Source organism: Hemitrygon akajei, chromosome 12 (assembly GCF_048418815.1).
Source record: "Hemitrygon akajei chromosome 12, sHemAka1.3, whole genome shotgun sequence".
In the NCBI taxonomy this organism is placed as follows: domain Eukaryota; kingdom Metazoa; phylum Chordata; class Chondrichthyes; order Myliobatiformes; family Dasyatidae; genus Hemitrygon; species Hemitrygon akajei.
In genome coordinates, this window is record NC_133135.1 from 36867007 (window position 1) to 37443722 (window position 576716).

At 40.6% G+C, this 576716-nt stretch overlaps 2 protein-coding genes and 1 long non-coding RNA gene across 7 annotated transcripts; 1 reads left to right on the plus strand and 2 right to left on the minus strand.

Moving 5' to 3' along the window:
- Positions 1–8494: 8494 nt before the first annotated feature.
- Positions 8495–265504, minus strand: slc6a9 (solute carrier family 6 member 9). Of its 5 annotated transcripts, XM_073062905.1 has the most exons (14): positions 264925–265504; positions 231731–231911; positions 70363–70519; positions 57417–57548; positions 47986–48247; positions 42360–42492; positions 39328–39462; positions 36601–36704; positions 32298–32535; positions 29071–29205; positions 26886–26985; positions 23470–23570; positions 21671–21841; positions 8495–16614 (listed from the first exon to the last, which is right to left on the minus strand). In XM_073062905.1, exons 2-14 carry the CDS (start codon positions 231758–231760, stop codon positions 16381–16383), a joined length of 1932 nt encoding a protein of 643 aa, XP_072919006.1. In that variant the 5' UTR covers positions 231761–231911; positions 264925–265504; the 3' UTR covers positions 8495–16380. The 5 variants fall into 5 exon arrangements, with proteins under 5 accessions (XP_072919006.1, XP_072919008.1, XP_072919009.1 ...); XM_073062907.1 differs by lacking the exons at positions 231731–231911; positions 264925–265504 and adding an exon at positions 145644–145721; XM_073062908.1 differs by lacking the exons at positions 231731–231911; positions 264925–265504 and adding an exon at positions 145648–145668.
- Positions 265505–329202: 63698 nt separating this feature from the next.
- LOC140736901 (uncharacterized) lies at positions 329203–335993 on the plus strand. The gene is made up of 3 exons (XR_012101022.1): positions 329203–329329; positions 331830–331910; positions 335407–335993. It is a non-coding gene; the product is annotated as an uncharacterized lncRNA (long non-coding RNA).
- Positions 335994–386958: 50965 nt separating this feature from the next.
- Positions 386959–390760, minus strand: klf17 (Kruppel like factor 17). The gene is made up of 3 exons (XM_073062915.1): positions 390513–390760; positions 388468–389515; positions 386959–388099 (listed from the first exon to the last, which is right to left on the minus strand). The coding sequence occupies exons 1-3, from the start codon at positions 390597–390599 to the stop codon at positions 387924–387926; spliced, it is 1311 nt and encodes a 436-aa protein (XP_072919016.1). The 5' UTR covers positions 390600–390760; the 3' UTR covers positions 386959–387923.
- Positions 390761–576716: the final 185956 nt, after the last annotated feature.

The following is a 576716-nucleotide window of genomic DNA, read 5'->3' on the forward strand; positions in this document are numbered from 1 at the left end:
GACATTGCCTATGTGGACTTTAGCAAGGTATTGAACAAGGTCCCGCATAAAAGGTTGATCAAGAAGGTTTGGTCGCTTAGCGTTCAAGATGAGATAGTAAATTGGATTGTAGTAGATGGTTGCCTCTCTGACTGGAGACCTGTGTCTAGTGAAGTGCTGCAGGATTTGGTGCTGGGTCCATTGTTGTTTGTCAAGAATATCAAAGATCTACTGAATTAACAAATTTGCAGATGACACCAACATTGGGGCTGTAATAGGCAGCGAGGAAGACTATCATGGCTCGCAGAAGGATCTGGATCAGCTGGAAAAATAGGCTGAGAAATGGCAAATGGAATTTAATGCAGACAAGTGTGAAGTACTGCACTTCGGTAGGATCAGCCATGGTAAGTCTTACACAGTGAACGGTAGAGCACTGAGGAGTGCAGTAGAACAAAGGGATCCCGGAATACAGGTCCATAATTTGTTGAAAGTGGTGTCACAGATAGATAGGGTCATAATGAAAGCTTTTGGCACATTGACCTTCATAAATCAATGTATTGAGTACAGGAGATAGGATGTTATGCTGAAGTTGTATAAGACTTTGGTGAGGCCTAATTTGGAGTATCGCGTGCAGTTTTAGTCACCTACCTACAGGAAAGATGTAAATAAGGTTGAAAGAGAACTGAGAAAATTTACAAGGATGTTGTTGTGCCTGCAGGATCTAAGTTACAAGGAAAGATTGACTAGGTTAGGACTTTATTCCTTAGAACATACGGGACTGCAAGAAGGTTTGATAGAGGTATACAAAATTATGAAGGATATAAATAAGCAAACGGGCATTTTCCACTGAGGTTGGGTGGGAATACAACCAGAGGTCATTGGTTAAGGGTGAATGTTGAAAAGTTTAAGGGGAACATGAGGGAAAACTTCTTCACTCAGAGGGTTGTGAGAGAGTGGAATGAGCTGCCAGCATAAATGGTGCATGCAAGCTCAATTTCAACGTTTAAGTGAAGTTTGGATAGATACATGGATGGTAGGGGTATGGAGAGCTATGGTTTGATGGGAGTAGGCAATTTAAATGGTTTTGGTGTGGACCAGATGAACCAAAGGGCCTGTTTCTGTGCAGTACTTTTCCACGACTCTGTGACTCTATGACTTTAAAAGTCTTCAAGAAAAACGTGAGAAATCCTAGCCCATCATAGAACGAAGTGAAGATGGAGCATTCAGCTGGGCATTCTCTTGTGCATGTGGAAGCCCAACGAGATGGCAGAGGGAATGTACCAACTTTCATATTGTTGAGCATGTCCTGCCCCACCTGCATCTCCCTCATTGGCTTCAGAATCCTCAGAACTGCAGTAGAGGTAAGTTATTCTGGATGTCAAGGAACTAGTTGAGAGTGAAATGAAATAGCAATGATAAAACGTGGATAATATTGTTAAAAGACTGTGCTTCCCCCTTTCTATCTTTGCTGCTGTCATGTATCACCTTTGAAGCTTCAATGCAGATGCTGGATAACCTAAATTAAACCGTGAGTATTGTGGAGAGAGGAAGAATTAATGTTTCAAGTTAACAAATCCTCATCAAAACTTGGAAAAATTCTAATGAAATATCATTCATCTATAAGGTTAACTCTGTTTCCGTCTCAGATGCAGAGGATTCTCAACACTTTGTTTGTTTTAAGGATTCCCCCAGCTGTGCTTGCTTTTCACAATGAAAAGCTTAAAAGAGTAGTAAAACATGGAGAGCACTAGGTGGCAGGCAAGTGCTATAAATCAGTTAAAGATAGCACGAGTTTTGATAGTGTTACTTGATGTTTGATGCTATCTCTTGATGTTAATTATAATTAAGTGAAATACATGGAATAAAATGACAGTGGATAGAAAATTAGCAAAGAACAATAAAAATGAATAATGGAAAGACCAGAGGGAAGAAAACAGTGCTATGAGCTACAGGTGGATATTACAATCATTTTTTGATGAATCTTATACATTAACTACTGCATCAAGTTAATTTCTCTGCTCTAAACTTTTCTAATCAAAATTCGCTTACTCTGACTTGACCAGCTGAGCATTTACAATTCTCTGGTGTAGAGAATGCCAAAGGTGTGAAACCATTCCTATCCTGAGTCTAGTTTGAGACGCTCCAGTCAAGGGAAACCATCTGTGAAAATCTTTCCTGATGATTATTTAATTTTTACCTGCTCTTCTTCTCATTCTCTAATTTCTAGCGAGTGCTATTCATAGACCATAAGACGTAGGAGCAGAATTAGGCCATTTGGCCCAGTGAGTCTGCACCACCGTTCAATCACGGCTGATTTATTTTTCCTCTCCACCTCATTCTCCTGTTTTCTCCTCATAACCTTTGATGCCCTTACTAATAAAGAACATATCAACCTCTGTAAATATACCCAGTGACTTGGTTTCCACATCTGTCTGCAGCAATGAATTCCACAGATTCACCATCTTCAGGCTAAATATATTCTTCCTCATCTCTGTTACAAAGGGGCATCCTTTTTTGAGGCTGTGCCCTCTGGTCCTAGATACACCCAATATTGAAACATCATTTCCATATACACTCTGTCTAGGCCTTACCATATTTGCTAGATTTCAATGAGATTCTCCCCCTCCTCCCTCCCCACCCCATTCTTCTAAACTCCAGGGAATATGGTCAAAGCTATCAAATTAACCCTTTTGTTCTTGGGATCATTCTCATAAACCTTCTCTGGACCCTCTGCAACAGCAGCTTAACCTTTCATAGATATGGACACCAAAACTGCTCGTGATACTCCATATCCTGTCTGACCAATGCCTTACAAAATCTCACCATTACATCCTTGCTTTTATATTCTTGCCCTCTCAAAATGAATGTTAACATTGCATTTGTCTTCAAAGGTAGTGAAGAAGGCATTCAGCACACTGGCCTTCTTAGTTAGAGCAATCTGGGAAATTATGTTGTAGATCTACAAGATGTTGGAAAGGCCACACTTGGAGTATTGTATTCAGTTTTGGTTATCCTGTAATAGGAAAGAGTGCAGAAAGGATTTATCAGAATGTTAAACAACACACGCAAAATGCTAGAGGAACTCAGCAGGTCAGGCAGCATCTAGATGCTAATTACATCTAGATTCTGTCTGACCTGCTGATTTCCTCTAACATATTATGTGTTGCTTTAGATATCCAGAATGTTACTTAGACTTTGCGGGTTTGGTTTACAAGGAGACTAGGGCTTTATTCACTAGAACATAAGAGATTGAGGAGTGACCCAATAGAGATGTATGAAATCATGAGAGGCATAGACATGGTGAAAGCTCATGGTCTTTTTTCCAGAGAGGAGATGCTAAACACAAGAAGGCTTAGATTTAAGGTCAGAGACAAGTTATTTAAAGGGGAAGTTGGGGTAGCTTCTTCATGCAAAGGGTGGTGTGTATTTGTGATTGAGTTGCTAGAAATAGTAGCTGAGACAGGTATGTTAGCACCATTTAAAAGACAGCAAGAGAAGGACATGGACAGAAGAGGTTTAGAGGACTGTGGGTCACTCATGGGCAATACGGGACTAGCTCACTGGCAAAGCTGTTGACATGGACAAGTCTGGCTGAAGGGTCTGATTCCTTTCTGTATGACTTTATAATTCTATGTAAAGATACATTGAATGAAAAATATATAAATCCTATGAGCTTGCATTACAGCCCCGCTCTGACATTTGGTTAAGGTTTGCCTGTTCTGTTCACTTACGTGTTACAGTGCGCAAATGTGACGAATTGAAAAGTCTGTGGTGGATAGTTGCAGTTATGATTAGCAATTGAAAAATATAATAATACATCTCATTGTCCATTCACGTATCATGTGCGTGAACATTTGACTTTACTTCACCATTGTTCATTTTTATTGATAAAATGGATAAGAGGCCAAGAATCCTTGTTTTTCCTTCTGGTATATGACCATTGCTGCTTGTTTTCTTTTGCTAATTTGATATTTAACATGAGTGAAGATCAGAATTGTGGAAAATAACAGCAACATTGTGTGAAGAGGGGAACTATCAGCACAGTCAAACTGACAGATGAGGAGGAGTGATTTAGGCCAGTGGAAGCACACCAATACTCAAGCAATGAGTAACTCCAGCTCTGTAATTTGTCCCCTTCGAGCTGAATGAGGAGAGGGGCTAATTCCAGTTCACCTATGTATGTAAGTCAGTATTCTCAGAAATCAAATCAAATATCTACTTTTTGTAGGTAGTGGGCAAAGCTAGTCTTGTGTTCAGATGTTTATCTGGATTTGTAAATGAGGCTGACAAGACTCCCAATTGAACATGATGAGGTGATGATGAGCTACCTCCTTGAACTCTTATGGTTCTTCTGGTGTAAGTATTTCCATAACTGTTGTGTATATCTAGGAATTAGACCAGCGATATTGGAGTAGAAAATAATGATAGTGTAAGACTTGGAGGGAGAATCCTATAAATTCTGTGGCTTCTATCAGTCTCCTGCTTTTGTCTCTATTAATAGTACAAGTGGGGTGCTTTAAAGGTGATGTCATTGTATTCCAGATGAATAACTGCAGTGCAAGTTTTGATGCCACACATTGTAGTTGCATGCATTACTAGGTTGCCAGTCTAGTTGATTGTTTTGTCCTAGATGGTATTGAGTCTAGTCGGAGTGGCACTTAGCCAGTCGAGAACGTATGGTGGCACTTGTGGGCTGATCCCAGCACATCCTTGGGTGAGTTGATTGTTAACACAAATGATGCATTTCAGTGTGTGTGTCAATGCACATGAGAAATAAATCTGAATCTGAAGCTCGCAATATTGAGCAGCTTGTCATATGAAGAGCGTTTGATGGCTCTGGGCCTATATTCACTGGAATTCAGAAGATTGAGGGGTGACCTCATTGAAACCTATCAAATGGTGAAAGGCCCCAATAGAGTGGATGTGGAGAGGTGGGAGAGTTTAATACCAGAGGACGCAGCCTCAGAATAGAGGGGCATCTATTTAGAATGCAGATGAGAAGAAATTTCTTTAGCCAGAGACTGGTGAATCTGTGGAATTCTTTGCCACAGGTAGTTGTGGAGGCCGTCTTTACATATATTTAAGGCAGAGGTTGATAGATTCTTGATCGGTCAGGGCATGAAGGGATGCGGAGTAAATGTAGGTGATTGGTGCTGAGACGAGAAATGGATCCGCCATGATGAAATGGCAGAGCAAACTCAAGGGCCAAATGGCTTGATTACATTCCTTTATCTTATGATCTTTTATTTAATCACGAGAAATTTCACTAATACTGGCAACCCGCAGTAACACACAAAAAATGCTGGAGGAACTCTGCTGAGCGGACAGCATCTATGGACAGGAATACAGACTTTTGCATTTCAGGTCAAAACCCTCCATCATGACAGAATGGTCTTGGCACAAAACATCGACTCTTTATTCCTTTCCATAGATGCTGCCTGACCTGCTGAATTCCTTGAGCATTTTGTACCTTGCAGAAGGTGGGGAAGCAATAAGTATCAGGATCTGAATGATTTACTGCAGAATATCCAGCCTTTGACCTGCTCTTGTATTCTTTTGCTGCTCTAGTTGAGTTTCTGGTCAATTTAGGAATACTAATGGTGAGGGACTTGGCAATTGTCATGCCATTGTAGTTCAAAGTTAAGTTCACAGATTCCCTCAATAAAGATGTTCATTTTTTCTGATGTGCAACGATTCTTGTCAAATCCTAAAGTCAGTGTACACACGAAGGGTATTTACTTGTTCTTTGAATAAGGCCGTTAACAATGCAAGGTAGAAGTAGATAGATAGATAGATAGATACTTTATTCATCCCCATGGGGAAATTCAACTTTTTTTCCAATGTCCCATACACTTGTTGTAGCAAAACTAATTATATACAATACTTAACTCAGTAAAAAAAAGTATGATATACATCTAAATCACTATCTCAAAAAGCATTAATAATAGCTTTTAAAAAGTTCTTAAGTCCTGGCGGTAGAATTGTAAAGCCTAATGGCATTGGGGAGTATTGACCTCTTCATCCTGTCTGAGGAGCATTGCATAAGTAGTGTCAATATGGCCAAATCCATGACTCTATAACCAACACTGAGGCTGCATTTTAATTTCTGTTGGTTAATAGTGATCTAAACATAGTACTTGTTGAAAGACAAGAGACTTGGAGAGAAAAATAAAGGCAGGAAGCAAAACAGAAGAATGATTTATGGGATTGAAAATTCAAAACCGAGTTTGGGTGTTTCCTTAAAAAAACACATTGTGATTATTTTGCCTGGCTTCTCAGAATTATCTGAGTTGTTAAAAAGGAGACAGGTACGTTTCTTCAGCTGTTCTCACCAGAGGATTAGCTAGTTAGAGTCCTGCTGTGTGAAACACCCACCCCAGAAAAATCTATCAAGAGCATGTTACAGGAATGGAAATTCACAAGAGGGATCAGTCATTTCCTAAAAAATGCTGAGAGATAAAATTTGCTCTGTTTCCAAGAAACAGCAGAGAAGTTAGTAAAGATAAGTTGCTTGACCTTCCTCTCAGAAGTGATAATCAGCAACATTCCTTCTGCAAGACGAAAGTTTCTGAAGTTCACAACGGAGCCTCTGACTAGATAAAATGCTATCTTGAAAAAAATACTCTCAGGCTATGGACTCTTCTGTAAAGAAATAACCAAAGGCATCCTTTCACCATCCTCCTGTCTACCTGAGTTTCTACAGCAAGCACTGTAAGTTTTCACCTATAGAAAAAAGTACTGCTGAAGGGTTTTGGCCCACAACGTCGACTGTATCAAAATCATTGACTAAGTTTGCTGTACATTACTGGGGAAATAAACAGTAAACCTGGTTGATGATCTCAATACAGTTGACGTTTGGGCCAAAACCCTTCGGCAGTACTTTTTTCCCTAGATGCTGCCTGGCATGCTGAGTTTCTCCAGCATTCTGTGTGTGTTGCTTGGATTTCCAGCATCTGCACATTTTCTCTTGTTCATGCAATGCTCAATAAATGTTTGCACCAGTATTCTTTAAAATTGTAAACAGATGAAAAGGTTGTTAGCCGGAATAACCCTGGGAGTGGTGGTGATGGAGCTAGGGTGGTTGTTGTTCGGAGGGCACTTTTAAACATCATCTCCCCCTCTCAAAGTCTTATAAGCAAACATACCCTTCTGCAAGGTGACCAGTTACGGTAATTTAGACCATCTTTTAAAGAGTGTTTAATGGGATTCAGAAAGGCTTAAAAGTAATTTTAAATGTTTTATGTTTTTAGAGTTGTTTGAATTTTGACCATAAATTATAGGAGCAGAACTAGGCCATTCAGCCCATCGAGTCTTCTCTGACATTCCAGCATGGCTGATTTATTCTCAGTCCCAACCCCATTCTCCTGCCTGCTCCCCGTGACCTTTGATGCCCTGATTAATCAAGAACCTATCAATCTCCACTTTAAATTTACTCCATGACCTGGCTGTGAAATTCCAGAGATTCACCACCCGACTTCTGTAGAAATTCTTCTTCATCTCAGTTCTAAATGGACGCCCCTCTATGGCTATGCTCTCTGGTCCTGTATTCACTAGAATTCAGAAGAATGAGGGGTGACCTCACTGAAATCTATTAAATGGTGAAAGGCCTTGATAAGAGTAGATGTGGAGAAGATGTTTCCTTTGATGGGAGAGTTTAAGACCAGAGTACACAGCGTCAGCATCGAGGGGTGTGTTTTAAAACTGAGATGAGGAAGAATATCTTTAGTCAGAGAGTGATGAAGCTTTGGAATTCTTTGCCACAGGCAGCTCTGGAGGCCATGTCTTTATGTATATTTAAGGCAGAGGTTGATAGATTCTTGATTGATCATGGCATGAAGGGATACGGGGAGAAGGTAGGAGACTGAGGCTGAGAGGAAAATTTGATCAGCCACGATGAAATGGCAGAACAGACTCGATGGGCCAAATGGGCTAATTCTGCTCCTATATCTTATGGTCTTATGATGCGATTACAGCTTGGGGTTCAGAGTTCTGGAGTTCAGAGTTCAATTCCAGCAGCACCTACATGGGCCACAAACCCAAAGAAATCTGCAAATACTGAAAATCCAAGGCAAGACACACAAAATGCTGAAGGAACTCAGCAGGTCAGGCAGCAACTATGGAAATAAATAAACAGTTGACGTTTCGGGCCAAGTCTTGATGAAGGGTCTTGGTCTGAAATGTTGACTTTTTATTCATTTCCATGGATGGTGCCCGACTTGCTGAGTTTCTCCAGCGTATTGTGTGTTTTGCCATCTATATGGAGTCTGTATGTCCTCCCCAGGGAATGCATGGCTTTTCCCCATGTGCTCTGGTTTCCTTCCACTGTCCAAAGATTTCCTGGGTAGGTTAATTTGATCATTGTAAATTGTCCTGCGGTTAGGTTAGGGTTGATCGGGTTTGTCGTGGGTTGCTGGAATGAGGTGGTTCGTAAGGCCGGAAGGACCTACTCCATGCTGTGTCACTAAATAAAATAAAATTAGCCCACAGTGTTAAAAAACACAAATTTCAAATTCCGCAGGTTAATTAATTTTTTAATTCACATTTCTGACCAATTCTAAAATAAACTTACTCTGGAATCTACAGGTTCCATTTTAAAGCTTTGCTGGGTTTCAGTTTGTAAATGAATAAAATTTACAGCAGTTTTGTCTGATGTAATGACAATTGTGCTAACATGCAGTTCTGCAATGAATCCTCCTACAGTTACACTATCCCTTCAGCACCAACATGGGGCCTGTTGCATAAAATCAGTCACGGAAAGCTGAATGAATTGGCACCTTAAAGCAGCTATTAGTGTGTGGAAAACAAAATTGAAAGGACAACTTTGACTTGGTCACTTTATATGCCAATTAAGGCCAATTATTAATTTGAAATGTGAATGCTAATATTCTGTAGGCACTGAAAACAATTACCAGTAAGTTTTGTGAACAAATCTGCTGTAATAATTGACTAGGCAGCAGCATCGCACAAGATCCTGAAAGAACTCAGATGGTTAGGTAGCATCTACAGAGGGAAATGTTTCAGGTTGAAACATTGATCTAGACTGATAACCATACAGTTCAGATTAATGGTCCAAATTTGAAACAGTGACTGCCTATTTTCTCCATAAATGCCCCCTGACCTGCTGTGTTCCTCCAGCATCTTGTTTCTTTAGAGCATCTTTAGTCTCTCCTGTCTCAGTATATTTCCACACACTATTTCAGCCAATAAGTGAATGAAATGTAATGCTACTCATCTCAATTGATGCCTTAAGAAGTGGGTTGAGCAGTTTTAACATATCTCACAGTCACCAGTAGATGGTGCTATTTCCAGCCAGGTCTGGAGTGGAAGAGAGGATATTTCAATCCATCATGTCACCAGGTTCACCAACCAGATGGAATCAATGGGGATTGGCTCTGTATTGGTTTCCACCATCCTCAACCAACTCTACTAAACCTGACTATAATTAGACAACTGTCTCACACTTTATAGGAAACAAATCTTTCAGCCTGTCGTACATTCTACGTATAATTTAAGTTTCTATCCACAATAAGCTGAAGCAAGTCTGATCATCATTTGGTTAAAGATTCATTCTGTTTGGGAATGTTAAATTGCGCTAATTGTAGCAATATTGCCTTTTACCCTACTTCTGATGTTCAGTTTCAGTGCAACTGATAAGAAAGAATTTCTGCACACGAATTTTGCTGTGGCAGTCAGCTGTAGCATGGACTAGGAGTGAATACACTATAAGTTTGCCACTTCAGGTCTTAATATCATGTGCACTCTGTCTACAATGGCTAGTGGAGTTGCCCCATGGACTCTAAGGCAGTCATTCATATTTTAAAATACAACGTAAATTTAGGAGACATCATAATGTGGGTAAAGTCTGGCACAGCCTGAGAGCTCTCAGGTTAGTTAACTGGTTGAATCTGTAATGAGGGGAATTAGTTATGTGAGTAAGCGAAAAAAGTGGATAATACAGACATTTTCATCTTTTCCAGGGAAAAATAACTGGATTTGGCTTATATCAGTTTGACTTGTTGAAAAGGGATTAAGAGAATTATTGTTCATCTTTAACTTTTGCCTTTAAAAAAAACTCTTGCACATTTTACATCAAGCAATTCACTTGCTGATCTAAATATACGGTGTTAGTGAGAAAATTCTACTTCTCATGAAATAGAAGGGGTGGTGGTGGTCTTGGATCGGAGAACTAAACTATATAGTTCGTAAAAGAGTTGTCAATTTCATTAAAACTCAGAAACCAAATCCAAGATGGAGGAGATATTTATTGCTGAATTACAGCAATAGGTTTTGTTGTAATGGTGTTTGACCTGCATAAATCACTTACTTAATGAAATATTCAGTTTGGTGACATCTTCCCTTTGATAAGTAGTTTTATTATTATAATTATAGTTTTATTAATTATATTAAATACAAGAACTACAAGTAATATAAACACAACTCGTCTCATTTGGAAAAGTGATTTACAGCTTTTGTTAATGACTGATATATGCAACTGACCCCAAACTCAAAGAGATTTATATAAGTAGCTTCTTATATACTGTTTGTTTCTGTCTTCTAAACACTAAAAAAAATGTCAGGTAAACTTCCATAAGTATAGGACTACAGATTACAGTCACTTGAAACAATATACACTATCAAGAGAAAACTGTGTACACAATTACATTTCTCATTTTGAGCTATTGGCACATTGGAAAGTAAACCCTTCCCTTATTTTTCAGCACACACAGCTAAAAGGAAATCCAAGGTGGTGCTCAATTTAAATTATACATTAAATAGAGTATGAGTATTTTATATTGATAAATGTCAAGAGGTAGGAAGGAAGCGTGGGTTACAAAGATTTCCCCAAAAACCTTTACTGAGTGAATACAAGAACTTGCCAGTCAGAAAAGGTGAACAAATTGGGCAATGGCAAATAGGATAGATTACAAATCTACATATTTACAGCTATAAATAGGCAAAAGGTTGAAAGGTTTGGCAATTGTGAAAATGAGATAGATCAAGTACATGGATAGAAAATAGATTAAAATAGAGAGTAAAGAGAGCACTAAAATGAACCAGAAACATGGCTCAATCCAGATCACTGTTTACACTATATAAAAGTTGTGTGCTTGAGAAACTTCACAAAATGTGAAGAATGAAATCTAACCCCTACCCCACCCCACAACCCCAAGCAGCTCCACCCCCACTCAATTTAAGCATTTCAGTGTAGTGTAAAATCCAGTCATGTTCAAGAGCAAAATCACCCCTAATCTACAATACTCTGTGCCACTAATGGGGTCATGTAATATTGATGCTTTCTACGTTTGTACAGTCCAAAGTCTACAACAGTGTAAACATCATCTAGAGAGAGAGTGTGAGTGTGTGTGTGTGTGTGTGTAAGAGAGAGAGAGAGACTGAATGCATGTGCATATTGTAGATATTACCAACATTATGTAATACTGGGAATTACAAGCTTAAATTGTGCAAACATTGTTATTTTGAAGTGAGCAACAAACCATTTAAATTATGTTTATTTTTAAATTAAATGATTTATTGCTGGCATTGAAGTAAACTGGACTGGAAAATGTAATAGTCTCTGAGATCTATGACTAGGGAAGCACTGGCACTGTGAAAGTTTTTATGCACTGTATTGGCTGGCAAATACCTATCCTAGAGTACAAGTGAGGCAGACTTTTAAATGACCTGTGTGTCAAATTTAATTGAGCCTGTTTAGTGACTACGTATGTCCTTGGTGAATCAAATTATTAGCAGTCAAGCTCCACTGAATTAACCTTAATCATTACAGACATTTTGCCACTGCTACCTGACAAATTGAGGAAAAGATTTCTTTAAGCTCAAATACAGTCTGCCACTGAATATTAATACCAATATATCAATGTTACAACAGCATCAAGCCAGGAAGCTGTAGAGATGTAGATGATCTGGGTCAGACTTCCTTAGACTGAAACATAACATTCATTTGACTAAACCATGTGAAAATATACTCTTTCCTATGTCCGCTAATAAAAGTCAACAAAGTGCAGCCTATTGCTTTATCAATATGAATTATGGGACATCATATAGCTCAGCATAATGAAATTTGTATTTACTGTATTTTTTGGTTGTAATTTGTAAACTATTTCCCATTATGTTAAGAAAGTAACTTGTGCAGTCTGAAGGGGTGAAGTATGTGTCATAAGGATGGGAAACTAATTATTCACTCTGTGCATCTAACAGAGGGCTTAAGTTGAAATGTTGGTTATTAAAGTGCTTAATAGCCATTGAAGTTGGAGGCAGCACCATTGTTCTTTGAAACAGCGCTATGGGATCTTCTACGTCACCAAGGAAGGGAAGACTGGTCCTTGTTTAACACCTCTTTTTAAAGATGGTACTCTCTCAATATTAAAGTAAGGTATTAATTTTTATTCTTGGTAAAGCAATTGGGTTTAAACCTCTAACCTTCTGGCTCTGAGGCTAGAGTTCTATACTATTTGCCTCAACCACAGTGCAGTAAAGATGGACATTCAATTACCCATCCAGAACTAAACCCCATAGAGATATGAATAAAGAAAATATTGAAATGATCAGAATGATATTAGCATAGAATGAGGCAGGGATAGGGTTAGTAAGAAGAACAAGGGAAGAAAGAGAGAATTTAATTTATAGCTTCTAATTGGCAATGTCTACTTTGTCATACTGCATTCATGGAATCAAGGTTTAACATTTTCAAGCAAATGCAATGGAATCTACATAAATTTGTTTTGCAGCCAGGCACAAAATCCCATCATGACCATTCCCATCATGCAAGTATTCTGATATAAACATAATTTTGTTTCAGAACTTGAACCTTAATGGAACATTTCATGTATTTCCATTAAATGGAAATTCCAATCTAATCAAAATTTGGATTTAAGCACAAAAACTTTTGGCGTAAACCCTTTCTGCATTTGTAAATTTAGGACTGGAATGTACACTGTACAATTCAAGTACTTTACAATAATTTGACACATGAATGTAACTGTACATGAATTTCAAAGACTGACCAATAAAGTGAGGTGACTGATTTCATTACAACTTTGTTTTGGCAGTGGTGAGAGTGGAGAAAACGGATTGGTTTTGATCTTTAAAAATAATCCAAAAGAACAAATATTTAAAGCATCTGTTTGTGCTGTTCTACCTCTTCTAACAAAGAGTCCTGCGTAAATGTGAACATCTTCCCAATTTTAGTTTTAGCTTTTGTGTACAGCTTCCGCCTTTAACCCAAGACCATCGTGGAGATGGCAATGAGTCCATGACATCTGTTGATTCATCTACGTTAGGTAGTAGGAACTATTTTCAACTATATAATTTGAGATGAACTATGATCAATGTAAGGCAAGTTTACATGGCAACTTGCTGGTTTAGTTAAACCATCATCTCCTGTATAGTACTAATTGGCAGGATGAACTGTTGCAATGTTTGGATGTCTGTATCATAAAAAATCTTTTGGCATGTTTTGAAAAGGCAGTCAGGAGTTCTTCTAAAGGTTAAACCATACAATTTTTGGTGAAACAAGGGCATACCGCATTTAATGTTAATTCATTCAGGAAAATGACAATTGGGTTATGTGAAAAATCCCCTCATATTTCTGGATAGGAATGGCTGATACCCATTTATAAATTGAGCTCAGTAAGTCTTGGCTATTCAAGGAATTGTATTGTGACTGCCTGATAAATAGGTGGCTGTAAAAATTCATGCCTGTTTTGTTGAAATGGCATATTTCTTCTTTTGCAGGGTGTGGGTAAAATAAAAGATTATGCAACCAAAAGTTCAAATTTTCCCAGCTTCCCCATCCTAGCGCTGCTAAAACCCAAACACAAGAGATCTTGAAAACTGCTAGTTGTCATCTGATGGTAATTGAGTTTAAAAACTGTAAAAGTGTCTATTTCAAAATCACACTCAACTACGTATTAGGCCTCTTGCGGTATTTCTTTGCACTATTACTTCTAACATCCTACTTTTTATTTTTACCAAACAGATTTTTAATCAAAGAAAACCTATTACTTAATTGATACTAGTGCCATTAAAACATCTCCAAAAGCTCTTCCAATGAAGTGTACTAAAGTGCTAACTGAATACATAAAATGGTATGTTCCGCAGATATAAACATCCTCATGATGCATTATCAGCTTCAGCTTCTTTGCTATACATTAGCAAATTGCTGCCTTTTAGATATACTGATAGCATTTTGTAATTTTTAACTTCCTCTGAAATAGTACAAGTTAGATGATCAGCAGGTTCAAACATGTTAATAGACTTGAAAAAATTAAGTACTAGTCATATGAGTAAAATAATCAAATATTCCTATGTATACTGGACATGCATATCTGATAATATGTCACTTACTCTATATTGCTGGTTTAGTTATAGTTAAAGGTTTACTGCTACAGATCTTCTTGTGAAGAGGTACTGGCATTAAAGAACACGATGGTGATGAAAGCATCATATTAGATGACAGAGACTTTTTAATCTGACAGTGAGGCCATGTTTTACAAACTGAAAATACAAGGAATTGGTGTCTCCAGTAGCTTTAGCAAAACTTATGCAAACACTGTAGAACTTTTGTATAAATGATTGAAATATGTGTGATATATCTTTTGTGTTCTGCATAAGTTTACCAGAAATATCTTAACAACTGGACAGCTTTGAATTTTGTAATATATTTAAAAAAATTGGTGTCACATTAAGAAAAAAGATGAACAAACCTAGTATATTAAGGAATCAAGAAATCTGTATCCCTTGCAACACACACAGTGCTGGAGGAACTTGGCAGGTCAGGCAGCATCTATGGAAATGAATAAACAGTTGATGTTTCGGGCCAAGACCCTTCTTCAGGACTGGAAAGAAAAGGGCGAGATGTCAAAATAAAAGAGGGGAGAGAGGGGAAGGAGAAAAGCTAAAAGGTGATAGGTGAAGCCAAGTGGATGGGAAAGGAAAAGGAGAGAAAGGAACCTGAGGAGACAAGAGTGGACCATGAGAGAAAGGGAAAGAGGAAAGGACACAAGGGAAGATTAAAGGCAGGTGAGGAGTGGTAAGAGGCTAGAGTGGGAAATAGAATGAAAGGGGAGGGGAAGAAAACGTTTTTTTTAACCAAAGGAGAAATCTATATTTGTGCCATCAGGTTGGAGGCTACCCAGACGGAATATATGGTGTTGCTCCTCCACCCTGAAGGTGGCCTCTTTGTGGTACGAGGAGGCCATGGATCGACATGTTGGAACGGGAATGAGAATTGGAATTAATATATTTGGCCAACAAGAAGTTCTGTTTTTGGTGGTTGGAGCAGAGGTGCTCAACAAAGTGATCCCATAATTTACAATGAATCTCACCAATGTAGAGAAGGCCGCATTGGGAGCACTGGACATAACAGACGACCCCAGCAGATTTGCAGGTGAAGTGTTGCCTCACCTGGAAGGACTGTATGGAGTCCTGAATGGAGGTGAGAGAGGAGGTGAACTTTAGCTGCTTGCAGGGTTAATAGCTGGGAGGGAGATTAATGAGGAAGGGCAAATGGACAAGGCCATCACAGAGTTGATGTTATCACAGATAACATTATCACAGATCCATGTTGAAAGCAGTGGGCAAGAGGGTAAAATATGTTTGGTGTTAGGATCCCTTTGGAGATGGCGGAAGTTGCGGAGAATGATGTGTTGGATGCGGAAGCTTATAAGGACAAAAGGAACACTATCACTGTTAAGGTAGCAGGAAGATGGATGAGTACAGATGTTCTGCAAACGGAGGAGATGCGGTTGAGAGCAGCGTCAATGGCGGAGGAAGGGAAACCCTGTTCTTTGAAGAAGGAGGACGTCCCTTAGTTTGGTGTGTGGTGAACGAGTGGTTACTTGGAAATTTGTGCTGTCACACACTTCATATTGAAGTGGCATTAACCAGTCCCTTCACAAAATCTCCTTCTAACTTTTCAGTATGCTACATGTGTAATATATTCATGCTGTTGAAAAGAAGCAGTGCTCTTGTGTGGAGTAGGCAGACACAAACAGATGCCTAACGAAAATCAGAATCGAATAAATCTTTGCAACTGGGAAGGTCACCCCTCAGTTGCATAAAAGTACAAGTAATTTCCACAAGAAGTATAGAATTCTACAAAATGACAACAAAAATAATTGATTTCTTGAAAAAAAGGTTAAATATTAAATTATGCAGCTATACTGATAATTTTTTAAATGAATGAAAAGAAAAAATGTCGATACCTGAAGGAAGAACAATCAATTAAATTGTGTTGACTACTTGTCAAAATCCATAGATCGTACAGGAAATTATAGGAGCAGATCCTTTCACTATAAGGTGAAGGCTTTTATTTCCTGACCCAACCGCCATCCCCCCTCCACCACAAATTAATTATCTTCTTTGATTTAAAAATGATTTTGACTACACGTTAAGGTTCTGTGTTCTGGCAGAACCATTGCTGCCCTGTAAGTTGAGGTTATGCTCTATATTTTCTGTTGGTAGCTGCTCCTTTTCTCGTTCCTTATCCGGATTCAACTGTTGAATTTCAAGGCTGAAATCGTAGGATGGGCTGCCCAGTGTGGAATATCGATCAGTACGGTGCTCCAGTAAAGCAGGTCCCCAGTCCTTGCTTGGTTTATTTGCATTTTTCAGGCGCTAAATAAACAAGAAAGAGACCTGTGAATTTGGACTTGGTAGCCAAGTTGTGACTAACCTTGGAATTTTGATCACTATATAATCAGCTTGCTAAATTGGCTTGCACACAGTTTCTAAGTAATCCTTAAATTACTTCTCAATGTCTAGATCCTGTGGTATTACAACTTTAGGTTCTCAGCTGTAACAAATAGTAATGTGTAAAAAAAATCCACTAAGGTAGCTTTGCTTTGTTCTTGTATCTTTTTGATTCATTACGCAGCTTTTCTTTCCTCTGTATGCCGTTTCTACTTTTCCTTCATGTACTGCAGTCAGCTTTGCTTGTTGAAAAGTAATGTAATTTTTCAAATAATGGAGATGACCTCAATCCTAATCTTCAAAATGGGAAACTGAGTTACTAGAAAAGATTATAAAAACTGATATGGTTTCATTTGGAAATGAAGCCACACTCATAGAATTATAAAAGATATTACAAAACTTCACTCTTGATCACTTGGCGATATTATTTCTTCAATGAAACTGAAAGCTGCAAGATTTCTCAGTCTAATGCATTCTATAACAATTCGTAAATTGGTCTATTTTTGTCACATGTACTGAGATACAATAGAAAAATTTGTCTTGCATACCATCAAACAAATCAATTCATTACAACAGTACACTGAAGTAGTAGGGTTGAGGTTAAAACAATAACAGTGCAGAATAAATTATCACAGTTACAGAGAAAGTGTAGTGTATGTAAATAGTAAGGAGAAACATTCAATAGTTTTATAACAACACTAAGCTTTACCTGGTGGGAGAGAGGAGAAGAGAGAATATCTGACGTGCTTGGGGTCTTTGATTACACTTGTTACTTGTGGAAAGAGTTCATGGAAAGGAGGCTGGTTTCACTGTTGTACTGTGTCTACAATTCTGCAGCTTCTTGCAGTCACAGGCAGAGCAGTTGCCATACCAAGCTGTAATGCATCCAGACAGTATGCTTTCTATAATGCCTTGACAAAATCGGTAAATGGTAAGGGTAATAGTATGCTTTCTATAGTGCCTTGATTATGCTTGTGGGCAGGTTTACTAGACCTACTGGGAGTGGTTTAAACTAATATGGCCGGGGTATAGGAACCAGTATGATAGAGATGAAGATGAGCCAGCAGGTTTACAAGCAGATGATGGGTCTAGCATGAATGTAAGGAAGGACAAGCTAACAAATACAGAGAAAAGAGATAAACTGTAGCACAGAGGGTGAAGAATGCAGGACTGAAGGTGCTGTATTTAAACGCACATAGTATTTGGAATAAGATGGACGAATTTGTGGTGCAATTAGAGATTGGTCGGTATGATGTTGTGGGCATCACTGAGTCATGGCTGAAAGAAGGCCATAGCTGTGAACCTAACATAAAAGGATATACTTTGTATCGAAAGGACAGGCAGGAAGGCATAGGCAGTGGTGTGTCTCTGTTGGTACGAGATGGAATTACACCTTCAGAAAGAGGTGACATAGGTCAGAGAATGTTGATCTCTGTGGGTGGAGTTAAGAAACTGCAAAGGTTTTAAAAAAGCATTATGGAAATCAAATATAGGCCTCCAAATAATAGTGAAGATGTGGGATTGAGATTGCAAAGGGAGCTGGAAAAGACATGTAATAAGGGGAATGGGAAAATTGTAATGGGGGACTTCAATACGCAAGGGGATTGGGAAAATCAATCTGGTGTTGGATTGCAAGAGAGGGAATTTGTTCAACATCTACAAGACGACTTTTTAGAGCAGCTTGTGCTTGAGCCTACTTGGGGAAAGGCCATCGTGGATTAGGTGTTGTGAAACAACCCAGATCTTATTAGGGAGCTTTTAATGTAAAGGAACCCTTAGGAGACAGTGATCACAATATGATTGAATTCATACTGCGATTTAAGAGGAAGATGCATATGTCACATGTATCAGTGTCACAATGGAACAAAGGGAGTTACAGAGGCTTGAGAGAGGAGCTTGCCCAGGTGGTTTGGAGGAGGATACTGGTGGGGATGCGGGCAGAGCAAAGATGGCTGAAGTTTCTGGGAATAGTTCACAAGGCGCAGGATAGATATATCCCACAGAAGAAGTTGTTCTCAAATGGCATGGGTAGGCAACCGTGGCTGACAAGGGAAACTAAAGACTGCATAAAAGTCAAGGAAAGAGCATGTAAGGTAGGAAAAGTGAACGGGAAGTTGGGTGGTTGAGAAGTTTTTAAAATCCAACAAAAGACAACTAAAAAAAAACTATAAGAAGGGAAAAGATAGAATATGAGGGCACGTACAATCAAGCTGGATGAACTCAGCAGGTTGGGCAGCATCCATTGAAATGAGCAGTCAACGTTTCGGGCCAAGACCCTTCGTCAGGAGGGCCCGAAACATTGACTGCTCATTTCAATGGATGCTGCCCAACCTGCTGAGTTCATCCAGCTTGTTTGTACTTGTTTATTTGACCACAGCATCTGCAGTGTACTTTGTGTTAAATATGACGGCACACTAGCCAATAATATAAATCAGGATACCAAAAGTTTTTTTCAGTTATATAAAGAGGAAAGAGAGATGAAAGTTAATATTGAACCACTGGAAAATGATGTTGGTGAGGTAGTAATGGGGGACAAAGAAATGACAGATAAACTTAATGGGTACTTTGCATCTGTCTTCACTGTGGAAGACACTAACAGTGTGCCAGAGGTCTGTGAGTGTCAGGGAGCAGGAGTGAGTGTCACTGCTATTACAAAGGAAAAAGTGGTAGGCTAACTCTAAGGTCTTAAGTTGGATAAATCACCTGGCCCAGATGGACTACATCCCAGAGTCCTGAGAAAGGTTACTGAAGAGATAACGGATGCATTGGTCATGATCTTTCAAAAATCACTTGAGTCTGACTTGGTCCTGGAGGACTGGAATACTGCAAATGTCACTCCACTCTTTAAGAAGGGACGAAAGCAAAAGAAAGGAAATTATAGGCCAGTTAGCCTACCCACAGTGGATGGGAAAGTGTTGGAGTCTATTATTAAGGATGAGGTTTCAGGGTATTTGGGGACTATTGATAAAATAAGTCAAGGTCAGTGTGGTTTCTGTGAAGAGAAATCTTGCCTGACAAATCTGTGAAGAGTTCTTCGAGGAATTAACAAGGGAGAGGCAGTGAATTGATGGCTTTGTGGCAAAGTTCATGGATGATACAAAATTAGGTGGAGGGGTAGGTAGTGCTGAGGAAGCAATGTGATTGCAACAGGACTTAGACAAATTGGAAGAATGGACAAGAAATGGAATTCAGTGTTGGGAAATGTATGATAATGCATTTTGGTAAAAGGAACAATAGCGTGGACTATTATCTAAATGGGGAGGAGGTTCGAACATCAGAGGTGCAGAGGGATTTAGGAGTCCTTGCGCAAGACTCCCAGTAGGTTAATTTACAGGTTGACTGTGTGGTAAAGAAGGCAAATGCAATGTTGGCATTTATTTCAAGGGGAGTAGAATATAAAAGCACAGCGATAATGCTGAGCCTTTATAAGACATTAGTTAGTATTGTCACTTGGAGTACTGTCAACAGTTTTGTGCCCCATATTTCAGAAAGGATGTGTTGTAATTGGAGAGAGTCCAGAGGAGGTTCACGAGGATGATTCTGGGAATGAAGGGGTTAACATATGAGGAGCGTTTAGCAGCTTTGGGCCTGTACTCATTGGAGTCTAGAAGAATGTGGGGGGAAACCTAAGTGAAACCTACCAAATGTTGAAAGGACTAGAAAGGGTGGAATTGGAGAAAATGTTTCCAATGGCGGGGGTATCCAGAACTAGAGAGCACAGCCTCAAAATTGAGCAGTCGCCTTTTAGGACAGAGGTACGGAGGAATTTTTTTTAGCCAGAGAATAGTTTATCTGTGGAATGTTCTGCCATTGACTGCAGTGGAGGCCAGGTCAGTGGATGGAAGTTGATCATTTATTGATTGGTCAGGGCATCTAAATATATGGTGGGAAGGTAGGTGTATGGGGTTGAATGGGTTCCGGGATCAGCCATGATGCAATGGTAGAGCAGACTCGATAGGTTGAATGGCCTAGTTCTGCTCCAGGTCTTATGGGTCAATGGCATCATGCCAAATTTCTTTAGACTCCTGAGGAAGTAGAGGTGCTAGTCAGGCATTTTTGGCTGTGGCACATACAGATTGGACCAGGACAGGGTAATAGTAATGTTTACTTCCAAGAACTTGAAGCTCTCAACCATCTTGACCTGGCAACCAATGATGTAAACAGGAGAATGTACCCCGACCCCCTTCTGAAGTCAGTGACCAAGCTCTTTCCCTTTGCTGACATCGAGGGAAATATTGTTGTCATGGCATCATGTGTACTGAGCTCTCTATCTCCCTCCTGTACCCCGATTCATTGTTACTTGAGATTTGGTGCACTACGTTGGTATCATCTGCAGATAAAGTTACAGCAGAATCTGGTCAAGGTGTCTTGAGCGTACAGGGAGTAGAGTATGGAGCTAAGGATGTAACCTTATGGAGTGTTGAAAATAATAATGCTGGAGGTATTGCTCCTACCCTTACAGACTTGTCTGCACTTATCTTTTGTTTCTCTGACAATCTGCCTGTCTTTTATAAGCCATGTCTGCTATCACTGAACCTTTATTCTAAGCTCTGTCCAAGAAAAGATTATCAGGTGGGCAGAGAAAAGATTAAAGATATACTCAAAAGTCTCTTTAAAGAAGTGCAGTACTTCCCACTGACTCCCAGGAACCTCAAGCTCATGACCACTCAAAGTACATAAAAAATATTGGCAGGACATTGAAGCCCTGTGTAAGCACACTTCCTTATAGACTACACACATCCTTGTTGGGACGTTACTACAGTTCCGACATTAACCCGAGAAGCCACCTAAGAAACTACAAAACCAGATTTGAAACAAGTCTTCGTTGATTCCTCGGCATTGTTGAAGAAGATTTCTTTTTATTTTCTTCTCCTAATCTTCTGACAGTTACAGTGCTGCTCACTGAGATTTCTCAATGTACAAAGAATGTTTCACACCAAGTTAACTACATTTAAACCAGTTTTCTACCTAATTCACTTACCTCCCAAAATGTGGAACCATCAGTATTGCAAATCTTCCAAAAGGCATAAATTGGAATACAGATTACTGAGGAGAGTGCCATCAGGAAACCAAGAGTGACAGCCCACGTTGGGTAGATGTAGTTATTGTAAGTGATGGGCTTATACTGGATCACAGTGAACACCAGTATGAACTAGAGGGAACAAATAAAAATATGATTGATTATAAAGCTAAATTTACATTACCAATCAATGGAATTTACAATAAAGCATAAATTCTCTCATGAATTTTTCTTATTTATTTAAGTCATTCCTCTCATTAACAATCTTTTGTCTTTAGTTTCTTATGTCAATCTGCTGATTGTTCTTAGAAGGTTATTGGAAAATCCTTTCTCATGTTCTCCACACAGAAGGATATGTTTAGAAACAATTCATCCCAAGGCCCAGGCCTGTACCAGTGGGTGCTGAAATAGGGAGAGTTCCTGTTTATTAACAAATATTTTTCTTGTGCAGACTATCTCTGTAGACTGGCTGCCATCAAAAACAAAAAAAAAATACAAAAACAACGAATATACTTTAGAAATAGTTTGTTTGCTGTAAAATGGGTTAGGACTTCCTACGTGGGATGAGAAAGGTGCCTTATAAATGCAAATCTTTTAAAAAGAATTCAGGCTTTTATTTGCACACTGAATTTACTTTTGGCATGAAGTGGCCAGTCCAAAGGTTAGAAACACCCTGGATATGGTAATGCAGCACACTATTATTCCTCTACTGTGGTGGGAATTAGCCTCCAAATGAAACTGTCTCCTCTGATGGATTCCTGGTGCTCACAGTGTTTGAAGGGAAGTGATCAACAAGAGTTTGCAGAAATAGAGAAAAGAAGGTGAGTCACCCTGGACCATTCCTGCTCCCTCGAAAAGGCCAGTTTAAAATGGCCCTGGCAGAGGCCTGGAAGCAGCGCAGCCACTCTCTTCCTGGCATGGGGAATGGTGCATGGTAATGCAACATGTAAACAGAGGAAGACAAAGAAATGTTAATATTTGGGTGAACAAAACTAGTATTATCCAATTACTCCCCTTTAATTAATATATAATTGGCCCTCAGCAAGCCAAATGAATAGTTACATAATTGAGAGAAGGTATAAATTGGGCTATAGATAGGTTCCAAGCCCCTCCCCCATTCATATTCCCACTCCACCTTTGTATCCTAATGATTTTGTTCCTGTTAAGGAATGTTTTCCATTCTTGTACCAATGACATGAACAAGCACTCATAAGCTCAGTGCTTATGCACGTGAGGTACAAAGTGGATGTTCCCAGTTCATGATGCTTCAACCATACGTCTCAACCATTAGCCACTTAAGATTAAAATCCTTCCCCTGTAGCATCACATTGACATGCAAAACTCATTAGGCAGCCATTCTTCTGTCCTCATAAAAAAAGTTGTAGATCCAAAGCTTTAACTCTTTTTCTCAGAGCGGATGTTCTCTAACCTGTTGAGAACCTCCAGCGTGGCCTAATTCCCTTATATCCTTCTGTGAAGTTATCTTTATGTTACGGTTAATACTCCAAATTTGTAATGTGAAGAGTCAAACACATTGGGTCCTCAGTTCAGCATGTGAATTTCATTTTTCCTACACTATCATAGCTTTCAAAGTAAAAAAGTAAATCTAACCCCCACGTCTTTGGAACTTGAATCCAGTTACTGGATATGAAATGATAGAGTTCTAACTCAATGTATTCAAGAGAATTGTAGTGAAATGCGACAACTGCTTCTTACTCGTTTTTAAAACAACTTTACTTATGCATCTAATGGGTACTTACAAAGATAATGCTGGGAGAAACAAAACGCCAGCAAATTTGGAAGAACTTTGGAGGTGGAAAACCAAGCATCATCTCAACATCCTTGAAGTAGTTATTATGTCCTGAAAAAGGCAAGAGAAAATAATGAGAGTGTATTGAAATCCAGAATTCACGCAACCTTTTCCACATTTTATTTGAGTTAGCAGTCAGTTAGCAGAAACACCTCTATTTACAGTGACATGACAGTACCAATTTTCTTTAAATAAAAATCACAAACTAAGTTTTAAATATTGTATATCCCAAAGGAAAGCATTTTAATTCATGCATCAATCAGCATAAACAGTGACGTAAATCTCTTTTGATCCAATTTCTGTTATTAAGCATGCAAAGTGAACTGCACACATTGTAAGCATCATCCAATTTGAAAAATACAATAGTGAAAGGACATTACTAATATCAAAAAGTTACAAAAAAATTAATGAACAACTTTTATTTTGGGTAGCAAATATTTCATTTGTTGAAAAATAGTAGGTAATCTTTGCTCTCAAAAAGCATTTTGAATGCTTCATTATTTAACGCAACAGAATTTTATGAATGATTCACTTAATACGTAGTATATAGTATTTTGGGTAATTAATAAATCACTATAAATGATTTAGTAAGTAAATCTAAGTATATAAATGATATGTTGTTCACTGTGGCACATCAGGTGGCATTTTTGTTGTTTCCATGAGATTTGACTGTTTTTTTACAAAGCTGAGTTGCTAGCTTGACACTCAACTCAGTACGTATGGAAAGCGTGCAAGGTGCCGGCTGGATTCAAACTCAGGACCACTCGCTCCATGTCCGGTGCTGATACTAGAACACTACCGTCTGATTTACGTCACATAAAATGTCTACATCCAGTGTGCAGTGCAGTATGGCCAAATTCTTTGGAACAGTTAACCGCTAACTTTATAAAATACAATGAAGTTAGATTTGTAGTTCCCTTTTATGTTAGCTGTGGACGAAAAGGAAATCTCATGTGTTTAGATTTAAAGTGCATTTCAATGAATCATTGAACAACAATGCGGTCTTGGGGTTCAGATAATACTCTGCTGGACAACTACACCAGAAAAGATTTTTGAAAACATTTAATAGTAGAAACCAAATCATACAAGCAAGATACCAGGAGACAAGGTGAGCTGGCTGTGGCCAATGGTTCTAAAGGGAAGTGTGAAGTGCAGCCGGTTATTTGATTTAATTTAGAGATACAGTGTGGAATAGCCTCCTCCAGCCCAACGAGCCACGTTGCACAGCAACCCACCTATTTAAGCCCAGCCTAATCAAAGGACAATTTACAATGGATTGTGGGAGGAGACTGGAGCACCCGGAGGATTTGGGTCTGCAGATTTGGATGTAGCCATTATTTTAAAATTATTTTTGCTTAGTTTAATGTCCTGATTATTTCAGAAGCTTTCATATGTTTATCATTTATTTGTTACACATTTAAAACATATATACTATTTGGATCTAATTGTTTTTAAGTTTACTGGAATGTCATGTACTTGAAATTCCTGACCGATTTACAAGTGAGCATGCTCTGCCCCAATACCGAAGACTGTCAGTCTTCATGATGAGTCTGAGCAGGGCCCCTGCACTGTGCCTCCCGCAGCATCATGTCAGATGTCAGCAGAGTGGCGCAATGGCATCTGCGCCGGACTCCGGAGCGAAGGTTCCCGAGTTCCGATCCAAGTCGGGCCGCCAACCCCCCCCCCCCCATCGAGTATGCTTGAGTGTCGAGCTAGCCACTCGGCCTTGTAAAAAAAAGGGTCGAGTCAGGAACGTTCATACCGTGACCCGGTTAATCTGAAAGGAGACCAATCCTGACACCACGCACCAGACAAGAATGGCTCACTGACTGGTGCGACACTCTAAAAAAAAGCAGTGTGTAGGACTCTGGTAACTGTGGTGACCGTGATTGCCAATTACAGCAACTGTTCTGTCGCTTAGCAGTGGTTGTTTATCGAACTAGAGGCCCAGTGGTGTTGCCCAGGGCTTGGAAATAGCCCACTGCTATTTTATCATCTATATCACCACTTTAGATGATAGTGTAACAAGACACTGTTGGTAGTTTGTAAATGACACTAAGACAGGAGGTGCTGCTTACAGCGAAGGTGGTCATTAGAATTTACAGAGAAACCTGATCAGCTGGGTAAATAGGCCAAGGAATAACAAGTGGAGATTAAGTCAGATAAATGTCAGCTGTTGCATTTTGGGAATGCAAAGGGGGGTAGGGCTTTAAAGATAAATGGTATGACCCTGGGTAGTGTCGAAGAACAGAGGGATCCTTGGAGATCAGGGACATGGTTCCCTGAAAGTGGTGTCACAGTTGCACAGGATACTGAAGAGAGCTTCTGACATGCAGTCCTTCAGCCAGGTCACTGAGTACTGAAGTTGAGATGTCATGTTGTAGTTGTTGTAAGGCCACATTTGTTCAGTTTCGGCCACCCTGTTATAGGAAGGACTCCATTATGAGGGAAAGGGTGCAGAGGAGGTTTATGAGGATGTTACCAGGCAGAGAGCCTGAGCAGAATGGAACATTTTTCACTGGTTTGCAGGAGAATGAGGGGTGATCTACAAGACGTACAAAATTATGAGGTGTGAAGACAGAGCGCACAGTCGTTTCCACAGGATTGGGGGATCAAAAACTAGATGGCATAGACTTAAGGTGAGAGGGGAAAATTACAATAGGAACCCGAGGGGCAACTTTTTCACCCAGAGAGTGGTCCACATGTGGGACGAGCTGCCAGAGGAAGTAATTGAGGTAGGTGCATTAACTACATTTAAAAGTTACTTGAAGAGGTACATAGAGCAGAAATGTTTAGAGCAGTGGTTCCAAACCTTTTTAATGCTATGGACCACTACCATTAACCAAGGGGTCTGTGGACCCCAGGTTGGGAACCCTGGTTCAGAGGGATATGGCCCAAATGCAAGTGAATGGTACTAGTTTTGATTGGAATCTTGGTTGACAGGGATTAATTGTGCCAAACAGCCTGCTTCCATGCTGTATGACTCTGAGTAAATGCAGGTCTAGTTCAGGCACATAGGCATACTTATCTACAGTATAAATGTCATAAAAATAGAACTGCAAATGTTCAAAATCAGAAATTTAAAAAATGAAAATTTGCTGGAAGGACACAGGTAGCATGTGTGGAAATAGATGTCAAAACTGCCAAGGCATGCAGACCTGTAGCATTAACTTTTTCTTTCTGCAAATGCTGAGCCCTTCCAGCATTTTCTGTTTTAATTCAGCTAATTTAGTCCATCAGAATGATACTTTGGCATATCAGGGACACTGGTCAATTGTCCAGGTGTAAGCACTGACAAATAGGTGTTTGACATGCTCAAATCATGCTTACATTAAATCAGCCTAACCTGCATTGCCATTTACTTACCATAAATATACATGATCGCAATACACATAATGCAGGAAATCACCACTAGTGAAAAGCTGGCTGCATAGTTATCCATGAGAAGGAGCCAGTAAATGCCAGCCTATGGTAGAAAGGCAAAAGAATACCAATTATTTGCTGACTGAACAAATCCATTTAAAGACATAGGGCTCAAAATTCTTCCACGCTCAACTAATTATGGAAAAGGGCATTGTGGAGGGGATGCTGCTTGTTTAGTATTTGGTCACACAGAGTCATGTCTTTCTTCTGCTCTCTCTGCCACAGTGGATACAGAGTGCAGATTATGTCCGTCTGGAGAACTGAGGAGAGGTAGATATTAATCTTCAGATCAAATCAGAGGGGACAAAATCAGGACCTTGGGACTCAGAAATAATCATCGTGAATCACTAATTTGAGGTAACTTGCTAGCTACTGGGAGGTGGGAACATGACTGGCCCAAGTGACTGGGGGCCTGAATATCAACTGTGGAATCATTGACATGAGGAGGTTGTGTAAGAGGGGTTTGGTGTGTATTTAAAGATGCCCCGTTCTCTCCAGTATTCATGCAATAATCTGATAAATGACTCCCCTTCTAACTTGTGCAAAAGCAAATTGTGTACATGCTGTGATAGCTGACTTCGGTTGCTGTAATGGTTCGATGAGATACTAGAAGTGGCATTAAACTGCCCATCATTTGACACTCAAAGTGGCTTCTGCCAAGAAACACAAATGTATCACTGTTTGTAAGAAGCTGCCTTACACATCTAGCACATTAAGTTACCGTAGATTTCGCACTACAGAGCGCACCTGATTAAAAGCCGCTGGCTCTAATTTTAGAAAGAAAATCAATTTTGTACTTGTACAAGCCGCACCGGATTTTAGGCCGCAGGTGTCCCACGTTGTAATATGAGATATTTACACAGAAAGATATTACACGTGAGGATTTTTTAACTTTTAATTAAATCCATATGGTAACATAAACAAATCCATATTGCAAATGCTTTTTTTCGAACCGTGCCTGTAACACGGCTACTTTTAAATATACATACGTATCGATAACACACAAATTACGTTGCGTATACATTCCAATATCTCCTAACGACTGGTAAAAAAATATATACTGCAGCCTACCAGGAAAAGTTATTGATCGCCTTTAACTTAAAAGCAGCGTTTTCGCTCGGGTCTAATGCCCCCACCTTCCCGTTTATTGCAAACCGGTATTTCCCACAAGACGCAGCGAAACTGGATGTGACGTCATAGTATCCCGGGATGTAGTACTTCTAACTTTAACTAGAAAATACTAACAAATGAATTACTAAGCGAAAATATTATAAACTAAATAACTGCCATAAAGGCAGCACAATGCTTTTCTTCGAGTGTTTTCCATGTTGATGAGGGTGAGTACAAATGACTGATTTACAATAATTTAATTGTGAAAGTGCGCTTGATTTATCGTACAATTTCATTGGACCTCTGTGAACTACTCATCAATTTTATTGGTCTACTGTTACGAGGCAAAATGTTTTTGGCGGCATGAAAAAAAATCATGCATTAGCCGCACCGTAGTAAAGGCCGCAGTGTTCAAAGCTGTTCAAAATGTGGGAAAAAAGTAGCGGCTTATAATCCGACATCTACGGTAAGTAAAATTGTGTAGGGGATTTTGTTGCTCAGAGCTGTTATATCTCTCTATAGTTATTCAAATTAACTAACAAAATTCTTCAAGTTGTGATTCAATGGATAAGTAATTTATTTTAAGCAATTTTTTGACACTTCTGACATTAGAAACCACAGATTCATGTAGCACCAAAACACCTTGAACCATTAACAGATCTATGTTCTCACATTATTTATTTTGTACATTTTAAATTTGATGCTCTTGTTATTTGTAGGGTGAAGAACATGTTTAAGATCGTAAGTCTTAAATAAAAATAAACTGGATTAATTATAATCTACTATTTTTGGAACTATACGCAAAATTATGTAAAACTACAGTATATCAGGAATAGTTCACTGTCACCTAAAGTCTACTTTAGAAACATGCATGGAATATGCTTGCCACAAATGAAATATTAACTTTGGTTTAACCAGGATCAAACTTATCTTTCAATACAAATGTTTGAACAAGATTTCCTCTACTTATATAAACAGAACTTTTATTTAAAAAAGTATGCATTATTTATTCTCTTACTTGTGTAGTTAGTGAGATTCCTAGAAGAAAGCCAATAACGGCAACTCCTAGGGTGACAAGGGACTTTCGTCTGCGAATCCAATCACTGCCAATTTCATCAACAACAGCAGTGACCAATGTTTCCAGCAGACAGAACTACGGAAGTAACAAGAAGTGTTAGTCTTTGATACACAATATTTACTATGCCAAACATCGGAAACTGACACTGTAGGGTGAACATTGTATTCTAATTGTAATATCCACATTTTACTATACATACAGCATATCCTGAAATAATGTGCATTCAACATCAGATACTGTGTGGTGTACTGGATAACTGAGGGAAACAACTCCCTTCAAAATGAATTTTTGGGACAAATCCCTCAAGTTTCTACAATTCCTACTTATAACGTGGTTTTTGGCCTAAGTATTGTTATTCTGAATAATAAGTCCTATCTCAAGAATTTGCTTGGTGTTGCTCCAGCACAGGCGCTCCATGGTTTGAAGTAATGATGATGAAGCAGGAGTTGCTCAGAGTACGACTGAGAGAGGCATAAATGGTGGTTTCCTATAATGATGGAATGATACCAAGTACCCATCCTACAAAAATATCACAAGGGTTAGTGTATTACATGATAACATTTGGGACAAATGACATAATTATGTTATATAATATTTTGTCATACATAATGCAAAATATAAAAATTAGCACAATGTAATATGTTATACAATATAATTGGACTGTATAGAATATCACATTACATTGTCTATTTTACATTTATGTAGAATATTATGACTTTGTAGTATAGAGTATTATACTATACTGCATAAGTTACAATTAATATCTAATATTCTAGCCTACACAATGATGCTAAATAAAATTTCCCAATCCTAAATTATTTTTTTCTTAGTACAGTATTCAAAGTATCTACATAGATTCATATACCACAGAATTACTCATTCCATTACACTTATACCAACTCTGTGCAAACCTTTCCCCATCATCTTGAAAAGTATTTCATCAATTCCCTTTTGAAATTTAGTATTGTTTCTGTTTTCACCACTCCTTCAGATGTTGCTTTCCAGATTACAGATTACAGCACAGAGGAGGCCCTCCCAGCCTTTCAAGCTGTGCTGCCCAGCAACCCCCGAATTAACCCTAGCCTAAAGATAGGACAATTTACAATGACCAATTAACCTACCAACTAGTAGGTCTTTGGTGTGTGGGAGGAACGAACAGCCTCCTTACAGGCAGTAACGGGAATTGAACCCGGGTCGCCTGTACTGCAAAGCAGTTGTACTAACCACCACGTTACAGTGCCACCCTTAGTATCTCCTCATGCCATCTCTGATTCCTTTTGCCAATTAACTTAGATCTTCACTATCCAACTACCATCCAATGTACCACTGGAAACAATTTCTTCCTATTTATTTATTAAAACCCTTCACCTCTATTAAATCTCCCATTAATCTTTGCTGATGTTAGTTGAGAAACCATGGCTTCAGTAGTCTCTCTGAGTTCCAGCAACATTTATCCCTTTCTAATCAATGTAAGGCACTTAGAAGTGGATGAAATACTCCAGCTGTTCCGCTAAATGGGAGGGAAAAAAGCTGTTAATACCTCAGTACTAGCTACAAGATGCCAACGTGTACCAAAGTGTACCTGTCAAATGATGGTTAGAAATGATTACTTAAAGATAATCTACATATTCCACAACAGATCCTGTTTAAGAGTGGGATTATGCATGGTGTCGATGAGATGTTAATGATGTTGATAGTGACTCAGCCCAGGCATCATGTTAATGGTACTGGAGTATAAGTTTTTTTCCTCCCTGGGATTTAGTTTTGGTATGCAATGAAAGTGACCTTGCTGACTGGGCTGACACCCTGTCCTGCACAGCCATGGAGAATCTTTCACAACAGCGCGGCTTGTTGTATGGGGTCGGGTACCACTCCATCTCCACGGAAGTAAAGTACCAGGCTAATGAAGAAAGAGAGAAATAAAAAAATTCTGTTTTTTAAAAAGCAAGGGATGTTCTTTTTCTCATCATCTTCACTGTATAAATACCAGCATAATGCAATATTTATACATTTCATGAATCCAATGGATATACAGTAACTTCCTTGCCATGTGTTACCTGTTTGGTTTGTAACTATATCGTGGCTAGCCATAGGTAAGATCTAGTTTAAAAAAAAGACAAAAATTGGGGTGAAATTTGCTGCCATTGCGCATTCTTGCATGAACTGTCAATGCTGGAGTATTCATGTCTGCTTCTTTATATTCAAGTGTTCCAGGTCTTCCTGTGTCACAGAGTCAAGTAATTGGCTAATAATGTTTTCTGTAATTTTGATTTATGATCATTATTTTCTTAATATTAAATGTTCATCTGGCATACAAAAACCATTCCAGGTTTGTTTATAAATCAACTGGATCTGTGCTTTACGGAAACCCATATGTAGTCTTCAGCACATATTCAACAAGGCAATTTTTGAAAAAAGAGACTAGGGGGCAATTTTAAGTCAAATCAGACCCTGAGGGTGCAAAAAGTGGCAACATCCTTCTCTGCCAATACTAGATGTCATCCTGATGTTCTAGAATGTCATTTCCATTTCCCACTTCAGACAACACTTCGGTCATTGATTAGCCAGCAGGTATTAGAAACATGTGTTACATTTGTTTGGTTTTGCTTCAATTTATAGGTCAAAAGTCAATGCTGAAACGATTATATCACTTAAATGTTTTGTTACTAAATGTTGTCCATACCTATAATATCCATTACGTTAATGCAGTACACATCAAGATTGCTAGGATCAGCTGCCTCTTGTTAAATGATGCAGAGTTGAGAAGCTCTAAAAATGTTTATACCAGACTCACTCTAAATTGGTCTTAACACATTTTAGTATGTTAATGTATGAGGTATGAAACATTATTTGAAAATGGCATGTTCTCTGACATCATTTACAACAGGATTAGATTCACATGTGGCATTAAGCGGGATCTGAAATTGGATCAGTGATTCCAGACGAAGCAGATGAGAAGTCATTGTTGTTATCTTGAAGATTTTTCAAATCAGTCTTGTTTCATACTCACGACAGAGCTTGAAACTTCCAGTAGTGAAAGCCAAAAAGAGAACTTTGAAACTTCTCCTCAGGATGTTTTACTAAGCATCTTTTTTGAGACATTTGCAGACTCATCATTCTAATTGAGGGTTGCTAATGAAAGAGGAGTAAAGAAAAGTATGTCTCACCTGCGTACCCAACCCCAGAAGAATCAACATGAAGAAAAACAGAAGTGACCAGAAGGGTGAGATCGGCAACAAGGTCAGAGCCTCTGGGTAGGCCACGAAGGCCAGTCCAGGACCGTGATCTGCTACATTTGACACATCAACTCCCAGGTGTTCAGCCATAAATCCAAGAATGGAGAAGATGACAAACCCAGCATAAACACTGGTTGCGCAGTTGGTAATACTTATAATGATGCTGTCTCTGTAACAGAGGGATGGATGTCAGTCACAGTAAGGATGAAATAACAAGTCATTTGCTAAAGAATTAAAGGACTAAAATTTATCCATTTTTAAACACTATTATTTTCTCTTCAGCTCTAATGCAACCCTCAGGAAAGTGGTATCATTTTTGAACATTTTGGTTGTTTCTTTAATGTCTATTAGAGACTGAATTTTTGCATTTCCATTACATGGCAAATTGTGATCAGAGGTCAGAGTCCAAAAGGGTTTTCTCTGAACCAAAGGTTCCCACTGCTGCTCATCAGTCAAGTTTAATTGTTGTTTAACCATATATGAATACTCGTGAGTACAGCCAAATGAGACAGCGTAACTATGGGGTCAAAGTGCAAAGACGTATTACCACCAGTCACACACTGTAAGCACACACAAGATCACAATCACATAATACGAGTCCCAAGCCCCCATCCCCCACTGATGCTGTGGCTTGATGCACAGAGATCCATAAAGACATGTGCCCGATTAGCAGAGTCCAAGCTAGCTTGAACTAGAACTCTTGTGTTTATTTCCTCTCTGTCCATGAAAGCCATTAATATACTGACTCAACAGAACTCTGGCTTTGTTGAAAAGGCCGGGGGCATCAGGATGATTCGGGTTGTTGGGAGTTTTCAATGTTCCCAATGTTCTCATTGCACCATGGTTGGAACCTGAAGAATCCTGACACTTAAAGGAGAGAGGCAGCCACATAATTCATTAAATACGACAGCGAGGTGAACCATCTAGATAATTCACTGTGGGTACTTTGGTTGTAATTTAATTAAACGCTCCCAAGCCAAATATGTATTTACAGAAATGGAAGGTATCCAAGTCACAAGCATTTGTGGGTAGTGTACCAAGTACATCTGCAGTAAATCAAATTTGACAATTATGATTGAGATTTGATACATAATCATAATATAGAAAAAAACCACCAAAACTTTGGCAATATTAGGCTCCGAAAATATCATATTATTGCCTTACTGTAAAAATCAATTTAGGCCAGAATTTCTGCAGAATTAGCTAATCATGAATTGTCAGATGTGGTCATCTGTGAGCTATGCTCATGGTGACACTATTCACTGAAGCAACCTAACACATGTTCCAAAATGTAAGAATAGCTCTCAACAAAGAGCAGAGCCAGGGCCTTACGAAAGAACCTTATTAAGTTTCTACAAACTAAAAGGATGGCAAATACTTTCCTTGCCTGCTCTCAAATGCACCATGTAAGCTTTCCCAAAAGATAACTGCATATGCGGTTGCAATTTAAACAAATAATATGTGAATGATGAAAATGCAATTAAAAAGCGAGGGAATGTGAATTGAATACATAAGTGGGTGCTTTTCCTGTTCAAAGATAAATGCATTTATATGGAAGTAACATTCCCGCACAGCACATGCCACAAATTCAAAGAAATAATAATGGACATAAAAGAAATGGCACATGATCTTAATAAGTACTTTGCATCAGTTTTCACTCTGAAAGATGCCAGTAATGTGCCAAATATTTGAGAGACAAGGGACAGCAGTGAATGTAGTCGCTATTTCCAAGGAGAAGGTGCTTGCAAAACTGAAAGATCTGTGTGTGGAAAGTTGCCTGGACTGGACACACTACACCCCAAGGTTCTGAAAAATGTAGCTTTAGAGATTGCGGAGGTATTGGAATTGATCTTTCAAGAATGGTTCCGAAGAACTGGAAAATAGAAAATATTACTCTACACCTTAAGAAGGGAAAGAGGCAAAAGACAGAAAAGTATAGGCCACTTAGTCTCACTTAAGTGCTTAGTAAGATTTTAGAGTGCATTATAAAGCACAATGTTTTGGGGTACTTGGAAATACATGACAAAATAGGCCAAAGCCAGCATAGTTTCTTTAAGGGGGGATCTTGCCTGACAAATACGTTTGAGTTCTTTGTGGAAGTAACAGACAGGATAAACAAAGGAGAGTCCACCAGAGGGTGGTGAGTGTGTAGAATTCATTGCCACAGATGGTTGAGGAGGATACAACATTATGTACTGTATATTTAAAGCGGAGGTTGATAGGTTCTTGATTAAAAATAGCATCAAAAGTTAAGGGGAGAAAGTGGGATAATGGGGTTGAAAGTAAATTAAATCATTCATGATCAAATGGTGGAGCAGACTCAATGGGCCAAATGGTCTAATTTGCAAAAGCATGCAAAAGTTTGGGAACCCCGGTCAAAATTTCTGTTACTGTGAATAGTTAAAGTGAGTAGAAGATGAACTGATCTCCAAAAGTCATAAAGTTAAAGATGAAACATTCTTTTCAACATTTTAAGCAAGATTGGTGTATTATTTTATTTTGTACAATTTTAGAGTGTAAATCAAAACCCCTGTTTGACTGCAAAAGACCTTCAGGAAGATTAAGCAGACATTTTAAAGTGGTGGTACACTGTTCTACTGTGCAGAGACACCTGCACAAATATGACCTTCATGGAAGAGTCATCAGAAGAAAACCTTTCCTGCATCCTCACCACAAAATTCAGCTTCAGAAGTTTGCAAAGGAACATCTAAACAAGCCTGATGCATTTTGGAAACAAGTCCTGTGGACTGATGAAATTAAAATAGAACTTTTTAGCCGCAATGAGCAAAGGTATGTTTGGAGAAAAAAGGGTGCAGAATTTCATGAAAAGAACACTCCTCCAATTGTTAAGCACGGGAGTGGATCGATTATGCTTTGGACTTGTGTCGCAGCCAGTGGCACGGGGAACATTTCACTGGTAGAGGGAAGAATGAATTCAATTAAATACCAGCAAATTCTGGAGCAAACATCATACCATCTGTAAAAAAGCTGAAGATGAAAAGAGGATGGCTTCTACAACAGGATAATGATCCTAAACACACATCAAAATCCACAATGGACTACCTCAAGAGGCACAAGCTGAAGGTTTTGCCATGGCCATCACAGTCCCCCGACCTAAACATCATCGAAAATCTGTGGATAGACCTCAAAAGAGCAGTGCATGCAAGATGGCCCAAGAATCTCACAGAACTAGAAGCCTTTTGCAAGGAAGAATGGGCAAAAATCCCCCAAACAAGAATTGAAAGACCCTTAGCTGGCTACAGAAAGCATTTACAAGCTGTGAAACTTGCTAAAGGGGGTGTTACTAAGTACTGACCATGCAGGGTGCCCAAACTCTTGCTTTGGGCCCTTTTCCTTTTTTGTTATTTTGAAACTGTAAAAGATGGAAATAAAAAAGTAATCTTGCTTAAAATATTAAAGAAATGTGTCACCTTTAACTTTATGCCTTTTACAGATCAGGTCATCTTTTACTTGCTTAGCTACTCACTGTAACAGAAATTTTGACCAGAGGCGCCCAAACTTTTGCATGCCATTGTATGCCTTATGGTCTTGTATCTTGGAGAAAGTCCAGAGGATTAGGAGACTTATCCTCAAAATGAAAGGGTTAACGTCTGAGGAGTGTTACATGATTTATTTAACAAGAGGGTGGTGAATCTGTGGAATTTATTGCCCCATATGAATATGGAGGCCAAGTCATTGGAAATATTTAAAGCAGAGGTTGATAGTTTCTTATGACAAACAAGAGAAAACCTGCAGATGCTGGAAATCTGATCAATACACACAAAATGCTGGAGGAACTGAGCAGGCCAGGTTTCGGCCCGAAACGTTGACTGTACTTTTTCCCATAGATGTTGCCTAGCCTGCTGAGTTCCTCCAGCATTTTGTGTGTGTTGATAGTTTCTTGTTTAGTGAGGGTGTCAAAGGCTACAGGGAGAAGCATTGCAAATGTGGATGAGAGGGAATAAACAATCATCCATGACTGAAAGGCAGAGCAAACTCGATAGGCTGAATGTCTTAAACCTGCTCCTATGTCTTACGGTGTTCTGATCTTATGACTCACAATTTACCACAGCCAAGGAATGGACAGTGCTTATCTATATAGTCCTTCATTATCCATTACTGAAAGTTTGCACTTGAGTTGGCACCAGTACTGCCAGAAATTTTAAACCCTTCAATGAAGAAATTTTAGAACATGATTCCAAAGAAGGAAGAAAATAAGAAAATGCTTGCAAACCTGAAGCAGTTATTGTGGAACTTGTTGTAAGAAGCCATGGTTATTAGGCCTCCCCAAGCACATCCCAGAGAGTAGAAAATTTGGGAAGCAGCATCACCCCATACCTGGAAATGAATACAAATGGAATGAATGTTAGCATTTTTCAATATTTGCAATGAAGGTAGTGATTAAATTTTAAGTTGGGATTGTGTTTGCCTGAGTTTCCCCACAACCTCTTCTGTGGGAATGGTAACGTACACTAGCAACATTACCTCGCAATCACAGTGCAACTTTTTAAATTTCCCATCATTTTTCTCTACTGGATTCATCAACAGGGTTAATGTGGCACACTTGTCCATGGTCACAGCAACAGGCTAGAACTTCATCAATTTAGTGGTGGTTTATAGATTAATGTTTTATGATTTTCAGAAGTGCCTGAAGCGGCTTATTTTAAAAAGTGGGCAAGAGGGGACATGTGTGGAAGAGATTGGTGGGCAACTGTACATCCAGTACGGCCTTGACAAGCAGATGACCCACTGTGCTCCACTGTAGCTGAATGCTTCACTCAGTATTTTGCCTGGTCTCGCTTTAAAATCAACCCTTATCCTAAGATGGCTTTAGAGTGTAAAAGCAGATCATATATCCAATCAAGTATTTACCAAATCAGCTACTTCTAACCCCCCACCCTTTCCCTGAGACCCTGTGAAATTTTCTTTTCAGAGACTCAACCAGATCCTAATTGAATCCTGCAATTAAATGTACCACCACAATTACTCTGTCAGTGCATTCTTGACCTTAATTATTTGCAGCAACTCTCAGCAGCACTTCCGGTCAAGATGCCGCCTACGTGCAACGCTTCTTCGGTTGACATCTTCTGGATGGATCAAGGAACCATACTTCTCACTTCTTCTTTTACATTTGTTTTTCATCCTGAATGTGATCCTGGAAGAGTTGGGAGTCTGTGATTTGCAGTTCGGAGATTGGTTGGGTGTTTCAACGCTCTGCAGTCTCTGAGAGGATTCCGGGAGGACATTGGAAAAAAGTTGGAATTTCCCCATGGGGATGAATAAAGTATCTATCTATCTATCTATCTATCTAAGCAGCGTGTGTGAACCTTGTGCGAAGAAGGCTGCGGGGTGTGAACCGATGTTCGACTCCATTTTGTCACTTAAAGCTTCCATTGTTCACCGATTAAAGCAACGAGGGAGAATGAAACATTGAGGTGTGTTACATGCTCACAGTTTGAACACGGGACAGTGGGATGATGTAATTGTCTCATGACCGTGGAGTGATAGCATGTTCCAAACCGTATTTAAATCAAGCCGCGGTTTGTGACTCAGTTCTCATTTATTATTTTTGTGCAAACGTTGTTGTTCCCGGTGGGAGGTGTGGAGGCTCCACCGTTTTTTTGTTTGTTGCATGTTTATTTTTCCCTTACAGTCCAGTATCGGAGAGTGAAGGCATTACCGAAGTTATCCGAGTTCAAAGGATTGGATAAAGTTAATGTTGTTCAGCATCTTGGGAATGATCGACCTTTTTTTTTGGAGTTTGCTCAGGAATTGTGGCATGCACATTTGAGTTGAACCCCTGAAAGGTCAGGAAGGTTTCTGCAGTGACCACCCTCCAGTCAAAAGGTCAGTTCCTTTTATTTCTTCGTGATTTCTGCAAACAAGGCATCTCCCAGTTGTGGGATCCGTAGATCGTTGTTACTTTGAAGGAATCGTTTGTTTCGGGGAAGTCTCTCCTTACTGTCTGTATAAATCACACGGACTTTTGAATTTATCACTTTAAGTCTGTGCTTGGATGAGAACTCGTTAAGAACAGTTTCTAAGTTTGACCGTTTGTTAGATATTGCCGCCTAACTGTTAACTTCCGGTTAAGTTAGTAGTTTGTTTACTTTTCTAAGTTTTGAGCAAAGGTTAATAAATCTCGGGATTTGTTCTAAACCCTGTCTCAGTTCCATATTCATTGCTGCTGCATTTGTAACAGGTGAATGTGGATGGTGAGTGCCGGCTGCCTGCGTTTCCATTGCTGGGATGTCGCTCCGCTACTGGAGAGGGGAGACTGCCTTCTGATCACTGGAGGATTCTCTGCTGCCACAGGGGGAAAGGCCTGGAGAACGTTACCCAGGTTTTCTGCGTTTTGGATATGGACTTTTTTTTCAGTTTTGTGTTTTTTTTATATTCTGTGTTTTTTGCCTGATCTTTCTCATTTTTTGTGTGCAAGGGAGGGAGATTTGGGGGTCAATGTGCCTGTTCCATCTTTGTTCATTTTTTTGTGTAATGAGGAGGGATTTGGGGGTTGCTGACGGTGCTGCTGATCTTTCTTTGTTTCATGTCTATCGGGAGAAAAAATAATTTCAGAGTTGTATTCTTTATAATAAATGAACCTTTGAAAACAGAGTCATTTACATCCCCTCTCAATCTCCTTTTATAAAAAAAAAAACTGAGATTGGAAGTTTTTAATTAGGGGAAATCAGGGCACAAATCCTACTCCAATCAACTGACTCAAGACCCAATAGAGTACAACACTTTTATTGTTTCTAACTATTGTTTGGTGGAAACTTGCAGATGTGAGGCTGGTTGCAATTGGCTCCCCACTTCTTCCTCTCAGTAAGGGAGCGCTGCTGCATGATTGCACAGAGAACACTGTGGGCTAAGTCCACAGAAAATAACTTAGTACAATATCACCACATACCCTGGGCAACACAATATTTTGTGACCAAGTCTTAAGCTATAACTGGCTCACCTTTGCATCCAAAATCTTGTCCCACTGAGGAGTGAGATAGTAAGTGATGCCATTTAAAGCTCCTTTCAGTGTTATCCCCCGGACAAACAGAATAGTCAGCACGACATATGGAAACGTTGCGGTAAAGTACACCACCTATAAGAGTAATGCACCCTGTCAGTTCCAGATGTGCAGACATCACTGATGGAAGTTCCCTGTCCAGCAGGTTTTTTTAATAGAATGTAGCAGCAATATTAAAACACAGAATCTGATCATTGGTCAAAGAGGGTTTTCCCAGTTATATACAGCTGAGAGGACCATTGTCCATTTGTGGAGACGTACAAAACTGGATACAAAAACCATTTAAGGTCAAGCTGTTTTGCAGAAACACCAGTTTTCCAAATTCGTTTAGAACAAGCATCACAGCATTTTTTTTCCTTTTTAAAGATTTCAGAGCACTGCTGGCATGTGTCGCAGAGTGACAGAACAAAACAGAGCTCTTGGAAAATCTTCCACAGCCAACTAGTGACTAGTCCCCTTTACATTCAGAGTACAGTGCAGTCTGCTTAAATAAATAACATGCTTTCCATTACAGTATTGATGTGGATTCACTGTTGGAGCGTCATGACATTAAGCACAATGGGTGAGCCCGTGCAATGAGAAACTGGGGGAGTCTACTCTCAGTACAGATTAACATGGTTTAGTATGCTCTGCAACAGCCACTCACTCACAGGGTAGAATGAGTCATTCATACTGCTGTGCAAAGCTTCTGAATTGAGAATTAATTCATTAAATCTACTACTAAAAGTGTTCACAATTTGCAAAACTGTCCAAATTGAGAAAAACTGGAGGGTACACAAGATATTGCCGATGCTAGAATCGGAATTGGAACAAAATGAAACCGCTGGAGCAAGTCAGCAGGTCAAGCAGCATCTACGTGGGGTGAGAACTGTTAATGTTTTGGATTGGGACCCTGTCTCAGGTGTTAATGCAGAGCCTCAGCCAACAGCTCCTCTCTCCCCCACTGTTACCGATCAGCCCTGTTGGCTTCCCCCAGCAGAACGCTAACTATTTAATCTTTTTGAATACCTTCACTATTCGGTCAGTTAATCGGGAAGAAAATTACCTCACAGAACACTGACAAAAATTTGCAAGGAAGTGGCTCTGCTTCGCTGTTAAGAAGACTTCACGACAATTTGTGCTCACCTCACAGTGCCCTTTGTTTCTCCTCAATCTCATGATGGTCAGGTTAACTTTAGATTGTGCGTCAGGATAAGATATTAATCTGACCTTCCCAATATACGGATTCTGATATCTGCTTAATGCTTAGTCTGTGTCTTTGCTGTTGTTTTGCTGCATGTGACACAATGTGACACATGCCAGCATGTGACGTGAAATTTGTTAATTTAGTAGCAGCAGTTCAATGCAATACATAATATAGAAGAAATAAGTAAATCTTATTCAGTATACTTAATACAGTATACGTATATTAAATAGATAAAAAATCATGCAAAAAACAGAAATACTATATCTTAATAACAGTGAGAAAAGGGCATGCCCTGAGTGCTGGAGGTCCTTAATAATGGACGCTGCCTTTCTGAGACACTGCTCCTTGAAGATGTCCTGGGTACTTTGTAAGGTAGTACCCAAGATGGAACTGACTAAATTTACTACCCTCTGCAGCTTCTTTCAGTCCTGTGCAGTAGTGCCTCCCCCCCACCCCCCCAAATACCAGACAGTGATGCAGCCTGTCAGAATGCTCTCCATGGTACATCTATATTGTCTACATTTCTCTGACATTAAATGTACCTTTGAATCTCTGTTTTTCACACCCAACATTGAAGGAACAGTTTGCATCTATTTGGAGCTTCAAATTATTCTAGTCCATTGTGAAGCAGATCAAATGAGGAATTATTGATGAGAATTGAGGCCTTAATACAACTGGCATTGATGTGACCACCTCGATGTGTCTGGATGAATAGGAGGACCCGAGGTTCCCCACACTGACACAATTTTGGACACATTGATTCAAATCAGATTTTTCACTGTATAAAGTATACTGAATAAGATTTACTTCCCAAGTATTTATTATTATTTTTATTTCTGGATGTGGTCATTTCTGGGAGGGCCAGCATTTAATGCCCATTAGTAGAAGATGTTGGTCAACCATATTCTTTAATTCCTGCCAATTATTCTGGTGCAGGTACACTTAATTGGAATCTCCAGGATTTAGAGTCAATAGCAATGAGGAAATGGTGAGATACTTCAAAACGAGAATGGTTGTGGTTTGGAGGAGAACCTACAGGTGGTGGAGCAGTGACTGTCCTAAAATAAATCACTGAATCTTTTTTCTTTGTACAATGCATTACTTTTAAGAAACTGGAAGTGCTCACAGTAGGTCCTGACCAAAAGTATGCTTGTCCCAGTTATATCCAAGGAATCCAATAACTGCAATTTACAATCTACCAGTACTTGTGCTCGGTATTTTAATTCCACCTTCACACAAAATGCTGGGGGAGCTCAGCAGGTCAGGCAGCACCTGTGGATGGAAATGGGCTGTTGGTGTTTTGGGTCAGGACCTTCCATCCTTCTGAGAATGGAGCATCTGTAGTCTTTCTTCTCTCTCTCTTTGTCTCCTTGTATAATTATTGATCTTACAGATTAAGGAAGAAAGCTTCAACGTACAAGACAAGGAAGCATTGGTTGGAAGCAGTGTTTTCAGGGTAGCTACAGATCTGCTATGTCGCTTTGTACCTGCTTCTGAATTACATTTTTGATTTGTACAGATTCAGAGACGAAGCTTTTACTTACAACTTCATTAACATAACAGAGAAGTACTGGGACTTGTGATGGGGAATGTTGTTATATTGTTCTCAGTGACTTGGGAAATCCGGAAAAGCTCATCTCTTAGCGTGGTTAATGTCTTTCCCTTTTGTAGGCACGCTTTCAAAACTTTTGCCCTTTGTCTAAAGTTCCTGCCCTTTTTGCCAACCACCCAAACTTCCCTTCATGGCATTCCATTATTAATATGTTGACAGTAGCACTGTACTTACCTTTCCTGAAGACTTGACCCCTTTAAAGAGGCACAGAAAGACTACAAACCAGGCCACAGCAAGGCATCCCAGCAAAGGAAGGCGGACCTCCCCAAAATTTCCAATGCCATCCGAGGTCTTCAGTACATAATAACTGTCAACAAATATGGTCATAGTCAGGACCAATAACAAGGTTAAGTACTTTATTCACCTGCATCAAATTGATGCTTGATCCATGCACAGCCTACCTTGATCTCAGCATCAAAAGGACAACTGGCATGTTTGAAAGAAAAACAAGTTAGGTCAAATATCCCAATAAGAAGCAAATACTTACAGCTTTATTACCTCTTAAAACAATTTCATAGCGAATTTTTTTTCTATTATATAATCAAATTCTCTTCTACAGTATTCTTAACTACTGTACCACGTGGAGTATTATGTTCAATTCCAGTCTCTCCATCGTAGGAAGGATGTAGAAACTTGAAGGAGGGTGCAGGATTTAGCAGGATGCTGCTTGGATTAGAGAGCACGTCTTATGAGGCTAGGTTAAGCAAGCTAGGGTTTCTCTCTTTGGAGGGAAGAAGGATGAAAGGTGACTGACAGGTGTGGATAAAATGGTAAGATGTAGATAGAGTGGAAAGCTAGTGTCTTTTAACCAGGGCAGAAATAGCTATTACAAGCAGGCATAATTTGAAGATGGCTGGAAGAAGTAGTTGTTTTATTTTTACACAGAGAATGTTAAGTATGTGGAATGCATTAGAGGGATGGTGGTAGTGTCAGATACTTCAGGATATTTAGGAGACTCTTAGATAGGCACTAAGTGGGTTGAATGGAGGATTAAGTGGGAGGGAAGGGTTGGATTGACCTTGGAATAGGTTAAAATTTCAGCACAACATTGTGGGCCGAAGGGCCTGTAATGTGCTGTACTGTCCCATATTCTATGTTCTTTAAAGTGAGGTTCTATCTCAACCACTTACAATCTGTCTGCTTAACTTATATTGATCTGCTGGGCTTGGGACAAGGATGTTTGCAGCTTGGGAAACTCCCTCCCACTGCCTGTACAACACTTGTCCCCAGGGAACAAACCAGTGACCTTGTTGCTCACTCTTTGAGGAGTTCAAATTGGATTTTACATAAATCAAGAGAGCACAGCACAGTATTTAGCTTTGAGCTCCTTAACAACCCTGTGAAAACTTGGAATTCATCCTTGAGCGTTAGCAATATATAAATGTGACAGTATCGGATGACAATTCCACTGGCCTCCTGCATTGACTCTAAAAGGCAGGAAGTCTAAAATAACTGACAGAAGATACCAAGATTTGGCACTCAAAGAAAGATTGTTCCCTTGTGTCTTCAAATTATGAACATTAATTTCCTAAGACCGTAAGACATAGGAGCATAATTAGGCCATTTGGCCCACTGAGCCTGCTCCACCATTCAATCATAGCTGATCAGTTTTATTTGCATTCCTCAGTCCCACTCCCCATAACCTTTGATGGTGTGGCCAATCAAAAACCTATCAACCTCCACCTTAAATACACCCAACGACCTGACCTCCACAGCTGCCTGTGGTAACAAATTCCAGAAATTCACAATCCTCTGGTTAAAGAAATTTCTTCGCATCTCTGTTTTAAATGGACGCCTCTCTATCCTGAGGCTATGGTCCTAGACAGGCCCCACCATGAGAAACATTTTTTCCACATCTACTCTGTCGAGGGCATTCAGCATTTGAAAGGTTTTAATGAGATTCCCCCTCATCCTTCTAAACTTCAGCCAGTATAGGCCCAGAGCCATCAAATATTCCTGATTTGATAACCTTTTCATTCTTGGAATCATCCTTGTGAACCACGCCTGAATTCTCTCCAATGCTAGCACATCTTTTCTTAGATAAGGAGACTAAAACTGTACACTATGCTCAAAGTGAGGCCTCACCAGTGCCTTATAAAGCCTCAGCATCACATATATCCCCGCTCTCATATTCTGGACCTCTTGAAATGAATGCTAACATTGCATTTGCCTTCCTCACCATCGACTTAACCTTTAGGGTGTTCTGCAGATGGACTCACAAGTCCTTTGCATCTCAGATCTTTGGATTTTCTCCTCATTTAGAAAATAGTCTGCACATTTACTTCTTCTATCAAAGTGCATGACCATGCATTTTCCAGCATTGTATTTAATTTGCTACTTTCTTGCCCATTCTCCTAATCTAAGTCCTTCTGTAGCCTGTTTCGCCAACACTACCTGCCCCTCCACCAATCTTCATATCATCTGCCAACTTAGCAACAATGCCATCTATTCTATCTTCTAAATGACTGATACACAGCACTAAAAGAAATGGTCACAACACTGATCCCTACGGAACACCATTAGTCACTGGCAGTCAACCAGAAAAGAATCCTTTTATTCCCACTCACTGCCTCCTACCAATCAGCCAATGCTCTAACCATGCTGGTATCTTTCCTGTAATACCATGGGCTCTTCACTTGGTAAGCAACCTCATGTGTGGCATCTTGTCAAAGACCTTCTGAAAGTCCAAATATACAACCTCCACTGCAACCCCTTTATCTATCCTACTTGTAATCTTCTCAAATAATTCCAACAGGTTCGTCAGACAAGATTTTCCCTTAAGGAAACCATGCTGACTTTGTCTTATCTTGTCTTGTCTCACCAAGTACTCCATAAACTCATTCTTTAGATTGCCACCGAAATCTTCCCAACCACTGAGGTCAGGCTAAATGATCTATAATTTCCTTTCTGCAGACTCCATACCGTCTTAGAGCAGAGTGCCACTTGCTATTTTCCTATCCTCCAGAACCATGCCAGAGTCCAAGGATTCTTGAAAGATCATTACAAATGCCTTCACAATCTTTACCACTCCCTCTTTCAGAAACAAAGGGTGCAGTTCATCTGGTCAGGGTGACTTATGTACCTTTAGGTCTTTCAGCTTTTTGAGCACCTTCTCCATTGTAATCGTAACTATACTCATTTCTCTTCCCTCACACCCTTCAACATCTGGCACAGTGCTAGTGTCTTCCACAGTGAAGACTGATGCAATGTACTCAATTAGTTCATTTGCCATCTCCTTGTCCCCCATTATTATTTCTCCACCCACATTTTCCTCTGGTCTATATCCACTCTCATTTCCCTTTTATTTTTTCTATACTTGAAAAAGCTTTTTCTACCTACCTTGGTATTATTTGCTAGCTTGCTTTCATATTTCATCTTTTACCTCCTGATGATTATTTTAGTTGCCTTCTGTAAGTTTTTAAAAGCTTCCCAGTTTTTTTCTTTGTTGTATGCCCTCTGTTTTGCTTTTACATTATAGCTTTGACTTCCCTTGTCAGCTACGGTTGTACGATTTTGCCATTTGAGCATTCCTTTGTTTTGAACTACATATATCCTGTACCTTCCTCATTTTTCCCAAGATAGCACAACATTGCTGCTCTGGTGTCATCCCATCCGGGATCTCCTTCCAATTTACTTTGGTCAACTCCTCTCTCATACCACCATCATTTCCTTTACTGCTATGTCAGACTTTACTTTCTCCCTATCAAATTTCAAGTTGAACGCATTCATATTGTGATCACTGCCTCCTAAGGGTTCCTTTACCTTAACCTCCCTAACTGCCTCCGGACTGATCTCATAATAAGCTGAATGAGAAACTGCTCTAAAAATCCATTTCATAGGCATTTAGCAAATTCACTCTCTTGAGATCCATTACCAACCTGATTTCCTCATTATACCTGCATGTTAAAATCTACCATGACTATCAAGATTGCTCTTTTGACACGGTTTTGGAGGCCTTTGTGTTACTGCCATCAGTTATACGCTTTCTTAACTCAGCACACAAGGATTCAACATCTTCTGATCCTATGTCACATCTTTCTAATGGTTTGATGCCATTCTTTACCAGCAGAGCCACCCCCCCCCCCCCACCTGCTTTCCTATCTCTCCCATACAATGTTTAACCTTGGACATTCAGCTCCACAATCATCCTTTAGCCACGATTCAGTGATGACCACAACATCATATCCAACAATCCTGAAAAGTGCAACAAGATCATCCACCTTATTTCTTATACTCCGTGCATTGAGATAAAACACTTTGAGTACTGTATTTGCTACCCTTTTTGATTCTGCAACCCTAAAGAACTGATACTCACCCTGCTGGCTGCAATTTTGTCCTATCATCCACCTGCCCTTCTTGACAGTCTGACTGCATACTATCTTTGCTTTTTTACCTTGTCCTTTCCTGAGTCCCTTCACTCCGGTTCCCACTCCCCTGCCAAGTTAGTTTAAATCTTCCCCAACAGCTCATTTCACAGTTATTGGTATGTTCTTTTAAAGACAAATAGTTTGATTATTCAATGTCTTTGGTCCATTAATTAATCATGATAAAGAAGACTCTAATTGTACCATTGCTGATTCTGTCACTGGTTTCAGAACGGAGATCAGTAAACAATCCAAACAGACTGTTTCTAAGACCAAACTGAGCTTAAGGAATCAACTGGAGGGAAATATTTCAGTGGGGCAATGGCCTCCTCCAGTCACGTGACACAAAACTCCTTAAAAATATCTTCTATTACTTTCAGCTTTTGACTATTTGTAGCAGCGATTCAACAGGAACATTTTACTTTCTTCACTCTCAATTAATATTGATGTTGAAACATTATCCTGTTTAACTAATCACCTACAGATCCCTTTCCAGTTGTTCTTTCAGGTTTGAAAGATTTCACTGTCATTATTCCTTGTCTCAATACTTTCCAGTCATTTTATGGCCACACAAGGGAGGCATTTTAATTTTAGTTATTACTTTTAGGATGAAAATATGCACGATTCTTTGTAACATATCACTGGGGAGGAAAGCCTGACTCATTTGCCTTTAATTAAGTCTTGCACTTAAAATATAGGCAGCTCGATGCGCAGTAGAACACAGGTTCATGATTACCTCAGTCATGATGTGCACTCAGTTTCATTCCAGTAATCAAACATAGTAAAAGCTTTGCGCATCGTAATGGAGGATGGAATAGTTATTCTAGACTTGCTGGCAAGTCATATCCTTATCACTGGTAATAAAGGTTCATAAGACACAAGAAAATAGGAGCAAGAATAGTGAACACAAGTGACCACAACATTCTCCTAGATCATCTTGAAAACTGGATTTTCCTCTTTGGTAGTGCTCTTAATTGGTTTTGCTCATATATCTTAGAGACAAATTTTTTTGTGTGTCTCAGAGGCCAATTTTTTAAAAAGGTACGATGTACCTTTTGGTTTTGCTCAGGGAAGCTGACATGGTCTCCTTATACATGGTCCCTTTAGGAGAAATCATTAGAGAGCATAAATTCTCTAGGTATAGCCCCAATTTGGCCCTGGAAATTACCAAAAAAAAGAAATCAGTGATAGAAAAAACTCTCCAGGACTCTGGGAAATCCACTAGCAGTTGCATTTATGCTCAAAATGTTTCCACTCTAAACTTCCTTATGGCTTTGTGTGAATTGATGTTTACGAAGGATTATGGGACTGTGCACAAACACTGCCAATGCATTCAACAGTAAACAGAAAATGAAGAGACAAACTTTAATAAAGCATGCTAATATACAGTAGTCCCATATTAATATATCGCTCTTAAAGGGGAAGGCTGTTCTTACTTCCAGAACTCTTCACTGGGACTGGTCCTCTTTGCAGTTTGGTTCAGCAATGTTGAGATGTTCTGTGACAGCTCAGTGAAGTTGGAAGTTCTGTTCGGATTCAGCATGCTGCTGCAGTCTTTCTTGTTCCAGATATTATTGCAGTATGTCCATGGAAGAACTGAAGTCATGGAGGAGAAGAAGTAGTAGAAGGCGATGCAAATGACCACATTGTAGTAGACTCCAATGTACGAGGATACAACCATCATCCCATACCCGACTCCTGTTCACATGAATAAGGACACAAGTCATATAATTCCACAGCATAGTCTTCCTTCATGTTTTATAACCATATAACAATCACAGCACGGAAACAGGCCATCTCGGCCCTCCTAGTCCGTGCCGAACTCTTAATCTCACCTAGTCCCACCTACCCGCACTCAGCCCATAACCCTCCACTCCTTTCCTGTCCATATACCTATCCAATTTTACCTTAAATGACACAACTGAACTGGCCTCTACTACTTCTACAGGAAGCTCATTCCACACAGCTATCACTCTCTGAGTAAAGAAATACCCCCTCGTGTTTCCCTTAAATTTTTGCCCCCTAACTCTCAAATCATGTCCTCTCGTTTGAATCTCCCCTACTCTCAATGGAAACAGCCTATTCACGTCAACTCTATCTATCCCTCTCAAAATTTTAAATACCTCGATCAAATCGCCCCTCAACCTTCTACGCTGCAATGAATAGAGACCTAACTTGTTCAACCTTTCTCTGTAACTTAAGTGCTGAAACCCAGGTAACATCCTAGTAAATCGTCTCTGCACTCTCTCTAATTTATTGATATCTTTCCTATAATTCGGTGACCAGAACTGTACACAATATTCCAAATTTGGCCTTACCAATGCCTTGTACAATTTTAACATTACATCCCAACTTCTGTACTCAATGCTCTGATTTATAAAGGCCAGCGTTCCAAAAGCCTTCTTCATCACCCTATCTACATGAGACTCCACCTTCAGGGAACTATGCACTGTTATTCCCAGATCTCTCTGTTCCACTGCATTCCTCAATGCCCTACCATTTACCCTGTATGTTCTATTTGGATTATTCCTGCCAAAATGTAGAACCTCACACTTCTCAGCATTAAACTCCATCTGCCAACATTCAGCCCATTCTTCTAACCAGCATAAATCTCCCTGCAAGCTTTGAAAACCCACCTCATTATCCACAACACCTCCTACCTTAGTATCATCGGCATACTTACTAATCCAATTTACCACCCCATCATCCAGATCATTTATGTATATTACAAACAACATTGGGCCCAAAACAGATCCCTGAGGCACCCCGCTAGTCACCGGCCTCCATCCCGATAAACAATTATCCACCACTACTCTCTGGCATCTCCCATCTAGCCACTGTTGAATCCATTTTATTACTCCAGCATTAATACCTAACGGCTGAACCTTCTTAACTAACCTTCCATGTGGAACTTTGTCAAAGGCCTTGCTGAAGTCCATATAGACTACATCCACTGCCTTACCCTCGTCAACATTCCTCGTAACTTCTTCAAAAAATTCAATAAGGTTTGTCAAACATGACCTTCCTCTTACAAATCCATGCTGGCTACTCCTAATCAGATCCTGTCTATCCAGATAATTATAAATACTATCTCTAAGAATACTTTCCATTAATTTACCCACCACTGATGTCAAACTGACAGGTCTATAATTGCTAGGCTTACTTCTAGAACCCTTTTTAAACAATGGAACCACATGAGCAATACGCCAATCCTCCGGCACAATCCCCGTTTCTAATGACATCCCCATTTCTAGTTAAGAAATGATAGGTTCAATGAGGCAAAGATTTCAATGCCTGGAAAATGTAAGAAAAATGAAAACATACAGTCTCCACCTTGGGTCAGATATATCTATTCATGATGGATTCCTTGGAGTATTATAATGAGAGATATAGAGATGGCAGATGAACAATGTGTATTTTGCATCAGTCTTCACAGTGGAAGACATACCGGACATACAAGTGTGTCAGGGAAGTAAAGTATGTGCAGTGAAAATTACGACTGAGAAGGTGCTCAGGAAGCTTAATGGTATGAGGGTGGATAAATCTCCTGGACCTGATGGAATGCACCCTCGGGTTCTGAAGGAAGTAGCTGGAGAGATTGCGAAGGCAGTAACAATGATCTTTCAAGAATCGATAGATTCTGGCATTGTACCGGATGACTGGAAAATTGCAAATGTTACTCCACTATTTAAGAAGGGTGGGAAGCAGCAGAAAGTATAGACCTGTTAGCCTGACATCAGTGGTTGGGAAGTTGTCCGAACTGATTGTTAGGGATGAGATTACAGAGTACCTGGAGGCATATGACAAGATAGGCCAAAGCCAGTGTGGTTTACTGAAAGGAAATTCCTGCCTGACTAACCTACTGCAATTTTTTGAGGAAATTACGAGCAGGGCTGCCATAGGAGATGCAGAAGATGTGGTTTACTTGGATTTTCAGAAGGCCTTTGACAAGGTGCCACACTAAGACCATAAGACAAAGGAGCAGAATTAGGCCATCTGGCCCATCGAGTCCCTTCCGCCATTCAATCATGGCTGATCCTTTTCTTCTATCACCTCCTCAACCCCAGTTCCCAGTCTTCCCCCTGTACACATTTGATGCCATGTCCAATCAAGAACCTTACAAACTCTGCCTTAAATACACCTAATGGCCTCACCCCCACAGTTGCATCAGGCAACAAATTCCACAAATTCACCACCCTTTGGCTAAAGAAGTTTCTCCGCATCTCTGTTTTGAAAGGGTGCTCCTCTATCCTGAGGCTGTGCCCTCTTGTCCTAGACTCTCCCACCATGGCAAACATCCTTTCCACATCTACTCTTTCTAGGCCTTTCAACATTCAAAAGTGTTCAATGAGATCCCCCCTCATCCTTCTGAATTCCAGTGAGTACAGACCCAGAGCCATCAAACGTTCCTCATACCCTTTCATTCCTGGAATCAACCTTGTGAACCTCCTCTGGACCCTCTCCAATGCTAGCACATCATTTCTAAGATGAGGGGCCCAAAACTGTGCACAGTACTCAAGGTGAGGCCTCACCAGTGCCTTATAAAGCCTCAGCATCACATCCTTGCTTTTGTATTCTAGTCCTCTTGAAATGAATGTTAACATGGTATTTGTCTTCCTCACAACCAACTCAACTTGCAAGTTAACCTTTAGAATGTTCTGCACAAGGACTCCCAAGTCCCACCTCATCTCGGATCTTGGATTTTCTCCCCGTTTAGATAATAGTCTGCACATTTATTTCTACTTCCAAAGTGCAAGACCATGCATTTTCCAACATTGTATTTCATTTGTCTCTTTCTTGCCCATTCTCCGAATCTGTCTAAGTCCCTCTGCATCCTACCTGTTTCCTCAACACTACCTCCCCCTCCACCAATCTTCTTATCATCTGCAAACCTGGCAACAAAGCCATTATTCCATCATCTAAATCATTTATATACAGCATAAAAAGAAGTGGTCCCAACACCAGCCCCTGCGGAACACCACTAGGCACTGGCAGCCAACTAGAAAAGGATCCTTTTATTCCCACTCACTGCCTCCTACCAATCAGCCAATGATGTTAGTAACTTTCCTGTGATACCATTGGCTCTTGGTAAGCAGCCTTGTGTGGCACCTTGTCAAAGGCCTTCTGAAAGTCCAAATACACAACATCCACTGCATCCCCTCTATCTGACTTACTTGTAATCTCCTCAAAGAATTCCAACAGGTTTGTCAGGCAGAATTTTCCCTAAAGGAAACCATGCTGACTTTGTACTATCTTGCCCTGTGTTACTAAGTACCCCATCACCTCATCCTTAAGAGTTGACTGTTACCATCTTCCCAACCACTGAGGTCAGGCTAACTGGTCTATAATTTCCTTTCTGCTCCCTTCCTTTTTTAAAGAATGGAGTAACATTTGCAATTTTCCAGTCATTTGACAACATGTCAGAATCCAATAATTTTTGAAAGATAATTTCTAATACCACCACAGTCTCTAATGCTACCTCTTTCAGAACCCTAGAGTGCAGCTTATCCGCTCCGGGTGACTTATGTACCTTTAGGTCTTTTAGCTTTTTAAGCACCTTCGCTCTTGTAACAGTAACTGCACCCACTTCTCTTCCTTCACACACTACAACATCAGGCATACTGCTAGTGTCTTCCACGGTGTAGGCTGATGCAAAATACTCATTTAGTTCAGCAGCCATCTCCTTGTCCCCCGTTATTATTTCTCCTGCCTCATTTTCTAGCAGTCCTATATCCACCGTCATTTCTGTTTTATTTTTAACATACTTGAAAAAACTTTTACTATCCACTTTGATATTATTTGCTAGCTTGCTTTCATATTTCATCTTTTCCCTTCTAGTTAGTTTTTAGTTGCTCTCTGTAGTTTTTTAAAACTTCCCAATCCTCTATCTTCCCACTAATTTTTGCTTTGTTGTATGCCCTTTCTTGGGTATTTCTTCATTTTTGGAATACACATATCCTGCACCTTCCACATTTTTCCCAGAAACACACACCACTGCTGCTCTACTGACATCCCTGCCAGTGGCTCCTTCCAATTTATTTTGGCCAATTCCTCAGTCATGCCACTGTAATTTCCCTTATTCCACTGAAATACTGTTACATCAGACTTTACTTCCTCCCTATTAAATTTCAAGTTGAACGCAATCATATTGTGATCACTGGTTCCTAAGGGTTCTTTTACCTTAAGCTCCCTAATCGCCTCCGACACAATCCAGTATAGTTAATTCCCCAGTAGGCTCAACGACCAACTGTTCTAAAAAGCTATCTCTTAAGCATTCAACAAACTTACTCTCTTGAGATCCATTACCTACCTGATTTTCCCAATTGACGTGCATGTTAAAATCTCCGAAGACTATAACTTTGCCCTTTTGACTCACCTTTTCTATTTCCTGCTGTAACTTGTGGTCCACCTCCCAGCCGCTGTTGGGAAGCCTTTATATAGCTACCATCAACATCCTTTTACACTTGCAGTTTCTTAACTCAACCGATCATCTGAACCTATGAGGCTGCTTAGCAAGGTAAGAGCCAATGGAATTACAGGGGAGTTACTGGCATGGGTGGAGTATTGGCTGATCGGCAGAAAACAGAGTGGGAATAAGGGGATCCTATTCTGGCTGGCTGCCAGTTACCAGTGGAGTTCCAAAGGGGCTGATGTTGTGACCACTGCTTTTTACAATGTACGTCAATGATTTGGGCTATGGGATTAATGGATTTGTGGCTAAATTTGCCGATGATACAAAGATAGGTGGAGGAGCAGGTGGTGTTGAGGAAACAGAGAGCCACCACAGAGACTTAGAAAGTTTAGGGGAATAGGCAAAGAAGTGGCAAATGAAATGCAATGTTGACAAGTGTATGGTCATGCATTTTGGTGGAAGAAATAAACGGGCAGACTATTATTTAGATGGAGAGAGAATTCAAAAATGCAGAGATGCAAAAGGACTTGAGAGTCCTTGTGCAGGATGCCCTAAAGGTTAACCTCCAGGTTGAGTCAGTGGTGAAGAAGGCAATTACAACGTTGGCATTCATTTCTAGAGGTATAGAATATAAGAGCAGGGATGTGATGTTGAGGCGCTATAAGGCACTCATGAGACCGCACTTGCCGGAGTATTGTGTGCAGTTTTGGGCTCCTTATTTTAGAAAGGATATACAGACATCGGTGAGGGTTCAGAGAAAACCCTCACAAGAATGATTCCAGGAATGAAAGGTTACTGTATGAGGAATGTCTGACAGCTCTTGGGCTGTATTCCCTGGAGTTCAGGAGAATGAAGGGGGATCTCATAGAAATATTATGAATGTTAAAGGCCTGAGCAGATTAGATATCACAAAGTTATTGCCCATGGTAGGGGAGTCTAGGACAAGAGGGCACAACTTCAGGATTGAAGGACATCCATTTAGAACAGAGATGCGGAGAATTTGCTTTAGTCAGAGGGTGGTAAATCTGTGGAATTTGTTCCCATGAACAGCTGTGGAGGCCAAGTCATTGGGTGTATTTAAGGCAGAGATAGATAGGTTCTTGATTAGCCAGGGCATCAAAGGGTATGGGGAGAGGCAGGGGAATGGGCATAACTGGAAGAATTGGAACAGCCTATGATCGAATGGTGGAGCAGACTCGATGGGCTGAATGGCCTACTTCTGCTCTTATGTCTTATGGTCCTATGGAGTAATAAAATTTAACAACTATGTGCAAGTCGTAATTTTGCCTCAAATGGCATGCAGAAAATCTCCACCATTGAGGTCCTTGGAATGAGAGTGCCAAGTCAGTGTCATTATTTTAAATTATGAAGACTCTGATCAGCAGGCTTCTAGGACAAACAGGAAGTGGCACTATTCCCACCACAACTTCATTGCAACGTCAACAGCAAAATTTAACAGAAGTCATATAATTAGTAAAGAGAAACTGAAAGCATAACAAGGCCTAAATAAATTAAGGAACTGTCAGAAAGATACTGAGTAAAAACATGATCAATCTGACTGTTGACCTCCTCTTTCCTGCCTGTTCTCCACAACTCAGGATTCGCCTTTAGTCCAAAAATATCTTGGCTTTGAATGTATAGTGACTTGATACACACAGCTCCCTGGGATGCAGAAAATGTGACTCCTTTATGGGAAATAATTTCTCCTCCATTAAGTATGTCCCATATTTCTAAATTACACTGATAGCATTTGGGGAAGAAGGACACTAAAGCAGAAATTGCCTTTTTCTCCCCTCGTAGTTAGATTGTTCTATATTTTGGACTCTGCAGGCCACTTTGATGCATGCCATTAGGTTTCCCTGCTCAAGTTGGCACCCTGAGGACCCATAACAGAATGGGTAGTCTCCAACCGTTAAAAGTTAAGACTTTCAATCTGCCTGTGTGGCAACCTCATCCAACTTCACAGGGCAGATAATGTAGTGCCAAGTGGGAAGGGCATTTATACCTGGTAGTCTAGGACCTCCCAGCAAATTTCTCATGGTGGGTGGACTTAACTTTCACAAAGCATTTGTTCATATGCTTTTCTCCACTCCACTTTCGACTTGATGTAACAAATAGTGGCAAATAGCCTTGTCCTGGAAAAATTATTTACATATGATTGTGACACATTCAGGGCTTTGCAGTCTGTCACCAGGAAAAGAGCACTCTACTTCAAGCCCTATCAGAGTAATGGATTTGCAGGAGGTCAGAGTAAGTGATCCAAGGATATTCTCAAAGCTGCCAGCAGCTGGGTAACACTGCCACTGGTAGGTATCACTGTTCCGTTACTTTCAAAATGAAGCTGGAACATCAGGATGGCATGAAGGACTTTCAATCTCTGTCTGAAACACATGGAAAACTGAGCTAAAGTGGCAGGAACTATTTCCCTCACATAATAGACCCTGTGCATCTTCAACTCTTGCCCCACCTGTGAGCAGAGTTCGTGGATCCCGTCAGCCTCCTCAGAACCTGAATATGGAGTGGAGGCATGTCATCCTCAATCTTAAGGGGTTTCCTAAGCAGGGGCTTGCAATTATCTACACTCAATGGCAACTTTATTAAGTCTTTCTGCACCTAATAAAGTGGCCACTGAGTGTACGTTCATGGTCTTCTGCTGCTGTAGCCCATCCACTTCAAGGTTCGAAATGTTGTACATTCAGAGATGCTCTTCTGCACACACCACGGTTGTAACATGTAGTTATTTGAGTTATTGTTGCCTTTCTGTCAGCTTGAAACAGTCCGGCCATTCTCATTAATAAAGGAGATTAGTGTGCAAACTTAAAGCACACGGTATTGGGGGTATCGTATTGATGTGGATAGAGAATTGGTTGGCAGACAGGAAGCAAAGAGTGGGAGTAAACGGGACCTTTTCAGAATGGCAGGCAGTGACTAGTGGGGTACCGCAAGGCTCAGTGCTGGGACCCCAGTTGTTCACAATATATATTAATGATTTAGACGAGGGAATTAAATGCAGCATCTCCAAGTTTGCGGATGACACGAAGCTGGGCGGCGGTGTTAGCTGTGAGGAGGATGCCAAGAGGATGCAGGGTGACTTGGATAGGTTAGGTGAGTGGGCAAATTCATGGCAGATGCAATTTAATGTGGATAAATGTGAGGTTATCCACTTTGGTTGCAAGAACAGGAAAACAGATTATTATCTGAATGGTGGCCGATTAGGAAAAGGAGAGGTGCAACAAGACCTGGGTGTCATTGTACACCAGTCATTGAAGGTGGGCATGCAGGTACAGCAGGCGATGAAAAAGGCAAATGGTATGTTGGCATTCATAACAAAAGGATTTGAGTACAGGAGCAAGGAGGTTCTACTGCAGTTGTACAAGGCCTTGGTGAGACCGCACCTAGAGTATTGTGTGCAGTTTTGGTCTCCTAATCTGAGGAAAGATATTCTTGCCATAGAGGGAGTACATAGAAGGTTCACCAGATTGATTCCTGGGATGGCAGGACTATGAAGAAAGACTGGATCGACTAGGCTTATACTCACTAGAATTTAGAAGATTGAGGGGGGGATCTTATTGAAACTATAAAATTCTAAAGGGATTGGACAGGCTAGCTGCAGGAAGATTGTTTCCGATGTTGGGCAAGTCCAGAACGAGGGGTCACAGTTTAAGGATAAAGGGGAAGCCTTTTAGGACTGAGATGAGGAAAAACTTCACAAAGAGAATGGTGAATCTGTGGAATTCTCTGCCACAGGAAACAATTGAGGCCAGTTCATTGGCTATATTTAAGAGGAAGTTAGATATGGCCCTTGTGGCTAAAGGGATCAGGGGGTATGGAGAGAAGCAGGTACTGGGTTCTGAGTTGGATGATCAGCCATGATCATACTGAATAGCCTACTCCTGCACCTATTTTCTATGTTTCTAAGTGTTTTCACCTACAGAACTGCTGCTCATCAAAGTTTTTTTTTTGTTTTTTGCCCCAGTTTCTGTAATCTCTAGAAATTGTTGTGTGTAAAAATCCCAGGAGATCAGCAGGTTCTGAGATACTCAAACCACCCCAACTGGCACCAACAATCATGCTACGGCCAAAGTCACTCAGATCACGTTTCTTCCCCATTCTGATGTTTGGTCTGACTTCTTGAATATTGAGTTTCTGCCACATGATTGGCTGATTAGATATATACATTAATAAGCAGGTGTACAGGTGTAATAATAATAATAATAATAATAATAATAATAAAGTAGCCACTGACTGTAAATCAAAATACTTCAGACATTGCTTCTTCTCACACAACAAAATAATTCCTCCCAGTGTTTAATTTTGCTTACTGATGCAGCAGTCACAGTTTTCTGGGAATATTGCTAATATCATCTCAATATACATTTTAATGACATCCCCACCTCTAGTTTTCTTGGGCTGCTTATCCACTCACCTGGCACAGTTGGTAATGAACTTTCTTACCTTTGAACATAGGGTTAACTCTCCACACACCAAGACATCCTTGACTGGTGAACTGTCCAAAGGAAAGCTCCAGAAAAAAAAGAGGAATACCACAGAAGACCAGCATGATGATATAGGGAAACATAAAAGCACCTTTAAAAAAGAAGATCCAGGATTACGGACAATACTGTCAAATTCTGAGAACAACTTGAAGGAAAGTTCCTTTAGCAACTATGCTTAAGCTTAACTATAAACTGAATACTGTTTACTCAGATTATATAACGGCAATGATAAATACATGATAGTTTGGGTTAGTTATGTTTCATTCTGCTAATAAAGCACACAGTTTTGTTGTTTATTGTTTCTGATGAGGAGTTGCACATTTAAAAAGTGTTAAATGGATGTGCAACTTAGAGAAGTCCCACATTACTATGCCTAATTTAATATGATCTCAGCATCTGCTGGACAGTTTTACCACTTTTTTTGTGGGTGGAAATGATAACACAGATATAAATGTTTTGCTGAGCTTTGAACCCATTCCTCCCATTGTGACACCAACTACTATTCCCAATGGCCCTGGGAATGAGTGGCCATAGCCTATTTACCATGTGTGCCCCATTAGGCATGCCCTGTATTGTCCAAGAGATCTGTGCAATATTCATCTTGTATTATTCAAACTGCCAATTATTGCATAAATTCTCTGATACTTCTGACTAGGATCAGGTAGCATAAGAGCTCCAGGCTCTGCTTAACTTTGTCTTCAATACCCTGTGCCAGATTTCCTCTGTAAACCATGTGTCCAGACACGGTAAGCGGTGTGAGTTGGAGGTGATTCTTACTATCAGTATAAGCCGAGATGATTAATGCTTTTACAATCTAAAATGTGAAGTGGCAAGTCCAGGAACATCCTTTGTCCCTGGCTACTGTGTTGGGTATGAACAAAACACCTTGGATGATGTTGTAGAATCAAATATTACAAATCCTTTTTGTTTCTAGATCCAAAATAAACTCTCATTCTCAATATTATACTGTTCTTAGATGGAAACTAGATGGAAATTGTTGTTGATTTCCTATTTAAAATCCTTCAAATAGACTTTGGGAGGAAAATTCCTCATAAGGTGTAAAAAGGAGACACTACACATTCATTATAAAATCAATTAATGTGTAAACAAGTTGCTGCTGTATGTAAATGCAACCATCTATTAATATTCAGCCAATATTTTTTCTTAAGAACTTTCATGAAAAGGTACAATTTTGTATAAATGTAGATGAAGGCTTGGCTGATATAAATGCAAACAAATGTGGTTGGCTAACCTGTTATTAAAGTTTATCTGCTTTCAAGCTTTACCTGCCCAACACTGTGTGGTACAGTGAATTGGTAATGCATGCTAAACTTTACAACAAATATTCACTATTGTTCTGCTATACTGGTAAATCCTTATAAGGTTCATCCAATTAATTATTGATTTTAAATCCAAGAACCACTGTATACAAGAAAACTAGACTGATACTAGATTTCCTAGTTAAAATCAAGATTTATTTCATTGCAACTAGCTGTTTTAGTTTCAACAGGTTTCTAATAAAAACTGCAAAATTGTTCAAAACAATACTGTTCTTCAGTAAGACTGACAAATTGTATATAGTTAATATGATCAACCATTCTAGTTAGCCCCAACCCCCTCTAATTATTACCACAGTCATTGCACTGCACCTTCAACACTTTAAACCTTGACAACAGACTCATCCAGTTCCCCTCCACCAATATCCTCCTCCATCAGGCAAAACTGGTCCTCACCTTCACAAATTTCTTCTTCAGCTCCTCACACTTTCTCCAAATTTAAGGGGTAGCCATGGTCACCTGCATAGACCCCTGCTACGCCTTCCTTTTTTGTTGGCTATGCGGAATAGTCTATGTTCCATGCTTTCCCGGGTAATGCACCCCAACTTGTTCTTTACCTCATTACCAACTGTATTGGTGCTGCTTCATGCACCTCTGCTGAGTTTGTCAATTTCACCAACATTGCATCCAATTTAAATTCTGCCCTTAAATTCACTTGGTCTACTAATGATGCCTCTCTCCCTTTTCTTAATCTCTCTGCCTCCATCTCTGGAGACAAACTGTCTACCGATAACTGTTATAAACCTACCGTTCCCTTCCCTATCTTGACTATACCTATTCCCTACTTGACTCCTGTGAAAATGATATTCCCTTTTCTCAGTTCCTTCATCTCCACCGCATCTGCTCCCAAGATGAGGTTTTCCTTTCCAGGATATCAGAGATGTCCTCCTCCTTCAAAGAACGGGATTTCCCTTCCTCCACCATTGACGCTGCCATTGCCTGCATATCCCGGCATCCAAGCTCATCCTATCTTCCCACTGCCTAACACTGATAACGTCCTTCTTGTCCTCACCTACCACCCCATGATGCCCTGTATCCAACACATTATTCTCAGCAACTTTTGCCATCCTCAATGGAATCCTGCCACCAAACACATCTTCATCTCCCCCTTCTGCTCCGCACCCCCAACTCCTCATCACTTTCCACAGGGATCGTTACCTCCATGATTCCCTTGTCCCTATGTCTCTCTGCATTGATCTCCCTCCTGGCATGCGTCCCTACAAGTGACAGAAATACGGCACCTGGCCACTCACCTCCTTTTCAAGACCCCAAACAGTCCTTCCAGGTGAGGCAACACTTCACCTGCAAATCTGTTGGAATTGTCTACTGTATCCAGTATTCCTGAAGAATCCTCCGCTACGTATGTGAGAACCCTTGTAAAGAGGGGGGACAGCATTGCCATGCACTTCCACTCTAACTGCAATAAGCAGAATTTCCTAGTGGCCAACCATTTTAATTCCTATCCACATCCCCATTCCAATGTATCAGTCCACAACCTCCTCTGCTGCACGATGAGGCCACCCTCAAGAGTGGCGAGGCAACATCTTGATCAGGAGTATTCTGGTGTTACGTGAATATAAAAAATATCAATTTAAACAAGAACCAGTCTGCAGTACTTATTGTAAATGTGCTGTAAATACGTTCAGGAAGCCTGCAATTAGTTTTCAGTTTTTATTGCAAATTAAAAGCAGCAAACTGAAATTAAAAGCCCCCATAGAAAAAGAGAAATGGTTTGTAAAAAGGTGACCAAGAGACATTTGCATATGCATGAGTCAAAAGTTAAGACAATGTGGTTGTGTTAATCAACCTGCAACAACTATGGGTTTAAGGAATTTGCATCTTTGCAAATTGAAATAGGCCCAGGGAAGTGTCCCAGCAAAGGTACTTGAATATTCAGAGTGTCTCCCTCTGCAGATATGCAATACAAAGGAAGTATGATCGACCTAAAGTACTGAGGTAAATGATGCCATCGTAATTTTAGTGAATCACCTGGAGACTGAGAATGTCTCCAGAATGATGCCTGCTTGTTGTGACAAATACTTCGATTATCACTTCCAGACTTCTATATCACTGGCTTCAGTGTCTCTCCAGTGACTTTGATCACAGTCAAAGACACCTCATTCCATTCAGGTAGCCTCCAACCTGATGGCATGAACATCGATTTCTCCTACTGGTAATCTTTTTTCCCTTCACCATTCTCTCTTCTTCTATACCCCACTCTGGCCTCTTACCTCTTCTTTTCACCTGCTTACACCTAACTCTGGTGCCCTCCTCCTTCCCTTTCTCCCATGGCCTACACCCCTCTCCTATCAGATTCCTTTTCCTCCAGCCCTCTGCCTTTTCCACCTATGCCTCCCAGCTTCTTACTTCATCCCCCCTTCCCCACCCACCTGGCTTTACCTATCACCTCTAGCTTGTCCTCCTTCCCCTCCTTTTTATTCTGGTATCTTCTCCGTTCTTTTCCAATCCTGATGAACGTTCTCAGCCTGAAACATTGATCATTTCCATAGATGCTGCCTTAGTGTTCGGATTGTGGTTAGGGTTGCTGAGTTCCTCCAGTGTTTTGTGTGTGTTGCTCTAGATTTTCAGCATCTGCGGAATCTCCTGCATTTATACTTTAAACCACTTTTTATAATGCTGTTTACATTGTAAATACATGCTGGTATTTATTTTTATCTATGTTTTATTCCATATCAGACCTTCTAGCTTTACTTTTGTATCGTTCTTTCTCATGTGTAACTTTTGAGTCTCGTTGTTTCATTTTGTTGTATGTTTCGCCAACATAACACAGTAAATTCCTAATACTTGTACAAACTTTGTAAATGCATATGGCGAATAAAGTTGTTCCTTGGTCCTTGGCATTCTATGCATTCTCCTATTTAGTTCTGACATAGATCACATAATTAATCACTTAATCAGTTCTGAACTGGACATTTATTAACATGAAATAGATTATATTTTGGTTAATCTCTACTCAGTTGTAAAAATGAAAAACAATGAATGAAGGCAACATGTTGTGACTGATCCATTTGCCTTCAGCTTCTTCACTAAATAGGTCGAATGCCTGCAAAAATATTTAAATGGTGGATGCTTCAGCATCAGGATTGTACTTCTTGACACATAAACTCTTTCAGAAGGCTACCCTGCAGCCTTCTGATGTTCTGATTTGATTTGAATAAAAACTGCAATGTTTTTAATGAATGATATTTTCAATTTTTTATACATATATTTCCAGTGTTTTTTTTAATGTATTTCAATGACCCAGAAGCAAGATCGTCACCTGAAAATGGCCTTGAGGTGATTGAGAGTGTAAATTAACAGTAATTTGCACTGTCAGCCGCTGCCTGAAAATCTCCGTCGATACCATCTGGTGAAGGTGAAGTTCATAGTGGGGATAGGTTTGCATGCAACATGTCACATGGAAGCAGCACATCGACGACTGCATTGCTGCTGCTTCCTGCACCCATGCTGAACTCGTTGACTTCATCCACTTTGCCTCCAACTTCCACCCTGCCCTCAAATTCCCCTGGTCCATTTCCAACACCTCCCTCCCTTTTCTCGATCTCTTTGTCTCTGGCTCCGGAGACAGCTTATCCATTGATGTCCATTACAAACCCACGGACTCACAAGGCTACTTAGACTATACCTCGTCCCACCCTGTTACTTGTAAAAACACCACTCCCTTCTCTCAATTCCTCAGTCTCCATGGCATCTGCTCTCAGGATGAGGCTTTTCATTCTAAAATAAAAGAGATGTCCTCCTTTTATTAAGAAAGGGGCTTCCTTTCCTTCACGATCAATGCTGCCCTTGAATACATCTCTTCAATTTCACGCACGTCTGCTCTTACCCCATCCCCCTGCCATCCTACCAGGTTCATCTTGTCCTCACCTACCACCCCACCAGTCTCTGCATCCAGCATATAATTCTCGGAAACTTCTGCCACCTCCAATGGGATCCCACCATCACGCACTTCTTCCCCCCCACCCCAGTTTTTGCTTTTAACAGGGATCGTTGCCTATGTGACTCCCTTATCCATTTGTCTCTCCCTATTGATTTCCCTCCTGGCGCTTATCCTTGCAAGCAGAACAAGTGCTACACCTGCCCCTACTTCTCCTCCTTCACTACCATTCAGGGCCCTAAACAGACCTCCCAGGTGAGGCAACACTTCCATCTGTGAATCTGTTGGGGTCTTTTACTTGGTCAGTGCTCCCAGTGTGACCTGCAGTATATGGAGACTGAGAGACTGTTTTACTGAGCACCTACCAGAATAAGTGGGATCTCCCAGTAGGCACCCATTTTAATACCACTTCCCATTCCTGTTCTGGTATGTCTATCCATGGCCTCCTCCACTGTTGTGATGAGGCCGCACTTTGGTTGGAGGAACAACACTTTATATTCCATTTGGGTAGCTTCCAACCTGATGGCATGAACATTGATTTCTCAAACTTTCGGCAAAGCCTCTCACCCCCCACCAAGTTCACCAATTCCCATCCCCTTTTCCCTCCCTCACTCACCTCCTTGCCCGCCCATCACCTCCCTTTGGTGCTCCTCCCCCTTTTTCTTTTTTCATGGCCTTTTGTCTTTTTCACCAATCAATATTCCATGTTTTTACTTCATCCTCCCCCTCCCCCTTCCAGGTTTCACCTATCGCTTGGTGTTTCTCTCTTCCCTCCCTCCACCTTTTAAGTCTACTCCTCAGCTTTAGTTTCTCCACTCCTGCCAAAACTGTTTCGGCCCGAAATGTCGACTGCACTTTTTGCCATACATGCCGCCTGGCCTGCTGAGTTCCTTCAGAATTTTGTGTGCGTCGCTTGGATTTCCAGCATCTGCAGATTTCCTCTTGTTCAAGGTTAAAGTCACATCAATGAGAGTGTCAGGAGTCAGGTCAACCCAAGAGGAAAAGCTTCTCCAATGATTAGATTTAAACATGTTTACATTTTCAGATTACATTAAGATTCAGTGACTGTCAGATGATTTGCAAGTGGCAGTGACTATCACTGCTACAAGTGACTATGTGCTTATATATAAGTGGATATGTGCACTCGTAAGAAAAATAGAGACAAGAGTAGAACTGAAGACATGAGAAAGAAATGAAATAGACGAAAGGGAGTAGAAGTCCACAGAGGCATACTTCAGGATGGATTGGTGTTAAATATATTTCAGATTAATTTTAAATTAATTATTTTCCACTAAAGGCCACAGTATTTTTTCATCTTCTTGAAGAATAAGTAAACTGCTTGCCCTTTATCTCTTTAGGTTTTTAAGTAATTTCCCATCCATAAAAAAGTTGTAGCCAATGGCAATTATTTTCATCAAACATAAATTTACTTGCAGAAATAATGGACTGACAATTGCAACTAATTGTGAACGTATTAGTATGGAGAAATAGTATGGCCTAATACCAGTATCAAACTCCTAAAATAAATTATCTTAAGAGCCAGCCATTCCATTACTTTGACAATATTAGTTATAAGGCTGAAAAACACCAAACATTTAAGAAACATGAAAATCTGCCTGAAAATGTTCAAATAGCCTATGCAACATTTTACAAAATATATTACACAAGGAAACAAATACCCGAGAATGTGTCACATTGAGAACAAGTGTTTCGGAAAGAGAATAAAATCCCTGGCCTATACAGATTACGTCTGTGTATTTTACAATATGTTAAGAAAGAGATAGAAGAGGTACTTTTACATAGAATTTGTTGGAAAAGGTAATGTGCCTGAGGCTGTTAGCAAGAGTAATATCAATGGTTAAGAAAGGAGGTTAGGGGAATGTATTCAGAGATTGAAAACGTCACAGGTTGGAAAACTAATGGGATCCCTAGTAAAGTTGAAATATAAAACCATCTAGCAATCAAAATTATAAATATAAATATGCAACACAGTTTCAAAAGGTTCATATCATGAATATATGTAATATATTTTCAAAAGGCCTTTGATCAGGTGTCGCACAAGAAACTTAATGAATGAGGTCACCTTATCTGGAGTAAGCATGGCTAAATAGTTGGCATCAATTTAGAAAGCAGAGGGTAAGGATAATGAGTTTTAACTTAGAGTGACAGAATGCAGAAAGTGGGCTTCCATAAAAGCCAATATTGGGACTACATTAGTTTAAAATTTTTATTTTTTAACTTATAGATTCAACATAATTTCTAAATTTGCAGACAGCTCCAAATCAGGGTAAAGGGATTGGTCAATGCTGAGTAGAACTGGAAAAATTATGGTCAGAAATTAATAAACACATGTAGAATAGAGATTTTTGCACAAGAGTGTCAATCATAAGGGTGATGCAGAATACTTAGGAAAGAAAACTAAAGAAAATAATCTTAATGGGATAGAAAAAATGAGATATCTCAGAAAATAACTACAAAAACACTAAAAGCATGCTGATAAAGCTATAAAACTGCAAGCCAATAATGACTCGCTATTTTGAGTGGAATATTTTGAATGTTATGCAAAATATGCATTAAATCTCATGTTAGACAAAACTATATTCTGTGTAATTTTGGTAATCATATTGTAAACATTAGAGGGAATACAAAGATAATTTATGAGGATTATGCTGGAAACACAGAGTCAGACTAGCTGACAAAGAAATGATCTCACTCTTCTCGGAAACAATGGCTAAAGATTACTTTATCAAGGTCTTGATAAAGTGGACACTTTCTCTGTGTAGGGGATGACAAAATCAGAATAGAATAGTCATCAATGACTCATACAGCACATTCAGAAAAAATTATTTACAGTCGGCCTTCACTAATCCGACTACCTGTAATCTGGTTCCTTCGATAATCCGGCACTGATTTCAAACTTTCCACGCAACTGTTCAAATTTCCTGGGCCACCGTACTAATCTGCTGCACATTGTTTTGGTTGTGCTAGATCTGTTCATGTGTTGGGGTGCTCTTGTAAGCACAGACAGGTGATTCCTGCTTGTTTTCCTGTATTTATTAATATCATCTGTGTGAGGCGTGGCCACCCAGCACCCGTCCGTCTCACCCGCCAGCGGCGGGGGAGTTTGTGCATGCTGGGTCAGTCCGCCTTCTTGCCCGCCTGCTGACAATCGCACACTGCCCTCCATTCTCTTCTGCCTATGACCTCAGATCAGACATGGCGACCCGCTGAATTTAAGCTTATTACTAAGCGGAGGAAAAGAAACTAACAGGGGATTCCCTCAGTAACTGCGAGTGAAGAGGGAAGAGCTCAGCGCTGAATCCCCGGCCGCCTGGTGGTCACGTGAAACGTGACATATAGAAGACCTCCTTTCTCCGACTTCTGCTTCTGCTCACCCAGATGTGCTGCCACAAACATCAACAGTTTTTAAAGAAACTGTTGTGCCAGTTTCAGCACCAGTTCCTGATGCTTCACTCATTTTTCAAGAAGAAGATGTTGATGATCCTGACAACCCCACACTTTCAAACATGCAACTTTGCCTGAAGGTATATTAAACATCTCACTTTAGAAGTAGAACTCAACTGTTCTGTATAAGTTAATTCCTGTACATTTATGTACAATACCCTTTATTTTATCTGTACCTGTACAGAATATTACTTTATTAAAATTTCAATTGCTACTCATTTATGAAACTCCTGTTTCATTATTATCTAACTTGTACTGATTTACATGATATTTTAAAGGTATGATGAGGCAGTTAGCTATTGCTTAATCTAATCCTTCTGTAATTCAGCATTTCCACTAATCCGGCACTCCGCAGGTCCCAAAGGTGCCGGATTAGTGAAGGTTGCCCTGTACCTAACATGTGGCAAGAATATGGAACCTGTTACCACAGGGAATGGTTTCATTTAAGAGGAGCAAACACCTACTAGAAATACAGTGTTAGCTATAGAGAGACTAGAATGATCTTAGATATTGATTACCATTTTATAATTATTAACAAAAGCTTTACGAGAACATGAGAACAGAGGGTTATGCTGTTGAGACTTTAAAAAGGAAAGACATGAAGTGGATCATGAGATTGGATCAAATGGCCGCTTTCTGCTTTATATAATATTATTTTAAATAAATCACAAAAAGGGAAGTTAGGCATGTTAGAGTTTACATTCCCTATGAACCTCCTCCCATCTATCTTCATCTGACAATATCAGCATAATCTTCCTTAACTTTCTCAGATGTGCTTAATCCACCCTTTTCTTCCAAAACCAGCTGTTACTTGTGCCAACTATTCTGCACGTTCTTAATATTCTTCAAGTAAAGAGATTTCTATTTCTACTCTCCATCTGGTGATTATTTTATATTCATGATCCCTAGATTGCACTTTCGTCCATTGAAATTATAAGATCCTCCTATCTACCTAATCAGCATGTCCATAACTTCACATACTTTTATCAAGTTACCCCTCTCTTTGTCTTTAAGAGAAAGGAATCTTAATCCCTTCAATCTAAATAAAGAGAATTTCAGACATGCAAGAATTAGGTAGACCTAGAATGATAGACACCTTAAAAATATTTTACTGTGAACTTTAGGTGCTTGATCATGTGACAAGTGAGAACACAGAGACTCAAGAATGAATCAGAATGAGAACAATAAACATCTGAGGATACATTTACTGAGAATAACAAACACAAAGTACACTGCAGATGCTGTGGTCAAATCAAGACATACAAAAAAGCTGGATGAACTCAGCAGGTCGGGCAGCATCTGTTGAAAGAAGCAGTCAACGTTTCGGGTCGAGACCCTTCGTCAGGACTAAAGAAGGAGGGGGCAGGGGCCCTATAAAGAAGGTGGGGGAGGGTGGAAAACCAATCAGAGGAAAGATCAAGGGGTGGGGAGGGGAGGCAAGGAGGGGATAGGCAGGGGAGGTGAAGAAGGAATCTAAGAGGAAAGCACTATGGGTAGCAGAAGAAGGCAGAGTCATGAGAGGTGATAGGCAGCTAGAAGAGGAAACAGAGTGAAGGTGGGATGGGGGAAGGGAGAGGGAGGGAATTACCAGAAGCTGGAGAATTTGATGTTCATACCAAGGGGCTGGAGACTACCCAGATGGTAGATGAGATGTTGTTCCTCCAACCGAAGTTTGGCCTCATCATGGCAGTACAGGAGGCCATGTATGGACATATCCAAATGAGAATGTGAAGGAGAGTTGAAGTGAGTGGCAACCAGGAGATCCTGTCTGTTGTGGCAGATGGAGCGTAGGTGCTCGACGAAGCGGTCCCCCAATCTGCGCCGGGTCTCGCCGATGTAGAGGAGGCCGCACCGGGAGCACCGGATGCAATAGACGACTCCAGCAGACTCACAAGTGTTGCCTCACCTGGAAGGACTGTTTGGGGCCCTGAATGGTAGTAAGAGATGAGGTGTAGGGACAGGTGTAGCATTTACGCTTGCAGGGATAAGTGCCAGGTGGGAGATCTGTGGGGAGGGACGTGTGGACCAGGCAGTCACGGAGGGAACTGAGAATAACAGCCACAGAATGAGAATATCAGGCACCTGAGAATTGCTAAATCAGTATCACACAATAAGGAAAGCAGACATTTCTAGGAAACATAAGAAATAGCTTTATTAAAAATGATTAGAAATAATACAACTGGTAGTGGGGTTAGTCAAAGTAACACAGCAGAAAATGTGAAACTAAGATTTAATTTAATGTGTATATGACTCACAGATAAAATGCCATGTTGATATTGTAAGAGAAATGGCCAGCAGAGAATTTAGCACAGACTTAGAGGAGCAGATACCTCAGAATGTATTCGATTGAGAAAAACAGATGTGAACACACTGAATTATCTGAAAACGTGACACAGAGAATTTAACATAACTGACATCTGAGAAAGTGATAAATTAAATGTGAAACATCTGAGAATTAGACACACCAAGAACAGCAGCAAATGACAACATACAAGGATGCAACACGGAGAATGTATCATTCCGACAAAAACACCTGTCAACATAGCGAACTGCAAATAGGACACAATGGGTAAAAACAGACAAGTGAGAGTGTTACACTTAGAATAACAAATAACTGGGAGTACCTTACAATGCAAATAACCTAAGAATATGACAATATTGAGACAATATAATATGAGCAAATTAATTTAACAGATTAAGAATAAAAAGACTGTAAGTCTGACATACTGAAAATACAGGAGGAAACTGTAACAAACTGATAATAACAAACTTTTGCGAATGTAAATGAGTTTTGCAGGCTGAGAATGCCCGAGCTGGAAAATAACAGACTAGGAGAATGGCGCACACAAAATGCTGTAAAAACTCTGCAGGTCATACATCATTTATGGAGAGGAAACAGAGCCAACATTTCTGGCTGAGACCCTTCATCAGAACTCCTTGATGAAGGGTCTCGGCCCAAACGTCGGCTCTTTATTCCTGTCCATAGATACTGCCTAGCCTATTGAGTTCTTCCAGTATTTTGTGTGTGCGTTACTCTGGATTTCCAGCATCTGCAGAATCTGTTGTGTCAAGGGGAGGGGCACCTTGACCAAGATAAAAAAAATGTGAATAAGGCATATTAATCCAGAATGAGGACATAGCTCATTGCAAATGTGACTCAGTGAGAATAAGAGACTGACAGGATGATATATTGAGAATAACAAACATTTACGAAAATGACAGACTGAAGAGTGCTGCGAATCTGGTGCACTGCAGATGACGTGAGTGTAGCACAAGGAGAATGACATGAGAATAACAACCATATGTCAACTTGGTGCACTAAGAATAACAGACTGGAAGTTTAAAACAGTGAGGATACCAAACAGCTGACAATCTGACTCAATGGAAACAACCCTGAGAATGTGGCACGTTGCGTTTAACAGACTAAGAATGTTGTACATGGAGAATGATGTACTGCAAATATGACACATAAAGATTAACAGACCAGCAAAATGAGTTGCTGTGAAAACAAACTTGAAGTGTGACAGACTGTGAATATTGTGCCTATATTGCTAAAATAAAACCCAGTACTTCTATTTGCCATTTGTACAAATAAGCCAGCCATTCTTGAAAGGAGACAAATTGTGGAGTTTTGCTGATGTGCAAGAACCTACATGCAAATATGTGGTATTAATCAGAGAAGGGATCTTTAGAGATTTAACATCTTGAATTCCAGGGCCTATTCGTAGTTCTGTACCATTGACATGTTATGCTATTGCCAAGTATCTTTCAGTCAGATCTGCAACTAAATTACTCGTGGAATTGCAGGGTAAATTTTGACTAGGAGTGAATTTTGATTGAATTCAAGCTGTTCTTAGGTTTTATTAACTTTCTTATTTGCTTCTCAGATTCTGGGCATGTCCATATCACACCAGATGCAAATACATTTGATGGGGAAGTGATGTAGTAGCTCATACTATACATATTGTACATTAGATAAATGCATAATCACACTTATAGATAGGAAGACAGACATAGCCACACATATATCAAAATGTGAACACACAAACAAGAATTCACAGTCAACTCAAACACACTCACATAGAGATTTAAACACTTAAACATTCACAAATTCATCCACAAATGCCCTAAGATGTTTTAACACAATTCACATACTCTTAAAAATGCACATGTGCTCACATGAAAATTACAGAAGTTCTACACACCTCCTCCATTTCTGTAGCACAGATATGGGAACCTCCAGACATTTCCAAGACCTACAGCATATCCAACACTAGTGAGGATAAACTCGATTTGATTGGACCAGTTCCCACGCTTCAAGTTTTCATCTTTCTTCACCATCTCACCTGGAATAGCACCATTCTGCGAAAAGTTCAAAGAAAACCCATCAGTGCCCTAGGATCCAAGCTCTATTACACTCTATAGCAGAGACACAGGAGAACACAGATGCTGGAATCAAGGGGAAAAGAACAAGCTGTTGAAGGAACTCAGTGGGCTGAGCAGCATCTTTGGGGAAAGTCAAATTCTCCGCTCTCCCACTCCACAGATGCTGCTCAATTCATTGATTTCCTATGGTAGTTTGTGTTTTAAACACTTTATAGCCCCATGCCAATGAAACATATAACATTGGACAAAAAAGATTTTGCTTCATAAATATTTTTGGATGTATTATATGGATATTGGGCTGCTGATCATGAAAATCACCATGAAATTTCCCTATCACACATTTTATTTTTTGAAACTGCCTGTATTTGTTATTTCAATTCACAATTCAGGTCAATTAAAATGTTGCCCACAATGTAAGCTGAAAAGTTTTCTATCTTGTCCAGGCATGCCTGGGCACGCTTAGGCAGGGCAGATGCTGCATGGCAGGACAGGTTTTAGAAAGACTATAAGAGCACCACGCACACATCGTGCAATGCATTGCGTTTACAAGTGTATTGGTTTGGGATCTGGCTGATGCACATGTTTCATGAGCATAGCATATTGTGTGTATTCATTTTCAGAGGTATTTGCGATAGCAAAATCTCTCACCAATGTTGCAACAGCTGTGATACTTATTAAATTTGTGGCGAGTACACACTTAAATCTCAAAGGAGGAGCATGACTCCTCTTATTAAGAATGCCTATGAGCTCTACCCTGGGTGTAACATTGGTGACGAAGACAATGTCTGGGCTCCTCACACTTGCTGTGCAACATGTGCTATCTATCTTAGAGCTTCGCTCAACGCTACTCAGAAGTCAATGTCGTTTGCTGTCTGGATGATATGGTGAGACCAGAAAGATCATGTGACAGACAGCTACTTCTGTCTTACCAGTGTGACTGGTTTCTCTGCTAAAAACAAGAAATCCATTGAATACCCCAGTCTCCTGTCAGCCATGAGACCTGTGTTGCATGACAATAGTTTTCCAGTACAAAGCTACCAGAGACATGGAGTCTAGAGGAGGCAAATGACGATGGTGCACGAGCCAGGAATGGAAAGTGACACTGATACTGATACAGATATTAATCCCTTTATGTCGAGTGAGCCTCAACTAATAACTCAATCTGAGTTAAACGACCTGGACAGAGATTTGGGTTTGTCAAAGGCAAAAACAGTATTACTGGGTTCAAGACTGCAAGGATGGAATCTGCTGTCACCAAATGCAAAAATTTCCATGAAGGATTTCAATATTTGAGACAGATGTTTCCCAGAATAACTGATCCCAAGATTAAGGAAGACACTTTTGCTGGCACAGAAATCAAACAGGCCATCAGTTACAGACAATTCGAAGAACTTCTAGTGGGACCGGAGAAAACTGCATTCAAGAATGTTGTTGAAAATGTTCTTGGCAACGACAGAGCACCAAACCACATGCAGCTGGCTGACAACATGCTTCAAGCATACAAAAACCACGAAGTACAATGTGTCACTAAAGATTCATTTTCTGCTTTCCCATTTCAACTTCTTCCCTGCAAATATTGGCACTGGCAGTGACAAGCATGGTGAAATGTTTCACCAGGACATTGCGGTCATGGAGAAACGGTATCAGGGCAACTGGAATCCACCAGTGCTGGCTGATAATTATCGGACACTTAAGCAAGAAGCTTTAGACACAGAGTACAAACAAAAATCATCAACAAAACATTTTGAGCTTAGTTGAACTATTGCAAAGCATCATCATCGTTATGCAATTAAACACATTATATTCAATAAAAGTTGATTCCTTGTTTCTCCAAATTCCGCCGTGATACATGTAGTCTGAAATTATATTTGTGTTCAGCTCCAAGCAGTCTATCATAAACAAAACAAAATTCTGAGGAAGCAACACCTTAAAATGCTATCCAGTCTAATTATTTTCAATGTTAACATCCTTACATTCTTCTTTCACATTGGCTTGTTATTACATATGAAAACTTCCCCAGAGAAAATGGGCAGCAGGCTATCAGTCCCAGCTCTCTGCCTTTACCAGACTGTAGCCATTAGATGGACAAAGTGTACAAATGGTCACTTGGCAATATATGGTATTAGCTGGAGTGAGAACTGGATGTGGTATTATAGATTGTCCACAATCTTTCCTCTCTAGTTCTCTTCTTTTCCTTCAGAACAAGTATCTGGGATCTTTAGAGGCTCAGCTCCCCCAAGAGTAGTTTTCCATGGCAAATTATTACATAGCAGCATAGTATAACCAAGAAGCATGTTTAGAAAAACAGTATTATTGAATTAACTGATAAGGTCTCCAGTGGTTCCGAAGAAACTCAATGTGCTATGCAGATCTAAAGATCCTTTCTGTTGATGTCTGTGTGTTAAGTGAATGGGCTAAATCCACATTCAGTGGAGTAAATGATGGATAGACAGAAAGAAAGAGGGAATGGGAGGGGGAGAGAATGGCATCCAACTGGATTCATTTGCCTGAAACATTAACTTGAGGTCAATCTTTCCACATAAGTTACTGAATATCCCCAGTTTTGTTTTAATTCCGTAACAGGCTTCTATATTTCCCAAGGTAAAATACTGAACTATTCTGTAATCCCTGATTGGTCTCCACTGTCTTTTGCTGCAGATGTGCCAGTTTGGACACTACTTTGCCCTACACAATCCAATTACCATGTCTGTCTAAGTTCATGCGTGCAGGTAATCTACTGACTGAGATGTTAAAACAGACATTGATAGGCTCTTGACTCACAAGGATGCCGAAGGTTACAGGGGAAAGGCAGGAGAACAGGGTTGAGAGGAATTAGCTATGATGGAATGGCAGAACAAGATTGATGGGCCGAATAGCCAATTTCTGCTCCTATGTCTTATGTTGGAGAGATGCTGGCATGTCCCATCCCATTTATCTTGCAAAGCCTTGGAGAAAACTATAACTATCTAATAAACTAAACCGATGACAGCCTGTGGAATGATAGCGTTTGTGTCACTCTAAATTCCGTGCAGTGGAACTGAAAAAAAAAATCTTTGTTATTCGATGTAAAACAATGTAGCCCCTTGTTGGAATATCAACATCAATGGTTCAGTGTTTTCATTTTGATTAGGGTGCACAGAACCTAATCTCTGCCAAAGGAGTGACACATCAGATCTTGGAGCTGAGATTCCAAATCAGCTTGTTACAAACAGTTCACAGAGCTACTGTTCACAGCCGCTTGCATTTCGATCACATGGAATCAGCCCATCACATCACTTGCTTGGTTTTCGTGGCTGAATTTCTTATTTTCAGAACATTCTGACCACAATCTACAAACGTTTGTAAGAATGTTATTGCACCATCATACATAATCCCATTGAATCAGTATTTGCTAAACTTCTTCAATCAAACAATCACCTCAGTAAGAAAGGTTAGAAAATAAACAGCCATGCCCAATGTTTTAGTTTGTTCCAGGTAACTAGTCAATAAACCATATTGCTGTGTAAAATATCAGCCTGTAACTGGTCAACCCTTGCATGCATGAACACGATTGAGCATTTCTGAAGTCGAAAGGTCTTCAGATCTTTTTCAAACAAAACCGAATGATCATCAACTCATGAAAGATGCACTTCTCTTTCCTTAAATCTTGTTAGTCTTCCAGTGTAAGGTGATATCCACACAGGAATGCTGCCATCTAACATATTCTAGGGTGCAGAAGTACATGCTGATGGATAGACTAAAGCTGGGTGCAGACACTGGAATGGCACTGTAGGGAAAGCTAGGGTCATGGCACTACTAGACACTGAGGGGAGAGACTAAGTAATACGATCGCAGGTGGCCCATGGATGTGTTGTTTGAGGAGTGGTGCTGATGCTTTGGAAGAGAATGTACTGAACTGAATCAATCTAGGGAAAGACATGTCCCAACTGTACTTACTGTAAACAGTAGTAATAATGTACCTTTTGAAATTAAGAAGTTCTTCATGGTCCAGCTAGAATGCATGAGAAACTGCCACCAGTTTGCCCATGGGTGACAAAGTAACAAGATCAGGAAGGATGTAGAGAGTTATCAATATGTGTCAGTGAGTTTTAAAGAGTTTGGGACCATAGGAAACTAATCTCCATTCAAACTTGGCATTCATTAAACAGATCACTGTCAATTTCTATGGTTTTATCCCAGTTAGTCAGAGGCTCCTGCAGGACAAGAATAGAAACATAGAAAACCTACAGCACAACATAGGCCCTTCGACCCACAAAGCTGTGTGGAACATGTCCTTACCTGAGAAATTACCTAGGGTTACCCATAGTCCTCTATTTTTTCTGAGCTCCATGTAACTGTCCAGGAGTCCCTTAAAAGACCCTATTGTATCCACCTCCACCACCATCTCCAGCAACCCATTCCACACACTCACCACTCTGCGTAAAAAACTTCCTCCTGATATCTCCTCTGTACCTAATGGACTAGCACCTTTCATGGAAACTGGCTTTGAGCTCATTTTGTCCACCCAATCTGCGATTCACTGAATGTGAAGCACTATAAATTGGATTTGCCTTTCAGTTAATCATTAGTAGCAGACAAAGGGGAATGCCGAAAGCAGTGCTTGTAATTTAGTGAGGAGCAAAGGCCTCCACACTAGAGATACTGAGCACCAAGCTGAAAGCTACAGTCTGGGAGTCTCCAGGGAAACACAACTGAAGCCTGCGCACTGGGAATTTTCAAACTGGTAGATGGAGCTGTTGCAGTTGATCAAAATTAGCTGCAATTCCCTCTGGTTCCCCTATGTGGTAGAAAGGCTCCACAAGTGAATGAAGGGCTGACGTTCAGTGGCAATTGACAGATAGGCCAGGGTGAGGGGTGTTTGTCAGGAACAGTTGGGTGCAGTTGGTAGTGACAGAGAAGCATTAAACACAATGGCTGCAGCACATAAATCAGATTCAAAGATAGCATTAACAATATTTGGTCAGAGTCAAGTCTTGAAATTCATCATCTATGGAAAAATTAAAATTATGTGTAGAAATCTGTGGTAAGCTATTTGTAACAATATAAAGTCAACAGAATACTGCACAGCAGACTAAAATGATTCTCCCTGCAAAAGAATGCTGGGTAGGTGCACAAATAACCAGCAGTTGCGCATGAACTAGACAGCACAGCATTGCATTTTTGTGCATTTCGTGATCCAAATTTCAATGCGAAGGCAACAGGAAAATCATTGACTAAACATAAATGACCTAAAGTTGAGAGCTGCACACTTACGCATTCTATCTTTGAAGTTTGTGTAAGGTAAAGATATAATCAGCATGACTGAAGAAGAGTCTTTCAAAACCTGATGTTTCCACCGAGATGCAACACTGAGCGTCATAGGAAGTCATTCCTGCCTGTGGCCATCAAACTTTACAACTTCTCCCTCGGAGTGTCAGACACCCTGAGCTGGTCCTGGACTTATTTCCACTTGGCATGATTAACTTATTATTTATGGTTTAATATTGCTATATTTCTACACTATTTTTGGTTGGTGCGGCTGTAATGAAACCCCACTTCCCTCGGGATCAATAAAGTATATCTGTCTGTATAGCACAAATAGTCACTTACTTCTGCCTGCACTCAATCAGATGAAACAAAAAGAACTAACTGATGAGGAACCACAAAGTGCAGCTGCGAGAAACAATTTCCATTTCAGAGCTAATCGGGAAATGATTGATAGAGATACATGATGCAACATGAAGGCAGAGATTAATTAACTCCAGACAGGAAAAACAGGTCAGCAGCAAAAATGGGAATGAACTAAATTGTAATAAACCAAGGATAGTCACATACAGTGGCATGCAAAAGTTTGGGCACCCCAGTCAAAATTTCTGTTACTGTGAATAGCTAAGTAAAAGATGACCTGATTTCCAAAAGGTATTAAGTTAAAGATGACACATTACTTTAATGTTTTAAGCAAGATTACTTTTTTATTTCCATCTTTTACAGTTTCAAAATGACAAAAAAGGAAAAGGGCCCAAAGCAAAAGTTTGGTCACCCTGCATGGTCAGTACTTAGTTGGCAAGTATCACAGCTTGTAAATGCTTTCTGTAGCCAGCTAAGAGTCTTCCAATTCTTGTTTGGGGGACTTGCAAAAGGCTTGTAGTTCTGTTGGATTCTTGGGCCGTCTTGCATGCACTGCTCTTTTGAGGTCTATCCACAGATTTTTGATGATGTATAGGTCGGGGGACTGTGAGGGCCATGGCAAAACCTTCAGGCTACGCCTCTTGAGGAAGTCCATTGTGGATTTTGAGGTGGGTTTAGGATCATTATCCTGTTGTAGAGCCCATCCTCTTTTCATCTTCAGCTTTTTTTTTTACAGACCGTGTGATGTTTGCTTCCAGAATTTGCTGGTATTTAATTGAATTCATTCTTCCCTCTAGCAGTGAAATATTCCCTGTGCCACTGGCTGCAATACAAGCCCAAAGCATGATCGATTCACCCCCATGCTTAACAGTTGGAGAGGTGTTCTTTTCATGAAATTCTGCACCCTTTTTTCTCCAAATATACCTTTGCTCATTGCAGCCAAAAAGTTCTATTTTAACTTCAACAGTCCACAGGACTTGTTTCCAAAATGCATCAGGCTTGCTTAGATGTTCCTCTGAACTTCTGATGCTGAATTTTGTGGTGAGGACGCAGGAAAGGTTTTTTTTTCTGATGACTCTTCCATGAAGGTCATTTGTGCAGGTGTCGCTGCATAGTAGAACAGTGCACCACCACTCCAGAGTCTGCTACATCTTCCTGAAGGTCTTTTGCAGTCAAATGGGTATTTTGATTAGCCTTTCTAGCAATCCTACGAGCAGTTCTCTCAGAAAGTTTTCTTGGTCTTCCAGGCCTCAACCTGACCTCCACCGTTCCTGTTAACTGTTAACTACATTACGAACTGAGGAAACTGCTACTTTAAAACACTTTGCTATCTTCTTATAGCCTTCTCCTGTTTTGTGGGCATCACATTTTAATTTTCAAAGTACTAGGCAGCTGCTTAGAGGAGCCCATGACTGCTGATTGTTTGAGGAGTCAGTGTATTTATAAAGCTTTGAAATTTGCATCACCTGGCCTTTCCTAATGATGACTGTGAAGCCACTGCCCTAACAAGCTAATTAAGGTCTGAGACCTTGGTAAAAGTTATCTGAGAGGTCAAATCTCTCGGGGTGCCCAAACTCTTGCATGGTGCTCCTTTCCTTTTTTTTCCACTCTAAAATTGTACAAAACAAAATAATACACGAATCTTGCTTAAGATGTTGAAAAGAATGTTTCATCCTTAACTTTATGACTTTTGGAGATCAGTTCATCTTCTACTCACTTTAACTATTCACAGTAACAGAAATTTTGACCAGGGGATACCCAAACTTTTGCATGCCACTGTAGCTGCTGACAAAGACAAGACTGTATTGCGCACGTCAGCAAATTATGCAATCTGACCTAGTTACAGCAGTTTAGCCAACATCTTGTCATTCTTCTCGCCTTGGCTGTAATCTTGTCATTTAACATATCTTCCAAACAGCCAGTAACTACTACTGCTTTGTGATGTGAAGTCGCATTTCCGAACTTTGCCCAAAGTTCTTTCAATTAAACTTTTATTTTATTGTTGTAAACGTCTGTGTCAATCAGCTCCAGCATCAAGCCCCCAACAGTGATATCACTCGACCTACATTGTACTCTGGGGGGGGGGAGGAAAACTGACAGCACGCCATGTGCTGGAAAAAATACAACATTCCAGAGACTTCTCCACAGTACTTAAACGCTTGGAATGCAGGAGGATTTTTTTTGTGAATTATCCATTGAAAATGTTCACTTTTTACATCAAAGTACAATTCTCCTTTACGACAACAAAAACACAGTTGTAGCACATGACTTCATTGAGGAAAAGCATCCTGTCAAAACAGCCTCTTTGCAAGTCTGACTCGCACTTGTTTGCATTCTGTCAACAATACATGCCAGCTGGAGATTTTAAATTTAAGATAGTGGAGATTTACAATTAAATTTATGTGACTGATGTAATCCTTGAAGATTATAGCAATTTATCCACTGCTCTTAGTTCTCATTGCAACAATGTTTAGGGAGAAGTTTCCAAAAAATCTCTTTCTTTGGAGTACTTGCCTGCCGGTGGCAGACACACAGTAGAAAAAAACATGTAAGCCCTTCTATCAATTGTTTTGTTTAATAAAGAACTTAGTTTAATTTCCTGGCTATGCTCCAGCATTTTAGAAAGCAATTCTGGTACAAAAGGGTGCTTTGTAATTAAAGCAAAGTTATTCTCAGCAATAAATTGAGACCCTCATTTTAAACTGTATATTAATAACCATGCCTGATATACCACTTCTCTTTTTTTTTGGTGTTTGAGAGGTATCACCACATTTATAATGCAAATTATCAATATATCATCTTGTAATTCCACCCTCTCCAATGGTGTCACCACAAATCTCACCACAAATGGCAGTAACAACAGTCCATTTATTTATTTATTGAGAGACAGCGTGGAACTGGCCCTTCGAGCCGCATTGTTCAGCAACCCCACCCCCACCCCGATTTAATCCGAGCCTAATCACAGGAGAGTTTACAACCTATCAACCAGTTTGTCTTTGGGCTGTGGAAAAAAACTGGACCACCTGGAGGAAAGTCCAAACTCCCAACAGGCTGCGGCAGGAATTGAACCCAGGTCACTGGAACTGTAAAGTGTTGAGCTAACCACTATGCTACCATGTCATCCCAAATTTTCTGCTGGAGGAACGTCACAAGTCAAGCAGCATGTTGGAAAAGAATTCATCAATGTGTTTCCTTTTGGAACCCTGCATCAGTGTCGAGGGGAGATGGCCAGTATAAAGAGGAGAGTGGAAGTGATGAGACAGGAGCCCCAGGTGGTTGGTGGACTGAGGACGGGTGACAAATGAGATAAAAGGGAGGCAGATTGAGCAAGACAGGGGCAGGGGAGAGTGAAAGTTGAAGATAGTTCCTGGAGAAAGATAATTAGGAACACAAAGGTCAGCCAGTGTTAGAATATGAGAAGTACAGGAGATGATAACGGGAACCATTAGCGGAGAGGCAGATGAAGCTGGAACCAGATGGGTGGCGGGCAGGTGGGAAGTCTAAAAGAGAACCTACAAAATGGGAGGACCAGAGGAGGATTGGAAAAGAGGGGGTACATGAGAGGGGAAAGCCCACCAAAGGGAGGGTTGTAGTAAAATAGGAAAACTCAGTATTCATGTAACTTGGATGCAGACTCCTCAGGCAGAATACAAGATGCTGTTCCTCTTCCTTGCATTGGCCCTCCATGGAGAAGGCTGAGAATTGACAGGTCAGTGTGGGAATGGGAAAGGCAATTAAAATGGCATGCAGTTGGGATCTTGGGATGGCCACTGGGGACAGAGCACAGGTCTCCTAGTCTGTGCTTGGTCTTACCGGTGTAGAGAAGGCTACCAATCCTCACCTGGAAGGGCTGTTTAAGTACTGGATGGTGGCAAGGGAAGTGTAAGAACAGATGTTACAGTTCCTGCGATTGTAAGGAAAAGCGGCAGGGGTCAGGGAGAGTTAGGTAGGAAAGGTTGAGTAGACTAGAGAGCTGTAAAGGAGTGGTCATTGCAAAAGACAGGAATATGACTGGTGGAACCTGCCCATCAACTTTCATCCCTCATCAATCACCTTGGATTACAGTTTTATCACTCCGTTTCTCTATATACATGGCACCTTTCCCAGTCCATTTTTAGTTCTGATACTGGTTTTCAACCTGAACATCAACAAATCATTTCCCCACAACGACACTCCTCAGCCTGCTGAGTGTCACTAGAAGATTGTCTGTTGTGCCATATTCCATAACCTGCAGTCTATTGCTACATCAATAGCAGGAAGTCTTAATTACATAATGACAAGTCCAGTCATGTATGTGGCAATTTACAATGGAATCACAGAATTGTTAAGCACAGAGCCCATGTGGCTACTGAGTTTGTACTGGCTCTGTGCAAGAGTAGTCCAGCTCATCCCATCTCCCAGTCTTTTCCTTTGGCCCTGATAGTCTTCCAGTTCTTTACAGAACACCACAAATGAATCCATCCCAGCAATTTATCACAGATATTAGTCTCTCACAGTGTAAACAAAGTTTTTCCTCATGAAACTTTTGTGAATCATCTTTGTTCTATGTCCTCGAATCCCTGGACCCGTCAGGCAATGGGAAGTTTCTCCCTAATTACTCTTGCAATTTATTTCCTAACCTCCACCCAGCTTCTGCTGTTTCAAGAACTATCACCAAGCCTTTTCATACTAGATTACTCTCAGCTGTGGCTGAAGCAATATTTTATTAAAGCTCTGTCATAAATTCTTTGCTCTTATTACTTTTTATCTCTACTTATAAAGTCCAGAATCCTGTTCAATTTTAACCTGCCTTGCCACTTTTAACAAATTATTTACCTGCACCACCAGATCGTTCTGTTGCTGGATGCCTTTTAGAATCATGTCTGCAATTTTGTTTCTCTGTATCTCATTCCTTGCTCTCCCTACTATTTATTTTCATCCAGATCTAATCACCCTGTCAAGAGCTGGACTTTATATCCTAGAAGCATATTGTTATGTTCCTCATAGTTTGGAAATTGTGCCCTGTATATGCACAAGCAAAACCACTGAGAAACTATTGTATACTTCCACCCCTTCCGAAACATATTTTTTCTCTGCTTGAAATGCAGATGTACATCAATGGAAACAAAACAGAAAATGCTGTGACTACCCAGCCGTGTCTGCACATGGAGAAATGGAGTTAATATTTCATACTAATTCTACTCAGCAGAGCTTGCTGGGGCGCAGATAAAAGCAGCTTTGCTCTAGAAGCCTGCTACTTATTTACAAAATAGCAGTGGAAGCAAAAGAGCTTTATGCAACCAGAAACATCTGCTTATTTATTCAATCAAAAATGGTCTCCAAAGACCTATTGCAACCTGATTAAAGTTCAGGGACATATGCTTCTGCTGAGCTAATGATTTTGAGTGGTGGATACCGTTTTTTGCCCATAGTCTCTCTAAGCTGGCTGCTACTACATTCCTTAGCAAAACTAACTTCTCATCCAAGAGACTAAGGGTACCCAAAGTCCTCTTTTCTAAATAATGCCAAATGTGGGTGCACTTGTTCTCTGGCTGATATCACAAGTGAGTCAGAATTTTTTTTTTCTTTGGTTTGTAGGATTAATCATAATGCTCTGTTAGGTTCTTTAGTTCTGTCATTCTAATTTCAGTGAACATGTCAGAACAGCATTTCTAACACATTCCGTAATTTTGAAGTTGACAATATAATTACATTGATGTTTGAGCAGCTGAATTTCAAATGCAATGTGGTTTGATGTTGTTTGGTTTGCAAAATCATAACATTTTACAGATATCCTGGTATACAGCTTGTCGCCAAAGCTGCTCTGGATTTATCCTCCTCCCCCAGATTCTCTGAAGCAGTGAAGGTCCACAGACCCCTTGGTTAATGGTAAGGGTCCTTGGCATAAAAAAAGGTTGGAAACGCAGGTCTAAAGCTTCAAACTGCTTATGTTTCCTTTCAAGTACTAATAAATGATATACCTGCAACATTAGTTCCGTTTCTCTTCCCACAGATGTGGTCTGTCTGACCTGCTGAACATTTTCTCCATCTGCATTATTTTTTTCCCCCACTTTTCACTTTAAAGTAAACTCCAAGTTTAAATAAGCTAAGTGGGAAGGAAGGACTGGATTGATCTTGGAGTAGGTTAACAGGTTGGCACAACGTGGTGGTCTGAAGGTCCTGTACTGTACTGTCCTGTTCTATATTCAATGTTCTTTTATCAAAACATGCTGTAATTTCCTTATTTATTCAGGGATTTTATTTGAGGAGTAGCTTGGAGGCTGTGTTTTTGATGCCAACGTTATCAGGGTATATGTGAGGTACCAGTTGCATAACACACCTCACATTTATGTGGCAAGCATACTGCTAGGAGAGACCGCTGAACTCTGTCACAGGTTTAACAGGGCTGCCAAGGGTCTGTGGAGGAATGGACAGAGCAATTATTAGGAAATCACTGACCCGTGGGTCAGATGTTCTGACCCTTTGTCCAACTAGTAAGCCTGCACTCAGAAGGAGACAAACATTGTGGAAATTATTCTTTGGTCGCTGAAGCCACATGGGTGCCACAGCACTGGCCAATGGTGAGACAAAAAAAAAGCAGTCCAAACACTTGCAGTGTCTAACACAAGAACCTGAACGTGAATTTCTCCTCATAATCTTACTGAGGGCAACTGCTTTGAGAAATGTGTTATAGTGATGTGGCAAATGGAGTGTTTGTTTGTGGTTATACATAATGAATACAGAGCGAATAGACTACAATTCTGTGTGTCTAATCACACCATAAATTGATCCAGCTATGTATAGTAACGATAGCAAGGACTCCTAACAGGAGCTGCCCTTCATCCTGCAAGGTTGGCAACCTTTATGTTGATCAGCATTAAACTGCACCAACTCTTCGTAAAAAGAGTCCTGATTGGAACAATCAAAAATACAAAAGCAATACTTAGTTGTTCTTTATGATATTCTAATCACTAATGATGCCTCTAAGCAGCAAAATTACAATTGGGTTCAGCGTTGAATTACTATAGAAACACTTACAGCACTTACAGAAAGATGCAGGTATAACCTGTGCAGCAAAAACATCAAGGTTAATCCAAAGACAAGCCATTCTCAAACTTTAATACACTCAGAACTTCTGTGCTTTCTATATTTTACCGTTACCATGAAATGTGCTGCAGGGTTAACAGATGTACTGCTGCCACTTGATCATACTCATGCTTGATTACTGTGAATGCACTGAGTGGAAGCTGGCATGCCAACACAGCACATGGTGCACCGAAGAACCAGGGATTAAACACAACTCACCGAACTCTGCAGATAAATACAGCACACATTTTAGGTGGGCAGAAATTTAAAGGGGAAGTCACCCCCTTTCCGGTGGTAATCCTATTTGACCGTGCTATATGCCCGTGAAAGGAGCTTTTGAACACCAAAGACAAATAATGTGGAATTATTCTGTGAAAGCTTAGTAAATTTGGGTGAAGTGCAGCATTCCGTTTTACGAGATGAGAACTTATTTAGTAACCAGTCTAACATATCCGGATGGCATAGTCATATAATTGTTATACCATATAGAAAGAGGCCCCTTGGTCCAGCTCATCCTTGCTGACCTTATATAAACTCTTAACTCGTCCCATTTGCCTGCATTTGGACATCTCTCTCCAGAATGCATCTATCAATTACTGGGCTAAATGCCTTTTAAATATGATAGTACACACTTCTACTACTTCCTCATTCCATATTATCACCACCATTTTTAAAAACTTGCCCCTCAAGTCCCCTTTAATTTTGTCTCCTCTCATCTTAAATGTATACCTTCTATATTTAGATTCCCTTACCCCGGGAAAAGGACTATGACTCTCTACCTTATCAATGTCCCCCAAGATTTTACAAACCTCTATAAGGTCACTTCTCATTTTCCTTTGTTCCAGAGAAAACAGTCACAGCCTATACAATCTGACATATAACTAAAGACCTCAAGTTCTGGCAATATCTTTGTGAATCTTTTCTGAGACTTCTCTAGCTTAATCACATCTTTCCTATAGCGTGGCGTCCAGAACAGCGCACAGTATCTCAGTGTGGTCCCATCCAATGTTTCACAGAATAATATCACAACGTCCGAACTCCTGCACATGTTGTCAAACTCTGTGAAGGCAAGCATTCCATATGCCTTCTTTGCTACCCTGTTGCCACATTCAGGCAACTATCTAAATGTTCTATGTTTCTCTAATCAACAATACATCCCCTGCCCAGCCATTTACGGTCTATATCCTGCCCTGATTTATCCAGGATCTTTGCATGCTTGTGTGAGTTAAGTTCTATCTGCCATTCCTCGGCCTGCTTTCCCACTTAATCAATAGCTTAGTATAACCTTAGAGAATCTTCTTCGCTGTCCACGATTAGTAAGTTTACTGGTGACACCAGTTTTAGTGTCATCTACAGATGTATTGATTTTGCCACCTATGTTCTCATCCAATCAACAGTGAATCAGTACTGATCCCTATGGCACACCATCGGTCATAGGTGTCTAATCTGAAAAGCAATACTCCACCACCACCCTCTGCCTCCTACCACCAACCCATTTTTGTACTCAGTTGAGTATCTAATACTAGATCTCATGTGTTCAAACCTACTAGACAAGACTACTGTAAGGAATCATTTCAAACACCTTGCTAAAATCCATGTAGACATCTTCCAACCTGGTCTCGACAATTCTTCTAGTCACTTCTTCAGAAAATTCAGTCAAATTCATGTGACAAATGTTTCCATGAACAAAGCAATGATGACCACACCTAACCTTTCCAAATACAAATAAAAGTATTTTTAAAAATACAAATATTGTTTTATAAAATCAAATTAATATCTCCATGTGAAACAGACATCTAGTGTTGCTAGGTGACCATAAATATTCTGTAGTTTATAAAAGGCACATAGTTAAATAAAAGTTATATTCAGTGTATTGTTGGTCATTTACATTCCTTTTTTCTTTCAATTTGAATTGCATTCTCTCCCAGAACCATAACTGTTTAGATTGAGTTCACAACCAATTCATTATTTATTTTCTTCCAAAGGTGTAGTCATTACGTTCGGAAAAAAATGCTAATTGTGCCAATATCTATAGAGCCAACCAGCTATACAGTAGAGACAGCTGAATGTTGAAAAATCAGAAATTAACAAAAATCAATCCAAGAGAGAATCGAGGGCTTTTTGAATGTAAGAGAACACAGAAAAAGGGGAAGTGAGAAAGAGCGGGAGAGAAACAGAGAGAGGTAGTTGAAATTTTGACCATGTCTTTTCTTCTTTAACACCTATGGTCACTCAGTGGACAGGTCAAACTGCATGATCAACACTCTTGTGTCACTTGAAGTACTCACATCGTTGCATCCTCTCTGAATTTGACAATCTAAGTTCATGCAATGAGGGTCTTCTTCAACATGGACAGGAGATGAAGTGATACCCCAAATTATGTCAATACTCGTCTTTCCATGTAAACACCTCAATTACAAGATCACAATCCTAGGGACATTACATGAAAGAGACATTTTGAAAAATATAAACTTATATTATGAGTTTCCTGAAGGCTTTGCAGCCAAGGTACCAGTTCATTTGCAAGTTGCTTAATCACTATTATCTGTCATAATATATTCAAAACAGAAACTGGTAGAAATATTTAGCTGGTCAGGAGCTATCTGTGAAGACAAAACAGGGTTAATATTTCAGATTGTTGACATTTCGTCAGAACTGGATTTTTCTTGAATAGAAATGGTAGTGAATTCAACAATTAATTAAATGGTGGGAAAACAGCACCATCTGAAATAAGAACACATACATATATATATATATATAACTCTCTGCTGTTCTTTTGCTGTTTGAGTCACTACCATTCATTTCCTAGGATGTACCCTCTGAACACTTGTCTGTTTTTATTTTAGATTTTCAGCATTTGCATTTTGTTGGAATCCAGTTTTAATGATATTTAAGGAATAAATAACAATTCTATTGTCTTGATTAATTTTATATAGTAGGATAACTTCAGTTCATCTGAAAGGATTGATGGGACTTAATTTAATGTTCCATCAAAAGGGAAGTATCTTTATGCTTTGTAACCACTATTTGCCATAGGTACAATGCATGATTATCCTAGAGCCATCACATTGTTATTAATAACATGAAAGCATCAAAGGGATTCAATGAAGAATTCCAAACATCATAACTAGTCCTTAGAATTCATAGGATATTTCCCGCCACTGTCTGCAAAGACGTTATACATTCTCCCCATGATCACATGGGTTTCCTCCAGGTGCTCTGGTTTCCTCCCAGATTCCAGAGACATATAATTTAATTAGAGTTAGCAAGTTGTGCGCATGCTATGTTGGCACCAGAAGCATGGGGGCACTTGCGGGCTGCTACAGACACATGTGCAGACTGTATTAGTCGGTGACATAAAGGACAAATTCCATTGTGTGTTTCAATTTACAGAGAGAAAAAATAAAGCCAATCTAATCTAATCGACATGGTTTTGAACCTTATTGCCTGCTTTCACTACACTTATTCTTTTCCTGTAACTCTTTATTCTGCATTCTGTTATTAATTTCTCCTTTACTATCTCAAGACATGATTGTAACAAAATGATCTGTATGGATGGCATACCAAGTTTTTCACTGTGCCTAGGGATACGTATCAACAATAAACCAATTTATTAAGTTTTGAAGTGGAAAGTTAGATAGCTGCATGAAAAACACAGTTGAGCTTCTGATTATACTTGTAATTTACTGTATATAATTATTGCTGAAGCTTGTCACAGACTCCAGCTGAATGGGTGTGAGCCGGACTCCTGGTGCTAACTATGTGAAGTTGGATATTTTCTGTTTGATTTTATGGGATTGTTCCTACATCCCAAAAATGTGCCAATTATTTGTTTAATTTGCTACATTGAATTGCATACAGTGTTGATTGATGGCAGGAGAATCAGGGCAGAAGATGATGGGCATGTTGGAGACCCTCCTTCTTTCCTTTCTCGTATTATCCACTCCTCCTCTTCTATCAGATTCCTTCCTCTCCAACCCTTTACCTTTCCTACCTACCTGGCTTCACCTATCATCTTCTAGCTATCCTCTTTCCCCTCCCCCACCTTTTTATTTTGGTGTCTTCTCCCTTTCCTTTCCAGCCCTGAAAAAGGGTCTCGGCCTGAAATGTCAACTGGTTATTCACTTCCATAGATGCTGCCTGACCTGTTGAGTTCCTCCAGCATTTTGTGTGTGTTGCAAATGATTGAGATTGATAGGATTGCTCTGAGAGCTGACATTGACTTGATGGGCTGAAAGGTCTCCTTCTATGCTGTAGGAAATCATACCCATGAGAAAATTGTACCTTTGAACCAGCACCTGCCTTTGCTTCCTTCACTGGGACAAATAATATTATTTGATTTTCAAGGGCTCATTTTATAAATCCAGTCCTGTATACTTCAACTTTGTTGTAGAGGAACTTCAATGTAGAAGCCAAACTGTAACAAGCCTACAATACATGAAACATTAAACCTTACTATGCCCTTATCATATTTTTACTATCATAATATTGTGTTTAAAATTTTTCTATATTCTCACACTTTCAAAACATAAACTCAGATTATCACTGTTTTTCACCTTTGAATTTCTGGAATACATTATTTCATGACAAGCATGGTTAGAGCTCAGATCTGAGATTTATCAGTTAATCTCAGTATCAAATGAATTTTCCTCACTTCAGAAAAGACTGGTGTGACTTTTTTCAAAAGCCTATTAAGTCACGTTGGATGGGTTTTCACTGCAGTAGTTTAAGTCATTTATTGTGGTTACTGTCATTCCTGTTGAAAACCATAAGTCATTAAGTGACAGAATCACTGTAAGGCAGCCAACACTTAAAGAACAAAGAGTATGACCTAAATGTGTAGCTCTACTTTGCTAGGCGTTTAGTTTTATTTCAGGTGTGAGAACTGGGAATTTCTGACTTGGCTATCGACTTATATTTTGTGTTCATTTCAGATCTACAAATTGGCATTGTGTACGTTTTAATGCTCAGCCTGGCAGCAACATGACTGAATTTGGCAATAGTAATAAGCACTCTCAGCAAAAAGCAAGAATCAAGATGGAATTAAAGCTGGAATTTTGTGTTTAAAAGAGTGCCAGAATTGTGACTTCCAATGAGCTGGTTCCAGCTACCAGCACAAAGATAGTCAAGTAGGCAGTAGGAAGAGCACACAGCTATTTTTTTTACACTGCAAGGCAATATTTGTTAATTTCTGAAACAAGGGCAATGAAATGTTTGACTTTCATCCTTTTAAATGAGTTACATGTATTGCTTTGCTTAACCGATTTGAAAAGTATTCACTTTAAGAATATCCATGTAAGCAAGAATTGCAGTTTATAAACCAGAGGACTTTCAGCTGTGCAGCCTTAAAATAATTCAAACCCCAGAGAAAATGCAGGTATGCAGGTGGTCCTAAAAGACTAGTGGGAATTTTAGGCTGTACATGTACAGGGGCAATAATACTTATTCAACTGTACACATCTCCTTTAAATTGCTACAGTTTAGCTCTTTATTAGTTCTGACCCCCATGGGTAAAAGTGAATTCTTGCTTGCTTTTTGATGACACTGAGACTGTGCTGTCTCCTTATTGCCTTACTTAGAAAAGATTTCCTATGAGAAACATTTTGTTTCTCATGTTCGGCTGCCTTCTGTTAGGTTTTTCCCCCACCTCTGGTAGACACAATCATAAAATAAAGAAAAACAATCAGTTTTTTCCTCTTGAGTGCTGTATGAGACTCCCATTTTGACGTGTTCACAGGCATCCCAACAAATATTAAAACAAATAGGCAGGTCCTAGTGTATTCCCACAGCCGAGCGGCAATCTCTTTCACTTGGCCAGTTCCACTTCCCCATCCACGTTGCCAGTATTATCTCAGCTGTAATCTGCAAAATCTTCTCTGGATCTCCTGGTGCTCATTATCTCTGTCATATCCACCACTACACCCACTGCCCGACAACCTTCATTTCTGTTCTGCCTCTCATATCCTACTTCATCAAAAACATTCAGGAAAAAATCTAGTGCTGTTAAGTAATAAGTTGCATAAAGTAGCTTAGAACATTAGAAGCCATAAAGAGCTTAGCTGTATAAAGCACAAAGAGATAAAATTTTAATTTTAATGGAATTTCCAGGGGAGGGAGAGAGATAAAGCTGTAAGGGAATCTCACTTTCAAATGATTATACACTTTGCAATAACCATATTTAAGGAGTTTCCTGTGGAGAAAACAATATTTTGTGAATTTCTATTAATTTATTGGAATGAAAACCTCAATCTGTATGTCCGACCAGTGTTTTGTTTCAGTTGCCAATGTTATGTTTCAACCAACTGAATCTTTTGTTTCAGTTGCCACGGATACTAATACTATTGTTTATGGGATAATCTGATGTGATGCTGCCAATTTGGTGTCACGCCCTTGAAATTCTGTCAAAATGATTAAAGACAATTAATAAATGCTGTAAAATCATAAGCAACAACATTTCCAAGCTCCAATGGATGGTAACTTTTCTTTACAAAGAGACTGGATGCTTTGCTTCCATACACTATATAAGGTCAATGGACATTCATCATCAATTGTGTCCAGTGCTCCTGATGCAGCCTCCTCTATGTTGGTGAGGCCCAACATAAATTGGGGGACTGCTTTGTTGAGCACCTCTGTTCCATCCGCCAAAAGGGGTATTTCCCAGTGGCCTTGCATTTTAATTCCTATCCCTATTCCCATTCCAACATGTCGGTCCACAGCCTCGTCTTTTGCAATGATGTGGCCACTCTCCGGGTGGAAAATCAACAACTTATATTCCATCTTGGCAGCCTTCAACTTGTTGATGTGAACATTGATTTTTCCTTTCAGTAATTTTTTTTTTCGATCCCCCTTCCCACTTCTTCTATTCGCTACTTTGGCCTCTTACCTCTTCTCCTCACCTGTCTGTCACCTCCTCCTGGTGCACTTCTTCTCTTTCTCCCATGGTCCACTCTACTCTCCTACCATATTTCTTTCTCTCCAGCCCTTTACCTTTTCCACCCACCTGGCTCCACCTATCACTTTTTAGCTAATCTTCCTTCATCTCCCTACCCCGTCATCTTTTAAACCTGGCATCTTCCTCCTTCCTTTCTGAAGAAGGGTCTTGACCCAAAACATCAACTGCTTATTCACTTCCATAAAAAGAAATCACAGTAATTTCTGAATTGCTGAGTTCCTCCAACATTTTGTGCATGGTGTTCATTTTTTTTATTTGTTGGCATAAATAGCAACCATTACCCATCCCTAACTACCTCCTGAGTTTAGAATAGAGTCTATATTAGATCTGGTTTCCCAACTGATGCCAAAGTAACTGGGTATCTATTGATATCTGTTACAGATTAAATAAGCAGTTGAGAATACACTCACAAGTTAATTATGGATCATAGTCATAAGTGGTGAATGAATTCCACAGATTCACCATCCTCTGACTCCTCATTTCTGTTCTAAAGAGACACTCTTTCATTGTGAGGCTGTGCCCTCTGCTCCTAGATTTGTCCACTACTGGAAACATCTACTCCATATCCACGTTGTTTAGGGCTTTCAATATTCAGTAGGCTTCAATGAGATCCTCCAAAACACCAGCGAGTGCAGGCCCAGAGACATACAGCAAACCCTTTCAAACCTGGGATCATTCTTGTAAACCTCCTCTGGACCCTCTCCAATGACAGCACATTCTTTGAGATATGGGACCCAAACTGTTCACAAGGTAACTAAATAGTGCAGTACTCTTTACAGATTTAAATGCTCAATCCATAGCTCAGCATGCCCTACAAAGCTACACATTGAACTCACTCGAAGGCTTTTTCACTGTCTTATTCAACTTATTATAATTTCTTTTTTCCTTTATTTAACACCACTATTTAATAAACCTCTCGATGACCTTAGTTATCTGCATTCAGGTGGATACGGAGAAGCTTCAGTTTTCCTTTGGAGTATTCAAGTGGGATTTAACAGAACTTTTAAAGGTTATGTAGTTTTACAGAACAAATGAAGAAAGGCTGTTCTGCTGTTTGAAAAGCCCATGATTATCTTATTGTTTCCAGTAGCAGCGTGAGAGAGAGGAAGCTAGAATACCTCCGTAGCTTTTCACTCAGCATCTATCACCATCCCAACCCAAGCATTTCCTTCCTCAATGCGCCTGTTCATAGTGAATAAAAACTGCCCATTCACCACCAAGTCCTTATCAATTCTACTCGCTATTTGTTCCCCAAAATATTTATATGCATCTCCCTGTGCCCAGATCTAAATTATTTACATCCAAATAATCAAAAACAAAAATGGACTGCATTCCTTGTAACACGAGTGAATCTGCAGATGCTGGAAATAAATAAAAACACAAAATGCTGGCAGAGCTCAGCAGGCCAGACAGCGTCTATGGGAGGAGGTAGTAACGACGTTTCGGGCCGAAACCCTTCATCAGAAGATGTCTGATGCCCATAGATGCTGTCTGGCCTGCTGAGTTCTGCCAGCATTTTGTGTTTTTATGCATTCCTTGTAACCCTTCTCCTTTATAGTAATGCTCATTTTATTTCCTGACAATCAGCCCCTATCTCGCGCCACCTTTTTGTGCGTTAGTCTGTACCTACAAACATCTGAAAAGGATTTTTTACACAGTAGCTTCTGAAAAACCATGCATATTTCAGCCATGTTCCTTTTATAAACACACACAGTTCCTTCTTTAAAAAAATGTAATTATACTTGTCAAGTAAGATTGCTCTTCCTGCAGCTATCTTGGCTGTTTTTTATTATCTTATCAATCTTTAAATACTCAATAATTCCACCACAAATAATGAATTCCAAGGTTGGAGCCACATTTGATGATGTCTATCTACACTGTAATTATCACTGTAATCTACACTGCTCTCTTATCAAGGACAGTAGCTATCGAACAAAACAGTTGCAGTTTGCTCCCTTATCACTGACACTACTAAGCTCCCACTCTCAGAGCTATTTTATTTATTTAGAGATACAGCATGGAATCGGGTTTTCCAGCCTTTTGAGCCACACTGCCCAGCAACCCTTGATTTAACCCTAACCTAATCACAGGACAATTTACAATGGCTAATTAACCTACTAACCAGAATGTCTTTGGACTGTTAGTGGAAACTGAAGAATCGGAGAAAACCCATGCACTCCGTGGGGTTGCTTACAGAGGACGCTGAGATTGAACTCCAAACTCCAATGACCCGAGCTCTATAGTGTCATGCCAACCACTATGCTACCATTGTGCCCATAAGAAATCACCAGTAGAAACTAACCAAGAGTTTAACTTTCTAGCAACTCGCTATTAATGCATGGAAAATAAAGCCCGAGTATATTTCCACAGGGAGAGAGGGAAATAAAAGACACAGCTGTCCTTCTAGTCCTCTTCATCTCAAAGCTGCTGGCTCCATATGGTACAGGGTCAGAGGGGGATAGAAGCTGGTCTGCTTGAGTAAATTTCCGTCTGTAGTCAATTCCTGGAATGAGGAGACTGAGGAGTAAAGCACAGCTTCAGCTCCCGGTAGAGGCAAAGAAAGCCAGCTCCATGAGCTCCAGACGGCCCCCATTCTGTGCTTCATTCAGGAATTACAATATAAAAACTCTCTCAAAAAACTGGGCACCATTAACCTTTGCTCTCCTTGCAATGTTCAAACTTGCCAAAGCAATTAAAGCTTAGTAAGTAAAGAAACTAAATTAGAAGGTGAATATTGCTTCATTGAAAGGCATTAGTTAAGAAGTTGCCAATCTGTTTTTGTGACATCCCATCTATTTATTGAATGGATAATAATTTAAAGACTACGGTCATGATTTGCCAATTAGATCACTGTTTGGTAAAATGATATTCCATTTCCAAAATTCAATTCTACTGAAAAAGGTGGAAGTGAATTCTGAGGCAGACTTCAAGTCAATTGTTACTTACTTCCTGCATTCACATAGTGCATTCATTGTTGGGACATGGAATGTAGGAAAGACAGCCAATCATTCAGCACTTAGAATCCATTTACTAATCAAAAAGGTCCTAACTGATAGAGTCATAGAGCAGGGACTCAGGCCTTTCCAACCTACTCATCCATGTCAACCATGTAAGCTGGTCCTACTTGCCTAAATTTGGCCCACATCCTTCTAAATCTTTCCTGTCCATGTACCTATCCAAGTGTCTTTCAAATGTTGATATTGCGCTTGCCTCCCAACCATGTTTTCCAGCAGCTCGTTCCATATATCTCCACTTTGTGTGTGGAGAAGTTGCCTCCTTAGGTCTCTTTTAAATCTTTCACTGCTCATCTTAAACCTATACTTCCTAGTTTTTTTTTAATTCCCCTTCCCTGGGAAGAAGGCTGTGTGCATCTACCCTACATCCTTTATGATCTTATATACTGCTATAAGGTCACCCCTCACTCTCCTGTGTTCCAATGAATAAAGTTCAACCTACCTAACCTCTCTCTATAGCTCAGGCCCCTGAGCCCTGGCAACATTCTCATTAATCTTGTTTGTGTTCCTTCCAGCATAATGACATCATTCCTATGATTGGGTACCAAACCTGTACACAATACCCCAGGTACAGTTTCACTAGCATCTTGCACAACTGTGACGTGATGTCCCAATTGCTCTACTCAGTGCCCTAACTAACGAAGCACAGTGTACCAAATGTCTTCTTAACCAGCCTATCATCCCGAGGTGCTTCTTTCAGGGAACTATGTAGTTCTAGAACAATCCCCAGGTCTCTACCATTCATTGTGTAAATCCTGCCCTGCTTTCACTTCCCAAAATGCAAATCTTCATACTTTCTCGGATAAGCCAATCAATAACCTATTTCAAGAACCTTGGCCCCATAACCCAGCTGAAGTATGTTGAGTTTTGGCTAAGGAAACCCTATAGATCTTACAGCTGACTTCACGTTAATTACTAGCACTCCAAATTTTTGTTATCATTTATGCATGGAAAAGTCTAATTAATGGCATTCTTGGATGACACACTTTAATTCTGAACTCCCCAATCACTGGAAATAGATCTTCTTTATATACAGTGTAAGGCTCTTTGAAATGTCTTGCAAACGTAGGCCAAATGCCCTCATCTTTTTCTCTATCAAGTAAATAAAAGACCAGTTTGTATAATCACTCCACATAGTATTTAAGCTTTGAAGCTGAGTATCATTCTGGTAAAGCTATGTCTTCCTCTTTCCCTATGGTGTAGTTCTAAGAGCTGCTCACAATAGATTCTGTGTGCTTCAACCAGCAATTGTTTGAAGTAGCAATCTAACAGGATGCTTTCCTAGGTCCTTGCTGCATATGCATGGCAGAGAGCAGGGCTCTTCCATCTGTGGAACCAAGGCTGACGCAGCTCTCCTCCACACCTATGCCTATGACTTCCCAATGTGAGCTGCCTACATATGGTATGGATTGACCACAACTAAGAACTTAGTCGCACAGCCTACATCCCGGTTCAAATTGGAACCTAGCCCGTGCCATATGCAGCCAGCAGATATGAGATGTAGAAGACAGGGAGGCAGCTGTTCCTTTTATTTTTAATTTACCCTATGGGAGATTTCCCAAGCCTCATTTCCCATGCAAAGGCTGCTGCATATGTGCACCTGGATCATCTGTTATTTTGTAAGCAAAGAGGATACCCCACTTGCACATAACAGTCTCGTAGACTGCAAAAAGCATGAATGATCAGACAATCTGTCTCATTCTCATAACTACTCTCCATTTTACTTAAATCAATTTATTCCTGAGTAGCCTGGCATTTAAAAACTTAACTTTTGCAATTTGAATCAGAACTGACTAATTCTAATGTACGATTACTAATTTGTAATATTGACAGCTTTTCTCTCTCCACCAACACTGCCTGATCTCCTGGGCATTTCCAGCCTTCTCCTTTCGATTTCAGGTCTCACTCATTTACAGCTCTGTTGTTATTTGTTACAATCATACATACTTGTATTGACTATACTGCAGTGTGGCCAGATTAGTATTCTAAGAGCACTGAAAAGAAAGTGTATGCACTCAGTGAGCACGTTATTAGGTACGTCTGTACATCTGTTTGTTAATGCAAATACCAAATTAGACAATCACATGGCAGCAACTCAGTACATAAAAGCATAGTCAAGAGGTTCAGTTCAATCATCAGAATGTGAGAAGTAATGTGCTAAGACCATAAGACATGGTCATTCAGACCATTGAATCTGCTCTGCCATTTCATCATAGCTGATCCCAGATCCCACTCAACCCAATACACCTGCCTTCTCACCATATACTTTGTTGCCCTAACCAGTCAGGAAACTAACAACTTCCGCTTTAAATATACCCACACACTTGGCCTCCACCGCAGTCCGCAGCAGAGCATTCCACAGATTCGCTGCTCTCTGGCTAAAAAAAAGATTCCTCCTTACCTCTGTTCTAAAAGGTCACCCCGCAATTTTGAGGCTGTGCCCTCCAGTTCTGGATACTCACACCACAGGAAATCCCTTCTCCACATCCACTCTATCCAGTCCTTTCAACATTCAGTAGGTTTCAATGAGATCACGCCAACTTTCTTCTAAATTTCAGTGAGTACAAGCACAAAGCTGCCAAAACGCTCCTTATATGTTAACCTCTTCATTCCTGAATCATCCTCATGAACCTCTTCTGGACTCTCCAATGACAATACATGCTTTGTGAGATATGGGGCCCAAAACTGTTGACAATACGCCAAGTGTAACCTGACTAGGGTCTTATAAAGGCTCAGCATTATCTCCTTGCTTTTATATTTCATCCCCCTTGAAATAAATGTCAACATTGCACTTGCCATCTTTACCACAAACTAAACTTGTAAATTAACCTTCTGGGAATCCCAGGTCTCTCTGCACCTCTGATGTCTGAATTTTCTCCCCATTTAGATAATAATCTGCACTATTGTTCCGTTTACCAAAATGCATTATCATACATTTCCCAACACTGTATTCCATCTGCCACTTTGTTGCCCATTCTTCCAATTTGTCTAAGTCCTGCTGCAATCACATTGTTTCCTTAGCACATGCTGCCACAAAGCCATCAATTCCATTATCCAAATCATTGACAAACCATGTGAAAAGTACGGGCCCAATACTGACCCCTGAGGAACACCACTAGTCAAAATGGCAGCCAACCAGAAAAGGCCCCCTTTTTTCCCCACTTGCTGCCTCCTGCCTGTCAGCCATTCCTTCAACCATGCCAGTATCTTTCCTGTAATGCCATAGGATTTTATCTTGTTAAGCAGCTTCATGAGTGGCAGCCTATCAAATGCCTTCTGAAAGTCCAAATAAATGACATCCACTGCCTCTCCTTTGTCCACTCTGCTTGTTACACACTCAAGTAACTCTTAACAAATTTGTCAGGCAAGATTTCACTTTACAGAAAGCACGCTGACTTCGACTTATTTTATCATTGGTCTCCAAGTATCCTCAAATCTCATCCTTAATAATAGATTCCAACACTTTCCCAATCACTGAAGTTAGACAACTGGCCTATATTTTTCTTTCTTTTGCCTTCCTCCCTTCTTAAAGAGTGGAGTAACATTTGCAATCTTCCACTCCTCCAGGACTATGCCAGGATCAAGTGATCCTTGAAAGATCATGATCAATGCATCTGTTATCTCTTCAGCAACCTCTCTCAGGACTCTGGGATGTAGTCCATCTAATCCAGGTGACTTATTCACCTTAAAACCTTAGAGTTTGCCTAGCACTTTTTCCTTTGTAATAGAAATGGCATTCACTCCTGCTCCCTCACCTCTTGGACTGCTAGTGTCTTCCACAGTGAAGACAGATGCAAAGTACCCATTAAGTTCATCTGCCACTTCTTTGTTCCCCATTACTACCTCACCAGCATCATCTTGCAGTGGTCCAATATCAACTCTCACCTCCCTTTTACTCTTTATGGAAGTGAAACAAACTTTTAGTATCCTGCTTTATATTATTAGCTAGCTTGCCCTCATAGTTAATCTTTTCTCTTCTTAAAGCTTTTTTAGTTGCCTTTTGTTGGATTTTAAAAGCCTTCCAACCATCCAACTTCCCACTCCCTTTTGCTACATCATATGCGCCTTCCTCGGCTTTTATGCAGTTATTAACTTCCCTTTTCATCCCTGGTTGCCTACCCCTGCCATTTGAGAACTTCTTCTGTGGGACTTAATCTATCCTGTACCTTGTGAACTATTCCCAAAAAACTTCTGCCATCTCTGCTCTGCTGTCATTCCCACCAGTATCCTCCTCCAGTCCACCTGGGCAAGCTCCTCTCTCATGCCTCTGTAACTTCCCTTTATTCCATTGAGACACTGATATATATGATGTATGCTTCTCTATCCCAAATTGCAGTATGAATTCAATCATATTCTGATCACTGCCTCCTAACGGTTCCTTTACATTAAGCATCCTAATAAGATCTGGGTTATCACACAATACCCAATCTAAGAATGCTTTTCCCCAAGTAGGCTCAAGCACAAGCTGCTCTAAAAAGCCATCTTGTAGGCATTCAACAAATTCCCTCTCTTGCAATCTGACATCAACTGGATTTTCTCAATTCCCTTGCATATTGAAGTCTCATTACAATGATGACATTACCTTATTAGATGCCTTTTCCAGCTCTCTTTGCAATCTCAACCCCACATCTTGGCTATTTGGAGGCCGATATATGATTCTAATAATGTTTTTTTTTTGCCTTTGCAGTTTCTTAATTCCACCTACAATGATTCAACATGTCACCTCTTTCTAAAGATGTAATTCCATCTCTTACCAACAGAGCCACACCACCGCCTATGCCTTCCTGCCTGTCCTTTCAATACAAAGTATATCCTCTAATGTTAAGCTCCCAACTATGGCCTTCTTTCAGCCATGACACAGTGATCTATGACTTTGACTATTGATTCCAGATTCCAGATGGGTAGTTTGAGTATTTCAGAAAATGCTCTCTCCTGAGGTTTTCATGCACAACACTTTCTAGAGTTTACAGAAAATAGTGCAATAAACAAAAAACAAACCCACGAAGTGGTATTTCTGTTGGGATCAACACCCTGTTAATGAGAGAGGTCAGAGGAGAATGGCCAGTCTGGGACAAGCTGACAGGAAGGTCACACTAACTCCCCTTGCCTTTATGAGAACTTCTAGCTTTTATTTAATAGTTTTTATTTAGCCAAGTTGGCCTTAGGCTATGTTTATTTGTTTTTACAAGAGAAGGCGGAGGGTGCATTCCACTAAGGTGTTTAAAAGATTAAAATTATAAAGTAATAACCCTAGGTACCTTAAACATAATAGCAAGGCAGAAAATGTCATTCATCCCCTCAGGGTTCCTCCATAATTCAACACCATCAAAACTGAACATCCAGTTCAATATCTTGTTCATTTCTTCTCCCTAAATCCTTTGTCCCTTTAACAATGAGAAATTTATCTAATACCTTCTTGAAAACATTTAATGAATTGGCCTTCACTGCCTTACACAGACACTTTCTCTACCCTAAACCCATCTTTTCAGCCTCCAGCGGACTGGTGGATTTGCAGATTTTGGACCTTTGACTTCTCCAACAGACTCACAGAGATCTGAAAACTTAGGCTCTGGCCATTTTTAAGAGGATAAAAAGCAGATAAACAGCATAAAAAGAAGCAGTCCCAACACCGACTCCTGCGGAACAGTACTAGTCACTGACAGCCAATCAGTAAAGGATCTTCTTATTTCCACTCGCAGCCTCCTACCAATCAGCTAAAGCTTTAACTATGTCAGTAACTTTCCTGTAATACCATGGGCTCTTAACTTGGTACGCAGCCTCATGTGTGACATCTTGTCAAAGACCTTCTGAAAGTCCAAATATACAACATCCACTGCAACCCGTTTTATCTACTTGTAATTTCCTCAAATAATTCCAACAGGTTCGTCAGGCAAGATTTTCCCTTAAGGAAACCATGCTGACTTTAACCTATCTTGTCTTGTCTCACCAATTACTGCATAAACTCATCCTTAACAACTGCCTGCAATATCTGCCCGACCACTGAGGTCAGGCCAACTGGTCTATAATTTCTTTTCAGCTGCCTTCCTCCTTTCTTACAGAATGGAGTTACACTTGCAATTTTCCTATTGCCTGGCACCACGCCAGAGTCCAGTGAATTTTTAAAAGTTTATTACTAATGCCTCCACAATCTCTACTGCTACCTCTTTCAGAACCCTAGGGTGCTGTTCATCTGGTCTGGGTGACTTATGTATCCTTAGGTCTTTTAGCTTTTTGAGCACCTTCTCCCTTATAACAGTAATTGCACTCACATCTCTTCCCTCACACCCTTCAACATCAAGCACACGGCCATTGTCTTCACAATGAAGACTGATGCGAAAAACTAATTTAGTTCATCTGCCTTCTCCTTGGCCCCTGATATTATTGCTCCAGGCTCATTTTCTAGTGGTCCTATACCATCATCTCTATATCATCGCTTTTTTTTAATATACTTGAAAAAGCTTTCACTATCCGCTTTGATAATGGTTGCTACCTTGCTTTCATATTTCATCTTTTCTCTCCTAGTGATCTTTTAGACAATTTCTGTAGGTTTTTAAAAGCCTCCCAATCTTCTATCTTCCTGCTAATTTTTGCTTTGTTGTATGCCCCTTCTTTTGCTTTGACATTAGCTTTGACCTCCCTTGCCAGCCACGGTTGTACTAGTTTGCCATTTGACTATTTCTTTCTTTTTGGAATAGATCTATCCTGCACCTTCCTCATTTTCCCCAGAAATTCACTCCATTGCTGCTCTGCTATAATCCCTGCCAGCATCTCTTTCCAATTTACTCTGGCCAACTCCTCTCTCATACCACTGTAATTTTCTTTACTTCACTAAATTACTGCTACGTAGACTTTACCTTCTCCCTATTAAATTTCAAGTTGAACTCAATGATATTGTGATCCCAGCCTCCTTATGCTCCCTAATCGCCTGCAGTTCATTACATAACACCCAATCCAGTATAGCTGATCACCTAGTAGGTTCAACAACAAACTGCTCTTAAAGGGATCTCCTAGGCATTCAACTAGTTCACTCTCTTGAGATCTATTATCAACCTGATTTTCCAATCGACCTGCATTTGAAATCTCCCATGATTTTCATAACATTGCCCTTTTGACATGCTTTTTCTACTTACTGTTGTAATCTGTGGTCCACATCCCATGTACCGTTGGGAGGCCTGTATATAGCTGCCATCAGGGTCCTTTTACCCTTGCAGTTTCTTAATTCAACCCACAAGGATTCAACATCTTCCAATCCTATGCCACATCTTTCCAGTGATTTGATGTTATTCTTTACCAACAGAGCCATGCCACCCCCTCTGCCTACTTTCCTCTCCCTCCGATACAAAAAGGGTAACCTTGAATATTCAGATTGCAACTACAACCATCCTTCAGCCACGATAAAAAAGATGGCCAAAACACCATACCCAACAATCTGTGATCGTGCCACAATATCATCCACCATATTCCTTATACTCCATGCGTCGAGTATTTACTACTCTTTTTGAGTCTGCATCCCTAATGCACTAATACTCACCCTTGTTCTATCATCTGCCTGTTCTTCCTGACAGTCTGACTGCATGCTATCTTTGTGCTTTTTTTTTACCTTATTGAACCATTTACATGTAGATGAGTGTAGGTTATTTTTCACCCAGATATGAAGAAGTTCTAGAGATCAAATCCAAGGATGTGCGTAAGTGTAGGCATACAGGAACACTGTTGCCCACTACTTCGTCAGGAATCATCAACAAATATGCATACGATTACCAATGTATTTCTATATGTTCACCCTATAATATACCCATGCTGGCAAACTTAAAGTCTTCATCATTCCCTTGATAATGGCTCTAAGTGTTGTGGAAACATGAACTTTCTGAGGCACTGCTCCCTGAAGGTGACCTGGATACTTTGTAGGCTAGTGCCTAAGATGGAGCTGACTAGATTTACAACCTTCTGCAGCTTCTTTCGGTCCTGCGCAGTAGCCCCTCCATACCAGACAGTGATGCAGCCTGTCAGAATGCTCTCCACAGTACATCCATAGAAGTTTTTGAGTCTATTTGTTGACATGCCAAATCTCTTCAAACTCCTAATACAGTATAGCCACTGTCTTGCCTTCTTTATGACTACATCGATATGTTTGGACCAGGTTAGATCCTCAGAGATCTTGACACCCAGGAACTTGAAGCTGCTCACTCTCTCCACCTCTGATCTGTCTATGAGGATTGGTTTGTGTTCCTTTGTCTTACCCTTCCTGAAGTCCACAATCAGCTCTATCGTCTTACTGAAGTTGAGTGCCAGGTAGTTGCTGCGGCACCACTCCACTAGTTGGTATATCTCGCTCCTGTACGCCCTCTCGTCAGCACCTGAGATTCTACCAACAATGGTTGTATCGTCAACAAATTTGTAGAAGGTATTTGAGCTCTGCCTAGCCACACAGTCACATGTATATAGAGAGTAGATCAGTGGGTTAAGCACACACCCCTGAGGTGCACCAGTGTTGATTGTCAGCGAGGAGGATATGTTATCTCTAATCTGCAATGACTGTGGTCTTCCGGTAGGAAGCTGAGGATCTAATTGCAGAGGTTGAATATAGGTTAATAACACACAGGTAACATTAAACTATTAGATGAATGGTATTGCAGAATAGATTTGTAAGAGCTGAAAAATAACCTTAATTGGAAAATATTAGAACATTCCGAAAAGGATAATGCAACTGCATTTTTTGGAATGAGATGAGAATGTTTGCAGCATTATGTTGTCCTGTGTTTAAGATCAGCTTCATTCACTACACCAATCTCTGTAACTACTCAGAAACAGTGTCTGTATTGCAGTGCTTTGTGAGGGAGTGAACAGCTGACACACAAGACCACATGTTCCTCAAAATACGAGGTTATTAATTCAAAGATTGAAAATGAGACACAACAATTACTGTTAAGGCAAGAAGTGATGCAAAACAGGCCATGCTTCAACATGGGGAAAATTGCAGTAAAATCTTTGATCGAACTGTTACTTGGAGCAATTGTCTCCCAGAGGGCAAAAGAACAAATTGCATGGACAACTAGTCTGTGCACACAAAAGCATCACATCACAAGGTCAGCTTCTCAAGTTTCACATAATTTCTGTTTTAAACCTCCAAACAGAACAAACTAGTGGCAAAAACAGCTTGATGATGAAATTTGTGGTGGCTGTACTCCCACTTTCTCTCTTTGGTTCTTCTGGTACATGGTTTTAACACTGCAATAATTATTTTGACACCTGCTTCATATGGAAGTTGTATGTCATGGGTCAGACTGCAATCTGTATCATGAAAGTATGGGAATGTACGACCGCTTCCTGCTAAAAATGAATGCTTGCCTCACATACACACTTTGTCATCTGAGACATAGTCTTAACCGGAATTCACACAGGAGAAATCAAAACATTTAATAAATGAAATATGCCTTGCTAAATTTTATGCTCATCCAGGTGTTACTCCATTTCTAAGTGTCAGCATAGTGCATCCCAGGTCGTGTGCAGTATGTTCCCATTTCCCATCATTCTTTTCAATTTTCCTTATTGTATTACAATGGCAGTGGCTTATATATTGATGACTACTTTTCAAGGTCAAAGTAAATTTATTATCAAAGTGTGTATATGTCACCATATACAAACCCCAGTTACATTTTCTTGTAGGCATATTCTGTAAATCCAAGAACTATAATAGAATCATAAAAAGAGTGCACCCAACAAGGTGGAGAAACGACCAATGTGCAAAGGACAACAAACTGTGCAAATACAAAAGAAAAAATAAGCAATAAATATCAAGAACGTGAGATGAAAAGTCCTTGGAGGTGAGTCCACAGGTTGTGGGAATACGTCAACGATGGGGTGAGTGAAGTTATTCTCACTGGCTAAAGAGCCTGATGATTAAGGTATAATAATGTAAACTTAAATTCACCGGACCAAATAACCACAGCCCAACAGATCATTACTTATCTTTTCACCAGTTTATTTCTTCGAGCTCAGCCGGCAAGGGAACTTGGTCCCAGCATCAGGGGGAGAAGCGTTCTCATCCCTCTGGCGGTTCAAACAAGTTCACTGCTCAACTTCCAGAATTGTTACAATTTATAAGGCCACCAATACAAAAGAACAATCACTTCGATAGACATGCCAGCTACTCAAATAGAGCAAAACTTAATAGCTTAGGTAAGAGACTCCACCAAATTTAAGATTTAATTTAAAAAGGAATGTCCTGTCTTACTTCCATCAGCAACTACCTTTTGTCGAAACCAAAAAGTGTGAAAAATCAGGGGACGTCTTCTGTGGATCTGTGTGGGCTTTAACCTTTATCTTGCTCCAAAGAAGCAGCTGTGAGACATCATCTTAAACATGCTGTAGCCATTCATAAACCAGAATACACAGACACAGTCGGTACTCAACATTAACCCATTATTTACAGGAATCTGAGAATCCCCCAATTCCCTTAAAATTGTATCAATAACTGTTCCTGAACATGATGGTGTGAGTCCTGAGACTCCTTCCTGATGGTAGTAGCAAGAAGAGTGTTGGGGATAGATGCTTCTCTCCTGTGACAGCGATCCACGTAGATGTGCTCATTTGGTGAGGAGGGCTTTACCTGTGAAGGACTGGGCCATATTCACTACTTTTTGTAGGATTTTTCTTTCAAGTTCAAAGTAAATTTATTATCAAAGTACGTATATGTCATGACGTACTACCCTGAGATGAACTTCCTTGGGAGGATTTTGGAGCCAAGTTATTGTGCGATATAGCTGTGCTAGATCAGCGTTGTAATAAACTGTCTCTGGAGATATACAGTATTTCACCGTTTTTATGCTGCAGCTTTTCCAAGTAGGATTGCATAAACATTTCCAATCCTATAAAATATTGATACATCTTCCTTGTCCAGCTGATATCTGGTTAACGCTGTCCTTGTAATGCGTAGGAAGCCGTGCACCCCACTGCTGCAGGGTCAGTGATAGGGTCTTCGTCTGGGACATCACTGTGGCTCCGCTGAGACTTTCACTGTTCCTTGCTGTTAACCTAGGGAGATTTTTGCAGTTGCCCTGATTTTGCTGTTTTCCATCCTATGATGGATGGGGGCAAAGGACTTGAAAGGGTGTGATCAGTGAAGCAGGTAACAGAAAGCCTGTACTCCAGTTACATTTTCTAAGGACACTGAAGTCAGATTGAAGATGTGAACAAATGCCATTGCCTGTCTATGGAACACAGAAAGACCCTTCTCAGGGTCATCAAAGCACCACAATGATTCCTGCTCATCAACAACTACAGCTGCAATAACACGGGTTCCCTTCACTAACAGATTTCCGAAAGTGGCACTGCTATTTCTCCTAAATTAAGAATACATGAGGATGTGGGATGAAACATATCTTGCTTCTAGGATCCTCATTCCCATTCATATCATAGAATTTTCTCCTATTTATTTAGTAGGATCAAATCTAGAAAGAAAAGTGTATCAAACTCTGCCCTACAAAGTCAGAAAATTATATTTTGATCTATGAATGAAGTGGATGGCATGGAGACAGATAGCCGTCAGTTTAACTGGACTGCAGCAGAGAATAGGTTTTGATATGCAAGCAACAAGCCTCTGCTGATCCTCACAAGCAAAAGAAATCTGCAGATGCTGGAAATCCGAGCAACACACACAAAATGCTGGAGTAATTCAGCAGGCCAGGCAGCATCTATGGTAAAGAGTATAGACCCTTCATCAGGAGTGTGTGTGTGTGTGTGTGTGTGTGTGTGTGTGTGTGTGTGTGTGTGTGTGTGTGTGTGTGTGTGTGTGTGTGTGTGTGTGTGTGTGTGTGTGTGTGTGTGTGTGTGTGTGTGTGTGTGTGTGTGTTGGGGTAGTTGGTAGGGGGTGAACTTCAATGCCCATTAACAAGAATGGCTTGTCACCACCAGTGACTGAGAAACCCAAGTCTTGGAAGATTTAACTACCAGAACACGCGCTTGGATTTCCAGCATCTGCAGATTTTCTTTTGCTTGTGATTGGACTACTACACTATAAAGTCTCTTCCAAGGATGTCTACCCTGTAGCTGTTAAAATCTTCCAGTCCAGATGAAGGGTCTCGGCCCAAAACTTCGATTATACTCTTTTCTATAGATGCTTCCTGGCCTGCTGAGTTCGTCTAGCATTTTTTGTGTCTGCTGATCCTCATTTGTGTGGTTGCTCTGTGCAACCAGCCTAGATGAAGCTGGTCACGGACTGGCTACATGCCTGCCTGTCTTATGTGGCTATAATCATTTAAAATCATTCATTTTACCTGATTATGATTCTTCTCAACACATTGAAGGTCTTCTTTGGTTCAAGTTTAAGAATAACGGTGGAGAGGTGTCAGCAACTGGCTTCGGGAAGAATGCAGAAACATCTGAAGACTGATGCCCTCTCATTTGAGGCTGATCATTTTTCATAGGATTTTGTGAGATGCAGTTTCTTAAAAATGCTGCTGTTTTCATATATTTTCTTCCTGGGAAATAGACACAGCTGAGTCCAGTTCTCAAGGATGCACACACTCTTAATGGTGCAATTTGTCTTTTCCCTCCTCCAGCTGCTATTTGATCTGTTATAAATCTTTTTAAGCAATGGACGACTTTCCTTTTTAATTTTACTTAGTCATAAATATCTTGATTTCCTTCTTTATTTTAAACTCCACTCATGATTTCCAGCAGAAATCGCTCTAGGATGGAGCTTCACAGCAAAGATTAACAGTTGTAGACTAGATAAAAGGGACAGAAACCTGACACATAGAGGAGGAAGTATTATGACTACAGTATAGTGCATATCAATATCCAGGAGAAAGGGCTTGTTTATCAAGAAGATAATTGCTTTCATAGAAATAGGTGTAGTAATGCGTGGAAGTGAGCAATGCCATGGGTTGTTTTCAGCAGAATGTTACATGGTAAGCTATTAGAGATGATTGATGTAATTGTGATGTGGATATATAGAAAAAAAATCAGCAAATACCTTCAGGAAGATTTAGATTAGATTAGATTAGATTCAACTTTATTGTCATTGTGCCAAGTACAGGTACAAAGCCAACGAAATGCAGTTAGCATCTAACCAGAAATGCAAAGAATAGTGTTATTTACAAAATAACTGCGAATAAAAAGTAAGTGCTACAGCACACAAATATAAAAGTACTGAGACAGTACAATATGGGTGCAATACTGCGTTGCGCTGTGATGTGAAGCTCAGCAGAGTCACAGCCTCAGGGAAGAAGTTTTCCTGTGCCTGCTGGTGCGGGAGCGGAGGCTCCTGTAGCGCCTACTGGATGGGAGGAGAGTAAAAAGTCCATGGTTAGGGTGAGATGCATCCTTGACAATGCTTTTCACCCTGCCCAGGCAGCGTTTATGGTAGATGTTCTCAATGGTGGGCAGTTGGGTGCCGATAATCCGCTGGGCAGTTTTCACCACACACTGGAGTGCTTTGCGGAGTAATTTGCAGAAGGTTCTTTTGTATATAATTGCCATGCAACTTTTAATTTCGTGCTCCAAAGAGTGCTTGCCAATATAATATGGCAGCTGGAGTGACAGGCTCAATTGTCTGTGTTTTTGGGGCTATCATCACATCTCCTTGAAATTAAAGTTCCTGCAGGGACACAGATGTACCTCCAAACCTCTCCTTTAAAAGCTGTGCTCTGTAAAATATGCATTTTAGATGCCAGATTCCTAGTGGTGGTGCTTCAATATTTGTTTTTTTTCTTCTGCTGACATTGACAAATTAGACTGCTCAAGAAGGAATGCTAACATTCTTTCAATCCAATCAGAGCCATTAATCTTTTAAGCCTATGTTGGTAATGCAACCACTGCTGAAAGCTTCTCAGAGTGGGAGAGCCATTTTGGCTTTACTCAGCAGTGCAACAGGGTCAAAGTATTGGTAGTCAGGCAGTTGGCCTGCAGTCCCGAAATTTGGAGCTCAAGCATATGGAGTTTATTTCAGAAGAATACCTTGCTGCTTCAGTATTCCAGAAATACAGGAAAATGAGTATTTTCCATTCTGTCCTAGAATGGCAATTCTGATCCTCAGTTCCTGGGGATGAAAAGGTTAATGCGTGAGGAGCATTTGACGGCTCTGAGCCTGTACTCTCTGGATTTTAAATGAATGAGAGGGGAATTTCATTGAAACCTGTCAAATACTGAAAGGCCTACAGTGGACATGGGAGAGAATGTTTCCTATATTGGGTGAGTGTCAGACCACAGGACACAGCCTTAGAATACAAGGACATCCCTTTAGAATGGAGGTGAGGAAGAATTTCTTTAGCCAGAGTGTGGTGAATCTGTGGAGTTCACTGCCACACGTCAAGTCATTGGGTATATTTAAAGCAGAGGTTGATAGGTTCTTGATTAGTAAGGGTGTCAAAGGCTGTGGGGAGAAGGCAGGAGAATGGGGTTGAGTGGGATAATAAGGCAGCCATATTGAATGGTAGAGCAGACCCGATGGATTAATTATTCTCCTGTGTCTTTGTCTGTTCTGAGAACCATTGAAAAATTCACAAGAGAGTCTACCAGTCTGAACTATCGCTAATCCTTCCCTAGGAGTTCAACATAATTTGGGTTGAAATCCCTATGTACACCTCACTCTTGCGCCAGCAGAAAAGACAGAAACCTATTTCATCACAGGCACTGTTAGCCTTGCTGTGAACTGGCCAACACTCAACTTATACTATTGACACAGCTGTATAGTTTGCACTGAACTCCTGGGAACAGATTAACAATTGAAGGCTGCCAGTTTCATGTGGTGCAAAAAAACAGCACAATCAACCTGGAACAATCATTCCAGCTCATAATGGCACAAAAACTAGCAGTCTGACTAGATTCTTCTTGTCAAAATCATAGTATCTCTATTATTTAGAAAACTCCAAGGTATTTATCTTAGTTTATATACAGATACATTATATAGCATCTTCATGGCAAACTATTTTTTTCCATTTCTTGACTGAGTGGCTGAGCAGTGAAGACAGTAACGTTTCTTGGCAGAGTAATAAATGTCTGTGCTTAAATAAGCAGCTCCCTGCAGGTGTCAATGCAGTCAATTTATCTGCGAGGCTGTTGGGGAGAAATTGTATGGAAATGGTCATTTTCTCAGAAAGAGAGCTGTAAAATTGGGACACAAATCATTCCAGCCAATCAAACCTTCCTTAAAATTTCTGGCATTATTTTGACAGTGACTTCAGGGAAGGGCCGGGGGCGGGGGGGAGAATGTGCAAGGATAGTTGTTGTATCCTCCCAAGGACAATGCAGAGGCAGACACTGAAAAATAAAAGTAATTCCAGAATACAAACATGCAAGAGAAGCTCCTGTTCTTATAGATTTGTCCACCAACTAACAACACAAATGAATTATTTTTCTGAGCATACACGAGGAAATCTGCAGATGCTGGAAATTCAAACAACACCCACAAAATGCTGGTGGAATGCAGCAGGCTAGGCAGCATCTATAGGGAGAAGCACTGTCGACTTTTCAGGCCGAGACCCTTCGTCAGGACTAACTGAAAGGAAAGATTCTAAGAGATTTGAAAGTAGGAGGGGGAGGGGGAAATGCAAAATGATAGGAGAAGACCGGAGGGGGTGGGATGAAGCTAAGAGCTGGAAAGGTGATTGGCAAAAGTGATACAGAGCTGGAAAAGGGAAAGGATCATGGGATGGTATTTCAACATGGGACTAGGCCTTTGAACATTCAAAATGGTTTCAATGAGATGCCCATTCATCCTTCTAAATTCTAGCACGTACAGACCCAGAGCCATTAAACATTCCTCTTACGATAACCCTTTCATTCCTGGAATCATCCTTGTGAACCTCCACTGAAGCCCTCTCCAATACCAGCATATCTTCTCCTAGATGAGGAGCCCGAAACTGTTCATGATACTCAAGGTGAGGCCTCACCAGTGCTTTATAAAACCTCAGCATCATATCCCTGCACCTGAATAATAGACCTCTTGAAATGAATGCTAACATTGAATTTGCCTTCCTCACCATCGACTCAACCCGCGAGTTAACCTTGAGCGTGTTCTGCACAAGGATTCCCAAGTCCCTTTGCATTTAAAATTTTTGGATTTTTTTCCCCATTTAGAAAACAGTCTGCACATTTATTTCTACTACCCAAGTGCATGACCATACATTTTCCAACATTGAATTTCATTTGTCACTTCCTTACCCATTCTTCTAATCTGTTTAAGTCCTTCTGCACCCTACCTGTTTCCTGAACACTACCTGCCCCTCCACCAATCTTCGTATCATCTGCAAACCTGGCAACAAAGCCATCTATTCCACCATCTAAATCATTGATATATACCATAAAAGGAAGTGGTCCAAACACTGACACTGTGAAACACCACTACTCAGTGGCAGCCAACAAGAAAAGGATCTTTTTATTCCCACTTGCTGCCTCCTACCAATCAGCCAATGCTCTAATCATGCCAGTAACTTTCCTGTAATACCATGGGTCCTTAACGTGGTAAGCAGCCTCATGTGTGGCATCTTGTCAAAGGCCTTCTGAAAGTCCAAATATACAACATCGACTGCATCCCCTTTATCTATCCTACTTGTAATCTCCTCAAAGTACTTCCCTCAAGGAAACCATGCAGACTTTGTCCAATCTTGTCCTGTCTCACCAAGTACTGCATAACCTCATCTTTAACAATTACCTCCAACATCTTCCCAACCATGGAGGTCAGGCTAACTGGTCTATAATTTCTTTTCTGCTGCCTTCCTCCTTTCTTAAAGAACAGAGCGGCACTTGCAATTTCCCTATTACCTGGTACCATGCCAGACTCCAATAATTTTTGAAATATCTTTGTTAATGCCTCCACAGTTTCTGCTGCTATGTCTTTCAGAACCTGAAAGTGCAGTTCATCTTGTTTGGGTGACTTGTGTAACCCGTAGGTCTTTCAGAGTTTTGAGCACCTTCTCCCTTATAATAGTAACTTTTCTTACTTCATTCGCTTCAATATCTGGCATACTGCTAGTATCTTCCACAGTGAAGACTGATGCAAAATACTCATTTAGTTCATCTGCCATTTCCTTGTTATTTCTATGGCCTCATTTTCTAGTAGTCCTATCTCTCATCTCTCTTTTATTTTTTCCATACTTGAAAATGCTTTTACTATCCACTTTGATATTGTTTACTAGCTTGCTTTCCTATTTCATTTTTCCCTCCTAATGAATTCTTTTAGTTGCTCTCTGTAGGTTTTTAAAAGCTTCCCAATCTTCTATCTTCCCACTAAGTTTTGCTTTGTTGTATGCCCTCTCATTTGCTTTTACATCAGCTTTGACTTCCCCTGATTGGTGAACTACATATACCTGTCTGGACATGGCCCCCCCCCCCCCCCCACTGACTGCTTCTGTGGCTCCTCCCACGGACCCCGGTATAAAGGTGATTGGAGGCACAGCCCCGGCCTCAGTCTCCAGGATGTTGTGCGGTGGTCACTTGCTGCTTGTTCTTTCTTCCAGCCAATAAAAGCCTATATCTCGCCTCACGTCTCCGAGAGTTATTGATGGTGCATCACCCTGTCAGCCTCAGATATATTATTTTGCTATTTGAGTATTTCTCCGTGTTTGGAGTGCATCTATCCAGCACTTTTCTCATTTATCTATCACCATTCTTGGTGGAGTGTTGCTGACCTATCACTCAAAAGAAACTTTCCTTTTAAATCTCCTTTAAAGTTCCCCCTCTTGCCTTAAACCTGTGTCTTCCAATGTTTGATCTTTTTGATCTTTCCACTCTGGGGAAAATGTCTACCCTCCCCCCCCCCCCCCCCCCCCCGTTAACGCCTTTCTTAATTTTATATACTTATCTTAGGATGTCTTCTCAGCTTCTAACACCTCAGAGTAAACAATCCATGCTTATTTAACCTCAAAGAGCCCACTGTTTATGGATCACAAGAGCAGGCATTACCCCAAATCTAAACAGTTCCCTGGATGGTTTAGATTTGTATGAAATGTGTATAATGGCCTCAGATGTCATGTTGTCTACAGTTTTCTAAGAATAATAGAGGTGAAATGAAAATGACTATGCTTAAAAGTTTAAACACAAGAGTTTCTACAGATACTGGAAATCCAGACAAAACACATAAAATGCTGAAGGAACTCAGTAGGTCAGGCCGAATGAGAAGTTTGGATCGGAACACGGACAGTATGGATATGGAGGGTTTTGCTCCTGATGCAGATCGATAGGAGTAGGCAGTTTAATCAGTTTCGGCATGGACTAGATGGGCCAAAGGGCTTGTTTCTGTGCTGTACTTCTCTGTGAATCTGTAACTCTTGTGCCTATGAAGGGGGAATAATCAGTTGATACTTCAGGCCAAGATCAGTCTTGATGAAGGGTCTTGGCCCGAAGAATAAATGTTTGTTTAGAGTTGTCAGATTTCAAGCAATTCCTGAAACTAAAGTGGCTTTGTGTAAAGTAATGATTTCGTGGCAACATGCAGAAGGCATTCTGGTCACATATCCACATATTTTAAGTCTCCCAACCAAAGGAGCTGGAAGTATGCCACCTTGTCTAGTAGAGGACCGTACCAGAGTGAGATCCTGCCATTGGCAGGCATGGCACAGGTTCCTTGCCTACTAACTCGTCGACAACAAAGGCGTCAAGGAAAAGGCAGAGAATGATAATGGCAAGAGAAAGAAAAACATTTGCTTAACTATCTCAAATCTTAAGTCCTATACTTCAAGAGGGCACTCACAGGGACTCTCTGTGCCATGAACGTTGTATTGCTTTGAAAGTCTTGCACCTGAGCAAAAACCAGCTTGTGATGTGCATCCCAAACACAGCTTCCCGATGAGCAATCCACAAATAGTAAACAAAGCTGTAACAAACTCATGTCACTGAAATTCAGCTATCAACAAGGAATACTAACTGCTTTAACAGGGATATTAAATGTTTGATGTTCAATCAATGTTAAAAGACATTTTGGTGTTACCTTAGTTGCTTAGAAGTATCTTGTAAGGCATATGGAACTGCAGGATCATCATCTATTGAGATGTTCCCACAACCAATGGATCTCAGTTTAATTCATCTTCATCTTGTTATTTTTGCTATTTATTTATGTTTGTATTTGCACAGTTTGTTGTCTTCAATGCTCCACTTGCTCTTTTATTGATCCTGTTTACAGTTACTATTCCATAGATAGGCTGAGTATACCCACAGAATGGATCTCAGGGTTGTATGTGGTGATATGTATGTACTCTGAAAATAAATTTTACTTCAAACTTACGGATGCAATAATTAAATTTTATAAGCATGCTTACAAATATACACTACTTCTGAAAAAAAATTCAGAAATCTACAGCACATTACAGGCCCTTCAGCCCACAATGTTGTGCTGACCATGTAACCTACTCTAGAAGCTACCTAGAATTTCCCTACCGCATAACCCTCTATTTTTCTAAGCTCCATGTACCTATCTAAGAGGCTCTTAAAAAAACCCTATTGCATCTGCTTCCACCACCACCACCGGCAGTGCATTCCATGCACCCACAACTTTCTAAGTAAAAAACGTACCCCTGACAGCTCTTTGGTACCTATTTCCAAGCACCTTAAAACTATGCCCCTCATGTTAGCCATTTCAGCCCCGGGAAAAAGCCTCTGGCTATCCACACGATCAATGCCTCTCATCATTTTACACACCTCTATCAGGTCACCTCTTATCCTCTGTCGCTCCACGGAGAAAAGGCCAAGTACACTCAACCTATTCTCATAAGGTACACCCTCCAATCCAGGCAAAGTCATTGTAAATCTCTGCACTCTCTCTATAGTATCCACATCCTTCCTGTAATGTGGTGACCAGGAATGAACACAGTACTCCAAATAGCTACAACATTACCTCACAGCTTTTGAACTCAATCCCATTGTTGATGAAGGCTAATGCATCATACGCCTTCGTAACAACACCGTCAAGCTGCGCAGAAGCTTTGAGTGTCCTATGGACATGGACTACAAGATCTTTTTGATCCTTCACACCACCAAGAGTCTTACCATTAATATTATATTCTGTCTCCAAATTTGACCTACCAAAATGAACCACTTCATAGCTGCCACTTCTCAGCCTAGAACTGCAACCTATCGATGTCCCACTATAACCTCTGAGATCCCTTGACTATCCACTACATCCCCAACGTTTGTATCATCAGCAAACCTACCAGCCCACCCTTCTACTTCTTCATCCAGGTCACTTACAAAAATCACAAATAGGAGGGGTCCCGGAACAGATCACTGCGGAACACCATTGGTCACCGACCTCCATGCAGAAAGCGAACCGTCTCCAACCACCCTTTGCCTTTTGTGGGCAAGCCAATTCTGGATCCAGAAAGCAAGGTCTCCTTGGATCCCATGCCTCTTCACTTTCTGAGCCATGCACGGGGAACCTTATCAATCCATACTCACTACATCCACTGCACTACCTTCATCAATGTGTCATGTTACATCTCATCACTGTGTTTTGTTGCAATGTGTTTCATAATAACAGGTTCTTCCCAAGAATTGTTGTTTTTGGCATGAGTCAGCTTCTTGATATACATCTGAGTTTGGAACTCAGTTACATGTCATGGCTTGCAAAGCCTCTCTACATACGGAATGTAGAAATGAGTCATGCATTGGGCTCACTCAGTGTGTTCTCCTTCATGTCCTTCTCACAATTCAGTTAACCCCTTTTAACATTAATATTTCTCCAACACAAAATTTTTGAATTTGACAATTATCCTTGGAATGAGATAGTTAACATATGAGGAGTATCTGAGCGCTCTGGACCTGTACTCGCTGGAGTTTAGAAGGACGAGAGGTGATTGCACTGAAACCTACCGAATACTGAAGGAGATGAATAGAGTAGACATGGAGAGGATGGTTCCGTTAATAGGAGAGCCTAAGAGCCTTGCATTTTCTACATAGCTTGACGATATAAAAATTGCAGTGAATAATTTCCATTATTTACATGTTAGTGATCACCCAAATACCATAAAAAATACTAACATTGACGTATCACCTGCTTTCTACACACAACCTCTACACCAAGTGACTTCATACTCTTGAGGATTTCACCTTGGAATTAACAAAGAAGTGTTAATTATTGCAGCAATTATTTAATTAATATAACTTTGGATACTATTGCCCCTGTAATCACGCACACATATTCTCTCTCACATGCCTATCCACTCCCTTTGATTATTATACTGTATATTTCTCTATGCCCGGGCAGTTAACGTACCAGTGCAAATTTGTGATGTTCGCAGAAACAGGAGCAGTTCAGAGTCAGAGGGAAAATATGCAGACCCCACATAGGTGGCATCTGAGCTGATGATACAACACTGAATCTAAGCCCCAAGTCCTAAATTCCCTCAGTGAACTCTTACCTCTCTTAAACGCATTTCTTAAAACAGAATTTCATCAAGTTTTTTTTGTCATCTGTCCTAGTGGCTCTGTCGTCCCTTGATATCATGATTTTTTTTAGATGTGTTCCTTACGTGCTCTGGGATATTTTCTATTTTATTAGCAATAAATAAATTCAAGTTACGATGGTGTTGACCTGAACAACTGTGACAAACACCCATTGTGTTTTTGTCAGTTGCTTGGTAAATTAGTCCCGCTTAGCGATACTGTGCTTTTTTTAAAGCTTGACATTACATTCAGCATTGATGGGAAAGCACATCACAAGAGCCAGTGTGCCAAGCCTTAATAACTTATGAATCAGTTTTGTAGCCTGTGGAGAAATGCACACACAAGACAACAAATAATTTTCTGTGTCTTTAATTCCTTTATCTGTTTAAGATGTTTGAATGCAGAATGAGGGTATCAAAATTAAAATGACAAAATTAATTAAAAAACACAGTTCCTGCTGTTATAATCTCAGCTTAATTTCCATCCACATGCATGTTACATACGCAGTATGAAAATAACTAAAGCAAAATATACAAAACCAATACTGTAGTGGCAATTCTACAAAACAATACAAACAACATTAGAATCCCACCAACCCTGTACCTTATACACAACATCAAAAATATGAATAAATACATCTCATCTTTACTAAGTGATTGGCACACACATGCTTGACTTCCAAACACATAGAGGTTAGACCCTGAAACGAGTCTCCTCACTCACGTTACTTAAACAGAGATTAACACATTCACATTACTCTGTTACATTCACATTTGCTCATGAAACAATCAAGAAAGACAAAAAATAAACTTTTACAAAAACTTTTAGAACATATTGCCTTGGAGTTTAAATTACTAGAAAGACTAACCTACCAGGCCGATAAGGAGCTTTGCACAACCACGCTACTAAGCACCGACACCTTACTCGCAGAAATCTACAGCATCCACATGTAAAACATGTCAAGTTACCGATATTCTAAACACAAACAAGTGTAACAGATATACATGGATATACTCAAATATTATTCACCTTTCCTCACCATACAACTAGCGTTTGACGTCATTTCTAGAACTTTGCAACTCTTCTTGTTACTCCACATGTGAACAATGACGATATCATTTTGCCTTAAAGGCACAGGCTATTATTTTAATGTTACCAGGGTGAATACATAAGTGCACTTTAACGATAAAAAATGATATTCAATGGTCACCTGGTTACATCAGCAAGAGTACATTGTAGGCTTAACTATATAGTGATATTTCAGTCACTGAGTCCCAGTTTCCCTCATCATATGGCTGTATGCATGGGTTTTGTTTTCAGGTTGGGTTTTTATTATTTCATAAAGACGAGAACATCCCTTTTATTTTGCTGACCCTCAGTATTTCATCAGAACGAACAGGAGCACCAAGTTAACACACCAAAAGAAGTGAAATCTAAATTGTTCGGCAAATGCAAATGCTACATGGGGCCTTGCTGAGGAGGCCACTGGAACAGGTCTGAGATCCGTCCACCCAGTTACCCAACAGGAAGACAGAATATATTCCAAATCATTGTGTCACAAAGAGTAAAAAAACGTGTTAAAGCAGCCACAAATAGAAATAGAGGGTCATTCCTCACCCTCCTTGGTCCATCTATATCCTACTGGACCCTTTCTCACCACTCCCCATCTCTTCTTTATGCTAGCTATCCATCTCCATCTCCTCTTGATACATGTGCTTGACTGAAAAAACTCTATTCCCTCCACAGATGCTGCTCAACCTGCTGAGTAATTTGCTTTAATCTCCAGTATCCGCAGAATTTTGTGTTTCTAACTAAATATATCTCTTTGTATATCTCTTTTATCCAAAATTTAGCAACTGCTTGTTTTCGCAGTTTAAGATTAAAGTGCTATCATCCATGGCATATTTCTTCACATATACTTTTGTTCAAAAGTGAGATACCGATTTTATTTTACCTAGACAAAATTACATTTATTTCCTCTTGGTTTAATACATACACTGTCAGTGTTCACAGTTGATTCTGATTTCACATCCAAAGCTACATACAGTGTATCCACTGCAATGCTCTACCTGTTAATTTAGCTCTTCATTCTCTTTTTCAATAGAATTTCTTTTGTTTCAGTGTCATTGCATCTATCTGGACCTTCAAGTAGATCGACCCTCTCCCATTCCAAGGACCAATTCAATCCCGAGAAAATCACCTTAACTCCAACAAAGGGCAGACAACAGAATCATTTTTGAGAGTTTCACTCACAGCATCGGAGATCTACAATGTCCAGCTTCCTGACTACAGTTATCTTGACAACTGGCTCATTTTATTTCTCTCCCTCTTGAATGTCTGCAGGGAACATTGGTCCAATCACCCACCCCAACTAATCTCTTTTCTGAAATCCAGAAAGGTACCTCTCTAACCTATTAGTGTACAAGGTCAAAGGCCAAGAGTTCTGAAACTACGTGGTGGAGGCCTCAAACCAGTCTTACTCACTGCCATTTCCTTCTAGCCCTTATTTGTGCCCAAACCAAGCCTTCTACCTACTTAAGGGGGTTTGACTGTCTTGCGAATCAATGTATCCAGCTGAATCTGCCCTGATATGTGGCATCAATACATTCTGCCACTCACACTACAGCCCAACAACTGAGTCGAAGTCTGTCAAAATGTGCACACTTCTTGATGGGTCGAGGTCATTGTTCACACTTGAACCAATTTTCTAATGAATGTACTCTGTTACTGTTGCACTCCATTAAGTACACCTTATTCAATGGTTCAATGGTTCCATTTAATATCAGAGAACATGTACAGTATACAGCATACTGAAATTCTTACTCTTCAGACATCCATGAAACAGAAGAAAAGCCACAAACATTTAATCCTTGATCAAATCTAATTATTTCTTTTACTTAGTGATCTCACTTTGAACATTTCCATTGGCCCAGCACCCTGTCTTTTTGGGAACGCAACATATTTCCATCTCCTTCATTGATGGGGAAAAAAACAAATGATCCGTTTTACTTATGAATGTTATGGTTTTGACTTTAAGCTCATGTGCCTTCCTTTTGAGTTTGGAATGATAGTGAGGGATATTTTCTGCTGAAAAGGTGGTAGTTCTATGCAGTTGTGTGGGATTTATTGCATTTAACTGGCTGGGAGATTGGATTCACTGAAGTATAGACTTCCACTCCAGTTAAGAGTCAATCCTTGGGAAACCTGCCCTGTGCCGGTAGATACACGGAATTCATACAGCAGCCTGGAGCTCCTAGCTCTTAGGCTTGGAAACCTGTCTCCGAGCCTGAGCAATGTTAGCTTGTACAAGTTCATCTGTGTTACTGAAGTGAAAGGGAAGTAGCAGCTACTGGAAAAACACCAGAAATTTTGCTTTAATTTGGTGCAGTAAATGTATTGAACTGTTTCCAATTGTGTGAGACGGAGTTATAATTATAATTATTATTTTCTGATGTTATTATGATTTTACAACACACTCCACCTGCTTTTGAAAGCTTGTGGATGTCAAAGTCTTCATAAACAACACTAGGTGCCAATGACCCTGGAGTCAGGGAATCGTAGGCTGTCAAAGCCCGTCTGGGAGTGCAGCCATCCACTTATGCATGCAGAGCTTTGCCAACTAGGACAGTGGGACTCCCAGTGGAAGACTGTCTCAGGACAATGCAGTGGTGCTTGAGAACAGGAGACAGATAAAATCAATGGCTCACCAATCAATGGGAGAGCTGACCTTTAATTTTCTCACTTTCATCTATCAACTTCCATTATCACTTTAAACAGTATATCACTTTAGCTTAGAAATTCATGGAAAAACAAGTTTCAATTTTTGTTAGAAATCTTTTGTGAAAAGCTAGATAAAATACCTTTCAGAAGTTCATATACCGTAGCCAGGGACATGGACATTGCCAAGCTAACACATCAGTGACCTCCTCGAGGAACATAGTGACTCGGGTCAAACAATGACCTATTTGAACAATGCATGCTTGTCCACTCTCTGCACAATGATGGATTCTAGGAACATTTCTGAAAATTATGTTAAACTGACAGGTCTAATATGAGCTGGATTCTCCTTTGCTCCTGTTTAAATAACGAAGTGGGTCATTCAGAGTTTAACTGCTGTTTGATTAAGGAACCGGGAATGAGCACCTTCAAGTTCCAACTGAGAAACACAGGAATTTGAGATTATTTTAGATTTACAACTATGAATGATGGAGTGTGCAGATATTCTGCTTTTAGTCTATTTTGAATAAATCAGAAAATGCAGCATTCTTTAAAACAGGACATGACATTGTAGATAATAGTCACTGTTTATTTCTTTTAAGCCCCAAAAGTTCTATTTGCTCAAATTAAATGAATAATAGGTTCACTTAGAAGCTGGCTTGCAGATAAAAGTTCCAGCTTAGTTTGACAGGTTCACTAAGCTTTTGGAAACACTGCATAGATGAAGAGGCTTAAAATCTCTGGCATTATTTGTCTGACAAAAATGCACAACCAGTTAAAAAGATAAATATGCAAATCAATGTTTTAAAAATGATACTATCCTATGCTTATATTTTTAAATGCTCTGTTCTAGCTTACTTATCTGCATTCTGTTACAATGCCAGAAAATATGAGAGCCAAAGACTATGAATAAAACTGAGCTAATCAAGTGCAATGAAGCATAGTGATCCATTATAATCAATTTGACACTTTTTATGAGCAAGAAACCTGGAAGTATGACAGAACTACATTAAGGTATTGCTATGAAGTATTTATTAAATTTAAGACTTTTCACCTTCACATCAATTTTGGAGTTATATCATGACAAGACTATCGCTGGTCACTGGCCACGCACTCTAAAATTACCAAGAAATTTTAAGATTTAAGAAGAATATTTAAAGTTGTGACTGAACAAACAAGGAGAAATTGTCTTCACCAAATCAACATTTGAATGGTAAACACCCTAATAATTGCATTAAGATGTCAGATTAATAACTTACACATGTCAGAAAACAATTGATATAAAATGATGGAAATATAAGTATATTATTTATCAAGTCTTCAAGATCAGGTATAAAAATGTATCACTAAAAGAATATGTAAAATATTTTCATTTTAGAAGTTCTGTTTTATCAGTAAGATCTAAAATCTATGCTACATTTCTGTAAGCCTACAAAGTTTCATTAAATTAGTGGCAACTACTAATCCAAGATAATAAGCCATAAGTTTATCAGTAAAAGTTAGGACTCATTACTATGAATGTCTTCCACTGACCTGTGATTCCCTACATATTGCTGGAAACTATGCTTTAAATTCAAGACCAATCCCTAATGACTACATCTGCAGGAAGTGCACCTAATTTCACCTCCTGACTGACAAGGTCAAGGTCCTCTGGAGCTGGATATACTCAGGATCAGCTGGGAAGATGAGAGCCTCATAGATGAGATGTTTACTGAGGTGGTCACACCCAAACTGCAGGCTTCAGATAGTATATGGGTGACCACCAGGAGAAGTAAGGGCAGTAGGCAGTTAGTGCAAGGTTCCACAGTGGCATTCCCCTCCGCAACATGTATACCCCTTTGGATATTGCTGGCGCAATGGGATGAGGGGGCAATGACCTACCAAGGCACAGCAGAAGTAGCCGTGTCAGTGGCACTGTGGACGGCTCTGAGGCTCAGCAGGGAAGGGTAAAGTCAGGTAGTACAGTAGCAATAGGAGACGCAATAGTTCGTGGGACGGCCAGCAGATTCTGTGGCCATGAAAGTAGTGCCATGATGGTGTGTTGCCTCCTGGGTGTATGGTCAAGGATGTTTCAGATGGGCTTTAGAAGATGCTCAAGAGGAAGGATGAGCAGCCAGAGGTCAGGCACTAATGACATAGGTAGAAAAGGGGAAGAGGTCCTGCACAGAGTATAGGGAGTTAGGAAAGAGGAAGAAGAGCAGGACCTCCAAGGTTGTAATCACTGGATTACTCCCGATCCCATGTGCTAGTCAGGGCACAAATAGGATGATGGTACGGATGAATGACTGGCTGAGGATCTGGTGCAGGGCGTAGGCTTTCAGGTGCTTGGATAATTGGAACCTTTCCTGGGGTAGTGGTGACCTGTACAAGAGTGACAGGTTGCATATAAACTGATATCCTGGCTGGAAAGTCTCCTAGTGCTACTTGGAAGGGTTTAAACTAGTTTGACAGGGGAAAAGGGAACCATAGCATCAGGTCAGAAAGTGGAGGGACGGAGAGGAAGGTGGACGCCAGGGTCCATAAAAACAGGGAGGAGCAAAGTAATAGATGTGATGTGATGGATAGTTTGAAGTGAGTGTATCTTAATGCTGGGAGAATTATTGGTAGAGATGATGAACTTAGAGCATGGATCAATACGTGGAACTATGATGATGTGGCCATTACCAAGACTTGATTAAGACAGGGATAGGAATGGGTGTTTAATGCCTCAGGGTTTCCATGTTTTTGAAAAGATAGAGGGAGGAGTAAAAGGGGGGGGAGGGGTTGTTGTACTACTAATCAGGGACAATATCACACCTGCACTCAGAGGACATCTAATGGAGGTCTCGCCCACAGTGTCTACATGGGCAGAACTTAAAAATAGGAAGGATGCAATCACATCGATGGGAATGTACTACTACAGACACTCCAAGAACCACCGGGACATTGAGGAACAGATATGCAGGCAGATCTTTGGCAGGAAAGAAGTAAAAACATTAGGGTTACTGTCATGGGAGACTTCAACTTCAAGGTTGCTTAATGTCACTTCCAGCACACAAGTTTACAGAAGAACTAAATCATTGTTACTCCGGCTCCAATACAGCACGAAAAAGCCCCACATAAGATAAAGACAAAATGGGATCTTCTGAGTGTGGGAGGTTTGATGGTGCAGAATTTGATAGGTACATCCAGGAGAGTTTCTTAAATCAATATGTAGATACTCCAACAGAGCAGGGACTGTACTGGACCAGGTGTTGGGCAATGAGTAAACTGACCTTTCAGTGGGTGAGCAGTTAGGGAACAACGACCACAACTCCCTTAAGTTTTAAAATTGCTATAGATAAGAGTAAGTATTGACCTTGCAGGAGAGTATGTAATTGGTGCAAGGCAAAATGCAAGAGCATTAGGCAGAAATTAGGCAGAGTTAGTTGGGAACAGCTGCTTTTGGGTAAGTACACATCTCTCATGTGGGGTGGGTGTTTAAGGACCAACTATACACACTGAGTACAGGACTATGTTCCAGTAAGAAGGAAGGGCAAAGACTGCAATGTAGGAGAACTTGGATGTTGAGAGAGCTGATGAATTTACTCAAGAAGAAAAAGGAATATTTGCTCAGATGCAGAGGATGTAATCAAGTTCCTTAATGAGTACTTTACATTAGTACTTACCAAGGAAAACGATGTGGAGAATAGAGGGATCAGTGCTGTGTATATTGATTTGCTGGGGCACTTCGAGGTAAAGAATGAGGTAGTATTGTGTTTCTTAAAGAGCATTAAGGTATACAAGTCCTCAGGGCCTTATGGGATACGCACCAGATTATTGAGAGAGGCAAATGAAGAGATTGCTGAGGCCTTGTCCTCTCCAGCCACATGGGACATCCTGGAGGACTAGTGAGTAGACAATGTTATTCCATTGTTCAAGAAGTAAACCAGGGATAATCCAGGAAACTATACACTGATGAGTCTCATGTCATCAGCTGGGAAATTACTGGAGAAAATTCTTAGGGATTGGATTTATGAGCACTTGAAAAGCCATGTCATAATTAGGGAAAGCCAACATGATTTTGTGCGGGGCAAGTTGTGTGTGTCTTAGTAACCTGACTGAGTTTTTCGATGAGGTGATGAGGGTGATTGATTAAGTTAGAGCTGTGGATGTTGTCTGCATGGATTTTAGTTATGCGTTTGACAAGGTGCCTTGTCAGAGGCCCATCCAGAAGATTAACATACATGGGTTCTGTGGTGAATTGGCTGTATGGATTCAGAACTGGCTTGCTCATGGAAGATACAGGATAGTGGTCAAAGGGACTTAATCTAGCTGGAAGTCTGTGATTAGTGGTGTTCTGCAAGGACCTGTGCTGAGAACTCTGCTGTTTGTGATGTAAATAAATGACCTGGATGAAAATGTAAATGGATGGGCTAGTAAGTCTGCAGATGATATGAAGATTGGTGCTGTCGTGAATAGCGTAAAAGACTGACAAAGGACACAATGGGATATAGATCAGTTGTAGATGTGGGCAGAGGAATGGCAAATGGAGTTTAACCTGGCCAAATATGAAATGTTGCACATTAATAGGTAAAGTACAAAGAAACAGTACACGGAAAAGGGCAAGACCCTTACATGTGGATAAGCAGAGGGATGTCGGGGTCCGTTCACAGCTCCCTGAAAGTAGCTGCATTGGTTGATAGTTGGTGAAGAAGGCACATGGCATGCTTGCCTTTATTAGTTGTGGCACTGAATTCAAAGGTTGCAGCTTTATAAACTTTTAGTTAGACTGCATCTGGAGTATTGCATATAGTTCTGGCCACCCTACTTTAGGAAGGATGTTGAGGCTTTGGAGAGAGTGGAGAAGAGGTATCCCAGAATGTTACCTGAATTAGAGGGCACATGCTATAATGACAATTTGGACAAACTTGGGTTGTTTTCTCTGGAGCAGTGGAGGCTGAGGCGAGATCTGATAGAGGTTTGTAAGAGGCATTGATAGAGTGGACAGACAATGTCTTTTTTCAAGGGACGAAGTGTCTAATACCATAGAGCATGTAGTTAAGATGAGAGGGAGTAATTTCAAAGATGTATGGCCAAGTTTTTAACACAGGAGATGGCGGTTGCCTGGGGTGCTGATAAAGGCAGAAATATAGAGAATTTTAAGATAAATTTAGATGGGCACATGAATGTGAGGAAAATGGAATAATGCAGGTCAAAGAGATTAGTTCAGTTAGCCGTTTGCTTACCAATTTAGTTAGTTTGAAACAACATTGTGTGGTGAAGGGCCTATTCCCGTGCTGTACTGTTCTATGTTCGCTGTAAAACTGGTACTCACCTTAAGAACAAAATGCCCATGAGACTTCTCTACAAATCACTTGGCCTGGGGACTTAAATTGAGATTTAGAAATGTATACATTCATATTTGTGAATATGGAGGTCTTGTGAAAGGTGATGTGATGAGCTGTGATATAAATGCAAGTCAAAGGAACATTCCTTTAGAAATTATGTGACTTTAGAAAGATTTCTATGCACAGCTGACCTTCAAATTATGATGGTTTGGGTAATGGAAATTCAGCTTTATAGAATTCACAGATCACTACCCAAAAAAATTGAGATACAAAACAAAATTCACTTTTGTGGAATATACGTGGAAACAGTAAATAAATAAACACAATTTTTTTTCAGTATCTGTTTCATAACCCATGACTTGACAATGCGGCCTTATAAGACAGAAAATCACTTACGGACCATTTTCTAGGCACAGCGCATGAACCCTGCAACATTTTCCAAATCCCACCCGCTCCCCATAAAGTCACCTGTACTTTCAATGGGATTAGACTGTTTGTGTATTAGATAGAAAAACTCTTAGTCCAGCAGATTTGGGACTTTGCTGGAGCTGAATTTAGGCTTTCCAGAATGTTGGATGCCACTTCTATTAATAGTCCAACATACATTTTAATCAACTTTTTCACTGTAGAATAATATATTTTCCATTGAACCCATTAAGTTTAAACAAGACTCTAGTAAGATTCAAGGGGCTGTAGGAAACGGAAACAGGTCAGTTTAAAGGAAGCACAGAATATGGAACCCTGGCCAGGTGATGGGAAGCATAGGAGTGGGATCCTGTTAAAGGAGCATCTGTAATTGAAAGTTAACAGTGTGGAAACCTGGGTCCCAGTCTGTTAAAGGGAATGGCTGAGCTGGGACATGATAATGCAGAGGCTGTTTTGAAGCAGTCAGAAAACAAATTATAACAGTTTTACTGTATTTATAATGACACAAAATTTGAATAGGGGATTAAAGTGCTCGAAAATCCATGTTCTTGTTATTAAATAGTTTTATTTGGTGCTACAAATCTTAGGGACTTGTGCAATGCATATATTGATATGCATTTGGTACTCTACTTACAATAGATTTCATGATGTATCAGACTTCTATGTTTTACTTCTTACTGATGTGCACTTATATTTAGGAGATAGCTGTTATTTAAACTTTCTAAAGATAGGTATCAAAATTCTAAGCTATTAAAAATTGATGATTTTTAGAAGATATGCTCTAAGTTAATTTCTATAAGGTGCTTCAAACTTATTTTTAAGTTTACTATAAATGAACACTCTTTGGTGATCATAAAGATTTAATCATCCGTCAATGCCCAAAACAGCTCCGTTCACCTCCTCTCCACTCGAAATAAAAATGAAATGTCATTTTGCATTTGTTCATGCTGTCGGAGGTTGGCATCAAGCATGTTGTGTGCTTAACCAGAACATTTAATTAGCGTATTGCTCTGCCGTGATCTGACAGCCGGTAATTTTTGTACATAACCAGGAGGCAATGTAATCTGCTTCCTGCACGTGGTTGTGATATTTTGGGCCAGTGAAGAAAGAAAGGAGACCAAACTGAGTTAATATCAGGAAAAGCTCAACTCAACTGGTTTCTTAGTTAGTAATGTTCACTTGAAGATTCTGCTGTTACTGTGCCATTCCTGGCAAACTGAAGCTATATAAGTGTAACATTCTTTCACCAGATCCAGAAATAAATCTAGTCCAAGCAAAGAAGCTTTTCTTCAGCAGTCATGATTACAATACAATTCCCAATCCCATCCAGTTTTAGGGAACAAATCTTCCTTTCTCACGGATGTGTTAGGTTTTTTACTTTGTAAATCTAGTTTCTAGTGGGCAAGCTTCCCAGCTGCAGAGCGGCCCATGAACTGGAAATAAGTCTCATTAGACTGGCAGGTTTATTCAGAAAGATCCTGAGTGCAGTGGTTTAGAGACAGAAATGTCACAATGGACAATGTGAAGTTATTGGCAATAATAAAACCACTTGGACACAGAATGATGAATACTGCTATGCATCTCCAAATAACTTGATTTGGGAGTGTTTGCTGCTTAAAAATAACCAAAAATATAGTGAAATGTTGCACAATTTGACAGTGCCCCTCTCCCCTCTGCTTGTTCAAAAGTAGAATATTTAAATCCTTCTATTTCCAAAGACTGGTCAACAGAGGTGCCCTTAAAATACAGAAATCTCAATGAATGTCTCAGGAGATTAAAAATCATGGAATTGTAATCCCAGAAATCCTTTTAGTTTGCAGATGATCTTGCTGGAATATTTCTGCTCATTTTGCTTCAAGTTGATGACTGCAAACATATCACACCTACACTAGCTTCTATTATGTACAACCTAGAAATATTTTGATCCCAGGTGATAAAATGCCTCAACAATGTTCTTATTTTTTCCACGTAATACTGGTGCTCTTGCACCTCTGTTATTTTGCAGTTACCTCTCACTTCGTGTTGCTTATTTATTTTCACAATTTAGTTTGCATGGTTTCGCTTCAACTAGTTTCCATCCCTTTCACCTTCATTCAGATTCTGTTTCCCATTTCATATTTTGTTGTTACTTTCCCAATTGATTCTCAGTACTTGATAAAGAAACAGTAATATTCAACAAATTTTCTCCATCATCCGTATTGACAATCAACACTGGTGCTCCACAGGGACGTGTGCTTAGCCCACTGCTCTACTCTTTCTACACCCATGACTGTGTGGCTAGGTATAGCTCAAATGCCATCTATAAATTTGCTGATGATACAAACGTTGTTGGTAGAATCTCAGATGGAGACGAGAGGGCGTACAGGAGTGAAATATACCAACTAGTGGAGTGGTGTTGCAGCAACAACCTGACACTCAAGAGCGGATTGTAGACTTCAGGAAAGATAAGATGTAGGAACAGATACTAATCCTCACAGAGGGATCAGAGGTGGAGAGAGTGAGCAGTTTCAAGTTCTTGGGTGTCAAGATTGATCTAACTTGGTCTCAACATATTAATGCAGCTATAAAGAAAGGCAAGACAGCAACTATACTTCATTAGGAGTTTGAAGACATTTGGTATGGCAACAAAAACACTCAAAAACTTCTATAGCTGTACCATGGACAGCATTCTGACAGGCTGCATCACTGTCTGGTATGGAGGGGCTACTGCACAGGACAAAAGAAGCCGCAGAGAGTCCTAAGGTTAGTCGGCTCTATCTTGGGTATTAGCCTACAAAATACCCAGGACATCTCCAAGGAGTGGCGTCTCAGAAAGGTAGTGTCCATTATTAAGGACGTCCAGCATGCAGGGCTTACCTTTTTCTCACTGTTGCAGAAGCCTGAAGGCACACACTCAGTGATTCAGGAACAGCTTCTTCCCCTCTGCCATCCGACCCGTGAACATTATCTCACTTTCTTAATATATATTATTTCTGTTTTTGCATGATTTTTAATCTATTCAATATACATATACTGTAATTGATTGATTGATTTTTTTCCCTTCTTCTTCTACATTATGTATTGCATTGAACTGCTGCTGCCAAGTTTACAAATTTCACGACACGTGCCAGTGATAATAAATCTGATTCTGCTTCTGATTTATCAGTCGCCTCTTCTAGCACCTGTTCTGGATCTCAGTGAAACATAGCAGTACATTTCCTACCTTATGAAGCACCAGCTGATCTGCTGCACCTCTGGGTATGTCTCGGAATCACTCTGTATCAACAAAGACAAGTTCTCCCAGATACAAACACAGTAGTCCAAAGCCTGAAATATTTCCCTCTTCATACAGTGGTTTTGTTCTTGCTCGTCATAATTTGGAAATTATCCTAGCTTTGAATTTTGTTCTTTTACTGGCTGCCCCCTCAAATAAAAACATCAGTTGTTTGCACGATGAAAGGAAAATAAGGCAATTTTCCTTGTTCAGGAAACTTGTTCCTTCTGCCTCAAAAGGATAGGACTCCTTGAAAAAATCTATTCATCTGGGAGCTTATAGGCATAAAGGTGACGGAATATTGGACTGGACTTTAAATTAGCATGTTTACCCCGTGCCCTTGAGCTTCTTTACCACTGTTATTGAATAAGGATACCACTTAAGCACTTTATAGCCTTGGATCAAAATATTTCTAGGTTGTACTTAATAGAAGCTGACATAGGTGGGATATGTTTGCAGTCATCAACTTGAAAGTACAGGCAATCTCCGTCAGTTTGCCCACGACTGGACAAGGATATTTTTAAACATTGGTTAAATCTCAATTATTTGCATTTTGGATTTGCCTGTGTTCTCCTTGTCAAAGTTTGCTGCTTCTTAGCTTGTTAAAACCTTATTCAATTCCAAATAATATAAAACATGTCTGGGAAACCTAAAAGATAATGGCTATCTCTGCAAGCTCCTATCCCCTTCACCATTCTACCTCTCTCACACTTGCGAGAATCTATAAAATTCACTTCACACTGATCAAGCATTTGATTGTCCTTTTCAGTGCTTCCATTTTTTTTTACGATGCTAGCTATTTTGATTTTTCTGGCTATATCCACAATGGAACACATTGGGATGTTTCTCTATGATAAAAACAACATACATGCAGGTGGTTGTTGAACAATATTTTAGAAAGAAGCTCAGCAAGTCTGTAATTTTCAGAAGAAACAACCTTCTGTCAACAAACATAATCCCCCCCCCCCCCCCCAATCCTCCATACTCAGTGGACCTCTGCTGGCGATCAATAATTATTGGTATTATAGAACCATGACTGTGGCACCAACTCCTCATAGTGAAGCTCCAAGCAGTTCTGGAGACATGCAGTGCATAGTCTTCAGAGTTTTGAAGTAAATGAAGAATGTAACACAGAATTCTAACTTCTACTGTAATTGAAATGAAATCTGTATGCTACGAAGGCTGTTACTTTGAAATTCAAAGCATTCTTTCTCCTCATATGTTGCAATCTATGTTAAGAATTTTGAAAGGCTCTCAGACTTTTCTCTGCTCCCTTCAGGTGCTTTTGGACAATTGTCCTTTTGATTCTTTCTGGGAAAATGGGGCTCATTAGAAAGGCTAATGTTTATCGCCCATCCCCAATTGCCTTTGATGGTGAATCACCATGTGAACTGAGTGGGCTGGTGGGTTGTTTTAAACGTAGGTTTATTGTGCTCAGAGTCTTGTCACATATTGACAATCCAAATGTGAATTGTGAATACAAAATGCTAATAAAGGTCTAAGATCATAATTTGATATGTTGCCAAATTCACTGAAATTAACGTATGCTGATGTCTACATTAAAGCATTATTGATTGTGCAGCCATGAAGAATATACATAAAGATGAATAAACAGCTAATTAAAGGTAAAGACTAAAGGTAAAAGACGGCATTATGTCAATATCAATATTTTAGCTTGTTCCCTTTCATTTGCATTATCCCATCAGCAGCTATTTAATTTTAATAGACCATATGGCTTATTCACAACCTATTTTTTTGGTAATAGCTCATTTGGTTTCAAAGAGAACCCATTCCAGGCACTTGAACACGACTGCATAGAGCAATACAGGTGGTGAACCTGCAATGGGATTTGCAACTTCTGCCATTAATGGAGACAAATATACCCTCATAATAATGTTAGAAATGATCAACTAAATATAGTGTACAATTTTTGTTGCTTTCTAGACGTTTCTTCAGAATGCCAAGTCTGACATTTCAGACGATCTAGTGTCATGGAAGATAGCTTGGGTTTGTAATACTGCCTTTGGCAAAAAAAAAACTAAGAGAGCTATATATCCATGAAGGATATAATTGTCAAAACAATGCAATACCAAAAATTAAATAACTATGAAGAAAATAGGCCATGCATGCTTTGCAGAGCCCTACAGTTATTAATCCATGTTTTAAAAACTCATTCTTTTAATAGGTTACAAACTGTGACTTGGATCTATTACATAAGAATCTATTTTATGCAAGTACGTTACTGCATGTCAGTCTTCATTGTCAGTCATGCACATAATACAAGAGTTATAATGGGTTCATGCCTTAGGCTTAGACTACACTGGGAACTTAACATTCTCAATCATGGCATTTACAAAAGAGAGTTGGAGGCAAAAGGGGAGTGAAGTGGAGTGTTAGCAAGTGATTCTGGCACTGCATGAGAGTTATGGATATTGTATGGAATTTTGTGAAGAGGGGAAAGAAATATGATTCCCAGTGTACATTAAGGCGATGAACAGATATCTACAGTCAAGGAAATGGCTTACAAAGGATAAACATTTTTGTGTCCTGATAGTGTGCACTCTGCAAACCAGGCAGTTAGGTGGTGGCAGAGGCTATAAATTTCCAATCCATCACTGAGCTGGCAAATTGAGTCATTTGACTTGAAAGTAATATATTTGTTTATGAGAGGGAGAATGATAAGCAAGTGAGAAGAGGGCTTTAGGTCAATTGATCTAACCATTTTGGACAGAATCTAAGAATACATTTTTGAGATAAAAGGAGTAGTGTTTAGAAATCGATTGTGTTCCTTGTGATAGCTTCTGAAGTTGAGGAAGATTGTGTACCAAATGCATTTTCATTTGATACCTTTGATTCTTCCAGACTGATGCTTTAGATTGTATGGAAGCACGAGGTTATTGATGAAGATAACCAAATACAAATCTGGTTTCAGTGATTCAAAATATAATTTCCTACCTTATTTTCTTTCATTGCATTTTCATTCAACTTGATAGATTGTTGTATAGTAGGCAAATATACAGAACATAGAACAGTACAGCAATGGATAGGCTATTTGTGTTAATCCAGATGTCAATTTATACCAAAAGTCATCCTCCTGAATATCAGGTGTATACCTCCATTTCACATATCTATCCAACTCAAACTCAAACTCCACTAAATGCTGTTTCCACTACAACCCCAGTTAACCTATGCCAGACACCTGCACTCTCAGCATTAAAAAAAATTGCCTCTCACATCGCCTTTAAACTTAAAAGCCTGTCGTCTAATAGTCGCCATTTCCAGCCTGGGGAAAAGATTCTAACTGTCTACCCCCTATATGCCTCTCTAAAATTTTGAATCTATTTGAAGGACTCATCTTAGCCTCCAACAGTTTAGGGAGAATAACTTAAGCTTGGTTAAACTTTTCTCATAGCTCATACTTTCTAATCCAGGCACCATCCTGATAAACCTTCTCTGCATCCTGTCCACAAACTCCACATCCTTCCTATAATGGGGTAGCCAGTACAACATGCAATACTCCAAGTACAGTCTGACTGAAGTTTTATATAGTTGCAGCATGACTTCTTACTCTGATACTCAACACCACTACTAATAAAGACAATCATGCCAGATGCCACCTTTACCACCTTATCTACTTGCATAGCCAATTTTAGGGAAATATTGACCTGGACTCCAAGATCCCTCTGTTCTTCAGTGCTACAATGGGTCTAACATCAACTGTATATTTTCTCCTCCCAGTTGACCTCTCAATGTGCAACACTTCTCACTTGCCCATATTAAACTGTATCTGCCAATATCTATAAATGATTTATACCCTACATGAGAAAGTCTGTAGATGCTGGAAATCCAAAGCAAGACACACAAAATGCTGGAGGAACATAGCAGCCTCTATGGAAAAGTAAACAGTTGATGTTTCGGGCTGAGACCCTTCTTCAGGACTGAGAAGGAAAGGGGAAAATGCCAGAATAAAAAAGGTGGGGTGGGGGGGAGGAGGGAAAAGAGGCCAGCTGGAAGGTGATAGGTGTGAAGAGTCAGAGGGCAGCTGAAGTCACAGAGGGGGAGAGGGAGAGAGGGTTTCAATGAACTCTTGTCGAAGGGAAGACTTAAACTTCTTCAGAGTAGGCATCCTGAGAAGTCTCTGTTGATGAGGCCTTCAGTGTGTCTCCCCCGACTACTGCAGTGATATACTACATTGTCATTAGTGCAGCCCCTCTACCTCTTTTAACCCTGGAATATTGAACTGCCAGCCCTGCCCCTCACAAAACGAGTTCTCTGTAATGGCAACAACATTGAAATTCCATGTATTGATCCAGGTTCTAAATTCATCCTTACTCATAGCATCCTGGTGTTGAAATAAGCACATTTCAGCCCATCAGTCCCACCATGTTTACCAGCCTGACCCTTGCTGTCCTTCTTTTCAATCTTACTTGTCATACTATCTAAATGTCATACCTCAACCCTACCACTGTCGCTATGCTGTGGTGGTTTCCATCTTACTGCCACTCTAGTTTAAAACTTCCTGAGTAGCAGTAGTAAACCTCTGAGAGGATATTGCTTCCCTTCCAGTTCAGATGTAAACCATCTTGCTTGTACAGGCCCTGGAAAAGAGCCCAATGATCCAATAAACCTGAAGCCCTCCCTCCTGTACCAGCTCCTTGGCCATTTATTGAATTGCCTTCTGTGTGTCTATCTCTCACCTCAGTAGCAATTGGCATGTGTAGCAATCCTGAGATTACAACACTTAATGTCCTGCTTTTTAAATGTTCTACCTCGCTTCCTGAAATCCCTTTGCAGGACCTCATCCCTGATCCTGCCCCTGCTATTGGTACCCATATGAACATTGATATATTAAGGAACAAAAGAAGGAAAGACCTGCATTTATATACCATCTTGCACAATATCAGGGCATTTCAAAAATACCTTAGGTACAGTAATGTACTTTTGAAGTACGGTGGTTGCTTTGCTATAGCATGAAAATGATAGATTTTTAACTGGAATAATTTTTTGGAAGCAAATCCAGAGTTGATAATATTTCTCTAGCTGTCAATTGGCAAGACAGATACATTTCACAATCTCACACTATATTTCTGTAAGGTTCAGAACTACTGGTTCATGCCTTGGAACACAGGTTTGAGTGAGGGATTCACAGCTAAATGAAATACTGCCCAAAACAAATATACACGTATTTTCAACGGATTTGTTTCAGTTGATACAAAGCAGATGCAGAGACTGTGAAACAGCTGAAATGGTGAAGTATCCAGGTAGCACTGACTCAAGATCTATATCAATAATTTTTTATATAAAAAGCTACAATTAAAATAATAAACAATTTAGAACCCTAAATTAATTGGCTTATTTTCCCTGTATTCACTGTAAAATGAGTCAGATGACTCCCAGCAATAGTATGCTTCAGAAAGCTGACAACCATGTTATCTCACACAGAAGGGTGAGAACTTGTTCCCAAACAATTTTCAGATTGCTGTATCACCCTGCTAACCTTCCATAATATGTTTTCACATTATTTTACTCAGGTGCCCTACACCAAAGTCATAGATTATTTGTGAAATGGTACAAGCATTTTTTTGATAAACTGGGGTATGTGCAATTGTGTTAAGTTAAGTTCTGCTTCTAATCAGATTCTGGTCTCAGAGACCTGGGTTCATTTTTTTTTCCACTGGCTGCAGCCATCTTGTTAACAGTAATTGCATCTCCAAAGAAAACAGTGTAGGCTTTGAAAAGGTTGGGAATGCGAATTAATCGTAAGATGGAACAGAAACACAGCCTGAAACTAAGATCTGGCATTCTGCAGTCCAGCATCTCCTATGGGATGGAATATTTTGAATCTGTAGCTCAAATCTAACCAATTAATAAATTCAAACTGCTATCTAGCAAAGAATAAAATTAACTAAGATCCTTATTAATCTGCAGCTAATTAACCTAGAATGGCAACTTTGTGATCTCATCTGACAGCAAATTTAGCCGCTAGCATTTCCGACTTACAGAAACATAGGGTTACAGATAGTTGGAACTCTTACATAACCCAGGAATGTCTACACTTCAAAAGAACATTTCTCCTGCTTGGAGGAGGATGATTGGGGGGCATTTTTCTGCGGTCCATCACCAGACAGCCACAAAGGAGTTTCAACCTGTCTAGAAAATAGGAACAGGAGGAGGCCCTTTGACCCTTTGGGTCAGTTCCACTATTCAACACAAACCATTTCCAAAGCACTTATGTTATCCTCTTCTTTGTTTGCCTTTTTCTTCTTTCCAGTTTGTGCATCTTGATCTTGGGAAGATGCATGCAGTTCACTGGAGTATTCTCTTACTAATCCTTCTATTGCTCCCTTGTGGCATCATTCAGTAACTTTCTTAATTCATTTTCAGTTCATTCTGTTGCAGGGGGTAAGGCGTGCAATTGCAGAATGGTTCTCCAATCAAGTTGTAGTTGCCACTACCACCCAAGGCCCCACAATGCTGGACCTCCTGTTTCCAGCATATACAAGCCCAATGTGGCTTGTTGATTGTTGTAGTTCACTGTTACAAATGTCATTCACGCAGGAGTGACCTCTCCCCCGTATAAGTTCTTACTTAGTTGGATATCTGCAGGCTTCTGTGAAATGCCACTCAAGCTCATTTTGTGGAACTGTTGAAACAGCTGAGCCAGTGTCCAATTCCATTTTAATTAACTTATCGTTTACTTCTGGTGTAAGCGATATTGCCTGTCTGTTGTTAGTTTTCACATTGCAAATCTCAAGGTTACCCAGTCCTTCATCACTCTCATCACAATCAGATTCTTTATCAACAGCATGCAAATTAGTACTTTTTGAAACTGCAACTTAAAGTAAACAACAGGTAGAACAATCACTTAAGGTAGCAAATTATATACTGTCAAATGTCAAATATCAAAGGTTATGCTTTTCTGGTTAGTGGGGTTCATGAATATGAAGAGAATGGAGAGATTTTGATGATACACAGGAACAGGACATTTAGAATAAATTGGCACCAAGATTGTCACACTGTACGCCTAATAGCATGTCTAGCGCTGCACTGTTCTGTTTTCTATGTTGGCTTTCATTGTAAGAGCTTTAGTAAAGGAGTACACATGTGGCATTAAATTATGCTTGGCCTTTGTGACACCATACCTGGAATATTGTATTTAGATTTGGTTTTCTTTACATAAGGAAAGATAAACATGCATGAGGGGTCATGCAAAAAAGGTTCCCAAGACTAATTCCTAGGATGGTTAGACTGCCATTGTGAATTGTGGGGCCAACCAGGCTTGTATTCACTGGAGTTTAGAAGAAAGAGAGGAGACCTCATTGAAACATACAAATTTCTCACAGGGCTTGATGGCAGGATGCAGGGAGGATGTTTCCCTTGCATCCAGCCCCTCACGATGCAGAGTAGAGGATTGACATGAGGAGGAATATTTTCTCTTAGAGGGTGGTAAACACATGGAGCTCTACCACAGAGGGCACAAAACTATTTAAAGAGATAGATTTTGAGATATAAAGGGCATCAAAAGATTGGGAATACTGTAGTAAAGTAAACTACCTTGACCATGATTGTACTTAATAGTGGAGCAAACTCAACAGGGCAAAACGGTCTACTCTTGCTCCTACTTTCTTTGTTTCCTGTGTCTATATTATGATCACCCACGAGTCTATCATGTCTCCATAATAAAATCTACTCAGATTTTCACAGAAATGACTAAAATCCTCGCAACAATCTGAGGTGCACATTATTACCAAATCCAAGTTTTTCTGACAATTAGTCAATGAAGATACAATACTTGCATAACACCAGATTGGCCTGATTAAGATTTGAATTAGGACATCATAATGTAAGGGAAAAGGAGATATTCTGACATATTTTGACAGTGTTTTCCATCTGCTGGATCTGCTTGCTATTAGTTTAAACCAGGTGCCAACTTAATTTACCCCATTCTGCACTCTCTAGCCCCAGGCAAAATTTTCATTTATTGTGAAATGAGGTGGTACTGAAATTCTGCATCTCTAAAGTCTGAAAAAAAGTAATTACACAAGCTTGTACCATCATCCAAACAACTTGACCTTCTGACATACAATTTAATCATGCAGTCAGACTGACAAAAGATTAATAATAAGTGACATTATTAAATTTGAAAGGCTTTTAGTTTGTAACATCCATAAATTGTTCACTAAGTGATTATGTCAGAGTTCTCAGTCTTGAATGTCAATGCTGTGGAGGATCCTGGTTACCATTTGCTACCATGACATCCAGCACAAATAACGACAATGGAATACATTTTTATAAAATCATACAGTAATATATTAACTGAAGATTAACAAACATGCTAGCTGGAACTTAGTGACTGTTAGCCTACTCTTTCATAATTATAATTACAGTAGTAAGCCCGAACTTCACCATGATTGATAGGCAACCAGATAACACAGGTGCCTGAATTTCCAGGTCTAAAAGGCCGCTACATTTAGGCAAAAAGAATTTCATCCCATTTTTAAGCAGACTTTGATTATCTGAACACTGGGGGCATCGGATTGTTTTATCATCAGTCTGACATCAGCACCGGCATATTAGAGGCCAACACTCCATCTTTTGCTCTAAATAGAGTTGCCTCTATTTCCTGAGGAGACTGAGGTCCTTTGTAATATGCAGGCTTCTCCTTCACATGCTCCACCAGTCTACTGTTGCCAGTACTATCTTCTATGTGGGGTGGTGTGCTGGGGCAACAAGCAGAACACCAGCAAGAACCCCCTATCATTGCTATTGAAAAGGACTGTTAACTACTTTTAGGTGAGTTGTTAGTTGATGTATGCTAGCTGTTGATGTGAATGTTTATTGGACTACCTGGAGTTCATTAAGGTTGTTAAAGTTTACAGTAAGTGGTGACAGACACTGAAGAATGTATTTATTACTAGCCTGATGAAACCCAATATTCCTAGACGTGGGTACTTGATTCAATTGTGTCTGGATATGGGTGCATTGATAGGGATTCCCTTTTGATGGGAGCAGAACTTTGAGAATAATCAGAGGCCATATTAGCAGTTCCAGTTAATAACAGGCAGAAGCAGGAGGATGGGTAATAGCTCTTAGCCTCGCCCTATCTGTGAGGTACTCAGTGATCAATTCCCCAATATGATCTTCAGTGAGGTCAAATAAATAAGGATGTCTGCTGTGACATCTGTCCATTGCCGCATGTCATGGTTTACCTCCCTTATGAGAGGTTTGGCTGGGCTGTAAGTAGAGCAAACTTCCAATGGTGCTTGGGACTCTTGGTTCTGACACACCTCGCCTTGACGAAGCATGCAGCAACAGTTAAGGTTAGTGCAGACCACATGCCGCAAATGCAATGGATGTTCACTTTCCAATGCCCAAGAGGATTACAACTAACCTCAGTTTTCTACTACAGCAGCATGACCTTTCCAAGGGGTCAGAGTTGTTTGTGACGAAGTTAAAATTCTAACAAATATTCCTTGCTACAATTTCCTGTTATAAACAAGAACCAGCCTTAAATTCTCAATGTAATTTGCAAGCAGTAATCTGTTTGAAATTAGAAGGACACTTGTGCTTGCTGCAAAGTGAAGTAAGTGGCCATGAAGCTTCTTGTTTGCATTAGCCAAACACAAGACTATGTTAATTGGCCTATATTAAACCAGGCAACTACAGCTAAGTTATTTGCACCATTGTCTTCAGAATCTTTTAGGCCATCGATGTAAATTACTTTGTCCCAGCAAGGGTATCTGGTAAACATCACAAGCAGATGTGGTATCTGGAAAGCATCACATGGGAGATTGGATTGTGCCCAATCAGTAACTAGGGACACGAGGAGAAGTGGCAACTTGACACAGGTCTGAAATTGAAGATTAAGAAAGCAGTGCTTGGCAGTAGCTTTTGGAGTTTAGACTGTGACCAATCAGTGGAAGGGATTCATTAGAAAGTGCAAATAAAAACAAGGAAGGGGCAAGAGGAGCAGCCATTGTAGGAGCGGCTATTGTTTGACTGGGCCAGTGTTAGAGCGGCTTTGGCGAGGCAAGTAGCTGGTAAGTTTCTTCTTCATTCTTTATTTCTCCTTTGTTAGGGCATGGTCAGTGCAGTGAGAATGGCTCCAGCAGCAGTATTGTGGGAACATGTGGGAACATTGTGGGAATTCTGGAAGACTTGTGGCCTCCTGGATAACCACATCTGCACCTAGCTGCAACTCCTCAGAGAATGCGTTAAGGAACTGGAGCTGCAGCTTATCGTCCTTTGGCTCATATGGGAAACTGAGGAAGTGATAGATTGGAGCTACAGGGAGGTAGTTACCCCTTGGTTGCAGGAGGCGGGTGACTGTCAGGAGAAAAAAGGGAACTGGGCAGCCAATATAGAGTACCCCTATGTAGATTCCCCTCAATAATAAGTATATTGTTCTGGATACTGTTGGTGGGGAGGGACCTACTGGGGGGAGCCACAGCATCTATGCTGTCTGGCCTGCTTGAGTTCCTCCAGCATTTTATGTGTGTTGCTTGGCTTTTTAGCATCTGCAGATCTTGTCTTGTTTATGATTGAATTCACTCCTCAATTTGAGAGGGAGAAGCTAAAGTCAGATGTATCAGTAGTACGATGGAGTAAAGGGTATTACAGAGGCATGAGAGAGAAGAAAGTTGATTGAAAGGGGACACTAGCGGGGATGACGGCATAGCAGCATTAGAAGGAGCGTCTGGGAGCAATTTGGAAGATGCAGGATAGTTACATTCCAAAGCGGTAGTAGTATTCTTAAGATAGGATGAAGCAATTGTGGCCGATAAGGGAAGTCAAATCCAACATAAAAGTTGTACGTCAATGATATGAATAACAGAACTGATGGCTTTATGGGCAAGTTTGTGGATGATACAATGATAGCTGGAAGGGCATATAGTGTTGAGGAAACAGGACTCAGATTAGGAAAATGGGTAACAAGTGGCAGATGGAATAGAGTGTTGGGATGTGTATGTTCATGCACTTTGGTAGAACAAATAAAAGCACAGACTATTTTCTAAATGGAGAGAAAATTCAAAAATCTGAGTTACAAAGGGTTTGGGGAGTCCTCGTGCAGGAGTCCCAAAAAGTTAATTTGCAGGTTGAGTCAGTGTTGAGGAAGACAGATACAATGTTAACATTCATTTCGAGATGACTAGAATATAAAAGTATGTAACGTTGAGGCTTTATAAGGCACCGGCAAGGGCTCACTTGGAGTATTGAGAGCAGTTTGGGGCCTCTTACCTGAGAAAGGAAGTGCTGACAATGGAGAGGGTTCAAAGGAGGTTCATGAGAATGATTCTGGGCCTGAAAGGCTTATCATAAGAGGAGCTTTTGATGGCTCTAAGCCTGTACTCACTGGAATTCAGATGAATGAGGGGGGAGTTTCACTGAAACCTATTGAATGTGGAAAGGCCTCAAAAGAGAAAATGTAGAGAGGATGTTTCCTCTGGTGGGGGAGTCTTAGGCCAGAGGGCACAGCCTCAGAATAGAGGAACATCCATTTAGAATCAAGATGAGGAGGAATTTCTTTTGCCAGAGGGGGTTGAATCTGTGGAATTCGTTGCCACAGGCCACTGGAGACCAGGTCATTTGGTATTTTTAAGGCAGAGGTTGATGCAGTCTTGATGAGTCAGGACATGAAAAGTGACAGGGAGAAGGCAGGATGTTGGGGCTGAAAGGAAAATGGATCAGCCATGATGAAAGTGTGGAGCAGACTCATCGGGCCAAATTGCCTAATTCTACTTGTATATGGTGTGGTCTTTTATCATCGGGTAGCAGGACAGTTTAAATATTTGGGGCTTGTTTGTCATGACAAACAGAATGACAGATACAGGGAGTGACAGAAAGAACTCACATTCATTCCTCAGCCTTCAGTTTCTGTAATGGATGACTCATTCATTTGCAATTCTTTGGCATGTTCTTTTAGTTCTTAAGGATTTTACCTGTGTTCGGAAATACTGTATAGTTTGTAAATCTTTTGTAATTCAAAAATATTTTATAAATCTGAAATCTTCTGAGTATCAAATAGATGTTAAGAACCATTTGTCTAAATATAGACATGTATCGTTTGAAATAAACCGTAAACTACTTTGTAAGCTGGAAGAACCTCCTCGGTTTGGAAGGTGGGGTGTTGGTAGCTAAACCTCGCTGTAGAGACTAGACCGGGAAGGAAGCTAGTCTTTGAAAAGTAGATATAGCCCTATACTGAGGGTACTGGTAGATATTTACATCGGCTAAGGTTTAAGATCTTTTACGTTTAGGGATTTGCTGACAGAGAACCCATTGCCATCACACAGTCACATTCAGTAGGGAGCAGTACAAAGCTAGCATGCTGTCTACATCAGTAGCTACAGTCGTGGGTCAGTCATGTATTGTGATTCCTACAGTTGTTTCCAAGGGCCATGTCATTTCATACACAATTTCTCTGCAGTCCTTAGTCAAGTTTTGGATATACACTTTTCTAACTCTGAATAGATAATTGAAGTGCATTAGCTGTTCACATTGCTCAGTTTCAAGCTTCAATATTAATTATCTCTACAGCATTTGTGTTCATGTATGAACATCAATAGGGTGGATGAAAGTAATTTTGCTGGAGACAAGCTCATTGCAAGAATTTACAAAATAGGGTTGACTAATCACGTACATAATATTTCTCTTAACATAACGCACAATGTTCAAAAAAACACTCATGCCTGTCCATTAAACAAGTAGACTTTTATTGTCCAAACAACTGAACAGCTTTCTAGGCTGCTCGTAGGAAGTTTTTAAGGCACAATTACAGTGGCACATAGCCGGAGTAACCGACCTTAGTGAAGTTGCTATATCATTCAACAATCTGCTAGCCTCAAGACTGAACTGGCATGTAAATACTGTAATATTACAAGTATACTCTTGGTCCAAACTGTACAAATATTGCACTCCCTCAATTTTAAAGTTGCTTTGTTCAGAAATCAGGACGTTCAGGCCACCCCTGGGTTCTGAATGAGTTTTGTTTTAGTGAGCACAACATGGTCTCTCTAATCATCTGTTGGTATTGATCTGCTGTTTAAATTCAGTCCTATTTGTAACTGTAGAGACACTGTAAACACAAAGGGAGCAAACAATTCCCCACCCATTTGCTGGTAATGAGAAAGTGTTTACTTGGTATTTTGCAACCCTAGCCAACAAAACACCTTTTCCTCTTTACCGAATTAATGCATAGACTTATAAAAAGTCAGATTATTTTAATACTTGAGTAAAGGCGATAAAATGCTGCTGACAAAAATCAATTAAAAAAAAATCAAAAGATACGTAAAATAAAGAAGGAGGAAGAATGGCCTCAGTAAAGAAGCAAAGGAGGGAAAGGATCTGAGCTCAGAAAAAGATCAAGAACTAAAGTCAATCAGAGCAGAGCTAACAAACAGCAGAGGCAAAAAACACATACACAACGCTGGAAGAACTCAGCAGGTCAGGCAGCATCCGTGAGAAAAGAGTAGCCAACGTTTCGGGCCGAGACCCTTCATCAGGAAAAATGATGCCAGTTATCTGTAGGTTTCCAAGCAGTAGTGCTGATGAAGGACATAGGTTAACTCCAATACTGGAAGTTTGAGAATAATATATAAGTTATAGGGCATGGTAACGCTTTCTTTGGTCTACTCATCCATGCTGACCAAAATGCCCATCTTGGCTAGTTGCCTGTGTTTGACCTATATCTCTCTAAATCAAGGGATCCCAACTTTTTTTTTAAATTACATGGACCCCCATCATTAACTGAGGACCCCGTGGACCCCAGGTCAGGAACCCTGCTCTAAACCTTTCCTACTCATGTAGCTGTCCAATTGTCTTTTAAAAGTTATAATTGCACCTGCCTCAAACACTTCCTCTGGTAGCTTATTCCAAAGTTGCCTCTCAGGTTTCTATTAAATCATTCCCTTCTCACCTTAAACCCGTCTCATCTATTTTTTCATACCCCAGCCCTGGAACTGTATTTACCCTATCTAAACCATTCATAACCTATACACATCTGTATGTTTAGTCTTCTGTGCTCCATGCAATGAAGTACTAATCTGATCAACCCCTCCCTATGACCCAGTCCTTCAAGTCTGGGCAATATCCTCGTAAATCTTTTCTGCACTTCTTCCAGCTAATAGCACCTTTCCTATAGCAGGGTAGTCAGCACTGAAGGCAACACTCCAAATGCAGCCTCACCAACCTCTTGTGTAACTAAAGCATAACTACCCTTCCTACCTGTGACACCACTTTCTGGTTTCATGCTTGGTACTGCAAGTAGGAATGAATGTCATTTTGGAATTGAGAGGATGTAATGAATGGGGTACCTCAGGAATAATGCTGGCGCCCCAGCTGTTCACGATATACATCAACAATATGGATTACAGATCAAAAACAACATATCCATCCGATTTGGTTATGAAACATTAGCTGCCAGTGGTGGGAGACTAAAAGGAGTTCATGCTCATCAGGGTGATTTTGGTGTTCTTGTACATGAATTACTTGAAGTTAACATGAACTACAGAAAGTTATTAAGAACTGTTTGTGGACTATCAATCAGTAGCACTCTTGTCTACTATAGTGAAGTGCTTCGAGAGGTTGGTCATGACTAAAATTAACTCCTAGACCTGGATCTGCTGCAGTTCACCTGCCAACACAACAGCAGACACAACCTCACTGGCTCTCCACTCTGTTTTGAGGCACCTAGATACCACCAAAACATACGTCGGCATTCAATACCATTATCCCCCTCAATTTTAATCATTAAACTTCTAAACCTGAGTCTCTGTATATCCAGCTGCTGATGGGATTCTCAACTTCTTCATTGGGAAGCCACAGTCAGTATGGACAGGTAGTAACATCTCCTTCTCACCAAAAAGCAACACAGGCGTATCACAAGGAAGAGTCCTTAGCCCACTGTACTACTCTCTCTGCACTCATAACTGTGTGGCTAAGCACAGGTCAAGTGTCATTTGTAATTCACAGATGACATCACTGTCAGTAAAATATCTGACATCAACAAGGAGGCTTCCAGGAATGAGACAGATTGGCTGATTAAACTGTACCGCAACAACAACCACATACTCATTGTCAGCAAGACCAAGAAATTGATTGTGACTGTCCAGGAGAGGAAGTGAGGAGAACAGGCGCCAGTCCTCAAGGGGTCAGTGGAAAGGGTGAGCTGCTTTAATTTCCTGGCTGTCAAAATCTTTGAGGGCTGTCCTGGACCCAACTCACTGATGCAACCACAAAGAAGGCATGCCAGCAGATCTACTTCATTAGGAATTTAAGGAGATTTGGTACGTCACCACCAAGATTCTTCCAAGTTTCTATACATGTATGACAGAGAGCATTTTGAGTACTTGCACCTCAGCCTGGAACGGAGTCTTCGATTCACAGGATCACAAGAGGCTATCAAGGGTCGTGAGCTCAGGCAACTCCATCATGGGCACAATCCTCCTCATCGTTATCAACTGGCAGTGGTTTACGAAGGCAGTGTCCACCATTCAGTATATGCCTTCGTCTCATTACAGCCAGTAGGGAGGGCATAGAGGAGTCTGAAGAACTACACTGAAAAATTCAGGAGCAACGTCTTCCCTTTAGTAATCAGATTTCTGAATGGTCCATGAACCCATGAATAGCACCTCATTGTTCCTTTTGCCTTTGTAATATTTATTTAGTTATTTATTTTAAATTTATAATAATTTTGTTTGTGCTGTACTTCTACCACAAAATAACAAAATTTCATTTCCTATAAGACAGTGATAAGAAACCGGAGTCTGAATTAAAAGATGATTTTGAGCACAGGAGCAAAGTCATCTTACTACAATAACACAGGGGCTTGGTTTTAAAAACACCTGTAATATGATTTATATTTCTGGTTTTCCTCTGAACATACAAATAAGTAGAACATTTAGGATCAGAGTAGGTCACTCAGCCTTCATGCCTGCTCCAGTATTTAATAAGATCACGGCTCTTGCGGTGAAATTCAACTTTGTAATTCCTGGCTATTCTGTATAATCTTCCACCCTATCCACCTTGTCGACTCACAATCTATCTAGCCTTGCTTTTGAGAAACAGAGCTCAAAGACTCACAATTTCCTATGAGAAAAGCATTCACCTCATTTCCCTCAAACAGATTACCTTTATGTTTCAGTAAAATTTCATGTTATAGATTCTCGCACAAGTAGAATTATCTTCTCTGCATTAAGACTCCTTAAGACCTTACATATTTTTAAAAAAAGTGACATTCACTTTACTGTCTCATTTTCTAAATTTAAGATACATTGAAGTAGTATTTTTGAGCTCATCTGTAAAACATTATGCATCATGTCAAATCAAATGAAAAATTCTAAAATCTGTCAAAAATTTAGTAAAAATTGTGAGGCTGACAAAGTATTCATCAACTTTGTAATTACTACACTAACTTTCCTTGGTTGGTAGGGTAATACACTGTACTACCTTACCAACTCACCTAATTTGTTGACATAGAAAACTGGAGGATTCCCTGTTTTCAATAATTTCATAAGAAGACTGTAAATACCCCTTCTCCCTGTAAGGTCCAGCAGTTTGGTAGATTTTCAACAGACCAAACCAAAATGAAGACAAAAGAGCATTCAAGGCAAGTCAGGGAAATGATAATAGAGAAGCACAAATCTGGGGATGGGTACAAGACCATCTCAAAGGCACTGAACCTAACTCAATGCATTCCATCATGAAAAAGTGGAAAAAAAATATGAAACCACAGCCACACTACCTGGGCCAGGCTGCACTTATAAACTTAGTTGCTGGAGAAGAATGGCAATTCTTCTGTGACGCCAACAGCCACTCTGAGTGAGCTGCATAAGTCAGTGGCTGCGACTGGAGATAAGTCCATGGCTCCACAATCTCTAAGGCCTTGCAGTAAAAGGGTATTTATGGAAGGGTGGCAAGAAAGAAACTCTGGCTAAAAAAGGGGAAGCTGTAAAGACTTGGTAAAGTGTCACTTAGAAGATACTGTAAAAATATATTCAAGATAAAGATAAATGGATACTTGGACATTAAGGGAATCAAAGTGACACCACGGGATATGAGCTGTGGTTTTACAGAATGGTGGAATGGGCACAAGACACTGAATGTCATACTTCTGTTTTTTAAACTTTTATGATTATCCTTACACATCTATATTCACGTAAAGACAAATGAATATTGAGTTGCCTTTGCAATGATAGTTCATTCAAGGCACAAACCTTTCTGAACAAGTGTACAGAATCTCCAAAGTTACTGACTGCCAATTTGGCCACCAATACATTGCTGGGTTCTCACTTACAGAAATTTGTCTCCCTTCCACAGTAGTTTCTCATCCAAAAATACAGGGAAGAAATTTTCTCCCCATGAGTGGCTGTTTTATTTCCATTTATCTCACACTAACGTTTTTACTGTCCCTCTTCAGGCTATATGTCTTTAACAGCTTATTTCTTCCAACCAATTTTTCATAAATACATCAAGCCAGACTTGGATTAGTGATAAAACAGAAAAAGATGGTGACTTCTCTGCTATATTCTCTCCCTTTTCACTTGTATTTGCTTAAATATACAAACTTTGGTCGCTTCTGAAGAAGAATCCTGAGACATACTTTGTCTTTTAAACAAACAAACTTGAGATCTGATGGAGCTTATTTCAGGCGCCTCATACTATCTTGCTCCATTTCCTTTGCTGTTATTATGTGAGACATGTTATCACTTACTGGCAATTAACTTCAAAATAAAATTGCCTCAACTAACTAAGAATCAGCAGAAGTAAGTAGATTATGGTTACAAATGCCACAGCTTAAATATTCTTAGACAGCTTTCTGATTTGAAAGTTAAAATGAAAACTTCTTACTTGATAAACTATCCCATCATATACCAATAATGCTAGCCATTAGGGGATTTGTTATCAAAAAATTTTCTTCTGGAAATCTTTCAAAAAAAAAACAATTTTAAATTTGAACAAACTAAATTTTATTACAAAGGCCTTTCGTCTGATTAAAAAAGGCGCACTTCTGTGCTTGAGAGCATAATAATAAAAGTTATGAATATTTTCACCTACCGGAAACAAACCCATTCCTAGCGAAGAATTTAGCGTACAGCCTTTACCTTTTTGACTCTTGGAGGGCAAGAAACTTGCTGGGGACAAAGGTTTTGGTTGTCTACCAAAAGAACACGCATCTGCCTCCGAAGGAAAAAAGCATGAAATCACTCAACACTTGATTCTTGATATAAATCCCAATCGGACAATATGCCATAATGATATTTTTTTTTGCTTTGCTCCTTCAAGTGTTGCTGAATCGTCCGCTTGTCATATTCACAAGAAAGTAACAGAATGCTATATGCTGGAAATATGGAGAAAGGCTCTCCCCAGTAACTGCACTTACTTACACACACTCCACCACCCAACAATGCTCTCTCTGCTTCTCTCTGACTGTCCCACTCTTCGCTTAATCTGGCTGAAGTGCTTTTCCTTAAAAAAAAAGTTTCTAAACTGCACGCTGACAGACTTTTAAGAAGGTTAGGGCCTTGTATCACATGGAGGAAACCACACAGAGTCGTCAGGGACTCCCTGAGTAATCACAAAAAAAGACGCAGGAGAGACAATGCACTTTCTTGATAAATGCCATTCCTAAGCACCTCTCACCATCACCCCTGGAGCCCTGAACAATGCTGCTTTGATGCTGACACAAACTTCCCCTTGGTCAGTGAAGGTTTTTCTCAGTACTGGGGTTAGCTTAATACAAGACAACTCTTACAAAAGGGCTTGCATTCACATTGATCCTACTGTACTCAAGTTCTCAACTCCTTTTCTCAGATGATTAGTTATAATTACGATTTTTAAAATAATAAATTATTTTAAATCAAGCCAGATCAACTGCAAATAAAATATTTCTATTTCTCCTTAGTGAAGTAATATTTGTCTTGCACCTTCTCTCTCTCAAAGGAGCCCTGATTAAAAGAAGGATCCAATGATCAAGGTTGATTAATGTGTGAATTAAGTCCACCTCATTTCATGCAATAGCTTTTTCAACCTCTCTGCCACTTCCGTGCAATTATTTGCCCTCCTGTCTGAAGCTCAGTGTAGGAAGCCTCCTCTACCCTAAAGTTGTACTAATTTTTTTGTTGCTCAGGATAGAGACTTGCCAGAAAAAGTATTCTTTGGAACATTTGTTTCATCTCTCTGCCTGAAAACAGAGCCTGTAACACTGCTACAGCAAGGGGGTCCTGCCAAGCTCACAAGAGGAAACTGGAAGCTCATACTAGTTCTAGGTTTACTGCTGTTCGGTGATGATGATAGGACGAACACAGAAAAAGCTTTCGAGATCATCCCCGCGAACAGAGAGCATTAACAGTGGGGCAAAAAAGCAAAATTCTGAGTGCGGTCAGCAGGTCAGGTAGCATCTGCGAGATGCAAAGGGTTAGTTGATATTTTGGGTCTTGAACGTCAGCTATCTCTCTGATTCCACAGATGTTGCTTAACCAGCTGAGTTTCCCCAACAGTCTGCTGCTTGCTCAAGATTATAGCATTTGCAGTCTCTTTTCCATGGCAGCAAGGAACTCCAGAGAGCTTTAGCCACAGCTCCGCACACTGCAGAAAGCATCCTCCCTGCCATTGACGCTATCTACACTTCTCACTGCCTTAGTAAAGCAGCCAGCACGAAGACCCCACCCACCCTGGACCTTCTCTTCACTCCCACCCCCAGCCATCAGGCAAAAAAGAACAGATTGAGGGCTCATATCATTAGGCTCAAGGACAGTTACTGACCAGCTGTTATCGGACTATTGAACTCTTCTCTACTATGATAAAACAGACTCTTGACCACCGACAATTTCATTAGGATCTTGCACCTTACTGGCTACATGCACTGCACTTAAACTGTAACACTTTATTCTGCACTCTGTCATGGTTTTATCGTGTTCCACTTCAATGCAGTTTAAAGATTTTATCTGTATGAACTGTATGTAAAACTGGTTCTTCACTGCACCTTGGTACATATGACAATAATATGTGAACTTACCAAGCTTACCAATTTACTCAATAATGAGGAAGTACGTTCAAAAGCAATGGCAAGCCTACTCTTTTGACATTTGTTTGAATTCAGGTCAGGACAGAACATTGCCAATTTGTCCCAACTTCACATTAAGAAAAGCAAATTAATCCTCTTATTTCATCTGGTGGAACAATAGTTCTTAAAATGAAAATGAGTTCTTGAACATCAATTTCTCTACCTTCTGGTAATCGCTGCTTTCTGTCCTTCCCCTTCCACTTTTCCCATCTCCCCCACCTTTTTCTCTCCTGATCCAGTTACCCTCCATCAACCTTTACCCTCTCCTCCACCCTCACCATCTGCCCACCACCCATAGACTCCTCCCACTGATTCCCTCCCTTTATACCGTAGTCTACATCCTCTCCTAACACATTCCATCTTCTTCAGCTTTTATCATTTCCACCCATCACCAGCAGCTTCTCACATCATTTCTGCTCTCCTCCGTCACTCGTGCCTAACACAACCGTTACCAGGATCTGCCTAATACTCTCTGCCTGCTCTTGCTCCACCCCTTCCCTCCGCCATTTTATACTGGCCATCTCCCCTCTTTCTTTCCAGTCCTGTTGAAAGGTCTTGACCTGACTAGTTGTTTGTTCACTTCCATCCATAGTTACTGCCTGACTCACTGAATTCCTCCCATTGCTTTGTTTAGTTCCTCCAGCGGTTTGTGTTTTGCTCCAGATCTTAGCATCTATAGTCTCTATCGTCCCCATATGTTTAGTTGTTGATTCTATTCAACGTCGAAATTAATAGGTTTTTGGAATACACGATGCAGGGAATGAGTCGGGGAGTGAAGGCAGAGTGAGATCAACCATAATCTGACTGAGTGGCAGACTGGCTTAATGACCTCTGCTGCTGCTCTGCCCCTCCTTCCTATATTTTTAAGGTACACACATTCTGGTGATTTCAATATTCATACTAATTTTTTCTCAAATGTGAACTCTATGGCAGCTGAATTTATGAACTTACTAGACAGCCTAGATCTTACTCAACATGTCAATGAAACCACCCATTGACGTGGAAATGCACTTGACTTAGTAATAACAAAAGAGTTAAATATTATTAATGTATCTCTGATACCATTATCTCTGATCATTTTTGTGTACTTTGTGATGCCCTCCAGCCTGTAAACAAAACCACACAAAAAAAATTACTGTCAGTAACCAGTATTTTGATGCGGAAACACAAGTTAAATTCTCTGAGCTGGTTAGTTTATCTGACCCATGTGACCTAAAACGCTCAGTAAATGAAATAGTTGATTCTTTCAGCAATAACTTGACAAATATTTTAAATATAGTGGCCCCACTTAGGGTTAAAAAGAAATCACTGAATAAATCGTCACCATGGTAAAACAATTCTGTTTGCAGGTCAACAGCTCATGCAGCTCTTGGGGGAAAATTGGGCTCGAAATACACCATAATATTTTCATGGAAAATCTAGTCTCTTTTAATACTGCTATACACTCTGCAAGAAGAGCCCATTTTTCCAAGATTATTATGGGGAACAGCAGTGATTCAAGAGCATTGTTCTCAACTATAAACCAACTGTTGAACTCTGCCCCAACCTATAACGTCCTCAGTCAGGCATCTGCCACAAACGCGGGGAATTTGCAAATTTTTTCTCAACAAAACTACTTCCAGGAAGAGTATAGCTACAGATACTCATAATCTCTATAGGAAAGCTCATAAAAAGATGGCAACCATGTCAAAACTTACAAGTATTTCTGATTCAGAACTCTAAGATTGTAACAAAGAGTAATTGTCTAGTTGCTGTCTCGACCCAGCCCCTACCACATTTTTAAAGGACTCTTTTAATAATGTCCTCAATTCTGTAAGGAAAATTACTAACACATCCATTGAAACTGTAGTTTTTCCAGATGCTTTCAAAATTCAGTTGTCAAACCCCTGTTTAAAAAGCCAAATCTAGATAGTGAGGTATAGTCAGCGTAAAATTCTTGAGAAAATCATTTTCAACCAACTTGACAATGTTCTGAATGAAAACAATATTCTAGAAAAGTTTCGGTCAGGTTTTAGAGCAAACCTCAGCACAGAGGTTACCAAATGTTACCACAGCTCTTACCAACATTGTCAGTGATCTTAGGCTCAAAATCATGCCAATAGGGTCTCAGTTCTAATTCTCAAAGACCTAAGTGCTGCCTTCAACACAACTGGCCTCAATGTTCTCCTTGATCACTTTGAGTACTGGGTTGTCCTCTCTGGTAGTGTCCTTAAATGGTTTCGCTCATATATCTTAGAGAAAAATTTTTGGCTGGCTTGGAGACCAGCTTTACTTCTGGTGTTGGTCTTGGTCCTCTACTCTTCTCCTTATTTATGTTTCCCTTAGGAGACATCATTAGAGAGCATAAACTTGATTTGATTTCCACGGATATGCAGATGACACACAATTGTATACCTCAATTGAGCCTGATGATGATAACCCCCCATCTTCTCTGACTACTGGTATGGCTGCAATAAACAAATGGATAAGCAATAATTCACTCAAACCAAATGAAGATAAAATTGAAACACTTGGTTCCAAAGCCAAAATAAATAAACTTCTTGATTAAGTTGGGAACTTGGCTCCCGTTGTAAAATCAGAAGTAACTAGCCTGAGTGTATCCTTGGTTTGGATTGAATATTAAACCCCACATAAAGCGACAGATCAGCATTTCTATGATTAAATAATATTGCAAAGGTACGCCGGTCATGTAATGCTGCTGAAAACCAAATCCACAGCTTTATGTCAAATAGACTAGATTACTGCAGAGCTCCTTTTACTGGCCTTCCAAAGTAATCTATTGACAAACCTAAACTCAATCAGAAACCTAAACTTTTAACCAAAATCAGGATGAGAGAGCATATCACTCCCATATTAGCTAATTTGCGCTGGCTTCCTGTATCTTTTGAAATTGATTTTAAAGTTCTATTGGCTATTTTTAAAAGCTCTCAATGGTCTGGGACTCGAGCACATCACAGAAACATTTTCAATTCATAATCCTGCTCGAGCTCTCAGTTCTTCTTCCACCAGTCTCTTAAATTTGAACCATCTCATTGGCAGATCAGCTTTCTTGAACAACACTCCTAAACTGTGGTATTCAATACTTAAAACTATAAAGGATGCAGACACAATTGACACTTTTAAAAGACAGCTCAAAACCTGTTTATTGCACTTCACTTTTAACTAATATCTTTTTTATCTTTTATTTTTATGATTTCATTTCATCCCATTGTTAAAGCACTTTGACCTTCACCATCTTCATGAAAAGTGGTCGATACTAAATTTTTATTATTATAATAATACCATAGATGCCCAAAGACGAACTTATAATATGTAAAATCCTCCAAGTAGCAGAGCAAACTGCAACTAACTGACTGCAACTGGAGAGGTTTGTGGAGAGATTTTGGGAATGTCAGTTTTACTGCCCCTTTTAGTCGTGCAATTGGATATAACCCTATGATAATTAGATCAAGACTCAAATTTATTTATAATGTGTATATCACAGCATACAGTGAAATGTGTCATGTGTGTTAAACAACACACCCAAGTGTAGGCTGGGGGCAGCCCGCAAGTGCTGCCATACATTCTGATGCTAACGTAGCATGCCTGCAATAAATTTGTATTCCACTATTTTATAGCTCTTTTTTTGAGTACTTTCCTTTGGGAAAGATTTGATTATAAAAGCATTAAAAATAACCCAAACATTAATGGGCTCCTATAATTAGTGTGATAAATAGGAATGTGATTAAAATGTGGAAGTGAAATCAACAGGATATTTTCATTTGTCTTCCATTTATTTGCATACACCACTCAATGTAAATTTTACCTTATCAATCACCCTACACCCAGCACCCAACATTAGGCACTATGCTGGCACAGACTGCACCTGTTCTTACCTCACTGCTGATCTCCAAATAGACTTTGTTTCCTGACTCTGGACGTGTACTCCAGTTACACATGTAGCCAGACCACTCTCTGCAGCTTGCAGTACATTAACAAAGCAAGAGTTTACTAGCAATATGTAATGGTGACCAAAATTAATTTACACCATAATCTTATTTCAGGGTTTAGATATCAATAATAGACTTTGCTCACACAATATGTGATTTAACATCCTTGCAGAGATGATTGCCTAGCAACCATTGCTAGGTCTCTAGTTCCTGGCTATTTATTTTGTTAAACCTTATTTACACTATAATTAGACAGTAATTAAAATCCAATTACCCAATCAGCAGAATTAGTATTGTGCAAATTCAGTACTGTTGCTAAAATTCAAGGCACGGAATGGCCACACCCATCACTGCCCCTAGTAACACAGAGCTCCAAAGCCCATTCATTCCCTATTCACACTGTTCATCCCTTCTTTCATACTATATCATTAAAAAATGGCAGCAAAAGTAACTGGGGTAAGTTGTGCTGACACAGAGCAATAGGTGAACATTGCAGTTTTAATGTATTTATAAATGAAGTGTGGATAAAACAAATAATGGCTATAGCAAGAGAAGTTAAAATCAGACTACATATAACTTAGAATAAATAACAATGAGGGATCAATTGCACTGCTGTGATACTGAAAGGACAGTGCACTAAGAATTGACCAAGAGGAAGTTAGAAAATGTTTAAGTAGTAGAGAAGTAGGTAGAATGTTTACTAAGTGAAAAATCTGGCTGGGATGCAAAGGAAGTAACAGAACATAGAAAACCTACAGCACAATACAGGCCCTCTGGCCCACAAAGCTGTGCCGGACATGTCCCTACCTTAGAAATTACCTAGGGTTACCCATAGCCCTCTATTTTTCTAAACTCCATGTAGCCATCCAGGAGTCTCTTAAAAGACCCTATCGTTTCCACCTCCACTACCGCCTTCAGCAGCCCGTTCCATGCACTCACCACTCTGCGTAAAAAACTTACCCCTGACATCCCCGTAGCCAAGTAATGTCGTAAATATCAAATTATTAGAAAAAATAGAAAGAAGGATTCTGTCATTAAGGAACCCCTCCACAAAGGGCATGCCCTCTATTCATTGTTACCATCAGGACCAGCTTCTTCCCCTGTGCCATTCGATTTCTGAATGGACATTGAAATCATGAACACTACCTCACTACACATTTTTTTCTGTACACACAATTACTGTAATTCATAGTTGAACCCTATATTGTCAGGTATTGCATTGTACTGCTGCTGCAAAGTTATCAAATTTCACAACATATGCTGGCGATATTAAACCTGGTTCTGATTAGGTAAGATAAGGAAGTACTTGATAGTTGCAGAATTGAAGAAACGATAGAAAGTAATATGTAAAAATTCAATGGAAAAAGGAACAGTGCGAAATGATTGGAGGAATCATGACAAGAAGTGCTCAGTCCAGTTACTTTTAAGAGGAACCACTAGGAAGTGGACATACATACTTCAAGAAAAATTCTAAACTCTTTTCATACATCATTCATAGATGGATACAAGTGCAAATGGATCCAATTTCTAGATATCAGAGTTGGAAAGGTACTAGAACCTTTACTAAAATTCACAAAATGTGCTATACATCGTATTTGTAGCTCCCATAAGAATATTAATTTATTCATCCAGATACAGAAAGCATAAACATCAATACTTTGAACAAGTAATGGAGAGGCCAAACAAGGCTAGCATGCTCTTGCATGGAGATAGGAAGGCCTTTGATTAGGTGTCTCAACTGATTCATGACAAAGATCAAAGACCATGTATCTAGAGATTCTGGCCCACTAGAGAAAATAGCAATTTGGCACCAATGGCCAATTGACCTTGGTTTCCTGCAGCAAATTTCAGTTGTCCATCATATACTTTTGGCATTGAAAATATGCCATCCAGTGCTCAATTTGGATTGCTGGTTTGGGATAGCTAATTGGACAGGTCTGAATGGATAATCATGGAATCAGGTTGGCAGATCAGAGCAGGGCAAAGAACTCATGGTGGGATTTCTATGACCAATGGGTCAATCCAGGAACTTAGGTCAACATGGAGTTGGGGAAGCAGGGTGTGGACTGGAGGTCAGAGTTTGGTGAGCAAGTCAGCGTAGTTCAAGAATGAAGGTAAATTATTAAATTATATTATAGCCATCTCATCCTGGGCATTCCCAATTACAGATTTTTCCAGAACAACCCATGGCAAGGTTGCTTTATAACTACTCTTTGCAGAAATTGCATCATGGAACAAGAATGACTTGCGTGTGCAGAGTAGGATTTCCAGTGAAAATGAAATGACCCAGTAATAGTGACTGGCACTGACTTTGTCGATCTTCCAATTACTATACGGTTTCTGCCAGGATCTCTGCTTTCATGCTCTAAAAATACGATTACATGCTAAAAGGTTGCAAATTATCCCTAATCAGCAAAGAAAACAAAAATGAGTCAACAAGTGTGTGAGAAAGATTCAGTTACAGGCCCATAGGGAAATATAAAAACAGAAAATGGGGCTAATGGAATTGCTGTATTGGGGTCAGCATGGACCCAAAGGGCTGAATGGTCTCTGTGTTATACTATACGTATAAATAAATCCTGTTCTACTCTTAAAATAGATCAATTTTTATTAGTACAAAGATAAAGAAGGGAGCCGTATGCAATTAAATTTCTAGACCACGTTATCGAGTGTCAGAACAAATTGAAAAGATGGCTACGAACCAGAAAATCGACTGCAAATGTTAAGTGAAGTTACTTGGACTGGAATGATGTTAGAAGTGATCTACTGGAATCTATACTGGGATCAAGGTTGTTCACCTTTTATGTAACTGGTTTGGACTCAAAAAAACAACAAGATATCATTGGACCTGAATAGACTTGTAAAGTGTATGTATATTGTAAATGAAATTCAATACAGCAAAGTGATGTGGTTACTTTTGGTGGGAGAAATATGGAGTTACTCAATCCCAGATAAATAAGAAACTGTGGACTTAGATTACTGACAACATATTTTAGAATCAAATTTGACTTTTCCTGGAATGAAATGTGATGAACAACATTCCAGGGTCCCTGTATATTTTCCTGCTGTATTTCTAATCCAAACCTGGAAAATTTTATTTGTAAAAAATAACAGTGAAATGAGCTGTTTAAAAACTAATTGCCAAAATAAAAGGGGCTCATGATAAACTTTAACAGAACAGCAAGGAGACCAGTGTGAGGGAAATGGGAATAAAATGAGTATTTCTTGATAAGAAATTTACTTCCTTGTATCTTTAGGCAACTGATCAGTTGACATTTTCTTCAATTAATCCTTTGATGTTCCTGAACCAATGGTTCTAAGCCCCGATCCCCTAGTACTCCTGAATCCCCAACACAATGATCCCTCAATATTTCTGAAACACAAAATTCCTTGCCTTCCAATTCCTCTATTGTTTCAGGGCCCAGGACTGCCCAAACCACAATGTTCCAATTTATTTAGTTCTCTAGCTCTGAGGTCCTGGAGCAGGATCCCAGGCCTTGATTCTCAGCCTGTTGTTGCTGGCTCTCTCACTGTTAAGTATTGCAGCTCCAGAAACTAATTGAAAGTAAAACACAGAAGCCAGGATATGCTTTGTCTGCTTAGTTTTTCTTTTCTCTTTTTATTTTAAAAGTGAGGCACTCACATATGACGTGGTGGCATAATGACGTATGCCATTCACCTACTTTTACATATAATCAATAACGAATTATAGAAACAAAGAATGCATAATCAAACAGTAAACAATATTACTCAAATATTAGTGAAATATTAAATACACTACACCCCTCCATGCTTAGCTATAAACTCCAACTCAATACTGAAGGCATCTCAACTCAAATGTGTAATGTATTGCTCTCTGGTCATCTTATATATGGTATACATATACAATACACTACTATATAGACAGCCATAGCATAGCAAGTTTTAAATTGTCCCATTCAAGCATAAAGATTTCATCTCTGTGGAGGATTTCTTACTTTTGTGAGGTAAATCTTTCATAACCGGCGTGGGAGGGGGGAGGGCAGGGGGTTTACGCCGCTTGGCAGGTGAGACTTGTGGCTGTGAAACAATCTCAGGTTGCGTAGCTGCCTCCGTGGTGCTTGTAGTATTTGACTCTGGCACTGCAAGAAGTGGTTCTGATAGCTCGGGACACCTTTCTTCTCTAACAATTCACTCTGCTCCTTTCCAACTGATCAATATGCCGTCTCTAGATGACATCAGACACCATCTCCACTGTGTAGGAAAGTGGTCCAGTTCTGTCCTTAATCTTTTCAAATACCCACTTTTGAGCATCTCTTTCATCCCTTGATTGGACTGCACATCCAGGAGTGAAACATCGAGCCTGCTTGTTTGAGGAGACCTCAGTTTGCCTCAGCTATTTGTCCTGCATACTCCTTCTGACACTGGATGTGATGATATCCCAGTGCAAGTGCAAGTGACGGCTCTGGAACAGCACAGCTGGTCAGCTGTTGGTTGTGGAGTGTGCCGCATTGTGATAGGCAAAGAGGAGATAGACGAGCTCCTGATTCAGTGTAGTGTGTTCTGCTGATAATTGTGTTCTTTAGACTCCAGGCAAAACTTTCCATCAAGCTGTCTGTAGCTGGGTGATACGGCGCAAATGTAATATGTCTTATTCCTTTCATTTTCAGGAGTGACTGAACCTTTTCCACAACAAACTGTACTCTGTTGTCATTGACCCCGTGTTCTGGAACACCAGTCCTTGCAAAGAAGCTTCTCAACACATCAACAGTGTGCGAGGCTGTTGTGGAGGTTATTGGGATCACTTTTGGCCACTTTGTAGCTGCATCTACTTACCAAGACATTTGTGTCCATGAATGATCTGGCAAAATCCACATGAATCCTGTGCCAGGGCAATGAAGGCCATTTCCAGGGATGGAGAGGCACTGCTCTTGGCATCTTCCGGACATGTTGCCATCCCAAACAGTGCATGGCAATACGCCCAATCTGCTGATCTATCCCAGGCCATTAGACAAAGCTTCATGCCAATGCTTTCATTTGATCACTCCTAGATGACCGGCTTGCATCTCTTCCAATACTTTAGCTCTCGGCTTGGATGGTACAAGAACTCTCAATCCCCACATAAGGCCAACCACCATCAAGGGCAAGTTCATCCCAGCACTGAAAAAAAAATAGGGGAACTGGAACTTCTGCCTCACATTCCAGCCATTTTGGGTTACATAGAAACATAGAAAACCTACAGCACAATACAGGCCCTTTGGCCCACAAAGCTGTGCGAACATGTCCTTACCTTAGAAATTACCTAGAGTTACCCATAGCCCTCGGTTTTTCTGAGCTCCATGTACCTGTTCAGGAGTCTCTTAAAAGACCCTATCATATCCACCTCCACCACCGTCACCGGCAGCCCATTCCATACATTCACCACCCACTGCGTAAAAAACTTACCCCTGACATCTCCTCTGCACCTACTTCCAAGCACCTTAAAACTGTGCCCTCTTGTGCTAGCCATTTCAGCCCTGGGAAAAAGCCTCTGACTATCCACATGATCAATGCCTCTCATCATCTTATACACCACCACCCCTGGCAGGGTGCTCAATGCACCCACCACTCCCTGTAAAAAAAAACTTACAAATACCTCTGACAACCCATCCCCCCAATAGGTTACACCTTAAAATTATGCCCCCTTGTATTAGCCATTTCGGCCCTGAGAAAAGTTTCTGGCCTCTTGATCTATGCCTCTCATCATCTTGTATATGATTTATTTTGACTTAATTTGTATTACCACGTGCAATTCTGGTTTCTGTGCTACAAGAAGTAATTTTACCTCCATATGGAATGCACAAAAGAGTTATGAAGATGCTAACAAAATTTGGAGAAGCAACAATTGGGAGATAGATTGAGCAGTCTGAGGAAATTAAAATGAGATCTGGTTGGAGAAGCAACAATTGGGAGATAGATTGAGCAGTCTGGGGAAATTAAAAGGAGATCTGGTTGGTCTTTAATTGTGATGGGTTTGATATGACAACACTATATCGCAGAATGCAGAGTCAACCTAAAGCAAGAGGACATGAAAATGAAATATGAGAAATTCTGCAAAGGCCGGATATCTTGAGTAACAAACACAAAATGTTGGAGTAACTCAGCAAATCAAGAGGGCAAGAAACAATCAACAGTTTGGGCCAAAACACTTTGGTCCGAAGTGTCAACTGTTTATTTCCCTCCATGGGTGCTGCCTGACTGGCTGAGCTCCTCCAGCATAAAAATCAGATGCCATTAGTCATGTGAACAAAATTATAAGAAATCTACTTGCACAAATAGTAGCAAAAAAGAGAAAGTCATTCAAGTTTGAAAATGAAAAACATGTCTGCATTTTAGGGGATTTTATGTCAAGAGAATAGGAAAATAAAAGAACAAGATAGTAAAGACCAAAAGCATTCTGATGACTGGGAACTTACAGCCCAAGGACAATAACTTTGGTGTGAAGCAAAATGGTATATCTCCAATTTACATATATACAGTATATATGTACAGTATATATTTTTCCATTTGGTGGACTGTATAATGATCCCATTGTGATGGTATTCAGTCCTAGGGGACTAGAGAGCTAGGAAAAAGTAGGGGTAGAAGCAATAAGTAACTGAATAAACAAATGAGAATGTGTATATGTGGCAAACAAAGAGGTTAGTGTTACCAAATAAGATGCACAGCAGGTTAGATAAAAACAGGAGCAGGAACTGACAAAACCAAAGAACAAGACATTTATAATACCACACTATATAACTGAAGATGAATCCTCAGAGAAAGCTACAAGCCACTGTAGCACGACTTCTGGTTTAATCACAATTTCACCAATGCAACCTTACAATGATGTACCACCAAGAACCACCATTATATCAAAATAATCTATGCAAAGCATGAATGGAACTTGTGTGTATTATGCAAAAAGACTGCAGGGACCATATAAACATCACGTAATATTCAATGTGATCTGAGTGCACTATCCCAAATAATCTGCATGTATGACAAATGCATGTTACATAATGTTACCAAATCCACAACACCTAACGCAGTAATAGATAGGCAGGATTTTACAAAGTACAAATATACAACCGAAAAAAATCCTGTTCAATTTTAAACACTGTGTGGCACTTGTTAATTTGGGTGTCATATTTTTATCTGCTTCACAAATTTATCTGCACTTTTATTTGAAATGTATTCTTAAAGTTCAGCAGAACAATTAAAGAATAAGACTGTTATTAAACACTCCCAAAGGATCGGAACCCGGTGCAGAGGAATGGCAGGACCTCCAGGAAAAGGCAAAGAGGGTAAAACGTCAGAATCAGCCTCAAGAGGAGTGACTAAGCAACACCACGAGGTAAATTCCATCTCCGACCGCAGTAAGAATGCCCTCAGAGCCCTGGATGCCACAAGAATTCATTCTCTTTAATATCATGACCAACCTCAGGCACTAACTGAGAGTCCTCTTTAAATAATCACAGAATCCTGGACATTGGTGGCAGACACAATTAAATTAGCAAACCCAAACTGAAAATGCAAGGATTTAACAACTAGAATCAAGACACTGATTAGCTAACACAGGTGTTCAAAGACCATTGAAGTAATACCTTGAGTAATATTTTGGGATATAAGAAAGTGTAAGATCTTGCGCCCCAAGTTCTGTCTCCCTAACAATCACCTCATGCCTCTACCATTACTTATCCCAACCTTCCACTTATCCCTCCCTACTTCTCTCACTTCATTTCATCCTCCCACCATCCTCTCCCCATGTTGGCAGCAGCTGCAACAATGGCAAAAACTGATGCAACAGTGTTCCTGAAATTATTTTGAATTGAATTCACTTTATTCCTTACATCCTTCATATACGTGAGGAGTAAAAATCAGGAGCTGTCCAAGAAATTAATTGATTTAATCTATATTGTTACTTAGTGAGGTTGTGGTATATTTAATTCCATTCTAAGCATTCCATAATTATATAACAATTTTAACTGAGCTAACGATGTATTCTAGTAGCTTAGTTGTTACGTGAGCTATTATTCTAGATACAGCAGGGCCACAGTATTCACAGAACTTGTTCTATAATTAGTTTCTGCCCAAGGTAACTTTCCACTGTTGAACGCAATAGCAGGCTCAGTATCATTTCCTCACTTTTCAAATCTCTGTTTCCAGCTATTGCTGATCTGGTGCGCAAGCAGATTTCACCCCACATTGGTCTGCATCCAGCCTCAGGTCCTTAACTAGAAAGTTTCTGTTCATTGTTACACAACTAATAATAATAAAAAATTATTCTCTAGAGCCATTGAATATAAAGCCAAGGTTCCCACCTGCTTCAAAAGGGCAACAATTATACCAGTATCTAAGAAGAGCAGGATGAGCTGCCCCAATGATTATCGCCCAGTTGCTCTCACAGCTACTGTGATGAAATACTTTGAGAGGTCGATCATGGCCAGAATTAACTCCTCCTACACAAGGACCTAGATTGCTGCAATGCATCACAATGTCTCTACAGCAGATGCAATCCCACTGGCCCTGCACTCAGAATTGGATCACCTGGGTAATAGCAATACCTACATTAGGCTGCTGTGTATTGATTACAGCTCAGCCTTCAGTGCCATTCTGCACTCAGTTCTAATCAACAAGCACCAAAACTGGGCTTCTGAACCTCGCTCTGCAATGGATCATCAGGAGACCACAGTCAGTGTGGATCAGAAATTATATCTCCTCCTTGCTGACAATCAACACCGGCACTCTTCAAGAATGTGTGATTAGTCCACTGCTCTACTCTCTCTATACCCATGACTGTGTGGCTAGGCACTTCTCAAACACCATCAATAAATTTGCAGAAGATACAACCGTTATTGACAGAATCTCAGCTGGTGACAAGGAGGCAAAGAGGAGTGAAATATGTAAGCTGGTAGAGTACTGTCGCAACAGTCAGTGTCAGTAAAACCAAGGAATTGCTGGTGGACTTCAGGAAGGGAAAGTCAAGGGAACACACTCCAGTCCTTATCAGGGGATCAGCAGTGGCGAAGGTGCACGGTTTCAGGTTCCTAGGTGTCAACATCTTTGAAGATCTATCCTGGGTCCAACATATAAATGCATTTACAAAGAAGGCATGTTAATGGCTATATTTCATTAGGAGTTTGAGGAGACTTGGCATGTCATCAAAGACTCTAAAAAAGTTTCTAATTTCTATAGACGTGGAGAGCATTCTAACTGGTTAGAATGAAAGCATTCTATGGAGAGGGACACAGTACAAGATTGAAAAAGCTGTAGAAGGTTTCAGTCTCAGCCAGCTCCATCATGGAGTTGACTGAGTTTGCCTCCCCAGCACAGATGACATCTTCAAAAGACAATGCCTCAAAAAAGTGGCATCCATCATTAAGTACTCCCATCACCCAGACATGCCCTCTTCTCATTGCTACCATCAGGGAGGAAGTACAGGGGTCTGAGGACACTCAATGTTATCAGAAAAGCTTCTTCCCCTCCACCATTAGATTTCTGAATGGACAAAGAATCAACGCATGAACAGTATCTCACTGTTATTGCTCTCTATTTACACTACTTACTTAACTTTTTTTCTGTATTTTTATTGCAATTTATAGTTTTTCATGTATTGCACTGTACTGCTGCAACAAAACAACAAATTTGATGATATATATTCATGATATTAAATCTGATTCTGATTCCCTATATTGTCAAAATCCCCAATGAGTTAAACTGATGCAATCTCTCAGTCTCCCTAGGCAAAATCTCACTCTTGGGATGACTTCAAGGTGTTCTGTGTAGTTGTTTTCCCATCCTCTTTCCAACAAGTGCAACATGTCACTTATTTTAAGAGGATCATGGTAGATTTAATTATTCATGAGTCACTATTAAGAGCTTTCTTATCAATAGACAATTCCCAGAAGGTGAAATAGGTTCTGTTTACAGCCAGGTGTTCCAATCAAACCATATTGTTTGGAGACTGAGTAATCTTTAATTTTATTTCAGACTGTTAACTGATCATTTTTGTTGTGATAAGGATTCATAATTCCTTCTTATTCATATCTCTTCAGCGATGTCCTCTGAGGATCACTTTCACCTGTATAACCTGAAGAAGCAGGGGTTGATATCTTATAGCTCTTTGTGCCCTATTGATAGTTCCTGTGTATCCTATGAAACTCCTACTCAATAATAATAATAATAATAATAATAATAATAAGGCTTGATGCTGACAAGGAAGCATTGAATACCTTGCTCAGATTTGGAGACCTATTCCCAGAAACATAGAAAATAGGTGTAGGAGTAGGGTTTCTTTGCAGCACAACAAGACCAGGTGGTTAACACAATAAATATATAATAAAAGACCAACAAATTCAAGTCAATACATGTAGAAAATGCCAAGAGAAACCAGAAACAATCCAGCACATTACTGCAGGGGTTCCCAACTTTTTTAATGACAATGGCCAATACTATTAAGCAAGGGATCCGTGTACCCCAGGTTGGGTACGCCTGCATTATAGGATCCTGCAGCAGTTTAACTCAATCTGATTACTTACACAGGCACAATCAAGTGGCAAGTATCATTCACCGGAATCAGACTTTTAAACACAAACTCATAAAAGATACCATACCTTGCTATAAATATAAGCCTGATCCAGTTTTTAGAGTCATGGTACTATAAATTATATAATGACTGATCCATTATTACAAATAGGACACGCCATAATAACCATCTAGATATAATATTACCGGATAAATAAGCAAGAACAATTTACTCAATAGATATAGCCATTCCAAACACATATAACATACAGAAATAAATAAGTGAAAAACAACAAAAATATGCCAAATTAAAAGAGGGAAATGGAAGTCATGGAACATGAACAGGTTATGCATTGTCCCAACCAGTGATACCTACAACTGGTATCTTCCCAAAGTCACTATAAAACAATTAGGCCCACACAGCAATATTTATGTAAATCTCCAGAAAGTTACAATACTGAACACTACTTGAATAGTCTGAAAGTTCTAGCAATTGGGAAATGAGTGTGCTTGGCAATGCCATACCTCAGGTTTTACCAGTTTGACCAGAGAAAAAATAAATAATAATAATAATAACTTATTCATAGAGCATTTTTCATACACTAAGCTCCTGGCTCAAAGTTCTTTACATAGATAAGTGACCTGGACCAGATGGACTACACATCAGAGTTCCGAAAGACGTAGCTGAAGTAATTGTGGAGACATTAGCAGTGAACTTTCAAGATTCACTAGATGCTGGATTTGTACAGAGGATTAGAAAACTGCAAATGTCTCTCCATGCTTTAAGAAGGGAGGGAGGCAAAAGAAAGGAAATTATAGGCCTTTGACAAGATGCAGCACATGAAGCTGCTAGAAAGATAAGAGCCCATGGTATTTCAAAAATACACAAGCTTTAGAAGATCAGCTGACTGGCAGGAGACAAAGAGCGAGAATAAAGGGGACTTTTTCTGGTAGGCTGCTGGTGACTAGTGGTGTCCCACAGGGTTCAGTGTTGGGTCTGCTTCTTTTCACGTTATATGTCAATGATTTGGAAGATGGAATTGATAGCTTTGTGGCCATGTTTGTGGATGATAATAAGACATATGGAGGGGCAGGTGGTGTTGAGGAAATAGGGAGTACGCAAAAGGACTTGGACAGGTTTGCAGAATGGGCAAAGAAATGGTACATATAGTGTAGGAAAGTATGGTTAAACACTTTGGAAGAAGGAATAAAGGCATAGACTATTTTCTAAATGGGGAAGAAAAATTCAGAAATCAGAGGTGCAAAGGGACTTAGGAGTCCTTGTGCAGGATTTCCTAAAGGTTAACTTGCAGGTTGAGTAGATGTAAGAAGGTAAACACAATGTTAGCATTTATTTTGAGAGGATTGGAATATTAAAGCAAGGATATGCTGCTGAGGCTTTATAAGGCATTGGTCAGACCGCACTTGGAGTATTGTGAGCAGTTCTAAGCTCCTTATCTAAGAAAGGATACGCTGGTATCGGAGAGGGTCCAGAAGAGGTTCATGAGATTGATCCCAGGAATGAAATGTTAAAGTGTGAAGAACCTTTGTTAATTCTGGGTGCGTACTCACTGGAGTTCAAAGGAATACAAACGTAGAGAACCTACAGCACAATACAGGCCCTTCGGCACACAAAGCTGTGCTAAACATGTCCTTACCTGAGAAATTACCTAGGGTCACCCATAGCCCTCATTTTTCTAAGCTCCATGTATCCATCCAGGAGTCTCTTAAAAGACCCTATGATATCCGCCTCCACCACCGTTGCCAGCAGCACATTCCACACACTCACCACCCTCTGCGTAAAAAACTTGCCCCTGATACCTCCTCTGTACCTTCTTCCAAGCACCTTAAAACTGTGCCCTCTCATGCTAGCCACTTCAGCCCTGGGAAAAAGCCTCTGACTCTCCACATGATCAATGCCTCTCATCATCTTATACACCTTTAACAGGTCACCTCTCATCCTCTGTTGCTCCAAGGAGAAAAGGACCAGTTCACTCAATCTATTCTCATGTTATGACCCCAGCCCCCTCCTTTGTGAGAATCGCAAGAGCCCTAGTGAAGGAGGGGTCAATGACCCAAGCGAGAGAGCGACGTGCTGAATTGGACTCAGGAGAGTGAGGGAGCGGCCTCAAGGTTTTGGAATGTGGTCTGGCCTCTCAGCTAGACAAAAGCCACGGAAATGGCCATTGTCTCTTGGAGACATCTTTGTGGAATGGGGACTGGGTTACGTGCAAACCCTCAGGGCAACGTGGGCTGGGAGATGAGGAGAGATTGCCTCACCCCACCCTGATTGACAGCTACAACCCTGCAAGTCCCGATAAAAGGTGGGCTGCCGAGGCGGCCCCTCAGACGCACCAAGGAGACACACTAAGAAGACACGATAGCGCTTCCCGTCAGAGCGGGAAGCCATTTTGAAGGAAGCCACGTGCGTTAGATTCCGGATCGGGAGTCTGTGGCTGAAACCAAAGGAAAAACCGTTTTTAACTAACAACAGGGATTTGCTTCGCAAAGACAACGGGCAAGTGTTCCTTTCTCTCACCAATCCCTCTCTCCAACACGTGAAATGCCAGCGGTTCCCAAACGGAAAAGCCTGCAGACTTCTGAGTGACTTTTATATTTCCATTGGACTCAGTATTATCCCCTAGACAACGATAGAGCTTATTTCTGATTGATTATTACTATACCTGTGCTTTAGATTGAGTATTGACGACGTATATGATCTGAATGTTTTGTATTAACCATACGTTTGTGCCCCTTTATAAATAAAAAACGTTTGAAAATAGTACCATCAGACTTCAGCGGACCTCTCTATCTTTGCTGGTAAGCCACCCAGTTACGGGGTACGTAACACTCATAAGACATGCTCCCCAATCCAGGCAACATCCTTGTAAATCTCCTCCGCACCCTTTCTATGGTTTCCACATCATTCCTATAGTGAGGTGACCAGAACTGAGCACAGTACTCCAAGTGGGGTCTGACCAGGGTCCTATATAACTGCAACATTACCTCTCAGTTCCTAAACTCAATTCCACGATTGATGAAGGCCAATGTACCGTATGCTTTCTTAACCACAGAGTCAACCTGCATAGGAGCTTTGAGTGTCCTAAGGACTCAGACCCCAAGATCCCTCCAATCCTCCACACTGCCAAGAGTCTTACCGTTAATACTATATTCTGTCATCATTTTTGACCTAGCAAAATGAACCACCTCATACTTATCTGGGTTGAACTCCATCTGCCACTTCTCAGCCCAGTCTTGCATCCTATCAATGTCCCACTGTAACCTCTGACAGCCCTCCACACTATCAACACCACCTCCAACCTTTATGTCATCAGTAAATTTACTAACCCATCCCTCCACTTTTTCATCGAGGACATATATAAAAATCACAAAGAGTAGGGGTCCCAGAACAGATCCCTGAGGCACACCACTGGTGACCGACCTCTATGCAGAATATGACCCGTCTACAACCACTCTTTGCCTTCTGTGGGCAAGCCAGTTCTGGATCCACAAAGCAAGGTCCCCTTGGAAACCCATGCCGCCCTACTTTCTCAATAAGCCTTGCATGGGGGTACTTCTGTCAAATGCCTTGCTGAAATAGTGGGGGGGGGGGGGGATCTCATCGAAAGCTATTGAATATTGAAAGGTCTAGAAAGATTCGACGTGGAGAGAATGTTCCCTGTAATGGCAGAATCTAGGACCAAAAGGACACAGTCTCAGAATAGAAGGGCGACCCTTTTAGAGCAAAGATGATGAGGAACTTTGTTGGCCAGAGGGTGGTGAATCTGTGGAATTTATTGCCATAGATGGCTGTGGGTGCCAAGTCATTGGGTATATTTAAAGCAGGGGTTGATAGGTTTTTGATTTTTAAGGACATCAGAAGTCACAGGGAGAGGGCAGGAGAATGGGGGTTGAGAGGAATAATAAATCAGCCATGATGGAATGGCAGAACAGACTCAATGGGCTAAATGGCCTATCTCTGCTTCCGTGACTTGTAGTGTTCTGGAATGCCCTAGTCGCAATTGAGTTGATGGAAAATAGACAAGTGTGTTCTGCATAAGCAGAATGCCAAGGAAAGAGCAATTGCAGCAAACAGCCATGCTCAGCGTTCCAAACTCCTCACTTCTATTGGTCTCAGCTGATAAGCTACAATAAATAATTCCCTGCAAAGAATAATTCTCTATTTCTCTTTGCTCAACGCTGCAGCATTTGTGCAAAAGCAGCAACTTCACACTCTAGCAATTCTGGACCACCGTGCCAGCGAGGCCATTTAAGATCTTGGCAGCTCGACTGCCGAATAAAAAAGGCCTAAATATTTAGGGAACTAGGAGTGTTTGATGCTAAAGTGGAAAGTTACTCACCACTCCTTCGTGATTCTCCTCCTCCCTGACATGATTATATTTTGATTTGATGTAGAAAGTTACAGTTTTGAGTCTTACCCTGCAACCAGTATACGGTATATATTTTGAATGACTGCGTTTTCACAGTGCTGAAGCATCTGGCCAAAAGAAACAGACTCAGTAGCCGTTTTATTAGGTACACTTGCACAAGTACTCGTTAGTTCAAATATATAATCCACCAATCATGTGGCAGCAACTTAATGCAAAAAAAGTATGCAGACATAATCTGGAGTTCAGTTGTAGTTCTGGCCAAAGCTCAAAATGGGGAAGAAATGTGATCTAAGGAACTTTGAATGTAGAATGACTTTTGGCGTCAGATAGGGTGGTTTGAATATCTCAGAAACTGCTGATCTCCTGGGATTTTCACACACAACAGTCACTAGGGTTTACAGGCAACAGTGGTTTACAAAGAAAAGGATCCAGTGAGCGGCAGCTCTATGGGCGAAAATGCCTTGTCAATGAGAGATGTCTGAGGAGAATGGCCAGACTGGTTCAAGTTGACAGGAAGGTGTCAGCAACTCAACTAACCACGAGTTACAACTGTGGTGAGCAGAAGAGCATCTCTGAAAGCACAACACGTTGAATCTTGAAGCGGATGCGCCACAGCATGCAGTAATACTCAGTGGCCACTTTATTAGGTATAAGAGAGTGCGTAGCTATGGCGGGTTACCCACCCGGCTGCACATTCGGACTTCTCCTTATAGCTTCCAGTACTAACAGGCTCATAATTTGCCAGGCAGACCTCTGCCAGGGTGACAGCTGGTAGGGATGTGGGAGGGGAGGGGAGTAGGGAAATCAGATCCTAGCCATTCATCCATCTCGTGCTGTAATGTATCTTGAGCATCTATTGACTAATTATATGATACAGACAGGGGTGGGGGGAGGGAAACATACAATATGGGTAATGAAAGTTTTTTTAATGTTCCAACAAAAATTAAATCATAATTTACAAAACAGCTTAAATTTTTACAAATAATATCACTATATATTAATGCTCTTCCTCTAATAGTGGCATGTATGACTGTGTCCCTTCTCTCATCTATCTCACTAGTCCTGTAAACTGTGCAACGCTACAGGGAATCTATGTTTATTTTGTATGCAAACATGTAAACATGTTGCAGCACACATAATTAGCTTCAGTTTAATTTAATGGATATGCTTAATTCCACTTCAGTGAACTTAATATCAAACGATTGAGAGTAGTGATTGCACATTAATTCTAAGCATGGATAAAGGCTAAGTTTACTTACCTCTCTTCATATAATCTGTTAGTGTCTGGAGACAACAAAATACCAGATATGGGTACATAAAATAATTTCATAAACAATCTTTATAATCTTATTTTGTTCTCAGTTTTTCTCCCTCTTGGCAGTGCTCCATTATTTATCTTCTATCCTTAAAATTGTGGGAAGCTTAGTGCTGGGTGGAAATTTCCAGTCTAATTTAAGTTCCGCTGAAATATAGCAAACAGCTAATATGAAAATGATACCACTGCCTTTCCTATTCTATCTTGAATATATTACTCCTTCAGTCTCTGCCTACTAACTTCATATTCCTGCTACTCTTCACCTGCAACTGAAGTCTGATGATTTATTCACTGAACACAAAATGGTTTAAAACAGGAAAAGGCTATTCAGCCTATTAAGTCTGTACTAATTCCATGTAAGTGTAACTCTGGCTAATCCCATTCCTCAACCCTCCCCCATAGGCCTATAAATCCTGTCCTTTTAACTGGTTCCTTTTAGAAAACTACAATTAAATATGACCCTACTACAACACTGGCAGGACATTCCAGAGCCTGACCACTTGCTGTGATAAAAGAAAATTCCTTCATGCCTTGGTTCTTGATCAGTTTGCCAGTTACCTTCATCTGTGTTCCCTAGTTCTCACTCTTCTGTCCATGGGAATAGTTTTTCTCTATCTACTTTGCGATGATCTAAATGTCTCTTTCATCCCTTTTCAATGTTTTTTGTTCCCACGAGAACAACCCGTATTCCCCAGTCTATCTACATAACCAAGTCTCTCATCTGTAGAATCACTTGAACGGTTCTCTTCTACAAGATTTAAAAGAGTTCGTGCCTTTCCTTGAACTGTACCTTGTACCTTGAACTGGCCAAAGGCAGTATTTAAAAAATTCGTATCTTCCTTACTCTTATCTCAATAAAGTCCAGCTTTCCCTGTGCTTATTTGCCACTTTCTCATTCTGCCTCTCTCACTGTTGGTGGAGACACATAAAACAGAGGTGTTCAAGAAGCACTTACAAAGGCACATGAATGTGCAGGAGGTGGAAAGATATGGACATTGTGCAAGCAGGAGGGGTAGTTTAGTTCTACTCTATGATCATGCACATGGGCTCCAACTCTTTGCTGTGGACATTTATATTTGTGCTCTCCTCTTATTCTTCTTACCAATATATAGCACTTTACACTCCGCCACTTTATTAGGTACCTCCTGTACATAGTCCTTTGCCGCTGTAATCCATCCATTTCAAGGTTCGACTTGCATTCAGAGATGTTGTTATGTACACCACTGCTGTAAATGTGTTTGTTATTTGAGTTAACGTTGCCTTCTTGTCAGCTTGAACCAGCCTGGCCATTCTCCTCTGACATCTCGAATTAACAAGGTGCTTTCCCCCACCAGTGCTGCCGCTCACTGGATGTTTTTTGTTTATTACACCATTCTCTGTAAACTCTAGAAACTGTCGGGCATGAAAATTCCAAGAGATCAGCAGTTTCTGAGATACTCAAACCACCCTGTCTGACACCAAGAATCATTCCATGGTCGAAGTCACATAGGTCACATTCATTCCCCATTCTGAGGTTTGGTTTGAACAACAACTGATACTCCTTGATCATGTTCGGATGCTTTCATGAACTGAGTTACTACCATATGATTGTCTGATTTGAAATTTACATTAACGAGCAGATGCACAGGTGTACCTAATAAAGTGGCCACTGAGTGTTTGTACCTTAGCATTAAATTTCATCCACCACAAAATGCTGGTATTTTACTTACAGGATCATGGAATGATTATAGCATGTAGGAGGCCTCTTGGCCCATTGAATCTGAACTAGTTTATTTTACGAACAATCTAACTGGTCACACTCCTTACAGTGCTGCAAATTCTTCTCTTTCAGATATAAACCAGTTCTCTGCTACATGCTGCAGTGCATTCCAGATCCAAGCCTGTCTTCATCTCCTTAAGGTTCATTGCTATCCTTCTAATGGGACACCATGCCTTCATTTTATGCCATCTGCAAAATTGCAATTTGCATGGCATCCAAATAATATTATACGTTAGGAGAAGCTGGGTCCACTGCAGTGTTCTGGGGAACTCCACCCTCCATTTCTCTCCAGTATTTCTGTTTTCTTCAGGTGAATACACTTGGGCAATTTAGTTCTTACTCTCTATGTGGAATTTGCAGGCCAGGCTGGATATATTGCCTTCTTCCTGATCAGTCCTTCACATTGGTTTGAAATTGAATGGCCTGTGAGTAATTTGAAACAGCAGCTGAGAGTGAGTAACTTTGAGCTGGTTCAGCAGGATAAGGTTATTCTAACATTTTAACCATTGCTGATTCTGGCTTTCCACTTTCAGGCTTCTTTTGACACACTGTTTGGAAGTCCCCCAGATTATTATTGTAAACTTCCTGATTGCTAGCCTAGGAACTGAACCACTCGCTCTGCTGGACAAGGAGGGGTATTTCCATGGGCTTTAAGCATTCATTTTTTTAAGGGCATCGATTTTGGCTTGGTACTGTAGCTCACCTGGTATCTAAAAACACAAAGATTTACTATCTAGGTAAGCTCAACTAATTCAGTCCAAGCCTGGAAATTCCTGATTGGTATGATTCACAAAGATTTAGTCATTCTGCTGTCAGGTCAATTCGTTTATTACTTCCTAAGCTAAAGAATCCATATTATTGTTAGCTAATTAATTGTTAAATCCTTCCTCCAGACTAATCTGCTAAGTGAGATCAGTCAGTGAGGGTTATAATTAGTGCCGTTAGTTCAGCAACAACAATTTTATCTATGTTCCCTAAAGAAAATATGTTTTGTCTTGCAGGAACTGGCCTGTGTCCTTTTGAAGTTAAGTGAGGCTGAGGGAATTCAAGAGACAGGTCACGCTGGGAACTGGGCCCACGACTTTCTAACTGGAACGCAGCCCTCAGTCACAAAACCATGAATATGTCAGAAGTATTATTTACTTTACTGCCAGTGAACTTTTCTGTTCTTTGAATATACTTTGTGCTGTGATTTATATGGTGATATTAAACCTAATTCCGATTCTGGTCAATGAACAGATAGCGAAAGTTCAGTCAAAGCTGCCACAGTTGTCATAAATTCTATTTACACAGGGTCGCTCAAATGGCCTTTTGATAATAATTTACCTCAGCACAGGGAGATGCGAATCTGAATTCCCAATATTTACATATATCTCAGTTCTCTGCAGAGAAAAATAAATGACAATAACGTATTAGCAAGGAAGTTGCAATCTAACATCTAACCATGGCAAAAGTGATTTTACAATTGGGACATAACCAGGCGCATAGCAGGGAACAGCCACAGTATGAACAGACGTCACCAACCAATAGTTTTTGACAGGCATCAAATGAAAAAGGTATATCAATTTCAAAAGCTTTCAGCTACTAAAACACACAAAGGGCAATTTAATTCTACTTTAGTGCAGGTACTGTAGCTTTTGTAAGCTCACATACAAGGAAAAAATTGTGGGAGCTACAACAGTCTAAAGCTTCCTACAGAAAGTATGCCTCCTGGATTGATCAACACTGGCTTCTCGCCAAGTAAAAGCAACAACAAAACAATTTGCCTGGAACTGCTGGCATCCTGCAAGGTAAGGAATGAGGATTATGTTGCAATTACTAATTTTATTTACACAAGTTGGTTAATGGTTTCTTTATTTCTTCCAATTTTGTCTCCCCAGATCTGATTTTTGATCCTGTGCAGCCAGTTAGAATACTCTCCACAGTATATCTGTAGAAATTTTCAGTGTTTTATGCGATATTCCAAATCTCCTGAAACTCCGAATGAAATATAGCTACTGTCATGGCTTCTTTGTAGCTACATCGATACGTTGGTTCTAGGTTAGATCCTCAGAGAGGCTGGCACCCAGGACTTGAAATTGCTCACTCTTTCCACTTCTGATCCCTCTATGAGAACTGGTGTGTTTTCCTTTGTCTTACTCCTTCTGAAGTCCACACTCAGTTCTTTAGCTTTATTGACGTTGAGTGCAAGGTTGCTGCAGCAACACCATCTTGCTTCTGTAAACCTTCTCCGCACCACCTAAAATCTGCCAACAATAGTTGTACCATCAGCAAATTTATAAATTTGAGCTGAGCCTAGCTGCACGGTAACAGGGGTAGGGAGAGTAAAGCAGTGGGCTAAGCACATATCCCTGAGGGGCGACACTATGGATTATCAGTGAGGTGGAGATGTTGTTTCCGATCCACACAGACTGTGGTCTTCCGGTTAGGAAGTCAAGGATCCAGTTGCAGACAAGAGGTACAGAGGTCCAAGTTCTGGAGCTTTTTGGTCAGAACTGTAGAAATGATGGTGCTAAGTGCAGAGCTGTAGTCAATAAACAGCTTCCTGACATAGTTATTTGTATTGTCCAGGTAGATAAGGATTGCAGCACAGTGTTACCCCCTCACAGCACCAGCAGAAGGGTTTGATTTTCACCTCTGGTACTGCCTGGCTGGAGACGACATATTCTCCTCAAGACTGTCGAACTTCTTCAGGTGCTCAGGCGTCCTCCTACGTAGAAACATAGAAACATAGAAAATAGGTGCAGGAGTAGGCCATTCGGCCCTTCGAGCCTGCACCGCCATTCAGTATGATCATGGCTGATCATCCAACTCAGAACCCTGTACCTGCTTTCTCTACAAGTCGCATTGACTTGGAGCTTGCTCGGTTAATTGGCAACTGTAAGTTACCCCTGGTGCGCTAGTGAGTGGCAGAACCCGACTGGAATGTGGGGAGAATAAAATTAGCTTAGTGTAAGATTAGTATTTAAAGAATTCTTGATGATGGTCATGGTGTTGGTGGGCCTAGGCACTTGCTTCTCTTCAGCATGAATCTAAATAGGACTAGACATTTTTGTATACCTACATGACAAATAAGCAGAAACAGAGAAATATGATTTATGTATGAACTACCCGTGCTCTACATACTATGAAATAGTACATGCTCTACCAGAAAACATCCAATTAACATAGAGAGCCAAACCAAACTCAAAGGCTTTATCACATCTGCCATATTGTGACATTTTATGTTGGTTCTTAAGTAAGAATACAATATGAGAAATAGAAACAGGAGAAGGCTTTTCAGCTTCTTTTGCCTGCTCTATCACTGAATAGGATCACAGCAGATCATTTACTCAGTACTACATTGCTATGCTCTTCGCAAGGAGCGGAGAGCTAAATGGAGAGCACAGTGGACAAAAGACAACAATTCCATGACGCCCTACACATGCAGGAATTGTGGCAGAGCCGACTGTTCCAGAATCGGCCTCAATAGCCACAGTTGACACTGCTCAACAAACCAGTGACTACCAGAGGCGCAGTACCCATGGTCGACCACAACCGATGGAAGACACACACACACACACACACACACACACACACACACACACACACACACACACACACACACACACACACACACACACACACACACACACACACACACACACACACACACACACACACACACACTCTTCATATCTCTCAACATCCAAAATCTACTGATCTCTGTTCTTATGATATTCAACAACTCTTGGGAAGAGAATTGCAAAGAGTATTGCCTGCTGGATGAAGAAATTTCATCTCATTTTAGTCCTGAATGGTCAGTCCATTATTTGGGGCACCACTGTTTGCTGGAGTTCAGAGTTCAATTCTGGCTGTCTATAAGGAGTTTGTACAATCTCCCTGAATGACCACATGGGTTTCCTCCAGGTGCTCCAGTTTCCACCCACAGTCTAAAGACATACTGGTTAATAGGTTATTTGTCCCGTGATTAGTCTAGGGTAAGAAGGTGAGCTGCTGGGTGATGTGGCTCATTGGGTCAGAGGGGCTACTCCATGCTGTCTCTCTAAATAAAATAAATAAGCACATAAATAGATAGAGAGATAGACAATTTCTTTCCTGTAACCCTGGGCTCCAGACGTCCGAGCCAGGAGAAGCATTAGCCTTGCTTTAACCCTGCAAGAATTTTGCAAGGTTCTGAGTCTGACTCTAATTAGCTAGTACAATCTAAGCAAGGTTTACAGTCTCTGTACTTCCATTGTTATTGCTGAGTGGAATCCCTGTATCCTAGTGTATTAGACAAGTTTGTGCCAGGATATGGGCACTCTGTCAGCTCCCTGCCAGTTTGTAAGCTCCTGGCATTGGTCAGCTCTGCCTTCAGACCCACAATGAAATGTGTTCTTCAGCTGAATGAAGGCTTTGATCGCCTTCTGCTGCGGGATTGATGTGGTGTTCATTTGACTTTTGTCAAAATTCAATCAGTCAAACCAAGCACATTTCCGAAACTAATCTCCAACAATGCCATTATTTTGAAGCGGCTCAGAATTCTGCTGCATGAGTACAAATACATTAGCCCAGCCTTTTTTCATTTCTGTAGTTTGTCTAATAAAGGGGTCACAAGGTTTTTTTTTGATATTAATGAAACAGGAGTGCACTAAACCACTGTCTTGTCTGGATGTTCCTCTGCCGTCCCTCGAAATTGCTGTGAAAATCAGAAAAGTGCACTGCCACCTTCCTAGTTAGTCTCCTCTCTCTCCCACCCCCAAGGAATTATGGCAGCTGTCGCTTCCTTGACACACAGATCCCAGTCAAACCCATATTTTACATCTGTTCCTCTTATCACATCATACACGATGGCTCTGGCTCAAGAGAGATGGGTAACAGGTGTAGCCTTACAATGACACCCATATCCTGTGCGTAAATTGGACAAGGAAGGGGCATCACATGGGGAGAAACTTGATGGACGGGGCTGTGCAGAAGGTAGACAAGGAGCTGTTTGAGTGGCACAGATAGGGTAAATAATGGGAAACTACTATTCATAACAGTGGTGTTATGGGATGAAGGTTTAGGCAAGGCCTGCTTCTGCATGGTACGACTCCATTACTCTGATGGTTTTGATTTTATGATCTTGCTGCACCTTTCCATACCTCAGCTGCAGTCCTATTGAGAGAAGAATCTCTTCTCCTGCACAGGCAGGGCCCTTCGTAGCAGCAAGAATACAACTGAGCAGATGCCTCCAGTGTTGATCCAGCAGAAATGGTTAACGATACGAGATGGGTTTCGGCAGACTTCGCTGTCATTACTTCATGATGTGGGGAGAGTCCCAAGCAGAATTGTGTTATAAAGGCAAGTGTCTACCAAGACTTCACATCATTGCCCTGCATTTGTCCTGTGTAGCCAGCTCCCAATCTCAGTCAGGTCAGCACGAGTGAAGGATAATAAGAAGGAATGAGGGGGAATTAATCCTCTCATCTCTTCCGGCTGCTGTTTCAGAAGTCTGGGGACAGATACTGGGTGATGAAAGCTTAAGGTAAAGGAATTTAAAAAAAGAAAATTTGTCACTATGTAGCAAGCAGAAATTAGGGAAGTGAAGTGGGGATATTCTCATACACTTGCAGTGGCCTAATGGAAAGATACCAGAAACATGTTGAATCAATGTGCACTTAGCTCTCAAATTTCATTCACTGAAACAAAAGAATCTCTTATTCTGCTGCAATTAGATGAAGATGAACAATCCTGCACCTGTTTCTTGGAATTGGTAATGATTATGCAATATTTTAAGTCACCCAGACTATTCAGCACTGTATTGGAAATTGTCCACCAGGAGATTAAGACAATTTTCTCCAGGCCTGGGACAAGCTAAGTATCCTGAGTTGGTGTTCCATCATACCCTGTCGATGGGGAATGATGTTTGACTTCATACTTTCCAGGCATGGATCAATTCTCAGGATAGCCTTATACTCAGGGGAGAGGGGTGGTCATCTCAATCCATGCTTCCTCACCGAGTGGCCACAGTAGTGATCGTGAGCTCCTGGATGTTTTAGCGCCTTGTCCTTGTTCAAATACCGCAAAAACGAATAGGCTCTTAGGCATGAAAGGGCATTTACCTCACGTCAGGCTTGCTGCCTGAACCTCAGTGACTCTTTGTGCTATTGTGCTTATGCAATAAACACTGCCTTGGCATGGCTTGAAATGAATAGCCGGGTGCTGCCTTGGAAACGCTGATACTAAGAAAACGATTAGCGTGGAGGAATGTTACTGCATTGCAGCTTAATATTTGAAATCAGCAAACAGGCATACAGTGGAGGGTCCCTGCCTGCTTCAACTCGTCTGCCACAGCATGAACTTCCACCATGCCGTTGCCTTTGTCGCAAAATGAGGCAATCTTATCCTCTGACACCAATGCTCATTGCTCTCTCAATTGCCAATTCCACTGAATTTGAGGTGTTATTTTAATTATCAACATCAGTCCTGCATAATCCCGGAGAAGGGACCATAAAGGGTCCAACTGACTAAAGCCAATGCTGAGTCTGCAACTGGAACTGGAGTTGCTTTATTCTTGTCACATGCACCAAGATACAGTGAAAATCCTTTGTTGCATCTGCTCACACAGATCTAATTATTACACAGCACACAGTGGTAGAACAAGATAAAACAATAACAACGCAGAACGAAGTGTAACAGCTACAAAGAAAGTGCAGCGCAGATAAACAATAAGGTTTAAACTCGTAGTGAGGTAGATTATGAGGTCAAGACTCATAACTAGGGAACCATTTAATAGCCTCATACCGCAGGACATTAAGTCTGATCCCTCATGTTTGTGTTGACTGAGTGCACTTACTACCCCCATTCCCCGTATCGTCATATTTATCTTGCTTGGGTCTGTAACGGCTCATCTCACTGGCCCAGATGATCTTGGCACTGAATACTGAGGTACTGACTGACATCTGGGCTTTTGAACAAGTCCCATCCATGAAGATGGAGAGAGTGAAATGTGTGCACATTGTCAGGTATGTTAAAGTATAGATATGAGGGAGACACTGACCAAGGGGATAAATTTATATTAATTAGTAGAAGGAGTAAAGGGGACATGAGGAAAATTTTTTCACCCAGAGACATGTAAAGGATCTTGAATTCATTGCTCAAAAGGATGGTAAAGGCAAAAACCTTCATCATATTTAAACAATACAAACAAACAAATAAAACAATTAAATTGGATCCGCCATGATGAAATGGCGGAGCAGACTTGATGGGCCAAATGGCCCAATTCTGCTCCTATATCTTATGGTCTTATATATCTATTTGAAGAGTATGACATGCCCAGTGTTGGAAGGTGGGATCAGGTTTGGTAGCTTTGTTTCAAGTGGCACAGACAAAATGGGCTGAATGGCCTCCTATGTAATGATCTTTCTGTGAATCTGTCTGGAAGCCTTTGGTAACCATCAAGGCTTCACCTCCAGGTTTCCCATCTATCGAACTGGTAAACGTTTTTAGTTTTTTCTGAATGCCTCTTATTTAAAAATGATAAAAGCAAAGTATTAGAAAAGCTAATCAAGCATCTTTTAAAATTATCAAATAGAAAAATAGACTATTAAGTAATATAAAATATTATACAAAATAAAACTACTTAGTAACAATGTAACAAATTGAATATATTCTTTCCTTTCCCACAGGCTCACTGTCCCTGTTCAGATTAAGTGCCTTGTAGATCCTGCTTCAGGTTAGACCTTTAACATAGTCTAAAAGCAGGATCCCCAGAGTAAGCACTAGGGAATTCAGCAAGGTCGTTACTCTGCTGCTGGACTCCATGGGAAATCCAGCAGTCAAGCACAGCTGTGAATCACTTGCTGGAGTTTAGCCAGTTCCTTTGGGACGGCAATGTCATCTTCAAAACTGCACAACATCTAATCAAGAATCGTCAACCTGAAATGTGAATTGTCTCTTTTTCCAGAATGTTGCTTGATTTGCTGAGTATGTCTGGCACAATTTTCCAGTAGATTTTTCCAGTCCCAATGCACGGTTTCAGTCTAAAATGGCAGCAATTCCTTTCCTTACACAGAAGCTGACTGGCCCACTGAGTTCCTCTGACAGACTGTTTGTTGTTGCAGGCTTCACAAACTTGTTATTCTAACAATGAGTTGCAGAATTTTCAGGAGCCCTACCAGATGGTCCATTCATTTACAGGTTTAGGGATAAATGATGTAAGACTTATCAATCTCCACTTTACAAATGTTAATTATTCACTCCAAACAAGGATATTGCAATGCATACACACACTTGGAGGATGTAATATTTAACCGTGCTGCCACTGATTCACAACAAAATCAGTTAACAAAAGACATCTAGTTTAGAATCCTCTTCCATTGTGTTTGGAACAATAGTTCAGCCCATTCTGATATGAAGATTTGAGTAGTTTCTGCAAGTAAGTCAATCTGATGGTATATCTAAGGTCTGACCTCTTTTCAAGTGCTGTATTGATGATTACTTAAAGAAGCAAAAAGGAACAAAGATTGCACTAAAAAGACAGAAAGAAAATATTCAAAACCTCCAGATAACGGGTTGTTAAGTTGTAGCTAACACACCACAGAAGTACCAGAGATTGATCACCTCCAACAAGAGACTCTAGCTCCTACCATTAACAATCAGTGGCTTTACATCACCAGGTCCTCAACATCAATATCCCAGAGTCATCAATGAGCAGAAGTTCAACTGGAGCAGCCACATAAACACCATGATTAGAAGAGCAGCTCAAAGGTGAGGTAGCCTCCAACAAGTGACTCTTCGCTTGACACTACTAAGACTTTCCACCATCCACTAGGCACAGGTCAGGTGTCTGCATCTGAGTTGCTCCACTACTGTCTTGTCAGATTTAACAGAAGGAGAAATTGGTAGGAGAGGAATAAATACAGAAGGCTGAACCCCGATTAACACAGCACCTAGCTCAGCTTCTCTCTGCTCTGCAGTATTTTGTGGGGAGCATCTTCACCAAATGAACTACAGTGATTCAAGATGAAAGCTCATCACCAACTTTTCAAAGATAGCTAGGAATGATGAGTCAGCAATGCTGAAGTCCTGAAAAATGAGTAAGTATAATAAATAAAGTTAGTAATACTAACTTTCAGGTAATGTCTGATTGAAGCAGCATACTCCTTTTAGGGTTATAGTTTATCTAATTAGCTCTTTTCCACCTCAGTCCACACATCCATCACATCATCTTTCTCCCTCTCTCTGTCCCACCTCTCTCTTGCTTAGCTCTCTCTACCCATCCATCTTGCCCTCTCTCCTTGCTCTCCCATCCTTCCTGTCTGCACCCTTCACTTCCAGACCTTCCAGTACTGCTGAAGAGTCTCAGTCCAAAACGTCGACTGTATTCTTTTCCATAGATGCTGCCTGGCCTGCTGAGTTCCTCCAGTATCTTGTATGTGTTGCTTGGATTTCCAGCATCTGCAGACTTTCTCTCGCCTGTAAATGTTGTTTTTATCTTCCTTTTTACTGTAGCTACATTTCTAAGAGGTGCAAAGCAAGGTTAACCTGGACACTTGAAGTGTTAAGTTAGAGAAGAGCATATAAATGCTGGAAAAAAACCTGCATCCAATTTTTTATTTACATTTTTATTCACAAGATATTTTAGATGACAATTCCAATCTTCGAACGTCAGATGTAAACTGAGTAAAAATGGATAAAGACATATCAAGAATGTGATGTGCAATATAATTGTCCTTGGACCTTGAAGGTTGTAAGCATTCAATTAATGAATGTAAAAAAGATTACAAGATCCGTGCTAGCGAATATCTGCTTTGTATTCCCTGATGTTCTATTACTGGATATTTTTTCTGTTATGCAGGCAAGATAACTGCTCAGAAAATGAATGATGGAGGATACAGTGAATGGTGTTCTTCAGACAAGTACATTTAACTTCAAGGGAACAGGGAAAAATAGCAATTTTTTCTGACGATTAAGTTGGGGGCAGAGTATGTTAAAAGTGAACATGGTTAGCTAAACAACTCTTATTTTGTAAAATGATAAAAAGTTTGCTTCTGGGCAATTTTGTCAAAGAAATCTGTACCCAAAGATCAAGATAACTGGTATTTCAGCATAATTCAAGGAGTTGTCCACAAATTCAGCCAGTATCTCTACCACTTTGGCTGACTGAACTTGGTACGACATGAGATCCACTTTAGTGTGGCTGTGAAGGGAAGGAAATTAAATAAAAGATGCAATATTAAGAAACAAAAAGCTCTGGTTAAATATTTATGTCAAAAACTGCCATACCTTTCACAAATATAGTTCCAATCTGAAAAGAAGAAAATAGAAAATATTCTTTACTGTGTATTTCTGTGAAGACATGACCTCCATAATGGGAAAAATAAAGAATTGATGTCCAACAGCACCATTGTGTGATGTTAGAAGCAGAATACACTGATGGATGAATGGAAATGTCCTTTTCACTTTTAGTCTTCAAATAACTATGGATTTTGGGGGCTTTATTCCAGACAGCAAAACTTAGCTAACTTAGCCCTTTTCTTTCCTTTCTTTATAAGTTCTCATAGTTTATGACTTGTGTGCCTTCAGCTAATCTGACACTAACCATGGAACATAGAGACAATGTTACTACAAATTGCATTAGTTAACATATCTTTCAGCACAGTGCGGAACCTTTGGCCCACAATGCTGGGCTGACCCTTTAACTTACTCTAACCCTTCCCTCCCACATAGCCCTCCATTTTTTTCATCTATGTGCCTATCTAAGATTTTCTTAAATGTCCCTTATATATCTGCCTCTACCACTGCACGACATCACATCCCTTGTGCTTGCCACTCTCTGACATCCGTCCCCATACATACCTCCACACACCTTAAAATTATGCGTACTCTTTCCCCTCCCTTCCCTATCACCCCACATTTTTTTTCTGGCTTCTTCCCCCTTCCTCTCCAGTACTAGCCATGCCCTCTTCTCATTGTTACCATCAGGAAGGAAGTACAGAAGCCTGAAGGCACACAGTCAGCGATTCAGGAACAGCTTCTTCCCTTCTGACATTCGATTCCTAATGGACATTGAACCCATGAACACTATCTCAGTGTTTTTATTATTTCTGTTTTTGCACTTATTTTTAATTTAACTACTCAAATCTACTACATTATATAGTTACTGTATTCATTTATTTATCTTTTTAAATATTTATTGCATATTGCATTGGGCTGCTGCCATTAAATTTTCACCACATATGCCAGTGATACCAAACCTGATTCTGATTCTGATGAAGGGTCTCGGCTCAAAACATTTACTGTTTATTCCCTTCCTGACTTGCTGAGTTCCTCCAACATTTTGTGTATGTGCCTCTATAAGCTCTCTCATGATTCTATTTTGCTAGCTAGGTCATATATGCAGATTGGAAATGACACACATGGCATCAGACATAGTCACAGTAATGGAACATTAGTGACCACGAACCATATGAAATGCACACCACTGATAATAGCACTCAGTGGACTTATACAGAGGTCAGTAAATATAACAGGAAATGGGCTATCAATCCATTTCAATACATATCTGTCAACATTCCTCACAACATCATTTACATTTCAAAATGAATTCATTGGCTGTGAAGTGCTTATATTAAGTCTATGAAAGTTATTAAATAAATGAAAACCTTTTTCTTTTTACGTTACTGAATATATAAGTATTATCATCGGAGAAGTTCAACTCAGATAAAATCCATCCCTATACTTCCAATTCCTGAATAAGACAGAAGAATATAATTTTAACTCAGCCACAGAAGTTATTTAAACCTTTCCCCTCCTCCCACCCCAGTGTTGCAATGTCCAGCATTGGACTGTATGTGTCAACAGACTTCTCAAAGTATGAATGCGTGAGGGAAGCAATCCATCTGGGTGTCAAATTATCCACTATGAATTCCATTCCATAATACGATTGCTTCTACTAAAAATAGTACTCCCTCCCTGATCATGCACATTTTTTGGAAAAGTACAGATAGGCCTCCATTTTCTGTCGTTTCTCCAACGCTCCGCCTGTGTACACAAGGAGAAGCTAACGTTGGGAAATATATGGAAACAAATTTGTCAAGGTATTTTGATTTATGATAAATGAAATCCCTCATCTTCAGGATACAGTAAAAGTTATTTAAATCATCTTGGAACTTGAACTTCTCAATTTTAAATTAGTTTCTCTTTTTGGTCCTTTACCACCTTATTTTTTTTCTGTGGGGCAGTTTATAGTCTTGCAGGCTAGCTGAATATGATTTTCATTTACTGCTGGTTTGTCCTCTTCGTACACTTTGTTGTTTCAACTGGGAACAGAACCCGGCTGTAGAACTCTTTGTGAACCAAACTTATTGATCATTTCGAAAAAGAACTCAAAATCATTGCAGCAAAGAAGCATAGCAGCTGGTCAGAGTTAGCAACTGACTCTTTTCTGGTCTGTTTTATGATCCCCTTTGAGTTTACGAGTTTTATTTTCTAAAAATATTAAAGTTACAAGAAGCTCTTGGTAAAAAAGGATACAAAAAATGCTTTTATTGCTGGGAGGTTGTAAAGACCTTGAGAACTTACAGTCGAGTACCAATGATTATATCAGGACATTAAAAACAAAGCAGGAGATGACTAACACACAAATACTGGAGGAACTGTGTTGCTCGGATTTCCAGCATCTGCAGATTTTATCCTGTTTGTGGCAGGAGTTGACTATGTGGCCCTCATAACTGCTCAAACATCGTATCATTTGATTCATGTCAATATTGATAAAGTGATCATTTTCTCTCTTGAAGATACTCACTGACTAAGCCTCCACTGCCCTCTTGGTTAGAGATTGCTAAAGGTTCACTATTCTCTGGCTGAACCTTTGTTTCAAAATGTGACTTTTGATTCTAGATAGCTCCACCACAGAAAATATAATTTTGGTCAATCACAGCTAGACATTTGTACATTTCAATAAAATTATTTCTTATTCGTCTAAACACCAGACTGTATAGGCATTGTTTACTTAATCTATTATTCTTAAAACAAGTATGTTATCCTAGGAATCACTCACTGCACTTTGCTTTGCAACTAGGAAGACTAAGCCTGTACATGGTATTCCAAATGCAGTCTCGCCAGAGTTCAAGTAATTGCAGTCTGTTGTACTCAAATCTTCTTGCAATTGCACGATGTACTTTCACATTAATGTACATAAAGATACCAGATTCCTCTTACCAACACTCTTAGGATACCAACAGGTCCTGTAAAATGGTCATTTCTGGATTACTTCCCGTATCGTATGCTGGTGAGTATATGAAGAGGAAGACTGCTCTGATGAATATATAGTTAAAGGGATAGATAAGAGTGCTTTAGCTTAATGGGTCATTTGGACTGTTTCTGGGAAAGGTGGCACTGGGTTAAGATGGATGGATTGCAACTGAACCAAAATCAATCCAACATTGTGGGATGGTTTGCTAGTGTTATATAACATAGAGAGCATTGAATACTGCAGCATAGTACAGGCCCTTCAACCCACAATGTTAGGCTGACCTTTAACATATTCGAAGATCAATCTGTCTCTTCCCTCCTACATAGCCCTCCATTTCTATTTATCCCTTGTGCCTGTCTATGAGTCTCTTAAATTCCTTAATGTATCTGCCTCTATCATCAGCTCCAGCAGTGCGTTCCATGCACTTAGCACTCTGTGTAAAACAAACCTACCTCCTGCATACCCTCCCTATACTTTACTCCAATCACCTTAAAAGTATACCCTCTCATATTAGCCAATATCCAACTGGAATAAGATGCTGACTGTCCACTCTATCTATGCCTCTCATGATCTTACACACCAATTTAAAGTCACTTCTCATCCTTCTTCACTCCAAAGTGAAAAGCCCTAGCTTGCTCAACCTTTGCTCTTAAAACACATATTCTAAACCAGACAGCATCTTGCTAAATCTCCTCTGCGCCCTGTATAAAGCTTCCAAATCCTTCCTATAATGAGCTGGGCAGAACTGGATGCAAAATTCCAAGTGTGGTCTGACTAGAGTTTTATAGAGCTGCCTTCTGGCTTTTGAACTCAATCCCTTCACTAAAGAACACCGTACACTTTCTTAACCACACCGTATGCTTTCTTAACCACCCTCGCAAGTTGCACAACAGTTGTCAGGGCTCTACAGATGTGGACTCCAGGATTGCTCCGTTCCTCCACACTGCTAAGGATCCTAAATCCCTCTGTTCCTCCACATTGCTAAGAATCTGTGGATCTCAGGAAAAGTTTAAACTAATTTAGCAGGGTAATGGGATGCAGATTAGATGTACATTTGAGGACGGGGGGAGGTGCAGTTAAATATATAAGGAAAGCTAAGACAACCAGTAGGCAGAGCACACATGAGTATAAGGTACATAGGAGGAATGCAAGGGTATATTGTATCTATTTTAATGCAGAGAGTCTAACCAGGCAGGCAGATGAACATAGAAAACTGATCAACATAAGGAATATGATACTATTGGTATCAGATGCATGGTTGAAAGAAGTGCAGAACTAGCATCTCAGCATTTAGGCTATAGAATATTTAGGCATGATGGAGGGGCGATGGGTAATATGAAAGGGAAGGTGGCATATAGGTATTAATTCACTATTGCAGTTTTGAGGGATAATGTCTGAGAAAGGCCTTTAAATTAGACCATTTGGTACAGGTTAGAAACAAAAGAGAGTAATCTCTTTGCTGAAGGTACATCGCAGCCTCCTGAAACTCATCAACAAAGCGAGGAGCAGATATGTAGATGTCGAAAGGGTAAATAACGTCTTTTTTCCCCAGAGGTGAAATGTCAAAAACAAGATGGCATAGCTTTAAGGTGAGGGGGGGGGGGAAGTTTAAAAGACCGTAAGATCATGAGATTTAGGAGAAGGATTAGGCCATTCAGCACAGATGTCTGCTCTGCCATTCCATCATGGCTGATTTATCATCACTCTCAACTCCATTCTCCCCATAACCTTTGGTCCCTGATTAATCAAGAACCTATCAACCTCTGGCCTGCATTGCTATCTGTGTCAATGAATTCTACAGATTTACCATCCTCTGGCTAAAGAAAATTTTCTTCACCTCTGTTCTAAATGGATATCCCTCAATTCTGAAGCAGTGCCTTCTGGTCCTAGGCTTCCCCTCTATAAGAAATATCCTCTTCACATCCACTTTATCCGGACCTTTCAATATTTGTAGGGTGCACTGAGATCCCCCTCATTCTTCTAAACTCCAGGAAGTACAGGCCAAGAGCAATCATATAGACTGTGTATGTTAACCCTTTAATTCCCAGGATCATTCTCGTGAACATACAAAATTTTGAAAGGGATAAATAAGATAGAAGTGGAAAAGTTGTTTCCATTGGTAGTTGAGACTAGAACTAGGGGACATTGCCTCAAGATTCAGGGGAGAAGGTTTAGGATGGAGATGAGGAGAAACTGTTTTTCCCAGAGAGTGGTGAATCTGTGGAATTCGCTGCCCAGGGAAGCAGTTGAGGCTTCTTCACTAAATATATTTAAGATACAGTTAGATAGATTTTTACATAGTAAGGGAATTAAGGGTTATGGGGAAAAGGCAGGTAGATGGAGCTGAGTTTACAGACAGATCAGCCATGATCTTATTGAATGGCAGGGTAGGCTCAATGGGCCGGATGTCCTACTCCTGCCCCTATTTCTTATGTTCTTATGTGAACCTACTCTGGACCCTCTCCAATGCCAGCACAACTTTTATTAGATAAGTAACCCAAAACTGCTCACAATACTCCAAGTAAAATCTGACTAATAATGCCTTTTAAAGCCTCAGCATTACATCCTTGATTTGTATTCCAATGTCTTCTTGAAGTGAATGCTAACATTGCATTTGCCTTTCTCACCATCGACTCAACCTGCAAGTTAACCTATAGGGAATCTGCATGAGTACTCCCAAGTCCCTCTGCACCTCTGATTTTAAAATTTCCTCCCCATTTAGAAAATAGTCCACATAGTTTTTTTCTTTCTGTCAAAATGTATGGCCATGCATTTCCCTACATTATGTTTCATCTGCCACTTATTTGATCATTTTCCCAATCTAAGTCCTTCTGCAGACATTCTGCTTCCTCAACACAACCTGTTCTTCCACCTACCTTTGTATAGTCTGCAAACTTGGCTACAAAGCCATCAATTACTTCATCTGAATCATTAACAAACAATGTGAAAAGGAACAGTCCCGATATCAACCCCTGCGGCACACCACTAGTCACCAGCAGCCAACCAGAAAAGGCCTCCTTTGTTCCCACTCTTTGTTTCCTGCCAGCCACCCAATATTCTATCCATGCTGGTAGCTTTCCTATAACATCAAGGGCTCTAGCTTGTGCTGCACCTTGTCAAAGGCCTTCTGAAAATCCAAATAAACAATAACCACTGAATCTCCCTTGTCTATCCTGCTTGTTATTTCCTCAAAGAACTCCACTGATTTGTCAGGCACGATTTCTCCTTTAGAACACCATGCTGACTTTGACCTGTATTATCATATACCTCAAAGTACCCCGAAACTTAATTAGTAGACTCCAACATCTTTCCAACCACTGAAGTCAGGCTAGCTGGCCTATAATTTCCTTTCTTCTTACTCCTTCCCTTTTTAAAGACTGAAATGACATTTATAATTTTACAATACTCTGGAACCATTCCAGAATCTAGTGATTCTTGAAAGATCAGTACAATCTCTTCAGCTGCATCTTAGAGAACCCTGGGATGTAGTCCATCTGGTCCAGGTGACTTATCTACCTTCAGGCTTGTCAGCTTCCCAGGCATCTTCTCCTTAGCATAGCAATGACACTCACTTCTGCCTCCTGACATTCCCTTATTTCTGACATTCTGTAAGTGCCTTCCACAGTGAAGACTGATGCAAGATACTTTGCATGCAAGTTCCTCTGCTGTTTCTTTGTTCCCCATTACTACCTCAACAATGTCATTTTCCAGCGTCTGATATGCATACACATCTCTCTATTACTCTTTATATATCTGAAAAAACTTATTGTATCTTCTTCTATATTATTGGCTAGATACCCACAACGTACCTGTCAATCTGTATGTTTGACGTATTTCCAAATTTAATAATATAATGGAGCTCATTTATATGAAATCCCTTTTTAGCAGGCATCTCTAGAAACACAGTTGGTTAGCCCCTTGCTAACAAGCCAATGGACTCAGTGGTGAGAAAACCACCTTCCTCAAACTCTGAATGCCTAGGGTTGACATGACGGAGCCGGGACCTTTCAGCACCCTGCACCCCAATCTGAGCGAATACTGTGTAAATCCTGCCCACTCGCAATTACCCAACGGCAGGAAATAACATATTGTACTCTGCATACAGGTATAAGAAATATATATTTATGAATGTCACTTAATGCAAGTTATTGAAGAAAGGGAAAAAAGGAAAAAAATAAAAAGGTCCATCATAATTAAAATAGTCAAAGGTGCATAAAGTTGGAGCTTAGATCTTCCAAAGCCTGGGTGCCAACTCCGATTCACCAATCACTGATAGAACTTTCCAGCTTGGACCCCATTGAATTGCGCATTCCAGTTGGATTGAATCCTACTGCCAACTCTCTTGACCTTCTTCTTTCTCCATCTCCCACCAAAAAGGGCCTCACAAAACCTCTCCGCCCAGATTTCTCTAGACCCTTCTCCCAATTCCGCCATCCTGATTGGCTGATCCGACATTCCAAAGCTGAACATCACAACTCCTTCTCTTTAACGGTAACCCAAACACTACCAGCAGAACACACTGCTTCTACAGAAAACTATTAAATGAAATATCCCACTGTTTTGCAGTAAACACGTAGCCAGGGCATTACATGTCCATAAGATGGGTGCTTCTAACATAAAGAAAGAGTTATGGGGGGATGACTCTGAGCAGCAGAGGATTTCAACTTCACTATTAATGTTCCCTTTCTATCAGAGCTTTTGGAAGTCAGAGTGTGAAAAAAATCTGGCAGATCAACAGGTTTTGTGGAATCCAATCGTAATTTTGGTCCTGAGAAACGTTGTCTCATTTTTACTATGTACTGTACCAGCAGTTATGGTCGAAATGACAATAAAAGTGACTTGACATGATAATGAGGGGAAATTTTAAAGTGCATTCAGGAAAGGAGCAGTACTGGACTTAATCTTGGGGGAAGTATCGTCACTGAAATGAAAGTGGAAGAACCTTTGTGGCAATTGTCACCATAGCTCTGTAAATCTGTGATGGAAAGGGATAAAGATTATCTGAAAGTTAAAGTCCTGAATTGGAGGATTTCAACATCATCAGACACGATCTGGACATAATAGAATGAGAATAGGACTGGGACAAAATAGAGTGAGAGTAGCTACTTGCAGGTAAGTCTCCACTGGATAAGTAAGATAATTTAAAGGTAAAATAATGAGAGTTCAGAGTCAATGAAAAAGACTAAGGTACCCTGACGGTCAAGGGATATTGAGGATAGAATGAAAAAAACGAGAACAAACAGAAATGAAAAAATGAGAAGCCCCTTCAAGAGCATAGAGAGTTTGTGGGTGGGGAGCTTAATAATAAATTCAAAAGGGAAAGAGGGGGAACAAAGTATCACAGGGAAGTGACATCAAGGAAACTCTCAAAGCAATTTATAAGTGTTTTAAGAGCAATGGGGTAATCGTGGAAAGAGGAGCCAGAGGGCATATATTATGTCTTATCTGAATACTTCTAATCTGTATTCACCAACAAGAAAACCACTATAACCACAAGTTTCAGGGGTGGTGTGTGGAACAGAGATAATCCTGCAATATGAAACTATTAAAAAGGTTCAACATGGATAAATAAACTTTCTACAGATAACAGACTGTCAGAGTGCTGTTGTCCGGATAAGATATTAAAGGCAAAGATTGATTTGCTTAAGGGTGGATGTAAAGGGTACCATGGTGTGAATCATATAAGAGTAGGTATTCTGCTCCAAGAATGGGGAAAAAGCAGCTTATTGGTCATTTATCTCTCAATGTAACTTGTAGAGCTCCGGTTTGTGCTGTACAGTATTCTCTATGTTATACATCTACTATATTTCAAGAACACTTCTATGGTTGTGAAGTACAGAGAATCACCTTTCTTCTTTCTTTTTTTCCTTCCTTCTCTTTTCTCCTTTTCCCCTTTCTTTCTCATTTTCCTTGCTTTGCTCAGAAAATTATTTCTCCAAAACTAACAATTGGCCGGGCTCTGCGTAGTAGAAACCCACTATGAATTAGGGCCATTTTTACTCTTCTGCCTGGGTAAGAAACTTGCAGAGATCCTTCATGACCTCCATTTTATTTTATTGACCGTCCAGGGAGGGAAGACGAAAATTACTTCTGCATTTTTTACTTTCATAGAATCGCATGAAAACACAGTTGCCCTTCCTGGCTGCAATTTTTCACAAAAGATGCTGTGTAATCCTGTTATATAAACAGACTCAAACGACTTTCATAAGGTCATGAGAAGGCTTGAATTATAAAAATGCTCAATCCTCACTGCTACTCAGAATAACAGATTTACATAAAGCATATGTAAGTATCAAATATTCAAGGTTTTGCAAGTGAATCAAAGCTACTCTTGCAACTAAAGTAGTGAAATAAAACGTGGGATTCAACAGGCAATTTCTGTGGGAGCATTTCCAGCAAAAATTGCGCCTCATTGAGCTGGATTAAGGAGCAGCAATTTATTTTGTTTTCAGTTTAATTGCATTTCCCCTTGCTGAGAACTGCCATTTCAGGTTTCCTTTTATAATTGGAATTAACAAGGTAAGGTAAATTAGGACTCTGCTCCAACATGCTATCTGCCATCTTGGATGGATCTGAACAATGTAAACCAAAAGAGCAATAGAGAACAAAGCCTATACTAAATGCTGCCATTTTAGATATAACCATATAACCATATAACAATTACAGCATGGAAACAGGCCATCTCGGCCCTTTTAGTCCGTGCCGAACGCTTACTCTCACCTAGTCCCACTGACCTGCACTCAGCCCATAACCCTCCATTCCTTTCCTGTCCATATACCTATCCAATTTTACTTTAAATGACAATACCGAACCTGCCTCTACCACTTCTACTGAAAGCTCGTTCCACATAGCTACCGCTCTCTGAGTAAAGAAATTCCCCCTCATGTTACCCTTAAACTTTTGCCCCCTAACTCTCAACTCGTGTCCTCTTGTTTGAATCTCCCCTACTCTCAATGGAAAAAGCCTATCCATGTCAACTCTAACCCCCTCATAATTTTAAATACTTCTATCAAGTCCCCCCTCAACCTTCTACGCTCCAAAGAATAAAGACCTAACTTGTTCAATCTTTCCCTGTAACTTAGGTGCTGAAAGCCAGGTAACATTCTAGTAAATCTTCTCTGTACTCTCTCTATTTTGTTGACATCATTTCTATAATTTGGTGACCAGAACTGTACACAATACTCCAAATTCGGCCTTACCAATGCCTTGTACAATTTTAACATTACATCCCAACTCCTATACTCAATGCTCTGATTTATAAAGGCCAACATACCAAAAGCTTTCTTCACCACCCTATCCACATGAGATTCCACTTTCAGGGATCTATGCACCATTATTCCTAGATCACTCTGTTCTACTGCATTCTTCAATGCCCTACCATTTACCATGTATGTCCTATTTGGATTATTCCTACCAAAATGTAGCACCTCACACTTATCAGCATTAAACTCCATCTGCCATCATTCAGCCCACTCTTCTAACTGGCCTAAATCTCTCTGCAAACTTTGAAAACCTACTTCATTATCCACAACAATTATATACTAATGATACCTTAGTATCATCTGCATACTGACTAATCCAATTTACCACCCCATCATCCAGATCATTAATGTATATGACAAACAACATTGGACCCAGTACAGATCCCTGAGGCACACCACTAGTCACCGGCCTCCAACCTGACAAATAGTTATCCACCACTACTCTCTGGCATCTCCCATCCAGCCACTGTTGAATCCATTTTACTACTTCAGTATTAATACCTAACGATTGAACCTTCCTAACTAACCTTCTGTGCGGAACCTTGTCAAAGGCCTTACTGAAGTCCATATAGACAACATCCACTGCTTTACCCTCGTCAACTTTCCTCGTAACCTCTTCAAAAAATTCAATAAGATTTGTCAAACATGACCTTCCACGCACAAATCTATGTTGACTGTTCCTAATCAGACCCTGTCTATCCAGATAATTATATATACCATCTATAAGAATACTTTCCATTAATTTACCCACCACTGACATCAAACTTACAGGCCGATAATTGCTAGGTTTACTCTTAGAACCCTTTCTAAACAATGGAACCTCATGAGCAATACGCCAATCCTCCAGCACTATCCTGTTTCTAATGACATTTGAAATATTTCTGTCAGAGCCCCTGCTATTTCTACACTAACTTCCCTTAAGGTCCTAGGGAATATCCTGTCAGGACCCGGAGATTTATCCACTTTTATATTCCTTAAAAACGCCAGTACTTCCTCCTCTTTAATTGTCATAGTTTCCATAACTTCCCTACTTGTTTCTCTTACCTTATACAATACAGTATCCTTCTTAGTGAATACTGAAGAAAAGAAATTGTTCAAAATCTCTCCCATCTCTTTCGGCTCCACACATAGCTGTCCACTCTGATTCTCTAAGGGACCAATTTTATCCCTCACTATTGCTATTAATATAACTGTAGAAACCCTACGGATTTACTTTCACCCTACTTGCCAAAGCAACCTTGTATCTTCTTTTAGCTTTTCTAATTTCTTTCTTAAGATCCTTCTTACATTCTTTATATTCCTCAAGCACCTCATTTACTCCATGCTGCCTATATTTATTGTAGATATCTTTCTTTTTCCTAACCAAGTTTCCAATATCCCTTGAAAACCATGACTCTCTCAAATTTTTAACCCTTCCTTTCAACCTAACAGGAACATAAAGATTCTGTACCCTCAAAATTTCACCTTTAAATGACCTCCATTTCTCTATTACATCCTTCCCATAAAACAAATTGTCCCAATCCACTCCTTCTAAATCCTTTCGCATCTCCTCAAAGTTAGCCTTTCTCCAATCAAAAATCTCAACCCTGGGTCCAGTCCTATCCTTCTCCATAATTATATTGAAACTAGTGGCATTGTGATCACTGGACCCGAAGTGCTCCCCAACATAGGTCACCTGACCTATCTCATTCCCTAACAGGAGATCCAGCACTGCCCCTTCTTTAGTTGGTACCTCTATGTATTGCTGCAAAAAACTATCCTGCACACATTTTACAAACTCCAAACCATCCAGAACCTTTTACAGTATGGGCTTCCCAGTCTATGTGTGGAAAATTAAAATCTCCCACAATCACAACCCCGTGCTTACTACAAATATCTGCTATCTCCTTGCAAATTTGCTCCTCCAATTCTCGCTCCCCATTAGTTGGTCTATAATACACCCCTATAAGTGTTACCACACCTTTCCCATTCCTCAATTCCACCCAAATAGCCTCCCTAGACGAGCCCTCTAATCTATCCTGCCAGAGCACCACTGTAATATTTTCTCGGACAAGCAACGCAACACCTCCCCCTCTTGTCCCTCCCATTCTATCACACCTGAAGCAACGAAATCCAGGAATATTTAGATGCCAATCACACCCCTCCTGCAACCATGTTTCACTAATAGCTACAACACCATATTTCCAGGTATCAATCCATGCTCTAAGCTCATCCACCTTTCTTACAATGCTCCTAACATTAAAATAAATGCATTTAAGAAATTCTCCACCTCTTCCTCTCTGTTTATCTCTAACAGTACAAAGAACTTTACTGTCTTCTTATTCTTCCTTCTCCTATACATCTGTTCCTACACTCTGGTTCCCCTCCCCCCCTCATATCTAGTTTAAATCCACTGGAGCCTCTCTAGCAAACCTACCTGCAAGAATATTTGTCCCCCTCCAGTTCAGATATAAACTGTCCCGCCGGAACAGGTCCCACCTTCCCTGGAAAACTGCCCAATTATCTATAAATCTGAAGCCCTCCGTCCTGCACCATGTCTTCAGCCACGTGTTGATCTGCACTATCTTATTATTTCTAAACCCGCCTGCATGTGGCACTGGTAGCAATCCTGAGATTGCTATCCTGGAGGTCCTGTCCTTTAACTTGGCACCTAGCTCCCTAAACCACCTTTCAGGACTTCCTCACTCTTCCTACCCACGTCATTGGTCCCTACATGGACCACGACATCCGGCTGCTCACCCTCCCTCTTGAGAATACTGAGAACTCGATCCGAGATATCGCGGACCCTGGCACCAGGGAGGCAACAGGCCATCCAGGATTCTCGATCTGTTCCACAGAACCTCCTATCTGTCCCCCTAACTATCGAATCCCCTATCACTACTGCTCTCCTCTTTTCCCTCCTTCCCTTCTGAGCTGAAGGTACAGTCTCGGTGCCAGAGACACAACCACTGCAACCTGGCCCTGGTAGGTCGTCCCCGCCAACAGTATCCAACACGGTATACTTATTGTTGATGGGAACGGCCACAGGTGTGCTCTGCTCTTCCTGTCTATTCCCCTTCCCTCTGCTGACAGTCACCCAACTACCTGTCTCCTGACTCCTAGGGGTGACTACCTCCCTGAAACTCCTGTCTATTTCTGCCTCTATTTCTCAGTTCCCTAACACGGTTTGTCAGGAGCTGCAGATGGATGCACCTTTTGCAGGTGTAGTCATCAGGAACAACAGTGCTCGCCCTGACTTCCCACATACTGCAAACGGAGCACTCGACTGCCCTAACTGCTGCCTCCATTACCTACTCCTAATCTAATTAGATTAATTAAAGGAGCTTACCTGGCCTTACCTCACCTGGAGTGAAGCTCGTACTCAGCCTCTGCTCGCTATTTAAATTATCCCGCTGCCTCATGGGCCTACTTTCACGCAATTGCGCAGTTGTGCCCCGTTCAAAACTCGCCTCTGCCTGTTCTCGCCGAAGCCTGATTGAGCCAAAGCTGACCCACTCTGCCTCAGTCCACTCCGACGATGGCTGCTGTATATGGCGGTCTTGCTTTTTAAACCTTTGGCGCGCTACGTCACACGCCTGCGCAGTCTAGCCTCTTTGCTGCGATCAGTTTAAAAAAACAGCTTCTTCCCGAGCTTCTTTTACCTCTTCCCTCTCCGCCTCTTGCCATGATTTAAATCAGATATCGAATTTAATATCAAATCAGACTCTAGGCCAGTTTCAAAATGCAAACTTTATATAAATGAATTGCATCATATAAAGATCACCTATAATCCAAATCACATAATAGAACAATTTAGGGTTGTGATATTTAAAAATATTCTTTTTGAAAAAAAGCATACTTTTGGTGATAAAATTGATTGATTTTTGAAACATCAGTGGCATTTCAGACAATGCAGTGTTATTTAGTTTTGATTTTGATACTTTGGTATAATTGGTTTTGTGTGGAAAGTCTTAGTGCTTTGATAACATTCCTGTAACTGTTTTTGTGCCAACAAGAAATTGACTGTAGCCTGCAATGTCTGATCTACAGGTGAACATTTGACATTTGACACTTGCAGTAAATGGTGAGTGAAACTAAGCTACTTCAGAATTGCAGGTCACAGTGACTTTTCTCCAGCAAAAATATTTAAAATAGAATACAAGAAATTCAATTTTCACCATGCTATGTAACATAGTTAAAGATTAGTCAATTTATGCTTAGGCAAAATATACATGGTGGTGGAATTATGACTAAAGTGAAAGTAGATAAAGTGAATTGGCAACATAAGATCATAGAAAAGTACAACATAGTACATTTCTGTTATTTTTCTTTGTCAAATCTCTAGCTCCTATTTTACTCTCCTGTGCCATCTTACAGTCAAAATCCTCCACACTGATATGTGCAGTAACCAGGAACTGAACAGCAGAATTTACATTTCCTCCAACCCACTTTTATAATCAAATCAGTTTTATTGAAATTAAACTGGGATTAAATGTAAAATGGTCACAAACATCCATTAAACATTGTACAGTCACAGCTACCTGCAAAACATATGCTGAACTAGGGCAACACACACAAAATGCTAGAGGAAGTCAGCAGGTCTGGCAGCATCTATGCAAAAACCATCGATGTTTTGGGCCAAGACCCTTCATCAGGACTGGAAAAGAAGGGGGAAGAAGCCAGATTAAGAAGATGGCAGGACGGGAAGAAGTACAAGCTGGCAGGTGATGGGTGAACCAAGTGAGAGTGAAAGTGAGGGTGAGGGAAGAGGGCCCTAATGACTATCGCCTGGTAGCACTCACATCTACAGTAATGAAATGCTTTGAGAGGTTGGTCGTGATTAGACTGAACTTCTGCCTCAGCAAGGACCTGGACACATTGCAATTTGCTTATCGTCACAGTAGGTCAACAGCAGCTGCAATCTCAATGGCTCTCCACATGGCTTTGGACCACCTGGACAACCTGCACCTATGTCAGGATGATGTTCACTGGCTATAGCTCAAGCATTTAACACCATCATTCCCACAACTCTGATTGAGAAGTTGCAGAACCTAGGCCTCCTTACCTCCCTCAGCAATTGGATCCTCGACTTCCTATCTGGAAGCCAACAATCTGTGCGGATTGGTGATAACATATCCTCCTCGCTGATGATCAACACTGGTGCACCTCAGGAGTGTGTGCTTAGCCCACTGCTCTACTCTCTATATACCCATGACTATGCAGCTAGCCATAACTCAAAAACCATCTATAAATTTGCTGATGGTACAACCATTGTTGGTAGAATCTCAGATGGTGACGAGAGGGCGTACAGGAGTGAGATATGCCAACTAGTGGAGTGGTGTCATAGCAACAACCTGGCACTCAATGTCAGAAAGAGCTGATAGTTGACTTCAGGAAGGGTAAGACGAAGGAACACATACCAATCCTCACAGAGGGATCAGAAGTGGAGAGCGTAAGCAGCTTCAAGTTCCTGGGTGTTAAGATCTCTGAGGATCTAACCTGGTCCCAATATATTGATGTAGTCACAAAAAAGGCAAGACAGCAGCTATACTTTATTAGGAGTTTGAAGAGATTTGGCATGTCAACAAATACACTCAAAAAGATGTACTGGAGAGAGCATTCTGACAGACTGCATCACTGTCTGGTATGGAGGGGCTACTGCACAGGACCGAAAGAAGCTGCAGTGGCTTATAAATTTCGTCAGCTCCATCTTGGGTACTAGCCTACAAAGAACCCAGGACATCTTCAAGAAGCGGTGTCTCAGAAAAACAGTGTCCATTATTAAGGACCTCCAGCACCCAGGGCATGCCCTTTTCTCACTGTTACCATCAAGTAGGGGGTACAGAAGCCTGAAGGCACACACTCAGTGATTCAGAAACAACTTCTTCCCCTCTGCCATCCGATCCCTAAATGGACATTCAGCCCTTGGACACTTACTCACTTTTTAAATATATATTATTTATGTTTTTGCATGATTTTTAATCTATTCCATATACGTATACTATAATTGATTTACTTATTTATTATTATTACTATTTTATTTTGGTTTTTTAAATATTATGTATTGCACTGTACTGCTGCTGCGAAGTTAGCAAATTTTACGACACATGCTGGTGATTCTGATTCTGAAGTGAGAAGCTGGGAGGTGACAGGTGAAAAGGGTAAAGGTCGAAGACGGAATCTGATAGAAGAGGAATGGACCATGGGAGAGGGGCACCAGAAGAAGGCGAGAGGCAGGTGAGGAGAAGTGAAGGGGTAAGAGAGGTACCAGAATGGGGAATGCGAAAAAGAGAGAAGGAGGAGGAGGAGAAATTACTGAAAGTTAAAGAAATTGATACTCATGCTGTCAGGTTGGAGACTACCCAGATGGAATATGAGATGTTGCTCCTCCAACCTGAATGGCCTCATTGTGGCAGTAGGGGAGGCTTGTGTTTATGCTGAAATAGGATTTCGACTGACTTCAAAGTCTGCAAAAGCCTGAAGGGGGCACCTAATGCTGTGTTCCAATAGTGTCTTATTACTCTGTTTACATGAAAAGATATTCAGTTCCATTAATTCCACTTGGAATAGTAACTTCTAACTTCTATAGCAATGGTACAGGAAAACCGTGTACAAGATCATGTGGCAATCTCCAAGGTGCCAGCCATATTTTAGTCAATATATTGACAAAGTAGGTGTAGTTGGAAAATCATCCTACGCAGTTTCCATAGCCACTGACAGAAACAATGCTGGGAACTCGAGGCACAGAGAAGGTGCTGATCGTCTGGAGTGAGCACATAGAGGGTGTCACAGGACATCATAAAAACAAGGCAGGAAAGAGGGACAGCAGAGATGTGAAAAGAGGCAGAAGCTAATAGAGAGATTGAAAGGAAGAACAGAAAGGCTATATTTCTATAAATGGCCCTGAATAAAATGATTAAATGAAACAACGTCAAGTAAGTTCATTTGTCTATCAAAGCTATCTGTCCTGATGGAGGGTCCCAACCTGAAACATTGACTATATATTCTTTTTCTATAGATTCCGCCCGGACTGCTTAGTTCTTCCAACATTCTGTGTGGGTTGCTATCCCACTTGTTAAGATTATTGCAGATTTTCTCCTGCTTCCTTAATTTAATTTTCCTGCTTCAATATTCCTGAACTGTCCTCCCAGGTGAGGTGACACTTCACCTGTGAGTCTGTTGGGGTCATATACTGTGCTCGGAGGTCCCGGTGTGACCTCCTGTATGTCGGTGTCCCCAAACGGCCCTTCCAGGTGAGGCCACACTCAGGTTGGAGGAATAACACCTTATATTCCGTCTGGGTGGCCTCCAACCTGATGGCATGAACATTGATTTCTCAAACTTCCGGTAATGGCCCCCTGACCCCCAGCCAACCTCCTTCACCATTCCCCATCCCCTTTTCTTTCTCTCATCTTATCTCTTTGCCTGCCCATCGGCTTCCTCTGGTGCTCCCCCCCCCCCCCATCCTTTTCTCCATGGCCTTCTATTCTCTCCTCAGATTCCCCCTTCTCCAGACCTGTATCTCTTTCACCAATCAACCTCCCAGCTCTTTACTTCATCCCTCCCACTCCCAGTTTCACCTTTCACCTTGAGTTTCTCTCCCCTCCCCCACCTTTTAAATCTACCCCTTAACTTTGTTTTCTCCAGTCCGGCCAAATGGACTCAGCCCAAAATGTCGACTGTACTTTTTTTCATCGATGCTGCCTGGCCTGCTGAGTTCCTCCAGCATTTTGTGGGTGTTGCTCGGATTTCCAGCATCTGCAGATTTTCTCTTGGTTGTGATGTAGAATATTTAACCTGCTCTCACATTGGCCAAGCTGAAGCCTTCGTGGTATTACTCACTTCTGTAGCACCCGTCCAAACAATGCAGGTATTTAGATGCAAACTGAGGAGATATTTCAGGAAAGGTTATGCAAAACAAAAGGTTGAAATAGATTGGCAGCATAGCTGGTAAAACAAAAATAGTTCCAGGAAGAAACTAGATATCAACATAATGCTGTGTATGTGTCAGATCAATCAATTGCATCTCTTGCCTAAGAATTTTATGTTTTTAAGACAGGTGACTTAACAAATCACCTTAAGAAATGTAGCTTTTGAAACGGAGACTTGAAGATAAAAAGGAATATTCTACATGTTTTAGCTCCTAAACTTGTATGACAATGAATAAACTCTTCTTGGGCTTCCAAATGGATACAGATATTGATTATGACTGATGTTTCAATGACAAACTCTGCCATCTTCTTCAGGGATGATGCCTCAGCATGTCTAGCCCGGTGGTATGTATACCCCCCCCCCCCATATTCTGTCCCTTCTGATTGGTTAGTCCTCATCCAATTGGGTTTCTGCTTTCCCACCTTGCTTACAACCGAATTGTAGTTCTTACTTAGAAAGAGACCTTTGTCTTTGTTAAAATTTGTGAAGTAAGGTCTGGAATTCGATTGTAAACAAGGTGGGAGAGCAGAAACCTGATAGGATGAGGGCTAACTAATCAGGAGGGATGGACTATGGGGATATAAATATCACTGGACTAGACTTACCCAGGCATTATCCCTGAAGAAAATGGCAGAGTTTGTCATCAAAGTGTCAGTTATAATCGATATCTGTACCTAGCTAGAAGCCTGAGAAGAGTTTACTCATCATATACGCCGGGAAAGCACTAGATCCTTTTTCTATGACTGAAGTTAAGACCATAAGACATAGGAGCAGAATTAGGCCATCTGGGCCATCGAGTCTGCTCCGCCATTCAATCATGGCTAGCTCACCTGGGTGAGAGTATCTGGTGCTGAAAGACCCAAATCACCTGATGACACCAGGTGACATCACTGATGATATGTCCCAGCGCACACTAGGATGTATATCAGCAGCAGATAATTCAGTCCCAAATGCACACAATATATCTTGAAGATTGAGCAGTAGTAGAAATCTCAAGTGATTATGCATTTATATGGACAGATTTAACCTGACTGCAAATAAGGCCTATAAAATAAGATATACATCTGACCTAGTAAATAAGATTACAGATTAAAATACAAGAAACAGGCCATCTTAAACCTTGTTAATGAATTGTTAATTAATATACCTTAGAAAAGCAAAACAACTTCAGATGCTGCAAATCTAAGATAAAATAGAATAGTTAGAAATCAAATAACACCTGTGGAAAGAGAAACAGATACAGTTTCATGCAAAGCTTTCACCAGAACATTTAGACAAATAAAAGAAATGGTTTATGAAAGATTGTGGCTCGGTATTCCAAGTACCCAAGAGTGACATCTGAGGTATATATTGCACAATTGATACGATGAAATTTTGTTTGGTTACTCCTGGAGACAGATTTTGAGTTTCCGAGGAAACAAAACTGGTGAGGATTGTTTTGGGGAAGGAATGGATGGAGAGAAAGCACATAATCATTTGCAAAATAGTGCATAAAAATCTATTTGGTTCCATTCTTTACACATACAAATGGAGTTCAGTTGACACAACTCAAAAATAATAACGCTGCATTTGTCAACAAATTTGAAAATTCAATCTTCATAGCATTAGGTTGTAAATTAGCCAAATGGAATTATGAGATGTCATTCCTATAATTTGTGTTTAATCTCTCCATAGCAATTAAATTCAGATAATCCACATCCCTGGTGTTCTTCTCCCATAAACACTTATCTATCTAGCAAGGTTGATTTCTCTTTATTCATCTTTCCCTTCTATTATCCCCTCCTTTTTCCAATTGGTTATTGTCATTCCCCTTCATTGGGTTCCACTTGCCACCTATCAGCCTTTGCTCTCGCCCCCACACACCACCCTCCCCAATCCATAAATTACCTTAATGCAGGGTTTCAACTTGAAATATACCTTTTGCCTCGATGGAATGCTACATGATCCACGGAGTTATTCTGTTTTTGTTCCTCATAAGAAGTAATGTCAAGGAGTCAGAACATTGGGCAGTGTAGCACTCCTTCAGTCTTGTGGTTGAGACAATTTTTTGTATAGGTAGCTAAGAGGAGGCTCTGGTTTGGTGCCCTATCTAAATGCAGTATTCCACATAGAATGAATTATGGGATAAAGTTGACACAAGTAACTTGAACCCACAGCTTGTTATCAGAGCTGAAAATACAGCTACAGATTCAGCTTGTTGAAAGTGTGGATGTACCAAAAGCCAGCATTAGCTAAGCAAAGCTAAGCTGCTTCCAATTCGTATACAGTGCTTTATGTTAGGCAACACACACAAAATGCAGCTAGTCAGGCAGCATCTACGGAGGCAATAAACAGTTGCTGTTTTGGGCCGAGGCGTTTCATCAGGACTGGAAAGGAAAGGGGCCGAAGTCGGTGTGTGTGACTGAATGGGTGGGTGGGAGGAAAGGGACTTGTGTTGCTGTTATTTTGTTTTGTTACTATTATTGTTTTGTTCTATTGAATATCGTGGGCATGCTACGTTGGCATCACAATGTGTGACGACACTTGTGAGCTTGTCCCAGCACATCCTTAGGTGGTGTCGCTTGTTCATGTAAGTGACGCATTTCACTGTATGTTTCTATGCTCGCAAGATAAATAAATGAGTCTGAATATTTCTCTCCTACACCCTTAACCCAAGAAAAGAGCAAAGCAGAGGCCGAATTGACGAACTGCTGGTCAAATCTATCCTCAGTTTATAGGTTACAAAGGAGAGTTCAGATGGAATGACTTCACCCCTGTTTGCACAAAGCATACACTGTAAACTAATTGATCTTGTCATGCACGGGAAATAATGCAGTACTTTTGCTGACTGAAAACAAAGTTTCCTTGTCCAGTTTTTAAAAAAATTAACAAGACCGTTTTACTGTGATTGTACAGTTCAATGAACAACAGACAAAGATGCAACTAAAAAGCATTGCCGACCCAAGGAACACAACACATTATCTTTGCAAGGATCCAGCCAGTCACTCAGAATCAGCTTCTCTTACAGAATAAGAACAGGTCTGACTCCACTTTGTCCAAGCACTGATTATCAGATTCAAGATTCATTTATTATTTTCAAAGAACATATAAATTACACAACCTTGAGATTTGCTTGCTCACAGGTAGCCACAAAGCAAGAAACCCAAAAAAAAATCTAATTAAAGGAAAAAGATAAAAGACACTCGATGCGCGAGAAAGAAAAAAATGAATAAAAATCATGCAAACAATTGAAGTGAATAACAACAGACTTAGTGGTAAATTTGCAGATTAAGAGAAACAATATATCAAAAAGGGCCAATTCTAACCTAAGGAACACACCTCACAGAATCTCCTCTCTCAGAAATGCAGTACAGTACTTCTATTACCACTCCCTTAGTGTACTAGTTTTAGAGTCAGTGAGTCGTAGAGCATGAAACCTTTTCCATGCTAACCAGAATGCCTATCTGAGCTCATTCCATTTTCCTGAATTTGGCCAATATCTCTCTATTCTTCTCCTATGTACGTACCAGTGCAAACATGTCTCAAAACACTGTGATTGTAACTACCACTTACTTTGATAGCTAGTTCCATTTACCTACCACCATTTATAAGAAAAACTTGCACTTAAGATCTTCTTTAAATGTCTCCCCTCTCACCTTAAACTGATGTCCTCTATTTTGAGATTATCCTACCCTTGAAAAAGGACTGTGATTATTACCTTATCTATAGCCTCCTGCCTGAGTGATAACAATCCTTATTGTAACTAAATCCCTCCAATCTAGGCAATTTCTCAATGAATCCCTTCTGTACTCTTTCTAGCACTACCATGTCCTGTCTATACCGTGGTGACCAGAACTGCACAGAATATTCCAAATCCATCCCAAACAATGTCTTATCCAGCTGCAACATGATATCAGAACCCTTATACACAATACCCTTGCCTGTAAGGTCAAGCAAGCTGAATGTTCTTTCATTATCCTATCCATCTGTGTCCAGGGAGCTATGAACATATTGTACAACCCAAGGTCCTTTTTACATCAACATTTTCAAGGTTCTTGCCATTTACTGTATATATTTGTTCAGTTTTGGACTGAATTAAATTCCCTATGCCACATTTACAATTGTTTTATATCATTTTGTACCCTTAGCCACACATCTTCCCAATCTAAAATTCCATCAAACTTTGTGTTTTCAGAAAACTTACTTATCAGACCACAGACGTTCTCGTCCAAGTCATTTACATTAATGACAAACCACAAAGGTGCCAGCATCGACCACTGATTACAGATGTCTGGTCACAAAAGCCATCTTCCACAACTGCACTGTGCCTTCTATCACCATGTAGATTTTGGATACAGTCAGCCAAAGCAGCTTGGACCAGGAGCCCAAACTTGCTGAACCAGCCTGTCATGTGGTGCCTTGCAGAAGTCCATATATACCAAGTCTTCCACTTTGCCTTCATCAATTTTCTCAGTAAACTCTTCAAGAAATTCAGTCAAATTTCCCACGTCCAAAACCAAGCCAACTCCCCTAACCAGACCCTGGTTTTTCAAGCATCTTATTCCTTAGAATAGTTTTCACCACTGGATTGTAGTTTCCTTGCTTATCCCCACCACCCTTCTTGAAGATGGGAACAAGTTTAGCTATTCTCTAGTCTTGACTAAAGATGATGCAAAAATCCCTGTTGGGGTCCAGCAATTTCCTGCCTTACTACCCAAGAAACCTAGAATTGATTTCATCAAGTCCTAAGAATTTCTTTGCATCAATCTCTCTAACATGGCCACTTTCCTGATACACACGTTTCAGACTGTCAGTGTACACCTCTGTTAACACTCCATCCTTCTCCCTGGTAAATACCATCATGAAATTATCACTCAAGACACTGCACACTGGTTCCACTCAAAGGCTTCCCTTTTGATCCTCTTGCTTCCAATAAATTTATAAAAGGTTCTGGAAATCTCTTTAATTCTGTTGCTACCTGTCAGCCAGCAATCAGGAAGCCACAGTTGGCAGCAGTCTCCCCCATTGAATGTCCGCATCTTCTACCAGCCACACTCTGGTCACTGCGGGGCAAGAGTTCATACTATTGCGGTACTAAGATAGGTGGAGGGGCAGTTAGTGTTGAGGAAGTAGACTGATTAGGGGAATGGGCAAAGAAGTGGCAGATGGAATATAGTGTAGGGAAGTGGTATGGTCATACACTTTGCTAGAAGGAATAAAGACATAGACGATTTTCTAACCACTGAGGAAATTCAAAAATCAAGAGGTGCAAAGGGACTTAAGAGTCCTCGTGCAGGATTCTCTAAAGTTTAACTTGCAGGCTGAGTTGGTGGTAAGGAAGGCATTAAAAGAAGGTAAGGAAGGTGTTAAAATTCATTTTGAGAGGACTAGAACATAAAAGCAGGAATGTAATGCTGAAACTTTATAAAGCTTTGGTCAGACCGCACTTGCAGTACAATGAGCAGTTTGGGGCTCCTGATCTAAACAAGGATGTACTGGCTTTGGAGGCGGTCCAGAGAGCCCTGAAGAAGATGGCACCAGCAAACAATACAAACAGACTGTTCACAAAACTACTTCTTTCACATCTTCTTTTTCTGTCTAATGTGGTTCTGCTACTGCTGGAGCCAGTGATCTAGATGCTGGTGGTGTGTTTTCGGGCTGATTGAGCGATCTGTTGCTTTGCTGTCTCCAAACGTGCTCGATGAGGCACTGCAGCCTTAAGGCCAAGAAGCCTGGAGACAGGGTGCGAGCCATTGATCAACTCCATTTCTCACTGATCTAGCATTTTGTAGTGCTGAAGATTGAAATCAACAAGTGCGGAAGGCGAGCAGGTGATCAGTGCTATCTGTCAGCATCTCACTCACTGCTGCCGGAGAAAGGACCCTGCATTTGAATGTTCTCCCAATGCTGTCAGAGAATGGTGCCAGAGTTCTGGGTCTTGTGCGAGGTTTAATCAATGTGGTTTGTGGATTGGGCTCTGTAGTTCATGCTAAGATGTGTTTCTGGTTTCTGGTCACTCCTTTTTTTTTGTTACTATTTTGGGCAGCTTTGAATCAGAATGACCTGCAGATAACATACACTGAACTGAACTGAATATATCTGGAGTCGTTTGATTTTGTGTTTTATATTCTGTGCTTTTTGCTCTTTTTTGCTGCTGTTTGCATGATATGTTTGATTTGGGGTTTTTTTTTGCTTGGGGGGAACGTGATGCTTTTCTTTGAACGGGTTCTCTTGAGGAGTTTCGTGGGAATGAAAGGGTTAATGTATGAGACCTATTTGACGGCTCCGTGACTATACTCGCTGGAATTTAGAATGAGGAGGGACTTTATTGAAACCTAATGAATACTGAAAGGCCTAGATAGAGTGGATGTGGAGAAAATGTTTCCTATACTGGGGGAATCTAGGAACAGAGTTCAGGAGGAATTTATTTAGTCAGAGGGTGGTGAATCTGTGGAATTCATCTCATAGATGGCTGTGAAGGCCAAGACATTGGGAATATTTAGAGTGAATGTAGGTATGTTCGCGATTACAAAGAGTGTCAAGTGTTATGATGAGAAAGCAGGAGAAAGGGGTTGCTAAGGGTAATGAATCCAACATGACTGAATGGTGGAGCAGCCTCAACAGGCTGAATAGTTTAATTATTCTTCTATGTCTTACGATTTTATACTCAGGTTTATTGAAGAAGTAATGGAATGTATTTTTGATTAGTTTATATTTAGTTCGATACACTTGATTTACAAATTTGGTCTGGAGTTGCTAAACAAGAGTCTGAAGGACAAGTAGAAAAAGGGAATTTAAGTCTATTAAGTTATCCTTAGACATCATGATTGTATCAGCTAATGGCAATGCTAAGCCCTTGGCCCATAACATACAACTTTGCAAAGGTGGCTTCCAGCAAATTGAGTAATTTTACTGGTTGTTTTATGCCTGCATCTGCTGTGCAATAAGCTTCTTTTTGCAGGAGGTAACACAAGAGCAGATAAAAATGAGAAGTTGGAACAGTTTTGCAGAGAGAAAGGACATTTTTTCTCCAAGAATCTAAGAGTAAATTAAACAAGTAACAAACATTAATTTATATCACTGACACCACTTGTAACCAAAGGTACTACAGAAAAGATCAAACATTTATCTTACAAGCTGTGGAAAATAAAAAGGTTGCCTTGATCTGAGTGAATGTTATTGAATAGAACCTTGTGCTCCTTTGAGGAATTGGTTATCTCCAAAACAGATTTTTAAAGGGTTTACATGGCTGCTTTCGGTTCCAAGGTGCAGGCTGGAACCATTTTATTTTTTATATTCTTGCTGTGCAGCAGACATTATTTTATTCCTGACTCGTGTAGAGGAATCTTATATTTCTGCATATGTGATATGTTATAGAAATTCAGGCTGATATCCTTATCTCTCAGTTGCAAAAATCCACAAGCTCATTCAAAGCAGGATTGCAATCTATTATTACTGAATAATTTATAATTTTCCAAGACCACAATTGGCTGAATGAAGCCAACTTTTCTTTGGAAATTGCACAAACACTGTAGTTCAGATGAAATGATTAGGTGGATCTAGGGCTAATAAAATATGCTCCAGGGACACACCTGATTTTGGCTTATTTTTCGGGGGTCAGAGAAGGGTTCTGGCCCGAAACGTCAACTGTACTTTTCTCCATTGATGCTGCCTAGCTTGCCGAGTTCCTCCAGCATTTTGTGTGTGTTGCTCGGATTTCCAGCAGCTGCAGATTTTCTCTTGTTTGAGATTAAATCTTTTTTACTGAACAGTTTATATAAAGTGTTGTGTATTTAATATTTAATTAATATTTGAGTAAACTTGCATATATATTGTTTGATTAAGCATTCTTGTTTGTTTAAATAATTCACTATGGGTTACATGTATAACTACATGAATTACATACACGCTATTACGTGATATTTGCACACCTCACTTAAAGTAAACCCAAAGCTAGACCCGTAATCCTGGACTCCCGCATCTTCCTCTGAATTACTTTAACGTTTTGAAGTTACAAAACACAACAACGATTTCATTATTTTGCTTTGATCTGATGAATGAAAAACACATTTTCAATAATTCTTACTAATAGCAGTGCATGTACTCTGATTCCAATAAACGAACAATTCTGGAAGTCTCAAACCCATTTTTCTTCATTTCCTAAGTAAAAGAATTTCAGTAAGATCATTCTCTGAAGAACATTTAGATTTGTGCTTCTTCAATTTCTCATGTTTTTTTTAAGTTCACGGTCAAACTCTGGAATAGTAACAATTTCCTCACATAGGTACACAATCATTCTGTGATACTCATTTCAGTTAATCTTTACTCATCACAAACAGCCAGGACAAAATCATTCCTTTATATTTTGATCAACAATGTTATCACTGCTTTATCCTGGTAGGTGTCAAATAATTTTTGCATAATTCTCTCTATGCATGTACAGCCTTCTCATTTATGGTTCAGCAAGAATAATTTTTCCCATATGTTCCAGCATAAGGAAATTTGATTGATTTTAAAAAGATCATAAATCCATAGACTTTGAATTTTACACAATAAAACTTAAGAGCCTTTCTCTTCATAAAACTGTGGTTAAGTATTACTCTCACACTGTTACAAATCTATTCCATTTATTCCTGTTCCAGATACATTTGATTATCTGGAGATAACCAAATTCAACACTGGCTTCCTAATCATCTCTTCAGTTGAATGCAACCTAACAGAGAATACTTGTAAACAGATAGCTCTATGTTGTAAACCTGCATATCACAAATCTTCTTAGTAAAATTTGAAAGCTATCGAAAGTAAATATTTTTCAAAAATCTCAAAGCATTTCTATTGTTATAGATAGCAGCGTTCGAAAATGACTCCATATAGCCCACCAAATTATTCATTAATAATTAGATTGTCACCTCATATATGTTAATATATTTTAATATTTATTTTCTGTGGAATAGTTCAAATCCCACCTAAATAAATGTCCCTCACCATGTCAGATATACAGCAACACATATGCTAGAGGAACACTATGGGTCAGACAGCATAGAGTATGTGGAGGGAAATGCAGAGGTGATTTTTCAAGTCATGACCTTTCATCCAGATGAAAAGATTGAGGGTGGAGGGAAGGGGTGGAGCAAGTGATTGGTGGATCCATATCAGGAGGGGTGACAGGCAGAAGGAGGAAGAGAGAATAGAAGTAGGTCTCCCGTTGGTAGCATAAAATGTTTTCCTTCAAATTCTTACGTTGACAGCAAAAGTTTCTTACAAATGCGGTGACTTTTAAGCACCCAGAAATAACCTTAGTCTGTTCTTCATCCAGAATTAGTCAATGAGACCTTGAATTTGATTTGTATTACTGTTTCCAGCAACAGTGATAACACCTTTGAGACCATTTCATAGTTCTAAAGTAATCTAGACATATTGAATATTATCAATAAGACAGCTTGTCTTCAGAGGGAATTTAAATTTTTAAAAAATGATTGCATGAGTTTTAACTTGAAGTCGATGGCCAAACATTTGGATTTTTTCATCTTCAAACTGCACACCTATTGTATGTTTTGATGGAAGTTCGCTTTATTTTGTGAAATCTAGCAAAATAAAATTATGCCCCTTTGAAATCCTGTGCAGGAATGAAGTGCAATGGGAACAAATGAAGGGCAAATCAAGCAGAAAACAAGAGGACATCCAGATTTCATGGAACATATGGGCACAAGCTGGGCCGCAGATGTTGCTGGAGGCAATGCATCTGATCACTGGCTCAGTCACCTCAAATAAACATGTAAATCTATCATTTGTTTAGAGACATAGCTCCAAGGATTTGCAGCATTTGTCATTTGTTACCTCCAGCACATTTTGTTTGCAAATTTTGAAAATGGCTAATATTCAGAAAGGGTGGAGATTAGAGTAATGGGGATCATACTCAAAATGCTGGAGGAACTCAGCAGGTCGGGAAGCAGCCATGGAAACGAAAAAAGCAGTTGACGTTTGGGCCGAGACCCTTCTTCAGGACTGGAAAGGAAGAATAAAAAGGTTGCAGAGTCGAATGAGGATAGCTAGAAGGTGATAAGCAAAACCTTTAGGTGATAGGTGGGAAAGGTAAAGGGCTGGAGATGAAGGAATCTCTCAGGAGAGGATCATAGGAGATAGGGCAGGTGGTGCGCTGGGGGAGGTGACAAGCAGATGAAAAGAGATAAGAGGCCAGAGTGGTGATAAAAAGAGGGAAGGAACTTTTTTTCCAAAAAACAGAAGGAGAAATTGACATTCATGTCATCAGGTTGGAGGCTACCCAGATGGAATATAAGGAGTTGCTTCCCCCCCCCCCCTTTTTCCTCTCTCTGCCCCTCTCACAATCACTCCTTGCCTGTTCTCCATCTCCCTCTGGTGCTCCCCTCCCCCTTTCTTTCTCCCTAGGCCTCCTGACCCATGATCCTTTCCCTACTCCAGCTGTGTATCCCTTTTGTCAATTACCTTTCCAGCTCTTAGCTTCACCTCACCCCCTCCTGTCTTCTCCTATCATTTCGGATTTCCCCCTCCTACTTTCAAATCTCTTATTTCAGTTAGTCCTGATGAATGGTCTCGGCCCAAAACGTCGACTGTACTTCTTCCTATAGATGCTGCCTGGCCTGCTGCGTTCCACCAGCATTTTGTGTATGTTGTTTGAATTTCCAGCATCTGCAGATTTCCTCATGTTTGCAAATTCACGTTGCTGATTGTCCAAAACCCTAATAACACAATACCCTAATCCCAGTGGGATTAGATTCCCTATCTGCAGATCTTTAAACTTAATCAGATTTAAGCCCTATCCAATGTAGGTATCTAAGGGTACCTCACTAAGAGCTTATACTGTATTACATACTTTTCAAGGACAATCTTATTGCACTGTCTCGTCTCTGCAGAGAGATCCACCCGCCAATACCCACTGCTTGAGCAGTTTGACCCCCACCCCATCAAGGAGGGGATACTTCCAGATAAGAAAAGTCATGTAAACATAATTATTTTTAATGATACTCATTTAAATTTAGACAAATATTTCTTAACACACATTTAATACTCAGAGGATTTCTGATTCATGAAAAATTTCCAAATAGCAAAAGATTTACAAACTACAAAAGATTTTCAAACACAGACAGAATTTTATCTAACTAGAACATAGTTGCAGACCAACAAGTCATCAGTACTGAATCTGAAGGATGAGGAATGAATTCTAGTTCTGTTTTTCTGTCACCCCATCTCTCTGTTTTTCTCCTTGTCATTTCTAGCAATCCCCAATGCTGATGATATTTATACAATCTTCTACTGGATGACATCATCTGCATATAATATTTTCTAGATAACTCTGCTGGGACAATGTAACTCACACAGATGGTCTTAAATGCTTCCAGTGACAGAGATCTCACACATTCACAACTAATGCTGTGAGGCCTTACCCGCTGAATACATAAACATCCCAACCTGTAATCGTGTTTTATATGCTAAGTGATATTGTCTTGAGTTTGGCTAATAAAGACGAAAAAAAATCACCTGGTAATCTCACTTTGTAAAGTACACCTCTTAGCAGCCTGTGCTTTTAACTTCGAGCTAATTGCTTCCTGCAATTTACATTAAGAACTAGAGACTGGTTCTTGTTTTCTATCACCCACGTGTCTATCTAAGAGTTGTTTAAAAGCCCCTCATGCAGCATTTCCCAATGAGGGGTCCACAGACCCCTCAGTTAATGGCCGGGGTCAACGGCATAAAAGGTGGAAACAACTAACTTAAACTAACTGCCATGTACTCCGTGTATACACTATGTAGAACAGAGTTAGATTGATCCTAGAGTAAGGGCAGGACAAAATAGTAGGCTGCAGGGCCTACACTGTGCTGAAATGATCTATGTTCTAAATTTAGTCCATGATATCATGCTGTCTACAAAACTAATTCAGACTAATCCAATGTTCCAGCTAAAGTCCATGGCCTTACAGTTCATGTCTACCAATTAGCTATTCAGATGCTTGTTAACATGTTGTGTGTTTCTGACTCCCCCATCTTTTGCAACCTGTACGAGCTTCTGACTTTTTAAACTCTTATTCCTTCTACTTATTACCTTAAATTAATGGCCTCTCCCATTAACTATTATAAAGGGAAATATGTCCTTCATATCAGAACCCCTCATAATTTTAGGCACCACAATAAAATTTTGGTTTATTTTCCAACATTTTTCATTTCTCATCACTTTCTCTCAGAAATCTTTTGTGTATTATCAAACATTATGCCATCCTTCTTACAATGTAGTAACCAGATTTGTGTGTCGTAACAGGCAACACAGTTCCAACATGCTCCAGTGCTTCACCTTCACTCTAGATGTCCAGACCCTCCACACGGACATCCCCTTTTACAAAAACTCTCATCTGCCTGACAGAATTCTGACTCTGAACAAATAAGGCACTTTTGATTTCTCTCATTTGCCACAAATCAAAGGTGTAGCCATGGACTCCAGCGATACCTTTCATTGGCTACGTGGAATAGACATTTTTCTAAACCTTATTTCATACCACTCCCTAAACACAGGAAATTCTGCAGATGCTCGAAATCCAGAGCAACACACACACACACACAAAATGCTGGAGGAGCTCGGCAGCTCAGGCAGCATCTATGGAAATGAATAAACAGTGATGTTTCAGGCCAAGACCCTTCATCAGGAGAGGAAAGGAAGTGGAAAGATGCCCAAACTCTTCACCTGTAATGTCACTAACCGCACTTGTGCTGTACTGTATATGGAATTTGTCAATGTTATCAACTTTGTTGTAAACTTCCACACCACCCTCAAATTCACCTGGATGATTTCTGACACTCTTTCCCCTGTCTTTATTGCCCTGTTGTTACCTCAAGGGGCAAACACTTTGCTGACATTTACTGTAATGCCTCTGACTCCCACAGCCACTCAGATTACACTTTTCCCACTCTCAGTCGAATAAGGACACCATTCATCTATCTCTCTTTACGATCACTGCCACACTTGTCAGGAAATGTAGCTTCCCCTTTATAAGGTTGGCAGAGCCCTTGCGTGCATCTCCTGCACTTCCCAAACTTCCGTTCTGACACTGCCTTGCCCTTGCCAGAGCATAGAGAACGTTCCTTTGTCCTTACCTTTCAACCTATCCACCTCTGTATCCAGTACAATGCTCTTCATGATTTCTGCCAATTGCCATGAAATCCCACCACATATCACCATCACTCCCCACTCTTTCCACAGAAATCACCATCTCCGTGACTCACTGGTTTGCTCACCTCCCTCCCCTCCTCTGGCACTTTCTTCTGCAAACAGAATGATGCAAGACACAGATTCATGTGTACCTACTATAACATTGTGCCCCACAAAGTGACCTACTCTGATCAGCAAGACCAAACGTACAGTAGAATGCTTTGCTGATTACCGACAAGTCTTGAGCTCCTGGTTGAATGCCATTTCAACTCTCCATCTTATGCTTCCACCAACTTGGCTGTCCTTGGCCACCTCTACTGTCAGAACAGGACCAAACAGAATCTAAAGAAACAGCATCTCACAGACCTCCAATCATAATACATAGGCAACTTCTTTCTATTCCAAGAGGAGATACAAAACAATAACATTTATTTGCATTAAAGTTGCATCGGAGCTGGGGTTCTTATGTTAAGTTAAATACAGAAAGTATGGCTCCTCGTGAAGATTCCAAAGCTAAGCAGCTAGAATAATAAAGGACAAATTATTTTAATTATGTACCAGCTCTTTTATAATTAAAACTATGTAGAGAATATCTTCCCAATCTAAGTCTGCAAATGGAATTTTCAAAGAAAATAATTATTTATTCCCAAATCATTATTGTTTTTTTCCTTCAATTTTGTATAACTATCAGTGGCTTAGAGCTTATTTATAGAATACTCGGTCCCAATTTTCAAAGAAGAAATTTTTAAAAAATTAATATAATACCTTGGGTGTTGGGAGCAGGTGGGTGGATAGTTGAATGAGCAGAAGCATATCACAAGTCGTGGTTATGCTACTGACGATGCCAGGTAGACAATCTCGGAGTAGCACTGATAGTGGCTGGGGTCACCCGTCTTGGAAAGACTCTGCCCAGAAGAAGGCAATGGCACACCACAAAGGTTTGCCAAAAACAATCATGGTCAAAGACCATGATTGCTTACGTGATACAACACAGCACATAACGATAAAGATAACAATATCCACCAAAGAGCAATTTATTTGAAGAAAATATATTGATGTGTGAAGAAGAGGACTAATCCACATTTTGGTGTCAGCCATAGAGGCCCAGCTTTTCTCTGTAACTCAGCTTTTACATTCAAGGAACATTCCGTTCCACTGTTAAATATTTCTTATATTGCAGTAAACTGTTGCAACTTTGTTGCATAACCAGGAACAAATTTATAGCCTTTTATATTATAGTTATGTACTGTGAGAAGTGTTTTCCTCCTGTTTGTCTGGAATTAATACATTTCAAAGTTGTAACGCATCTTCCAGGATGGGAAAGATAGAAATTATTTTTTGCTTATTTCATTCTACTTGCTGTCATCAAATATGAAAAATTGGACTTAATACATTTCATGCATGCATTGGTAATTATTGCAGTCAACATGTTCAAAGAAAATTTTCCTGTGCAGGTAGTAACCTGGCTTCAGACAATGGATGGTGAGCTAGCAATAGAAATACCAAACCTGTGTGTGTTATTATTTCAAGTTTCACTGCCAAGTAGTACTATGATTACAGAAGGGTTCCTTCAACTCTGGGATCTAGAAACAAACACTGAGACTGCTTTGAAATTCACAGGCATGTGCTTTATTCTTCTAGTAAAGATGATCTAAGCCACTTGCTGAAATGGTGAAATTTACCATGTCAAGTTAAGACCTCAAACAGACATTATCTTGGAGTTGGCAAAACAGGCAGGCCACAGACCATACATAAACTGTTGTTCAACTTTACATCTGACCTTTGCAAAATAGTACTTAATGAATCCACATATTTATTAATGATTTACTAATGTAAAGTGCATTGCACCAAAGAGTGAAGTAACAAAGATATAAGTAAATAGAATTGTCGAAGTAAATGTTCCAATAACATAAATGCATGTGATTTTACTTCTGTTTATACATTGCAATGTGGTAGAACTTTGAACACAGATTGCTTTAAAAAGCAGGAAACTATTTAACCTTCCTTCAAACTTGTTTTTTTATTCAAAATGATGAAGATATATATCCAGCATTATATGCCTTACAATTTATAGATTTTTACAAGAATCCATGATTCCTGGACAATACCAGACATAAACAATATCTAACAAAATTCTCTATATTTGTTTAAAGAATGTTGTTTTACAAGCACTAAGTACACATATTATGTATAAAGATAAGAACGTAATGTACATAAACAAACACTGCATTAGTGAGACCTTAAATCCTCTGGATGTTGCCGGCATTCAGAAACATTCAAAACTATTAAGAACCATTGACATTTTTAAAAAGTTAAAACTAAGAAAATTTAAAGCACATTCATATTTTAATAATATTTAAAACATAAATAAATTTAATCTTTTTTATTCCAAAATCTCTTTTTAAAACCCTTACCCCTCATTAACATGTTTCTCCATTCTTATTAATAGCCCGAGTATTGCCACACTGAGTCTAACCTGATGCAGATTCAGCAGGCAGATTCCCAAGCACAATTCTTAGGGAATATCAGCAGGTTCATAATCCACTGCAGGAGCACGATGTACCATTGGGCAATTGCCAGGAGTGCTATTGTTCACACAGGAATCCTGCATTGAAATCTCAGCGCTGGACTGCTGGCATTCCCCAGCAGCTTCTGGCCCAATCTTAAGAGCTGTGCACTTTGTTTCTTCAAAGGGTAATTCAATAAAAGATTCAATTAAAGTGATCTGGGAAGTCTAACTTGCACAGCTGTAAACTGAACTTTACCAGACACTGCTTCTCAAGGAAGATCTAAAACCAAGCGTATTTGTGCAAAATGTGGGGTGTTATTGGCTAGTGCAGCTTACCCAATCTCTGATGTCAAAGAGGTATTAAGAAGGTGCAGCCTTGTTGAGACCCCACAGCCTGTGTGCTGAAAATCTACCTCCATTATTATAGGTTAGTGAGCTCCAATGTTTTGGCCAGTGATGATTCAGGACCAATGATAATTTTATAAGATTGAATGTTGTACGATTTGGAGGGGAAATCTGCAGCTGATGGTGGCACTATGTGGGAAAATGCTGCCCTTGTCCCTTTAGGCATGGAGGTCATGGGCTTGAGATGTCCTGTCAAAGCAGGCTTACAGATGATATAGCTGAAGCCTCTGATGAGTAGGATAGTGATCAAGCAGGCAGTTTTGTACCAACTGGTGAGGATAGGAACAAAAGAACATAAGGAATAGGAGCACGAGTAGGCCATTTGGCCCATCCAGCCTGCTCCGCCATTCAATATAATCATGGGTGATCTGACCATGGACTCACCAAGTCTGGATCCAATTCATTTTGCTGCAGAGTAGACAATTGCACTCCTAACACAAATTGACAGTGGTAGGTTTTTTGAGGAGTTAGCCCATCATTGTCAGATTCTGATCTGCTCCTTAAGAGAGTGTTTTATGTGGTTGGTTCAGTTAATATTCTGATTCTCTCATGTTGGTGGTAATAATGTGACTGAATATTAAGGTTAAGTGGTACGCTTGTTATGTAAGATCATTATCTCTTACAAAATGTTAGCTGCTTTTATCTCTTGCCTGAACGTTATCTGAATCTTGTGTACAGTTATGGCAGCTTTATTTACTGAAGAGTTCCACATGGAATTGAATGTTTTACATTCAGTAATCAATACTTGTGCTTCTCAACTGTTGATGGAGGGTAGGGCAGTTTTCCCTGAATTCCCACTGACCTGAGTTTGACCTTATTGAAGCAATGCACACAACATGCTGGAGGAACTCAGCAGACCAGGCAGCATCTATGGAAAGAAGTAAACAGTCAACATCCTGTTGTAGCGTCTCGGCCCGAAACATTGACTGTTTACTCTTTTCCAAGACGCTGCCTGGCCTGTTGAGTTCCTACAGCAATTTGGGTATATTGCTTGAATTTCCAGCATCTGCAGATTTTCTCTAGTTTGTGATTTGACCCTAATGAAAAAGGGTGTCACTCTTACCTAACCTCAGGAATATAGCACTTCAGCCTCTATTTGGACCAAGAGTGCAATGAAACCAAGTGGTCCTGGTTGAATACCATCTGAGCATCAGTGAACAGATTATGGGTAAGCATTCTCATCAATACCTTCTGCCAAGATGCTTATAATTAAAACAACACACTCAAAATGCTGGTGGAACACAGCAGGTCAGGCAGCATCTATAAGGACAAGCACTGTCGACGTTTCAGGCCAAGACCCTTCGTCAGGACTAACTGAAGGGAAAGATACTAAGAGATTTGAAAGTACTGGGGGGAGGGGGAAATGCGAAATGATAGGAGAAGACCGGAGGGGGTGGGATGAAGCTAAGAGCTGGAAAGGTGATTGGCGAAAGTGATACAGAGCTGGAGAAGGGAAAGGATCATGGGACGGGAGGCCTCGGGAGAAAGAAAGGGGGAGGGGGGAGCACCAGAGGGAGATGGAGAACAGGCAGGGTGATGGGCAGAGCAAGAGAGAAAAAAAACAAACAACTAAATATGTCAGGGATGGGGTAAGAAGGGGAGGAGGGGCATTACGGAAGTTAGAGAAGTCAATGTTCATGCCATTAGGTTGGAGGGTACCCAGCCGGTATATAAGGTGTTGTTCCTCCAACCTGAGTGTGGCTTCATCTTGACAGTAGAGGAGGCCATGGATAGACATATCAGAATGGGAATGGGACGTGGAATTAAAATGTGTGGCCACTGGGAGATCTTGCTTTCTCTGGCGGACCGAACGTAGGTGTTCAGCGAAACGGTCTCCCAGTCTGCGTCGGGTCTCACCAATATATAAAAGTCCACACCGGGAGCACCAGACGCAGTATACCACACCAGTCGACTCACAGGTGAAGTGTCGCCTCACCTGGAAGGACTGTCTGGGGCCCTGAATGGTGGAGAGAGGAAGTGTAAGGGCAGGTGTAGCACTCGTTCCGCTTACAAGGATAAGCGCCAGAAGGGAGATCGGTGGGAAGGGATGGGGGAGGGAAACGAGTGGACGAGGGAGTCGCGTACGGAGCGATCCCTGCGGAAAGCAGAAAGAGTGGGGAGGGAAAGATGTGCTTGGTAGTGGAATCCCGTTGGAGGTGGCGGAAGTTACGGAGAATTATACGTTGGACCTGGAGGCTGGTGGGATGGTAGGTGAGGACAAGGGGAACCCTATCCCGAGTGGGATGGTGGGCGGATGGGGTGAGGGCAGATGTGCGGGAAATGGGAGAGATGCATTTGAGAGCAGAGTTGATGGTGGAAGAAGGGAAGCCCCTTTGTTTAAAAAAGGAAGACATCTCCTTCCAACAAATAATTCTCCATAACTTCCGCCACCTTCAACGGGATCCCACTACCAAGCACATCTTTCCCTCCCCCCCTTTTTCTGCTTTCCGCAGGGATCGCTCCCTACGCGACTCCCTCGTCCACTCGTCCCCCCCATCCCTTCCCACCAATGTCCCTCCTAGCACTTATCCTTGTAAGCGGAACAAGTGCTACACCTGCCCTTACACTTCCTCCCTCACCACCATTCAGGGCCCCAGACAGTCTTTCCAGGTGAGGTGACACTTCACCTGTGAGTCGACTGGTGTGGTATACTGCGTCTGGTGCTCCCGGTGTGGTCTTTTATACATTGGTGAGACCTGACGCAGACTGGGAGACCGTTTCGCTGAACACCTACGCTCGGTCCGCCAGAGAAAGCAGGATCTCCCAGTGGCCACACATTTTAATTCCACAGCCCATTCCCATTCTGATATGTCTATCCATGCCCTCCTCTACTATCAAGATGAAGCCACACTCAGGTTGGAGGAACAACACCTTATATACCAGCTGGGTAGCCTCCAACCTGATGGCATGAACATTGACTTCTCTAACCTCCGTTAATTCCCCTCCTCCCCTTCTTACCCCATCCCTGACATATTTAGTTGTTTGTTTTTTTCTCTCTCTCTGCCCATCACTCTGCCTGTTCTCCATCTCCCTCTGGTGCTCCCCCCTCCCCCTTTCTTTCTCCCGAGGCCTCCCATCCTATGATCCTTTCCCTTCTCCAGCTCTGTATCACTTTCACCAATCACCTTTCCAGCTCTTAGCTTCATCCCATCCCCTCCGGTCTTCTCCTATCATTTCAGATCTCCCCCTCCCCCCACTACTTTCAAATCTCTTAGTATCTTTCCCTTCAGTTAGTCCTGACGAAGGGTCTCAGCCCAAAACGTCGACAGTGCTTCTCCTTATAGATGCTGCCTGGCCTGCTGTGTTTCACTAGCATTTTGTGTGTGTTGTTTGAATTTCCAGCATCTGCAGATTTCCTCGTGTTTGGTTATAATTAAGCATGGTCTGACAGAATGAGATGTAGACACTTGTCTTACTTCTTAAGCAGAGTACTTACTGGAAAAGTTTACCGATAGTTGTACAGAAACCATTAGCAGGTACTCTGCTAGAATAGTCCATCCCAGATGTTGCCCGTTATGGAGCACAAGTTTCTATAGTCCAGATGTTGTTGGCACTCACTATGAATTCATTGCTCAGGGTCAATTCTTAATATCACATAGAACTAAAGCGAAGTGACTGAAACTGGAACCTCAGAAGGAAGTCATAGTGAAATATCTGATCAATGTTTCTGACTGGAAGTCAATTCAGGCACTCTCCCTGTGCCTTTTACATCTAACCTTCACTATTCAGTATGCAGGTCGTGTCAGACTGTAGCTTGAGCAGAAAGGCAGTTTATATCCACCGATGCCGGTAACTCTTGGCATGCTCCGGCAGAAACTATCTTTGAAATGTCAAATATAAAAGTTTCAAAATTCATTATGACAACACAAACAATTAGCATTTGAAACTGCTTCCACTCATGTTGAAATTAAACACATTCACAAGAGAAATGTTTGCTTTTTCAACTCAGCAGAGACCCACAGTAACAAGCAATCATCAGACCACGTGCGTGTGTGACCCTTTCATTTACTTCAAACCTTACTTAATTCAGTTAAGTTTTCTATATCACTGAATGATTAATAATGCTGACAACTATTCAGTGGTAATGGTTGTTACTAAGATGGTTAATAATTCCCAAAATATCTTAGATACCGCAGAAGTCAAGTGCTAAAGAAAATGGAAGCAGTAACGCCAACAGTACTGATGTGGTTATACATAGTGCAACTAACCTGACTTAGATTGTGTTGACATTTAACTAAGGATTGTCATTTTTAAATGAAGACAAAGAACAACATCCAGTTAGTTCGACTGAAGAATTAATCTTGACCTGCAAGTTGTAACTCAGTTACCATTTGGAGAGCTGTGATAAACAATGACAGCAACATCAAGCAACACTGAAGACAGGAAGGAGGGGAGAGAGTGAATTGCCACAGAGATGAAGCAAATTGCAGAGGTGCATTTATAGGACAGCCAGTGAGGGAATGGCTAGAGTTACATAATAAAAGTTGAGACAAGAAAAAATGAGAAATCAACTCAACTGCTTAAATGCTACAAGAAAGTTTGGATTAACTCATTGCTCTTGTTTTCTATTATCATTTCATCTAATGCCACTCAAAAGTACTGATGCAAAAATTCATTTCTTCTATATATATTTATCATTCACACTATAATTGCCAATTTAGTTTGCTTCATCTATATGTGGAATGAAGACCCCTCTAGTTATTATACCACCCTAGTCATGTGCACACTGACATCTTAATTTATACTCTGGCCTACTTTACTACAACCGTTTGGGGGGCAATTTGTGTTTTCAGCCCCTGGCCTTTTCTTGGCTTCAATCAAACTCTGGTTACTACTTGATTTTCACAGCTATGATATTTTTTTTTCTCTGTACTACCTTTATCCCTTTTTTTTTAAAAAATCAGGATTTTCCATCTCTTCTACAAGTTTGCTATCCTAGAAATCTGGACACTGTTAGGGCTGTGAGATTACTAATACAGATGATGATTAGCTCCCATCCTGGCAATATTTCTTGCTGCACTCACCACTCACCACTGCCTCCCAAACCCAAAATGACACGTATTCTGATCCTCATTTTCAATGTATGAACCACATCCATGCTGCCTAGTACCACTAACCCCTATGTGTTCTAATGTTGCTCAATAACCTTACTAATGGCTTCTTAGACTACAAGTACACTTGTGGTTTCCCCTTATCTATTATCTGTTAAATGCAACCTCAAAACCACAACAAAATGAAAAACAAGGGCATTATTAAAAAAGCTATCAAGCAATTATAAAGGGTCTACAAGTAAAATAAATAATTGTAAACAAGATTCTATTATTTATGCTGAGTCTTCTATATTAAGATCAAAAATATAAAATGAGGAAGTCTGCAGTTGTTGGAAATCCAGAGGAACACACACAAAATGCTGGAGGAACTCAGATCAGGCAGCTTCTATAAAAATGAATAACTAGTAGATGTTTTGGGCTGAGATCCTTCTTCAAGACTGGAAGTCGCCAGAATTTAAAAAAATCAACAGATCAGATATACAAGTTATTCAAAACATTGTCTCCACACCACCCTAACATTCATATTTGTACTTGCTTCCCTCTCCCTGCCCAGCATAGGCTTGATTAAATCACAAACAAGAAAAAATCTGCAGATGCTGGGAATGCAAGCAACACACTCACACACAAAGTACTGGAGGAACTCAGCAGGCCAGGCAGCATCCACGGGAAAAAATACAGTCGACGTTTCGGGCTGCTTTTCCACGGATGCTGTCTGGCCTGCTGAGTTCCTCAGCATATGCATGTGTTGATAGGCTTGATTGCCTCCTATAAAAACTTTTTTTTAAAGTATAGTCTGCCTTTCTCGTCCATGACCCTTTGACTCTCCATTCCATCTTTTGCTATCCACTTCATAGCCAATATTTTTGCAGTTGCCTCTTTCCATGATTGCATTTCTTCTGTTCACTGGCCCTCAGCCTACTTTTTCAATTGCAGACATCACATTCACCTGTATATGTATTTAGTGGGTTTTACACTGTGTATCAGCACATCATTGTGTCTTCACTTGACGCCATTCCAAGCACTTATAATCAGGACTGAACTCACTGAATTGAATTGACTTTATCACTTACATCCTTTATATACATGAGGAGTAAAAAGCTGTACATTACGACTCTAAATGTGCAATTTATAGTAATTTATAATAAATATTATGTACAACTGGGTAGTCAATATAACATAGAAATACAGTTGCATCAGCATGAATTAATCAGTCTGATGGCCTGGTGGAAGAAACTGTCCTGGAGCCTGTTGGTCCTGGCTTTATGCTGCAATACGATTTCCCCGATGGTAGCAGATGGAATAGTTTGTGGTTGAGGTGATCCTTCAGACCCTTTTTACAAAACTGTCTTTGTAAATATCCTGAATAGTGGGAAGTTCACACCACTCTCTGCAGAGACTTGTGATTGAGGGAAGTACAGTTCCCATACCAGGCAATGATGCAGCCAGTCAGGATGCTCGCAATTGTGCCCCTATAGAAAGTTCTTAGGATTTGGGGGCCCATACCAAACTTCTTCAACCGTCTGAGGTGAAAGAAGCGCTGTTGTGCCTTTTTCACCACACAGCCGGTATGTATAGACCACGTGAGAACCTCAGTGATGTGTATGCCGAGGTACTTAAAGCCGTTCACCCTCTCAACCCCAAATCCATTGATGTCAATAGAGGTAAGCCTGTCTCCATTCCTCCTGAGGTCCACAACCAGCTCCATTGTTTTTGCAACGTTGAGGGAGAGGTTGTTTTCCTGACACCACTGTGTCAGGGTGATGACTTCTTCTCTGTAGGCTGCCTCATTATTATTTGAGATTGGGCCAATGAGTGTAGTATCATCAGCACATTTAATTAGCAGATTGGAGCTGTGGGTGGCGACACAGTCATGGGTATAGAGATAGTAAAGGAGGGGGCTTAGTACACAGCCCTGAGGAGCACCTGTGTTGAGGGTCAGAGGTGAGGGAGCCCACTCTTACCACCTGCCAGCGATCTGACAGGAAGTCCAGGATCCAGCTACACAAGGCAGGGTGAAGGCTGAGGTCTCCGAGCTTCTTGTTGAACCTGGAGGGAATTATGGTGTTGAATGCTGAACTGTGGTCCAAGAACAGCATTCTCACATAAGCATCCCTCTTCTCCAGGTGTGTAAGGATGGTGTGTACAGCTGTGGCTATTGCGTCTTGAATCTGAATATGGAGTACTGTCAGTTCTGGCAGCAGCACAGAGAGAAGGTACTAACATATGTTGGTACATCACCAAACTCAAGAGAAAGGCCTCAGATTTTTTAATCAGCAAATGTAGACATCACAATTAGATTCTGATATATTCATAATATCAAATCTATCTTGTGCCTGGTACAGTGTTGCTATCTAAAGATTAACGAGGCAGTGACTCTCTCAAAAAATATTCCATTTAATATTTGGCCTGGTTCATTATGTACATCTCCTCTATTATTTATTGAACTTGTCTAATAACACTCAACTAAACAAATTACAATGGAACTTGAACTTCGCAATTATGACTGAAGGCCTTGTATTTTTATTAAAATGACACATTCATTTAAACTTTAAGGACCTTTTCTGCCAACAACACACTTTCAATATATAAAAACAACTAGGCTCTGAGAACTTTAGCTACCAATTTTTATGACTAATTGTCACAGAGACATACATACACTGTATGTAGTTGGGTGGACTTAAGGTTATAATATCTTGGGGTTTGTATATGATGGATAATTTTGCCAGAACATACAAGCTCCTGGGACTTGATAACCCAAGCCCTGCACCAACCTGTTCCAGTTCAAGCTCGTAAATCTCCAACCGTCCAAGCAGACATCCCTCTGGAGAAGACTGATTACTTTCCATATCTTGGCACCCTTCTTTCTTCAAGAACCAACACTGACCTTGAAATAAATCACAAAGTAGGCTGTGCGCGTGGAGCTTTTGCCAGGCTGAGAAAGAGGGTTTTTGAAGATCAGGAGATCAAGACCAACACTAAGCTTCTGGTCTATAAAGCTATAGTCCTCCCCTCCCCTTATATGGAATGGAGTCATGGACAACTTACAGCAGGCACATAAGATCTCAAGAATCTTACTATCAAAAATGCCTTTGAAAGATTCTGAGAGTCAGCTGGAGGAAAAGGCGTACTAACTCTAGTATCCTGGAGGAAGCTAGCATTAATTCCATAGCCACAATCGTGACTCTACACCAATTGTGATGGGTCACCCACATCATCCGTATGCCAGACTCCCGCCTCCCTAAACATCTCATGTTCAGCAACTCAAGGATGTAAAGCCCACTCCTGGGGGGCAGAAAACGTGGTTCAAGGACAATATCAAGACCCACCCTGAGGAAATGCCACATCAATCCGAATGGATGGAAGAAATTTTCCCAGGATAGGGAAAGCTGGAGAAGGACTGTCTATGAGGGGACTGCACGGCTCGAAGAATACCTCCGTCATGCCGCTGAGACTAAGCGGCTTCAACACAAGGAGAGACTGGGGAAGGCCCAACCAGCTACATCCACCACCACATCAACATCCTACACCTGCCAACACTACAGTAGGACTTGTGGATCATGGATCAGCCTCTTCAGTCATTTCAAGATCCGCAAGTCAGCAGATCAAGCACCAGGAGAAGAATCATACTATCGTGATCCTTGATGATGATGATATATCTAGGGATTGTATTGGATTTGAGCTCCCACTACCTAGTAAATGCCCTCAATGGTGCACGTCTCAGACAGCCTCTGACAACCAAACCCAACTCCTGGCCTCGATGTGTAGCTAAACCCAGTGCAGCTGTTTCTACAGACAGAAGGCGCAAAGGCAAGTTACTAGTTCCTTAAAACCATTCTCTTCGGGCAGATAGGGCTCATCAGCTCATCTAGGAAAAGGAAAACTCCAATCTCAAACCTCTGCTACCTTGTGGCTATAGCCACATGGGGAGGTTTCAGGAGTAAACTTAGAGGGAGAATGCGGAGCTGGAGTGCTTGAGGCAGTCCTATGTCCATGGTCAGCCCTGACCAACAGGGGGCCTCTGTTGAGTGGAGAGTGCTGGGACTTGGACTCACAGTGATGACACCTTTATCCAGGCAGAAGGTGAATGATGATGAGTAATCCAGCAATGGTAAACCAGATTAGAGACAAATAGAACTACCAAAAGCAGAACAAAACAGTTTTTGCCTCATTGCTGCTGTATCTTATCATTTTCTGAATTAGGGAAGGATTAGGTTAATTGTTGTCACAGGCATACATACACAAGGTATAAATGTCATGGAAGTTACCTTGATGTGGCAGCAGGACAGTACATTACAAGATGAAACTAACATAACAACCTGAAATTAAGTTATACTTAACAGAGATCAGGGAAAAAAACATCGTGAGTTTCAGATATTTAGGTTTTCAGACCTGGAGTCAAAGTACACCGAAACAGGCCTCCAGTTTATCTCGACCATGCCAAACTATTATTCTGCCTAGTTCCATCAGCCTGCTCCCAGACCCAAAGCCCTCTATTCCCCCTCCTGCCCTTATACCTATCCAAATTTCTTAAATGTTGAAATTGAACCCGCATTCGCCACTTTCGCTGGCAGCTCGTTCCACACACTCACCTTCCTCCAACATGAAGAGGTTCCCACTCATATTCGCCTTAAACACTTCACCTTTCACCCTTAACCCATGACCCCTAGTTCTCATCTCACCCAACCTCAATGCAAAAAGGATGCTTGCATTTACCTTATCTATACCAGTCATATTTTGTATACCTCTACCAAATCTCCCCTCGTTCTCCTATGCTCTAGGGAATAAAGAATTCCCTTCCCCTACAACTCAGGTTCTCAAGTCCTGGCAACTTCTTTGTAAATTTTTCTCTTTTCAATCTTATTGATATCTTTCTTGTAGATGTGACCAGAACTGCACACAATACTCAAAATTAGGCCTCACTAACATCTTATACAACATAACATTCCAACTCCTGTACTCATTACTTGATTTACGAAGACCATTGTGCCAAAAGCTGTCTTTGCAACCCTATCTACCTGTGACACCACTTTCAAGGAATTATGGATCGGTAGTCTCAGATCTTCCTTTTCTACCACATTCCACAGTGTCCTGCCACTCACTGTGCAAGTTCTACCTTGGTTTGTCCTCCCAAGTGCAGCACCCATTAAATTTCTGCAGGATGATATGCTAAAAGCGCTTATTCTGGCTTCTGTAAGTATTTTGTCCATTATTTTAGTTATGTTTCCAATCAATATTGACTCCATTCACCTCTGCTGGATGCTGATAATTCAGGACTTGATGTAATGCATTTGAATGGGAGAGAGGCAAATAAATTCTCTTATTGGAGATGATAACTGTATCAGTCCAAGAAGGTATTCTTGGATATAACAACCTCCTGAACAACCAGCAGAACTTCCAGTTGCTAGCTTTCCCCAAATGATACATCCAATGGGATCTGCCAAATGATTCTCTGAAGAACAGCAATGAAGGGTGTAGTATGTGTAACCATAATTAGATGTCCAGGGTCACTATCCATAACACCATGTATTACAGAATTAGAACTCGGTTGTTTTAAATATCAAACATTCATATTTCATGCAGACAGATGTCAATATCCCAACAAGCCAGGCCTGTTAGCAAGGATTTACAGCAATAACACACTGGAATAAAACTGTGCTTGCAATTCGAGATTTGGCTACATTCAATTTCATGCTAAATTGGCAAAAATTAACTAAAAGAATGCAAAGAAAAGGTCAGTGTCAAACAGGTTTCATTAAAATAAATTTGAAATTAATGAGATCAAAATTAACTCACTAAAGTTTATATTCTTGAAAATAGTTTCTTTTCAATATGAATTTCAATAAATAGACCATTAAAATGTCAAAGAGATTAATTGCTCTACCTTACACAGTTAGTTTGATCTTTAGTAGCTTTAAAAAACTTGCCAGTGGCTGATGAATGAGGTAGAAATCTTGCCAAATAAGGTCCATCTAGCCCAGTGATACTGTCTCTTCTCACAATAAGTCAGCCAAAAACACTGTAAAACTTTAATAAACATTTACCAATAAAATCCATTTCCTTTTTTTTTAAATGAAGCTCCAAACATAATTGAAAGAAGCCTAAATGTTCCTAGATGGGGAAAATATTCCTATTGCCCCATAAACTTCAAAGAAAGAAAACTATATTTTTTTCTGCCAAAAGTCTTATGGACACTTGATGACTGGCATGGGCATAGTGGGCCAATACTGTAGTCTGTTTCCATGCGCTCTGATTCCAAGCAACGATCTCCAGTAAGTGAGGGTTTACCTGCATCTGTCTTTGACAGCAAAATGCATTACATCATTAAATCCCTGTTTATCATCCAGGGGTTGGGGTCAGTATCGAGCAGAAAAGTAACCGAGAGCGCCAATAAATACTGTGGCTACAAAAGCAGCTGAGAGGTTGCAGAATTTACGGCAAGTGTCTCATTTCCTCTTTCCTCCCCAAAGACTTTCCACTATTTGGTTAAGTGAACATCCAACAATAATTGAGTGACCTAGTATAATCCCTGGGCAAAGCAGCTCACCCACATCCATACATGAAACTTTCATTCCCTGCACCACCAGGGCAATGATCAGATATAAAATGCACAGCAGAAACTAACCAAAACCTTTTCACGATCATCTTATTACTCATGCCTTTTGGCACCTAGAAGAATACAGCAATGGTAAAAGTGGGGGGAGCAATGAGTACTGATACAAGTACTCTTTGAAGTTATACAGCATCCTGACTAGATAATATATTGTATCCCCTTCAGTGATTAGATCTAAATCCAGGAACTCTTTACTCAATCATATAGTCAAGTCAAGTCAAATTTATTTATATAGCACATTTAAAAACAGCCCACATTGACCAAAATGCTGTACAGATCAGAGCAGAGCAAAAATCACAAATACAAGAAACACAAACATAACCAACAAGGTAAACAGCTTATAGGCACAAAAGAAACAACACAAGGGCCTAGGGACAAGCCAAAAAACAGCCACATCAGGAGGATCCAAACGCGAGTGAATAAAGGTAAGTTTTGAGCCTGGATTTCAAAGAGTCGATGGAGGGGGCAGATCTGATAGGGAGGGGAATGCTGTTCCACAGTCTAGGGGCTACAACAGCAAAGGCGCGGTCACCCCGAACTTAAGTTTAGATCGCGGGACAGCCAGGAGCCCCAAGTCAGCTGACCTGAGGGTCCTGGAAGTAGAATAAGGGGTTAGAAGGTCTGTGATATAGGGGGGGGGGGCAGCCCATTTAGGGCTTTATAAACAAACAGGAGAATCTTGAAATCAATTCTGAACCGTACTGACAGCCAGTGGGGGGAGGCGGGGATAGGAGTAATATGGTCCCTCTTCCGGGCCCCTGTCAGGAGCCTGGCTGCAGCATTCTGGACCAGTTGCAGGTGGGACAGGGATGACTGACTAGTGCCAGTATACAGGCAGTTGGAGTAGTCCAATTGGGAGCATATAAGGGCGTGGATGACTTTCTCGAGATTTTTTAAAAAGGGAAACTGCTTGATTTCGGCAACAGTACGAAGATGGAAAAAACTGGCTTTTACTACTGCATTAACTTGCTTGTCAAACTTAAAGGTGGAATCAAATATCGCACCAAGGTTTTTAATATGGGGTTTGACAAGGGTGGACAGGTTACCAAGATTGTTGGTAATCACTGTGATGGAGTCAGGGGGCCAAATAGGACAACTTCAGACTTGCCTTTATTCAGCTGTAAGAAGTTTTGTGCAGTCCAACACTTCATGTCCTCCCCAGATAGATTGCACAGTTCACAGTAGCTCACTGTCACCTTCCCAAAGGAAATTAGGGATGGACAATAATTGTGTTTGTTATATGTGTTAAATATTTGGTTGCTTACATACACTGCCAATAGCCATTCCAAGGCTGCAATACAGATGACTGCTTAATGATTACACTGGGAAATTCTAGCTTCAAGCTAACAACTCTGATCCAAGACACCATTTGTAAACAAATCTATCTTGTGCCTGCTACAGTGTTGCTACCTAAAGATTAACAAGGCAGTGAGTTTCACAGAAAATATTCCATTTAATATTTGGCCTTTGAATATCGCCTGTGTTATTCATTGAACTTGTCTAACAACACTCAACTAAACAAATTATGATGGAACTTGAAGGTTGCAGTTACGACCAAAAGCTTTGTACTTTTATTAAAATGACATATTCATTTAAAATGTAAGGACCTCCTCTGCCAATAATACAAGATATTTAGAACAGAATGCAAGAGTATTTCATTACACTGAGTTGTGAAGCTGTAGAATTCAATTCAAGGGCTTTGAGGCTGAGGCAAACATCATCTCACCATTTAAGTTTCGATAGATTATGTAAATGAAGGACAAGATAAGTGGTGACGGTGGATACAATTCTATATTCTTTCATGGAGATACATGCCACTGTAGCCAAGTTGGGTTAAAAAAAAAAGATAACACTGAGGGACTGTACATCATGTATCTAATTTTGAGGATTCTATGCATTTCTGGTAGCTCTATTACATGAAGGATGTGGAGGCCTTGGAGAGTGTATAGAAGAGCTTCACTAGGATGCAGCCAAATTAGAGAGTTTTAGGTATTAGGTATTGGACAAACTTGAATTGATTCCTCTGAGGCACTGGAGGCTGAGTGGAAACCTCAAAATTAAGAGAGGCATAGATAGAGCAGATAGTTGGAATATTTTCCTCAGAATAGAAATGTCAAGCACTAGAGGATGTTGCTTTAAAACGTGAGGGAGAAAGTTTAAAGGTGATGTGTGGCTAAGTGTTTTTACACAGAGACTGGTGGGTGCTGGGATGATGGTGGAAGCTGACACGACAGTGGCGTTTAAAAAGACACATGAGCGCGTAGGGAATGAAGGATATGGGTCATTTGTAGGCAGGTAGGTTTAATTTAGTTTGACATCATGATAGGGTGCCTATTCCTTGTCTATGTTTCCTGAGTCACATCTTGAGACCAGACTCCAAATCAGCAAAGATCAATCAAAGAGAAAAAAAAATCAATATAATCTTGGCATGAACACACTTAGTCCATCTGCTCTGCCACATCATTTTTTTTTAAAACAAAATTGCCAAATAAAAATAGGAGATGGAATTTAAACAAAACAAGTAAAAAATTGTGCATTTGGGAAGTCAGACTAGTGCAAGTCATAAAGTGATGGGCAAAGCCCTAGCAGTGTTGTTGAACTGAGTTCCTCAAAGGTGGCATATAGGTAGGTAGGATGGAGAAAATACAGGATATGGCATGTTCACCTTCAGAGGGAACTGAGTTCAAGGTTTGGGTCACATTACAGTAGTGTATAATGTGGTTAGGTCGCACATGGAGTATTACACTTTTTGCCACACGACAGGAAAAGGAAGAATTATACTAGAGAGAGTGCAGAAAAGATTCACAAGAATGATGCTGAGACTGGAGGGCTTGAGTTATAAGGATAGTCTGGGACTCTTCTCTCTGGAGCAAAGCAAGTTAAGAGACTGGGAGGGAATGACCCGAATCTTTGATTTTTATTTTGAATGGGCTCGCTGCCAAGGGACCTTCCCTACAAATGCACCAATTGGAAAAGGAGGAGTGTGCACAATTCCCAGTTTGTTGCTTTGAGGTATGGCACTTGACAAATGGAGTGGTCAATGAAAGCATGGTCATTAACCTCGATTGCTTTCATTTCATTTCCATTATTTCAGCCCTTCACTAACAATTTCTGCTACAGGGATGAAGGAGTTTCAAAACATAGAAGAGAATAAGTGCAGATCATGAGTGAAGAACCATTAGTAAAATTAGTAAACCAGATAAATAAAAGCCATGTTTATGGTGTATTCCAAAATACTGCATGATATAGCAAGGTGAATTTTTCCTTTGTTTGGGATGGTTACCCTGAGCCTGCTTTGGTTATGCTCCACTCTTCCTTGTTGGGCTTCAATTTTCTTGTAGGCCTCAGCTCAGCTAGAAGGTAATGGTCACCACTGCCAGTGATAGCTGCCACATTTGAAAGCCAAGATATCAAATTTTAGAAAGGTATAGCAATGGAGTCACTGTGACATACAGTACGCAAACAGGCCCTTTAACACAGTGACTGCTCAATGATAACCGTTAAACACCTATTTACACCAATCCTAAAGAAATCCCCTTTTCCATTCCCTCCGCAGATTCTACTAACCACCTCCACACCAGGAGCAATTTACAGTGACTAATTACTCAAACAATCCATGGGTGTTTGGGTGATCAGAGCGCTCAGAGGAAGTCCACATGGCCACAGGTAGAGCATGTAGACAAAGATCAGCCAAGGCCAGGACCGAACTCAGATCTCGGGTGCTGAGGCACAGGCTCTCCTGTGTCAATCTGCTCCATATCAGAACCTAACTGACATACAGTACCGCCAAGTTTTCTCTCAGACTTCAGACTCAGCTGTAAGCTTGCTCAGGTCCAGAGGAGACTGGGGAAAGCTGGTTGCTGGGCTGACTCACACCAAAAGGGGATTTCCTGACACTACCCCAGCGGCATTGCCAACCCTCTGATTACCATTTCTAAAGCTGAGGAATAAGGCTGAGGCTGCTGAGATTGTGGTTCCGACTTAGGCTACGTCCACACCAGACCGGATAATTTTGAAAACGCCAGTTTCGCTTAAAAACAATAGGCGTCCACACCAGGCGTTTTTAAAAATACATCTGTCCACATTAAAATGGATATTTCGGCGAATCTCCTCCTCCTGCGCATGTGCAGGACTCATCTACCGAAAACAAGCAACATGTTTGGTGTCGAATCTTGCTGTGAAAGACTTGGTGCGCGTTTGTTCAGTTACAGACTAGAAAAACTTAAATGACAGACAGCTGTTGGCTCTCGCGCAGGAGGACTTAAAAGTAAAAAAAAAACAAATACTGGAGCGTATGGAGGCAACCGACAGGGAGTTCACGGACAGATCGACCCGGCTGACGACGAACATTGAACATCTGACGAACTCTGTTGCATTAATAAAGCACCTTGTTAAATGTATAAAACATGTCTGCATCAGTGTTATCCTGTATTTCTATAAAATGTTACATTAGGCTGTTACACATCTATTGTAAGAGAAGTACTTGCATAAATAGGTAAACCACCTTCATACGAGCAAGGACAGAAAACAGGGCAAAATGAATATACTTATTTATGCAGTAAGTTATGGGTCAAAGTACTTGGTGAGTACATTTCTAACTCTTCTGGCTTCAGTCTCGTTGCCGTCTGTTCTGAAATTGTTAGGTTGCGTTCAAGAAAACAATGAAATGGCGCGCTGCCGTCACCATCTGTTCCGGCACGTCATGACAGTGTTTTTAGATTTCTCCGGTTACCCCGTCCACACTGCTCCGGCCAATCCAGTGTTTTCAAAATTACACACCCTGGAGAGCGTTTCTGAAAAGCTCCGTTTTTGGAGGAGGAAAACGTCATTTCAGTGTGGACGGAGGGTAAAAATGAAGAGAAAAAGCTTCGGTTACAGATTTATCCGGTGTATGTAGACATAGCCTTAGTTGCTCTTTTAAGTTTGTAGGGATGGTTTTGGAGACAGAAGAGGGAGTTAGAGGTCAGGTTAGGGTTTTGAGACAGGATTTTTTTCTCTTTAGTGACACAGCACGAAGCGGGCCCTATGAATCATGCTGCCCTGGCAACCCAGCAGAAACTCAATTAAACCTAGCCTAATCACGGGACACATTTTAATAACCAATTACACACCCGGTACGTCTTTGGAGTGAGAGAGGAAACTGGAGAACCTTGAAAAAGTCCATGCATTCCACGGGAAGGATGTACATAAACTCCTTACCGAATGGCACTGGAAATGAACGTTGAGCTCTGGAACATCCCAAGCTGTAATAGTGTGCGCTAACCAGTACACCGCTGTGGGGCATGTGGAGAAAGTCAGGCCTTGACCCTCCATTCAAAGTCCAATGACATGGATGGGTGATGAAAGATATCTGCAGTTCAGGCCTCTGCTTGACACCAAGGACATCAATATGGTCGGGTGACAAAGGACATTCATGCAGTCGGGCTGTCCCAGTCAGTGTGTCCCAGGATCGGATGTCCATGTGAACAGGGCGCACGAGGGTCGATCAATCGGCACACCAGTTAGAGCCTGACGTTGGGGGTCCTATCATTCACCATTCCAGGGTCAATACCAAAGATTGGAGCCCAACAGTCAATCAGAAATTTAGAAGGCCAAGCCAATGGTTGAAGCCTGGAGACTTGATGCCCAGATGCTCAAACTGGAGTTGGAGGACAGTCCACATGTGTGGAAGTGGGTGGGAGGGAGGAAAGAGACTTGTTTTGCTGTTGTTTCGTTGCTTGTTGTGTTCTGTGTTGCTCTGCTGAGAATTGTGGAGCATGCTATGTTGACACCGGAATGTGTGGTGACACTTGTGGGTTTCCCCCAGCACATCCCTATGTTATGTTGGTTGCTCATGTAAATGACGCATTTTACTATATGTTTCCATGTATGTGATAAGTAAATCTGAATCTAATTCAGCAGAGAAATCTCATACTTGGGAATATACTTGTGATATAGTTGCAATCTGGTTTACTCCTTCATCTATAGAAAATGCAGGTGGTGGGGGTTGGGAGGAAGAGGTGGAGGAAGATGCATGAGAAAAAAAGCAGGATGTGAGTACTGTTCCTTCATTGTAATGCAAATTCAACAGCTGAGAACTACCAATGTCCAAAAACAACTTTTTCTGGGCTATGAGGATTGTGGTGGAACATGCCAATGACTACACAAAAACTTAACTTTGTTGTAGTAATGCTCTCAAACACTCCTTACACTTTTCCCTCCATTACAAGATTAACTGAGACACAACCACAGCGGGCCCAAGCTGGAGAAAACACCAACATCCAGGCAAAATCTTGCAGAAAAGGGGATATCTGGGTTTATCAGGACATCTTCAGGGATTGATCATGTTTTTGTTATAATAACATGTTACTGATAACTTACCAGCATGGCTTCAGTACTTTTGTCAGGCATGGTCTGAATAAGTTGTTCAGAGTTTTCACTCTACACTCTTCAAGAACTTTTGCTCAGCTCAGTCACTGCTGCCCTCTGCCTCTTTCTTGCTGTGACTGTATCGAGCTTCCCTTTCACTCTGTTACATGCCCGTCCAGGAATCTTGAATACTCTGAAATGATATTTGACACAATCCAGATCATGACACTTGTATCAGATTCTAAATCAGATGATTTAATTGCAATAACGATCTGGTTAATACACACTTGATTAATTGCATTTTTATTTTGTACATTTATAATGAACTGAATTCCTCCAAAATTCATTATTTCACATTCAAAGCTTTTTTAAAATTATTTCCTTGTGAACAGTCAACAACCTGAAGTATAGTATATTTCAAATAAACTATATTCAGAGAGTCAAAGAGTACTAGAGCACAGAAACTGGCCACCTGTCTACACCATGTCAAACTGTTATTCTGCCTCGTCACACACATCTGGACCATAGGCCTCCATTCCCCTCCATCCATTTCCTTATCGAAACAAATCTTAGATGTTGAAATCTAGCTTGCGTCCATCACTTCTGCTGGCAGCTCGGTCCACTCTTGGACCACCCTCTAAGTGAAGATGTTTTCCCTCAGGCTCCTCTTAAATATTTCACCTTAACCTATGACCCCGAGTTCTAGTCTCACCCAACTTCAGCAGAAAAAGCTTGCTTGCATTTACCCTATTTTTGCCCCTTTTTATTTTGTATACCTCTTTCAAATCTCCCCTGATCCTTCTGTACTCCCGGGAATAAGGTCTTAACCTATTCCACCTTCCCTGTAATTCAGGTCCTCGAGTCCCAGCAAACTTGTAAATTTTCGCCTTCAATTTTATTAACATCTTTCTTGTACTTAGGTGAACTGCGCCATAGATGGCCGAGGGTTGGGCTTGGGGCAAGCAACCCTATCCCGTAAAAATCCAGCGCCATGGAAATGCCAACATAAATTTCAAAGACCTCATCCCAGGGAGAGGAAGGATACACCAAGAAGTTGGGCTGCACCTAGGGACTTGAAAGACTGGCCCAGGTCAGAAGACTCTTGCCAGTAGGGGTGATGGGGCTTAGGTATGTGAGGTAGGTGACCAAAATTGCACACATCATCCAAATTAGGCCTCACCAACATCTTATACAACTTCAACATTACATCTCAACTCCTGTACTCAATAATTTGATTTATGAAGGCCAGTGGCTGTAAGCTCTCCTTATGACCCTGTGATACCACTTTCAAGAAATTATTGATCTGTATTCCTAGATCCAACCGCCATTTTTCAGCCCATTTTTCCAACTGATCCAGAACCTACTGCAAGACTTGATAGCCTTCCTCACTGTCCACTTTGCACCTGTGGCTAAGAAAATTTTAAATACCTCTGGCAGGGCCCCTGTAATTTCTTCACTAGCCTCCCACAAGGTCCAGGGGCCAGCTTGTCAGGCTCTGGGGCCTACAGTCCATGGCTTTATTACAGTTTTACCTCAGTTCTGTAGATGGTTTCCCAAGTAAATACTGATGCACAAAATCTATTTAAGACCTCAATCTTTCTCAACTCTACGATTCTCTCTTCTGAGATACAAAACATTCTTGGACTAATGAAATCCCTTATGTTTTAATTGTGAAGGGCTCACACACCTGATTGTGTGAGCCCTTCACAAGAAAGCTAATGGCATGCTGGCCTTTATAACAAGAGGAATTGAGTATAGGAGTAAAGAGGTCCTTCTGCAGCTGTACAGGGCCCTGGTGAGACCCCACCTGGAGTATTGTGTGCAGTTTTGGTCTCCAAATTTGAGGAAGGACATTCTTGCTATTGAGGGAGTGCAGCGTAGGTTCACAAGGTTAATTCCCAGAATGGCAGGACTGTCATATGTTGATAGATTGGAGCAACTGGGCTTGTATACACTGGAATTTAGAAGGATGAGAGGGGATCTGATTGAAACATATAAGATTATTAAGAGATTGGACACGCTGGAGGCAGGAAGCATGTTCCCGCTGATGGGTGAGTCCAGAACTAGAGGCCACAGTTTAAGAATAAGGGGTAGGCCATTTAGAACTGAGATGCGGAAAAACTTTTTCACCCAGAGAGTGGTGGATATGTGGAATGCTCTGCCCCAGAAGGCAGTGGAGGCCAAGTCTCTGGATGCTTTCAAGAGAGAGTTAGATAGAGCTCGTATAGATAGTGGGATCAAGGGATATGGGGAGAGGGCAGGAACGGGGTACTGATTGTGTATGATCAGCCATGATCACAGTGAATGGCAGTGCTGGCTAGAAGGGCCGAATGGCCTACTCCTGCACCTACTGTCTATTGTGTACACAACCAACCCATGTCTGAACAGTTATTTTGTCTTTTTCCTCTATGGTGAAGCAGTGATTCCCTGTTTCTCCCTCTACAGTGGCTGTACAAGACAAAAACTAATTTCTGTACGAGGTTGAAGTTAATTGTTTTAACTGTGGGCTTGCATTTTATATAATTGAATGATGTATTTATTTCCTACCTGTGATGTACGTAAATGAATGTTTTGCATGATATGTGTGATGCATTCCTGTAGAATACAGTCAGAATATCAAACGCATCAACATTCCTTATAAATTGATCATGAGGACAAAACAATGCAAAACAAGCTGAAAAAGAAGTCTCAGAGTCTATTGATAACTACAAATCAACAGTGTCAGTGGCGTGAGTGGAAGATTCTCAGAAAAGACATCTGCAATGCAAGCTTTGTTGCATGTGAAATCCTTTCAGTTCTCATACTGATTGCATGGATTTTTAAAAAGTATACCAAATAAAAGATTGAAATTTGTAACAACGGGCCTAAACAAAAAATGCTGTAGAACAAGTAAGCCATTTAACAAACATGTTGCGAAACATACATTAGCAAATCTATTAAAGTAACTGAAGATGTTTTATTTAGCGAAGCAGCACAAAATAAAACAGGACCATTTCTAGATTGTGGAGTGGAACTAGGAATCAAAAATTAGTCAGGTTGTCACCAAGTATGTTGTCTCATTGAAGGACTTGTTTCAGCACGGCAACTTTATCACCTTAGAAGAATACTGCTTGACAATTTTGACCATGCTTTAAATCAATGAGGTAATTCAATTAAAGTTAATAAACACAAAAACTTATTGAATTATAGGATTCATAGTCAAAATTATGATAGTGTCGAAATTGTCCAAGAATTTTTTTCCAAGGGTAGGTTTTAGTTATTTATACTAATTGATTGACATTGATAGGCAAGCTTTGCCTCAAACAACTGAAACTAGCTTACAAAGGGGTCTTGAGTGTGAATGTTCCAAAACCATACCTAGGCATAATAAATAGGAAGGGATATCAGACTGTCCATGTACGCCTACACCAGTATTACGGATTACAAAGCTCATATTGCCCTTTAGCCAGATGCAAAACCACTCTACAGTAAGCTTTTACCTGTTCCAATGTATTTAAGATCTAGTGAAGGAAATGTTAGACAAATTGAAGCAAAATGAAGTTCTCATGAAGATAAGCTAGAGAGGCTTGCCAACTCTTTTCATAGTAAATCAGAAAACACTGTTCAACAACTTCGCAATCACAAGGTGACATTCAATCAAGCAGATGATGAACATACATTGAGATTTGTATGTGACACTTTCAATTATGGATTGAGGGTTATGTAACAGATAATAGTTTAAAAATTGATGAAAAGTGAAGAAAATCAGGTTCAATTTGAGAAGCAGGTATGTGTAATTGATTTTGGAAAGAAAAAAAGTTTCATTTCCCACTGAGTAGACTTTTTTATTGGTCACACATCATTAGCATTTAATCATAATCCTGTTGGCAGTACTACTATCAAGAATGCAAAACTGGAACACACTTGTACCTCAAAGTGATTCAATATAGGAGCTTGAAATGTTGCCAAATCTGAATTGATATGGAGGTACTCTGAAAATAGTAGTGTTTTTCCAGATATAGCAATGGAGATACCCAAGATATAAAAACAGCATTAGTCAAAAATGAATATATAAATAACATTTACAACTATAGACTGAATCAGGGAAATGACTGGATGAAGACATTTAACTGAAGAACAAGACTGTGTTAAATGGGGACACAAACCTCTCATACAAGCATGCTTCAGAAGACAAACTTCGGAAGAGATTCACACTGAACTTTGTCATATCATGAGAAAGAAGGAAATTGAGAAGTTTTGTTTGTTAATCAAGATTATTTTAAAGAGCTAATAAAATCTGCAGAACCAAGCTAATGTAAACACCGTCTGTTTTACTGATGTAGCGAGATGTATAGACAAAGTCATAGAAACATAGAAAACCTACAGCACAATACAAGCCCTTTGGCCCACAAAACTGTGCCAAACTTGTCCTTACCTTAGAAATTGCCTAGGGTTACCCATAGCCCTCTATTTTCCTAAGCTCCATGTACCTATCCAGAAGTCTTTTAAAAGACCCAATCGTTTCCGCCTCCACCACCATTGCCGGCAGCCCATTCCACACTCTCACCACTCTGTGTAAAAAAATGTACCCCTGACATCTCCTCTGTACCTATTCCCAAGCACCTTAAAACTGTGCCCTCTCGTGCTAGACATTTCAGCCCTGGGGAAAAGCCTCTGACCATCCACACGATCAATAAATCACATCATCTTATTTATCAGGTCACCTTTCATCCTCCATCACTGCAAGGAGAAAAGGATGAGTTCTCTCAACCTATTCTCATAAGGCATGGTCCCCAATCCAGGCAACATCCTTGTAAGTCTCCTCTGCACACTTTCTATGGTTTCCACATCCTTCCTGTAGTGAGGCGACCAGAACTGAGCACAGTCTGACCAGGGTCCTATATAGCTGCAAAATTACCTCTCGGCTCTTAAACTCAATCCCATGATTGATGAAGGCCAATGCACCATATGCTTTCTGAACCACAGAGTCAACCTGCATAGCAGCTTTGAGTGTCCTATGGACTCGGATCCCAAGATCCCTCTGATCCTTCACACTGCCAAGAGTCTTACCATTAATATTATATTCTGCCATCATATTTGACCTACCAAAATGAACCACCTCACACCTGTCTGGGTTGAACTCCATCTGCCACTTCTCAGCCCAGTTTTGCATCCTATCAATGTCCTGCTGTAACCTCTGACAGCCCTCCACACTATCCACAACACCTCCAACCTTTGAGTCATCAGCAAATGTACTAACCCATCCCTTCACTTCCTCATCCAGTTAATTTATAAAAATCACAAAAAGTAGTGAATACTGAAACAAAGTACTCATTATGTACCTTTGCTGTCTCCTCCAGTTCCGTACACACTTTTCCACTGTCACACTTGATTGGTCCTATTCTCTCACGTTTTATCCTCCTGCTCTTCACATACTTGTAGAATGCCTTGGGGTTTTCCTTAATCCTGTCCTCCAAGGCCTTCTCATGGCTCCTCTGTCTCTCCTAACTTCTTTCCTAAGCTCTTTCTTGCTAGCCTTATAATCTTCTAGATCTCTATCATTACCTACTTTTTTGAACCTTTCATAAGCTCTTCTTTTCTTCTTGACTAGATTTACAACAGCCCTTGTGCACCACGAATCTCGTATCGTACCATCCTTTCCATGTCTCATTGGAACATACCTACTCAGAACCCCACGCAAATATCCCCTGAACATTCACCACATTACTTCAGTACATTTCCCTAAGAACATTTGTTTCCAATTTATGCTTCCAAGTACCTGCCCGATAGCCTCATAGTTCCCCTTACTCTAATTAAACATTTCCCTAACTTGTCTGTTCCTATCCCTCTCCAATGCTATGATAAAGGAGATAGAAATGTGATCACTATCTCCAAAATGCACTCCTACTGAGAGATCTGTCACCTCACCAGGTTCATTTCCCAGTATCAGATCAAGTACAGTCTCGCCTCTTGTAGGCATATCTACATATTGCATCAAGAAACCTTCCTGAACACACCTAACAAACTCCATCCATCTAAACCCCTTGCTCCAGGGAGTTGCCAATCAATATTTGGGAGATTAAAATCTCCCACTACGACAACCCTGTTACTATTACACCTTTCCAGAATCCATCTCCCTATCTGCTTCTCAATGTCCCTGGTACTATTAGGTGGTCTATAAGAAACACCCAGTAGAGTTATTGACCCCTTCCTGTTCCTAACTTCCACCCACAGAGATTCCGTAAACAATCCTTCCGTGTCTTCCTCCTTTTCAGCAGCCGTGACACTATCTCTGATCAGCAGTGCCACACCCCCACCTCTTTTGCCTCCCTCCCTGTCCTTTCTGAAACATCTAAGGCTTGGTACTGAAATAAACCATTCCTGTCCCTGAGCCATGCAAGTGTCTGTAATGACCACAACATCATAGCTCCAAGTATTGATCCATGCTCTAAGCTCATCCGCTTTGTTTCATAATACTCCTTGCATTAAAATAGACACATCTCAAACCATCGGTCTGAGTGCATCCCTTCTCTATCACCTGCCTATCCTCCCTCTCGCACTATCTCCAAGCTTTCTCTATTTGTGAGCCAACTACCTCTTCCTCCGTCTCTTCAGTTCAGTTCCCACCCCCCGGCAATCCTCTCCCCAATAGCCTTAGCAAACCTCCCTACCAGGACAATGGTCCCCCTGGGTACAGCCAGTCCTTTTTGTACAGGTTACTCCTGTCCCAAAAGAGGTCCCAATGATCCAGAAACCTGAACCCCTGCCCCAAGTCCATGGAAGGGAGGCTGGTTTCCATGATGTACTGAGCTGTGTCCACAACTCTGCAATTTCTTGTAGTCTTGGTCAGAACAGTTGCAGTATCAAGCTATTATGCATGCAGATAGGATGCTTTCTGTAGTGTATTGATAAAAATGTATTATTGTTGACAACGTCATGCCAAATTTATTTAGCCTCCTGAGGAAGTAAAGCTTGTTGAGCTTTCATGGCCGTGGGATCTCTGTGGCTGTACCAGGACACACGATGTTCACCCCAGAAGCTGTCAACCTCAGCACCACTGTGTTTCCCAGGTGCATGTTATTCCTCTTCCTGAAGCTGATGGTCAGCCCTTCTGTTTGGCTGACATGAGAGAATGGGTGTTGTCACTACACCATGTTACTATGCTTTTCATTTCCTTCTTGTACGTTATCATCTGCAAATTTGCAGATGGAGTTAAAGCAGAGATTAGCTGTGCAATCATGAGTTGTATAGGAATTAGAGTAGGAGCCTGCAGATGCAACCTTACGGGGCACCAGTGTTGAGAATAATCATAATTGTAGTGTTGCTGTCTATCCTTACTGATTATGGTCTGTTGATTAGGAAGCCAAGATGAGTTCCATGATGAGTCATTGACTCCCAGGTCTTGGAGTTTGGTGATGAGTTTACTTGGAATTATGGTATTGAAGGAGGATCTCTTGTCAATAAACAATAGTTTATAGTTTTGTTCACTTCTACTGGAGTACTTAATAAATCAAAGAAAAGAACACAGACCTATTTCATCATTTTGTCCAGTATCAAGTGATGTGCTTGAGAAGAATCTGAGAATTGGCAAAGAAGCAAGGAAGAAATGTGTTACAAGATTCTCAGTTTAACAATGAGCTAAACTTTTAACACAATATTCCACCCTTTACATTCCTGTTGTTACTAATACTTGGATAAGTCAGAATATTTGGTTCAGTCAGGTCATGGAATGGTTACAGCATAGCAGGCCATTTGGCTCAGCACATCTGTGCAAGCTCTCAGAGTATCTATTACTTCATAGACTGCATTGCCTTCAAAATTTTCCTCCATCATTATTCTCCCTTGAAGCCTCAACGAAAGCTGCCTCCACAATCAGCCAGCTGTGCATTCCTGGTGCTGAACAAATTGCACCTCAAAAGCTTCTCTTTATAACCCTCTTAATTCTCTTCCCTTTTTTAAAAAAAACACGTGACCTCCAGTCCTCAACTCCTCCACTAAGGTGAATATCCTCACATATTCTGATCTGTGCAGGTTCCACAACATCTTATATGCAAAATCTCTCAGCCTCTCACTTCCAAAGGATCTGTCTGTGTTATATTATAGCAAGCTTTCACGCCAGGAACCACTCTTGTAATTTATTTCTGGACCCACTCTCAATCTTTCACACCCTTGTGATGATCAAAATTGCACATGGGCATTTGAGAGCCAATCAGTGTTCTATAAACCATCAGCTGAATTCCTTGCTTTGATACTTTATCTTGATAAACCTCAGAATTGCCTATGCCTTGTTTTCTCAACTTACCTTGCCACTTTCTACAACTTGTGTACCCATATCCCCAGGTCCCTTTCCTCCTGCATCCCTTTTAGAATGGCACCCTCCATTCCATTTTGTTCCCCTTTATTCTTTCTACTGAAAGCCTTCACTTCACATCTGACCTTGAGTGCACTCTGTGGGAAGTCTGTATATTGTCTCTGTGTTTCAGTTTCCTTCCACATCTCAAAGACACGAGAACTGTGAGAGACACGAGTGTTGTGAGATTAATTCATTAATTTATTGAGATACAGCACCGAATGTACCTTAAAAGCCCTGTTAGCCAAGCCGCACAGCAAATCCCCATTTAATCTGAGCCTAATCACAAGACAATTTACAATGACCTGTCAACTTACCAACTGGTATGTCTTTGGACTGTGGGGGGAAACCGGAGCACCTAGAGGAACCCCACATGGTTACACGGGAATGTATAAACTCCTTACAGGCAGTGATGGGAATTGAACACAGGTTGGCTGTACTGTAAAGCATTGTGCTAACCACTATGCTACCGTGTAGCCCCCAGTTATTCACTGTAAGTTGCTAATAATGTATAGGCGAGTGTATAATCTGGAGGAATTGATGAGAAAGCAGGGAAAATTAAACAAAGTATAAAGACGGGGGGCGGGGTGTTGTACTTGATGCACTGAAAAGCTGTTCCCATGCCACATTTGGTTGTTATTTGGCTCCTGTCAAAAGCATTCTCAAAGCCCATGTGCGTTACTGTTGCCAACTGCTACCTTAAATTGGTTAACACTTGTGCCCACTTGGGTTTGCCTCAATGCAATTACCTCCAGGTGTTTATTAATCTTATCCTTTATTGATGTTTCAAATTGCTTTCTCGCTACCAAGGTTTAAGCTGACCTGCCAATAGTTGCTGAACTTATCCCTATGGTTCTTTTTCGAAGAAAAAAATCACATTTGTTACTCTCCAGCCCTCAGATTCAATCCATTCACCAAGAATATTGGAAGATTTAAGGTCAATATTCCCATGGTTTCCCTCAGAATTCTAATATGTATCTCATAGATTTCTTTAAATTTAAACTAACTTTTCTATGCCTCCATGCTATCATATTTTAAACATGTCCAACATCTCAACCATCATCTCCTTCACTACTATTTCAAAAAAATCCTCCTTATGAAGACAGATGTAAAGTACTAATTAGGTACCTGAACAATGCCCTCAACACCTATGTTCAAGTGTTTATTTTTGTCCTCAGTGGGCCAAAATTCCACATGCCCCAACCTTTTTCTAGATTTATACCAAAAGAATTTTGATTCCATTTATTTTGGCAGCTACTATCTTTTCTTACACCATCTTTGACTCTTATTTTAAGAGGCGTACGGGAATGAACTAGATCATCTGACTGAGTGGTGTCACAACAACAACGCACTCAATTAACAGTAAGACCAAGGAATTGGTAGTGGACTTCAGAAAGGGGAAGTTGGGAGAAAATCAACCAGTCAGTTAAAAGGATAAGCAGTTTCCTTTCAGCGTCTCAGCAGATCTATCCTGGGACCAACATATTGATGTAATCTTGAAAAAGGCACATGAACAGCTACATTTCATTAGGAATTTGAGGAAATATGGCACACAAGTTTCTACAGTTATAGAGTGGAGAGCATTCTGGTTGGGCGCATCACCACCTGGTATGGAGGCTCCTATGCAGAAGATCAAATAAAAGCTGCAGAGAGTTGCAGGCTAAGCCAGGTCCATCACAGACACTCATCTCCCGACGACTGAGGCCATCTTCAATAGGCGGTGCCTCATGAAGGCAAAATCCATCTTGAGGTACCTTCACCATCCACAACATGCTCTCTTCTCATTACTACCATCAGGGAGGAGATAAGATGCCTGAAGATGCTCAAGCAATGTTTTTAGAATAGCTTCTTCCCCCACCCCTCCCACCAACAGATTTAGTAATGTTCCAGGAATACTACCTCACCCTGCAATCCAACATTTTTCCTATGCAGCCTTATTTTGTTTTCTTTTCCACTATATCTCTTTTCATCGACCAAGGAGTTGTGGATTTGTTTTTCTTCCTTTGCTTCTCAAGGGAATATGCTTAAACTCTACCTGAACCATTTTTTCCTGCAGGCCTGTCAACTTTGGTTTCCAATTTTCCTGAGCCAGTTCTAAGTTAATCTCACTGAAACTAGTCTCTCTCCAATTAAATCCTGAAGGAAGAGTGGGAAAGAGGCAGTTGAGTTAGAAGCAAAGTTATACTCAAGTGCTGGAAAGAAGCAATTGAGACGCAAACATTTGTGTGGAGACGCTAGAGACTGCAGTTGCTGTAATTTGGAGCTACAAACAACCTGCTGGAGGAACTCACCATGTTTAAGCAGCACCATTGGGAGGAAAGCGATCTATGTTCTGGGTCAAGGTACTGCATCAGGACCAAACATTAATATATGTGTTTTGACACCACCTGACAAATATGAAACTTGGAAATGTTTTGCAAGAGTATAAAGAGCCAAGATCAAATGTTTATGTAGTTCATATATAATGTATTTAATGTTTCAGTAATATTTGAGTAAATTGTAGATGTACTGTTTGATTAAGCAATCTTTGTTGTTTATATAATTCACTGTGGATAAGATGTCGAAGTATGTGAATAACATAAGCCATGCTACCATTTCATACATGCATACCTTGGTAGAAGTGAAAATGAATAGTACACATTTATTACCAGCTCTCTGGTAGTTTTCTTTTAATTAGTTTTTGAAATTTTGAAACATAACAGTGGTGATGAGTAAGTTTTAAAATGAACCCAAGATGATAACTTGCCCGTGGAAACATAGCGAGATATTAGAATTTTTTTTTAAAGTGCAGCACACTTTCTTCGCAAGAGGAGAGAAACGGTCAAGTAAAAAAAAGTCATTACAGGCAGAAAACAGATGAGTTCATGGGTTTATAAACAGTGAGTTCCAGCAGAAATGGCTGGGTACATCGACAAGATGAACGTTCAAATGAACAAAAGTTTAACTGGGTGATGTATACTGGGCGAATTGTACAGTATTTTGAAGCAAATGAAATACTCAATGCAAAGCACGTGCAGTTTTGCTGAGTGCAATATGTGGAAATGCATAGAGTTTACTTTGAAGTTTGACTGCTCCAACCAAACCAGCAGAAATGACCTTTGATGAAATCATGAAAGTAATGCAAGAGCAATTGGAACTGAAACCAGTGTTGATTACAGAACACTTTGAATAATATTGCAGATATAATGTTTGACCACAACACAGGCACCCCTCAGGGCTGTGTACTAAGCCCCCTCCTATACTCTCTGTACACCCATGACTGTGTCCTCACCCACAGCTCCAATCTGCTAATTAAATTTGCTGACGATACCGATTAGCCTAATTTCAAATAATAATGAGGCAGCCTACAGAGAAGAAGTCATCACCCTGACACAGTGGTGTCCAGAAAACAACCTCTCCCTCAATGTCACAAAAATAAATGAGCTGGTTGTGGACTACAGGAGGAATGGAGACAGGCTAACCCCTATTGACATCAATGGATCTGGGGCTCAGAGGGTGAACAGCTTTAAGTACCTCGGCATACACATCACCGAGGATCTCACATGGTCTGTACCTACTGGCTGGGTGGTGAAAACAGCACAACAGCACCTCTTTCACCTCAGATGGTTGAGTAAGTTTGGTATAGGCCCCTCAAATCCTAAGAACTTTCTACAGGGGCACAACTGAGAGCATCCTGACTGGCTGCATCACTGCCTGGTATGGGAACTGTACTTCCCTCAATTGCAGGACTCTGCAGGGAGTGGTGTGAACAGCCCAGTGCATCTGTAGATCTGAACTTCCCACTATTGAGGACATTTACAAAGACAGGTGTGTAAAAAGGGCCTGAAAGATCATTGTGGACTCGAGTCACCCCAACCACAAACTGTTCCAGCTGCTACCATCCAGGAAACTGTACTGCAACTCCAACAGGCTCCAGGACAGCTTCTTCCACCAGGCCCTAAGACTGATTAATTCATGCTGATACAATTGTATTTCTATGTTTTATTGAATGTCTTGTTGTGCATACTGTTTATTACAAATTACTATGAATTGCACATTGCACATTTAGACAGAGATGTAAAGATTTCTACTCCTCATGTATATGAAGGATGTAAGTAATAAAGTCAATTCAATTCATTGATTAAGCTTTGCTGTTTTCACAATTTATGATGGGTTCTATATAAAAGTATTTGAATGGCATTCATCATTATGCACTACATCATAAGTGTGCACTTCGCTAAAAGTAAAAACAAAGAGTACATGTTTATTCCTGGCTCTCCTGACTTTCCTTTCGATTAGTTTTTGGAGTTTCAAAACAACAATACAATTCCCGCAAGGGATAATCAAAAGTAAAATACTTGTGAATATTTGCATTCTAGATGTTGATACAGTCGAAATTTCAAAAGTGAAAACTGAGGTGGGAATGGATATACTGACAATTTCCTGAACTCCTTTGAGTCACTCCAGGAGATTAAAATAAAACTCTACAGCAAGGTTAAATGTGTAAATATTGTGAAAACATGAATGGGAAACTATTGTACTGTATGTGAATCAATGATATAATATATCAAATGTAAGTTTGCATGTATGGTGCCGTTATAGAGCTGAATTTACTCAGCTCTCGGTGCACTGCACATGAATTACTTTGTTGTCTGCTGCTGCGAGGTTGTAGCTCTATGTTTACTTGTTACTAAAATACATGCGCTGTGTCCACACGGATGAGCACAAATTATTCTAGCCCTGGGTATGAAGAGGGAACACAGAGAAAACAAAGACATGGAAGCAAATCAGAGTCCGCAGAAATTAATATTTCTTTTTTACGATTTTGGAATCCATCAACACGTTTACAAACGTATTCAATAACAGACTCACTCTTGATCCCACAATGCTTCATGCAATCAAAGTCAGAAGTACATTTACCTGCTACAAAATTTCAACATTTTTGTAGTACAACCAACAATAAAATCAAAAAGAGTTTATCCAGTTCTGAAGCTGAATCCTGTAACACTCAAAATTACATTTTAAACAATTTTCAAACAACTGGCATATCATTTTGTCATGGAGTTAGGTACAATTAGAGCATTTACTGGGAATTCAAAGGGAGGGTTCAGTATTGCTTTACTTTTACCAGTCTTAGAATATTGCTGTCTAAAGCCCATCTTCTGCTCCGTTAAAAGCTTCAAAGTGGTCAAATGTAAAAATCAGGGGCAACTTCAAATCCTCAGTCATTTTAATTATCAATATCCTACCAGAGTCACTACTTTTATTAATGACTTCCAAAAGTTCCTTAGTTCATTTATAGTTCAGCAAGTTCACTCATCACCGATAATAAAAATTCAATTATGCATAAAGCTCTGAATTCATTAACTTTGGACGTCCTCCTATTTATCCAATTCTTCACAATCTTCTTGTTAAACAGCCCCTTGGGATTCAGGATGATTTATTTTCATTGTGGCTTTGTGGTTTCTGTTGTAACAGATTGAGGCCAGTGTGGGAAATCGAGACACATCCACGGATGGAACAAGCGATATTGGATGAGGCAGGAAAGTCAGTAGCTTGTGAGGTGATGCATTCCTTCTGATACTTGTACACAATTCTTGTGCAGATGTTCCTGAAGTTCTGAATCCTGCCTGTTCCCACTGCATAGTGAGCGGTCATGAGCCAGAGACTCCTGGGTGTTGCACTTCCTCCAGGAAGCGTTGAGCACACCCTTAGATCTTACTTTTTTCTACCTGGCAGCCTCCTCTCATGACAGAGCTCAGAACAGAGTATGATTCAGGATGCAGACATGTGAAATATATGGCCTGCTTAACTGAGAAGTCGGACCTCAGTGTTTGGAGTGTGACTGGAAAGATGTCAATATTGCTTCCTTTATCCTTGCAGTGAATTTAGAGGATTTCCAGGAGATTGTATTGGTGTTATTTTTCCAGTGCATTGAAGGTTCCTGGTGTAGATATACTGTTCTAAAAGCAATGCAGGAATAGAGGAACCTAGTGCTATATGCAGACAAAGCTTTTAAAGTGGGGCAGATTGAGAGAGTAGCTATTAAGTAATACATAGTTCTGGGCTTTATCTATGGAGACACTGAGTATGTACATAATTATGCAGAACCTTTATTAAAAGCTTCAACTAAGGTGTTCAATTCTAGTTGCCCATTATGAAAAGGATACGTGGGTATGGGAGAAGGTTCAATAAAGAGTTATGAGAACGGTTCCTGAGATAAGGGACTGCGATGACGAGGGCAGATCGTCAGAGAGGCTAAGAGTGCTTTCATAGAGTCATCAATTTTGTGAGCACAGGAACAGGCCCTTTCCCCTCAACAGAACCATGCTGATCATTTTACTCAATCCTATTTCCCACCATCAAGTCTGTATCCTTCACCTTGCCCATCTAGGTAGCGTTTCAAGTTTCTCCTAAATGCAGTGATTGTTTCCAATTCCACTACCTCCTCTGGAAATGGGGTCCAGATACCAACTACTCTGCAAATAAAAGCTCTTTTCTTGTCAAATTCTCTTTAAAACTCATTTTAAACTTAGGCTCTTTTGCTTTAAACAACCCCAACTTGAAAAGAAAGCGGAGGGGAGATATGATAGTACTACATAAATTGCTGAGAGTATAAAGTAACGGGTAGCTGACTGCTTGGTAGAAAGGTCAAGGAAAAAAGGTCACTGCTATAAAGAAATAGAGAAGAGAATCAACAGTGAGATGAAGACAGACTTTGTCACAGCACGTGGTTGGAATTTGGAATGTGCATCCTGCTGATGTGGATTAAAGAGGGAATTGAATAATGACAAGGAAAAAATGCGGCTGGGGAAAGACGCCAAACTTGTGCTCTAGAAGAGAGATACTCTGGATGTGATGGGCTGAACGACCTTCTGTGCCATGGTTGTTGAGTGATTGAATGACCAGCTACACAAGTACTGTGGCTGCAAAGCATGTGATGAGTTCTTACTGTTTTTTATTGTTCCTGAGCTCCTCAGTTCCTAAGTTCTTACTGTAAAAACTATTTTTTTTTAATATATAAAATCAATCTCAAAGCTTATCAAGAGTGCAATGAAATACCGTCAACTTGCCCGGATGACTATTGGTGCAATAACATGTGAGAATCTTGTCACCAAACAAGTTGAGACAACCTGCTCAAGTTGTATTTGGTACCCAGCCCTGCATATTCGTCCTTCTCATCACCAGCACGCCCAAGCTTCCATATGTACCACCTGTAAAGTGGAACAACCTCCCAAGCTTCCTCAACATTTTTCAAACTCACAGCCTCTACCACACTGAAGAACAAATGCAGGAGGTGGTGAAAGTCAGCATGTGTAAATACAGTGTCACACACTCAACATTGGATGCAAATCCCTTATTAACACCTCCCTGGGAGCACCTTTGCCAAACACACTGCAGATGATTAAGGAAGTGTCCATCCCCACCTTTTCAATGGCTATTAGAAATGGACAATTCTTATAAATTCTGCTTTGTAAGTGAATTAAATAAAAATGTATCACTTTATTGCATGTTTCAGTGAATTATTTTTCTACTTTGTTCAAATAGTCTGATATTTCTGAACTATAAAGCTAAAAGGAATTGTGTGGCATCCATTAGTCTCGCGAGACCATGGATCTGTGCCCTCTCCAGGGCACAGGCCTGACAAGGTTGTATGGAAGACCGGCAGCTGCCCATGCAGCAAGTCTCCCCTCTCCACGCCACTGATGTTGTCCACAGCTCGGCACCAGTGTCGTCACAGGAGTTGCCAGAACGAGGCTGGAGGCAACGTTGGACTGCCTTAGGGACTCCAGCTCCGGATTTGTCCTTAGGGTTAACTTTAGTGGTGAACATATAGAAAAAATACATGTAATTTTTAGAAACAGTGATTTTAATGAAGCTGTGATTATATATGGCCATAACTACATTTATGAGAAGTAACACACACAAAATGCTGGAGGAACTCAGCAGCTCAGGCAGCATCGATGGAAAGGAATAAAGAGTTAACGTTTCAGGCTGCGATCTTTTATCAGTTCCTAAAAATTACTAGATGTTCCAACAGAGTATGAGGAAGCACAATTCATTTGACTAGAATTCTAAATTTAAGTGTAAATGTAGAACTCATTGCAACAGCATATATTTAAGGCTCTTTCAGTGACAAAGAAATATAAAGAAGAGTGAGACAGTCAAGAGACTGCAAGAGTGAGAACGATGGGGAGATAGATAAGGTAAAATTAGGAGTTATAGTTAATTGTAAAATTCATTGTGTGGGAGTAAGAGCTTCCAAGATGCCCTGTAAACAGATCAACAATTCCTTTACAAAGATGTATTTGTTTTCTTGCAAAAGCAATGAATTAATAAATGTCCTCCAGATTTAACACAGCCCAGCTGTAATGTTTACAGTTCTCTCACTGACTTGCTTTCATTGTTAGACGCACTTTATTCAACAATTCTCTTCACACATTTAAACATTAATTAAATTCTTCATCAGTTCTCAATCACAATATTTTCCATCACTGATGTAATATCTGTACCGGATGAAAAACAACCACCCACCCTAATTCCAGCTTCCAATGCTTGGTCTATAGTCCTGAAGGTTATAGCTCCTCAAGAACATATCCATATATCTTCTACCTCTTCCAGACTTCCATGCAGTGAATTTCAGAGGACTAGCATTATCTGGATTCAAACATTCTTCCTTGTTGCAAATATCTTAAGGCTATGGACCTGTTGTTTTTCCTCTCCACATACTATTGTTAGTAATAAAGTCAAACACATATTGTTCATCATGTCCATGTCAACTATCAAATTCACCAGCATTTGTTCCACAGCTTCCTATGCCTTATGAAGTTAAGATACTTCTTTATTATGAGAACCTCTGCCACCATGTCCTCAGACAATGCAAGCTAGATTTCAACAAATCACTGGGTGGAAAAAGTCTTCCTTGGATCTCCTCTAACCCTCTAATTTCTCACTTTAAAACTTTTGCTCTATGGTTTTGAATGTCTCTGTAAAGAAGAAAAAGTTTGCTTTGTGTCATTCCCCTATTCTAGTTAGGAGAATCACAAGTCTAAAACCCCCAGTTAAAACTCTTAATCAGTTTCCTTTTCGAAGAAAACCATCCCATGGCATCTAATCTTTATTTATAGTCAGACTTTCCCAGTCCTGGCAGCCTCTATACCCTTGTCAATGCAACGACATCATTCCTGTAATGTGATTGCCATAATTGTATATAATCATTAATCTGTGGACTACCAATTGTTGTATCCCTTTCTAGTATAGCACTCTGATCACACACTCTGTGCTTCATTTAATAAAGAAAGCATTCTATATGCCTTTGTAGCTATCATATCAATTTGTCTTGAGATATTTACGATCTTTGGACATTCCACAGTCTATTTGTTCCTGCATTATATTCCATATTCTCTTGTTTATTCTATATTCCCTTTTAAATTGTAGCACCTTCCCACTACATTACCTCATACTTACCTGACTCAAATCCCATTTACCTCTACTCTTCCTAAATGATTAAACCATTTACAGTCTGCTGTAATCCAGAGTTTTATTCCACTATGTCAACCACATCAATCATCTACAGACTTCTTTACTGTACTGCATTCATTAGGATGCTTTCATTTACTGATATGCTCTGCTCCTTATTTTCATTTTTCACTGATTAATTTCTTACATTTCATCCTTTTTATTTCACCTTTCTTCACAATTACCTATTCTAATTGCATCAGTTGTTCTATTTCAATCTTTATCTTCATGGTCAGATAATACGCTTTGCTGCTCTACAGCGGTTCATACTCAATGCTATTGCTCTCTCCATTATTTTACCAGTAATATTAATCCATATGAATTAATGGCTACAATAAAATGGCAGAAAGTGGACTGTCGCATTAACATACTAAGTTTTCACATATTAACTCTGGCAGTGATAGCATTTAGATCACATGTTATTTTTTCTTTCTGCTTCTATCTACACCAAAACCTGCCCTCTTGTTTTACTGGATTTTGATTTAGATTATTTTTCTATCCACACTCTTTAATGATATCCACAGTTGTTTCTCTGATTCTTTCCTTGTTTTCTCCTCCTGAAGATTTCATGTTGTAATTTACTGTTCTTTCTTCCTTGTTTCTGGTCCTTGGACTCTCAGTTTCCAGCTGACTGTGCTAAGGCACCAATTCTTCCTTTTGTTGTTAAGAATCATACTGAAGCCTCACTCTTTCTTTTATATACTGAACAACTTAGACAAAAATGCCACATTAAGAGAAAAAGAATGCCAACATACAAATAATGGGAAAATTCTGAATGTGTGATGAAAATAGAAAATGACTGATCCATATACTCATGAAGCTAGACTGGATGACCCTAAATAAAGTGTGTGCTGAGTTCATGATGCACCACAAGACATAAAAATCTTGTTTTTTTTTTAGTTCACTATCATGATTACAGCTCCAGCAATGACAATTCAACTGTTTATCACCTTGCATGCATCTACAAAGCTAAATTTCAATGCTGGCATATTACCAATAATTACTTGCTCCCTCGTCTCCAGTTAACCCTATCCTTAAGCCTTCCTCTGACAGATTGCTGACTGCTGAGAACCCAAGAATTGCATAAAACACAACATTAAATAATCTGGGTGTATGTTTAACCACCAGTTTAAATACTGGTACTGCAAATCTTGTAGGTTACCTTACTGCTGGGATCAACATGCAATATTAGGTATGAATAACCAGTGGGAAAGGACTGTACAGTTGCCAGCCAATTCATACAACACCTGTAAACTGAGGTTACCTCTAAATTTTACTCCAGTCTAATTGTAAAGACCTTAACGTGGCTCCCTATAGACAGGGGCTAATTCACACGATGCCTAAGGCACTAGCACATTTGGTGAAACCCTGCTAGAAATGACAAAATCTGCAGGAAATCCAATTTCATTTTTGTAAAAGATTTTGGTTGAAACAAAAGTGGAACTGCTCCTCTCTAGCATGGATACTGAGGATAGTTTCATCTCAGTATTGCTCCAAAAACTAATGCAGCAGCAAGCAGGGCCACAAACAACTGTAGCCTGTGGTGGAAGCTTAGGCTTCTCGTGATAACTACCAGGGCTTGAAAGGACTTTGCATCTTCAGATTATCAGGAATCAGGCTGAGTTTGCATGGATGCAGTGGCAGAGGCTCAATGAAGCTCAAATTGGCTGTCCCTCTTTTCCTCTATAAAGAAATATTCTCCTGCACCTCCTCAATGCAACAGAGAACATAGAACGGTATTGCACAGTACAGGCCCTTTAGCCCACAATCTTCTGTGACCTTCTCCAAGATCAATCTAACACTTCCTTCGCTCATAGCTCTCTATTTTTCCTTCAGTTTTGAGCCCATTGTTCAAGAAAAGATGTGCTGGCATTGGAGAAGGTCCAGAGGAGGTTCACAAGACTGATTCTGGGAAAGAAAAGGTTAACATATGAAGAGTGTTTGATTGGTCTGGGCCTGTACTTACTGGAATTTAGAATGGTGGGTGGGGGGAGGGCAGGAGGAATCTCATCGAAGCCTATCGAACATTGAAAGGCCGGGATAGAGTTGATGCGGAGAAGGTGTTTCCTATAGTGGAGGAGTCTAGGAACAGAAGGTACAGCCTCAGAATAGTGGAATCCATTTAGAACACAGATGAAGAGGAATTTCTTTAGGCAGTGAGTAGTGAATATGTAGAATTCATTGCCACAGATGGCTGTAGAGGCCATATCATTGGATATATCTAAAGCGGAGGCTGATAATTTCTTGATTAGTCAGGGTGTCAAAGTTCACGGGAAGAAAGCATGAGAATAGGGTTGAGAGGAATAATAAATCAGCCAGGATGGAATGGTGGAGCAAATTTGACAAGCTGAATGGCCTAATTCTACTCCTATGTCTTATGGTCTTATCTTGTACACCTCTATTAAGTCACCTATCATTGTCGTTTGCCCCAAAGGGAAAAGCCCTAACAAACTCAAGCTATCCTCACAAGACATGCCCTCTAGTTCAGACAGCATCCTGGTAAATCTCCTCTGCACCCTCTCTACAGCTTCAACGTCCTTCAGGGGATCATAACTGAATGCAATACTCCAAGTGGGTTTGAACCAAGGTTTTTACAGAGCTACACATTACCTCATAGCTGCTGAACTCAATCTCCTAAAGAGGGCCAACATACCATAGCCTTCTTAAGAACCCTATCAGCTTGTCAAGCAGCTTTGCAAAAGTTCAGTACAAATTCAGCCACTTTGCTAATGAACCTTTTGCACTATTTATTTTTATATCATTTATAGTAATTTTTTTTAAAAACCTTGCACTGTACTATTGCCATAAATAAATATTGCAGCTTATGTCAGTGATAATGTATCTAATTTTGATTCTGAATGTGGCTAGCTCCAGTCTAGAAAGATCCCAAGACAAGAAAACTCATGGTCACCGTCCAAAATAGCACTGCTACAGTTCTATGAGTAGAAAAGAGGTTGAAAATGAGTATTTCCTTTCTGGAGACAAATTCTCTGAAATATTACTCAAGGAAAACTACTGTCTACATACACTAAAGGGCCTCCAGCTAGTTGCTTTTATCCTTCTCTTTCTCTTCCGCCTATTCTGGCTAATCATCCTATTAAAATTGCTTTCCTCCTTTACATCCATCTGGTAAGAAAAGATTATTTAATCCTCGCCCATAATATTTCTAGAAGACTTTATAAGCTTTTAAACACATATTCCCAAATCACAACCTTGAACAATTAATTGTCTCCCTACCAATCAAGTCATTCAGAGTCTTAGAAAGAATGCCAGTTACCAGGAAACAAGGAGGTGGGGTTGAGTGTTGCAAACAAATGTGGCTGAGTGTTGCAATTTTGGTATGAATTTAGCAGCAGATCAAGAATTGCCCAGGACCTCCTCTTGTGCCATGATAAGGCCACCCTCAGGAAGGATGAGCAACACTTTAGATTTTGTCTGGGTAGCCTCCAACATGTCACGAATATTAATTTCTCCTTCCAGTTAAAAAAATTAACCCCCCCCCCCCCCCATTCCTTATTCTGGCCTCTTGTCATCTGTCTGTTATACCACCCTACACCTCCGCCTTCCCTTTCTCCAATGGTACACTCTCCTCCTTTATCAGATCCCTTCCACTCCAGCCCTTTACCTTTCCTACCCACCTGGCTTCACCTATCACTTTCTAGCTATCCTACTTCCCCTCCCCTCCCCTCACCTTTTTTTAAAAATGCTGGCATCTTCCCCTTTCCTTTCCAATCCTGAAGTGTCTCAGCCCAAAATGTTGACTGTGTACATTTCCATAGAAGCTGCCTGACCTGCTGAGTTGCTCCAGCATCTCGTGTGGATTGCTCTAATTGTCTGCCAACTAATCTCGAAATTCGACTCCCAGTAAAAATGCATATTTGAGATTCATCAAGGAATTGAAAATCAACACCCATGATGTTGAAATAACTGGTGATATGCCATGCAATTTCATTACCACCATTCCTTAAAAAGATAACTAAAATGGTAACAACCCTTGTAAATAGCTCTTGTAATAACTCCTTGTAAACAAAGGTAGGGAGTACAAGGAGAAAGATTTGATATTCCTTTTAAAAAGTGTGCAAGATAAAGGATAAACAATTTTCTTTGGGAATCAGTTAGATGTATAGCACTGGAATATTTCCATTGGAGCAGGGAAAGCTATGGCGAAGGATGAACATGAGGAAGAAAGACTTGATTGACATATTTGCATCACTAATTGGCTAATTTAATTGATACTGTGATGAAGAGATTAGAAAAAATATCTTTCAAATTGTGTGAACACAGCCTTTTATTAGAGAAATTAAGGCACACAATTATATCCTTTAAGACAGGGAATATGGATAAGTTTTAAAAGCAGGGCAACAAGTTTTTCTCTCCCAATTACACAAAATAGTAATACATGATGCAATCAAACACTTACTGCCGAAGCAAGGCAAAGCCCAAGCCATTTCTGAATGAATGCATACAGGAGTTTTGAACTTTTATTTTATTTAGGGATACAGCACTGTAACAGGCCCTTCCGGCTCAACATCTCATGCTGACCACTGACATCCATATGACCAATTAACCAAGTAACCTGAATGCCTTTGGGTTGTGGGAGGAAACTGGAGCATGTGCTGGAAACCTATGTGGTCACAGGGGAACGTACAAAACCCTTTCAGATAGTGATGCATTTGAAGCAGGGTCACTGGCGCTGTAAGAGTGTTATGCTAACCGCTACACTCCCATGCCAGTTCCTCACCACTTCCTCCATAACTATGACAACCATCATGGCTTCTTCTTGCAGTTACTCACATTTAAAAGATTCTATTAGTTGTACTTTCATATTTTCTTCTCCTCACTATCTTGTTTTCAAATTAAATTTATTATTGAAGTACATATGTAAATGTTGCTACATACTACCTTGAAATTCATTTTCTTGTAGGCTCTCACAGTAGAACGGACAAATACAATAGAAACAATGAAAAACTGCACACAAAGAAAGACTGACACAGCGAATGTGCAAAAGACCAAAACCTTCTAAAAAGTAAATAAATAATACTGAGTACATGAGTTGCCCTGTCTTTGAAAGGAAGTCTATAGGTTGTGAAATCACTTCAGATTTGGGGTGAGTGAAGTTATCCACACTGGGTCAGTAGCCATTTCTATAAAATGTTTCATGAACTATTTCTAAATTTTACCTCTTGATGAGAGACATTATACAGATACCACACATATATTATCAAGTGTTCTGGCAGTCACAGCCATCTTCTTTGCACAGTTTCTTGAAAATCTCATAGGGTTGGAATTTTTCCACCACAAAAAAAAGTAGACTGAGCTTTAGGGAATGAAGAGCCTCCTGTATGAATACCTGGACTTGAAATCCAACCAGAAGTACAGAATAATCTAAATCCATGGTCTTCTATTCTATTTAGCACCTGACACAAATTCAGGTGTGGGGCTATAACAGTACAAGTCTTCCTACTGTTAACTGCCATTGACAACCATAACCAATTTTGCAGGTCTGTCAGGAGATGTTCACAAGATGAAATACCATGGAAGTTTCAGAGTGGAAAATTTCTGACCATTTTGTTCAGCTTACTCTTAGCTGGCTGTTGCTCTCTGCCCTGACAATCACTCAAAGTAATGCTTTATGGCATAAAGATTAGAATAGCAATGGAAACCGAGGTGGACATCTCCAGGGCGAATATAGTCAACTGGAGAAGGTGCACTTTCAATGGGACGAATTTCTACTTAATCAGATAAACAAGAATCAAAGTTTAACAAGTATACAGTATAACTGAATAAATGAATATTGGGGAGGGTGCTGAAATAGAGTAAAAAGAATATGCAACAAATGAAAAAGCAGAACAACTGCAGATGCCAGAAGTCTGAAGCAAAAAGAGAAAATACTGGAGCATACCGGTGATACTCAGCAAATCAGTCTGTGAGTGTGGAGAAAGGATCAGAGTTAATGCCTCAGGTTGATCCGAACATATGACAAATACCAAGTTTTTGACACCTGTGAGAACCAATCCAATTGTAAGAATTTCAGAGGGAAATAAAGAGCGCTCAGGAAATAAAAACTGGAAGCAAACATAAAAGGAAATCCAAAAACACATGAAATCAGGAAAAGGGTTAAAAGTGTGCAGGGGCTGAGAAAAGACTTCAAAGGAAATTTATTCACAGAGAATGTTGGCACGATAGCAATATTATACAAGCGCTTAACACCAGTCCACAACTGTAAGATGCTGCTGATTTAGTCTGTTTCTCTCTCTACAGATGCTGTCTGAACTGTTCAATACATCCAGCATTTACTGTTTTTATTTCAGATTTCCAGTATCTCTTTTTTTGTAAATGATGTACTGGAAGAATTGATAAAAGGGAACTACAAGAATGGCTATTGGCAGTTAAAGTGGATAAATTATCTGGCCCAGTAATTTGGACATGTGCATAGACAAGCAAGGTTCCGTGGAATATGGGCCATATAGAGCTAGCTTAAATGAAATCTTGGTCAGTGAATTTAGTCAATTTGTAACATTCATAAGGCAGCAAGGCAAGTATCTGAAAGGAACAAATTTACTTGGCCTTGGGAGAGGCGAGTGTAACTAGCTGGATTTTTCTCACATACTGTAGTCTCAGCAAATTGAATAGCCTTTCATGTTGTAACCATTGTGTTTATGTGCAAAACCTTTGAATATATTGCAATTCAAACACAAAATCATTGCTTCTGTTGACATCAACTTTAATGCCATTTTGTTTTCCTCAATCTTAAAACCCACGACTAATAAAATCATCAGTGACATCCACTATGACTGCAGTTTCTAATCTATCAAGACTATACAATAGGTCCAATTATGACCTACAGACGGCTATTTTAAGAATGAAGAAACAATTGAAGGTAAAGACGGAATCAAATGCACGTCAGCTCTGCCAGGGTTTGCAGGCCATTACTTCTTACAAGGTGAAACCAAATATTATGAATAGTTGTGATGCTTCACTCCCAGATAACTTCAACACCTTCTATGCACACTTTGAAAGGGAGAATGAAACTACTCATACCAATGCCCAAGAACCTCAGGGTGAGCTGTCTCAACAACAATCTCCCAGTTGTTCTCACATCTGCTGTGATTAAGTACTTCGGGAGGTCTGTCACAGTCAGAATCCAGGGCAAGGAATTGCTGCAGTTGGCATATCGGCACAATGGATCTATGGTGGATGCAATCTCACTGGCTCTTCACTCAGCTTCGGATCACATGGACAATAGCAATACCTACATCAGACTGCTGTTTATTGATTACAGTCAACATTCAAAACAATAATACTCACAGTTCTCATCAACAAGCTTCAAAACTTGGGCTTCTGTGCCTCCCTCTGCAACTGGATCCTTGACTTCGTCATCAGGAGATCACAGTCGGTGCGAATTGGAAACATCCCCTCCTCGCTGAGGTTCAACAATGACACACCTGAAAAGTGCATGCTTAGCCGACCGTTTTAGCCACGACTGTGTGGCTAGGCACAGCTCAAACGCCATTTATAAATTTGTTGATTACACAACCATTGTTGGCAGAGTTTCAGATGGAGCGACGAGGAGGTATACAGGAGTGAGACAGATCAGAAGATCGAATGGTCCAATCTCAGGGTTGTATACGGTGACATTCATGTACGTTGATAATAAATTTACTTTGAACTTTTAGCGGTGTCACAACAATAACTTTGCACTCAACAGCAGTAAAACCAAGGAATTGATTGTGGACTTCAGGGAGGGGAAGTCGAGGGAACACACACCAGTCCTCAACAAGGGATCGGAAGTGGAAAAGATAAGCAGGTTCAAGTTCTGAGGCATCAACATCTCTGAAGATCTATCCTGGGCCCAACATATCGATGCAATTAAAAAGAAGGCCCAACAGTGTCTATATTTCATTAGGAGTGAGGAGACTTGGTATGTCACTGAAGACTCTAGCAAATATCCACAGTTGTACTGTGAAGAGCATTCCAACAGGTTACATCAGTGTCTGGTTTGGCTCAGAGGGGACACTGGAAAGATTTATAAAAAGCTGCTGAAAATTATAAAGTCAGCCAGCTCCATCATAGGCACTAGCATCAGCAGCATTGAAGACCCCTTCAAAAGGTGATGCCTCAAAAAGGTGGTATTCATCATTAAGGATCCCCATCACCCAGGTCATGCCCTCATCTCATTGCTGCCATCAAGAAGGTGATACAGTAGCCTGCAGACACATAGTCAATGTTTCAGGAACAGCTTCTCCCCCTCTGCCATCATATTCCTGAATGGATAACAAACCTGTTTTCTCTTTGCTGTATGAAATACTCACTTAAATATATCTTACTGTAATTTATATTTTTTAAATTAGGTTTTGCAATGTACTGCTGCAAAATAACAAAATTTCCTGACATATGCCAGTGATATTAAACCCGATTCTAAATCTGATTCCGACTTCTCACCAACATTCAATATTAGGAGAATGAAACAATCAATAAGGTACCTCCTAGACGGTGTACTTACACTACGATATCTCACTTTTCCGCTTCTGACTAATGGAAGAAAATACAACATCACAGCCAGTAATTTCTCCACCCATTACATCCTCCTGTAATCACCTCTCTGGCCAGTCGATGATTATCTTCTGAATGTATACATTAACAATGTTAAACCACATAAACAGAATTAACTTCCATGACCCAGTGGTCTGAGCAGAACATGTGAGAAAATTCATGTAATAAAAGCCTTCTTGTTTGATACAAGAATTTTTCTACTCCTTGTCTTGCTCTCTCCCTTCCTATTTCCAAAATCGTGGCCACAGATGTATCCTGGGCAATTGAGATTTCTCAGATACAGCCACTTTATGAAGATGTGGCTTTTCAGGGGTGTTGGGGCACAGCACAAAGGGGGTGATGTTCCATTGTGAAAAAGCTCTTGTAGTTGATGCGTGAAGGGAGACCTGTCAATTCAGGCTCAGCATTTAGCTGCTGAACTCCTCAGTCTTCTCTTTCCTCCTCGGCTGCAATATCAAAATGGTCTTCCATTCCACTAAAATAGCTCAGTACTTCCTGCGGTAATGTGGCTTCAGCATTTCACAATACCATTTGGATATTTCTGCTTACACTCAGAAATAAAGAGGCACAAGGAACTGGAACAAAATTAATCTTTTTCAGAACCTTAGCGTTAACTTATACCTTTTGCCTCCACAGATGCTGACCCACTGACGCAGCATCTGCAGCCCCTTTGTCCACAAGGAACTGAAGTCTGATTCATAAATGTCAACAGAGTGAATTTTGTAAGAAAGTACTTCCTTCATGCCTTAAAACAACTTGCCTATAAATAATATGCACAAGATTAAAGAGACAATTTAAGACTGGTTGTGATACTGAAATTGGACAAAATTTGCTGTGTAATTCCCACATTTGGTGTTGCAAAACAGAAAGGCTTCCTTTCAAAAACAGGTTTGGTAACATGCTGTTGCACCTTAGATCGCTGACATCTCCATTCATTCCCTTCCTGCCTCGATCTCAACAGCCGATGAAAAAGCTCAAACTTGACATAGATTTTGAACTTAAGCTGAGTAATCTTCCAGCCAAGTATTATAAAGGGTTAACTGTGTGTTGCGGAGTTTTAAGTATCAGGAACGTATTTCAGAAAATTGTGCAAACACAGTATCAAGAGAAAAACCTTAGAGTAAGCATGTTAGTTCCAGATTTCCAATCCCGTATTTGAAAAATATGGATCAGCAGCACCCAAGAGAATGTACCCTATGTTCCAATGTTGGGGGTGGCACAAATTATATATAGAATAAAGTTTTTATCACCCCTTCCCAGCTTTGTGATGTTGCTTTCTAAAAGGCATCAATTTCCTAAATTAGTATCATAACGTGCTCTTAGATATTCTTGTAGAACTATTATTTATCAGAAACACCTCGGAACTATTCATTTTTAAAGGTGCTAATTAAATAAAAGTTATTATCACTTTTGATATTAATATGTTCATAACCACAAGTGGTCAGAAGCCAAATTTACTTCAAATGCACAGTGGTCAAAAGACACATTTTGTCAGACTACCAATTATCTTAGTATATTTAATATGCTCAAAACCATTAAAATGCATTAAACTGCTACATTGATCTAATTCTTGTGATATTTCAATGTTCAACACACAAAATAAAACACATATGGGATGGTGGAGGGCTGTGGGAGGGCAAGTGCTGTTTAAGTCATAGACAGGGCAAGTACTTGTGCTCACTCTTCCACAAATTCAGTTCCTTGTGTTGTTGTTTACTGCATTATATCAAGACAGCCACCAGTCCTTCCATACATCTCCAAATTAAACAGACTGTTTGAAAACTTGTAGTTTTGAGTTGGTTGTTGAATTTTCAACATTAAACTGGACACAAGATCCCAAATATTCCTGAACACATTCTAGGAGCAGGGCTAGGACTGAGTTAAATCCGTCCTCCTGTAATCCCAGGATTTGATCATTTGAAAAATCTTGAAGGGCTGTCTAGATCATCTCCAGCACAATGAAGTCTCTCACCTGCTTTGTTATTCCTCCTGAAGATCATGAATTTTGTAGTGACCTTATAAATGGACTATGGGACTTCAGAGAGTTCCCAGAACAATCCCAAAAAGATTACTGAGGAAACATACTGATTGCAAAATTTCCCCGAAATAAATTATGGGACAACCCACAAAAGAGTTGTAGCAGGAGCGAAAAGGATAAGCCTGCTGAATTCCTTAGCCCATCTCAAAATCTAATTTTCCTCCACAATTTCAAACTGGCCTCCCAGTCCAAGATATTGCTTCATCTTATATTCTGTACTACAGGTCCCCTACCTTCTTATACCATAGGCCAGATGTCACTGATCCATGCCTGCTTATGTTACCTCATCATTTGTGCAGGGTAGTTTAAGGAAGCAGGCCTTTACTTATCAAAGGCTTCAGAAATAGTAAAAATCAGTTCAAGTTCAGGGTTACATTGTAAAAGAGAGTTAATAGAGTTCTTAAAAATTGTCTTGGAGTGTGACATTGTCATCTAACACTTGCTCTCCTGCTGCCTTGTCAAACAGCTCATAAAATCACATGAAGAATGGCTACTTGGATGAGATCATTTCAGGCACTCAGTAATTAGAAGAAAACTGCAGGTAAGAGAAACAAAGATCAGCTCAAAAAATACTCAACAGTCCGTCATAATCACTATGAGAATGACCCTGGGAAAGAATGGGTTAACTTCTGAGCAGTTTTTGATGGGCGTGTACTCGCTAGAGTTAGAAAATGTGGCGTGGAGGGGTGGGGGGGGGGGGGGGAGAAGAATCTCATTGAAATCTAGGGTGGATATGGAGAGGATGTTTCCAATAGTGTAAAGTTTACAATGAAAGGGCATAGCTTCAGAATAGAAGGATGTCCCTTTAGAAAAGAGACAAGGAGGAATTCCCTTAGCAGAGAGGGCTGAATTTGTGGAATTCATTGCTTCAGACAGCTGTGGAGGCCAAGTCATTGGGTATATTTAAGGCAGAGGTTGAAAGGTAGATGATTAGTAAGTGTGTGCAAGGCTATGGGAAGAAGGCAGGAGAATTGAATTGATAGGAAAAGTAAACCATCCATGATTGAATAGCATAGTCAAATGTCCTAATTCTACTCCCATGTCTTATGGTCTATTTATATACATTTAGTGTTAAGTCTGCAAGCAAAATCAGTATATAGACAGATTTTGTTTTCAAGTCTCAGCTTTTGCTCAGCAACAGGACTTTTTGCTTCTGAATCAGAATGTCATGTGTTCAAGGCCAATTCTAGAAAATAATATAAACAGAAAAGATTGAAAGTATTCAGCAGGTCAGACAGAATCTGTGAAGAGAGAAACATAGTTAAAATTTCAACTCAATGACCAGCTTTTCCAGTTAAAAGTCAATGAACTGAAACATCAAGATAACCCCTTCACCTCAGCAGTCGTGCCAAGTCACATATAGGCTTTGAAATTACCGGTAACTTTCCAAAACTCACAAATATGTTCCTTAAAATCTAGCTTATTGTCCCACATTGGCTCTAAAGTCTCAGGTATTAAAGGTGCACAAGTATTGGATATCTTACTGCTGATATCATCCCTCAAACTTAACCATCAAAAGAAACCAGATGTTCTGGTCTTTTGTTATTTCTTTTTGTAAGATTGGTTCTAGAATTTGCTTCCATCAATAACTACACTTCCAAGTGCTTCATTGCAAAATGCTTCAGGCCTACCTCATACTGGGAAAGATGCTCATCCATATTGAAAGATATTTTCTTAGAACAGTCATTAGTCAGAGAAGACAAGAGTTCTGGAATTCATGCAAGTTCTTACAGATACTGCTGTTGATCAAAGTGGCCTTTTAAACATGTCCAGGAACCTCTTTCACCCCAGTTGAATACTGGTTACTTCATAGTACAAAAGTGGCTCGGTTTTGAAATAAATCCCAATCTCAGAATGTGTTAAGTGTGGTGGCTGAATGTCATCTTAGTAATCGAGTTCCTAATTTCTGTATGTTCAGAAAGGCTGAGTGCATCTGATCATATGCAACAGAGAAGAAATGAGAAAGCCACACAGGCAATATTTGATCAATGCAGGAAAACAGAAAATGTGACATGAATCAATACCTTGAGAAAGAGAGATATGCAAAAATATTTATGCAAATAGACAAAGATGATGAAGTTAATTGTTAAATCAGGCAAAATGAACTTAAATTAACTAAAATTAAATGTTTTAGTTCAACATTGATTTCTCAAACATTCTGGTAATAATCCATCCCCTCCATCTTCACCATTCCCCATGCTCCTCTCTCAACCTATCTCCTAACCTGCTCATCACCTCCCTCTGGTGCTCCTCCCCCTTCCCTTTCTTCCACGGCCTTCTGTCCTCCCCTATCAGATTTCCACTTTTCTGTCCCTTTATCTCTTTCGCCAATCCACATCCCAGGTCTTTAATTCACCCCTCCAGCTTCCAGGTTTCACTTATCACTACTACCTCCCCTCCCTATCTTCTTCCTCTGACTTCTCATCTTTTTTTTCCTCCAGTTCTGATGAAGGGTCTCAGGCCGAAACGTCAACTGTTTACTCTTTTCCACAGATGCTGTCTGGCCTGCTGAGTTATTCCAACACTTTGTGTGCGTGTTGCTAAAACTAGATGTTGTGGCTTTTCACCCCAAAGTTATTAACATCATGTTCTACTTATTTTGTATCTGAAAGCTTTAAATTCATTGCTGCAATACATTTTCTGGAGTTGTCATCTTGTTGCAAAGGTAATCTCTCACATTACCCATATTCAGTCAGTTCCATTTCAGGTCTGCATACTTCAGTCCCAGAGATCCTGACCAAAATAAAACTCTGGGACATTTCTGCCATCTAGCTCCAATGAGCAGATGATTATTTCAAAACAGTTGGTTACTGGGAAAACTTATCAAGTGCTGCTGTCTGTCAACATAGAAATCCTCTGGGTGCAATTACCATCAGTGATTGGCCAAATCATCATTTAAAATTTGACTCCAGACATCAAAATATAAAATGATAATTGTACTGGTGAATAGAATAGGTGCTGGAATATTATGAAGATGTTAACCCAAGGATTTACAAGTCCGGTGTGGCAACTTGCAAAAAAAAAAAATTAATTTGTTTTCATGCAAGCTGCCAAGAAATCACTGAGGAAACTGCTGGATTGTGGAGATTTACAAAAGTTCTTCAAGGAGAAAATCTTCCCACTCCTTGCTTTTAGCTTCAGGTTTCTGCACCCTGAGTGACTGACTGCCAAATCCCTCAAGGCTTTCTGAGAATGTGCAAAAAAAACCCTCATGCTAGGGGTTGCTTGCATGACACAAGCATTGAGTCACAGAACCATTATAGCATGGAAGAAGGCCATTTGGCCCACTGTGCCTCCATTTCTCTCTCTATGCAGGAGTAATTCTGATATTCCCATTTCCTAGCCTTACAGCATTACAATATTTTTTTTCACTCACATTTCTAATCAGATCCTTTTTGAAAATGGCAATTGACTCCGTTTCAACTGACTGCATTCCAGACGGTGGTCACCAGCCTTGTGAAAATAAATTCCTCAGATCTTCCGGCACCATGTCCTTGATACTTACGAAAAATGGGTACTGTTGTCCTGTCTTTCATTCTGCCTTGATCCTTCTGGGATTTTGAAGAGCTCCCACAAATCCCTCACAAATATTAAAATCTACTGCGGATATTCCCCCAGACAGCTAAACATTCGTATAGCAGACACTGCCAGGATTCCAGTCTGGAAACGGAGGAAATGTTGAAAATGCACAACAGATTTGTTGACATCGCCCAAGAGAAATGACAAGGCTAAATGGACACAAGACAATTTCTTTTGAAGCACCTTTCATCTAAAATATTACCTTGCCCTTCCTATTTTCCTAACAGGTGAAGACACTTAACCTGCATTTCTTCCATTTCCATCCATTTCTGCATTCAGTTCCGAATTGCACAGTGAATTTTCCCCCTTCAACCGGTAGGAAACCTTTTTTTTTAATCCTCTAGGGAAATTTATCTTTTATCAGTACGCTTCATCTCGCAGTCTTTACAAAGAACCGCTATTGACAATTAATTATTAGAAACGAAAACAGCGAAGGAGAGAGATCGAAAGAAGGAAAACCAAGATTAGTTTGCATAAATGCGGCAATTATTTAAACGTGATCGGCTACTAAAAGGAAGGGGCCAATATTTTGTTATGCGGGACATGTACGAATTAAAGAAGATACATTCTGCATTGACAACACGCTATCTCGTACAGTGGCTGCGGGATTTGATGTTGCACTAATCAGCGGGAGCACGCCGCTGAAATATTACTTTTGCCCAGACTGCATTTACAGATTAATTGTGACTTTTTTTTTGGTTATTTAGCTCGTTATTGTGACGTTTCGGTCCTTTGACTGCAGGATCTGCCACGTGTTCGAGTCAATATCACTTTGCAATGATTCAGGCTCCTTCCCTGGAGAGCAAGTTTTATCAGTCAACAGACTGCACGGGAGCGCGCGTACACACACACACACACACACACACACACACACACACACACACACACACACACACACACACACACACACACACACACACACACACACACACACACACACACACACACACACACACACACACACACACACACACACACACACACCTCTGAAACTTCGACCCTCCGCGGCACCCACTGACCCCGTCCCACAGCAAACCTAGACTAGTTCGGTTTTGCCCAACACGTCGATCGCTGCAGTAAAAAAAAGCACAAAGAAACACAGAAGAAAAAAAAATCCATTAACCCACATACTGAAACATGCCAGCATGAGAGACTGACACTACACAATGAAGCTTCATAATCTGCGTGGAACCGCAGCTTGTCTCTTACCTTTCTCTATGCAAGCAGATCAGTAACCTTCTACAGATGTAACACATACAATAATTTGCTTTGTTTTACGGTGGTGATCTTCCGGACTGATTTGGTCCTGTTAGTTGCGTCAGCCTCCCTCTTATGAAATGACCCACTGAAATCCACTCGGCTCTCTCTCTGACTCCTCCTCCGTCCACAAAGCCTCACATTTTATTTGTGGTGGTGCCACCGACCTCCTTCTCCTCACCTCATTTGAGCATCACCCAGTTTCACGTAAATCTCACACTTTCACGTTTACGTGATGGACGAATCATCAGTGCACGGATCGCAAAGGGAAAACGAAAGAAGATCGCTGACATTTCTTGGAAATGAAATGCAGCCGTGTATCTTCTACCGCAGGCCGCCTCAGTATCAATCACATCGGACCCGTTATGAAGAGATATCAAACCATGTTTACTACAGCAAGGAATCGGAGGACCGATACAGCACACAAAGTGTACATTCGATCCATCTTGTTCGTACTGGCTCGATATGAGATCAATCTTAGTTCCGCCCTTTCTCCCCCACCTCTAGAAATGTGCTCGTTAACCAGCGGCCATCTAAACCCCACGGCGACGGAAGCTGAGGAGCGACCTGATACAAGTGTATAAAATTACGGGAGGCTAAGATAGGGGTATAAACGCTAGAGGACATAGCTTAAAGGTGAAAGGAGGGAAAGCTTAAAGGGGATTTGCTACGCAAGTTTATTTTTTACAGAGGGTGATAAATGCCTGGAGCACGTTGCTAGAGGAGATGCTAGAGACAGATGTGAGAGCAATATTTAAGAAGGCATTTAAACAGTCATATAAATAAGTAGGGAATTGACAATGTGCAAGTAGTTGGGATTAGTTAGAATGGCATCATGGTTTGCACAGTGGACCAAAGAGACTGTTCCAGCACTCTGCTGTTCTGTTCTATGTACCTCCACTGCTTCCCCAATAAATTACATAATGTATGAAGAAGTATTTCGTCCTGTGACTTTTAGTTTATTTGACAATATGAGCTCTTGCTGTTGATGCTCCGGCTAAAGGAAGCAGCTTGTCCTTGCCTATTTTGGGAATGTCTTTCATGATTTTAAATTCGGATGTCATGATGATGTAGTGGTTGGTGCTCTCTATGTGGAATTTGCATGTTCTCCCTGAGACAATATGATTTTTCAGCATGCGCTCCAATTGTACGGTGCCTCAGAGTGCGGGTAAGTGGCTAGGGAATCAAGACAGGAGCTGAAGGGTACGTGAGAGTGGAAATGGAATCGCTCTGCCTGTAGCCAATATGGACCTGCTCTGGTTTGTAGTTTGTCAAGAAACATCTCAAATCACGAGTGACTGCAGATGCTGAAGGACCTCAGCAAGTCAGATAGCGTCTGTGAAGGCAGAGGGATGGTTGACAGTCTCGATGCATGGTCTTCAGGCCAAGTGTTGACCATGCCTCAGCCTCCAAACATGCTGCTGATCCACTGAGTTTGTTTTGCTTTCTTTGGGGACTAGCTGTTGGAACCCTTTCACCAGTAACATCCCTTGTCTACATTTCCTACCTTGTGCATATATTTCCAAAAACTGGAAGGATGTTATCTTCAATGGTTCATCACCTTTAACTCAATACAATACATTTCTTTGTGTGGAACAGCTTAACAAATACAATAGAAAACAATTTGCCTAGTAAACTCGTAGGCCCTGCTTCTTTGGCTGCACACCAACTTTTAAGTTATCTAATGCACAGAGGAAAGAAACTGTGTAAGGGTTGAAGGGGGAAAGAAGGAGGTGTGCAAAAGGACCCAGCTGGACTAGCAGGAGACAGAGAGTATGGAGGTTATTTGAAATTGGACATCCAAAGTTCATGCTGTTTAGTTGAGTCTACCCAGACAGAATAATCCTTGACTGGCAAGGAAACTTAGATCACTAATCATATCATAACTTTCTGCAAGTCAAAAGAGCTACATTTTATTCTGAAATTGGCACAGAAGCCTTCTGGGGTAGCTTTTCTTGACTAAAGGATGGATTAGTTAGCGATGCACTGATCAGCTGGAATGAAAGTGTTGGTGTCATGGTAGTGTAGTGGTTAGCACAACACTATTACAGCTCGGGGCATTCCGGAGTTTGGAGTTTGTTTCCGGCACTGTCCCTCTTCCCCCTAGAAAGCATCGCTTTTCTCTGGCTTCAAGGAATTACTGAGTAAGCTAATTGGCCATTGTAAACTGTGCCATGATTAGGTTAGGGTTGATCAGGACTGTGGGATTGCTGGGGTAGCATAGCTTTGAAGGGCCAGAAGGGCCTATTCTGTGCTGTATCACTAAATATGTAAGTGTGGTACTACATAGAAACATAGAAAACCTACAGCACAATACAGGCCCTTTGGACCGCAAAGTTGTGCCGAACATGTCCCTACCTTAGAAATTACTCAGCTTACCTGTAGCCCTGTATTTTTCTAATCTTCATGGACCTATCCAAAAGTCTTAGAAGACCCTATCATATCCGCCTCCACCACCACTGCCGGCAGCCCATTCCACACACTCACCACTCTCTGCGTAAAAAACTTACCCCTGACATCTCCTCTGTACCTACTCCCCAGCACCTTAAACTTGTGTCCTCTTGTGGCAACCATTTCAGCCCTGGGATAAAGCCTCTGACTATCCACATGATCAATGCCTCTCATCATCTTATACACCTCTATCAGGTCACCTCTCATCCTCCTTTGCTCCAAGGAGAAAAGGCCGAGTTCACTCATCCTATTCTCGTAAGGCATGCTCCCCAATCCAGGCAACATCCTTATAAATCTCCTCTGCACCCTTTCTATGGTTTCCACATCCTTCCTGTAGTGAGGCAACCACAACTGAGCACAGTACTCCAAGTGGGATCTGACCAGGGTCCTATATAGCTGTAACATTACCTCTTGGCTCCTAAATTCAATTCCATGATTGACGAAGGCCAATACACCGTACGCCTTCTTAACCACAGAGTCAACCTGCGTAGCTGCTTTGAGCGTCCTATGGACTCGGACCCCAAGATCCCTGTGATCCTCCACACTGCCAAGAGTCTTACTATTAATACTCCATTCTGCTAAATACTGTGATTCTTTCCGTCAGCTCTTCTGAACAGAAGGGGAAGTCCCACCCACACTTACAAAATGCTGGAGAAACTCAGCAGTCATCAACTATGCAGTTGATGCTTTGGGCTGAGACCCTTCATCAGGACTGAAAAGGAAGGGCGAAGAAGCCAGGGTAAGGAGTGGGGAGGAGAAGGAGTAGAGGCTGGAAGGTGATAGGTGAAGCCAGGTGGTTGGGGAAGGGGGAATGAAGGAAGAAGCAGGGAGGTAACAGGTGAAATTGGTAAAGGGCTGGAGAAGAAGGAGCAGAGACGAGAGGAGAGTGGACATAGGAGAAAAGGAAGAAGGAGGGCCACCAGTGGGAGGTGATAGGCAGGTGAGTGTAGAGAAGTGGTAAGAGTGGAGCCAGAGAGGGGGGATGGAAGAAGAGGGAAGGGGGAGGAGGAAATACTATCAGAAGTTAGGGAAATCAATGTTCATGCCATCAGTTTGGAAGCAATCCAGATGGAATTTGAGGTGTTGCTCTACCAACCTCATCTTAGCAGTAGAGCAGGCCATGGACCAACATGTCAGAATAGGAAGTGAAATTAAAATAGTTGGCCACCAGCAACTCCTGCTTTTTTCAGATGGAGCAAAGGCCACTCTGTCCTACTGGACATCAATCTTCTTCTTTCCATTAAGAAAGAAATGAATTATCCATCCCTTAAGCATACAGTATCCGCAACAGTTCTGATACTTGGGTGTAAATATTTTCTAAGTTGCATATCAGGATTGTGGTTGCCCTTAAACTGAATAATTTTTTTGTATTCTATGAAATGGAGCTTACCCTTTCCTACATCCTCTTTCATCTTTGCAGTATCATGCTGGTCAGTCTCACTCCACTGATCTCCTTCCTGGCACATATTCTTGCAAGTGCTGCACCTGCCCCTATACCCCCTCCCTCCGGGCCTCAAACAGCCCTTTTAGGTGAGGCAACACTCTATCTGTAAACCTGTTGGGATTATCTGTTGTATACAGTGCTCCTGGCGCAGCTTTTTACTCTACAACAGTGAGAACCAAAACAGATTGAGGGATCGCTTTGTTGAACATCTCCACTCTAACTCTGCAAAAGACAAGATTTCCTGGTGGCTACTCATTTGAATACAGCTTATGGACATATCTGTCCATTGCCTCTACTACTGTTATGATGAGGCCCAACTTAGGCTAGAGGAGCAACACCTCATATTCCATCTGGTAGCCTCCATACTGATAGCATGAATGTCGACTTCTCTAACTTCACCCCTCTCCCTTTTTCATTCCCCATTTTAGTTTCCCTCTCCTTACCTGGTCATCGCCTCTGTCTAGTTCCCCTCCTCCTTCCCATTCTTCCATGGTTCACTGTCCTCTCCTATCAGAGTCCTTCTTCTTCAGCCTCTTCCACATATCCCCTCACAGCTTCTTACTTTATCACACCCGCTTCCCCACCCATCCACCTTCCCCCTCACTTGGTCTCACCTATCATCTGCCAGCTGGTATTCTTCCCCTTCTCTCACCTTCTCATTCTGGCTTCTGCCCATTTCCTTCACAGTCCTGATGAAGGTTCTCGGCTCAAAACACGGATTCCTTACTCCCCTCCATAGATGCTGCCTGACCTGCCGAGTTCCTTTTGTGTGTGTTGCTCAGTATATCTAATAGCTTGTTCAATTAAAAATCACTTTTAATGTAAGAAACATACGTTGTTAATGCATGAATGTCAGTAGCAGAGCCATCCCCTTCCACCAGGAGTGATTTCATTGGAAACAAAGGATTATGACTAAAAATTAGCCTGATAGCCCCAGGTGCACAAAACCCTGAGAAACATTGATGTCAGCTGGGAAATTTATGTAGTGCTTGGAATCAATAAAGCAGTTTTCTGAAATGACACCTGTAGCTCAGATGGCTGACCTTGAACTACATTTTTGAATTAGTTCATTGACATGAAAAACCCACAGTCATGGATGAGCTACCTTACAGCTGTACTGCACCTGAAAGAAAAAAATGGTTGGCCTGCAGCAGGATGATTTAGAACCGATTCCCAGGCTTCATTGAGGAGTAACAGTGAGAGAAATGGGAAAAATAGCAAGATTCACTTCTGTCAATTATATCAAGGAAGCCACACACACACAGCATCAGGTTAGCTTCACTTCATTTCACAACTCAGGATATTTGATGACTAATTAAAAAAAAAGCAATGAGGTGAAGACAAAGATTAATTTATACTACACCTGGAAATTTGTAAAAGGACTCTGAAGTTTATGTGCATAAATCTTTGGATGGAGTAGAACACAATGAAAGGTTTGTTGGCAAAGCATTTGGGATCTTGGAGTTCAGAAAATAAATAAGCTATTGTCAAAAGTGGTAGATTTATCCTGAACCATTGTAAGGCCAGGTTGAGTCATGGTATTTCCTCCAGTTCTGGTCACAACTTATTAGAAAGGAAGTGAAGGCCCTTGACAGATGCAAAACTTATTTCTGAGAATGATACCAGGAATGAGGGATTTTAGATATGTAGTTCAAACAAGAGATGACTCCTTCAAACAAAGGAGTTTGAGTAGGGATTTGACAGAAGTGTACAAGGATACATACAACAGTATAAGGTAGAGAAAGAAAAGCTGTTCATGTTAGAGTGTTGGTGTTCAAGTAGTAGAGTAGGCCTCCGTTAGTCTCGGTAGACCATGGATTTGCGCCTTGGAAAGTTTCCAGGCCGCAAGCCTGGGCAAGGTTTTTTTTAATGGTAGACCGGCAGTTGCCCAAGCTGCAAGGCTCCCCTCTCCACGCCACCGATGTTGTCCAACGGAAAGGCATTAGTGGTTCATGTAACTGCTATCAGAAGGACAACAGGGCACAGATTAAAGACTCTGGGAAAGACACATCAGGAAGATGAGAAGAATAACATTTTTAGGCAGCAAGCGGTAATAACCTGGACCATGGAATCAAATGATTTCAAATGAAAAGTACATAGGAATCTGAGGGGAATAACTTCACAGGGCTACAGCAACACAGTGATGTAATTGAATTGATTGGGCTACTGAACAGCGAGCTAGCCTGAACACAATAGACTATATAGTTTCCTTTGTGCTACTATGTCTATGACTCTATAAGATAAATTTTTAGTGTGTCTGGGGAGCTACATCAAACAAGGCACTTCAAATACTGCAAATCTGAAACATATTGCGAATTCTCAGCAGGTCAAGCAGCATCTGTGGAAGGGGAAAACAGATATAATAGTACCTTGCCAGATTTGGTAAAACCTGTCGGAGTTGTTGTAGAAGGTAAATGAGGTGTTACTACATCCATTGGGATGTATCTAGCAGTCGCAATCATAAGTGCCTGTCCATTTGCTGGAATACCTGGGTAGCACATGAGGAGACTCCATCTATTTTCTCCTTCTCTGCCTGTTTGCCTCTTTTCTTTGATACCTTCCATCTGTTGAAATGTATCTGTGGTCTTCTGAAGCACTGCTCACCTCACTGCCTTTGGTTCTAGGCTTCAGAGCTACAAAGCCTCGAGTCATTTCCTGGAGCCATCCTGCCAATACCTTCAGATCTGAAAGTTGTGAGCAGAGGTTCAGTCATATACAAAGCAGAAGAAGTCCCAGAAAACAATGAGCTGCATTTTTTTCTCCTCTAAAGACTTTTGATAATACCTAATCTGTGATCTGAAGAACACCAGAAGAAATCCAGAGTCAGTATTACCTTAACCAACAGGTGCATCATTCATGTAAGTACTGTCTTTTCAAGTGGAATTCCTCTTCTTTCTTTCTCACTCGTGTTTCATAGTACCTCTGATCTTTTTAACAACCAATTCACATCAGAATAATACTGTGCCTTGCATCCCAGAATCAGTTGCTGGAATCCTGTGCAAAAGGTTACACATGACATTATTAAGTTAAATTGTTCATCACTCCCATCCGAGCAGTTAAGACTTGTAACACTGTACTTAATAAAAGCAGACACAGAAATCTGATCTGCAATTCTCTTTTCCTAATAAAATTACTAAACTCGAATGGAATTTAAAGAAACAGCCAAATAATCAGAACCGGTCAGCTGGTTCTTTTTGTTATGTCATTATCATGACGAGAGAATATAAAAGACTCAGGGAAAAGGTCACATCAATTTCCTAACATGGATTTTCATCTCCATGTTAATAGCTTTTAGTCTCTCATACCTGTCACACTGGCAGACCGGGCAATACATGCTTTCAGTTGGATTCTTCTTCATCCTTGATGTGGAATACTGGATGTAACTTGGATTGTGTGGAGAGGAGTATTGTAGAAGGATTCCATAGGTAGCAAGCCAGTGGATGTGGCTTGGTGGTGCTAATAAGAGTTAATTTACACTGGATGTAAGTCACAATGCCATATCCTTCCTCTATTAATTTCCAGGGTTCTTTTGGTTAAAGTTAATTACATTTTGGGGGCAGCATGGTAGTATAATTGTTAGTTACAGCAACATTTCCTAGGTTCAGTTCTACTGCTGTCTGTAAGGAGTTTATTCAATCTCCCCGTGAACACGTGGATTTCCTCCAGGTGCTCCGGTTCCCTCCCACATCCCAAAGATGTACAGGTTAGTAGGTTAATTGGCCACATAGGTGTAAATTGGTGATGCTAGCATGCTGGGCCAGAGGATCCTGCTACTGTGCTGTTTCTCTAAATGAAACAAAAAGTTCCTTTAGCCAGCAACCCATGATTGACAGTCAGGGTTTCACAAAACCTACGGACATTGTGAAATAAACAATGAAATCAGCAAGTCAGCAACATGTCAAAGTTAATGCAAATCCGATATGCTTGAAAGAACAATGACCAATTATTTAGTAACTATTAAATGCAAGCAAGGAGGTTCTGCAATGCTGTATATGTGCCATGATGGCATTAGGCAGAAGGACCATGCTAATACTTACTTGAGACTTAATAATAATCAAGAGAAAGATCTCTGCACCTCCGATAGTCTGTTGCTACATTACACCATGATATTCTTAACAGTGTGAAAGTCATCAGTATATGTTAATTGCTCACCTGCTGGAAAAGGAACTGAAATTGTTTTATTATTTTCACATGTACCGAGAAACAATGAAAAGATTGTCTTGCAAACTGTCCATACAGATCAGATCATTACACAGTGCAGTGAGATCGTACAGGGTAATACAATATTAAGGCAGAATAAGGTCCAACAGCTACAGAGAAAGTGCTGTGCATGTAAAAAATAAGGTACAAGTTAATAATGAAGTAGTTTGTAAAGTTGAAGGTTCAACTGATCTTACTAGGGGACTATTTAATAGTCTTTTAACAGCAGGGTAAAAACTGCCTTTGAACTTGCTGGTGTGTGCATTTTTGTATCTTTCGTCCAATGAAAGAGGGCAGAAAAGAGAATATCCAGAGATGGTGGAGGCTTTGATTATGCTGACTGCTTTACTGGTGCAGAGGATAGAGACAGAGTCCAGAGTCCATAGAGAGGAGATTGGTTTCCATGATGTGCTGAGCTGAATCCACAATTCTCTGCTGTTTCTTTGGTTATGTGCAGAGCAGTTGCCATTCCAAGCCATTATGCATCCAGATAGGATGCTTTTTATGGTGCATTGATTAAAAATTGGTGAGCATTGACGGGGATTTGTCAATTTAAAAAAAAAACTTTCTGAAGAAGTAAAGGCATCTGTGAGCTTTCTCGACATCTACATGCTTGGACCAGGATAGACTACCGGTGAGGCTCAGTGCTGGGAACTTGAAGCTCACAACCCTCTCAGCTCTTTGTTTTGCTGACATAGAAGGAAATGTTGTTGTTATAGCAACATGTTACTAAGCTCTCTGTCTCCATCCTGTATTGCATCTCATCATTATTTGTGATATCTACTGTGGTGGTATCATTTTGAAACTTGTTGATACAGAAAGTTTACTTTCTATTTGATTTATTTTATGTTAGGTTATGAAGTTAGTTTCAATCTACAAAGACTTAATTTCCAGAAATATATAAGCTAGAACATTGTGTTATGATGAAGGGTCTTTGCCCGAAAATATTAACTGTGTTTCTCTTGTCACAGGTGCAAACTGATTGGCTGAGTATTTTCAGCATTTCCTGTTATTAAAATAGAACATTATTTAGATTTAATCTGTGGTTGAATAACAGGCTGATGAGTCTTAAGATCAATTGTAAACAAACTCTTGCAAGCTAGGTTTGTTTTGGCAAGTTATTAAGGGTTGTCTAGCTACTTGCACTCTTAAAGTAGAATAGATTTTTATTAATGTGGTCAAACAAAGTCTTGAGCAGATGAGTCATCTTTGCTACTGTAAGATTCCATGTCAAACTAACTGCCTAGTTTTAATAAAAATAAATAAATACTTCATTAGAGGAATAGTGATGTTCATGGGCTCATGGAACTTTCAGAAATCTGATGGCAGAGGGGAAGAAACTGTTCCCAAAATATTGAGTGTGGGCTCCAGTGCCACCTCACTGATGATAGTAATGAGAAGAGGGCGTGTCCCAGATGGTGAGGGGCCTCACTTTCTTGAGGCAGCACTTTTGGAAGCTGTCCATGACGGTGGGGAGGCTTGTACCCTTGATGGAGCTGGCCTCGTCTATAATTCCCTGAAGCCCTTTATGATCCTGTGTATTGGAGGCTCTGCAGTAGGCAACCAGTCAGAATGACCTCCATAGTATATTTGTAGAAATTAATAATAATAACTTTAAGCACAGTTTAAGAAACAGACCTGCCAATTATCTTTTGAGGGAGAGAGTTTAATTTTAAGAGACTGGCAGAAAAAGACCTGAAAGCTCGAGCTGGATTATGAAACAAACATGATTCCATGATGTATTCTTAGTCCCAAGCCATTAAAAACATTAAAAGCAAGTAAGAGAAATTTAAAATCAATTCTAAGATACACAGGAAACCAATAGCTAGGACGGGAATTATATCTTCCTTCATCCTGGTTTTGGTTAAAAGTCCAGCAGCGGCATTCTGAATGACTTGAAGTGTGTCAATAAACTGATTTGGAATGCCAGTAAAAAGTGCATTGCAGTCATCTAATCTATTTGATTTAAAGGTGTGGCTTAGCATTCAGCATCATTACATGACAATATTTCAGTTTTATCTTAATTTAGTTTTAGGAAATTATTGCTCATCCATTTGTTTATTGTAAGCATACTGCAAATCAGCGAAAATAAGTTGTTAACATCATCAGGCTCAACTCTGCATAACTGTGGAAGTCACTTTTATGCTCTCTAATGATGTTTCCTACGAGGAGCATCTGTTTAGTGACACACCAAACTTTATCAAACTCCTGATGAAGTAAATCTGCTGATGTATCTTGGCTGTGGATTAATATGATGGGCCCAGGATAGATCCTCTGAGAATATGACACTCAGGAACTTGAAGCTGCTCACCCTTTCCAACAATGACATTTTAATTAGGATTGGTGACATATCCTCTTTGCTTCCCCTGCCTGAAGTCTACAATCAATTCCTTAACCTTGCAGAGGTTGTGTGCAAGGCTTTTATTGCATTACCATAAGACCATAAGATATTGGTGCAAAATTAGGCCAATTGTCCCATTGAGTTTGCTCCGCCACTTCTGCATGACCAATCCATTTTTCCATTCAGCCCCAATCTCCTACCTTCCCCCCCACCCTCACCCCATATCCCTTCATGCCCTGACCAATCACGAATCTATCAACCTCTGCCTTAAATATACATAAAGATTTGGCCTCCACATCTGCCTGTGGCAATGAATTCCACAGATTCACCACTCTCTGGCTAAAGAAATTCCTCCTCAACTCCATTCTAAAAGGACTCCCCTCTATTCTGAGGCTGTGTCCTCTGGCCTTGATACTTCCAAGCATAGGAAGCATCCTCTCCACATCCACCCTATGAAGGCCTTTCGCCATTCAGTAGGTTTCAATGAGGTCACCCCTCACTCTTCTGAATTCCAGTGAGTACAGGGCCAGAACTATTAAAGGCTCTTCATAAGACAAGCCATTCAATCCTGGAATCATCTTCATGAACCTCCTTTGAACCCTCTTGAGTTTCAGCACATCCTTTCTTAGAAAAAGGGTTCAAAACTACTCACAATCCCCTAGTGAGGCCTCACCAATGCTTTATAAAGTCTTAACATTACATCCTTTCTTTTATATTATAATCCTCTTGAAATGAATGCTAACATTGCATTTGTCTTCCTTACCACAGACCTTTAGGGAAGTAACCTTTAGGGAATCCTACACAAGGACTCCCAATTCCCTTTGCACCTTGTTTTTTATATTTCCTCTCCTTTCAGAAAAAAGTGTTACCCGTTCAATTCTTCTACCAAAGTACATGACTGTGCACTTCCCAACACTGTATTCCAAATGCCATTTTGTTACCCATTCTCCTAATCTGTCTAAGTCCTTCTGTAGCATCTTTACTTCCTCAAAACTACGTGCACCCCCGCCTATCTTTATTTTGTCTGCAAACTTCACAACAAAGCCACCAATTCTATCATCCTATCTTCATTTTGTCTGCAAACTTCACAACAAAGCCATCAATTCCATCATCCAAATTTTGTCATATAATATAAAAAGAGTCAGTCGCAACACAGACCCCCGCCAATCAGCCACTGCTTTATCCATGCTAGAATCTTTCCTGTAATACCATGGTAATGTAACTTGTTAAGCAACCTCATTTGTGTGACCTTGTCAAAGGACTTCTGAAAGTCCGAGTAAACAACATTAACCAATTCTGCTTTGTCTGTCCTGTGTGTTATTTCTTCAAAGAATTCCAACAGATTTGTCAGGTAAGAATTTCCCTTGAGGAAACCATGCTGACTATGGCCTATTTTTTTGTGTGCCTCCAAGTGCCCTGAGACGTCATCATTAATAATTGAATCCAAAATCTTCCCGAGCACTGAGGTCAGGTTAACTGGCCTATAGTTCCCTTTCTTCTGCCTTTATTCCTTCTTGAAGAGTGGAGTGACATTTGCAGATTTCTATCTTTCTGAACCATTCCAAAATCTAGTGATTCTTAAAATATCAGTACTAATGCCTCCTCAGTCTCTTCAACCACCTCTTTCATAACTCTGGGGTGTACACAATCTGGTCCAGGTGATTTATCTACCTTCAAACCTTTCAAATTTCTAAGAACCTTCACTCTGCTAATGGTAACAACACACACTTCATGCCCCCTGACATTTTGAACTTCCACCATACTGCTAGTGTCTTCCACGGTGAGAACAGATGCAAGATAGTTATTCAGTTTGTCCACCATTTCCTTGTCCATTACTACCTCTCTAGCATCATTTTCCAGCAGTCTAATATCCACTCTTGCCTCTCTTTTACACTTTATGTACCTGAAAAAGATTTTGGTATCCTCTTTGATATTATTGGCTAGCTTACTTTTATATTTCATCTTTATCTTCTTAATGACTTTTTAGTTTCCTTCTAACAACACACACACAAAATGCTGGTGGAACACAGCAGGCCAGGCAGCATCTATAAGGAGAAGCACTGTCGACGTTTCGGGCCGAGACCCTTCGACAAGACCCGTTTCGGGTCTCGGTCCGAAACGTCGACAGTGCTTCTCCTTATAGATGCTGCCTGGCCTGCTGTGTTCCACCAGCATTTTGTGTGTGTTGTTTGAATTTCCTCGTATTTGCTCTTTAGTTGCCTTCTGTTGGTTTTCAAAAGCTTCCCATACTTCTAACTTCCTACCAATTTTTGCTCTATTATATGCCCTCTCTTTTGCTTTTATGTTGGTTTTGACTTCTCTTGTTAGCCATGGTTGTGTCATCTTGCCTTTAGCATACTTCTTCCTTGTTGGGATGTCTATATCCTGTGCCTTCTAAATTGCTTCCAGAAATTCCAGCCATTGCTGCTCTGCCACCATCCCTGCCAGTGCTCCTTTCCAATCAATTTTGGCCAACTCCTCTCTCATGTCTCGGTAATTCCGTTTCCTCCACTGAAATACTGTTACATCTGACTTTAGATTCTCTTTCATAAATTTCAGGGTGAATGTGAACATATTATGATCGCACGCCCCTAATGGTTCTTTTACCTTACGTTTTCTAATCAATTCTGGTTCATTGCACAACACGCAATCCAGAATTTCTGATCCCCAAGTTGGCTCAACCACGAGCTGCTCTAAAAAGCCATCTTGTAGGCATTCCAGAAATTCCTCTTCCTGGAATCCAGCACCAATCTGATTTTCCCAATCAGCATACATTCTGAAGTATTGAAATCCCCCATGATTTTTGTAACATTGCCTTTTTAGCATGCATTTTCTATCTCCTGTTGTAATTTGGAGACCACATCCTTACTCCAGTTTGGGGGTCTATATACAACTCCCATCTTGATCTTTTCACCCTTGCAGTTCCTTATCTCTATCGCCAATGATTCAACACCTTCTGACTGTATGTCACCTATTTCTAATAACTTGATTTCATTTTTTACCAAATGAGCAACACTGCCCCCCTCTGCTTTCCTGCCAGTCCTTTCAATACAATGTGTATCCTTGGACATCAAGCTCCCAACCATCTTCTTTCAGCCATGATTCAGTGATGCCTACAACATCATACATGCCAATCTGTAGTTGTGCTGCACGTTCATCTACCTTATTCTGTATACAGCAAACATTCAAATATAACACCATCAGACCTGTATTCAACCTTTTTGATTTTGTCCGCCCTTTATGTTGCAACTCACCCTGTAGACTGCAATTTTGCCCTCTTCTCACCTCTTCTCACTACACATTGCCTCTGTTTGTAAACCAGCTACCTGATCTTCAGCATTACCGCCTGCCTTTCCTACGATACTTGCATTAAAACATAAGCAGCTCAGGACAACAGTCGCACTATGCTTAACCTTTTGATTCCTAACTTTGTCCGAGGTCTTACCGACATCTGCCTCCACAACCTCTCCATGAATTGTTCTAGCACTCTGGTTCCCTTCCCCCTGCAACTCTAGTTTAAACCCCACCATGCAGCATTAACAACACTTCCTGCTAGGATATTAATCTCCCCCCAGCTGAGGTGCAAACTGGCCCATTTGTACAGATCCCACCTTTTCTGGAAGAGCCCAATGATCCAAAAATCTTATGCCCTCCCTCCTACACCAACTGTTAGCCACGTATTAAACTGTATAATCTTCCTGGTTCCGGCCTCACTGGCGTGTGGCATGGGGAGTGATCCGGAGATCACAGCCCAAGAGGTCCTGCCTTTAAATTAGCATTTAACTCCCTGAACTCCCAGAACCTGGTCACTCATCCTACTCATGTCATTAATACCTACATGGACCATGACCACTGGATGATCACCCTCCGATTTACGAATGCTGAGGAGTTGATTCAAGATGTCCTGGGTCCTGGCAACTAGGAGGTACCATACCATCCGGGAATCTCGTTCCCGTCCACAGAACCTCCTCTCCATTCCTTTAAATAATGAAGCCACTTTCACCACAACATGGCATTTCTCTCGCCTCTCCTTCCTATTTACAGAGCGGGACTCAGTGGCAGAGAACTGACCACTGTGACTTTCCTCTGTTAGGTCAACACCCTCAAACAGCATCCAAAGTGATTACCTGCTGTTGAAGCGGATGGCCACTGGGTCTTTAACTCCTTTTGCCTTCCTGATTGTCATCCAGTTTCCTGTGTCCTGCACCTTCAGAGTAACTACCTCGCTATATGTCATATCTATCACCCCTTCAGCCTCCTGATTGATCTGGATTTCATCCAGTTCCAGCTCCAACTCCTTAACATGGATTGTTAGAAACTGCAGCTCGATGTACTTCTCACAGTTGTAGTCATCAGGAATACTGGAAGTCTCCCTGCCTTTCCACATCCTGCCTGTTATCTCTACTGTCCCAGTTGAACAGATATAAAGAAGAGGAGATTTTATTTACCTAGAGCATTTGTTTTTCTTTTGCTTTCTCTGACTGAAGACTCAAAGAGCGGAAGTATCAAGATCACCACTCTGACTCTGTCCACTGCAACAATGGCTGCTGCACTTGCCCCTGCCTTCCTTCAGTTTGCTCTTGTTAATCAATCTCAAATTCAGATTGGTCGCCGGTCAAAGCTCTATTACACTGCCATGACCCACTGCTGCCTTCTTCACTCGGGCAGTGGACCTGAGTGAAATCCCCTCCTAACAAACTTCCAATGTTACCACTTGACCACCCAATCTATTTCACTCCTGTAGGCCTCCTTATCACCATCTGAGATTAATCATCAGATAAACACCTAATTCTTGCCTTAATGCACTATCAATTCAGGTATATTTCATTCACTCTTGGCTCCTCATGCGGCCTTGGATCAATTGGACAATACTAATACTTACGTCAGACTGCTGTTTATTGATTACAGCTCAGCGTTTAACACAGTCATCCCTACAGTTCTGATTAAAACGTTCCAAAGCCTGGGCCTCTGGACCCTCCTCTGCAACTGGATCCTCGACTTCCTCTCTGGAAGACTACAGTCTGTGTGGCATGGAAATACCATATCCACCTCGCTGATAATCAACACTGGCGCACATCAAGGACGTGCTCTCTCTGCACCCATGACTGTGTGGCTAGGTACAGCTCAAATATCATCTGTAAATTTACTGATGACACAACTATTGTTGGCAGAATTTCAGATGGTTACGAGAAGGTGTACAGGAGCAAGATAGATTGCCTAGTTGAGTCACTGCAACAACCTTGAACTCAACATCAATGAGACCAAAGAATTGATTGTGGACCTCAGAATGGGTTAGATGAGGGAACACACACCAGTCCTCATCGACGGATCACAATTGGGAAAGGTGAACAATTTGAAGTTCCTGGGTGTCAACATCTCTGAAGAACTACCCTGGGCCTGATATATTGATGCAGTTACAAAGAAGGCACAATAGTGTCTGTATTTCATTAGGACTTTTGGGGAGATTTGGTGTGTCACCAAAGATACTCACTAATTTCTACTGATGTACTGTGGAGAGCATTCTAACTGACTGTATCACCGGCTGGTATGGGGAGGGGGAGGGTGGCACTGCATAGGATCAGAGTAGGCCAAGCTGCAGAAAGTTGTCAACTCAGTCAGCTCCATCATGGGCACTAGCCTCCCCAGCATCCAAGATATCTTCAAGGGGCGATGTCTCAAAAAGGCTGCATCTGTTATTAAGGACCTCTATCACTCAGGACATGCCCTCATCTCATTGTTACCATCAGGGAGGAGGTACAGGGAGCCGGAAGGCACACACTCAACATTTCAGGAACAGCTCCTTCTCCTCTGATTTCTGAATGGACATTGAACCATTAACAACAGCTCACTACATTTTTGCTCCCTTTGCACTACTTATTTCATTAAAAATTTTAAGTACATATACACTTGTTACTGTAATTTACAGTTTTTGTATGTATTGCAATGTACTGCTGCCGCATAACAAATTTCACAACATATGCGTTGATATTCTACCTGATTCTGATTCAAAGTCTGATAGAATATGGCTGCTAGATGATACTAAAAGAGCATGGGCTAAGATCCTGATTCTGCCCGAGAGAAAGAAAAATTCTGGGTACACATTAACAATCTTCCTACAATTATGAAAGATACAGTATGTTCATTTACGAATTTAGCATGATAAAATCATTGATAACACTAAAGATCAAATCTGTGCCTTAACTGAACAAGTGAGAAAGCACAAGCAGAAGTGCGTGCGAGTCCGAGAGAACCTCGGAGTCAAATTGGGAAAGGGTGGTGAAGTAGAGCGATGTGCTCCGAGGGGTGCTCCTTGGATAACCCCCCCTTCATCGGACAATAATCCACAGCAGCGCCTCTATCTGCATTTAGAAGAACTGCAGAATGGATTTGACATGGATGCTACAGTGACCTCTAGTGATTCACGCGATGATGACAGCGATGAGAAAATAGGACTGTCAGCCTTCCCTGAATTAGCTCCTTTAAAGACCAAGCAAGTGAAGTTGGGCAGGCAGTAAGGTAGATCCTATAAAAAAAGACAAGTGTTTTCTCACAATACTGTTGAACCTGAGATTGGTCCGATTAAACCAGAGGTTCCTAAGCAGGGGTCCACAGACGCTTAAAAAAGGTTGGGAACCCCTGCTTTAAAAGTAGTTTCAATGACCTGGAATGAACTTCTGCTTGTTAATAATATATATGACCTGCACCCATATGATGGCATTCTTGTTTTGGCGACTGTGTTGTCTCCTCGTCAAGTAAAAGTGTTGATGCAAAAAGTTAATACTGATGTAGGAGAGGATAACAAAAATATTTAAGGTGGTTGAAATGCCATTGAGGTGTGGTTGCATGAACAAACCCCACACCAGCAGACTGAAAAAAGGCAGTCAGCTGCGTGAGAAGAACTCTAAGAATGTCCGTAAATATGAGGAATGCTTCTGAACAATGTGGTTGAACAGCTCAGGAATTCTAACAGTAAATGAAGGCAACATAGAATAATCTGACTAGAGTCCATTCACGTCAATCTTTATGGATGGCCTGAGGCCAGATGTTGCCAGAATGGTTAGTTTAACACAATCAGATTGGAATGAACCTGACAATTCATACAGTCAGTCAGTGGATGTTGCTAACCAAGTGGCATGAGACTTGGAAGTCTGAATAAGAACGTCACAGGCAGGACTGCCTGTTGACCAACGACAGAAGCAAAACCAAGTCCCTGAAGAAGCACGTCACTATTGTGGTAAAATGGGACATCGGGCTAGAGGTTGGAGGACCAGATAACAAGGTCGTCAATGGAAACAGGCTCAACCATCAGCTCCACCAATGTGAGTAGACCCTGACCCGACACCTGATCAACAAGTGCAGCGTTTGGATGGAGACTCAAGGTGAAAAAGAGAACTAGATCTTTCCATGCAGCCCTTGCTCATCCTGATAGAGCAAAAAAAAGGCAGTCTATATGTTAATGATTGTAAAAAAAAATGTGCTGAATTCTTATTAGATACCAGATGCAAAAATGCAAAGTCTAACTGAGCAATACTCACAAATGTGTATATGGTGCTGGAGGTCAGAGAGTAACTTCAGCCAAAACCAGACCAGTTGAGGTCCCCAGCTTGGTCTGCATCGACAAAAAAGATAGTTTTATATGGGAGACATCTTGCAACCTGTCCTTGGATTGGATGTATTGCTGATCCTAAACTTTAGGGTAAGGTTGTCTGGAACCTAATGCAGTTGGTCAAATATGAACTAAGAAACCACCCATAACGGTGGCCTGCCGGAAATGGACCCTTTCATGTTTACTGGTAAGGTACCCCTATGTACTAAGCAGTTTCCTCTCAACGAAGTATCTGTGGAAGGCATTTTACCCTTCGTTAATCAGCTGGTGGAACAGAGAATTTCTGTTGAAACTCACAGTCCATCAAATGGTCTGGTTTGGCCTTTTAAGAAAGTGAATAACAGCTTTGGTTTATATGTTAATAATCAAAGCACTGACAAATTAACTATTCAAGTGACCGAACCTTCAAACATTTTCAACGTACTGAAAATGTCACACAAATGCTTCACAGTCATTGACATTGCCAATTGGTTCTGGTCTGTATCTTGACACCTGATGTCAGCTGTGGTTTGCTTTCACAATCAATGGTCATTGCTACAGGGAACGAGGCTGATACAAGGCTTCTACATCTGCCCAATTGGTTACCACATGGTTTTAAAGCAATATCTGGCAGATTTACCATCACTCAATATCTGGATGGTGTCCTGATTGCATCTGACACTGCAGGCCATCATGAACATGATGTAATTTCCTTACTCAATTATCTGTCCTCCAAAGGCAACTTCGGACAAGGCATAATTGTAACAAAAATAAGTTGTTTACTTGGTACAAAGAATTTCTCAGGATAAGCAGGAAATCGCTGAGGATCATATGAAGGCTATCATTTCAGCAAAAGCCCCTGCAACATTCCAGTGATTCTGATCATTTCTGGGCTTGTGGAAATACAACAGAGCCTGGTTGATTAATGTACTGGAAATGCACAACTATTCAACAATTTGTTGAAGGGCCACAAGTACTTGACTGACCAGTGAGACTAGAGCTAGATGCCATAGGCTTTGGATGAAAGGTTTAGTATTTAAAGGGAATCTGAGGGAAAACATCTTCAGACAGTGGATGGTGTGAACGTGGAACAAGCTGCCAGTGGAAGAAGTACATATTAGTTCAACAGTACCATTTAGGAGAAGTTTGGATAGGTGCATGTATGAGAGTGGTTTGGAAGAATATGGTCCAAATAAAGGAGGCCTTTTCTGCTTGATTGCTGGGGACAAGTGATGTTCCATAGCATTCAGAGCTGAGTCCGCTACTGTTTAGGTTATATGTTCATGATCTGGTTGAAGGAATTGATGGTTTTGTGGCCAAGTTTGCAGATCATACACAGGTAGTGTTGAAGAAGCAGGGAGTATACAGAATGATCTCAGGAATGACAGGGTTAATGTATGAGGAATATTTGATGGCTCTGGACCTGCACGTACTGGAATTTGTGAGAATGAGGGAGGATCTAATTGAAACTGACCGAATATTAAAAGTTTTAGATAGAGTGGATGTGATGTTTCCAATAGTGGGAGAGTTTAGAGCCAGAGGCACAGCCTCAAAATAGAGGGACAACACTATAGAACAGAGATGAGAAGGAATTTCTGGCACCAGAGAGTGATGAATTTGTGGAATGCATTGTCTCAGATGGCTATGGAGGCTCAGTCATTCAGTATCTTTAAAGTGGAGGTTGATAGGTTCTTCATTTGTATGCCATTAAAGTTACAGGAGAATAGGATTGAGAGAGAAAATAATTTAGCCATGATGGAATGGCAGAGCAGACTCAAAAGGTTGAATGGCCTAATTCTACCCCTCGTTCTTCTGGTCTTATGCTCTTGTGGGCTGAAAGACCCTGTTTCTCTGCTCTAATGCTCTGTGACTCTCACTGACAAATAATTCAAGGAATTCCAAACTATAAAGGCAGCATTATGCATAGCACCCACATTAGGAATCCGTGACATGGGTGAAATGAGAAACCTGGTAGATGACAGCAGTCTTGTCTCAAGAACAAGCATCTCATTTTCTATTACAGCACCATAAGATGTAGAAGCAGAATCAGGCTATTTGGCCATCAGGTCTGCTCTGCCATTTCATCATAGCTGATCCATTTCCCTCCTAGTCTCAATCTCCTGTCTTTGCCCTGTGTCCCTTCATGCCCTGACTAATCAAGAATCTATTAACTCCTGCCTTATATATACCCAATGACTTGGCCCCCACAGTCACCTGTAGCAATAAATTCCACAGATTCACCACTCTCCGGCGAAAGAAATTCCTCCTCACCTCCATTCTATTCTGAGGCTCTGTCCTTTGGTCTTAGATTCTCCTACCATAGGAAACCACAACCACTCTATCAAGGCCTTTAAACATTTGATAGGTTTCAATGAGGTCATCCCTCATTTATCTGAATTTCAGTGAGTAGAGGCCCAGAGCCATCAAATGCTCCTCATATGACAGGCCTTTCAATCCTGGAAATATTTTTGTTACCCTCTCCAATGTCAGCACATCTTTCTTAGATAAGGGGTCCAAAACTGCTCACAGTACTCCAAGTGAGGCCTCACCAGTGTTTTATACAGCCTCAGCATTACATCCTTGTTTCTATATTCTAATCCTCTTGAAATGAATACTGACATTGCTTTCGCTTTCTTTAGCACCGATCCAACCTGCAAGTTAACATTTAGGGAATCCTGCAAGAGGATTCCTAGATCCCTTTGCACTCTGGCTTTTTATATTTTCTCTCCATTTAGAAAATAGTCTATGCTTTTATTTCTTCTAGCAAAGTGCATCACCATACACTTCCCAACAGTGTATTCCATCCGCCACCTCCTTGCCCATTCTCCTAATCTGAATCCTTCTGCAGCCTCTCTGCTTCCTCAACACTACCTGCCCCTCCACGTATCTTGGTGTCAACCACAAACCTGGCCACAAAGCCATCGATTTCGTCATCCAAATTGTTGATATACAATGTAAAAAGAAGTGATCCCAACACAGACCCCAATAGAACACCACTAGTCACCGGTAGCCAATCTGAAAAGGATCTCTTTATTTCTACTATTTGCCTCTTGTCAATCAGCCAGTACTCTATCCTTGCTAATATTTTTTTTTGTAATACCCTGGGCTCTTTTCTTGTTTAGCAGCCTCATGTGTGCCACCTTGTCAAAGGCCTTCTGAAAATCTATGTACACCATATCCACTGATTCTCCTTTGTCTATCCTACTTGTTAATTCTTCAAAGAATTCCAACAGATTTGTCAAATAAGATTTCCCTTAAGGAAATCACGCTGACTTTGGCTTATTTTGTCATGTTCCTCCAAGTATCCCAAAACCACATACTTAGCAATCAACTCCAATATCTTCCCAACCATTGAGGACAGGCTAACTGCCCTATTGTACAATGTCCTGTGTATGTTACTCAAAATGGCTTCTTTGGTTTGTTACGAGTAGGAATGCTTCTTTGTCTGATAAGTGTTTCTTTCGCCATTGTTTCGCTTTAGAATGGCTGATATGGTAATTGTATTCATTTGTTAATCAATGGGGAATGTTATTGTGTTTTGTGAGGCTGGGAACTTGGGGGAGGGGTTGTGCGGGCTTGTGGTGTGAAGGGAGTTGGGAGGAAGACGCCGAGGAAGGTGGACGTGTGCTCGGAAGACCACCGGGGAGTCCGAGGTGGAAGACGTGGAAGTCGGAGGCAAGTGACGAGGGGTCGAATGGTTCAAGGGTTGAGCTCCAACGAGTGCACTAAACTGACTGAACTTTGATAAGTTGGCGCCTTTTGTTTTTTTCCTTGTATATATATATTGTATTGCCTAATACTCTTTTCATTTGAGTAAACTCTTTAAAGTGTATTTCATAATGGTATTTGTTGTGGGTTTGATACTATTGGCGGGCGCGAGGCATAATCTCGATTCCCACAGCACCTGCGTGTACGGGAGGTGGGTTGGTGAGTGGCTGGATCTCCTTTTCCCCTAGACATATACCAGCCTTTTGGGTAAGTGTTACACTATAATTGCTTTTCTTCTGCCTCCCTTCCTTCTGGAAGAGTGGAGTGACATTTGCAACTTTCCAGTCCTCTGGAACCATGCCAGATCTATTGTTTCTTGAAAGATCATTTCTAATACACCCACAATCTCTTCAGCTACTTCTATTAGAATCCTGGTGTGTAGCCCATCTGCTCCAGCTGACTTATCTACCTTCAGACCTTTCAGTTTCCCAAGCACCATCTCCCCAGTAATAGCAACTGCATTTACTTCTGCCCCCGACACTCTTGAACTTCCGAGATACCTCAAATGTCTGCAAGATGCCCTCAATACCTCAAGTGAAGACTGTTGTAAAATACTAATTTAGTTCATCGGCCATTTCCTTGTTCCGCATTACTATCTCTCTAGCATCTTCTTCCAGTGGTCCAAAATCACCTCTCTATTACTCTATATATCTGAAGAAACTTCTGATGTAATTTTTGATATTATTGGCTAGCTTACCTTCATATCTCATCTTCCCCCCTTATTGTTTTTTTTAGTTGTCTTCTGTTAGTTTTTAAAATGTTCCCAATTCTCTAACATCCCACTAATTTTTGCTATATTATATGCCCTTTCTTTTGGTTTTATATTGGCTTTGCATTCCCTTGTCAACCATGGTTACATCATCCTGCCTTTAGAATACTTTTTCTTCTTTGGGATATATCTGTCCTGTGCCTTTTGAATTGCTCCCTGAAGCTCCAGCCATTGCTGCTCTTCTGTCATCCTTGCTAATGTCCACTTCCAATCAACTTTGGCCAAATCCTCTCTCATTTCTCTGTAATTCCCTTTACTCCACTGTAATACCAATACACCTGAGTTTAGCTTATCCCTCTCAAATTGCAGGGTGAATTCTATCATATTATGACCTCTGTTTCCTAAAGCTTCCCTTTCCGTAAGCTCCCTAAAAATATCCATTTCATTACACAACAACCAATCCAGAATTGCTGATCCCCTAGTGAGCTCAACCACATTCTACTCCAAAAAGCCATCTTGTAGCCATTCCACAAATTCTCTGGTCTTGGAATCCAGCATGAACTTGATTTTCCCAATTTAGCTGCATATTGAAATCCCTTATGACAAATGTAATATTGCCTTTTTGACATGGCTTTTTAATCCTCCTCTGTAATTTGAAGACCATATCCTGATACTGTAAGCAACTCCCATCTGGGTCTTCTTACCTTTGCAGTTTCTTAACTCTATCAACAAGGAATCTACATCTTCTGATCCTATGTCACCTTTTCCTAAAGATTGGATTTCCATTTTTTACCAGCAGAGCCACTCCTCCTCCTCTTCTACCTGCCTGTCCTTTCAGTAGATTGTGTATCCTTGAATATTCCATCTAAAATCATCTTTCAGCCATGACTCCATGAGATCCACAACGTCATACCTAGCAATCTCTAACTGCACTATAAGATCATCTAGCTTATTTTGTGTGCAACACACACAAAATGCTGGTGGAATGCAGCAGGCCAGGCAGCATCTATAGGAAGAAGTACAATTGACGTTTCGGGCCAGGACCCTTCGTCAGGACTAACTGAAAGAAAAGATAGTAAGAGATTTGAAAGGGGGAGGGGGAGGGGGAAAATCCAAAATGATAGGAGAAGACAGAAGGGGGAGGGATAAAGCTAAGAGCTGGAAAGCTGATTGACAAAAGGGATGCACAGCTGGAGAAGGGGGGGGGGATCATGGAACGGGAGGCCTAGGGAGAAAGAAAGGGGGAGGGGAGCACCAGGGGGAGATGGAGAACAGGCAAGGAGTGATTGTGAGAGGGGCAGAGAGAGAAAAAAATGGAGAGAAGAAATAAAAGGGGAGGGGGGAAATAAACAAACAAATAAATAAATAAGGGATTGGGTAAGAAGGGGAGGAGGGGCATTAACAGAAGTTAGAGAAATCAATGTTCATGCCAACAGGTTGGAGGCTACCCAGACGGAATATAAGGTGTTGTTCCTCCAACCTGAGTGTGGCTTCATCTTGACAGTAGAGGAGGCCATGGATTGACATATCAGAATGGGAATGGGACGTGGAATTAAAATGTGTGGCCACTGGGAGATCCTGCTTTCTCTTGCAGACAGAGCGTAGGTTGGCCCCAGACGGTCCTTCCAGGTGAGGCGACACTTCACCTGTGAGTCGGCTGGTGTGATATACTGCGTCTGGCCTCCTATATATTGGTGAGACCCGACGCAGACTGGGAGACCATTTTGCTGAAACACCTACACTCTAACTAGACTTTGGACAGCAAAAGTAAAATCCAGATTATGGGAAAATGGGGTCAGTTTTTAAGACTGGATGGTAAGGCAAGATCATTATGAAATATTCTGTATCACAAAGGTTACAGGAGGCTGGTCTTGATTTTATCATTGATAGAACGATTGCAGAAAATGTAAGGTGCGATAATGTAATAGATCATAATATCGTGCGTAACTGTGTTGCATATGTGTTTACAAGACAGACGTAGCCATTTTGATGATTATTTGTGTCTTATAACTTTTTATTACTGCATATTTTTAAGATATTGTTTTTATGTGTATTTTTGTGATGGAAACCAGATGTAAGATTAGTTGTAGGCTTTTACATCTCCCTCATCCATGATAGAGATGCTTCCTGGATAAAAGAATGGCGGTAGTGCGCTGATGAGGGACTAGTCCTCTCAACTTAGAGAGGTTATTCTTTATCAGACAATACACAGTGCATAATATGTATAAAATACTAGAGTCCAGTGATTTCATTCCCTGTGACAAAGGAGCTGCTGCTTTACAATTTCAGTGACTATCTTGAATGCTGACGTCTGGTGCTGTCAGTGTGTGCGATAGGCACACCTTCCCTACGATTAGATGGGTTTCCTCCGAGTGCTCTGGTTTCCTCCCACTTCGCAAGGACATGCAGGTTGACATTTTGATTGGCTGCTGTTAATTGACCACAGAGTAGGTGACTGGTAGAATTTGAGAATGGGAGGAAATCTTTGCCGCAAGGAAAATGCGTGTGGCAAATGGAATTGCTCTGTTGGTTGACATCAATTCAATAGTAGCCTCCTATGCCATAAAGAAATATGGATGCAAAGACCCACCAGTTTATAGCTCCCTCACCAACGACAATCATTCTAATTGACCTCAGGATGTGCCAATTTGCAGTGAATCAATTTTGTGGCTTTACAAAATTCTTTACAATTCGAGAATTAAGAACATATGGTATTGGGGATGGGGTTTAACATATTAGTATGGATAAAAGATGGACAGGAGGGGTTTGGGCCAAATATGGGCAATTGGGACTAGGTGCACGTACAGCATGGTTAGCAGGGATGAGTTGGGGCAAAGGACCTGTTTCTGTGCTGTATTGCTCTATGAATCCCCTGTCAGGGATGGGGCAGAGGCAGATACATTAGGAACATTTAAGAAACTCTTAGATAGGCACGTGAATGATGGAAAAATGGAGGGCCATGTAGGAGGGAAGGGTTAGATTGATCTTAGAGTAGGTTAAAAGACCAGCACATATTGTGCTGTAATGTTCTATGTTCTAATGTATAAATAATAGCAGGTCAACTGTCATCCTCTGAAATAATAAACCAACTGCCTTTGCAAGCAATCTGTGCACCATTTGACATAAATTACGTGGCCTACCAGCCTGAAAGATAGTCCTCAGAGACGGTTCTCTATGTGAAAGGAGTACTGTGAAAAACAGCTTCTTGTCCAATCTGGCTTCAAATGCAAACCCTGCAGTTTCTGCAAGAGGTGCAGTAGCTTCCTCCCACATGCGGTAATTCCAAGAAACGTGTGCTTTGACATGAATAATGCAGTAAAATGCGGAACCCTCAGGAGAATGGTCTTCAGCACGGACTGTAGCAGTCACTAAATGCAGAGAATACCATCTAGCATGCTGACACAGCAGCACAACAATTGCTAGTCACAGAATATTATCTATGTTTCTGCAGCTCCGGGCCACACAGAAATTTCAAGAAAAGCATTTTAGGGTTCAATATTTCAGTAATTTGAAGCCCCACTTTTTAATTCATTATTTACGTATATATTATATTTTAATAACTTTAGTTATTAACGTTTCACTCCTAACTGATTTTCTTTAAGCATTACTACAACAGGCCTTTTGAGGATTAGGTTTTCATATTAAACACAAAGTAATCCTTTTGATGTAAAACGGTGAATATTTGAGAGAATTACAGGCACTAATCCAATCTGAAGTTTAAATAATATGCAGCACATAAGCTGTCTCTTGCCATTTATCACTTCATTGGTTGCTTCCCTGTGATTTATTTCCACAGAATCAGAATTCTGTATACAAGTTGCCTGTACCTGTGTATTCCTATAGTCCAATTGGTATTGGTATTGACATCTGACAATTGGCATGAACATTCCCATATACAGCTCCTGTACTTAATAAAGTGGCCACTGAGTGTATTTTGTGGTGTTCTACTGCTGTTAAGGTTAAGCATGTTGTGCACTCAGAGATGCACACCTTCAGAGATGCTCTTCTGCACGCCACTGCTGTAACACGAGGTTATTTGAGTTACTGTCACCTTCCTGTCAGCTTGAACCAGTCTGACCATTCTCCTCTGATCTTTTCCATTAACCAAGTGTTTTCACCCACTCACTAGATTTTTTTTTTTTGCTTTTTGCTTCATTCTCCATAAACTCTAGAGACTATTCTGTGTGAAAATCCCAACTGGTCTGCAGTTTCTGACATACTCAAATCACCCCATCTGCCTTTTACAATCATTCCATGGTCAAAATCAGCTCCTTCCCCATTTTGATATTCGGTTTGAACAACAACTGAACCCCTTGATTGTGTCTGCATGCTTTATGCATTGAATCGCCGCACTTGATAGATATTTGTATTAAGAAGCAGGTGTAGAGGTGCATCCAATAAACTGGCCATTGAATGTATTACTTCAATGTATCACTGGCACTAGTTATCATCGGACAAAATGAATTTGTTCCTTTGTCTTCAGTGCTCCTATGTGTGATCATGTTAACTGTATCATGAACCAACAACATGGAGTCAATTCCACTTGATCCTATATTGTTTGTACATAATGCACAACAGCTAACCTGGGCGCAAGGCCGTAAGACCGTCTGTAGCTCCTAAACAGCTGCTGCACCACTAAAGAAATTGCTAATTTGACAGAAAGGGCCACTATCATATTTTAGGCTAACGAAGCATTCACAAGAGATTCAAAAAGGCAGGAGTCATACAGGAATCCTCTGAAGGAAGAACTAGGTGAATCAGTGGGAATCATGAGAAAGTCGCACACGTGTAGCAGGAAGGAAAGAGCTAGAGGGGCTGGTTGTTGCCATATTTAGTGATTTATGTGTTAATGGGGCAGTGGAGATTAATCAACTCAAATTCCTACCTCGTATATGGTGCATTTCAGGTTCCTCTGTAGGAAGTAGCAGAGAATTCACAGCAGTGCATCTACGGAGACATCAAAAGGGAGTTTAGAAAACTGCAGCTATCAAAAATCAATTGGTAAGGATAAATGTGTCAGTAATAGTTTATCCTTTGTCACCAACACTTTTGTGCAACGATTGAAACCTTGGACTTGGACTTAACAGAGGCCTGTCATTTCTGTTCTACAGCAACTAGGGTAGGGCTGGGGAATGTAATGTTGAAGGGTTTCAAGCCTCTTTGATATGTTTCATGTGGGACTTCGAACACAGAAATAGTGACACAGTCCAACAGATCTCTTTTGATAGTAATCCTTCCAATGAGCTCTAAACTCAGTGTCCATTTTATTAGGTATACCTGTACACCTGCTTGATAATGTAAATATCTAATCAGCCAAACATGTGGCAGAAACTCAATGCATTAAAGCATGCAGACATGGTCAAGAGATTCAGAAATTGTTCAGACAGACAACAAAATGGGGAAGAAATGAGATCAAAGTGACTTTGACTGTGGAATGATTGTTGGCGCCAGTGAAACTGTTGATCTGGTATTTTCATGCATAACACCATTGCTACTTCCAAGCTGCGTGGGTGTGCGGCCTTTCAGTACCTGAAATGTTCCTGCGCACATAGTCTTTGTTTCCGTGCAGCAGGAATTTACTTTCATATAATGTTAATATAATTATGAAATACCCTGTAATTGTGTTCATTAATAGAATCCATAAATTTTCTGAACAATAAATGTACCACTGCCTTTACTTTAAAATATTTTAGAGCTTCAATGTATTTTCATTGTCAGTTTTTCAAGTTACAACACTTTTACAAATTGTAACAATAAACACATCGGGTCGAAACATTTTACTTTTGTCATTGGCGCCTGTCAGTTGTTTTGACTGTCTGGCATCGTTTACTTGTGTTATGAGTTGTGGTCTGTGTTTGTTTGATGTGAAAAATTCTATATTCTGGCTTTCTTTTATCCCAAAGAAAAACATTTAAAATGCCACGTAGTTTTCAGGCCATGTAAAAATTTCCACCTCAGAGCAATGGTTGGTCTGCACAGCTGTAAAAAGAGTAGAGGGAACGTTACACACCAGTCTCTAGAGTTTACAGAGAATAGTGTGAAAAACATAAAACATCCAGTGAGCAGCAGTTCCGTTGGCTAAAATGTCTTGTTAATGAGAGAGGTCAGAGGAGAATGGCCAGACTAGTTCAAGCTGAGGCGAAGGCCACATTAACTCAAGTAATCATGCGTTACAACAGTGGTGTGCAGAAAAGCATTACCGAATGCAAACCTGTCAAACCTTGAACCAGCGGTAGATTACCATGAACACGCACTCAGTGTTTACTTTATTAAGTACAGGGTTTACCTACTAAAGTAGTCACTGTGTGAATTATTTTCCATCTAATCTAATTAATATGCACTGATATTCCTTTCTCCCCAATTTATTAATCATGCACTTCGTTAAATGCTACCTGTCTCAACTGCTCCTTGCTACAGTGTATTCCAATTCTCACTACTCTCCAGGAGAAGATATTTCTCCTGAATTCCCTGTAAGATTTATTAGTTATTATTTAAGTGTATGGCTGTTTAGTATTTCTTTGTAATAAGGATGTGGCCTACAAATTACAATGGGAGATAGAAAATGCATGCCAAAAGGACAATGTTACAATGGTCATGGGGAGTAGATTGGGAAAATCAGGTTGCTGCTGGATTACAGGAGGGGGAGTTTCTAGAGTGCCTATGAGATGGACTTTTAGAGCCGTTTGTGGTTGAGCTCACTAGAGGATCAGCTATTCTGTACTGCAGGGTTTCCCAATTAGTTTTCCACAAGGGCCAAATTATGTCAAGCGTGACAAGCCAAGGGCCAAAGGGCCAGGGCTTTTTTTCATTGTGCCAGAAAGTTGTTTCATGGGTAGATGTTGTCGCTGCTATTACCATTATTACTAGTATTGTTATTATTAGTAGTAGTAGTAGTAGTAGTAATAATAATTTAGGCCTGGGATTCTCAAAGCCTGTGTTGTGGGTCACACAAGAAAAAGAATGCACTCCTGAAACAAAATAAGTCCAAAAAAAAACACACACACACACACACACCAACACACTCTATCTCTCTCTCTCTCTCTCTCTCTCTCTCTCTCTTCACCACTTCTCTTCCGCACAAAGAGTTTTAGTAGTACTGCCTTTTCTACTGTTTCTGTTCCCTCATTTAATCTATTTGTTCTTTTTAATTAGGCTACGTAGCATTTGAAGTATAAAGTGTAGCTATAAATGAAATTACTAGTATTATTGTTGTTTTAATATTATAATACCAGAATAAGATTGACAAATGACAAAAATAAATTGATTCACTCACCACTCAGTGAGAGAAGTGACAGCGACGGGATGAGGCAATCCTTCTGATGTCGGGCCTGTATTCTGTTGTGGCAATCCTGAGGCACTGGCCAAGATGTGCATTGGGTAGTCTGTTTCTGTCCTGGTTCTTGACAGAGTTCATTGAAGAAAACAATGACTCACATATGTACGTGGAGGGGAACAGTGTGAGTAGGAGCATTGTAATAGCTCTTGTGTTTTTGAATTGAGCTTGCGGAACCACGTTGACCCAAAAGGCACTCACCCCAACGTCCTTTTGTTGTGCTTTGAGCAAATCAGATGTTCCCATTTCCAAGACCCCCATCTGAAGAGTTGCCTCATCTATGGAAGACACCAGCTGTTTGGCCTCTGCAGTCCACTGGCCGTCAGCCGAAACGGAGAATGGCTGTCTCAGGAAGAAGAGGATGTCACCTGAGAGTTTAGGGGAGCTTTCAAATCGTTCCCTGAATTTTTCTCCCAGGCTTGTCACAAAATCCTTCATCACTGGATACTCCCGCATTCCGTTCTTCTCACAATGCTCCCACAGAGGTGGAAAGTGCAACTTTCTCCCATGAATGTTGCATGCTGTACAGGGGCGTAGGTCAAGTGTACGGTGTGGGATGAGGTTAAAATAAATTAGAGCAGCGTGTGCTGTATTTAGATGTTATGACAGGTGCGTTCACGTAAGTGCCAATGGATTGGCGCGATCCAGACACTTGGTTCTCGCGGTCCGGACCTGGCCTGCGGTCCACCTATTGGGGTTGTCTGCTGTACTGGGTGTTGTGCAATGAACCAGAATTGATTAGAGATGTTAGGGTAAAAGAGCCCTTAGGGGCAAGTGATCATAACATGATTGAATTCACCCTGAAACTTGAGAAGGAGAAGCTAAAGTCGGATGTATCAGCATTACAGTGGAGTAAAGGCAATTACAGAGGCATGAGAGAGGAGTTGATCAGAATTGATTGGAAAAGAACACTGGCAGAGGTGATGGCAGAGCAGCAATGGCTGGAATTTGGTGATGATTTAGTGTGTCATTTTAAAGTGGGCGAATACCTAATCAATCAATTATCTTGAGTTTAATATTTGTAACTAATTGAGATCACTTTGTAGAGATCTGTTTTTATGTTGACATGAAAGAGTCTTTTTCTGTTGATCAGTGTCAAAAAATGCCAATGTTGATTCAATGTTGTAAAATAATAAAACTTGAAAACTTCCAAGAGGGACGCATACTTTTTATAGACACTGTAGATCACCAGATCATTGGCAGATTGACCACAGAGATGAGAGTAAAAATGTGGGTGTGGGTTGTCGAGGTTTATCTCATAAATTAGTGAAGGTATTGGAAGTTGTATTAGCTGCCGTCATGTTGTTTTTGCAATCTCTAAGCTCAGGTGGATGTTGATTGTTATAGAAAAAGCCAGGTTGGAAACTTGTGCATTATAGAGTGGTTGAATGGTGCCATTCAGCACAAAACAAACCCTTCAACCTATCATGTCCATGCAGCCTACATACCTTCTTAACCTTATTTGCTCACATTTTTTCTGCTTTACCCTGCTGCATCAGACCTCTCTTCACATTTTGCAGTCCACACCTGACACATCCTGAGGCCCTTTATGATTGCACATTCCTTGGTTAGGTACATCTTTACTCTGTCCATCACCATGGTTGGTTCACCCTACACAGTTTGCTCAGCTTTTACCCTTTCTTGCCATCTAAGAGTTACCTAAGATGAAAAAGTCTGATGGTAGATAAGTCACCTGGACCTGATGGCCTACATCCCAGGATTCTGAAAGAGGTAGCTGAAGAAATTGTGGAGGCACTAGTAATAATGTTCCAAAAGTCACTAGATTTCCAGAATTCTGGAAAATTGTAAATACCACTACTCTTTATGAAGGGAGGGAGGCTGAAGAAAGGAAATTATAAGCCAGTTACCCTGAATTCAGTGGTTGGGAAGATATTTGAGAACATTATTAAAGGTGAGCTTTCAGGGTATTTAGAAGCACATGATAAAATAGGCCAAAGCCAGCATGGTTTCCTTAAGGGGAAATCTTTTCCTGACAAATCTATTGGAATTCTTTGAGGAAATGACAGGCAGGATAGACAAAGGAGTCAGTAGATTTTGTCTAATTGGATTTTCAGAAGGCCTTTGATAAGGTGCCACACATGAGGCTGCCTTACAAGATAAGAGCTCATGGCATTGCAGGAAAGTTACTGGTATGGATAAAAGATTATTGACTCACAGGGGATAAAGAGTAGGAATAAAGTGTGCCTTTTCTCGTTGGCTGAAGGTAACTAGTGATGTTCCACAGGGGTTGAGACCGCTTCTTTTCATGTTATATGCTAATGATTTGGGTGAGGGAATTGATGACTTTGTGCCCAGGTTTGTGGACAACACCGAGATAGGTGGAGGGGCAGGTAGTGTTGAGGAAGCAGGGTGTCTGCAGAATGACTTAGATTAGCAAAGTGGGCAAAAAAGTGGCAGATGGAATATAGTGTAGGGAAGTTTATGGTCATGCACTTTGCTAGAAGGAAAAAAAGTGTAGACTTTTCTAAGCGGGAAGAAAGTCAGAGGTGCAAAGGTAAATGGATGTCCTTGTGCAGGATTCCCTAAAGGATCGCTTGCAAGTTGAGTCAGTGTAAGGAAGGCAAATGCAATGTTAGCATTCATTTTGAGAGTACTAGTATGTAAGAGCAAGGATGTGATGCCGAGGATTTATAAGACATTGGTCCGATGGCTCTTGGAGTATTGTGACCAATTTTGGGCCCCTTATCTAAGAAAAGATGTGCTGGCATTGGAGAGGGTCTGGGTAGGTTCATGGGAATGATTACATGAATGAAAGGGTTAATGTATAAAGAGTGTTTGATGGCTCTGAGTCTGTACTCACTGCAGCTTAGAAAAATGAGGGGGGAATGTCATTGAAACCATCGGATATTGAAAGGCCCAGATAGAGTGAATGTGGAGACGAGAGAGCACAGCCTCAGAATAGGGGGATGATTATTTAGAACAGAGATGAGGAAGAATTTCTTTAGCCAAAGGGTGGTGAATCTATGGATTTCATTGTCACAGATGGCTGTGGAGGCCAAGACATTGAATATATTTAAAGTAGAGGTTGATAATTCTTGATTAGTCATGGAGTTAAAGGTTATAGGGAGAAGTCATGAGAGTGGGGTGGAGAAAGATAATAAGTCAGCCATGATGGAATGGCGGAGCAGACTTAATGGGCCAAATGGTCTAATTCTGCTCTTATGTCTTATGGTCATATGGTCTTATGGACCACAACAGAATCTAAATCAACTGAGGACGTGAACGAAAGAATAACAGGTAGAATTTTCCTCGGACAAAGGTGAAGTGCTCCACTTTGTAATGTTAGACAAGGGCAGGACTTACACAGTAAACAGTAAGGCCCTGGAGAACAAAAAGGTCACAATGAAGGGTCTCGGCCCGAAACGTTGACTGTTTACTCTTTCCCATAGGTACTGAATGGCCCGCTGAGTTCCTTCAGCATTTTGTGTGTGTTGCTTTGGGTTTCCAGCATTTGCAGATTTTCTTGTATTTGTGAAGGCCCTGAAGAGTGTTGCAGAGTAGGGAGAACAGGGACATAGATATATAGCTCTCTGAAAGTGGAGATACAATTGGACAGGCTGATGAAGGAGGAGTTCGGCATGCCTGCGTTCAGGAATGAGTGGACTGAGTAAAGGAGTTGGGAAGTCATGTTACAACTGTACAAGCCCTTTGTGAGACCTCACTGCGGTAATATGTAGACCCAGTAATCAGAAGAAAGAGAGCCAGGAACAGAATTTATTTATTGTCACTTACATTAGTTGTGAAATTTGTTCAACTGTGGCAGCAGTACAGTGCAGGAGTAACAAATTACTATAAGCTACAATAAATAAACAAATGTACTAGCGAAATAACAAGGTAGTGTTCATGGGTTCATAGACCATTTAGAAATCTGATTGCAGAGGGGAAGAGCTGTTCATAAAGCATTGAATGTGAATCTTCAGCTCTTGTATCTCCTCTGATATAGTAATGCGAAGAGACCATGTGTTGGATAGTAATGATGGGTACCACCTCATTGAGGCATCGCCTTTTGAAGATGTCCTCAGTGGTGGGGATGTTTGTGACTGCGATGGAGTTGGCTGTGTCTGTAACCCTCTGAGCCTCTTACAATCCTATGCATTGGTGCCTCCGTTCCAGACAGTGATGCAACCAATCAGAATGCTCACCACTGTACATCCATAGAAATTCGCCCGTCTTTGATGGCATACCAAATCTCTTCAAACTCCAAATGGAGACTCGCTGCTGGTGTGACTTCTTTATGATTACCAGAACAAATCCTCTGAAATGTTGAAGCCCAGGATGTCATTAAGCAGAAAAGGATAGAGAAAAGATTGGGATTGGTGGGTTTCAGTCACAAGGAGGAACTGTCTGGGTTGGGATTTCTTCCTTCAGGAGGCTGAAAGATGAACTCATAGAAGAATATAAAATCATAAGGGGTATAGATAAGGTGAATGGTAATGGTTTTGTTATGCTGTTAGAGTGATTTTTGGTTTTAGGACAAATACATTTTAGCAATTGACTTTGGCTAGCAGTCTTCACATCTCAAAATGTATTGTGGATTTAATTTGGAGTGCAGCTCTGAACAATGGGCTCCAAAAATCCGTGAAACTCAGACAATGCTGATTAAAATTCATTTGGATGTCTGTGATGTGGATGCAATTCAGGAGGTGAGAAAGAAAGCATTGCCAATTCATTGTAAATATACAGTTGTCCTTTGATGTTTGGCACATAAAATATCGAGCCCCATTTTGGGCCAGCAGACCTTTCGACTGAAAGATTCTGACATGATGCCTGCTGTACCTTGTTTTGTCGAATAAGGAAGCTACTTTGTATCTGCCAGTACTTTTCTCCAGTGACTTCATTCATGCAACAATGCCAAGGTAGTGTGTCTAAAAATAAAGGGCATCGATTTAAAGTGAGAGAGGGAAGATGTAAAGGGGACGAGATGAGGCTTTTCACACAGAGGGTGATAGGTACAGAGCAACCCACCAGTTCAGTTAGACAACTTAGTTAGCATGGATAATCTCGCTGTCCTAGTGATAAAGTTGTGGTGGCAGGGTATTCATTAGTCTCACTGCCTGAGGGAAGAAGCTGTTACCCAGTCTGGCAGTGCTAGTCCTGATGCTTCTGTACCTCCTTCCTGATGGTAGTGAGTCAAAGAGATTATGGGATGGGTGGTAGGAATCCTCAGCAATTCTTTGGGCCCTTCACCTGCAATGCTCCCGGTAAATGTCAGAAATAGGGGTGAAGGAGACCACAATAACCCTCTCAGTGGATTTTAATGTCCTGTGTAAAGTCTTGCTGTCCCATGCCTTCCAGCTTCCATATTACACAATGATGCAGTCAGACAAGATACGCTTGACGGTGCTCCTGTAAAAAGTTGTCGGAATGGAGATGGGGAGCCTTGCATAACTCAGTCTCCTTAGAAGGTATCGGCACTGCTTTGACTTCTTGATGAGTGAGGAGGTCTTGTGGGTTCAGGTAACATCGCCTGTTATTTGCACACCAAGGGACTTAGTGCTCTTCATTCTCTCCACGGAACAGCCATTGATGTGCAATGAAGAGTGGTCAATCTGTACCTTCCTAAAGTCCACAATCATCTCTTTTGAATGTCCACGATCAGACCTGGGTTGTTGTACCATTTGACAAGCCGCTCCACCTCCTCTCTGTATGCTGATTCATCGTTGTTGCTGATGAGGCCAACCACTGTGGTATCATCAGCGAACTTGATGATGCAGTTTGAGCTGAATCTGACAGTGCAGGATGAATCAGCAGTGTGATAGAGAGGGGTGATGAGTCCCAACGAAGGCAGTTTACCCACCAGCCTCTGAGGGATGATCACGTTAAACACTGAGCTGAAGTCGATGAACAACATCCTGGTTTATGAGGCATCATTTTCTAGGTGCTAGGGTCCTCCTCACCTCAGCTGTGGCCAGACAGTGTGGCTGTCCCTCAGGAAGCGAGGGGGCTTTCCTTGATGTCACTTCATTCAATTGGCCAGTAGCACTTACATCCACAGTGATGAAGTGTTCGAGAGGTTGCTGATAAAATATATCAAGTCCTGCCTGAGAAGCAACTTAGACCCACTCCAGTTTATCTACTGGAGCAACAAGTCCACAGCAGAAGTCATCTCATTGGCTCTTCACTCAACCCTGGAATATCTGGTCAGCAAAGATGCATACATCAGGATGCTCTTTATTGACTACAGCTTAGCATTCAGTGCCCTCATCCTCTTAAATCTAATCAAGAATCTCCAAGATCTTGGCCTCAGTACCTCCTTGTGCAACTGAACCCTGGATTTTCTCACTTGTGGACCCTAGTCAGTTCAGATTGGCAACAAAGCGTCTCCTCCACGATCTCCATCAGTCCTCGTTTTAGATTTATGACTGTGACGCTAAGAACAGCTCCAAAGCCATATTCAAGTTTGCTGATGACTCAGTTTATAGGAGGGAAAATAAAATCTGGCTGAGTGGTGTCATATCGACAACCTTTTAGTAAATATCAGCAAGACCAAGAAGCTGATTTGGACTTCAGGAGAAGAGAACTAGAGGTCCATGAGCCAGTCCTCACCGGGAGATCAGAGGTAGAAAGCGTTATCAGTTTTAAAGCCATAGGTGTTAATATTTCAGAGGACCCATTCTGAGCCCAGCACAAAGTGCAATTACGAAGAAAGCATGGTAGTGCCTCCACTTCTTTAGGAGTTTGTGAAGACTTGCCATGACATCTAAAACTTTGACAAACTTCTATAAATGTGTAGTGGAGAGTATATTGATTGGCTACATGACAGCCTAGTATAGAAACACCAATGCCCTTGAATGAAAAATCCTACAAAAAGAAATGAATATGGCCCAGTCCGTCACAGTAGAACCCTCCCAACCATTAAGCACAATTGCATGAAACGCTGTCACAGGAAAGCAGCATCTGTCATCAGTGGGTCACCCACTACCTAGGTCATGCTCTCTTTTTGTTGCTGCCATCAGGAAGAAGATACAAGAGTCTCAGGACTCACACCACCAGGTTCAGGAACAGTTATTACCCATCAGCCATCAGGCTCTTGAACCAAAGGGAATAACTTCACTCAACTTCAGTTGCCCCATCTTTGAAATATTCCCACAACTAATGGACTCATTTTCAAGGACTTTTCATCTCATATTCTCCATTTTTATTGCTTATTTATTAATATTGTTGTTTCTTCTCTTTGTATTTGCACAGTTTGCTGCCTTTTGCGCTCTGGTTAAACACCTTAGTTGAGTGGTCTTTCATCGATTCTGTTATGGTTATTATTCTGTAGATTTATTGAGTATGTCCACACTAAAATGAATCTCAAGATTGTATATCATGACATATATGTACTTTTGTATTAAATTTAATTTGAACTTTGGTCAAATCATGCATAGTAAGCATTCAGCCTATAAAGAAGGGAGTGGAAGCGATGCAATCGTTGACGTGCAGGACTCGTAATTGGCTATGGTTTGTATACCTTGTCACATGTGCTGGGTGTCCCTGGTATTTATTTAGAGAGGACTGAGATACAAAATCAAAGACATGATGTTCAAGCATTATAAGGCATTGGTCAGGCCACACATGGAGTATAGTGAGAAATTTTAGGCCCCTTATCCAGAAAACGGATGCACTGACATTAGAGAGATTACAGAGGAGGTTCACAAGAATGATTCCAGGATGGAAATGGTTAATATATAAGCAGCATTTGATAATTCTGGGCCTATACTCTCTGGAGTTTAGAAGAATGAAAAGGGATCACATTGAATGAGATTGAATATTGAAAGGCCTAGGTTGGGTGCACATGGAGAGGATGTTTCCTATAGGGGTATATCTAGTAATAAAGGATATTGTCTCAGAATATGAGGACACCCCTTTTGAACAGAGATGAAGAGAAATCTTTTTAGCCAGAGGGTGGTGAATCTGTGGAACTCATTACCACAGATGGCTGTGTGGGTCAAGTCATTTGGTATATTTAAAGCAGACATTGGTAGATTCTTGATTAGTAAGGACATCAAAGGTTCTGGAGAGAAGGCAGGAGAATGGCATTAAGAGGGATAATAAATCAACCATTATGGAATGGCAGAGCAGATCTGATGGGCAGAATGGCCTAATTCTGGTCCTATGACTTATGGTCTAATGGTGTTATGGTAACTACATCCTTGTGTCTCAAAGGAAGAGACTGTAGAGATTCTGGAAAAGACCCAGTGGCTTGGAAAGTTGCAAATGTTATGCAACTATTCAAAAAAGGAAAGAGAAAGAAAGCAAAAAACAGTAGGCTAATTAATCTACCATCGGTTTTTGGGAAAATGCTTTAATTCCTAATAGATAACAATAATGGACAATTAGAAAATCAGAAGACAAATCGGGAAGAGTCTGCGTTGTTTTTGTGAAATAGGGACAGTTTTGCCAAAATACATTGAGGATGTGACAACTAGTGCTCAGTTAGTAAAAAGTGTGTTTCCCAAATGAGTTTCCCAAAAGCATTCATTAAGCTACTAGATAAAAGATTACTTTACAGACAAGGGTTGCAAGTATTAGCTAACTAATGCAAAACAGAAAGCTGAGATAAGTAGATTTTTCCATTGGTAATCAGTAACTAGTGTGCTGTCATAGGAATCAGTCCTTGGGCTTCGATTATTTACAATATATTGTGATGAATCAGATGAAGGGACAAGAAGGTATGATAACCAGATTTGCTGATGATATGAAGTTAGGTGGGTGAGCCCGTTGTGAGGAGGGCACAAAGTGCATTCTCGTTTAGGTAAGTTAAGGGTAGATAAAAGGTTGGCAGATAGAGTACAATATAGGAAAATGTGAGGTTATCCATTTTGATGCAAGAATGAAAAAAACAAATTATTATTTAGATGGAGCGAGATAACAAAATTCTGAAGTAATATGGCACGTAGGGGTCATAGTTCTTGAGAAGTGAACATGCACATAGGGACATGATAGGTTAGGTATTGGGGAACAGATCCAAAATGAAGGGAATCTTTGCTTCCTTAGTTAATTAATCCTTCGTAAAGTTTTTAAGTTGTATGCCAATGATTTAGACGATGGAATAGACGGCTTTGTTGCCAAGTTTGCAGATTGAAGATTGGTGGAGGGGCAGGTAGTGTTGAGAAAACAGGTAGGATGCAGAAGGACAAACAGATTAGCAGAATGGGCAAGAGACTGGCAAATCAAATACAATGTTGGAAAATGCATGGTCAGGCACTTTCGTCGTAGAAATAAATCTGCAGACTATTTTCTGAAAGGGGAGAAAACCCAAAAATCAGAGATGCAAAGGGACACGGGGTGTCCTTGTGCAGAACACCCTAAAGGTTTACTTGCAGGTAGAGTCGGTGGTGAGGATGGCAAATGCAATGTTAGCTTCCATTTCAAGAGGTTTAGAATACAAGAATAAGGATGTGATTTATAACGGCTTTATAAGGCACTGGTGAGGCCTCACCTTGAGTATTGTGAACAGCTTTGGGTTCCTCACCTCAGAAAAGATGTGCTGCCATTGGAGACAGTTCAGAGGAGGTTCACAAGGATGATTCCAGGAATGAAAAGGTTATCATATGAGGATCATTTGATAGCTCTGGGCCTGTTCTTGCTGGAATTAAAAAGATGAGGGGGGATCTCAAAAACATCTTTTGAATGTTGAAAGGCCTAGACAGAGTAGATGTGGAAAGGATGTTTCCCATGGTGGGAGAGTCTAGGATAAGAGAGCAGAGCCTCAGGATAGGGGCATCCATTTGAAACAGAGATGCAGAGAAATTTCTTTAGCCACAGGCAGCTGTGGAGACCAGATTGTTGGGTGTATTTAAGGCAGATCTTGATGGGTTTTTGATTGGACATGGCATCAAAGGTTACGGGGAGAAGGCTGGGGAGAGGGGCTGAGGAAGAGAAAAAAAGGATCGGCCTTAATTGAATGGCGGAACAGACTCGATGGGCCAAATGGCCTAAGTTTGCTCCTAGGTTTTATAATCTTGCTGAATTGGCTCCAGTAGTTTCTTCCTGTGCACTTTCAGTTTCTGTTGAATCATGCTTCTTTTCTCTTTTTGCCCCCTGGTCTGCACTCTCATTTTCCTTCTGCACCTTTCTCCCCCTTTTCTGGCAATCCATTGCTTTAACTGCTGCTACTTCTGCAGGCAGCTGTATTGCTTTCTGACTGTATTTGGGTCCTATCGTTGGGACCCCCTGACATGATTCACATAGATCGTCTTACCTCCTGTCCCTGCTCGGGGCTGCTGTCTCCCTGTGGGCCATGTGTTCTGCCCCTGTCTTGTCTATGTTATGTCTCCCTTTGCTGAGTCTATGATAGCACCTGCTTTACTCAGTGTCTATTCTAGGACAGCTCCCTCATTGCTTGCACACACCCAAAAATCCGCAGGGAGCTGTGCTCATTCTATCTCAGGTGCCTGTGACTTACTTCTCTCTACCCTCATTGTTTCAACCCATGTAATGTAATTCACCTCTCCAGTTGTGGGCAAGGGTATATCACTTAGCGATACTAATAACCCCGTGTCCACTAACACAAAACTTTGCCGCCTCCCCCTAATAAATCTCTTGTGTACTTCTGTGGGTGACCACTACCAGCAATAGAGCCTGCCACCAGCCATGTCTGCCTTGGATTGTGTCTTCACCAGCTCCATGGTCTGATCAGTAGTCAAATCGGATAGAGAGGGCACTGATGTGGTTTTTGTGTTGGTCTTGGTGAGTGCTCCTCGCAATTTCCTCCCATCTTAGTACACTGTCTCCAACGATGGTCTAGTAGGCCAAAGCTACAAGATATCATCTCCGGAATGCATACACACACCCGCTGGCATCCTGAACAGTTAAAATCATCAGTCACAAATGATGGCCCTGTCTCACCAAGTTACCCAAAACTGTTTGATAACTGGTCCCTTACACAAACACACATGCCTTTATATCTACCAACTTATTACTCTGCCATGTTCTTTGATACTTCGTGATCTCATTGAGCTGAGGTAAACCTGAGTGCTATTCCTAAAAATACTCACCCCCTTACACTGCTTAAGTCACTGGCCACACAGTGGGTCTTGAACGTATCTCTGACAAGCTCCAAATACTGTGACTGTGATGAAAGCCACTGAAGAGGCTTAAAAATGATGATAAAGAAGTCTTTATTCATCACAACAAACAGACATTCTTCTGGAGACACTCATGGTAGAGTCTCACAAACTCAAAAGTACATCACATTTTTAAACCCTTAATATCAATATGTGATTCAATACAGTTTCAATCGTTGCAATCACATTGCTTACTTCAGTACTTTGGGTTGACAAGGTTTTCTTTGAATTGCATATCTATAGTAGGAGACACCTCTGAATTTTCAAATACCTTGGCTAGAACAAACTAATTGACATGACAATATTAGTCTGGTCTCCAAGCTTCCTTTAACTCAAGTCACAATTGTGCAAATTACTTAAATCCATGTTGCCTGATTTGATGCAGGCCGATTAACACCACCTGATGCATATTTGGCTGATGCATATTCAATCTGTGGGCCAGCCTGTGCTTTTAACTTCAATTTGCCACTTACAAATACAATTAAGAACTGAAAACTGGTTCTTGCTTGAATTAATATCTGTTATATTCGCATAACTCCAGAATGCTCCCTAACAATCAATTCAACCTGCAGCAACCTAGTCATTCTCAAGGGGAGTCCTCTTGAGGAGATAGAAGCCTTCACCTACCTGCGTGGTGTCATTAACAGACAGGGCAACACTGATACAGATGTCAAGACAAGGATCATCCAGCTCAAGAATATCTGGTGCTCCAAGGCGATGACATAGTGCATTAAGGCCAGGCAGCTCAACTCCATGTGAAGTCAGTTCTTCTATACAAAGCAATTAAGCCAGTTAGTATAACCTCAGTGGTTGGGAAAGTATTGGAGTGTATTATTAAAGATGAGGTTTCAATGCACTTGGAGACTAATGATCAAATATGTCAAAGTCAGCATGGCTTCTGTAAAGGGAAATCTTGCCTGACAAATCTGTTGGAGTTCTTTGAGGAAATAACAAGCAGGGTGGACAAAGGAGAGGCAGTGGATGTCATCTACTTGGATTTTCATATGGCATTTGATAAGGTGCCACATGAGGTTGCTTAACAAGATAAAATCCTATGACGTTACAGGAAAGATACTGCCATGAATAAATGGTTGACAGGCAGAAGGCAACGAGTGGGAATAAAAGGGGCCTTTTCTGGTTGGCTGCTGGTATTCCTCCGGGGTCAGTATTGGGACTGCTGCTTTTCACATTGTTTGTCAGTGATTTAGATTATGGAATTGATGGCTTTGTGACAAAGCTTGTGGATGATACAATGATAGGTGGAGGGGTAGGTGGTGCTGAGGAAGCAATGCAATTGCAGCAGGACAGACAAATTGGAAGAATGGGCGAAAAAAAGTGGCAGATAGAATACGGAGTTGGGATATGTATGATAATACATTTTGGTAAAAGGAACAATAGTGCGGACTATTATCTAAATGGGGAAAAGATTCAAACATCAGAGGTGCAGAGGGACTTAGGAGTCTTCGTGCAAGACTCCCAGAAGGTTAATTTACAGGTTGAATCTGCAGTAAAGAAGGCAAATGCAATGTTGCCACTTATTTGAAGGGGAATAGGATATATAAGGAGATAATGCTCAGCCTTTTTAAGACACTAGTCAGGCTGCACGGAGTATTGTCAACAGTTTTGGGTCCCATATCTCTGAAAGAATGTGTTGTCATTGGAGAGAGTCCAGAGGAGGTTCACAAGGATGATTCCGGGAATGAAGGTGTTAACATATGATATGCGTATGGCAGCTTTGTGCCTGTACTCAATGAAATTTAGTAGAATGTGTGGGGATCTCATTGAAGCCTATTGAATGTTTAAAGGACTAGATAGGGTGGATGTGGAGAGGATATTTCCTATGGTGGGGGGATTCAGAAATAAAGGGCATAAATAAAGAAATAAAATCGAGGGGTGACCCTTTAAAACAGAGGTAAGGAGGAATTTGTTTTTTTAGCTAGAGAGTAGCAAATCTGCAAAATGCTCTTCCACAGACTGCGGTGGAGGCCAAGTCCGTGGGTATATTTAAGGTGGAAGTCAATTGTTTTCTGTTCAGTCAGGGCATCAAAGGATTTAGCAAGAAGGCAGGTATATGGGGTTGAGTGGGATCCAGGATCAGCCATGATGGAATGGTAGAGCAGACTTGATAGGCTGAGTGGCCTCATTTTGCACTTATGTATTACGGTCTTATGGTCTTTTGGTCCACAAAGATTATCATCAGGAAAGTGCAGACATTTATAAATACGTAGCTGAGAAAAAACCTCTGGATCCACTGGCCAGAAATTATCAGCAACACTAATCTATGGCACAGAACACACCATTTACCAGAGGAAGAAAAATCAAGGTCAAGAATGTAGAGATGCCAAGTACCAACATCACCAGGCAAGCGCTAATGTGGAATCCCCAGGGAAAGTGATGTGACCTTGAAGCTGATACCAAGAAAATGGGCTACACCTGGGGACAACTTGAAGACTAGCCCAGGACAGAGGATTCTGGTGAGCTGCCGTTGACAGCCGATGCCCCTGTAGGTGTTGGTCTTAACTAATTTAGATGATACGGAAAGCTGAGAACCTCATAGATCAGACTTTTTCCTGAGATGGTCACACCCGAAGTACAACCTTCAGATAGATGGGTGACCATCAGTAGGCAGTCATTGCAGGCATTCACCTCAGTGAGGCGTATACCCCTTTCAAAGCTGCTGGGGGTCAGTGGGGGGAAGTGACTGATCAGGGCACAGCAGCTGCAACCAAGTCAATGGCACACTGGCTGGCTCAGAGGCCATCAGAGAAGAGTCAAGTCAGGCAGAGCAATAATGGTAGGAGATTTAATAGTCAAGGGACAGGAGAGAGATTCTGTGGCCATGACAAAAAAACACCAGGATGGTGTGTTGTCTCCCGTTTGAGAGCGTCTCAGACGAAGCTGCAGAACATTATAAAGGCAGAGGATGTGGTGCACATTGGCACCAATGACATGAGTAGACAAGATGAAGAGGTCCTGCACAGTGAGTATAGGGAATCAGGAAAGAAGCTGGAGAGCAGGATCTTGAAAATAGTAATCTCTGGATTACTCCCAATGTCACATGCTTGTCCATGCAGGAATAGAGGTATAGAATAGATGAATGGGGTGGCTGAGAACTGGCGCAGGGGGAAGAGGTTTGGGTTTTTGAATCATTGGAACCTCTTCTAGGACAGAGCTGACCTCCACAAAAGGGACAAGTTACACCTTAACTAAAGCAGATCCAATATCCTTGCTAGGAATTTTGGTAATGCCACTCATGAAAGTTTAAATTAGTTTGGCAGGAGGCACAGTACTGCAGCTCTGGTTTAGAAAGTGGAGGAATTGAGAGGAATGTGGATGTCATAAGCAGTAAAAACAGGCAAGAGCAAGGTAATAAGCACAACGAGATTGTCAGGTTGAAGTGTGTAATTTAATGCTAGGAGTATTATGGATAAGGACGATGAACTTCGAATATGAATCAGTACATGGGACTATAAAATGGCTATATATGGCTATATATAAACTATATGGCTGTGGCCATAAAAGAGACTTGGTTGAGACAGGAATGTTCACTTAATGTTCCAGGGTTTCAATATTTTAGGAATGATAGAGAAGGAGGTAAAAAGAGCTGGGGAAAATGCACTATTATTCAGGGACAATATTACAGTTACACTCAGAGGGGACACAATAGAGGCTCATCCAGTCTGTATGGGTAGAACTCAAAAATAAGAAAGGTGTAATCACTGTGATGGGATTATACTACAGAATCCCCCCAATCCCCACCCCACACTTAACCACTGTGACATTGAACCAGAAGTAGAATCAGGTTTAATATCATTGGCATATGTCCTGAAATTTGTTGTTTTGCAGCAGCAGTTCATTGCAATACATAATAATAAAAAACTATAAATTACATTAAAATATACAGCACTGTTCAAAAGTCTGAGAGGTGTACTGCACATATAACTATGATGCCTAAGACTTTTCCACTGTACGGTAGTAATTTTTATATTGCACTGCTTCAAAAGAAAAACAAATTTCATGACATACATTACTGATGATAAACCAGATTCTGATATGGGTCTCTTTTGTGGACTTAGAGTGGGAAGGGGACAGGGAGAGGGGCATCATGGCTGGGAACATGGGAAAGCAGATGGGAGGGTGCTGGAAACACCAGAGAGACATTCTATAATGATCAGTAAACCAGTTGTTTGGAATTAAATGAGCTTGCCTGATCTGATTGCATCTACACCATCCACTAAGCCTGTGGCACTCTTTTTCTGTCACCTGTCCCACACCTCTCCTGTGGTGCTCCACCCTTGCTGTTCCCAACCTCCTTTGACAAATTCGCACTGCGCTCCATGTTGACAAATACAGTACCGTGCAAATGTCTTAGGCACACTAGCTAAGATTTTTGCACGGTACTGTACATAAAAAAATTAAATTAAATAAGTAAAGCAAAAGGATAACAAAAAACTGGTGAGGTAGTGTACATGGGTTCATTGCCCTTTCAGAGAGTTAATGGCAAGAAGAAGCTGTCCCTAAAACACTGAGTATGTGTCTTTCAGGCTCCTGCACCTCCTTCTTGATGGTAGCAATGAGAAGAGGGCATGTCCTGGTGGGCTGGGGCAGTGGCCCCTTCGTACCAGATGGTGATACACCATGGTACATCTGTAGAAACTTGTGAACAACAGACATGCAAGCAGATTAGGGAAAGGTGTGAAAACAGCAGCTTTATTGTCATGGGTGACTTCAACTTCCCTAATATAGACTGGAACCTCCTTATTTGAAGAGGTTTAGGTGGGGCAGAATTTGTTAAGTGCATCCAGGAAGGTTTCTTTAATCAATATATAGCTAGTCCAACAAGAGGAGGGGTCATACTGGAACTGCTGTTGGGTAATGAGCCTGGTCAGCCTGGTCAGTGGAAGACCAACACAGAACAGTGATCACAACTGCCTAAGTTTTAAGGTAGCTTTTTAAAACATAATTTATAAATCTGGATTTTACAGGAGTGTATTAAATTGGAGCAGGGTAAATTACGAGAGTATTAGGCAGGAACTGGGGAAAGTTAATTGGGAAAAGTTGTTTGACATGTGCAGGGTGTTTAAAGACTAAATGTACAGAGTACAGGATAGCTACAGTATGTTCCATTAAGAGGTAAGGACATGGATGGCAAGGTCAGGAAGCCATGGATGCTGAGAGAGCTGATGGATCAAGAAGGGAATTAGGAAATCCAGGATGTGCCATGAAAAGTCTTTTGCAAGTAGCATTAAAGAGAATCCCAAAGCGTTTTGTACATATATTAAGACTAAGAGGAGAATGCAGTGGGTAGGACCACTCAAGGATAAAGGAGGGAATCTGTGCTTGGAGACAGAGGATGTGTGCAAGGTCCCAAATGAGTACTTTAATCATTATATATATCTATATATGATGTTCAATCAACATCAGTATTTACTGAAAGGGATGAACCAGTCCAGTGAGACCTATCTACCACTATAACATCCTTCCACCTTTATGCCACCATTTGTTACTTCCATTTTCAGTTAACTATATAATCGTTTTCATTATATTTAGTTTTCAAAAATGATGGATTGCTTACACATTCTGAAGGTACAATTTTATTGTATCACTGATGAGTCACAGCAGTTTTCTTTGTCACAGCTATCTCATTTTCAGCTGTACATGTTTGATAGATTTATGAAGTGTTTCTCTAGTCGATTGAAGCTATTAACATCTACTTATAATTTGCTTTTGTGCAACATGCAAAAAAAGAGTTATTGAAAATGCTTGTCTTTGCTCAGTTAAACCTGGGTATTAATGGATGATTTGATTAGTGTGTGCAAATTCCCAATTGCTATGTTAAATCAGTTGTGGAAATTGTGACAAAGATTTGTGACAAAGATTATACTGAAGATAAGCCTACCAGGGAAGTAATCACTCTGGTAAAAAGCAAAAGAGGAAATAGGATTAACAGTCATAACAGAGGAATTCATCATACAGCTCTTCTTAAAGGTCCAGCTTTGCTTAGGATCTAGTTTCATAATCTCACTCTGGGTCCAAACAGGTAGAACATAGAACATAAAAGAGTGCAGCACCCAGGCAAGGCCTTCAGTCCACATTGCCGTGCCAAATCAATTCATTTAGTAATCAAATGACCAACTAAACCAATCCCCTCTGCCTCCACAATGTCCATTTCCTTCCATTTTCCTCACATTCATGTACTTATCTAAACTTCCCTTGAAAATCTTTAATGTATCTGACTTTACCACCACTCCAGGCAGCCCATTCCAGGCATCCACAACTCTCTGTGGAAAATACCTGCCCCTCACATCTCATTTGAAATTGCCCCCTCTCATCTTAAGTGCATGCCCCCTGTTTACACAGAGTTCACTCAAAATTTGCTCAGAATGTTATTAATTTAAACTCTTGATGTTAACTACAGACAGACTGATAGATGTACGTTATTGATCCCGAGGGAAATTGGGTTTCATTACAGTCGCACCAACCAAGAATAGTGTAGAAATACAGCAATATAAAACCATAAATAATTAAATAATAACAAGTAAATTATGCCAAGTGGAAATAAGTCCAGGACTAGCCTATTGGCTCAGGGTGTCTGACACTCCGAGGGAGGAGTTGTAAAGTTTGATGGCCACAGGCAGGAATGATTTCCTATGACGTTCAGTGTTGCATCTCAGTGGAATGAGTCTCTGGCTGAATGTACTCCTGTGCCTAACCAGTACATTATGGAGTGGATGGGAGACATTGTCCAAGATGACATGCAACTTGGACAGCATCCTCTTTTCAGACACCACCGTCAGAGAGTCCAGTTCCATCCCCATAACATCACTGGCCTTATGAATGAGTTTGTTGATTCTGTTGGTGTCTGCTACCCTCAGCCTGCTGCCCCAGCACACAACAGCAAACATGATAGCACTGGCCACCACAGACTCGTAGAACATCCTCAGCATCGTCCGGCAGATGTTAAAGGACCTCAGTCTCCTCAGGAAAGAGAGACGGCTCTGACCCTTCTTGTAGATAGCCTCAGTATTCTTTGACCAGTCCAGTTTATTGTCAATTCGTATCCCCAGGTATTTATAATCCTCCACCATGTCCACGCTGACTATGGGAAAGATTGAGTTTATTTTGAAAAAATGATGAAATTGCAAGCTTGTTGAGAAGCTAGATATCAATTTTAGGTAGTTAAATGTAACGTGATTCAAGATTCAAGATCGCTTATTGTTGTTTTTCAATACACAAGTGTAAAGGAGAATAAAATGATTGTTACTCTGGATCTCAGAGGATCTGTCCTGGGACCAGCATGTAAGTACCATTACATTGAAGGCATGGATACACCTCTACTTTCTTAGAAGTTTGTGCAAATTCGTCATGTCATCTAAAACTTTGTCAAACTTCTATAAATGCACAGTGGAGAATATCCTCGCAAACACGAGGAAATCTGCTGATGCTGGAAATTCAAGTAATACACACACAATGCTGGTGGGATGTAGCAGGCCAGGCAGCATCTATAGGAAGAAGAACAGTGGACATTTTGGGCCGAGACCCTTTGTCAGAATATCCTAACTGGTTGCATTACAGCCTGGCATGGAAACATCAATGCCCAGGAATGGAGAAGTCTTCAGAAAGTGGTGGATATGGCCCAGACCATCACGGGTAAAAGCCCTCCCCACCACTGAGCACATCTACAAGGAACTGCCACAAGAAAGCAGCATCCATCATCAAGGACCCCCATCATTCAGACCATGCTGTCTTCTCACTGAAGGAAGTACATGAGCCTTATTTCCTACACCTCCAGGTTCAGGAATGTTTATTATCCTTCAAGCATCAGGTTCCAGAACTAACGTGAATAACTTCACACACTTCAACATGAACTATTCCACAACCTATGGACTCACCTTCAAGGACTCTACAATTTATGTTCTCAATATTATTTATTACTTATTTAGTTATATTTCTTCTGCAATTGCACAGTGTGTCTTGTTGTGCACATTGGTTGTTTGTCCAGCTTTGTTTGTGTGTAGTTGTTCATTGATTTTCTTGTATTTCCTTGTACTCACTGTGAGTGCCTGCAAGAAATGAGACTCAGGGTAGTATATGTATTTTGATAGTAAATTTACTTTGAACTTTGAACCTGATACGGCATTAGAAGACACAATAAGCATAAAAAACTAAACAAAACACAATAAATATAAATATAAAGGCAATCCTATACAAGTAACTCACACAAAATGCTGGAGGGCTGAAATGTTGCATGTACTTTTTCTATAGACGCTGCCTGGCCTGCTGAGTTCCTCCAGCATTTTGTGTGTATTGCTCAGATTTCCGGCATCTGCAGATTTTGTCCTGTTTATGTACAAGTAACCGTTTGGGTGTCCCCATTAAGTATATACATAAGATTAGCTTAGACTGATTGCATGTACATAAAGTAACGCTAAGAGCAAGAGAACGACAGGAAATGAGAAAGTGACAAAATGGCTTGGCGAGAGGAACTCCTCTAGGTGGGTGCAGGGCTTATGAAAACACAATGGGTCAGTGACAGAGACAGTAGGATGTATGTGATGATATGATCTGTGAAACACCCTGGTTTCCTCCGCTGCGTAAGTCCAGGGAAGACAATCTCCAGCCCCACCAAATGTGTGAGATTGAGGCACTCTCACCCCAAATCCCTGTTTGTGTGGATGTTGTGTAATTCGCTACCCTGTTACAAATTAATGCCACAAAAGAAGACAGTACACTGCATACGATCAAAGGAATTATATTTATGAATCTTAACTCTTCTTTGTGGTGGTGTGTTGGGGAGGAAGCATTAAGAAGAGGGACGCCTCACGTCTTAATAAGCTGGTAAGGAAGGCGGGCTCTGTCGTGGGCAAAGTACTGGAGAGTTTAACATCGGTAGCTGAGCGAAGGGCGCTGAGTAGGCTACGGTCAATTATGGATAACTCTGAACATCCTCTACATAGCACCATCCAGAGACAGAGAAGCAGTTTCAGCGACAGGTTACTATCGATACAATGCTCCTCAGACAGGATGAAGAGGTCAATACTCCCCAATGCCATTAGGCTTTACAATTCTACCGCCAGGACTTAAGAACTTTTTAAAAGCTATTATTAATGCTTTTTGAGATAGTGATTTAGATGCATATCATATTTTTTACTGAGTTAAGTATTGTATGTAATTAGTTTTGCTACAACAAGTGTATGGGACATTGGAAAAAAAGTTGAATTTCCCCATGGGGATGAATAAAGTATCTATCTATCTATCTATCTATCTATCTATCTAAAGGGTTAGTAGAGAATAACAAAAAGAAAAGGGCCCATTCTAATTAAACAGTCAAATGTGCACAAGTTGGAGCTCATCTTGAACTTCCTTGTTACTCAGGCGCTGGGCCCTCGGTCAACGTGAAGGTACACACCGCCTTCTGAACGTCGCTCGCAAACCATTCTGAACAAATGGGTCTCCCACCAGGTTGAATGCCACGACCGGTTCTCCCCAGCATCTTCTCTCTTCATCTCCTCTTGACCAAGCCCAACCTTAGTTCCCCTCACCAGAGAAGCCTTGCCTTAATCCGACCATCCTAACTGGATGGCAGACAATTCTCCCATCTCTTATCTTCAACGGTATCCCAAACATAAGAGGAAAACAAGCAGCTCACACAGAGCGGCACAACATGAAATACAGAACAGCACAATAGTAAAACTACAAACCCGGGGCATTACATAGTTATAACATTCATTTTGCATTATGAGTCATGATATGACCTTATTTCTACCTGACACGCATCTTTGATGAGGCTACTGAGGTCAGACTAATTTAGGTGCACAAAGCTCTTGATGATCTCTGCACCACGAGGTATTCATTGTCAAGTAGGGGTCTTCATGAAACCATCCCTCACATATGCTAATAACTTCACTTACCTTGTTGTGGAGGTGATTGACACAGAAAACCCAAGAGGCATATCCAGACCTTTTCTTTTTTGAATGGATACATTGTATTATACCCCCCTCCCACTTGCCTTTCCTCAAGAAAACAACATGAAAATGGACACTGCTGAGTAATGTTGCAGGGTTTCCACGTCAATCACCTGAGTTAAAAGCATGTTAAAAAAGTTAAAAATAAATCAAAGCCAGCTCCTGCCATTATTGCTCTGTTGGTTGCTACTTTCAACAAACAATTACATGTGGAAGTCCATCAGAATAACTTCCCTTCCCTGCTACCAACCCGGTATTTCCAGACTGAGTCAGAAAGTTGTGGAAAGGCTGGTTTCTTACTCGATCAGAGGTCTCTCACCATTCAGCCATCCAATCAGGCTGCAAGAATTGGTGGAGCTGGATCATTTTCTGCTGGGGTAGATATACTCCGATATACTATACACATTGAGGGATTTCGCTCAATGGGCCACATGGACAAACGTAGCCCAAACAGTCCGTGATAACCATGGTGCCCACCTAGCTAGTCCCTACTTCCTGTGTTTGGCTCAAATCCTTCTCAGCCCTGTCCCTCCTTGTACCAGTCCAAGTTCTTCTGAAATGGTTCTGTTGTACTTGTTGCGGCCATTTATTTCGACAGCTCATTCCAAATATTCACTATGAAAAGTTGAAATCAGGTCCCTTCAAATCCCATCTCACCCTAAACCTATGCCACCTAGTTTTGGCTTCCACTGTCCTGGGGATAAGACTGTTGCCATTCATCTTATCTATGCCTCTCATAATTTTAAAAAGTTCTATGATGTCATCCCTCATTTTTTAAGTTTCATGGAATTAAAGACCTAACCTAGCCAACCTTTCCCTTTAACTCAAGCCCTCTCTTCCTGGCAACTTGCTTGTAAATCTTTTCTGCACTCTTTCCAGTGTATCTATATCTTCCTTATAATAGGATGACCAAATCTGCACACAGTACTGCAAAAGCAGTCTCATTAACAACTTATCCAACAGCAACATAATGTCCTATCTCTTATACTCAGTGGACTGACAGATGAAGGCCTTTTTCACCAACTTGTTTATCTGGTATAAAGCTCATTTTCAATGAACTACGTACCTTTATCCCTAGGTCCATCTATTCCATTACACTCCCTAGCGCCCTACAGTTCATACTAAAAGTCCTAAGCTGCCACGTGATTTCAAAATAGATCACATTATACTTATCTGTATTGTATTAGGCTCTATGAATATGACAGGACTTTATAGGCCATTGAGCCTGGCATTAATAGTGGCTAAGTTATTGGAAGGTATTTCAAGGGACAGGATATACCCGTATTTGAATAGACAAGGCCTACTGAGGGATAGTCAACATGGCTCTGTGCGTGGTAGGTTGTCTCTAGCCAATCTTATAGAGTTTTTTGAGGAGGTTACCAGGAATGTTAATGAAGGAAAGGCAGTGAATGTTCTCTACATGGACTTTAGCAAGGCCTTTGACAAAGTCCCGCATGGGAGGCTGGTCAAGAAGATTCAGTCACTTTCCCCAAGCTGTAAGGCTGATTAACATCTTCAACCACTGGCCCACCCCATCACCACTGCTTTATTATTTCCTGTCAGTTACTTTATGTACAGACAATTCTGTACCTGGCATCACTTTATGTACAGACAATTCTGTACCTGTCAGTTACTTTATGTACAGACAATTCTGTACCTGGCATCACTTTATGTACAGACAATTCTGTACCTGTCAGTTACTTTATGTACAGACAATTCTGTACCTGGCATCACTTTATGTACAGACAATTCTGTACCTGGCAGCATTTTATGTACAGACAATTCTGTACCTGGCATCACTTTATGTACAGACAATTCTGTACCTGTCAGTTACTTTATGTACAGACAATTCTGTACCTGGCAGCATTTTATGTACAGACAATTCTGTACCTGGCATCACTTTATGTACAGACAATTCTGTACCTGTCAGTTACTTTATGTACAGACAATTCTGTACCTGGCATCACTTTATGTACAGACAATTCTGTACCTGGCATCACTTTATGTATATACAATCAATTCACGTGCATAAGCTATTTAATGTACGTATTTGTATTTATTGTGTTTTAAAATTTTTTGTGCTGCATCAGATCTGGAGTAACAGTTATTTTCTTTTCCTTTATTCTGTGCAGTGGAAGTAACATTAAACAATCTTGAATCCTGGACTTTTCTTTCAAATTGAAACACTGAAAGAACTGTAGTTCTCACTTGGTTACATATCAATATTTTAATCTGTAGTTGAACACAGAGCGCTGCTTGTGCTATAGTCTCTGATGGTTCACAGATGTTTGATGTATAGTGTTTCATTGCATTAGTGCTATTTAATCAACTGAGTTTACTACTCCATCAGTCATTGAAATATTGCTTTAACATGATTCAGCTCATAAATAATACTCTTGAGAGATATTAGACTGGAAATGGGAATTAATTGGTCACAACAGTTTCTTCTCAGAATACTGTTTTTGTTCAATTACCTTTCCCAGGCTTATGACCTACCTAGCTGGAATTACAAAGTGCAAGAAATCCAATATATGTGGGATCTATAAACTTCTGGTAAACCATGTAATGATTTAACTTGACATTTAATCTGAAGAAGCCTCATCATCTGATATGATACTTCTAAATTAATATATCCAAAAGTATGTACAAAGCAATGCATGCAGTATTTAGTATGAGATCAGTCAGATATTCTAGGTTAGGTTTTATCTTTAAGGGGAGAGATCATCCAATATTTTCATATTTAGAAAAATTCTGTGAAGTTCATTTATTACAATTTAAACCATTTCGAAAAGTAAGCTCTGCCTCTCTACAAGCTCATCTTAAGGAACTTGCTGTAGCAACATTTCATCTCTTGGCTCCCTTTTCAAGGTCAGACATAACTTGACCTTTGGCTCTCTCACATTGAGGGAAAAGTCTGAATCAGACCTGATGTTTTGAGTAGCAAAAGGGATCACTGAAATTGCAGGTATCTTCTATTTAGAATTCTGTATATTAGTAGAGAGCAAACATAAAAGCATCATGATCTAATAATTGATTAAATGGCTCATCCATTAAAATGATAATAAATGCATCTTTATTTTTTTTATTCAGATCAAATATAACTTATATTCTGAAAGTACTGAAAGCAGAAGAGGACATCCAAATGATAAATAGTTAATGTCTAAAATATGTCTGAGAATATTACCAGCCTGAAACCAGGTATTATTTTGCAAACTAATTTTTATAATAATTTTTATAAACTGACATGATTTCTATTGGATCCTGTGATGTGTATATATCCTGGCACAAAGCTCATCGTCTGCTTCTCTCCAGTGATTACTGTCCTCATGGATGCTTCTGATCCATGGATTATGTATGCCAGGCAACTCAAAGCATAATCTTCTGAACAGTTGGGTGCCTCATTAAGAAATATAAATGGACCTGTGCTGTAATTAAAGCTTTATTGTGAACTTAAAGTTATAGATTGGAAACACCGGCTAGAGGAATATCCACTGAGGAAAATCTGGTAGGTTGGTTGTCAGCCTGGATATAATAATTCTTGTGTTTTTCTCCATAGATGTTCACAGACCAGAATTACGACCAGGACTAATGTTAGGGTTCTCTCTTTTAAAACATGGTCAACGTGGCAGCAAGCCACGGGTTCTTGGGATTTGAAGATTTTCATTGGATTTATTTAGCTAGAAATTAAATGAACAGAAGTTTACCTTCCAAAGACAAACGGATAGGCAAAAGAACCTGAATAAGGAACGTGACTTCATGAACATGACCACTTGATAAGGAACAAGCAAGTAAACCAGTTGCAAGAGGTGGATTGGCCATTTAAGTAATGCATTGAGAAATTCTTCATTCACTTTTAAATTTAATGTATGCCAAAATGTCTTCCATTTGTGCTGGGTTTTTCTGCAGTGAGGTCCTCTTCCTGGGTTATTACTCTTTGACATTTATGCCCATATGTCTCTTAGAGAGAGGGAAGTGAGCTGGAGGTCACATGCTAGTATATCTAGCCTCCCAGCTCACTATCTCCAGAGGTGGAACACAAATCTTCTGAGTTGACGGGTTGGTGCTCTTTCTATCTTAACTCTCAGCTTTGCAACAGTGATGATTAGCATTTTATAACAAGGACAATTCAACAAATAGGTTAGGCGACCTTGATTGCAGTGATAAACAGGGATTGTGTTTTATCTCCTGCCTTGATTTATATGCCCTTATATCCTCCTCTCTCATTCTGCATTCCTCTTTGCCATTAGTATATACCCAGCCTGCATGAAGCACTCATCTCCCTCTCACACAAAGCACATGTGGATGAGGTCTCTGCACATGCTGGGCATACACTACAGCTGCATTGGACTGATGTAGGCACTGGAGTCTTGTTTTTAGAACATCAATAATACTTCCCTTAAAGATTCTGATACTTGTCTGCCTCTTCTGGTAACGGGGCTCTGCAGCTTTGGTAAGTGTTCAAACTGCTGTGAGGAACCAATGAAAGAGAGGGTAGCCCTTGTTTGCCAAGATTCATACCTTCAGATATGCCAAAATATGGCCCAACTTACTGATGCAATGACAAAGAAGGCATGCCAGCAGCTATACTTCATATGGGATTTTAAAAGATTTAGCATGCTTTCAAATACTAGCAAATTTCTACAGATGTACAGCACGGAGCATTCTGTACAGAACATTGAAAGAGGCTGCAGTGGGTTGGACTCTGCCACCTTAATCGTGGACACAAGCCTCCCCACCATCAAGGGCACCTTCTAAAGGTGGTGCCACAAGACCCTCACCATCTGGGTCATGCCCTCTTCTCATTACCATCATCGGGGGGGGGGGGGAGATACAGGAGCCTGAAGACACTCACTCAGCATTTTAGGAATAGCTCCTTCCCCTCCACCAACGGTCCATGAACTCAAGAACTACCTCACTATACCTCTTGTATTTTAATTTTTTATTGTAACTTATAGTATTGATTTTATGCCTTGCACCATACTGCTGCCTCAAAACAACAATAATACACTTGATTCTGATTCTGACATAGTAACTTGGTCTCCTGAGGATGTGTACATCAGGAGAGCTAACTAGAAACATTGCCATGACTATCAGAAAAGCTTTTGAGTTCTCCTCCTTCCCTGAGCCCTAAAGGAGTGGAAAGCTCCACTATGATTGAAAAGGTTGAAACCCTCCAGAGAGAGCTAAGTGCATGACCATAAGATTATAAGACATAGGAGCAGAATTAGGCTATTCAGCCCATCGTCTGCTCTGCTGTTTGATCATGGCTGGTTTATTTTACTTTTCAACCTTATTCTCCTGCTTTCTCCCTGTAATCTTTGATAAAATAGGCACTTTGGCAGGGTTGTATGGGAGTCTGGCAGTTGCCCATGCTGCAAGTCTCCCCTCTCCACGCCACCAACATTGTCCAAAGGAAGGGCAAGGGCTGATACAGCTTGGCACCGGTGTTGTCGCAGAGCAATGTGTGGTTAAGTGCCTTGCTCAAGGACACACTGCCTTAGCTGAGGCTCAAACTAGCAACCTTCAGATCACTAGACCAACACTTTAACCACTTGGCCACTTTGATGCCCTTACTAATTAACCTATCAACTTCCATTTAAACATACCAAATGACATGGCCTCCGCAGACATCTGTGGCTATGAATTCCAGATTCATCGTCCTCTGGAGAATGAAATTCCTCCTCATCCCTATTCAGAGGCTGGGCCCTCTGGTTCTAGACCCCACCACTATTTGAAATAGCCTTTCAATGACTACTCTATCAAGTCATTTCAATATTTCAATATCAACAGCGCTTCTCCCTATAGATGCTGCCTGGCCTGCTGTGTTCCACCAGCATTTTGTGTGTGTTGTCATTTCAATATTTGGTAGGTTTCAATGAGATACCCCCCCTCCCAACATTCTCATCTTTTTAAACTCCAGAGAGCATAGGCTCAGAGTCATCAAATGCTCCTCCATTTATCATTCTTGAAAAGCTCTTCTGGGCCCTCTTCCAATCCCTTCTTAGATATGGGGTCTAAACTACTCACAATACTCCAGGTATGTTCTGACCAATGCCTTATGAAGTCTCAGAATTACATCCTTACTTTTACAGTATATTCTATTCCTCTCAAAATGAATGCTAACATTGCATTTGCCTTCCTTACTATTTACTCAACCTGCATGGAATGCTGGCCTGCATTTCTGGAAAGTTCTATTTCTTACTTCAGCTCACTCCTGTGGTTGTGGGTCACAGGAGTCAGCTGGATATAGAAAATCTTCAGTACAAGCACACTGGCGAGAGCCTGCTCAGTTACAGTAGTACTAATAATAAAGTGGCCGATTTTGTTACGTTTTGTAACTTCAATACATTAAACTAATTCAAATGAAGACACGCAAGTCTGAAATGCTGGTCTAACTTTAAGCTTACTTTCTGCAAGGTATGCATGAATAGCATGATGATGTATGCAATTAACGTGTTTTTACATATAACCCATAATTAATTATTTAAATGAACAAGAACACTTAATCAACAAATTCATATACAAGATTACTCAACTATTTTTTGAAGTATTAAATACAAAATGCTCCTCCCTGCTTAGCTATAAACTCCAACTCAGTAGAGAATGCATCTCAACTATATACACACTAGATTATTTCATACACCTATTGTATGTAGAGATCCACAGCACTGTAAATTTAATTTGTCCCATTTGGGCCTGAAGATTTAATCACTGTGGAGGATTTCCTACTCCTGTGGGATAACGTCTTTCCAGACAAAGGGGATCACTCTGCTTGCCAGGTGAGACTTGTGGCTGTGAAACAATCTCAGGTTCTGGGGCCTCCTCTGTGGTGGTTGTAGGTATTGACTCCGAGTCTGTAGGAAGTGGTTCTGACAGCTTGGACCCCGTTCTTCCTTTTTCTTCTTCTAATTCATGCATCTTGATCTTGGGAAGATGCATTTAGTTCACTGGAGTACTCGCTTCTTAATTCTTCTATTGCTACCTTTACAATCTGATCTCTCCTCTTGGTTTCCTCATCCACAACATCATCTGACAAATCCTCTGTTTTCATATCTCCATTGACTCTCCTTTTGGCCTTCCATTCATCCTGCTGGTCTTTGGACTTTGCATCTACTTTGTCAAGAAGCTTTTTGTCTCCCACTTGAAGTTCATGCAATAACCTTAATGCACGCGGAGTAGGTTCGGGATCTTCAATTTCACAAAAACCAAAACCTGGTAACTTTCTTGAAGCTCCTTGAATTTGCTTCCAGATTAAAACCAAGCCATAATTCACAAGTAACTGCCTAATTAAAGTATCAGAAGTTTTCTCAGATACTTTGCCTACAAAAGCTGTTGTATCTGGACCACTGCTTTTGTCACTTTCACAATTCCTCTGAGCAGCACCAATCCTTCTTTGGTCAATATGCTTTCCAACCAGAGGCACAAAGGTTGGTACCAATGCCAGTTTTCCCTCTGTTTAACAATGCTCCTGGTGTTCGGTATGGAAACGGCTGTGGCATCATACAGTATATTTCTTAATTTGCTTTCAGTTGGCTTCATCGCAGGGGATGCAAATGGTGAATGGATCTCCAATCAAGTTGTAGTTGTTTCAGCCAATCAACCTCCCACAATGCTAGTCCTCCTATTTTTACCACATACAAGCTCGATGTGCCTTGTTGGTTGTTGTACTTCACCGTGTCATTCGCACAGGAGTTATCTTTTCTCCAGAATAAGTTCGTAATTGGATAACTGCAGTCTTCAGTTTAGTATTTTTGAAATGCTGTTCAACCTCATTTTGTGAAAAGACTGACACAGCTGAATCAGTGCCCAACTCCACTTTAATTAATTTGCCGTTCACTTCTGACATTAGCCATATTGCTTGTTGATTGCTAATTTTTACACTATAAATCTCAAGGCTACATGGTCCTGTATTTCATCATGATCAGATTTTTCATCAACAGCGTGCAGATTAGTACTCTTTTTGAACCTGCAACTTGACTTTTTAGCTTTTTCTCTTCCCTACGCAGTCCATTTATTTTTGTCTGCCTGACACGCTCTTTGTATGTGTCCCAGTTTGTTGCATTTATTGCAAATTTCACCTTTAAACTTGCTTATGTTTGGTGTATGTGAGCCCCCACTACAATGATAACACAAATTGTTCACCCAGGCAGGTTTCTGTTTAGACAATGCAATTTTGTTCATGCTCACTTTCATTCCTGACTGCAACTCAGTTGTATTTCTGTCTGAGGTTTCCATTGATACAGGGATTTCCACTGCTCTTTTAAATGTAAGCTGTGCTTCAGTTAGGTGCTCTTTTTGAATGCTTTCTTGTAAGATTCCACAATCTAAACAACCTCTTAGTGTATCATTAAGACCATTACCAAACTCACAATGTTCAGACAATCTCTTCAATTCAGCCACGTACACTGAAATAGACTCCCCTTCCTTTTGATTCTGCTTATGAAACCGAAACCCTTCTGCAATCAACAATGGGTTTGATTCTAAGAGTTCCTGGATCAATTTTACAATATCAAAGCTCACTTCTGCGGGTTTGGTTGGACCAGTCAAACTTCAAAGCAAACTGTATGCCTTTAAACCCAATGCACTTTGCGAAGCTTCTCATTGGCTCATTCATTTGCTTCAAAATACTGCTCCAATAGTTCAGTATATACGAGCCAATTATTCGTTATGTAATCAAATTTGTCCATCTTTTCAATCTAGCCAGCCGTTTCTGATTTTTAAATTGATTATTACTACTCAGCAATCACTCTTTTTAAACAGTGAATTCTTCCATTTGCAGTCTCTTTTTTTTGTTATCTCAAAGTCTCTGCATGTGCTGGGTTGCATATTTTACACGCTGTGTTTTTTTTAGTACCAATGTCTCTCTCCGCTTGAATGTCTCGGGTTCGTTTTAAAAATACCTTGTCGCCGATGTTATGTTTTGTAATTTCAAAATATTAAACTAATTCAAATGAGGACAAGGGAGTCCAAAATGCCGGTTTAACTTAGAGTTTACTTTCAGTGAGGCACATACATATCATGTGGTAGAGTGGTGATGTATGCAGTTAACGTATTTATATATATAACCTGTAATTAAACGAACAAGAATACTTATACAAACAATTTATATACAAGATTCAAATATTATTGAAATATTAAATACACAACACAATTAACCCTTTATTTTCTGCATCACCAGTGCCCCTGTAAATCACAGTGCTTCTGACTACACTGAAATCAAAGCATATGAACTCTTCTTTGTACAATTCGATTGTTTGGCTGTACTTCTGCTGTCACTGTGAACAGCAGTTTGGGAGATACATCTCCCAGAGGTGCTGGCATAGTGATAAATTATCCAAAACTATATTTGTTATATCATTGTACCTGTAAAGATTTTGCATAACCACTCTAGCAAGAAATGTGGGTTATTTTACCATTTGGTTGAGATTACCCTGAGCATCATTGTCACTGTCACCTATGGTCCTCATTGGAAAAAAAACAGTTTATGTCCATTCTGTGAACTCTGGAAATTTATTCAAGCAGCCTATTGAAACGGTCCAGTCTGGTCTCCTTACGACAGCAGAGTGTCTCTCTAAGTAGACATATACAGCAGGCTAGAGCATTGCAATGCCAATTATACTGTGAATATTTAACAAAGGTTATAGGTTGTGCACAGAACTTCCAACTTACCCTCTGTTGCCACTTCATTTTGTATGTTCATGATCTTCTACTGCTGTGCTCTTTTGCACAGCACTGTTGTAACACATGATTATTTGAGTTATTGTCACCTTCCTGTGGGTTTGAACCATTCTGGCTATTCTCCTCTGACCTCTCTCATTAATGAGACCCACAGAAATGCCACTCACTGGATTTTTTTTTTTTGTTTTTTGCACCATTCTCTGAAAACTCTAGAGACTGTTGTGTGTGAAAATCCTAGGAGATCAGCAGTTCCTGAGATACCTAAACCTGGCACCAACAATCATTCTACGGTCAAAGTCACTTAGATCATATTTCTTCCCCATTCCAACTTTTTGCCTGAACATCAACTGAACCACTTGACCATGTCTGCTTTCTTTTGTGCATTGAATTGCTGCCACATAATTGGCTGATTAGACATTTGCATTGGTGAGTGGGTGTACCTAATAAAGTGGCCACTGGGTGTTTATGTGTGTTACACAACAAATAGCATGACTGCTACTAGAGAAACATCAGTATTGTGACCAGAATCACCTGGTCGAGTTTCCTCATGAACTTGATTTTGCCAGGAAAAGATCTCCATGCAACCTAACCTGGGGAAAAATATCACAGTACCCATCATACATAAATACCAGTCGGTAATGGGTCCAGTTTATAAGCAGTAGCACCTCAAACACCCTAAACATTTTTTGTGAAATAATTTCCTGTTTGATGATCTTCAGAAATCATTCACTCAAGGGGGGAGGGGTGTGGGGAATTGTTGTTTTAATAGTTTCGTTCACAAAACAACTAGAACACCAGCTAAAGAACAAAAAGTAACTTCAAGCAGAATAATAAATTAAGGATCAGACCACCAAAACATTACATCATCTGCTGTTAAAATGAAATACTCATGACTAGGTGCTCTTGCCTCTCTTCATATGCTGTTGAGGAACCAGGATCTATTGGACTATTTGGCTTAATAGGTTTTGAAAGAGCTTCTCTGTATTCTTCAGTTTTGGGTGGCACTCTTTAGCAACTACACGCCTACTTCCTTACCTCCGTCACATTAATATCAATGGATCAAGAGCTCACGCCAAACACAAATTCACACTATGGCAGCATGTTGGCATTCCGTCTGCACATTTCTCTGGTGCCCCTTCACTTCTCCCAGGCACCACTATTCTCAGTGCACTTCACCTAATAGCTGTTCCTTTTACAGGGTCAGAGCTGAACTTGTCCTTTGTAATTGCACAAGGGGAGGGGTAATCAGCATTCTCAGCTACTCTCTCTTCCTTTCCTTCATCCATTTAGGCAGCTGTCACAAGCTTTTACAGCTTTTTGTTGAATCTTTTTCACTCTTAGGCTCCAGCTGATTTCACAAGACTTCCTTCAGCCACTGCTGCTTCGTTCTATAACAGACCTCACTTCAGGAAAATAAAAAGCACCAACTCTTTGCTGTAACTCCTGATTAAACAATATTTGATTACTTAATCCCATTCCTAAAAACCCATTAACAAAATTCCCATTGATTGCTTCTGAGGACACATGTCTAATCAATGCAAATATAAACCAAACATGTTTTCATTGCCAGATATCTATTTTATTGGCCAGTTAGCTCCTGAACTTGCTTTATTTATCTGCCTGAACTAGTAACGTAATGCATGGTATTTTAATGCAATTTAGCATATTCTACTTTATGTCTTCTGAAATTTAGAATTTTGCCTCACCCACACTAATACATAAATTGAAAACAAAAAAGCATTATCCATTACTGTAACTCAAGGGACAGAAGAGAAGGCAGATGTTGGATCCATTAGCTCTATTTTTGTGCTTGTGAAGTTAAAAGAAAAATACAAAACTTCAGGTTAATTAATTAGAATTTACATTGTAAGATTGGAAGGGTAATTGCCTCCAACAGAGCAAACAGACAAATAGTGCCTACTAATCAAGTCATCAATTCTCACTCAGGCTGCAAACCATTCCGATTTTCTGGACAGTTAATTTTAGATCATGGCAGTAATATGTACTTTTAGAAAAATTGTTTTTTTTCACTTTTGCTTCCCTTTGTCTTATTAGAGTCATAGAGTCATATAGTATGGAAGCAGGCAGACCAGGATTCCCATCTGACTTAATCCCATTTGCTATTCTCTCTGAACCTTGTTCTACCTTTTGTTTATTATTTAATTAAAAAGAATATGTTTGGCAGTGAGGAAAAGCCCTTTCCTTTATGCTGTTTTCTCCTTCCATCCAATTATCTCATGGAAACATTATTTGTTCCTCTTGTTGTTTTTTCCCTATATACTTCTGACTCACAATGCCTTTAATTAGAATGTTTACATTCCCTCTCACTGAGACCCAAATGAAATAATTAAAAGCTTTTCCGCAGGTTCAAAATCAACTTGGATATTTTTTTTAAAATGTCAGTGTGAGGAAAGAAAAGACATTAGCTATGAATTCTTTTGGTATATCTAATAAATTTACCAAAAAATTGGTAAAGTTTGTTTCTGTTGACCTTGGAGGTTCCTAGTCAGGTTGTAAATCCATTCTATCTGTCAACCTCTCACAAATCCAATGTTGTCAAGGGTTAATAAAGTCTATTGCAAAGTATTCTCTGGGCTGCAAACATACATATCTCCTGCTAAAACAGGAAATATGTATTCCTGGAAGCCAGAACACAGAAAAAGTTAATAGCAAGTGGATTCCTTGAAGTCGTAAATGAAAAACCATTGGGCTTTCAAAGAAAAACAGGACTATTTTTAAATTTATAAATCTTTGTTTGGCCCTATTAAATAGGAATTATCCCCATATTGCCATTGATGGCTGCTGATCCCATGAAATAGAAATGCTCTTCTTTAAGCATGCATGGGTTTGTTGCTGGAATGATCAAAGGTCAGAATTCAGTTTCTGCTGGCTGTGAATTTTCATGGTCTTTGCCTCTCAAATTATCATGTCTGCTGGGGCTCACAGCACAAAATCAGAAAGTACAAGGAACTAGTGTATTGAACCATCATTTCACATGAGAGAGTGTGTGTGCATGTGTGTGCTTAGCAAAGAGGAAAAGATTATCCTCTTTGATAAATAAACACATACACACACACTCTTTCATTCAGAGGCGAACACATTTACTGCTTTCTGAAATAAACTAAAAATTTTGAATGCTATAAGATAATTTTTACTGGACTTAGTCTTTTGAGTTGATCTAGCTTTATTCAAGTTAAGAGTGAAATTACTCGATTCTTGCATTTCTGCTGACTGAATGGAATTAATATATCCACAGAAATTGAATTCTCTGAAATGAGTAGACTGCACAACATGCAGTCAGAACAACCCCACTTGAAATAAAAAATACTCTAGGTGAGTTCTATATTTTTATGCGACATGTTCAAAACTCAATAAAATTAGTGGTAAACTTGAATGATTTTCATGATCAAGGGTCATTAACATTTGTTGAGCTGCTAGATTAATCAAACAGTGCATGATCAGCTCTATGCCAATGGAAGCATGAATTCCCTTAGTCGAGTGCACTTAAAGTGGGGGGGGGGGATGCTGTTTTCTCATCAATTGCCTGATGACAAAGAAGGAGACACAAGAGATGAGCAACACACATAAAATGCTGGAGGAACAGCAGGTGAGTTGGCACTTATTTATGTTTCGGGCTGAGAAGGGTCTCAACCTGAAATGTTGACTGCTTATTTCCCTCCACAGATGCTGCCTGACCCATTGAGTTCCTCCGTCATTCTGCATGTGTTGACAAGGAAGAAGGCTTGGATTCACACTGATCAGTGAACGATGTCCTGTACAATGAGCCAGTGACAAAGAAAAGTGTAATGTATGGATCTATTTCTTTTAGAGCAATGACCCCCCCCCCCCACTTAGCACTATGTATTGATCTGTTGTTTGCTCGTATGCATTGTTCCCTCTCGCTCTCTCTGCAATGTGAATACACCAGTTAGAGCCATCTCCGTGTCTGTGCTTTTACTTAATATATATGTAGTTGTGCACAGACGCAACAAGAAGGTAGACCATATAATAATTCTCCAGCAGCATAGCTCTCAGGGCTTAGCAGGAGTGCACAGTAAAATTCAGAACCCAAAGATGCTATGGTATAACTCTGTCTAGTATCTTTTTTACACAGCCCTGAAAATCTTAACTTCTATCTCCCAAGTCCTTTATCCGATCCTGATGGTTCATTTCACTAAAAACCTAAAGCTTGATCTCATATGTTCAATAGTTGATCCTCTTTCTCAAAAGACTGTGCCTCTGCAGACCACAGATGATGACTCTTCCTCTCAGCATAAAACATGAAGTCATTTGAGGGACTGAGAGAAATGTAGATATCAGGCCAGTAAAACCGGGCAGGAGGAAAATAATAGGTATGATGGGACAGATAGTTTAAAATATATAGTATGTATTTTAATGCCAGAAGTATTATCAGTAAAGGTACTGATCAGTTCATGGAACTATAATGTTGTGGCCATTATGGTGACTTGATTGAGATAGGGACAGGAATGGGTGCTTAACATACCAGGATTTTGATGGTCAGGTTTCCTCCTCACTGACAATCAAGGATGCGTGCTTAGCTCATTGCTTCACTTTCTCTACACCTGAGGCACAGCACAAGCACCATCTAAAAATTTTCAGATGGCGATGAGAAGGCGCACAGGAGCAAGATGGATCAGCTGGTTGAGTGGTGCGGCAACAACAACATTGCACTCAATGTCAGCAAGACCAAGGAATTGATTGCTCATGGAACAGTCTTCATCAAAGAATCAGTGGTGGAAAGGGTGAATTTCAAGTTCCTGTGTGTCAAAACCTCTGAAGATCTATTCTGAGCTCAACATATTGATGCAATTACAAAGAAAGCACAGCAATGGCTCCAACATTTTCCCAACCACTGAGGTCAGACTAACTGGCCTATAGTTTCCTTTCTTCTGGCTTTCTACCTTCTTGAAGAGTGGAGTGACATTTGCGATTTTCCAGTCTTCTGAAACCATTCCAGAATCTGGTGATTTTTGAAAGATCATTATTAATGCCTCCACGATCTCTTCAGCCACCTCTTTGAGAACTCTGGGGTGTACACCATCTGGTCCAAGTGCTTTATCTACCTTCAGACCTTTCAGTTTCCCAAGAACTTTCAGTCTACTTATGGTAACTTCACACACTTCAAGCCCCCAACACCTGGAACTTCCACCATACTGCTAGTGTCTTCCATTCTGAAGACTGATGCAAAAGACTTATTCAGTTCATCGTCTATTTCGTTGTCCCCCATTTCTACCTCTCCAGCATCTTTTTCCAGTGGCCCAGTAGCCACTCTCTTTCACACTTTGTGTACCTGAAGAAACTTTTGGTATCCTCTTTAATATTATTGGCTAGCTTACTTTTGTATTCCATCTTTATCTTTTTATTGACTTTTTAGATGCCTTCTGTTGGTTTTTAAAAGTTTCTCAATCCTCTAAATTCCCACTAATCTTTGCTCTATTATATGCCCTCTCTTTGGCTTTTATGTTGTCTTTTACTTCTCTTGTTAACCATGGTCATGTCATCTTTTCATTAGATACTTCATCATCTTTAGGATGTATATATCCAGTGCCTTCCGAATTGCTTCTAGAAATTCCAGCCATTGAGCTCTGTTATCATCCTTGCCAGTGTTCTTTTCCAATCAATTCTGGTCAACTCCTCTCTCATCCCTCTGTAATTTCCTTTACTCCACTGTAGTATTGATATCTCTGACTTTAGATTCTCCTCCTCAAATTTCAGGGTGAATTCATCAAATTATGAACACTTACCCTTAAGGGTTCTTTTGCCTTAATCTCTCAACTGTGGTTCATTGCGCAACACCTACTCTAGAAAAGCTGAACCCCTAGTGGGCTCAACCACGAGCTGCTCTAAAAAGCCATCTTGCAGGTGTTCTAGAAATTATCTTTCCTGGAATCCAGCACCAATCTGATTTTTCCAATCTACCTGCATATTGAAATCCCCCATGGTTATTGTAACACTGCTCTATTGGCATGTACTTTCTATTTCCCACATGTGGGAAAAACTGAGTTTCAGGTTGCAGGGAAATAAAAGACAGGTGGGAAGGATGGACTTCCTTCTGCAATCCAGCTTAGACCAAACGAGTTGAATACTTAAGATTGAATGTATCTTAACCAACCTGATATCATATCATCCTAACATACTTTCAACATTTCTGAAGAATCTTGTCTTTGTATTGTTGAATAGATTTCTGAAAAATTATAAAGATATATTTAAAGAATTGTTCATGGAAATGTAAGGGCATCAAAAGTATGCATCCCTCTTGGAAGTTTTCATGTTTTGTTGTTTTACAGCATTGAATCAACATTGGCATTTTTTGACACTGATCAACAGAAAAAGACTTTCGTATCAACGTGAAAACAAATCTCTACAAGGTGATCACAATTAATTACAAATATTAAACACAAAATAATTGATTGCATATTTACCCCTTCAATATGACACGTCAAATCATCACCAAATTCCAGCCATTGCTGCTCTGCCATCATCCCTGCCAGTTTCCAATCAATTCTGGCCCACTCCTCTCACTTGCCTTTGTAATTCCCTTTACTCCACTGTAAAACTGATACAACTGACTCTAGCTTTTCTTTCTCAAGATTCAGGATCAATTTAATTATATTATGATCACTTGGCCCGAAGGGTTCTGTTACCTGAAGCTCTCTATTCACTTCTGGTTCATTGCAGAACAACTATTCCAGAATAGCTGATCTAGTGGTCTCAACCATGAGCTGCTCTGAAAATCCATCTCGTAGGCACTCTAGAAATTCCCTCTCCTGTAATCCAGTACCAACCCGATTTTCCCAATCTACCTGCATATTGAAGTCCCACATGACTATAGTAACATTGCCCTTTTGGCATGCATTTTCTATCTCCTGTTGTAATTTGTAGGCAACATCCTTAATATTGTTTGGAGGTCTGTATACAACTCCCATCAGGGTCTTTTTACCCTTGCAGTTCCTTAGCTCTATCCACAATTGTTCAACACCTTCCGACCCTGTGTCACCTCTTTCTAATCATTTCATGTTTTACTATCAGAGCAATGCCAGCCCCTCAGACTTCTTGCCCATCCTTTCAATACAATGTATATTCTTGGACATTAAGCTCCTAGAGTAACCTTTCAGCAATGATTCGGTGATGGCCATAACATCACACCTGCTGATGCAAGTTCATCTACAAAGTGTATTTTATTCCGTATACTGTGTGTGTTCAGATACAACACCTTCAGTCCTGTATTCACCCTTTATGATTTTGTCGCACCATGCCCAACCTTTTGATTCTTAACTTTGTCTGAGGTCTTTCCAACATCTATCTGCCTCTACAACCTCTCCACAAACTGTTCTGGCATCCCGATCCCATCCCCTTGCAACTCTAGTTTAAATGCCACTGTGCAGCTTTAACAAACTTTCCTACTAGGATTTTTTTTTTATATTAGTTTTTTTATACACTTTCTACATAGCTACAGATTAAAAAAAACCCAGATCAAAATGAAGAACATTGATACAGTGCAAAAATAAACATACAATAATAATATGATACAAAGAAAGATAATTGAGAAAGCACCTACTAGGATATTAGTCCAACTCCAGTTCAAACCATCTCTTTGTGCAGGTCCCACCTTCCCTGGAAGAGAGACCAATGATCCAAAAGTCTTACTCCCTCCTTCCGACAGCAACTTCTTCACCTCATATTAAACCATATAATCTTCCTAGTTCTGTCCTCACCAGCACATGGTGTGGGTAGCAATCCTGAGATCACAATCCTGGAGGTCCTGCCCTTTAACATAGCACCTAACTCCCTGAACATCCTATGCAGAACTTCGTCAGTTGTCCTACCCATGTCATTGGTACCTACATGGACCATGACCTCTGGCTGTTCACCCTCCCACTTGAGAATACTGAGGACTCGTTCTGAGATATCCCGGACCCTGGCTCCCGGGAGGCACAAAGCTATTTGGGAATCTCATTCTCACCCACAGAACCTCTTGTCCGTTCCCCTAACTGATGAATCCTCCATCACCTTCCCCCTTCCCATCTGTGCCACAGAGGCAGACTCAGTGCCAGAGGAGTTGTTGTACTGAAACCTCTGTTGGATAATGAGCCTGGCCAGGTGGCCAACCTTTCAGCGGGTGAGCAGTTAGTGAACTGTGACCACAATTCCTTATGTTATGAGATAGCTATAGATAAGGATAAATATGGACCTTGTTGGAAAGTATTAAACTGGAGTAGGACAAACTACAATAGCATTAGGTAGGAACTAGGGAGATTTAATTTGGAACTGCTGTTTTTGGACAAGTCCTCATCAGACATGTGAAGGGTGTTCAAAGACAATCTGCATAGAGTATAGGACAGGTACTTATGTTCTACTAAGAACAAAGGACAAGGAGGGCAAGGAAAGAAAACCTTGGATGTCAGGAAGAAAAAGGACAACAATGTAAAGCTTCAGAATCTAGAAGCAAACAAAGTCCTTGAGCATTATAAAGAAGCCAAAAAAGAACCCAAGAAGGGAATTAAGAAAGCCAGGAGGAGCTATGAAAAGTCCTTGGCAAGAAGGATTAAATTGAATCTTGAGGGTTTTTGTACATACATCAAGAGGAAGAGAATAATTAGGGAGAGGGTAGGGCCACTCAAGGATAAAGGAAGGGATATTTGCTTGGATGTGGAGGATGTGGGTGAGGTCCTCAATGAGCACCTTAGATCAGTATTCTCCAAGGAGAAGGACATGGAGGATAGGGAGATCAGTGCTGAGTGTATTGTATACTAGGTCACTTCAAGGTAAAGGAGATGATAGTGATGGGTCTCCTGAAAAGCATTAAAGTGGATTTGTCCCCAGGGCTTGATGGTATATACCCCAGGTTATTGAGAGAGGCAAAAGAAGAACTGCTGGGTCCTTGACCAATATCGTTGTGTCCTCACTAACCACAAGTGAGGTCCCGAAGGACTGGTGAGTAGCTGAAGCTGTTACATTATTCAAGAAGAGAACAAGGGATAATCCTGGAAGCTATACACTGGTGAGTATCATGTCAGTGGTAGAGAAGTTATTGAAGGGAATTCTTAGGGATATCATTTATGAGCAATTGGAAAACTGTGGCCAAATTACGGAGAGCCAGCATGGCTTTGTATGGGGCAAGTTGTGCCATACTAACTTGATTTAGTTTTTTAACAAGGTGACAACGGTGATTGATGAAAGTATAGCTGTGGATGTTGTCTATGTAGATTTTAGTGGTTTTGGAGAGGGTGCAAATGGTTGTTTTCTAGATTAGAGAGCACGTGCATAATGAGATGTTGGACATACTTGGGTTATTTTCTCTGGCGCGACAGAAGTTGAGAGAAGATCAGCTAGAGGTTTTTTACAATTAAGAAATGCATAGATAGACAGGCAGTATCTCTTAACAAGCTTTGAAATGACTAATGTCAAAGCATTTAACGTGAGAGGTGGTAATTTCAAAGCAGTTGTGAGGGGCAAATTTTTTTACACAGAAAGTGGTGGGTGCCTGGATGATGGTGGAAACATAAGCATTAGGACTTTGAAGAGACATTTAGATAGGCACATGAATATGAAGAAAATGGAAGGATATGAACATTGTGCATGCAGAAGAATTTGGTTTAGTTAGCCATTTGATCAATAATTTAATTTGTTCGGTACTACTTTGTGGGCCAAAAGGCCTGTTACTGTCCTGTACAGTTCAATGTTCTATTCATGTACATGGCAATTATAGCTTTAATTACAAGTTCATGCAATCAGCTTCTCATTGGGCTGTGCCAATTATGTGTGGAAGTTTGCTGAATCAATCTAATGAGGTTTTTATATTAAATAGTCATGTCTCGGCTGGAGCTGCTGAATTTGTGAATCCATTAATTTTCTTTCCTGCAGGAACATGGAAGCAGACACAATCAAAGGAAAATTGCAGTTGCTTTAAATATGAAATAAGTACTGATGTTGGAAATACTCAGCAAACGTGGTAGCATCTGTAAAGAGAAACACCACAATTGCAAGCTCCCCCTCTACATCACGCACTACATTGACATGGAATTATCTCAACAATCTGCTGGAGGAACTCAGCAGTATCTACGGAAGAAAGGAAATCATGGACATTTTGGTTGAACCTTGCATCCATTGTGATGCTCTAGATCAGAGGTGTCGAACTCAATTGCACATGGGGCCAAAACTCAAAGCACACTTTAGGTCGCGGGCCGAACAGGATAAACATTTATTGAACACACTAAAACTAAACATATTTTGAACATAAATATGAATAAAAACAGACAGGAATATTATTCCAGAAAAAATAAACTAAAACTTTAAATAACTTAAATATTTTGCTCTCCATAAAAATATCTCCTGTCAGTATTAAACAAGTTAGAAATATGAGCATGCTGCAAAAAAACCCTGAAAATATAAATAAAATTTGTGCTTTTCAGCAAAAGTTAAAACAACAACAAATCAAAACACTCAGTTTTCTTTGCTCTTATGCCGTTTTGTCAGAGCTGGATGCTTGGCATCTTTTCTTGGCAATAAGTTCGTTTAGATTTGGTGTAAGGTTCTGTGTTGTGGAGATTCTCAGGATGGACTGCAGGTGTTCATCAGTGAGACGACTCCTGTGTGATGTTTTGTTAATCTTCATCACTGAGAAAAGCTTCTCACACAGATATGTGCTACCAAACATACACAAGGTTCGAGCCGCATGTAGACGGAGCTGAGGCATTGACTCAGGAATGGAGCGAATAAACTGTACGGGCCCTGCAGTGTCGTACTTTGCCTTTAGTGTCCCATTACACTGCAGCTCTATCAGCTCCATCTGGATCTGTACAGGTGCAGTTTCCACGTCGACGGCAAATGGGTTGCGAAGCAGCTCGAAATTAATTTTTTGTGCTTCAAAGTCACCAAAGCGCCGTGCGAACTCAGTGTGAAGTGCGCTCAGTTTATCAGCAAAGTGCGCATTTGGGAACATCATTGCGCTGACCTGGTTCAACATTACTTGGCAACAGGGAAAATGAGGCAAGTTGCACTGGTGCATTTGTGTCTCCCATAAGAGCAGCTTCACTTTGTGATTTTGCTCTGATAAAAAACGTCTGCTGAGATGTCAGATTCTTCTTTAACTCTTCTATTTTCTGTAGCTTCTGCTCTGCATTCAGGTTTTTCAGCTTATCCTGATGTTTTGTCTCGTAGTGCCGTCTGAGATTAAATTCCTTAATTACAGCCACATTAGCTCCACAAATAAGACACACGGGTTTACCGGCAATGTCAGTAAACATATACTCAGCAACCCATCGGTTTTGAAAGACTCTTTTTTCAGAATCAACTTTTCTCTTCGCCATTGTTAGGGGTTAGCTTTGACTTCAGAATAGCGTTGTATACAGCAACAGACGCTTGACGCGGGAATGTTCCCGGGTAGCCTATCGGCAGCTGTTGCGCTGCATTGTGGGATCTGTAGTTTGTGTGTTATCAGCGCTTCATATCGCCGGGCCATTAATAATTAAAATAATAGATCTATCTAAAATGATCTCGCAGGCCGGATATAATTGTATGCCGGGCCGGATATGGCCCGCGGGCCTTGTGTTTGACACATATGCTCTAGATACAAGCACCTGCATGGTGTCTACCTGGAATCATGTTTCTTTCCTCCATTCTCAGATTAAAACCCTGGTACTCTCTACCTGGCAGCACCTTGGGAACACCCTTGTCAGATTGACTGCCACAATGTAGGAAGCAAATTCACCATCTTAAAGGTTGGGTAATAAATGTTGTTTGTGCCAGTGTGTCTTGTCTCATATGAACAATTAAAGAAATATTGAGACCAAGGTAGCATAGGCTGCAATGTTATATAATAGTGAGAATATGGTGTACATTCATGAAACATTTCCTGATTGTACTGATTCTTTTATACAGTGACTGATAGAAGAATTATCAAAAGAGGTAATTTGGCCCACTATCTTCATTTCAGAGAGAGAAAGAACTATTAGACTATCCCCACATCCCAACACTTAGTTGTTTGCTGTGTCAATTGTACCATTTCTAGTAGTTCTCCAGGTACTTTCAAAAAATGCTGTTTCAGGGAGTAAATTTCATTCCTTGGGTGAAAAAGATACGTGTATTTGCTTAGCTCGTCCTACTACCAATGATCTCAAACCTATGAGTATTGTTATTGAATTCTCTGCAAGAAAAAACAGATTCCTGCAGCTTAACTGGTCTAAGTACCTCATAGTCAAATCAAATCCAGTTGAGATTATTGTCGTATGCACAGGTGTGTTGACATAGAAGTCCAGCAGCATCACGGGTATGTAGGTACAAAAACAAAGACTATAAATTACATTTAAAGAAGCAGCGAAAGAATAAAAAGACTGCCAAAGAAAGACAGTGCAAAGCAAGAGACATGTCCGTGGTAGTACAAGATTGTGTTCCATCGCTGAGATTGAATTAGGGTTGTGCAGGTTGTTCACTAACATGAAGGTTGTAGGAAAGTTAATGTCCTTGAATCTGGTAGGGTGGGAGTTCAGGCTTCTGTGTCTTATGTCTGATGATAGCAGTGAGAAAAGGTCATGACCTGGATAGTGGGAATACTTAATGAATCTCACTTAAATCTTCTTTATTTTCCAAGAGGAACATCCCCAGTTTGGTCAATTACTGCTCAAAACTAAAACTCTGCTCTCAAAGAGGATTGAAAATTGTACTTGCAGCAGTTGAGTTGATCAGTGTCTGGCATGTTGCTTCACCTTTGGCTGAGAAAATTTCTTCAAATAAAGCATTGGTCATGGCATTACATGGCAGAACAGGTTTGAGAACACAGGCCCATTTCTGATCCTATTTACGAATCTATTTTACGCCCAGTCCCTCAACTAGAAAATGGTCAACATGTTTGCTTAGCTACATCTGCCCACCTTCAACCAATAATCTTACATACATTTATTCAGTAAAAAAAATGCTTCTGAGTATTAAAATTCTCTATTATTTTCATCTGAATAATACTTGAGTTCTGGATTTTTGTTACCTTTTACATGAAGAAATATTTACCGATACAAGAACTAGATGCACCTGCTCTAAATTTAAGGTTATGCATTTTATACATTGCCTGGAAGATTAAGCAGTTTATCCCTAACAACGCCAGAAATTACTTTAATCACTTTAAGCACCCCTTAATCTTCCATACCTAAGGGATTACAAAACTGGTCTATGCAAGTTGTCCTTATAATTTAAACCTTACTATATTTCTAATCTCTTAAATTAGAGATCTATTACAATTTCCTTGGGGGGGGGGGGGGGGTTCCAGCCACATTTTAGTTAAGAATTCAAAAACCTTGAATATAGACCCCTGCTATATCTGACTCCTATGTAAAAATTAAATGATTGGTTAAGTACTCCCTATTGAATAATTTAACTAGATTCAATGACAAGGTCAAAAACATGAAAAAGTTGTACTTAATGGCTACAATTTGCATTTGGAACTAAAGTCTTCCCACTCTTGATGGTGACCATAATAAAAATCAGATTTATATTTTTAACTAGTAGAGATATTACTCTAGAGTTCTGACTGCTGCTATGTTATATTGTATTATTTTTATTTCTTATCGGTGCATCATTCTTCTTCTTCCTTTGGGGAAGTGTGAGAGTCGGCTCACAAATATCATAGGAAATTCCAAGCAGTGAGGGAAGTAGACAGACATTTTAAATATTTGTACTACAATCATGTATAAGCAGGTGTTGAACAATTTGTTTCAACTTCTGCACTAAAACAGCAGACATAGATCTTATTTAAAGCTTTTGCAATAAAGTTTGTTGATCAAAATCTTAACCTAGATAAGCCCCTGAACTCATTCAACCAGCTTATCCATGAGCTGTGAAAATGGCTTGTAATTTTACGAAGTATTCCCTACATGCCAGTTATTAGGTTCAGTAACTGGTTTGTGCAATGTTGCAGTTAGGATAGCAGTGGAATCTGAGTGAAGCAGGGGTGAAACTCAAGCAAGGTTTCCCATTCTTCATACTGAATCTAGATTGATATTCACATGACCATGTTTACAACTGGATTATTGAACAAGGTTCACTGACTATGCTAACCAATGAAAAGGATGCAATTCTTCGAGGGTGGGAAATGCCTGGCTTGTAATACCTCAGTGCATATCACACAGCACCTTGGGTGTTTCCTCAATATTTCCAAGAAGAAAATCAGGTATGTATTTAAACTACAACTTGTTATTACCCATTCTGTGTTATCACAAAGGACCAGCTTCACCATAACCCAGTTCCAGGTTTCTTTTCCTCTCCAAAGTCTCCAAACTTTTTAATACCACTAAGTCAATCTTTATCTTACCCAGAATTCTGTATCTGAATTCCTTCAATCAGATTTTCAGTATTGCCATCCAACAAAACTATAACGAAGGGAATTTATCCTTCCTTGTTCTTCTTATCTGTTTGGATTGTTGACCACACCATTATTGTCTAATACTTCTCCTTTGTTATCTCTGTGAATGGGTGAGATTGCATTTGATCATGGCTTGGTTCTATTATTATACATTGAGCCATAGCTAGAGAATCCTCTACAATCGATTATTTTCTCCCTCCCAGATTTGCTTTCTTGATATCTTCAAGAGTCCATCGTTGGTCATATCTTATTTCTCTTAGAACCATGGAGCTATACAGCATGGGAACAGACACTTCAGCCCAAATCGTAAATGCCAACCAATGCCTACCTAAGCTGCTCCAATTTTCCTATTTGTCCTATATCCCTATAAGCATTTCATGAACCTGTCCAAATTTCTTTTACATGTTCTAATTTTAGCCTCCTCTTGTTGCAAAGAACAGGTGAACCCAAATGCAGGTCACTGGCACGGAGATTGAGTTGGGATGCAGACGAGGGTGTGAGCGTGGCTGGGGCTGAACGGCAAACAGGAGAATGAACGGAAAGGCAGGCGGCTGACAATCCTTTATCTTGACACGGAGCGTTGCTGGAGCTGAATGGCAAATGGATAGGCAGGTGGCAGGCAATACTTATCTTGACACGGAGAGACAAGAGTTACACAGGCAAACCTCGGTACTGAAGTTAAACTTAGAAAACACAATCCTAAGCGGCCGGGAACGTGAATTACCACACTGGCTGAAACAACGATCTGGCGATGAGTGGATGCAAATCCGAGGTATTTATGCTGTAGGTTTAGATGAGAATCAGATGTCGCAATCAAGGAGCCCAGGAAAACACAGGGTAAGGGAATTAGGAAAATATGAGGAATTAACGGCCGGGACTGTGACACCTCTACCACTACCCTCTGTGTAAAAATCCTGCCCCGTAGGTCCCTTTTAAATTTTTTTCTTATAATCAATGGTCTAGACAGTATTTTAGTCTCCCCTACTCTGGAATTAAGACTCTGACCCTTCACCTTATTTATGCCACTCATGATTGTATATATTGTACCTCTACAAGATCAACTTTCAGCCTTCTGTGCTCCAAGGAAAACATTCCCAGCCTGTTCAGGCTCTCTTTATAACTCAGCCCCTCTAGTCCTGGTGACATTTTTGTGTTTTTTTTTCTGCATCTGTTGCAACGAACGAGGCAAACGCAAACACAGGACACAGGCATGGAGATTGAGTTAGGATGCAGACGTGGTCATGAGCATTGAACGGCAAACAGGAGGGAGTGCAGGAAAGCAGGAGGCAGGCAGAACTTATCTTGACACGGAGCGTAGAAAGGGAAGTGGCAGACAAAACTTTTCTTAGCATGGAGAGACGGAGTTACACAGGTAAACCTCGGTACTGGAGTAAACCTGGAATCCTTACCTTGACACGGAGAGATGGAGTAACACAGGTAAACCTCGGAACTGGAGTAAACTTGGAATTCTTATCTTGACACGGAGAGACGGAGTTACACAGGTAAACCTCGGAACTGGAGTTGAACTTAGAAAACTTATCTTGACTCGGAGAGACTGAGTTGCACAGGTAAATCTTGGTACTGAAGCAAAACTTAGAACACACAATCCTAAGTGGCTGGGAAACAATAATTACCACAATGGGAAAATCAACGATCTGGCAACTAGTGGGTGCAAAGCTGAGGTTCTTATACTGCAGGTCTTGATGAAAGCCAGGTGTGCCACCATCAAAGGAAATTAGGAGAGAATGGGGAATTAATGGTCGGGACTGTGACAGCATCACTTCTGGTTTAATCACATCCTTCCAATAACTGGATAACCAGAAATGTGCACTGTACTTTGGGTGCAATCTCATTAATGTATTGTCACCTGTTACACAATGTCCCAATTCTTAATTTCAATACCATGACTACTGAAGGCAAGTGTGCCAAATGCCTTCACAAGTTTGTATACCCGTGGTGCCACAATCAAGAAACTATGTATTTTATTCCCCAGGTCTCTCAGTTCTACAACATTCTTCAGGGCCCTGCTATTTTGCTATGTAAGTCCTTCCCTGTTTAACTTACCAAAATGCAACACTTCGCTCTTGTCTGAGTTAAATTCAATCATTCTTTCACCCACTCTCCTAGTTGATCTTTATCCAATTGAAATCTTAGATTACATCTTTACTCATCACTTTACCACCCAATGTTATTGTCATGCACAAACTTATTAACTGTGCTAACTGCATTTGCATCCAACTCTTTAATACAGATCATCCAGCATGAATCCTGTGACACAGCAACAGTCACAAACTTCTGATCTGAAAAGCAACCTACCATTACCACCCTCTGGTCCTAACACCAAGCTAACTTTGCATCCGATTGGCCAGCTCACCTTAAGTTCCATGTGACCTAACCTTCTGGAGTATCATACTATGTGGGACCTTGTCAAAAGCTTTGCTTAAAGCCCATGTAGACAGTATTCACCATCCAACATTCATCTCCTTTGTCACCTCTTCCAAAAACTCAACCAAATTTGTGATACATGATGACATGCTTTCCCACAAATAGTGTTGATAGAGTTCTTTTGAAGAGAATCCTTAAGATCCTTCCTCTCACAATCCCCTTCAGTAACTTTGTCAGGACCCCAGTAAATTCTTCCCTTGCTTCGCACAATGACCTAACGTATAATTAGTATGACCCCAGGGATTTATTCACCTTTATTCATCTGAAAACATTCAACACCTCCCCTTTCACAATTCTCATATGTTTCAGGATAAATTGGATCTCTTTCCTGAATTCCAAGCCTTCGTGACTTTCTCCACAATAAATATGAATGGCAAGTTTTCATTTAAAACCTTGCCCATCTCTCTGTGGCTCCACATATACTGTAGATTCACCACATTGATTCTTAAAGGAACTAATCCTCTCCCTAATTACCCTTCTGTTTTTAATGTACTTACAGAATTACATTGGCCAACACCTCTACTTGAATAAATTGCCAGTGTACTTGTGTGACCTCTTATTGTGTTAGAGCAGAAACTTCCTCCAAATAACCATTGGGAAGAACAAAGCCATTGAACACCAGCTCCCTGGACACCAGCTCTATTTTGCTCCATGACAAATGTCTGAAGTTGAATCAAATTCTTTCGGACAATTATACCAAATTTATCCTTAAAATAAATTTTGGTTCATATATCAGCACCATCACTAACTCTACATATATTAATCTCTATAAAACTGTACTGCTCTTTTTTACTCCTCCCTCACCCTATCTGCTACCGAATCCCTTATCTATACCTTTCTTACCACCAAAGAATCATGGAAAACCTCAATAGTTCTGTCTCTGGAAACTTGACAATACTCAAAATGTACTTCAGATGTACTTCACTCATCTGTATGCCTGACCTATGACATCTCCTGATAAAGCAATTCCTATTTAAAAAAAAACTTTAATTCAAGTTTTCAAGTTGGTTACATCGAATAGAATAGAATAGAATAATAGAATAATATCAGCCCTTCTCCCCTCCCCTTAACCCCTCCCCCCATAACATCCCTATCTAAAAAAACACAGAGAGAAAAAAAAGAAAGAAGAAAAAAAAGACTGCCTGGATATCGGAAGATCCCCACATGCTCCATGGAATTCAAAATAACTTTAATAAATGTATTTGTTTCTTTCCCCAGAGGACCAACATCTTTATCATTGGAGCACCTATATATATAATCCTATCTTTTGTAAATAAGGGTGTCAAATACTCAGAAATGTGTCATATTTATTCCTTAAATTATAAGTAATTTTTTTCAAGTGGAATACAGCAAAAAATTTCATTATTCCAACGATCCATACTTAAGTATGAATCCAATTTCCAAGTAACTGCAATAGCCTTTTTAGCTACTGCCAATGCAATATTTATAAATTCTTTCTGATATTTGTTCAATTTAAGTTTCGGTTTTATCCCTTCAATGTCACCTAGTAAAAATAATATTGGGTTATCTGGAAGTTGTGTTCCAATAATTTGTTCCAATAAAACTCTTAATTTTATCCAAAAAGGTTGAATTTTAAAACAAGACCAAGTAGAATGTAAGAAAGTACCAATTTCTTGATTATATCGAAAATATTGATCAGATAAGTTTGGGTTTAATCTACTTATTTTTTGCGGTGTAATATATCATTGATGTAAAAAATTATATTGTACTATTCTAAGTCGAACATTTGTTGTATTTGTCATACTGTCAAGACATAGTCTTGACCAACTTGTTTCATCAATTTTAATATTCAAATCTGTTTCCCATTTTTGTCTTGACTTATGAATTCCCTGTTTAAGTGTCTGTTTTTGAATCAGATTATACATATAAGAAGTAAATTTTTAAATTTTTCCTTTTTGTTTGTATTGGCGATAGAACCATTAGCTGAATTAATTAGAACTGATTCAGATATTATGGGTTTTAGAGTTAACCGGGAGGAATATAAGATTAATCTATTTGCTGATGATGTTTTGATGTATCTAACAAACCTATTGCATTCGTTGCATAAGTTATCTTTTAAACTGGAAGAATATGGGAAAGTATCAGGGTATAAAATAAACTGAGATAAAAGTGAAATTTTACCCCTTACTAAAGGAGATTATAGTCAATGTCGATTAGTAACTCAATTTAGATGGCCAATAAATGGTGTAAAGTATTTAGGTATAAGAGTTGATAATGATATAAAGAATTTATATAAATTAAATTATTTATCATTATTGAAAAAAATTCAAGAAAATCTTGATAAATGGATGATGTTACCAATAACATTAGTAGGTAGAGTTAATGCTGTAAAAATGAATATATTTCCCAGATTACAATATTTATTCCAAATATTACCAATACAACTGCCGCAGAAGTTTTTTCAAGAGTTAAATAAATGTGTGAGGAAATTTCTTTGGAAAGGTAAGATGTCAAGTATATCGTTGGAATAACTGACATGGAAATTTGACCTAGGAGGGTTACAACTTCCAAACTTTAAGAATTATTATAAAGCAAATCAACTTAGATTTATTGCATCTTTTTTTGACGAAGATAAACCAGCATGGATTAGAATAGAGTTAGATAAGATAGGAGAAAATACATAAGAAGATTTTATATATAAATGGGAATCTAAATGGATACGGGGAAAGAAAGAATCCCTTATATTAAAACATTTGATTGATTTATGGAATAAGATAAATGTTGATGATGAGATAAAGAAATCTTTATTAGTAAGGAGACCTCTGATTCAAAATAGACTTATTCCTTTTACAATGGATAATCAACTTTTATATAATTGGTATCAAAAAGGGATTAGATATATAGGAGACTGTTATGAAGGAGGTATATTGATGTCATTTGAACAATTAAAGAATAAATATAAAATATCAAATAACACTCTTTTTTGTTATTTTCAATTAAGGGCTTACTGAAGAGATAAACTGGGTCAAGCAATGTTATTGCCGAAACCTAATGAAATTGAAACTTTAATAAAGCAATTTCTTGATCTTAATATTCTCATCCATGTTTTGATGGTATTCTTTCATGCTCTTTACAGTCTTCCAGGATCACAACCTCTTTCATTCTGACTCTGTGAGATTTTACTCATTCCATCAGAGGAGAAAATGTCATTGTCTGCCATTCCTCTGTTTCTGAAGTTTCCCTCCCAAACTTTCATCCCCTTTATTCCTATTTTCTCTCTGAAGACACACCTGAAAATTTGCCTCTGACCAAGGTTTTGGTTAGCTGCTGTTAGACTTCCCTGTGTGGCTGAGTGGCAGTTTTTGTGTGATGGTTTGCCATTGGACTGTTTTACTGTATCAAAAGCACTTCATAACCATGTGCGCTGTTCAAATTATGAAGTTCCATTTGCTGTATTATCAGTGAAACCATGGTGATAAATCACTGCATTCTGGAGGTAAGGAAAGAAAAAAAAATTTCAGTGTGATAATATCTAACTGTCATGACTGCATTGTGTTGAAATCTGGTTCCAAATTGGAGTAATAGTTATTCTAGTTAAGTGGAGTTTAAGGGGAGAAATATGACACATGCTTATTTTGCAGTTTCCTTTGAATATGGATCGGTTTACTGAATGTTGGCACTGCACATACTGATACTAAAATATTAATAAAGAGGTCACTTACACAGACTGAAGTTAAAATGGGTGTGAATAAATTGACTGGGTAATTCACACTTGCATCACAGTGACTGGATTACTTACAGATAACAATGAAGGAGTATATAAGAGGAGGTGCAGAAACTGTCTGAATGGTGTAACAACCACAACCTTTCACTCAACACACAAGAAAAACCAAACAAATGATTATTGATTTCAGGAAATCAAAAAGGTCTGAACAAGCTCTACCTCTCAAAAGGTGAAGCAGTGGAAAGGGTCTCCAGCTTTAAGTTCCTGAGAGTGAACATCACAGAGGAGCTCTCTTGGATCACCAGCATCTCCTGAAAGTAGGGAGGTCTATATCAGGAGTTTAAACAGAACAAATCTGTTATGTTTTGTAACTTCAAAACATCAAACTAATTCAACGGAAGATACAGGAGTCCGGAAATGCAGGTCTAAATTTGCGTTTACTTTAAGCGAGGTGTACATGTATCATGTGGTAGTATGATGCAGTTCATGTATTTATACATATAACCCATGATGGATTATTTAGATGAACAAGAATGCTTAATCTACCAATATATTTAGAAGATTACTCAAATATAACTAAAATATGAAACACACAACACTGTTCCTGCTTAGCTATAAACTTCAATTCAATGTAGAATACAACTCAACAATCAGTTACTATATAATACAGCTACTATACTGTATATAGACATGTACAGCATAGTAAAATTTAAATTGTCCTATTCACGCTTAAAGATTTAATCACAATGGAGAATTTCTTACTCTTGTAGAATAACATCTTTCCTGACAAAGAGGATCACTCTGCTTGGCAAGTGAGACTTGTGGCTGTGAAACAATCTCAGGTTCTAGGGCCTCTTCTGTGGTGGTTGTACGAATTGACTATGAGACTGCAGGAAGTGGTTTTGATCGTGGTAGGCAGCTTTCTTCTCTAACAATTGACTCTGTTCTCCTCAACTAATCAATTTGTCCTGTCCAGATGATATTGGAAGCAATCTCCACTGTGTAGGAGAGTGGTCCAGTTCTGTCCTTTATCATTCCGAGTAGCACTTCCGATCATCTCTGTGGTCCCTCGCCAGGACTGCTTGTCCAGAGTGAAACTTTGAACGTTATTGTTTGAGGAGACTTGGATTTATCTCAGCTGTTTGTCCTGCATACCCCTTTTGAGACTGGGTTTGAGGAGATCCAAGTGTGAACACAAGAGATGACCCAAGAACAGCATGGCTGGTGAGTTGTTGATTGTGGGATGTGTTGCATTATGATATGCAAGGAGGAAATTGGCAAAATTTTGGCTCAGTGCCTGTGTAATGTGTTCTGCTGACTTTGCTTGCAGTGCATTCTTGGACAAACCTTTCCACCAAGGTGGTATGGTGCAGATGCAATATCTCTTATTCCCAAACTGCTTTGCCATAATCTATGGTCCATCTGTCAGGGCAACGCAGACCATTCCTGGGAACGGAGAGGCACTGGCCTTGGCATTTTCTGGACAAGTTTGCATCCCATACAGTTTATGGCAAGCTGTTCAATCTACTGATCTATCCCAGATCACTACACAAAGCTTCAAGCCAATGCTTTCAATTTAACCATGCCTAGATGACTGGCATGTAGCTCTCAGCTTGGATGGTACAACAGCTCTCAATCCCCACGTAAGGCAACCTCCCTCAAGGGCAAATTCATTCCAGTGCTGATAAAAATGGGGGATCTGGAGCTTCTGCTGCACATTCCAGCCATTTTTGAATGGCCATATAGACCTGAGATAGAATTGGTCTCTCCTGCTTTTTCTTTAGATAATCACTGCTGTAATAGGGAGACTTTTGATTTGCATTAAGGAGAATACGTCAAGGGAAGTGTCTTTTTCGTAATTATTTCCATTATTTTCTTTCCCAAGGGTAAGCAGAACAACCCTCAGCATTTCCATGATTAGTTGTCCTCTTTAATTCAACCTTGTAGTTATGTCCTCAAAGAAACAGAGCGCTTCTCTGCGTTTGTGCTGCTGCTCTTGGTGGAGCGCCCTACTGTGTGTTGAAAATGGACAATAGTGGTCGATGATCAGTAATGAGGATAAACTCTCTCCTGTACAGGTACTGGTTGAAACATTTTACAACTGAAGCCAGATTCAAGGCCTCTCTTTCAATCTGTGTGTAATTTCTCTTTGCAGAGTAAGGGAACATGATGCAAAGGCATCATGGGCATTCACTTCCATCACTCATAACGTGTCATGACCGAACCTATACCATAGGCAAGGCTCCACTGGCAAGCTTCAGTGGATGATGTGGATCATAATGGGTCAGTACTGTGTCTGATGTCACCATTTCCTTTACCTTTTTGAAAACCATCTCGCACTGCTTTATCCATTGCCATTTCTTCCTGAGCAGGAATAACGAGTTCCTGGGATGGAACATAGTAGCTAGTTTTGGCAGGAACTATTACAGTAAATGGCAAATCCTAACGGGAACCAAAACTGTAACAAGTTCTTTGGCCTTGAATTTTCTTTGCACACTTGTGTAATCCTTGTGCCTCAGCAGTGTGACCACAGTAAGTGATGCTTGGTTTAAAGAATTCACACGTGCTGCATTGTGCTCTGAGTCCAAAATCTTCTAATCTTTTTAACACTGTCTTACGAGTTGGGAGATAATCCTTGTTATCCCTGTTGGTAACAATGATGTCATGCAGGTAACACTGAGTGCCTGGACAGGCTTTGCAGCACCTGGTCCATAGCTTTCTGCCAGAGTGCAGGTGCAGATGATACTCCAGAAATAAGCTTGTATGTCTCTGGCAGAATAAAAGGTAAAGATAACAGGTGTAGGGAACCTTGGCTTTCAAGAGATATTGAGACATTGGTTAAGAAAAAAAGAGATGTGTAGCAGGTATAGGCAGGCTGGAACAAATGAGGTGATTATGGAGTATGAAAAAGGTGCAAGAGAACACTTAAGAAAGAAATCAGGAGGGCTAAAAGAAGACATGAGGTTACCCGAGCAGATAAGGTGGAGGAGAATCCTAAGGGATTCTACAGATACATTAAGATCAAAAGGATTGCAAGGAACAAAATTGGTCCCCTGGAAGATCAGAATGGTAATCTATGCACGGAGCCAAAACACACACACAAGACACACAGCATCGATGGAAGAGAGCACTGTTGAAATTTCAGGCCGAGACCCTTCATCAGGACTGGAAAGAAAAGATGAGGAGTCAGAGTAAGAAAGTGGAGGGGGGAGGGGGGGGAAGAACCAGAAGGTGATAGGTGAAACTGGGAAGGTGGGGAGGGGTGAAGTAAAGAGCTGGGAAGCTGATTGGTGAAAGAGATATAGGGCTGGAGAAGGGGAAATCTGATAGGAGAGTACACAGGCCATAGAAGAAACAAAAGGGGAGGAGCACCAGAGAGAGATGATAAGGTGAGAGAGGGAAATGGGAATGGGGAATAGTGAAGTGGGGGGAGGCCATTACCAGAAATTTGAGAAATCAATGTTCATGCCATCAGGCTGGAAGCTACCCAGATGGAATATAAGATCAGCACCTTATATTCCATCAGAAGCCCCACTCGGGTTGGAGGAGCAACCTCATCTTCTTTTTCCAGTCATGATGAAACGTCGGCTGTATTTTTTTCCATAGATGCTGCCCGGCCTGCTGAATTCCTCCAGCATTTGTGTGTGTTGCTTGGATTTCCAGCATCTGCAGATTTTCTCATGTTTGTGATGGAGCCAATAGATATGGGGGAGATCTTAGATGGATTTTTTGCAACTGTATTTCCTCAAGAGACAGACAGAGTCCAGAGAAATCAGGCAAAGTGGCAGCACCTGATACAGACGACAAAAGAGGAGCTGTTTGCTGTTCTGAGGCAAATGAGGGCGGATACATCCCCAGGGCCCAACAAGGTGTCCCCCGGACCCTTCAGGAGACAAGTGCAGAAATTGCTGGGGTCCACGCAGAGATAATTAAATCATCCTTAGCCACACATTAGATACCAGAGAATTGGAGCATCGCTAATGTTGCTCTGCTGTTAAAGAAAAGCACTAAAATAAACCAGAAAATTATTGGCCAGTGGGGCTGACATCAGTAGTGGAAAAATTATTGTAAAGTTTTCTGAGGGACCAGATATATAAGTATTTGGATGGACATAGACTGATTAAAGATAGTCGGCATGGTTTCATCTGTGGTAGGTCATGTCTGTCTAATTTTATAGAGTGTTTTGAGGAATTTACCAGGAAAGTTGATGAAGGCAAGGCAGTGGATGTTGTCTACATGGACTTTGGCAAGACGTTTGATGAGGCCCATATGGGAGATTGATCAAGAGGTTCAGTTGCTCGGTATTCAAGATAAGGTAGTTAACTGGATTAGACATTGGATTTGTGGGAGAAGCCAGAGAGTGGGAATAGATGATTGCCTTTCTGACTGGAGGCCAATGACTAGTGGAGTGCCACAGGGATCGGTGCTGGGTCCATTGTTGTTTGTCTTCTGTATCAATGATCTGGATGATAATGTGTTTAACTGGATCAGCAGATTTGTGAATGACACCAAGATTTGGGGTGTAGTGGACAGTGAGGAAGACTATCATGGCTTGCAGCAGGATCTGGACCAGATGGAAAAATGGGCTGAAAAATGGCAGATGGAATTTAATGCAGACAAGTGTGAGGTGTTGCACATCACTAGGACTAACTAGGGTAGGTCTTATACAGGTCCATAATTTATTGAAAGTGGTGTCACAGATAGATAGGGTCATAAGAAAAGCTTTTGTCACATTGGCCTTCAAAAATCAAGTACAGGAGAGGGGACGTTTTGTTGAAGTTGTGCAAGACATTGGTGAGGCTTAATTTGAAGTATTGTGTGCAGTTTTGGTCACCTATCTACAGGAAATATGTAAATCAGGTTGAAAGAGTTCAGAGAAAATTTACAAGGATGTTTCCAGGCCTGATGGACCTGAGTTATAAGGAAAGTTTGTGAAAAGGCTAGGACTTTATTCTTTGGAACATAAAAGATAGTGAAGTGATTTGATTAAGGTATACAAAGTTATGGGGAGTATGGATAGGAAAAAGGCAAGCAGGTTTTTTCCACTGAGGTTGGGTGGGCTAACAACCAGAGGTCATGGGTTAAAAGTGAAAAGTTTAAGGGGAACTTGAGGGAAAACTTCTTCACTCAGAGGGCTGTGAGAATGTGGAACAAACTACCAGCACATGTAGTGCTTGCAAACTCCACTTAAATGTTTGAAAGGAGGACTATGTTTGTGGTGCAGGTCAATGGGAGTAGACAGTTTAAATGGTTTGGAACAGACTAGATGGGCTGAAGGGCCTGTTGCTGTACTGTAATTTTCTATGACTATAAGACCCTCTGACTCTAGGCCATTATAGCGATAAAGCCATCTGTGAGTTTTTATGGTGAGAAATAGTTTGGACACTTTTTTGATCTCCATCTGCAAGTGGGCCTCCACTGGATATGTTTTGCTGAAGTGTTTTCCTCCAGAAAGGCAAAGATACCCACTTCCTGGGCAGAGGGTATTGATCTACTTTCAGTGATAGATTGTTGGTGTCCTTAAAGTCACCACAGATCCCGAGCGATCCATTCTTCTTGGCTACTGGGACCACTGACCTAACTTAACCTTCAAAAGAATTCCTTCAGCCTCCTTGTGATCTGTGTGATGCATGGCCAAGTGGTTAGGGTGTTAAACCAGCGACATGAAGGTCGTGAGCTCGAGCCCAGCGAGGCATTGTGTGTCCTTGAGCAAGGCACTTAACCACACAATGCTCCAGTCTACCCAGCTGAAAAATGGGTACTGGCATAAAAATGCCGGGGCTCAACCTCACGATAGACTTGTGTCTCAGTCGTTTCATGCCACAGAAACGGGCAGAAGCACTGGCCTGATGAGCCACAAAGGCTCGGGACAGGACTTTGACTGACTTGTGATCTAGCTCACTGGCTACTTTATCACAGATGGTGTAGTGAACCGAAAGGCCTTGTGAAACTTGGGTGCAGCATTTTCATCTAACATGATTTTACCCTTCATATGCTTGAGCTTTCCAATGCATCCTTGAAAACTACTGTGGCATCATCCAGTAGCTTTCTTAATTCACTTTCCATTGGCTTCATCGTAGGGGATGTGGCACGCAAATAGTGGATGTATCTCCAATCAAGTTATAATTGTCTCAGCCAATCACTTTCCCACAACGCTGGTCCTTCTGTTTTTACCATATACAAACTCAATGTGGCTTGTTGGTTGTTGTATTTCACAGTTCGAATGTCATTCCCACAGGAGTTATATTTTCTCCAGTACAAGTTCGAGCCCAACAATCAAAAGCCCTGTTGGATATCTGCAGGCTTCAGTTTAGTATTTTTGAAATGCCTCTCAAACTCATTTTGTGGAATGACTGAAACAGCTAAACCAGTGTCTAATTCCATTTTAATTAATTTGCTGTTCACTTATGGTATAATCCATATTGCTCGTCTATTGTTGTTTTTCACATTGGAAGTCTCAAGGCTAGCCAGTCCTGTGTCACTCTCATCATTATCAGATGCTTGCAGATTAGATTGCAGATTGTTCATCAAAGGCTTGCAGGTTAGAACACATCTGGAAACTGCAACTTGACTTTTTAGCTTTATTTCTTCCCTGTGCAGCCCATTTATTTTTGCCTGCCCGACATGCTCTTTGTATATGACCTACTTTGTCATACTTTCTGTAAGTTTCACCTTTAAACCTGCACGGGTCTGGTGTATGTGAGCCCCTGCCACAATGATAACACAATTTGTTCAGCAAGGCTGGTTTCTGTTAGACACTGCAATTTTGTTCATGCTCATTCCTGACTGCAACTCAATTGCTCTTTTAAATGTAAGTTGAGCTTCATTTACAAGCCATTTTTTGAATGCTTTCTTGTAAGATTCCATAAACTAAATGATCTCTCAGTGCATCATTAAGACCATTACTAAACTAACAATGCTCAGACAATCTCTTCAATTCTGCCATGTACGCGGAAATGAGCTCCCCATATTTTTGATTCCACTTATGAAACCTAAAGCCTTCAGCAATCAACAATGGCCTTGGTCCTGAAAGTCTCTGACAATATCAGCAAAGCTCATTTTTGCTGATTTGGTTGAAACAGTCTAACTTCAAAGCAATCTGTATGCCTTTAAACAAATGCACTCTGCAAAATTGGTACATCACACACAAAATGCTGGTGGATCACAGCAGGCCAGGCAGCACCTACAAGGAGAAGCACTGTTGACGTTTCGGGCCGAGACCCTTCGTCAACAGGACAAAGGGTCCTGACGAAGGGTCTCGGCCCGAAACGTCAACAGTGCTTCTCCTTATAGATGCTGCCTGGCCTGCTGTGATCCACCAGCATTTTGTGTGTGTTGTTTGAATTTCCAGCATCTGCAGATTTCCTTGTGTTTGCTCTGCAAAATTGGTACTCGTTTTTCAATGGCTATTTCATTTGCTTCAAAATCTTGCTGAATTAGCCCAGTATATATGAACCAGTTACCTGTTGTGTAATCAAATTCGTCAATCTTTCCAGCGTAGCCAGCCTTTTCTGCTTTTATTTATTATTATTATTATTACCCAGTACCCACTCTTTATTAACCCATGAATTCTTCTGTTTAATACCTTTTTTTAACCGATCATGCTTTCCTTTCTGAAGCACATGTGCTGGGCTGTGTTTCTCCCTCACTGTTCCTCGCTGCGCTTCTTTAAAAATTTGAATGTCTCAGTGCGCTTCAACTGGTAGATAGTCATCTCAGGTTCATTTTAAAAATACCTCGCCGTCAATGTTATGTTTTGTAACTTCAAAACATAAACCTGATTCAAAAGAAGATACAGGTGACTGAGAATACAGGCCAAACTTTTGTGTTTACTTTAAGCAAGGCACACATATATCACGTAGTAGCATGATGGCTTATGCAATTCATATATTTATACATTTAACCCATAATGGATTATTCTAATGAACCAAAATGCTTAATGTAAAAGATTATTCAAATATATATCTGAAACATTAAATACACAACATAATCTGCCCCAAAAAGTGCAGATGTGTGCCTTTATCGATGTGTAATTGACAGCATACTGATCTACTGCATAACATTATGGTAACACAATCTGCAACAAGTTCGACCAAAAGGCACTTCAGGCGAATGACAGGACTACACAGAACATCATTGGGACACAACTACCAGATATAGAGACCTTCAACAAATCACAATATTTACGGTGGGCTCTCAGAATCGTGATGGATTCATCCCACACCAATAATCATCTGTTTAGTCCCTTACAGCAGGAAATACAGAAACTTACCTGCATGGGCATCCAGACTGAAAAACATCTCTTTCCCTAGGGCTCTCATGCAACTGAGCAATGCTCCATTTTAGAGTTGTTTGTTTTAAATTCAGTTGTAACTTAGATGTCACTCTAAATAGCTCAGATGTTATTTTAAATTTAATCAGTGTTTTTTTAATTGAATTACCAGTCTGCTGTTTTGCACTGACCGTAGCAGCACTGCAATCTCGTTGTCCTCAGCAATGACAATAAAGCCCAAACATCTTCCTTGTCACCTCATGACTGCATTGTGCCACACTGTGGCTGATAGACTCAACTGCAATCTTACAAAACCCACTGACTGAAGAACACATTTCCTTCTGCCGTATGAGAAACCTTTCCCTTTCACTTCTGGATTCTTACCCAGTCCAGCCTGATGTGCTGACAGTCATTGTTGCATAATTAGTCTAAAATAAAATGAGATTGGATAGTTTACGTTTGCAGTCAGTAAGTGAAAAGATTCTCTTTAATGTGACATAACATAAATTACAAGCACTCAAAGATTGTTAGACTGCTGTTAGTTTTAGCTGCCTGAAATGGACACTTTGCAAACACTAGTAGTCTACAGAGTCATAGAAAAGTACAGCACAGAAACAGGCCCTTTGGCCCATCTAATCCATGCCAAACCATCTAAACTGCCCACTCCCATCAACTTGCACCCGGACCGTAGCCGTCCATAACCCTGCCATCCGTGTACCTATCCAAGCTGCTCTTAAGCATTGAAATTGAGCTTGCATGCATCACTTGCACCGGCAGCTCGTTCCACACTCTCCTGACCTCTGAATGAAGATGTTTCCCATCATGATCCCCTTAAACTTTTCACCTTTTACCCTTAACCCATGACCTTTAGTTGCAGTCACACCCAAACTCTGTGGAAAAAGCCTGCTTGCATTTACCCTATCTACACTCCTCATAATTTTGTACACCTCAATGAAATCTCCTCTTAATCTTCTACATTCCAAGGAATAAAGTCATAACTTATTCAATCTCTCCTTATAACTCAGCTCCTCCAGTTCTGGCAACGTCCTTGTAAATTTTCTCTGCACTCTTTCAACCTTATTTACATCTGTCCTGTAGGTAGATGACCAAAACTGTACACAATACTCCAAAGTAAGCCTCACCAATGTCTAAAATAACAACATAATATCCCATCTCCTGTACTCAATACTTTGATTTATGAAAGGCAAGGTGCTGAAATATTTCTTTACAACCTACCTGTGATGCCCCTTTCATTGAGTTATGAACCTGTATTTCCAGATCCTTTTGTCCTACTGCACTCCTCAGTGCCCTATCGCCCACTGCGTAAGACCTACCCTGGATGGTTCTACCAAAGTGCAACACTTTGCACTTTTATGCATTAAGTTCAATCTGCCATTTTTCAGCCCATTTTTCCATCTGGTCCAGATCCTGTTGCAAGCTCTGGTAGCCTTCCTCGCTGTTCATCACATCCCTAATCTTGGTGTCATCTGCAAATTTCCTGATACAGTTAACCACATTATCATCCAGATCATATTGATGACAAACAACAACGTATGCTTTTCAAAGAATTCCGACAGGTTCATTGGACAAGATTTTCCCTTAAGAAAACCATGCAGACTTTGTCCTATTTTGTCTTGTGTCACCAAGTTCTCCATAACCTCATCCTTAACAATTGACTCCAATATCTTCCCAACCACTGAGGCCAGACAAACTAGTTTATAATTTCCTTTCTGCTGCCTCCCTCCTTTCTTAAAGAGTGGACTGAGATTTGCAATTTCCCAGTCCTTCAGAACCATGACAGAAGTCCAATGATTTTTGAAAGATCATTATTAATGCCTCCTCAGTCTCTACTGCCACCTCTTTCAGAACTCTAGGGTGCAGGTCACCTGGTCTGGGTGACTTATGTACCTTTAGGTCTTTCAGTTGTTTGAGCACCTTCTCCCTTGTAATAGTAACTGCACTCACATCTCTTCCCTCACACCCTTCAATACCTGGCACACTGCTAGTGTCTTCCACAGTGAAGACTGATGCAAAATGCATATTTAGTTCATATGCCACCTCCTTGTCCCCAATTATTATTTCTCCCTCCTCATTTTCTATCAGTCCTACATCCACTCTCATCTCTCTTTTATTTTTATATAATTGAAAAAGCTTTTTCTATCTATCATGATATTGTTTGCTAGCTTGCTTTCTTATATCATCTTTTCCTCCTAATGATTCTTTTAGTTGCTTCCTGGAGGTTTGTAAAAGCTTCCCAATCCACTATCTTCCTGCTAATTTTTGTTTTGTTGTATACCCTCTCTCTTGCTTTTACATTAGCTTTGACTTCCCTTGTCAGCCACAGTTGTACTATTTTTCATTTGATTATTTCTTTGTTTTTGGAATACATCTATTCTGCACCTTCCTCATTTTCCCCAGAAACTCACACCATTGCTGCTCTGCTGTCATCTCTGCCAGCATCTCCTTCCAATTTACTTTTGCCAATTCCTCTCTCATACCTCTGTAATTCCCTTTACTCCACTGAAATACTGCTATGTCAGATTTTACTTTCTCCCTATCAAATTTAATGTTGAACTCAATCATATTGTGATCACTGCCTCCTAAAGTCTCCTTTACCTTAACCTCCTTAATTGCCTCGTTGTAGGCATTCAACAAACTCACTCTCTTGAGCTCCATTACCAACTGGATTTTCCCAATTGATTAATTTAGATTACTTTGTAGATATCTGATGTTACTTTGACATGGAAGAGTCTTTTTCTGGTGATCGGTGTCAAAAAAGCCAAATTAAGTCCACTGTGATTCAATGTTGTAGAACAATAAAACATGAAAATTTTCAAGGGGCCGGGTGAATACTTTATATAGGCACTGTAGATTGGCTGCTTGGGTGGTATCAACAACAAACTTGCACTCAACGCCAGTAAGACCAAGGAATTCATTGTGGACCGGGAAGGAGAAGTTGGGAGAATACAGACCAATCCTCATTGAAGCATTAGTGGTGGAAAAGGTGAGTGTCTTCAAGTTCCTTGACATCAACGTTCGAGAGGATCCATTCTGGGCCCAATATATTAATGCGATCGTGAAGAAGGCATGCAGACAGCTATACTTCATTAGGAGTATGAGGATATTTGGTCTGTCATCAAAGAGGAGGAGAGTTTGAAAGTGAAGAGAACTGCTAGAGGATGATAAGGTGGAATACAAATGCTAGCTGTGCTGGAAGCTGACCAGGAAGGAAGATGATAATGGAAGCCATTAGGGGAGAGGTGAAAGACAGTTAGAACCGGAACCTCATGTGCCTGTGTGAATAAAGGGGGTGGTGAAGGGGGACAGACAGTGGGTGAACTGTGTGGATAAGATGTTGATGGAGGTAGGAGGGGGAAGGGGACAAAAATAGGCAATGCAGAGCTGGGGAGATGTTAATGTCCATAACACTTCCCCAGCTGGAGAAGTATCAGAAGGAGATGGTCATGACCATTTTCACAAAGCATTTCATCATGGTAGATGTGAGTTCTACTGGGCGATAGTGATTGAACAGAATAAGGTGGCGGACGCCTTTTCTGGCTGGCTGCAATGACTAGTCATCTTCCTTCTGTACCTAATCAAATGGCCACTGAGAGTATGCTCCTGGCTTTCTACTGCTGTCCCCGACTCACTTAAAGGTTCAACGTGTTGTGCATTCAGAGATGCTCTTCTGTACATCACTCTTGTAAAGTGTGGTTATTTGAGCTACTGTCACCTTCCTGTCAGCTTGAACCAGTCTGGCCATTCTCCTGACCTCTCTCATTAACTAAGCATTTTTGCCTGCTTACTGGATTTTTTTTTTTTTGTTTTTTGCACCATTCTCTGTAAACTCTAGACCAGTGGTTTCCAAAGTGGGTGATATCATCACCTGGGGTCTGTGAGAGATAAAAGGGGTGGTGGGGGTGTGCTTGGCAGTGAGGTGGGCAGCTGAGGGATTACAGGCTTAATTTAAGAAATTAATTACATATTTTAAGCATTTGATCCTCAGTGCCTCACAATTGATTACAATCATCACACAATCACCTCATTACTTGCTAACCCACCATTCTCTTAGACTTTGATGGAAGCATGTTACAGTTGTTGAAAAGCAATGTGACACTTCTGCACTTAGCATATCATGAAAAATCTAGTCTGAAGAAAAAGTGTTATTTCCTGGCTGGGCCATTCAATACTGCAGCACAGTGTTAGCTAGTACGATTCCCAAACTCTAATCAGGCCATGACACAGTTCCTGTGAATTAGTGTATGGCATTCAATGGGATAAAGTTCAGAATCTGCCCTTTCGAATGGTCTTGACTGCATTTCTTAAGCCTAGGCCCAACTGAGAAATCGCTGCCCCGACTTATGTACCTTCAGGCAGCGAGTCAGGTTTCGTCTGAGCTATGATGATGTCAAAACTTTCCCCTTAATTGACTGCAGCACTTGAGGTTGGACTTGAACAATAGTCGATTGACCACCATCGCTAACCCATAATGAAAATGGCAGAAGCAGATCAAACAAAAAAGAAGTGTAGACAATTTAGCATGGAGTATCTGAAATAGGGATTTAAACCAACACCAAGCAACAACAGTCCTGATGAAGGGTCTTGGCCTGAAACCTCGTCTGTTTACTCTTTTCCCTAGATGTTCCTCTAGCATTTTGTATGCATTGCTTTGATTCCCAGCATCTGCAGATTTTCTCTTGTTGGTGTGAACCAACTGTAGCCAATGTGTCTGTTGTGTGAAAAATGTTTTTCAAATGAGGCAATTTAATTGTCCAGGGTCCTTGAACATTTGAAGAGAATACACTTTGAAAACGTAAACAAGAACTTGGCTTATTTTCAGTTACTTCGTGAAAACTTTCAGAAACGGAAAACACTTCAAAACATGTTTGCCAATACTTCACAACAAAATGGTAATGGTTTGCATGCTTCATACAACAATTCATTGCTCATTGCTAAATCCGGAGAGCTCTATACAATTGGAGAAGAACTGGTTCTGGCAGCAGTAAGGGAGGTTCTGAGTATGGTTTTGCATAAATCACTCAGCATCAACTCTGTACAAAGACGAATAGATCAAATGTCTGAGAATGTGGAAAACGCATTGTGCAACATACTTAGCACAACAGAATTTGCTCTGCAGTTGGATGAGTCAACTTTGCCAAGCAACAAACCTTTGCTTCTTGGTTATGTTGCTTCATGAAAGATTGAAGCATGGGTAAGAATTTTTCAAAAAGAAGGGCATTCTGCTCACCAACATTCTTGCTTGTGCAACAAATGGGGTACCATCAATGATAGGACGCTGTCATGGAGTTATTGTTTCCCTGAATAAAACTGCATCTGACATATCTACCATTCACTATGTAATTCTCAGACGACATCTTGTCACAAAAAACCCAAGTGGGCTGCACCCATCATTATTAAATACTCTTACCACAGCAGAAAATAAAGTCAAATCCTATGCTCTCAATTCTCAATTATTTTGAATCTTTGTATTGGGAATGATGAATAGTCTGCATGCTAGCTGTTGCACACAGAAATCTCTTGGTTCTCAAAAGGAAACTGCCTGAGGAACTTCTATGCACTATCTGAAACTGTGACAAAATTCTTTGAAGTCTCAAATGCTTCATTCAACAATCAACTCAAAAATATCATGCATGACATTACTTATTTGTCAGAATTATTCGCAAAGTTTAATGAAATGATGGGAATTGTAATGAAATAATGTGAATTTTATCAAAGTCAAATCAGTTTGATCCCACATTTCTGTTCAATTTAACGCTATTTAAGTGTAACATTGACAGTCACAACCCTTTTCTAACTACTGAGCCTTTCTGAGTTGGAAGAGAAAGAAAGAATGGCAGATGATGATTTTCAAGTAAACTGTGCCCACCTGAGTGAACTGCATAAAGACATGTCAGAGAGATTTCATGATCTTCGCTGAACACTTGTAATGAAGAATTAACAAGAAGGATAGAAGAAGAACTGATCTTGCTACAAAGGTAACACGAGTGGATGTGCAGATGCTGGAAATAAATAAAAACACAAAATGCTGGCAGAACTCAGCAGGCCAGACAGCATCTATGGGAGGAGGTAGTGACAGTGTTTCGAGCCGAAACCCTTGACTCACTCCTTATGAAGGGTTTCGGCCTGAAACATCGTCACTACCTCCTCCCTTAGATGCTGTCTGGCCTGCTGAGTTCTGCCAGCATTTTGTGTTTTTATTGATCTTGCTACAAAATGACTTTATGGTAAAGCTGAAGTTCAAGAGTTTTGGTTGCAGAAATAAATCTTTGAACGCTATCTTGCACTGTGGAAAAACGTCAAGATGTTATTTATGCCTTTTCAACATCATATTTACTGGAGCATAATTTCAGTGTATTCGTTCAGCTGCTTTCAAAGTAGTGAAACAGGCTGCACATTACTGAAGGTGAGGATCTGAGACTCCTTCTGAGTGACATATTCAGTCTGATGTTGGGAAGCTTGATATAGCTGCATGAAGTCCAAACATCTTAAAGCAATGAAAAAGCAATGAAGTAGTGAATAATTGGATGACTAATGTACACTCTAAAATTGTTAATGAATATTGTTTTTACTGTAATCAAATAAAGAAATAATGTTATTTAAGCCCTATATAGGTTTGAATCATTTTTGCAATTATTTGTCACGGCTTTGAATTTGTAGATCCTATTTTAGACTGTAATACCATAAGACATAGGAGTAGAATTAGGCCATTCAGCTAACAGAGTCCACTCTGCCATTTCATCATGGCTGATCCCAGATCCCATTCAACCGCATACACCTGCTCCCTCACTTGATGCCCCAACTAATCACGAATCTATCAACTTCTGCTTTGAATATACCCACAGACTTGGCCTTCAACACAGTCTGTGGCAGAGCATTCCACATATTCACCACTCTTCGGCTAAAAAAAAATCCTCCTTACCTCTGTTCTAAAAGATCACCCCTCAATTTTGAGGCTGTACCCTTTAGTTCTGAATACCCCCACCAGAGGAAATATCCTCACCACATCTGCCTTATCCAATCCTTTCAACATTTGGTAGTTTTCAATGAGATCCCTGTGCATTCTTCTAAATTCCAGTGAGTACAGGCCCAAAGCTGCCAAACAATCCTTATATGTTAACTGCTTCCTTCTCAGAATCATCCTCGTGAACCTCATCTGGACTCTCTCCAATGCTAATACATCCTTTCTGAGATAAGGGGCCCAAAGCTATTGACAACACTACAAGTGTGGCCTGACTGGTTTCTTAAAAAGCTTCAGCATTATCTCCTTGTTTTTATATTCTATTCCCCTTTAAATAAATGCCAACATTGCACTTGCCTACTTTACCACAAACTTAACTGGTGAATTAACATTCAGGGAGTCTTGCACGAGAACTCCTAAGTCCCTCTGCACCTCTAATGTTTGAACCTTCTCCCCATTTTGATAATAGTCTACACTATTGTTCCTTTTACCAAAATGCATTATTATACATATCTCAGCATTATATTCCATTTCCCACTCTTTAGAACATTCTTGCAATTTGTCTAAGTCCTGCTGCTATTGCATTGCTTCCTCAGCACTACCTACCCCTCAACCTATCTTTTTACCATCCACAATCTTTGCCACAAAGCCATTAATTCCACTACCTATCATTGACAAACAATGTGAAAAGTAGTGGTCCCAATACTGGACCTGGAGGAACACCAGTAGTCACTGGCAGCCAACCAGAAAAGGCCCCTTTAATTTCTACTGCTGCCTCCTGTCTGTCAGCCATTCCTCTATTCATGCCAGTACTTTCCTGTAACGCCAAAGGAATTTATCTTGTTAAGCAGCCTCATGTGAGGCACCTTATCAAACGCCTTCTGAAATCTAAGTGAATGACATCCACTGCCTCTCCTTTGTCCATCCTGTTTGTTACTTCCTTAAAGAACTCTAACAGATTTGTCAGGCAAGGTCTCCCTTCACAGAAACCATGCTGACTTTGACTTCTTTTATCAATAGTCTCCAAGTACCCCAAAACCTTGTCCTTAATAATGGTCTTCAACACTTTTCTAACCACTGAAGTTAGGCTAAATGGCCTACAATTTCCTGTCTATTGTCTTTCTCCTCTCTTAAAGAGTGAGGTAACATTTTCTTTCACTGTGCATCATAAAACAAAGTGCTTTATAGTTTCTATGTAAAGGCCAGAAAAGGAGAGGGAGGCACTGGGGATGTGGTTTGGGGACGATGGGGGTGGTAGCTGGAAAAAAGTTTGGGAACCTGTTCTAAAGACTGTTTGCAGGAGAATCCCAGGAGTTCAGCAGTCTCTGAGATACTCAAACCAACCCATCTGGCACCAACAATCTTCCATGGTCAAAGCCACTTAGATCACAATTCTTCGCCGTTATAATGTTTGGTCTGAACAACAAATGAACCTCTTGACCACGTCTGCATGCTTTTATGAATTGAGTTGCTGCCTTGTCTTTGGCTGATTAGATATTTGCATTAACGAACAGGTGTACTGGTATACTAATAAACTGACCGTTGAGTGTATGTCAGTGGTTTGGATGATGGAATTCATGGCTTTGTGGCCAAGTTTGCCAACGATGCGAAGATAGGTGGAGGGGCAGACAGCGTTGAAGAAGCAGGGAGTCTGCAGAAGAACTTAGACAGACTAGGAGAATGTGCAAAGAAGTGGCAGATGAAGGGAAGCGTGTGGTCTTGCACAAAGAAAGAATAAAGGCATAAATCATTTTCTAATCTGGGAGTAAATTCAGAAATCAGAACGAAAAAAGGGACTTGGGAGATCTCATGCAGGATTCTTTAAAGGTTAACTTGGAGGTTAAGTTGGTTGGAAGGAAGGCAAATGCAATGTTAACCTTCATTTCAAGAGGATTAGAATATAAAAGTAAGGATATAAAGCTGTGGCTTAATTCATTAGTCAGACCACATAGTGTATTGTGAGCAGTATTGGACTCCTTTTATAAGGAAGGATGTGTTGGCATTGTAGAGGGTCCAGAGAAGGTTCATGAGAATGATCCAGTAAATCATTTACTGATTCACTGAGAGAGTCAATGATTCTCTCAGCAGTCCTCACAATCTGTTGCAAGACCAGAGAGCACAGAAGCCACAAAGGACACCTATAAAGTGCTTTGTGAATAATTGAAATTAGCCACAAAGGCTATCTGTCTCCTACATGCATACTTCTACAAAGCCAGGCAGCTTCCTTGCAGGTGGAAGGAAGGATGGTTCTCTGGAATTCTTTGCTCTAAACAACAGAAAGAAGTTATTCACATGGCTGAATTCTTAAAGTGCTGCCAACCAATATTACAGTTTACATTCCTGCTTAAGGATGTCAGTACTTCTTTCTCTAAGGTATTGGCAACATACCTGCTGCCGGTGAATGATGTAAATGATAATAAGGGAACGGAGTTTGCAACAGGGAATGAAAACTGTTATCTAGATCTTCATGATGTTGAAATGGTTTACTCAAAGCTGTCATCAACCAGGGATATGGAGGAAAGAGATGGTAATGGTTCAGGAGAGATGGCATTGGGAGACAGATGGGTGATGTCAACAAAGGCTGAAATTAGCCACTTACCTTTGGACAAATGATATTGAGGAGTAGCATGGACACAAGCAACAGGAGGAATCCAAGGAGAGGTTCTCAGAGCTCCCCACAGATAGTAGTGCAAGAACAGAGGAAAGATTGTTGACTCTGAAAGGATATAAAAGATGAAGCTTAAAGGTCGGGCAGAATAAAAACTTAAGGAAACTATTACTGTCAGGAATAAAGAGACGGATCAGCACTGAACCTAATCTCTACTTGATTGTTGCTGAGGCAAGTGCAATGTTACAGGAGTTTTCTGTGAGAAAGATGCTTCCCAACTATTCTGTAATTTCTGCCCTATGGATTAGCATTGTCACATGGCTGAAAGTAGAGGGGGGCAAGGTGAGGTGAGCATCTCAACTACTGCATCTCTGACTGACCAGGATAATGCTGGAGGGCAGCAACAGTTGTTCTAGCACAGTTTGCACACTTCACATCTGCCTCTCTGCTGATTCTGAGTCCATTAATGCTATGTCATAGTAGAGTTTGCAGATATTGTAGGTTGTACAATGAATAATGCATACAGGAATGATGACCTTTAAATCATCTTTGTACTTCTATTGACATGCCTACTGTATTTAGAGTATATTTTACTAATTTTATGTGCATTGCTGTAAGCCCAAATTTATTGGGGCCCATATCCATAGACCTCTCTAAGTTGCCATGCAGTTGATAGGGTGGTTAAGATGGCAATGGTGTGTGACATTCATTAGTCAGTAGATTGGGTTTAAGAGCCATGAGCTAATTGTTGCAGCTCTATAAAACTTCTGTTAGATCATACACAGAATATCGTGTTCAGTTCTGGTCACCTCGTTATAGGAAGGATGTGGAAGATTTAGAGAAAGTACAGATGGAACATGTCTCACAACGAAAGGCTAAGCAAGCTAGGTCTTTCTTCTTTGGACCAAAAGAAGCAGAGAGCTGACTTGATAGAGGTGAATACGATGATAAAAGGCATAAATAGAGTGAACAACCAGCACCTTTCTTCCCCGGGGTGGCAATGACACTGCATTTTGAAGTAAGTCTCAACAATTATGTTGTCAAATAAAATTCAAGCACTGATATTGTTGAAAAGACAACATCTGCATGTTTGAACAACTTTCAGCCTCCTAGAGCATTGTGGGAACTAGATTAAGCCTGACATTGGCATAATGCCTCTTTTTAATTCTAAAAGAGCATAAAAGTTAGAATAATATGTTAAAAATTCGGTGGTTTGATTGAGTTATGAGAGACTTTGAAGAATGCTTTTATTTGTTATAAAATTATTCGCTAGAATATTACTCCAAAGCATAACCAGAACAAACAAAAACAAGGCATTATAATTGTCACAATAAAAACTCAGGTTAGTTTTGACATGGGGAAGCCCAGGAAAGAACAGCATGACAAAACCGATACTCTAGTCTCCTGTGTAGATCATGTGTTAGGCTGGCATGGCATTGTAGCCGTTAGCACAACACTTCACAGTGCCAGGTATCAGAGATTCACTTCTTGCAGCTGTCTGTTTGGGGCTTGTGACCTCGGCGGTTTCCTCTGGTATCCTCTAATTTTCCAAAGATGTACGGATTTGGGTTTGGGTGAGGGTTAGGATTAGTAACTAATGAGCAAACTATGTTGGTGCCAGAAGCATGCTGATGCTTGTGGGCTGTCCCTAGCACATCTTCGGGTTTTGTTGGTCATTGTCGGAAACAACCCATTTCACATTTTGGTGTATAGGTAACAAATAAATGAATTTTTTCTTAGATCTTTTTCAATATAGTAGAACAACATTTTAAGAAGTGATTATAAAATATCTAAATAAGAACGTGATTGATGCTATTTTGAAGTGAAATGTAAGCATTTTATAATCAAATACTTAAGCAAATACTCCTGAAAAGAATGAAACATTTTTAATCACAGGTAGGACATTAACCTGAGGCTTGGTTAAAGGTGGCCCAGCCTTGCTATTCAGGTGAAATGTAGATTTTTGTAAAGCTTTGTGTAAATGATGTCTGCCCACCTAGCAAAAAGAAAGCATGCAGATGGTTAAAATTGACTTAGAGGCTTCACCTGCCAAACTCTAAACCATACATTTCAATCCTAACTATTTCCTAAATACAAGCAGTAAGGAGACCAATTTGAAATTTAGGGTTTTATTTAAGTAGGCAAAAAAAAATAAAATTTAACAGATCAGCCACACTGCAATCGATGCAGGATGCAGTATATTCTGCTTTGCTATAATAGCATGATTTAATCTCAAAGCCTGAGAACCATCATGTGTTAGTAAATCAGATCTTGATCCAGATATAGATGTGAGAGATGATTGTCAGAGGAGAGTGATGGCATCCTCTGAATGTAAGCAAAGGAATGGAAAGAAAGCCAAGAATCCAAAGGAAAATTGGTATTGGTATTGAATTACATGTATCAAGATATGGTGATAAAACTATTAGATGGTAAGTATATTGACTTATTTCTAACACAAATGGAAATGTTCATGACCAGAGATATGATCATTGTGTCTAGACATCACTACTGATGTCCATCAAAAAGTCTCATTGCTGCTGCCACTGTCAGTTACTTCTGCATGGACATTCTCTTCATCAGAATATTACTCCACAATTTTCAGTACCATGCAGAATGGGTTAATCCATTAATCCTGAAGCAGAGTATGTCCAGGATAAAAAATTACCCAACTCAATGTTTTAAGAACAGCTTCTTCCTCTCTACCATCAGACTTCTGAATGGTCCATGAACTCCCTTGAACACCATTTCATTAGACAGCTTTTGCACTAGTTATTTATTTTGTAACTTAAAGTAATTTTATGTCTTGTACTGTATGCTGCTGCAAAACAACATATGTCAGTGATAATAAAGCTGATTTTGATTCTGACCCTTGAAGTTATATAAATGAAAAGCACTATCAATCACCAAAAATAAGAGACTTGGCACCTTCCAATGATTTCCAATGCAAAAAATACAACAGTAGTTCAAGGAAACGGTCACTATAATCTTTGATGAAGTTCAACAGCCCTCTCCAATCAGAATGCATCAATTTCAGCTAAACATATCACCTCCCAGCTTCTGACCTCATTCCCCCTCTCCACCCCCTCATGTGCCTTTTACCCTCCCCCAATCCATCTATCACTTGCCAGCCATTGCTTCAACCCTAACCCTCACCTTTTGAACCATCTTCTCTCCTCCTTCTTTCCAGATGAAGGATCTTGACCCAAAATGTTGCCTCTCCATTTCCCTCTATAGATGCTACCTGACCCATTGAGTTGTTCCCAAGCTTTGTACATTGCTCCAATTTCTGCTGTATATTTTATGTCAAATTCTTCTTGTCTGCAAAGGAAGGAGACTTTTATTCCACAGTCCTGTGTATCAGTTGAACTGAATTTTCTTTTGACCTAGTTATTTGCAAAGCCACAACTTATTGTCTGTCTCTAGTCTTCCTGAGTAAGTGTTGCTGAGGTGACTATCTGAATTTTCCAGGCTGAGTAGTGAAGGAAGGGATGCACACAGTGACGTTTGGAAATGAGGATACTGACCCATCAACGATAAAGGAAACATGATGCCCTTCCATGGGAAGGTGGTGTGGAAGGAGCCTTGATGCTGACTCCAGTTCTATGTGCCTGCTACCAGTCCACTGCTGGGTAGACACTGCAAGCCAAAGAAAGTAAGAAAGATAAACTAAGAAACTTGATGAGGTTTCTTGTAGTGCGTCTTGTAAATTGCACTCATTGCAGCCATAAGGTAGAAGGAGCAAAGTTTTATGTTAACAAGTTTTATGTTGCATTCCCAGAAGTGAAAAGAAAGTGTGCTAAACCATTGTAACATATTTCCTGTCTTCATAAACTGCATTTATTTGGAACCTTCTTTGGAGCATTCCCTAACTCTCTTGTTCTGGATGAGTTAGGACTAACTTTAGGAACTGTTACAGGTGAACTGAGATGCCACTATCAAGCCTTTTATTTCTTATCTCATAAGTGTAATAATAAGATCATAAGACCAAAAGATCATAAGATATAGGAGCAGAAGTAGGCCATTCAGCCTATTGAGTCTGCTTTGCCATTAAATTATAGGCTGATCCAATTATTCCAGTCATTCCCACTCCCCTGCCTTCTCCCCATACCCTTTGATGCCCTGGCTAATCAAGAACCTATCTATCTCTGCCTTAAATGCACCCAATGACTTGGCCTCCACAGCCGCTTGTGGCAACAGATTCCACAGATTTACCACCCTCTGGCTAAAGTAATTTTTCCACATCTCTATTCTAAATGGATGTCCTTCAATCATGAAGTCGTGCCCTCTTGTCCTGGACTCCCCTACCATGGGCAATAACTTTGCCATATCTGATCTTTTCAGGCCTCTTAACATTTGGAATGATTCTATGAGGTCCCCCTTCATTCTCCTGAGCTCCAGGGAATACAGTCCAAGAGCGGCTAAACGTCCCTCATGCGGTAACCATTTCTTTTCTGGAATCATTCTCGTGAATCTTCTTTGAACCCTCTCCAAAGTCAGTATATCCTTTCTAAAATAAGAAGCCCAAAACTGCACATAATACTCTAAGTGTGGTCTCACGAGTGCCTTATAGAGTCTCAACATCACATCCCTGCTCTTATATTCTATACCTGCAGAAATGAATGCTAACATTGCATTCGCCTTCAGCACCACCGACTGAGCCTGGAGGTTAACCTTTAGGGTATTCTGCACAATGATTCCCAAGTCCCTTTGCATCTCTGCATTTCAAATTCTCTCCTCATCTAAATAATAGTCTGCCCGTTTATTTCTTCAACCAAAGTGCATGACCATACACTTTTCAACATTGTATTTCATTTGCTGCTTCTTTGCCCATTCCCCTAAACTATCTAAGTCTCTCTGCAGGCCCTCTGTTCCTCAATACTACACGCTCCTTCACCTCTCTTTGAATCATCGGCAAATTTAGCCACAAATCCATTAATTCCATAGTCCAAATCATTTGACATGCCGTACATTGTAAAAAGTAACGGTCCCAACACCGACTCCTGTGGAACTCCACTGGTAACCGGCAGCCAGCCAGAATAGGATCCCTTTATTTCTACTCACTTTTTTCTGCCGATCAGCCAATGCTCTACCCATGCTAGTCACTTCCCCGTAATTCCATGGGACCTTATCTTGCTAAGCAGCCTCATGTGTGGAACCTCGTCAAAGGCCTTCTGAAAATCCAAGTACACCACATCTACTGCATCTCCTTTCTCTACCCTGCTTGTAATTTCCTCAAAAAATTGCAGTAGGTTAATCAGGCAGAATTTTCCTTTCAAGAAACCATGCTGGCTGTGGCCTATCTTGTCATGTGCTTTCAGGTACTTCGTAATCTCATCCCTAACAATCAATTCCAACAACTTCCCAACCACTAACAATCAGGCTAACAGTTCTATAGTTTCCTTTCTGCTGCCTCCCACCTTTCTTAAATAGCGGAGTAACATTTGCAATAAGTGGTAGCTAATGAGCTACAGGGTAGTATTTTACTTCTGTGACTTACATGATCATTAAAGGCCTTGAGATTGAGCTTTTTATAATTTTATTGTAAGTTATTTGCTGTAAAAATACTTATTTTTCTTGAGCTCATTTTAATTTACTTGTATAATTAACCAACAATTGCACAAAGTGCAGTAAAAGCTGGAATGATCTAGATAATGGTAATACAAGATATGACCTGATCATCTTGAGAATCATATGATTTACACTTCGGTAGCAGAAGTTTATTATTTTTGGCAACAGATCATTAGCCAAATAGTCTATTCAATATATATACTAGATATCCGTGAACACATAAATCTTAGTAAGAAATAAGAAATAAGGAAATCTCCAACTACAATTGTAAGTGTTGCTATTTTTGACAAAATTTGACATGGCAAACATTCGTACTGAGAACTACTTTCAACATTTGAACCGTTTCCTGTCTGTTCTATTGCACTTGCAGTTACCTGCCACCTGGTGGTATGGTGCAGGTCCTGTTCCAGTGTCAGGACACAGCTTTTTTGTCCCATTTTATTTCTAGTTCATGAAAGTAATGCATTTATTTTTGTAAAAAAAAAAGTTTGACATTTCTCATTTGCATCCTATTGATACTTCCTCTTTACTGAACTGCTTTTCCCATTTTCTTATTGCATCCTTCTGAATAAAAAAGCTTTTTATTATCTCAGTTCAAAATGATCACACTTTATCCTGAAGCAATGCACGTTCTCATCCTGTCTTGAGAAACTCTCTTAATAACCACTTTTCAGAATGCCAGATTCCTCTGTTCTTATATAACTCAAAGGTTATGGGACTAAATTTACTTCATTATGCCTTATAGAGCAACTTCTCAGTCCTGTGAACACTTATTGCAAAACCTCAGATGGAAGTATGTTTTTCCTTAGGTATGGAGGCCAAAACTACAGAGGAGTGGAACTGCAGAAGTCCAATACAATTGTATAAAAGAAATCAAGAAGATTAAAGGATTAGTTCTATTTGTCATATGCACATTAAAAAAATACAGTGAAAATATGTTATTTGCATCAAATCAAAACCATTGCAATAAAAAGTCCTGATGCAGGTTAATAATGAGGGGCTTCAACTCAAGACTTCAAGAACTACTTTGTTCCCCTACGGATGCTGTTCAGCCTGCTGAGTACTTCCAGAAGGCTGTTTGTTGCTCCAGGTTCTCGTTTCCACAGTCTCTTCTATCCCAAGAGAAAGATGCACTCAGCGACCACTTTATTTAGGAAAACTGCTCGTTACTGCAAATATTAAATTCAGCCAATCACCTAGCAGTAATTCATTTCATAAAAGCATGCAGGCATAGCCAAGAGTTTCAGTTGTTGTTCGGACCAAACATCAGAGTGGAGAAGAAGTGTGATCTAAGTGACCTTCATCGTGGAATGACTGTTGGTGCCAGATAGGGTGGTTTGAGTATCTCAGAAACTGCTGATTTCCTGGGGTTTTCACACTCAGCAGTCTCTAGAGTTTACAGTGAATGGAGTGAAAAGCAAAAATAAACATCCATTGAGTGACAGTTCTATGGACGAAAACCCCTTGTTAATGAGAGAGGTCAGAGGAGAATGGCCAGACTGGTTCAAGCTGACAGGAAGGCAATAGGAACTCAAATAACCACATAGAGGTGCCTAATAACGTGGCCACTGAGTGTATTTCCTCTACAGGTTGTTTCCTGCATTTGTTTTGTTATCTTCCTGTGTTCCGGGTACAAGTTCATTCAGATTCTTCTGAATATTGATACTGAACAGTTTCTCTACAAGTTGCAATAACAAAACTGCCAACATTTATCATCATTACGCAGTGGAACTACAGACTATGCATGTCAAATTAAATGCAAAACTCAAAAAGTTGCCTTGATAAATGTGCAGCTAAATGCCATTAGGTAGATGGTAACTGGAACACTTACTTCAATTGAGTCACTACTGGTCCTTTCCCACATTTACGGACTGGCAGTTGCTGCTATTCCAACATCCTTCATAAGATACGAATACTGTGCAACTTCAAGCTCTCTATTAATTCACAGCTGCACAAAAGGAGGAAGTCATGGAGGGATTGTCTACTGAGCCATTGTGGGTGGAAGTCAGAAACAGGAAGTGGGCAGTAACTCTACTGGGCATTTTTTATAGATCCCCCCCAACAGTAACAGAGATATCGAGGAGCAGATAGGGAGGCAGATTCTGGAACGGTGTAATAATAACAGGGTTGTTGTGATGGGTGATTTTAACTTTATTGATTGGCATCACCTTAAAGCAAGGGGTTTAGATGGGGTGGAGTTTGCTAGGAGTGATCAGGAAGGTTTCCTGTTGCAAAATGTAGATAAGCCGACTAGAGGAGAGGGTGTACTTGATCTGGTATTGGGTATTGAACCTGGTCAGGTGTCAGATCTCTCAGTGGGAAACCATTTTGGAGGTAGTGATCACAACTCTATCTCCTTTACCACAGGAGCAGAGAATTTGGGAAAACATTTAATTGGGGCAGGGGGAAATATAATGTTTTTAGGCAGGAACTTGGGAACATAAGTTGGGAGAAGATGTTCTCAGGGAAATGCACAGTGGAAATGAAGCAAATGTTCAGGGAACATTTACATGGCGTTCTGCATAAGTATGTTCCATTGAGGCAAGGAAAGAATGGTAGGGTAAGGGAACGATGAAGGGAGATTGATAAGTTCGTGGCCTAAGGTGGAAGGAGATAGATAGATAGATAGATAGATAGATACTTTATTCATCCCCATGGGGAAATTCAACTTTTTTTCCAATGTCCCATACACTTGTTGTAGCAAAACTAATTACATACAATACTTAACTCAGTAAAAAATATGATATGCATCTAAATCACTATCTCAAAAAGCATTAATAATAGCTTTTAAAAAGTTCTTAAGTCCTGGCGGTTGAATTGTAAAGCCTAATGGCATTGGGGAGTATTGACCTCTTCATCCTGTCTGAGGAGCATTGCATCGATAGTAACCTGTCGCTGAAACTGCTTCTCTGTCTCTGGATGGTGCTATGTAGAGGATGTTCAGAGTTTTCCATAATTGACCGTAGCCTACTCAGCGCCCTTCGCTCAGCTACCGATGTTAAACTCTCCAGTACTTTGCCCACGACAGAGCCCGCCTTCCTTACCAGCTTATTAAGACGTGAGGCGTCCCTCTTCTTAATGCTTCCTCCCCAACACGCCACCACAAAGAAGAGGGCGCTCTCCACAACTGACCTATAGAACATCTTCAGCATCTCACTACAGACATTGAATGACGCCAACCTTCTTAGGAAGTACAGTCGACTCTGTGCCTTCCTGCACAAGGCATCTGTGTTGGCAGTCCAGTCTAGCTTCTCATCTAACTGTACTCCCAGATATTTGTAGGTCTTAACCTGCTCCACACATTCTCCATTAATGATCACTGGCTCCATATGAGGCCTAGATCTCCTAAAGTCCACCACCATCTCCTTGGTCTTGGTGATATTGAGACGCAGGTAGTTTGAGTTGCACCATATCACAAAGTCCTATATCAGTTTCCTATACTCCTCCTCCTGTCCATTCCTGACACACCCCACTATGGCCGTGTCATCAGCGAACTTCTGCACATGGCAGGACTCCGATTTTAGAAAACCTAGCACATTTATTTTTCAACATAGTTCCCTCCTACATTTACACACTTATTTCAGCGGTCGTGGAGCATATGGATCTTGGACCTCCAGAAAGTGTACACAGCAGGGGTGATTGATAAGTTCATGGCCTAAGGTAGGAGATGAGTTATACAGTTCTCGTTACATGCACATGCAGTTCAACTCTTTGAGAGATTATGCAGAAAGTTTGAAGTTAATAACTCATCAGGAGTGATTGATAAGTTCGTTGCCTAAGGTAGAAGGAGATGAGTTATTAACTTCAAAACTTTCTGCATAATCACTCAAAGAGCTGATCTGCACGTGCATGAACATGGCCTTTTCTCCTTGGAGAGATGGAGGATGAGAGGTGACCTAATAGAGGTGTATAAGATAATGAGAGGCATTGATCATGTGGATAACCAGAGGCTTTATCCCAGGTCTGAAATGGCTAACACGAGGGGCCATAGTTTTAATGTGCCTGGAAGAAGCTACAAGGGGGATGTCAGGGGTAAGTTTATCACACAGAGAGTGGTGGGTTACATGGTCGGCACAACATTGTGGGCCAAAAGGCCTGTAATGTGCTGTAGATGCTCTGTGTTTCTATGTTTCTATCTCAGAAAAGCCACCAGTCAAGCTGGCCGCTGGGGGAAACAAATTTATAGATCTCGAACCGAGAACAGATTATCCAGATAGAGGGAATGGTGGGAAGCATCTAAAGCAACAAGCGCCACGTCACTGACCATTGGGCATATTTTCTGTCCCTGCTATAGATACATTATATTTATTACCTCAATTGCTATCACTTGTACTACGTCAGCATGCTACAGACCCCTGTTTACTTATGTTCCTCTCTACCTTTTTATACACTTATGGAGGAGTTACTATCTTAATTAATACTTCGTTCTAATTTACTTTCATTCTGCTTCCCTTTCCTCTATCAAAGTTTTAATCATCCTGCGATAGTTTAATATTATTCATGGTTACTATCCTTCTTGGCAGAACTGTCTTCTTTTATTTTCAATCCAATACCATTTTATCTTTTCAACAAAGCATAAATTGATCACTTTTCCTCAGGTGTTTTAAATTCTCAATGGAATGTACTTGACAATTTTGAAATATTTCTTTTTTTAACCTTTCAATCTAATTTCCAAACATTTGCAAAATTATTTTTGTTTCAGATTTAGATACATCATTCCTGAAAAGTGGAAAATTCAAATCATATTATGATCACTCTTACCTGGATGTATCCCTTATTCATTTCCTAGTTAACCATGTTTTATTAAACAGCTCAAAATCTAAAACAACCTACATATATATTCCCTAACATAATATTTTCAGAATCAGAATCAGGTTTATTATTACTTGTATGTGACATGAAATTTGTTAACTTAGGTGCAGCAGTTCAATGCAATACATAATCTAGCAGAGAGAGAAAAATAATAATAATAAAAAATAAAATAAAACATAATAATAAATAAACAAGTAACTCAATTACGTATATTGAAAAGTTTTTTTTAATGTGCAAAAACAGAAATACTGTGTATTAAAAAAGGTGAGGTAGTGTTCAAAGATTCAATGTCCATTTAGGAATCGGATGGCAGAGGGGAAGAAGCTGTTCCTGAATCACTGAGTGTGTGCCTTCAGGCTTCTGTACCTCCTACCTGATGGTAACAGTGAGAAAAGGGCATACCCTGGGTGTTGGATGTCCTTAATAATGGATGGTGCCTTTCTGAGACACCCTCTAAAGATGTCCTGGGTACTTTGTAGGCTAGCGCCCAAGATGGAGCTGACTAGATTTACAACCTCTGCAGCTTCTTTCGGTCATGTGCAGTAGTCCCTCCATAGCAGAATGTTCTGTCAGAATGTTCTCCACATTACAACAATAGAAGTTTTTGAGTGTATTTGTTGACATGCCAAATTTCTTCAAACTTCTAATAAAGTATAGCCACTGTCTTGCCTTCTTTATAACTACATTGATATGTTGGGACCAGGTTAGATCCTCAGAGATCTTGACACCCAGGAACTTGAAGCTGCTCACTGTCTCTACTTCTGATCCCTCTATGAGGACTGGTATGTGTTCCTTCATCTTACCCTTCCTGAAGTCCACAATCAGCTCTTTTGTCTTACTGACGTTGAATGCCAGGTTGTTGCTGCGGCACCACTCCACTAGTTGGCAAATCTCACTCTTGTACACCCTCTCGTCACCACCTGAGATTCTACCAACAATGGTTGTATAGTCAGCAGATTTATAGATGGTATTTGAGCTATGCCTAGCCACACATTTTTGAAAAATCTCTCAAATACCTCTATAAATTCATCTTTTGAAAAAAGGAAAACATTTTTCTTGTGAAAAATATGACCAGAGTCATCTGTTTATTCTAGCCAAATAAGAATGGCTGATTTATTTGATTTATATGACTCTCCCATGAGTTAGTGGAAAATTCACAACAGGCAGGCTTGTCTGAACTGAATGTTGACTTCAGGTCAACCTGGAGTGCATAATAAATTTGGAAGCTGCTTCTTTAGTGAAGGACAGGCTGTGAAACTATATCCCTTCTAACAAACACAGGTAACTATATCTGAGTCAGTTAATGGAAAGCTCGAAGCAGCTGACCTCTCTCATCTATAACAGTCACAGGTAAGTGGAGTGGAGTGGATGGAAATTCTTTCAGCTTTGGGGAAAGACACAACCTTGCAGTAAAGCCACAGTAATACCATATTGGGAGAACAGAGTTCAACAATTAAAACATCCAAAGCAGTCATTAACAGAGTATCGTTCCCTCAGACGATGAAACCCTTAATAAAAGGCACTCATTTTAATCAGGGGGCGATGAGTTAAAAGCTGTAATGCAAAAGGTTAAGTGATTATGAAAAGAGGTCAATTTAATGGGATTTAACTGAATTTTCTCATTACCAATGATATTATGCACTGTAGGTTTCGACAAAAGCAACAAAAATATTTTCTTCAGCAGAACTAAAGCTTAGAAGGTACATGGAGCTCAGAAAAATAGAGGGTTATGCGCAGTTTCTAGGGTAGGTCACATGGTCAGCACGACACTGTGGGCCAAAGGGCCTGACTGTGCTGTAGATTTCTATGTTCTAGAACTGGAAGTTCAAGACCTAATGTACTGTTGCCGGAGCAAGAGTGGCAGTGAGAACTGGAAGAAAGTGGAGAGCAGAGGCTGCAGCGGAAGAAGCTGAGGCGCGACTGCGCCACAAAGCGCTGGTGGGGGCAATCGCCAAGGGAAGAGTTGGACTTGGACACCTTGAAGTCCCCCATTTTGACAAAGTATAAGGGAAAGAGCGACGAGAACCGGTCCAGAATGAAGTAAAGGCAGCTGTGGAGGAGGAGAGGACCAGCAGAGCAGTGGCAATGAAACAGCAAGGAGCCTGGACCAAATGGGAGCAGGTGATCGAGCGAAAGATCACGTGGAATGATCTCTGGAAGGAGGATCCACACCGCATCAAGTTCCTTATCCAGGCTGTTTGTGACGTCCTTCCTAGTCCATCCAACCTGCACTGCTGGGGCCTTGCAGAACGATCAGCTTGCCCCCTCTGTGAGAAGACCAGTACGCTGGAGCATATTCTGAGCTGCTGCCCCAGAGCTCTTGCCGATGGCCGTTATCAGTGGCGGCACGACCAGGTCCTCTTGACAATTGCTGAGACAATCTGCAGCACCCTTAACATCTGCCGGAAAACAAGTCTGGTCAAGAATACCGTCTGCTTTGTCAAAGAGGGGGAAACCAACACAACACCAGAAAGCAACTGGGTTGCTCTTCACTGCGCAGGACTGGAAGCTAAAAGCAGACCTGGGAAAACAGCTGCAGTTTCTTCCCCACATCACAGAGACTACATTGCGGCCCGACATTGTGTTGTGGTCTGACTCATCAAAGCACATTCTTATGCTTGAGCTTACCGTGCCGTGGGAAGAACGCATGGAGGAGGCCTACGAGCGGAAAAGAGCCAAGTATGAAGATCTGAAGAACAACTGCCAAAGAAGAGGCTGGAGAGCAAAGTGTTGGCCCGTGGAGGTCGGGTGTCGTGGCTTTGCAGGCCGGTCACTCTGCAAAGTATACACTGCACTTGGAATCATGGGAGAGAGAGGGAGGAGAGACATTTCTACCACCACAGATGCAGCAGAGAAAGCATCAAGATGACTCTGGATAAAGAGGGCAGATCCGTGGGTTGCTGCTAGGGCACAGGCTGGGTCTGATCGACCCCGGTCGGGTTGTCTGCGCGAGGGTGTATGGTGTTGAAAGACCCGAAACACCTGACGACCCCAGGTAACATCACTGATGATGTGCCCTAGCTTAGCATCATGCAGGTATTTCTGTAAGAATCACTTCACTGAAACTGATTCTGGTGCAGAAAGTCGGTGCTTCAGTAATTTCACTATATGTCAGGAATATAAACTTGTTGTTAAAGATGCATAAGTCACGGCAGATATAGGTGGGCCCCGTTTTTTGAACGTTCGCTTTACAACACCTCGCTGTTACGAAAGACCTGCATTAGTTTACTGTTTTCGCTAACAGAAGGTGTTTTCACTGTTACGAAAAAAGGCAGTGTGCATCCCAAGCAGCTAAGCTCCTCCCCTAGAACTGCACTCTAGCCGCCATTGCTTAAACACGTGCTTCTGAGCATCTGTGCTTTATAACCATATAACCATATAACAATTACAGCACGAAAACAGGCCATCTCAGCCCTTCTAGTCCGTGCTGAACGCTTACTCTCACCCAGTCCCACCGACCTGCACTCAGCCCATAACCCTCCATTCCTTTCCTGTCCATATACCTATCCGATTTTACTTTAAATAACAATATCAAACCTGCCTCTACCACTTCTGCTGGAAGCTCGTTCCACACAGCTACCACTCTCTGAGTAAAGAAGTTCCCCCTCATGTTACCCCTAAACTTTTGCCCCTTAACTCTCAAATCATATCCTTTTGTTTGAATCTCCTCTACTCTCAATGGAAAAAGCCTATCCACGTCAACTCTATCTATCCCCCTCATAATTTTAAATACCTCTATCAAATCCCCCCTCAACCTTCTACGCTCCAAAGAATAAAGACCTAACTTGTTCAACCTTTCTCTGTAACTTAGGTGCTGAAACCCAGGTAACATTCTAGTAGATCTCCTCTGTACACTCTCTATTTTATTGACATCTTTCCTATAATTCGGTGACCAGAACTGTACACAATACTCCAATCTTGGCCTCACCAATGCCTTGTACAATTTTAACATTGCATCCCAACTCCTATACTCAATGCTCTGATTTATAAAGGCCAGCATACCAAAAGCTTTCTTCACCACCCTATCCACATGAGATTTCACCTTCAGGGAACTATGAACCATTATTCCTAGATCACTCTGTTCTATTGCATTCCTCAATGCCCTACCATTTACCATGTATGTCCTATTTTGATTATTCCTACCAAAATGTAGCACCTCACACTTATCAGCATTAAACTCCATCTGCCATCTTTTAGCCCACTCTTCTAACTGGCCTAAATCTCTCTGCAAGCTTTGAAAACCTACTTCTTATCCACAACACCACCTATCTTAGTATCATCTGCATACTTACTAATCTAATTTACCACCCCATCATCCAGATCATTAATGTATATGACAAACAACATTGGACCCAGTACAGATCCCTGAGGCACACCACTAGTCACCAGCCTCCAACCTGACAAACAATTATCCACCACTACTCTCTGGCATCTCCCATCCAGCCACTGTAGAATCCATTTTACTACTTCAATATTAATACCTAAGGATTGAACCTTCCTAACTAACCTTCCATGCGGAACCTTGTCAAAGGCCTTACTGAAGTCCATATAGACAACATCCACTGCTTTACCCTCGTCAACTTTCCTCGTAACCTCTTCAAAGAAATCAATAAGATTTGTCAAACATGACGTTCCACACACAAATCCATGTTGACTGTTCCTAATCAGACCCTGTCTATTCAGATAATTATATATACCATTTATAAGAATACTTTCCATTAATTTACCCACCACTGACGTCAAACTTACTAGTCAAATAATTGCTAGGTTTACTCATAGAACCCTTTTTAAACAATGGAACCACATGAGCAATATACCAATCCTCCAGCACCATCCCTGTTTCTAATGACATTTGTAATATTTCTGTCAGAGCCCCTGCTATTTCTACACTAACTTCCCTCAAGGTCCTAGGGAACATCCTGTCAGGACCCAGAGACTTATCCACTTTTATATTCTTTAAAAGCTCCAGTACTTGCTCGTCTTTAATCATCATTGTTTCCATAACTACCTTACTTGTTTCCCTTACCTTACACAATTCAATATCCTTCTCCTTAGTGAATACCGAAGAAAAGAAATTGTTCAATATCTCCCCCATCTCTTTTGGCTCTACACATAGCTGTCCACTCATATTCTCTAAGGGACCAATTTTATCCCTCACTATCTTTTTGCTATTAATATAGCTGTAGAAACCCTTCGGATTTATTTTCACCTTACTTGCCAAAGCAACCTTATATCTTCTTTTAGCTTTTTTAATTTCTTTCTTACATTTTTTACATTCTTTATATTCCTCGAGCACCTCATTTACTCCATGCTGCCTATATTTATTGTAGATCTCTCTCTTTTTCTGAACCAAGTTTCCAATATCCCTTGAAAACCATGGCTCTCTCAAACTTTTAACCTTTCCTTTCAACCTAACAGGAACATAAAGATTCTGTACCCTCAAAAATTCACCTTTAAATGACCTCCATTTCTCTATTACATCCTTCCCAGAAAACAAATTGTCCCAATCTACTCCTTCTAAATCCTTTCGCATCTCCTCAAAGTTAGCCTTTCTCCAATCAAAAATCTCAACCCTGGGTCCAGTCCTATCCTTCTCCATAATTATACTGAAACTAATGGCATTGTGATCACTGGACCCGAAGTGCTCCCCAACACATACCTCCGTCACCTGACCTATCTCATTCCCTAACAGGAGATCCAACACTGCCCCTTCTCTAGTTGGGACCTCTATGTATTGCTGCAAAAATCTATCTTGAGCACATTTTACAAACTCCAAACCATCTATCCCTTTTATAGTATGGGCTTCCCAGTCTATGTGTGGAAAATTAAAATCTCCCACAATCACAACCTTGTGCTTACTACAAATATCTGCTATCTCCTTACAAGTTTGCTCCTCCAATTCTTGCTCCCCATTAGGTGGTCTATAATACACCCCTGTAAGTTTTACTACACCTTTCCCATTCCTCAATTCCACCCAAATAGTCTCCCTAGATGAGCCCTCTAATCTATCCTGCCAAAGCAGCGCTGTAATATTTTCTCTAACAAGCAATGCAACACCCCCCCCCCTCTTGCCCCTCTGATTCTATCATACCTGAAGCAACGATTTATCCTGATTTATTTTGTGCATCCGTTAGCAAGATGAGTTCTAAGGTATCGGAAAAGCCTAAAAGAGTTCATAAGGGTGTTACACTTATGAACATCATTAAGTGTTTTGATTGTGGTGAACTAAGTAAGGACATTGTCTGTGTGTTGAACCATTTGCACTACTTATACGCAGAGAGAAAGAATCTTGAAAGCTGCCGATGTAGTTGGTTCTGCTCGTAGCAAAATGGTCTCTCTTAGTCGGCATCCAATAATGGATAAAATGGAAAGTCTATTGCTTGAGTGGATTGACGGGTGCACAAAGCGTAGTGTTCCATTAAGTTATCTTATACTTAAGGAGAAATCAGTCAGTCATTTTAATAAGCTTAAAGAGAAAGCACTGGACAATGGTGATGAAAGTGTTGCAAAAGTGGAATTTAAAGATAGTCTTTGGTGATTTGATCGGTTTCTGAGTCGAGGGCAGCTACATAGCTTAAAGTTTACTGGGGAGAATGCTTCGGCTGATACTGAAGCTGCCGAAAAGTTCCTAGCAGAACTGAAGAAAATAATTACAGAAGGTGGTTACTTGTATAAGCAAGTGTTTAACTGTGACGAAACTGCAATTTATTGGAAAAAATTGCCGAGCACCCCAACCTCCAATGACTCAGCCTAACACACCATCATCAGTGTGCTCGTTGTCTTCCCAATTCTGCTAAATGAAACTGCACTGTACATATATTATTTCTACTTATATAGGCTGTGTATTTTTATGTGTTATTTGGTATGATTTGCAGCTTCATAGCTTAAAGGTTACTGGAGAGACTGCTTCGGCCACATAGGGAGATTATACACTACGCTAGACAGTGCTGCAATGATTGGAGAAAAGTATTTCTGCTTTATATAGGCTGTGTATTTATCATATCATTCCTGCTTTTACTATATGTTACTGTTATTTTAGGTTTTATGTGTTATTTGGCATGATTTTGTAGGTTATTTTTTGGGTTTGGGAACGCTCACAAATGTTTCCCATATAAATAAATGGTAATTGCTTATTCATTTTACGACATTCCGCCTTATGAACCATTTCATAGGAACGCTCTACCTTCAGATAGCGGGGGAAACCTGTATTAGATAGTTAAAACTAATAAAAGATATAATAAATATCCTGTATCTATAAAAATTAAGATGAATAGTACCTATAAATTACATAGTTACAACTTAGTCATCAATCTCATATAAAGAGTTGGATACTGGGAATTATTTAAATACAGGTTACATAGTCAACCTATAGGAGCAAACTGGAAATATTCATAATTGCAACATTGAATATTCTGATACATAGTATGAAATTTAAGTAGGTGGTCTACATAGCAACAGCTGTTGTGACCATTGACTTCCGGTCGTCCCTGGTGCGTGGTTGCCAATACATTGCAGGACTACCTGCAGCAGGCACTTCTAAAGAGCAGGAAAGGCACCACCAATAGTGTTTCCACAAAGTCCTTTAACTCCATTGGTAAATATTAGTGATGTCATTGAATTCAACATCCCAAGTATTTAGCCCCTAATAGAACAAAGGGGTTGGGGGGGGGGGGGGAAGTTGCAAAACATGACACAACATCCCGAGACAGATGCTTAACTTCAATCTCTACCAAGGACAAGAGATTACCATGTTATCAGAGGAAAATATTAAAGCAGATTTACAAAGTCATCTTGGTCACCCATCTACAGGAAAGATGTAAATAAGATTGAAAGAGTACAAAGAAAATTTCCAAGGATATTGCTGGGGCTGGAGGGCCTGAGTTAAAAGGAAAGGTTGAATAGGTTAGAACTTTATTCCCTAGAACGTAAAAGATTGAGGGGAGATTTGATAGAGGTATACAAAATTATATGGGGTTTAGATGGGGTAAATGCAAGCAGGCTTTTTCCACTGAGGTTGGGTGAGACTACAACTCGAGGTCATGCGTTAAGGGTGAAAGATGAAATGCTTAAGGGAAACTTCTTCATTCAAAGGGAGGTGAGAGTGTGGAACGAGCTGCCAGCACATGTGGTGGATGCAATTTTGATTTCAATGTTCAAGAGAAGTTTGGATAGATGCATAGATACATGGTATGGAGGGCTATGGTCCAAGTCAATGGGACTAGGTAGTTTAGATGGTTTGGCACGGACTAGATGGGCCAAAGGGCTGGTTTCTGTGCTGTAGTTTTCTAAGACTCTGTACATAGTCTATTACTCCATGACTCTTGTATAACATCCACTTTGACTCATGGGAAACCCTGTAAAAAGAGTTTTGGGTATGGTACTAATACGTCTATCCATTTACTAAGGACAGATAGTCACACAAAGTAATTGGCAGAGGTACTTACCCAAGCTAATATGCTCTTTCTGCCAATTATATCAAGCACCTTCTGCCTTACTACAGGTCCCACATTGAACTTATTAATCACCTCAAAATGAACAGAACTGGAAGTGAGCAAGTTCTGCTTAGTTCTGCTGAAGGAGAAGAATAAATCTTCTAGGCATATATTTTGCTGTGATAATTGATCTACACAATTGATAACTGGTACAGATTATGTTAAATTGGCATTAGATAATCTTTGGTCTTAAGATGGTATATCCACAGAAAATATGATAAATAAAAGCACTAATTTCTGAAACACGTTACAAAATTATTATACTTTATGATCAAACATAGAAATCTATGATTTTCACCCACTTCTATCTGCTATGATTGCTCTTAATGTTCTTAAATGTTCAGTTTCTATATAAATGGACTTCCAAACATCTGTAATTCATGAGAAATCCACAAGATGGTGCTATTGCACTTTGGGTAACATAATGGGCTTGCTGCTGCCATCTAGCAGCAGGGGTTGTAATGCCCTTCTTAAACAGCCAGATAGGTAAAACTTGACCGCGGCCGTGTTACCTCTATTTAAAATGTTTGTATATTTAATCTATTCCTAGGTTTCTGAAAATACTGCTGAACCGTGTAACTAGAATGTGGGTGAGAATTACATAACTTAATTTGCACTTTAACCTTTTCTTTCTTTCTCTGATGAGAAAGAACGATTTCCTTCTCTGAAAACATAACTCAATTCGACAACTTACTAAAATAGAATTAGAAAATGTTGGAAATTCTTAGCAGGCCAAACAGCACATCAGGTGATTAATCCTTAATCAAATGACATAAAGAAAGAAATGGCTGTAAATATCCAGAAGGCCAGGCAGCATTTGTGGAAAGAGTTGTTTCATCAGAAATGGATCTCAGACCTTAAATGTTATTTTTGCTTATCTTCACACAAATGGTGCTTTAACTGTTTTTTTCCCCCCCAGCATTTCTATTTTAGATTTCTAGCTTCTGCAGTTCTTTTTGATTTTCATCAAATGTTGCTGCTTGTCCTGCTGTATAATTGCAGAATCTGTATAATTGTTTATTGCAGAATCAGGTTTATTATCACCAGCATGTGTCATGAAATTTGTTAACTTAGCAGCAGCAGCTCAATGCAATACATAATATAGAAGAAGAAAATAATAATAAATAAGTAAATCAACTACAGTACATGTATAATGAATAGATTAAAATGATGTAAAAACAGAAATAATATATTTTTAAAAATTGAGGTAGTGTTCATGGGTTCAATATCCATTTAGGAATCAGAATTCATCTGCAAGATTTTACCTTTGTGAACATTGTGAGGATAACTCTAGATATTTTGCTATCCTTTAAAATGAACGACCAAAAGATATAACTTTTATGAAGCTTATTTTCTACTATTAAATTTATCTTGAAAATTACAAAATATTGCCTAATGACAGAAGTAATTAGGGAGGTGGTTTAACTTAACCCTTCAATCTAAAGAGAATTCATTTGTACTATCAGTTCATCAGATGATTTGTGGGGGTGAACAACTGCCACCTTCAGGTTAGAAAAACACACGTTCAGATTGAGCCTTGCAATGAATCTCGTTTTGCTCAAGCGCCTGGGAGAACAAAGGAAGCAATTTGTTAAGCCTCTCAAGCATGCTCTGTCTTTCAACTTGATCATGACTAATCTGGAACTGAATATTATTTATACCTTTCAATTCATTTTCCTTTAATATTCTTGACCAATAAACGTCCATCTATGCCAACTCTGAAAACTTCAACAGATCTTGGGGGAGGGTGTTCCAGGTTATTAGCAATATGCCGAGGGAGATGAATAAATTGACAAAACTCATACCCAGGAGTACCTACACTGGGTGACATACTTAGAGGAACATGTGCCCATGGATGCATGACCATCCAGGGGAAAAGTGAAAGGAAAAACTGTGAAGTCAGATTGGTAACTAAGATGCAGAAAACCGGCTGAAAATAAAACAAACAACCTTTATAAGGCCTTTAATAAAACTCTTATGAAAATATCTATGATGCAGGAAAATTATTGTGAAATTACTAATCATATTTTTAAATTGTGAAATACACAAATATAGAATTGAGCTCCATGATGTAATACTAAAATATTAAATTATGCAGTTCTGTTTCTGTATTGTATTACTGCTGAGCTTAATATATATGTATTTTATTTTGTACTAAATATATTGCACATGATTTATGACATTATGGACTAAATCCAAGGGTGGCCAACAGTAACTTTCTTCCTTATAGGTGATCCTATGAAATACATCTGATCTGAGTGTGCTTGACCCTTTCCTACCGTGGTCCAACACCCAGCGTTTTAATGTACAGAACATCAATTATTCCTTTGCAAAAATATGGATTCTGATGGGAAAAAAAGTTGAACTAATGCAATATGGTTCCTTAAGGTGAAGAATTATTTACGTAAATCAATAGTTTTAAACGCAAGTTAATGTTTTCGCATCTCTTACGACTGGAATGTATTAACATTAATTCCTTGACTCTGTATGGATGTAACGTTCTCTGTGGGCCTTGACGATAGTTGATGCGTACATTTGTTATTTAGACGAATGGAATGATTATTTTTTTATTTAACGTAGGTTATTTTTCGATAACACTCTGCTATCGCCGATTTAATTCCAAAGCCTTGTTAACATCAAAGCACTGATTTCCGAATAAGATGTTGGTCACTCCCTTAAGTCACTATTATTCAGGAAGTGAGCCTTGAGAATAAGGAAGGCATCGGAAGTCAAGCTTGTTCCAAAACAAATAAAAATTGTTTCAATGCCGCTTGATAATGGTTGACCAGAAACATAAAAGTTACAAGAAAAGGCTTTAGCTTTTCACAGTAACAGTGAAATTAGTCTGCACAAAGCACCCTTGGCGAATTGAAACGCGATACTCCATTCCTGCGTGACAGGACTGAGAGAATAACAGGGCACCAGATATTTGTGCTTAAACTGTTAAATTGAACCTTGCGGGGTGGAAATACTCCTCACTAAGACGCAGACTGGTGTATTTTTTAAAAAAATTTATTCTGATCATCACCTTTTCTTTTGAACGGGGATGATTTGAAATTTGAGACAAAAGCCAAACTGCAAACGCTAGAATGAGGAGCGACAATTCGTCTGCAGGAGCAACTCTGCAGGTTGAGTAGAGCCTGTGGGAGGTGGGTGGGTGGGGGATTGGGGTGGGTTAGAATTTAAAGCTCAACTGACAGTAAAACAAACTTGTTTAGTTAAGGAACAGGACTCTTTACGTCCTATTTGCTCAACAGGTGCCTGTTGACAATTAAGGAACTGAAGGTTTGTGAAATTGTTGGTCTTCAAATATGGAAAGGCCTTATTGATCATCCCACCTTGGTTAGGTGTAACTTTGTCACCTCCAGATCTAAAACTTCGAGGCTCAGCAGCCGAAATGGGATCGGACTCCTCCTGTAAGTACCCCGCTCTCTTCGGCACGGCACGCAGATATTCGCAGTGGTTCTTCAGCCCTCCTTCTCTACATTGGGAATTTACCGCGGATTAATATTGAACCGTAAACCTGTGGATGCTAACAGCCGAGTCCGTTCCACATCGCGGGCCAAGACCCTCGGCTGAATCAATATGGTGAGCAAAACTACTGCGTCCTCGTATTTCAGCTATGTTACAAATTCATTTTTTTTTAAAAAGACACGATTTCTTGTATGCTTACTTATAAGTACATAAAGATGTGAAAAACAAAAGATTAAATATGCATGGAGCTTGCCTTGCATTTACTTACCAGAATAAATGAAACACGGTGGGTGATGTATCTTCGCATTAGTCTGAAGCGGGTGATAATGACCTTTTAGCAAAATCCGGCTAAAGCGTTCTCTGCTGCTACAGCAAATTCCAGTCATTCTGGGCCAAATGGCTGCATGTCTCTATGCCGGGAACTGCAAAACTGTTCAGACCAATAGCTGTATTTAAACACTGAGTGGAAACTTCGGGTGTTCAGAAAGCCAGCGTAGCAGGTTTATTAAACAACGTTTCTACGGTCTATGCATATATGAACACTTATGTACCAACACACACAAACACACGCTTATAACAGCAATTCAAAAGAATGATGAGGGCCTTTCTTTGCAATGGGGTTTCTAATAGGGTTCTTAAGTGCCACTAAAGCTACTGCAATGGAGGAATAAAAGGATAATGGGATCCCAGCAGGTTAGGAATGTTTGTAAGGCTTTTAAAAGAAACGCTTTACAAATGTGTTTTAAACAGTTTATTTGTAATATAAACAAAAGAAAACGAATACAACGAATCCATTGGAGATACCTGATAATGATATTGTAATTGTTCGCTTTGTATTCCCATCCGTGAAACAGCAGTTAGCTTCCAGTGTTTGATAACTCGGGAGTCAACAGGACCCGATTACAGGAGAAACACACACGCACAGACGCACAAAAACACACATACACATATATTGCACTTTGAACGGTTCTTCCGATATTTCGACTTTATCTGCATACTTTTGCTTTCATATCGAGAACTGTAACAAGAAGGCGAGCCGTACTATGAGAATGTTTACACTGCTTTTGTCGTTGTATTCACTGCAGTTTTTTTTCAAGTATTTCTTTATATACAAAGCAAACAAAAATATATATATAAAAAATAGTTCAACTACTTCATTGGAGGCAGTACCTGGGTCATTTCCTCGTCAAAGATGGTGCCAATTTAAACCAACGCCCTGCCCAATCCAAATAGAAAAGGTTCAAAACAAAATGGACTTTAATTTAACTTGTCTATTAAGTGAACAGTTCACAAAGTAAATAAGCTCCAGTACTAGAGAATCCGCAATAATACAACTTAGAACAGCAATATATTTTTGCTTCACTTAAATTGTTTATGCATTGAATTTCAATCCAAACAATATAGGCTATATACACATTGAATGTACAACTGGGTCCGGCCCTATTTCTTTTGCATGAAAAGCCTCCTCACCCATTCCCTCTCCAGCTGAATTTATAAGTTCTAATACTTCTGTTTTCTCTCTGGAAGACATATCCGGGTGACAAGAGATTTTATTTTAAATACTGAGTAATAATTTAGTGCTTCTTTTTTTTTAAAAAAAGATCCTTTATATACATAAAATGGCCATTACCCAGTATCAAAATTTTGTAAATAATAAGCTCTGTATAAATAGTATGCCCAAACGCGCCCTCGCTGTTTACATGTGCCTCTTCATGTGCAAGGCAAGGTGGTCAGATCTGGAGAATGCCCTCTCACAGAGGTGGCACTGAAAGGGGCGATGACCAGTGTGTTTGCGATAGTGGCGAGTCAATTCGTCGGATCGCGCGAACTTCCAGCCACATCCGTCCCAATTGCAATGATAGGGCTTCTCACCTGGAGAGGCAGACACAAGAAGAAAGTTAGGTCTGAAATTTCTCAGGAAACAATTTCCCACATCTTCCACCCTACTAAAAACAATTATCTCCAAACTTTACCAATAATTTTATTTTCCCATAAACTCCTATGTGTCATTCTTTGAAAGCCCAAAAATAGTCTTTTTTTGTGTATTTTTCCTGTTCATTTGTTTGTTCACAGCGTAGTCGCATGTCTAAGGCTGAGAAATCTTGTTAAAAGATTTATTAAGTTTTGAAATCTACTTTCCCTGCAGTTACAATACAGGAGGTTGGCATGGTAATATCATGCGGGTGTGGTTCAAGGAACCCGCAGAGAGGGACTCCGAGCTGTCGATCTGCACTGCTCACCTGTGTGAGTCCTCATGTGCGCCTTGAGGTGCGAACTCTTGGTGTAAGTCTTGCCACAGCCAGGGAACTCGCAGTTGTGGGTGGCGGTGCGTTTCCTGGCCCAGGATCGACGGCCCCGCTTGGGCTTACTGTCCTCCGGGGCGGAGACGGGAGGGAAGAAGTCCAGCAGAGGGGACGATGGCGGGGTCAGCATCATCCCGTGCATGCCTGCGTGCACCTTCCGAGGGTCTCGGTAGACGTTGAACTGTCCGTGAAACTGGGGCGCCGCAGGCTGGCCGTAATGGGGCGGGTAGGTGGCGCCGATCTGATACTGATGAGGCACAGAGAGGTTGGGGGGGCGGTGCAGGTCTGGGATTGCTTGGTAATCCTTGGGCACCAGTTGGCCAACGTGAGGGAGCCTGTGGTGGCCAAAGGTCGGGCGGTGCACTGGTTGCTGCGGCGGATGGGAATGATGGCGCAATGGAATTAGGTTCGGCTTCTGATCGATCAATAGTCCCGATGATGTTCCTGCATGCATACAGGACTGATTGGCCTGCGGCTCCCGCTTCATCTTGTGGCTCAGGTGCTGAATATCCATGGGGATGGATCTTGGCGCGGTGTTGCCCATGTTGGGAGACCGCAGTTCTGTGTATTCTCTTATTTCCAAAGCCGATTTGATGCCAAAGTCCTGATTGACCTCGCAAGCACTCGGGAAGGTGTTCGGCAAATCCGGTGTGAGCAGTTCAGCCACCAGGCTTTGGTTTGGACTGCCAGCAAAGTTGCTGTTGCCAAAGTTATTCGAGGGAGGGTAAGGGCCATCGTTCTCATACACAGTGCCGCAACTCTCGGGAGTTTCCGGCAGGGGGTAGGCTGAATGGTGCCCTCCCGTGCTCCTGGGCTCAGAGCCCATCGTGTTGGATAAAATAAAATCCAAATCCACGAAATTCCCCAAGTCGTCTTCCTCTTTTTTGACGGGATGGTTTTCAAGAGAGTTGAAGGCGGCACTGTTGGTGGGTCTTGTCTGATAGCCACACTTGGAGACGGAGACAGGTTCGTCAATCTTCCACCTCTGTTCAAACAAAAACAATGAGAGAAATAGTGAAGCCAAACCAAGTTACAAACCGTCTCCACCTGCCAACAACGGTATTACCTCCCTCCCACCACACACACATTTATCCCCAGAATCCCCCCCCCCCATACTGTGAATAAGTCCAGTTATTCTCGAAGGAATCTCGCAAGTCTATTCAATTGATGCAACCAACTCTCCCAAACGGTCAAACCAGTTTAGAATTCTTCAAAGGCTCATTTTTATTTGCACAGTTCACGGGAATGGAGAAAAACGGCTGTCCGGGTTCACCTGATTCACGCTTTCGATGGTAAGTTGAACGACAGCATTCCTTTCGCATTAAAAGTTGGGAGCTAAACTATATTGTGTGCTGTCAACTCCGTTGATATTTAGCAACGGCTACGGCTTGACATACCATATGTTTATTTTATTTTATTTCCTCCCCAGATCGTTGATAATTATTTTTAAAGCTTGTGCGGCTGATTTAAATATGTATTTTAATGCTTCACAACTGCTGACAGTGAGAAATGCTGATCACACCTTGCCATTACGAGCTGAAGATTAATTGAAACGTTGCACGCAACCCCGCTAAAGATTAAACAACATTTGCAAGTTAAGAATGGAAGGAGACAGCTACAGATTGCGCTGATTGTGTAATATTTATGGTTTACACAGTACACTGTAAAATCACTCAGAACGGCGTTGGTTAGCTTCGCAATAGCCGTTTATCAATATAGTTATGTTTGTTTAAGTCTTGACTTAGTAGAAGTTCACTGGATATAACCAATTCCAAAACTTGTCAGCACTGAATTCAATTTTGTGTTTGCAACTAGCAACTTATTACTACTTGACAGTACACAATTTAAAACCAACTCCGATTAAATTCAGGTTAAATTAAAACTTCACGTATGTCATAAGAAATGTTAAAAATGTTTCTCTCTCTTCTCTCATTCTCTCTCTCTCATACACACACACTCACACAACAGATAGTAAAACTTACGTTGATCATCTCGTTTTGCTTTTGCACCAACGTTTCATGGCTGGCAAAAGTCGCAATGGAAGGAAGCATGGTTTCTGTCAGAGCCATTGCTGCTCCCCTCACTGCCGAGCGTCGTCGCAACAAGGTTCTCTGAAGAATTAAGCCAGATTTTTGCTCCTAGTTCCAATGTGTAAAACCGTCTTCGGACTGGGAATGTGTGAGAAGTTTCTGTCAGAGTAAAAAAGTTCAGAGTGTTCACGAACTCCGGGAATAGGGAATGTTAACACTCTTCCTGTACTTTGATTGGCTAAAAGTCAATCAATATAAATAAGCTAATTAGATGTCATCCAATCAAGTGCGGCGGGCTTCCCCTTCCCACCCCTTTCAAGAGAAAACATAATCTTCAACTGGTTTTCCGAACTGTAATTGGTGGGGCTTTGCTTCATGAAGCAGAAGGGGGAGAGGCAGTGGAGGGATTGGTTCTTTCTTCGCTTGAGGCTGTCTTGAGTGCGGTTAAACTGTGCTGTTAAGAGAGTTCAGATTTTGACCAATGGTGTCGCTAACGTCACAAAAAGCGAAGCGGGCAGTGTTACGGACGTGATCTAAATTTAGTGTTGGTATAAAAGGGGCTTCAGGGGAAGCGGAGAGTGAGTCCACCCCGAAGCGCTATTGTCTTGCTTCGGCAGAGCATTTGCTGGAGGTGGACCGTTCGCGAACACCAGCAACGCAGTTAGTCAGATTTTGTGGGACATAACAGGTGACGTTCCAGGAACTTTTACACGACATTCCATCAAACAATGTGTGCAGATTGAAAAGTACACCTCCACATTTCAGTTTTCACCTACCGAACCCTAATGCGCTTTTATGAAACACCGATACACTTGTTCTCATTTAAAGTTAAGCGTTATATTATGTACCTGATTTAAGTTAGGTTCGCACCCGCCTCCCGATTCTGTACACAGAAAATCAATGCGATGACAATACGTGGTTAAGTACGTGTCCCATGTTTACCGATGGTATGATGGGATATTTGTACTTTCTTCGGTGAAGTTTGCCTCAGCATACTGAACGTTCTTAAAGCTGTGCTTTTTTTATTATGAGGCTGGTTCCAATATGGCCCTGCAAGGTACAACTTGTTCTGCAAATGCATACTTACCACTCGTTCGCACACTGGTAAAGAGACAGGAGGACAGTGTATTTTTCGAGGGTATGGCTATATACTTCAGCCAAAGTATTGTAAAACTGATTTAAAGTGAGCTTGTAAAATTCACTTTCCGATGTATTTTGTATAATGGGTGTTCATTTTTTCAGAGAAGTTATCCTGACAATGGACTTTCTTTGGGTCATGATCAGTTTTAGAAAGTCATAGCATACTCTTTGATCGTTGTATTATGTAACTTTTTTGTGTTTTTTTTTTGGTTTGTTATTGGGTATTTGTTTAACGTTTCTGACAAGCAAACGAACTAATCAATTATGGTTACAAATAAATCGAAGGGAGGGGAAAGTCGAAGGGAACAACGGCTGGAGGAGACATTAAGTTGCGAGGTGCGGGCAAGAGTTGTTACGCAACTCACGTTGGATATTTCTGGTGGGAGAATTCATTGAGTAGTCGACATAGGGGAGGGGGAATAACTAGGCTGAACCGGGCGCGAGCAAACCCTCTCGAAAGGAAACATTATCTCTTTAAAACTCTTTAATTGTAACATTTGCAATGTAAACAGGGTAGATAAATCCATCTTATGATTGAATTAAAGTAATAAAAAATGGACAATAAACAAACAAACTTAGAGGACAAGAGAGAGCCAATGAAAGGGTTTCTGAATTGAGAACAGAACATCTTGGTAAAATGGCAATCGTTCAGTTAGTTGGACATTGAAAGTGGTTTCAAAAACCAAAATTGTTTCTTGGAATTGGAAGATTGAATAAGTGACAGATGAAATGCATTGGACGTAGATACGTAGATGATACCTTTTGATTAACAATAACTTGCTCCAGGTTACTCTTGTGGTTCAGTGCTTGCAACAAGAAACGCTTTAACTATGCTACTTATAGAGGCAGCTCACATTTTAAGCTTTAAAGTTATCAGCTCCCATCTATCCTTGGAACCACTCGATCTTAATGTTAACATCTTCTTCCCTTCTCCACCGATGCTTTCGTTTCAGAGACAAACGTATTTTGAAATAAATGGTTCGAGAGTGTCGGGAATAGCGTGAAAGTCAGGTTGTAGTTTTTTTTCAAAGCAATGTTGCAAATTGACGGGTGAGGAACACACGGACCTCATTTTATGTGGTGCTTTTGTCACACGACACAATCTAACTCAGTTTCAGATTTCCTATATCTTCGCTGCTTTTTAAGATTTGATCAAATTAATCACCTGAAGAAGTGGATGCTTTAAAAGTGACTTAACATTTCCTGCAAGTTGTAGCAAAGGGGCTGCTTGTTCATGATGCCCTCAGAGCGGAATTCACTTTTATGAAGAGTCACTTAATTTGTGCTACTTAAAGGGAGGGATAGAACCGAGAAGTTTTGTCCATTTTTTAACACCTGAAACATTGGAAGCAAATCAGAACATTTTTCCACCCGCGAACTGAAAACTTAAAAGCGCACCTGAACACTCCCCAGTGTGATTTCTTTGATGAGGTGCCCGTTTCAGATATAAATTCTGACTTCTTTCTGAACGATGTCGGACCCTCCCTGATTGAAAATGTCCAGTGTTCGTTGGCAATACAAGAACATCTTTTAGTAGATTCAACACGACACAGACTCGTTTCGAGCCAACTAAATACAAATGATATGACTCATCTAACTGAAATTAGGTGTATCAATAATTTGAAAGGAATCTTTTTTGCTTACATTCAAAAATTCAAGAGGACTGCAGTGTCGCTCATCATCAAAAGCAATACTTGTAATTTAAATGAAAATTTGGAACATCGAAAGGAAAGAATTCCATTATTTTGTCACAGTTGATAGAGTAACAATATTCAATTGTGACATAAAAGGTTGTTTGAGACCTGAGTCTAAATTTCACTGGACGGACTGAGCGCGCATAAACAAAAATATAACCCCTCATCTACCTACACATTTTGCAGATGTGCGTGTTCACGGGTGATTCCTGTCTTTACCTGGTTGCTGGAAGAATGAAAAACTTGTTAACTTCTTATGACAGTTGGAGGTGAAGGTGGAGTTTGCTCAATTGACTAAGCTGGATATTGATTATCATAACACCTTCGGCTATATTAATTCTAGAAATAAAAGTCATTTGTGATGCATCGCCCTGTTATGTAAGCCAAGCGAACAACTCTCAGTTATTATTAAGACTTTTCTTTGATTATTTGGGGCCACGAGTACTATTCCTTACAATATATTATTCAACCTGATCTGCTCCAGGGCTGCGAGTTTAGCTCTATTGTTGTGGAGAAATCGAAAATTCAAAGAATTGACTCTTAACCTCGAGGTAATTCATCCTTATTTCTGATTTGACAGTTCCCTAGGAGGACCAAAAGAGCCTTATCAGGGCAAGAGTTCAAGATTAGAGGCGTGGAATTACCACAGAGACAACCGATAGGAAAGTATATGTGTTCTCCTGAATCTTATAGCACCGTGGACATGCAAATTATCAAAATACTCATTTTAGAAATGGAAAACAATTTTCAGATGTACGATATTCAGCATGGCCAACTGTAATAATGACTGAATTTGGTCAATACAACCGCAGTAAGCGATCTTTCTGTTGACACATATTTTTCGATAGGATTTTTAAATTTTTTTGGATAAGAATGTGATTGTTGGAGAGGGACACTTGTCCTGCAACAGTTTTAGTGCGGATTATACGACAGATCCGTAGAATTTAACTGGCATTTAATCGATATTATCTCACTACGTTTAACTTCAAGGAACCGGCGTATTCTTCATTCTTTTGAAGTTATTTTCGATGATTTTAACTATATCCTTTAAACGCGTTCGAAAGTAAAGATTTAGCTGGTAAAAGGGAATATTACCAGTTCATGGAAACATTTAAATATACATTTTCCATATCGACCTCGTTCGCAAATAACCGAGGTCAATACATACTTTATATATCTGCAGAAGTATGTTGTCCTGGCAAAGGTCTTTATTTGTATTTGTGTCCGGAGGTGGTGACGAAGAGGAAAGCACATTGGCTTTAATGAACTTGTGTGAGGGATCAGCGAGTGCCCTGCTCGAAGCTCTGTTGTGGCCGGAGTTCTTCGCCTCGTCTTCTCTTTATATACCCGTGTTATTTTTAACCCAGCACGCAAATCATAATCAGAAAGTCGCATTGTTTCTCTTCGGGACCAGAAGGAAATGGGAATGTTACGAGTTTCCTGAAGGAGTTTGGGCTACGGCGTGTGACAGAGACAGCAGCTGAACGAGGGAAGTTGGCCCAATTCCAGCTTTGAACTTTCACTGGTCAAAAAAAAAACGCAGAGAAAGAGCAGCGGGGAGAACATAATCTGCACGATTCAGTGCAATAAGTAACATTTTATCATACAATGTTTGCAATTCGTTATGTCATAGAATTGTAACTAGGAATCCGAAATTAAAATATAAAATCCATGATTTTGGATATGGAGATACTGGGCACATTTAAGGGGGCACCGCCAGAAGTATGTCCCGTCTGACTTTTCTTTGATAGTTAGAATGATAGGGAACATTTACCAGTTTTCTGACGTTCTCTCAGGCACTCTTGCTCTCGTACCTGAGTTTCGGTGCACAAAGCTGTTCTAAGCCAGCCGTCATTGATTATTCTAACTGTACGGCTGGGTTATTACACCTCTCTTGGCATGATCACAGGTATCACAGACTGCAGTGGTTCAAGGAGACGACTTCTTTCGTAGGGCAATTGGGAATGGGCATTAAATCTGGATACCCTCATTCCAAGTACTAATACGGTTTCTGCTCTCAGCAGAAGATTTCACTTGACCTTGTGAAACTCATTAAGATTTTCTACGTGACCCCGGTAAATGTTGTCCATTGGCGAAATTTCAGTCAATAGATCTGTGACTACATATAGATAAACTAAATTATACTGTTTTCAAAGTGGTGTGTTGATTTCCCAGTCTGATTTCTGAGAGCAACTTTATTCTTATAATGTACGTGCACAGGCTATATAAAACATAAATGTAAACTGTAACATCTACCAAACAATATCTGTCTGCATATACTGAAATAGCTTAATGATCTAATTTAAAAGATGCCAATGAGACCTGTAGAACCAGGTTTAAGAATAATCCAATCACCAAGTACCGAAAGTATGCAGGAGACTTTTACTAGTTCATTGGCTGAGGAAGGCACAGAAGCGGACAAAGTTGACAGTGTTTGTCCTGATGCCCAGGATATGTGGTTGGAATTTCAACTGGGAGTGATGCCAGTTGCCTTGTTCAGCCTTGCATAGATGTTAGGGAGATAAAACCAATGGCAATGAGTTTTTCCAGGGTCTGATGACAACGATAATGATGTAGATAAAGTTTCTTCTCACTGAATATTGGAATCTGGGCAAGCAGTGTGACTGGCCAATCAGGCGTTGAATGATGGGTGAATTCTGCGGGGCTAGTGACGAGAGTCCTAAAATACATATGGAAACTGATGTAATGACACCGTCAGTGATATCAAGCACATGATAAGTAGGAAGGGGAAAGAATAAGTTCCTGGGAGACATGGTGAGGGATTCTTGACTTTTGAATATACTGTAAGTATAGGTGATGTCAATGCCATTTATTAGGGTGACAAGCATCTCGGAATGATGATGTGAACAACCCTCTCACAGACTGTACAAAGCTCAAGAAGGGGCTGTGAGAAAATAAACAATATAAAACCAATATTGCTCCTTTGAGGCAATAATGGCTCTCAAGTTGTTTGTTTTAGCTATAATCCAGGTATTTACTAAATTCAATTCTTGTGATAGTTATCATTTTCTATCCAATGTTCAGTCATTTTATTTAATTGCAATGAAAGCATGAAAATAGCACATAGTTTTCTTCTTTCTTGTTTTTCCCAAGTAACTGAAGTATAATGAACAGGAATTTATACGGCAATGGGAATAGTAATTAGTGAGATGTTTGTTTGCAAGGCAGACGTACACAAAGCAGAAGGCAGGCTATCACCTCAATCAGTCTCCAGCCTTCCAAACACATTAAAGCAGCTCTATAGTTTAACTAGCCTGATAACGACAAACAGTTGGTAAATCATACTAAAATATCTAAGGATTTTGTATGATGTGGTAAGACTTTAAAACATTTTTTGTAAACATAAAGAAAATGACTACAACATTATTTACAGAAAATATTACAGTGCATCTGAACAATAACATCAAATCATGAAAACATTCGATCTGAACCTTTGATTTGTAGCTGAAAAAAAACATAAAATAAATAATTGTGCAAATATTAAATGACAGATCCATCTTGATTATGTGAAATCAGTGGGTAGCATTTTGACTTGATACTTATTCTTTTTAGATCAACTTTCAGTACATTCTGCATTATTTCTGTTTATTTTGTGATGGATGTTCTGAGAAATCCATTTTCTTTCAAAGCTGAAAGTTCAAAGTAAATTTATTAATGGTGTGTGTGTCGCCATATACTATGCTGGGATTCTTTTTTATGCAGGGATTCACAGTAGATATGAAGAAATACAACAAAATCAATGGAAAACTACACACAAACAAAGACGGTCGAACAATCAATGTGCAAAACAAGGCAAACTGTGCAATAGATAAAAAAAATAATAATAAATAGATATTTAGAATCTTAATATTTATGCCTCCCTTCTCCTCTGTCCTAATTTCCGCATGTATACAGACAGAGAGACACACACACATTAGTTTTTCTTTGGTCAAGACAGGTTCACATGCACAAGTGTCTTTAAAACACAGAAACTCCTTGCTGCTATTGGCTTTGTGCTACATTGCTTTCCTGATTTTCTGTCTGTTTCTGTACTGAGAGTTTATCGTTCAGAAAACAATAGAAGGTATCATTGGCTGGACTCATCATTAGAAAGCCAACAATATGACAGGGTAGCTCTAGATAAAGGTCATTTTTAAGAGAAACTCACTTTCACGTCTTTAAGTGAAAACGAATAGCAATTGGAGCATGTGCTGGCAGGTTTCTCATAGTGAAGCTGACTCAGGAAGTGTTTAAAGAATGGCACAATGTCGGGGAAGCAGCCACCCAATATTTTCAAAGATCATGGAGGAGGGTGTTGGGGGAAAGGCACAACTTTCCTCTCCCTCACAAAATGACCAACAGTCCCACTCACAAAGACTTGCTAATTTTTAAGATGAGTATTTTTTTTGTTACATGTACATTGAAACATAGAGTGAAATGCATCATTCGCATCAAATCAAATCAGTGAGGGTTGTGCAGGGCCCCGCTTCCGGTGCCAACTTTGCATGCTCACAACTCACTAACCATAACCCATTTATCATTTGAAATGTTAGAGGAAACCGTACCACTCGGATAAAACCCCAGTGGTCATGGGGAGAACATACAAACACCTTACTTGCTGTGGCAGGAACCTAATTCTGATCTTACAGCTGGTGCTGTAAAGCATTGCATTACTGCTATGCTATTGTGATTCAATATTCTCTTCAAAAAGTAGTCGAATTTAAGCTTCTGGACCTTCAAACGCTTCAAAGAACAGTTCAGAATGAAGTTCAGTCCAGGAAGGAACCTCCAGTAAGTTTGGCGCAGTCACAAAAGATACTCAGTGGTTTCACAAAGGAGGTCAAAATCACTAAGTTCAATTTCAAACATTTCATATCACCTGGGACCATGATCTTCAGACCCTCCAAAAGATCTCTATCCATCAACACTCATCCCATTCATTCTTCTGCTTCCCCTTGCCTGGATACATCTTGTGTTGCTGCAAACCTTGCAATGATGCCTAACAGCTACCAGCTATTCTAATAGGACATTGTCAAGGAGTGTTTCTTCAAAATGGAGACATCCATCATTAAGGACCCCCATCACTCGGGCATGCTCTGTTCTCATTGCTACCATCAGGGAGGAGGTACAGGAGCCTGAAGGCACACACTCAAGGACTCAGGAAAAGTTTCTTTCCTACTACCATACGATTTCTGAATGGACATTGAACCCATGAACACTACCTCACTACTGTTTTATTTTCATTTTTGTACTACTTATTTAATTTAACCATTTTATATATATTCACTGCAATTCACAGTTTTTATCTATTATTATGTATTGCATTGTATTGCTGCCACAAAGATAACAAACTTCATGACATATGCAGATGATATTAAACCTGATTCTGATTCTGAGGAGCCACTTTACCAGAACCCCTTTATAATTCTCATTGGAACACTTTCCTCTTTCTGTTGTAGGACAAGGTGGCATAGGTTGACCACATGAGGTGGGTACAGAGATATGTCTTCATCTCCATTGAAAAGACATTTCTTACCATTATAGTCAAGGCCTTGGAAAACATCAGAGACAATGGTGAACTCATGCCCACGTCTTCTACTTACACCCCACTAATGACATAGGTAGAAAAAGAGATGTGGTCTTGTAGTGTCTATATAAGGAGTTAGGAAGGAGGTTAAAAAGCAGGACCTGAAGCAGGATCTCTGGGTTACTCTTGGTGTCATGCACTGGTAAGGATAGAAGGATAGGGCAGATGAATGCATGGCTAATGAGGAGGTGCAGGAGGAACAGATTCTGCTTCTTGGACCACTGGGATTTGCTCTGGGGCAGAAGCGGCCTGTAGAAGAGGGCCTATTGCAGCTCAACTGAGGGAGGACCAATATCCTGGCAGAGATTTGCTACAGCTATGGAGGGGGGTTTAATGTAGTCTTGCAAGGGAACAGGACCAAACAAATAGTGTAGCAGATAAGAATGTTATGGCCAATACAGAAGTTTAAAGCAGGTAAGTCCAATAGATAGCACAGGCAAGAGCAGAACAGTGAGAGAGCAAGCTCTGATAGGCTAAACTGTGCTTGTTTTAATGCAAGAAGACTGACGGTAAGGCAAATGAACTTAGAGCATGAGATAGTAACATTATAGACATTACAGAAACTTGATTGAAGGAAAGACAATATTCCAAAGTACAGATATGATCAAGGTGTATGTATGAGAGGTGGGGAGTTGCTTTTTTTAATCAGGGAAAACATCATGGCAATACTTAAATGTGATATCCCTGGGGCGAAGTCCAGAAAGGCTACATGGGGAATACTTAGGAATAAGAAGGGAGTGATCACATTGTTGGAATTGTGCTGTAGATCCCCAATATTCAGTGGGAATTAGAGTAGAAAATGTAATAGGAGAGCATAAATTGCTATGTGAAAAACATGGTTGTAATAGTAGATCTTAACTTTTCTAGTATTGACTGGGATTGTCACAGTGCTAAATGATTAGTGCTAAAATCTGGGTCAGATTTTGTTTAGTGTGTCAGAAAGTTTTCTCAAGAAATATGTAAATGACATTTCTAAACATGGGGCAACACTTGACTTTGTCTTGGGAATGGAGGCTAAGCAAGTGATTGAGGTGTCAGTGGGAAATCAGTGTCACAGACCATAATCACATAGTTATGGAAAGAGTTAAGCCTGGTCCACAAGTCCCAATAGGGTTGAGGTTAACTTTGATGGCATTAGAACAAACATGCAAAGACTGATTGAGAGAGTCTGTTAGCGGGTAAAAAAATTTCTGGCAAGTGACTTTTAAAACTGAGATAGAATGAGTTCAGGGTCAACATTGACTCATTTGGCATGGACTTGTTGGGTTGAAGAGCTTGAATCCCTGCTGTATTACTCCATAACATGTTTCTATTAGGGTGAAGTTCAAGGCTGACAGGATTAGGAAAATCTGATTCATCAGGCATATAGAGGCTCTGGTCAGACATATGCCAGATACAGGCAGCTGGGATCAATTGATTCTCTTCACGATGTAAAGGATTATATCCTGCACAAGAAAAAGGTCCCAAAAGGGCAAAAAGGGGACATGACTTATCCTTGGCAGATAAGGTAAAGGAGAATCCTAAGAGAATCTATAAATTTATGAAGAGCAAAGAAGTAACTAAGGAAAGAATAAATCCCTTTAAGAATCAATAGGGTTGTCCATGTGTGGAGCCATGGGAGAATGATCTTAAGCTAATATTTTTCATCTATATTTACCATGGAGAACCTCATGGAGGTTAAGGAATCTAGAGAAGAGAACAGCTTTGCCCTGAAACATATCAATATTATAAGAGGAGATATTGGTGCTCTTAACACATGTAAAGGTAGATAAAATCCAAGCACCTGACCAAGTGTATTCTAGAAATTTGTGGGAAAACAAGGAAGGGAATTGCTGGGACTCTGGCAGAGACTTATTTAACCTTCCTTGGCCACAAGGGATGCAAAATTGGTTTGGTGGAAGGTATCAGAGTGATAGCGGAGTATTGTTTTTCAGATTGGAGTTGTTTGTTGCAGGGATTGATGTAGTTTGTCATATACTGTATATTATTGATTTGGATAAAAATGTAGGTGGCTTGATTAGTAAGTTTGAGGATGACACACCAAATTTGCTGCCATGGTGGACAATGATTAAGGTTGTCTAAGGTCAAAACAAGATCTAGATCAACTGGGAAAGTGGACAAAGGAATAGCAAAAGGAATTTAACTCAAACGGGTGTCAAATGATACATTTTGGGAAGTTAAACTAGGGCAGGACTTACACAGTAAATGGTTGGGCTCTGGAGTGTGGTATAGAACAGTAAGGCCTCATGATGCAAGTGCATATATCCCTAAATGTGGTTACACGCCATAGACAAAGTGATGAAGAAGGATTCAAAGGATTCAAAGTGGATCTGAAGGGCAAGTTTTCCCAGAGAGGATGATGGGTACAAAGAAAGTGGTAGAGGTGGGTATAGTTACAATGTTTAATGACATTTAGTCAGATTCATGGATGGGAAAGGTTTAGAGCAGTTCCAACTGGGGTCCAATGATCCCTTAGTTAATGATATGTGTCCATGGCCTAACAAAGGTTGGGAACCCCGGTTAGATGAATGTAGATCAAATGTAGGCAAATGGGACTAGCTCATGAAGGCACTTTGGTGTGCATGGATGTAATGGTTCGTTTCTGTGCTGTGTAACTCCATGACTCTATGACTTACATTTAAACAACAGTCACTTTTGATTTATGACTGGCAAGTGGAGGTAAGCATGCTCCTCTTATTTTTCCCAGTCCTTCAGTAAAAACGTATCTTAAAGATTATTTCATATCTTATTCTTAATGACTGCAACCAGGACATGTGGTGGTAAAATAATAAGAAAGCAGTGTCATTCCAATTCATGTTCACAGGCACCAGCTCATATATTGACTGTACATTACTTGGAGGGAGCACACTCACACGGGTTTATGAAATCTGTGTAAAAAGCTTGAATTCCCTTTCACTGGATGAGATAAGCTTTATTTGTCACATGCCCATTGAAACATCAAAACATGCAGTGAAATGCATCGTTTTCTGTCAAACCAAATGAGTGAGGATTGTGCCAAGGAGCAGCCTGCACGTGTCACCACGCTTCACGTGCCAACGTAGTGTGTCCACAACTTATTAATCCTAACCGTACGTCTTTGGAATAGGGCAGGAGACAGGAGCACCTGAAAACAAACCATGTAGTCACAGGGTCAAAGTGCAATCTCCTTACAGGAATTGAACCCAGATTGATGGCGGCGTAAAGAGATGCACTAACTGCCACGTTACTGCTCCGCCCTTGCTGATCATCCTGCTCTGTCAGGACTTCTGCAATTGGTCTGCAAGGATGACCCCATGTCTAGAGATCCATGCACAGGCAACTTTCACCCGGCAAAGCTGAAGTGGAGGCAAATCATCCTCAATCCTGAGGGAGGGCCTGACAAGAAGTGAGGCAGAAGTTGCACACAGTGACATCAGTGCCTTGCTCTCAGGCCAAAGGTGTCAGGCCTGCTCCCGCTGACACCTCCCAGCCTGCACATACAGGAACCTCTCAGTCTCCACCCAGTTAAAGGGATTCACCCACCGCTCATTCCAGACTCAGTGCCTGCAGGCTATTTAACACCAGTTCTCATCCACAGTCTTTCTTCACTCACTGAACCAGCTGGTCTTAACTAGTCACTTCCAGCTTTCACTCTCCCTGCATAAAGTTTACCTTGTTCCCCGTTGTATTTTGTTTCTGTTCCCTCTTGGTTTGTGACTCCTTGTGGCTTGTTATTTTGCTATTATTAATGTAATTGCTCTCCACTGCTCTGCTTTTGGGTCAAACATCCTCTACATCTCCTGATAGGATGAATGAACCAATGGTTGCCCCAATAGAATATGCTCATCTCAAGGAAGTTGCCTGCCAACATGAGGACATGAAGCAGGAAACCGTCCACGACTTACAGCGAACTCTGCACCTCACTGCAGAAACTCCGCACCAGTCCACCTCCTCCCTCTGAGGCAGGATTCCCATGTCTGAGTGCTTCAATGGATCTCAGCCCCAATGCCACAACTTTCTGTCCCAGTGCATCCAACCACTTCAAGTTCCAGCCTTCTCTGGATTCTATAGACTGGGCCAAGATCACCTTCCTCATCTCTCTCTTGACTGGGTGAATTTTGACTCGGGTCACTGCTAACCGGGACAATAAAACCATCATTTGCAACAAACGTGAGGATTACACCGCTGAGATGCGCCAGGTTTTTGATCACCGGGAAGCGGAAAGGAGGCAGTGGATATGATACTTCACCTATGCCAAAGCTCATGCTCTGTGCTAGCTTACACCATAGGCTTTAGGACCCTCACAGTGGAGTGTGGCTGGAATGCAGAAGTGCTGTTGGCCCATTGCCATCACGGCCTCTCGGAGCGCTTGAAAGAAGAGCTGTTTACCCAGGAGTTGCCCATCATTACTCTGATTTTCTGTATCAATAAGTATCTAATGGAACAACCTGCCTGATCATCACCAAAACCTCCAGGATCCAGCCAGCTAGGGAGAGCTTCCTTAGCCCTACAGGAACATGAGCATCAATGGAAAAACAACTTGTGTGCCTACTGTAGAGAAGCCCATCACCAACACATTAAATGGCCACTGCGTCTGGGAAACCAACACCTCCAGGTAGAAGTGAGGGCCCTCCTATCTGGTAAGCTCTCCCTGGTCCCTCATTCCAGTATCATATCCCATCTAACTGTCTTTGTCCTCCTCCACAGACCAAGAGGCTCTACGCGCATAAGAAGATCTGATGCATTCCTGTGCAGCAGGCAGCTTTCTGGATCGGACTCTGCATGAACAGTTTGGACTCCCTCTTCAACTTACCTTCCACACCTTCAACGTCATGGTGGTTGACAGACGTCACTTGGGGTCTGGGACAGTCAGAGCACATGCACGGCCTATGCACAAGTGTCAGAGAGTACTGTGAATCCATTCAGTTCCTCCTGATTGACTCACCCAACATCCCTTTCATCGTGGTTATTCCTGGCTCTGCTCTCATCAAGTGACCCGCCTGCCAGATCACCTGCTTGAAACCTCAGTTGACTTCATCCCGTAATCTGAGGAGATGGAGGAAACCCAAAATTCACCAAACTCCCACAGGAATATTAATACTTAGTCATCGCCTTCAGTAAAAGGGAAGCCAGTGCCCTACAGTTTCATAGACCACTCGAATATACAATTGACCTTCTCCAGGGCACCACCCCTTTCCAAGGCCATCATCTGTTCTTCCTCTTCCCTCCTGAGACCCAAGTCATGAATGACTACATTGCCAAAGCACTACAGCAAGGCTAATTCAACAGCTGGTGCAGGATCCTTCTTCATCAAAAAGAAAGACGGGGAGGGTTTCGTTCCTGTATTGACTACCATGGACTCAACTAAATTACAATTAAGAATAGCTATCATCTCCCCTTTTTAGATAGTGCACTTGAAACATTCTGCAGGGCCCAGGTCATCACCAAACTGGATCTATGGAGTATGTACAACCTGTCCTGTATCCATCAGGCTTATGAGTGGAAAACACCGTTCATGACACTCACTGGCCACTACAAATGTATGGTGATGCCTTTCTGACTTTCCAACAGCCCACCCGTTTTCTAAGCCTTCATTAACGATATCCTTGAAGACACACAAGAAAAGTACGTGTTCGTCTACCTCGACGATATCCTTATCTTCTCCAAGAACCCCCAAGACCACGTGTCTCACATCCATTCAAAACTTCAGCGTCTCCTCAAAAACCAACTGTGCTGTAAGTTAAGAAAATGTCAGTTCCACACCCCAGTCATTTTCTTCCTGGGTTACATCCTTTCAACTCAAGGCACAACCCAGAGAAAGTGTATACTGTTGTTAAATGGCCCCAACTGAGCTCCCTCAAGTAGCAACAATGCCTCCTGGGCTTCTCCAACTTCTACTGCCATTTCATCAGAAGCTACTGCCATAGAACCATAGAACCATAGAACACTACAGCACAGTACAAGCCCTTCAGCCCTCCATGTTGTGCCAACCCATATAATCCTTAAAAAAAGGTACTAAACCCACACTCCAAAGAGAAAACCCGCTCCAAAGAGAAATGTCCCAGCTCTGCTAACATTGCTTCATATGACTTGTTCTCCAAACCAGGCAACATCCTGGTAAATCTCCTCTGCACTCTCTCCATAGCTTCCACATCCTTCCTATAATAAGGTGACCAGAATTGAACACAATACTCTAAGTGCGGTCTCACCAGAGATTTGTAGAGTTGCAACATGACCTCTCTACTCTTGAACTCAATCCCCCTGTTTATGAAGCCTAGCATCCCATAGGCCTTCTTAACTACCCTATCAACCTGTGCAGCGATCTTGAGGGATGTATGGATTTGAACCCCAAGGTCCCTTTGTTCATCCACACTCTTAAGTAACTGACCACTAATCCTGTACTCAGTCTTCTGGTTTGTCCTTCCAAAATGCATCACCTCACACTTGTCCGGATTGAACTCCATCTGCCATTTTTCTGCCCAATTCTGCAGCCTGTCTATATCCTCTTGTAACCTTCGACAACCTACAGCTCCATCCACAACTCCTCCAATCTTCGTGTCATCCACAAACTTACTCACCCATCCTTCCACCTCTACATCCAGGTCATTTATAAAAATCACAAATAGCAGGGGTCCCAGGACAGATCCCTCCAGCACTCCACTAGTCACCGACTAATTTGCTGTTCCTCTCACCTTCCTCATGGTCACCTATCTCTCATATAACTGGTTTGCTGCCGGGGACCCTGCTTTCAAGGAGCTCAGTTGATGCTTCACCATCGCTTCCATTCTCCACTATCCAAATCCCTCCAGGCCTTTTGTGCTAGAGATAGATGCATCTGATGTGGGCACCAGGGCCATCCTCTCCCAGAGAGGAGTGGATGGGAAGACACACTCTTGTGCCTTCTTTTCACGCAAGTTCAATCCTACACAATGTCAATATGGAGTAGGAGACAGGGAGCTATTCGCTAGTAAATGGGGCTTGGCGGAATACAGATTGCTTAGACTGTTCCAACCAAACCAGCCGGAATAAGCTTTACTGATATCATGAAAGTAATGCAGGAATCTTTAGGACCGAAACTATTGTTGATTGCAGAATGCTTTAGGTTTCATAAGTGGAATCAAAAGGAAGGGGAGTTCATTTCAGCATAAGTGTCTAAATTAAAGAAGTTGTCTGAGCATTGACAATTCAATGATGGCTTAATGATGCACAGAGAGATCATTTAGCTTGTGGAGTCTTACAAGGAAACATTCAAGAACAGCTCCTAACTGAAGCACAACTCTCATTTAAAAGACCAGTTCAATGTAAACAGCAGATGGTGATGCAATTGAGCTGCATTCAGAAATGAAAGTGCGCCTTAACAAAATTGCAAAATCTAAACAGAGACCTCTCTAGCCCACACAAATTGTGTTACCATTGTGACAGCAGTTCACATGCATCAGACCAATAAAGGTTTAAAAGTGAAATGTGTAGAAAATGCAACAAAGTACGACACATGCAAAGAGCATTTTGGGCAGACAAAAATGAATGGACTGCACAAGGAAGTGAGAAAGATGAAAAAGTCAAAAGTCAGTTTCAAAAAGAGCACTGATCTGCATGCTGTTGATGAAAAATTTGGCAATGATGAGAGTGACACAGGACTGTGTAGCCTTAAGATTTACAATGTGAAAACAAACAATACACAAGCAATATGGTTTATACCAGAAGTGAGCAGCAAATTAATTAAAATGGAATTGGACACTGACTTGGCTGTTTCAGTCATTCCACAAAATTAATTTGAATGACATTTCAAAGATACTAAACCGAAGCTTGCAAATATCCAACTCAGAATTTATACTGGGAAAAAAGGTAACTCCAGCTGGAATGACATTTGTAACAGTGAAATATAACAACCTACTAGTCACATTGGGCCTGCATGAGGTAAAAACGGGAGGGCCAGCATTGTGGGGCCATGATTTGCTGGGGCAACTACAGCTTAGAGATCCAGCCACCATTTGCATGCCACATCCCCTGTCATAGAGTCAACAGAAACTGAATTAAGAAAGTTAATGGATGATGCCTCAGCCGTGTTCAAGGATGGCATTGGAAGACATATCGATGGTAAATTAGTGTTAAATGAAAATGCCACATCCAAGTTTTACAAAGTCCATCTGGTTCCTTATACCATACGTAATAAAGTAGCCATTGAGCAAGATCACATGGAGGTTAAATGAGTTCCTTCCAAGGTTGAGTGGAGCCCATGGGCATTGCTAATGGCCAAGAGGAATGGGTCTGTCAGGATCGGTGGTCATTTTAAAATCACCATCAACCCAATACACAAAGTAGATCAATATGCTCAGCTCAGGATAGAGGATATCTTTGCAAACCTTTTCAGAGGAAAATACTTCAGGAAAGTAGACTTAGCCGAGGCCTACCTACAGATGGAGATGGAAGAGAAATCCAAAGCGTTTCTCACCATCAGCACTCATAAAGAGCTTTATCACTACAATAGGCTTATTTTTGCAGTAACATCTGCACCTGCACTTTGGCAGAAAGCTATGGACCAGATGCTGCAAGGCTGCCCAGACACTCAGAGTATGTAACACCTGGAGCGTTACATCAGAGTACAATGCAACAAGTGTAATTCTTTTCTTTTAGGGATTCAGATTTCAGGATCATTGGGACCTCTTCTGGGGCAGGTGTGACCTGTACACTTAACCCAAAGAGAACCAATATCCCAGTGGGGAGTTTTACATGCTATTGGGGAGGGTTTAAATTAGATTTGCAGGGGGGTGTGAACTGAAATGAAGAGGCAGAGGACAGGGCAGTTGGCACACCAGTAGAGACAGTTTGTAGGGAGCTTGTGAGGAAGGACAGGCAGATGATAGAGCAAAGATGCACTCAGCCTGATGGTTTGAGATGTGTCTACTTGGTTTGAGATGAAAGGAGTATCATAAACTAGGCGGATTAACTCAGAGCATGGATCAGTACATGGAACTATGATATTGTGGCCATTACAGAGACGTAGATGTCTCAGGGGCAGGAATAGCTGCTGAGTGTGCTGGGCTTTAGATATTTCAAGAAGGACAGGGAGGGAGGCAAAAGAGGTGGGGGAGTGGTCAGGGATAATATCACGGCTGCAGAAAAGGAGGAAGTCATAGAGGGATTATCTACAGAGTAAGTGCGGGTGGAAGTCTGAAACAGGAAGGGGGCAATCACTCTACTGGGTATTTACAATAGACCCTCCCCCCAATAGTAACAGGAACATCGAGGAGCAGATAAGGATGCAAATTCTGGAATGGTACAATAATAATAGGGTTGTTGTGATCAGAGAGTTTAACTTTCCTGACTGGCATCTCATTAGAGCAAAGGGTTTAGATGGGGTGGAGTTTGTTAGGTGTGTTCAGGAAGGTTTCCTGATGCAATATGTAGATAAGCCAACTAGAGGAGAGGCTGTAACATGTACAACACGCTGGAGGAACTCAGCAGGTCGGGCAGCATCCGTGGAAATGAGCAGTCAATGTATCGGGCCGAGACCCTTCTTCGTGACTTAAGAAGGAGGGGGCAGGGGCCCTATGAAGAAAGTGGGGGCAGGGTGGGAAGGAGAAGACTGGTAGGTGCTAGGTGAAAAACCAATCAGAGGAAAGATCAAGGGGTGGGGGATGGGAAGCAGGGTGGGTATAGGTAGGAAAGGTGAAGAAGGAATGTAAAGGGGAAAGCACTATGGGTAGTAGAAGAAGGCGGAATCATGAGGGAGGTGATAGGCAGCTGGAGGAGGAGGCAGAGTGAAAATGGGATGGGGGAAGAGAGGGGGAGGGAATTACTGGAAGTTGGAGAATTCAACGTTCATGCCAAGGGGCTGGAGACTACCCAGACGGTATATGAGGTGTTGCTCCTCCAACCTGAGTTTGGCCTCATCATGGCAGTAGAGGAGGCCATGTATGGACATATCCGAATGGAAACGTGAAGCAGAGTTGAAGTGGGTGGCAACCGGGAGATCCTGTCTGTTAAGGCGGATGGAGCAGAGGTGCTTGACAAAGCGGTCCCCCAATCTGCATCGGGTCTCGCCGATGTAGAGGAGGCTGGACCGGGAGCACCAGATGCAATAGATTACCCCAACAGACTCACAGGTGAAGTGTTGCCTCACCTGTAAGGACTGTTTGGGGCCCTGAATGGTGGTAAGGGAGGAGGTGTAGGGACAGGTGTAGCACTTACACTTGCAGGGATAAGTGCCGGGTGGGAGATCTGTGGGGAGGGACATGTGGACCAGGGAGTCGCGGAGCGAACGATCCCTGCGGAAAGCGGAGAGGGGGTAGAGAGGGAAAGATGTGCTTAGTGGTGGGGTCCTGTTGAAGGTGGCGGAAGCTGCGGAGGATAATGTGCTGGATCCGGAGGCTGGTGGGGTGGGAGGTGAGGACAAGAGGCTGTACTTGATCTGGTATTGGGAAATGAACCTCACTAGGTGTCAGATCTCTTGGTGGGAGAGCATTTTGGAGGTAATGACCACAACTCTATCTCCGTTACCATAGTGCTGGAGAGGGATAGGAATTGACCATTTGGGATAGGAGTTGACCATTTGGGAAAACATTTAATTGTGTTAGAGAGAAGTATGATGCTATTAGACAGGAACTTGGGATCATAAATTGGGAGCAGATGTTCTCAAGGAAATGCATGGCAGAAATGTGGCAACTGCTCAGGGAACATTTGCATAGCGTTCCGCATATGTATGTTCCATTGAGGCAGGGAAAAGATGGTAGGCTAAAAGAACCATGGTGTACAAAGGATGCGGAAAACTAGTTACGAAGAAAAGAAAAACTTATGAAATGTTTAAGAAACTAGGTATTATTAGAGTTTTAGAAAATTACAAGGTTGCAAGGAAGGAGCTTAAGAAAGAAATTTGGAGAGCTAGAAGGGGCCAGGAGAAGACCTTGGAGCTTTTGAAAGGTAATAAGTTAGATAAGTCACCAGTACTGGATGAGGTATAACCCAGGCTACTGTGGGAAGTGAGGGAGGAGATTGCTGAACCTCTTGCGCTGATCTTTGCATCATCATTAGGGATGGGAGAAGTACTGAAGGATTGGAGGGTTGCAAATGCTGTTCCCTTGTTCAAGAAAGGTAGTAGAGATAACCCAGAATTGGCTTGCCCATAGAAGGCAAAGAGTGGTTGTAGGTGCTTTGCATTCTGCATGGTGGTGTTCCACAGGGATATGTTCTGTGACCCCTCCTCTTTGTGATTTTTATAAATGACCTGGATGAAGAAGTAGAAGGGTGGGTTAGTAAGTTTGCTGATGACACAAAGGTTGGGGCTGTTGTGGATAGTCTGGAGGGTTGTCAGAGGTTATAGTGGGACATCAATAGGAAGCAGAACTGGGCTGAAAAGTGGAAGATGGAGTTCAACCCAGATAAGTGTGAAGTGGTTCATTTCAGTAGGTCAAATTTGAAGACAGAATATAATATTAATGTTGAGACTCTTGGCAGTGTGATCAGAGACTCTATGCCCATAGGGCACTTAAATCTGCTGCGCAGGTTGACAGCATTTTTAAGAAGGCGTACGATGTTGTTGGCATTCATTAACCGTGGGACTGAGCTCAAGAGCTGTGAGGTAATGTTACAGTTGTATAGGATGTTAGTTAGACCCCACTTGGAGTACTGTGCTCAGTTCTGGTCACCTCACTACAGGAAACATGTGGATACTACAGAAAGAGTGCAGAGGAGATTTACAAGGATAGTGCCTGGATTGGAGGGCATACCTTATGAGAGGCATTGATCATGTGGATAGTCAGAGGCTTTTTTCCAGAGCTGAAATGGCTAATGAGGGGGCATCATTTTAAGGTGCTTAGAGGTAGGTGCAGAGGGGATGTCAGGAGTAAGGTTTTCATACAGAGGGTGCTATCTGCATGGAATGCACTGCTGGTGACAGTGGCTGAGGTGGATACAAAAGGATCTTTTAAGAGTACATGGAGCTTAGAAAAATAGAGGGTTAGGCAGTAGGGTAACTCTAGGCAGTTTCTAAAGTAGGTTAAATGGTCGGCACAACATAGTGGGCCGAAAGACCTGTAATGTGCTGTAGATTTCTATGTTCTATGTTCTATGTCCTATGTTCTTTGAACCAAGGATCAGTTACTGTGGTCACAGTAGGTACAGCATGGTAGGTCAAAGGCTACTGATTTTCAGTGGGGAACACTGGAGCCTTGCAGCACAAACTTCAGCATGGAAGTTCAAACAGCTGTCTTCAAGTTCAGCCAGTAGACAACATGGCTGTGGGATACAGAATACAAAGTAACCCCTGATAGTTTGCTAGGACTGCTAAATTGCTGTGTTTTGTGAACAACCCATGGAATATGAACCTGCTGTTCTCTCTCGGGCAACAATGTGCATCCTCACACTAAGTTGCTCGGGTACTGTCCTTCCTCTGGCTTGACAGGCAGCTGGACAGGACTATAACTGCCCAGGCTGAGGTGGTACACTAGAGTTGTTTGAGCATGTACTTCAAGATCTTCTCTAGTCTCTTCTAATGAAGGTCAACAACCTTCCACCAACACAAAGACAGGCAAAGGTCACACAAGGTAATGCATAAGAATAAGTTAATATTATGTAAAATTTAGCATAATTTCAATTATAAATTTTGTTCGTATTTTGTGAAGTTAGATGTTTTGTTGTTTCAGGTTGTATAATGACAGGTAAGGAATTTTTTAGAACTGAGTTGTACTTAATTGTATTATACTTAGGTGAATGCGGCTACTTAGGTTGCATCCTTCTACCTCACATTGTCATCCTCTTCTTTCTCCTACTCCTGCTCCTTCTCCTTAGTTCCCCATCATAAAATGGATGGTAAAGACTGACGATGACAAAGTTGGCTGGCATGCAATCAGCAGCATAAATCTTGCTACCAGCTCTGTCAAATGAAGCATGGTTCCTCTGAAGCAGTCAAGTGTGGAAAGCATAGTTTCAGTATGCCAACGAGATTATGTTCAATTGTGTCATCTAAAAGCTGTTGTCACTCAGTAGTCTTGCCATGCTAGCTCTAACAGAGCTGGCTCAGTTCATGCTGCGACTGTCCCTACTAATATGAACCAATGTTTGATGGATTGTCATTCTTTTGCAGAAAATAAGTTTAATCTTGTACAACCACAATTTGTTATTAAATAAAAAAATTAAGCTGTTTTGTTTAAACAATATTGTACTTACACTCAGTTGCCATTTTAGTATGTACACCTCTACATCTGCTTGTTAATGCAAAAATCTAATCAGCCAAACATGTGACAGCAACTCAATGCATAAAAGCATGCAGGCACGGTCAAGAGGTTCAGTTGTTGTTCAGACCAAGCAACAGAATGGGGAAGAAATGTGATCTAAATGACTTTGACTGTGGAATGATTGTTGGTGCCAGACAGGGTGGTTTGAATATCTCAGAAACTGCTGACATCCTGGGATTTTCATGTACAGTGGTCTCAAGAGTTTACAGAGAATAGTGCAAAAAGAAAAAATATATCCAGTGAACGGCAGTTCTGTGGGAAAAAACACCTTGTTAATGAGAGAGGTCAGAGGAGAATGGCCAAATTGGTTAAACTTGACAGGAAAGTGACAGTAACTCAAATAACCATGTACAAAACAGTAGTGTGCTGTCGAACTTCTCTGAATGCAAAACATGTTGAAATTTTAAATGGATGAACTACAGCAATAGAAGACCACAACATTTACTGAGTGGCCACTTTATTATGTACAGGAGGTGCCTGATACAGTGGCCACTGAGTATATAGCATGTAATGGAAAGTTGAAAGATGTTTTGTTTGATGTGCATAAAATAAAGAGAAATAGTTAAATACAGCCATTAATTGTACTGCTGGAATATTTGATACATAGTTAATTACTCAAGCTGAAAATTCTAATCATCTTATAAACCTGCAAAAAGTTGCAAATCATTCATTGAAAACTGAATGTAAGAGATTAAGTAGTACTGGAAATGTGTTTTCTTATTTAATTTTAGATTAGAAATACTTTTTGAAACTGACGATTCCTGGAAGTTGTTTCTGGATAGATGCCTTGCGTTAATACTCAGAAAGTTCACAGTCTGACAATCATTCCATGCTGAAAGCACATACTAGGAAGATTTGGCTAATAATAAGAGTTCCAAAGTGCTCCTCGAGGTAGAAATGAAAGGGACATTCATAAACAAACTTCAGTGGTATACGAAAGCAGCTTCCAATTTGCTGTACAGTGTCAATACTGTGTAAATAAAGATCAATACCAGAGATCAAGAACCCAATCAAGATAAGTTAGCAGACATCAGCCAAAATGTGATGGTCTAAAAATCAAACTAGTAACTGTGGACCTGGAATCTTAAAGGACAATGATATTGCTGTCAAATGCTGTTTGCTGCATGCTCCGATCATCTAATGGAGAAGTGGTCTGTTAACTTGTTGAATGATGCTGAACTTTTTAGTGCACACACTATTATTTGTGTGATTAAGAAACTTCATCAGTTTCTCGGAAGGAAAGGATATACTACAAGTTATGAACCTCGACCAATTTCTGACCATCCACCATTGCAGGGTTTTAGCTAACAGTCTTATAAAACGTTGTGCTTGTTGTGAACCTTGGAAATAATTTCAAGAAATTGCTACCTTGTGCACTACATGGAAACAACAAACACCAAATTTACATATAAGTCATAAAAGAAGTAAACAAAGTCAGAAATATTAGAGGTTCTACAGATGTTGAGAATTTTGAGCACCACACACAAAATGCTGGAGAAACTCAGCAGCTCAGGCAGCATCTTTGGAGGGAAATAAACAGTCAATATTTTGGATTGAAACCCTTTACCAGGAGTGGAAAGGAAGGGAGCATAAGCCAGAAAAAATTCAAACACCCCAGGTCACATTGGCAAGAACCTTTCCCATGGTTGGTATGCTTCCCCTCTGGTACCAAGTACCTAACACCAAGGCTGCCAACTTCATCCACAGGGTTACTTTATTCAGTTTTGAAGAGGTAATTACAGTTAATATGTTCTCATTTTAAAATTTAAAGTCCATGCCAGGAAACTGCCTATTAGTTTGTATTTAGTCAAGCATTATGTCAAATTTATGGATGCTTTACTTGGTAGTAAGTTGCTTGACAGACTTCTTCACAATGGATGAGGCACAAGACAATCAAAGTTTGTATGTCCTCCTGTGACCTCCAGGTGCTCCGGTTTCCTCCCCCAGCCCAAAGATGTACAGGTTGGTAGGTTAGCTGGTCATTGTAAATTGTCCCATGATGAGGCTGGGGTTAAATTGGGGATGCTAAATGGTGCAGTTTGACTGCACTGTATCTCAACAAACAAACAAATAAACGAACGAACAAATAAATAAATAAAATAACATACATGCCAACAGAATATTATTCAGAAGTTTGTGCAATCATTCTCTTAAAATGCAATAAAGATTGTAAGACAAGTCGAATATTAGGACTGCAGAAATCATACAAGTTGTTAAAATAACTTAAGGTCTAAATTTAAAGTGCCACATGTTTAAAAACGCTATGGAGAAAATAAGCATTTCTCGAGCTTGCTGTATTTTTGAATTTTCTGGGTAAAGAAGCAGATATAATTTTGCAAGCATTGTAGGCTAGCGTGTCAGGCGGGAAGAGGAGGAAATAGGAAATTTTAAAAAGTTAGAAAAGCATGGCATGAGGAAAAGCCATTGCCTGACCATATGCTGTCTGCTCCATCATGGATTCTATCCAAACCATTTAATTTCCTAAAGAAAGATTTTACAAAGTTCCTCCCTAGCCTCTGAAGGGAAATCAGGCTTAGATCTAAATATCTATCAAATCTACATCCGTATTACACACCCTAGAGCAGGTGCTTTCCTTGATATGACAATTTCCATAGTCCCAGCAGCTATCCACTCATTTCCACGTCATTCAATGATCTGTTTCAGTAATTATCTCAATGCTTCTCCTGGTTTTGAATACTCCAACTGATGTTTGTCAGTGAAAATATATTAATATTCAGCAGACTTATGTAAATATAAGAAGACACAGTATAGGTACATGGAACTTAGAAAAATAGAGGGCTATGGGTAACCCTAGGTCATTTCAAGTCAAGTCAAGTCAAGTCAAGTCACTTTTATTGTCATTTCAACCATAACTGCTGGTACAGTACATAGTAAAAATGAGACAACGTTTTTCAGGACCATGGTGTTACATGACACAGTACAAAAACTAGACTGAACTACGTAAAAAAAAAAACAACACAGAGAAAGCTACACTAGACTACAGACCTACACAGGACTACATAAAGTGCACAAAAACAGTGCAGGCATTACAATAAATAATAAACAGGACAATAGGGCAAGGTGTCAGTCCAGGCTTCGGGTATTGAGGAGTCTGATAGCTTGGGGGAAGAAACTGTTACATAGTCTGATTGTGAGAGCCCGAGTGCTTCGGAGCCTTTCCCCAGACAGCAGTAGGGAGAAGAGATTGTATGAGGGGTGTATGGGGTCCTTCATAATGCTGTTTCCTTTCCAAAGTAAGTACATGATCGGTACAGCATTGTGGGCTGAAGGGCCTGTATTGTGCTGTAGTTTTTCTATGTTTCTATGAGCAATTCTCTGTGTATTCTATGTATGACATATCACTGTAGGAGCAGATGTACTACTTACGCCCAATCAGGACAACCACAACAACAACTTTGTATAACGTCTCCGATGCAGGAAAGCACCACATTGCTGCATCAAGGTTCTTCACAGAGATTAGATTGTTGCCAAATAATCTCAATAGAGGTCAGTTATGAGCATCACAAAGGAGCAGATTCTGGAAGGGTTAAGACAGACAATTCACAGAGCTGGACTCAACTCAATGCTTGACACTGAACAGACTCAACAATCCATAGAGTCACATTGAAGGATTCTATAACTCATTTTCTCAGTATTATTTATTTACCTTTTTATTATTTGCACTATATGTCTTCTTTTGCACATTGGTTACTTGTCAGTCTTTGTTTATGTATAGTTTTTCATAAGTTCCATTATATTTCTTTATTTTCCTGAAAATGCCTGCAAGAAAATGAAACTCCAGGTAGTATACGGTGACATAAATGTACTTTGATAATAAATTTACTTTGAACTTTGAACGCAGGAGGGAAAGAAGAACATGTGTCTGGAATTATTGAGAAGGGAAGCAAGATTAAAAAGCTTGAGGAGGCTGCAGAACAATAAATGGTGAATTTTGGGAGGGACAAAACTCAAGGATAAGGATTTTAAATTAATCTAGGCTTTGCAGAGTAATACAGAACTACAAGCAGAAATATGAATCTTTGTCTTTGGTGTACAATTGGAAATTACTCATAGACCATTGGAATAATTTGGGAGTTCAAGCTGAAGAATATTAAAGAAGTATTTGAGAATGAAATGCAAAAGCTGTGAATGATGTTTTCTGAAGCTACCTGCTGGAGTCAGTAGTTTAGCTTCCTCCCAGATTCTCAACATGTGGTGGTAGCTTAACTGGATACTCTAAATTGCTTAATAGCTAGCATAAGAACTAAAGGGAGAGGGAGGGAGGGAGAGGGAGGTGAGGGCGATGGAGGAAGCGTGAGGGAGAGTGAGGAAGAGAGGAAGGGAAAGAGGGTGAGAGGGAGAGAGGCTGAGGGTAAGAATGACCTCATATAGTGAATTTTGGAGCAGCGCAGCTAGCTTAGTATACTACTAAAAGTGCCTCTCTGGTCAGCCAAGGTGGCATGCAGAGGGTGAGAAATGTTGTCCAGAATTTCTGGGATTTTTTTGTAGAGTCCTTTGTTCTACTATAGACTCCAGTGTATCAAGTTTGACTCCTATAACAGATCCAGCCTTTCAAATCAGTTTATTGAGCCTGTTCGCCTCATCGGTGTTGATGCCATTGCTTCAGCACACCACTGCACAGAAGATTGTACTGGTGACAACAGATTGGTAGAACATGTGACAGGGAGCCCTGCATATTTCAAAGGACTTCAGTCTCCTCAGGAAGACCTTCTTGTACACAGCTTCCGTGTTAGTGTTCCACTCAGATCTGTCATCCAGGTGCACCCCTAGGTACCTATAGGCTCTCACTACATCGATGTCCAATTGTAATAGTGAGTCTTCCTAAAGTCCATCACCAATTCCTTTGTCTTACTGATGTTGAGCTGCAGATGATTCAGCCTGCACCATTTGACAAAGTCCTCCACCAGGGCCCTGTATTCATCCTCCTGTCCTCCCTTTATACACTCAACTGTTGCTCAGTCATCAGAGAATTTCTGCAGATGACATGACTCAATGTTGCATCTAAAGTCTGAGGTATACAGGTTAAACAGGAAGGGAACCAATACAGTCCACTGTGGGGCTGTAGAGCTGCTTATAACAATGTCTGACACACAGCTCTGGAGCTGCATTTCTGTGGTCTGCCAGTCAGGTAATCCATAATTCAGGATGCACTGAAAGTGCATTGAATGGAGCTCTTCCCTAGCAAACAAGGATGTACGGTATTGAAAGCACTTGAAAAATCAAAAAACATGATCCTCACTGTGCTGCTCTGCTTATCCAAATGAGAGTAGATAGTAGATAGTTGACGGAATCATCAATTCCAATGTGCTACTGGTGGGCAAACCGCAGGGGATCGAGGGCTGATCTGACCAGGGGTCAGACATGATCCAGGACCAGTCTCTCTAGGGCCTTCATGATGTGTGAGGTCAGGGCCACTGGACGGTAGTCATTCAAGACTTTTGGTTGGCCCTTCTTGGGTACTGGGACCACACAAGATGTTTTCCACACAGTCGGGACCCTTTCCAGGCTGAGACTCAGATTGAAAATGCGCTGGAGAACTCCACACAGCTGCTCAGCACACTCCTTCAGGACCTTGGGGTTCAAACCATCCTGTCCCAATGCTTTGCCTTGTTTGAGTTTCTCCAGAGCCCTTCTCACCAGCCCGGTAGTGAAGGTGAGTCCATGGTGAATGTGGAGTTGTTGGCAGGTGATGGCAGGGGAAGATGAAGATCGGTACGATAGCAGTTGGTATGTGAAGGTGTGGAAGGTAGGCGCAGGGCAAGGAAGGGTTGTAGACAATGGTGGATGGTGTAGTTTTTTCATGTGTTGACGTGGAGGAGTGAGGAGAGAGGCGGGATTCCTTGCTGCTGAGGGATCATTGGGTGCTTCAGCTATTGGGAGCTAGCATAGATTCAATAGACAATGGCTTTCTTCTGTCACAATAGGTAAGAGAGAGTCTATTACAGAAGGTTTAAGAGAACCAAATCTGAAGAGATTTTCAGAGTAAACAACTCAGTCCGTCTGGTGATGACGAGGCTATGAAAGTATAAAGTTCACACCCATTCTAACTTCTTGGAGACGAGAATTTAACAACCTGTAGGGACCTCCCAGCTTTCAGAAGAACTCTCCCATGCTGTTCCAAACCTCATACTTTTAACTTTATAGATGTCAAAACCAACAATTATCGTGTTCTTTTTTCCAGATCAGATCAGACAATGCACCATGCAACTGCCGATTAGTGTAGGAGATAGCTACAACACAAGAAATCACACAATACTTTGTGCAATTAAACCTATCAGAAAAATCTCGCCACATACAAAAAGAGGAAGTGTACATTTTTCTTTGTGGAGCTACAAACACAATTCACATTCCGAAGTCTTCACAATAGTAATAAACAGATTTTTTGATCAAAGGAAACATCTATTAATTAAATCAATGAACCAAACTGATCTGAGATCAAAGGCCCTTTTGATCATTAAGGTCAAACAATATTGACTTTGTTACGGGCATTATAATCTAATGGAGGTGCTGTATACTGTATTTCTCCTGTTTGTGAGCTTGATGTAATTTTTAAGAATTTGTTTCAGAAGACTTCCTGTTGCTACATTTGAAGTGATTTACTTGAAAAATATATAACAGAGAGAATAATTCCCTTTTGGACAAAGCCATCCAACAAAGTAGATGACAGATATTGTGTGATCATGAAGTACATTAACTGCAACTAAACAATAAAAAATTACCTTTCAGATTTTTCTGATTTGTAAGTTATTCTGCTAAAAGTCAACTCCCATAACATTTAGACACATAGCAGGAGAATTATGATAATGTGGGCTTAGCCTTAGCATTACTTATTGAAAATGGTTAGACTTCACTGCTGTAAGTTGATGGTCTATAATCTGTCTTTCTACATTTGGCCAACACTCAAACTGTGTCAAAGGACTCACCTCAAATTTAATCTTATTTAATTTTATTAAAGTCTGAACCTTCCACATTATTAGAGAAAGACAAGTAAAATACGACTCAGCACGCATTTTATAGGTAGTTGTCATTTTCATGAAAATGCACCTAATATCTCATTACCATCTGCTGAGCCCTATATAGTATTCTGCTTTTAATAACAGGTGTGGTTGTAGGGAAAGTGCCAAAGCTAACAGATGTAGACAGGAAAAGCTCATAGTTCAGGGATGGACTTAAACATTTTGAAGTAGTATCTAATTGCAAAAAGATAAGAACAAATATTTAACAATAACATGATTGCATGTAGACTATGGATGGTCAGGGGGGTCACAGTAGACGTGTGTAGAGACCAGAATTGGTGTTAAGCCAGATAGCATATTAGCATCAAAAAACATTTGTAGACTTGAGCCAAAAATAACAAAAGCCCTGCTCCCCAGACAATATCCCTAATTCATTTACTGAATAGCTGACATGTATATTTGGTTACAGTATTTGAAAACAGTGTTTCAATTCAAAGTCTTGGAAACAGTTAAAGTGGAGATAGATGAATTTTGAAAGATTAGGGGTCTGAGAGTTATGGGGAATGGGGGAAGAAGAGCTGAGGTTTGCATAGATCAGTCATAATCAAATTGAAAGTAGGGGCAGGTTTTCTAGGCTTTCTATTTTCCTCTCTTCTTGTATGCTAATTGAACAACGTCTATTATTGTTTCAACACCATTTTCTGTGGAAAGTAAGATGGAGAAATAGTCCTCAACGATAATAATAACCATGCGTTGTTTTAATCAAGGAAAAGCAAGATAGGTGCAGAAGTCATGAAAGTGTGCTTAATAGTTTGAAATGATCTGTTATTCTTGTGATTTTACAACAATGCAATATGCTTTCAGCTTTGAATCCATTATATTGGAATCATCTCATTAGATTTTCTTGAGCATAATTGATCTCTCAGTGAAGATGTTCTGAAGACAGCAATCCACAGCGGACTGTCTATCAGTACTATCACTTTTTGTGTGTTGGAGGTTGCGGAGGAACATTTTTGGAGGGAGAATATTGAATTCTAAAAAAATATCAGTAGATAGAACAATAGTAGAAATTGCACTTGAGTGATCAGGCTGGGATAGTGGCAATGTGTCAATAGGCGTCAAGGGGCTAAGCTCTGGAATTCCTTTTCTAAACCCTCTACCTCCCTTTGATGATGCTGCCTAAAACCAGCCGAAGTGGTCAGATTCAGGAACAGTTATTACCCTACAATCATTAGGCTCCTGAACTGGCATGGATAACTTCAATCACCACAATTTTACGACCTATGGACTCACTTAAAGGGCTCTTTAAAACTCATGTTCTCAGTATTAATTTTATTTGCACTATTTGTCTTCTTCTGCAGATCGGTTGCTTGTCAGTCTTTGCCTGCTTACATATAGCTTTGCAAATTTCTTTTATCCTATTAACGCCTGCAGAAAACGAATCTAAAGGTAGTATATGATAACAAACGGAATGTGTATTTTGCTAATAAATTTACTCTGAACTTTCAATTTCTGCCTGATAACACCACTGCAAAATTCTTTGGAATATTTTTCATATTTTAAGAGCTCTCTGTAAGTGTAAGATAGTACATGTGTGATAGGGCTGATTATGAGTTAGCATTCATTATCACAGCCCATGTCTTCATTCAAGGAGTAAGACTTGTAGCCCTTTGAGTGATTTCTGTTGTTAACTGAAGGGGTGATCTGTGTGGTGACTCCACATATCTCCCTTTCCAAGTCTATCCATGCGACATGCATAAAGCGAGGTGTAAATGGGAATATGAAGGAACATATTGTTCAACAATATCAATAACAAAGGAACAAACTATGTTTGCAATACATTCACTATACAAAAACTGTAGTGTGCTGTCAAATCAAACTTAAAAGGTACTTTAAATGTTCATGCATGCACCCTGAGTAATCTGCCTTAATAAGACATTTTTGAGCTCAATGATCTATAATTCGGACTCTTTTGGATATGGCTAAAAGTATAGCAGAACCTTCACCAACATTGTGGAACAGCCTGGATTGAGCTTTAAGTATGTTAGGTATTTAAATGAGACCCGTGCATGCTAAAGCCAGGTCTCCTCAATCTCCTGCACTTGGTGGGAATACAGCCCTGAGAAACTCCTGTCATGATGTTCTGAGGTTGGGATGATGACATCTTTGTTAATGTGGGAGATTACTCAAATGATTGGCAGTTTTCCCTTTGATCCTATTGACATCCATTTTATATTTAACTAGTTAGATGCTGCTTTGTTATCAAGACATTTCACCACATTTCACCTCAGCAATTCTGCTGCTGGGTTTACAGTTAGACCAATGCTTTGATATATCTGGAGCCAAATGGCGCTGGCAAAACAAAAAATGGGGATTGGTGAATATGCCATTGGCAAGCAAGAGCCATTTGGTAGTACCATTGACAACAGCTTCCATCACTTTGCTAATGATTAAGTGTAGACTGACTAGGCAGATTAGCTAAATTGGATTTATCCTGCTTTTTATGAGCAGGATGCACTGGGCAATTTTCCACATTGTGAGGTAGTTGCAAAGTTTTAATTGTCCTGGAACTGCTTGAAAAAAAGGCACAACATGTTCTGGAGTGCAGGTAGAACAACACAGTGTTCTCATGAAGTGCATTGACTTGGCTGAAGAACAGTTTCTGTGACGTTGGAGATCTCAGGAGGATGCCAAGATGGGCTATTTGTTTGGAATGTTTACCTGAACATGATTGCAAGAGTTTCAGTGTTTTCTTCAGTACTCATATGTTGGACCCACCATTAGGGAGGATGGGGGTATTCTTGGAGCTTCTTCTTCCTATTTGTTGTTTAATTGTCAACTTGTTTCATATTCACTGTACTCTCTTCAATGAACATGTGTAGGCATATGTCCTTAAAATCCCATTGAGTTATATCATGGACAGAGATACATGGGTCTACAGACTCCTCAGCCTTCCCAAACCCTCTGGGCAACCTGAGTCAGATGTGGCACTGAAATGTGTCATGAAATTGTTTTTTCTGGCAGCAGTATAGTGCAATACATAAAAAAATACAAGTTAAAATAAGAAATATTAAAAAATTGCAAAATGATACAAAATCCGTACATTTAAAATTTAAAGTTTTGGAAAATTGCTTAAAGACATGGAAAATTTGTCCTTTGTTCCTGATCTATCTTGCAGTATAAGCTTTAAAAATTGGCCTCAACAAAGCCAGGTTATATGACGGAACAACTTCCCTGGACTATAGGTGGAGTATCACTTTCCTCAGGAAACAGGTTGGACTTAAATCAGTTTTCAGCTGGTTCCATTAACACCCATTCCGCCTGTTTCTTCATGCTCTTTCACCATGTGGCTGTGTAGAATATTTTATCACCTAATCTGGCCCAGTTTTCACTGTCAGCTGGCAGAGCACTCAGGTTGGTTGTCGGCATGCTACGGGGGAAGCTTCATCATTGACACCCCAACCGGATTCATCAAACACTTGAAACTATTCTGACGCAATTCACCAGATTAAGGTTGACCAATACAATCTTGCTTTAGATAAGTAACTTCTGCTTGGCCTCAAGGAGATGAGGAGGAACTTCGTTAGCCAGAGAGTAGTGAATCTTTGCCACAGGCAGCTGTGGAGGCTAAGTCGTTATATATATTTAAGGGAGAGGTTGATCGATTTTTGATTGGTCAGGGCCTGAAGGGATATGGGGAGAAGGCAGGGGATTGGGGCTGAGAGATACATAGATAGATAGATACTTTGTAGATAGATAGGTAGTTACTTCATTGATCCCAAAGTAAATTACAGTGTTCCAAGTGCACAGATCTATAAATATTAGAAAAGTAGAAAGAATAAAAAATAAGCTCCCTCAAACAGTTTAACAGGAGGGGGTCATCACTTCCATGGCCCTTGGTTAACTCATTATAGAGCCTAAAGTCGGTGGTAGAATTAGCTCAAGTAGCACAATTTGGAGCAGTGCAGTTGTCTTAGTCTATTACTAAAAGTGCTTCTCTGTTCAGCCAAGGTGGCATGCAGAGAGTGAGAAACATTGTCCGGAATTGCCAGGATTTTCCGTAGAGTCCTTTCTTCGACCACAGCCTCTAGTGCATCCAGCTTGACTCCCATAACAGAGCCAGACTTTCTAATCAGTTTATTGAGCTTGTTGACGTCACCCATGTTGATGCCATTTCTCCTGCACACCACTGCACAGCAGATTGTACTGGCAACAACAGACTGGCAGAACATGTGAAGGAGAGGCCTGCATACTCCAAATGACCTCAGACTCCTCAGGAAGTAGAGGTGTGTCTGGCCGTTCTTGTACACAGCCTCTGTATTGGTGCTCCTCTCGAGTATGTCATCCAGGTGCATCCCCAGATAGTTGTAGGTCTTTATCACATCCACATCCTCACCATCAATAGTGATAGGGAACAGTGCAGGCTTGGTCTTCTTAAAGTCCATCACCATATCCTTTATCTTACTGATGTTCAGCTGCCAAAGTCTCCCACCAGGGCCCTGTATTCATCCTCTGTCCTTCCTTTATACACCCAACTATTGCTCCGTCATTAGAAAATCTCTGCAGATGCCATGACTCGGTGTTGTATCTAAAGTCCAAGGTGTACAGGATAAACGGGAAGGAAGCCAATACAGCCCCCTGTGGGGTCCCAGACCTGCTCATAGCCACGTCTGACACACAGCTATGAAACCACTCAAGCTGTGGTCTGCCAGTCAGGTAGTCCCTTATCCAGGATACAATGGAAGTGCCAACCTGCATTGAACGGAGCTTTTCCCCCAGTAATGGTATTGAAGACACTTGAGAAATCAAAAACATGATTGTCACTGCTTATCCAAATAGGAGTAGGCTCTGTTCAGCAGGTAGGTGACATCATTCCTGATTCCTGTGTGTTCCTGGTAGGCAAACTGCAGGAGATCAAGGGTTGACGTGAACCAGGACCAGCCTCTCTAGGGTCTTCATGATGTGTGAGGTCAGGGTCAGTGGATGATAGTCATTCAAGACTTTTGGTTGGTCCTTCTTGGGTACTGGGACCACACATGATTTTTTTCACGCAGTCAGGACCCTTTCCAAGCTGAAACTCAGACTGACAATATGCTGGAGAACTCCACACAGCTGCTCAGCACACTCCTTCAGGACCTTGGGGTTCACACCATCTGGTCCCAAGGCTTTGCCGTGTCTGAGTTTCCCCAGAGCCCTTCTCACCTGCTCCGTAGGGAAGGTGAGTCCATGATGACTGGGGAGTTGGTAGAAGGAAAATTGGTCAGCCACAATGAAATGGTGGAGCAGACTCAATGGGCCAAATAGCTTAATTCTGCTCCTATATCTTATGGTCTTATGGTCTCCATTAAAAGATTTTACCAAGCAGCCGAACTGTTGAAAGCACCTTTAAAGACACCAGAAAAAATATTATTTATCATGTTGACACTGTAGTCTAGGACTAGAGGGATTCTGAAAAACAATTTTAAAATAATTTTTGTACAGAACTAAGTTTCAATGACAGAAGCCAATAATATCGACTTTTTCAACGATCAGTTATCTGAACTATCATTTGCTAATGTGTATCATGTTTGCTTCCATACAGCTTTGCCTGAATAATTTGAATATGCTGATACATTTGTTTGCATTCTTGAATGAAGTAGATGGTGTCTGGTTTTTGCTATCATATCAGTGATATAATTCAGTGTGACCTGAATGTATATGCCTGTAGATGTTCACGGAAGAGAGTGCTGTTTCCGATGAAGAAGAGGTTGGACAAACTTGGATTCTGACTCTCTCTGGAATATCAGAGGCTGAGGGGCAGCCTGACAGAAATATATAACATTATTAGAGGCATAGATAGAGCATAGAGTGTTTATTATCAGATATCAGATTCTAGAGGACAAAGCTTTAACTTAATAGTGGGTAAGTTTGAAAGAGATTTATGAGGCAAGATTTTTTAAACATAGAGTGGAATGCACTGCCAGAGAAATGTCGTAAGAATGTAAACGTATGAACAGGTAGGGAATGGAGTAATTTAGACCACGTGCAGCCAGGCAGGATTAGTTTGGATGGCCTCATCATCAAGACAGACACCAAGGACTGAAGATCATGTAGTGTACTGTTACGTACCCCGTAACTGGGTCACTTACCAGCAAAGATAGAGAGGTCCGTTGAAGTCTGATGGTACTATTTTTAAAAGTTTTTATTTATAAAGGGGCACAAAAGTAAGGTTAATACAAACATTCAAATAATATACGTCGTCAATACTCAATCTAAAGCGCGGGTATAGTAATAATCATCAATAAGAAATGGCTCTATCGTTTGTCTAGGGGATAATATATTGTCCGATGGAAATATAAAAGTCACTCAGTTCATGTTCAGTTCACGCAGGCTTCAGCCTTTGGGGACCGCTGGGTTTTCACTTGCTGGAGAGAGAGAGAGATTTGTGATAAAAGAAACTTGCCCGGGTCTTTTGATGAGATCAATCCGTTGAGTCAGGGGAGTTGGTTCCCCGTTGTTAGTTCAAGAAAATCGTTTCTGCGGTACCCGCCACCGGCTTCCAGGCACGGGAACCGAACACACGTGGCTTCCTTCAAATGGCTGCCCGCTATACGGGATCGCTAGCGTCTCTTCTGGTGTGTCTGAGGGGCCGTCTCTACAGCCCCTCTTTTATCTGGACTCACGGGCTCTCAGATGTCAATCAGGTTGGGATGATGCAATCTCTCCCCATCACCCAGCCCACGTTGCCCTGAGGGCTTGCACGTAGCCCAGTCCCCAACCCACAAAGGTGTCTCCAAGAGACAATGGCCGTTATCCGTAGCTTTGTCTTGCTGAGGGGCCAGGACACATTCCAAAACCTTGAGGATTCTCTCTCAGTTCCTGGGTCCAAGACCCGAATTAATAGCGATCTTGCGATTCTCAAGAAGGAGGGGGCTGCGGTCATAACAGTACCATTCTACAACTAGTGGAAACAAATAGAATCAGGAAAGAAGTAACTCTGCATTAATAATAAAATGGGGGTGGATCCATTAGGGCAAATGCAACTAGCTTTGTTGGCATGGATGAGCAGGGCCGAAGGGCCTGTTTGAGAGCAGTATTACTCTATGTCTTCATTAGCATACATATGACTCCGATCCCAGCAAACCAAGATAGAGCAACAGATATAGACGTACTACTTACTTACTTACTTACTGTCCATTACAACACTGGTGTTTAGGACAACAATGAAGGTCCTCCATCTCTATCTGCCCTGGGTGGAGACTTAGGAATACCGTTGCACACAGAAGTAGAAGGATTCTTCATTGCTGTTTCTGAAACAGTTTTGTTTGACCAGCTAAGGTTGTTAACTTGAGCTGAACCCCTGAGCCTTGGAGGACCGCTGGGCCACTGTTAGTCTGGTTTCTACCCTTTCACCTGTTTGGCATTGGTGACCCTATAATGAGAAAAGAACAATGCCCTGACTCCAGACAGCATAGCTCTCCAAGTCACTGAGGCACGCAAGCCTCCAAGCCAAGACAAGGTTGTGGTCCTCTTAGAAGGATGTAGACATATGCCCAAGATTATTAAGTGCATTTGTTTCCCTTCAAATGAGAGGAAGCAAAATCCTGATGCCAGCCCGCCTTACTCCCCCCCTCCATATCAGGCACACAGAGAAATTTGAAGGAATGATGAGAAAAAGAAAAGTATGCAGGAGAAAGTCAGAGAACAAAACCCAAAGTTCATGTGAGAGTGAGGGCTAGATGGATTGGAATCTAGAACCATTCTCAATATACTAAGATCTAGAATCTAGAACCATTGCCAACCGTCACATCTCAAATGAAAGAACATGACCTCAAAAATAAAATGTAGATTGATAAAATGATACTAACATGCCATCTATGCTCATTGAAATAAACTAAAGGTAACAAGTGGATAAAGAGCTAAAAATAAAGAAGGGGAGCCAATCCTGAAATCATTTTATGAACATTAATCATAATTTTAATAGTAGTTTGTTGTGGCCTTGAGAATTTTCCACTTTTGAGAGGCAGGATATCTCATCATAACATTTAAGTTTGTGATTGTACTCCAGAATTAGCTCTAAATTCTATCCTTAGCTCAGGACAAAGCAACACATCTACCACATTAAACATTAACTTCCTCCACTAGCTATGTATTGTGGCTATGGTATACACAATCTATAAGAAACACTGTACTAAATCAGCAAGATAACCTCCATAATAATTGCCTCCTAGAAGAGCAAGAGTAATATGTGAATGGGTATCCTACTCCTGAAAATTCTTTTCTATGTCACACATCTTTCTCTCTGGGAAATAGATTGCCATTTTTTTTTCATATCTGCTGTGTCAAAATCCTGCAACTCCCTGTGTAACTGCACTGTTCACCCATAAAGACTGCAATAGTTCAAGAGTTGGCTCACTGCCATAATTTGAAGGGAAATTAGGGAGAGGCACTAAATAATGACCTTATCTTCAACACTCACATCCTGCAAATGAGTAGAAAAGTTAACTTCCCCTATTCTAATTGAGAGAGTCGTATTTAAATTTATCAATCAGCAGAAGGGTTCTCCAGGAATCTGAAACCTAGCAGCTCAAGTGTGCAGAGCAACTGGATCCAGCAGATAAATAACAAGTTTTGCCTGTGGGCCAGATCCTCCTACTCTCCATGTCAACCTCCTGCCATTTCACTCACCTACCCCAAGTCGCATTCACTCCTTGTCCCCTTTCTCTCACAAATGTTGACTTTGCCTACCCACGCCGCCCACCTCACCCCGACGTCTTTTACCACATGACCACTCATGTTTCCGCCTTCTCTCCTTTCCTGTCCTAGTCACCCTCCAACCCTTTCACCAACTTGATTCCTCCCCTGCCTTCTGACACATTAACTTTCCTGTTCAATCCTCTCTCCAGTTAGCAACCCAACACCATCTTTCCAACCCATCACCCTCCCTTTTGCCAGGCTACACTGCTTATAAAGAATGTATAACTTATTTCAATTTAACTAAGAATTGGTGTGTTTTTTAAAATTTGACTCCAGGATTGAAACTAAACATGGTGAGGCAGCTTTTAGTTACAATGCTTCACATATCTGGAATAACCTAATAACCTTCCAGAGGATCTGAAGTCTGCCCCATTCTATGCTCTTTGAAATTGAGGCTTAAAACTTTTCTTTGCACTGTAGTTTTTAATTAGAATCTCTTGCACAGTAATTTCTATTTATCATATCTATTTTTGTGTGATTTTCTTCTCTTATATATTGTCTGAAATTTGATGTTTGATTTTTATATCTGGTTCTATGTAGAGCTGTTTGAACTGCCTTGAATTTGAAAAGTGCTAATCAAATAAACGTGCTTGATTGCTTACTTTTATTCAGAAAAAATTGCACACATTACCTGCAATGAAGACTTTGTGTTTTATGTCAAATTCTACAATGGTTAGGCCATTGGGAATATTCATAAGGATGCAGGAATATAAGTACTATAAGGAAGAGTGTATCATTCAATACCTTGTACCAGCCCCATTATTTGGTGAGATCATGGTTCATCTTTCATATTAGTGCAATTTCCCTGCTCTAGCCTCAATTCTTTTATTCCTCTAATATCTAACAATCTAGTAGCCAATACCTAAAAATGTACATGTTTATGTCCAATCTGCAACACCACAATGTTCTGGTGGGGGGGAGGTCCACACAAGACTGCAACCCGATATGAGATTTACACAACAGATGTGTGGATTGTTTGCCAGATGTTTGCTATTCAGACTCTGCCAATCACTGCTGAGTTTTAAGCTCTTTGAATGCTTTTTGTGGAAGCCAAAAATAACTTGCAGTTCAGAGACAACCAGTAATAGCAGCTGAGGGGGGGCAATTTATTTCAAGGAGTCAGGTAACTCTACATAGGGCTCTAAAAGAACAGCTCAGCATATATCAAGTAGTTCCTATTTATCAATGGAAGAGTTCAGGAAGCCAATAGCTACCTGACTATCATCCCGAACAATATTGTACAGTGTTGTTTCTCATGCAAAGTAGCAAATAAACTGGTTTAGAAGTAAAATGTATGTATACTCCAAAAATCAAAGATTGACTAATTTCAAAACCCATGAAATCCAAGTACAGTATTCATTGGTAAAGGTCAGGGAGCTATGGTCACTGGGCTGGGAAGCGCTCACCACTAAAAAACATGTCACATGACCTAGTTCATTGCCTGGTACCAGATCCAGTATGGCCTCTTCTCAAGCTGGCCGATCTACATATTGTTTCAGAAATCCTTCTGGGCACACCCAACAAATTCCACCCCATCGAAACCTTTCACACAAAGGAGGTGCCAATCAACATTAGAGAAGTTGAAGTCACCCATAACAACAACTCTGTTATTTTGGTGCCTTTCCAAAAGCTGCCTCCTGATCTGTTCCTTGGTGTCTCAGTGACATTTAAGAAACGCTTAGATAGTACATGGATGATAAAAAGATGAAGGGCTATGTAGGAGGGAAAGAGTAAATTAATCGTAGAGTAGGATAAAAGGCCTGTACTGTGTTGTAATGTTCTGTTTTATGTGTTTCATTGGAAATTTGATCCTGGACAGAATACACCGTCTATACCAAGACATCAATATCAACCTAAGCAGGAAGTCATTGCCATGATTATCTCAAGATTCTGATTCACAAGTGATTTATTTATATGGAAAAGACCTATACACTGTATGTTTCCACTGAAATATCGCAATACTGAAGTTTCAAAGCTGTTTCTTTCTATGCATAATACGGGTTCCATTCATTCCATTAGTTGCATCAATGTAGACATTTTTGAAAAGTGTTACTAGGGTTCCAGCAACTACAATGTGAAATTGCGGAGTTAATTTGCAGAGTTTTTTTAATTTTAGAAAGCATCATTCTTGGTGTATTTTAAAGCTACTGCTGATTGAACATTGAAACAACAAGGTTGTTAAATAGCAATACTTCATGCATCACATTCAGTATGGAATAAAAATACCCAGGATCTTCTTTTTAACATTAATACAGCACATGTTTTGGCTCATAACATATTCTGCACCTACCAAATGGAACCCACAACCTGATTTGAAATTCTCTTGCATATCTTTTACTAAACTGGTAATACCCTGAGAAAAATGTTGATCCATTTGTTTGAAACCAGTTTGTAATTTGATAATATAAGGCACTGATGAATCCCACAGAATTGCTAACTAGGTTGGTAAGATAGAAACAATCCAATTTATATCTTCCTTTCAACTTCACTGGGTTAGGTTTTCTTTCAATCCACTGTTAATTAAAGCTTTTTGCACTGTCCTATTCTCTTCAGTCCAGGCTTGCATTCCCAGTTATGGTTTCACTTCTCTCAAGTGGCTTAGGGTGTTCTTCATATTAAAAGTGTCACATAAATCGAAGTTTTATTGTCTGTTTATCAAATAAGATCCATCAGCTCCATCAGCTGAATATATGGATGCCTGAGGGGAATATACTCTTGGCACATCTACAGATAGAAACATAGAAAACCTACAGCACAATACAGGCTCTTCGACCTACAAAGTTGTGCCGAACATGTCCCTACCTTAGAAATTACTAGGCTTACCTATAGCCCTCTATTTTTCTAAGCTCCATGTACCTATCCAAAATCTCTTAAAAGGCCCTATCATATCCACCTCCACCACCGTTGCTGGCAGCCCATTCCACGCACTCACCACTCTCTGAGTAAAAAACTTACCCTTGACATTCCTCTGTACCTACCCCACAGCACCTTAATCCTGTGTCCTCTTGTGGCAACCATTTCAGCCCTGGGAAAAAGCCTCTGACGATCTACATGATCAATGCCTCCCATCATCTTATACACTTCTATCAGGTCACCTGTCCTCCGTCGCTCCAAGGAGAAAAGGCCGAGTTCACTCAACCTATTCTCATAAGGCATGCTCCCCAATCCAGGCAACATCCTTGTAAATCTCCTCTGCACCCTTTCTATGGCTTCAAAGAGTATTCTCCCAGGATTCTGATATCATTGAGTCCATAGGCCAAATCCACCAGGTAACAGCTGCAGATTGCCCTGTTATTCATTTGGAAGGTACAACGTGATGTAATTTATATCAGCCATGTTGGTTTCATCAGACTCAGTCGTAGCCTATAATTCTCTAAAGCCAGGTAACCATTTCAGAAAATGGATTGCGTTCTGTGAGGGCTGAGTAGTTCCTGCAGTGTATGACTCATAATAATATAATAAACTGACTGAGAGACTACAGTAAATACTTTTATTTCCTTGATAATAACACCTATGGCTACTACCTTCTCATTCAGTGTTCTGATTGCTACAGTACATGCATGCAGTCAGTCATCTCTTGTTTATTTGGGAATTCTGCCGCACTCAATTCAAATGATTTTTCAAAGAATTCTCTCAAATTTTGAGTTAAGAATCTAGATAAATGGCAACTGCATGACATGGTCTGTGTGCTTGCTAGATACAGCAAAGACTAAAAAGGTTGGAGAAGATTTACAATAGGTGATCCTCTTTATTTTATAAATATCATCTCACACAAAGCTTTGCAGCTCACAACCATCCCAGAATATATCTTTCCCATTGGTTCCTGTGTTCTTATATTTCAGTGCTCCAATGCAATAAATTCCTCCCTGACATTTCAAATTTCTATTGTTGTTCCCTTTTGTGGCCCAAATAATCTCTACCCGTGGTCTACTTCTCTAATGCAACCACTCCTTTTTCATTCTACCTTTGGTGGTTTCTCTGTCATATATCTCTGCTTCATATTCTATAACCCTGTCTAAATGTATGTATCCTCTCACTCCTCATCCTTAAGAACCTCATTAAGTCCACATTTGTACAGTACATCTATTTGCCCAAGATTTGGTTCTGTTGCAGTCCGTTCTTTAATTAAGCTTATGTAAGATGGCTTGATCATTCCTTAATGTTAAAGATGCCATTTCATTCCAAACTAACATGTCACACAAGCACATTTATTTTTTATTGTAAACTGATGCAAATAATGTATTGGGGAAATAATGGGGAAAAATCTTGTATTTATGACTCATTAGATCTTGACATTATTTCTTGTCCTTTGCAATTTCCTCTCATTTGTAAGGAGCTGGCAAGAAATGAAAAAGACTACAATATCTTTACTAAGGATCACTCAACTTTTTCAGGTCAGGCATGTTCCCATTGATTTTTGTTTCTTGTACTGGAGCTGTTGCTGCTGTGTTACAAGTGATGTTATCATTCATGTTCAAACAGAAAGTTGTTCAGATCCCAGCAGAATATAGTACCTAAAGCCGAATGCAGGGTTTGATTCTACATCTGCTCTCAAACTAAATTCTATAACTTCCAAAATAAGATTTGGCTCAAAAGGGATGCAGTGCAATTTGAAATACACAATGTGCAGTGACCTGGATTTTCCAGATTTCCCCATGCATTTTCATCAGAGCTTGGTGCAGCTTCCAAAGATTTGGTAAAAATGTTTGAAAATAACTTTACCTGGCATTTCTTTGGGATCACGCCAGTCCCACTCAACTTTATGATTGGTGATTCACTCAGCATGTTATGGCATATAAAGGGCATGTTAGCAGAGAGCACATAAGGATGTGCAAAATATTACTCACGCATTACTGATTTCTCAGCATATCTCACAGAAGCTTTCACTTAAATAAGTCAAAATTGTAAAGTGGCAGATGTTGGAGATCTGAATAGATAACCGGTAAGTCTGAAAACACAGTAGATGAAAAAGAATAATAGATATTTCAAGTGAAGACCCTTTGTCAGAAATGGGAAAGAGAGAAAAAAGTTAGCTTTAATTTGCAGAGAAGGTAGGGGAGAGATGGATAGGGCAAAAGGATTACCTCTGAGACTAGCTGTTGTCATTTCATACCTCTTGTCCATTTTCTCTCTAACACTTTCTCTAACTAATCCCATTAACCCATCTATTGAATGATTTGTGTAAGTTAATCTGACATAACTCTTTCAGAGAAATTCCCTTTGCCCTGTCTGTTATTAAAACTATCTTTTTAGGGTCTTTTAAGAGGCTTTTAGATAGGTACATGGAGCTTAGTAAAATAGAGGGCTATATATATGCCTAGTAATTTCTAAGGTAGGGGCATGTTCGGCACAACTTTATGGGCCAAAGGGCCTATATTGTACTGTAGGTTTTCTATGTTTCTATCTCATTTTCCCTTCTTCCCAGTTCAGATGAGGAGGTTTCAAAGTGGAACATTAACTCTAGCTCTCTTTTCGTAGATGCTGCTTGACCTGATCAAACATTTTTGCATTTTCTGGTTTGATATTGACTCAAGTAAGTGCTTTATGCCAGGTATTGCCATTCAGTCTACTCAATAACGCAACCTCAATTGCATTGGTTCTACATGAGTTTTCAACTTTGATGGAGTTGGAAGAAATGTACCAAAATGTGCTGTCATAGAGTCATTGAGAACACAGAAATAGGCTGTTTGCCTGACCAAATTTCTGCTGAACATCAAACATCCATTTATACTGGTCAAACCTTAAGCTATTTCATTCTTCCAACATTCCCATCTCACACTAACTTACACACTAGGGGCAATTTAGAGTTGTTAATCAATCTCCAAACCCCAGGATTTTGGGATGTAAGAAAAGATTGCAAGACATAGGAGTAGAGTTAGGACATTCGGCCCATCAAGTCTGTACCACCATTCAATCATGGGTGATTTATTTTCCCTCTCAACCCCATTCTTCTGTCTTCTCCCCATAATCTCTGTCACCCTTACTAATCAAGCACCTATCAACCTCTGCTTTAAAAATACCCAATGATTTGGCCTCCACAGCGGTCACTGGCAAAGAATTTCTGCGATTCACCACCCTCTGGCTAAAGAAATTCCACCTCACCTCTGTTCTAAAGGGACGTCCTTGTATTCTCACTCACTCACTATTGGAAGCATCCTCTCTATGTTCACCTCTCCAGGCCTTTCAATATTCTATAGGTTTCAATGAGACCCTCCCTCAGTATTCCAAACTCCAGTGAGTATGGGATTGAACTCAGACCACTGGAGCTGTGAGACAGTAATTCCATTAGCTATGCCAGTGTGCCACACAATAGAACAGAGAACAAAAGAAGTGCACCTTTCATGTCTCTCTCAGAACTTCCCCAATGCTCATCAGCCAATGATGTATTTTTGAAGAGTAAGTCATTGTTTTAATGTAGGTGATGCTGCAAGATACCATTCTCAAGTACAAAGAAAATATTATGCCGCATTGTATAGTACAGTTTTAAGAAGATGAAAGAAATTTTCTGAAATATTTCTTTCCCTTTATTAGTTGTATCTTTAAAACTCTTTGCTGTCTGCAACGAATTAGGGTTCAGAATTGAGGGTAATTTGCTGCCAATTCATTTTTAGATAGGTGGAAGATGCCTGTGCATGGATCTTTGAACATGGCATAGCCATTGCACAGAAGTTATGGAAGCTTTGACAGACTAAGATTATCTGCAAGGGCAGCATTGTAGATAGCAGTTAGCACATTATTTTACAATGCCATCAATCACCTACCTAGGTTCAATTCTCGCTGCTCCTGTAATGTTTTCCCTGTGACCACAAGGGTTTCCTCTCACATTCCAAAGACTTTAGGTTAGGGTTAGTAAGTGGTGTACATTGGTTCCAGAAGCGTGGTGACAATTGCGGACTGTCCCCAGCACAATCCCTGCTGATTGTGATTTGACACAAACGACACTTTTCACTGTATATTTTGATGTTTTGATGTTCATGTAACAAATAAAGCTAATCTCTAGTCCAATAATAACATATATTAAATGAACAGTAATTGGGACCAAAAACAATAAGATGCCTTCAAGAGCAACAAGCCATCAAAATAGAAAAGAGTGGTGGTTCCATGATGGTACCTAGCTCCAATCTTGTAATTTTCACCAAATCTGAGGCCATCATTAAAACAGTGCACAATTTGTATACAGGTGCCAATACCCTGGCACAGTTTGTTAATGTGTTACTCCAGCATTTTGTGTGCCACAGTTGCTGTCTAGCCTGCTAAATTCCTCCAATATTTTGTGTGTGTGTCATGTTTGTTACATTATTGGATCTTTTCCATCAACTGGGGTTGAGAGGGTGAACAGCTTTAAGTTCCTCGGCATCCACATCACCGAGGACCTCACATGATCTGTACACATCAGCTGTGTGGTGAAAAAAGCACAACAGCGCTTCGTTCATCTCAGACGGTTAAGGAAGTTTCGTATGGGCCCCCAAATCCTAAGAACTTTCTACAGGGGCACAACTGCGAGCATTCTGACAGGCTGCATCACTGCCTGGTATGGGAACTGCTCAGTCGCAGGACTCTGCAGAGAGTGGTGCGGGCAGCCCAGCACATCTGTAGTTATGAACTTCCCATGATTTAGGACATTTACAAGGACAGGTGTGAAGAAAGGGCCTGAAGGATTATATGGGACCCGAGTCACCCCAACCACAATCTATGCAGGCTACTATCATCCGGGAAATGATACCACAGCATAAAAGCCAGAACCACCAGGCTCCGGGACAACTTCTTCCAGACTGATTAACTCATGCTGATTTGAGTATATTCCTATGTTATATTGACTGTTCTATTTATTATAAATTATTATAAATTACTACGATTGCACATTGCACATTTAGACGGAGATGTAACATAAAGATTTTTACACCTCATGTATGTGAAGGATATAAGAAATAAAGTCAATTCAATTAAATTCAATTCAACTTCAGCTTCCCAAATGTGAGATAACAGCAGCTAATATATAATATCAAAGGTCCTATTGTTTCTTTCTCCAGATCTGCTACCTAAGCAGATGAATATTTTGGCATTTTCTGTTTTTATTTCATATTTACAGCATATGTTCATTCTGCTTCATAGGTCATATTGTTATTTTGCGTTGATATTTAGGAAGTAAAACAACATGCAAAATTGTTTAACACTAAATGTGTATTTTTGAGGTGGGGTTTCCAATTCAACCACATTCTGGGAGGAACAATATTGGGTTTACTTGTGGGGTAATTTCATCGGAAATTACCTAAAATTCACAATGTGAAGATTAAGGGTAGAAGACAAATTCAAATGAAATGAATACTGTTCTGTCACAATATAGCTGAAACTCATTACCTATACACTCAGTGTCTATTAGGTACACCTGTACACCTGCTCGGTAATGCAATCAGCCAATCACGTGGCAACAACTGAAGGCATAAAAGCATGCAGATGTGGTCAAGAGGTTCAGTTGCTGTTCAGACCAAATGTAGGAATGGGGAAGAAATGTGATCTACGTAACTTTGATCATGCAATGATTGCTGTTGCCTGACAGGGTAGTTCAAGTATCTCAGAAACAGCTGATCTCTTAGGATTTTCACGAACTTACAGAGGATGGTGTGAAACAAAAAGATCCAGTGAGTAGCAGGTTTGTGGGTAAAAATTTCTTGATATTGAGAGAGGTCAGAGGAGAATGACTAGACTAGTTGAGGCCAACAGGAAAGTAACAGTAACTTAAGTAACCACGCATTACAACAGTGGTGTGCGGAAGAGCATCCCTGTACAACATGTTGAAGTGGATGGGCTACAGCAGCAGATGATCACAAACGCACACTCAGTGGCCACTTTAATATGTGCAGCAGGTGTCTAATAAAGTGGTCACTGAGTGTATACAGAGTCCTGCTAGAGAAGAAGAAATGAAACTGGTCAGGTAGAGGAAGGTCAATGGGAATGCCTTGGGAAAAGTGTTCATAATTCTGCAAGTTTCAAGGTAGTTATGGAAAGGGGTAATACTGTCCTCAACTTAAGATTTTGAATTTCAATAACGTAAGAGAGGACGTGGCAAAAGTGAATTGGAAGCACATGCTTGGGGATAAAACAATGGCTGTCAAGTGTGAGTCCTTTAAAACAAAGTTAGTAAGACTTCAGTTCCAGCAAATGTGGTAAAGATGGCAAAATTGGATTTTAAAGGATATTAAAGTTTTGATAATGGAATAAAAGGAAAAAATTGACAAATAATGGCAACCATGGTCAAGAGGAACACAGAGAAAGTAGGAGAGAATTAATGATATGAACTAGTATGACAAAAAAGGGGCTGTGAAATACCCTTAGCAGGTGAGGTTAAGGGGAATCCCAAGACATTCTATACAGGAACGAGAGAAAGATTGGGTTTCCTCAGGGACCAAGGGGGTAATCTACAGAATGTATGGAGCCAGGTGATGTGGTTGGGCCCCTAAATTAATACTTGCATTTGTATTCACCAAATGGAAAGGCATGGAAAATAATGAATTCAGAGAGGGATGTGTGTATAATCTGGAGCAGGTCTATATTAAGAAGGAAGAAATTTTGGGTGTGATGACATGTACACAGGGTGGTAAAACCCAGCGCTAATAGAGTTCGATCCCAGATTGCTCTGGGAAATAAGGAAGGGGTCCTGATGGAGAATTTTGCAACTTTGTGATTTTTTTTAATGGACATAGCTGGGATCTTGATGGAGAGTTTTGCATCTTTTTTTACTCACAGATGACATGCCAGAAGACAGGTGCATACCTAATGTGGTTCCTTTATTTAAAATGCAGTTGTGTTATGATAGGTGACTAGAGACCTATAAGCCTTATGTCAATGGTGGGAAAAGTATTGGAGAAAATCATGTGGGATAGGATATATACACTTGAAGGGCAGAGACTGCTCAGGGTTGGTCAGTGTTGCTTTGTATGAAGGACATCACTAATTTCGTTGAGGAACTAGCTCAGATCAATGATGAAGACAGGGTGGTAGACATTGTCTTTGACACTGTAGGAAGGTACTTGACAAGTATGGCATGGTAGGGTAGTCTAATTTAGTTAAGTGACATGAGATCCATAGTAAGCTGGCTAATTGGATTTAAAATGGTCTTGATGGCAGGATACTTTTCTGAGTGGAAGTCTGTAGTCGGCGTAGACCCTTGCTGTTTGTGATACTATATATATCAACAATTGGGATGTGAACGTAGGAGCTATGATCAGTAAGTACATTCAGGACACAAAACTGATGGTATTATGGACAGAAAGAAAGCTTTTCTAAGTCTATATAGACTAAATAGTTTAGTTGGAAAGTTTTGCAGAATCAATGCATTGGAAATTTCATGGGGGTAGAGTATCCAGTACACTGTAAATGTTAGGGTGCCAATGAAGGTTAATGAGAACAATCATAGGGTTCAAGTCTGACAGCAGCAATACATACAGACAGTAAAGACAGCATATTGTATACTTACCTTCATAGGAAAGGGAACAAGATATAAAATTGGGACATTATGTTGCAGTTTTATAAATTGGTGGATAGACTGCAAATTGGAGTACTATGTGCAGTCTTAGTTGCCACACTATAAGAACAAGTTGGCTGAACTGGAGGGAGTGCGGAGGGGATTAACCAGGATGCCGCCTGGAATGGTGAACTACGGATATGGGGAGAGATTAGATAAACTAGGTTTGTTTTTCCTGAAACAAAAGACACTGAAGAATGACCTGATGGAGGAATACAAACTTATAGGAGGCATAGATAGGTAGATAGAATCCTTTCCCAATGCTAGGGTGTCAAAAGCAAGCAGGCATATATTTAAAGTGAGAAGAAAGGGTCCATTTTTGTGCTGTATGTCACCGTCAGGCTCGCCCAGCTCACGTTCGTCTAGGGGAATCAGCCTTTGGCCCCGCCAAACTGGGTAATCACGTTTGTGTAATGTACCCCCAGTTACAAACCCACAATGCAAAATATCAGACAGTACACCATATGCAATTAAATGATAGACTTCATGAATCTTAATCTGAATACAGGTATACATCGCTTAACGTCCACGATACATTCTGTGAAATCAGACATTATGTGATTTGGATATTGTGCAAACACCATATTTCACACTTAGCAAACCTATATGGAGTACTGTAGTGTATCTGTATTGACTAAATAGCCAAGAACTTACACTAAAACAGTATATTGTACACTATAATACATAAACTATAATTTTTTTTTCATTTTAAACTTTTTAATGTTTTTCACTTTTTAAGCTTTTATGTGAACACTTTCTTAGCCTCTATCACACACAATTTATCACAGAGGATCTGGATCATCCACATCACTGTTCTCAACTTCCTCATAGTGTTCCACTTCTTCAGGAGGTGTTGGCTTCTTCAGGAATATGTCATTAGCAATTTCTGCATATTTGATATAGGTCCCTCTCTCATTTTCATGAGCCTTGTAGTTTTCAGCTTCGAGAATTTTTTCTTTGTTTTTCAGGATTGCCGTGATTGTCGAGTGCAACATGCCTAAATCCCGAGCAATAGCATTCACTGGTTTTCCATGATGGAAACCACGGTGCAACTTACCGTAATATTTTCAAAAGAAAATTAAACAGAGAGATAACGCCACTACACTCAAGAGATGCACAATACACGAGATTGGTTACGTCCGCTATGTTAAGTTCTCCGATCGGGACTACACACGTATATGCGATCAGACGTTGTCCGAATGGATGTTAAGCGGTGCACACCTGTATAGGGTTAGTAATGAAAATAAACAAAACAGAAAAAAGGGCCCAAGTCAAAGTCAAAGTCCCCGTTGGAGCTCACTCAGTAGTCACTCTTCCACCATCTGTCTCCTCCGAACGTCGCTGACCTTCGGACCCTCAGATCCCAGTCCACTCCATCCAGTGGTCTACCAGCTCTCTCCACATGTGTCCTTCCTCTTCATCTCTCCTTGACAAAAGACAGCGAAAAACCCGGCTCCCAGACGCACAAGAAAGAACAACATTTCTCCCATTGGATAGCCACTGAATTCCAAAGTCCCGTTTGGAATTAAGGGAGCTAGGGCTTTACTCTTTGAAAAGAAGGAGGATGAGAGGAGACATGATAGAGGTGTACAAGATATTAAGAGGAATAGATAGAGTGGATAGCCAACGCCTCTTCCCCAGGGCACCACTGCTCAGTACAAGAGGACATGGCTTTAAGGTAAGGGGAGGGAAGTTCAAGGGGGATATGAGAAGAAGGTTTTTCACTCAGAGAGTGGTTTTTGCATGGAATGCACTGCCTGAGTCAGTGGTGGAGGCAGATACATTAGTGAAGTTTAAGAGAGTACTAGACAGGTATATGGAGGAATTTAAGGTGGGGGGTTATATGGGAGGCAGGGTTTGTGGGTCGGCACAACATTGTGGGCCGAAGGGCCTGTAATGTGCTGTACTGTTCTATGTCTAGTCATAACCCAAACATTGCTGCTACAGAGAAATCATTACCTTAACAGTGGAACATTACATAGAAGCTATTACATTAGCCTTAGCAGTGAAACTTTACAGCGTGTTACATGTACAACTGGCCTTCATGTGTGGCATAGCTATAAAGCCTGGCGGAATCATTTCTACTGACAGGAGAAGGGGCAAAGGCAGGTTATTGGCACCTTAAAACCAATTGTTTCGGGGAGATGGGGCTTATCAGCCGAGGTTGGCAGCTCATCTTGGAGAAGGAAAACTCTGATATCAAACCTCCACTGCCTTATGGCTATGGGGAAGGGTTTGGGAATAAACTCCAAGGGAAAAATCTGGAGCTGGAGTCCCCAAAGCAGTCCTATATTGAGTTCAATGCTGACTGGCAACTCCTGCGACACTGCTGGTATCAGTCTCTGCTGTTCCTTTGTGTTCACCAGTTGCATGGAGAGGGAGAGCTTGCTACATGGGCAACAACTTGCTCTCCATATTGTACTCCCCAGGCTTGCGTGTCTCGATAACTAGGATGCAATATTCATGATCGACTCTGACCAACGGAGGCCTCAGACTCAGGCAGCTCTATGGCTCTGTGAAATGGTGGCTATGTACGCCTGCACTCAGCAGATAAGACCTTACATTTATCTGTAATATAATGTTAGCTCATTTTGTTATTTTAATATCAGTTGAATCAGGAATGCCTCGAACTTAAGTCTTGTAAATGTCACCACATTTTGGCACTGAGAGGGAGAAAATGCTGCATGCTGAACCTGCAAAGTCAATATTCATTTCAATCATTGAGACTTAACAAGATGATAACATTATTACTTCAATAACCCCAACAAGGAGGCTGGCAAATATTTACTAAGGGGTTGCCTGTCATTGGATGCATGTAATAGGGCCTTTTGAATATATAGATCAGGGTTTATTTTCTAGCAGATCTGTTCAGAATCAAGGCTATGCATGCTCCATTCAGTTCCATAGGCTATGTAACAAAAAAGGGATGGACAAGGTAAGTTTAGGATATCTTTGTGTCAATCCTGGCCCAACAATATGGGATAAGGGATCTACTGAGTGCTTACAATCATCCTTCCAATGTTATGATTGTGCTGAATTCACAATATTTTTATCAGCAAAAGTACTTCCATTAATTTACCGGTAACCTCTATAACCAAACATAAAAAAAGGAGACAAACATGTCAAAATTTACAAGTATTTCTGATTTGGAGTACTATAAGATTGTAACAAAGAGTAAACTGTCTGCTTGCTGTCTTGACCCTGCCTCTACCACAGTTTTTCAGGACTCTTTTACTGGTGTTTTCAATTCTGTCAGGAACATTACTAACAAATCCCTTGAAAGTGGACTTTTTCCAGATGCTTTAAAAATGAGGGCTGTTAAACCCCTACTTCAAAAGCCGTATCTTCTTGATAGTGAGGTACTAGCTAACTATAGGCCTATATCAAATCTTCCCTTCTACAAGATCATACGACCATGGAGCAGAATTAGGCCATTCAGCCCATCAAATCTACTTGGCCATTCCATCATGGTTGATCCTGGATCCCACTCAACCCCATGCACCTGCCTTCTTGCCATATCCTTTGATGGCCTGGCCAATCAGGAAACTATCAACTTCTGCTTTAAATATACCCATAGACTTGGCCTCCACTGCAGTCTGTGGCAGAGCATTCTACAGATTCACCTCTGTAGAATGCCTCCATACCTCTGTTCTAAAAGGTCGCCCTTCAGTTTTGAGGCTGTACCCTCTAGATCTGGATTACCCCACCATAGGAAACATCCTCTCCACACCCTATCTTGTCCGTACAACATTCGGTAGGTGTCAATGAGATCCCCCCAACCCCTCCACATTATTCTAAATTCCAGTGAATACAGGCCAAAAACTGCCAAATGCTTCTCGTATTTTAACCCCTCCATTCCCAGAATAATCCCTGTGAACCTCCTCTGGACTCTCTCCAATGACAATACATCCTTTCTGGGATATGGGGTCCAAAACTGTTGACAATGCTCCAAGTGTGGCCTGACTAGTGTCTTATAAAGACTCGGCATTATCTCCTTGCTTTTATATTCTATTTCCCTTGAAATAAATAACAACATTGTATTTGCCTTCTTAACCACAGACTCAGCCTGTAAATTAACCTTTTGTGAGTCTTGCTTGAGAACTTCTAAGTCCCCCTGCACTTCTGATGTTTGAACCTTCTCTCCATTTAGATAATAGTCCACACTATTGTTCTTTTTATTGCAATGCATTATTATACATTTCCCAGTACTGTATTCTATCTACCATTTTTTGTCCATTCCTCCAATTTGACTGAGTCCTGCTGCAATCACATTGCTTCCTCAGCACTACCTACCCCTCCACCTATCTGTGTATCATCTGCAAACTTTGCCACAATGCCATCAATTCCATTATCCAAATCATTGACAAATGATGTGAAAGCAGCATGCCCAATACTGACCATTTTTATTTCCATTCACTGCCTCCTGCCTGTCAGCCATTCCTCTATCCATGCCAATATCTTTCCTGTAATGCCATAAGATTTTATCTTGTTAAACAGCCTCATGTGTGGCACCTTATCAAACGCCTTCTGAAAATCCTTTTTGTTGTCCACCCTGCTTGTTACTTCCTCAAACAACTCTAACAGATTTGTCAGGCAAGTTTTCCCTTCACAGAAACTATGCTGACTTTGACTTATTTTATCATTAGTCTCCGAGTGCCTTGAAACCTCATCCTTAGTAATAGACTCCAACAATTTCCCAGCCACTGAGGTTAGGCTAACAGGCCTATAATTTCCTTTCTTTTGCCTTCCTCCCTTAAAGAGTGGAGTGACATTTGCAATCTTGCAGTCCTCCGGGACCATGCCAGAATCAAGTGATTCTTGAAAGATCATGACCAATGGATCTGTTATCTCTTCAGCACCTTCTTTCAGAACTCTGGGGTGTAGTCCATCTGGTCTAGGTGACTTATCGACCTTAAGACCTTTGAGTTTGCCTAGCACTTTATCCTTTGTAATAGCAATGGCACTCTCTCTTTCTCCCTGGCACTCATGAACCTCTGGCACACTGCTAGTGTCTTCCACAATGAAGACTGTTGCAAAGTACTCATTAAGTTTTTTTCCATTTCTTTGTCCCCCATTACTCCTTCACCAGCATCATTTTCCAGTGGTCCAATATCAATTCTCACCTCCCTTTTACTCTTTATATAACTGGAAAAAGCTTTCAGTATCCTGTTTTTTATTATTGTCTAGTTTGCCCTCATATTTCATTTTTCCCTTATAGCCTTTCTTGTCTTTATTGGATTTTAAAAGCATTCCAATCATCCAATTTCCCACGCACATTTGCTACCTTATATGCCCTTTCCTTGGCTTTTATGAAGTCCTTAACTTCCCTTGTCAGTCATGGTAGCCTGTCCCTGCCATTTGAGAATTTCTTCTGTGGGACATATCTATCCTGTGCCTTGTGAACTATTCCTAGAAGCTTCAGCCATCTCTGCTCTGACATCATCTCCACCAGTATCCTCCAAACCATCCTGGCAAACTCCTCTCTCAAGTCTCTGTAATTCTCTTTATTCTATTGTGATACTGACACATGCTTCGTCCTCTCAAATTGCAGTATTAATTCAATCATATTATGATCATGGCCTCCAAGAATATTGGTCCCTCTTGGATTCAAGAGTAATCCGTCCATTTTGTACAGGTCACACCTGCCCCAGAAGAGGTCACAATTAGCCAGAAATCTGAATCCTTGTCCCCTGCTCCAAATCTTCAGTCATGCATTTATCTACCTTCTCATTCTGGTCGTATCCTCACTGTCGTGCGGCACAGGCAGCATTCCCAGTAACCTTGTGGTCCTGCTTTTTAGCAACTCCTTGTATTCTGTTTTCAGGAACTTCTACCTTTTACTACCTATGTCATTGGTGCCAATATGTCCCACAACTTCTGGCTGCCTACCCTTCCTTTTCAAGATATTGTGGATATGTTCAGAAATATAGTGGACCCTGGCACCTTGGAGGCAAACTACCAACCGTGTTTCTCTCCTGCTTCCCCCAGGGAGGTTGTTTCCCCACCTCCCCAAAAGTACTCAAAATGGATTACTTATTTCTGCGCAAGATTTCTGAGAAAGTCATTTTCAACCAACTCAACAACTTTCAGAATGGGAACAATAGCCTGGAAAAATTCAGGTTTCAGAGCCAGCCACAACATGAAAACGGCCCGTAGCAAAATTGTCAGTGACCTCAGGCTCAGCACTTGTACCGACGGAGTCTCCATTCTAATTCTTTTGGATCTAAGTGCTACCTTCGACACAATTGCCACACCATTTTCTAAGATTGCCTTGAGAAATAGGTTATCCTCTCTGGTAGTGCCCTTAATTGGTTTCACTCATATATCTTAGAGAGAAAATATTTTGTATGTCTTGTAGACCAATTTTCTAAGAGATTCAAGGTACATTGTGGTGATGCTCGAGGAAACTGTCTTGGTCCCCTGCTCTTCTCCATATTCTTATTCCCTATAGGAGACATCATTAGAGAGCATAAGCTTGATTTCCACATTTATGCAGATGATACACAATCGTATATCTTGGTTGAGCCTGATGATGATAACACTCTATTTTCTCTGATTTCTGGTATAGCTACAGTAAACAAATAGGTGAACAATAATTTCCTAAAACTAAATGAAGATAAAATTGAAATGATTTTGGTTGGTCCTAAACTCAAAAGAGATAAACTTCTTGATTAACTTGGGAACTTGGCTCTCCTTGTAAAATCAGAAGTAAGTAGCCTTGGTGTTATCCTTGATTCAGATTTGAATTTTAAATCCCACATAAAGAAAATGACCAGAGCAGCAATTCTACACTTAAGAAATATTGCAAAGGTATGTCTGTTTCTGTCACGTAAGGATGCTGAAAAACTAATTCACACCTTTATATCGAATAGACCAGATCACTGGCATTCCGAATCAATCTATTGCTAAACTTCAACTCATTCAGGATGCCGCTGCTAGACTTTTAACTAAAAGCAGGATGGGGGAGCATATCACCCCCATATTTGCTGCTCTGCATTGGCTTCCTGTGTCTTTTAGAATTGATTTTAAAGTTCTCTTACTTGTTTTTAAAGCTCTCAGTTGTCTGGGACCAGAGCACATCACAGAATCCTTTTTGTTTCATAATCCTGCTAGAGCTCTCAGGTCTTTTTCTGCTGGTCTCTTAAATTTAAACAATCTCCCTCAAAAGGTAATCAGCAGGTCAGCTTTTTTGAACTATGTTCCAAACCTGTGGAATTCAATACTTAAAACTATATGTGATGCAGACTTAGTTGACACTTGTAAATGCCAGATCTAAAACTGTTTATTTGCTTTTTTGCTTTTTAACTTTGCTTTTAATTAACATCTTTTTGTCTTTTATTTTCATGTTTATTTTTATTTTTATATTTTATTTAACTTTCGTATTTGTACTTTATCCCATTATAAAGCACTTTGAACTACATCGCTGGTATGAAAAGTTCTCTATAAATAACTTGTTATTATTTCTTTATTTTTTTCTCAGCTCAAGCTGGTCAAACCTGAGGTACAAATATAGCTAAGCATGCTCATTTCTCAAATGCAACGAACTTTCGGATTACTCTGGTGGTGATTCGTATTGCGGTTTTCTGGATATTTACGTAAATATTGCTGAGTAAGCCTAATTGTTTAATGCTATTTTGTAGTGACTTTGGAATGATACCAGTTGTGGATATTACTACTGGGACAATGTATACTCTATTCATATTCCATAGTCTTTCAATTTCCTCTTTTAATTCAGTATATTTTTGGTGTTTTTCACTAACTGATTTCTGTATATTATATATGTTTGGAATGACTATATTCTTGAGTGTTTATCTTGTAATATTACATCTGGTGGTTATTATAGATTGTCCTATCTGTAATAATTGATATAATTTATAGGACCTTGACTCTGAAACTGGATCAGGTTTCTGTTAATAGTAAGGTACATTGTCTTTTATGAGTTTGTATTTTAAAGCAAGATTTTGTTGAATGATGTTTTGCACTTCATTGTGCCTGTGTAATTAATCAGATTGAGTTAGACTTCTATAGGATCTTGCAATGTATTGGATTGTTTCTGGTTTCTCTTGGCATTTTCTGCATTTATCATCTTGAATTTGTTGGTCGTTTATGTGTTAACCGCCCGATCCAGTATTGACCCACAGTACCCCTCTTACTGCGAAGAGAACTCCAACTCTGAGCCAAGCGTTTAACACTTCTTTGTCAACATCTAGTCTGCTCAGATTGTGGGGATGTCTTCAATGGAGGGTCATGCTCTTCCATTGGTTAAACTTTTCTTCTATAGTGATAATTTCATATATTTAGATTATTTAAAAATGTGCAAAACAGAAATACTGTATCTTAAAGAAAGTGAGTGAGGTGTTCTCCAAAGCTTCAAAGTTCATTTAGGAATTGGATGGCAGAGGGGAAGAAGCTGTTCCTGAATCGCTGATGAAAGAATATCCTTAGAAGTTTTATCTGACCTTTGTGTAATTTTTTTATGTCTGTTATTCCTCTTCCTCTTTCTGTCCTAGGTAGTGTTAATCTAAGGGCATTCAAGTGTACACAGTGTTTTCTAAAATATGTCATTTCATTTCTTATTTTTCTTTGTAAATTTTCCAGATCAGCTTCACACCAAGATATCACATTCATTGCAAGAGGACTAGAATATAAAAGCAAGGATGTAATGTTGAGGCTTTATAAGGCACTGGTGAGGCCCCATTTGGAGTCATTTGAGGAGTTTTGGGCCCCTTATCTTAGAAAGGATGTGCTGAAACTGGAGAGGGTTTAAAGGAGGTTCATGAAAATGATTCTAGGATTGAACAGCTTGCCATATGAAGAGCATTTGATGGCTCTGGGTCTGTATTCTCTGGAATTCAGAAGAATGAGGGGTGACCTCATTGAAACATTTCGAATGGTGAAAGGTTTTGAAAGAATGGATTCGGAGAGGATGTTTCGTACGTTGGGGGAGTCCAAGACCAGAGGACTCAGCCTCAGAATTGAGGAGTGTCCTTTTAGAATGAATGAGGAGGAATTTCTTTAGCCACATAGTAATGAATTCTGTGAGATTTGTTGCCACAGGCAGCTGTAGAGGCCAAGTCTTTATGTATATTTAAGGCAGGAGTTGATAGATTCTTGACTGGTCAGTGCTTAAAGGGATAAGGGAGAAAGGCAGGAGATTGGGGCTGAGAGGAAAAATGGATCAGCCATGATGAAAAGATGGAGCAGACGTGATGGGCCAAAAGGCCTAATTCTGCTCCTATATCTTATGGTCTCGTGGTCTTACATGGGTATAGCGAAATTGCTTTTTGACTTTATTATATTTTTTACTATTGAGCTCTGTTTGGCTGATTTTCTTAAGCCATGAAATAAATTTTGTCAAAAGTTTTCCCTTTATTGCAATCGATCTATTTTCTTTGCTTGTTGATATCCCAGATACTTATGTGTTCCATATTTATCCATTGGTTGTATTATCATTAGTAGTAGTAGTAGCTGTTCCTGCACACGTCCTCTGGGTGTTCCAAGAACCTGAAATGGGGAGTTAATTTAGTATAACAGTCATTCAGTCCTCTGCATTTTGCCAGTTCAATATTAATAAAACTTCTGACTCAAAATTGCAGCCAGGATTCACTGTCCGTGTAGCCATTCAGGACTGTTGAGGCTTGCCTCATAAAAAGTAAAAGTAAAATCTGCTCCAGGCCAGGAAACTTTTAATATGTCTTCCGCTTTTAATAAAGTGATTTTTAATGCTGCTAATTTAATTCCTTTTTAATTTTTTTTTTGGAAGAACAATTGAAAAATAACAAGTGTGTATCTCCACATGGCTATAAGAAACTGGTTGAAGATTAATTTGGTTCTGCCTTTTTAATGGGCATCAGGTAGGCGAATCAAAGCCTAATTTTTTGGCCTCAAAAACAACTTGCTGTCAAGTGAGAGTCGTGAAACCGTCCCACAGGTTCCGACTGGTTTGATATTTTGGTTGGTTGTTTGGTATCAATGAAGAGAGATAGTGGAGTGAGTGGAATAGTGGCATTAGCAATAGCAGAGAATGGTTCCCAACTGTACAGAGTCTACTTTATTTCTATTGAGCCAATAAGGATGGTTTTGTTCCGCCTAGAACTTATAAATGTCCCTTTTTAAATTATTTCTCAAAATGAGAATCGGGATCTGATGTGATTTTTGCTTTGGGATGGTAGTCCATGAATAATTCCAAAATAGTTCACCCAGTAAGGTAACAATGATAGAAACATAGAAATCTACAGCACATTACAGGCCCTTCAGCCCACAATATTGTGCTGACCATGTAACTTAATCTAGAAGCTGCCTAGAATTTCCCTACTGCATAGCCCTCTATTTTTCTAAGCACCATGTACCTATTTGAAAGACCCTATTGTATCCTCAAAAACCAGGATAAAAGAATAATGACAATGTGTTAACCTGCATGGTGGCATAGTGGTTAGCATAGCACTTTACAGCGCTAGTGACCTGGGTTCAATACCCACCGCTGTCTGTAAGGAGATTGTATTTCTCCCTGTGATCCTGTGTTTTCTCTTGATGTTCCAGTTTCCTCCCACTTTCCAAAGACATACAGGTAAACTGTGGACATGCTATGTAAGCTGAGAATGGGGTTGGGGGGCAAAAATAAATCAGTCATGATGGAATGCTGGAGCAGACTCAATGGGCTGAATGGTGTAATTCTGCTCCTATGTCTTATGGTCATATGGATTAAAGAAGAACTCCATTCAGTGCTGCTGCTCTTGGCTTCCTTGTTGGAACAGCAGGGGAATAAGTAATAAAAGACAAATATCAAGTGCTGCTAGAAAATCATGAACTCTGTGAAATATGCTGTTTCATCCACCCAAACCCTCTTGGTCTTCCAAGGTCCTTAAGGGATTATTGTCATTTCGCACATTCCATGCTGCAGAAGTATATACCAGGAGGCACACTGAAGGCTGATGTAGCCAATGTAAAGGTTTTGTGGGGAAGGACTGCTCTAGACAACGAGGGCTGAGTACTGCGGAAAAGCCTCTCAAGCACTTGAAACTTATATTGTTCAACGAGGCAAGATAAGTGACAATGGTGCCCAACACTGTAAGAATTCTAATAAAAAAAAGTTTAGACACAGTAAAACTATGAATGTCAGGAAATTAATGTACTGTTTTGCCTTGTAATACTTATATATTTTCTGAATTTAGTCTATTTTTGAAATAAAAAGACCAAAAGAAACATAAGTAAAATTTAATATTGGCTGAGTATTACTACTTGTAACAAGGAAGGACTATAGACTAATTCTTAGACTAATAGAATCACAGGAAATCTGATTTACTTGATATAAAATAATTAAAACTTCCAATCACGTGCTTTTCACAAGTGCTAGGATTCAATGTATTGATTTTGATAAATTTCCCCTGGATTACATGAGGGGTTTCCACTGAAATTCCTGAAATATTTTATTGTGCCTCCTATTGAAAATTATTGGTTCATGTTCGTTCCACATGAACTGCAGGATTTTTATATCCTCATTTTTTGCCTTCTTTATAAAATCAGAAGCATGTAACTGGGAGGTGTAGGTTGGGAGAGGAACAAATGGTGATTAACAGTCAGGGTGTTTATTAATGCCTTCAGATAATTGACATATTCCAACATTGGTTCAATGACTGCAATTCTCTACCTCCAATCTTGCTAATTTTTTTTATTATACGAAGATGCACAGTAGTTGAGTGCAGTAGTTTATGATACAGATCGTGATTGGCAGCTTATTGTTTTGCCGTAATAGACTTTATGATTGGTCCCATTCCAATCTTGCCTGGAGTTCCCAAGCACACAGACATGATAGTGATCAGCAGCTGCACAGCTGACTGTATATTTCATCCTGAGATTTGGAAAAATGGACCTGGATTTTCTGAGTTAGATGAAGGGAATAAAGGCTCATCTAAGATGCTCACAATTTAAACCATTTGAGCCCACTGTTGCAGTGTACTGTATGACTTGCCCCCCAGCCATCAGCATGGTCCCTTAGTAACCCCTCCACCCACCCCTCACTGAACTATGCTACAATTCCATTGAATTAACCTGCAATAAAATGATTATGCAGTAGACCCTGACTTGCTGGATTATTCAAAAATAGATAGATAAGAAGCTTATGGAAGTTTAATGTACAGTTTGGCTCTCTCCAATTTTTATATATGCACTCTAGAAACCATCCTATCCAGATACATTAGGACTCGGTTTGGCAACTGCTCTGTCTGAGACCACTAGAAACAGCAGAGAGCTGTGCGATATCACATAAAACAGCCACCCCTCCAATGGACTCTGTCTACACACATTGTTGCTTTGATAAAGCAGCTGACATAATCAAAGACCCCACCCACCCTAGACATTCTTACTTCTCCTATAAAAGCATTCACCCCTCCCCCCCCAGAAGTTTCATGTTTAATTGTTTTATAACGTTGAATCACAGTGGATTTAATTTGGCTTTTTTGACACTGATCAACAGAAACTGACTATTTTGTATCAAAGTGAAAACAGATATCTACAAAGTGATTGAAATTAACTACAAATATAAAATACAAAATATTTATTTGCATAAGTATTCGCCCCCTTCAAGTCAGTATTTGGTGGATGCACCTTTGGCAGCAATTACAGCCTTGAGTCTGTGTGGACAGGTTTCAATCAGCTTTGTGCATCCAGACACTGCAATCTTTTCCCATTCTTCTTTACAAAACTGCCCAAGGTCTGTCAGATTGCATGGGGATCATGAGTGAACTACACTTTTAAAGTCCAGCCATAAATTCTCAATTGGATTGAGGTCTGGACTCTGACTTGGCCACTCCAATACATTAACTTTGCTGCTTTTAAGCCATTCTTGTGTAACTTTGGCTTTATGCTTGGGGTCATTGTCCTGCTGGAAAACAAATCTTCTCTCAAGTCACAGTTCTCTTGCAGACTGCATCAGGTTTTCCTCCAGAATTTTCCTGTGCTCTGCTGCATTCATTTTACTCTCTACCTTCCCAAGCCTTCTAGGGTCTGCTGCAGTGAAGCAGCCCCACAGCACGATGTAGCCACCACCATGCTTCATGATGGGGATTGTGTGTTTTTGATGACGTGTGGTGTTTGGCTTATGCCAAACAGAACATTTAGTCCGATGGACGAAAAGCTCAATTTTGGTTTAATCAGACCATAGAACCTTCTTCCAGCTGACTTCAGAGTCTCCCACATGCCTTCTGGCAATCTCTAATGAGATTTTATGTGACTTTCTTTTTTAAACAGTGGTTTTCTCTTTTCCACTCTTCTATAAAACTGCGACTGGTTAAGCACCAGGGTCACAGTTGTCATACGTGCAGTTTCTCCCATCTCAACCACTAAAGCTTGTAACTCCTCCAGAGATCTCATAGGTCTCTTGGTGGCCTTCCTAACTCATCCCCTTCTTGGATGGTCACTCTGCTTTTGAGGACAGTCTGCACTGGGCAGATTTATAGCTGTGCCATATTCTTTCTATTTCTTGATGATTGACTTAACTGTACTCCAAGTGATATTTAGTGACTTGGAAATGTTCTTGTATCCATCTCCTGACTTCTGCTTTTCAGTAACTTTTCCAGAGTTGCTTGGAGTGTTATTTTGTCTTCATAGTCTAGTTTTTGCCAGGATACTGACTCACCAGCAGTTGGACCTTCCAGCTACAGGGTGCAGTTTTTACTACAATCAATTGAAACACCATGACTGCACACAGGTGATCTCCATTTAACTAATTATGTGACTTCTAAAACCAATTGGCTGCACCAGTGATGATCTGGTGTGTCATATTAAACAGGGTGAATACTTTGTGTTTTTATATTTGTAGTTAATTTAGAACAGTTTGTAGAGATCTGTTTTCACTTTGACATGAAAGTCTTTTTCTTTTGAACAGTGTCAAAAAAGCTAAATTAAATCCACTGTGATTCAATGTTGTAATACAATAAAACATGACAACTTCCAAAAGGAAGGAATACTTTTTAGAGGCACTGTGTATGTATGTGTGTGTGTGTATATGTGTTTATGTATGTATGTGTATACACACACACACACACACACACACACACACACACACACACACACACACACACACACACACACACACACACACACACACACACACACACACACACACACACACCCTTACCCTTGTTCCTAGTATGTGACTACAACAGAGAGTCTCAGAGTTTCAGATTTTCTCCTTTTATTTCTCACTTTCAGCATATGTATCTACTGTATTTGATATTGTCTGAATTGCCCTGTATGTAGGTTTCAGGGCTGTAGAAACAGACAGAGACAAGGAGTGTAAGATTGCACAGAGATTTATCCACAATGATGAAGTACTTTTTGAAGATTCTGAAAGACCAGGAAGAAATATATTAAGAAAAGACAGACTGCTGTGTGAACTGGCTTGTGTGCATTATAGGGTTTCGGCAAGAGATTTGGATGAGTTGAAGTATTAAGGATGAGAGATGTGCCAGGTGTTCATTGGAAGAGTCACAACTAGAGGTGACAAAAATATGGAGCAGTTGGAATGGTACAAAAGTGAAGGCACTTTGTAGGGAAGCAACGTGTAGCATAACTTAAACATGACAGAGGCAGAGGAAGTGGGGTTGGGAAGGAAACCTGTGAAAGAGTGGAAGGGAAAAGAGATAAATTACTTAAGGAATAATGCTGCAAAGCAATAAGTATGGTAATGGATCAAGTAAAGGAATGAAAGCTAGTTCCAGAAGAGGCATAAATGTGAATATCAGAATCATTATCTGGAACCCATGAACAAAATATCAAATATTAAGTACTATAATGTGTCTAGCTGAATGATCAAGCTTGCAGTGAACTTCACTTTACAGAAGTTCAGAATCACAGAACGGTCTCAGTACAAAGGAACTTAGATTAGAATTTGTATTGACTCTACATAAGAGCAATTTGGTTTGCCTTACGCCCTGCCCTCTCCCCTAGTCCTGCTATATCTTTCTCTTTAGGTATTTATCCAGTTGCTTTTGTATACAACAATTGAATCAGCTTCCAGTATAACTCCAGACCTCATATTTCATATTATAACCACTCACAACATAAATATAGTTCATACCTTATGTAACTTCTGACTGTTTTGTCAATTATCTTCATTCTATGTCACTTGATCCCGATTAATCTGCCAATGCAAACAGTTTCTCTCTACTCTTCTTATACAGTACCTGTGAAAATTTTAAATATTGCTGTACTGCTACAGCCCCACTTATTCCTTAGCCTTCAATCTTCATAATAACCCTGTTATATTGCACATAATTAAATGTCTATTGGAACTCTCTGTATACCACATCGATTGCAATTCCCTCTTTGATCCTCTCTGTTACTCTATCAACAATCTCTAGCAGTTAATAATGTCATGCAGGCTTTCTTTTTATCAATACATAGAAAGTGACATCCAGTGTCATCTCTAATTGCTGCTTCTAGAACATTTCCCTTAAATGAAATTCAAATATCTGACCAGTAGTTACTTGACTTGAACAAGTATTTAAAATTTGCATGGTCTATTCCGCAAGCACCAGCACTGCAAAGTGAGTGTGTTAAGATCAGAATGGCAGTTGGACCAAGTACTGAGATAACAAGTAACCAGAAGCTTAGGCATTACATTCACTGACTTAATACAGCGGTCCCCACAAATATAAAGGAGGCCACATTGTGAATAGTTAAATAGATCTTTACAAAACTGAAATAAATGCTTTTAAATCACTGTCCAATCTGAAAAGGGTATTCAAGGTTCAGTAAGGTGTGAAGAGAGAAGGTAAAAGTCCTGTATTTGGGGAGGTAACATCGGAAGGCAAGGTAGGGGATTTAGGAGCAATTGTGATGTGGATCAGGGTGTTGTGAGGTTGTGGTTCTTTTAAAATGCAGAAAGGGGAGGGGAAAGATGGTGACATCATGTCAATGGAAGGAATGAATGGATATTGATGGGAAACTAATGAGTTTTTGAAAAAATTGTCTCTCCTAATATCATTTCATCTAATTTTCAAATCTACTTCAGCTATTTCAACTCTGATTCTGTCATCACTGGAATTATCCAGAGCACATTCTGCTTGGAAATGTATTAAATTCACCCATGAACTTGCCCTTCAAGATACTGTACATAAAACAAAGTAGATTAAGATGAAAGTAAACCAGACTTTTTTCTTACCCTTGTAATTTGCTTCATATTAGACACAGGCAAATTGACCGGAGGTTTTAAGCAAACTGGATTGAACTGAGGAGCAATTTTAGGGAGAGTATTTACTTTTTACCCTCGGGCATCTTTCAGCTGTCATCTATAGTTCATAAACAAATATCAACCTGCTTTTATGAATTATGATTTTCCTGTGAGTATTAAGTTAAGAATAGACTGTCATTTTCCATTGAGATTGGGCAAGTCAGTCAGCTGATGAGAATGGATAAATGAATGATCTGCTGGCATTTTCCCGATTTTCCTGCAGGGAATAACATGCCTACGGAAACAAGTTTGTAGTATATTAATATGTAAAAATACCAGAAGTCTTGTGGGCACAGGACATAATAACATCATCATACATGTGATATAAGTGCACATGGTTATTACGTAATTGCTCATCTTAGATAATTAGCTAGATCTCGATACGCTGAAACTGCTTACCTTCCGACTTTGCAATTGAGGGAACTGCACTTACAAAATGTTTGGGACATCACAGAAGGGTGTATCAAGTGCACAGGAAGCTGTAATTAAAAAAAGTAGCAGGATTGTGAGACAGGAGAATTCAACATAGAAAGAATAGAGAACGATACAGAGAAGACCTGAAAGGAGCAATGTCATTGCCTGGATTGAAAATGGGACAAACAGATGCTTCAAACACAGAGTAAATGCACAGGCAGCATGGAGGTGTGCAATCTAGTTACTTTTAACAGTTTTTAAAAAAAACTGAAGAAGAATTTCATTATAAAAAAATATGTAGTCGAAGTTCATGTTGAAAGCGTGCAGGTACAGAAGACTGCTATAAAAGAATAGCAGAAGGCTATTCTCTGAGTTCAATGTCAATGTGCAGAGTACATTTATTATCAAAGTATTTATACAGAATACGAATCTGAGACTTGTCCTCCTGCAGGCAGCCATGAAGCAAAGAAACACCATGGACCCCATTCCTAGAAAAAACATCAAACACCCAACACATCCAAAAAAAACTGTGCAAACAACAAATAACACATAGAATATCAGCATCAAGCCAGGAGTCCTGAAGAAGGGCTTCATCCTGAAACATTGACTGCTTCTTTGCTTGCATGGATGCTGCCTGATCTGCTGAGTTCCTCCAGCATTTTGTGGGTGTTGCTTTGGATTTCCAGCATCTGCAGATTTTCAGTTCAGTGCCACTGGCCGACTGCAACCCATCGAGACAGTCTTCACACAAGCGCCCCAGTCCTCACCAGTCACCTCGATCAAACCACTCAAAAACAGCAATAAGATAGTAACCAAAATCCTGAAGCACAAGTAACATGGGACCTAAAGTACCCAAAACAAGCCCACAGCCGTTCTCCGGTCTCGTCTTCATTGACCAGTATTGCCCAACGCTTCAATTCGAGAGAAGCAATGGGATCAATCATGGGCTTGCACCCTGCATCCTAGCTTTCAGGCCTCCAGGTACACACTCCACGTTCAACCTCACCAAACTCCTTCCAGATCGCACAATCGGCTCAAAAAAACCCATCAAAATGTAAATCAGTAGTTCCAAAGAAACGCAGCTTAGTAGTAGAATCATATATCGTGAACTGTCTGCATCATGTCACTGTTGGTTGGGTTATTCGCTAGCGCAATTTTGAAACAAATTCTTTCTTTTAACTCTGAGCAAACAGGTAGTCTCAACAGAAAGTCAAAAAAGTTTCGCTTGTTGAAATTAAACAGACATTGGAGGAATATTGTAATCTGTATTTATTTTAAGTTTCGCACATAGAAACAAATGGGGAAAGAGTAGGTGAGTATATTACATTAAAGGATTTTACAAGACATTGCAACTTTGTTGAATTGTTAAATCCTGTAATATAGCATTGTGTGTGGCTTAAGTGATGAGAGGATCCAGTCATAATTGTTAACCTCACATAACCTGGCTTATCAGGGTAATAAATGTATTAACATATGAGGTGCATCTGGTAGCTCTGGGCCTGTACTCAATGGAGTTTAGAAGAATGAGGGGGTATACAGAATGTTGAAAGGCCAAGGTGGAATAGACATGGTGAGGTTATTTCCAATAGTGTGGGAGTCCAGAACCAGCAAGCAGAGCTTCAGAGTAGAAAGACATCCTTTTAGAACAGAGATGAGGAAGAATTTCTTTAGCCAGATGATGGCAATTCTGTAGTATTCATTGCCACAGACAGCCGTGGAGGCCAAGTCATTGGAAATACTTAAAGTGGAGGTTATTAGGTTCTTGGGCATCAAAGGTTATGAGGGACAAGGCGGGATACTGGGGTTGAGGGGGATTATAAATCAGCCATGATGGAATAGTGGAGCAGACTTAATGGGTCAAATAGCCTAATTCTGTTACTATTTCTTATGGTTTTATGGCCTTGTGGTATTAGAAAATGTCATGTAATGTCATGAACACCAAAAGCTCAATTTCCTAATTAAGGCTTGTTTCTCAAGTGTAAGAAGTGCAAGTTCCTGGTACAGATTATTTTAAAGTGATTATAAATACCAGAAAATGAGATATACAAGTTATAACCCCAAATTCAAAATATAATCAAAATAAGGGAATTATTCAAACATGAAAATCCAGAAAAATAATCTGCATAGGAGCAGCTAGACTCATATATATCTCTCCACTGAGGCTTCACCATTAGCAGAACTACCTGACCAGTCATCTAAAGTTCTCACAGTGGAGGCCAATGTGCCCTTTTCCTTGATTGCTCGTTGTATTCCTTTCTGGATAATCACACGTCTCATTGAAGGCGAGGTTAATTGTCTATTCAGAAAGGATGATCACAGTCTGATTTGTAACAGGTTTTTTTTATCATTTAAGTTTTCCAATCTTCTATCAACATCGTAACCTGTTTCAGAGGATGTATTATTGTGTGTATTTAATTTGATTTCTCAACTGTTGACGTGTACTGCTTAAATAAAATGAATTTGTGCTTATATTTTACCTTGCATTTCTCAGGGAAAAGCCATTGTTGATGCATAGGCCACCAGTTTGCTCACTGTGTCTAAAGATTGTCAACTACAAGTTGCTGAGCATTACAGAAGAAATGTAGAGACATCTGTGGGGATATCACATTTGTTATCACGCGATCAATATGTAGGGCTACCACAAGCAGAGCTGCAATGCCACGGCCAGAGCTTCATTCTAGGAAGCCAGGCAGCTCAGAGACCTTCCATCTGATGCAATTCCTTAGGTAACCTGGGTCTGGGAGTTAGTTCTAAGCACATTCTGAGACAGTGAATGACAACAATTTTCTTTAGTTATTTTTGGCTTCTCAGGGAAACAAGAACAATATACCAGTTTGGGCCTCTTTGGCCTTTAGCTTTTAAGAAAAGCCCAGTGGGCTCTGCTTGGGCAGTGTTAAAATTGGAGTTGAGTCCTGTTGATAATATTGAGACATTGCTGAGTATCTTGCATAGTATGTGCTTAGGCTACAACACTTCAGCTTTCTTGTTGTCAAGAACAAAACATTGTCATTTGGGTTGGATTTGCTGTTTATCTTGTACTTGTTGCATAAATTTACATTCAGTCTATATAAAGCAAAGAGTAATTTAACCACATTATGCAGGCTCACCCACTGGATTGTGTTGTGTTTTATCTGTGTAGAAATGGTAATGTGTAGTTGCATTCCAACATGAGCTAAATTGTGTAAACTGATCATATCAAAACTATGTCCTGCAAGTTACAAACAAAAAAATAAAATTCATTGCCTTATTCAAGTGCAGAGTTATATAAACATGCAGCACAGAAACAGGCCTACCATTGTACTTGCCTATAATCTTCCCACTTACCCACCTTTGGTCTATAGTCTTGCTGATTCAACTACTACTCTGAATGCTTTTTAACAAATTCACTAATGTTATTCTGTAATATTCATATTTTTATGCAGTATTTGGGTGATGTCAGCTTAACAATACTTCCGCTCATTGATACTGAAGTTTAATTTTGAATGTGTGATGCCTAACTTATCAGTGATTGAGGAAAAGGTCAGCACCTTATAGAGTTGCTAGTTATATAAACCATCTGATTGATAATCATAAATTGGTAGGGCACATGTGAGGTTATAAACTGCATAACTGATGGTGGAGTGATGTCAGGTATCTCAGCATTACAGCCCCATCATTGTGGTTACCAAAATAAACAGTCCTGGACCCTCAGAGATTAGCTTTGAACTTGGTGTAGCTGCCCTCTTCATTGGTAATCTGTTGGCTGCCAAAAGTTAGATCCCAAAAGGATGGTTGGGGGAAGAAGGTGAATCTTTACTATATCAGCTATTCACCAGGCCATCTATGTCCTGCTGAAGGGTCTCAGCCCAAAATGTTGACTGTTTACTCTTTTCCAAAGATGCTGCCCGGCCTGCTGAGTTCCTTCAGAATTTGTGTGTGTTGCTTGGATTTCCAGCATCCACAGATTTTCTCATGTCTCTGTCAGGTTTTCTTGTGATTTTTGACCTTAATTTGAGGCTTTGTATGTTTAATGAAAGCATAAGTATTGTGTCAAAATTTACAGACTAACCCAGAAGATAGTCTGACTGGGATCAAGATCTTGAACTATGAAGATTTAACATCAGATTTTGCTCCTTACAAGAGGGAATCAAGTAACAACCATACTTTGATTTGTTTTTAAATGGCACTCATTCTTATGAACTCTGTCAGGGTCAACATGGTAGGAATTTCCAAATTTGCTGTAATGAGGGGCATTCCAAGTAGATACCTGGTTGTACAATTGTGGGCCAGTGCATGAAGTTTATCAAGACTGTGATGAAGGAGAATAATTTCAACCCTAGGTACTTACACAGGTATCCTTAATCCTTTCAATCCACGAACCAAAAAAAGAACTAGATTTTTATCACAAGTAGTGGACTAAGCAAGAAAAGAATATTCAGTAAAAGTGAAGAAAGCAGATGACAGACTACAAATTGCAAACCTTGCTGTAAGTCTCAGAGAGTGAAGAAGTTCTGGTGCTTTAACAGAATTGGCTTTGAGAAAGCCGCACCAGTTAGCTAACAGTCTCAGAGAGTGGCATACCCAGGTTGCATGGGTGCATCTCAAAGAAGACCACATTACAATTCGGTAGCTAGTCAAGACACTTCATCAATCCTTAGTGAGTGAGGTGTCACACATTTAAAAGCAATTATTGTAACAGTGGGCAGAATGGTGTCTAGTCAAGCTGCCATCATCCATGTACTGCTCAAGAGAAGACTTGAATGTTGCAGAATAAAATCCATGAATAGATTCTACAATGCGTTTTGCCAAGATGACAGGCCAAATCATTGTGACAAATATGATTATGATATATATGTACAGTATCTGAAATACATCTTATGGAAATGTTTGATGATAAACTTCAATAAAAAATAAATTTACAAAAAAATTGGCATCTTCAAACTATGGATATGAATGCTGATGTAAAATTTGTAATCAGAGTAAATAAAGTTTGTGTCCTTCACAATGTTTCTAATAACTTGTAGATATATTAGTAATATGGACTAAAACTCACATTATCTAGCACTCTCCAGACTTTGCTGGTTCCTTACTGGATATTACTCCTGTTAATCAATGAACACACTTTAAATGTACTTGTTCTAGTTGCTTCACAGCTGTACAATAACATTCCAGTAAACCAGGTGAGTTTATAGGGAGCATGGGAAACAAAACCCGGTGAGTGTAAAAGGTGTGTGAGAAATGGCGCCACAGTGTGTCTCAAAGGACCATTAGAAAGGCAAGGCATCGTGAAGGTATCAGCATCTCACGAACGAGAAGAAGATTCAAGACTCATTTCCAGTACACAAGGTGTAAATGAGAAGTGTAAAGAATTGTGACAAGGAGGAAAAGAGATGTGAAGGGGAACAGATAAGAACAAATCATCATGGAATTAGTTTCTGTGACATCTGACTCATGACTGACAACATTCTTTCCTCCAGGACAATAATTCTAGGAGCATTGAATACAAGACTATAAGGAAATAGGGACAATACTAGAGCACTTGGCCTTCTGGAGCCTGTTCGGTTACTATTATGATATTGGTTGAAGGCTTCAACTCCTCTTTTGTGCCGTTTCCACAGCTCTCAGTTCCATGATCTTTCAAAAACACATCTATCTATTCTTTAAATACCCCCAATAACACTCTGTAATAGAAACTTATAGAGATTCACCACCCTGAGCAAGAAAATCCCTCAGTTTTAAATGACAGCTGCTTTATTTTTATCACTGTAGCCTCATTTGGTTCTGTTCCTTTAGTGCAAAAGTTTCAGACCCACCCTGTCATGTCCCTTTAAAGAACTTGCATGCTTCAATTGTATTCATTTAATTCCAAAAAATACAGTCTAAACTTTTGGCATCTTTAACACAACTAACTTTTCATCCTAGGAATTGGTCCAGTGAATATTCTCTGAACTGTCTTCAATGCTAGTACTTTCTTTTTTTAAAAGAAGAGCATCTGGGTGTACACAGATCACAAGGTGTTGCCACACCAAGATTGCATAATTGTAACATTACTTCTGTACTTCTGAACAACAATCCCCTTGCAGTAAAGCCCAATATGCCTAAGTACTTGCTGCCTGCTAACTTTTCAAAGTTCAAAGTAAATTTATCATCAAAGTACATATATATCGCTATATACATTTTCTTGTGGATATACACAGTAATTCGAAGAAGGCCAATAGAATCAATGAAAGACTGTAAGTAAAAGGACAGACAGCCAGCCAATGTGCTAAAGACAAAAAACTATGCAAATACAAAATAATAATACTGTACTAATAAAAATAAATAAACAATAAATATTGAGAACATGAGATAAAGAGCCCTTGAAAGTGAGTCTATGGGTTCAGAGAAATGTTTAGCGATGGGGGTGAGTGAATTTATCCCTCTGGTTCAAGAGCCTGATAATTGAGGGGTAATAACAGTTCCTGAACCTGGTGGTGTGGGCCCTGAGGCTCCTGCACCTTCCTCCTGATGGTAACAGCAAGAAGAGAGCATGGCCTGGATGGTGGATGCTGCTTCCCTACAACAGTGCTCCATGCAGATGTGCTCAATGGTGGGGAGGGCTTTACCAATGATCAACTGGGTAGTATCCACTACTTTTTGTAGGATTTCCTGCTCAAGCACTTTGGTGTTTCCATACCAGGCTGTAATGCAACCAGTCAATATACTCTCCATCACACATCTATAGAAGTTTGCCCAAGTTTCCGATGACATGCTAAATCTTCACAAACTTCTAAGGAAGTAGAGATGCTGCCTTGCTTTCTTCATAATGACATTTACATACTGGAACCAGGACAAGTCTTCTGAAATGGTAACATCAAGGAATTTAAAGTTGCTGACCTTCTCCACCTTTGATCCCCTAGTGAGGACTGGCTCATGGACCTTCCATTCCCTCCTCCTGATGTCAATAATCAGTGCCTTGTTCTTGCTGACAGTGAGTGAGAGGTTGTCATTTGATAGTACCTATTGCTAATTGACCGTGGAAATGAATAGGAAAGTGAAGAGCATCAGCCATTATGAAGGACTGCGCCTATGTGATGTGGCAAACATGGTTGAACAGCCCCGAGTATACTGTAAAATATAGGTGTGAGAGCACAAGAAGTAGATTGTCTGCGCCTGTGAGAAAGCACATATAAATATTAATTCGTGGTAATCAGCTCCGGATAATACCAACAGTCAAATCCAACAGCTAGGAAGGCGGTTCTGCAACACTTCATTGAGAACGAAGAGCATGACAAGGCACAGAAAAGGTTATGGTCATCCACTGCGACCAGAAAGGACCCTTTTGTGATGACTACTCATACACTGGACTGGAACTCCTGAGTTCGAGAAGGTGTAGGGTCTTTTCCACTTCACAAGCTGTCTTGCACAGATTACCTGTCATCATCAGATACAATGGACTACCAATCAGTTAGTGGTAATTGATAAAGATTATTGTTTTGTGAATGAGAGAGCCGTGACACAGGCAGCAATGTGTGAGTGCTGTTGTGAGTGGTTTTTGATGTGACCATTGACTATTACTGTGCGTGTGGTCATTAAATTTCTTCCGGCATTGGAACTGGATCCTCGCAGTTTTGCTCGAGACATCCAGTTTTCTGGAAGCCTCCTTGCACTAGCCCTTCATAATGGATCGAAAGGGGTAACTGGGTTCTTGAACATGTAAAATTTCACTTATGGTCTCTACCTTTTAACCCAATATTTTCAGAATCAGAGAACTGAATGTCTCCGTCCATGTGTGACTCAGTCTTGTCAGAGTGAATTGTTTCCAGCAAGGAAGCACGACCCCTTTAAATGTTGCAATGTTTTCTTCAGTCAGTACCAGTTACATTGAGATGGTGCTATGTACTGCTGGAATTATTCTTTGTTATTATGTTTTCATGAGAAAATTGTTATTATTAGTGCTTTTGAAGCACTATAATCATTGCACAACTGTCAAACAAACTGATGCAAAACCAGCACTTGCTGCTTTTTAAGAAAGAAGCTGGTAGCCTCATAAAATTTCTAAAACATAGTTTCCATGTGGAAACTAATCTCAATAGTCAAATGTCACAGATAAAGTTCTCTAGCTTTACTTTTGCAGGTTAGCTGATCTTTGATTGTCTTTTCATCCAACATAGAGCATTGAAAATGCCTGAATGGAGTTCTTTTCTGAAGTCACAGAAAACAAGTTAAATGAACTTGACAAAATATTTGGGGTGTACAGTCAGAGCTGTGTGGGTTGGAGTTTTCTGACAATTTTCTGAGATGAGCAGCAAGGAAAGTGATTACAGGTCTTCTGAAGCAGGAATGCAAAGCAACCAGTCATTGATGAGTAACTACAGAGAAGGAATGTGTTTAACTGTGGTTTTGATATAATGTGGAGTGCTTTGGCATTTACAAGGTAACCCGTGTGACACTCACCTCAAACCTGTAAAACTGAGGTTTCTTCATGCTTCGGGTAATAGTTGTTGGATTTCAAAATGGCGGATTTAAACAATCTAATGAATTTTTCTACCTGTGGTAGATATAGACTATAATAATGTTTTAACTCAATATACTAATGCACAAACTCAGAGTCTGCAGAACTCTGTTAGATCAATTCATTGACACACCAAGCATGTTGGCAAAAATTACTGAGTGGACAGTATTTCTGTTCTTGCATTATAATTACTGCTAACCATTTGTTGTTTATATTTTTTTCAATAACATTTCAGCAGTGAGAGTGAATGTGTAGAGATGGGGACCACCAGTGGGTGAAACTTTCCCTCGTATTTGGGTAACAAAGTTGAATTTTCCCACTAATTTCTCCTGACTCTACCCTATCACAGACCTGCGTTCTTTCTTCTGTAGCCCACCATCAATATCTTAAGGCATATTTTATTCCTAAATGCAATCTCTAACTGTATTTCTCCTTCCATGACTGCTATCGGGCATACAGTGTTTTATCAGTGATGCACCCCTGTGATAAGATGCTTTTATATTGCATTATACTACTGGACAATTATAATTTGGCTGCCATTTTCTTATCTTGGCCTGTTTCATTCTGAATTCAAATCATGCTAGAAAATGACTCTTCATTGGTGCCAGAACATTAGGAAGTCTAATCTAGTGTTGCTTGTTGTCAGAGAAATACATATTTGTCATGAGCTATGTCTCTGAATTCCATTGCACTCAGGCCCTTCATTTCTTCCTCCATTCTGCGCAAGTCAAATGAACTAGAAATATATTTTACCAGTTTTACTGCTTGCAGTTTGAAACTTACGCAACTGAATTTATGATGTTGGAATTGTATTAGTGGAAACATGCCGAGAAATAATTAATTAATCAAACGCTATCCCTTTCATGTGTAATACTTGATTCACAGCTTGAGATTTATAGGCTGAGTAATAACATGATAGTATCTGTGATGGTTGATAACTGCAGGTTTACACATGCAGAAAATTGCTATGAATAAGCACTACAATTTTGTCCTCAAAAGATTTTATTGACAGTTTTAAAAAGTCATTGGACTAACTGAATCTTTGATCCCCTTCCTTATCTATGTCCTCCGAGCAAGTTAACCTGCAGACCATTGAAATATTATACTTTATGCCCATTTTTACAGCAATTGCCAGAGACTACTTTCTCTGAGAATTGCAAGTTGGAAATAAGATTACAAGGTTTGGCTACCAAACTAGTGCAGGGTGGAAGAACCAGGAAGGTGGCTAAATGAAAGGGTTGTGGAATAAAAGAAAAGCAATATGAGGGGAAAAAAGAAGAGAGACAAAAGAAAAGCAAGACAAATAAAATAATTGGGAAAATCTGTACTTTTTTATGCCATCGAAGAAAGCCATTTGGCCCATCAAGTCTACACCGGTACTCTGTGCAATCCCATTATTTTTCTCCACAATCCATTTTCCCCATATTCTCATTAATGCTGGCTAGATTCAATCACAGACCTACACACTAGGACCATCTTGGTCAATTATCCTATCAGCTTATATGTCTATGGAATATAGAAAGAAACCAATCAAAATCCTACAAACACGAGAGCATTGCAAACTCCACACAGACAGGTTAGAATTGAACACAGGCCGCTGCAGATGGATGCACTGCAGCTATGACTGTGCTGTGAGAAAGACTCCTCTTCTTCTTGTTCTTCTTCTTCTGACTTTTAATGATGATTGGCACTTAAAGACCCAAATGGACTTTGCTTTATTCACTCACATGAGATAGCTCTGGCAGAACCAGCATTTACTGTTCGTTCCTAATTTCCCTTGAGAGTAATAGTTTAGCTAAAGTATTTGAATGGAAATCTAGGGATCAGTTGTTACAGTATGTGTCAGACAGATTTCTTCCCCAGAGGTTTCACTGTATTTTGTGCTGATGTGATGGTTTCATAGTCACCACTGTCGATATGAATATTTTCTTATACATTTATTTACTTAACTGAATTTAAAACACATGGTTGCCAAATGTGTTTTAAATGGGTTTTAATGAGGTCATTAGTCAAAGCCTCTGAATTACTTTGCAGTAACATATCCATTTTGTTACTGCATTCTTGGTTAAAGGGTTAAGTCCTTGAGCAGGTTTGTGTAACTAGGGATGTAGCCTGAGAATTTTGGAAAATAAGGGAAAAAGAAAAAAAAATCAGGGGAGAATAGCAGGCTGCAAAGGTATCATTTATTAGAAAGGCAGGAAATGGTTGACCATGAACTGATAATCATTCAGTCCAGCCATTGTGCTGATCTTAAGTTATCTTGAAGATTGAAGATCTCCCTTTTGAATGTTTGTAGCGGAACTGAAAACTGAATTACATTTTTGGCACAACTTTCACCCCATTCGAAAGTCCCCAATTTTTGCAAAGTAATTATTTGAATTTTCTATTAAAGGGCATTACAACCAGGAGCTCCAGGGTGCTGAAGGTAAACCCATTGAATGCAACTATTTACACAATTCTTTTGCAGTTTGGTTGTTTGTCCATATTTGTTTGAGTGTAGTTTTTCATTGATTCTATTGTGCTTTTTTGTATCTACTGTGAATGCCCATAAGTAAAAAAATCTCAAGGTAGTCTATGGTGACGTACGCATGCTAAAATAATAAATTGACTTTGAACTTTGAAAATTGGCAGGAATGAGATCAGGTCTTGCAAGCAGGTTCAAAAACAGGAGCAGGACTCAAGGGACATAGTATCCTAAAGGAAATGTTCCAGTTTCAATCTAGCATTGGACATTGCTAATACAGATGCAGGAAGGAGAAGACTGTGCCAGCAGGGAAGGTATCACAGTCAAATCACTGCCTCGCAGATTCAGAGATCCTGGTTCAATCCTGGCCTCAGGTGCTGCCTGTGTGCAGTTTGCATGTTCCCTCTGTCACCACATGGGATCTCTTCAGGTATCCTCACGCATCCCAAAATCATGCGAGTTGCTGGGTTAATTGGACACAGTGAATTGCCCCTAGTGTGTAGGTGAGCAGTAGAGTCTGGGAGCAGTTGATAAGAAAGTGGAAAGAATAAAAATTGTGACTAATGTAGAGCTGGTGTAGATGGGTGGTAGTTGTAAAGTCAATGGGCAGAAGGGCCTGTCTTCATGTTGTATGAGTCTATGACTCTTACTTGTGATAGCATTTCTGCTTCTAGCTCACATGGAAGTAATATCTTTCAAACTTAGCTTTTTACTTCATGCCCCCAGTCATGAATGAGAACGTGAGGCAAACTCTTTCATTATTGCTTACCTAAACCATTCTGCCAAGAAGGATGTCATAATGTGCCCATCATCTTTTGCAGACAAATAATTTGTGGTCTGAGTTGAATGACATTCCTTAATGATTGAAACCCTCTGTGGTTAATTTTCAAGTCAAGTCAAGTCACTTTTATTATCATTTCGACCATAACTGCTGGTACAGTACATAGTAAAAATGAGACAACGTTTTTCAGGACAATAGTGTTACATGACACAGTATAAAAACTAGGCTGAACTATGGAAAAAAAACACACAACAACTTCACTAGACTACAGACCTACCCAGGACTGCATAAAGTGTACAAAACAGTGCAGGCATTACAATAAATAATAAACAGGACAATAGGGAAAGGTGTCAGTCCAGGCTCTGGGTATTGAGGAGTCTGATAGCTTTGGGGAAGAAACTGTTACATAGTCTGGCCATGAGAGCCCGAGTGCTTCGGTGCCTTTTCCCAGACGGCAGGAGGGAGAAGAGATTGTACGAGGGGTGCATGGGGTCCTTCATAATGCTGTTTGCTTTGTGGATGCAGCGTGTAGTGTAAATGTCCGTGATGGCGGGAAGAGAGACCCCGATGATCTTCTCAGCTGACCTCACTGTCCACTTCAGGGTCTTGCGATCTGAGATGGTGCAATTTCCGAACCAGGCAGTGATGCAGCTGCTCAGGATGCTCTCAATACAACCCTTGTAGAATGTGATGAAGATGGAGTTGGGAGATGGACTTTCCTCAGTCTTTGCTATGGAGCTGGTGTTGAGGGACCAGGTAAGATTCTCCGCCAGGTGAACACCAAGAAATTTGGTGCTCTTAACGATCTCTACCAAGGAGCCGTCAATGTTCAGCGGGGAGTGGTCACTCCGTGCCCTCCTGAAGTCAACAACCATCTCTTTTGTTTTGTTCATATTCAGAGACAGGTTGTTGGTTCTGCACCAGTCCATTAGCCGCTGCACCTCCTCTCTGTAAGCTGACTCATTGTTCTTGCTGATGAGACCCACCATGGTCATGTCATCGGCGAACGTGATGATGTGGTTCAAGCTGTGTGCAGCACAGTCGTGGGTTAGCTTGTGTTAATTTATTCATCTGGTAGATTAAAAGGATGTTAACTGTGGACTTTCCCAACACTATCATTGCGTGTCCATGGTCAACTCAAGAAACAAAAATGAATTGTGAACTTGACTTTGTTCCCTTTGATAAATGATGCAGAGATTATTGAAGCTATTTGTGCTGCATGCAATCAGTTGACAGAATCCAATTACATAATATTTCATCTGGTGCATCATGTATTTCAACAAGTATGAATCATTTATTGTTCAATACTACATGTTAAAGACTGCTGATCTTTATTTATATTTGCTGGTCATCAATATGTTTTAAGAAACAAGGATTAGAATTGATCAATTTTTCATGACGTACATATTTTTGATGAAAAATAAATTTAAATTTTTGATCTTTAACCTTTGATAAATGCTTGTATTAGATCCTGAAACTAAAACATGAAATAACCTGTATGTACTTCTTGAGCATGCTTGGACTTACCAGAAATAAAATGGAGCAATTATAATAATTGACTTTGCTGAGTTAAAATGGAAATAGAGTAGAATGGTTGTGCCTTGGAAGAAAATCTTTTGATTAATGTTCATTTCATAATTTATATCCTAAATTTGCAGTGACACATCAATACTTAAGACACCTTCTGAAATCATGTACCATTCTGTTTAAAAATTGATGATAGTCTCTTACTGATTTTCTATAATAGAAATCAAATATGACATATACCATAAAGATCTAATCTTTTGGTCAGGTTGTATTTCAACTCTTAAACAGGGACTTCTTGATGCAACTTGCTGCATAATTGTAGATAACGTGGTTTCCTACTTTCATTCTTGTGGTTTGTATCTTTAGGTATTTTCATCTAGATTTTCTGGAAGTATAGCTGTCCCAGATCTCCCTTATTTATTCTCTCAGGAATAGGAAAAAGTAATTTAAATAATCAATGAAGTTACTTTATTTATGGGCCATCTTCCAGCACATGTAGAAATCCTTACAGTTGTTTTCTTTTAAACGGCCTCTTTCTGAAACCATCAAAACCAAGCAGTGCTACTTCAATCACATAGAATATTCCTAAAGATAATGGCAGCATTAAAGGGACTATTATCGTCCATGGATTATAATTAAGTGATAATTACAATAAAAGATTACCAGAATGAAATGGAGTTGTGTATTATTGCTGCAGCAGATGGTTCCATGATTAAGAATTACGGTACCTTATGGCCAATGCCCTAATTTGTAGTTGCCCCTTATGATATATCAATGCATTGGTGTACAATCCACCACTTAGAAAGTGATGACTGACTTTCACTGATTGTCTAAACCAGAATACACACCACACATAAACAGAATATGTGTCATTTTTTATTTCTATCATAAAAGTCTGTAAAATCCTATCATCAATTTTGAAACAGGTTGGTATACTATTTCAGAAGTTGCACAAGTACCGATGTTTCATAAAGGACCAGGATATAAATGGTCTGGTGCACCTGGCGTTTTGACCAGGTATAAATCCTGGAGAATCTTTGAGCCGCTCAGTGATGACTTGCAGCTGCAGTGATTTCCTATGCCTTTCGATGTAGTTTTCTATCTTTCAGTACCTTCACTTAGATTTCTTGAACATGAAACCAAGCTAAGGAATTCTGTGACAAGTCCATTTGGACATTAATGTAGTATTTGGAGCCACTGCAGCCATTTTTGCTTACTATGATTGTCCAGGAGAACACAGAGGTCAGAATACAATTACTGAATGGGTGTCTGCTCTGTCCAGATGTACTGGATGTCAGCTTTTTAAAAGACTTGGTCAATGCCCAATTTACAGATGGTGAAACTGGCTCCAATTTGTATGGCATAGCAGTTATCCATTGCCATCCTGACTATTTGGACTCAGCTACTTCAATGGCAGGCACAGTGTCTACTCTCTCTCACTCTTTTCCTGTTATGCTACTAGCATTTCGGGCAGCAATAAAGGTCCTCCATCGCTGGTGGTGTTCATAGCTTCCTTCATCGTGTCAGTAACTTCCTTTTGATTTTCACTACTGTCAGTTATGCAAGTCTCAGGTGGAGACTCAGGAATATTATCCCACTCCGATATAGGATTCTTCATTGCTGTTGCTGCAACAATGTTGTTTTACCAGAGAGGGGTGTTAGCCCTGAGCTGAACCCCCAAACCTAGAGGATTAGTGGACCATTCTTAGCCTGGTCTCTACCCCTTGACCTGTTTGGCATGGGTACCTTACCAAGAGCCAAAGCATAAAGTCCTGACTCCAGCCAACATAACTCTCCTGGTCATTGAGGCAAGCAAGCCTTCATACACAACAAAGTTGTGTTTATTGGTATCATTTACATACACGTTTAAAGAGTGAAAAACATATTCTTGTAGGACCCTTCAACTTTGTTCAGAATAGACTCAGTTGACACCACTGTGGCAGCCAACGAGTGGGAGGCAGGGAGGTGCAAGGGTAGTGGTTGGAGATCAGTAGTTGATAGACCTCACAGAAAACAGTCTCTTGTGGAAAATTGATTGGCTGGGAAATTAGCCAATCTTCTCAACATTGCCTGTGAGTAGTAACTTCATTGTATGCAACCTTTAAGTTAATCAATCCAAGAGGATGTCCAAAAGCTGTAACAAAAAAAGAGTGAAAGAGTACAGGAACACTTCTATGCTTTATAAGCTGGTACAAAGATTGATCATAGTTTTTATTGGCTTTGTTGCTGAATTATTGATCCATGTCCAGCTGGACTTAGTCCTTAAACTGCTGGAGAACAGTACGGAAAGAACAGGTGTTGTTTTCTCCTGGTAGGGATTAGTTTTTAGTTCCAAGTGCTCCTGCCATGTTTTGTCACCCTGCAACCTTATCCTTCAATCTTTTTGAATTATGGAGGGCAGCAGATGTGTATAAATGTCTCTCTCCAGCAGACTTCATCATGCTCATCATTTCCTCTCCAGTATTTCTACTATTTTTAAAATGTTTCTTAATTGTACATGTGATTTTTTTTGTGTGTCTATCGCTGAGCAGCAGTGAGCCATCTGACTGGCCTATCAGAGTTCTCTTTGGGAACTAGTTGACTTGATCAACATTTCTAATCTGGCCATTGTTCACGATTGCACTTAATAAAAAAAAGTCCTAATAACATAATGAATATAGATAAGTACTTGATGGTCGCAGTCAACGTCATGGACCAGTGGGCCTGCTTCTGTATATTAAGACTCTATGACTCTGTGATCCAATGAACTCAAATCCTACCATTACAGTTTGACAATGTCAATTCAGTTTTATGTATCAGAAAATATGAAATCAATATTAGTCCCTTGATGTTCATGGGTCATTGTGAAATCCAGCTGGTTCACTTACGCTCTTCAAGGAAGGAAACCTGCATTCTATTCCCAATTTGATCTCTCTATGACTCCTATCCTCTCTTATCTCTGAGCTGACTCTTAGCTGCTTTCCAAACCTACACATAAGCCACTAGTCATTTTATAACAGCAGTAAATAGAGTCAGAAAAAGTTAGATAGACCATTGTTTTCATCTAAACTAGTGGTCACCAACCTTTTAAGCCCAAGATCCCCTACATCAGCCTTAGTGAAAGGCAAAATTGACCCCAGATCAATTAGTTACACACATGCGCACTGGGGCAGAAAAGACCGGAGGTAAAACCCCGCAACCCGGAAGTAGAAATAATGTATGAACACCAGGGGTACCCACCCTTTTTTTGCACCACGGACCGGTTTAATATTGACAATATTCTTGCGGACCGGCCGACGGGGGGGTGTTAAACACGACGGGAATACACCGATACTCGAAGCAGGTTCCTTATGCCAGTCTATTCCGCAATTTAGATTTTGCGGCTCTCGGCACTTAGCTTCTGTCCCGCGCTGTTCACCTTTTTCTCTGCTGAAAATAATCAACGGGTTTGTCTTTAAGTGCTGGGTGCTTGGACTCAGGGTACTGAAGCTGTTTTGAGTGCTTCATTGCCTCATTGGACAGCCTCCAGGCCCGAACTCCAGCCTCCCGCTGCCAGATGCCTTGGCCAGGTGCAGCAGGTCATGGGTGGGGTGAGAGGACAAGGTAAGGGCCGGAGGTCCCCGTGCCGGGGCCGCGGCGGTCGCAGTCTGGAGAGAGCAACAGACTGAGCGAGGAGTGCGACAGGGCACGTGCCTGCCCCCCTTGTAGGATCTACGGGCCGACAAAAGTTTGTTTCAGTAGATCGCAGTGAGGTAGCTGCTCTGATACTTACGAAACCCTGAGCCCAAATTAAGTCATCTGCAAATATTTTAGCACCAGATTCCCCACGAACATTTGGTGTGCTAAACAGGTTTAGGGGCAGCGCCCATCTGTCCACGCTCCAGGCCAGTAGCGACGGCACTTCCCTCCGGTCGTGCGAGGCCAACCGGTGATCCCTGGCGCAGGGGTATCACTGCGTTTAGGCAACTGATGACCTTGCGTGAGTTCAAGTTCAACAGTGGGCATGACAGGGAATGAGGAAAGGTGCAGCTGACTTCTATCGTTTCCTTGTGGCCCGGTGGTTGGCGACTACTAAAGTACACTGTGTAGTGCAGAGGAGCTACACGCATGTGCACTGGGCAGAAAGAACGGAACTAAAACCCCGCAACCCAGAAACAATCTCTCAACAGTATTTGTGTATTTATTTTTCATTTTTTTTGGGATCTACTGGGAAAGTCTCAAAGATCGACTAGTCGATCGCGGTCGACGGGTTGGCAACCACTAGTCTAAACATTAAGTTAGAACTCAACCAATGTTCCTGCAGCTAGTTGTACCTACAAAGTTATTTTGTCAGATTTTTGGGAGTTTTCACAATGGGTTTGTTGAGCAACAACCTGGCCATGTAGGTACCTGCTAATATTTCTGAATATTTCAGCAACATCCTCCTGACGTATCAGTAGGATGGAGGTGCTATAAAGATGGGTAAGAGTAGCTGCTGAAATCTTTAACATTAATGTTGAATTCCCCACCACCAGTGTATTGATAACAGTGCAGTGTCCTAGGCTTACCTTCAGCCAGAAATGACATCATGCCTTTGCTAACGATTACACAGAATTCATTTGCAATTACAACTCCTTCAGATAACAAAACAGTGCCTGCGTTTAGCAAATGTAGAACATTTTGGCTTGAGCTGGTAAATGATAAGCTATGTTTATACTGCACAACTACCAAGTAATGCTCATGATCAGAAGAATGTAACCATATGCCTTAATATTTAGTGGCATTTGATCACTAACTTCTTTGATCATCAACATCCTAGCTATAATTGCAGATAAGCTGCTGGGCATTCTGTAGAAAGTGATAGACCTCGTTACATCTCAGTTTCCTGTCATCTACAGCACATGGATTGAGGGGGTACGATGGAATATTTTCTACTTGCCTTGATGAGTGCTGCTTCAGCTGATGTTGAGAATCCCAGTTCCATCCAGAATGAAGCAACTGCTTGATTAGGATCCAACACACCACCTTAAACATTTACTATTGCCATCACCCTAATGAGGGTGTATAAAACAGACATGGGGCCTCCAACTTCTAGTCCCTGGTCCAGACTCGCAGACATCCAACCCTTTGGACATGCTGCTGACCAGGAGCTTTGACTTTTGGGCATCGACCTCAACACATCTCAACTTTGGTTTTTGATCTTTAGGATTCAACCTCCAGACTCACCAATCCCAAAAGTCAACCAGAGACTTTAGGGTATCAATCCCATGACTCGCCAATCAAATGACCTCAACCTCCAGATAAACATGGGCCTCAAGCCTAAGACTTGCCAACTTATGGGGTGGTCATCAGCCCTCATCCATAGGGTCTTCAACCTTGGCTATTATCCACAGGGCTCACGGATCTTTTTCTTCAGTGCCTGCCGACCCAGCATCCATCCATGGGTATTGCTAGCCTTTGAATGTACAATGCTCTAGGCTAGACTGCCCCTAGCTTTTCTGTTACAAGTATGTCTGAACCACAACCTTGATGGACATCACAGCTTGGCGCTATCTTAACAGAAGATTCCATGATTGTACAATATTACATTCCATTTGCCTTTGAAGTACCTCTCTTTTCATAAATTGTCATGAGGCTAATTCCTAGGACTACCTGTCCAACAGCCCCACATGAGTACCTTTACCACATGGGCTGTGGGGGAGCTGGAAAGCAAATTACATCTATATTCCCAAGGGCACAGTGATCTTGTCATGATGCCCAGGTCCCATCAGGCAAAGAAAACTCTTTCTACTTGCTTTGATGAATGAAGGCCTTAATAATACTCAAAATGTTGGACGTTATCCAGAAGAAAGATTGATTAGCACTCATTCATTTGCTTAAGTATCTACCTTCTCCTCAGATCCTACATGTCCCAACTACAGGGTGCGCTGAAACAACTTGTCAAGGTATATTTGACAGCATTCCCCAGGCCATAGCACTTCCACTTTCACTCTCCCCTTCACCACTTCTATTTTATCACTACCAAAAATATCGGTAGGCCAAAAGATGGAAGAATGAAGATCATGGATTCTGGTTTTCACTTCAAGTTATGCACCAATCAACATTATGGAAATGCTCTCACCACCTGGAATGTAAAATTCAAGAAGGCTCATGACTACTACCTCACAACAGCAGTGATGGATGGAATATCAATGCTGGCCTCTCAAATGATGCCCACATCCCTGGGAATTTCAAAGGGTAGTCTGCTTCCTAGATTGAACAAGTCACACAATAAGAATGTAAACATTAAGCAGATGGTTCAGGTTATCAGCAGTTTGTATTACTCATGGATACACCTATATTATCTCTTACTCTGAGTACGGTAAGGGTTTCTGTACTTCACAGGCAACATTTTATTTCTGTTCTTTGCCATTCCTCAGATATCTGTATTTTGAGAAGTTAGCTATATGTAGCCATATTCAAATGATTAAACAACTACACAGTAACCTATAAAACTACTATTACATATCATATAAGAGCCTGAATTATGAAACTTCTAGTCAACGAGTCTTAAATAATTATTTCTGCAGAGAATTGAATTTTATCAGTTGTGCTTAGTGCACCATCTTGAGCATCTAGGGTAATTAAGGAAACCAATTCCATCCATAAAGGAGATACTTGGTTAATGCAAAGGATAATACTTGGCACATTAAAATGTTTCAAAGATGTTGCAAGAATTTACTTGTCATAAAAATATTCAGTCATTTTTGCTTGGTTGAGAATTGTTTTACATTTTAATTGCTTCTCAAGAACATTAAGTTCTTTTCAAAAATAACAAATATGTTTCCATTTACAGACATGCAGTCTGGCTGTCAGATGCAGTTGTGTAAATTAGCTGCAATAATTTTGCAAATTTAAGTAGTTTCAGTGTAATCTTGCTATACTCTAATTCTGACTGAGCTCTTGCTGTTGTTAATGTATTATAGTACGACAGCTCAACTGATATGTCAGTATTCTCCTCTTACTGTGTTTAATATACTCCTGCTGTACACTTACTGATATGCCTGGAGGATCTCTGACACTGAAGTTCTACAATGAACATCTTTTGATATTTTCCATGTTGTGCTACCAATTGAAAAATAATTCCTCCAATGGAATGCCTTTTTTCACATAAACTGGCTGACCTTGCTGCATTAAAATACTTCAAAAAGAACAGCACAGACTGTAAATTGTTTTAGGATATCAAGGGTAGCAAACTGCTATAAAAGTGCAAGCATTTGCCTGCTTCATGAAGGCAAACAGTCCTGATCTTATCCAACATCTCTACATCCTCAGTGCAGATTGGTGTCACGCAAAGCTGTGTGATTAACACAGTGCTTCTCTCAGCTTTCCGTGCCTCATCTCCAAGAGGTTTCTTTCAGGAGAGCTAATCTATGTGACAAATAACCTGTCCAACCTACGTGGCTTCCTCTGTACAGCCAAGCTCACTCTAACCTCAGAATGCTGCAGTATGCACGTTTGGAAGTCCAAATCAACAACTCATTCACTGAGGCGTATGAGAGAATCTAACACAATGAATGTTCTCTACCAACCTGCCTCTGCTAAACAATACTGCCCTCTGACAAAGAGACCTGCTAAAATCTGCCAATATCTCGGGAGCCACTTTTCATTGAAGAAAGTCAAGTCAAGTCAGGTCAAGTCAACTTTTATTGTCATTTCGACCATTACTGCTGGTACAGTACATAGTAAAAATGAGACAATGTTTTTCAGGACCATGGTGTTACATGACACAGTACAAAAACTAGACTGAACTACATAATAAAAAAAAACAACACAGAGAAAGCTATACTAGACTACAGACCTACACAGGACTACATAAAGTGCACAAAAACAGTACCGGCATTACAATAAATAATAAACAGGACAGTAGGGCAAGGTGTCAGTCCAGGCTTCAGGTATTAATGAGTCTGATAGCTTGGGGGAAGAAACTGTTATATAGTCTGGTCGTAAGAGCCCGAATGCTTTGGAGCCTTTTCCCAGACGGCAGGAGGGAGAAGAGATTGTATGACAGGTGCATGGGGTCCTTCATAATGCTGTTTCCTTTGTGGATGCAGCGTGTAGTGTAAATGTCCGTGATGGCGGGAAGAGAGACCCCGATGATCTTCTCAGCTGACCTCACTATCCGCTGCAGGGTCTTGCGATCCGAGATGGTGCAATTTTCGAACCAGGCAGTGATGCAGCTGCTCAGGATGCTCTCAGTACAACCCCTATAGAATGTGATGAGGATGGGCGGTGGGAGATGGACTTTCCTCAGCCTTCGCAAAAAGTAGAGACGCTGCTGGTCTTTCTTTGCTATGGAGCTGGTGTTGAGGGACCAGGTGAGATTCTCCGTCAGGTGAACACCAAGAAATTTGATGCTCTTTACGATCTCTACCGAGGAGCCGTCAATGTTCAGCGGGGAGTTGTCGCTCCGTGCCCTCCTGAAGTCAACAACCATCTCTTTTGTTTTGTTCACATTAAGAGACAGGTTGTTGGTTCTGCACCAGTCCGTTAGCCACTGTATCTCCTCTCTGTAAGCTGACTCGTCGTTCTTGCTGATGAGACCCACCACGATGGTATCATTGGCGAACTTGATGCTGTGGTTCGAGCTGTGTGTTGCAGCACAGTCATTGGTCAGTAGAGTGAACAGCAGTGGACTGACCACGCAACCCTGGGGAGCCCCCGTGCTCAGTGTGATGATGTTGGAGATGCTGCTCCCGATCCGGACTGACTGAGGTCTCCCAGTCAGGAAGTCTAGGATCCAGTTGCAGAGGGAGGTGTTCAGGCCCAATAGGGTCAGCTTTCCAATCAGTTTCTGAGGGATGATTGTGTTGAATGCTGAACTGAAGTCTAGGAACAGCATCCGAACGTATGTGTCTTTTTTGTCCAGGTGGGTTAGGGCCAGGTGGAGGGTAGTGGCAATGGCGTCATCTGTTGAGCGGTTGGGACGGTACGCAAACTGCAGGGGTTCCAGTGAGGGGGGCAGCAGGGTCTTGATATGCCTCATGACGAGCCTCTCGAAACACTTCATGATGATGGATGTGAGTGCAATGGGACGGTCGTCATTTAGGCAGGACACTGAAGACTTCTTCGGCACGGGGATGATGATAGCGGCCTTGAAGCACGTTGGAACAGTGGCGCTGCTCAGGGAGATGTTGAAGATGTCAGTGAGAACATCTGCTAGCTGGTCTGCACATCCTCTGAGCACTCTACCAGGGATGTTGTCTGGTCCAGCAGCCTTCTGTGGGTTGACCCTGAAAAGGGTTCTTCTCACGTCAGCCATGGAGAGACACAGCACCTGGTCATTCACAGGAGGGGTGGACTTCCTCGCCGCCACATCATTTTCCGCCTCAAGCCAGGCGTAGAAGTTATTCAGCGCATTTGGGAGGGAGGCATCACCTGAACAAATAGGCGATGTTGTCTTGTAACTGGTGATGTCCTGGATGTCCTTCCACATGCACTGCGTGTCACCGCTGTCCTGGAAGTAACTGTGGATTAGCTGGGCGTGTGCATGCTTTGACCCTCTGATGGCTCAGGACAGTTTGGCCCTTGCTGTTGTTAAAGCTGCCTTGTCGCCTGCTCTGAAGACGGAGTCGCGGGACCTCAGCAGTGCACGCACCTCTGCGGTCATCCATGGCTTCTGGTTGGCACGTATAGTGATGGTCTTGGACAGAGTAACATCATCAATGCACTTGCTGATGTAGCTGGTCACTGATGCTGTGTACTCCTCTAAGTTGGTAGAGTCGCCATCGGTTGCAGCCTCCCTGAACATGTGCCAGTCAGTGTGCTCAAAGCAGTCTTGAAGAGCAGGGATGGCTCCTGCTGGCCAGGTTTTCACCTGCTTCTGGACTGGTCTGGAGCGCCTGGCGAGCGGTCTGTATGCTGGGATTAGCATAACAGAGATGTGGTCTGAGTAACCGAGGTGGGGGCGGGGCTCCGCCCGGTACACGTCGAGAATGTTTGTGTAAACCAGGTCCAATGCGTTCTCCCCCCTCGTTGCAAAGTCCACATACTGATGGAATTTGGGGAGCACTGGCTTAAGGTTCGCGTGGTTAAAATCACCGGCGACAATAAACAGACCATCAGGATGTGCGTTCTGCAGTTCGCTAATAGCCCCGTACAGTTCACAGAGTGCCTCCTTAGCATTAACGCTGGGGGAAATGTAGACACCGAATATAAGGACAGAGGTGAATTCGCATGGCAAATAAAATGGTCTGCATCGAACTGCCACAAACTCCACTAACGATGAGCAGTGTCTGGAAACCAGCACAGAGTTCTTACACCATTCCGTGTCGATATAAACACAGACACCGCCACCGCGGACCTTACCGGAGACAGCTGCATCTCTGTCCGAACGAAACAAAGCTAGCCTGTCTAGCTGGATGGCAGCGTCCAAAATCCCATCAGTGAGCCATGTCTCTGTGAAAACATACGGGGAGCAAACTCTGTACTCCCACCGAGTATTACGTTGGAGTTGGATGTAGTCCATTTTATTGTCCAGGGAGCGGACATTGGAGAGCAGAATGGACGGGAGAGCCGGCCGACTAGGGTTTGCTTTTAGCCTGGCACGGACCCCTGCCCGTTTGCCTCGCTTCTGCTTCCTCGCACATCGCTTTCGACGTCTCCATCTCCATCTCCGGCTCCAAACATCAGGCAAGTCCGAGGATTGTAGGCCCATTCCCCTCAGCAAGTCGACGTCACGTAATTCAGCCAGCAGATCTTTGTGAAGGTTTGTTTTTGGGCGATCTCTGTATTGCAGTAGTATCTGGCGATGGTAGATAGCCGCTCTGTTATCCATGTGCCCTAATCGAAAATTGTGTATCAAACTTAAAATAGAAAATTAAATTAAAGTAACACCAGGTCTGAAAGGCCACTGCTGCTGTGCCGTGCCGCCTCATGGGAAAGACGTCAACGATGAAATTGACTATCCCCTTTAGTTCACCAGCACAGACGTTGGCTTTTTGAAATAAAGACTTTATGAAACCCTGCACAATGCTCACGGTGTACTGGGCAACAGTGATCCCTACCCATTGTGTTTGCTTTTGAAACAAACAGTACACCAGGCATGTCAACGTATTAGTGACATACTGCAATCAGACTCAGGTTTATTATCACCGGCATGTGACGTGAAATTTGTTAACTTAGCAGCAGCAGTTCAATGCAATACATAATCTAGCAGAGAGAGAAAAAATTAAAAAATAATAATAAATAAACAAGTAAATCAATTACATATATTGAATAGATTTTTTTTAATGTGCAAAAACAGAAATACTGTATATTTAAAAAAAGTGAGGTAGTGTCCAAAGATTCAATGTCCATTTAGGAATCGGATGGCAGAGGGGAAGAAGCTGTTCCTGAATTGCTGAGTGTGTGCCTTCAGGTTTCTGTATCTCCTACCTGATGGTAACAGTGAGAAAAGGGCCTGCCCTGGGTTCTGGAGGTCCTTAATAATGGATGCTGCCTTTCTGAGACACTGTTTCCTAAAGATGTCCTGGGTACTTTGTAGGCTAGTACCCAAGATGGAGCTGACTAGATTTACAACGTTCTGCAGCTTCTTTCGGTCCTATGCAGTAGCCCCTCCATACCGGACAGTGATGCAGCCTGTCAGAATGCTCTCCGCAGTACATCTATAGAAGTTTTTGAGTGTATTTGTCAATATGCCAAATCTCTTCAAACTCCTAGTAAAGTATAGCCGCTCTCTAGCCTTCTTTATAACTACATCGATATGTTGGGACCAGGTTAGATCCTCAGAGATCTTGACACCCAGGAACTTGAAACTGCTCACTCTCTCCACTTCTGATCTCTCTATGAGGATTAGTATGTGTTCCTTTGTATTACCCTTCCTGACGTCCACGATCAGCTGTTTCTTCTTACTGATGTCGAGTGCCCGGTTGTTGCTGCAGCACCACACCACCAGTTGGCGTATCTCACTCCTGTACGCCCTTTCATCACCACCTGAGATTCTACCAACAATGGTTATAGATGGTATTTGAGCTATGCCTAGCCACACACTTGTGTATATAGAGAGCAGAGCTGCGGCTAAGCACACACCACTGAGGTGCGCTAGTGTTGATCGTCAGCGAGGAGGATATCCGCACAGATTGTGGTCTTCTGGTTAGGAAGCTGAGGAATCAATTGCAGAGAGAAGTGCAGAAGCTCAGGTTCTGCAACTTCTTAATCAGGACTGTGGGAATAATGGTATTAAATGCTGAGCTATAGTCGATGAACAGCATCCTGACGTAGGTGATAGTGTTTATACAAAATCTCCAGATCCATTGGTGAGATTAGAAATTAACATTCGTGTTCTCTCTCAATCCAAATTCACCAGTATTGAAGGCAAATTACATTTAGTCGGCATTGATAGGCAGGACATGTCATTTGTATGCCTGATGACAGAGTCCCAAAACACTCCCTCAGGTCAAGGGTCTACCAGTTGTACTGAGGAAACAATTCAAGGATATTCTCATTAGTCTCCTTGTAAAAGTATAACCAACTCTTCCTTGTGGCCTCTCTGTCCCTAGATGATTCAATGTGGATAGGGAGTTTTTCAGGATGACAATGAGATCCTTGAATCCATGCATCAGAAACCCAGAGCAAATTGGAGAAAGAGTTCATCACCTCCTAAACTACCTGCTCATATTCCTGACCCATCTGTAGCACTGGCCTCATCAGTCATGAAGTGGAAGCAAGTCATCCTCAATCTCAAGGGGCTGTTTAAGAAAAGGAATATTACATTTTTTTTTGCCCACATAATTTTGTGAAAGTGTCATATGGATTCATCTTCCTGCTGTTGTTACCTTCCAAATAAAAGGTGTAACAAGTTTTGCCATGCATCTCACAACATTTAACAATTGAACATGTGGTAAGGAAACAATTCACCGGAAAAATCATTGAAACACCAACAAGAATACCCATCACAAATTTATTTTCTAATATGGAGATTCTGTTTTACTTTCATTAGCTAGCAGACTCAAAAATAAAATTGTTAAGACTGAACAAGAGCAGTCTTTTCCTCATATGACAGATTTTACAGCAAAAGACTAGATAGTATCAGGCATGGGGCAAGGCCAAGGACCTAGACATTGTGTATCCACAAAGAAACCTACAAGAATATGAACCTAAATAGGATATTTAGGTCCTAAATAGGACCTAAAAAGTGTTTTACTGTAAATGATGTATTTTTAAACTGCAGACCTCGCAGGAAAACCCAGCAGTCAAATTCCACAGAACAAACTCTGATGATAATAACCAGATAACCTGTTGGGTTTTTTTCATAGTATTCAATAATGGATAAACAATATTCAAGTCAACACCGAAAACACTATATTCTCAAGAGGCAAGCAGAGCCTTGATTCTGTATTTCATTCAAAAGGTGGGTCTTTCAAAAACGCAGCAATCCCTCTAAAACATCAGCCTGGAGCTTTTGTGCATAGGTGTCTAGAGTGGGATGATTCTGTAATCTTTTGATTTGGGAGTAAGAATACATCCTGGTGGGTCACCAATGGCATCTCCTCAAAGCAAATTGTGATTGTTATGGCATGGAGTCCAGCAACTTGATGTCAGTTTCTGTGAAATATTACTTTAGGGACCAGTACTGACATTTAGAATTATTGACAATATCAAACAGACCAAACATTCAATCATAGTCAGTAAAATAATACATGTTTTAACTAAAATTTTACTGTGCATGAAATACAGACTGAGACATTATACTGTAGACTAAAATAGAATCTAAAATAATGAAAATCACATGTTATATAATATAAAAGTTTAAAAATTCATTAGAGCTGTTCCCCTTGTATTAAAATAATATTAGTTAACTCCCTATTGCTGTGTAAAAAAACTTTTAGAGATGAAAAATTGTTAACACTAGTCTCAAAATGCAGTCTTCCTATCTATCCCTTTACTTCACTTTTCCAATTATAGATGGATCCTGTCTCCCCTCCAGTAATTTTCCAACCACTAATGTCAGGCTCATGAGCCTGTGGTTCCCTGTCTTGCCCTTGCAGTCCTTCTTAAATAAAGACACATATATAGCCACACTCCAGTCTTATCTGCCAAGGAGGATAATACAAGTCTCTGCCAGCACACCTGCATTTTCTTCTCTTGCTTCCCATTACATCCTAGGATACACCTGGTCAAACCCCTGGGATTTATGCTCCTTTTGTGCATCTACACTGCCAGCAACTCATCTTTCATAATTTTGATAGGTTCTCTTTCCTGATTTCCTTGGCTTCCATGACCTTTTCAGCAAAAATTGCGGATGAATTGTATTTATTTATAATTGTATGTATTTCACACAAAGACAACCCAATTGAAGCTTAAGGGGAACAATTCTCTCCCAAGTTACCTTTTGCTCTTAACATACTCAAAGTTCAAAGTAAAATTTATACATGTATATGTCTAAATTCATCAGAGCTGTTCCCCTTGTATTAAAATAATATTACCATAGTTAACTCCCTTTTGCTGTGTAAAAAAACTTTTAGAGATGAAAAATTGTTAACACTAGTCTCAAAATGCAGTCTTTCTATATATCCCTTTACTTTTCCAATTATAGATGGATCCTGTCTCCCCTCCAGTAATTTTCCAACCACTGATGCCAGGCTTACGAAGCTTCAACCAAATTGAAGCTTAAGGGGAACAATTCCCTCCAAGGTTACCTTTTGCTGTTAACATACTCAAAGTTCAAAGTAAAGTTTATACATGTACATACATGTCATCACATACGATCCTGAGATTCTTTTTCTGCAGGCATACTTAGCAAATCTATCGAATAGTAACTATAAACAGGATTAATGGACAACGAACTGTGCGAATGCAAATATAAATAAATAACAATGAACAACGTGGATGAAGTGACAAGATAAAGAGTGCATAAGTTGAGAGCATTGGTTGTGGTAACACCAGAAGTAGAATGAGTGTAGCTATCCCCTTTTGTTCGAGAGTGTGCTGGTCGAGGGGTAGTAACTATTCTTGAACCTGTTGGTGCGAGTCCTGCGGCACTTGTACTCTCTACTTGACAGCAGTAGCAAGAAAAGGAGCATGGCTTGGGTGGTGAGGATCTTTCATGATGGACGTACTTATAGAATCTCTTAAGATTCTCCTCTACTTACCGTAGATTCCGTACTACAGAGCGCACCTGATTAAAAGCCGCAGGCTCTAATTTTAGAAAGAAAATCAATTTTGTACTTGTACAAGCCGCACTGGATTTTAAGCCGCAGGTGTCCCACGTTGTAATATGAGATATTTACACAGAAAGATATTACACGTGAGGATTTTTTAACTTTTAATTAAATCCGTATGGTAACATAAACAAATACATATTGCAAATGCTTTTTTTCGAACCGTGCCTGTAACACGGCTACTTTTAAATATACATACGTATCGGTAACACACAAATTACGTTGCATATACTTTTTTACTGAACAGTGCACGAACAACATTCCAATATCTCCTAATGACTGGTAAAAAAATATATACTGCAGCCTACCAGGAAAAGTTATTGATCGCCTTTAACTTAAAAGCAGCGTTCTCGCGCGGGTGTAATGCGCTCACCGGTATTTTCCCACAAGACGCGGCGAAACCGGATGTGACGTCATAGCATCCCGGGATGTAGTACAGAAAACAAATATACTTAAAACACTTCTAACTTTAACTAGAAAATACTAACAAATGAATTACTAAGCGAAAATATTATAAACTAAATAACTGCCATAAAGGCAGCACAATGCTTTTCTTCGAGTGTTTTCCATGTTGATGAGGGTGAGTACAAATGACTGATTTACAATAATTTAATTGTGAAAGTGCGCTTAATTTATCATACAATTTCATTGGACCTCTGTGAACTACTCATCAATTTTATTGGTCTACTGTTACGAGGCAAAATGTTTTTGGCGGCATGAAAAAAAAACATGCATTAGCCGCACCATAGTAAAGGCCGCAGTGTTCAAAGCGTGGGAAAAAAGTAGCGGCTTATAATCCGGCATCTACGGTAGTTTGCAAAGGATATTTCATATCCTCTTTTTAGTCTCCTGGCTTCCTTCTGATGTTTACCGCTACATCTCTAATACTCCTCAAGGGATTTGCTTGAAATTGACTGCCTATAACTGATATATTTCTCTTCTTTTTCCTGATCAGAGCCACAATATCCCCAGAGAGCCAGGGTTCCCTGAACTTGCCAGCCTTACCCTTCACTCTAACAGAAACGTATTGAGCCTGAACTCTCCAGATCTCATGATTTAAAAAACCTCCCCCTTGCTCAAACTTTACCTGCTAACAGCCTCTCCCAATCAACATTTGCTTGTTAGATGAAATCAATATAGTATGAGAGTGAAATATAAGTCCATAGCTCACGGAAAATGTTGATACAGATAGATGGCATGGGGAAGAAGGCACTTAGCAGGCTTGCTTCCAGAGGATGGAGCACTGTTACATTTGTACAAACCATTGATTAGACCATATATGGCGTATGTCAAATACTTCTGGTAACACTACAGGAAGAATGCAGTAATTATAGAGAGAGTGCATAAAAAGTTGGCCTGGATGTTGCCTGAAACAGAGAGCTGCAGTTCTAAGGGATTGTATAGGCTGATGTTTATTCTCATTGGAATATAAGAGGCTGAAGGATGTTCTCATAGCTGTTATGAAGGGCACAGATAGAATAGACAGCCAGGACCTGTTTTCCAAGGAAGAGAACCTAGAGCTAGAGAGTACAGCTTTGAAGCGTGAGGGGAGAATTTTAAAGGCGATCTGCGAGGTAAGTTTTTTACATAGACTGTGGTGGTTCTCTGGAATGATCTGATGCTAGAGGAAGATGCAATTACAACCATTTTAAAGACAGGTACATAGATAGGAAAGATTTAGAGGAATATGAGCATAATGCAAGCAACTTGGATCAGCTTCAATAGGCATCACAATTAGCACAAATGAAGTGGGTCAAAAGAGGGCTGTGTTTGTGCTGTATGATTTAACTATTCTATGATTCTTTGACTCATCTCATAAATCATCAGGCATAGTCCATAATGAGAGCAAAAAGTTCTGGAAAACCTCCGCAGGTCAGAGAACATTAGGATCAATGGATTTTCATCAGAACTGGAAACCAAACAAGATATAACACCAGGGGAAAATGTAAGGGAAAGAGAGAACAATGGGAAAGGAAGAGAGGTTGAACATCAAAGGAGTGGTGATGTAAGATGAAAGCAGTGGTGATGGGACAGAAGATGTGCCTAGAGGTATGAATGGAAGAGCTGAAACATTATATCTAACAGTTGAATATCAAAGATTGTAATGCATCTGTTCAAAAGATGAGATGCTCAGGCTTATGTTGAACATACTAATCAGTGGAGGAGGGAAAAGAAACAGATAGCAGAGTGAGTGAAATAGAAAATCAAATGACAGATAATAGGAATCTCAGGGCAATGATCGTAATCCAAATAGAGGTGTCCCATAAAATGGACAAAACCTTGTAAAGGAACTTAACATGTCACAACTCACGGTGTGTTTTGTTGAAGATGCATCTAGCCAGTCTTTTGACACATGGTGTTTAAATAAAATCTGAATAAAACATTGCATCCTTCATCTGCAGTTTATTCACCTACTCACAGATGGAGAATTTGAAATTTTGCTCAAGTGAGCATGAGAAAATAACTCAGGGTATGGCAAACCAATAGCAACAAGAGAAAATCAGCAATTGCTGGAAATCCGAGCAACACACACAAAATGCCAGAGGAACTCAGCGGGCCAGGCAGTATCTATGGAAAAAAAGTACAGTCGATGTTTCGGGCCGAAACCCTTTGGCAGGACTGGAGAAAAAAGGCTGAGGAATAGATTTAAAAGGTGAAGTGAGGGGAGAGCGAACCACTAGGTGGTAGGTGAAACCCGGAGGGGGAGTGATGAAATAAGAGCTAGGGTTGATTGGAGAAAGAGACAGAAGGCCATGGAAGAAAGAAAAAGTGGGAAGGAACACCAGAGGGAGGTGATGGGTGGGCAAGGAGATGAGGTGAGAGATGGAAAAGGGGGTGGGAAATAGAGAAGGAGGCCGGGTGGGGGGGTTGGGGTCATTACCAGAAGTTTGAGAAATCCATGTTCATGCCATCAGGTTGGAGACTTCCCAAACGGAATTTAAAGTGTTGTTCCTCCAACCTAAGTGTGGCCTCTTCACGACAGTGGAGGAGGCCATTGAGAATGGGAATGGGAAGTGGAATTAAAATGAGTGGCCACTGGGAGATCCTGCTTGTTCTGGCAGACAGAGAGTAGATGCTCCAACCTACATCGGGTCTCACTAATGTACAGGAGCCCACACCAGGGGCACCAGACATAGTAAATAACCCCAAAAGTTCCGTTTGCAAGGATAAGTGCCAGGAGGGAGATCAGTGGGGAGGGATGAATGGACAAACGAGTCATGTAGATCACTGCGGAAAGCAGAAAGTGGGGTGAGGGAAGGATGTGCTTGGTGGTGGGATCAAATTGGAAGTGGCGGAGGTTTCGGAGAATTATGTGCTGGACATGGAGGCTGGAGGGGTGGTAGGTGAGGACCAGAGGAACCCTATCCCAGTGTTGATGGTGGAGGAAGGGAAGCCTCTTTCTTTGAAAAAGGAAAACATCTCCTTCGTCCTAAAAGGAAAAACCTCATTCTGAGAGCAGATGCAGTGGAGGTGGAGGAATTGAGAAAAGGGAGTGGCGTTTTTACAAGTAACAGGGTGGAACAAGGTGTAGTCTAGGTAGCTGTGAGAGTCCGTGGGTTTGTAAAGGACATCAGTGGATAAGCTGCCTCTGAAGATAGAGACAGTGAGTTTGAGAAAGGGAAGGGAGGTGTCGGAAATTAACCAGGTGAATCTGAGGGCATGGAGGAAATTGGAGGCAAAGTTGATGAAATTGACGAGCTCGGCATGGGGGCAGCAAGCAGCACCAATGCAGTCGCTGATGTAGCTTAGGAAAAGTGTGGGACGGTCACCAGTGTAGGCTTGGAACATAGACTGTTCCATATAGTTGACAAACAGGCAGGCATAACTGAGACCCATGCGAGTGCCCATAGCTACCCCTTTTGTATGAAGGAAATGGGAGGAGCCAAAGGAGAAATCATTGAGATTGAGGACGAATTCCGCTAGGTGGGGGAGAGTGCTGGTGGAAGGGAACTGGTTGGGTCTAGTGTCCAGGACCCATTATTATATTAAATAGAATCTATTATCCATGGGGCTGCATTAAAAAAGTTGCAGAGTGGATGTGGCATGCAACTACATTTATTTACTAAAATAAAAGTGACAGCAACACTTTCCAATAAATTCACTGGAGTCCCATTAGTATTTCCTAATTTCCATTTAAAGACTGGAACATTCAGTTCAAATAGCTCAATGAGTCATAAATTTCCATGTTTCTTTTCAAGCTTTCCTTTTTTTGGCAGATTTGGACTTTATTTTCTTCTTTTATAAGTGAACTTTTCAGACAGAGTTGTTAGATTATTTTTCAATTCGTCATAATTCTGCAACTACTCCCTGAAACAATTTTAAAATCATTATGTGTCTAAATGTATCCCAGTTGTAAGACTATGTTTTGCACCTGAGAACTTTGCAAGATTGTGCCGCTTACCTTTGGTTACCAAACCATCATTCCCAGCCATTTATTTTTCTCCCCATTGACCATTCTGAAGCACATATCACTAGAAACATAGCTTCTACTCCCACTGTCTGATGCCCCCAAGAAGCATTTAGCAGGTATAAAGAACTGAAAACTGCGATGGCCTTTCATGCTTTGAAATGGAGAATAAAACGATAACTTTGTAAATCCTTGCAACAACTGCTGATCTTTGTCTTGGATGCTGACATCAGAACAGTTTTTTAAAAATTATTATTTATTTATTAAATTTTAGAAAATTACGAAGAATAAATGTGATGATAAATAGTGAGAAAAATAATATTAACCCTCCCCTCTCCCCTTAACCCTTATCTAAAGAAAGGGGAAAAAAAAGAGAAAGATTGCCTGGATATCGGAGGATCCCCACATGTTCCATGGAGTTCAAAATAATTTTAATATTTATTTTTACTTTCCCCAATTACTTTATAATTTTATCTTCAAAGGACCTATGTATTTAATCCTATCTTTTGTAGGTATGGGAGCCAAATTTTCAAAAATATATCATTCCTTTCATTTTCTTAATATATGTTAAAACTCTTTTTCTTTTCACAGGTCCATTAATTCCATTAACATTAAAACTTAAAAAATTAAGTAAATTAACCATTCATAATACCTTGGGAACTCTTTAAAATTCTCCATGTTACTATGAGTTTCTCCCCAACCATCCAGGCAAAAAAGAAGAAAAATAGAAGAAAGATAACTAATATATAAGAAAAAAAACCAAAGTACCCCCCCACTAATGTTGCAAATAAAAAGAACACAACATTACCCCCCCCCCCCCCATTTTACGGGTCATGGCAATCGCCATGATTGTACACGTGAAACACGTAGCCATCGATCAGGAGCTCTTCCAGCTCCCCCGCAGAAAAAAAGAAAATATATTAGTGAAGAAAAAAAATAATTAATGTCTCTACTCCCAATTAATACTCCTCAACTTTTTTTTTATATAAATGTCCATCAAGTCCAACCTTGTTTCAGTCTTCATCATTAGTCCATTTCATTTCTATAATTCTTTACTTCTTCGTGGACATCAGGTAATTCTTGTACAAATTCCTCCGCTTTCCCGGTAGTCAACGAAAAATCTTCTTTCTTCGTTATCCAGGAAAATGATCAATTTTGCTGGATAGCTCAATAAAAATTTATAGCCCTTTTCCCATAAAGATTTTTTCACTGGATTAAATTCCTTCCGCCTCTTCAGAAGATCGTAACTTATGTCTGGATTTTAAAAAACTCTTTTCCCTCCTATTATCAATGGCCTATTTCTCTTTTTAGCACCTTGAATAGCTGCCTTCAAGATCATTTCTTTATCTTGGTACCTTAAACATTTTATTAAAATTGATCTTGGATTTTGATCTTGTTGAGGTCTTGGTCTTAAAGCTCTGTGTGCTCTTTCAATTTCAATTACTTGGCGTCCTTTTTTCATTTCTAACATTTTCGGAATCCATTCTTGAAAGAATTTTATTGGATTTTCTCCCTCTGTACCTTCCATAAGACCCACAATTTTGATATTATTTCGTCTACTAGAGTTTTCAAGCGCATCTATTTTTTCCGACATCTGTTTTCTTTCTATTGTCCAGGCAAGATTATTGTCTTCTATCTTATCTATTCTTCCAGTGTTTTCTTCCACTTTTACTTCCATCTCTTTAACTTTATTATCCATCTTCTTTTGTTTTTCCACCACATTATCGAGTTTATTCTGCAGCCTTCTTATAGCTTTTAATTCATTCATAATATATATCAGAATATCTTTTATGTCTCCTTTAATCTCTTCCTTCTTTTCCTCTTCTTCTTCCTCTGAATTTCCCAAAGAGTCTGATTCCACTTCTGATTCACTTCCAAACGTAGTTGGGATTTGTAATTTTGTTAATATCTGTTCATGCATACTTTCACGCATGCGTTGTTCTTGCCGTTTCTTCTTGGAGACCGCCGACATTGCTGCAACTTCCAGTCCCGCATCATCAGAAGTGCCATGCACTTCGCCAGGAGGAGATCCAACTTGAGTCCAAGGCTTCACCAAGACGGTTAGGCCTTTTTCTCCGCCGATTTGCGCAGTCTTCGAAGTAGTAGCTTTCTTCTGTCTCAGTTTAGGAGCCATATCAAAAGATAATCCTGAGTTACTTATAAATAGTTTCTAGTAGATATTTGTTAACTCTTCTTCATTTAAACCCTACTTCATTACTTTTTACGAAGGAGCTGGATTCCCAACGTCTCGACCCTACGTCATCACGTGACGCCCCCCCATCAGAACAGTTTTCAAGAGGGTGAACCCTTGGAGATGGCAGGCCCTGATGGTGTACCTGGTAGGGCTCTGAAAACCTGTGCCAACCAACTGGTGGAAGTGTTAAAGGACATCTTCAATCTCTCACTTCTGCCATCAGAGGTTCCCAGCTGCTTCAGAAGGATGGTAATCATACCAGTGCCCAAGAGGAGTAGGATGAGCTGCCTCAACAACTATCAGCCAGTTGCGCCCACATCTACCCATCTACCGTGATGAAGATTGGTCATGGCTCAAATCAACTTCTGTTTAAGCATGGACCTGGACACATTGCAATTTGCCTCTGTCGACACCTTGACTTCCTCATCAGGAGGCCACAATCAGTGCAGATTGGAAATAACATCTCCTTCTAACTGACAATCAGCTCCAGCACATTTCAAGGAAGTGAGCTGAGCCCACCACTCTGCTCTCACTGCACCCATGACTGTGTGGCTAGGCACAGCTCAAATGCCATCTATAAATTTGCTGATGGTGCAACTATTGTTGGCAGAATTTCAGTTGGTGACGAGGAGGCATACAGGAGCGAGATAGATCAGCTGGTTGATCTGTCAACCTTGCACTCAATGTCAATGAGACCAAGGAGTTGATTGTAGACTTCAGGAAGAAAGGTCAAGGGAACACACAACAGTTCTCATCGACGGTTCAGCAGTAGAAAGGAGGTGCGGTTTCACGTTCCCAGGTGTCAAAACACTGAAAAATTATCATGGACCTAGAACAGGGGTGTCAAACTCATTTTAGGTCACGGGCCGGATTGAGCAAAATGCAGCTTCATGCGGGCCGGATCAGTCGGACGCGTGCGAACGCAGCTTTCGTTGCCTCCGTTTTTTCAGCCTGCTCTCATGTGTCTCAGTCTCTGCTAATGACTACAAAGTGTTTCACTTTACAAATTCCGTTTCTTATGAAGAAGACTGCCGAATAAACACTAAAAACCCTGAAAACCCGGTACCTGAATAAACTCAGCATTAGCCATATCATACACCATAGGCGCTTCGATTACTGGGGCCAGCTTTAATAGTAATTAGATATTATCTCGCTGGCCAAAGATAATTCCACCACGGGCCTTGAGTTTGACATATATGACCTAGAATATCGATGCAATTACAAAGAAGACACAACAGCGTCTATACTTCATTAGGAGTTTGAGGAGACATGGTATGTCACCAAGGACTCTTGCAAATTTCTACAGATGTACTATGGGGAGTATTCTAATTGGTTGCATCACCGTTTGGTATGGTGCAATTGCACAGGATCGAAAAACAACAAATTTCACAATATATGCCAGACTCAGAGTACATTAGGTATATGAGGGCGCTTAAGAAAGACATTAGGAGGACAGAGAGGTACATGAAATATCAATGAGGACAAGATTAAGGAGAATCTGAAAACGTTTTATCAGTATCACTCCATGACTCTAATATACAGTTCAGAAACAAGCCCTTCTGCCCATCTAGTCCATGCTGATAAAGATGCCACATCCAAGCAGTTCCCATTTGCCATCATTTGGTCCATGAGCTTCTATGTCTTTCCAATCCACATACTTACCCTAATGTCTTTTAAAAAGTTGTCATTTTAGCTGCCTCAGTCACTTCCCCAGGTAGCTGATTCCATAGAGATGCCACACTAAGTACACAAAAATTTCCATCGTTTCAATTGACTCTTTCCCCTTTTATCTTAAACCTCTGCCTTCTAGTTCCTGATTATCCATCTCAGGGAAAATGACTGAGTCCATTCACCCTATCTATACCTCTCATGATTTTATACACCTCTATAAAATCACCTTTCAGTCCACTATACTCTAATGAATAAAGTTCTGGTCTGAATAACCACTCCCTATAACTCAGTCCCTCCAGTCCTGGCAACATCCTTATAAATCCTTTCCGCACTCTTTCTAGTTTAATAACATCTTTCCTGTAGCAGGGCGACCAAAACTGAATACAATACTCCAAGTACAGCCTGACCAGTGTCTTATATAAATGCACCATGACTTTCCAACATTTATTTTCAAGGCACTGATTTATGAAAGCCAGCATTCCAAAGCCTCCTTCACCATCCTGTCTACCTACAGTTCCACTTTCAGGGAACCATGTACGTTTACTCCAAGATCCCTCTGTTCTACAGTACCCCCACAGCCCTGCCTTTCACTGTGAAAGTTCAACCTGGATTCTTTTCAGGTTAACTTGCAGATTGAGTCAGTGGTAAGGAATGCAAATACCATGTAAGCATTCATTTCGAGAGGAGTGGAATATTAAAGCAAGGATGTAATACCGAGGCTCTCTAAGGCACTGGTCAGACTGCACTTGGAGGATTGTGAGCAATTTTGTGCACCTTATCTAAGAGTGGATGTAGTTGCATTGGAAAGGGTCCAGAGGAGGTGCTCTGCACAAAACCGTCACCAGGTCTTGTTTTCACCAGTTTCTCAGTGGTGTAGCTGTCACATGAAGTAGAGCACTTAGCGAACAGTATGTAGGTCTCATGAAGTGGATCATGAGACCTGTCCTGATACCCCTTGATGGCCCTTTTGACACTGCACTGTAGTCAAAGCTAATTGATAGACAGAGAGAGAGAGAGAGAGCTATAAGTAATTTAAAACTTTTAGATATTTAGAGTATGGATAACATATTCACTTAAAGCTATTTTGAGTTATAGAAATAAATTGAAGTATTAAGACCAACTAGACGAATGAGGATATTTACCATCACTTGCCTTTTCATTCAAGCCGATTAAAATAGCTGGCGTAAAGCAGAATGGTATGTGTAAAATAAACAGCAACTCAGTGCTGCTTAGAAAGATTTAGAAGCTTATGGGCCAAACACTGGCAAATGGGACTAGCTTGCATGGGGCAGCATGGGCTTGTGTGCTGTATGACTCTGCCACTCTATAACCTGTCAAGTGTTCCTTTCTTACAAATTTCTTCTGTGAGTTAACACAAAACAAAATGATGTTGGAGAGAGAAACTGAAGAAAAATATACCACCCAAGCATCCAGCTAATTAGCCGCTCATTTCTTTGAAAGCAATGGACCAATGCTACAAGTTTGTTAGCCCGATAGTTTGGTGAATGTTGTTTGCCTTAACCCACAACATGTGAGATCCAAAAAGAAGACAGTTCCTGTAATCAATCTATAAATATTTCCTTTCATGTTTGCTTTGATGACAAGATGACTTGAAATGTTATCTTTGAGTTAATGTTGACATGAAACATTATATTTCTTATTGTATTTCTTGTTTGCTGTGTGCCCAGGGAACTCACTGTTCATGCTCTTGGGAGTCAGTACTGTACAATGTAATCCAATATGCAAATTACTGATACCTATGTAATAGGTGCAGGAAACTGAAAAGTATCAATCGCCTACCAATAGCCTATCAGTAGGTCAAGTAGCCTACCTGTGAAATACAGATTATCATTTGGAATATTATTTAGATAAAAAGTCAATTATTTTATTATTCTTGCGCATTCCAATTCAACAAGGACAGGTGATTTTGTCATAAAGCTCTTGCTTGTCAGAGGAATGCAGCTGAATAATTCAAAGATTATAGTATGTGTGAAGAGTGTAGAAAAGTTTTTTTCACTATTGTGAAGCTTAAAGTTCAGAGAATCAAGAACCACTCAGAAAATTTTGCTGAGGAAAATCTAAGTGAATTCAATTAAAACTAGCCTATTTTTCTGAAATATTCTTTGATTTTGTTACTGACAAATTGTGCATAGGATCACATTGCTAATGGTAAATGGAAATGTTATCAGACACTGCAGAGCCCAGGAGTGTCTCATTCATTAACGGTTTATATCTGTGTTTGCAGTAAAGCTTGGCAATTTCCTGTCTGGACTGATAAATCAATTAGGTTAAAGCACTAGAAGGCATCTTGCTGCACAAGTATCCACAGTTAGTAAATTATCACATTAGGTGCATGTATTTTCTTAGTTTTGATTATATGTTTTCTTCTTCAGAGGCTCATTGGGCTGGATTTTGTTGATTAATTTTATCTTGTAGTTCTGTGGAGAACTGATAGGCTAATTAGAAAGCATGAAATAATTTATTCTCATTTTCCACATCTGTGCTCTACAAAGCAGTAGGTAAGAATGGGCTGGAAATCAGATGCCAGTACATTTGATCTCCTATTCCACCACTTAGCGCTAATTCTAAGTGGGCGGTGCAATCATATGGAGTTGGGGAGGGGGCTGCCTGCTCTACACCATCTCCTTCAGCTTCATGAAATGTTAATATAGGTAGCACAATGCCATTCATTTGAACAGTGCCATTAATCTCGATTGAAAAGGAAAATACATACTGTATCTGTAAAGAAAATTTATTTTTGTCTTACTGATCATTGTAGACTTTGAAGACATTCAAAAACCTGGAAGGCTATTGAACTTTTTGAGGCACCAAAATTAAATATTGCTGCTGGAATTATGTGTAGGGTGACTGCAGGGAGCAAGCCAGATCAAGCATACTCTGTACTGTACCTGCCATAAACTTGAGGGCAAATAAACTCCTGCTGCTTGTGTCCTAACTTGTATGGAGTTTGATTTTCCATTAAACCTGTGGTTAGTAAATTACATATCCTGCAGCTTGAGTTTAAAATTCCTGCATATTTATTTCAGATTTCCTTGTAACCTTTGGCTCCATGCATCTCAAGTTCAAGTTCTACTTCATTGTTGTCATTGGCATAAATGTGGAACATGAAAATCAGCTTTTTGCAGCAGTAGCATTGCACAAGATACAGACAAACCATTAGTTACTTTCAATTTAAATTAATGTAAATTATATTTAACTTACACATGTGCAAAATAAGCAACAGAAAAAGCATAACACTAGTGCAAGACAGAGACAAAACATATATAGTTCATTGCTGCACTCAGAGAAATCTTACAATCCTATTCCCCACTTATTTCTTTGTTAAATATGTTCTCAGATATGCTGATTCACACCTGCCACATGTCTAATTCCTTCACCAATCATCTACACTTGGAGTATTTTACCTATAACCTCAAATTCTAGTCTCACACAACCTCAGGGGGAAAACCCTGCAAGTAATTGCCCCATCTATACCTCTCATTTTGTTCAACTCAAAAGATCTCCCTTCATTCTCCTATGCTCCAGGGAATGAAGTCCTAACCTATTCAACTTCCTCTATAACTCAGCTTGTTAAGTCCCAGCAACAAACTTGTAAGTTTTCTCTGCACTCTTTCAAGCTTATTGATATCTTTCCTGTAGGCAGATGACCAGACTTTCACAGAATTCTCCAGGCCTCAGCCATTGGCTTTCAAGGATTAACACCAGGCTATCCTGATGGCCTTTAGGTCACTGTAGTCAAAAACCCTTGAGACATTCTTTAACTGTTTTCTTGCTCTCAACTATCTCTACACGCTTTCCTCTTTAGATTCCCTCTTCTTCAATTCTTTGAGATAGCCATGTTCTACATACTAATTATTGCCAGTTATAATTTCTCCATTATTGATAGCTGAACCTTCTGCTGTCAAATCCCTGAGTTCTCAAATACCTTCCTCTGATCTTGTCACCAATTCCTTCCTTTAAGGTCACACAAGTGAATCTGCAGATGCTGGAAATAAATAAAAACACAAAATTCTGGCAGAACTCAGCAAGCCAGACAGCATCTCCTTTAAGGTGTTCCTTTTATCTAATTCATTGAGGAAGTCTTTGTTCAGTTGTCCTGATATCGCCTCTTATAGGTAAGTTACAGATGTTTTATAACCTGGAAAATATCTTTGAAAGTTTTGCTACTAAATATTTATCCAATAACAAGCATATTTGCACTATTCTGCCATATACTGTCATGCAGTGCTTGTGCTTTGTTCTTATTCACGTTGAGTAATCTTGGCACGGGCTTTGTAGCAAATGAATTCAGACCAAGTAAAGACAGTTATCATTTTCCATTGTGGACTCCTTGCCTAGATATGGGTCCCATGAGTTGGGTCCTCAAGAGACATGGCAGGCAATATTGGCTCAAATAGCATATCCAAAGAAGGCACATGAGTATTTTCATGGTTGTTTTCATTGCCAGCTGCCATCACTCACCTGAAGTGCTATCTGCTTTGTCTATTCTTGATTCTCCTCCCCCAGTAACATTTTCTCTTTGTCGAGGGCTACAGACAGGGTATGGAGGTTGGAACAGATGTTGATGAGCTACCCAACTTTCAATGAGAAGTATTTTAGGGCCACACCAAAGCAGCATAGGTACCAAAATCACATACCGAGGGCTCCACTAGTTCATCATGGTGCTGTGACTTCCCCTACAGTGGCACTCAGCTACCCTTATTGGACCATGTAGAGAGGCAGAAGCCAAGGAAGCAGGGGATAACCCTTCCAGTGATCCATGCCAAGTAGTGGGTGAAAGTGGACAGCTGCAGCGGAAAACAGCCATGAAAATACCCATGTGCATACCATTAACCATAAGAAATTTCCTCAGATTCTCTGTATTCAAGGACTGACAGCTCTTGGGATTCATGTGGCATCAACGTACCCTGGTAAAATTAAGGGCAATGGATATCAAAGGGAAAACATACATCAGAATCATACATTACCTGGAGAAGGTTAGTTGTGGAAATAACTTGGAAAATGTATAGCTTGGGTGGTTGATAGTTGGGTTGAGTTGTTCTCCGACCTTGACAATCCACTTGCAAATGTTTCGTCACCATACAAAGAGACATCATCAGTGTGCTGTTCATTTACGGTGTGTCCTCCAAACGCTTGGCTTTTATATACTTACCAATCAGCTGGTTGGTCATCATTTTGGAAACTCAATTGTGATATAGGGAGGGGGGAGGGGTGTCTCATTATTGATTGGTTGCCTGGCAAACTCTGTGTGTGTCTGGAATTTTGCCCACATTGGATTATAAATGGGATTGGGGTCTACGTGTCTGTTTATATAATTGCTTGTGGGAAACCACACTTCTAGGAACTCTCTTACATGCCCACGTGTTTACTTGCACCATGATTTTCACTGATGCCCAGTTGAATTTGTGCCACTCGCGATCTTCATGGGTGGAGATTGGAGAGAGCTGGTCATACCGCTTCACGGCCGGTTGATATTCATGGATGCTTTTGGATGGTTTTCCCCCAGTTTGGCTGACATAACATTTGCTGCAGTCCCTGCATTGGATTTTGTAGACCACATTGCTCTTGTCCAATAGCTTGGTTTGTTCTTTAGGTCTGGAGAATCCTCTCCTCAATGTTCCTGTTGGTTTATATGCATCCAAAATTCTATGTTCTTGGAACAGTTATAGTTGCTAGAGAACAAACATCCCAGCGCTGGAACATTGCCTCAATAGAACTTTACCACAAATTCATAGGCTCAATTATTTTCAGTTACATCGAGGAATGACCTCGCTTCCATCCTAAGGTTAGAAGTGGGAACTTTTGTTTATTAATTCATAATGCTCAACTCCATTCCATTCAAAATTCTTCTGCAAATGAAGCAGCCCATGCTTCCATGCAACGAGATCTAGACAATGTTGGGGCATGGCCCAAAAAGTACCCAATTTTTGTCACAGAAGTCCCATACAATACCTTTCTCTGACAAGACACACATCAAAATCCCAAAATGTAGATGCTGGAAATCTGAAGTGAAAACAAAATTAGATGGCAATACTCACACCTGTCAGCATCGGTGAAATGAGAAACAGAGTTAATATTTCAGCTCAAATGTATTTTGTCAGAACAGGAAACGAGAAGAACAAAAAGTGGTTTAAGTTGCAGAAAGGGCGGTGATGCTGGTGGGGGGGGCAGGGTGGGGGTGGGGAAGGGGGAGGGTAGGGGGCAAGATGGATAAGACTAAGGAAATATTTCTGATATGGCAAGCTAAGGACTGCTGTGGGATAATTTAACTTATGATTGTGAGGCTAAGTACAGCTCCGATGCCATATTTAAGTTTGCTGACAACACCACTGTCCTGGCTGAATCAAAGATGGAGATGAATCAGCAAATAGGAGGGGGATTGAAAATTTGACTGAGTGATCCCATAACAACAACCTCTTACTCAAGACCAAGGAGCTGATTATTGACTTCAGGAGGAGGAAACCAGAGGTCTATAAGCCTGTCCTCATCAGAGGATCAGAGATAGAGAGGGTTAGCATCGTTAACTTCTTCATGTTACTATTTCAGAGGACCTGTCCTGGGCCCAGCACATAAGTGATACAGTTTGCAGCAGCCACTCTAGAGTTGATATCTGTTATTTGTCAAGCGGGGTACTGTGCACAATCCTAATCTGATGAAAAACAGACATGGGAGCATGGAGGAACATCTGGAAATCTCCAGGAAGGCCTTCTTCGTTGCTGCTGCTGCTGTGAGGTCCGGGTCTCTGCTGTGAAGAACAGGCCCCCAGTCCTCGGGGTCGCATTGCCGGTGACTGGTGGTGGGGCATCGTAGTGCGCTCAGAGAGGCTGTGCCGGAGGGGATGGTTGGAGTCTCGGAGGTTCAACGGACTCGGAGTTCGCTGCGGTCAGGGCGCTTTCACTGTATGCTGTGTCTGTGAAGCTGAGTCCAGTGGCGCCGTGGAAGTCCATAGCGGGGGTATTCCCTTCTGCCGCCTGCATGGGATGACGAGTCTATCGGGACCCTGATCTTTCAAACTGATAGTCTTTTAACATCTTTGGACTATTTTTACTGTGCCCATGGTCTTTTTTTTAATCAATTATGCTATTGTTTGCACTGTTGTAACTATATGTTGTAACTATGTGGTTTTGTGCAGGTCTTGTAGCTTTAGTTTTTGGTCTTCTTTTGTCTGGTGGATTTGGAGCTCCTTTCCAGGAAACGCGCTAAGACGGTAGCGCGATATTAATACGCAGCAGCCTCTCCGGATTCTGGATTGGGGATTGCCAAACGTTATGTGGATTTTCTGGTGTAGTCTGTTTTGTCATGTGCTTTTGTGATATCATTCTGGAGGAACATTGTCTCATTTTTTAACTGCATTGCATTTGTGGTTTCTAAGTGACAATAAACTGAACTGAAATGAAGTGCAATTATGAGGAAGGTAAGGCAGCATCTCTAATTCTTTAGGAATTTGCAGATTCTACATGACATCCAAAACTTTGACAAACTTCTATAGATAAGTAGTGGAGAGTATATTGATGGCTTCATTACAGCCTGGAACGGAAACACCAATCCCCTTAAACAGAAAATCCTGTAAAATGTAGTGAATACAGCCAAGACCATCATAGGTAAAGCACTCCCCATAAATGAGACATTTACACAAAGCATTGTTGTAGGAAAATAGCATCCATAATCAGGGACCTCCACCATCCAGATCATGCTCTCTACTCACTGCTACCAACAGGAAGAACATACCTGCTGCCTCAGGACTTGCACTAACAGCTTCAGGAACAATTATTACCCCTCAACCATCAGGCTCTTGAACCAAAAGAGATAACTTCACTCAATTTCAATTGTCCCATCATTGGAATGTTCCCACAACATATGAACTCACTTTCAAGAATTCTTCCTCACATATTCTCGTTCGGGAAAATGAGAGTTTTCTGGACAGGACCTACAGCAAGATCGTTACACTGAAGATATCGGAAGAGAGAAGGGGAGCGACGATGAGGAAGGGATGAATGCTTGGTGTACAGGAGACCCCGGGGGATGTGCCTCTTGAAAACAGGTTCATCCTCTTGGAAGCTGTCGGGACAGAAGACACTGCCAGTCTGAGAGGTGGACAGGTCTGCGAGTCAAAAATTGGTGCTGAAGCAAAGCCAAGGAGACAGACGTCAGGCAGAGCCGTGGTAGTAGGGGACTCCATAGTGAGAGGTACAGAAAGGGGTTTCTGTGGCAACAGATGGGATTTAAGGATGGTGTGTTGCCTCCCTGGTGCCAGGATCCAGGACGTCACAGACCGATTGCAGGGCATCCTCAAGGGTGAAGGTGAACAGCCAGAAGTGGTAATGCATGTCAGCACAAATTACATCGGGAAGAAGAGGAAAGAAATTCTGCAGCGTGACTTCAGAGAACTCGGAAGAAGGCTGAAAAGCAGGACCTCCAGGGTGGTTATCTCCGGTTTGCATCCAGTTCCTTGTGCTGGTGAGGGCAGAAACAGGGAGATATGAGATCTCAATGTGTAGCTGAGGAGCTGGTGCGACAAGCAGGGTTTTAGATTCTTAAACCACTGGGATCTGTTTTGGGGTAAGGATGAATTGTACAAAAGGGACTGGTTGCCCCTTAACAGGCAGGGGCCAGCATTCTGGCAGGCAGGTTTGCCATTGCTACACAGGTGTGTTTAAACAGGGGGGGGGGGGTGGAGAGAGGAGACAAACTGGAAATATAAGAATGGAGTTAAAGGGAAAGAGAGAATAAGAAAAGTTAAGAAAGACAACAAAATTAAAGGGGCAGAAAGCTCAGGAAGGGATTGGAGAGTATGGCCAAGTGCAAAAGGGATCAGTGTGAGAAGTGAGGCAAGTAATGGATTAAAAGTATTATATTATGGGAATGCACGAAGTATAAGAAATAAAGTGGATGAGCTTGAAGCTCAGTTGGAAATTGGCAAGTATGATGTTGTAGGAATATCAGAGACATGGCTGCAAGAGGACCAGGGCTGAGAAATGAATATTCAAGGGTATACATCCTATCAAAAGGACAGATAGGTGGTCAGAGGGGGTGGGTGGCTCTGTTGGTGAGGAATGAAATTCAGTCCTTTGCGAGGGGTGACATAGAATCAGGAGATGTAGAGTCAGTATGGATAGAACTGACAAATTGTAAGGGCAAAAAGACCCTAATGGGAGTTATCTACAGGACCCCAAATAGTAGCCTGGATATAAGGTGCAAGTTGAATCAAGAGTTAAAATTGGCATGTTGCAAAAGTAATGCTACAGTTGTAATTGGGGATTTCAACATGCAGGTAGACTGGGAAATTCAGGTTGGTACTGGACGCCAAGAAAGGGAGTTTGTGGTGTGCCTCCAAGATGGATTCTTAGAGCAGCTTGTACTGGAGCCTACCAGGGAGAAGGCAATTCTAGATTTTGTGTAATGAACCGGATTTGATAAGGGAACTTGAGGTAAAGGAGCCATTAGGAGGAAGTGACCATAATATGATAAGTTTTCATCTACAATTTGAGAGGGAGAAGGGAAAATCGGAAGAGTCAGTATTACAGTTGAACAAAGGGGACTATGGAGCCATGAGGGAGGAACTGGCCAAAGTTGACTGGAAGGATACCCTAGCAGGGATGACAGTGGAATAACAATGGCAGGTATTTCTGGGAATAATACAGAAGGTGCAGGATCAGTTAATTCCAAAGAGGAAGAAAGATTCTAAGGGCAGTAGGGGGAGACAGCGGCTGACAAGGGAAGTCAAGGACAGTATAAAAATAAAAGAGAAGTATAACATAGCAAAGGTGAGCAGGAAACCAGAGGATTGGGAAACTTTTAAAGAGCACCAGAAGATAACTAAAAAGGCAATACGGGGAGAAAAGATGAGGTACGAAGGTAAGCTAGCCAAGAATATAAAGGAGGATAGTAAAAGCTTTTTTAGGTATGTGAAGAAGAAAAAATTAGTTAAGACCAAAGTTGGGCCCTTGAAGATAGAAACGGGTGAATTTATTATGGGGAACAAGTAAATGGCAGACAAGTTGAACAGGCACTTTGGATCTGTCTTCACTAGGGAAGACTTAGACAATCTCCCAGATGTAATAGTGGCCAGAGGACCTAGGGTAACGGAGGAACTAAAGGAAATTCACATTAGGCAGAAAATGGTGTTGGGTAGACTGATGGGACTGAAGGCTGATAAATCCCCAGGGCCTGATGGTCTGCATCCCAGGGTACTTAAGGAAATGGCACTAGAAATCATGGACACATTGGTAATCATTTTGCAATGTTCTATAGGTTCAGGATCAGTTCCTGAGGATTGCAGGGTAGCTAATGTTATCCCCCTTTTTAAGAAAGGAGGGAGAGAGAAAACAGGGAATTAAAGACCAGTTAGCGTGACATCAGTGGTGGGGAAGATGCTGGAGTCAATTATAAAAGATGAAATAGCAGCACATTTGGATAGCAGTAACAGGATCGGTCCGAGTCAGCATGGATTTATGAAGGGGAAATTATGTTTGGCTAATCTTCTGGAATTTTTTGAGGATGTAACTATGAAAATGGACAAGGGAGAGCCAATGGACATAGTGTACCTGGACTCAGTAGCCTTTGATAAGGTCCCACATAGGAGATTAATGGGCAAACTTAGAGCACATGATATTGGGGGTAGGGTACTGACATTGATAGAAAATTGGTTGGTAGACAGGAAACAAAGAGTAGGGATTAACGGGTCCTTTTCAGAATGGCAGGCAGTGACTAGTGGGGTACCGCAAGGCTCGGTGCTGGGACCGCAGCTGTTTACAATATACATTAATGATTTAGATGAAGGGATTAAAAGTAACATTAGCAAATTTGCAGATGACACAAAGCTGGGTGGCAGTGTGAAATAGGAGGATGTTAGGAGAATGCAGGGTGACTTGGACAGGTTGGGTGAGTGGGCAGATGCATGGCAGATGCAGTTTAATGTGGATAAATGTGAGATTATTCACTTTGGTGGCAAGAACAGGAAGGCAGATTACTATCTGAATGGTGTCAAGTTAGGAAAAGGGGAAGTACAATGAGATCTAGGTGTCCTTGTTCATCAGTCACTGAAAGTAAGCATGCAGGTACAGCAGGCAGTGAAGAAAGCTAATGGCATGTTGGCCTTCATAACAAGGGGAGTTGAGTATCAGAGCAAAGAGGTCCTTCTGCAGTTGTACAGGGCCCTGGTGAGACCATACCTGGAGTATTGTGTTCAGTTTTGGTCTCCAAATTTGAGGAAGGACATTCTTGCTATTGAGGGAGTGCAGCGTAGGTTCACGAGGTTAATTCCCAGGATGGACTGTCATATGTTGAAAGATTGGAGCGACTGGGCTTGTATACACTGGAATTTAGAAGGATGAGAGGGGATCTGATTGAAACATATAAGATTATTAAGGGATTGGACATGCTAGAGGCAGGAAACATGTTCCTGATGTTGGGGGAGTCCAGAACCAGAGGCCACAGTTTAAGCATAAGGGGCAGGCCATTTAGAACGGAGTTGAGGGAAAACCTTTTCACCCAGAGAGTTGTGAATCTGCGGAATGCTCTGCCTCAGAAAGCAGTGGAGGCCAATTCTCTGGATGCTTTCAAGAAAGAGTTAGATAGAGCTCTTAAAGATAGCGGAGTCAAGGGATATGGGGAGAGGGCAGGAACGGGGTACTGATTGTGGATGATCAGCCATGATCACAGTGAATGGCGGTGCTGGCTCGAAGGGCCGAATGTCCTACTCCTGCACTTATTGTCTATTGTCTATTTATTGCTTTTTATTTCTTTCTTTCTTTCTGTGTTTAATTAGTTAGTTGCTTTTTGCACACCAAGTTGGTGTGGCCTTTCACTGATTCTGTTATGGTTACTATTGTATTATGGATTTATTAAGTATGGCCATAAGAAAAGGAAACTCAGGGTTGTTTATAGTGACATATATTTACTTTGATAATAAATTTACTTTGAACTTTGATAAGGGCTGAAGGTCTAAGTGATTACATACCCACGATAAAGATTATCTGATTAGCATCAGAGAATTGGAAATTGTTTAGGAATGATTCAGTGAGAATGTCGATTTATGATCCAGTCTGATCATCATTTCACTGCTCTTGATACACTTAAAAGATATTTGAGAACTGGGATTTACGGAGTGCACCATTCTTTCAATGCAAAGGGCTTGCAAGCAGGTATGGTTGGCAAATATCAAAATTCAAAGTTTAATGTAAATTTATTATCAAAGTATGCATATGTTAACATATACTACCTTGAGATTCATTTTCTTACTGGTATTCATAATAGAACAAAGAAGTGCAATATAATCAATGAAAAACTACACACAAACTGACAAGGAACCATTATGCAAAAGAAGACAAACTGTCAAATATATCAATCAATCAATCTGTAAATAAATAAATAAATAATGCTGATGCCATGAGTGATAGAGTCCCTGAAACTGAATCCATAGGTTGTGTTCAGTGATCACTTCACTGTGGTGAACGCTGCATCAGGAGTCTGATGTTTGAAGGGTAATAAATATAGTCATTTCAATTCATTACTAAGAGAATAACAAGCTATTTTATTTAGATAAGTGTTCAAAGGAAGACATTGGAGAAGACAATTTGCAACAAGACCTTCTCTGTCATAAGCAAGCATCATTCTGCTCTGAGGTCTCAACTAACAGATATTATACAAGCAGTGACATTTTTCAGCATTTGGCTTAAGAAAACAAGCTCATCTCTCAGTGGCTTAAGTGCATGAACAGATATGGCTCATTAAACTCCCTGTCTCAGTCTCCTGACATTTTGGAGAGTTATGAATTGGCCTTCACTAAATGAATGGAATAAATATTTGAATGTCCCAAACTATTTTCTTCTTGTTACTGCTAATTCTTTCAGCTTCCTCTTTATAAGTGAACTAGACCATCACATGGGCATTTGGACCCTTTAGGAATTCTATGTAATTAGCTGCTGATAGGTTAAGTACCGTCATATCACCTTGTTCAGTGCTAATGGCCTGGATCAAGATAAACTTCACAAGGAAACACAGAATGACAATAGTTGTCAGCCTACTTGTAAGGCATAAATTGTTTAGGAACTTGAAATAGCAAATGCATTTTGCAGAATTGCCAAAGCGGTCTGTTCTCACTATTGGTGGAAATCGAAATAATAATTCTTAAAGTACCTATCTACACTGGAACACAGAAGTCACTGGAATAGGTCCATCTTACTTAATTTTATGAAGATATTTCTGCAGAAGTAAACTCACATTATCCAACATTATTCATTTGCATTGGGGCCCGGCTATGGAGCAACAATATTAATCATACCAATAATTGGCATACTTATTTTTCAAGATAATTGCAATGACTTCCCTGCAACACTATTCATCTGGAGAAGCAAAATTCTTCTGTAACCCAGCAGCACAGTGGTTTAGATTATGGGCTTCCCACAGAGTGATTTTGTGTTCAAATCCTTGGGCCAGCTGTCACTCACATCCCGGTGTGGCAATTAGGAATGGTGAAGATTTTCAGCAACTGAACAATGTAAAACAATTCACTTTCGTAAAAGATGGAGATCAGGCAATAAAGGTTTTAAAATAACTATTATGTTTGAAATACAAACAAAAAGTTACTGGAAGTATTCAAAAGGTCAGACACCTATATAAAGGGAACAAAATTAATGCTTTAGATCTTCTATTGGAAGTGAAAATGTTATAGGTTTTAACAAAGGGGGAGGTAGGAAGGAAGCAGGAAACTGGAATTAGTTTTGAAGATCTGAAATAAACTGTTGAATCTTCCTCTCAGATCTCTCTCGAAGAAATTGAGGTGCTTCCTCCTCCTACTTTCTGCTATAGAATTTCTATTCTGTATATTGAATAATATGTGGGCAGTGATTAAAAATGCCATTGGCACTTTAGTACATTAGTACATTTTTTGTGGGAAAGCAAGCCTTCCTCTGCAACTGGATTCTCTTATCAGGAGATCACAGTCAGTACAGATTGGTTATTACATCTCCTCCTGACTGACAATCAACACAGGCATACCTCAAGAATATATTAATTAGCCCACTGCTCTACTCTTTCTGCACTTAAATCTGGGTGACTAGGTACACTTCAAACACCATCTGTTAATTCGTTGATGACACCACTGTTGCTAATAAAATCTCAGATGGCATTGAGGAGGCATGCAGGAATGAGATAAATTGGCTGGTTGAGTGGTGTTGAAACAACAACCTCGTATTCAATATTGGCAAGACTACGGAATTGATTGTGGACTTCAGGATGGGGGAGGTCAGGCGAACATACACTAGTCCTCGTTAAGGGGCCAGTATTGAAAAGAGTGAGCAGCTTCAAGTTTCAGAGTGTCTTCATATCAGAGGATCTATCCTGGGCCCAGCACATTGGTACAATCATGAGAAAGATATGCCAACAGCTCTACTTCATGAGGAATTTGAGAGATTTGGTATGTCAGTAAAGACTCTTAATAATGTCTATTTCTGTATGATGGAGAGCATTCTGACTCATTGCATCACAGCCTGATATGGAAGCTCTAATGCCCAGATCACAAATGGCTGCAGCAGGTCATAGACGTAGCTAGCTCCATCATAAGCAGAATCCAATCCATCATTAAGGACACCTCCAAGAGGCAATGCGTCAAGAAGGCCACATCAATACCTATGGCTGTCATGATCTTGGACATGTCCTCTTCTGATTACTTACATCTGGGTAAAGGTACAGGAGCATGAAGACCCATGCTCAGTGATTCAGGAACAGCTTCTTCCCCTCTACTATCAGATGTCCATACAGTCTATGAACCTATGAATATTACCCCATTATTCCTTTATTCCACTATTTATTCTGTAATTTATAACGATTCATAGAATTACTGATTCATATTTTCATAAATAAGAGAGACCTGTTCCAGTGATTTCTGGCTTCTAGTGTAGATTGGGTATTTATACACAATTCTTTTAACTTTAACTTCCAGCACTAGTGAGAACAGACTGATTTGGCAATTCTGCAAAATTCATCCGCTTTTTCAAGTTCTTAACCAATTTATGCCTTACAATTAAGCCCACTCTTGTCATTCTGTGTTTCATTATGAAGTTTATCTTGCATCAGGCCATTAGCACTGAATAAGGTGCTAATGAATAAGGTGATGTGAAGGCACTTAACTTATCAACAATAAAACAACACATTTTACATTATACAGTAGTGTGATCACTCAAGTCGAGTATGATGTTCCCCAGAAGAATTACCTATTGATGGGTCCTCAAGTGGCTGTAGAGATCAATCCACATAACTGGATGCTGAGGTCTGGGGGGGTGGGTGCATTCAGATGGCTGAACTCCAGTCAGCATCCCTCTCAGGAATTCAAAGCCTCTCCACTGCAAGGTGATGATCCAAAGAGAAGACATCATCTAAGTAATAATCTCTGTTTCAGAAATACAGAGCTGTTTTTGATGTGAAGCCCAGACAGTGAAGAGATGACTTCTATTAAAACTATTTTAATTCATCGGAGCTTTATCTTCTACAGCCTTGCTTGATTTTCCTGCCCTTTCTTGTATTTTCTATGTCTCCATGTAACTACATTTCCCCAGAAATATACACAAATTAATTAAATCATAACTAATGTCATGTAGCTACTTACTCCCCTAAATTATCTATTGCCAAACCTCAGAGTTTTGCTCTGGGTTTCACAGCTGACTTTAACTTGTTTCCTTCAACTGGAAGAACTGCAGAGTTATCCAACTGCTTCATGAAACCACCTAAATACAGGAAAATCTAATTAACAATGTGAGAGCCACCATTGGTTTCAGTTTATGGGATGGAAGTTCTTGTCACGCTTTACCTTCTCAAAGGTCAGAAATGGAAATTTTTCAAAATATTTAGAGGAATCAATCAGAAAGAAGTTTTTTCCTCAACCTGGGGAACTGTGTCCAAGGGAATTAGAATAAAGCTCTTCTCTTTTTGAAGGGAAAATGAGTAAGTGCTTCATCTCATAGAAGGTGGTAAAATTTGGAATAATTATCCACAGTAAGCAATTGCTGTCAGAAATATTGCTAGTTTTTCACCAGAAGATTGGCAGAATCAAAGGTGCGGAGGAAGCTTTTTGGCCCATATGTTTGATGGCCGAAGGTTACCATCATACCTTCTACGAAGATCGTTACCTTGTTGTGGTGAGAAGCTTCTGAATTCCAGAGAATCTGAAAATGATGCTGTCTTTAGTTTAGCCACCTGGCAGTTAGTTCCTGGTGGGGTCACTCATGATGGAAAGGTCAAAGGGGAGGTTCCAGACAAAAGGTGATTGAAACAAGATCTCAACAGTGGATCTTGCTAATGATGACACATCACAATGGCAGTGAAGGCTGAGAAAGACTGCAGGAGTGAAGAGTCCCAGTCACTTTGCATTCCATACTACTGGACCTGACCATGATCTGTCAAGGACTTTGTGGTGGCTGCTGATGCATCAGCCTCCCCATGTTAAACAAAGTCATGCACAGCAATTCTCCATTCACAGAATCCACCCTCACTTCCCGGATTAAGTCCTATTGTGATCAGCAAGTGGCAAAGGAGGCAGGTTTTTGAGGTCTGGAGGCCCTGCAAAACCTGGAAACTCTACAGCCATCTGAAGACCCACCAACAGACCACCTGTTAAAGAACATCATACACGACTCGAGTGAATGCACTACTACCATAATGTCTGGAGAGAAATTTCTGTTCTGTTTGGTTGAGAAGTAAACTTTGGGATAAAAGTTAAACTGGAGTGAACACTTCTAAAAAAGGTTTTGCTCTCTACGTGCTAAATTTTACAAAACAACTTTGACAGAATTCTGTCTGTACTGTCACAACATCTCTGTCAGTAAATGAAATTTGTTGCCAGGAGGGGGAGAAATGATCCATGGTCTGATATAATAATTTCTTGTAAAAATCAAATGTGCAGGTTGCTTTATGAAAGGAAGTTAGACAAGCTAGGGTCTCATGTGCTGGATTTTAGAGGAGTGACTTGCAACATGTTTGAAATATTTGAAAAGAATCTTGGTAGAATGGATATAGAGAGCATGTTACCTCCTGTGAAAGAAAGCAGAAACAAAAGTTAATGTTTAAAAATAAAGGGGCACCCTTTGGACAGAGATAGGTGAAAACTTATCTAAGATTTAAACTTATCTAAACTTATCTAAAACTAAGATGGTTGTGTCTTTGGAGCTTTCTTCCTCAAAGGGGAATGGGAAAAAGTATCTTTTGAGTATTTCTTGATAAGAAGACACAAGAGATTGTAGATGCTGGAATATGGAGAACAAACTGCTGTAAAATCTCATTGAATATGTTTGTGGGTGATAGGCGGGTGGAGCCAGGTGGGGGAATGATAGGCAAAGGGGTAAAGGTTATTTGGATTAGGTGGAATTGCAGAGCTGAAATTACAATCACATACAAAATGTTGGAAGATCATAATAGATCAGAGAGCATCAGGACCAGCAGTCCCAGACCTGAAGAAGGGTCTTCGTCAACTCTTTATCCTGTCTTTGGATACTGCCTAATCTGCTGATATCCTTGAGCATTTTGTATGTGTTACTCTAGAATTCCAGCATCTGCAGAATGTCTTGTGCTTATGAAGTTACAATCAGATGTGCTGTGGGCTTATTGGATGGGCTCAAGTGACTGTGTATAAGTAAAATAACAGCATGTGAGACTGCAGATGTTTGAATGTGGAGCAAAAAACAGAGCTACTGGAGGAACTCTGTGGAAAGAAATAGATGAGGGATCTCAGCCTGAAACATGGTCTGACCTACAGAAATCCTAAAGCATTTTTTGTGTGTTGCTCAAGATTTCCAGGATCTACGGAACCCTTTGCGTCTATGATAGTTCTGATCTGACTATTTATGTCTCTCCTGCCCATCCATTGTGTTACTTAATGCCCCATTATCTCTCTCTCTGTCTTGCAGCATCTTCACTTTTCCTGAGGAAGGCTCTTGGTCCGAAACATCTGTTTATTCATTTCCATTGATGCTGTCTGATCTGCTGAGTTCTTCCAGTATTTTGTGTGTGTAGCATCTTCACTTTTGTCGGTTAACCTTACTATGTTCTTTCTTTTCTTTCTTTCTTAATTTTTTTCATATAGGGAAGTTAGGGGGGAGGGATTAAGGGGAGGGGGGAAGGGTCACATACTTTTTTTTTTCTACACTTGTAATCATTTAAAAATTCAATTAAATAAAATTTTTTTAAAAAAAAACCTTACTATGAACCCATGCTTCTCTGATTTTTCCCTCAACTAGTACCACCCCCAACTTGTTAGCTGCAACATTTTAGCTACTTGTTAACCAATCAGTTTCTGTAACGTCAGCAAGCTTGGCTACAGTGCATTTACTCTCTTCATCTATTTCATCAGAAAAGATATAGGAGCAGAATTAGGCTATTCGGCCCATCAAGGGTGCTCTGCCATTTAATCATGGCTGATTCTTTTTCCCCTCCTAAACACCATTCCCCTGCCTTCTCCCCAGAACCTTTGATGTTGTTCCAGTCAAGAACATATCAAGCTCTGCCTTAAATACACCCAATGACCTGTATGCTCCACTCCACAGCTGCCTGCAGTAACAAAGTCTACAAATGATCCATCCTCTGGCTGAAGAAATTTCTCTGCATCTCTGTTTTAAATGAACGACATTCTATCCTGAGGCTGTGCCCTCTTGTCCTAGATTCCCCAACCATGGGAAACATCCTTTCCACATCTACTCTGTCTAGGCCTTTCAAATGGTTTCAGTGATCCACCCTCATCATTCTAAATTCCAGTGAGTACTGACCCACAGCCACCAAACGTTTCTCGTATGATAAACTTTTCATTCTCTGAATCATCTTTGTGAACTGCCTTTGGATCCTCTCCAATGCCAGCACATCTTTTCTTAGTTAAAGAGCCCAAAACTGTTCACAATACTCAAGGTGAGGCTTCACCAGTGCATCATAACCCTGCTCTTATATTCTAAAACTCTTGAAATGAATGCTAACATAGCACTTGCTTTCCTCACCACTGACTAAACCTGCAAGTTAACCCTCCACCTGCCCATCCACCAATATTCATATCATCTGCAAACTTAGCAATAAAGGCATCTATTCCATCATCTAAGCCATTGATATACAGCATAAAAAGAAGTGGTCCCAACACCAACCCCTGCGGAACACCACTAGGCACTGGCAGCCAACCAGACAAGGATCCTTTTATTCCCACTCACTGCCTCCTACCAATCAGCCAATGCTCTAACCATGCTAATAACTTCCCTGTAATACCATGGGCTTTTAATTTGGTAAGCAGCCTCATGTGTGGCATCTTGTCAAAAGCCTTCTGAAAGTTTAGATATATAACATCCACTGCATCCCCTTTATCTATTGTATTCGTAATCTCATCAAAGAATTCCAACAGGATCGTCAGGCAAGAATTTCCCTTAGGGAAACCATGCTGACTTTGTCCCATCTTTCTAACCACTGAGATCAGGGTAACAGATCTATAATTTTCTTTCTGCTGCCTTCCTACTTTCTTAAAGAGTGGAGTGACATTTGCAATTTTCCAGTCCTCTGGCACCATGCCAGAGTCAAGTGATTTTTGAAAGATCATTACTAATGCCTCCACAATCTCTAGCACTACCTCTTCCAGGACCTTATGGTGCAGTTCATCTGGTCCAGCTGACTTATGTAGCCTTAGGTCTTTCTGCTTTTTGAGCACCTTCACCATTTCACCCATGGGTTATCAATAGTATTTATGCAGGTTGTTATCAGCCAAAATTGCTTGTATGGAGATGGGAAGTACCCGCTCCTCAATGTTTTTCCATTGAGCGTCATATGATGGGTTACACCAACATATCACAGCTCTCAACTGTGCTGCAAAATAATAATCTCTAAGAGAAGGCAGGCCCATCTCCCCTTTTCCTTTGCTAATTGCAAAGTTTTGAGACGAACTCGAGGCCTTTTACCCTGCCAAATATACCTTGATAGCATCTTGTTCCATTCTTTGAATTGATTTTGATTAATCTCTATTGGAAGGGTCTGAAAGAGATATAAAAGTCTGGGCAGTATATTCATTTTAATAGACTCAATCCTTGAACTGAGACTGAAAAAAGGAATCAGGTTCCATCTTGCCATATCTTCCTTAATTTTTTTATATAAAGGCTGGTAATTACATTCTGATAATTTTGTCAAATCTTTTGAAAACTACTATAAAAGAATATAATCTGGAGGGAGATATTGCAATTCTTAAATGGTGTGCGTATGACTCGGATTTTACACCAACTAAATTGGATGCTAGATTTATGGACTGGACAGCTAAAGGAATAACAGTTCTTTGCAAAATAATGAAAGAAGGAACACTGTTTGGTTTTGAAATGCTTAAAGAGAGACACTTATTAGAAAAACAAGATTTTTATCGGTATTTACAGATGCGACAATATGTCAATAAGACACTTAAAAATATAACCAAGGCAAATACATGCTTGATAGAGCTCTTTAGAAAAGCATATAATTCAGATAATGGTAGTAGAATCATTTCAAGCATGTATAAGGGGTTGTCAAATCTTAAAACACATTCGACTTCATACATTAAAAGAAAATGGGAGAAAGAAGGAGGGATAATTATATCTGAGGAAGAATGGACAACAATATGGGGATATCAATGGAAGTGTACCAGTTCACAGAAATGGAGGGAGTTTGGATAGAAAAACTTAATAAGATATTTTATTACACCCTCTTAGAAATCCCATTATGATAGTAACCTCCCTGTTCGCTGGAGAAATTGTGGAAATCAAAATGCAAATCATTATCATATTTTTTGGAACTGCCCTGTTATCACAAACTATTGGAGGGGGATACACAATGCCCTACAAGACATCTTTAAATGTGAAATACCCTTAGAGAGTAAGACCATATATTTTGGATGTATACCTCAAGAATGGTTGAAAAGAGATAAATAGTTAATGAATATACTGTTGGTGGCTGGTAAAAAGACTCTTACTAGGAAATGGTTATCACAGGAGAGCCCAACTTTAAGTACGTGGATGGAAATTACAATGGACATTTACAAAATGGAGACGATAACAACATCTGTTAATCATAAGCTGGAACAATTTGATTCATACTGGGGAAAATGGTTTAACTATATAATGCCTCATAGGCCTGATTTTATTCTCACGAATCAATGAATCTGTTGTAAAAAAAAAGATCACTCCCTACTTGTACATAGATCTTTCCCTTTGCTTGTTTTTTCTTTCCACTCTTTTCTATAAGTGTATACCTCAGATAAATACTTTGTGGAGATTTGTGATATATATGATTATATGATTGATATATATATATATATACAATGTCTGAAATACATCTTATGGAAATATTTGTTTGATGATGAACTTCAATAAAAAAATAAATTACAAAAAATGGTAATAGTAACTGCACTCACTTCTCTTCCCTCACACCCTTCAACATCTGGCACACTGGTGGCGTCTTCCACAGTGAAGACTGAGGCAAAATACTCAATTAATTCATCTGCTATCTCCTTGTCCCCTTTCATTAGTTCTCCAGCCTCATTCCTATATCCACTCTCATCTCTTTTTTACATACTTGAAAAAGTTTTTACTACCCACTTTGATATTGTTTGCTAGGTTGCCTTCATATTTCATCTTTTCTCTTCTAATGATTCTTATAGTTGCTCTCAGTAGGTTTTAAAAGCTTCCCAATCCTCTTTCTTCCTGCTAATTTTTGCTTTGTTGCATGCCCTCTCTTTTGTTTTTACATTAGCTTTGACTTCTCTTGTCAGTTGAAGTTGTACTATTTTGCCATTTGAATATTTCTTTGGTTTTGGAATACATCTGTCCTGCACCTTCCTCATTTTGCCCAATAACTCATGCCATTGCTGCTCTGCTGTCATCCCTGCCAGCATCTCCTTCCAATGTACTTTAGCCAATTCCTCTCTCATAGACCTGTAATTTCCCTTACTCCACTGAAATACTGCTATGTCACACTATTTCCCAATCAAATTTCAAGTTGAACACAATCATATTGTAATCACTGCCTCCAAAGGGTTTCTTTACCTTAAGCTCCCTAATTGCCTCCAGTTCATCACATAACACCCAATCCAGTGTAACTGATCCCCAATTAGGCTCAACAACAAACTGCTCTAAAAAGCCATCTCATAGGCATTCAACAAACTCAGTCTCTTGAGATCCATTGCCAACCTGATTTTCCCAATTAGCCTGCAAGTTAAAATCTCCTACGACTATCATAACACTGCTTTTTTGACGCCCCTTTTCTGTTTCCTGTTGTAATCTGTGGCACACATCCCAACTATTGTTGTGAGGCCTGTATATAACTGCCATCAGGGTCCTTTTACCCTTGCAATTTCTAAACTCAACCCACAAGGATTCAACATCTTTCGATCCTGTGTCACATCTTCCTCCTGATTTGATGCCTTTCTTTACCATCAGAGCCACATCACCCCCTCTGCCTACTTTCATATTGCTATGATACGATGTGTAACCTTGGACATCAGCTCCCAACTATAACCATCCTTCAGCCATGATTCAGTGATGGCCACAACATCATACCCAACAGTCTGTAAAAGTGCAACGAGATCATCCACCTTATTTCTTATACTCCGTGCATTGAGATCTAACACATTGAGTACTGTATTTGCTACCCTTTTTGCATCCCTAATGCACTGATCCTCACCCTGCTGGCTGTAATTTTGTCCTATCATCTGCTTGTCCTTCCTGATCTGATTGCATGCTATCTTTGCTTTTTTTTTAACCATCTGTCCTATCCCGAGTCCTTTCATTCGGTTCCCACACCCCTGTCAAATTACCGTAGATTCCGGATTTTAAGCCGCTACTTTTTTCCCACATTTTGAACAGCTTTGAACTCTGCGGCCTTTAATACGGAGCGGCTAATGTATTATTTTTTGTCATGCCGCCGAAAACATTTTGCCTCGTAACAGTAGACCAATAAAATTGATGAGTAGTTCACAGAGGTCCAATGAAATTGTACGATAAATCAAGCGCACTTTCACAATTAAATTATTGTAAATCAGTCATTTGTACTCACCCTCATCAACATGGAAAACACTCGAAGAAAAGCATTGTGCTGCCTTTATGGCAGTTATTTAGTTTATAATATTTTCGCTTAGTAATTCATTTGTTAGTTAAAGTTAGAACTGTTTTAACTATATTTGTTTTCTGTACTACATCGCGGGATGCTATGACGTCACACCCGGTTTCGCCGCATCTTGTGGGATACCGGTTTGCGATAAACGGGAAGGAGGGGGTCGAGCGGCGGAGCGAAAACGCTGCTTTTAAGTTAAAGGCGATCAATAACTTTTCCTGGTAGGCTGCAGTATATATATTTTTTACCAGTCGTTAGGAGATATTGGAATGTTGTTCAGTAAAGAAGTATACACAACGTATATTTAAAAGTAGCCGCGTTACAGGCACGGTTCGAAAAAAAGCATTTGCAATATGTATTTGTTTATGTTACCATATGGATTTAATTAAAAGTTAAAAAATCTTCACGTGTAATATCTTTCTGTGTAAATATCTCATATTACAACGTGGGACACCTGCGGCCGAAAATCCGGTGCGGCCTAAAATCCGGTGCGGCCTGTACAAGTAAAAAATTGATTTTATTTCTAAAATTAGAGCCAGCGGCTTTTAATCAGGTGCGCTCTGTAGTCCGGAATCTACGGTATTTTAAATCCTCCCCAACAGCTCTAACAAACCTGTCTGGAAGAATATTGGTGCCTCCTCAGGTTCAGGTGCAACCCGTCACTCTTGTACAGGTCAGACCTCCCAATCTATCAATCTCTGCCTTAAATATCCATAAAGACCTGGCCTCCACAGCTGCCCGTGGCAGAGAAATCCAAAGTTCACCACTCTCTATTTAAAGAAATTCCTGCTCATCTCTGTTCTAAAAGGATCCCCCTCTGAGGCTGTGTCCTCTGGTCTTGACTCTCTCACCATAGGAAACTTCCTCTCTACATGCAAGCTATCAAGACCTTTCACCATTTGATAGGTTTTAATAATGTCATCCCTCATCCTTCTGAATTCTAGTGAATCCAAGCCCAGAGCCATAAAACATTTTTCACATGACAAGCCATTCAATCCTGGAATCATTTTCGTGAACCTCCCTTGAAACCTCTCCAGTTTCAGCACAACTTTTCTATGATAAGTGTCCCAAAACTGCTCACATTACTCCAAGTGAGGCCTCACCAGTGCTTTATGAAGTCTCTACAATACATCCTTGCTTTTATGTTCTTGTCAACTTGAAATGAATGCTAGCATTGCATTTGCCTTCCTCACCACAGACTCAACCTGCAAATTAACCTTTAGGGAATCCTGCACAAAGACTCCCAAGTTCCTTTGCACATGAGCTTTTTGTATTTTCTCTCCATTTAGAAAATATTCAACCCTTTTATTTATTCTACCAAAGTGCATGACCATACACTTCTTAACACTGTATTCCATCTGCCATTTATTTGCCCTTCTCTTAATCTCTCTATATATTGAATAATTAAATTAAATAAGTAGTGCAAAATAGAAATTAAAAAAGTAGTGAGGTAATGTTTATGGATTCAATGTCCATTCAGAAGTTGGATGGCAGAGGGGAAGAAGCAGTTCCTGAATCATTGAGTGTGTGTCTTAAGGATTCTGTACCTTCTTCCCGATGGAGATGATGAGGGCCCTTTTTAAGGCATCGCTCATTGAATATGACCTGGATACTGTGAATGCTAGTGCTCATGATTGAGCTGAAAAAGTTTACAACTCTCTGCAGCTTACTTTGATCTTGTACAGTAGCCCCCCACCCATACCAAATGGTGATGTAGCCAGTTAGGATGCTCTCCAAGGTGCATCTGTACAAATTTACAAATGTTTTTGGTGGCATACCAAATCTCCTCAAACTCCCTCTGAAACATAACCACTGTACGCCTTGTCTGTAGCTGCATTGATAGGTTGCATCCAGGATAGATCCTCAGAGAAGTTGACATTCAGAAACTTGGAAATTGCTCACTCTTTCCACTTCTGATCCCTCAATGAGGACTGTGTGTGTTCTCTCGTCTTACCCTTTCTGAAGTTCACAATCAGTTTTTCATTCTCACTGATACTGAGTGCAAGGTTGTTGCTTTGACACCACTCAACTAGGTGATATATCTTACTCCTATATACCCTCATGTCACTATATGAAATTCTGTAAACAGTATCGTCAGCAAATTCATAGATGCCATTTGAGCTGTGCCTAGCCATGTAGTCATGGGTATAGAGACAGTAGAGCAGTGGGCTAAGTACACATCCTTGAGGTGAGCCAGTGTTGATTGCCAGCGAGGTGGAGATATCATTTCCATCTGCACAGATTGTGGTCTTCCAGTTGGGAAGTCAAGGATCCAGTTGCAGAGGGAGCTACAGAGGCCCAGGTCCTGAAGCTCTTTGATCAGAACTGTAGGAATGTTAATATAAATGCTGAGCCGTTGTCAATGAACAGCATCCTGACATTGATATTTGTATTGTCGAGTTGATCCAAGGCCATGAGAAGAGCCAATGACATTGCATGCATTGTAGACCTATTGTGCCAATAGACAAGCTGCAGTGGATATAGGTCTATGCTGAGACAGGAGGTAATTCTAGCCATAACCAACCTCATCACTGTAGGTGTTAGTGCTACTGGACAAAAATCATTAAGGCAGCTCACCCTGCTCTTCTTGGGCACTGGTGTAATTGTTGCCCTTTTGAATCAGTTTAATCAACTTAGATTAGGAACTGAAGCCCCAACACTGATTGCTGAAGCATCCTGCACTAGCTACTGATTGCCAATACAGAAATGACCCCTTAATCATTGCTCACAGATTTTTCATAATTAGCCACTCTTCTATCCATACTCGTGTATTAACTCAAGAACATTAGGGCAGGCAACCTTCTTCCATCATCCTTGCCGAGCCCTGTAAAAATTCCGTAAGCTTCAATAAAATATCCTCATATCCTTTGAACCGCCAAAGAAAACAGGCCTGGTTTACTCAATGTCTCCTCCTATGGCAAGTCAAGCACCTGCGGAACCAGTAAAGTGAATCTATGTTATACTCACTGACAATCAGCATAGGTACACCTCAAGGATGGGTGCTTAGCCCATTGTTCTACTCTTCCACACTAATGAGTGTGCAGCTAAGCACAGCTCAAACTCCATCAATACATTCTCCGATATCAATACGTGCGCTGATGAAATAACTGTTGTTGGTAGAATGGCGATGCGGAGGTGTAGAGGAGTGAGATAGATCACTGGTTGAGTGATGTCATAACAACGATCTTGTACTCAACATCAGCATGACCAAATAATTAATTGTAGATTTCAGCAAGGGGAAACTGAGAACACACACCAGGACTCATGAAGGGTTCAGTGGTGGAAAGGGTGAGCAGCCTTAAGTTTGTGGGAGTCAGCACCTTGGAAGATCTATCCTGGGCCCAGCTCATCGCTTCAATCACAAGGAAGGCACCACAGCAGTTCTATTTCATGAAGAGTTTGAGAAGATTTGGTATGTCACCAGAGACTCTTACAAATGTCTGAGGTGTATGGTGTAGGGCTCTCTGATTCATTGCGTCACAGTTTAGTATGGAGGCTTCAGTGTACAGGATCACAAGAGGGTTGTAGACTCTGTTTAGCTCCATCACCAACACAATGTTTCCTACTGTTAAGGCAATCCTCAAGAAGGTGATATCTACAATGAAGGACCCTCAAGGAGCTTTTGTAACTAGATCTTTAACTTGCTGAACAACAGACCGCCGTCACTAAGGATAAGCAGCAACCTCCACTGCAATTGCCCTCAACACTGGAGACCAACAAGGCTGCATCCTCCATTTCTTATTCTAATCCCTATACTTCTGATTGTATGGCCAGATTTAGCTCTTACTCCATCTACACTTGTAGATGTGGTGGGCCCTTTCTCAAATAACAATCAGATGAAGGGATAGAGAGTCTAGTGGCATGGCGTAAAGATACAATTTTTCTCTCAATGTCAGCAAAACAAAGGAGCTGGTCATTGACTTTAGGGATTGGGGTAGTGCACACGCTCCTGTTGACATCAAAAGCGTGAAGGTCAAGATGTTTGAAAGCTTCAAGCTCCTTGGACATCAGCAGCAGTCTGTCCTGATTTAACCACATAGGCACCACAGCCAAGAAATCAACCCCCACCTCTACTTCCACAGGAGGCAAAAGGAAGTCCCCTTTGACCCTCATCAGCTTTTATGATGAAAGCAGCCTATCTGGATGCATCATGATTTGTTATGACAACTGCTCTGCCTGAAACTGCAGAGGATTGTGAACTCAGCTCAGCACATCACAAAGCTCCACTCCACAGACTCAGTCGGCACATCTCACTGTCTCTGTAAAGTAGACAACATAATCAAAACCCCACCAACTGCAGACATTCTCTGCTCTCCACCCTCCCATCAGGCAGAGGATGAAAAAGCTTGAAAGTGTGTACTGGCAGGCCTGTTGATTGCTTCTATCCCACTGTTATTGATCTATTGAACAATCCCTTAGTAGAATAAGATGGGCTCTTGACCACATAATCTATCTCATTATGGCCTTGCACCTTATTGTCTGCCTGCAGTTCACTTCCTCTGTAATGGTAACTTCATTCTGCGTTCTGTTATTGTTTTCCTTTCTACTACATCAGTGCACTGTTATAATGAAGTGAATTGTATGGATGGTGTAGAACACAAAGATTTTCACTCTGCCTCTGTACTCATGACATTAATAGATCAATTTACAGATTTACTAATTTACCACCCAAGACTTATCCTCTTCTTGTTAGTACAACTGGCAAGGAGCTACAGGAGTCTGAAGCCTATCACAGTCTTTAGGAAATCATTCAGAAATTGATATCTGATGCCAAATCAGATAAAGCAATATCTGTAAATATGAAAACAACCAAAGTTCAAAGTAAATTTCTTATCAAAATATGTTTATGTCATAATTTCATCATTTGAGATTTATTTTCTTGCAGGCATTCACAGAACAAAGACATTCAATAGAACCAATGAAAAGCTACACACAAAGACATAGAACCAAAGTGCAAAATAAGACAAACTACTCAATATGAAAGAAAAATAAAGAATTAAGTATACAAATAACACTGAGAACATGAGTTGTAGAATCCTTGAAAGTGAGTCCCTAGCAACACACACAAAATGTTGGAAGAACTCAGCAGGTCATGCAGTGTATATGGAAATGAATAAACTGTCAATGTTTCAGGCTGAGACCCTTCATTGGGTCTGGGTTTGGCTCGAAACATCGGCTATTTATATGTTGCTCTGGATTTCCACCAGCTGCTGAATCTCTTGTATTAAGTGAGTCCATAGTTTGTGGAATCAGTGCCCTCATAAAACAGCAGGAGTCTCATACTGAATGAGTTGTAAAGCTACTGTTATATTTTAACTACTGCCATCGGGGAAATCTGGGAGGAAGGAGGAACTGCCTTACAGAGAATGAGCTTGGAAGTGTGAATCTTTTCATATTCATATATCATGAATTGCAACTAGATCACTAGAACTGCACCACAATGTTAACTTGCTATTTAAAAATAATTAACCATATCTGTTAACGCACCTTGTCTCTCCACAAATGCTGCCTAACTCAGTGAGTATTTCCAGCTAGTTCTTGTTTTTTAATTACAAGTGTTCAAAAGGAAAACTGCAGCGTCCCCCAGACTAAATTAGAATGGGAAGGTAAAATATTGAAAAACATTTTGTAGTTCATGTTTTCAGTGGGAACAGAGATTTCCCACAAGAAAAGAATTCTCCTCACGCAGAACTGCCCCTGAGGAAATGCTTCAGGAACTAATTCCTCCAATTGACAACTGCAGACATGCTGAAAATTGTCCCGGTTTTAAAAGTGACAAATGGTTCGAAGACCAATCCATCCAGTTTAACAACCCAGTCTCTAAACTTCACAGTAATGAGTTTCAATAACATTTTTGTAAATGCAGACAGGTCAGGTTAGATTCCAAACCATGACAATAACCTTGAAATGGAACCCTTTTGTAGCACCAAGGGACAGAAAACCACAGACAGGAACATAATGTAGATTTTCAACCCTGTGAATAAAGGTCCTAGCTGGTTGCAAGGTGATCTTGCTCTTAAATGTGTTAAGCTGACAGTAAATCTCACCTATTTCACTTCCTTTTTGTTTCATTGGAAAACATCCTCTCGTGATATTGAGCTGATTGATTATAGAGGGAAAAATATTTGTGTTCAAAGAAACCTGTTCTGAAAAAAAAGAATAAAGTCATATATATCAATCTACACCATTCTGAGCTTTGTAAACTTGGACATAGAATGTAACAGTAGAAATCAGTTTTACTAAGCAGTTAATTATATTGTAGACAGTATACTGTACATTGAATGGCTCACTAGGAAAAAATGTATTAAGTTACAGACACCATATAATAAAATTTATCATGATGTAAGATGGTAAACTATATTTCATTGGATAGATGTTAATTACTGGCAGTTTTTCTGAACAGCAGAGAATGCTAAGAGGAGATCACTTTTATATATAAATTTAGTAATCTTATTTCTTCTGCATGGTAAATCAGAATCAGATATCATTGGCATATGTTGTGGAATTTGTAAACTTTATGTCAGCTGTACAATGCAATGCATGATAAGTAAATATAGAGTAAAATGAGTTACATTAAGTATATATATGTAGTGGCTATGAAAAATATTCAGCCGTCTTGGAAGTTTTCATGTTTTATTGTTTTACTACATTGAATCACAGTGGATTTAATTTGGATTTTTTGACACAGATCAACAGAAAGACTCTTTCATGTCAAAGTGAAAATAGATCTCTACAGTGATCTAAATTAGTTGCAGATATAAAACACACAATAATTGGTTGCATAAGTATTCACCCCCTTTATTATGACACACCAAATCATCACTGGTGCAGCCAATTGGTTTTAGAAGTTACATAACCAGTTAAATGGAGATCTGAATTTGGAGACCTGTGTGCAGTCAAGCTGTTCTAATTGATTGTAGTAAAAATACACCTGTATCTGGAAGGTCCAACTGCTGGTGAGTCAGTATTCAGGTAAAAACTATACCATGAAGACATTAGGACGCTCCAAGCAACTCCGCGACAAGGTTATTGAAAATCATAAGTCAGGAGATGGATACAAGCAAATTTCCAAGTCATTGAATATCCCTTGGAATACAGTTAAAACAATCATCCAGAAATAGAAAGAATATGGCACAGCTGTAAATCAGCCTAGAGCACACCGTCCTCAAAAACTGAGTGACTGTGCAAGAAGAGGACTAGTGAGGGAGGCCACCAACAGACCTATGACAACTCCAGAGGAGTTATAGGCTTCAGTGACTGTGTGTGTAACACCTGTTGCTCAGGTGCTTCACCAGTTGCAGCCTTATGGGAGAGTGGCAAAGAGAAAGCCACTTATGAAAAAAAATTCACATGAAATCTTGGCTACAGTTTGCCAGAAGGCACACGGGAGACTGAAGTCAGTTGGAATAAGGTTCTATGGTCTGATTAAATCAAAATTAAGCTTTTCAGCCATTGGACTAAACATTCTGTTTGGCGTAAGATGAACACTGCATATCATCAAAAAGACACCATCCCTACCTTGAAGCATGGTGGTGGCTGCATCATGCTGTGGGGATGCCTTACTGCACCTGGAAGGCTTGTGAAGGTAGACGGTAAAATGAATGCAGCAAAATACAGGGAATCTGGAGGAAAACCTGATGCAGTCTGCAAGAGAACTGCGACATGGGAGAAGATTTGTTTTCCAGCAAGACGATGACCACAAGCATAAAGCTAAAGCTACATGGGAACGGCTAAAAAACAACAAAGTTAATGGCCCAGAGTGGCCAAGTCAGAGTCCAGACCACAGTCCAATTGAGAAGTTGTGGCTGGACTTGAAAAGGGCTGTTCACTCATGATCCCCATGCAATCTGACAGAGCTTGAGCAGTTTTGTAAAGAAGAAAGGGGAAAAAGTATAGTGTACAGATGTGCAAAGCTGATGGAGACCTATCCACACAGACTGAAGGCTGTAATTGCTGCCAAAGGTGCATCTACTAAATACTGACTTGAAAGGAATGAGTAATTATGCAATCAATTATTTTGTGTTTAATAATTATAATAAATTGAGACCAATTCGTAGAAATTTGTTTTCACTTTGACACAGAAGAATCTCTTCTTTTAATGAGCTTGGTGGATGAGTGTCTGCCTACAAAGACTTGCTGTAGATTCCCAAACCAGAAGCCTTGGATGAACCAGGAGATACGTCAACTACTGAAGGCTGGATCTGTGGCATTCAAGTCTGGCAACTCAGGTCTGTACCAGGTAAGACTTGCAGAGGGCTATTTCAAGGGCAAAGAGACAATTTCGAACGAGGTTGGAGGTGATGTTGGATGTGCAATTCTGGCAAAGTTTGCAAGACATTACTTACTACAAAGCAAAACCCAATAGTATGAATGGCAGCGATGCTTCACTACAGATGAACTCAATGCCTTCTATACCTGCTTTTAAAGGGAGAATATGACTGCAGCTGTGAAGATCCCTGCTGCAGCCGGTGACCCTGTGATCTCAGTCTTGGAGGCCGATATTAAGCTGTCTTTAAAGAGGGTGAGCCTTCGCAAGGCGGAAGTCCCCGACGGAATGCCTGATAAGGCTCAGAAAATTTGTGCCAACCAACTGGCGGGAGTATTCCCATGTGCTTCAAAAAGGCAACAATGCCTGAGAAGAGTAATGTGAGCAGCCTTAATGACTATTGCCTGGTAGCACTCATATCTACAGTGAGGAAATGCTTTGAGAGGTTGGCCATGACTAGACTGAACTCCTGCCTCAACAAGGACCTGGACCCATTGCAGTTTGCCTGTCACCACAATAGTTCAACAGCAGACACAATCTCAATGGCTCTTCACACGGCTTGAGACCACCTGGACAATACAAATACCTATGTCAGGATACTGTTCATCGACCACAGCTCAGCAATTAACACCATCATTCCCACAATCCTGCTTCCTACATTACAGAACCTGGGCCACTGTACTTCCCTCTGCAATTGGATCCTTGAATTCCTAATCGGAAGACTACAGTCTGTGTGGATTGGTGATAATATCTCTTCCTCAGTGACGATCAACACTGGTACACCTCAGGGGTGTGTGTTTAGCCCATTGCTCTACTTTCTCTAGACCCATGACTGTGTGGCTAGGTACAGCTCAAATACCATCTATAAATTTGCTGATGATACAACCTTTGTTGGCAGAATTTTGGATGAAGATGAGAGGGCGTATAGGAGTGAGATATACCAGCCAGTGGAGTGATGTCGCAGCAACAACCTTGCGCTCAACATCAGTAAGACAAAAGAGCTGAACATGGACTTCAGGAAGGGTAAGATGAAGGAACCCATACCAATACTCATAGAAGGAGCAGGTGGAGAGAGTGAGCGGCTTCAAGTTACTGAGTGTCAAGATCTCTGCGGACCTAACCTGGTCCCAACACATCGATGCAGCTATAAAGCAGGCAAGATAGCGACTATACTTCATTAGAAGAGATTTGGTAGGTAAACAAAAACACTCAAAAATTTCTATAGATATACCATAGAGAGCATTCTGACAGGCTGCATCACTGCCTGATACGGGGGTGGGGACTACTGCACAGCACCAAAAGTAGCTGCAGAGGGTCATAAATTTAGTTGGCTTCATCTTGGGTACTGGCCTGTAAAGTCCCCAGGACATCTTCAAAAAGTCCATTATTAAGGACCCCCAGCTCCCAGGCCATGCCCTTTTCTCACTCTTACCATCAGGTACGAGGCACAGAAGCCTGAAGGCACATACTCAGAGATTTAGGAACAGCTTCTTCCCCTCTGTCATCTTATTCCTAAATGGACATTAAACTCATGAACACTACCTCCCTTTTAAAATACATATTATTTTTGTTTCTGCACAGTTTTTAATCTATTCAATATACATATACTGTAATTTATTGATTGATTTTTTTTCTTCTAGATTATATATTGCATTGAACTGCTGCTCCTAAGTTAACAAATTTCACATGCCGGTGATAATAAACCTGATTCTGATCAGTGTCAAAAAAAATCCACTGTGATTCAGTGCTGTAAAACAATAAAACATGAAAACTTCCGGGGGGGGGGGTGGATACTTTTTAGAGGTACTGTATATCTATTAACCAGATTAAGTTAAAATACATAGTGCATAAAAACTGAAATAAAATGTTGTGTTCATGGGTTCAATGTCCATTTATAAATTTGATGGCAGAGGGGAAGAAGTTGTTCCTGAGTCGCTAAATGCGTGCCTTAAGGCTTCTCTACCCCCTTCCTGATGGTAAAAATGTGAAGAGGGCATGCCTAGAGTGGTAGGGATCCTTAATGATGGATATTGCCTTCCTAAGGCACAACTCCTTGAAGATATCTTGAATACTACGGAGGCTGGTACACACAGAACGTAGAACATAGAACAGAGAAATCTGCAGAACATTACAGGACTTCCGGCCCACAGTGTTGTGCTGACCATATAACCTACTCTAGAGACGATCTGGAATTGCCCTACCACGTAATCCTCTATTTTTCAAAGCTCCATGTACCTATCTAAGAGTCTCTTGAAACACCCTATTGTATCCGTTTCCACCACTGTCGCTGGCAGTGCATTCCACACACCCACCATTCTCTGTGTGAAAAACTTATGCCAGCCATCCCCTCTGTACCTGCTTCCAAGCACATTAAAACTATGCTCCTCGTGTTAGCCACTTCAGCCCTGGGAAGAAAGCCTCTGGCTGTCCACATGATCAATGCCTCTCATCATCTTATACACCTCTATCTGGTAACCTCTCATCCTCCATTGCTTCAAGGAGAAAAGGTCAAGTTCACTCAACCTATTCTCATAAGGCACACTCTCCAATCCAGGCAAAATCCTTGTTAATCTCTTCTGCACTCTCTCTATAGTATCCACATCCTTCCTGTAGTGAGGTGACCAGAACTGAACACAGTACTCCAAGTGGGGTCTAACTAACATCCTATACAACTGTAACATTACCTCACAGCTCTTGAACTCAGTCCCACGGTTGATGAATGTCGACACACCACACGCCTTCTTAACAACGCTGTCAAGCTGTGCAGCAGCTTTGAGTATCCTATGGACTGGGACCCCAAGATCTCTCTGATCCTCCACACTGCCAAGAGTCCTACCATTGTCTTCAAATTTGACCTACCAAAATGAACCACTTTACACTTATCTGGGTTGAAGTCTATCTGCCACTTCTCAGTCCAGTTGTGCATCCTATCAATGTCCCGATGTAACGTCTGACTATCCACATCACCCAACCTTTGTGTCATCACAAGGAAATCTGCAGATGCTGGAAATTCAAGCAACACATGCAAAATGCTGGTAGAATGCAGCAGCATTTTCTTTATGTCATCAGTAAACGTACTAACCCATCCCTCCACTTCCTCATCCAGGTCATTTAGAAAGATCACAAAGAGGAGGGGTCCCAGAACAGATCCCTGTAGAGCACCTCCATGCAGAACACAAACCATCCACAACCACCCTTTGCCTTCTGTTGTCAAGCCAGTCCTGGATCCACAAAGCAAGGTCTCCTTGGATCCCATGCCTCTTTGCTTCCTGAATGAATCTTCCATGGAGAACCTTATCAAATGCTTTTCTGAAATCCATATACACTACATCCACTTTTCTACCTTCATCAATGTGTTTTGTTACATCCTCAAAGAATTTAATCAGGCTCGTAAGGCACGATCCGCCCTTGTCAGAGCCATGCTGACTATTCAAAATCAGTTTATGTCTCTCCAAATGCTTATCAGTCCTGCCTCTCAGAATCTTCTCCAACAAATTGTACAACACTGAAGTAAGACTCACTGGTCTATAATTTCCTGGGTTATCCTGACTCCCTTTCATGAATAAGGGAACAACATTTGCAACCCCCCCCCCCCAATCCTCCAGCACTTCTCCCGTCCCTATCGATGATGCAAAGATCATCGCAAGAGGCTCAGCAGACTCCTCCCTTACTTCCCACAGTAGCCTGGGGTATATCTCATCTGGTCCCGGTGACTGATCTAAAAATGCTTTTCAAAAGCTCCAGCACATCCTCTTTCTTAATGTCCATATGCTTAAGCGTTTCAGTCCACTGTAAGTCATTCCGACAATTCCCAAGATCTTTTTCCCTAGTGAATACTGAAGCAAAGTGTTCATTAAGTACCTCCGCTAACTCCTCCAACTCCATGCTCTCATTTCCACTATCGCACCTGATTGGTCCTATTCTCACACGGCTCATCCTCTTGTTCTTCACATACTTGTTGAATGCCTTGGGGTTTTCTTTAATCCTGTTCACCAAGGCATTCTCATGGTTGCTTCTGGCTCTCCTAATTCCATTATTAAGCTCCTTGCTAGCAACCTTGTAATTTTCTAGAGCTCTAACAGTACCTAGTTTTTGAACCTTTTGTAAGCTTTTCTTTTCTCCTTAACTAGATTTTCTACATACTTTGTACACCATGGTTCTTTAACCCTACCATCCTTTCCCTGTCTCAATGGAACATACCTATGCAGAACTCCAAGCAAATGTTCTCTGCACATTTGTCACATTTCTGCCGTGCATTTCCCTGAGAACATCTGCTCCCAATTTATACTCCCAAGTTCCTGCCTTTTAGCAACATATTTCCCCCTACACCAATTAAATGTTTTTGCAAATTTGCTGCTCCTATCGCTCTCCAGGAATATGGTGAAGGAGATAGAGTTGTGGTCACTACCTCCAAAATGTTCTCTGACAAAGAGATCTGACACCTGACCAGGTTCATTTCCCAATACCAGATCAAGTACAGCCTCTCCTCTAGTTGGCTAATATACATATTGAATCAGAAAACCTTCCTGAACACACCTAACAAACTCCACCCCATCTAAACTCCTTGCACTAAGGAGATGCCAATCGATATTAGGAAGGTTGAAATCTCCCATCATAATAACCCTATTATTATTGCACCTTTCCAGAATCTGCTTCCCTATCTGCTCCTTGGTGCCCCTGTGACTATCATGGGAATCCATAATAAACACCCAGTGGAATTTTTGTCCTCTTCCTGTTTCTGACTTCTGCCCACACTGACTCAGTAGATAATCCCTCCATGACTTCCTCCTTTTCTGCAGCCATGATAGCAATGCCACACCACCACCTCTTTTGCTTTCTCCCTGTCCTTTTTGAAACATCTAAAGCCTGGCACACTCAGCAGCTATTCCTGCCCCTGAGACATCCAAGTCTCTGTAATGGCCACAATATCCATGTATTAAGCCATGCTTTAAGTTCATCTGCCTTGCTTATCATACTCCTTGCATTAGACACTTCTCAAACCATCAGGCTGAGTGCATCTTTGCTCTATCATCTGCCTATCCTTCCTCACAAATTCCACACAAGCTGTCTCTACTTGTGTGCCAACCACTCCATCCTCTGCCTCTTCATTTTGTTCCCACACCCCACTGCCAGTTTAGTTTAAATCCTCCCAAATAGCATTAGCAAAACACTGCACCAGGATATTGGTCCCCCTCAGATTCAAGTGCAACCCGTCCTTTTTGTATAGGTCACACCTGCCCCAGAAGAGGTCCTTATGATCCTGAAAGCTGAGTCCCTGCCCCCTGCTCCAGTCCTTCAGCCATGCATTTATCCACAACCTCATTCTATTTCTATACTCACTGTCACGTGGCACAGGCAGTAATCCTGAGATTACTACCCTTGCGGTCTTGCTTCTCAGCTTCCTTCCTAACTCCCTGTATTCTATTTTCAAGACCTCCTCCCTTCTTCTACCTATGTCACTGGTATCAAAATGAACCCGACCTCTGGCTGCTCTTCCTCCTATTTCAGGATATCATGGATGCGTTCATAAACATCACACCTGGGAGGCAAACTAACATCCATATTTCTATTTCATGCCCACAAAATCACCTGTTTGTCCCCCTAACTATAGAGTCCCCTGTTACTGCTGCCATCCTCTTCTGTTCCCTACCCTTCTGAGGCACAGGGCCAAACTCAGTGCCAGAGGCATGGTCACTGTTGCTTCCCCCAGGTAGGCTCCCCCCCCCACCCCACCAACGGTTATCAAAATGGAGTACTTTTGTTAAGAGGGATGACCATAAGGGTGCTCTCCACTACCTTCCCTCTCCTAACAGTCACCCACTTATCCGTCTTCTGCTTGTAGCTCCTATTGATCACCTCCTCGCTTTCCCTAACAAGCCAAAGGTCATCGAGCTGCAACTCCAGTTCCCTAACTTGGTTCCTAAGAGGCTGCAGCTCGATGCACTTGGCGCAGATGTGGCCATCAGGGAGGCGGGAAGTCTACCGGATGGCCCACAGCTGACACCCAGAGCAGAAAACTGGCCTTGTAGTGTTATGCCGTTGGCCCCCTCCTTTGTGAAAATCGCAAGAACTCTAGTTAAGGGGGGGTCAACTGACCCAAGAGAGAGAGACGTGCGGAAGACCACGTTCTCCCAAGAAGCAGAATAAAGGTGACTTTGACTATTGTCTCATGGAGACCACGTGAAAAGCCCTCGGGCAAAGTGGGCTGGTTGAGAGAAAGATCGCATTACCTGCAACTTGATTGATACCTGCGATCCCGTGAAGAAGTATAAAGGCGGGTCTGAGGGGAGGACCCTCAGACGCACCCAGTAGACGCACCCAGGAGACACGAGAACGATTCCCGTGGGAGCGGGACGCCATTTTGAAGGAAGCCACGTGCGCTAGATTCCGAATTTGAATCTGTGGCTAAAACCAACGAAAGACTGCTTTTAAATAACAACGGGGAAGTCTGCTCCCCTGATTCCAAGGATTTGCTCTGCCAAGACGACGGGCAAGTGTGCATCTTTTCTAAATTATAAAGGAAAAAGCCTGCAAACTTCTGAGTGACTCTTTAGACTTCCGTTGGACTCAGTATTACCCCCTAGACAACTGTAGAGCTTATTTCTGATTGATTATGGTTACACCGGTGTTTTAGATTGAGTTTTGACGATCTGAATGTTTTGTATTAACCATACGTTTGTGCCCTTGTTGAATAAAACGTTTGAAAATAGTAGCATCCGACTCAGCTGATCCATCTATCTTTGCTGGTAAGTTACCTGGTTACGGGGTTTTCGTAACAGTAGTCATACCCACTGTTCACAAATACCCACAAACCATGATGGAGCAGACTAATTTTACAACTTTCTGCAACTTACTTTGATTTTGTGCAGTAGCCACCCCATATCAAACAGTGATGCAGCCAGTCAGAATGCTCTTCACAGTACATTTGAAGAAGTTTTTGAATGCTTTAGTTGACAAACCAAATCTCCAAATGAAATAGCTGCTGTTTGCCTTCTTTATAGCTGCATCGATATGTTGCGTCCAGATTAGGTCCTCAGAGATACTGACATCCAGGAGCTTGAAATTACTCACTTCTGATTTTTCTATGAGGGTTGGTTTGTGTTCTCTTGTCTTACCCCTCTTGAGGTCCACAGTCAGCTCTTTGATTTTGCTGACATGAGTGCAAGGTTGTTGCAACACCACTCAACTAACTGGTATATCTTGCTCCTCTAAGCCCTTTAGTCATCATCTGAAATTCTGCCAATAATGGTTGTGTCATCAGCAGATTTACAAATGGCATTTGAGCTATACCTAGCCACACCATCATGGGTGTAGAGAGAGTAGAGCAATGAGCTAAGCGCCAGTGTTGACTGTCAGCGAGGTGGAGATATTATTTCCAGTCTGCACAGATTGTGGTTTTCCAGTTCAGAAGTTGAGGATCTAGTTGCAGAGGGAGGTACAGAGGCCCAGGTTCTGTAGCTTTTCAATCAAGACTGTAGGAATGATGGTGCTAAAACTGAGCTATAGAATCTAATTTATCGTAAATCAGATCAACTTACAATTAATACCAGGAAAAAGAGATTTGAAGGGTTTCTAATGGAAGCTTTTTGTATGAAGCATATTGAGGATTTAAAGCAGAGCTTCTTCCATTAGTGAAGAAATGTTTGATATCTAAAGACTTGACATCTATAGGAAAGAAATAGAATAATGGGATTAAGTTTGGATTGTTTTAATTGTTAGCATTTATACCATAGTACAACTGCCTGGTTTCAGTGCTGTAAACCATTATGTTTCACTCACAGATGGATCATGGATCAAAGTGTTTTCACTCTGTGGTTTGAAAGATATTTGGTTCAGTTTAAAGTTTTTTAAGCTTTCTTTTCTCTTAAAATTTTGTATCTCCATACCTTGACACTCTGTGCTTCCAAAGCTGTGTTTCTAAAGACGTTATTCCTCAATGATTTCTCTCAGTGTTCATTTATTTGTACTACTTGTTTATTTTGCTATTTGTAGTAATTTTTATGTCTTTGTGCTGTTTGAGCATTCATTCATCCATCGTGCAACGATGAGAACCGCTCTTGTCATCCGCAGTTTGCTACATCTCTGCTACATTGTCCTTTCTGCCTCATGTGTCACTGCACCCCTATGAAGGGAGGAGTGTCACTCAACCAATCCTGGGCAATATGTTCCCATACGTCTGGGTTGATGCCAAAGGCTTTTATTGAAGTTCTCAGGGCATCTTTTGAGTGTTTTATTTGGCCTCCATTGGAAAGCTTTCTTCTCTGTAGTTTGCCATAAAGCAGTCTCTTAGGCAGCTGATGGTCTGGTATACGAGCTATGTCAGCTGCCCAGCGTAACTGGGACTGCATCAGGATGGTGTAGATACTGGCAGGCCGTATCTATCCCTGGTAAGTACCTCAGTGTCAGGGATTCCATCTTGCACTCAGTGTTGAGGAGGTTTCTGAGCCAGACTTTCCAGGCATGCTGTTGGCACACTGCCCGTCTCGCACAGGCCTAAAGCAGAGTGGGAAGTACTATGGCTCTGTCCACCTTCAGCTTCACCCTGGCTGATTTGAGATGTTGCTTCAATATATCCACATCATTTTCCTTCCTCATGATGCTATCACCTTTATATTAAATACGCACAGTGCATTTAATATAAATATTAGATAGAAGAAATAGTTCAAAGATGTTCTTTCAACCTCCTTCCAGTAACTCAAAGAGTAATTCTTCAAGAAGTATTTGAACAGATTCTCGAATCCTTTTCTCTATCTGTCTGGTAATCTCGTCCTGTGACAGTGTTTGGAACAGAGCCCATGTTATTGGCGTCTCATGACATGAATGCAAATGAAGTAGAACAGCTGTGTAGCCAGCTAGAGGTAACTAGAGCTCTGGTGCTGTGGATGTTGGCCTGGAGACCATGTTAACTTTAGTCTGCTTTATCCTTCCAGTGGATTTAGAGAATTTTCCTCCAGCATTCTCTGTGGAGCTGCCATGTGTTAAGATCATGTCAACAGTTCCTCAAGATGGATGGAATCCACACTGTGATTCAGGGAGTAACGCTTCAGCCACTGGGTGGAGATGACTGATATGGGTCCCGGTGATTTCTTTCCCTGTTGCAGAAACAGGAAGACCCCTCCCTAGTTACCACAGTTGGACTTGTCTCCTTTCCTTGAAGATAATATGATTTCAGCACCTCCTCTTCCCTGATGTGGGCAATGAGGTTGTAAATTTGTAACGGAAGGCACACAATGGCGTTCCAGCCAATCAAATAAACAATTCATATTTGCAGAATAATTCTATGTCAATACAATTAATGATAAAGGTAAAGAATAAGTGTATCTTCTTGCCAAAGTGTTTTTGGCCTGAAACATTGAGTGTTTACTCTTTTCCATAGATGCTGCCTGGCTTGCTGAGTTCCTCCAGCATGTTGTGTGTGTTGTCTGGATTTCCAACATCTGCAGATGTCCCCTTGTTGTAAGTTATTCATCTTTCTATGTAGTCTTTTATGTTCTGTCTGGTTTTGTTGTTTCTGAGGCAACTGATACCGTCAATGTAGGAACTTTGCCAGATGGAGCTGGTGAGTGAATATGTTTTGAGGTATTGAACAGCTTCTTACATTTGCATAGGCTTTTTGTGTGCTCCCAGTGCATAGATGGCATTCTCAATGCAATCCCATATGTTCATTCTCCTCTTTAAATGAGTTAGTGGGAAGTAACATTTTTAATAGATAATATTCTTTTTTTAATGTGTAGGAGTCTACATTTGCTGCCCTTCCCTTATTTGTCCCTGAAATGGCATTAGTGAGCTACTGTCTTGGCCCACTGGGATTCCGTCTGGTGAGGTACTTTCACAATGCTCCCAGTGAAAATAGAATTATATTTCCTGCATAATATGGTGCATGAATTGGAGGGGAGCCAGCAGGCACTGGTTCTCCTGTCAGTCATGTATTCTCGTCATGTTTGGTGGTAGGCTTCACTCATTTGGAAGGCACTGTCGAGAGAACCTTAAATTCATTGTCCAGTTTATTGAATTTAATCACCTGAGGATAAATAGGAGAATGGTCCAGTTTAGAGAAGACCTTCACCCAATAGACAAAGATGATGAGTCATCATCCACTGCTCTTTCAGATGTCACTTTATATGCTTGCTAGATTAATTGATGCTATTCAACTTAGGAACCGCCACAGTGGGTGCTACACAAACACACTCCCCCTTTCACCACTATCCCATGGCATTCTTGTTTCTTTAGCTTTTCTTTTCCATGGGTCTGTAGCTGGTAAGATACCAGTATAAATGTACAATATTTAGTTCAATAGGTGTAGGTATAGGTACTTCTGGTTTAAGATGGCCCTATCAAAGATGTGCGACAGCTTACTGGTAAATCATAAAGCAAGAGAATCAACTAAAAACATTACATATAACATCTTACATGAAACAAGTCTGGTTTGGGAGATATGTGTGCTGGGGCTATGTGGGGTGTGATGTGTTTGAGCTGCTTGGTTCGCAGACAGAGTTTGTGTCGTTAACAGAGAAGGAGTGAGTGATCTGGAGAGGAGGAGATGTGGAAGAGTTTTGATGCCCATCCACCTAGCTCAGGTGTGAGGCTGGATTGCTCCAAACGCTGAGCCGACTTGGTGAGATTGAGGCCGGCGTTGGGGCATCAGGATCCAGGTCCTAGAAGTGGCACTACTTGGTTCTCGAACAATTTAAATGCCGACACAGATCAACTGGTAGCCCAAATGTCAGGTACAGAGGCAAGGTTCAGCCTGATTTCACTTGCTTTCCTGTGAATGTTCATTCCTTTCTCTGCCAAAGCCGAGGCTGTGAACTGAGCTGGCTGCTGTGCTTTTCTGCCCCACTGGTGTGAAAAATGGGGATCGAGGCTTGTTTTGGGCCTACTTTGGCTGTTCTGGGACTCAGTTTGGTACAGATGCTGTTGGCTTGCTTCTATTATTTGCAGGGTGTTTTTTTCTCTGTCTCTTTCTCCATGCAGTGTTTATTTTAGTCTTTGTTTAAAATTGGGTTATTCAGGTTTCTGCTTTGTGGCTGTCTATAAGCAGACAAATTTCAAGGTGATTAATTTATACATTCTTTGATAATAAATGTGCTTTGAACCTTTGAATTTTTGAAAATGGTTTCCTTCAATGCATACATTTGAAATCATAAACATATAGAGTTATAAACATTACAGCACAGAAACAGGTTCTTCAACCATTGATTCTTAACTATTAATCTGTCTAGTCCCATCAACCTACACCAGGATCGTGGCATCCAATATCCCTCTTATCCATGTACCTATTGAAACTTCTCTTAAATGTTGAAATTGGACCCACATCCACCACTTCTGTTGGCAGCTCGTTCCACACTCCCACCACCCTCTGAATAAAGAAGATCCCTCTCATGTTCCCCCTTAATCATTTCACCTTTCACTCTTAACCCATGACCTCTAGCTGTAGTCTCACCCAACCTTAGTGGAAAAAGCCTGCCGGCATTTATCCTATCTATGCGCCTCACAGTTTTGAGTACGTCTGTGAAATGTCTCCTTAATCTTCTGTGTTGAAGGGAATAAAGTCCTAACCTATTCAGAATCAGAATCAGGTTTATTATCACCGGCATGTGTCGTGAAATTTGTTAACTTAGCAGTAGTAGCTCAATGCATTACATAATACAGAAGAAGAAGGAATAATAATAATAATAATAATAATAATAATTAAATGAGTGAATCAATTACAGTATATGTATATTGAATAGATTAAAAATCATTTTCCTATAACTCTAAGTTTTCCTATTATTCAGGTCCTCAAGTACTGGCAACATCCTTGTAAATTTTCTCTGTACGCTTTCAATTTTATTGATATTTTTCCTGTAGATAGGTGACCAGAACTGCACTTAAATAACACAGCTCATTTTGTAGGTCATACACACTGCAACCAAGATGCACCAGTGGCTGAGGGAATGAAGGTTTAGGCCAATTATTCTATTTCTGATCAGGTAAGCTGTTTTATCTTAGATGGTGCCAAACTCTCTGACTGTTGTTGGAGCCACACTCAATCAGGCAGATGAATCACATTCTTAACTTGTGTCTTGTATACAGTGGAAAGGCTTTGATTCACTAGCAGCAAGATACCTTGACTCTAATCTGCCCTCAGCCACTGTTTTCATGAGACTGACCTAGTTAAGTTTCTGACAATTTCAACTTGATGAAATGTAGAAGAATAACTCATGTAGGGAATGTAGAATTTCATACTGGTGCAGCTTATGATATTCTGATTCAAGGCTCAAAACCTCTTCTGTATAAAGTAACAATTGCTTATAATTGTTACTTTATACGTTTCTGCTGTTTTATCTGATTTTCAATGCTGCTGCTGGAAGTTAAAATTAGAATGGCATTTGATTTCCTGACATCACTTTCAGAAGCATAACATGAGCTGCTCCAAAGAAATTAATATATTTAGAGCCCTTTGCTTTTGGGAAAAAAATTACAACAAAATAATTAATTCAGGAATTCCCCTGACATTTCAAGTAACCTCAAAACAAGCTCTACAACAAATTCTTGGGCCACATAACAAAATTGAAGGGAACTGATCAAAGGTGAGGTTAAAATGATACATTTGCAGATGACTCATAGGTAAGGATACAGAGTAGAAAGCTAAAAGGGCTTAATGATGAAATTCCAGGTTTTAGGATTTGGCAGGTTAACAATGGTGAAGTGATTAAATTCAGAGATGAACCAGAAGCCAGAGTTTGAGGAACCTCTTACCTTCTTACAGGTATTTTGAGTTTTGTCTAGCTGGAAAACTTTGCAAAGTTAGGGAAGAGTGGGTCTTGAAGGACTCTGAAAATATGGGAATTTTAAAAACTGTGCATTAGTCGGACTATACATTCAGTGAACTCTGGAGTAAAGGATAAACTACACTTGACATGAATAAAGACATGGCAGGAATGGAGAGCATACAGTTAGGCCAAAAATGTGCATTGTGATAATCAAGTTTTAAGACACCAAAGCTCAGGATGAAAGTCATAGAAGCAGATGAAGGAGAGACTGGTTAGGACAATGTTACAGGAGTGGAAATCAGAGATCTTAGTAATGGTGCAGATGTGGCCGAAATCATAATTTGTGAACTATTTGGACCAGTACATTTTAGAAACTCTCTACAGTTAAGTAGAGTGTGCTCTCTACAGTTACCTGATTAGGTAACCATAGCCTTTGGCCAGCAGCAGATACCGTCAGGTAATGTCCAAATTTCATAGAGTATTTTTACCCTTAACCACTACACTCTCCAGTAGATGTGTCAGCCATGGTGGCCAAGTCACTGCCCATTTGCTCCTATCTTCCAGCTCAACTCCTCTTGCCTGCTCCATATCCAGTTTTCTGCTTCCTTCCCCATCCTGCGAGCTGCCTTGATCTTGCTTTTTTCATCAAGACAGCAACCACCATGCCAACTTTGCCACGACCTTACAGGCAGGCCAAAAATGTGCATTGTGGTAGTCAAGTTTTAAGACAGCAAAGCTCAGGATGAAGGTCATAGAAGCAGATGAAGGAGAGACCGGTTAGGACAATGTGACAGGAATGGAAGTAAGAGATCTTTGTAATGGTGCAGATAAAATCGTAATTTATTAACTATTTGGACCAGGACGTTTTAGGAGCTAAAGAGAATGGCCTAACACTTCCAGTATTCAGCTGGGGTCAAGTTCTTTTTGTACAGTGTATTAGTTGAGTTGTGCAGTGAAAGGGGCAAGACAGGTATTTCTGCGATGGTATTAATGAGGAAATTAATGCTTGACTTCAGAGGATGTTGCTGAAATAAAGAAAAACAAGATGACATTAATGTTCCAAAGCTTAAGACCAGAATCTCATTGGGATTTCCTTTTGGTTAAGACACGTGATTTTGTGCTTGAAATCAGATATTATTTATGATGAATATTTGGAAAGTATTGTGTGTACCATATAGCATCACACTATCTTTCAATTGCAAAAGAACTTTACCAAAACATGTAAAACCAATGCTTAGCATGAAAAACAAGTTGAAGTTCAAATTTATTGCTGCCATAGGTGTATATATACAGGGTATACAAGCAATGAAAACTGGCCTTTTGCAGCAGAATAGAACACTACAAGACAAGGGAAAACATAACATAATCTTAAGTTACACATATTTTACAGAAACAATGTTTTAAGAGATTTCCCCCTACAATTACTGCTGTTTAAAGGAAATGCTTATAATTTTTAAGCATTACAAATGCTGAAATTCTGAATGGAAATGGCACATTTGGATATGCTTGCTGATTCCTAACATGACTGAGTAGTCATCCCAAGTCTGTCCCCATTAGAAACCTGTGCCAAATTTATGATTCATATGTATCATGCATATTTCCTTACAACAGAAGAGGAGGCCATTCAGTTCACAGAGTAATCCTACTGCTACACTACCTTCCCTTCTTACATGTTTGCTCCAATTCCCATCAATTCCCCTCAGATTGTACACTAGTGCCAAGTTTCAGCGGCCAATTAACCAACCCACATATTTATGGGATGTGGAAGAAAACCAGACCACCCAAAAGGTTGCCATGGTACCCTGCAGTTAGTGTGATGCCTTTATAGTCGGAGTTTGGAGTTCAGTTCTGGCATCATCTGAATGTCCTTCCCGTGGAATGTGTGGGTTTTCCCTGGGTGCTCTAGGTTTCTTCCACAGTACTGGGTAGGTTATCTGGTCATTGTAAATTGTCCTGCAATTAAGTTAAGAAATTGTCCTGTGATTAAGTTAGGGTTAAGTTCGGGGTTGTTGGGGATTGCCGGAGTGACGCAGCTGAAAGGGCTGAAAGAGCCTGTATTGCTCAAAACAAAATGCACGTAGTCACAGGGAAAACATTCAAACTCGGCACAGACAGCACTTAAGGTCAGGATTGAATAGGGACTGCTTGAAATGTAAGGCAACAGTGCTATTAACTGGACCACTTTGACCAAGATTATTTATCAAACTGAAAAAGAGAAAGACTTGTGTGTTATATATTGCTGTTCATGATCCTTTGAGGACTTTCCAATATACTTTATAGTCTTTGATATTCTTATGTGTAGATGAGGCAGACCCTTGTGCTTAGCACACATTCATAAACAGCATTTGAATAATGATCGGAAAATCTGCTATAGTCATTTTGACTAAGGGATTAATAATTACCAATAACAACATTGTTTTTTCAGAACTATGTTATGGGATCCTTTACCTTTACCCTTTAGAGCAGGAAAGACTCTGATTTAACATTTCAACCAGATGTGGGCCCTTCAACATATCTTCAGTAATTCACTGAGATACACATCTAAATTTTTGTGCCGAGCTTCATGAGTGACACTTCAACTCAAAGCATTTGGAATCAGATTTTAGAGCCAATTCATTCAGCTGCAGCTAAAAACTAAGCACTAATGTCCTTGGGATTTGAGAAAGGAAGCCTGAAGCTGTATGAAGAATGTGGGCAAAAGCTCACAAGACCACAGATACAGGATGAATGTGCCGTTTCCTTGAAGGGTAACCCAGTGTTCAGACCATGACTGATCCCCGGATTCATTGCTGTATTGATGCATTCACACCTTTCATGTTCAGCAGTTAACTCTCGCTTCATTCCTAGATTTCAGCTGAGATCTCACGCTCATTCACAAAATCAATACCAGTTGTTGCGATATGAAGTGGAGAAATACCCATAATCATCAAGTACCCTCATTAAAATACAAGTGTAAATAAAGCTGGAAAACTGAAAAGCTAAGCAAAAATAAAAACAAGAAAGAACTTTGCAGCTCAAAGTCTCAAGGCTTTCCATTTTTTAAAGTTGTGCAGAAGATAAGAATGGTAGTGGTGGGGTCAATAGTTATCGCCCATTCCCAATTACCTCTTGAATAGAACAGATTGCTCAGCCACTTCATAGGGCAGTCAGGCTAGAGTTAACCACACTGATATGTCTAGGGTCACATATCAGCCTGACTGGGTACAGGCAGCAGATTTCTTTCATCAAGAACATTAGTAAACCAAATGTGTTTTAATTCCGTTGAGATACAGTGTGGAATAGGCCCTTCTGACCCTTCGAGCTGCACTGGTCATCAATCTACCTCCCAGTCCAGCATGATCACAGAACAGTTTAAATGACTAATTCACCTGCTAACCGGTACACCTTTGAACTGTGGGAGGAAACCAGAGCACCTGAAGGAAACCCATGTATCTCATGGAGAAGAAATACAGACTCCTTACAGAAGACGTTGGAACTGAACTCTGATGCCCCGAGCTGTAATAGTGTCATACTAATCGCCACGCCACAATGGTACAAATTTGGGAGGTAGTCCCAAGAGGATGCAGTCTAAAGGGTACTAAAGATGAAAGATAAGAGTCAATGTCGAGGGAGAATTCCTCCCAAGAATAAAATTTAGGTTGATGTGTTTGATCTCAGAAGCCTTCTTCACTGACAATCCAATCATTTCATGATCACTTTTTAAAAATGAACTGAATGTCAATTGTTAATCTGGAGGCCATTGGATGGAGAGAGTCAGTAATTTGACCTCATTTCTTGAGACTAAATGCCCAGATGCTGCTCCTGTACTTAAACCACCCCAATACCTGTATCTTGCTTTGCTTTTGCCTCAGTTACAATTTACCTTCATCAGCATAAGGGGTACTGACAGCATTTGGAACTTGTTAGACTCCTTTCTTGTAGACAAGCCCAAATCAGATGTTTTGCAATTTCTAATATTCCTGCTTGTTTCAGAAAATATTATAGATATAAATTTATTTTAACCAAGCACAGATTACTTATTTTTGAAGTATATCCAGCTTGCACTATTTGTTTTAAGAGGAGAGGCATCTGCTCAGTAATATTGCTATTCAATTATATAATTGCAAAATTGTTAAGCAAAAAAAAGGCAACTTGACACATTTGAGGACAACACGAGTGAATGTGCAGATGCTGGAAATAAATAAAAACACAAAATGCTGGCAGAACTCAGCAGGCCAGACAGCATCTATGGGAGGAGGTAGTGACGACGTTTCGGGCTGAAACCCTTGACTCACTCCTTATGAAGGGTTTTGGCCTGAAACATCGTCACTACCTCCTCCCATAGATGCTGTCTGGCCTGCTGAGTTCTGCCAGCATTTTGTGTTTTTATTGACACATTTGAGATTATGTTTGCTTGAACATTAATAAAGATTCCATAAAAATGACTATGGACCTTATTGCCCATTTTCCACTGAAACACCAATACACACACCATGGCCTGCAATTTAACATCTTTACTTCAGTCTTCTGGTACTATACAGAAATCAAAGGCCCCCTGTAGTACTTAGGATGCAATACACAGTGAATCATTTATATCTGTGGTTTATATCTCCTTGCATTAGAAATCTCACTTATCCTTTCCCAGAAGTATCACAATCTATTTTCTGTGTGCAGTCCAATGTAAGAGGGAAAGGAAAGGTATGTTGTTGTACTGTTTGGGATAGCGTGCAATGATTAAGAGGCAACTTTGGCTGCCAGAGCTTTGTCTTTCTTGAAAACTTCACCCTTTCAGCAGACAACCAGTGGCATGATGCAAAGCCATCAGGATCTAAAGGTATTATGGGGCGCTGAGGTTTTTAGTTGCGAAAAGCAGTCTCAGAGAAAGAAGGTGGTAATCCATCAATAACCGTCCACAAAGAAGCTTCCGTGATGCAGTCTGTTTTTAATACACTTTAATGAAGCTCACAGACAATGCAAGTCACTTACCCTCGGGCTACTGGTGCCTTTTAAACTCTCGGAGCTTTAAATGGCTGTTTTATCTGCAGCTGAACAATAACAGCCAGGACAGCATGTCTGTTTGAACAGTGGATGTTATAAAGCTTCACCAAGACCCAGACAGTAGCAAGTCTGCAATTTGAAAAGGGCCTTGCCATCTCGTGAAGGCTCCTCTGGAATTGAGAGATTTTGTTTTGTCAAATCAAGATCACTGTAATGCGAAACAAAGCATCATAATGAATAAAGGATCTCAGTAGGTAAAACTATGAAAAAGTTTAACATTAGGATTGCAATTTGAAATATGTTAGGGCAAGGTACAATTTTCTGAGCATGTCCAAAACATTAAGATTTCTGAATATTGAGAGTATGTAATCAGAATCAGGTTTTCAGAATACATAGGAAGATAATAAAAAAATTACATTGGATTATCGGATATCAGGAGTTTAGGATTTGGCAATGTTCAGAAGATTGGAATGCCAATACATGCCTACCAGTCAGAGGCATATGTTTTTAAATGAGTGGAATGCAACAAGATTTCATGGTAAGAAATTTAAGACATTTTGCTGGATTTGGAAGAAGAGTGTCAACAGAAGACATTAGAAGAGCAACATGTTGATAAAGACTGCCTTATCAAGCAGCAATACCAAGTTCCCATTTGCTGTGGTCATTCCAGAAGGCACCAAGATTCATATGGTCTGTCAGAAATGTATGCATTGAGTGGTGTGATTTGGTAGTGTGAATTGCTGTGATGCCTTGGTGTAACTGTTTATGTATACACTGGAAGAGTTTTCAGTTACATTCTAAACTAGCATACGAGGAGTATGATTGAGCTGTAAACTTCTTTGGTATAGTGAGATAAACTATAAACCTTGTGTCAAAGCAGCATTATCGACAACATTAATTAAAGTGGTGGCCACCATTGCCACGACTACAGCCATGACACGATCAGAGATGTACAGATATTTATTTGTTTTGACGTTTTATTCATAAATTTGCACAAGCTGTAGCTAGAAACCATTTACCTACATTATTCTGTAGGATGTTACCTGTCAGATGGGCTTGTAAGGTGCTCAGAAGTGTCTTTCAGGTCATTGGTTCCTTACTGGCTCACACAAATGCAGCCTATTAGACCCATTTGTGCAGAATCATGGGAACATATCTTCTCCCATGCATGCCCATCTACTCTCTTTGGAAATTTTCCCCTCAACACCCAACACAAAGGACAATTAATAGTAGCCAGTTAACCTATCAGCAAGTCTTCGGAGCATAGGAGGAAACCGAATACACACCGACTCTATGGAAGGTAGACGAGGATGTAATCATTCCATATTGTACAGTTGTAGCTTGTTTTGGGGCCCATGGGGTGTCCAGGGAGGGGTAGCACTGCCGGTGAAGGGGCTTGTCATGTCCATTCCAGGGCAGCCCACTCGCCTTTGATCCCCACCAGACACATGGATCTCACCTGTGGCTCCAGGTAGCTGTTTGCATGCGACAATGGCTGCACCCAGTACACCACTTTGAAAGGTGAGCTAAACCAGGTGAGTAGCCAGTGGCCTTATACCCCAGTGAGTTAGGGACATGCCTGTCCCAGCAAGTGAAGGTAGCTCTAGTGGGCTGGGCAGATGAGATCTACAGCCAGGAAAGCAGTACTGCAATGCTCCATGGAGAGCGAAGGGCATGACAATGCACACAAGACACTATGGTCGTCCATTGCAACCAAGGAAGATCCCAGTTTGTGATGCTTGACCTTACCACTGGACTTGGATTTTTGAGTTGAAGAGAGTGGAACTGCCTCTGTGCAATGGCTTTTCCACTTTAACAACTCTCCCGCGCAGGTTTCCGTCATTGGACATGATAGACAACTGCCACAGTTTGTAATAAGTAGAGGAAGAGAAATAACTGGAAATAAAATAAAAATGCTGTAAGTAATTGACCTGTCAGGCTGCATCTATGGACAGAGAAACAAAATTAACATTTTAGGCCAGATAAAAACCTATTGATCTGTTTCTCCATTTCTATAAATACTTCCTGACCTGCTGAGTATGTGGAGTGTTTTCTGTTTTCTTTCAGTTTCTTGCACGCAGAGCTTTTTGCTTTCTGGGAAGAAAATTTACACTGGGTGGTACCCTGGAGCTTACGAAAGCAACAACAGGAATCTACTATACTTTATCAGCTTTCGATAAAAGTGAGTAAGAACAGATATGAGAGAGGAAAGAGAAAATAGGAGGTTTCAATTCATTAAAATAATTCCAACAATTGAATTAAAATGGCCCTTGTACCAGTCCTACCAATAATTTACTTTATAACTGCTTGAGAACATGATGCTGATTTTCACTGGAAGGTAAAATTAGATGGTCTGAAGATGACACGATGTTTGAAGGTATTGTGGATAGTGTAGAAGGTTGCAGTAGGTTGGGTAGAGTAGAAGTAGATGGAGTTTAATCCAGAAAAGTGTGAAGTGATTCACTTTGGAAGATCAAACTTGAAGGTGGAGTACAATGTTGATGGCATGATTCTAAGTAGTGTGGAAGAATAGAGGGATCTTGGGATCCAGGTCTACAGATCCCTCAAAATTGCCACCTATGTTGATAGGGTGGATAAGAATGCATATGGTATGTTGGCCTTCATTAGTAGGGGGATTGAGCTCAGGAGCCACAAAGTAATGTTGAAGCTCTATAAAACTCTGGTCAGTCCACACTTGGAGTATTGTGTTCAGTTCTTCTCATCTTACAGATGTTAAAGCTTTAGTGAGGATGCAGAGTAGATTTGCCAGAATGCTGAATGGATTAGAGAGCATGACCCATGAGGAAAGGCTAAATGAACTGGGGCTTTTCACTTTGGAGCAATGTACAAGATTATGAGAGGCATAGATAGACTTTTTTCCCAGTGTGCAATTGTCAATATTAGAGGACGTCTATTTGAGGAGAATGGAGGAAAGTTTAGGGTGATGTCAGAGGCAGATATTCTTACATAGAGAATGGTGGGTGCCTGGAATGCATCATGTGGGGTAGTGGTAGATGCTGATGCAGTAAGGACATTTAAATGATTCTTAGATAGATTTGAGGATATAAGAAAAATGGAGAGTTATAGGTTGTGTAGGGGGGAAGAGTTAGATTAATTGTGGACGAGGTTTAGATAGCATGACGTAACATTATGGGCTGAGGGCTCCATACAGTACAGCACTGTTCTATGTTCGATGTTCTAGGTGTTAGGTAATTCAAAATGGTTTTATACAGACATTAATTACACTCAAATTGTCAAAATACACCCAATGATATAGGTTAATTTAAATAATTATGAACATCGGATGCAAAATCAAATGAATCTAAGGAAGATAAAAGCAGCAGGAAAGAAATTCAATAAAATTGGAGCAAGTCGATTAAATATATATTTATTTCCTTGTATATTGAAACTCTGTTAAAAGTGTTTGCATTAGTTTTCATTGGATAATTTATGAGTGTTGATGGAAAACAACTGATTGAGGACAATTAACACCTTTAGTTAATCTGGTATATTGAGCAACATACAAAACAGATGTTAAATGAAATATAGAATGGTACAGCACAGGAACAGGCCCTTCTGCCCACAATGTTGTGGTGAAACTATCAAGTATATGCTAAATAATCTTATAGGCGTATCCTGTATGATGTGGCCAATGTCAGCTCCCTAGGCACTTTCTCTTTTACAGACAGGAGTGTTTCTGCAAGGAGAACTCTTGTTTTCTGTCTGGGATCAAACTTAATCAAATCAATGATGTTGCCTGGAATGAAAGACCTTAAGTACTAGAAGATGCTGGGGTTAATTTGCCCAGAGAGGATGATGCTCCACTTTGAATTGATAGGAATATAATAACATTATGAGAGACATAAATGGTCTTTATCCTATGGTAGGGGTATCAAAATGGAGGGAGCAGAGTGTTATATTGTGAGGAAGGAGTTTTAAAGGGGATCTCAGGGATACTCTTGTTTTACATCGAGAGCAATTGATAGTTGGAATGCACTGAGAGAGGAACTGGTGGAATTAGATGCAACTACTACACTTAATGAGATCTTTAGGTCGGCACTTGAACAAGCAAGGTATCAAAGGGGACAGATCTAATGTTGGAAAATGGGATTAGTGTACACAAGGATGTGGAGAGCCAAAAGGCCCATTTTTGTGCTATACGATTGTAAGACTCAGTGACTATAATCCAGACTGTTTCTGAGCCTAATACCACAGAAGCTCTAAATGTGTAGGATCAACAGTTTTACTGTATGTTAAAGTATGTTCCCCCTCAAATTTTATGATTTGATATGTAAGGAATCATAATGTTCTGCATTTTTAATTATCTGAATTCATGTATTTTTTCTCAATTTTGCTCCAAAGAAAACATTTATCCCTACATTATCATATGACAAAGTTAATTTCTGTTTGGTAAGAATAATTATCTATACTGTGTAGAAACCAATTTACTTTATCAATAACCATCTTCCCAGTTCATCTTGCTCTTACTGAATAAATAAACTAATTGTTACTTTAAAAATCTATAGTAAACAATGAGGCGTAGTCAATAGGGATGATGAATTTCTTTAAGCAAATTCCAACAACCTTCCTGAATATTTCATGTCATTCTTGTAATTTATTAACAAAACAAAGCTTAGGATAGTGTTAAGACAGAAAATTCTGCAAACACTCAGCAAATCAGGCAGCATCTGGAAAGAGAAATAAAGTTAACATTTCAGGTCAGAGGCCCTTCAACAGGACTGAGTGCTGCCTCCACTTCTGTTTTAATCTCCAGCATTTGTACTTTAACATTATAACATTATTGTACTTTAACATTTACAGCTATAACATTACTTCACGACTCTTGAACACAATCCCATGATTGATGAATACCAACACACCGTATGCCTTCTTAACAACAATGTCAACCTGCGCAGCAGCTTTGACTGTCCTATCAACATGGAACCCAAGAGCTCTCAGATCCTCCACACTGCCAAGAGTCTTACCATTATATTCTGTCTTCAGATTGGACCTACCAAAATGAATCACTTCACATAATCTGGGTTGAAGTCAATCTGCCACTTCACAGCCCAGTTCTGCATCCTATCAATGTTCCTCTGTAACTTCTGACAACCCTCCAGACTATCCACAACACCCCCAACCTTTGTGTCTTCAGCAAAGTTACTAACCCACACGTCAACTTCCTTATCCAGGTCATTTGTAAAAATCACAAAGCAGAGGTCCAAGAAAAGATCCCTGCTGAACACCACTGGTCTCCACCCTCCATGCAGAATATAAACCATCCACAATCACCCTTTGCCATCTGTGGGCAAGCCAATTCTGGATTCACAAAGCAAGGTCTCCTTGGATCCCATGCTTCCTTACTTTCTGAAGGAGCCTTGCATGTGGAAGCTTATCAAATGCCTTGCTGAAATCCATATACACTACATCCACTGATCTACCTTCATCAATGTGTTTTGTTACTTCCTCAAAGAATTCAACCTGGCTTGTAAGGCACGACCTGCCCTTGACAAAGCCGTGCTGACTATCCCTAATCAGATTATGTCACTCAAAATGCTCATAAATCCTGCCTTTCAGGATTATCTCCAACAACTTGCCCACCACTGAAGTCAGACTCACTAGCTTATAATTTCCTTGTTTATCACTACTCCCTTTCTTGAACAAGGGAACAACATTTGCAACCCTCCAATCCTCTGTTACTTCTCCTGTCCCTATTGATGATACAAAGATTATCACAAGAGGCTCAGCAGTCTCCTCCTTCACTTCCCACAGTAGCCTGGGGTATATCTCATCTGGTCCCGGTGACTTATCTAAAAATGCTTTTCAAAAGCTCCAGCACATCCTCTTCCTTAATGTCTTAAGCTTAAGCGTTTCAGTCCACTGTAAGTCATCCCCACAATTCCCAGGATCTTTTTCCCTGGTGAACACTGAAGCAAAATATTCATTAAGTACCTCCGCTAACTCCTCCAACTCCATGCTCTCATTTCCACTATCGCACCTGATTGGTCCTATTCTCACACGGCTCATCCTCTTGTTCTTCACATACTTGTTGAATGCCTTGGGGTTTTCTTTAATCCTGTTCACCAAGGCATTCTCATGGTCGCTTCTGGCTCTCCTAATTCCATTATTAAGCTCCTTGCTAGCAACCTTGTAATTTTCTAGAGCTCTAACAGTACCTAGTTTTTGAACCTTTTGCAAGCTTTTCTTTTCTCCTTAACTAGATTTTCTACATACTTTGTACACCATGGTTCTTTAACTCTGCCATCCTTTCCCTGCCTCAATGGAACATACCTATGCAGAACTCCATGCAAATGTTCTCTGCACATTTGTCACATTTCTGCTGTGCATTTCCCTGAGAACATCTGCTCCCAATTTATACTCTCAAGTTCCTGCCTTTTAGCAACATATTTCCCCCTATCCCAATTAAATGTTTTCGCTAATTGTCTGCTCCTATCCCTCTTCAGCGATATAGTGAAGGAGATAGAGTTGTGGTCACTACCTCCAAAATGCTTTCTGACAAAGAGATCTGACACCCGACCAGGTTCATTTCCCAATAGCAGATCAAGTACAGCCTCTCCTCTAGTTGGATAATCTACATATTGCATCAGAAAACCTTCCTGAACACACCTAACAAACTCCATCTAAACTGCTTGCTCTAAGGAGATGCCAATCGATATTAGAAAAGTTAAAATCTCCCATCACAACAACTCTACTATTATTCCACTACTCCAGAATCTGTCTCCCTATCTGCTCCTCGATATCCCTGTTACTATTGGGGGGGGGGGGGTCTATAAAAAAACAATAGATTTATTACCCCTTTCCTGTTTCTGACCCACCCACACTCACTCAGTAGACCATCCCTCTGTAACTTCCTTCTTTTCTGCAGCCGTGACACTATCCCTAATTGGCAATGCCACGCCCCCACCTTTTTTGCCTCCCTCTCTGTTCTTTTTGAAATATCTCAAGCCTTGCACACTCAGCAGCCATTCCCACTGCTGAGACATCCAAGTATCTATAATGGCCAGAATGTCACAGTTCCACACATTGATCCACGCTCTTTCATCCACCTTGTCTATGATACTCCTTGCATTAAAATATCTTAAACCATCAGGCTGAGTGCACCTTTGCTCTAACATCTGCCTATCCTTCCTTACAAACTCCCTACAAGCTGTCTCTACCTGTGCTCCAACCATCCCATCCTCTGCCTCTTCACTTCAGTTCCCGCCCCCCTGCAAATCTAGATTAAACACTGCCCAATAGCATTAGCTTTAGTGTGCTTTAGTATTTATTTTTTATTGAGATACAGCATGAAACGGGCCCTTCCAGCCTTTCTAGCTGTGCTGCCCAGCAACCCCAGATTAATGTTCGGCTAATCACGGGACAATTTTCAATGACCAGTTAACCTACTAACGTCTGGATTGTAGGAGGAAACTGATGCGTTCCAAATAATGTAGGAACTGTTATCTAAACTCCGACATCCTGAGCTGCAATAGCATTGGGCTATCCAGTATGCTACTGAGTTGCCCATTTATCAGGGAAAAAAATATCAGCCAATTTGTCCACAACACTAGTGAGGTCACAACCAATAATCTATTTAATCTGGTTATGGCTAAAACTCACGCTTTCTTTTTTAATGGAAGACGCACTGTGGCCACATTATTAGGTACACCTGTATACCTGCTTGTTAATGCAAATATCTGAATGGGGAAAAAATGTGATCTAAGTGACGTTGACTGTGGAATGATTGTTGCTGCCAGTCAGGGTGGTTTGAGTATCTCAGAAATTGCTGATCTCTTCAGATTTTCACACACAACAGCCTCTCGAGTTTACAGAGAATGGTACGAGAAACATCCAGCGATTCTGTGGGCGAAAACACCTTGTTAGTGAGAAGTCAGAGGAGAATGGCCAGACTGGTTCAAGGTGACAGGAAAACAACAGTAACTCAAATAATCACGTTACAACAATGGTGTGCAGACGAACATCTTTGAATGCACAACAGGTTGCACCTTGAAGTGAATGGGCTACAGCAGCAGAAAGCAATGAACATACACTCAGTGGCCACTTTATTAGGTACCGAAGGTATCTTTTAAGGTGGCCAATGAGTGTATATTGTCCATCAAAGAAAATGGAATGTCATTTTATTGTTTTCCTGCTCCATGCATCCAGAATATGGTCGTATATTCTTGCCCCCATGCTAAGAGTTTCTTTATTGAAACTGTTTACGCTTGTTTGAGCTGCCGATGATTTCAATTTCTCTCTTCATAAATTGCTGCTAGTATTTCAATAATATTCAGGTTTCCTGTTTTCAATTATGTTGCACACTACTTTAATAGATAGCTAATAAGGCACAAACCAAAATCAAAAAACAATATTCTCATGCTGCAGACATAAGAGTACCTTAGTAATAAGACAGTTTGCAGGAGGAACTTAGTGAAACATGATCTGAAATATCTACCATTTGTTTGGCTCCTCAAGTTCTCACACTGCATTCTGTTTTGTTATTTTAAATTCTTTCAAAAGACTGAAGTATCCAAATATCTCCTATGCAAATAAGCATTGTGATCACATGTCAAGTGATAATGACCAATTCTTTGATTTTATTTATTAATCAAATAAGCATAGTTAATACCAATTGGATTTTCATTTAGCCATATATGACATGTAGCTAATAATCCACCATTCACTGTATTGTCAAGCATGACTGTAGTCTTTTGAAATAGCAGTGAAATAACTAAAATCATTATATATCCTATATACTTATTTATAAATTATCTTTTCTGGGTTAGAAATGAGGGCTATCGATTTCCCTACATTTGACGTTAAGAGAGCCCATATGATTTCTTCCTAAATGCTGTGCTCTATTTTGGCCTTTAGCTCTCTTATAGCTAGGAGGACGCTTTTGTTTAAATGGAAAGATGTTTTTCCTCCTACTCATGCTCAATGGTTATGCGACGTTATGTCATGTATTGATTTAGAGAAGGTTCTTTGTTCAATTTCTGAATCTCATCAAGACTTTCAAACATTGTGGGGATCTTTTCTGAATTATTTTCAAAACCTTCAATTCGTTGTTTAAACTCTGATGTTGGCTATTATTAATTTTTATTATATGAGAAGGTATTTTACCTCCTTTTCTCCTTAATGAACAGCTTCAGTCTTGGTAGGGGTTAGATTCTATTTTTTTGTAATAAATTAGTATATTTCAATATAACTATTGATTAACTTACATGAATACGGGGTAATGAGAACAGATATAATGTAATTGGTAGTTTTTTAAAATCTTTTTTGACCTTTTATATTCACTTTCTTGTACTCTGTATTCTTCTATGTAGAAACTAATAAAAACATTGGAAAGGAAACTAAATGTCCTGCTCTCAATAGTAGTGGTAGTCTCTCGAAGTCCGAGGAAGACGAATGTGTTGCACAGTCAACGTCTGTGGGCACACATATGACTTCTGAGGCCGAAGTCCAAAGCACAGATACGGTTGCAGATGGGGCAAGGAGCACCGCCTGTTGGGGCAGGAGCGGACGCCTTCCTGTGTCTTTCTTGACTTGCCTTGAGGCGCTGCATGCGCCAGTTGGCTTGAAAGTTGTTTGCTGCCTTGGAGCAAAGATTGCGCCACTTGGACCGATCAGCAGCAGTGTGTTCGAGATCGCGGGGCTGGAGTTTGGCCCACTTAAGGTTTGACTTGAGGTTGTCCTTGTACCTCTTCCTTGAACGACCTTGGGCTCCAGTTCTCTGTAGAACAACTGACGCAGCATTCTGGACTCATCCATGCGGATCACACGGCCGGTCCATCTGAGCTGAGCCTTCGAAACCTTGGCTTCAATGCTTGTGGAATTGGCTCAGCCCAGGACTGTCAGGTTGGAGATACAGTCTTACCAGCGGATTTGCATGATTGATCGCAGAGCGCGATTGTGGAATTGTTCAAGCTGTTTGACATGTCTGCGATACAGTGTCCAGGTTTCACAGCCATATAGAAGTGATGAGACCACAACAGCATTGTAAACCTTCAGCTTAGTGGAGAGGCGAATGTCTTTGTGCTGCAGAACTTTGACCTGAAGCCTTCCGAGTGCCTCACTTGCTTTCTGGATCCTTGACGTGATTTTTTTTTTATCAAGGGCACCATCGCTGGAGATGGTACTCCCCAGGTATTTGAAGTTGTCAATGTTCCATAGTTGTGTGTCATCGATGGTGATGCATGGCTGTGGCAGGGTGCTGTTAGGTGCAGACTGCAGGAGGACCTCTGTTTTACCGAGGCTGATTGTCAAGCCGAACAACTTAGATGCGGCGGAGAATCTGCTGACCATTGTTTGTAGGTGGTCCTCTTGGTGCGCCATGAGTGTGCAGTCATCTGCAAAGAGCGCTTCTATGGACAGCTTTCGGAGGGTCTTTGTGTGTGCTGCAAGGCAATGTGGGTCAAAGAGTGACCCGTCCAGGCGGTATTTGATATAAATGCCCAGGTTTAGGTCTTTGACGGCATGCATTAGTACTTGAGTGAAGAAAAGGTTGAAAAGTACTGGTGCAAGCACACAGCCCTGTTTAACGCCGTTGGAGATGTCAAATTTCTCGCTAGGTTCGTCAGCTGAGAGAATCTATCCAGTCATGTTGTCATGGAACATTCAAAGAATGGCAGGATGACCTGAACTCCACCTGCAAAACGGACAGATTCAAGTTCTATCAGGCACTCGCTTAAAGGGAAATCCGTATAATGCACGACACATGGTGGAATAAGAAGGCGGATGAGGTTCAGCACTATGCGGACACAAACAACACCAAGCAGTTCTTCAACGCCATCAAGTCTGTCTTTGGTCCCTCAAAGTCAAGCATAGCTCCTCTGCTTTCTGCAGATGGATCCTTGCTTATCAAGGGCAAAAAGGGCATCAACACCAGATGGAAGGAACACTTCAGTCAGCTCCTGAACCGCCCCTCTACTGTCGACCAGTCAGTACTCGACCAGATTCCCCAGAGCCCAGTCCACGAGCACCTCAACAACCCCACCTCCCCGACCGAGGTCAGCACAGCCATCAAACAGATGAGCTGTGGCAAAGCACCAGGCAAGGATGGCATTCCCGCAGAACTGTTCAAAGCCCTCAACCAGGAGTCACTCGGAGCATTCCAGGACGTCCTGGTCAGTATCTGGGAAGAGGAAGTAATGCCACCCGACCTTCGGGATGCTGCAATAGTCGCCCTATACAAAAACAAAGACCCGCGCACGGACTGTGGGAACTACCGGGGCATCTCCCTACTTTCCATCGCCGGCAAAATCCTGGCTCGCATCATCCTCAATAGACTTATTTCAACAGTATCCGAAAGAAACCTCCCAGAATTGCAATGCTGTTTTCGGCCTAAATGCAGTACATGGATATGATCTTCACTGTTAGACAAATGCAGAAGAAATGCCTGGAGCAGAACATGAACTTGTACTTTGTCTTCATTGATCTGATTAAAGCGTTTGATACTGTCAACAGAGAAGCCTTGTGGATCATCCTCGGGAAACTTGGCTGCCCTCCAAAGTTCATCAACCTCATACGCCTCTTCCACGACAACATGCTCTCAATAAATAATTAAATAAATGTCAAGGAACCGTCACTGTCTTCATTCTTTTCTTCAGCACCTGAGGATAAATCGTCTGGGCACTGTCACCTTTCCTAGCCTGAGCCTATTTAATTTAGCAGCAACTTTTCCCTTGTGACCTGCAAACAGACTCTGGGTTTTAATTCAAGCTTCTAGGCAAGGAACAGATCAGACCTTCGCAATTATGAAAACAGATACCAATAGCTTACGTCATTTATAACTTTCTCCAAGTTCTCCTGTGATCATCTCTAATCGACCTTTGACTCTGAACATAAGCAAAGAATTCTTTGTCATTGCTCTGACTGATTTCCAGCATTCTCTCTAAATATATTACAGACAATTTTGGTTTAAATGTTGGCTTCTCTTCTATAATTATGCTTTCCAAAAGCAATTAATTTAAAGTGGACTAGGGACCTAATGCAAACCTAGTGTTTTTGCATAAGTCAAGTGATAGGGATCAATAGCCTGATTTGCGTCACTCTCAGTTCTCCTTTCCCTCTGTAAAGCCCTACTGCCAATATGCAATTATCTGCATTACGTGAGGTCAAAATTATTTCCTGTTTCTAAATTAACAAAAATTTCTTTCTTGAAAGAAAACAAGAAGCTTACAAAAATTCCAGTGCAGTCATCACAGCTTTCCCTTGTTGTATAACTCCTATTTCAATGGAGACACATCTCCCCTTCCAGTGATATCATTATGTGTTGCATTCATCTGTGACTCACTTGCTCTTCGATCTAACAGTTACTGCCTATTTTCATTTTTGTAATCAAAATCTTTTGTGCAGTGTTCATTGTTGGGATCTGTGCATTTCCATTGCTGAGAATTGATTGTCCTGCAAATCTCCTTAAGCCACTGCTGTCTACTAGATGCAAGATTTGATTCAACTGAATAGTCTGCTGAACCACTTGAGGGCAGCTAATAGTTGACTACAGGCAAGATATAGATCAGTTTTCTTTCCTTCAGGAGATCCATCCAACAATTTCATGGTTAATTTTACTTTATTCTAACTAAATTTGAAGTTTCATGATGGGACTTAAAGTCATATTTTTATGATTATAAAGCTAAGTTTTTACAAAAAATCTTGGCAAATGCTATCCAGCTATTTATCACCACATTAGTTTCATCTAACATATCAGTAAAAAGTTCCACAGCTGCGCTTATCAATAATCGGATTCAGACCTCATTAAAGCCTGTGCTCTAGCAAGGACAAAAGAGGTAAATACCAGAGGTTTAATCTTTAAATGTACCTGACAATATTTGATTGAGTGCGGCATGAAAGAACCTTAGAAAAATGAAGTTGATAAAAATCAGGAGGGGAGTTTCTTTTCGGGGTAGAATTATACCCCTTATGCAGAACGATCCTAAAAGTTGTTGAAGCCAACTATCCTAACCCCAAGACAATGCTGTAGGGAATGTTCAGGAAAAGGCCCTGGGTCCAACCATCTTCAGTTGCAATCATCAGTGACTTTCATGTGTGTAAAAGTAAGTCGCAAGCTGTAGTAAGCGAGACATCTTCTAACTCTAAAGCTTTCCTCATCTGCAAGGTACAAGACAGGAATATAATAGAATACCCAGGTCTATCAATGCTCACTGAATACTATTTAAGACAAATCAAAGAACTGACTGACATTCAGACCACCATTTCACCTCAACTGCAATACTGTGATGCAATCTACTCTGCCTACAAAATTGACAAATCCATCAAAAAATGTTTGATCTTACCTCCCAAACTTATAGACCTCTACTGCCTGAAGGAACAGAGTAGCAGCCACATCAGTTCATAACTATTTCCAAGATTTCCTCTGAGTCACACACTTGGAGATAAATTACCATTCCTTCATCTTTAATGGGTTAGAATCCTGGAATTTCAGAAATTACAACCATGTCTACACTTCACATGTGCTTCGTGGCCTGTAGGCCACTTCAAAATACTGGAGCTCATAACAGGAACTGCATACAAACTTATCCTCCCTCACCTCCAATCAGGGTCCCAAACGTTTCTTCCAGATGAGTGTGTTGTGTCTGGTGCTCCAAGTGCATCCTCCTCTACACTGGGGAAACCCGTTGTAAATTGGGGAACTGCTTCACCTGCAAACCTTGCAACAAAACCATCAATTCCATCATCCAAAATTTTGGTCATACAATGTAAAAGAATCAGTCCCAACACAGACCCCCATGGAACACCACTAGTCACTGGCAGCCACTGAGAAAAGGCTCCCTTTATTCCCATGCTTTTCCTCCTGCCGATCAGCCACTGCTTTATCTATGCTAGAATCTTTCCGGTAATACCATGGGCTTGTAGCTTATTAAGCAGCCTCATGTGTGACACCTTCTCAAAAGTCTTCTGAAAATCCAAATACACAACATCAAGTGATTCTCCTTTGTCTATCCTGCTTGATATTTCTTCAAAGAATCCCAACAGATTTGTCAGGCAAGATTTTCCCTTGAGGAAACCATGCTGACTATGGCCTATTCTATCATGTACCTCCAAGTACCCTGAAACTTCATCCTTAATAATCAACTCCAACATCTTCCCAGCCACTGAGGTCAGACCAACTGGCCTATAGTTTCCTTTCTCCTGCCTCTCCCTCTTGGAGTGACATTTACAATTTTCCAGTCTTTCAGAACCATTACAGAATCTAGTGATTCTTGAAATATCATTACTAATGCCTCCATGATCTCTTCAGCCACCTCTTTCAGAACCCTGGGGTGTACACCATCTGGTCCATGTGACTTATCTCCCTTCAGAACTTTCAGTTTCCCAGGAACATTCTCTCTAGTAATGGTAACTTCACACACTTGCCTCCTGACACCTGGAACTTTCACCATACTGCTGTTGTCTTCCACAGAGAAGACTGGTACAAAAATATTTATTCTGTTCACCTGCTGTTTCATTGCCTTCCCCCACCCTGATTACTACCTGTCCAGCATCATTTTCCAGTGGTCTGATATCCACTCTTGCCTCTCTTTTACTCTTTATGTACCTGAAGACACTTTTGGTATCCTCTTTTAATATTACTGGCTAGCATACTTTTGTATTCTATCTCTACCTTCTTAATGACTTTTTTTAGTTTCCTTCTGTTGATTTTTAAAAGTTTTCTAATCTTCCAACTTTGACTAATTTTTGTTTTATTATATGCCCTCTCTTTGGCTTTTACATTGGCTTTGACTTCTCTTGTTAGTCATGGTTGTGTCATTTTTCCATCAGAATACATCTTCCTCTTTAGGATGTATTTATCCTGTGCCTTCTGAATTGCTTTCAGAAATTCCAACTATTGCTGCTCTGCCATCATCCCTGCCAGTGTTCTTTCCCAATCAATGCTGACCAACTCCTCTTTCATGCCTCTGTAATTCACTATACTCCACTGTAACACTGATACATCTGACTTTAGCTTTTCCACAAATTTCAGGGTGAATTCGATCATATTATGATCACTTTTCCCTAAGGTTTCTTTTATTTTAAGGTCTCTGAAATTGTGAACTGAGTGTCATAATCAAGACTATTTAAAATTAAACACTGCATTAAAATAAAGTTTTAAAATAGTAAAAATAAAACACTTAAATGCACCAGAAACTTAAAGTACATTAAAAGTAACTCAGGTGAATCAAAAAAGACAAATTGACTTATACTTACCCTTTGCCCTCACTGCAATTCCCTTCTATTCAAATAAATGAATTCCCTGTTCCCACACCAACTCTAATTTTGCATAGGAAGAATAAGCCAAGGAACCTGCATCAGTCTATGTAATTAAGCAATGGAAACAATCATCTTCAGCATTGCCAGGAATTTCATTAGCTTGTCAACAATTCCCTTCCTCTCCTCCATCAAATGATTCAGGTTGGATTACTGTGTCTGCAAAACATTGTCCTCTTCAATTTCACTTTGAGTTTATAGCTCCCATATCTTCATTTGTCACAAGGGTGGGCTGCTTGCAGCTCCATCTAGACCACCAGAATTCCATGTCTGAGTACCAATTAGCCACCCTTCTCCTTTATGTCCTTCCCTAGCTCTTAGCGTTTTTGAAAGATCCATAGTCAGTCTGAAGTACCATTAAATAAACTACACATAATTTGTTTGAGTAACAAATCGGTTGTGATTCCTGTCTCTGGAATCTGCAATATTCACATTAGGGATGTGGAGAGACTACAGAGCAATGCAGTAAAGGGAACGTGAGCAGATCATGACAAAATTATGGTTCGGATACCAACACACAGTAAGAAATGGATTTTATATGTTGTGGATGAGTGTGTCCCCACAAAATCATTCAGAGCCTTCCCCAACCAGAAGCTCTGAATAAACTAAGAAATCTGCAATCTGCTGAGGGCCAGATCAATGGTGTTCAGGTCTGGCGACCAAGGAAAATACAAAAGGAGCAGATATGAACTCCATAAAACCTTCTCACATGAGAAGAAGCAATTCTGGACCAAACTTGAATTACTGAAGGATGCTCGACAGCTATGGCAGGGTTAAATGCTATCACCTCCTCCAAGGAGAAACCAAGCAACATAGGTGACAATAAGGTTTCGTCCCCCACGTGAGCTCAATAACTTTTATGCTCGTTTTGACTGTCAATATATGGGGACACCTTCACGATCTCCCTCAGCCCCCGAAGACCCTGTGATTTCAACTTATATGATGATGACAAAGTTACAACAATGTCCCAATTAATAAAGTAACAGAAAAACTGTAAAGTAATTTCAGTCCAGCATTACAAATTGAGGAAGGTTTACAAGCTTGAGATCAGAAAAGAGAATTAGGAACTAGACTTTCATTCTAAACAGTGAATACATTTAAACTGTGCTGTATCTTGATAGGTATCTTGATAGAGATAGGTATGATCAGAATGTTAGTCAGGTGTCATTAAGAAAGAGCAGAGTAAAACTGAGAACACAACAGATTTTGCAGATCTGGAAATTGAAAGTAACTCCTACAAACTGCTGAAGAAACGCAGCAGTCTGGTCCATTTATGCAGAGAAATAAAGAGCTAACGTTTTGGGCCTTTATTCCTCTCCGTAGATGCTGCCTGATCTGCTGAGTTCCTCCAGTATTTTTTTGGATGTAGAATAGTGTAAAACTGAGAATATGTTTTGGTGAGACCCTGAAAGTACTAGCATAAATAAAATATTCTTGCAAAAAGCAAGACCACTGATTATTGAGGTTGCTTTTGTCTTCAGAACAACCCTGCTGAAGAAAATTAGCTTAAAAATAAGGATGCATTATATTTAACATGAATATAGTCCATGTGTTAAGAAGTTTCTGAAATACTATGAAAGGTATGTTTATGAATTCAAATATAGGCATTAAAAGGCATCATGCACCAAGTGACATCTAAAAGAGCAGTGGGTAATGTATCTATAGGGTAAAAAAGTCAAAGTCCTGTCCCGAGCCTTTGTGGCTTATCAGGCCGGTGCTTATGCCAGTTTCTGTGGCGTGAAGCGACTGAGAGTGCAAGACTCCCCCACAGGTAGGATGCCAGTCTATTGCGAGGTTGACCCTCAGCATTTTTTTGTCAGTACCCATTTTTCAGCTGGGTAGACTGGAGCATTGTGTGGTTAAATGCCTAGCTCAAAGACACACATGCTGCATTAGCTGGTCTCGAACTCACAACCTTCAGGTCGCTAGTCCAACACCTTAACCATGCACCACATCTATAGGGTAAAGGTCTTCTCTAAACTGGACCTGTCTCATGATTATGCTCAGGCAATTATTTTCAGTATACTGGACAATGAATATCCTTAAAGCATTGTTAGTTTAGTTGCCACAAAACTATCTGAGGTAAAATTTCGCTTACAGTATTGCAGGAAACCACGGCGACAAGGGCTCGGATTTTTTTTGTTTTGTGCAATCAGAGTAATGTCGTTACAATATCCATAGAGTAGGAAGATCTGAGAACTTCAAGAAATATTTGACAACTTATGCTAGATTTCTGCCCAGCCTTTCAAAGTGACAACTCCAATTTATTAGCAATTGAAGAAAGACACAGAATGGCAAATAAGAAAAAAATCAATGTAAGCTTGTTCTAGAATAGACTCAACAGCAATTCTTTTTTTTAACACTTTATACCAACCAGTAAGGGTAATGGGCTTAAGAAGGAGATGATGATACCAACCATGTGTTAAATTTGCTTATGCTGCTCTTAGGTGTACAGGATAATGAGAGGCATTGATCATGTGGATAGTCAGAGGCTTTTTCCCAGGGCTGAAATGGCTAGCACGAGAGGGCACAGTTTTAAGGTGCTTGGAATTAGGTGCAGAGGAGATGTCAGGGGTAAGTTTTTTACGCAGTGGGTGGTGAATACGTGGACTGGGCTGCCAGCAGCGGTGGTGGAGGTGGAAATGATAGGGCCTTTTAAGAGACTTTTAGATAGGTACATGGAGCTTAGAAAAATATAGGGCTATGGGTAAGCCTAGGTAGTTCTAAGGTAAGGACATGTTCAGCACAGTTTTGTGGGCTGAAGGGCCTGTATTGTGCTGTAGGTTTTCTATGTTTCTATGTTTCTAGCTCTGAAGGGAGTAGTGATTAGCCACGCCATGTGCTGTTACATAGAAAGCCTATGCCTACATATTAAAACATTGATAAATAGGTTTATTATTGTCACCTGTACTGAGATACAGTGAAAAACCTGTCTTATATACTATCCATTATATCAATTTATTATAACAGTGAATTGAGGTAGTACAAGGTAAATATAATAAAAGAATAAGAAAAAAATGTTAGTTACAGAGCAAATGAAAAGGGGACAATAAAGTGCAAGGCCGTAATGAAGTTGGTTGTGAGGCCAAGAGTTCATCTTACCATGACAGAGGGCTGCTAAATAACCTTATACAGCTAGATAGAAGCTGTCCTTTTGTAGGACCGCTCAAGCTTTTGTATTTTCTGCTCAAAGGGAGGAAAAGTAAGAAAGTCTGGGGTGTGTGGAATATTGCTCTTTGATTATTTTGGCTGTTTTACTGATGTAGCTCAAAGTACAGGCAGATTCCATGGAAGTGAGGCTAGATTCCATAATGTGCTGAGCTGTGGCCACAACTTCCTGTCATTTTTTTGCCACCACAAGCTGAACAGTTGTCATATAAAACTGTGATGCATCCCAATGGGATGCTTTTTGTGGTGCATCAATAAAGATTGGTGAGGTTCAAAAAGATGATGCAAAATTTCTTTAGCATCCAGAGGAAGTGGAAGCATTGGTGAGTCTACCTGATTGTGGCATCGACATGGTTGGACCTGGACAGGCCACTGGTGATGTTGACTACTAGGAACTTAATCCTCTCAACCCTCTCTACCTCAGCATCATTGATGATATCAGGAGCAAGTGCACTGCCCTTCTTCTGAAGTCAATGACCAGTTCTTTTGCTTTGCTAACATTAAGAGAACCATGTCAAAAGGCTCTTTATCTCCTTTCCGTATTTCACTGATCATTGTTTGAGATATGGCCCACTACGGTGGTATCATCTACAGATAGAGTTAGAACAGTACCCAGCCATGCAATTGTGAGTATGCAGGGGGTAGGGTAAAGTGTTGAGAATGCAGCATTTTGGGCACCTGTGTTGAGAATAATCATGGTGGAGTTGTTGTTGTCTACCTTTACTGATTGTGGTCTGTTGGTCAGGAAGTCAAGGATCTTGTTGCCACAGGTGGTGTTGTGTCCCAAGTTTAAGCGGTTAAATAGTAGTTTGTTTGGAATTGCAGTAATGGTCAGTAGTGGTTAGCATAATGTAATTACAGCACCAGCTAACAGCGTTGAATTCTGCTGCCGTCTTGTACGTTCTCCCTGTGATCACATCGGCTTCCTCCAGGCACTATAGTATCCTCACACATTGCACAGGTTAGTAGGTTGATTGGTCACATGAGTCACATGAGGGCAGCATGGACCTGTTGAGCCAGGAGGGCCTGTTACATCCTCTATCTCTAAATAAACAAAACGAATGTAAATGCTCCAGAGACGGAATGCAGAGCCAAGGAAGAAACATCCACTGTAGACCCATTCGGAGGTGGATATAATTACAGTGGGTTAAGATTGTCTGGAAGGCTGGAGTTAATGTCCAGCCTCTTGAAGCACTTCATGATGGTATACCACATATGTTTCTGCAGAAATGCTGATGTGAAGAAGCTCAAAATGTTCAGCTGAATTTGGAAAGAAAAGCCATGGTCATCAAGAAGTACAGCACTTGGGCCCATCTAGTCCATGCCGAAAGCATTTAATCTGCCTATTCTCATAGACCTGCATCGGGACCATAGCGTCCATATGTTTACTATCCATGTATCTATCCAAAATTGTCTTAAACATTGAAATCGAGCTTGCATGCGCCACTTGTGCTGGCAGCTCATTCCACACTTCACAACCCTCTGAGTGAAAAAGTTTCCCTTCATGTTCCCTAAAAATTCTCACTTTTCACCTTTAACCCATGACCTCTGGTTGTAGTCCCACCCAACATCAGTGAAAAAAGCCTGCTTACATTTACCGTTTCTATAGCCCGCGTAATTTTGTATACCTCTATCAAATCTCCTCTCAGTCTTCTACATTCTAAAGAATACAGTCTTAACCTTTTCAAATTTTTTCTTATAGTTCAAGTCATCCAGACCCACCAACATCCTTGTAGATTTCCTTTGTACTCTTTCAACCTTGTTTACATCTTTTCTGTAGGTTGGTGACCAAAACTGTATGCAATACTCCAAATTAGGCCTCACCGATGTCTTATACAAGTTCAACATAACATTCCCTCTCCTGTACGCAATACTTTAATTTATTGATTTGATAGTGTCTGTGATGGCATTCTCTACTGTTTAACTCTCTCTGTTTTGTCTTGTAATCATGCCTTAACTGTCAGTGCAGTTTCTGATATTTTCTGACATTCAGGTTGGTACTCGATGCCAATTTGTTGTGTCTGTGCACAACTATATATCAATTAAATAAAAGCACATATATGGGAACACGAGAAAATCTGCAAATGCTAGAAGTTCAAGCAACACACACAAAATGCTGGTGGAACACAGCAGGCCAGGCAGCATCTATAGGGAGAAGCACTGTCGATGCTTCAGGCCAAGACCCTTCGTCAGGACTAACTGAAAGAAGAGATAGTAAGAGATTTGAAAGTGGGAGGGGGAGGGGGAGATCCGAAATGATAGGAGAAGACAGGAGGGGGAGGGATGAAGCTAAGAGCTCGAAAGTTGATTGGCAAAAGGGATACACAGCTGGACAAGGGGGAGTATCATGGGACAGAAGGCCTAGGGAGAAAGAAAGGGGGAGGGGAGCACCAGAGGAAGATGAAGAACAGGCAATGAGCTAGTGTGAGAGGGAAAAAGAGAAAAAAAAATTAAAAATTAGGGATGGGGTAAGAAGGGGAGGAGGGGCATTAACAGGAGTTAGAGAAGTCACTGTTCATGCCATGAGGTTGGAGGCTACCCAGACAGTATATAAGGTGTTGTTGCTCCAACCTGAGTGTGGCTTCATCTCAACAGTAGAGGAGGCCATGGATTGACATATTGGAATGGGAATGGACATGGAATTAAAACGTGTGGCCACTGGGAGATCCTGCTTCCTCTGACAGACAGAGCATAGGTGTTCAGTGAAACGGTCTCCCAGTCTGCGTCGGGTCTCACCAATATATAAAAGGCCACGCCAGGAGCACTGGACACAGTATACCACACCAGCCGACTCACAGGTGAAGTATTGCCTCACTTGGAAGGACTGCCTTGGGCCCTGAATGGTGGTGAGGGAGGAAGTGTAAGGGCTGATGTAGCATTTGTTCCACTTACAAGGATAAGTGTCAGGAGGGAGATCGGTGGGAAGGGATTGGGGGGGGACGAATGGACAAGGGAGCGATCCTTGCGGATAGCAGAAAGTGGGGGGAGGGATAGATGTGCTTGGTGGTGGGATCCCACCCACCAATATCACATACATGGGAGATGGCTTTAACTGGTGTATTCACATTGCAACAAGAGAGACAGAGGGAACAATGTGCATGTGTAGACAACAGCGATGTGCAGATGATGGATCAAGACATAGTGCTAAGGTGGAGGGGTGGTCATTGCTCTAAATGAAATACATTGCATGCATGATAAAAATAAATAAAGAGAAGAGTTTCAATATACAAAGGGGATTTTGTGTACTGAGCAAGTCAAAGATGAGAAGGCAGGATATCTTCCAAGGTAACAATTATCTTGAAAATATTAGTGAGAAATTCAGAAACATGCTTTACACATTTGATTCCAGTGGTCTAGTGGGAGGTTAGCAAAGAAGAATCTGGGGGTGAAGATATTGCAGAATTCTATAGTCAATCATAAGGTTAAGACCACATTGGAGATGGATGATACACCACATCACATGGAGTTCTCTAAAATCTGCACTAGGCTATCTAATCTATCCATAGATTTGAAACTTTTCCATTCGTGGCTATATGTTTGCCAATCTCTTCTTCATACTTTATACTGGAGACACTACAATGTCTGACCAGAATGGTATATAATACTCAACCACATTTGATTATTATTACAGGTTCTGATGAAGGATCGTTGATCTGAAGCTTGGTTTCTCTCACCACAAATGCCCCCTGGCCTTCTGCATACTTCCAGCAATCTATGGTTATATTTTATGACACACCAAAAATAGCTCAGTAAATATTATTTTTTCTTTGCAAATCATGTTAATATATATGCATTTCTATCATCTCATTTTATTTCAGACTTTCATCGTTTTCCTTTATTTAATACAAAATTGTCAAATAGTTAAAGCCTACTGTTGAGACTTGCTGATGCTGGCTACCGTGAAATTTGTTTTATAGAATGTTGAAATGAAGTTAACACCACTTTGAGATTAGTGGATAGAATCAAAGATGAGGATGGATTTGTCTCATACAGATGTGAATAGGTCTGTATTTAGAAATACAAGAGCCACAGAAATTAGATAAAATTTAAAACAAATACCATCATGCTTTCAAAAGTGTTCTGTTTTCCAAACTAAGTGACACAGAAGTGGTTTTGTTGGGTTTGTGAACTGAGACACAAACAATAAATCTTTCAACTTAACATTCCCTGGAGCAGAACTTTCCCAGGTTACAAGGTACTCTGAAGTGAAGTCTTCGAGTCAAACTGTTTCAGGAATTCAGTCTGCCAGAAAATGCCCCAAAACCATGATGATACACTTTTAAACATTTAACATTCTAATTGTGGTGAATAATCTATTATTTGTCTCAATTTTAAAAGTTTACTGCTGGTAATTAAAGGCTGTAGATTTACTTTAAAGCTGAACAATTATCCCTGGGAATCCTTCGCTAGGCTCAAGCCTCTGGCTTAGCTCAAGATTATCAAATGAAAAAGATCAAGAGGTAGGTGAACTGAGAGGTTGGTGGGCTAAAGGTGGGGGTGGGGTTGGAAAGGTGGGAAGGAGAGAAGGGTGGAGCAGAGCTGTGAATGATCTGACCAGAAATGATTTTAGATGAAGGAAGGTCTGTCATGTGTAATACCAGGCTTAGCAGGCAAAAATGATGGATAGGTGATAGTTTAACATTGTACTATTACTGGATGTGCTCACATGATTGCAACAGCATTAGTGAGAGCCATACTTCATTAACAGATTCTGGCATCACTTCAGGCTTATATTAACACCTCACTAATAGCAGGTGTTATACTTCATGAAAGCTGTACAGGATGGCTCGGTCTTTGAACTAGTCTGAGGATAACACTGCTAACATTAGTACAGCTGCTGTTTAACATATCTTCCGACCTGAAGGCTTAGCTAATTGCTGAAAGTGCAAAGTGACTAAAGACTCAGACTGCTTCTTTGGACCCTGGAGATCTTACTGACAAATCTTTTATTCATTTTGTTTGATGCAGAAGATGCAGGAAAATAAATGAGATCAGAATGTATGTATTTAAGATGGTGATTGGTTCTTCAAAAGGGTAACATTACTGATGGAACTGAAGTGATTTTTGAGAACTCCTATGCATTACTATTTCCAGCTTTGGTGGAGATTGATTACTCTTAATCTTTTCCCAGAACAAGAAGTGGATACCCAAATTGGCCATATTCAACAAACTACATAAGACTAAAAGACAGAGTAGAACATTTGGCTCTTTAATGCCTGCTCTGCCATCCAATAAAATCATAGATGATCTTTTATCTCATGACCAATCTATCCAATGAACACAGGCTGTCAGCTTAAATTAGAACAAGGTTTATTATTACTGACATATCCCTTTTGTGGTAGCAGTATGGTGTAAAACATAACTAATTACATTACAATTTAAAAATGTATAAATAGGTCAAAAGAAGAATAGCGAGGAGGTGTTCATGGCTTCAGGAACTAGTCAGAAAGCTGATGACAGAGAGGAAGCAGCTGTTCCTAAAGCACTGAATTTTGGTCATCAGGTATGTACACCTCCTAATGGTAGTAATGACAAGAGGATATGTCCTGGGGGTGCAGGTCCTTAACGATGGATGCCTCCTTCTTGGGGCACCATCTTTTGAAGATATCCTCAATGGTGGGGAAACTTGTGCCCATGATGGAACCAGCGAAGTCTGCAACCCTCTGTAGCCTCTTTCAATTCTGTGCATTGGAAACTCCATACAATATGGAGATGCAATCAGTTAGAATGCTCTCCACGCATCTGTAGAAAGTAGCCTGAATATTTGTTTACATACCAAATCTCCTCAGATTCCTAATGAAATATAGCCACTGGTGTGCCTTCTTCATGACTGCATCGAAGTGTTGGGCCCAGGATAAGTGGTGAAAGGAGCACATTGCCTCACAAGTTATTATCTGCTGGACCCATAAGGCACCTCCTGCTCCATTTATGGCAGTCTGAAGATCATATCTTAACCTCATCTGTCACCTCAGAAATCAGTCACAATTCTAACGGACTGCTTAAAACGTAAGATGGTATCAGTGGAGTGAGATGCCTTTATTTTTGTACTCAAATTTTGCAATTAAAGGCCAAAAATGTCATTGATTGTCCTCACTGTATTCTGTACCTGCAAGTTAACCTGCAGTGAATTGTATGTAAAGACGTTCAGGTCCTCCTAAACACTTTCACCTTTCGATCTCAAACATGGAGATCTTCATTATCTAGTTAAGTGGACCAAAGATTAGCCTTTGTTGTTCAATCCAGAAAAATGTGAGGTGTTGCATTTTGGGGAGTCAAACCAGGGTATGACCTCTACAGTTAATTGTAGCGCCATGGGGAATATTCTGAAAAAGAAGGGCCTAAGGATACAAGTACATACTTCATTGAAAGTGGTGTCACACAGATAAACAGGGTGGTGAGAAAGGCATTTACATGCAGGCCTTAATCAGTCTGGGCATTGAGTAGAATAGATGTTGGTGAGACTGCAATTGGAGTAATACACACAGTTTTGATCATCCTGTAATCGGAAAGGTATCATTAATTTGGAGAGCTTGTAAAGAAGATATACAAGAATCTTGCTAGGACTCTCACAATCAAAATCAGAGTCAGAATCAGGTTTGATGTCACTGGCAAATGTTGTGAAGTATGTTGCTTTGTGACAGCAGTACTTTGTAATACATAATAAAAACTATAAATTACAAGAAGAAAAACATATATACAGGATATTTAAAATTAAATGAAATAAATGATGCAAAAAGAGAGCAAAAAAAAAAGAAAAAATATAGTGAGGTTGTATACATGTGTTCGTTGCCCATTCAGAAATCTGATGGTGATGGGGAGATCCAGAGACCCAGGTTTTGGAGCTTTTTGATAGTACTGAGGTTATAATGGCATTGAATGCTGAGCTGTAATCAATAAACAACAGCCTGGCAGAGGTATCGTTATTGTCTAAGTGATCCAAGGCCGAGTGGAGAGCCAGTGAGATTACATCTACAGTAAATTTATTGTAGTGATGGACAGCAGGTCTATGTCCTTGCTTAGGCAGGAGCTGATTCTAATGTATGTGCATCTGGCAGGTTCATCTGTCCCTGATAATATTGATAAATCCAGAAGAGATTTATGAAGAAGCCACATCTGCAGCTCTACATCATTAGGAATTTGAGAACTCTGGTAAATTTCTATGATGTACAGCAGAGAGCATTTTGACTGATTGCATTAACATTTGGTATGAAAGCACTAATGCACGGGATTGAAAGAGGCTGCATAGTGCTGTAGACTTCAACCAGCTCCATCTCACTGGCAGTAGTCCAGGAGACAGGCTTTCCAGAAGCAGGCGTGCCTTTTATCAACTATTCCAGTACACTAGCATCTACCTGACTTTATGAAAAATGTTCCTCTTTGAACAGTCCAAAAATATACTACAAATCAACCCAGCTAATTGGTCTATTCTTAATTATCAATAAATCGATAGAAGACATGGCAACAATGCTAATGTGCTCACTGAAGGTCACCATGGCTTTCACTAGTTGGCTCCAAGCCTCATTATAGTCTTGATCTAAATATGGACAAAGGAATAGATTTCCACAACACCACCAATTTTCATTGCATTGACATAGAAAATAGACTATAGAACATAGAACAGTTCTGCTCAGAAATAGGCTCTTCAGCTCACAATGTTGTAGCGAACCAATTAAATCAGTAATCAAATGGCCAACTTAATTAATCCCTTTTGCCTACACAATGTCCACATCCCTCTATTTTCCTCACGTTCATGTGCCTATCTAAACATCTCTTAGAAGTCTGAAATGTTACTGCCTCTGCCACCAACTGAGGCAGTGCATTCCAAGCATGTACCACTCTCTATGTTTAAAACTTGCCCCTCAACATCTCCTTTGAATTTACCCATTTTACCTTAAATGCACGCCCTCTGGTATTAGACATTTCAACCCTGGGGAAAACAAAATACTGTCTGTCTACTCTATCTATGCCTCTCAGAATCTTATAAACCTCTATCAGATCTCCCCTCAGCCTCAACCACTTCAGAGAAAACAACTTCTTGTTATAGTGCACACCTTCTAATCCAAGCAGCATCCTTGTAAACCTCTTCTGCACCCTCTCCAAAGCCTCAATATCCTTCCAATAACAGAACGAACAGAACTGAATGCAATACTCCAGATGTAGCCTACCTAGAGTTTTATAAAGCTTCAATGTAACTTCCTGACTTTTGAAAACGCAATGCTTTGACTAATAAAGGCAAGTATGTCATATGCCTTCTTAACCAGCAAATCAACCCGTGCAGCCACTTTCAGGGAGTTATGCACTTGGACCCTCAAGATCCCTCTGTTAAGGGTCTTGCCCTCAGCAGTATCCTATCTCTTTGAGTTTGACCTACCAAGGTGCAAAATCTCACATATGGTTGGGTTAAACTCCATCTGCCATTTCTCTGTATCTTCAACTGATCTATATTCCACTGTATTCTTTGCCAGTTTTCTACATTATCCACAGAACCACCAATCTTCATATCATCTTCAAACTTACCAAACCATCCATCTACATTTTCAGCCAGACAGCCTCAGCAGACCCGGGTAACGCGACCGCTGCAAGGCCGCAGGGTATCAGCAGGACACAGCCTGTACTTGGGCCGAACCTGAGATGGCCGGGAGCACAGGTGACACGTCTGAGCTCCCCCTGCTGTGGGGGTCTGGAATTTGGGTCCCAGCAGTGGCCATTCGGTATGGGTCTCGGACTGGACCCCTCGTGCTCACACTACATCTGCCCACAAAAACCTCTGGATGAGAGTGACAAGAACAAGAAGAGTCATGCCGGCTTGGATATTGCCTGGAGTAACAAGGTCCAAGCCAATGGTTGGGGAACCAGGACCATTTGATGATAAATTTGCTACCAGAACAAACCATATTTGGACGAAACTGGACAACATGGAATTAATGGAATGCTACTGGAACAGCAACCCACAAGGAGGAGGATATGTCAAGTGCATGTAGGGACCCTGGCAAAAATGAAGACAATTATCTACATTCAAGGGAAAACAACTGGTTACCCTGTAATCAAACATTGGCAACAGAGGATTGCTCTCACATCTTGAACTGGAAGGCTTACCACATGATTTACCACAGCAACATCACCGCAGAACTGAGCCAATCAGGAAATACAAGTTCAAACCCCACCTCCACAACTCGCAGATGGTGCAAAGCATCACCTTGTACATGGGAAATGTAATCTTGAACCTCATCTTGTGGCTTATCAATGTTGGCTACTGCAGTCAGAAAGATGATCGTGGCTAAACTGGCGACAGTTAATAAATGATCTAGGCTGCCCAACTTATTGATAAAATTCCATCAGAGAACATGCTAGAAGCAGCCAATGAAGCACTATTCACAATTTCAACCTCCAACGTAACTGAGACCAATAATCTGATATATACATGGGCAGCAGAGGCCTAGAAATGCTGGGTTACAAAATGAAATACAGGGGAGAGTACTGTTATAACTGCACCCTGCCCCCAGAGACGACGATTAAAAGCCAAGATGAAAACCACGAGGGTGGAAGGCAGCAGACTAACTGAGCTGCAGACAGGTGGGAAGGTGGGAAGACCAGAGACTCATCTTGGCTATTGAAGAAGTACAGAGGTATGTCTTTAGCCGAAGCCCTGGAAACTGTCAAGGGTTAACAGGCCAAGTGAATAAATGCACTCTTCTCCAAAGAACCAGTTAAAGTATTCACACAGGTCCAGAGTAAAAACATGCCAGTACGTGAACCAATCAAAACAGCAACTGAGGAGTACTGGAAGAGTATATGGGAGAAACAAGCATCACATGACACCAGTGCCCAATGGCCGAAAGGCCTACAAGCAAGCCTCTGCAATCCCTCAGAGGAAGAACCAGTCACCATCACAGCAGTAGATGTCCAGCAATAGGTCGCAAGTATGAAGAACTGGATGACCCTAGGGCCGGACGTGATCCACGTTTGTTGGCTGAAGAAACTAACAGCATTACATACACGGCTGGCAGCTCAAATGAACCAGCTGCTTGAAGCAGGCTCCCACTGGCTGACTCAAGGAAGGACAGTACTCATAGTGAAGGATCCTCACAAAGGAGCAACACCATCAAACTATCGGCTTTTAACTTGCCTGTCAACAACATGGAAGCTCCTATCAGGCATCATAGCCACCAAGCTGAAGGAGCACGTGTGACAATTCCTGAGGGCTGCTCAGAGGGAGATTGGTAGTGGAACCAGAGGCTTCAAGCATGAACTACTGTTAGACAAAGTAGTCTTGTGAGACTCCAAGACCAAGCTGATGCACTATCAATAACTCTCGGAGACGTGAGGCGAGAGATAGGCTTTTATTAGCTGGAAGAGAAAGCACTATCAGCAGCAAGAGACCATCACACAACATCCTGGAGACTGAGGGAGGAGCAGTGCCTCCAATCGCCTTTATACAGGGGTCTGTGGGAGGAGCCACAGGAGCAAGTCAGCAGGAGGGGTCATGTCCAGACAGGTATATGTAGTTCACCACACAAGCAAACCAACCTAAGCACATCCTGGATTGACTATTAGAAAACATAATCCATGCAACGATCCTGGAATGTCTGTCTCTGTACAAGGTCAACAAGACACTAAGGACCTTTCAGCAAGAACTCAATGAGGTTAGAAGTTAGCACAAGTGTCCATCAAACATGGTATATAGCCGGGTGATGCACTGCCTCCACTGCTGTTCTGCATAGGCTTGAACCCCTTCAGCCAGATCACCTCAAAGAGCGGACATGGCTACAGGTTCAAGAGAGGAGTGACCATCAGCCACCTCCTGTACATGGATGACATCAAGCTGTATGCCAGAAATGAAAGAGACATTGACTCACTGATGCACCTGACAAGGGTGTAGAGCAGAGACATCAGGATGTCATTTGGACTGGGAAGGTTCAGCTGGATGGTAATGAAAAGAGGCAAACTCATCCAGACTGAAGGAGCTGAGTGGCCTGAGGGATGGCATGGGGATCAAGCAGGTACATGGACACCATGATAAGGACACAAAGAAGGCTGCAACATTTAAGTACCTCCAAAGACTGTGACAAGTCCTAAAAAGCCAGCTGAATGGGAAGAATAAGATCAGAGCCATCAATACATTCATCAGATACCCAGCTGAAATAATGTGCTGGCCAAGGAATGAACTGGAAGCCGCTGACATCAAGAACCAGAAATGACTAACGATACATGGAGGATTCCACACTCAAAGAACAACGTCGAGCAACCGTACAACCACTGGAATAAAGGAGAATGGAGACTTGGAAGTTTCATGGCCATAGTCCTGGAAGAAATGCGAAACATCCATGAGTATCTCAGGAAGATTACGTCTAAGGATGACCTGCTAGGAGAATGCCTCAGACAACAGGCAGGGGATGTGGAAATGGAAGTGGCTGAAGCAGAGGCCATAGCAGGACAAGCCACTGCACAGGATGAACCATCACCAGATATCTGAGGTGGCTGACATAAGGAAATCCTATCAATGGGTGGAAATGGCAGGGCTGAGGGACAGCACAGAGACACTGCTCATGGCTGCACAAGAACAGGTGCTGAGCACAAGAGCAATGGAGGCAGGGGTCTATCACACCGGACAAGACCCAAGATGCAAACTGTGCAAGGGATCAGCTGAAACCACCCAGCACATAGTAGCAGGGTGCAAGATGTAGGTAGGGACAGCATACACTGAATGGCAGAACCAATTTGTGGGAATTGGGGACAGGAACATCTGTGCTGAGTATGGATTGGACACTCCCAAATCCAAATGAGAAACACCCGAGAATGTAGTGGAGAATGACAGAGCTAAGATCCTAAGGGACTTCTAAATACAGACTGATAAACAGGTACTGGCCAACCAACCAGACATAGTAATGCAGGACAAGGAACAGAAGAAAACAATCGTAATAGATGTGGCAATCTTCAATGTCAGTAATATCAGGAAGGAAGAATGAGAAGTTGGAGAAATACCAGGCTTGAAAGAGCAGATAGAAAGGATGTGGAAGGTTAAAGCCAGAGTAATCCCGATGGTGATAGGAGCACTTGGGGTTGTGACACCTGGATTGGGAGAGTGGCTCCAACGAATCCCGGGAATAATATCTAAGATCTTGGTCCAGAAGAGCACACAAGTAAGAAAAGCAAGGATATTGCACCAAATCCTCAAGCTCCCAGGCCTCTTGTAGAGGAGCAGAGATTAAGGGAAAAACACACAAACACACATGCACACCACCCATAAGAGGTAAGATAAAAAATTATACCACCACTAATTCCTGTTAGAAAAAGTTCTTTCAACCACTACACTCTGTCTTCTATGGACATTTCAGTTCAGAATACAAATGGTCAATTCATCATGGATCCCATATACACCTTAATCTTCTGGATGAGCTTCAGATGAAGGACATTGTCAATCCCATTCAAACGACATCAAGGAATAATCTAATAAAATGCAGCATAAAAGAGTTGAAGTAAAGCTGGTGTCAATAAGAAACAAGGGAAACATTTCTGTGGGTGGGTAGCTAGCAAAAAGGAAGATAGTTTGGATGCTGGAGGTCGATCAGCCCAGCTCAACAATATTATTGCAGGAGCTACTCAGGGCAATACCTTGTGTTCAACCATCTTCAGTGACTTCGCCACTGAACAGAGTCAGAAGTGAACATACTTACTGATCATGCAAAATGTTTCATTCTATTTGTAATTCTAGGGTATGTCCCGATTCACCAACAGGACAGGTCTGCAAAGGTGGTGTACGCAAAGAATGATATCCAGGTGGGAGAGAGTGATCAATTGCTGTATCAAGCAAGACCCAAACAAGATTCAGGTAGGGCCTGATAAAGTTCAACTCACGCGTGCAGTGGTATTTTCATTGAGTGTGATTCAACCCCATAGTCATCACTGAGACTCAACATCAACATCCTGGGGGCATCACTAAGTAGTACACCAGATACTGATGTTGCCTCTCAGCTCCAATGTCCTAGTTTGATCATGATCCCGGAAGCTGTAGAGATAAAGTTTGCATGTTCTGCTGGTGGTTCCCTCCAGCTGCTCCTGATTCCTCCCAGATTTTAAAGATGCGCTGCTCAGTTGTTGTGGGGAAGAATCAAGAGGATCTGATAATGGAAACTGATGGGATTGCATACTGGGACCCAGAGTGGACTCAATTGGCCGATAAACATGGAGAAATGTAGCAATAAAACAGGTCTTGTGGCCCATTGCACCAAAATCAACCACACATTTTTTGCACTAATCTGATGTTAATCCCTTGTTTTTATTCTCCCCATATTTTCTTCAACTTCCTCAGCATCTACATAACATGGTCAATTTATAATGGCCAATTAATATACAAATCTGTAGGTCTTTGTGGTGTGGGGCAAAGCTAGAGCACATGGAAGGAACCCACACAGTCATAGGGAGAATGTGAAAACTTCATGCAGACTTCACCCAAGGTCAGGATTGAACCCAAGTTTTTGGAGCTGTGAAACAGTGCTTCTACCAGCTGCACTCCTGACAGCTATCTACATATGTTAGAAGTTAAAACAGACTGGGGCACTGCTTATCATCCCTATCACCTTTCCTTCCTCCATCATTAAGAGCAGACAACCTCCCTACTCCATTGCACCTCTGGCCCAGTGATAACTCAATGCTGTCTCACATTATGACAGTTCACGGAGGTCTCTTGTGTCTCCACCATGACCTCCTGGCACTGTCCTAACAAGACGGACACCAAAGGAAGGCTGGCTGTGTGGCAGGATGCTGGGCTGAAAGAACAGTTCTGATGATGATCTACTAGATTACTGTGGGCATTATGGAATGATTTGCCACTAGGCTAGTTGTCATTTAGTCTGGAGTGTCTAAGGAAGATGAAATGATGTACCAAGCAGATAGGTCACTGGCTTTCTGGTGCACTAGTTAGCTGCTGCTTTGCTGCAGTGTCAAGTCATTTGATTCCTCCCTCCTGGCGAAATCTGTCTCAATATTCTCATTTCCATTTCCATTTTCATTTCCTGTGCCATGTGAGCCTTTATGTTAGGAGCAGGAATGAGCTGCTAGTACTGAATAAGCGTGTGGATAAAATAATGCTAACAACCACATTCTCTCTTATGCTCAGAAACTTTATCAGGAATCTATCCAACTCTGCCTTTAAAATATTAAAAATTGTTTCAACCACCTTTCGAGGAAGAGGTTTCCAAGGACGCACAACTCTCAATGAAAAACAATTACCTCCACTATCTTACCTGGGCAACACCTGTACATGTCCTGATTAGCAAGTCTGGTGGTGATGCAAATTAGGGGGTCTTGTTGATAGTGAAGCAGGTTGCAATGAATTGCAGAGATCATGATCAATTAGGGAGATGTGCTAAGGGATGACGGGTGGATTTCAACTTAGATAAGTGTGAAGCGACTCAGTTTAGACAGTCAAATGAGGGTAGGGCTTATTCAGTGAAGGGCAGGGTACCGCCAAGTGTTGTGGAATAGAGGGACGTGGAAGTACAAATGCACAAAATAACCACACAATCAGACAGGATGGTGAACAAGGCGTTCAGCATGCTGGTCTTCATCAGTCAGTGCATCAAATTTAGGAGTGGGGACGTTATATTTCAACTATATAAGTCATTGGTGAGACCTAACTTGGGTATTGTGTATGCTTTTAATCATCCTGTTATAGGAAAGACATTATCCAGCTGGAGAGCGTGCAGAAGAGACTTACAAGGACGCTGCCAGGACCAGAGGGCTTGAGTTATAAGGAGTAGTTGGTCATGCTGGACTGTTATTCCTTGGAACTAAGGAGAATGAGAGGTGAGTTTATAGACCATGAGGAGTATGCATAAAGTGGATGGTCACAGTCTTTCCCCCAAAGGTGGGGAGTCACAAACAAGAGGACTCAGATACAGGATAGAACAAGGGAGATTTTAAAGAGGCCTGAGAGGTAACTTCTTTGCACATAGAGAGTTGTGAGTTCCTGGAATGTGCTGTGCGAGGAAGTAGTTGAGAAAGGTACATTTCAAAAGCATTTGGATAGGTATATTTAGGGGAAGAGTTTGGAGGGTTATGGGCTGAATGTGGGCAACTAGGACTAGCAGGGAGGATACTGGGGTCAGTGTAGACCAGTAGATCAGGCTGAATGGCCTGTTTCTGTGCTGTGTTACTCTGTGACTCTTTGCCCTTACTGCTAAATGAAAGCACACAGTTGTTGACTCTCACATAATCTATCCTGTCAAAACCATTTTTTAAGTGAATATAACTGGCTTATCATGGGAGGCAAAGCAACTTAATGAAAGACTGTCCCTTTGTGAGAAGCCCAGTTGAAAACTAACTTTGGAAGATCACGAAAAATAAAACTTATTATCCCCCACATTTTTTTATGTGTGTTTGGACTCAAGTGTAAAAAAACATCAATGAGTGAGAACAAGAAGCAAAACAAACAGAGCTTATTGCATTTCTTTATGTACAAAAGAGACTGCAAACAGTATAGGAAAAGCCAGGGCTTTCATAGGACAACAAAACCGCAGTACCCAAGATAACAGAGTTTACTCTATATGAGACTGCCTATGAAGAAAAATGGCAAACAATAGAACTAACTTCATCTTCTTACAGCCTGGAATAGACAGGTCCCAAATAGATCAGTGATCTACAAAAGGAAAGAAGGCTGTGTAGAAGGGAAGAGTAATGGTTCCTGTAGTAGCACTCAGGAAAATGCATACTGTTAATGATTACTTAAAGGCTCTCTATCGCTCGGCTTTATCTGAAAAATATATGTTTACGCAGTAGACATGGCATTTTTATTTGTCAGAATTTATCTCTTTTCTAACTTTTCCAGTTGTCTTCACTGCTGTCAAGTGAAATATTTTATCTATGAATTTCAGTGAAGTATGTTCTAACTCCAAACACACAATCTAATCAGGTTCATGAGTCACAGAAAGCAGTATATGCATTTGATTTTAGCATCAGATAAGTGTCATACCTCATGTAATCTGATTTATGCAACAAACAGTGAATAACTGTGGAAAGCACTTTATGGTTTAGGCAGGAAAATTAACAAGGTTATAGTTGTCTGGTAATGGCTCCCTCCCCTTCACCATTCCCCATCCCCTTTTCCCTCTCTCACCTTATCTCCTTGCCTGCCCATCACCTCCCTCTGGTGCACCTCCCCACTTTTCTTTCTTCCTCTCTTATTAGAATCCCCCTTCTCCAGCCCTGTAACTCTTTCACCAATCAACTTCCCAGATTTTTACTTTACCCATCCCACCTCCCAGTTTCACCTATCACCTTGTGTTTCTTTCTCTCCTTCCTCACCTTTTAAATTTAATCCCCATCCTTTTTTCTTCAGTCCCACTGAAGGGTCTCAGCCCGAAACGTCAACTGTACTCTTTTTCCATAGATGCTGCCTGGCCTGCTGAGCTCCTCCAGCATTTTGTGTGTTTTGCTTGGATTTCTAGCATCTGCAGATTTTCTCAATTTTATAGATTGTTTTCTCTGCATAATGCATCTGATCCTTGAGATTATTTCCCCTAACTTAGGAAAATAGTCTGATTTTCTGCACAAATACTTAATAAACCGGGCAAAAGCACAAACTAAAGATTGAGCCTACCACCACAGATCACCAGGTCCAAAGTTAGTGCTCAGTAGAGTGACATCCAAGGAGATTCAGAGAAGCGGTCTTCTCCTGGTTCCTCTTGGATGTGCTAATTGGGATATTGATACACAATTGCAGTATTCCACTGTTTCTGAATATTACTCTGGCAAACATACAATACACACTTGCAATTCTATCTGCAATTGCCCTATATTTATGTTTGTGTTTGTATTTGTATTCATACATTAATATTGGGCGCCTCAGTTGTGCAGCAAGTAGTTTGACACCACTCTCTCCATCATGGGCTCTAGCCTCCAAAGTATCCAGGATATCTTCAAGGAGCAATGCCTCAAAAAGGTGGGGTCCATTATTAAGGACCCCCATTACCCAGGTCATGCCTTGTTCTCATTACTCCCATCAGGAGGGAGGTACAGAAGCCTGAAGGCACACACTTCAGGAACAGCTTCTACCTCTCTGTTATCTGATTTCTGAATGGACATTGAACCCATCAACACTACCTCACAACTTCTTTATTTCTATTTTTGCACTACCTATTTAATTTAACTATCTTATGTATAAAGTCCAGTTTAAGATGTCGCTATTGAAGGTATGCAACAGCTTACTGGTAGTTCGAACACAAAGGAATTTGATTAAAAATATTACTAATAACACTTGTTTGAAGTAAACCATAGTAAACTATCACCACAAACAATAAAAAGGTGAGCGAAGGCAAAGCAAATTTGTGCAAAATTGCATTTCCTTATGTACAAAACTGACGTACTTGGAGTTGGAGCCGTTCTGGTTGGAGAGAACGAATCATAGAAGAGAAGACGAGACAAAGTTC

Bases quoted from the DNA above. Each gene is read 5' to 3' on its own strand.
- slc6a9 (XM_073062904.1), bottom strand. From the start codon at position 145,437: ATGCGTGTTCTTTTGGTAGACAACCAAAACCTTTGTCCCCAGCAAGTT. The intron at 39,463-42,359 runs GTAAGTACAGTG...TTACTCTTATAG, and splicing joins GGGTCAAGTCTTCAGGAAAG to GTGGTGTACTTTACCGCAAC. The intron at 26,986-29,070 runs GTAAGAGAATAA...TTTCTACCATAG, and splicing joins GAATCTCACTAACTACACAA to GCTGGCATTTACTGGCTCCT.
- klf17 (XM_073062915.1), bottom strand. From the start codon at position 390,599: ATGGCTCTGACAGAAACCATGCTTCCTTCCATTGCGACTTTTGCCAGC. The intron at 389,516-390,512 runs GTAAGTTTTACT...TTGTTTGAACAG, and splicing joins AGCAAAACGAGATGATCAAC to AGGTGGAAGATTGACGAACC. The intron at 388,100-388,467 runs GTGAGCAGTGCA...CTGCCTCTCCAG, and splicing joins GCACATGAGGACTCACACAG to GTGAGAAGCCCTATCATTGC.